The following is a 525,899-nucleotide window of genomic DNA, read 5'->3' on the forward strand; positions in this document are numbered from 1 at the left end:
TGTGTGTGTGTGTGTGTGTGTGTGTGTGTGTGTGTGTGTGTGTGTGTGTGTGTGTGTGTTTCTGCTCCGGCCGCCTCTTCCCGTCACCTTGCTGGACAGGTGGCATCCCCTAGCCCTGTGATTAGCGTGTCAACGTCTTAACGTGTCGATGGGAGCGCCTCCACAGGCATCTACATTCATATATAAATGTAAATTCAAACCCTCCCCCTCACCCTCGCTGCTTCACACACCTGCACAGTGTCGTCTCTGACAGTTCAGGATTGATTTGGCCGCTACCCATCCTCCGAGACAGCGGCGGAGCGACCGCTGGGATCGCTCTGGACACCGGCAAACAATCACGAGACGCCTCGAATCGTCAGAAGAGACGGGAGAGGCGGAGGAGGAAATGACAGTCACAAAATGTCCCAATCAGGAAAAGTTTGTATGAAAGGCTTCCAGGAAACTTTTGACCCCTTATTTCTTCTTTCATATTCTAATGATGCACGTCTGAGGATGAGTCCTCATCAGGGTTCAGGGGAAATGACAGCCCTCATCAGATTCTCGGAGTGACTGCGGCGTCGTTTCACACATGCACTGATTTGGGATTGGATTTGGATTGTGGGGAAACACACTTTCTGTTGTCAAAGCAGCACTGATTTTTTTTTTTTTTTTACTCTCAGAGGAGGAAAAAGAGACACATTTGAATTTGAAGGAAGCAGAGTTCTTGGCTCTGGCCCTTAGGTTTGATTTTGTATCTTAAACAAGAGAGAAGCAGAAGCTTAGTTTCTTTCTCTTTGACTGAATCACAAAATCTGATGTTAATCAGGTAAAGTTTTTAAGAAATGACAAACTATGGCAGACAGCTCACGTTTATCGGGTTGCACACCTCAACATAGACTGTGAGCAGAGACTGATGATGGGTCTAAGAAGAGGAATCAGTCAGAGGTCAGTTCAGAGTGATTATAGGTGACCCCCTGCTGGTTTGGAGGCTGTGGACTGTGTTAAGGTGGACGCTGAGGTCACTCCAGGTGTCAGATGAACTTGGCTTGGCCTCCCCCTGTTTTCAACCTGCACGCACACGCTGGTTTAGATGTGATTGCTTCTTGAATTGCAGGTTCTCAGGTGATCCCTGATCTCTGTCAGGGAAGCCACGGTGAGGCTTACCTCATGCTGACCTCATGGGTTGTGCAAATTTAGAAGTTTGTGGATGTATAGCTAAAAATGTAGCATTAAGTGCAAAATTCAGTGGTTTATTTGATGATAACTTGCTTTGGTCCCTGTGGAAAGAAATCTGCAGAAGTGCTGCAAATCCGACATCAGTTACTCTGCTAAGCTGCTCTCAGGTGCCTCAGTGTAAAGCAGAGAAAAATGCAAAACTTTTTGCATAAAGAATTCAAAATGTATTGTACACATAAAGACACAAGTTAAGTATACATTTGCATCTGACTAATTTGCTTCAAACCCTTTTAAATGCAATTTCTGCCAAGTGAGTGTGAATAAGTGTTTACTTAATCTTTTCCAAAGACCAACAAATGCGCGACTTAAATACACCAGACATTTAAAAAAAAAAAAAGAAAAAGAAAAGAAAAAGCTACTTTACAGTAAACAAACTTTCGTTCCAAGCATCTGCACACTTCCACCGGCAGCTCAGAAGAAATAAGGGACAAACTTTTAAAGAATCCAATAAAAAAAAATGTGATGTCTCTACCTGCAAAACTATTATTAAATCAATGTTACTTGTTTTTTATTGAAACTGTTAATTCTTATTTTTGGAACAACTTCACATCAGTTCATTAAGTTTCTGTTGTCAGAAACAGTTTGATTGTATCAATATATTTTCCTTTTAGACGAGGAACATTTCCTGAGTCACAACAAAACAATTTCTTCTTTTCACACAATAGGAAGCTTATTATTAAAGCAATTTTAATCCACTTGTGCTGTTATGAATGGGTAAAGAATACAAACATCACTCCATCATCTCTCTGGTTTGATCTGATGTTTACTCAGTTCTCTGTTTTCTTTCTGGACTGATGGAGGGATGATGTGTTTAGGCCAAATCATAAAAAAGTTAATAACTATTTGTAATACATTTCCTACATGAGTTTCTGAGACCTCTATCTCTTCTACATGGTAAAAAAAAATAACAATTAAAGAAAAGTTTCCTTACAAACATGTTGTACATAACACGATACATGTAATATGACCCGTTGAGGATCATTCATCCACTACAGGCAGCTGAAGTTTTATTTTTGACCCTTTCATAATGTCTGCTGCCAAGACACCAGCTCAATAAATCAACTGTTACACATTTCATATACAATACTACGAAACTAATTCATTGTTTACGTTTCAATTAAAACATTCCAAAGTGTCAGTATCAAATTTGATACCCCAGTTATGAATGAAATGCCATATTCAAACGCATTTTGAGAATTTTCACTGTTACAGTAACAGTTTCCCTGTACCATGTCGAACAAAAAGACGAGAGGAAGAAGAGAAAAACAGAGGGCATTGAAAATTTACTGGATGGCAACATAAGTGACATGGAGCAGTTTGCAGCAGATGAGAAGGATGAAGAATGGTTTCCTTAGGCAATGCATGATAATAAAAGTTCATATAGTAGTGATGAAGAAAGACATCAAGATGAAGGTGTAGCCCAGAAAAGCAAAGATGTTGAGGTCCCATCGACACAGGACACAATCAGAAAGGAGTCTGTGAATGGCGATGTAAAAAAGAAAGAATTCAGATGAAACACATATTATTGAATTTATTGAATATGTCGAGGAAGGCACAGAGGACAGGTGTGACTGGACACAATGCAATGCAAAAGAGGGCAAGTCAGTAAACCCAAGTGCCAAAGAGATAGAGCAGGTTCCAGGTATGTACATGCATAGTGGGTTCAGTGCAGATGTTCGGTGTGAGAGCCGACTGGGAGATGGCTACAAAGCTTTCTGCAGTTTTTCTCTTGATGTGAGATAAAATGGCCACTGACCATTTTTTACATGGGAAACCCAACAGAGATGCAACCACTGCACCAGCAACCACTATTCACATGTAGGAAGGAGAGGGCCCATCTTTGCCTGAACCAGGAAAGAAACTGTTTGAGTGCCTCCACCAGAGTGAAATAAAAAGACTGTTAAAAGTGTTCAGTGGAAAAACACAGAGAAAACTTTCTGGAATGTTTATTGTTCAAAAACATTATGAACAAAACTAGTTTTAGTCCTAAAATCATCAAATTTTTCAGAAGTAAGTTGCCAAAACTGACCAATGTATCAAATGTGACACAAAAAATAAATCTTATACGAAATAATCTAGAAATAGTTTTGTGGATGTCGTTTAAAGGGTTAATAAACATCTCATTTAAAAAAAAAAAGGAATTTTCTTGCAAATTGTTTGATGGGTCAGGCTTTGAGGGTCCCCCAGCGATAAAGTAATAAATGTTAGTCAATGAAGAGGAAGTTTTTGTATGGGGGTCATCCCTTGTTTATATTCTTATCTTAAAAAAACTAAGACACTACAAAATATCATCCATCTGATTCAGACTATACAGAGAGCAACATAATAAGTGTAGAAACCAGTTTTATTTGAATAATTTCAGTGTTTCATACTTCTGTATCTCATCAGTAAAAGAGTTTTGTCTATTTTGTTTTAAATAAATTTAATTTTAATGTTTTACGCTACAATTAATCAATTCAATGGTTGTCAGATCACAGTAAGGTAAAAAAAAAAAACTGGTCACACAGGAACAAAACAGCAAGCTGTGTGTGTGTGTGTGTGTGTGTGTGTGTGTGTGTGTGTGTGTGTGTGTGTGTGTGTGTGTGTGTGTGTGTGAGCCACTATAGCCACTCCAATTAAAAAACATGGGCAGGGAAGAGGAATGTGCAGGTTTTTCCTCAGAGACCAGAGTCAATACAAACACTGAATGACACGCTGATGCAGGCAAGGAGCTCACTGAACTGATGCACACACACACACACACACACACACACACACACACACACACACACACACACACACACACACACACACACACACACACACACACATGAATGAACACACTGACACACAAACAATCCAGTCAGCAAAACAAGTTTAAAAGACACAAACACACACACACATACAGAATCTCTCAGAAGAGATAGAAAAGCTCATCAACAGTGTTTTTATTTTTTCTTCTTCATTCTCGCTCTTTTCTTTTGCATCTTGTGACCGGCCTAATTGAGTTGTAAATCATCAAAATAACAAGTTGATTTCATACTGAGATGTCAGAACATTTTCTTGACAAAGCCGGGGAACGGTATAATTACAGAGAAAATTAAAAAATGTGCCCAAATGTGCTCCTGCAAACAGAAACAACAAACATATTACATTGGCCCTGCAGGCTCCATCAACACTGAGCGTACAGTACGCTGCATTCAATAATAATGCATTTAATTAGCTGCTGCATTCTTCAGCAGCTCCTTTGAATGGGTTATGAAATGCTTTAATTAGAGAGGAATATAAAAACACGTTTGAGTTTTTCTTCTGCAAAGTGTGTGAGCTTTTAGAGTATTGATGGGAGCAGATGGTATCAGCAGTCTGCTTGTGTGTGTGTGTGTGTGTGTGTGTGTGTGTGTGTGTGTGTGTGTGTGTGTGTGTGTGTGTGTGTGTCTCCGTGTATGTGTATGTGTGTGTGTGTGTGCATGTGACAGGGCTAGTTTCAATTCATACTCTGGCTGCACCTTTGATAGTCAAGTGGATTACACCTTGTGTTCAAACAGAAAGGGAGGAAAGAAAAGCGGCAGAACACAGAATGGAATTAGGAGGCTGCTTTTAGGTCCTGATTCATTTATTGTTAACTCCTTCCAGTTCATTAAGTCTAATCCCCGTTAGGACCCGCAGTAACAGAGGACCTGAATGGGCCTTGGCCAGCTGAGGGGGGGGGGGCATGTGCGCCTATTGTGGCCCTCTCTTGGGTTAATCCTAGTCCCCATGGTCTGTTTGTGTGTGTATGAGACTGAGGAGGAAGAGGGAGTCAGCTGGACGAGGGGGTGAGGCTGTTTCCTCCTGCTGGGTGCCCGTGCTCAGTCTGGGCGGGTGTCGGGTCCCACTCTCCACCCTGAGGGGGTTTGTCGCCCCCTGAGTCCCGGTGACAAGCGTGAAGCAGCCCTTTCCTTTTGTGAATCAATCTGGTGGGGCTCTGCACGCCTCGCCTGCCCAGACACACACACACACACGCACACACACATGCACACAGGGTCACCGATGGCCGTGTTAATACAGATGTACATGCCAATAAGGCCTCTTAATCAGTACACAAGAGGGAGAGATTGACTTTTAAAGAAGACATACGGCCTCGCTTTCTTTCAGCCCCAGTGGAGCCGTTCTCTCAGCGCCGTGCTGACTCCTTTAATTTTCACTGTATGGCTGACTCTGAGCGCCACGCTGCACGTCCTCACAAACAGAGACACCACTCAGACACTGTGTGCAAACACACAACTCCTTTCAGGAAACAAATCTCTTTGACTGTGTTTTTTTTTATTCTCTAAAAAATGCATAAAAAGTGGAACAGAAAGTGGAAGAAGATACAAAACTTATTTAAAAAAGATTTGTATTTGCACATGCAGATGTCTACTTAAGGACACAACCTTTATAATGTGCAGCTTCACAAAGTAATAGCTAGAATACAGTCCTCACCTTGAAGGCAGCTTAAAGTCAAAGGTAAAAAAAAAAAAAAAAAAAAAGGCGCAAATTTTCTGTTATGTCTTAAGTTTCATCTGTGACTACTAAACATCTGTTAAAAGAGGAAACTTGTGTCCTGAAATTTAAAAATGTCAAGATTCACCCCAATATTTTTATCTTTAGACAACGAATATCTCCTGGTGTCTTTTCATAGTTTCAGCTCAACTCAATGTGTAATTTTCCAACTTTTGAATGTTTTCTTAGGTCACCTGAGCTCAGAGCTGCTTAAACACACACTTTTATCTAAACTTTGTGTTCGAATCAATCACATTTTCATGCTTTTCACCAGCACAGGTTTTTTTTTGTGTGTGTGTATTTTTTTTCCACTGTCTGAATTTTAATTATTTTATTTATTTTTAAAGCTCCACACAGCTTTGCTGATCCATATTTTGCAGATCTTGTTTCATGTTATTCCTCGTGTGTCACCCACAAATGCTGTCCAGAGATTTTTTTGGTTTGTTTTCATGTCCCAGAGCAGTGGGCTTATCTGCCTTTGGATATTAGAACGGAGATCTCACCGTGTGTTTTAAAACTGAACTATGTAATTCACATTTAGAAGTTAATTCAAGTGAGTGAATAGAATAAAAAAATAATAATAATAATTAAAAAAAATAAGTGAGTGTTTCCCGGAGGCTAGTGGAAATGTTGCTCCAGGCGGTAAAGCTGGCTTCATGAAGACATCCACTGTCTGAGACTGATGTCCATTTTCGTAAACGTCCCACTCCATCCATCCCCAAATGTTCTTAATGTGATTTAAATCAGGGGAACACGCAGAATGGTCTAAAGAGTGAAGTCATTCCTCTGGAAGAAGTCCTTTTGTCTGCGGGCATTGTGAACTGCAGTGTTGTCCTGTTGGTAAACTCAGTCATTACCACACAGACCAGGGTCCTCAGTCATGAAGGAGGCCCCCTGCAACATCTCCACATAGTCAGCCGCCGTTTGATGCCCCTGACCAACCTGAAGCTCCATTGTTCCTTTGAAGGAAAAAGCCCCCCCTCTGTGCTGTGTGGAAAACATCTCCAGTGGGATCTCCTCGTCATGCCAGTAACACTGTTTGCCATCAGGATGTCAAGGTGATATTTTTTTTTTCTCTTTGGAGAATCAAACTTTCTTCACTTTTCACTGTCTCATGTTTGGTGCTCTCTTCAAAGTCCAAATGAATGATTTTGCGATGCTGAAGGAGACGAGGCCTTTGAAGACATTTTGTCCCATCTCTCACAGATGTTGTCTGATGGTAAGTGAACTGCAGTCGGCTCCAGTAATGGCCTTAATTCAGGTCGAGGATCGCCCTGTGTCTTGACGGACAGCCAATCAGATCCCCCAGCTCAGCACAGCTGAAATTTGTTTGGGTTCTACCTCTTTTTAATTTTTTTTTTTTGGATTTTGTGATTTTAATTGAACAGGGTGAGAGTGGGGAGTAATATGCAAAAAAGAGGCCACAGACTGGATTCGTACCTGGATCACCCACACGAGGGCCAACCACGCTACGGGTCTACCACTTGACTATTTGTTCCATTAGCGTCCAGCCTCAGCAGTGATGGCGCGCTGGGGGAGGCCTTGCTTATGCAGATCAACAATCTGACCATGAGAGCAAGTTTTTTAGCCTTTGTCATCAGGAGGTCATGACAGAGTGAACACCTGACAGAAAATGACACTAAATCCACATTTTTGTGCAGATTTTGTCTTTTAAAGGCTGTGGTCTCAAACTTTTGATCAGCTGAAGAACAGACTATTTCACTAACTGTTGTTTGCAATAAATTGCTTTCCCAGATTTTTAATGTCTCCTTCCCATTTCTTCTTTATTGCAATTTTAAAACTCTACTTAGAACCTTTTCAAGATCCAACAGTAAAAAACTTGCATTTATGCAATTTTTTCCACTAGTCTAAAGTTTTGACCAGGTGTGTTTTGCTGTTATTTATTGTCTCTCTTTTCTTTTCTATGCTACGACTTGGCATTAAAGCCAATTTTGAGCAAAGGAACTGTATCAAACAATAATCAGTGTTGAGATTATTTTCCAGGAGGTTGATACTCTTATATTAGTGTGCTTTAAATGAGGGTTTAGGGTTATATCTGGTGTGAAAATAGCTCAATGGAATGAATTTGACTATCACATTATAATTGGTTTATAATTACACTGAGTGTACTGTTTAAAGGCATTAAAGGAGAGTGTCACATGAAGATTAGAGACGCAGAAACACACTTTGTCAACAGACTTTTAACTTTGTCCATGGTGCTGAAATATGCAAAATTATTACAGCATGAAGGTGTTTTCACTCTCTGTCACACAAACATTCAGCACTACAGTTAAACAGCTTCTGCTTTCATTGCATATTTTACTTTATTCCTGTTATTTCCTGTCGTCCCCCCGACATCTTCAGCAATTGTTGAAACTTGTTAGATTTCCTGTAAGTACTTTCTTTGGTGAGCTCTCATAAACCTCCTGTCAGACTTTCACAGCTGATCTTAGCTGTGATGAAAGAGTTTTTGTGTTTTCAGCGTCACAAAGACAAACATCAGGAGCTGCTGTGTGTCCTGGAGCAGCGGAGAAAAAGAGAACACAGGTTCTGTAATCAAAAGTCTTGATTCATTACTTCGCTGCAGAGAGGCCGATTGGTTCGGACACGGAGGGAAAAACGTGTCCCGAGGCAAACCAATCAGGAGAGAACTATGCAGCACGCTGATACAAATGCCTCTGAATCACAATGAATCAAGTTGGACAATAGGGCCACAATGGCCTCTAGATTAGCGTCTATTACTGGGATGCATTAGTGCCTCACACCCATATTAAAGTACTCGTTTAACACCGTTCAAGGGGCGGACCAGAAATCCCCAAGTTTCTAAATTGGAATTTCATTCCCCCAGGTACTTCTGCTCATATGAGAAAAGTTGGAATGCATTTGATCTGTCCTAATTTCAATTAATTAGCGACAATGGTTGCTCGGGGAGTCCCACAGGGCAGAGGGAAAAATGGGCTGAAGGGAAGCGAGCGTCAGAAAAGTGATGGGAGAAGTGGCATCAATAAACTGTTAGAGACTCATTAGCAGGCTAAATGGCTCTCCCAAAGTCACGACACTTTAACACGGGACCTGGCGCCTAATTACTGGCCCCAGTATCCATTACAGGCCCCTCCTCAGCTCCCCTCCCCACATTCCTCTCTCTTTTTATTCCACCCATCTCGGCCACAGTGGAATCGGCCGGTTAATGATTGCTCTACAGAGCGAGATTAGAGGGCCATTGTGGTGGGGTGAGTGTGAGTGTGGGCAGCCAACATGAGGAAGTGAATGAGTAAGTTGGTGTCTCAGTTGATTAAAGCTTTCAGGGTTGTTGAAGTATCAGCTTGAGTTAACCTCTTGAACCTCTGCAGAACCACCTGTGGTGCATCATTACAGACGCATGCATGGCTAAACCGGCGTTCAGACTCACAGATTAATCTTTTATTACCCAGCACAGATTCTAAAGTGAGACAATGTTTGACTACAAGGATTCATAATATCAGTTTGTGATTATTTGGTACCATACCATGTGAACAGCCTCTGTTTCTTGTGTTTTGACTCAAACTGTGAAAATTAAAACTACATTCTTACAGAGCTCATGTCATCTTAAAACAGCTGATACACGGATCAGATCAAACAGACCAGATACACAGTATCCCGCCTCCATGAATAGTTGAGGCTGTTTGTCTTATTGCAGTTCAAGAGGAATGCTGACATTGACATCCTAAGCTTTACCTAATAGCCTTTGGATAGAGAAACCTCAGTAATGATAAATACTGAACACAAAGATTGCTCTGTTAACATTGACTTTGCAATACGCATCCAAGTGTTTGTTTTATCACTTCTCCTAAATTGAGCTTCATAAACTATTTCAACATAAGATATCTCAGTATCCTGATTTTTCTTATTCAAGTGGTCAAGCTCCCTGAAATTTCCTTAACAGTTTCCAGAAACATCCCTGACTATTTAAAAAATGTTTGCCTGCTGTTGTGTTTTAGGTTTAAAGTGACTTACTGAATTTATTTCCCCAGAAAAGTCACAGACATTTTGATAACGATCTTTCTTTTTTTTATCTTTAAAACCTCCAGCACCAATCCACTACACACGTTGTCACACTTTAAAACAGAAAAAGTATTAAAAATGCAAATCAAGCTGCACTAACAGGTTCATAAGGACCTATTTCTTTATTTTTATTATTTTTTGTTGTTGTTGTTGTTTTGGTAACTTTAAAATGCATCATCCAATAAAAAAATTAAACATAAAATCAACAGGAATCAAAAGATTTTATTTTTTTTAGCCATTGTATTAAAGTAACAACATTTTGATTTGGTTGTACACGGTATACACATTTGTGCACAGACCATTTTTTGTCTTTTACAGAGTGGTTTCACCAACTTGTTTCTTTAATGATTTTTTCCAGTTCATAGAGGAAATAAATGCATTTCTCACAGAAACATGATACTTGTAAAACCTTAGAAAAAAAATTAGCTTGAAAATATTGAAGTTGAATTAAACCTTAAACTCTTTTCACAGAGCTTGTGAAATATTGTGATCGGATACGTTTGGAGTCTCAGTTTCTTGCAAGTGCATGTTTGCAATTCTTATAGGTCAACTGTGTGCAACAAAAATAATCAGTTAATCTGTGGTTTCTTTCTGAGCAGGCCATTTCTTGAGAGTTTCACATGATACTCAATTCCACATGCAGTGGAGAAATAACTTTGGCAACTTCACAAAACACATTGTCAATCACCTTCCACCCATATACAAACAATTTTCCATTTTTAATTTGAATTTAATTAATTTATTTATGTATCTATTTATTTGCTTGTTTGTTTGTTTGTTTGTTTGTTTGTTTGTTTGTAGCTGCATTTCCTTTTTTTACTGAGCAAAGTCTGTGTCTTTCCACCAAAATCTGCAAAATCTGCTGAGGCTTTTTACCTTTTCAAAAAAATCTATTTATTTATTTATTTTTGTCAGTGAGCAGAAGTAAGGAGGACACAGGTTGATGAGCCCCTGACCCCAAACTGTGTGTCGACTAACTGACGGACGACGGTGGACACAGGCAATGGTGATTACTCGTTATAAGCTACTGGATGAAAGTCATGTCTTGATAAAAGTTGACTTTCCTGTACTTTGGAGGACCAGAGCCAACCAAATGCAGGACATCATGTCAGATTGCAGGGTGTGGGTACAGTGGCCTCACACAAAGCCAGACAACTGGTCACGCAAGCCTTGAGTCATTGATACATCACAGTGTGGATGACTTGTAGGTGCAGCAAGCTGTGTGATTACTTTAGTTGGCAGCAGCGGAGTAGGCTCCTTGAGTGCTAATGTTACAGATCAAATTATGTCCACAAAAGTTCTTGTTTGTTTCTCTGAAAATTTCCCTTTTTATAGTCTGAAAACCACTGCTATGAGTGATTTTAACTTGACTGCTGTTTGTTGGAACTACGAGTGTATTGGGCACAAAAGATTCAACATCCAACTCAGTGGATGGTATTATGACTTTGTTGGCACAGTGGCATTCTGGGTAAAAAGAGTACCTGGTGCAGTAAACACACACAATGTCTGACTATCATTCGTGATTTTGTTAGTGAAATATGAGCATTATTTCTGCTTCTGGTGGTCCCATCGCAGAGGGAGCTTTCAGTGAAAGAAGAAAATGCATTTTTCTCTTTAAGTCCAACAAACTTGAATGGTAAAATAGAAGTTTAATTCCCAGAACACAGGAGTTGGTGATCATGACCCTGATCTATTTCTCTGTCTCCTATTATAGTGAAGAAACTTGTGAAATACTAAACTGTTTTCACCAGACTTTTCACTGAAATAGTTTTAAAAAGAGATGAATCAGTGCTCAGCTATAAGTTTCCACAGGTAAGATGTTTTTTCAAGATGCTGGTTCAGTTCAACGGTTTGTTCCCTGGCAAAAAGGGGCATTTTTTCCAAGACAGTAGGGTTTTGGAGAATGCACCATGTGTGTCCCTGCTCTCTCTTCCCAGTTTTCCAATTCAGTATCAGGAATCAAAAATTAACCACAGTTAATCGAGGATGAAGAGGAAGAATGTCCAATTGAGGAAATGCTGACGAAGAGGAGGAGGAGGGTCAGAGAAGAAGAGGCATTAAACTGAGAGCGTATCCACAGCAGAGAGAGTGAGGTGATGGAGTTGGTGGGGGGGTAACCGATCTCATCTCATGTCCTCTCTCATGCTCCCTGAATGGGGTCCTAATTGGCAGGGCTGTGTGAATAGGCAGCTGGCCGAGGAGTGCCTGTACAAAAGAAACACACAGTGAGACTGTGCTGGAGATGAGGCCTTCTCTATTCACAACCTCTACCCCCAAAGTGAAAAAAAGAGCCCAGGAGAGAATGAGAGAAAGAAAGGCCGGGTATAGATGGGGCTGGGGAGGGGGGTGAGGTGGGTCATGCAACAACAGAGTGGAGAGGAGTGGAAATCGACAAAACAGAGAGAGGGAGGAAAAGAGATGGAGCGAGCAGATGAGAAATAGAAGGTAATCACAGGAGATTATCTTCTTGTGATGGAGGCAGAGCTGCAAGGATAAGTAGGCTATCCTGAGGAGGACCATCCCAAACCGGTCAATAAAGAGCCATGTCTGCAGTCCTGATACAGGCAGGTGGGGCTGGGAAGGGGGGTGTTCTCGAGGGCCAGTTAGGGCAGTAAGGGGCCAAAAGTGGTCCTCGTGAGGCAGGGGCAGCGGCACTTTACGGAGGCTGTGGGCTCTGATTTCACTGCATGTGTTTCAGTTCCCACACACATACACACAAAGAGGCTATGTGTGCTGAGTGGTCAATCCGTGTGTCCCTGAATGAAAAGACTGTTCAAACCAGAAAACAAAAAAACTATAATCATCGGCAGTTTTCTTAAACGGTTAAAGCAATGTTCATGTTTCTGTAAGAGCAACCTCTGGTGGTCAGGTGGAAAATGTTTGGGTGGAAAAGCTAACAAAGTGGGACGATAATATCTCCACAAACCACACAGAGAGAGGGAAGTTACTATTTTGGAGAGGGATGGCTAGGGAAAGCGGAAGTTAACGATGGCCAAACTGACAACAAAACCACTTCTGTAACATCCATTTATGGTTTAGAATAAAAAAAGAGAGAAAAAAAGATTAAGAGGCGATATCTATTATGGGTCTAAAGTAACAATTCTGGATGTTTAGACTTAATGTGTGCAGATTTTCAACCCCTTACTTATACTAATATTGTAGAAATCCCCAAATCTGTCTGTAAACTGACCAAAACACTAAATTCCAAACTATGTCACCAGATCTTTACAAGACTTACTGTCAGGACTTGCCTTTGTGTCAGGGCCTCAAACACAAAGGTCTGCCCATAGCCTTGCAAGGCTGGCCAATCAGAGAGAAGGGGGAGCACGGTGCCTTAAAGAAATAGCAGCTAAAGACAGAAGCCAGAATAAAGGTTTTCTAAAAAAAATAAATAAAAAAAAATAGGAGAGAAAAATGAGCTGTAAAAGCAGCTTAGGATCAGATCTATGTTTTATGTTGGTTGCCATCTTGCACTGCCCTGCTTCTAACATAATATGATAACATAAGTATGCAACACTCAGCAATATCTCTAGTTTTCATGTTTTTTGTTCTCCTTGTACTCCCATTTATATTAATACTTCTATATTCTTACTGCTTTGTTGTGAATAAGAGCAGAGACTAAACTTCCCTTCTTGATTTAATAGAATGCTGCACTAACCATCCATAGCTTCCCATTTAAGAGGGCTGCAACGACGAATCAAAGAATTGGTAAAAATCAATTAGAAAGAGCATCAACAACGTTCTTTAATAAACAATGCTGCGCCATTACCGTATTAGCTTGTCTTCCGTTTATTTGTCTTCTTCCTTTGTGTCAGATTATTTAAAGGTTGGGAACTAGCTGAAGGTTCATTACCGCCACCTACTTGACTGGAGTGTAGATTACCTGGGCTGCGGGGCTGTATGCATTGCATAAAAAAAGATCAGCGTGGCGGAGGAGAAGCAGAGCCGGCCGGTGAGGGAAAGAAATAAACACGCCAATAATGGCAGAGCTGGAGAAGACGTTTGTACAAAAACTCAAATGACCTCTTGTGGCACGGTAATATGACTGCAATGATCCAGCACTTCAAACGCAAACATGTCAGGCTCATCGATGACGAGCTGAGGAGCTCAACAGCGAGGTGAGGAGGTACAAAATCCCACATACACTCTTTTTATATGTTGTGAAATGCATGGTCTGTCTCTTGGGACTTGTTTGGTCTTTTTTATTAAATTGTCACCCTGTTTGAAAACCACAAGGAGTTCATGAAACTGACGTTAGCATTAGCGTTAGCTGCTAAAGATAGTGGTAGTGCAGAGGGGGTGAACTGTTTGACCTGCAGGTGAAAACATTAAAGACACAATTTTTATTGGTTTACCTTTTTTGACCCACTAAGTTCTTAATCTGATGACATAATAATATATTTTTAGTTATTTTGCCCAAACTGTTGATTCTTTAAGCATCAATACATTCATATCATATGCTAAACTTAAAATAACTTTAGCATCTTGTCAGCTTAAATTCTGTTCAAATATGTTGTTTCTTCTGATATTTCATTAAGCAAACAACAGTCACCCACTAAAATAACAAGGGGCGTTTGGTTTTGTGAATTTTACTATTATGCAGTCTCATCCTTTTTTTTTATTTATTTTTTATTTATCGACTAATCATAAACATAAACATAAGAGTAACCGATTAATAAAGTTGTTGCAGCCCTAATATTTACATCATAGATTTTAAGTGTTTTATTGTATTTTGTACTTTATTTTGAGAAACGGGACAAATCATGGCTTTTAATGCATTACAAACTGGTCACGTGGTGATGAAATCTCGCTCCTCTTCCAGAATAATTTTTTCAGTGCAGGTATTTATCACTTTTTTCTGTCTTCTGGTCGATCAGCAGGTAGAGACACACACGTCCTGCAGGTGAACTTTCATTGGCATGCTGTTGTGTCTCATATCCTCGACCAGGAGAGTGTTAAAGGCAGATGAATACTCACAGCACGCGCACATTTGCATGCTGTATTCTTCTGTTTGATTTCCCCTCATCACTAAACTATACAGACGCAGTGAAGCTGGAGTTCAGCAGCTTTTTCTGCGGCGGGAACATCATGCGTGTGTCATTTGATGGAAAATGATGCATTCTGGATGAGGCAGGTTAGAAGAAACGGCCCCGATATGACCTCCATTTTATAGAATGGTCACAGGCATAATGAAAACTGCAGGAGGCAAAGATATAACCATATATGTACTGCACACACACACACACACACATTTATGCACACACACTCAGGCCTACAGGTGCTTTGAGATGCATACATTCTCCTGCACATACACTCCTGGGGATATTTGGAGAGCAGATGGAAAATAAAAAGTAAAACACATAAAGGCTGAGATCACACTGAGTCCATGAAGATACTCTCTGAATATCTGTGTTAGCAAACAGAAGGTGGAGTTATTTCTTGATGAAGACTGATTTATAGTTTCTTTTTTTAGTTGTTTTACTGTTAGGCACTAATAAATCGAAATCTATGAAGAACTTCATTTTTTGCCCTTCAGTTGAAAAGCTGGCCTTACTTTCACCTTTCACCTTGTTTAACACCCAGAGACGTCAGTGTGTCTGCAGAGCACATGTGAGCCTCTGTGTACCTGAGTTTACAGTAAAACTCGTAAATGCTGAAGGAAGGCCTCTCCTTCTCTGTGACGCTCTCTTCTGTTGGTCATAAAGACGTGATAAATGCCAGCAAATAAACCATCTGTTTCCCCACAAACTGTCAATTAGAAGAGTCCCACCTTATCCATCACAGCGGTGCTATACTCTCTCTGGGAACCATCGAGCAGCTGCAGGCCTCATCTGTGCACTTGCTGCTGCTGCTATCGGCAGCATGGCGGGAAACCTCGGCGTACTGCACAACAGATGTTTATGACTGTGTGTGTCTGAGGCTGTGTGCACAACTCGCAGGGTGTGATTCTTGCCTTTGGATTTATGTATCACTGTGTGTCCACGGAAATGTGTAAATATGTGTGTGAGTGTGTGTTTGTGGACAACAATGCCATCTCCTGCCATCTGGATAATTGATCGTTTGCTATCATAAAAAAATAAAAGAGAGGGAACGCGTCATAATGGGCCACTTCTTAAACGGGCCTGTTTTTTATCTGCTCTTCACGTCTGTTTTATTTGTGAGGGGGGGCTGCCGCTCGTCATGATGATTATGAAGAGGGTATTATGAGCAGGGATTATGCATCACAGTGCAGTGTTTGAAGATGATCAACGACCTGAGGCTGGAAGTTGGCGCTTCAGGGCTCAGCACACAGCTACATGCTGCTCTTCTTTAGCACAGGGTTCAGGAAGTCAGAGGTTTAAATGTGCAACAACAGCAGAAAAGGGACAGACCTGTGCTCCACTTTTCACTGAGACTACATACTGGAATCACTGTAGGAGTTAAATAATCCCAAAAGAACTGTAACCCACAGATATTAATCAGAATTTGAATAGAGCAACATCTTTGACCTAGAAGTTCAGTCACTTTTGTTGCTAGCATTACTGTAAGCTAGCACACCTTAAGTCACTTTAGCATCTCTCTGACTCTTCTAGGTTCATCCTCTAGACAGGCCTTTTGAGGTTTGACTATGGCCCTATTCAAAAGAGATGAAAATTATTTTAGAATTACCCCTAAAGTCAGTTTTTGGTGTGCATGGGATAAGAAAAGTCTGTAAATAACTTAATGTTTCTCATGTTTCTGACTGGAAACGCAGCACAGAACCACCGTGTGTTAGTGGCAGCACCTCACTCTGCAGCGCATAGCCAGCGGTACATTCTGATAAAAGAAGAAAACATCCACATCTAGCTTCAGTCAAACAATGTGCACTGAAAACGTCTGGATATGTTGAATAAATTTAATTACAGGCAGTCCTCGAGTTACGAACGAGTTCCGTTCTTACAACATGGCATAACCCAAAATTCTTGGAAGTTGGATTTTTACCCTATATACCCCCTAAATCTCTAAAGAACTATACAAATACATGTATTTTACTTCATATTCATTCAGTCCATGATGCAAAAAATGTAAGGAAACACAGACAATCTACACCATGATGGGACTCGAGACAAAGTGGATGATGCTGATGACCACGTAGCACTGCGTAGCTGTGTATTCATACGCACTCCACATCCAAAACAACTACAGGTCGAAGGAGCTTACAAACAGAGCGGCAAAACTGAAACCTTCTCTATTTTCTTACGTACATATATTATTGGCGTTGTAAAGTCGAAACCACGTCAGCCGAGAACCACCTAACTTGAGGACCTCCTGTATCTTAAAAGGTATGACCCACCCCTGATATCCAACCATCATTTGACATGAAGGCGTGAGTGAGTTTGTGTAGCAACAATAACTAAAGCGCTGTCTTACTTTAAGTCTAAAGCCTTCAAATCGAAAACACAGTTCACCTTGTATTTTGCCGCTGACATTGTCATAATGTGCACTCTCTGTTAGCTCTACACAGGTGATGAACTATACCGCAGTCTGCAGTGAAGCTTTTCATCCTGTCCCCACATTTGGATGTCTAGATTTATGTCCATACAGAACAACTGTTGGGCAAAAGCTCTGACTCACCCTACATGTCTAATAATCTACATTTGGGAGCAATAAAACACAGGGAAACCAACGCTGTTTTTGAACAATTTAATTTAAATTTTTTCTTGAATATGATCACGTGCTCTAAGACAGCCCCTCAGCACAGACCTGCTGCACAGAGACAGACTCCAAATCATATTTCAGGCTCTGTGTTCCAAGACCTCTTCGGCTGTGGAGCTGTCTTGATATTTGACTGGGGAGTGTTTTATTTTTTGTTATCATAATTGTGTCAGCCTAACATCCTATGTGTAATTAAACCAGTGCCATGTTGTTGTTTTTTGTTATAGTTACGTCTATTGATTAGACTACTTAAAGGTTATTTACTGATGGCATGGGGGTCTCCTTCCACCTTGTGTCTATCCAAAGTGCTGTTAAAATCTTTGATTGAAATTTGCTGTCTGAATTGTTTTATAGCAGAAAAGAAAAAGCTGCAGGAACCTTCTTAAAAGATATAACCACCCAAAACTACAGAGATGCTGATTTGGACTGGATTAGTATCATCAGAGGACTGATGAGTTTGTCAAAGTACGGTTGGTAGTTTGCCCTGGAACTTTTACTTTACAAGTTACGGACATGGGGGATACACAAGATTAAATAACCCAGACGTTTTACACAGTTATTTGAACTTACCAGAGGTCTCCAGGTGAAACTTTGCTGTAAAATCTTAGAAAGCAAAATTAACAATTCAAACTAGGTTGAAGTGACAGCAAAAAACAAAAAATTGGGGAAATGCTTTGGTACATGCACATGACATTTAATTTTAATTCTTGCGTAAGCTTCAAGATGACGGCTACCAGTCTGTTTGCGTCTGCTGGTACTGTTACATTAAACAGAAAGAAATAATCCTGTTCTTTATTATACAACAGCACAGATGCAAAGAATGACATCAGGCCTTAATAAAGCATGCTGTTAATTTTGGGAGAGTTTGTCTGCTCTCGATGAAATTTTTTAGGAAATGTTCTTAATTTTCTAAATGGGATAAAGTGATTACATTTTTGAGGTGATCTGAATCATGTCTGGATCCAGGATTTTTTTTAAAGGATTCTTTATCATTGTGAGATAGGGCCGTTTTCACCATATGTGTGCATAACTCCACGATGAATGGTTGGATTGCTTTGCAAAACAATACAAGACAAGGTCACCATAATTTCTGACAGATGTAAAAGTATGATCCAGATCCTGGCAATATTCTGGATACTAAGATCCTGAATATGAAATATGAACTGGGTCATCATAATTTTCAACACAGTCAGGAACAAATTATCGTACAAACCTGCAGCTAACACCAAATTGTAGCAGACAGTCTGCTGAAAGGGAGTATAACATTAAAGTAGGACTAAAGCATTGGTGACAACCACAATATGCTTGGTGGAGGTCTGCACTTTCTGAGTGCTTTTCTAGTTATTTCAAGATATGTGTATCGACATAGCCGATGTTCATGTTGAGTCATGAGTCCCAATAATCAGGCTTGTGGGTGCAGCAGCGTTGGGTGATTTTGTTCTCAAAAACATCAAGTCCTTTCTTTTGTCCCCCAAGTTTACAAGATCTGATTTCTTTCTGAAGATGCAATTTTCTTTGCTTGTTTGCAAGAACAGTACTTTTATTTGTCTTAGGGGACTTTATGAAAATATGTGCAGGACCCACAACACTGACAACATGTGAATGTGCCTTTTTTTAAAGCTCATTTTATTGCTTTGGGTCTTCCTAATATCGTTTTGTAAGAAATTGAACTGCAGGCATCAAACCAGCTGCAATCAAACCATCAGTCGATGTTAAGGTAGACTCATAAGCTTTTTCTAGTCAAAGTGATGATCTTATGCACATCTCACCTTTGAGCTGAACGAACCATGAGGAAAACACACATTTCTGACATGACAAGTTTATGAACACACTGAAGAAATGTTTTCATGCAGCACTGACCAAAGTTTGCTGAGGACAGAAATGCTCTGCCCTGTTGATATTAGTCTGCTGTCTGTCATTTACTCAAACTCTCTCTCTCACACACACACACACACACACACACACACACACACACACACACACACACACACACACACACACACACACACACACACACACACACATTTGTAAGGTTAGCCTCTCATTTAGCATTTAGAACATTTAGCCGACACTATTGTCCATCAAATCCCACTCTATGTACAGTATTTCTCTCTGTCTCGCTCTTCCTCCCTCTGTCCATCTTACCCCTCCTCACCCCTTCTCACCCTCCACACCCTCCTCTCTTGTTCTCAGATGGCTTCCTCCACCTCTCTCCCTGTGCATTATGTAGATAACCCGGGGACGCCATATATCCAGAGCAGGTCAAACGGAGGTTGCAATCACACACTGTGACAGTGGGAGCCAATCCCAGTCCATCATGGAGGAGGGGAGCGGACTGCTCCAGTGTGTGTGTGTGTGTGTGTGTGTGTGTGTGTGTGTGTGTGTGTGTGTGTGTGTGTGTGTGTAGTGGGGTTTAGCTGAGGTCTTGGTAGCCCAGTCTATCAGACATTATGTTGAGTAGGGGAGTTGGAGATGTGAGGAGGACGGGGGAGAGAAAGGAAGGATGTGAAACTTTGATCATGGTTGGAGGAAGAAGAGGAGGAAGAGGAGGAGGAGGAGAAGATGAGGGCGGACAGAGCCCGAGCTGCAGAGGTGACAGGAAAATGGAAGCAACACAGCGTGACAAAGACGGAGGGGAGGAAGAGGAGACTATGTGTTTCTCTGGGACAGGATTCAAAAACATGCATGACACACACCACCACATCTCTACAGCGTCATCACAAAATTTGGAAATAAATCTTCTGGGAGAAGATCAGACTCAGATATTGGAGACAAGATATGTTCACACACCCCAGTTGGTGGCTAGTCAACGCCCTATTAAAAGGGTGCATAGCTTTTTAAAGACTTAAGAGTAAAAACACATCAAAAAGTATTTAAAAAGGAAAAGACAAGCTAAAAAAATAAAGTTATAACAGGTTCATGTGAGTCCAATAACTTCCACTAAAAGTTCTTGTTTTTGTCTCTGATAGCCCAGATCCTCAGTGTTTGAGAACATTACTAAAAGGATCCCTACTGAGAAATGATTTAAAAATACATGTCCCTTTCGTCCCTTCAATACACCTTAGCATGCTCTTAAGTTTTCTCTGCATCCATCACATTAAGGATCTGTAACTTAACCAGTTTGGAAGATGCAGCTCACCACTGCACCCCTGGCATTTCCTGTGCACCACTTTGAAGAAGTGCACTTGGTGAAATATTCACTGAAGCCGCTCGCTCTGCTGCACATCTGCACGGGACTGAAGAGGCTGCAAACCCAGAGCCTGAGAGGCTCTCCTGAATCTAGATGGAAACCTCAAAACCCCTGAAATTAAAAGAGCAGGACAAGTTGAGATTAAACAAGAATCCTGTTTGAAGGAACCGGATCATGAATCATTCAAATCAAGCAATTCAACTGCACAAACTATCAATGTGCTTTGATTTATGGCAATCAAACCTTGCCTTATACTTAACATCTGAGTCTAGAGACCTTCAAGTTTTCAAAGTGCAAACCACTAACAAGTCCAGGATGTTTTATCTAGATGTTTCTCTCAGTACCTAAGACTAAACAGGCTCCAAAGCTGCAGAGAAGCTTAAAACAACACGATGTGCCCTTTAGGAGATTTGATCCCTTTATTAAGCTGTTAACCACGCAAAGATCCCAGAGGAATGGAATAAAGACTAAAAAAGACAAATTCCCTCTCTTCCAACATTATTCACAAACACAAAGATCCGCTGGCATGGGGCTCTGCTTTATGTGTGTGTTGACCTGTAGACAGTGGAAATGTGTGTGATCAAGTTTTATCCTAAATAACTTCACTGTGCTTAGCTTAACTCTCTTTCTTCTCTTTTTAAAACTTTCTTCATTCTCAGAGTACTTTTCTTTTTCTGTAATTATTCTTTTTTTTCTCCTCTTTGTGTTTGTCTTTTCTTCCACCGTATTTGTTTTTCTCGTGGTCCAATCTAAGCTTTGTCTTCTTTTTTGTCTGATTTGTTTGTTTTTCTTTTTGCTTTGTTCATGCATTGATTTCTGTTTGTTCTCTTCCCTTGTTGATTTGTTTGTATTAAGTCATTTTCTTGTTTATTTCTGTCCAATCAAATATGAGTGTTTGTCTTTTTCTTCATCTCTTATCTCACCCGATGTATGTTTGTGTAATGACTGTCAAAGTTTTCTCTGCTCTGTTATTTATTTCGTATTAAACACAAAGAAAATCTGCTCCACCTGTTCACTCTGAGCTGCAGGTGTTGTATCGTGCTCCTCTGCTGCCCCTTGTGGGGTCACAGCGGCGTGGAGTCTGTGCAGAGATGGAGGGAGTAGAGGGAGAGATGGGAAATTGTGTGTGTGTGTGTGTGTGTGTGTGTGTGTGTGTGTGTGTGTGTGTGTGTGTGTGTGTGTGTGTGTGTGTGTGTGTGTGTGTGTGTGTGTGTGTGTGTGTGTGATATTCTTACTGGTGGTGACAAGTTCTGGTGTTTGTGTCTAAATGAGGTGGTGCAGGGACTCTCATTTTTGTTAAAAATCTAGAAACAGATTTTCACTCTTCTCTTTTAAGTTTTTGTACCGTTCGTGAACTCTAACAGGCACAGAAGGGTGTAAATAAGAAAAACAAAGAAACAATGTGTTCAAATATAAAATCAGTCGAGCAGGGTTGAGCACTTTTTTCTTCATTTCTCTTTCCTGGTTTTCAGTCAGACTTGTGCTTTCAACATGATAGATGTTTGTCTTGAGTCTTCAAAAAATGTCTGGAACTTAATGTAAAATTATTGTGTGTCTCAAAATTTGCCTTTTGTTCTGCTGGTGATGCTCAGAGGGGGAGTTATGAGTCCAAACATAGTGCTCACTTTATCGAAAATGCCAAATCTGGTTTACTTTTTGATACAGAAACCAGCAATTAGTTGGAGCTGCGGTGGGACTTACAATGCTTAACAGCAACAACACCTGCCAGAGTAGGATTTAATTTTATCCTTCATATGATCAGAATGCATACATTTTTGTTTGTTTGTTTGTTTTTGTTGTTTGTTTATTATTTATTTATTTTCTATTTTTTTATACTGCTCTTTAAAGCACCAACCAGGATATGATCGAGGTTAGAAGACCAAAACAGATTGTGTTCACTAGATAGTCCACTAGAGGCTGTATGCCTGAAAACTGAGACAGCCTCTAGTGGACTCTCTAGGTACTGCAGTTTGTGCACTCCTATATTGCTTGCATCTTGTACAGGGAGCTAAATTGAGTCAACAAACCTTGAAATAAATACAGGAAGAAAAAGATCACGCTTTAGTAAGTACTGGTCAAGGACTGTTCTGATATGCTTTGACCATTATATTTATCCATATATTTGTTAATTTATTTTTGATAAAAAAAAAGAAATAAATAGAATTTAAAAAAAAAGGCAAAACGTGGCGAAGATAACAGATATGGAGCCAACCCTATTCATGGTAAGCTAAGATAATCATGGCCCTAAAGTGTAGCTTTGGACTCAAACAAAAAATAGAAGACTCTTATAAAGGTTAGCAGCTTGTAAGTGAAAATTAAAGTTTTAACATTTGGCCCAAATTAAATTCTGTCTTTTTTAGATCAGAAGTGTAAAGTAACATTGATCAAATTGTTCTTCATATAAGTCTGCATTAATTTAGTTATTTTGTCAACTAGCATTGGGAGCGTGCATGAGTGTGTGTGTGTGTGTGTGTGTGTGTGTGTGTGTGTGTGTGTGTGTGTGTGTGTGTGTGTGTGTGTGTGTATGGATGTGTATGTTTGGAGACATAACAACCTCCTCAGTGTTTACCGAGAGACGAGCAGCCTCCGTTTCCTTCTATATGTCCAGTCTGCCCTGATTGGAGTCATCCCGGCCACGTAGGGATTAATATTTAATGTCCCAAAGAGAGAGAGGGAGAGATGTGCAGAGCCAGGTTGCTGTTTATTTAGGATATTGTGAAAATATGAGGAGAAATTTGCAATTTTATTGGTTTTCCACAACCGCAATAGCTGTGTGTGAAAGCTCTGTGTATTCTGTGTGTGTATCAGGGTGTGTGTGTGAGGCAACAGCTTTAGGAGCATGTGTGTGTGTGTGTGTGTGTGTGTGTGTGTGTGTGTGTGTGTGTGTGTGTGTGTGTGTGTGTATGCTCAGCAGCTGTGGTGACCTTCAGCCCTCAGTCCCTGTATGTACACCCTCCTCACAGACCAGACTCTCTGCTCCTCTTCCTCTCTGTATGGAGGAAATAAGGATTTAAATTGTGCTGTATGTGCTGGATTCAGCTTTTCACTTTTTTCACACTTCGATTGAAGTAACTGCAAAGAAAAATATTATTCAATCAGTTATTTAAAGAATCTGCGGTGAAAAAAATTGAACTTGTTTAGTTTCTCGTATCAAAATGTTCTTATTTAAACAAACTGAACAAGGACATTTGTTTTTACTCTTCACAAAGAACTTGGGTCTCAATTTGCACACTGAGGATCTTTAAAGAGTTACACCTCAGACATTTACAATAAAAAGGATGAGATATCTGTACGAAAACACCAAATATGCATCCATGAGATAAAAAAGAGGAGAAAATCACCCAGCTTTGTCCACAGGGGGCGCAAAAATCACCACAACATGAATGCTTCTCACAGGAGTTTAAAGAGGTTATCTTTGTTCCTAAAAACACAGGCCGTCCTCAGAAACGAAACAATGTAACTGAATATTTGAAATAAATATCTTTATAAGCAGGTCTGTATACAAAGAATCAAAAAGCAGTTTAATTCTTCTGGACTGTGCTGATGAAGGATTCACGTTGCAGTCATGTAGTCTATGTCAGCCAGGCATACCAAGCAGATTTTGGCTGCATTACTTTCCCATGGTGTCCATTTCACTGTGGGTTAACTTGACCTTTAACCCCTGAGCTTGTAGCCTCAGCAGCTTGAGACAAAATCGCCCACTGAACCGAAGGCGTGCACAGGTCACTGGCGTTTTCTATCCACTCACCAGGATGAAAACAACCCCCACGTGCCTCTCAAGCCAAATGAGAGGGGAGGAAAAAACAGAGCGAAGGAGATACAGAGCCCAGCCTGTGAGACGAGGAGCAGGGATGCTAGGAACTGGGAGGGGTGGTGGGGGGGTGCAGACAGACGGAGGCAATTTCACCAACTCTAACTTCCTCCGCAAAATTACGGCTAAATGGAAAAATAATGGAAGTGGCATCATTGGCCTCCTAGCATGGCGCTATTAGTATGCCGGTGACATGGAGCGCGGAGACCGACAGCAGTTATGTATTTTTGCAAGTATGCATATAATTTATTGTGGGGAACACAATTTACATGGGTAGTCAATGCCTGTTTTATGGGCTCACAAATAGATGTATGAATTGAAGCATATAATGGCAGGGAGCAGCAGGCACAAATACATTCTAAATCTTCCAAATGTGTTCCACCAAAAATGTAACCAAGGAATATAAAACAAATTAATTCCTGCATGTTATATGTATTGGTTTTTGATTTACAAATCTAATCGGGGGGGATTTAACCTCAGTGTGTGGTCAGAGCGTGGGGGGCGTGTCAGCTGACATTTGGTGCTGATTCTGCACACACAGATGGATGTGACACAGACAAGAGGAATAATACGAGGGAAGCTCTTTGCTTTATGGAGAATTTGCTGCTTAGTTTTAATGAAACATTTTTACACATCTACAGTGTTTTGAAACTTTATTATTTCCAAAGTTTAGATATTTCACTTTTTTCTTCTTTCAGGACAACATCTGGATGATTGCAGGAAATTCCAGCAGAAAGGAGATTCCCAAAGTGATTATAGACGCATACGCAACCTCTTGTTAAAGAAATATGGAGGTGCCTGTAATCGTCGTTCTTTCAAACAACCAACAGAGGGTGACTCCACTGTTCACTTTCAGATTTTGCAGCGATATATGTGACTGTTTCTTTCTTTCTTTCTCTGCTGATTCATTCCCTCTGTGAATATTTTCCTCATAACTTTTTGTCTCAATCTAATTTTCAGAATGAAGTTCATTTCATAAATAATGTTCCCAAGTTACTCAGAGCTCCCCCCCGCTGACTGGCTGCAAGCCCCCCTGTGGTAACAGATAGGACAAACCGTGAATCAAAAGAGATGTCATATGAATGCTTGTTAAATATTACCCATGTAAATCGAAGTTATTTTATTTTTGGTTTACAGATGTTTTGATCAATGAGATCCCTGTAGCGCTGTGTGCCCTGATATTCAGAGTAGAGGAGGAATGGTGAGGGGAAACATAAAACAACTGTTACCACAAGATACTTCTGCAACAAATGCCGCTGACAAAAAGAGAAAAAAGTAAGCAATTTATTGAAAACAGCAATCAAACTGAACTCAGTCATGAAGGAGGCCCCCGGCAACATCATCATCCCCCTGCACAACCGAAAGCTCCATTGGTCCATTGAAGGAAAAAGACCCCAGATCATGATGGCGCCCTCTCCACTGTGCTGCATAGAAAACATCTCCAGTAGGATCTCCTCGTCATGCCAGTTACATTGGAAGCCATCAGGACCGTCAAGGTTCAACTTTTTTTTTCATCAGAGAACAAAATGTTCTTCTGAGCTAAACTTAAGGCAAAAAATGATGATCCAAAACAGTACCTCATAATGGGAAATCGTTCCACCATTAGGCTTTAAAGATAAACATAAATATGCTGAACTTTAACATTGTTACTTGTAACCCCTTATTCACACGCGCACACACACACGCTGCCCTGCATGGCCACCCACGCTGGATATGCTTTCACAAGATTACAGAAGAACCACATGTGCTTGCAGGAATCACACCCATGACAATGCACTAACATGGTAACTAATTGCCATGTTAAACTCACCTGGTACTACCAAAACTTTAGCACCTTCAGTCCATACCTTAACCTTTCTGTTGATGTCCTTATAGAAAGAATGTTTTGTGCGCTATAGAGTTATGGATTTTTTTCTTTCTCCAATGTCAACTTTTCCTCACCCAAAGTGTTGGATTTCCTCTGGATCTGACCTGGTGATGACCTCTGGCCATGTTTCAGTGAGAACACAGTGCTTTATTTTGAAAAGACCAGATACTCTGATCATTTTTGTGTCTGTTTTCCTGTTTGGTGTGGTCTGCTCTGCAGAGATGGACGGGTTTCTGCAGCATCCTCTGGCAGAAATAGAATTAATTAAAAACAGTAACAGCCGCACACAGCCATTGGTAGCTCGTGGCGCAGACTGCAGTGCGTGCTGTATGAATGCAATGATTGACTGGTTTCTAAGTATGGCATAGTGCAGGTCACTGCTCACGCATTTCGTGTGAATCAGGGATAAGTATGCATAGGTGCAATTAAAGATGAAATCAGTGTTAGGTGTGGATACATGTTGGGAGATGCACACTTCGCAAACAAAATCTCATCAGAGGTGGAGGTGTCTCAAAACTTTGAACTATGGATTAAAAAATAAAATGAGCTTCTTCGCTGTTATTTTCTGCTTTTGTAGAGCTCACTGTATACAAACAAGGCTGTAATTTTTACACCAAGCAGTAACCCAACTGGAGCTGGAGCTGTTTGACTCTCTGTGAATGTTTGGCAGCTCTCCCTGCTTGTTAACCCAGCTTCACAGACGTACAGTACATATAAACATGGGTTTCCTCATATTTGTGTCCATAAACACCTCCTCTTTCCCCACAGTCAGAGACAGAGTGTACCATATGGACTGCTCTTTGTGTCACCTCCTATCTACCTTCAACAATGACAGCCCCTCAGAGGGGGACAGCTGTCCAGCAGAGACCCAGGAGCAGCGGAAGCCATGATGAATTTGAGATAAGACACCTTTAAGCCCTTAGCCTTAACTACCAGAGTCAGGGTGGGGGGCATCAAAAGCATCTCAGCTACACGAGAGAGGGAGGCGGGGGTGTTAGTGGTGGGGTAAGGGTCGCAATTACGGTCCTAAAATGATGTCAGGGGAAGAGGTGTCTGTCTGCTTCAGCTGTTTGCAGGGGTAAAGAGGGAGGAGGAAGAAGGCTGGATTTTTAAAAGAGGATATTGTTAATGCATTAGCCTGTTAAGGGTTTACACCACTCACATAAAAACAGGGCAGACGGCAGGCTCGCAACATAAATCCTGCTCAGCTGTGATGTTTGGAAGAAAGGAGGGAGGAGATGAAGGGATTTGTCCTTGGGTGGGAGAGACAGAGAAGGTTTTCAGCAGTCAGATATTTTGGTGAGTTCAGGGAGTGACAAAGCAAATAAGGCACATAGGAATAGGATGTTTGCTCAACCTGGCATGCCTTCTAATATTAAGAAGATGTTAGGAGTGACAAATAGGTACAAATTTGCACAGCAGTTCATGTACACCACAAAACTCGCAACACATGAGGAGGCACTGTTTTTTTTAAGTTTTTATTCTGGCCCTCTGGTTGGGTGGTATCTGTATATGATTTTCAACTTAACTTTTCCCTGACTGGTATTTTAGGATGCATTCACACCTGGATCATTTGGGGCAGTTGTTTGGAAACAGTGACTTATGTGGTTCGGACATATGTGAACACAGCAATCGCGCTTGGATGTGGGGACAAAACAAGCGGGTCGAGACCGCCAAAAATAGGTGGTCCCGGCTGTCTTCTATTGGAGCCCTGTAGTGGTTGCTATGCAGTGAGAACACAAACGCCACAGCAACTGACACAACTGATTCATAACTATGGCTCACACTGTAGTAATGCGAGCAGTAATGAGCCCAGTTGACAACTGCACAGTCAAAACAGTAGAAGAAGAAGAAGGAAAAGAAGAAACAACCACAGCAGCAGAAGAGGAGAAGACCGAAAAACTGAAGACAATGAGTTGTGGGCTCATATTTATTGAAGTGCCTTAACACAGTCAAGACTCTTAAAACTACATCTCGCTCACACTGGTACGTGAGCTAGATAAACGCTGTAACACTAACTCTGTAACTCTAACTTGCCACGTGCGTTGTTGATGCTCCATGGCTGTTCTTCCCTGAGGAAAGCAGGTAAGAGCATGAAGAAATGAAGATAAGGAAACTCCCATCCTTCCGAGTACGATTCCTGACCAATGAGAGAAAAAATCGATTACACGTGGCATTTGTTTACAACTTTGGACCCCAAGAAACTTTTGCTTTATGAACACAAACAAACCAAGTGACAACCGCTACAATTGTATCCTTTTTGCCCCTGAATCGGAACAAAGCAAACAAGCCACAGGTGTGAATACACCCTAAGAAAACCCTTATTTCAGCCTATGTCTGAAAGACTTCATTTTAGCTGCTGTCTCTTTAAAGCTCCCAGCTCCACAAACCCCCTTCACTCTGATTGGCCAGCGCTCTAGAGGCCTGTCAGAGGATGTGTTTATTAAAACCTGTCCCTTAAATGTGTCATGAGGATCCTAATGTGATGACCTCATTATGTTCTGGTGAAGATTTATAACAGATTTTGATCAGTGTACATTCAGACTCAGTTTTTCTACCACATAGATGAAGGTTTGAAAATACTTTACATCTGTATTGATCACGCATGATGAATGACACTCACCAGATTGACTTCATTAAAGATCACACTCACAGGCTGCTGAGCACAGGGGGTGTCCTCATCTGCTGCCCCTCCTGGGGCGGGCTGCTGAAGACAAAGTTTGAGAAAGCAGGAAACGTAAAGCTTAAACTTGATTGTGAGCTTTAGCAAGAGCATCTTCCTGGCATGCCACCGGTGCTTTTAAAACTGCAAACACTTGAATTTTGAAAGCTTTTTGTCTTGCAAACACAAACTGAATGTTGAAAACTCTAATTTAAAAGTCTTCTGAGTTGGTGTGTTACTGTAGCTCAGACGTAGAGCTGATTACTCTCGATTTTTAGCCACTGTCCCATGAGTGTCCACCTTTTTCAGCCATTCTACAGTAAAGTCAACTCAGCCATCCATGTCCTCCCTCCCTCCTCCTTTTCCTCCCCTCGTCCTCCTTCTACCCACTTGACTGGTCTTGTTCTTTCTCACCCTTTCTCTCTAGTGGACACCTGGCCAGGCTCAGGCGATCGATACCTGGCACAGCCCTGCAGGAGAACCCTGTCAGCTGTTACTCCTGATCCATGCCGCTCTGACCACCACCACGCCATCCGTCAAACTCATGACGCTCACACAGGATGCATACAAACCTCATGCCCGCAGACACGTATGAGCAGACTCTGAGGAAGCATGAAGTTTGGAGCTGAAACTGTGAGATGTCTTGGTGGGTTGTAGTTGATTTGTTTTTTAAAAGAGAGAAAAGGTAGAGAGCAAATACAGAATACATGAAAGCCACATGGGTGTAGGTATGGTAGAAAACTGCTTTTATGAAAATCTGCTGATGATCACACTTTGGAAATTAAATAACAATTTAAAGCTGTATTTAAAGCATCTCAGAGACAGATGTGGCAAACAGGTAAAAGTTTTGTGTATCATTCAGTATTTGTATAATTACCCACACATGCTCACATGAACACTTAAATAAGACACACCAGCACACCATCACACACACACACACACACACACACACACACACACACACACACACACACACACACACACACACACACACACACACACACACACACACACACACACAAGCTGCTGCAGAGACCCCTCGCACACAGCTCCAGCTCTTATCAATCTTTAACCAGGTAATTTCTCTCTCTGCTATAGCCATCCACAGAATAAACACTGCAGACGATTAATAAAAGTCTCTGAGATAAATAATAAATCAGAACGTGACGTCAGGTGGAGCTCTGTTGGTGGTTTTAGGTCCTGCTTTGGTTAGTCCACTGAAGGATTTCCATGGTGAGCTCTGATCTGTTTACTGCTCCTTCTTCACAGCTCTTCACTGAATTAAGTCTAAGTTAATTTGATTAACTGATTTCTATTTGAGATGTCATCATGTGTTATATCTGTTTAAAGGAGCTTTCAGAGCATCAGGAGGCAGAAAAAGAGAGGAAGGTTTACAGCGGTAAGACCTGTGGTACTCTGCGACTGACAGAGAGCACTTTAAGCTGTGAGCAAGGGTAAAAAGCAAAAACAGGATTTTTCATTGTTACTTGTTGACTTTTCTGTTGCTAAAATTGCAGAGGTTCTTGAACTGAAGTTTTTGTGATATTTTTATCCATTATTATTTAAACACTTGGAAGCAGTATTAGCAGCTGAAAAGAGGTTAATCTCCACATCTACTTTTAGTTTGAAATGCTGGGCCGCCATTTGCAACAGGAAACTAAACAATATATCAACATTATACCCATTTACCACAAAATATCCTCATATTGTTGTATGTTTTGTGTAGGGATGGGCAAGTACTGATACCAGGTATCAGTATCATACCGATACAAGTCTTTTTTCAGGGTATCGGTACTCGTTAAGGATGCAGACACCAGCTGCAGATACTCTAGGGAGGAAAATCTCATGTCGCGCAATTCCTCCTTGCCAGTAGTTGCTGCTAATTGCTGTGGTTTGACACCACCAAATGTTTATCAGGTCCTGTTCAGACAACATGAATGAATCAGGTCGAGTTAACTGTTAAAATGTTTTATTTTGCACTTCAATTTACTTTAAAAAATACTTAAACTCTGACAGTTTCTAGTTTTATTGCGCACTTTTAATATTGTTTTTTTTAATATTTATCAAAATCATTCTAAACTCAGAGAGAGTTGTTTGTGTTTTATATTGGACTCAATGGCAGAGTGACTGTGCTGTCTTTGATCAAAATGATCTGTAACTGTGTATTGAAATTTTATGTGACAAAAGTACTCGTGGTATCGGTACTCGGTATCGGTGAGTAATCATGAAGAAGTACTGGTAAGTGGTATCGAACATCTCCAGTTTTGTGACCTGCTCTTTTTCTTCTTCTTTTTTGTCCATTTAATTCTTAAAACTTATCAACAGCAGCTCAGAATTAGAACAATTTAGGATTAAGGACACAGCTTTTTATGATAGCTGGAGGATTCACATGGAGAACAGTAAAAATGGATGTGAAATAATACTGTTTTTATGCTGTTTGCTGCAAAGAAAAACTTGCAAGATTCTTTGTCTCAAGACTTTTCAAAATTATGTACAAGTAAAAGGATTTCCAAAGTTACACAACAGGTTCACAGTGTGAAGGAACTGATGTGAATGCTGAGTTTGCACGTCTCTCACCTCTAAATGTTGAGGCTGATATTTAGTCGCATTATTGTAGCATTACTCTTATTATACTGCTGGTTAATGTTTGCAAGAAGATCATTTCCCATTTCTAAGTAAATTATGACACCAAAATATCTGATTGTTTGGTTTCTGCTCGTGACTTTTGTTTCATGTTACCTTCCCTACTTCCATTTCTTGTCTGTCACCAACATCATGAAAAAGGAAAATGCTAAAAAAAAAAAAAAAAAAATGCTGCTAAGCTATAATTATTCTACTATCTCAACCAAACCTAATGTTGTTCCTAAACAAGATACTTTTTTTTTTTTTTAATGAAATCCATACTCTGGTATTACCTAAATCTTCGCTTGAGCAGAACCAAACCTCAACCTCCCGGTGGAGGCACCAAAATAAGTTTGATGTATGATTTTCCTTAAGGTCATTTATATCAGTTTTTGAAGGCTCAGATAAACAGTGTCACCTTCCTGAGAGGGATCAGAAAACAGCTTTATAGGTCCTTTATCAACATTTGCGGGGATCTTGTTGGTTGGACGGAGAGGAAGAAAAACTACAATAAAAACATTTACTGAGTCAGTCCAAGCAGCTGATTCAGCTTCAGTTTGTCACTAACGATAAAGGTGTTTTGTTGTCTGTCTCTGTTTTTCTCAGAGTTCATGAATTCAAACTATGGATGGTTAACAGGAAGTCTGGGGTGTCTCTGCTTGGGTCTAAAACGTGCAGTGATGACCCTTATAAAGAGGTACGCACATAAATCAAAGATGAATTCACTGTTTGATCCTTAGTAGGTCACTGCTCTTCAAGCCACCCCCCCTCCTCCTCTTTGATTCTGGGGTAATAGAAGTGTTTGGCGAGGCGGTGGGGGTAAGGTGGATGAGACGTTCAGCCTGGAGCTGAGGGAGGCGGAGTGTGTGGTCTGAACGTCAGGCGGGGCGTGGGGCAATGACCATCAGCAGAATGAAAACAAATGTGCTGTCAAGCCTCAGGGGGAAATCTATCCCCGTCTATTTTTAGTCAGGAGCTCTGAGAGCGGGTGGCCCTGTGGACGGGGTGGACTTCTCCTGGTCTGCTTGTTGTAGACTGATGCTAATCATTCTCAGACTAAGTTATTACTTTCAAAATTGGTACAGAAAAGAGCAGAACCTGAAGAAGGACTAAAAAATGCTAAAAGACTAAAGACTCCATTCACCTGGATGGAAGTCCCTGTTACCGAGACAACATGTTTATTTGGACAGAAAATACCAAACCTGACAGAATGACAGGTCACCGAAACGGCTTCATAACCAAAATAGCAACCGCTGTGATCACAGCTGTGGCTCCACAGAGACAGGAGAGGGAGATATGAGGATGAGTGGGGCCAGAGAACTGCATTTACATTAGTGATGGGCCCATAATTCTCACACAGCTCCAGCATAATGGCTACAGTCTCACAATAGGCCATAAAGTATCTAACAACCGCTCCTTCAAAATGATGCAAGACAATGGGGACTGACACATCTCATCCCTGTTATTTATTTATTTCACTGTGCAGCCAGTGTGTGTGTGTGTGTGTGTGTGTGTGTGTGTGTGTGTGTGTGTGTGTGTGTGTGTGTGTGTGTCAGCGGGTGTAAGCATCAGAGAAAAGCTCATCAAGTCAGCGAGATAATTAATGAATATTTTAAATGTCATGATGATAGGAACCACTTGACAAGAGGACCAAAGACTGTCTGGGGGGATGATTAAGAACTCTTTCCCATCACCGGTCCATCTAACCCATCCGCCTTTACACACATGCACACACACAAACACATGCACACACATAACAGAAGCCAGACAACCCAGGGCTAAAGCTTAATTCCAGATGCAAGTGATTCACCTGCAGCCACTGTTGGAGACTTTCCCACCGACATCAAACCATCACTCTTCCTCTTCCTTTGCTCTGCACTCCCCTTTTAATATATACAGTATAAAATGCACAGGTGTTCTCTGCCAGATGTGCATTCGGTGCATTTGGTGCATTTATTTGCTGGGATGTCTGGGAGAGATGTGACAGGGAGTCGGAGGCAAGTAACATTTTAGGGACGGACACTAAAATAAAGCTGAAGATCCAAAACCCATGTTGAGCAAGGATGCATTTGGTGTTTTGAAGGAATTAAAACAGCTTTTCTGCACCCTACTATCATTGTGGAGCTTCCCTTTCCATCTGACTTCTAACCTGCACTATTAAAGTTTTAAAAGTTTAACTTGGCTTGACTTGTTTTACATCACGGCTCAAAATCATCCACCAATGCACGGAGCAGGACGATCAAACGCATGCACGCATACATCCCAAGCTACATCAGAGCCAAAATAATGGAGCAAGTGGTGGAAATGCATCCCTATTGTTTTACATTTTATACTTTAAACACAAAATGAAATAAACTGAAGAAGAACATGAAAACAACATTAAAATAAGAATTGTTCAAAAACCCTCCAGTGTTGTGCAGAATGGAACTCTCCACAAGGTATACGGCAGAAATAGTTCTATTGAGTTGAATGTATGAGCCTCCAACTTTCAACAAGCGATAAATGCACTTTTATCATTTCTCTGTCTGGAACGTTTGATGCAGAATGTTGTAATCATTAAGTTGAGGAACAAAAACTCCCAGAAATAATTTTCTAATGTTGATAAATGTCTGGGGTAGTGATAGCCAACTTTATGGAGGACAGTGATAAGTAATATCTGGTATCAAAACTATACCTAACATGTTAGATGTTTGTTTAAATGTGTAGTATAAATTTCTGTTGGTGTCATGGTATTTTATATGACATTACCACAATTTTGAACCAATTAAAGAACCAGTCACATAAAACTGTCAAATGGTGCGACCACAAAAGCATGACAGATATTAAATAAGTCACTTTTCTAGAAGTTATGCAAGTGAAGAAATCATTTATTTGTAATGAAATATCATCTCAGAGTGTACTGAAAATATTTTATTTCTAAACTTGATAAAATGGGTTTGTTGCACTGAGTAAGTCAGTATTCTGTAGAAATCAATGTTTTCTCTCTATGCTTGGGTCAGTTGATTATAATCCTTTTTTTTATCTCATTTTTTTCTACAGTGTAGTAGACTGTAAAATCCTATTCATGGTAACTTTTTATTAAATTTTTATGAGAAACATTAATTACACCAAGTGACATTTATCAGTTACACGTCTTTCAGCCATGGGCATTTTGGTGTAGCCAGTGGTGAACAATTAATGTCTTCCAGCCCAGAGATTCTTACCCGCTTGCAGCTTTACTTGTGGTCTTGGTTGAAATCAGTATAAATAAAATCAGTTTAATTTTTTTACAGTGTAGTAGATTGTAAAATCAAAATTATCATCTTCAGAAGTTACTGTGTTCTTGGATTAAAAGTGAAATCGACCCGATCAAATATGTCTGTAAAATAAACTGTCATTTCTTGCTTTCTTCTGTCCCTCAGGGGGGTTTGACTGTAAACAGTAAGTTCCACAGAGGCTTCACTCTGTCTTCTTTCAGCGGTATGAAGCTGAAACAGGAACTGATTTTCTTGCGATGAACAATTCCTCAGTTTGCTGGAATAACATCATGATGCAGATTAATAAAAGGTCAAAAGTCCAGCTTTGTTAGGTATGTCCTCTAGAGAAGGAGAAAACTACTCTAAAGATGTCTGTTGAATGGAGGTGGGTCCATATTCCTGATGCATTCAGGGAAGTCAGAAAATTTAAATGCTGATTGTCTTAAGTGAGAGTTCGGGAGTTTAAATTGCATCTATTTTCCATTTCTTTGCGCCATTTCCCCTGCAAACTCTACAGTGTGCTGATTTGTGATTTGTCAGACAGCAAACATACTTCAGACTGCTTCCAGGACACTTTCCATACTGAGTCCCAGATTTTTGGAGGATCTACAAATAAAGACGTAAGAACAGATGACAAGACAGGAAACAGATTTGTCTGAGTGGACATAATCACACCGTGTTACCATCCTAACATCACCCACTACCTGCTCCCCCCACCTCCACCCCTGTCTGCGGAAATGTCAGTGAACAAACTGTGGTCGTGTAGGGACATGACAGCCGTGCTCTTGACAGCTCTGGCCCTTTAACTACCCCCCACCTCTTTATTCAAAGCAGGGGCCTGATTTCTCGTGCCGAGGCCGATAAGAGGTTTGAAAAACAGGAACCCAATTCCCATTATCTGCCTCCCGTATTGTCTGTATTAACCTTCCCCCATGGTAACTTGTTCCCCCCGTAATGCTACACTTGTCTGGCCACAACACAGCGCTGCCGCGAGCCAATCGGCCCATGCAAATGAAGGCGCGGGCTCTATTGTGAAGGGGGGAGCAAGAGAGCAGGAAAGAGAAAGAGAGAAAGGGAGGGAGAGGTGGGTTTATCAGGGAGACATTCTGCCAGATGATGATTGTCTTGTCCACACACACACACACACACACTAACACACACTGGAAGTGCAGCATGTGTCAGTGTGTCGGTATACGTTCAGCCTGCTTGCACATGCTTGTGTGTCAGCAGAGATGATGGAGAGGAGGGGGGGGTCTGGAAAGAGAGGAAGAGGTTTCTGTTGTTTTTTTTTTTCTGAGGCTGGCTGCATTTCCTCGTCGTCACTGCGTCCCTGAACAGCACGCCACAGACGGGGACACGGCGGCCATAAAACGTGTGCTGCAGAGTTATCAATATGCAGACAGGCAGCCTGCCCCCCTTTCAGTGCAGCACTTGAGGCCCCAGATTGAACTCTTAGCCTCTGAGTCGACAACCGGCTGGGAGATTACCTGTTTGATATGTAAACCTCAGCGGCTGCAGCCCTCTGTAATCAGACAAAACACATGTCAGCAGGGATTCAGACGGACATTATGACGATGAAGGGGGGCGGCCTCATCCTGGGGGAGTCTTGTTTTAAGCACCAAGACACAATATTTTCCACCCTGTATCACCCCAGTGAATGTTAATCCATCGATCCGCTTCAGTGGGTCAAAATATTTTCATCCAGGGCTGATGGATGCTTTACAATCAACCCTGAAAAGAGTCAAAACAGAAAGAGAAACAGGAAGACAACTGACAGTGCAGATAGCTAAAGATCCATCCAGGATTTAGTCCACACTTTGAAATATGTTTAAAAAAAAAGCCTCAAATAAACATCATGACCGAGGTCATGTTGACAGTGGCTCACACTAGAATATTTTAAAGCCCTAGCATGTTAGAAATGTGAGGGATCACTCTTATAATGAGATTTATTGTCAGATTTGAGAGTTTTGCAGCTACAGTGTGTTCATCTCCCACAACTAGAGTCCCAAATTGGGAATCTCACAAGACTTCTCTGGGATTAACGTATCGTCAGGCAGACAAACATCGAGGACGATGGGCAAGAAAACAAGCTGCAGAGTGGAACCTCTCGTCCACATAAATCTGTGCCTAAAACAAAGTAATGCCAAGAAGACAAAGGCAAAAGAAGTCACTCCTATCAAATCTCACAGTGCAAGAAGTCTTTTAGCAACAACATAAAATCAGGACTTTGTTGGCAAAGAGGAATCAGGCCCCAAATCAACCCAAGTATTTGAGTGTTTTGTGTCGTGAGGGGCCACAGCAACGTGTTGATTTGTTTTTACATACAGCAAGTCAGGAAGATTTGTGGATGACAAAAGACGACAAAAACAAGTCAGAATTGATCTTCGAATTAATGTAATAACAAAGTCATGATAATATCTTCATTCATGCTGTTTTATGCTTACAAAAACTTGTAATAACTCAGCTAAAATGATCTTTGGCTTTGTTTCCAGAGCCAATGGTTATTAGAAAGAGTGAAGTTTATAAATTGAAGGTCTGATACCTAAAGCAAATTCAGCTTCAGATTATAATTACGTTTCACCCCATGAATCAAACAACGCTAAAATTACTGTTTGTTTTGAACCAATAGTTGTTTTTCTTTACAAAATGCTGAAAAAAGTGTTTGTTTTGTATTCGAGAAACCGACTTTTCAATACCAATATTGTTGTACAACAGTGGGTGGCGCCACTCATCAGTAAAGTTAGTAAACCCCTTACGACTAAGGCCAGCTGTCATTCACAACCACAGAAGCAGAGGGATGAAAGATGGAGAGACAGTGAGTGCCCACTCAAAAAAGTAAGTGGAGTCTGTGTGAAGACGGAGAGCATGAAAGACTCATGAAGAGTTACTTTTATCCAGTAACAGGTAAACTCGTTTATTCCATTTCAAACATTACAACGCTGTTACTGTCATCGACAGAGAAATGTGGGGCGTTATTATGCACTGATATCCAGTGATGCCGGTCAAGTGTTATTCTAATTTGAGCACTTTTTTTTCTGTCACGACTAATCTAACACGTTACTTTTTCCAAACTAGTACTCAGATTAAAGTTACTTATCAAACTCACTATCTACTTTTTTTCTTGTATCTTGGAGAGTGACAGAAGTCTCGTATTCAACAAGCCACGTTTTCAGCATGAAGACAACTTACGTGCAGTCAGCTACGCAAACGTAGCCAGCAATAGAACAAGAGAGAGATGCATTTTCTAGATAAAATACTGCCACTATTTTGATCTTGTGTCAGTGACAATATTAAGGTTTGTTGTACATCCTGTGCAGCCAGTTTGCCTAAGATCATTTAGTGAAACATTTAGGGATCCATTTGAGAGAGATTGGTGCACTGCAGCCATAAATGCTTGAGAATCCCCCAAGTTTTACCTGGGGAAAGGTGAGTCCCGTCTTTCACTGCAACTCCCTTGATTCCAAGAGGTGAACCCTATGTTAAGCACAAACCCATCGTTAGTGACCAGAACAACATAACGTAAGCTACAATAAGGCACCCGGTGACAAGCAGGGGTGTGCCCAGACTTTTTAGACGGGGGTGCCCCAAGCAGGGTACTGAGGATTATGTGAGCAGACGCTCCAATGACATTTATTTTTGCTTATTTGTATTACAACTACCCAACAAAAAATGAAACTAATAACAACCAAAGTAGACTATCCAAATCCAATTTTTTTTTACAAATCTGAAGAGTTTTCTAAAAAGAAATAAAGTATTTGCTTTTTCTGGTAACTAATAACATTTATGAAGGAACTGTTCAGTCAGTAACTATAACTAATAATTACTTGCTCAAAGTAATTTTCCCAACACTTATTACTAATAGACATCAAAACCGATCCATTTTCAAAGCCATGGTCATTATAAAAGATACTTATGGGTGTGTTTTAACTGGTACAGATAGAGTAATGGCTAAAAAACTACGAGTTACTTTTACCCTCATGGTTTAAATGATCGACACTTAGCTCTCTCTGCAATATTAAAGGTAGAGTCTGCAGGATTTTCCTGAAAAGTAAAGCATCAACTTTTACAGGAATAATCCTGCACAGTCATCACGTACGTGCCTCTATATGTGGGTGTCGGTGCCTGTGTCTGCCTTGAACCCTCTCCTCTGCCTGTGTATTGATACTTTGGTTTTATTAGGACATTTCTGAGAGTAAGTGTGGTTACATCAGCCAATCCAAGAGTGCCCAGTACACAAGTGACTTGAGTGCTAATTAGTCAGTGGAAGAAGCTACCCCAAGCAGCTATGATAGTGGACATAGCTCAGTCAATGTAAAACACAATCAAAGTGAAACAAAATGCCAAACAGAGTTTTTTTTTTCTAAATAAGGGTGAAGTTTGGCTTGACTTTCGCTTTCAGGCACTTGGAGTGCAGCTCGGGACGGAGAGCAACACAAGTTAGCTTTCTGCAGGTATGTGGGAAATACCTGTGATTAGATTGTGCTAATATGCTAATTCAGGTGCACAGCTCTTGAGCCTCTCCCACATAGAACTGCGATGCTGCAGGTGGTTGCTGGGCTAGTGGGTGCCTTCAAGAAGCCACAGTGGGAGGTTATGGGTGTGTGCTGCAGTTGGCCCTGAGCCAAGGAGGAGGAGACCAGTTTGAATTTGTGTTTACTAACAAGTTACAGAGATTTCTGCAGACCCTACCTTTAAAATTTTAATCCTTATCTATTTAATACTAAAAAAAACAATTTTATTACAAAAGCAACATGCCTGTTTTTATGTAGAGTGTGTCTGTCACCATGAAAAAAACAAAATCAAATCTTAGTTGGGTCATCATAAAGTTTTTAAGTACAAAAGTAAATTGTGAAGGTTGGGGATGTTGTGAAATGATCAGGCTGGATGGATACAGTACTTGTAATGTCTGTTATTGGTAGCCTGCTGTCACTTCTGCCCTCAGGTGGTCAGAAAACCTGGTCTGATGGTCCAGTGGTCACCTGTGAAGTCATTTCCACCTTCAGGTCTATTTGCGTCTGAGTACACACACTTTCTTCCCCCTTCTAAAATCTGTGGACACAGCTCAGTCAGACTGAAGCCAGACTGCCCCCTGTGTGCCCCACCCTCCTGCTTCACTGTCATTTACTCCTCCTCCTCTTACTCCCCCTCGCTGTGGGTGCATTTTAATTTATGCCCGGCATAGGAACCACTCAATACAGCCCAGTGTCTGCAGTGCAGTAGATAGCTGTTAATGAGAAGAGGTCCCCCCCTCTTTATCTCTTTTCTTCTGCCCCCCATTATCTGGGTGCAGTCTATAAGCGTGCAGTTACCTTACTAGGTCCGATAATGCCCCAATAGGCAACCAGCACTGATGAGCTTTCTATACAGTGTGCCGAGCACAATGCCCCTATCAGGAGAGCAGACCTCTGCTGCTTAAAAAAAGAGATGGATGCAGTCACACACGCAGGACCAGCTCGCTCTGAATATCCTGCAAATTTACAACGGCCCTCAACGAAACACCACTTCTCACACGCCTGCTCCTCTCTCCTCCTCTCCCCCTCTCTGCCGGCTGCAGCAGTTTCTTATCTCCCCCCCCTTCCCTCTTCTTTCTGCGAGATAACAGTAATTCTTCTCCATGCTGTATCCCCCCACCTCACCAGCCTCACACACACACACACACTCACACACATACACACACACGTGCACACACATCCCTCAGTCCGTCCGTCTCTCATCAGGCTTCCCACATACTAACACACATACACTCAAAAGCTCCTGCACGCACACACACACTCCCCCCTCCCAGCCCAACACAGACAGAGATGCTGGCAATGTCTTTCTGCTCAGTCAAGATAAAGGGTTAAGACTGCACTCGGACGGCCCTTCTTTGTGAGATTGGGGGGTGGCGGGACTGGAGGGAGGAGGGAAAAATGAAATCAAGTATTCAAGTATTTTATCAGTTGTACAGAGTAAAAAAAACAGTATTTTCCTCCATTCACTTCTTCTTTTCTCAAACCCCCCTCCTCAATTCCTCCTTCTTCTCTGTCTTGGTCTTCCTCTCTCTGACTCTTAAATATATATTTCTTTTTTCCCTTTTTTTGAATGTGGCTGAAGCCCGGAGTGTTGCAGCCAGATAAAAGAATTAGTGGTTGCACACAGGGACCCGGGCGCTAAGTACAGCGGCGAATTAGAATGTCTATCTCTGTCGCTCTTGGCTCATCCGCTCGAGCTAGCCGCGCTTCGCACTCGTAAACAATTTAATCTTTTCACTACAGTTTGGAAAAAGAGAGAAGAAGGAATGAATGTGAGAGAGGGAGAGGAGGAGAGAGAGGGAGAGGGGGGAGAAAATGAGGAGGAGTCGTGGACATTACCCCCCCTACACCTCCTCTCCTTCGCCACACTTCTCCCTCGTTTTTCTCTCCCTCCACATCCTCTCACCGACCTCTCCTTTTAAACAAGAAACCTGACGCAAACGCTTGTAAGGTGCTTGAAGATTGAATCAGCTCGCTTTCATTTTCCTCCCCTTGCCGCCGTTCTTTTGGGCCCTTCTCTCCTTCTTTTTTATTTTTTTTTCTTCTTCTCGCCGCATGCTATTCACCCCCCACCCCCCGCCCGCTCTTCCTCTTCTCTCCACCGTTTTGAAATTGAAGATGTGTAGAGGCTTGGGCTTTGGGGCCAGAGTCTATTTTGGAGCTGTAATAAAATTCATAGCCTGACACACACACAAACACACACTCACACACACACACACACACACACACCTGGTCAGGGGAATCACACTACAGTATATAGTGGTCTCTTGCTGTATTACCTTTAAACCATCCTTCATATGTGCAGCGCTTCAGCAGCCAGACCGTATTTTGTAACCCTCCGACGGTGTACTGTCTTTATTCATAGTAAACTATCAATTCACTGCGACTCTATAGCTCACAGTCAGCTGTGGGGACAGACTGTAGCTAAGGTGAGAAGAATTATGGGAGATGCCAGCACACACACTCAATAATGTTGATTAATAAGCCTTCATGTAGCGCAGTGCCAACATCTCTGCAGCTTAAAAGCTGTTTTACTGCCCTGTTTGTGGCACAATTTGTATTTTTCTACCCAAACACTTGAAGCGACATAAATAAACTCAGCATTGTTTGACTCTCTGGTTTCATTTTTGAACGGCAGGGGGGAGTTAGTAAATTAAACTCAACTTTAATATCAGTGGCGCTACATCCTGTTCATCTGTTCAGCATTATTCATGTTCCTGGTTGGGCTGCGAGCTCCAGAACTATCACATCTCCACATGTGGGGCTTGCACAGCTCCAGCAGGTGTTATTGAGCTAAATGGCATGTTGCTTAATTTGATTACCTGTCGCACTCATTTTACTGATCGCTCACGTGTTCTCAAAGCTCAGTGTATGGAAGTTTAAATACTGTGTCCATTTCATGTTCAGTCCTGCACGTATCAGGACCAGACAGCTGGAGTCAGAGACTCAGGAGTTCCCTGGACTCTCACCCTAACGATGATCCTGTCTTCATTCATGTTGGGCTATAAAACCTTAAACCCTTTGAATCCTGGCCTGGCTCCACACATTATGTCAATTGTTGCAGTCCACCCTTAACAAGATATGGGAATCTTTGTTGAATTTGAAAGTCACTGGGTGATTTTTGGTTTTAGTTTCCGTGCACAACTTTCTGTCCAGCTAAATCTGCTTGAGGAATTGATGTGTTGTTGCTTCTGCATCCCTCAAAAATAAGAGTTTCCTGTATTTGACCAACATCCAGGGCTGAAATACAGCAGAGCTGAGTTAACATGTTGACTTGAAATGAAACCGATCTGATACAGAGACGGATCTGGTGATGACAGGTCATAAAGTTGCATGTCTTTAGTCTGTTCAAAGAGTTAAAGTTCTCTGTATTTGACATTTCAAACTTTTAAATTGACTGCATTTACCCGGTTATTTTCATTTATGAATATTAAACATTTTGGTTTGTTACAAGCAAACATTTCTAGTGAATTATTTTGAAATAATATTTTTAATAAATTTTCAGGGATTTTGTTTTCTAACTACATATAAAAGTCATCCACATTTTGATGAGTGTCTGATGGTTTAACTTGATTGAATCTATTTCTTTAAGTTAAACCATCTCATCAAATATATTTACCTCAGTACTATCGTCAAAACTGACCTTGACAGGACTTCTAGAATCCAAATCCATTAGTTTAGTCTCAGTGGAAATGCTGTAGTCTGGTGAAGTGGTGATCGATGTTGATCAAATTGTTTGGTCATGTGATTTATGGTACACTGTTGAATTTGCATATAATCGATTCAACAGTTGTTGTTTCAACCAAGATCATTTTTGATAACCTAATTCAAGATGATAATGAAAATAAATAGAGACTAAAACTTCCAAAAGCTGTTGGGGAATTTTTAGAAAAGTTTTTACAAGTGGATAGCAACAAGACCTTGAGAATTTACAAAATTCCCAAGGAAATTTTCTGTAAACTTTCCTGAAATTAACCGGATAGTTTCAAAACTTTTGCAACCCTATCTTAGACTGATTGTTTATGCACTGTGTTAATTTGCAGCAGTTAAGAGACACTCAAGTTTTGCTGGGAGTGCAGATGATGATCTGAATGGGAAAGGGGTGAATTTTATCATTTATTGAAACAGCTTCATCCCTGGAGTAAGATTACAAGAGCATCATCAATAAACCATCTCCACACATGTGGAAAAGTTTGACGAAGTAAAGGGAGTCGAGTCACAGTTAATCATCACCTAACTGATTTAGCTCTTGACTTAAACAATACAGGTGATGTGATAGCTCATGCAAAGGTACAACTGAAAAGTTAAAGCTTGAGTCCACTGAGTTTCTCTAAAAATGTTGCGTTAGCTGCTTTGTTTGTAAACCAGACATTCACAACAAGATTCTTGTAGTTCCTCAAAGCTGAGTGAGTAAAAAGGAAAAAAAAAAGTACATTGAGAAGTTATTCCTACAAATACTCCCGACCAAGACAGATCGTCCCTTGTGCATTAGTCTCCTGGACTCTTAAACTTCTGCAGACTTCATCAGACGGGCTTCACTACACTCACAGAGATGAGGAAGGTTTGTCCTGACAGGTGGCCACACGTTAACAAGTCCAAGCTTACAATGGTGAAAATGTTCAGATGTGATCTGAGCTTTTCAGGATTTTGGACATGGATTGGTCTGTTAGCTGTATAATAATTAAAACTATGTGTCTGAGAAAGATGTGTGGAAATGGGTGAACATGCAATGAGGGAGGAAAAAGGCGTTTAGGGAAAAATTTGAATGAGAGAACAGAGAGGGATGAGGGGACGACAGGGAGGAAGATAAGAATCGGAGGGTGGTAAGGCAAGGCCCTGAGCACCCTGGGTAAGTAGATAACACCCTCATTTGAATGCACACTGACACACACACATACACACATAAGGTGGATGGCTTAAGCTAAGAAGAGCGCAAAAACCTGCAGACATGCACGTCAGAAATGTTCAAGAAAAGCGTTGGAGAGCAAACACAAAGGCAAACAAAAAGTGAAACTAAAAGGGAAGAAACTACCCCAACATGACGCTAACCACCATATCAGTGACAACAAAGAAGGTAAAAGATTGACGTCCTTATTTGAGTGTGTGGGAGAGTGTGTGATAGTTTATTTCCTGTCACAGTTGGAGTTCACTTGCTGTGGTTGGTCAGAGAAACCTGCAGGAGAGATCTGCTCTTATATCTGTGTGCATTTATTAGGGCTGTATGTGTGTGTGTGTGTGTGTGTGTGTGTGTGTGTGTGTGTGTGTGTGTGTGTGTGTGTGTGTGTGTGTGTGTGTGTGTGTGTGTGTGTGTGTGTGTGTGTATGTGTGTGTGTGTGTGTGTGTGTGTGTGTGTGTGTGTGTGTGTGTGTGTGTGTGTGTGTGTGTCCAGGGGGGCTATCTTTTTTCTCTGTGTGACTTCTGTCCAATTCACTCACTCATTAGTGCTGGAAGAGTCTGTATCTCACACACCCTGAACACACACAGTACACAGTACACACACACACAGAGGTCTTCAACTAGAAATTAAGTAATTACGGACCCGGCAGGACAAGGAATGACACCATGAAGCATATGGACCCAGACTGAGGGCCAGCGAGCAGAGGACAAAGGAGGGAAGATAGAGAGGGGCAACAGGAGCTAAATAAGGCTCAAACACAGCGTCCTGCAGGGAAATGTATTTTGCAGTAATGAATTGAAATACTAATTTATGTAAATGAAATCCTATTGTGCATACTGTATATAAATCACGGTCATGATTGCATAAAATATACATGCAGGTTAATATATAGAGACTCTCCGCAGAGCTCTGGAGGTAGTCTGGGTGAATTAGGTAAGAGTAGAAAAACTTTAATGGAAAATCCCACTGAGCTGAAAGTGGAAGCAGAGTATCCAACGCTCAGCTTCATTACAGAGTGGATGACCTGATGAATGGATGCCGAGGAGGATGGAGGAACATGATAAGCTACAGTCTGCAGTCAGAGCTATTTCTGACACATTGTGATGCAGGTGTTGTCACAGTTTCTGAAAGGCCCTTTGTGTTTGAAAAGTGAAAAGTTTTAAACGTTTTGTATAAAACAAGGTAAACTTTGGAAAGCGTCTCTCAAAATGCAAAGCATAAAAGACAAGAAGCAGCACATTCAACATCATTTAATCTCACTTTGACTTTTAGTTATAGTGCTTTTTATTAGTTTAGGTCGCTGGAACACTTCATTGTGTTAAGGAAAGGATCATGGTCTAAACCATACAAAAGGTAAACGTTGATCAGCCCTCTGGTGAAAGAGCTTCGTTTTAAGATTCATGACACATTTTTTGTCATTTTTCATCCTTCTGTTTCAGCCCACGGCAGAGTAACAGAAAAGAGTAAAATAAAAATATATATCTAAAATAACCCTTTGCAAAACAAATCTCACTCATTGAAACCCTTTATCAAAATATTTAAATACCGTTTCAGTGAAAACTATCAGGCTTTAAACTGACTGTTAATTATTCATTTCCCTGGATTATTTTGCAAAATGGGGTGAAGCTTGTGTTCAGCTGTGAGTTAAAACCTGGTTTGGATGGACATAAGGCCAAAACACAGATATATGACCTCTGTGACATCACCTTTTAGTTTCGGAAGAGGTGTAATCAGGCCTGAAGATGGTGGACATCATATTGCGAAAGCTGATTCTAACTGGCTGTCTGACTGACCTTGAAAAAGATGGAGAGATGGAGGTCAGCTCGAAGCCTAGTCCGGTAGTTTCAAAAGTGGGGGTGACAAATCGGCTCCCAAAATCAAACACTATTTATAAAAGCAAATTTCATCGATTTTAAAAAGTCATCAGAGGAGGCAGAATAATTTAGGAAACACAGCAAAGTGACAACAGACTGGGTAGACTTGTTTTATACACATCAGGTTAATAATTAATTGTGGTTAGCTATGGCTATTTTACATGAAGGAAAAATGAAAAAGGCACTAATTCTTGCATTTGACAGCAGCAACTGGAACCAAATAACTTGAAGCACTTTGTTGCACTAAGGTTTTTCCCATCTATCTAAACTCTTGTTTGTGTTGTATGTTGCTTTGGACAAAAATGTCTGCTAAATAAAATTGAGAACTTATTAATAATGCATCTTAGGGCTGGACTACTTGCCTGTTTTTGTATTGGCCTGTTAATGTAAACCCACTGCAGTGGGTTGCTGGGCTTTGGAGACCCCTGGTCTCATCACCTAGCAGGCACCTAACTCATCCATCAGTCTATATACAACAGTAAGCCATGGCACTAATGTGCTAAATTTGAGTGTAACTCGATACTCAGAAATACAAATTGTTTTATGTTTGATTGTGACCGTGTTTTTTTCTTCTTCTTTATTTTATCAACTGTCTTAAAAAAGGCTCTGGCAAAGGTTTATTTTATTTTATTTTATTTATTTATCTATTTATTTTTTGGTGCAAGCCCCAAGTAGACACATTCAGAACTACATTCACTTCATTTCTCAACACCAGAGGTTGCTGCTCTAGAGCAGGGGTGGCCAATCAGTCAGACCAACAGCCACAAAAACGACCGTGGTACTACAGAGAGCCACATCACACACGTGGTCTTACAAACGCACTTCCTCTCACACATAAACAAAATGACATAAAACTAAAATAAATGCATTTCCAACTTTCAAAGCAATATTTATTTTGTTTGTAAGTGTGTTTAAATTTGTACTAGAGAAGAGAAACTGAAACTTAAGTAACAATCTGTACACCCAAACATTGATCAACACTGATCCCAACGTTGGCATCAATATACCAATATTTTAGATTGATTGGCACACCACTACTCTTAACTATATATATATATTTATGAATGGATCGAAGAGCCGCATGCTGAAAGGCAAAGATCCACATGAGGCTCCCGAGCCGCAGGTTGGCCACCCCTGCTCTAGAGCAAAACCAAGAAAGACAAACATGCAGGGTGTCTAGAAGAAAGAGGGAACTCATTACCCTCATTTATCTGTTTTTCATGTCTGATGCAAACCATAGAAGAAATGCTTTGTACCTGTTTGAGTTTACATCTACGAGTTTAAGTCATGCAGCAAAAGGCTGAAGTGGGGAGCTGCTACAAAGAGCACTTCAACATCAACATTCACTTCAGTGCATGCTTAAACCACTTTACCAACAGAGTCCCCGATTTGTGAAGTTCAAAGCCAACCAAGCTGCAGGACACAGAAGCAATGCCGCAAAAAACGGTGCAAAAAACAAGGTGCAGACATTCTCGTGACAGATAAAAGTGCATCCAGTCCTCTCAAACTTTTAGAGCCAGCTCTGGGTTCAGGATTTCACTGTTTTGTAACTTCTGTGGGAGAAGTGCATCATGGGTAGCAGAAAACATGTTTACAGTTGGACTTATACTTCCTTCAATTTTCCCAATCTCTTCCCCAACTTCTAGCGGAACTGGAGTGTTTTCAAAAACCAGCACACACATCGAGCTCTCCTCTCCCTCCATGTGTCACTTGATCCCCTCCTCTCTCCTCCTCTCTCCTCCTCTCCATTCTTTTGTGCACTCTTCCTCCTCTCTCCCTCTCTCTCTGAGCTGTTACTGCGGGCACCAGCGAGATTCAGGTCAGAGTCGAGGAGGCGAAGAGAATTTGATTCCAGCCCCCCTGCTGTCCAGACATGTAGTGGGTGACAGATTTAAAGGGAGGAAACTGATGGGGGGGAGGAGGAGAGATGGCAACAATGAGAAAAAAAAAAAAAAAAAAAAAACCTCATCACTTCTCTGGCATCCCCTGCCTCTTATCCTCACTGCCTTGTCATTTTGGATCTGGTTCACACACAAACATGAGAGATGGAAATGACGCCAGTCGAGGAGTCATAAACAGTTATTGTACATTAATAGAAACACACTCTGTTTAGGAATCAGCAACAAATGAAAAGTCAAATGCAATCAAAATTGTTTGTGAGAATATGAGCTGAAATATTTTTTTTGTTTTTTAGTTTGAGTGTTTCCGAGAGTTTCCTCCTTGAATGAGGACAAACACACCTGTGGAAAACTTTATCTTAAAGCAATAACATGTATAAAAGACTGGGAAAGGACTTTTCATCCTCATGAGTGGTCATATTCAACAGGACACAAGAATTTCTCAATAAAACACTGCAGTACTTTGAGTGTCCACTAGAGGTTGTCTCCAAAGTGAGTGACTCTCCATTGAGCCCCATGCATAAATGTCTTGCTATTCAGCAACATGGGCGCAAAAATTGTTTCTGCATTAAACCACAGAGAGGGTGAGTTTATCTGATTCACTGCAATCAAAGTTTTGCATTGGGGGCGTGGCCTCTGTGCCACAGGTGAGAGCTGCTAAATACCTCCCAGGTGTAAGTTAAGTTGATCATATCCAGACTCACCACAGATCCATAGCTTCTATCTCTGCTCAGTTGTTTTTTGACTTAAGTTAAGTTTGTTACTTGCAAGCACCAGAGAGTGAAAAGATCCAACGCTTTCCAACCCAATGATGAGCCTCTTCTCATTCTTGTCTTCCTTATCAGGTTTGTTTTACTTTACACATTCGTTCAAGTGCACCTTGAATGAGTTACTCCTAAATGGTTTGCTGAGAGGTTGCTCTTTCAGCCAATATGTGGTAATTACAATAATTTCATTGAGATATTTTAGGTTTAAGGTTGTGGTGATGCTGCCAAAACCTTAATGAGAAGCAAACACTAATAGATGTTATCGTATATCTGTTTTTATATTGTTCAAATTTTAAGTTTATCTTGTAAAATCTGTTATTCAAGTTCAATTGCAGTGTTGTTCCTCACTAAACCCCTAAAATCAAATTCTGTTTTTTTTTTTTTTTTTTTTTTTTTTTTTTTTCATTTCAAACTGTTAGACTCTCATATTATATGCAGTTAACTGGAACAACTCCTGGCAGACTTAGAGGCTCAGGTGTTAAAGGGTTAATGCATCATTTGTATCGGGCAAAAATAGAAGCTTTGCATTTGGGATCAGGAGGGCTCCATCCTGTTGAATCAAAGACGCCAAAAGAGCAGAGTAAGTGTGAGTAAACACACTGCCTTGAATTGAGAGCTGTCATATCTGAGGCTGTGATGGAGCGGAGACTGCTCTGGTATGATCTGGCTGGGTCATGTTTGTTGGTGCCACTTAGGACGCGGTCACACTGGCCACCCGTGCTGTGCCTAAGCACGCTTCAGCCCAAAGGACGTTTGGAAAGGCCAGTGTGACTGTAACTGTACCGTGCTCAAGCACGATTTGCTTCCGTGCTTTGGCACGCTTTGTAGAGGTTTACTTCATGCACAAGCACAAGCACGCGGACAGCGCGTGTGATTCTTGACGTATGATCACCGCGAGCGTATCCTTCGACAACCAAGTCTGGTTCATATAGGAGTAGTACTGGCCGTACTCTCCAGCTGGGGATCAGCGCTGGGGGGTGGCAATCAAGCTTAAGCACGGCACGGTTTGGATGGTCAGTCTGACCACGCCCTTAAAGAGTTTTCTGATGCTTTCACTTGATTTGAATGAAATTCAGGTAACAGATCATCCAAGATGTTATCGTTCAAGTAGCTGAGTTATGTGAGTGCTATAACATCTGTCTGTAATACAAACCTGTTGGTTGGTTTGTCAAACAGTCATTTCCTTTTTCTAAATTATCTCTGAACTTCAAGTGTTGGTGAAAAAAAAGAGGCTTGGAGAAAGACATGTTCAATGAAGCTCAACGTAAAGAATCCAAAGCCGGTGGGAAAAAATTAACCTATTACTAGCTTTAGAGCTAAAGCAAACTATACATGTAGCTTATGCATTTAAAAACAAGACACAGACAGTCAATGATAACAGAGATGCAAAAGACACAAATGGTTATCAAACATACTATATGTTCAATAACTGAAGTTTGATTGCACATGAGAAACCTCCTCTGAAAACACGCCCAGGACTTTGCATAGCAGCTCATGTCAGACAGCGCTATTTTATTTATTTTGTAAACATTAGTTTGACTCAAGATGAACATTTGAAACCTATCTGCCTGTGCTAAGAGTCACTGAGCTGCTGGGTTCATATCTCGGGTGGTTACTCCTGTTCTTGTTCCTGCAGATGTAGATCTGGAAACCGGCATGATCTCGGATAGAAAGAAGTTTTCTAAATGATCATATCAAAGATGAAAGTACACCCATGTGTTCGTGGTTGCTCTCATGAAATGTGACAATGTAGTGTTTCGAAATTGCACTTGCTGCACCCCCCACCCCCAACACACACACACAAACACCTCACACAGTTTCTTAGCTCCCTCTCATTGTTTCCACCTGTCAGCTTGCTTCTTTCAGTCAATAACAGATAGTTGCTGAAGGTAACACATACACCTCACAACTCACACACAGCCCCAGCTTTCAAGCCCAACCCCTCCACACACACACACATCAAACAAACAATCTCACACACACACACACACACACACACACACACACACACACACACACACACACACACACACACACACACACACACACACACACACACACACACACACACAGTGATGTGTGATGCTTGTCTCAGCTCCTTCATACAGCCTTAAAATGAGCCTCACCTTCAGCTGAATCACATTTATTCCGATCTCTCACAGCAGGTATCGCTTGTCTAACAAGCCAGAGGAGCTGAGGTTAAGCATCATCGGCGCCCGTCCTGGCCCGGTTACAGACGACCCCACAGGGCAGGTGCCATCAGCTCCCCCCACCCCTCTGCTAATCCAGCTCAAACGCTGAGGACAGCATGCTTTAAGGGAAGGGTCACAGATGAGGAGAGTGAAGCAGTGGATGGATGGAGCGGGGTGGAAAGGTTGGTGAATCTGAGAGAAAGTGGGAGGGAGGGAGAGAGCTGTGATGGCCAGAGTGGATAAGACTCAATTTGAAAAAGCGTGTAGTGGGAAATAACTGTTTTTTGCCCCATCATGTCATACAGCAAGGGCACATACGTGCCAACCCACTGGCTATAGACTGGAAGGGAGGAGTGTGTGTGTTTGTGGAAGTGTGTGTGAGTGTGTCTCTACGTGTTAGTGTGTGTGTAGGTCCAACCCCCTACTTTTTTTCCATGTGGGATTTACTTGGTCTGCAGTTAATAGGTGATAAAGTTCAAGGGGGAGGGGAGGGTGCTGGGATTAAAGATGGAGTGTCGTTAGAGTGAGGCCGGGTGTGAGGGTGAGGAGAAACTGTTTATCCGCACACAGACACACAGACACACAGACAGAGAGACAGATAAACAGAGAGACAGACTGATGGACAGGGGTTCAGTGGTTTTGATGCTGGGCCCTCTGCTGGCCACAGATCAGCGTTGGTCTGACAGATAATGAAGGAAAAAAAAACCTCTATCTTTGTTTGAAAATGTCAACAGTTTTCACAACAGGTTCATTTCTGTCTTTAATAACATGTAGAGAAAGAACACAGGCCTGGATTAATAAACCCAAAAATTATTATCACAAAACATACCAGCCTGAGTTACGCCATAAAATGTCACAATAATAAGACAAAAACATTGTAATTATAAACACACACACACACAAATATATATATATATATATATATATATATATATATATATTTACGTATATACACACATATAGCCTGTGCCTGTTTTAAGTGGCTTTACTGTGAAAACTGTCGTTATATTACTATCCCAATACTACGACAAACTTTTTGATTTGTTGCCTTTAAATATTGGAGCTTATGATTACTCTTTAGTTCTCATGTTTGACTTTGTGTCTCTCACTCATTGCTATTATTTTTTTTAAAAATAACTTAAAATCACATGATTGAGCGCTTTTTATTTTTTTTCAAACAATATTTATATCGTGATTTTTTCCATTTATCTCATTGAACAATGTTTATCTCTTCGATTGTGGTAGCAAAGTTATGACTTTACTTATGTTACTACAAATTTAGAGCTTTATTTACGCTCTTATCCCATATCAATGAAACTTGGACCTGTGAATCTCAGAGGAGTAACTTTGTGTCTCATATTTTCTTTTCATCTCTTGAATTTGACCCATACCCCTTAAAAAATGACTTTAAATCTTATAGCTCAATTATTTTCTTGTAAATAAGACTCTTCAGGTCTCAATTTAAAAACCTGCCAAATACAAAAAAAAGGCTTTTTGATTCATTATTAGGAGCTAACATCTTCTTTAAGTTTCATTTTTTCTTGATAAATTTGATTTCTTTTATAGTAATAATAATAATTGTTATAATAATTAGTATGATTTATTGCTTAACTCTGGTCTCCATTATTTTATTATTCATGGCCGAAGAAATGGGCCTTTATGGTTCTGTTAGTCTCCCTCTACACTTAAAGGAGCTCTTTGACTGAACTCTTTGTTATAACACTAGTTTCAACTACCCACATAGAATATTGACTTGACTGTATTGTTTTCATGCATTATTAATAATGGTCAATCTTTAAAAGGTTTACATGTATCCTGTATTAAAGCTATAAAGACTTGAACAACAAATCCACTTTGTCACCACAACTAGATCTGATTTCTGACCAATCTGATCATTGAAATATTTTCCTTTTCTTTCTTTTTAATCTGGGGTGTATTTCTGGTGTTGTGTTTGTTCAGAATTATTGCACGTTTAATCTAACTTTTATGCTTTCTGTAATCCCAGCCTGATGACTGTGTTATAATGTGTCCATTCTTAAAACTTGACAAAACAGTCATGATAAAAAGTATGAGGTAAAACTGCTGAAACAGTATGCAGACATGGGAAATGCTTATTGCTCATCTGACGTTTCAAAATGTATATTCTTCAACACATTCTGTACGTGTAATGTTAATGTTCAGACCTGTAGCATTACTGCGTTAGCTCCTTACCCTCAACAGACATCCTTGTTTGTCATCCATCCTGTCTTTACTTACACCTCTTTCATTTTGTTCTGAAGTAACCCCACACTCCAGTTTCTACACCCCGTCCCCTCTCACCCCACTTCTCTCAGTCCGTCCCCTCTCACCCCTCTGTGTTTGGGGGAACCTGCTCCAGACGCAGGACTGTGTCTCAGGTGTCACAGTGAACTGCTGTGTGCTGTCATGGGTGGACGTGCCGGGCAGCCCACTGCTGCTGCTGCTACCCACCCTCTCTGCTGGTGATGGTGCCTGCGTGTCATCAGTCCTGGCACCCTCTGCAGACTTCACAGGGAGGCTGAAAATTAAACAGGGGCTCCCTTCCCTGCCTGTGGCCCAAGGAAGTGTGTGTGTGTGTGTGTGTGTGTGTGTGTGTGTGTGTGTGTGTGTGTGTGTGTGTGTGTGTGTGTGTGTGTGTGTGTGTGTGTGTGTGTGTGTGTGTGTGTGTGTGTGTGTGTGTTAAACACAGGGGGTAAGCATGGAGTCGTCAGTGTTTGGACTAGTTTTCAGCCTTGAGTCTGCACATTACACGTCAAACTTTACTTGTTTTCCTCATGGTGAATGCGATAAATGCTAATTTTGTTTATGTGGCCTTGTGAGTGAACTCATTTGCATGCTAAGCTAACAGAGGCTTACCTGTATTCCACACCCCCCACTCCTATTACTTTCCCCACTTGGCTCCTCTGACCTCCAACACTTCACTGCAGACAGCAAAACACCACCAAGTTGTCGAGGAACACTGGCGCTGAAAACACAAACACACACGCATCTTGGTAAGCACGCACACACAGCAGGCTTTTAGCTAGCCAGCACGACAAGCCAAAGCCACACTTCACACCTGGGCTGGCTGGCATTTATTGGGTAAGCTCCCACCCGGTGGGAGGGGAGGGAAGAACAACACCTCGGCACTGTTGAAACAATCTCACAGCTCCCTGACCGGGGAAACAAAGGCGGCAGTGCAAAAAGTCAAGACGCGTCATTTGCCAAATTGTGACTGGTTAACAGAAAATCTGGCTGCAAAGTTACTGTAGAGGGAATTTAATGGCCTGGTTGGCTGAAGTGAACCAGTGTGACCTCTCCAGACTGAAAGTGTTTATTTCATTAGGTGTCAGATCAAACATTAAAAGCTGCACTCAGTGGTGAATGGGCTGCAGACGTGTCCTGTCTTGTTGACAGAAACTCTTAAGGCTGGATTTTTCAGTTTTCTATTAGATGGTAAAACTCAACAACTTGTTCTTACATTTGAAAAGAAGTGGTTAAAGTTAAGCATTAAAATAAAAAGCTGAGTTTGGCTGTGTTTGTCTCATGTGTGAATAACTCTCAAGATGAGTAAAAACCAAAAGACTTTAAAGTCTCTTGGGATTACTGAGTCGGTTGATGTTTGTGTTTCAATTTGTAGTTGTGTAGGACGATCTGAAGCTTTCTGATAAACTCTACACACAGATATCTACATGCAACATAGTTAATACTCTCAGTTTAGATCTCTTTTGTCTCTAACTTGACTCTCACTTTCTCAGTTGTTGTCTGGTTAAACTTGTGTCTACACCTTGAAAACCTGATGGATGTGTGGCAGTGTAAATGGTTCAACTCACCATCTTTTGGTGTATTTTGTTATGATTTGGCTCTAGTTTCTCATATTTTTGCTTGTTTAATTGTGTAATGTAACATGTTTTATAAGTCTGTCACAGAAATTGATCGATTGCCACTTTGCAGCCTCTACAGATACGAAAGGTACAACTTGTACATCATTGCCAGTGTGCTAGTCATTTCATTACAAGTTGGTGATAATTTCTACGAGAACCCATTATAATAAGTTTATTATCATTGGTAAAGTGACCTCTGTCTATGAGAAATCACAGCTTCTCTAAAGTTGGATGCTAAACACCTTCCTGGTGTTAGTGATCTATTTTAGAATTATTTCTGAACGTTTTGGTTTTACTGGATTTAACACTGGCTTCAAAGATCTCTGTGTTGTAGCTTGCTTAACAATAGTTAGCTTATTTACTTCTCTCTTCTTTTTTTGTGGTTCATATTAAATGTATTAACCCAGATGCCACTTGATAGCCCTCTTTAATGCCACGTACTCATGTACAGTAGTTATATTTACATATCTGATGTTCAGCCTGCTGTTTCCTGTCACTGTCTAAATGCTGGAGCTTATTACAACAGTAGTGTCTGTGAGACAGTTATTGCTCTGCTGTTGGTGCCAGGATACACAGCAGGTTTTCATATTGGTTCTTCAAGCAGTGGAGGACAGAGCGTACAACCACTACCAACACAAAGGTAGACTGGTTCAGAAAAAAAAAAGTAAGGTATCAGTTGAGATTTTTAAAGAAATCATATAAAATATCTCTGATACACCCACAAGCATAGGGTTGCAAAGGGGACCCAACTTCATGATTTTCATAGTTTATTTTAAGGGACTGTGAGTACTTTTTGAGGGATCTAGAAAAGGTCTTACTTCTATATATAAGTCTAATCATAATCCTCAATCAAAAATGAGATCTTACAAACCAACATAGGTTATTTCTTATTCATCCAGTCCCCATGACAGCCAACAAAATTTAGCAGTGACAATACAGATCTGTGTTTTTCTATGCCGAAAACAATTTCTTGGATATATTTCTAAATGGTGGTAGACACGAGCTGAACTGTCCAACAGAAAAATGACGCAGAGCAGAAGAAAGCTTAACAGGAGAGTGATAGAGCACAAGCTAAAGGCTTTAACCATAGACTGTATACAGAGTGGACAGTGTGGCTCTGCCATTTATGATTGTACGGTTTTGAAGCAAAAATACCCTCATCACAGGCCAACATATTTTATAATCCCCCCCCAAAGAATACATGAGAATGGCAGCTGTCAATCATTGTTAAACCTTACCTAAAGCCTTGTTTTTAACGTTGTTTAACTAATGAAAACGTTTTTTTTTTTTTAGAAAAAAAGAGGACTTGATAACAAGGCAGCCAAATGATATCTTCAAATCACCACAACAATCTTGACTTTATTTTATAGTTTATTTTAAGAAGAAGGCTTGGAGTTCAGGAGAAATGGTTAAAGACGCAGCTGGTTGGGATGGCTGACAGGGGATGTGCAGGTTAACAGGTAGATGAAATGCCTGATGTGAATGGCAAAGCTTACGAGGCCTGAAACACATTTGCCTGCTGCAGAAAGAAACATCTATGAACAAGCAAGCTCAGGCGGTAACACGTCTGGATTTTAACAGTGGACTGACAACAGATGACCAGGTTCTGGCTCTGAATCACGAGATTCAGAGCCAGCAGTCAAGAAGAGGACGAAATGCCCACACGGGGAACTGACAGAAGATAGTGACAAGAGGGTAAAAAAAGAAGGAGCGCCTGTGACAGGGTTGTAGCGATGATGCTACAGGTCTTCAAGTGTTCTAATTGGCGCACCTTAATCATATCAAAGTCAGAAACCTATGCATGACCTGATATAATCTGAATGGGACCCTGTGCATGTCCAGGTGGAGTCATATTGTAGGTCACTTTGTTGAGGTTAAACCTTTTTTCTTGCAGTATGAATAAAAATGTGCACATCATATCCAAGTGTCTGGAAACTGCCACAGTCCTCAAAACGGATCCAATTTACAGATCCAGCTGAGCACTTTATTTTATCTCCAGCCCTTGAGAAGACGACCACAGACTGTATTACAGTTTTTATGCAATACTTTGAAGAGGTTGGTTGTCAAAAATCCCAATAAAACACTCGCTCTGATGGCGACTTCACCATAACCACGACAAGTACTTTGAAGGTGACCTGAGTTTTATCTGCACTCGTTCCTTTTTTCCTGCTGCTGTATTGAAGATGAGTTATGGGGTGGATGGGGGGGTGAAGGGCAGAGTTTTAAAGGGCTGGTCCAAACAAATGAAAGGTTGGAGGCCGAGAGGCAAACCAAGAGGTGATGATCAAAGTGTTTGGAAGTTTACAAAGAGACGCAAAAGCTACAAGGTACGATTGATCTGGAGTTAAGAGGAAAACAAATTCTCATACCTTCATCATCAGCATCAAATCATCATCGAGAAGTTGGAATAGGATGTTCTTGTTTTTACCTAAACAGACATTTAAACCTAACTTTGCCTTTGTGTTATCCCTAACATTAAATAATCAGTCACTGAGGGGCAGTATCTGAGCCTTGTGTGTAAATACCTGTGGTGTAAAGACCAGTGGCGAACCGTGAGTACTACAGCTGGGCCTTCACCTCAGCCCTCACAGCCCAGAAAAGAAATAATCGCGGAAAAAAAGTAGTTAATAAAAAACATTTTCATTGAATAAATAAAATAAAAATAAAAAAGAGGCTTTACATAAAACATGACTAACATTATGAAGTGAGTTTACAAAAATGACTAAAATAACCTAAAATGATGAAGAAAATGTCTTTAGTTTTTATCTTTGTCAATCTGTGTCATACATAAACTCGTTACTTTTACCCATGGAGAGTACTGGCAGACTGCCAACACTCCTGAATATGGAGGGAGTCTCCCATTTTTTTAAACCCCTTCTCCTGCTGTTCTCCTGGCTTGTGATTTCTCCTGATTGTCCCCCCACTTAAAGTTTGCTCCTGTGATCGCTAATACTTTTTGAAAGTGAATCAAGTCCCGTACTTGGGCGTTATATCGAAAACTCAAAAACCATCCACCCCCTCTCTCTTAGTTGGTTTGATCCAAAGACGCTGCAGGAGACCTCAGAGACAGAGACAGATAACTGTGCTGCACTTGTTGATGAAGAGTTTATCAGAGCACTAGCTGTTTTCTATCTTTCTTTTTTGGTGTTGACATGTCATGAGTTAAACTAACGTAGCTCTGCTCTAACGCAGCATCCTCTTCAATCAGGAGAGTCTAGAGCAGCGGGAATCATATAGTGAGAAGGCTGACTCTGGAATAGTGTCTGTCTTCGGTGTGTGATGCGCATACGAGCAGCAGATGTACGCGACAGCGCTCTGTCTTTAAAACAGGGGAGAGTTCAGGTGGAGGAGACTGACTGAGCCAGTGAAAGAGAGGGAGAATTCAAACCACTGTGTCCCTTACAGTGCCCGTGATAGATGAAGTATTAAGACATATCCACTCGCACGAGCGCGACCAGATGAAAATTTTACTCGCACACGCTGAAAAAAGCTAACAAGCTAGCCACAACTTCGCTCTCGTCTTCTGCCATTCCTCTCACCGCTCTAACCACTCTGCTCACTGTTCGGACTTCACGAAGGCCTACGCTCTTCTGTTTTTGTCCCGCCCCCAAAAACATCAAATCGTGATTGGTCAATTTTCCTGTCTCTCTTCAAACCAAAACACAGCTTGGCCTTCGTGAAGTCCTAACCACTTAACGAGCCAGCAAACTGGGCTCTGACAGAGATATCATGTTTCAAGACAGTAAGCCTTTCATTGCTGAAGTGAACTTTGCAGTACACTTAATTTTAAAACTTACATGATGTATTAAAAGTATTTTATTCAACTAAATGAGAAATTATATATAGAGAGATATATGATACGTATATTTTTTGGTCCAGATTTTTTTAAGGCCTTCTCTGAAGGCCTAGAAGTCCCTGAAGGTTCCCCACTGGTAAAGACAGATGTCTCCACTCTCATGCAGATGTAAAGGCTGCAGTAGCTGTCAATATTGATGCAGCTGCTCTGTCAACACATCATCTCTGTCAGCACACAAGGCTTTGGTCTCTAAACACTGCAGTGAAACAACCAGGTATACACCAGCTTTTTTTTTTTTTAAGAGGACAAGCACTATTTTATTTTAAAAATGCCAGAAAGAGCCACAGAGAATGACTGCACTTTATTAAAGCTGTGTTCTTACTGGATATTAACAAATGAACAACAAAGACAGCAGCACAGAGGAGAGGAGGGAACGTACAGCAAAAGCACAAGCACAGATCTACACCCGCTCCTCTCCTGCAACCTTGACTTCAAATCCAGCCCTGCAATTAGAAGCAAAATGAGGTGAGCTGCTGCTGAAAACACTAAGATAGACCCACTTGGGCACAGTGAACAATAAAGTAGCTTTTCTTTACCTTTTGTTGTCGCCTCTCTGCCTGTCTCCTCGGCTGCAGGGAGGGGGGAGGTGGTTTGGTGAACAAGGTCTTTGAGTACTAAAATGACTGTTGTTGTGTGATGTTTACTGTGGCCTCAGAATCCAGGCGACAAATTACACTGTCAGGGACACATCCATGTGCGATGAAGAGGAGGAGAAGCTTCAAATGTTCACCATTGAACACCTTCAATGGCTGGTAATACAAGAGGCGTGGCTGCACCTATTAAAATGTGGGCCTGAATCAATAAGAGGCATAATTAGAGTTGTTAGAGCAAATTAAAACATGGCTATTATGTGGCTGTACAATGTTGCTCCGTAAACTGTTATTACAGGCAGAGAAGCTTTGTGTTTGTGTGTGTGAGACTGTGTGTGTGAGTCTGTGTGTGTGCGTGTGTGTATGATGGAGAGGGATTTGGGCAGTCGGTTAGAGATGGAGGATTAGATGCGATAGTTGCCTCTTTCTACTGTAATTACCACTCCCTTTATTGACAGAATGCTCACTTTTCTCCAGCTTTGTCTAAACTACAATTTCCTCCATTGTACAGTAGTAATTTTGGAGTGTGTTTCTGCAGCAGCAGTGCCCATTTTTCACTGTTAGAAATTGTTGCTATCTTCACCTCAGATGAACAGAGAGCTCCTGCTCCCACCCCCTGAAAACACACTCATCATTCAGTCATTGTGTGCCGAATGTAAACATTCACTGTCCGTACATTTTGTAATAAAAGCACATCTCTGAACATGTGAGAAAGTGTTTCTGATATCCTCTCAGTTACACACTGACCTCTCTCTGGGTCCTGTAGAGTGTTTCTGTTTTCATGCACATTTTAATCCACTTATAGGGAGTAATCACAGGGAGGGATTACTCTCAATTCAGATGTTTAAGTGGGTCACTTAAGGTAGCATCGGTTCAACATTTCTGGTTTCTACACGGCTGGAGATGCAACCTCCATAAAAAAGTAGAGATGCCGTTTGATGCCATGCATGTATGTTGTGCTTGTGCATGTGCACCTCCTCTTCCCACCGCTCTGCAGTTAACTTTTCACCTTCTTTATTAGACATAAGACCACATTTTTTCCCATTTAGTAAAAAATGTCCCCCTTCTGCTTTTTGGAAGTTTTTTGTACAAACTTGTTAGCTTGATGGCAACTAGATTTCCCTTTAGTGATCAGAGGACCTGTGACATTTCAGTGACTGTATTAAAAATCAGGCACTTCGCTGCAGACTAGCAGAAATCAGTTTAAGTGTTTGAGCTTTTAACCCTTTATCTCGGATGCGTAGGCGCCGACACATTTGTGCAAGTACACTTTAAATGGTCATAATCCCTAAATGATTTGCACAACTAGAAAAATTCCAACAGTTTTTGATAGATGAAATGCTTCCCCTTCAGTCAGTGAGTGGTTATTATGGCAATTTCACTCAGGCATTCAAAGAAGCCTATGAATGCACACAGACAGTGGAGCAGATGAGGGAAAGGAACGCACAAGATTCTGTCAGGTTATAAAACCTCCACTGAGGTTTCCTCATGATTTTGAGACTGAAGGAACATCTGAAGGAGCAACTTTATGTGAAAAAAAGTTAACGTTACATGGGTCAAATTTCAGGATGAATAAAGCCCTCACTTTAATTTGTAACAGTGAACAGAGTCTAATTTTTACAATTTGTGTGATATTCAGTGTTAATATGTCGTTACCTTCTTCAAACAGCGTACCATGTACGTATGTTTGTACTTCGTATGCGTAAGTGTGCGTCGCACTCAATGTAATAGGGCGCATGCATATATTGTGCCATTTTATCAGAATAGTGTGCATGATTTAAGGCTTGTATGATGTGCTAACCCTTGTAGATTAATGTGCCATCCTTGTTTGTACAATACAGTGTGTGTGAGCAACTGGATTTTTTTTTCTACTACCTTCAGTTTGTCTCGTGATGAGAAACAGATATCTTCAAGTGGTTTGTGTGTTTGGAGAGGAAGAGGTTGTGGGGATTTTTTCAGAGGTACCCTTTTTTATTATTATCATTTTTTATTTTTATTTTTTTTTAAAACAAAATAAGAGAGCCATAAATGTTATTAAACGTCTGTTTTATATCATTCAAATTTTAAGTTTATCCTGTAAATCGTGTTATTTATGTTCAGTTGTGTTTTTTGTTTCTTCACTAAACCTCTGAAATAAAACTGTTTTTGTGTTTTTCTTTATTTTAAATTGTTTAACTCTATAACATGTAGTGAATTGTAAATAACTCCCTGATACTGAAAGTGCCAAGTATTCTAGAAAAATGGGCCAAAGCATTTTCTGACCTTTTTATCATAAACATAAGCAAAAAAGCTCAAGCAGACATTTTGAGGCACAGGTATTAAGGGGTTAATTGGGACCAGTTTTGTTTGAAGAAACCTGCAGCCATACCAGGCTACTCAAAGAGACCCTGTCTTCAATCAGGGCAGGTTTTTATTGAAAGTTTTACTGTAATCTTTGCACAATCTTTTATTTTAGACATTGCATAAATTTCTGTTTGTACTTCAGCAGTAATAAAAATTTTGCAAATTAGAGATGTGTGAAGAAATGTTGTTGGAGTGAAAACAAAGTTGTAAAAATATAAAAGACTCTTTTATTGTCTGTATAGCTGCATCGTGCATTCATAGTTCGATTGTTGCCAGGTCTCAAAATGACAGCCAACATTAAGATCCCTAATCATCACAAACATGGACCTCACTTTGTATGAATCAATGGCTACCAAACCGATAGTTTTCATGAAGTGAAGTTGGTGCAAATTATAACATTTTAGTTATTTGTGCAGGAGGTAAGTTAGAGTTCTCTCAAGGAGACGAGTTTGTCAGTCTTTCTCCTTAGTCTGTCTTTGAGTCCAGATTTAGAGGTGGCATTTTGTTCCCCTCAAGTGAAATTTTATATTTTTAAAGTCTGCATGTCTCAGCTGATATTACTTATTACCAATTCTTACAATTATTCAACAACCTCTGACAAGTTAACAGGGACAACAAAGCCCAACAACAGCCACCCTCACCCAAAATATGACTGTGGACAAGGTGCAGCATAATTGCCGAGTGCTCACTGACAGAAATCAATTTGAGGCGTGCTAATGGCCGGAGTCCTCCACTGCAGAGTGCTCTCATTGACTGGCACACTGCTCGATCTGGTACAGAGCAAAGTTGGAACAATTACAGTAATCTGCGTGTGGAGTGATGGTCCTCCACGTGGAGAGGAGCCGAGGTGAGTGGTGCTCAGCACTGATCAGCCCCCCATGACAAAGAGAGGCAGTAAAGCACGCTTTGGAGAAGTGTATGATGGGATAACAAAGTTCCACGGGGACTGCAGCTATTGATTGAGCAGAGTGACAGTGACTGAATGTTTGCTCTTACCAAACATTTACGCAGAAAAATCTTTAAAAGAGAGGAATCTGTAATAATGGGATTGAGATGACAATGAGTGCATGGTTATTTAGAGACTGCTCAGTTTTAGAAAGATGTTTATATCTGCTTTTCTGACCAATATTAAAAGCATAATTATTCAAATTGAACAACACTGGTTGTGTAGTGACTTCCAGTGAAACTCTGTGCACAGTCAGGACCTTATATCAAAAAACTTCTGCATATAAAATAAAACAACTGCACATAATGTGTACTATAACATGTCCAGGTGCAACAATGTACTTCATGCAACCTCTGCAGAAGTCTGGGCTTAGTAAGGGCGACAAGACAGAGGGGTAAAGACAACATATGGACATTGCCTGTGTTGGGTCACACATATTAAGACCCAAAATGATTTTGTGAACCAGCCAGTAAACATGTTTAGCTCTGCTGTCAAGATCTGCTTTTAGAATGAGTGTGTATGTAGTTTCTGGTGTTTCTCTGCAGACAGCCTCAAGTGGACACTTCAGGAACTGCAGTTTTTAACACTGTAAGCATTTTTGATCAAAGGTTGTCACTTAAATACAAGCACAAGTCTGTGACTATGCTCTTTTATTCTCTGTAATCATTTTGAATTATTTTAAACAGAGAAAACACCCAATAGCTTGCAGCTGTTTAATAAAGTGCATGCATTAAATACATTAATGACAGTTCTTTACCTTAATGCAAATCCTAAAGTCCAGGCCTAAATTCTTGCAAAATTCTTAACTGTGGTTAGAAAATGGAATACAAAACATGCAATCTAAGAACATCCATCCATTTTCTATACCGCTTATCCTGTTCAGGGTTGCGGGTGGTTGGAGCCTATCCCAGCTGTCATTGGGCGGGAGGTGGGGTACACCCTGGACTGGTCGTCAGTCAATCGCAGGGCTGACACATAGACACAGACAACCAGTCACGCACACACTCACACCTAGGGACAATTTGGAGTGTTCAATTAACCTGGTGAGCATGTTTTTGGACTGTGGGAGGAAGCTGGAGTACCCGGGGAGAACATGCAAACTCCACACAGAAAGGCCCACTGGCCAAGCAGGGAATCGAACCAGTGACCTTCTTGCTGTGAGGCTGCAGCGCCACCCGTTGCACCACCATGCAGCCCCAATCTAAGACCAGTTTGCAAAATTAACAGTCTTCATAAAGTGAAGCCATTTAAAAGTTAAAATTTGATTTAAAAAAAAAAAAAAAAACATTTTGAATTTTTGCCAACCTGAAGAGTGATCACTGTTACATTTATCCATGTTTTGTCAGGTTGCATCATCTGGACGTAGACTGACTGCCTGAGGAGAGAAGATACCTCTTCAGTGCATAAACTCTCATCCTGTCTGTGCACACTCTTCTTCCCCCTCTCTGTGGTCCTCTCCTCTCACTGAGCTATATCATACTCAGCACATCAAGGCTCAGCACATATAGGATAAACAATGCCACTGTCAGAGCCATCACTTGGCTGCGTCCCCAAATCAATTCCTCACACTCTTCCTGGATTAGCCATGGATGACTTAATTGATTCAGCACAGTCAAGTGATCTTCAAACAAACAGGCTTTTCCAACTCCAAAAGGGAGTGACAGCCACCAAACCTGAACTCTCTGCAGATGACAAATCATTCCTGCAGGCGACAGACGTTATTCTTAACAATGGTGCTGCTGGAGAGATATCTCCTGCCTGTCCTACATTCCTATAGGCTACTACATGAAACAGGCGAAGAGTGAAGCAAAACCGGCGACGGGTCATTGCTGCCGTTTACTAATCGAGAAGTCTTGAAGATAAATTTCAGTGATAACAGATACGCTTCGTGGTTGGCTCGTACCTCGAAGCTGCCGGCCGGAGTGAGACAGAGAGTCTTTTTAGGGGTTTTCCTGACTTTGCTGTTACACCACAGTTTAATCTTGCCTTGGAGCGGCGGGATGACAGACAGAGCGATTAACACCAGTTCTATCAGAGTCCAGTTAAACGTCAGCTGCTCTCAGTGGACTTCTTCTTGTGCCAAGGCCCTATGGACGCAGAGTTCTTATTGTGATGTTCAGTAAATGCAACTTATTTCCAGGAATACTCCAAAGATCACTGTCACTACTCGTGTTTGACATCCAGCACCTTAGAAATGAAACCCTGATTTTATCACAACGCCAAATAAAGCTACATTTCCATTTCCGGTGCAGGAAATGTAAAACTTCTTTGGAACTCAGTGGTGTGCAGAGCCACAGGGAGAGAGTGATATCCACAGCTCTGTCGAACATCATCAGACAGGAAACGGGGACGTGTTTACTGCTCTGCCAGGAGGATGTGCCAGGACAGGTTTCTCCCTCAGCAGGCAGAGCGGGAGCAGAGATTGCAGAGCAGCATGGAAATGATGTGTGGCTTCGAAAGAAATGGTGTCAGAATATCCTCATATGCAAGATCACTTATTTACTTTTAGATTTATTCAAGCAGAGCTGGAGGAGTGGGAGGCAGATCATTTAAAGACAAGCAGAGGCTGTAAACTTATTCAAACTACTGCTGCAGGACAAGTGGTTGTTTTAAGAACTCACTTCTTAAAATCCTGGATTGTTGGGATCACCTGAAAATTGTTTTCTGCTCCCTTTCTGTGGAGGTAAGGGGCCTGCGTCTACAAACCGTCCGAGTTTGCAGCAAAGTTATGTAAGGCAACTTTTTAAACTTAAAGTGTAACACCAAACACCTCCTCCCTGCTCCTCTGCCGGTTTCCTCTGCACTCAGACGGGGCCATTTTTTACTTGACCAAAAACACAAGTAAACCGACTCCCACCGAAAAAATCTGATATCGGTCTGCATTCACGCTTCATTTAGAGAATTTTCAGCGCGTTACTTTCACACAAAAACATCGCTAAATAAGGCTCTAGTTCTCATCGTGTCGAAAAAACGGTGCTACCTCCGCTGCAGAGCCACAGCTGGCTACGAGGCGCTCGCCGCATAGTGTATCAGTCCACGCGCGCGGCGTGCCAGATATAAACAAACGCAGGTAGTCTGCCAGGACGAAGATACACGAAAATTCTCTAAAACCTTGTGATAGGACCCAACTTGTCCATCCTGGAGTATCACTTTAAATGGAGATCAGACCAAAACTTTTTTTTTTTGTTCAAGACAACTTTTTACTGGATACGACATGGGGAAGTAAGGTACTTATCAGTACAGTTACGTAGTGCTACGGTTGAAACGTGACATCAAGTGAACATTGTAGCATCTGGCTATATGTTAGCGACATCGCCAGCCCGGTGCTCCGAGGTATCTGTAGGCTAACGTGACAACAAGTAAACACTGTATGTTTGTAAGTAGTTAAGTAACAGTTTATATTTAGCGCAGCTAGCAGCCCGGTGTTCTGAGATGTGTTAGTAATGTGTAACGTTAGTGAATCCTGGTTATGTCCTGCCAGTCATCTACCAATCAGAGCTAACGTAACCTCACTCTTCATTTTATTGATAGACTCTTAAGTTTGAACAGACCACTGCAGAGTAACTGCTGACTGTGGGTTGGAATGGACATTAGCTCAAGGCTAATTAGCCTTTAGCTCGGACTGTATCACTCCTGTTTATCTTTCTTCTGCTCTTCTCTCCTTTTTCTGTCTGACAGTTAGGCTCCTGTGTCCACCATCACTACAAAATAAATCATGGAATTCGTTTTTAGCAGAGAAAAACACAGATCTCTGTGTTTTATTTCTTCTCTCCCTTAAACTTGATCAGCCAGCGTGTTGTCATAGCGACCTAGATGTGCCGTATATCAAACTGGTCCTGGTCGACCCGAACTGGAAGCTAAGAAGTTGCAATTTAAAATAACCCATAACCAGCAGCAATAAAGGTGCTAATAATCTCATTTTAAAGTGTGTATTACGATCAAGCATATATCTAGAACAGAGATTTTCAAGATCACTTTAAAACTCCTCACAGCCCCTTTAAAGAAAGCGCGTAGTATTGATTCATATGACGCCATCTCACTATTACCAGTTACACAGATAATTTCTAAGAATACAGAGCACCAAACCTTAACATTTTTACATTCTTTGTGGTCTTTACTCATCCTAAACACACCAATATTTTTCACAATTTACCCAGGGGAGGCCAGTTTGGCAAGGTGTGTGTAAATATCAACACAGCAATAAATCCTCTTCTCAACTCATGCTGTACCATTCCGAAGTGAGTGGTGCTAAATATCAATTTGTCAGTTTAACAGTACTTTGGCAGTCCAAACAGATTTCCCTTCTCATTTGACTCACTGCTTCTCAACTCCATGACTCCCCAGGATGGCACAAACAAGGCTGATCCTGCACTCAACCATTCTGAAAGCATTTTACATTCTTACGATTACAAGACACAAGACTGTGATATCAAACTCATCATGTATACCTGTCTTACTGCCAGTTCCCTTATGATCTTTCCCCCTTTTCCTGCGGCCCCATTCGACTCAACACCTAGCACATTATTTCCTTAACAGTTAACTAATTTGCATAACAAGATTTCACTTCGTCTTCCAATTTTAAGTGTACCATATCAGCTCATAGGTGTTGTATGGTGTGGTAAGATATCATGGGCTATACAACTGGTATCCATGATGTCCCTTGAGTCCTTTTTTCCTTGCCATTCCATTGTCCTTGCAATACCTTCCTACTTTTCCACCTTTGTCACCCAGTTTCCACAAAAAAAACAAAAAACAAAAAGCCAACCCACTACTGCTCCAGTCAGCCAGGAAGTTTTGTATTTTCCTGCCTACACCAGCAGTTTAGCAGGACATCAGTCTCATTGTTATTTGATGCACTAAGCCTCATTCTGGTCTACAATTGCACCAAAGTTCTACGAATGAGCCATTTTTCATTGATAAAATAAGGTGACTCTCTTCAAAGTCATCTCTGGTATTGTGTTTATGGGCAAATGACCTGAAAAAAATACAGTCATATGATATATAGATTTAAAGAAATACCAGATTAAAGAAAAGACCAAAAACCTAACAAGGGATAGTGTCTGCATGGCACATCTCTTCACCGGCTGTTAAACATGAAATTTCATGTATTTTTATGTCTCTTGTCAGTAGTCCATCTTTGTTTGCTTTAAATATAAAACCAGGGATAAGCCACATCACGCTAATGCAGGTGCAGAATTAAAAGACATGAGAGTGTTGAGAAACTGGAAAAGGCCAACGGTGGCAAGAAAGACTTTAGAGAAGATTGCAAGTCAAAAGAAAAATCAGTTGAAAGATGGAGGCAGAAAGGTGAGAGCATAAACCCGGGTAGAGAAATAGAGTGAGCTAAGGTGTAGAAACAGGGGAAGGTGGGGGGCGCTGCTGGTGGTGTGGTGGGGTTTAGTGTGAAAGGGGTTAATAGCAAAGTGGAGGCTCAGAGCTGATCGAAATGCAGAGCGCGTCCCCCCAGCCCTGTGCTCAGTGATGAGTTGGAGCTGAGATCTGGCGCCCGCTATAAAGGAGCTCATTGAAAATAATTCAGAGTGACGGCTGTGCAGGAAGGGAAACAGGGGAGGAGGGGGGACGGCGGAGGGGAGGGTGCTGAGAGCAGGGAGGGAGGGAGAAGGAGGTGAAGCTACAAAGAGAGTGAGATGGAGAGCGAAAAGGGTAGAGCGCGAAGAAAGAGAGGTGCAGATTGAAATAGGAGGGGAGACGGGTATGGACGACAGGTGATAAGGTGAGAGGGTCAGAATTATGAAGGAGTCCAGGAAGTCAGAATAACAATCCTCAGCAAACCAGTAAAGAAATCAGACCAGACTCGACACTACACACGGGCTCTCAAGTCCAAAATCAAAAACACTCAAAGTTCCAACGCTCAGCTTTCACACAACATAATAAAAACACTAGACTGAATGCAGCTTAGAGTATCTGGAAAATGTTGAAAATAGTGAAAACGCACTATGAAATCAAAGCTGAGAGTCAATGAGTGTCCACAAAACCTGAGATCAACATCGAATGCATCAAAAAGACGTCTAACACTGCGGATGTTTTAGCATTCTGATACATTTTTTTAACCACAAATTCAAAATAATTGTTAAGACTTCTTACACACTTTCTGTTTTGACGTAAGAGTGGATTTCCAGTGGCTTACGTGTGGGCATGAAACGAGGACTTTCTGGAGCTAAGGATGCTTTCCAGAGCATACAGGAATTTATCTAATAAATAAGTTTAGGTCAAAATTAAACATATTTGCATGTATGTTTCAATTTAAGTGCCCTGTTATTGCTCAACATACTTTTTTGTCTGTTAGAAATTATTTTGAGTGACTTTGCTGCACAAACATGAGAGGTAGGAAATATTTTGGGATGGGGCTTTTCAGAGGGTGGACTGGTCTGTTCCTGTATGTGTTTTTAATGATCACGTTCATACTTCTCACAGCCCATTTTAGTCATGAACCAAATTTTACACCTTAAACCCCAAATTTAGCATGTAAAGAATGAGTTTAAAAGAGAAGCTCCAACACTTTGCACATTCAGAGCCAGAGATGGTGCAGCATGGATCAGCTGGTGGAGCCGAGGTATTAATGCCCCACCCCTTCCTTTAACCCAAAAAACACATTTAGCTCCTTTAGGTGTGTACCTCAGGTGAGTCCAGCCCAAAGCAGAACAGATTCTTGTATGGGTTTAAAGCAGCCACTCACAGTTTCACTTTTCCTTTCCTCGTTCCTCCCCTCTTTTAATCCGGAGTGCACAAGTGCTGCAGGAGCCTCATTGGTCAACACAGCTGTCAATCATGACATCACATCCCTTACTTTTGCAGCAGCAAAGGACTTATTCAAAGTTACATAGGTAGAAAGGCAAACACTTTGACACATAATCAACTTGATAGGAACTATGATGACGGAAACATGTTTGTTTTGGATTTGGATTTTGTAGTTGGGCCATCACATCAAGGCTGCAGGGACCTTAATTGTTTTTGGTTGTTGTATTTTGTCCTATCTATAATTCCAGGGCAGAGTGTAAAATAGGTAGAGGAATGAGAGCCAAAATGCATGTTTAAAAGTTGCTTAAAGAAGCCACAGCAGCAGCAGCAGAACTGACCTAAACCTAAAGTTAAAACTAAATAATAAACTAAAGGTATCTGCCTAGTTTCAGTGACCAAACAGCACTCTCTCAGCAAATCCCTTCCCCTACACTTTGGCCCGTGTGCCAAAGGCTGAGCTCACCTTGAAGCTTTAACACATCAGCTCAGTGCTAAAGCAGCACAAGTCGTCACCTCTCTGTGGCTGTTTGACCACCGCTGTCAACACACAGAGATGAGAAGGGGGGGTCACGACCCAGCTGCTGGGTTAAAGTTTACATTGTACCGCCAGCGTGACATGTCATCACACCGCCAAATGAGTCGTCTCTAAAAAAGAGGAAATAAAGATGGAGAAATGGGGGGAGACAGGAAGGGAGAGAGGAGTGGGAGGTGTAAGTCATGGCCTCCTCTCAGCGGCCTCACTATATTAATGTGGACCCCTCCAAGACCTCTATTAAACTGTGCAAAGCTCATCTGGAGCAGCAGCCACATCTTTTACGCTAACGCCACTGTGTTAAGCACACAGGGAGCCTGCAGAGAGGCGGGCGGGGGGTTAATGGGCCTTGATGCACTGCAGGGGGGCGAGATGAGGATGGGTGAGGCTCTGAGATGGGGGTGCTGGTGGTGCGTCAGACCATAGCAACACCCAGCTGGGACTTCCAGCCATTTTTTTCGGAGTGGTTACCCTCTGCAATCATCTCTGCTCCGTGTGCTCAGAGGTGGAAACAGTCAGGGGAGAGAGTGTTGATTTTGGGCCTCAAATAAGAAAAATAAAAAAATCTTCTAGATTAACACAAGTTGCATGCTTATGACAAGCTTTAAAGTACTAGTAAAATCCTTCTTTTTCTCGTATTCACAAATCTTTTCACTTTTTCAGTTCAGTTCTCTTTGGTGTAATCTGTGCACCCTTTGTGAATATGAAATCTATTAAAATGAAAAACAGTTGTGTGATAGAGCTGATTTATCAGTTTTAAGAACATCCAAACAAACTATTTCTGCTCATTCAGAGAAAAGAGAGTTAATATTTGTCTCATCTCTTCCTAGCTGCAGCCTCTGACAGACAGACGGCTGTGAAACACACCAACAGCAGACGCTCTGCAGTTATATCTATGTTCATCCAGCTGCATGCACTCCAGCACCTCTGACAAATGAACCGTGTTTTCTCTCTAAACTGTGAATGCAAAGAGCACGCAGGACTCATGAAAGCACATATTCATAAATCAGTGTGTACAATGGTGCATTCACTGGTCAATAGAAACTGCGTTCACACGTTCCCACAAAGCACGTACACCTCCCTGTAGATAGTTGAGCCTTGGCTCATTGCTTGGGCCACTTTCTGAACACTGCCGCGTCTATGATGAGATATCGAGCTGGGGCTTCACTCTGCACTCTGATTTATAAAAGACCATCTCAGAGCACGCCGCCGTCCTCGCTCTGTATTTCAGCACAGAAGCTTTTCAACCCAGAGAGGCGAGGAGGGGAATTCACAAGGGCCAGGTGAGTCCAGAGAGGAGAATTAGAGGAAGCGGAAACTCAGGACGACTTGAGCTTTCTAACTGTTCCTGTTAAACTTCCTGCTCCAGTGATTGGTAGAACATATTTTGAGTTGCTATATCTCATTGAAAATGTGTTGAACTGAGCAGAACCTGCATGGGTCATCTCCACAAATATGTAATATAATTTTCCAAAATTTGGTGGTTTTTGATCCTAGTGCGCCAACAAAATAATATAAATATAATAAAATAAATAAAATAATACATGAATATACAGAATAGAATTTTTTTATTTTTTTATTTTTTTATTATTCTCGGATGAAACTTTAAAGGGCTAAAAAACTGAATACACTTTACATTCCTTTCGTTAAAAAAGCCTTTCAAAGTAAAACACCCCGATTTCAGATATTGTTCAATTTCTGATACCAGGGTACAATTTGGAGGAATTTACTTAATTCATTTTTTTTTTTTTAATTATATTTATTTATATATTTAGTATTAAGTATAATTTTAGGGAAACATTTGCTCATTTTTGTGTCATACTGCAAAAACTCAAATCTATGCAAGTTTTAAGTAATATTTGTGAAAAGCTAAATGATTAGACTCAAGGCAAGGCAAAGTTATCTCACATGTTGAGAAAAAAATGTCTTATTTCAAGATATTTTATCAAAAAATCACCAGAATTGGTGGTAAAAAGTGGAAAAATCTGTCAACAACTGATTTTTTTTTATTTGTATAAGTTTCCTGAATAAAGAATAATGTCAATGCAAGAAACTGAACACGTGCTTTTTTTCCCCTTTCTCATATCTTAAACAAGGATATAAAAAGTAGATTAAATTAGACTAAATGCAGATCCATGTGTTGTAAAAAATATTTTTATATGTCTGTAGATGGTTAAAAATAGCACCAGATCTTTACCAACTTCAGGAACCTTTGGAAGGGTGGGCTTTTGCCCATAGTTTCACCCCTTAACAGGCCTCCAGAGGGCTGGCCAATCAGAGTGAAGGGGGTTTGTGGAGCAGGGAGCCTTAAAGAGACAGCAGCTATAATATAATGGTTTTTTTAAACGCCAGTGGGAGCAAATAGAGATTTCTAATGATCTATAACTTATGTACCAGAAGGACATAATGAAGACTTAGACTTACTGGCTTTGCATGCTTGAAGTGGACGATTCTTACTCAGAGGATGCTTACATGATGTTGAGTGCTTCAGAGTTGACAGTTGCACCTGAAGTTGTTGCATACAGGAGCAGCTGATGACCCAGAGCTGAGGTGCTGGGCTCTCAGAGTCCTGATCAATCATTAAACCTGAAAAAAATGGAGAATTCTACACAATTTCTGATCACGATCTGTTTTTATGTTGTTGTAGGACAAATTTCCACAGGCTTTGAGAAGAAAAATAAGTGCTTGGAAGTTGCAAGACTGATTTAAACTTTGAGGAAAATCAGATTAATTCCAGAGTCTACCAAATCAAAAACACTCAGGAGAAGTCAAACAACTGGAAAAACATCTTTTGGAGAAGAATGAAGAGAGAGCTGGAGGTGTGTTTGTGTTTGTGTCTGATCCTCCTCACTCCCTCCAAGAGGGATCAAATCACATCTGCATTCTTCTTTTCTTTCTTTTTCAATAGCAGATCAATTTAGCGTGGCCCAGAACATCGCGGTAAACATCGACGGAGTCATTTTCTGGCATATTAATGTTTACATCCAATCAGCAGGATGTGGGGGCGGCCTAATTAACTCAATCAGCTGGAGGAATGTGCCGGCAAATGAGAGCCCCACCTAGGGAGCGCGCACAATTGATCACTTCAACAGACTCTCCACTCAATTGTTTCTTGACAGCACTTCAGAGCACCTGAATTAGAGAGGGTGCATATGGTGATTAAAAAAGGCAGTTTTACCTCCTTTCTTTCTTTGGTGCGTAAGAGACTCTGCCAGCATCATAATCTAAGTTTGTAGAGGGAAGGAGTAGTTGCCGTAAAGAAGCAACACCATCATCTTTTCAGTTATTCCACCCAGCAGTTTAATTACAACTGGAAGAGCACAAATGATCAAACTGAATATGTTCTCCATTTTGGAGAAATGATTTCTTTCTCTGGCATGAAATTGATCAAGAATTGATTTGGGATGGGATGTGAAGGTGGGATATGGATGATTGCAGACAATCAGGGAGTTACACCCAAGTAATGCCTTTTTACTGTGAGCTCACCTATCAGTTTCTCTCATGTAGCACAGCCACAAGCTGGCCTGGGAGTGTGTGTGTGAGTGTGAGAGAATGTGTGTGTGTGTGAGTGTGAGAGAATGTGTGTGTGTGTGTGTGTGTGTGTGTGTGTGTGTGTGTGTGTGTGTGTGTGTGTGTGTGTGTGTGTGTGTGTGTGTGTGTGTGTGTGTGTGTGTGTGTGTGTGTGTGTGTGTGTGTGTTTTCAGGAGGAGGGAGGGGAGGCAGCAATATCAGACCAAGACAGAAAGAAAAAAGTCTGAACCCAAACACAATAATAAAAACCCAGCGTTATCTCCCCTCCCTCTGCCTCTGTCCCTCCCCATCCCTCTCTGTCTTCCTCCTCTCTTTTTCTCCCCTCTAAACTAGCCTTGCTTCCCTTCCTTACCACCCTCTATGTGTATGAAAAATCAGCAAATAAAAAGTTACATTAACCCCGCAATGACCTTTCCCACGTAATACACTGCAGCCTGATGGGCCAGCCCGGGAGCTTCATCGAAAAGCTGTCATTCTCTGCTATCCCAAGCACTGCCTGGGGAACATTTACCGGATAATTAATATATTAAATGCATGAAAAATAGTTACACAGGGGCCCCTTTGTCAGCTCTTCCACCGCACGGGGGAAGAGGGATACAGCCTGTGAACCATCAATATACAAGCATCCTACTTCAATGGGCCATCATAAAAACTGCTCATAATTTTATGGCTTCATTCACAGCCCCCGCTGTAAAGGAAGGCCATATTTCCTCATAATTCACTGCAGCTCGCCGTGGCTTTTTTATGATTTGGCGGTTTTAAGCCGCCGCTGCCGCCGCAATTATGGAGGTGCTCCTGGCCCCGGCGTGAAGGACGAGCAGGGGTCAGCGGTGAGCAGAGGCGTGACGGAGTGTGACCGAGACCCTCACACACATACGTACACACCTTTCACATCCTGCACCTCGGAGCTGGTGGCGTGCAGCTGACATGCTGTTTATCAGCCCTGTTGCTCTCCTCCTGGTCATTAGGAGCCAACACCATCAGAACATCTGAAGGTGTGGACACCGTGTGACTGACTCAAGATGATGATCGTGTTGCTGCTCAATGACAGTCATGCAAAAGAAAACAATACTTTTCCCCTTTATTTGGGAGGTTTTTAGCCAGATAGCTTTTAATTTTTACATAGATCATCACTGCAACCATTGGTAAATATAGAACATTTTGGTTGCTTATATATATATATATATATATATATATATATATATATATATATATATATATATATATATATATATATATATATATATATATATGTATATGTATAATTGTTACCATTTTAGTCTCCTGAGCTGAAATTTAAATCCACTCGTGCACTAGTGTGTGCTTTTTTGCCAAATTTGTTGCAACATGAATGCATTGAGAGGATTCTTTTATTTTCCAGCTGAAAAATCTAAGTTAACCTGCACTTTGTGTCAAACAGAATAAAACTTTTGATAAAATGTGTTTCGAGTTTGAGCAACCACCTTCGAGCTCAGAATCCAGATGTATCTGATCCAACAGATGTCGTCAGGACGCTGCATCACAAAAGCCGACAGAGCGTTATTATATTTAGCAGAGGGAGAATCACCACAGACCTGAGGATGAACCTCAAATCTCAGTCCACTCCTGTGATGTCAGGCAAAGGATTCCTTTTTTTGTTGTTTTTGTTTTTTAAGTTCCCATCTGATGATGATTGATTCATCTTTTGTTTTTCAATTGTTAGCCTCACTTTACAACTTCCTACACTTCCTACAATGTTCTAAGGTGACAGATCTATGGGTGAATTTATCTAACGCACTGTATGGAAATGTGCTGTCCTTGTTGAGACTCATACTACAACATTGGCATCTATTGATATATAAGTGTATCTGAGGTCTGCTTCCCTCTAACCTCTTCACCCACATTGTAGGGTAAACACAGGACCTCGTAATCCTTCTTCACAGGATCTTATAATGCTGTCTGTCCTGAGGGTCAGGACTGAACTTGGGGAACAAAGGTTCACAGGTTGCTGCCCCCTCTACCTGGAATGACCAACAGAAAGGCTTGAAACTATGTGAACTGTGCTCATTGGATATCTTCAGATGGATCCTGAAAGATTCGGAGACTGGTGTGTCTGTCTGCAGATGTTTTTTTTTTTTTTTTGTTTTGTTTTTCTGATGTTCTGAATCTTGGAGGTAGTTTCTATGTGTTCTTGTTGTTTGGAGTGAGATGTGCATTTGTGTCCAGTGTTGTGCCAGCTCACACAAAAAGTGAGCTAGCTCAAAGTTCAATTTACACTAATTAAAATGAGCTAGTTCATAGTTCATTTTTGAAACTTTTGAACTTAGTTAGTGGTCCGAATGATCTACTTCACGTTCCTTTTTTGGATACAGTTTTCTTTTTCAGTCGAGCCATCTATGTTTTAATCCATATCCCTCGAGCTAATTCCCCAAATAAATGAATCCCTGTATGCTGTAATAGTATTCACAGACAGAAAAAAAATGCTGCCATACTGTGTGAACTGTCAGCAGGATGAGCCATGCTGAGTGCACTGAGTGTCGTAGTAGTAGGTCTGACTTCTGTTGCCGTTGATCACTGGCTCTGCATCTCTCAGTAACTCCTTATCCTCTTGGCACATCCTGCCCCACGGATTGTGAGCGCCCGCTCACTGCCTCAGGAGTGAACTTCGCTCACGTCCCAGTTCATGAGTTTTAAACTGAGCAGTTCAGTTCACTGTTTATGAAAATATGAGCATGTTCAATGAACGCGCTCATTTTTACTCATTCATGCACAACACTGTTTGTGCCTATTGTAATTATGTATCTGTGCTGCTGCTTGTCTTGGCCAGGAAACTCTTACAAAAGACATTTTTAATCTCAATGAGTCTTCATGGTTAAATAATGTTTTTGTTACTGTTGTTGTTGTTTTTTTAAAGAAAAACTACAGAAGCACTCAGAGAGCCCAGACCTCCATCAAGCATATTGTGATTGTGACGCAACACTTTAGTCCTACTTTAATGTTATACTCCCTTTCAGCAGACTGTCTGCTACAATTTGGTGTAAGTTGCAGGTTTGTACAATAATTTGTTACCTGACAGTGTTGAAAATTATGATGACCCAGTACATTTTTCATATTCCGGATCTTAGTATCCAGAATATTGCCAGGATCTGGATCATACTTTTACATTGGTTAGAAATTAAGGTGACCTTGTCTTGTATTGTTTTGCAAAGTAATCTGACCATTTATCGTGGAGTTATATACACATATGGTGTGTAAAAGGCCCTACCTCACAATAATAAAGAATCTTTTAAAAAATCCTGGATCCAGATGGTGATCCAGATCACCTCCAAAATTTAATCACTTCCTTATCCCATTTTGAACATTTCCTGAAAATTTCAAGTTATGTTGTTCACAGACAAACAAACAAACTGACAAACTATCCCAAAAACATAACCTCCTTGTAGGAGGTACAAACAAAAAAACATTTCAGTTCAGAAAATCTTATTCAGTTAATTCTCAAGTCAAGACAATATGTATGAACTGCATTGGGCATTAGATGTGATTACACTTTTGGATATTAAAACTGTTTCAATTGCAAAATAAGGAATTTTTAACATGATTGGAAATGTACATTAAAATTAGATTATATGTTATCTTTATTCAGATGATGACGGGTTGCCGTGAAATACTGTAAAATGCCTGGTTATACCCTTTGAATTAAATAAAAATAGTTGTATCTATGCACTAACATCTGGTGATGTTCACTTAAGCAATCTGGGCATCTGATTTTCATTGTGTTCCTGCTGTCTGAGTTGCATGGGTCCTTTGGTGGCTCCAGGCTGCTCACTGACGTCATCAGAGGAAGTTATGTTTCCCAACACCACATGCCCAAGGAATGGGTGGATCAAAGAAGAAGTTCCCAGCTCCATTATTTTAATATTTTGGAAAACTTCACTGATGTCTCCCTGATTTTTCACTAATTTGAAAGCATTACTAAAGGGTATTCCTATGATACCTTTGTTTTAATGAGACGTTAAGTAGAAATGTAAAAGAAGAGCACTTCACTTTGCCATTTATTGTTGTACTTACTCATATTTTGATGAGAAGTAATTATTTATTGGGTATATATATACCTAATACCCAACATCACTATTTGTTATATTTGTGCTCCAGGTTTAAGCAAGATTTGTGGTTGTGTAGATTTCAGGGATTTTGAAGATACGCCAGGAAATGGCGTGACAAGGACCCTACTTACTATATTTCTCTCAAAGTTGCTCTTACATCTCGTCTCTTTTGGTGCATTCAGAACCAAGTGCCAAAATTCAAGAAACAATTTTTTCACAGGTATATTTAGGTTATATGTTATATGTATTTTGATACTATTTTAAATCATTTTTTGGTTATTATTCATAGTATTATATTTCTATCTGATCAGATATTATAAATGGGATTTGGATTTGGAACAGTCTTTGGAGATTAAAAAAAAAAAAGATCCATGAGGAAAAGTGAGGAAAAATGTCAAAACAGAAGCTGGGACATTTTAGCAGCAGTTTTTAGGATTATACATGCAGTACATCATAACACAAAGTGTCCTAAGCAGGTGACTGGTTTGAAAAAAACACGAGCATGATTTTATTGTTGTTTAAACTTTTGCTCAGTGCACAAGTTCTCATTTCTTTAAAGAACACACACATATATCTGACTGTCTCATGTGACAAAGTCAGGCGAATTTCTCTTTGTATTAAAAAAGCCCTGGATGGAAACCTTGAGTCCATTCTGTGTGAACAGCTCAGACATGCTCCATTTCTCAGTCTGCTTTTTGTGTGATTAAACAGCAGTGTGCTATTTACATGGGAAATTAACTCAAGAGCGAGCAATGGCTATTATCCTCCTACAGACATACGAACAAACACCCAGGATACTGTACGTGCACGCGGCAGCAGGCGCACGTGCACTCGGACAAACATGGGAGCATATGTTTGCTGGCATGCAGTGCAAACACACACAGCATGCTCGTGCACGGAGCACATATTTGCACACTCTTATTGAGAATTGATGGACATATTCACCCACATGTCTTCTATAAACACTATGTATGCATATTTCCCAGCATGAATTGTGTTCCCATGTACATGCACATTAATTCCTGTAATAACCAAATTGCACCCTTACATTTACAGTAAAAAATTTTTAAAAAATGTCAAACTGTGTTTGATTGTGTAATACAAGTGAAGTGAGGAGAAACTAGAATCAATATTAACGTACTTTACTGTTCTTCTGATTAGCCAAAGAAACATAGTGACACATGACCCAGTTAATGCTTTAAAATGTCTCTCTGTGAATGCATATGTAATCATGTCTGCACGCCTATTCTTTACCAAGAAATATACCCTAAGACTGAGACGTTGATAATGGACCTATTCATTAAATATTACTCTTGTCAGAAGGCTGCTGCGGGTAGAAGGGCATTTCATTTCTGATGAAATACAAGCCTGCAGAGAGAGACAGGGATCCTGCAGGAAACCGCATTAATTTTCAGGAGCAAATGCCCCCGATTCCACCAAATGACATTCTGTACCGCTAGCATTTTATAATGTGACACAAATGGCATCGAGGTACAATTTAATACCAAAATACTGAGTCAGGACAGCTTTCAAAGGATTCGGTGAGGGAAAATCAGTAGACTGGAAGGTCAAGCTGAGACTCAAGTAGTGCTTTGTTATTTAAACACGTTAGCTCAGAGGTAACTTATAACCCTCATAACACAAAGATGGCTCAGTTAAGCTGCGTAGCTGCACAAATCGTACCTTAACTGAGTTATAGAAGCCATCCTGATCCACAGAGACAGAAGGGGGGATAAATATTTGTTTACACAGAAACGTGTTTATTGAAACATCAACCTGTGTCTCCTTTCTCTTGAATAAAGCTTTGTCAAAAAAAGAAAACTTCAAAAGTGCTTATGTTCTATGCATGCTGCAGAAACCTGCACACCAAAGTATCATGGTGCAAAAACAGAGACCTGGTTACTGTTTCCAAGGAAAAAAGTATAATTGAAAATGCAACCCCCCCATTTTTTCCATTTTTGCACACCAAAAACTCCTAACAAAAGTACACCTACAGGGTAGCCTTGTGCAGCAGCATATAGAATTAAAGCAAAATATCTTTATAGTTGCATCTCTCACATGACCCGTATTCAAAATGTAAAGTGCAGAAACTGTAAGACTGGCAAAGAGGTCAAACCCTGAGCTCAACCCCAAGGGTCTGATATACTAAAATCCCAAACAGACGCTAAATTGTGTGTGTATGTGTGCCAGTGACTGCAGCCATTTGTGCGTGACACTGTGCCAATTTGCACCTGCCTTAAACAAAGATGCAAAAACAGCAACCACAATCAGTTTTAGGTTTGATAAATCACATTCAGGTACTAAATGATTACATTGTATGCCTTCTACCAGTATATTGTGCATTATTATGATCTGCATATATTCTGCATTTTCATGAAGGCAAAGATGCTAAATGGATTGAGTGTGCTATTTGACTCATTTGACTCAAACCTCTGTGTACACAGAGAGTACATTAGCTTTGCTTGTGCTTTAAAGTGATACTCTGGGATGGAATAAGTTGGGTCCTATCACAAGGTTTAGGGCAGAAATTACCCACAGCAGTGTTTTTGTGCAGCAGAAGCCCAGAGCGCTCGCACCAAAGACCCCCTCCCTGCTCGTCTGCTGGTTTCCTCTGCACTCAGACGGGGCCATATTTTACTTGATCAAAAACACAAATAAACGGACTCCCACCAAAAAAATCTGATATCAGTCTGCATTCACGCTTTATTTAGAGAATTTTCAGTGCATTACTTTCACACGAAAACACCGCTAAATAAGACTGTAGTTCTCATTGTGTCGTAAAATGCCGCTACCTCCGCTGCAGAGCCACAGCTGGCTACGAGGCGCTCGCCGCTTAGTGTACCAGTCCTCGCGTGCCAGATATAAACAAATGCAGGTAGTCTGCCAGGATGAAGATACACGAAAATTCTCTAAAACCTTGTGATAGGACCCAACTTGTTCCATCCAGGAGTATCACTTAAAAGTTTGCACATGTTTTTACACATGCTTTTTTAGATGTCCCTGAGCCACAAAGGAGGGGGACCTGTCTTGTGTCTTGTTAACCTTAAACCTATTCTATATATCTGCCTCAAATTGATGTAATAGCCAGATGTACAAATGCAACTATACACATTGCCTTACAAGTCCTGAATTTACACATTTAGGGTTTCCCCTGACATATCGACAAAAAACTATGAAATGGACCTCAATTGTCCACCTCAATCCACATATTCTGGCTTGGACTGAGATTTGGTAAACTTGGAGACCAAGTCAACCCCGTCTTAGTTCTGATGATCATGTGTCTGTTGTAGGAGAGTTCTGCTGTGGACAGGGGTCAACACCGAAACCTTGAGTGGTCTGCAGCTTCACAGCCTCAGACACAGCAAACTGTGACCACTGTGAGTCTTTGGGAATGCTCTGACAGTCATCCACTTCAAGGCCAAAATGCTAACTTGTTGTCCAACATACCTCACACTAAAACATGCCACTGAATAGAAAAAAATCAGGGTTATTCTCTACACTTCACTTCATGGACACCACAACCTTTGGTGTCCCTGGGGGTATGGAAAATCTGAAGGCCAGCTCCAGAGGCGATGTTTGGTTTGCTCTCTGGGTGAGAAACAGCAGAGCAACCTGCAGCATGTGTAAGATGGGCTGTTTTTTCTGTGGATATAAAATGTCAAACTAAGGGAAAAGAACCAAAAGGAACTAACTTTTTGAAGATTATGCGCTTGGGGAAATCTCATGTTTTTTGCATGAAAAAAAATCCATCTACATTTTCATTATTTGTACTTAAAGTAAGAAGAGATCATATTTAAATACTCAGAATTTTAGTTTTCTCTTTATCAAGAACCAGCTCCTGCCACCCTCTCATCACCTCCTGAATTCCTCATCCTCCTCTCCTTGATAGCAGCACGTGTAAATCCAGAATAATGACACTTCACGAGGGCTGCTTGTTTGTTTCATACACCACTGAGACAATTTAATCACACAGTGTGGCATTTATGCAATCAAACAAAACAGATCAAAACTCATTTTGCCGCTAATGAGAATATTTTCTGACACCAAATGAACAATGTTACAAATTTGATTTATTTTTTGGAGCTTGCTGGTTTGGATGCTGCTCCTTTTAGGTATTACCAGTTTTTTTTTTTTAAAAAGAACAAAACACCAACCAACCAGTGCTTTTAGTCGATTCAAATTAATCCCAATTTATAAATTGCATGGCAAATTAACTCAGATCTCCCATTTAGGCCTGGGTATGGTTGGCCTCTGCCTCCTCTCAATCCTCTTCTCTCTGCTCAGGGGAAACACATTCATACGCTCCTGATTCAAAGAGGAAGAGGAGGGAGGAAGGAAAAAAACAGGCTGTTGTAGCCAAACTGGTGAGCCAGCATTGTGAGTGTACAATATGGAGTATAGGTGATCCCGGAGAGCTCACACTAAGCAAGCTTAATCCTGTTGACTAAGAATGGGCACAGGGAGCCATGCCAGCCAGTGCTGAGCGGTGGGTGTATGGAGTGATGACAGGGGAATTACTCACCATGGCACGGGTGGTCCTCTAACGCACGAGCTGCAGCTGATGATGGCTGCCAGCGAGAACCGGCGCTGGGACAGGCTTACCAGGCGGCTGGGCGGCTGCCATGAATCCCCCCTCTCCGTCTCTCTCTGACCAGAAGAGCTGCAGGCCAACACTTTCATGGCTCGAACCTGGAGGCTGCTGCATTTGAACCACCAGTTCTGAAAAGATGATGATATCCTGGTTACAGTGGTGCACATACCATCACGTGCGTGCATGAAACCCTCTGATATCATCTTCCTGCCTGCGGTTCTAACACACCATGGTTTGATCTGTCAGTGGAGAAAACACTGAGACTCATCATTTCACAAAACCTTTGACAAACTTTAAATTTTATGGAAGCGGGTTTAGGGAGGGCTTATGGTACTAAAAGATATTATCTCTGAACCAGACTGTATAAAATATGGATTTTGTCTAAGTTATATCACCTGTTGGTGTCTGAGGAATCGTTATGAAGCTGAAAGATGATGGTCACCATATTGGAACTGTTGATAATCCCAGCTAACTAGCGGTGAGAGAAAAAAAAAAAAAGAAAATCAATTAATCTGGATTTTTTGTTTGACAATAACAAAAGCAGGATTCTTTGTCTTTTCTTTTTTTTTTTGCCTTTTTTTTTCATTCAGATTCTTCATTTCAGTCTTTGCTTATGAACTGGACTGGAAAAAAGTGACCACCTTACTCCGGCAGAGGGTGAAAAGTTTTCTCTCTAACTCACGTGATGTGCATTTGAGAAAGTATAGCTCTTGATATTGTCTGTAGACATTATCATCATCATTTAATTTTTCCACATGGACTGGTTTTAGAAAAAGCAAACTCATAATTGCAAAAATCGTAAATATCGAAGAACAGTGATTAGAACTAAACCCAAAAATCGTAATATAACCGGATTGTGAGAATAGCATATCGTCCCAGCTCTACTGCTAACTATCTGCTGATTTCAAATCGTGGAGCTGAAGCAGGCTTTTGGCCTCCAGTTAAACGACTATTACATAACTTAACCCAGCTTCTAGTCCTGGAAATACACTTTTATGTATTAATAAATAATTCATACCAAGTAGCCAACATTTTGAGCTGAGCAAAGCATAACATTTTTTTCTTTCTGCTGTAAAAAAAAAGCCTTTCAATATGGAAATTGTTGATTATTTTGGAGCAAGTTTAGAAACATCTGAGGTCGGCCCTTGGTTCCAGGGTTTCCTCGGCTCTAGGTTTGGTCTTATTTCTTAACCCTAGAGTTGGTGCTGTCTTTTTCGGTGCTCTTGCCAGGGAGCAACATTGTAGTGCTATGGCTAAGAGTTACTCGTCTGATTGCTGATGAAAAGTGGGACTGTGGCTCAACACAACTTTTTGTTTGTTTTCTTTCAGCTATATTTCTGATTATTTTTGACTTAATTTGATAGCCCAGCTGAGTAGAGACATGAAATGTTTGGTGTAGAGAGTAGAGAAAGACATTCATGTTATAGTAAAGGCCAAGAGTCAAACCTTTGCTGGGATGGGAACTATGGCCATGATAAATGGACCTGTACTTCTTTAGCACTTTTCTAGTCTTTTTGACCCCTCATGAAGTTTTACACTGCTAGTCTCATTGACCTAACCAAACATCATTCACAAACTGATGGCAAAGACAGTTTTAACAAGCGACCATCAGCATTAGCGAATCTCATTCATCCACAGTCATAAACCAGAGAACAAAAGCAGGAGCAATTTGTGGTTCAGCGTCTTGTTCAAAGACTTTTTCAGCATGTGTCTGCAGGAGCTGGGCACCAATCCTCAATTTTTTAGTCTAGAAACAACAACTCTACCACTGAGCCATGGACGCCATGCTTAAGTTGACTGACTTTAGAAGGAGTTTTATCTTGAAATAAGATTTTCAAGGAGTGCAGATGGCCTAGTGGACCCCGGTTGCGCGCCATGAGGTTCGCCCTCACACGGATGGTCTGGGTTCAAATCCAGCATGTGGTCTCTTTCCTGCATGTCACTCTCACCCTGTTTCCTGCTCTATCTACTATCCTCTATCCAATTAAAGGCATAAAAAAGAAGAATTTAAAATGGTTGTTATTCACACACAGGTTCCTGTTCATACAGATTAAAAAGTTGTGAGTCGTCTTCCTGCAAAATGTGATGGGCGTCAGCCTCTGGTTTTGACAAAAAGAGCAAATGCTGAAAGTACTAGAACTGCAGTTCCTTAAGTATCCACTGGAGGCTGTCTAAAGCCCAGAAATCTATGACAGAGGTCAAAATAAAAAGCCTATTTGCTCAGAATGTTACAAAAAAGTTGTAGTTGAAAAAGATTTGATTAAGTTGAAGGGACACTTCCTTTTGTCTGCAGCAGAGTTTTCATTATTTAGTGTAGCCACAGGAGAATAGGAGCTAGGCTATGAGCTGCTACGGACAGTGTCGTATGATTTAGCTCACTTTGGCAAACTCTAACCTAGATATCAAAGCTGTCGTAAGTCTCTGTTAATGTATGCTTTGTTTTGACATTTTTAGCTCTTTAATTTGCTGTAAAAAGGCCCTTTTCTCAGCACTGAGCTGCTGTTTGATCATCTTGTTTTGGGTCTGGTTTTAAATAAGTGTTTCCTGTAGAGCAGCAGAGAAAAGAGCACTCTGAGCGTTAGATCAGCAGCTCAAACCTGAGCTCCTCTGACAATATAAATGTTCCAATACCTCAGGGAGTGAGCAGCTTTCAGGCCATTGCACCCTATTTAAAGATACGGCATTCATAAAGAACAATCGTCTCTGAATGGGAGCATGACTGGCAAAATACATGCTCTAATTCAACACGCCGCATAGCTCTGAAGGTCAGGCTTTAACAGCTTTAACAGAGAGAAATCCTGCAGAAATGTGCCGACCTGTTGAAATCTCTCACTTCAGATTAGCACTGTCTAACCGATTAGCACATTCTCATACACGTAGAGCCATAAGGAGCGGAGACGACGCCACTTAAAAGCTACATTGTTCTGCAGAGTGAACATGTCAATCCTAATTCCTTTAGCCGCCGTTAACAACCCATCAGCTGGCTGGCAGTTGCAGATTGAACACTAGTTGAGTCTTAGTCCTGAGCCCAGATCTTCCCGAGGCATTACACCAGGGTGTCATCCTCTAATACCGTGATCTAGATTGAGGGAGAATACACAAAGGCAGATATTGGACACATTGTCAGCGCTGTGCTGTCTTTCAGCTACACCCCCTCCGTCCTCCTGGCTCACTTCTTCACCCTTAAACGACTGAATATGAGCTGCTTAATCAGCTGACACACACACCGACGTCTTCCTCCGTGACCACCATGATGGGCCTCTGCTCACCCCCTCAGAGAGAGCGATGAGAGGGGAGGGACTCCTCAGGGGGCCGTAAGAAGAGATCACCTCCACCCCTCTATTAAATCATCCCTCCCTCTTTGCCTCCATCTGAGGAGACTCTTCTTTATGAGCTGTGTCCTGATGGGCCAGCAGACGGCCGGCGAAAGGCCAGCCGTGCCACTCGGGTGCCTCCAGAAGGAGAGCAAGCAAGCGGAAGGGGCAGTTAGTGGTGCAAGGAGCACCTCTGCACACACACATTAAGACACACACACACATTTAGACAGATAAACATTCAGAAGGGCTTTCCCTGCCTCTGCTTACAAACACTCTGTAGGTTTGGGCATGAATTAAGTCCTAACACAGACTCTGTGACACAGCATGATCGTAAAATATATTTAGAGGTCAGCATCCAGCTTAGTCACATTTAAATCAGAGTCTTCATCAACTTAACGACAGTTGTTTAAAACTGCTGAAAATGCTCATGTATGTTCAGTTTGTCTTTGATAAAATAATTCATCAGGATCATTCAGTGTTGGTTTTATGTTAAAATTAAAGACTCATGCTGCAAGAAGTTCAACCCCCAGCTGAGGCTAAAGTTTGCTTTGGACAGATGAAGACACTCAGTGTAAGCTGCAGATTCTCTGATTCAAAGCTTTTTTGATGAGTGACGTGTTTTCTGTGCAAGGACGAGAATAGAGCAGGACTTGGGGCCAGAACAACATCCCTGATTCAAGTCTAGCTGGGTTACTGCCATAAACAGTGCCCCCCCCCCCTTTTTTTAACAAAATAACAGATGAAACACTCACACAGATAACAGTGAACAGATTTATGCATTTAACAAAATGAACCAAGATAAAACATAAAAAAAAGGTGATTTTAGGTGGAATTGAGCCAAACCTTAAGGTGCTGTACGGAGGAGAAAAGTAGCATCTTTGGTCAGAGCTGCCACTGCCGAAAAAAGTATAATGCAACATGAATCCCGGAAGCGCTGAAACATTATTTTCTGACTAAAAGATGGAATTTCAAATCAGATGCAACATTTTTGGCCCTTGTGGTTTTTTTTTTTTTTTTTTTTTTTTTTTTTTGTGTGAGCTGTGGGGTCACACATCTGTATAAGACCAGTTATCAGGTTTTTAAACCAGTATATAGTCACGCTTTATTACATCTGCTAAAGAGGTTATGTTTTTGGGAGAGTTTGTCTTTTTGTTTCTTTGTTTGTCTGTGAACAACATAACTCAAAAAGTAACAAACAGATATTGATTACATGTTCAGGAAATGTTTAAAATAGGATAAGGAAGAAGTGATTAAATTTTGAGGTGATCTGGATCACCGTCTGGATCCAGGATTTTTTTAAAGGATTCTTTATCATTGTGAGCTAGGGCTGTTTTCACTATATGTGTATATAACTCCACGATAAATGGTTGGATTGCTTTGCAAAACAAAACAAGACAAAGTCACCATAATTTCTGACAGATGTAAAAGTACGATCCAGATCCTGGCAATATTCTGGATACTAAGGTCCAGAATATGAAATATGTACTGGGTCATCATAATTTTCAGCACTGTCAGGAAACAAATTATTGTACAAACCTGAAACTAACACCAAATTGTAGCAGACAGTCTGCTGAAAGGAAGTATAACATTAAAGTAGGACTGAATTGTTGGTGACAATCACAATATGCTTAGCAGAGGTCTGCGTTCTCTGAGTGCTTTTCTAATATTAAACATTTGATCTCTTCTTGATGTAAAACAGTTAAATTAACCAAAAATGAGAAAAAAGCAGTTTTAAAAATGCAACATTTGAAGGGAAAGAAACATAATGAGGGATGTTGTGCAAGATGGACTACTAGAAATGTGTGCAAGCAGCAGCCCCAGTATCAATAATCTGCTCTACAGATTATTAATCACAAACCAGCTGTGTTTTATTCTGGGCATGGTGGGATTGAGGAGTGGTCACTCTGCAGGGAGGGGAAACATGAGGGACAGAAGACAGACACTCCACTGTCACCAACTTTAGGTTCAATGCTGCCTGTAAGATTTTGTGGAAAGATGAAGTGTGTGTGTTCACGTGCGTGTGCGTGAGTGTGTGCATGTGGGGGACAGCCCCGGGCCGAGCAGCTGTGAGCAGATGTCAGCGTAAGTGAGCGGGGGACTTGGAAGAGAGAGAGAAGCGTGGCTGGGCCAACCCTCTAATTTACGCATGAGTGGTGCTGCACCAGCGATATTTACATTTAAATTGATGTTTCAGATACTTAATTAAAGACGAGGACTGGGCTCTTCTGGTCGGCGGCAGCCTCTTCCTCATCTTCCTCCTCCTCGGCAGAGTGCACAGACTGCTCACTGGAACCCGCAGCACTTCCCTCAGCCCTGTCAACAATATTTCACTGCAGGCCAGTTAGTGACAATGCACCCTGTTTTGCGTCTATGGTAATTTTCTGGGTGCATTATTGAATACACAATGCCCCCTGGTGGTTTGTGATGCCTGCCCTCACACACACACACACACACACACACACACACACACACACACACACACACACACACACACACACACACACACACACACACACACACACACACACACCATGCATCTCCTCTTCCTGTCCTGTGGTTTGTAAATGATGACAGCGGTTGGACACACGGGGAGTGTGTTATCGTGTGAATTGTGCAGTTGTTGCAGGAGGTGATGATGGGAGAGGATAAAGGTAAAAGTGACGCTGTGTGCCCCCTGTGGATAAACATCAGTGCAGTCAGAGGTTACAGGAGGATCATATCAGCTCTGTGTGGATGTTGATGTGTTGTTCATCAGCAAATGTTCAGTAAAGTTTGTGCAAAATGCACTCTGTGGGTATAATAATGTACAGTATTGTGTTTTTGAGTTTTGATTCTGGTTTAGTTTTCATGCTAAGTGCACTTCATTTTAATCATTTTAGTCTCATTTCTGTTTTGTTCTTATTCATATTTTATTATTTATTTTTATGATTATTTGGATGGATAAGAACAGCCATTACATTATTTTAACTGTACTTGTGCAGTGCCATGTAATCTTTCTGTCTAAAATATGACAAAACCTTATTTGTTGGATGTGTTTATGGAGGGTGAGAAGACAAAACTGCAAATTCAAAGTATGCAAAGAAGGCTTATTCAGGCTTTTATGTGCATAGATATAGATCTGTGGGTGTCAGCGTCCATATATGTCACATGTTTTAATGGGTTTGTGAATGAACCAGGTCTATAAAAAGGTAAAGACACTCAAAATGACCTATTACAATGCAACAAGTCTATCATACTTATTTAGAAATGTTATTTTTACATCTTGGTATGTCTTTCCACTGAGAGATAGGGCAGTATATCACGGAAAGTGTGCAGACATGAAGTGCTGCAAGTTGAACTTGAACCAAAGCTGCCTGGCTGGAGGACTATCACCTCTGTATATAAACAGTGATTAAACTCTTAAATTACACCACTCCAAATTTCTTTCTGATTCATCAGCAAACACACACAAGATTCATGTTTGCAAAATATCTGACAGTTGTAGATGCAAAAAGGTAAATTACACAACAATACAATCCAGTGATTCACCATCAAATGGACCTTTTTTGGTTCCCTTGAATATATATATATAAAAAAAAAACTTAAACAACAGTCCGTTACATCTGACCCTTGACCTCGGCATATCCTGATCCTGGCTGTAGCTCCGTTTTAGAAATGGGCAGTCAGGTAAATTAGAGCTTTTATTTTCCAAACATGCAAAATTTAAAGAGTAATAAATCTGTAACTCTTTAAACTCATAGAAGACTGACATCATGAATCACAGGATTCAGGATTTTTTTGGTGTTGTGTTTGTGTGCATCTGATGGGCAATGTTAAACCTCTTTCAGCTCTGTTTATGGCAAAGTCAGCCTCTGAAGCAGCTAAATTCTGCTTGTTGTTTGCAGACTTGTCTGTCTGCTGCCTTACAGGTTGTCTGCAGTAGATTTATCAGGTTCTTCCAGCTACTGGAAACCAGGTTCATGAGCAAGATTGAAGACTTTAAAACCATGGTGATATTACAATGAGGCACTTCAATAAATTGTCAGTTGATAATTATCACTGTTTCATGCAACTTGCAAATTAGATCTGTTAAGATGACGCGTTTGAAGTGCAGTTCCTCCACTGTAGCTTTCTTATCCATTGAGTCATGAATCCAACAGTTCACCCTGAGCACTAACAGGATGTCGGTCCAGTAATCTGAGAGTAATCCAGGTTGCTGCTTGTTCCTGAGAGCGCTGTAACGCCTCCTAACAGCTGAAGAGAATCAGCGCTGTGTATTCTCACGGTCTCCAATGAGGCCAAAGTCCTAATACAGTGGTACTCCAGCCCTGATGAACCACACTCCCAGCATGCTCTGCTGTCCTCACCGGGGCCCTGAGAGGGGCCGCCTGACTGCCCACAGGCCAACTCGTCTCCAGCACTTGCTCCCAAACAGCCTTTTAATAGGTTTTAAAAGAGGGTTATTAACATCACCTGCTAATTATGTTAAGGACCTAATTAGGGAATGAGAAAAAAGGCCTTTTTGTCTAATTAGGTTTTCTTTCTAAGCACACTGATAACCAAGGGAATGCTGAGATCTCTGTAGAAATGAGAGTGCAATGAGCCAGTGAGAGGATGCTTCAGAAAGAGAGTTAACCCTTTCATCAGCGCCTCCACTCTATTAACAGGCCACTGGCGGAGTGCAATTACCACCCAAATCGTTTATTTGGGACGTGTTTATCTGGAGTGGGAGTCTGCATCATTTAGCGCATTATAAACTCAATAGTAGCTTCATTAGCGATTACAGTCGGTGGGTGGTATTACCTGCCTGATAGCCGAGCGCAGCCTGATGATATCAGCTCCCGCCGCTGAATTACAAGGCAGGGACCTAATTTTTCAGCCTCTGCAGCTCAATCCTCGATGTTTCCTCCACTCAGGCGCTACCCGGCCGCTGCTCTGCCAGCAGCACTTCACCAGGCCTTCAGCTGCAACATGGGAACGAGAAGAGACAACATACAACGGCTTAATCACAAAGCAGGAGCGGAGACGCTGGAGCGGGGAGGGGAGTGTGTAAAAGAGGAATTATGGGATATTCCAGCCCGGTCTCATCACGGCTGCTGACATCAGAGCTCTGTTTTACTACGCAGGTTTGATCCTGAGTGTGTGTGTGAGTGTGTGTGTGTGTGTGTGTGTGTGTGTGTGTGTGTGTGTGTGTGTGTGTGTGTGTGTGTGTGTGTGTGTGTGTGTGTGTGTGTGTGTGTGTGTGTGTTCCCTTTAGTGTTTTTAATGATTTGGGTAAATAACAATGATTTCTTACAAAGAAATCTTTTAAGTTCCCTGACTCTAGCATCTCCTCTCGTGTCAACCCCTTAGGACAGACTGATCTTGAGACTTTTGTTTTAATTTCATGTTTGTTTTGCACTGACTTACATTAAAATCAATAATAACATCACAATAAACTATGATAAGACACTTTCAGAGGGTCAGGAAAAGTTGAACATGGAACATTCTTTAGCTCAAATTAAATATTAACATTAAAATAAAACCTTAGTGTAAAAAATGTGTTGGTTGAATAAATAAATTGAAAAAAGCAGTGACAAATGATGAACAAAGGAGAACTGACTGAATTTATAAATAAGTTGTGATGAATCCGAGTAAAGTTTATTCAAGTTCTTGAAGTTTCAGCCATCAGATATCAAATTAAAAGTTTGATTTTCTGCTGTATCGTTGCTCAGGGCAATAAAGATGAGTTTTGAGGTTAACCTGCAAAATTTTTTAAAAATGAAACTTTTTACATCTTTTACAGGAATGAACCAGCTCCACTAACATTTTATGTAACACATTCATGGGACATCTAACCAATCAGATCGTGTTGTGAGCAGCACAAGAGGTCAGATAGTGTTAAGTCAAACAGACTTAGAAGGAAAGACATCAGGAGCAGAGCCAAAGTAAATCACTACTTAAGTTGTCTGTATTTATTCATCTGAAAAAAAAAGGGCAAAACCTTAGCGACATTTGCCAGAAAGAGCACAACTTTAGGGTAGGAAGCTAACAAACTAAAGACAAAATTTAAGTTGGATAAGTTTAAAACTGGAAAAAAGGGAAAACAATCACAAAAATCCAATCACACGTATCCACATTCATGTTTGCCAATGGGGATACTGCATGGGTAGGTCAGGTAAATGGACGTATGGCTTCAGGCCAAATACTGTCCCAGGTTGAGATCATTGATATTGGCCCCCAGCAGACCCTAATTCTAAAAGAGACAGCACACACAGCACCATAAATTCAGTTCAAATTAAGTTTGCATCAACAACACGAAAAATACAGAAAGAAGTTTTCATCTGAGAAATTCTGATCATCGACTGAGGCTAAAATGGTCTGGACACTTTTTAATTTTGGCTGTAAAATGAACTGAAAACGCCCTGTGTCTGAGTGCTTTGACTCTTTTTTCCAGCAGTGCATAAACTTGAACTTTTACCATCTAGTGATTTATTTATTTATTTGTTTGTTTGTTTATTTATTTATTTAAAGGGACAGTGTGTATTAGTTAACATTTCAGCAGAGCACCAATGTAAAAATGCCAGAGTTAGCCACAAGGCTAACATTCAGCCATGGTTCCTGGCAGACCAGAGTAGAGTTCATTACAATAGAAAATAATACAAGATACAGTTAGAAACATCCTGACAGCTTAGAAAACAAAAGCCACAATGATGACACTTATATAAAATGTGCAAAAAAGCATTTAGAGTGCTAAATCGTGATAAAGTGTTACAAGTGGTTTGGAAATATTAGCAATAGAAAAGAAGGAAAAAAAACACACACTTCTTTTTTTATTTTTTAGTTTTGGGAGAAAGAACACTGGAATTGGTGGAAAGCACAACTTCTTGGCTCTCTGTCAGAGTTGAAAGTTTTTGGATTGGGCAAAGACTTGAAAAGTCACGGCCATTTAGCATTTTTGCAATTTTTCTGTTGATTTGATTTTGAGGGTTGTGATTACTGCAATAAAACGTGTTTTTCTGAGAAGGGCAAGCTCTCAGGTTTCCAAAGTATTTTGAATTTTACTGATTGATCTAACAGTAACAGAGTAATAACACAAATTAAATACCGTGGTGACACTACTGCAGTTAGTTAAGGGTTAAAAATGTTCATTCAGTGATGTAGCATGATCCCAGATCCTTAAAGTTTTGTTTGAAGCACTTTTAGATAAATTCTAAATATATCAGGAAGACTGTTCTGGTCAAGACTCAAAATGATCAACAATTCATCCACAGAGATTTGTCATCCTGCAAAACTTTTCACACAGGCTCCTCTCATTTTTATCGATCCCACGACCAAAGATGAAATGTGTTTTTCTACTGCTGAGTTAACATTGAAGCTTTAAATTTGTATTTTTTTACACTATTCTCTTTAGTGCTTATAATCTGATCAAGCTGATTTTTCGGTTTACTCGACCTGCTGCACAAGCAACAGAGAGACACAGGACACATGAGCTGAACATTATCAGGTAAGGCTGCAGCAATGATAAAGTTAGTGTCCTCACTGACTTTATTAAAGCCGCGACAGTCAGAGACGTCCCTGCTGAGCAGCAGAGTTAGAGCAGGGGTTTCACTCCTTTAAACATGGCAGGTTTTTCTGAGTCGCCACGGCCCGGCATCATTAAAGGTCAGACCATCTTCTCTTGCAGGTGCCAAAAAGCAAATAGTACAGTGTCATTTAACAATGAGGAGATGGAGTTAAAGATAGACGGGTAACGAGGAATGAAAACGAGCTAGTGAGACGCCTGCGGACGCTCACTGACGGGAGTCAAGTGTTGGGGAACCTGCGGCGCCGCTTCCTGTGTGATTACATGTTTAATTTACTTCACATCTCAAAAATTGTCTGCTATGACAGAGCCAATTTACAGTGATCCCCGTGTGAGTGTCAGGCAAACCAAAGGAAAGGCTGCAATGAAACCGCTCCCTGCTGCCTCTAATGGAATCTCAATGAACCCTCGAGCCGGCGGGTCCGGGGGAGCAGACAGCCCCGCCATTACAGCCGAGGACCCGCTTTACCCGCACAGCCCTCGCCTCGGCCTGTCTGTTATTATCGCTTCACTCTCCCGAGGTGAAACGCCAGCAGCCTGAAAGGGAAGAGAAAAGGAGCGCAGAAAGGGGGAGGTTACTCCAACTTAGACCTATATACTTTGACATCTTCTGGATCCAGTTCAGCTGGCGAGTTGGGGGAGGTGAGGGGAGAGGAGGGAGACAAGATAGCAGGTCTGCAAATTGACGGAGCTGGACTCTGTGTTTATACTGATCGCTGATCACCAGGCTGGCCCTGACGTCCAATCTGGATCCCAGATGGACAAGCAAAGCACAGACATTGCACATGCTAAGTGTCTCTCTGGCTGTCATTTTAAAGCCAGGTTAAAAAAAAAAAGAAAAATCCATCAGAGAAACAACATTATTCAAATGATTTTAATGTTCTTGGGAAATTCCAGGTCAAATTGCAGAGCAGCGATTGAAGGTTTGCACTCTTATCTCAAAGTCATAAACATGTTGTCTTAGAAGAGACGCCGTCCACCAAATTCAATCATAGAGATGCAAATTAAAGACAGCAGCGATACATATGTTAATGCTGCACTGTTCAAACATTCAGACTGAGCACAGCCTGTAACTTCTGCAGCCGCTTTATCATTTCACAAAAATAAATTATATCAGCCAAACTGACAATTCCCACCTGTGGATCCATTTGATTACAATAATCAGTTTCTGAACATCAACAATTTATAAAAACAACCTGTGATTTTACGCTTCTGTCTCCTTTTCAATGTCATCTGACTGTAAGAAAGCAATGTTTTAAAACTTCAGCACTGAAAGCTCAAGTTTTGCCTTCTGAATTTACTTTTACATATAACAGCAAATCATTCTGCAGAGATTTAAGTTTAATTGTGTTAATTCATGCAGCGATGCAGGTTTGTGGAACTTTCAAAGTGACTACATTAGTTCAGTGTATGTGATATAAATCCAAATGTCCTGCAGGATGTCTCAGACTCTCAGACCTCACAAGATTCAGAGCAATCTAAGTCCAAAGTTCAAGCTAAAGTGACTTACATGGACTTTCTGTGAACTCTCTCAGAGTCGGATTCAAAGGTTGGAAAAGCTACAGTCAAAATTCACTAGGTTTTGAAAACTAGGGTTGGTCTGTTCTTCATTTTTGATGTTTTTGTCTGCATCCATGGCAGTAATTAGGTTTCCTTACAACATTTGCAGTCTGGGTGGATATGGATCACTGCCATGTCCCTATTTACCACACCTACAAGTCTTAATGTATCTCTCTTTTTGATTTGATTAAGGTTACTAGTATTGACTCTTTACTGAATTGTCACACTGTACATTTCAGATCAACAAACACTGACATGAATTCTTTAAATGTGTTTTCTGCTTATCAAAATTGTCCAACACAGTCAGTCCTGGTTCACACAGTCATTCGGAGTTAAACAGATCATTCCTCAGCCTGAACTCAACCTTGGCTAGGGGACTTATGGAGGACTATGACTGCTATTTATTCGACTATGAGGGCTCTGGAAACTTTTCTAGGACTTGGGCTAAGGTACTGGGGACTCAACGTGGACTTGAACTCAGGTGAAAACTGGACCTAGACTCCAACACTAAGAACTTGAGACTCAACTCGGACTCAAGCTTTGGTGACTCAACTATAACACTGCAATCAATGCAGAAAACATCATCTAACAAAATGTAAATGTGATAAAGAAAATGATGGAAAATAAGTGAAAAAAAGTTATGTTTACAATTAGCTTTTTGTTTTTCCTAATCTGCACAGAGCAAAAACAAATCCTGCTGTGATGCATTTACTGCTCTCAGTGTCTTTACAGCATATAAGTGTCAGGTATGGCAACGTAAGCACCCAGCAGTCCACAGTGCATCGATCAATTCTGCAATCCTGTTACTTCATGAAAATAACTTTTCTATCAGCTGTTTGCAGGAAATCAGCAGGAGACACTACAGAGGACTGCAACCCCCAGTTTTGGCAGAAGTTAACAAGTGTGTGCTCAGCTTTTCCATATATCAATCCTGAATCTAAAATAACAATGCAGTATTTTCCTGCTAAATGTGTGCAGCATTTCAAACCTCTGTGTAGTTATATGTTGTTGAAATCCCTGAATCTTGATAAAAGGATGAGGTCATTACATAAGGATCTCCTAACCTGTTCATAACACGTTGGCAGGGTGGGCCTCAAACACCGAGGCCTGCCCATAGCTCTTCTACAGGGGAGGAGGTACCAGTATCATACAGGTAACTCCACACCTGAACTACACAAGGATCAGGTTAAGAGAAGCATGTTTTGAAGTTCAGAAAAAAAAGGGGGAAGGGGTGGAGGTGGGGTTGGGTCAATGTCCTCAAAGTGTCATTCAGGACTTAGTCTGCTTCCAGTGTTCAGTTTTATATTTTTCACACAGTGATACCAAAATAAGTAAAAGTCAGCAACCATGGGCTGAGTGTTTGATCTTTAACAAGTATTAAATCAGCATCCTCTACTTCAGTTTTTTAGCTGTGGCCCCATAAACATGAACATTGACTTGATTTTCATCATAAATGTGTTTTTAGTATCTCTGCGCCCCTGACTGTGGCTCAAACAATAAGACGTGTCTGAAGTCTGTCCTGTTTCTTGTCTATCAGCAGCACTCTGATCCTCTCCCTCCTGTGAAACCAGCCTGAACGCGTTTCCATCTGCTGCGTGACGCCCTGCTCCACAAAAACAATGCTCACCCTGTGGTGGGGGTGGGGGTGGAGGAAAGAGGGGGTGTCAGGCAGGGTGCAGGGTGTTTACTGTTTGCAGAGACCGACCCCGACCGTGTGCGGAGACAAGATGAATTTGACAGCTAATGTAAAAATAACAGACAATCATAAATCAAGGAAGCAGGCGTCGAGAGTCGATGATGAGAGTTAATCAATACGAGCCTGACTCTGCCATTGTGTGAAATGGCACTCCATTTATTACAGGGGGGACTTGGAGGAGAAACATTATTCATATTAGAGTATGCACACGCTGGTTGAAAGGAGGCAGGAGGTGCAGGAGGAGGGAGCTGCTTAGTCATACTGCAGGTGCAAAGGGCCTGCACTTTTAACAAGATCTGACCCCTTCCCAAGGAAGTATTCACATTTAACCTGACCTCATTTAGTCTGGAACTAAATGAAAGAATAAATGTCCAAAAATACATCAAAACATTCCTAATCCTTTTTTATGCAGCAAAACGACTCTGAGTGAATGAAAATAAAATATAATCTTATGAAATCAGACTGTGAGGTTGACATAACTCAGAGTTCTCCTAAGAAGAAGATTCAGGAGGTGAATACTTTCAGATGATGTTATCTTTCCTTTTATAAAGATTGACGGAAAAAACACATTTGTTAAGACCATTTCACCTGAAATTTAACACTTTTTGTCAGAGAGGAAAATCAACCAATACAAGTTTTTTTTTATTCATAAATTCATTCATTGTAATTCAAAATCAACAGCGACCACTGGCAATGAGCGATGTAGTAAATGCACAAGTGCAGAAAAATGCAGTTCCTTAAGTGTCCACTAGAGACTGTCTCCAAAAGTGAGCCAATCCTCATAAAGCCTCATGTCAAAATGTTTTTGCAGTAGACTAACCACGTTCACAACCCCAGACAAATGCTCTCCAATGCCTCTATGAAGTCTGTACAGTGGTAATGATAGCTGTTAGAAGAAAAAAGTCCAGCACACTGGTCAACTTCCAGAATTAAGAATTTGGAAACGCTTTACTTTAGAGGTCCGCAAATTTCATCGCACTTAGGTAATAATTACACAAAGTTTTCTAACCCTACCCCTAAAATTTCATGAGAATTTGGTGTAAATTAGCAGATAACGCCTGTCCAGATTCTGTTTGGCGGTGCGCCTGTACTCACAGTGTCTATCACAATCAGGTAAGGCCAATTTACAACCCCACTCTTGGTGAATATCACATCTGAAGCCTTCAGTTGTATCATGTAAAACTGTTGTGTTGAATGTTAATAAAATAACAAGTAGCTAACCCCCAACTGCTTATTGAATTTGAATTATTCACTTAACATTTAAAAGGTAATTATCAGAGGAAACAATGAACCTAACTTCTGTATTCAAGAACTAAACAGCTATTTATCACCTGCTTCACTGGAAATAGCAGAAACGTTGGGATACTTCTAAAAACATTTTGTGGTGGGTTGTGATTTAATTTCAAATAGATTGTTTGCTAATCGTCACCTTCTTACTTTGCAATGTGGAGTAAATTTCAGAGAAACGGGAAAAAACTGTAACCGACCAATTGTGACTTGTGACAATTAATTCAGACATTTTTTTTTTTTTCTTAAGTTACGGGCTAATTTTTAAGAAACAAGAAAAAACTTTGTCTAATTATTACCTAAGAGTGATGAAATTTGCAGACCTCTAAAGTAGAGCATTACCAAGAATTTAAAGACATGTTTCCGTCAGTTACCTTTATCAAACAAAGCTGTTTCTGCTTTTAAACTAAGAGTTGTTTGGAGGCTACATTTTGTAGTGTGGCCACTACCATCTTTAGGCTATAAAATCAGAAACCATTTTTTTTATTTAGAGTATTTTTGAAAATTGTAGCATTTCTGGAGTTCATAGCAAATGTTTCACAAATCGGCAAACAAACAGCATATATCGCCACACCTGCGCAGCCAAACCCTGACAAAAAGTTATAAAGAATGAGTGTGATGATACAAGACAACCAGTGTGATTTTAAAAGCATGATTTCTTTGTCTTTATCCAGATTCATACAAAAAAGAAACACGGTTGAAGAAATAACATCAAAGATGCCACGCATTATAAAAGTTTAACGACTGTGATTATGATCCATAGCATTTATAAAATTACACATCCACAGTCTGAAAAATAAGCCCAGCAGAGGATTTGTTAAAGCATTCAAATACATTATTAATTTTCTACAGAGCAGCAAGAGTAGACTGACAACATTCATGTATGGTCTTCCAGAAAATAATAAATAAATAAATAAAAAAACTTTCCTCCTTTTTATCATTCATTCCTCTGTCCTCTCTGCTGTTAACCCGTGCCCCAGCTCCACACATCTTAAACTCCACATTAGGACACTGAGAGTCTCTCTGCCTGGTGTAGAGTCGGGCAGATGTAGAGGTAGCAGCAGATCACAGACAGCTCTCTGGCACACCGGCTGATGTGAGTGGCTGTGGCTGGCCTCCTCTGGGGAAATTGGGCCTGAGGAGTGGGGCTTCTGATTTACTCCAGGCCCTGGCATGTCTCACTGATGAGCTCCAGGCAGCCTGGGCCCCATGTGGGGATTGGCTGGGACCAATATGTTCCCTTCCACTCAAAAGGACAGGGCTAATGTGCTAGAATCCCAGCCCTGGCGCCCCCTCACCAGCCCTCTCCCCCTTCCACCTTCATTTAAGACTCTCTCTATCTCACCCGACTCTTCCATTGCTTCTTCTTCTTTCTCATATCAGAGCCTCTCTATCTGTCGCCACCTTCCACCGTCTCGCTCCTATCAGGATTTCTTTTTCCCATCTTCCTCCCCTCTCGCCCTCACCTCCCTCTCATCCCTCTCTGCTGCTGCTTCCTGGTGCTGCAGTCATTTTTCCTCACCTGAGGCTCATTCCTAGGTCCACGGGAATGTATGGCTTTATTTGTATGGCGCCAGCATTTTATTGGATTCCTATTGCTTTGGAACAGAGGTAGCACATTCCAAATTCATCAAGGGCCAATTTAATTCAAAATTCATGAAGTGGGCATCCGTCAAGGTGCCGGCTCCAATGCGCTCTGTGTGTTCTCAGGGTGCCTCTGTATGCACCCGAGACCATCAGTAACTCCAGTCCCATTTCCCTTCCTGATTAGAAACTACCGGGTGGTTTCCTTTGGCTCCATGCTGGATTTCATCAAAAAGACCTACATGCTTCTCTCTGTTAGATAAGGCACATCATCACACCGCGCTGATAGAGCAGAAACTTCCACGGCTCAACTCTTATTTCAAACTGTTAGTCACCGGCCAGGCCATGGGAGCCGTGACTGTAAATGGGGGCATTAATCCTTATTCCTCACTTTACCGGACTGTTAACTAACAGACGCTGGCCCCGTGCATGGAAAACTCAGTGCACAGCCAGCGTCAGGCAAAAGCAGGGTAAAGGTGTTAATAAAAAGCCATGGTGGATGATGTTTGTGCAAAATCATAAGGAGAGGTCAAAAGACAAAGAAAAAAATCTGACACACTGTTTTCTAAAGCTGTATTAAGAATTATTAAATTTTAATTGCAGATTTAAGGGACATTTGAATGCCCCATTTTTCAAGACAGTCATTATCTATTTCAGAAAAACTGAAATATTTTTGTCTATGTCATGTGTCAAATCCAAGGCCCGTGGGCCAAATGTGGCCCACCAGGTTATTTTATGTGGCCTGCGAGAGCTTTAAAAGTCTGATTGTCTTGTCAAAAGGTGTATTGACCATAGACTATGTTTCCCATAATACCTACGGATTATGTTACCCGCAAAGTGAGGGCATCCCGCCACTAGATTGCAGTGTTTTGACAACAGTGCCTTTACCAATTTCGTGAAATTGAGGAATAAAACAATGATCCCAAAATGTCCAGGAAGAGAAAAGATGATGCAGAGTGAAGGTTGTTTCAAGAAAGATAGGAGGATGATGACGTGTTCGTGCTTCAAGAAAAAAAACTTGTCTTTTGTGTTAGGAGGCCGTGGCGGTTGACAGAGAGTACAATCTATGTCGGCATTTTGACACCAAACACAGGGTTGAGTATGCTAAAGCGAGCCTTCAAGACAAACAACGAATAATCCAAATTTATAATGCAAACTGCAATCACAGCAGGATGTGTTGAAGAAAATCACAACCAAAAACAATGCGGCACTAAAAGCTAGCTTTAACGTGGCACTGCAAAGTCTTTTCAGAGGGTGTATTTTTGAAGCAGTAGATGCGTTTATTTAACATTATATTCAGTTACATTTAGCTACATTTTATACTGTATTACAGTTACATCAGGCCCTTTGAGGGAAACCATTATGCTGATGTGGCCCTCAGTGAAAATGAGTGTGACACCCCTGGTTTACGTGGCATGAGGATGGTACTTTTTGGGTTTCAGCTTTTTTTTACTTTACTTAGCTCAGCTGTGCACAAATATTTCATTTTTATTATTTTAGACAATAAAATTGTTTGTATCAAGAGAAGTTTTCAGATTGTTCTGTTACAGCATTCTACCTCCAACTCTGGAGCAGAAGTGCAAACTCATAATTTTTTTTTCATTTCTTGCTTTTAATGAGAAAGGAGAGGACAGTGGATGGAAAGAGGGTGGGGGGAGGCATGCGTAAAATGGGCCACAGGCTAGACTTTAACCTGGGCCACCTGCTCACTGCAAAATGCGGCTGATGTGGGTTCATATCCAGTTTCCATGTTGCATTTTTTAGATGAAGACCGTGATATATGAGGTATTGTTAGATGTCGCCCTGTTGGTTGTGGCTGCCTGTTGCAGCAGCTCTGTCTTCTTTGACCGTGTCTTGTAACTTTTTGTCTTTTTTTGTTATCTTTGTACTTGGAGTGGACCATTACTTTGTATGGCTCATTTGTTGGTCATGGACACCAAACTTTGAGTAGTTTCAGTGATATTTTTACTATTTTTCCTCCTGTGTTTGTCTGGAGATCCTACATGTAACCATGGCCACATTATTTACATGTGAGATCAGCAGTTAGCTATTCTATTCTATTCTATTCTATTCCTTTCATGAATATATGTGTCAATGTGCAATAAATCTTTAGACAGAAGCTGATTTCCCGGGGAACTCTGTCTATGCATTTGTGTTGAATCATCCTTAGTCAAAGACAATCTTCAACTTTCGTACCAAGTTTCATCATCATTTCACGTTCTTTTAGATATTTTTCCAATAAAGAAATGCTCACTGTGTGTTAGAAAAAGCACAGTTTTGAAAACAGGATGAAAGTAGTCACATCAATGTCACGCTGACCCTGCCAAAGTTACTGAGGCAGAAGTGGGCAAAACCTACTTTAATCCAACTACATGTCATTTTTATCAATGCTAAGAACAAATGTTTGCAACAGTCGTGGAATGAACATGGGTGGTACTCAGCGAGGGACTGCAGATGCATTTTGTTCATGCAAAGTGTAACAAAAAATTATCAAGATGTTGATGCAGAAATGGAGCATTTATTTGAAAATATAAACTTCTTGCATGTTGTTGGACTATTTTTTTTATATTTCATACTTCAGCGAAACACATTTTGAGAGCAGTATTTTTATTCTGATAAGAGCAGACAGATTTATGAGCACAGACAATCTAAATGTGGAGAGGAAAACAGCAAATTACAAAGTTTATTTTTTTTATTCTTTTGTTCTTGCAAATCAATTTTCAGACACTGAAACAATAGGTTTATAGTTTGCTACACATTGGTAGGTTTATTGTGTTATAAAGTCAATATTCCCAGTGTCTCCATTTGAGGAGAAATGTTGTTTTCTGAAAGTGCCTCCTTTGTGAGGGTGACACTTTTTTTAATATCAGCTCTGAAATATCCTAAAATACAAGAGAATTAAAATGTGGACAGAATGAAAGCTTTGTCTTCAGAACTGGCTCACTTTGTTCAGACACATTTTCATCTTTTTAACTTATTCTAATGGTATAAAGTGTCGATCCATGTATATTTCTCTGAGTAAGGAAGTGAGTCTATCTCTAACTCTCTGCACATCACAAAGATCCATTATCTTATTAACGACCTGCCGTCATTTTGAGGTACAGTTCTCTGTTCCCCCACAGGAACTTTTCTGTGTCTGCAGACTTCCATCAGAGGCTGCCCTCTTCACAAGGTGAGAGCACTCATATGGGCAATTTATGAGCCCCTGATGGCTCCCCTTTACAGATTCAGTGAGCTAATATTTGCAGTTTTAATATGATGAGGAGGTCCTGCAGGGGGAGTGACTGGATTTTTGTGAAATCTTTCCATTTTGAAGGGGCTGGAAACTTTTGTTTTAATTCTGTACAAAGACTACAAGTTGATCTGAAACAATGCACTAAAGCATACACTCACCGACCACTTTATTGGGTACACCTTGCTAGTACCGGGTTGGACCCCTTTTGCCTTCAGGTCTGCCTTAATCTATAGTGGCATAGATTCAACAAGGTACTGGAAACATTCCTCAGAGAGTTTGGTCCATATTGACATGATAGCATCACACAGTTGCTGCAGATTTGTCGGCTGAACATCCATGATGAGAATCTCCTGTTCCACCACATCCCAAAGGTGCTCTATTGGATTGAGATCTGGGGACTGTGGAGGACATTTGACTACAGGGAACTCATTGTCATGTTGAAGAAACCAGTCTGAGATGATTCCAGCTTTATGACATGAAGCATTATCCTGCTGGAAGTAGCCATCAGAAGATGGGTACACTGTGCTCATAAAGGGATGGACATGGTCAGCAACAATGCTCAGGTAGGCTGTGGACTTTAAACCATGCTCAGTTGGTACTAAGGGGCCCAAAGTGAGCCAAGAAAATATCCCCCACACCATTACACCTGCAGCAGCATGAACACTTGATTCAAGGTAGGATGGATCCATGCTTTCATGTTGTTGACGCCAAACTCTGACCCGACCATCTGAAAGTGGAGCAGAAATCCAGACTCATCAGACCAGGCAACGTTTTTCCAATCTTCTATTGTCCAGATTTGTTGAGCCTGTGTGAATTGTAGCCTCAGTTTCCTGTTCTTAGCTGACAGGAGGGTCACCTGGTGTGGTCTTCTGCTGCTGTAGCCCATCTGCCTCAAGGTTGGACGTGTTGGGTGTTCAGAGATGCTCTTCTGCAGACCTTGGTTGTAACCAGTGGTTATTTGAGTTACTGTTGCCTTTCTATCAGCTCCAACCAGTCTGTCCATTCTCCTCTGACCTCTGGCATCAACAAGGCATTTGTCCCAAAGAACTGCCGCTCACTGGATATTTTCTCTTTTTGGGACCATTCTCTGTAAACCCTAGAGATGGTTGTGGGTTAAAATCCCAGTAGATCAGCAGTTTCTGAAATACTCAGACCAGCCCGTCTGGCACCAACAACCATGCCACATTCAAAGTCACTTAAATCACTTTTCTTCCCCATTCTGATGCTCGCTTTGAGCTGCAGCAGATCCTCTTGACCATGTCTACATGCCTAAATGCATTGAGTTGCTGCCATGTAATTGGCTGATTAGAAATTTGGGTTAACGAGCTGTTAAACAGGTGTGCCTAATAAAGTGTATACCTTAAACTGTAAGTGTTAACAGCAAAGGCTGATACTTGAGCTGTGACCCTTTATAAAGAAACTGTCATGATCTGATTTTAAAAACTGTATGGCACAAAAAGACATGACCCTAAAACTTGAGATTGTATTGATTTATCTCCAAATCAAACTTATTTGTAGAATAACTGGGTCTACATATGAAAGTGCATCAAGCTGATGGGCCACAGATGAGGTTTCTGCTGTATTCTAACTTTGATATGGAGTCAAGAGTTCACCTCTCCCTCCGTCTCCTTTCCCAGCCGGCTCCCCTCACCCTGACCTCCAAAGGCCCCGCTGAAAATTTCACACAATCTCCCTTCACAGCAGTGGTTGCACTAGCGCTGGGAGCCAATATGCTGCCATAATTGGGCCTGTAGTGGGGGCAGAGTCCAAGGCAATTAATCCTTTCCTCCTGTTGTTTGCACCCTGGTTGGCAGTGACAGGGTGCAGCGTAATTGGACAGGAGCACACTTGTCCCCTCCATTTTACATTAATATCCCTTCAACTCCAGACTCTAATCCCGGCCAGGTTGAGAATCCCACTTCTGCCACCAATATCCACTCAGTCTTTCTCTCCTGCTTTCCCACTCCCACCTGTCAGCTCCCCTCCATCGCCATGCTGGGCTAATCTACAGCCCCGATGAAGTGAATGGTTAGCTGAGATTGAAGTGGACAAAATGGGATGAGGAACAGCGCCGTGTATGCGCATGTGTGTGTGTGTGTGTGTGTGTGTGTGTGTGTGTGTGTGTGTGTGTGTGTGTGTGTGTGTGTGTGTGTGTGTGTGTGTGCGTGTTTGTGAGTGTGTGTGTGTTTGTGAGTGTGTACCTAAGTGTCTGACCAAGTCAGGTTTGGGTTAATATAAGTGCAGAAGCTGACTGGAATTTCGTGTCTGATTTGAGACGTGTTTTTCTCACTTTTTCCTCACTGAGCGGATCAAAACCTGCAGCGTGTCTTCAGACTGATTCTGTTATTCAGAATGTTTCACGCATACTCAGATTCAAAGATTAACAGGTTCCAATAAAAGAAGTGTCAAGCATTAGCTTTGCATTTTATTTTCTTAGACGCTTTTTGAATAGTTAAGAATGAAATTGTGACTTTTAAGTCCCTGTGTTAGGTTTAACCCTCTTTTCACTGCAGTGGACAGCTTTTCAAAAGTCATTTCCTCCTAAATGCAATGGCAGATCCACATATCAGTCTCTAGAGTGCTCTCTGCTGCTTCAGCCCCTTGAGGTTCATTCAGTGGTCAGCTGTTGTCTGATTGACTATGTGTCCATTGAAGTGAACATCATGCAACATTTTTACATTAAAAGTAGAGTCTGCAGGATTTTATTTGAAGAAATAAATGTCAACTTTTAAAGGAATGATCCTGCTCAACTACTCTACTATGGGAATCTATACATGTGTGTCAATGTCTGTGTCTGCCTCAACCCTCTCCTCTGCCTGTATGTAGATTTTTAGTTGTGTCAGGACATTTCTGGGTGGAGGGTAAGCGTGGTTACCTGAGCCAATCACAGAGCCCCCAATGCAGAAGTGACTTAGCGTGTTGATAATCCTGAGTGGAAGAAGCTCAGAGCAGCTACGGTACTGGACGTAGCACGAACCAAGAAGAACACAACCAAAGGAAAACAGAACACCAAACAGATAAAGCTTTTTTCCCCAAACAAGGGTGAAGCATGGCTCAACTTTCATTTGCTTCAGACGCTTGGAGATAGCAGGACGGGAAAAAGATCAATGTGAGTTGGTATGCGTCAAAAACCTGTGATTAGCTTGTGCTAACATGCCAAGTCTGGTGCACGGCTCTCGAGTATCTCCCTCGTAGAAACCCAATACTACAGGTGTTTGTAGGGCTAGTGAGTGTGTACATGTAGTCACAGTTGGAGGCAGTGGGTGTGTGCTGCCACTGGCACTGAGCCAAGGAGGAGGAGCCCAGTTTAAATGGGTGTCTACCAACAAGTAACAAAAATCCCCGCAGACCCTACCTTTAAATTCATACTGTTTGTTGTTATATAATCAGGGGGATATAATCCACTTGAGTGAGTAATTTTATGAACAAAATCAAATATTTAAAAAAAAGAAAAGAAAAGAATTTTAAAAAGTTGAAAACACGCCATTAGAAAAATAAAAACATTTAAGGAAAAATCTGGGTATAAGTGGTAGTGTCAAAAAGTGACCATGCCTGAGGCCTGATTTTCTCCCCTGCATGGATTTGACCTGGTTCCAGTGACACAAAAGAGTGTATTAAAGGGGTTATGAAAGATCCTGAGTCCATGCAATCTGGATTAATTTTTAAGATAGAAAAACAAACAAAACAAAACAAACAAAACAAAACAAAACAAAACAAAACAAAACAAAACAAAACAAAACAAATAACAAAAATAACATTCAAAGATTTCGAGCTAACCCTGCTTATTTTTTATTTAAAAATTCAATTCAAACTCCAAGCTTAACATTCCCTGGTACGAGAGAATGTCTGGGGCTCTCAAAGAGGGCTATTGGGCCAGGGTAGTCTGCTGCTGCTGACTAGCATCATTGAATGCATGATGCTAGTCTGAAAGTCTATAGGCATAAAACAATATGTTACTTAATCAAAGAAAATACATGGCAAAGCCAAATACCTTTCCTCACTCACTAATCACTAGACATCTGACGGATGTGCAGATCAAGCCTATATCACGTCTGTTGGTCCAAGACTAATTCTTGATGTCTATACAACATTCACATTAGGACTGCTATCTGGACGTTTAACTACAACCCCATTTAAATGTCAATGCGTAGTTCAACATTTGGACGTCAGGTGGATATCTAGGCAGGGGTGAGTGAATGAGCCCTCTGTGCAAAGAGACATTCAAAGGACGTCCTTACAACGTCAGTTTTGAATTTTTGCCTCCTATGGTGCAGACTCATACTTCAAGCAACATGCTTTTTCCAACATCTTTTCCCCAATGTCTACTGAACATCTATTTATGATGTCCACAGTACCTCCTAAGTGCACAAACTGTTGTCAAAGGACTTCATTTCAATGGCATTTTTGGATATCTAGTTTTAAACATCACTCTGGTTCATTTTTCTTTAGCTTCATTTGGCTCAGCAGCAGTTTTGAAGTGGAAATGTACAACATCTTTGTATGTATTAACAGATACCGTCTGCTGCTGAGAGAATCAAATAAAGCTGTAGGAAAATGAACCAGAACTCTACACCACATTCTGAAAATTGGACTACAGAAACTAGAAGTAGTGTAAAAATAATACCAGTTCCTAATATGGCCACAGTGACAGTGTAAGCAACAATAACTCAGTCCAAAAGTGCTTGGTTCTGAAACTGCTGGGACACTAGTTTGAGTCCCAGCGTACACCTTTTTTTTTTTTTTTTTGATTATTTTTTTGAGGGAGGGGTTGCTCTTGTCTGGAGGTAATGTGGATATCATAAACACACATTTAGCACAGGACAGAGGAAGACTGTGTCTGGAGTAACAGTTTGCACCTTTAGGAGACCAAATAAGATGTCCAAAAATGATGTGGAAAGGACGTCCTGTGAATGTCTCTCTGCTCAGTGGGTAGTTTTTGATCATCTGACAGACTCCAGGAATTTTAACAACACACTGAACTGATGATTTTTTTTCTTAATACACAATGAAGCTCCAAAATGTAGCTCTGCACTTCTTGCCAATATTCAGAGACTGACGCTGACAGTCCAGTATAATTTCTGTAAAACATACAGAGTATTCAGTAATCCCTGTTAATAACAGATATAACACCCGCCTTGAACATACATCCTTTAACCTCACACCTTTTAAAAGGCTCCGTCTCCTTCCTCTCCTCCTCCTCCTCCTTTTCTCTCTCTAATCCCCCAAATTCTCATATTCTTCTTCTTCCCTGAACACTCCCTCCACCTCCACCACCACCTCCTCCTTCTTTTTCTGGGCCATTTCTAATCTCTTGAAGCGACTCTTCTAAGCCTAGGTGTGCTTCAAAAACAAATCAATAGAGGTATAATAGCACTGTGCATGCTTTGTAATTTTTATATCATTATTTTTTTTCTCCTTTCTTCCCCCCGCGCTGTGCTTACTCCTCATGCATCAAAAGGGAAGGCTGCAGGGAGGGAGGGGGGAGTTCAGTAGAGTGCCCTCATAAACTTTATTTAGTATTCTATGAATTTCAGATCAGTTATGTTTCATAATGACGCAGCAGTGTGGTGGAGGTTTAAAGGGGTGTTTGGGGGGCAGGTGGAGAGGAGACAGGGAAGGCAGAGGGAGAAAAAGGAAAAATCAATACAACTAGCGCACTTTTTTCCCCGGCATGGCAAAGAGAGGGGATCTATTGTGGGGGAATGATGATTTATGTCAGGGGTGGAAGGGCCGTCAGGGTGCGTCGGGGACGAAGGTGTGCGCCAATAATGATTAATGCCCTCCATCCTGGAGACAACCCAGCCAGCACTCTTTCAGTCTACCGCCCCACACCACCCCATCCCGCCTCTCTCCTTCACCACCTCCACCTCCTCCTCCTCTTCCTCTTCCTTCCTCCTTTGGCACAGGACCTCAACCTCCTTTTCAGACCGCAATACCAACATGCTCGCCACATGCACACGTTTTAACACATCACATCAAGTGGAGGCATCAGCATCAAAGACTTTTCTTTGTAAGAATATCACACAGGCTCTGCAGTTTGCAGCATGTGCAAATAATTTCTGACCTCTTGAATTCAGATCAGCTGCTCTTTCAAGCAGTACTATCAAACTAAACTCTAGGTTAACGTGTTAGTTTAGGGAATAGTCTTAGGCATAGGGATGGGTACCTTTCACACACAAACGATACGACACCGATGCTTGGTACCTGGCAATTGGTACCAGTACTCAATGGTACCAATTTTCAATACTTTTCTGTGTTTATGTGGCAAAAAAATATCAATTTGTTTAATTATAAAGTACACTTTTTTTTAATTCAACATATTTATTTTTCAATATATAACCTTGAAATGCTGTGTTCATGTCCAGCATGGAAAATCACTTACCCTTCCACTCCCTCACTGTCACAAGGATGCATTCAGAAACCTAAACATGGTACCTTTTGATTTTACGTGAATCAGTACTTGGTACAGTTGACAGAATCCGGTTGGTACCTATAAAAGTACCTAAATCAGTACCCACCCCTACTTAGGCATGACCCGTTTTGTTGTTGTTGTTGTTGTTGTTGTTGTAGTTGTTGTTGTTGTTTTGTTTTGTTTGTTTGTTTTGTTTTGTTTTGTTATGTTTGTTTTCTCTTGTTATTTATTTTTTTCAGTTCCTTTCTTTTGTTCTGGAAAAAACATCCCCCCACTGCACTTTTATTTCCAAAACTGCAACTGCTGTTAAAACTGGATTGTCATTTGGGATTAATAAAGTTGTATGAATTTAATTTTAAAAAGTTGCAAAATGTCTAATGTTTATCTTGTGTTATTAGGAAATTTTAACTGTGTTTCCTCTAGAAACAAGCCCTGCAACCTCATCCAATCTGCATGCACATCATCTATGGCTATGTTTTTATACTTTATTAGATTTACCTCCAGTTTTCTTGGTTGGGTTTAACAAATCCAGGGCCTCTTTACCTCAGGACTAAATGATGGAAGAACAGGTATACACCAAGTGACAAGACAAAAAAAAGGAAATCTGACACTACAATCTTGTACAAAGCCAAAAGCTTATATGTACATCTTTTAAGTCATGCGCATCATGAAAAACACGTCCAGTTTCAATGTTTCTGTTGTTGCATGAACAGTGATGTGAAACAATGTGAGTTATGGACATAGAATATCAAATTTTGGTTGAACTATAATCTGCTTTCTCCAAACTCAACAAGTTGTCCTGGTCCTTAAAAATAGGAAAACACAAATTCAGCCATACAATTTGTGTAATTCTCCAGTACAAAAATTTTGCAGTCCAGTAACAGACAAATATTTAACTATTCCACTGGGTAAAAGAACAACAGCCTATATGCTCAGATTGGTGTCACCTAAATTCTCGTAGGTGCAATAGCCAACTTTTCCTTAGCGGTTAACAATAAACAACCACCAGCCAAGACTTCCTTTTCCTTGTCTGTAAATGTCTGCAAGGTAATGAATAAGTGTGTCAGTTCATATGTTTGTGGAGAGTCTGAGTTTTACTGTGAACAGTGAGATCAACATAGGCTTCACTCTGTCTTCTCTCAGTAATATGAAGCTTAGACAGAAACTGATGTTCTCAGTTTGCTGAAGTAACAACATCACGGTGCAGATTAGTAAAAAGTCAAAAGTCAAGCTTTGCCAAGTCTGTCCTCAAGAGGAGACAAAAACTACTTTAAAGATGTTTGTTTAAAGGGAGATGGAGCCATCATTTATGATGCATTCAAGAAATCGGGAAATCTACACCCCCATGTCTTTCTGTGACACATCGAGCAGATGTGTGTCTTGGTGTAAATCAGTGGTCCCCAAACTATGGCCCAGGGGCCGGATACAGCCTGCCTCTACATTTTGCCCGGCCCCCCTGAACAATACCAGAGGTGCATTCTGATTTTTTATTTTTTTTTATTTTTTTCAGTCTGGCCATGTGATTGAGACTTACACATGTATAGAACGTAACTCTCTATTCCACCCTTTTGTACCTTATCTGAAACCCCTTCCTTAAAAAAAAAAAAGGAATCTGTTATACAACCATACTAGTAGCAAAATGTTTTGTGCTGGTAGGTTTTGTATCACTTAAGCTGTGTTTCCACCAAGCAGTCCGGGTCAGTTCAGTACGGTTTGGGACGGTTTGGTACAGTTAAGCCTGATCCCGTTTGCGTTTTCCACAGCAAACTGTGCCCTGGAAGCCGCAGCTGTTAAACAATAGCGCGACGCTGTAGCAGCTTACCCCGCTATTAAATCCAACAAAGAAGAAAAACGCGACACAGTAAACAAAGAGCACGGATGAAAGACATGCAGCATTCCGTCCTCTCTGTGATTGGCATGTAGCTCTCTGTTACAAAGTGCAATCATGCTTCATTTCAGTGAAGACTGTGTGCCGCCAGGAGAAATACAGCCACTGTCCGGGTTAGTGACAGTTCTTTTGACCAATCAACAGTCTGCAGTGTGTTGCTCCACCTTCCGAGAGTGGATCGGTTCAGTCTGGCACCCATACGAAAGGGTCCCAAAAAAGTAGGTCGGCTTGTCTCGGTTTTTAGGGAACCATCCCGGGATGAGTCAGTGGAAACGCTGCAAAAAGCGCGCCGCACCAAGACGAACCGAACCGGTCTGCTTGGTGGAAACGCAGCTTTTGTTCGGTTTCTTAGCCTGCTTGAATTCTGGTTTACACATTGAAGTTAATGAGAGAGAGCTGCAAACAGTGGTGTCTACAAGAAAGTTAATATTTCTTGGTCTTTTTTACTATGAAAAACCTGAAAAGGGTTATTTAGTGTTATATATTTCATAAATAGTGTTATATATTTCATTAATAGTGTTATTATTTATTTTCTGATATTTTTCTCTGTCAAGATCCCAGAAAGGGTTATTAATATTTGGTTATGTGTGGCTTTCTGGGAAACAATAAGTATTTACGTTTGGACACCTCTGCGATCGTCACACTGTTTTTTACAAACTGACCCTGGCCCCCATCAGAGAAGTGAAAAGTTGTTTGGCCCAGACGGGAAAAAGTTTGGGGACCCCTGGTGTAAATGTTTGATGTAAAAAAGATTGTTAGCTGCTCTCCATGCCAATTTCTGTTCATAGAGAGAATGAAATCCTCCTCAGATTAATGGTGTTCCTCCTGCTTTTGCTCTCCATACCCATTTTTTTTCTAGTGACTCCTCGGACTACAAAGAGACTATAAAGTCCAGCTCATACTAGCTCCATAAACCATTAGCTCCATGGTTTCCACTGTAAGGGCAGGAAAAGTCTCTTAGTGTCTCTGATCATGCTGTCTTCGAATAGTAAAAACATTCTTTAGCTCAGTGGTGGGATTACTGATTTTTACATAGCTAATGTAATTTGAAACTGACTTTAAGTGAGTATAGCAAAATCACTTCTGGATTCTCCTGCAGGTGGAGGTAATCTTCTAAACTCCGGTTGACTTGCTGCAGTGGTAAGACAAATTTGGATTTGCAGAATGTTAGTCTTCCAATTACTCTGGCCTCCTGCGCTCACACCTCCCGCTGCCTCCCCCCTCCATCTTCCTCTCTCCTCTTTCTCTTTCCCTCTCTCCGCGGTGCTCTGGGTGTGCCATGGGGTGATGGATCTGTGGCTCCCCAGCTGTGTGGCTGCAGGACAGGGGCGGTCACTTTTAAGCCCAGCATCAGCACTTTGTCTCTGCCAGAGCTGTCAGCGCTCGCCACTCGCTACAAAGAAAAAGAACAGAGAGGCAAAGAAAGGGGGAGGAGGGAAGGACGGAGCGGGCCGAGGGTGAGATAGACAGAGTGAGAGATGGCCGCCTGATGAAGGAAATGAATAGACGGAGGAGACTCAACAGACAGGAGATGGAAAGAGAGATGAAGGAGGGGAGACAAAGTGCTTGTCTGTTCTGTCATGCTACAGCTAAGAAAGGCCCTGCAGACACCAGAGAGTGTGTGAGTGTGTGTGAGAGAATGTGTGGGAGTGTGTCCGTGCATGTGAAGATATTTTGGTGTGTGGCTGAATCTTTAGTTCATGCTACTTATATTTATATATGTTTGATCAACAACCAGCTACATACACATAATGTGTTATTGCCATAGGTCTTTAAATTTTCTCTTACATTTAGGGTACTTCTTTGATTTCTGTGTATATCAGGTAGGAATATAGGTTTTATACGAAGGTTTTACTTTCAATATCATGTGTAATAGCCTGTCGGCCCATTTCTGCATCCTTTTAATCTTCTTTTCTGTCTAAAATTATTGATTTGGCCTTTATTAATTTATCTGAATGAAAATGTTGGTTATAATAAAATAAAAGTATCATTCTTTATCCCAGTTTATATTCCTACAGATGAAGGTAAACTACTAGTCTTATGGTTTAGGGAGCTGACCAGTTAACTGGTCGCCTTCAGCGGAATTCTCAAGCGCCAAACCACGGTCTAAAACTGTGAGGCAATGTGAAAGTGATAAAAACTGCAATTCATCAAGTGTCCACTTGGGGCTGGCTCTGTAAGTACTGGAAACCACACACACACCATGCCAAAAAAAAAAAAAAACAGCAGAAAAATAATAATAATGATAATTAAAAAAGGCATTTCTTACTTAGCAGAAATAAACATGTTTACAGCCTGGTACTAAAAAAATTTTTTGTCTGAATAGTGATTTTCTCTGATGGCACACACTCTAAGGCAGGGATGGAGCCAGGGTTTTAGTTTTGAATGGGCCTTTAATTACAAAAAAAAATAGTAGATCACCTTCTAGATCAATTGAAATAACTGGTAAACTACTGTTATTATGAGTGTGGTTTGTTTAACGGATTTGGTTGATTCAATGGACCTACCTGCGATTTCTCTCCATGGTACTGTCCAAAGAATGGGACTCTGATGCACCAGTAGGCTTTCCATTCATTTAGGCCTTTAGAGTAGTGGCATTATACCTATTGTTAATTGAATCAAGGACATTCTCTGGTCCCACATGTACAATATTAGGCTGATTGTTTCATGATTCTATTGGTTTGTTTGTTTGTTTTCCAACAGGCTAAAAAGATTGTCAAAGTCAGCTCATTTTATTTAGCTAGGGAATCTAACAAGAGAACAAGGTGAGGTAACAATAATTAGTAAACCATGTAAAAAGAAAAGTTTAGGGTGGACCCATAATGCTGCCCCTGCTGTTATGGGATTGATTTTTTTTTCCTAATTTAGCAGTTTGGAAGATATTCAGATGATGAGTTTACCCAATCAGAGGCGCAGCTCAGGTGATTGACAGGCCCACGCCCTGGATCTGTTAGTGAGGAAGCTGTCCCATACCCAATATGGCCCTGGTCATTGATATGCTTCAAAACTCAATTCCAGAAACAGATGGGTGACGTCACAAGGTGTCGATTCAAACGCCAAAACAGACGCCAACGTAATCACGAGTACTTCCAAAATAATCTTCTGTTAGATATTCATTTTGCTTGTGCAACTCTAAATCTAGAATGATCTGGTTTCACTGATACCTATGACTAAGCTTAAAGCAAATAGTTATAAGCGAAAATACTTAGCACTTATTGATTTTTATATCTGTAAGCCAGAAAGTGTCAGATGAGACGATTTTCACTTTGCAGAAGAAACTGATAAATGTTTTACTTACTCTGAAGCAAATGATCACAGTGAGTGATACATTTAACCTTGAGAAAGCAGAGTGAGAAGATCGCTGAAGAGAAAAATACTCGGGCACCGGGGGTGATACAAAGCAGGAGCCGGATCTCACTGTAGCTTAGTTTCTTCAATTAAGACAAAAAGAGGAAATCAAAGTTAATATTTTGGTTGAAAGTCCTTAGTTCAACCGAACTATCTGTCAATCCAGACCTCTGATTAGTTTGAGCAATCTTCATGCCAACCTTAACCTAGAGAACCCACCTAAAAAATTTCCTTCTTGAAGCTTTTTGAAAGTTGTACACACTGTTAGGAAGTGAAAATATGTCCGAATCTACTTTTAAAGGCACCAAGTCCAGTCAGAGTTTCTATATCTCAAATTTAACCACAGCATTTGAACAAATAGCTGCAAGCTTCAAAAATAGAGTTAATAAAAACACAAAACTGAGCTTCAAAAACACACTGAAGAAGAGCAGATAAAATGTCTGAAAAGTTGCATTTCAAAAGTAACCCCTGATGCACTTTAAATATAATATGTTATGCTGACTTTATTAAATGTAAACTTAATGAGGACTTTGCAGACGGCAGACGGAGGGTCAGTGGTGGTCCATCATCTACACCTCATCCATAGGGCCCAGTATATGATGATATGATCATGAGTTTATGAGTAAATAAACTTTAGACATGTTTCTGTCCCTGATCTTTGGTGTCAACTCAGCACAGAATTTTCTCTTTTATTGTTTAAACAACCCTTCAGGTTCTCACCAGCGATTCAATGCATACATAACTTACAATGGATATTGTATAGGATGTTAAACTCATCTTAACAACATGTTTATGTTTATATTGTCAGAATTTTACAGGGTTAATTCTTGAAATAAATTTTCATATGTCCTTCACCCGGTGTTCATCAACATTCAGACTCTATGAATGTGGAGTGCACAGTGATATGAGAATATAAGGGGGGGAAAAACCCTGATGCATTGACAATCCTGTCTGATATCACCTTTGGTCCACTTAAAGAATGAGCGGGAAGATTGGATTTCCACGAATGATACGACGCACGCAGGAGGCCATTCATACCTGGTACATGTTCTCACTTTGTGTGGGCTATTCAAGAGGAACCTCCATGTGGAAGGCAGCCTTTGGAACGGGCCTTATTATTACCTGTGAAGCAGGGAGCGCCCCTGTGAACTATTCTAATATGAGAATGGGACACAAGGTTCATGGGGAGGGGGAGGGGCAGAGGCAGGAGAAAGGAGGTGAGGAGGGAGGAGGGACTATTGTGTCCTCTGTGCCCATTTCTGCAAACACTGTAGGAGCGAGGCTCTTTCTGACCTCTGCAGTGGCCCATTTCAACCTTTAGGGGGCATCCCAGGGTCCTGCAGCAGAGGACAACAGCAGAGGGGATCGTCCGAACGTGGAAACAAATGATGCTTACCATCTCATTTGCTCCGAACGTGCAGCAGCTTTAGGTTTGGAAGGAAGGACTGAATGAAGAGGGAGGCTCTGGGTACAAAGGCTGAGAGGTGGGAGGAGGGCTGGAAACCTCATTTCCATCCTCCACTGCCTCCCTCTGCCTCTGTGTAGGAGATTACTCCACAGCACAGCAACACACACCCTGAGCCGAGTGTGTGTGAGTGTGTTCTTTAGACAGGAGGAGTCTTTGTGAGGAGAAGGTTTAATACAGAGAGATGTGCAGATGTTTTATTAAAAGATAAAGTAAAACTGGATAAGCAGAGGTGAACAGAAAACTTGCTTATTTGAACCCCCCATCCCCCCACAAAAATATCATAATAGCTGCACAAAACATTAATTAAAACAAACAAACACAGCGGTGCAGAGGGTGATCAGTGAACATGACCTCACCCTTCACCAGATTTTGACTCCAAGCTTACATTAGTGCTGCTAAAGCTTCATGTGAAGGGACAGTTTCTGGATAAAAAATGAGTCCTGAAGCTGTGCAGAAACGCTCCTCCAGGCAGAGTCCAGACTGGCATGTCTAAAACGTATATAACATTAATTTCAACACTCACTGGGCTTGGGCATGCCTGTGCAAACCCACACACTTGCAGACGCTGCTGGAAACTGAATTCATCAGATTTCCTTCTGCACATCAGGCAGCAGATGTAACATGAGACATAGAATTTCACCGCAAATTAGCAATTAGCCTAGCCACCCAGGTCAGTAGTCCATGCTGAAAGTTTGACACGATGAATTGAGCTTTTAGTCAGTCTTACACATGTATCACATGACAGGTCTCTGGCCAATCAATAAATTCAATGCAAATAGGAATGTATGGGTCATTCCTCTTGCCTCTAAATGTCATAAGATAACGGTTTTAGACCTGGATATCGGAAGTACTGTTGCAAAGATCTCTTTTTTGAGATTCTCAGATGCAGAATTTATTGTGTTTTCAAAATCCAGGACACAAAGTGAGATGAGGCTGTGCAATTTCTTGTAAAAATGTTGCAGATTTAGTCTAAGGATCGGCTGCACGGTGACGCAATGGTCAGTGCTGCAGCCTCAAGAAGCAAGAAGGTCACTGGTTCGATTCCCAGCTTGGCCTGTGTGCCTTTCTGTGTGGAGTTAGCATGTTCCCCTCGTGCATGCATGGGTTCTCTTCTCCGGCTTCCTCTCACAGTCCAAAACCATGCTCATCAAGTTAACTGGTCACTCTAAATTGTAGGCGTGTGCGTGTGTGTGTGTGTGTGTGTGTGTGTGTGTGTGTGTGTGTGTGTGTGTGTGTGTGTGTGTGTGTGTGTGTGTGTGTGAATGGTTGTCTATCAATGTGTCAGCCACGTGATTGACTGGCAACCAGCCCAGGGTTTACCCTGCCACTCGCTCAATGACAGCTGGGATAGGCTCCAGCCACCGGCGGCCCTGAACACCTTAAAGGGTTCAGAAAATGAGTTAATGAATTTAGTCTAAGGATGCTGCATCTTCAAACTAGCAGCTCACTTCAAGCTACAACAACCTGCATCAGGCCTTATGCATGAGGCGTCTGACGAACACTTCTTCAAACTGTGGCCTTACTTGACTCATGCACAGTTGAAGGATAAGTTCGGTTTATACAGCTTTTACATTGTTTATAGCATGGAGTAGAACAAAATACTCACCCAGAAGGTTTTCCTGATCCAAGCAGTGCTTCGGGAGATATTTAGATCCAAAATTGTGCAGCACGTCCGTATAATGGGATCCATCGGGGCATAGACAGCGCCGCTCCTAAAACTGCATTAATCGTTCAAAAACTTGTGTTTTTCACCAATATTCCATCATGGTCCGCTCCAGGTTAGTCCTCTGCGGCAGTCTGTGTCACTCTAGACAGCGCTGTGTGGCTGTAATGACCTCTGAACTGACTAAGACTTTGTTTACTTTTTCCCCTCTGCGCATGCGCAGTACTCTCTGAAGAGTTGACTCCACTTTCTCCTTTCTTTGAGGGGCAATCGTTATTTTGTTCTACTTCATTCTATAAACAATGTAAAAGCTGTATAAACCGAACTTATCCTTTAAGAAGAAGTCTGGGATGATGATTATGTGTTGTATCTTTCAGAAGTTCAGACTTTAGGACACAATAAGTTTTAAAGCTGGACAAGACTAGAATCCTAAAGTTTGTGTTTTATTTGTCGCAAGTAAAAATCTGCATCTGAAGACCACCACGGTGACAAAAGTAAAGAATACCTAAAAATGACACTTTGGCTGGGCGTTTAATGCAGCATTTTGCTTTGAGACACCAGGAGATGAACAATTTTTTTTTTTTTTTTTTTTTTGGTTTGTGTTGACAAATGTGGAGCATGGTGTGTGTTTTTCTCTCCATTCATTTGGTAAACATGTGCATACACAGAGTACTTCTGCCTGTGTATTGAGCCCCAGCCTTGAGCCCTAGCCTTGGAGATGTAGCTGGAGCCAGAGTCCAGCCTGCTGATCAATAGTAAATCAGCCGCTGGGGAAAGGACAGAAGAAGAATAGAAAAGGACAACAAAAGCGAGCCATACTCTCTCCATTTCACCCAGCTGCATCTTTCTCCTCTCACCTTGCACCATCGACCCTGGACCCGTGCACGCTCAAAACGTCCCTGTGTAAACACAAAGCTACTTGCTATTCTTGGTCACTAAACAGGGGGAGAGTGTTTGCAGCTTGCTGCCCTTCAACCATTAATTATCAATACGACTCAGCCTGAATCCTTAAAAATCCTTAACAAAATCACAATGAGTGCTCATGCCTCCTCCTGCTTTTCAGATCACATTCTGAGGAAGTGAAACAGCTTTGTTTACACTCGAGTGTTACATATTTTAAAATCTGCATTCAGCTGGATTCATATATGAAGAGCTGCTTACAATAACAGCACTCCACAAGCACATAACTTCCAGAGCTGCTATGAATACCACAATGATTTGATGAATGCCACAGCCCTTCAGAATAAAATGCAGCACACTCCAGGACATAATATGGAGTATGTGGATGAAAATAGGCATTCATGATGTATACTTAAGCTTCATTATTTACGTTTTATGTCCAATAAAAACCTTGGTGCAGGAGGCTGACTGGGAGCCTAACCACACTCATCTCTGCTGTTGACAAATCAAATACTGAGAGGTCGAAAAGGTCCATCTCATGTTCATTCACATGTAAATGACATGTGTAAAACATAAAAGTCAAACCATTATATATGCATCTACATGGATCAGTTAAAAGAATATGAGTCCATATCAAGGAAGTGTACGTTCACACAAAGACTTAGGCCTGAACCACAGGTATATGGATAGTTTTTGATCGGATATCTTTGTCCTTGTTTAAAAAAAAATCTCCGTCCACACCACAGAAATATCTGTCCATATGAAGAGGCCAAACTGAAAACGATTGCCTCTGAAGCCTGCAATGCCATGCCTGGTTGATAAGTGGCAGGTTAGCCAAATGTGAAAACCATAGAAGAAGAACATTATGAGCATGCGCAATCAAACACAGTGGCTGTTTTCGAATTTGCATACTATACTAGCAGTGCCTACTGATTCGACCATAATGTAGTACACAGTATGCAGTACGCAGTATGCAGTATGCAGTATGCAGTATGCAGTATGCGAACAAATGTCAGAGTTGTAGTATGAGAAAAACACCCAGATGACGTACTGAATCGCGAAAAAATCCACAGTATGCATCCGACCAGTCTGCTTCGCCTACTGTTACCCACAATGCAACGCACCTGGTCCCATATCAGAAGTGAAAATGGCAGAGAGCGGAGCAACAACAACCGGAGTAGCAGAGGAATAAAAATGTAAGAGCCATTTCTTTCTTTCTTATCTTTACATCCTCATCATCTCCACTACTGAAAGTCAATATAAAATGCTCTCTCTGGCAATATATTTAAAGATAAGTTACTCGCGGTTTGTTTATTTTGTACATTTTCGATAACGTTTTTTTTTTGGAAAAAAAGTCTGCCGTAGCCAACTTCCGGTTTCTTCGAACTGAAGACCAGCGTAGCATACTACAAAATTAACCCAACTAAACAGTCATACTACATACTGCTTATGAAAGTGGTATGTACTAGGCGAATTCAAAAACAGCCAGTGACTTGTTGCTAGGCGCTTGATGTCATCACGTCAACACCAGCTCTGTTTAACACCACTACATGGATCCACTCAACTGGATATTTTTTTATTTCTTCACTTTTTTATCCATTTTTAAAAATCTCCGTTAATGTGGGTGAAATCGCCGTGTTCGTTTGGTTGAGAGGCCCAATCGGACAGAAAAATGTGCATTTAGGAATATATCCATATACGTGTGGTTCAGGCCTAACTTTCTGTGATTGGCTCTTAGTCACTGCAGCTTTTGCACAGAGAGAAAACAACGGTGCTGCAGATGGAAACTCTGCATAATCAAATAATGGATGTACTTTAGGTGTATTTTACCGGACAGTTATTTTTGTAACTTTCACAAAACACTTGACACACTCATCTATGCACACACACCACCACTCCTACATCCCGCAGAGGCCGGATGTGAGCACAAAAATGTCCATCCCTGAGGAGATGAGACATATTCCAGCTGGAGAGCTACTCCATCAAAGCAGCTACAGCACGAGTCCCTCTTTTCTTCACACATCATGAGAATGAACTCCTCAGCAGCTAAATATAGAGGTGAGCCTCCGAGTCCAAGTCTCAGGGGCTCTGGACGAGCCTTATTTGATAATTTGACCTCATTTTATGGATCCCATAAAGCAGTCTAAGTGGAATTACAAGCAGAGACAGCGAGTGAAGGGCTAGAGGGGGTAGTGTGTGTGCAAGGAAGGGCAAAAGGGCACAGACTCCACACACACACACACACACACACACACACATATATCTTTATTTTTGTGTGTGAGCGTAAAAGACTGCTGCAGTTAGCGTCAGCCAAGCAGGAAAAAGTGGAGCGGATCCCAGTGGTGAGACTATTAGCGCCTGCGAATTATAAAACTATTAACCAGAATGTAGCTCCCAATTAAAAGATGATTCAATATCAAGATCTGATGGCTGAATTTTGATTAAGCAGAGACCCCATTAGGAGCGAGGGGAGATGGACGGCGGTCGGCGACTGGGCCTCCGTTTAAGAGGCAGTGGTCTAATACAGATTCCTCTCTTTTTGGGCAAATTAAGGTTAATTACTTTAAATAACATGGCTGCGAGCGGAGAGAGGGAGAGATGTGTTTTAATTCTCTGGACAGTCGGAGGGCAGGTGGAGAAGGTGGACCTGCTGTCTGCTGCAGGATACCGCAGGTAAGGGTGAATGAACACACACACACACACACACACACACACACACACACACACACACATTTAAATTTGTTTTACTCTCCTCAGAAGCTCTTTTGTCTCACTGTGTTCACTCATTAAATCCCTAAACCTAATTAATCCTTGTTCTGATCCTGACCCCAGACCCAGCTCTTACCTTTAACTTACACAGACCTCTGCTTCCACCTTATCCTGATTTTATTCTTTATCTAAACTCTGACTCTGATGCAGGAATAGCTTTAATTCTAAATTCTCCTGCCTTACAAAGCATTTATTTGACAAAAACTTACAAAAAATCTTGGCATTATAATTTCAGAATTTGCTGCATACAAGAAGCACAGGCTCCTCCATCTCTTAGTCACATAAAGACCTTGCATAAGTGCAGTGTATTTTCTCTTTTTTGGGGTTATTACTTCATTTCTAAGGCCTTTTTTTGCATCACAATGGTTACAAGGACACTAGGTAAGAGATTTGCCAGAATAACCTCATAAAACTACATCCTGGCTTTATGCCGGATGTCTCTAAGTAAAATTCACATCATGGAAAAGAATAAGTCCAGGAGAATATATAAAAATATATAACAGAGGTTCCTAATTTTTTTTTTTTTTTAATTCTTCTGCCTCTCTGGTGCCCCTGTGGTAGCTTTACATTATTTATTGCTAAAAAAAAATCCCAAATATCTCTCACTGGTGTTATTGAGAAAACCCTTGTTTCAGCCTCTGTCTGAACCACTTCTTCTTAGCTGCTGTCTCTTTAAGGCTCCCTGCTCCTCAAACCCCCTTCACTCTGATTGGCCAGCACTCTGAAGGCATATCAGGGGGCAGGGCTGTGAGCAGATCTTGGTGTTTGAAGCCCTGCCCCTCCACAAACCAGCTCAGAGAGCTTCCTTGATGACGTTATCACTTCAGGAAGTTTCAGGAAGATCAGGTGAAAATCTGGAAATCTGGTGCTATTTTTCGAACAAAGTATTTTGATCAGTTACGGACAGATCCAGGGATTTCTACAACACATGAATATGCAGAGGTTTGAAAATCTGCACACAATGAGTCTGATCATACAGAATTGTTACTTTATTTCTATGATTAGATATCCGAAAGCAGAATAGCCCCTCTTGACATAGTGTTGATACTTAAATACATGTTACATCAGACATAGTGACACTGTACAGTAGCTTTATAACCTTTCTGACGTGCTGAACACCTTTGTTATGCATCTAAATGAATATGGATGCAGAGTAAGTTCAGAAGCATTTTTTTGTAATTGAAAGTTTCTTGTCACATTGTAGTTAATGCATTCAGAACATTAAATGTGTCAGTAACACTTTGAGGGTGCTAAATTCCTCCTATTTTATAATTTATCAAATATTATCCAGCAGAATGGTTTAATTTGTGTGTACTGAGGTAAAGCCTTTGTTTCGCTGAAAGGCACATTTATAAAATGTGATACTCCTATTCAGATATTCAGATATATAAATACTAATATACATCCATTTGGGGTCTTCTGCATGCCCCGGCTACACTCTTTGAATCCACATCTCTGTCTTTGACCCTGACATCTGTTCGGTCATTCTGTTTATCACCCTTAGTCTCACCCTTTGTTCAAGCAGCTCCAAGAATGCTCCTGATGTCAAGCAGATACTGAAGGACAACATTTCCTCTCCAGCAGCAAACAAAAAAATCAGGCAGTCTGTAAACAGTGAACCTCATTAATGATTCCTGCTGTTGTCATCTCTGAGAGCTTCTCTGGGTCCTCTTCTAAACTCTGTCCTTCAAATTCAAGCAGTGGTGCAGTACAACAACAATTAAACTTATTCAGTATATTTGCTTCATTGTTGTAGATGGCATAAAAAGGAAATAATGTACTGTATATAATCAAATAAAAGAAAGAGAAGGTGAAGTTGAATGGGATCCCACTGCCCTCTCTGCCGCTGTCCATGGTACTGAACATGTTTAGTCTTTAGTACCATGGACAGCTACTCTAATCCATTTGCTTGTGTTCACTATTTTTCTTATGAAGACAGAATGTTATTACCTCTAAGTTTCCTTTTTTCTTTTCTTTTTCTTTTTTTTTAAATATATCATTTATTTTCCTGATATTTAGAAAGAAATAGACAAGGTGCAATAGACATATTTTTGAGCTGCCACAATAAGTACAGAAAGCATTGCATTAAAGATGCATAGTTATAAAGACAGAGGAATTCCCCCTCTAAAAAAACATACACCTGTCATAAAAAAAAGAAGAAAACATATTGTCCTCTGATTTTTAGAGCAACTCCACAAACTAAGAGGATTTAGACTACGCAGCATTCTTCAGATCCATTCATTTAGAGATTCCCCTCCACTCTAAGAAGCACAGAGTAAGACAGCCACCTGTTGAATAATCAATCTTCATTTAACACCTGCTGGGTTAATTTGAAGTTTGCAGAATGTGAGGAGCTAACACTTTGTCTGATCTACGGAGTTAAAACCCAGGGGAACGAGGAGCCGAGGCACACCTCCCCGTCCTCCGCTCAGAGCCGAGCAGAGTGTCGCCAGCCCATCATTCTCATGTGTTACTTTTCAATTTAAAGCAGAGAGGCAGAGTCTGGTCACTGCCAAGTCTTTGTAAGGGAGATGAAGAGCAGACTGAGAGGAAGATGGGACGGTAGGCCGGGCTGTATAATTGACACTGACAGAGAGCAGTCAGCCTTGATTAGTTCAGCCTTGGTAAGCAGTTCATTAGCAGACGGGGTTGAAGGGGGATGGCAGAGGAGAAGAAAGGATGGAGGCAAGTACAAGATGTGCAGAGACATTCAAAGACGGCACTGCAGGAGACAAATTCTGTAACACCACTACCTGGCAGACAGAGACTGGTTATTAAAAAATGTACAGGGTGAATTTCCAGAAGTTTCCTTAAGAGAATAAAGAGCTGAATTTAGAAAAAGAAGAAATCATCAGAAACTGGGCGAGACTTAATGTTTCCAACACAGCTGGTCAGTGATAACATGAGTAAAAATAGACTAAAGGAATTCACTTCCTGTGTTCTGATTTCCTGCTTGTTTTCACTGAGTGCAGCTTCCCAGTCCAACAGAATGAGAAGAAAACATGTTTCCATGTTGCTGCTTATGGTGTCCCTTTTGTCACCGGTATCTCAATATCAGTCATTATGTAGCCCCCAAAATTGACCTGCAAACACCTCCTAGCATATTTAAGTTTTTTTCCCCTTTTCTTTTCTTTTCTTTTCTTTTCTTTTCTTTTCTTTTCTTTTCTTTTCTTTTCTTTTATTCTATTTTATTCTATTTCATTTTATTTTATCTTATTCTATTTTATTTTATTTTATTTTATTTTACTTTTTATTTTATTTCATCTGATTTTTTTGTATTATTCTGTTTTGTTTTGTTTTATTTAATTTTATTTTATCTTATTTTATTATTTTTTATTTCATTTTATCTGATTTAAATTTGTTTTGTTTTATTCCATTTTTTTATTTTATTTTATATTTTACTTTATTTCATTTTAATCTTATATTTTCTTCTTCTTGAAGGAACTTTAACCATGCACCTTGGGTGTATTTGGCAGCACAAGAGAAATCAAAAAGGGCTTGCAACCAGCCATGCAATGAGGCAGAAAGATTCAAGGTTTAGGAAGGTTGTTGTTGTTGTTGTTGTTGTTGCTGTTGCTGTTGTTGTTGTTGTTGTTGTTGTTGTTGTTGTTGTTGTTGTTGTTGTTGTTGTTGTTGTTGTTGTTGTTGTTTTTGTTAGTGACTGGGGTCTCAACAACAATAGGATAGGAACCTGCAGCGGCTTGCTACTGGGCTTAGTAACAGATTATAAAGCCCAAAACTTGAAGGAAACTTAAGTATTTCACCAGGATTTCATCTGGATAAGAAACACTTGAACTTGCAGCTAACATGCAAACAGGGGATGCTGGATTGATTACAAAGATCATTTTAAGATGACAAGTGATATTCAGCACGAGGTTTGGGAATCTTATCAGTATCTCAGAACCACTATCACTACTGTAGATTGAGCTAAACTACCATACAGGTAGCTGGAACAATGATGAAACACATGGGACTCAAAAGAGCTACACATCTGCATATAAACTGCACATTGATGAACTCGATAGAAATCTTCAAATAGTAAGAGAATTCAAACCTTTTACCTCAGAACAGATCTCAAAAAACAGACTGGATCTTATAAACCGTTGTTGATACGTCCTCGTCCCCACTCCTGGAATAAGGCCTTTTTTTGCATGGAAATGATTGTTAGGTATTACTTTTAATTTCACAGATGAGATCTTCACCCAGATCTGGGTGTAAGCCCTATGTTTTAAACCACTGATCCCTCAATCTGTCTTTCCAGAAATAAGTTAAAAATGAACACAGAATGATCCTGATCAGTATGAGATGTTTTAACGTGTTGGTGTTCCTGCTGTGTCTTGTGTGAGTCTAAAGAAGTTGCTTCATTGTAACACAGGTCAAGACTCACTTCATGATTTCACGTGGGTTGAGATGTGTGGAAGTTTAACTGTATTTTGATGCTGATTATGTCCAACTCGCAGCGTTGGCTTTCATTAAAAGGTCCCTAAGTGTTTCCTTTTACAAGCTCTTCTCCAAGGTTAGAGGAGCCACTTCCAGCCCCACAGCTCTCTCCAGTCCTCTTTCTTTAGAGATACCTTGACTCAGTGAGAAAAAGAAGAACGATGCTGATGATGATGGTGATGATCATGGTTTCGTTGGCACTAAGGAACATATTCATTACCTTTTCTTTACCTAAAGAAATGAAGGAAACCGAAGGGCTCTCCTTGCTGTGAATAGAAGACACTAAAAGACAATAGAGGAGAGAATAAATTTCAGCCCAGTGTGTTGGAAGCAGGCGAGGCAGAGGGGAGACAGCACAAAAGAAGAAACACATCATAATGTTCCCTCAATGGTGGCTGACGTCAACACCTCATCCTATTATGGTCTATTGAACAGGACGTGGTCGGAGAGGAGAGAGAGCGGACGATAAGGCTTCCAAAATCATTCTGTTTGTGTGTGTGTGTGTGTGTGTGTGTGTGTGTGTGTGTGTGTGTGTGTGTGTGTGTGTGTGTGTGTGTGTGTGTGTGTGTGTGTGTGTGTGTGTGTACAGGAGATTCTGAGTCTGTAAAACAAAAGAAAGAAGGGGCAGCTGTTTGTGAGCTGGAAATCAAAGGGGACAAAACATGAAAGAGAGAATCTGTAAAGTCATCAGAAGGACGTAGCTCTGTGACGAGTTAAAGGTTCGTGATCACTCTGGAGTTTTAAAGATGAACGGTATTTGTGCTGAAATTACAGCTCTTGAGCATGCTAAAAATAAAGTACATGCAAATTGCAGGAGGGATAAACCCCATTCACATCAAAATCATTTTGTACAAACTAATACCAAAGCATAAATATTAACAGTACTGTACCTAACAAACCATACATTAAAATACAGTAAATGTTGATAAACACATAGCAACTAAACAACAACTTCAAGAAATGTTAAAAAAAAATAAAAAATAAAAAAATTGCAGTTCCTCAAGTGTCCACTTGAGGCTGGCTGCAGAAACAGCAGAAACCACACCAACACCCTTTCAGGAGGTGATCTTTGCTGCAGAAATAAACGTGTTTACACCCTGGTTCAAACATACTTTAATTATCCTGATTAAAAAAACTTCTTGACTCTATGTCAGATATATTTCTTATACCACACAACACACAGACTGTAGGTAAAAAGATGGAAAGCTTCCTAAAGTATTCAGAGCTCTCCCTCTGCTGGCCAACTGGCTACAGTGTAAGGTATTAACCCCCCTAGTTCTTATCATGCTGATTTATGTCTGAGTGATTATTTTTCTGTAACATTTACTTTAAATAAGTTATTTGATGGAATAAAAAGATGATTGATTGATAGCTGTGTTAACCAATGAGGTTCCTGTGTGCACCAGACTATTAGAGATGAACAGTTGGGGGAAGCGTAGTAAACACAAAGACAAGAGTCATTGAACTTAACAAAACTGAGAGAGTCTGCTTCAAAGCCACACAAGAGTCTGTTCTGCAGTGGACTGGACACACCTGAGGGTGACACCTGTTGGAGATACCATAATTTATCAAGTATATAAGGTGATGCTCTATATCCAAATGGTCACCTAGAGGCTGGAGGGGAAGAAGAAGAGGGGACCAGCTTGCACAACGCACTTGAAGTTTACTTTTCCACACAATTCCAAATGACAAACAGCAGCTGTGTCATTCAAAAAAGGCGTCATGACAATTAAAAACAAGGCAAGTGTTGGATAGCAAAAAAACTCAGTTCAGTGCAATCACAAGTACTTCAGGGTGCTGTCACACTGGACGTTTGAACCATGCTGTACCCAAGCATGTCCCACTGCGCAGCGCCTTTCCCCCACTGAAGAGTACGACCAGCAGTCACACTTCTCCAATATAAACCAGACACACGCATGGCCTGCCTACGTCATTGAGAAGCTGTTTACATAAGTCGTGATCTCATCAGAGTCGGCACAATGAGACATAGAAAACACTGCTTCAACTTTCTTTTTGGTCAAAGACAGCCCTCCAACACCCCTACTGTTTAAAATAATTGTCGCGAAGAGCAGTCACAGCGATCATACAATATGGATCATACCTCATATTCGCATACTTGTGTTAGTGCATGAAGTGAACCATGCTGAAGCCCACCTCTCCGAAGTGTGTCAAAGCAGAGAAGTGTGGTTGTGGTAACCCTGGCCAAACGATCTGGACTTTTGGGTTCCACCAAGTCATCCAAAACCTGTGCCGGTTGTAAAATGCCTGCCACACCACACGACCCACTCACAGAGAATGACCCAAAGACTGTACAATTGATGTCACCCGTCTATTTCTACAACAAATTTTTGAAGCAAATCGGCTATCGTGGTCATACTGGAAGTGGCAGGAGCTATGAGTACAGCATCTTACATCCTACATCCTCCATCACATCAAAATGTAACAGAGAACTTCACTTTTGTGAAGAAGGTAGAAACTCAATGAACACCTTTACATGCATTTTATCTGATATACTTTTGGTTGACTTTTATGGTGATTATACACAACCTGAACTTAAAAGCACATCAACTGTTGCACAGACCAAATTATACACGTGTAAACATTTCTCAGTGAGCTTGTCTGAGAGCCCTACTGGATGCTTCACGAGCCCAACTGATCTTATTCAAGCAAAAAGCTGGACATAAAGCCATCTGTGTTGAGACAGGCTGGTTAGCTGTCAGCTTTGTGTGCTTGTCTGCTCTAATATGACAAAGACTGAAAATAAAGGTGTTTTTATCATGTTTGTTTTTTAACATTTCATGTGCTGTCATGGTCTAACAAAATGAATCTGCTTAAAGAGAGCTGATTAAAGGCAGGACTGGCCCCTGTTTTTAAACACCTACATTATGTTTCATAACACACTCACACAAGCACAGAACACACACATGCTGGATCTCTGAGGCAAACACAACAAAGAGGCTCTGCGGCCTGAGCCAGCAGCCGACAAAAAGGCCATCCCGAACAGTGCCATGATCTAAATCCTAATCAAACATCATTTACAGCTTGTTTTATTTGGGCCCCTGGAGAGACGGTCCCTCCCCGCCATTCGCCATGGCAACCCGCCTCTCATTTCAGAAGTGTCATGCCACATTATCATCCGGCGGGCTCACATACACTCCCGCCTGACAACTTCACCGTGGACCCTGGTGAAAAATAGCGCGTTTTTTTTTTTTTACACTGCCTCTTCACCTCCCTCCTTTCCTTCCCTCCCTCCTCTCTATTTCTGTCTGTTCCACTCCCTGCTGTACCCCCCTCCTCCTCCATGCTCCTTTCTTCTCTCTGCAGGTAACCAGAGAAGATTGGATGTGTGATATATACCTCTCCTAATTGGAAACAAGTCTGGGCACTGGCATCGGTAACAGAAATAGATAACGATTAGCCAAAAGATGGATTGGACATGTATGGTGTCTAATGTGCATGAAAGTGTAATGATTTTTCATCAAGGTCACACTGAAACGCTTATAATCACACAAACATGCATACAATACGCTGCTGCTGCTATGTTGTGGATTCATTAATCAATGCTGCAGAATAAGTATTGCAGTTAGAGGCCGGCTCGGTGCTGTAATATATCAACCTGCTGATCCGATGCAGAACACTTCTGAACAGGCTTAAAACTCACGTGTGTGTGTTTATACTGCAGCGACAGGAAATGCCTGTGACCCACAGGTCAATGTGTGCTCATTTATTTAGGGTGGCTCATTTTTAAGGATATAAACAAGATGTAAATATAACTAGTGTTGGTTTCTTACAGCTTTGCAGAGCACAGACTTCACAATTAAACCTTATTTCTCAGTAGTGTCTCTGGTTTCTGTACCAAATAGATCTTCTTAACTGTTTTTCAATCATGTAGTGACCACATGAGCTACGTTTTAACGCAACAAGATTCAAGGTGTACTGCTGGCGTGTCATCAGGTGATCACACCAGCTTTGCATATTTATAGGAGACTATCATAAACCTCTGATGGTTGGTGATGTCACTGTCTTATCCTTTGATTGATGCTTATCATGTTCCTGCTGCAGGTGAATGTGCAAAATGTCACCAGGAGTTGCACCCATGCAGGAGATTTTATTATCATGCCTTTCTTTCTTTCTTTCTTTCTTTTTTTTTTTTTCAGGAACAGTTTCTTTCAGATTATGCAGTTTCAAACTAAATGAAAGCATGGAAACTGACGTCACCATTCCAAACTGTGTGCATTGTCTGCAACACTTTTCTTTAGAGGACCCCAAATTTCATTGCACTTAGGTAATAATTACACAAAGTTTTTTTTTATTTCTTTGAAATTACTCCGGAAGTTTCATGAGAATTTGGTGAAAATTAGCACTAAACTTCTGTCCAGATTCTGTTTTGCAGTGCGCCTGTACTCACAGTGTCTATCACAATCAGGTAAGGCCAATTTACAACCCCACTCTTGGTGAATATCACATCTGAAGCCTTCAGTTGTATCATGTAAAACATTATAGGCCTGATCATAAAAGTTTATCATTTTGCATGTGATCTCAATTATGCATATCAACAAACTGGGTACTAAAGAGCTTGGTGAAATTAAATAACAAATAGCTGACTATCAACTGCTTATTGGGAAACTGAATTATTCACTGAACATTTAAAAGGTAATTATCAGAGGAAACAATGAACCTAACTTCTGTATTCAAGAACTAAGCAGCTATTTATCACCTGCTTCTCTGGAAACGGCAGAAACGTTGGGATACTTCTAAAAACATTTTGTGGTGGGTTGTGATTTAATTTTAAAAAATGTTTTCGTTATTGTCACCTTCTTACCTTAAAATTTGGAGTCAATTTCAAAGAAACTAGAAAAAGTCAGTAACCTACTAATTGTGTCGTGCGACAGTACTTTGGACATTATTTCAAAGGAGTTATGTGCTAACTTCAAAGAAGGAAGAAAAAACTTTGTCTAATTATTACCTAAGTGTGATGAAATTTGCAGACTTCCAAAGTAAAGTGTTACTGCATTGTCTAATGAGATAAAAACATTATTTAATAAACAGTTAAAAGGTGTTTGTGTTCATATTTGTGGAAAAGGTCTTATTAAATGAGTCTCCATTAGTTAGACACTCTTTAAAAAGGGATTTAAAATCGACTTTCTTCATAACAGATCTGCTCCTGCTGGGAAAGCTCCAACAACGGATGTTAAAAACTATTCTCACGGTCAAGAATGAAAAGACATTTCTTGATAGGAAGCTGACTGCGTGTTTGAACTTCATCTATACATGTCACACAGTTGTTTAATCAGTCTAAACATTAGGAGACACCTTGTCCATCACATGGAGCTCTACAGTTTGTGATCTCCCTCCAACTGATCAGTGACCAACATGTGAATGGCATGTAGCGTTTCCTAATAGACAAGAAAATTGTCTTTTTCTTTCTACAAAAGGATCATACCATATCTTATCAAAATGCAACACAACAAAAACACATATTTGATAAAGGATGTGCAATTTGAAACAATTACATGTTGTCACCCATTCTCAAATAATTTACTTAAATATTGTAGGCCTGAAACGTTGGGCATAAGTTGTGTCTAAGATGTACATCAGCCTCCCTCCACTAGCTGGAGCAGTAGTTCAAGTGAATGCCTGCTGCCATAATGTTCTAAAGCTCTACTACCTGGATGTAAACAGTCACAGACTATGTGATCTCCTGTTTAGTCATTCTATTCTGACTGTTTTCTGGGTGTTTTCTTACTTTTCAATTACTTATTCATTCTGATATATTTATTAGTTATATTGCATATTAATTTTCACCAACCAAGCAGCTCTTTTTGGACAAACTGGCAGTGAAAGTGTGTTGTCTTTATAACTACTAGTGAACATTTATCTGCGACAGTCTGTCCTGTTTGGTGACAATCAACATCCTCCTTTCCTGCACACCCCAACACGAGTTAAGTCATTATTTAGAAGAAAGTTGGTGTATTATTACCACAATGGCTGTACACTGTCAGTCACAATCTTCACATGGAAAACACACACGCAAAAAAAAAACTCCCGTCTCTGCTCGGCTCTACTTTTCAGAAACACATTAAAGTTCACTCACACAGCTAAAGAGAGACAAATCTTTGGGGTGTCCTCTGAATCCTGATCCTAAATGATATTTCCTGTTGCAGCGGCATGTAGAGCAGCTGGTGGACCCTCCCTCCCCCCGCCTAATCATTCTGATAGGCTGCTTTCACACCGGGCTGCAGCACGTATAGCCAGCTGGGATCTCCATTCCAACAATCATCAGGAGCGTCTAACAAAGTGTGCCTGTTTGCCTGCATGTAAATAAATAGCCATATTCACTTTCTGCTCTTGTATTGGCCCCATGACAAATTTACTGTAAAATCAAGTGCGGATGCTCCCGGGTCGGCCACAATAAAGCCGGCAAATTGCATCGAGATGCAAACATCCCAATAAAAAATCTCATTTCACCCCAAATAAACCACAGGTTCCATTGATTGCAAACCACCACCGTTTTCATATCAAGCAAATCAAAAGATATGACAGCCCCCCTCCCCTCGCTTACAACCAAAACACAGCACGGCCCCTCGGTTAATGGGCCCAGTTCATGCATTTCAGCATGCGATGCAAATTAGGGGAGGGGAGGCAACGGAGATAGGGCCGGCATTTCCTCTTCTGCTGGTTTTCCAGCATCATCACAGGGTTAGAGTCTGATGAGAGCCAATCACTTTAGGATAATATTTGCTCGCATGTGGATCAACAACATCATGTCCCCCTCCCTCTCCACTGTCAGGGGGCTGAGGCGAGGCGTGTCAGCGTGGTGCAGAACAGGAAGACATGCTCCCTTCATTCCTTTACCCTCCGCTTTAGGATGTATGCAGATAGAGGGAGGAGGTTAGTGAGGGAGCAAGGAAGGGAAGGAGTGACCAGATGGAAAAGGGTAGGAGTGCAGGCAAAAAAAAAAAAAAAAAAAGGCTGGGCAGAAAAAAGGGAAGTTAGGGATGTAAAAGAGAGGGAAGTGTTTAGGAGGAAAATGCAGTGGGGAGGTTATAGGTAGGATAAAAAAAAACAATGCTTAAAAGAGAAAAACAAAGAAAAGGAAGGAGATGTTAAAGAAAGTGGACCTTAGAGAGAGGAGAAAATGATGACAAGGAAGGAGGCAAAAAGACAGAGAGTGAAAAGATCATGGAGGAAGAGGAGAGGGAAGGAAAAAGAAACAAGGAAACAGGGATGTGTCAATGGATTTTAAATAAAGAAAGGATAAAAAAAAGCAAATTTATAAGCTTAGAATAAGAAGTAGAAAAAGACAAGGAAAATGGATAAATAGTAAGGAAGAGGAAATAAAAGAAGAGTTAAGGAAAACATAAAGGAGGCATGGTGGGGGAGAAGGAAGGAGAGGAAGGAGAATCAGGTAAGACATTTAAGGCAAGAATTTAAGAGCTCTAAGAGAAAAAGGAAGGAAGGAACATAGAAAACACCAAGAACAAAAAAAGATGGAGGATGGGTTATTCAAAAAAAGAGAAAAAAATATGAGAGTTTAAAGGAAAAAAGTTGAGGAAATTTGGGGGAAAGTTGGACAGAAGGACTTAAATTAGATTAGACTCTTACGCTGCTTCAGCTTTGTACAAGACTCGTGTATGGACTCCTCAAAAGCAGCATTTATCGATAGAGAAAAATAAATGAATAAATAAAGAAATAAAGAGATAAATAAAAGCAAGAACAAGTTGTGTCAAAACAGAGATGAACCCACAAACAAAATAGACTGAAAGTGCTGTCTGCTGTCATTCTTCGTTGCTAGGCGCTGCCCAATTAGCTGCCTGTAGCAGCAGCTCTCTCTTCTTTGTCCGTTTCTTGTAATTTTTTTCGTGTCTTTTTCGTAATCTTTGTATTTGGAGTGGATCATTACTTTGTATGGCTCATTGTTGGTCATGGACACCAAACTTTTTGTGGCTTCAATGATATTTTTACTACTTTTTCTCCTGTGTTTGTCTGGAGATCCTACATGTAACCATGGCTGCATTGTTTACATGCAAAATTAGCTGTTAGCAGCCTCTAGCATGTCAATGCTAACTTGATAATTTCCCTCAAGGTGAGGACGATGTGCTGGTTCTCAGGTGTGAGCTGGGAGGTGACGACGTGGACCTGTCCTTCCATCCATCGTTGTTGGGAACGTGGGATCTATTTCCGGTGGGATGGATGAGATAGCCGTGCTAGCCCAGCGGCATTGTGCTGTCCACGGACGTGGCTGACGGAGCTGACATCGGACGCCGGCGCCACATTGGAGGAGCTTCGCCTGCTGTGAGCAGACAGGATCCAGGAGACAGAGACTGAACAGACTTCTGGGGAGGCTCAGTCCTGGACCCTGTGGAGGTGGAGACTGGCTGGGCTGGAGAGTGGCGGACGGGCTGTCATCATCTATTTTCTTATGGACCTTTTTGCACTTTCTATACACTTTCTTACTTTTGTTTTCTTAAATGCTGCTGTGACTTCTGAATTTCCCCTCGGGGATAAATAAAGTATTTTCTATTTTATTCTATTCTATTCTAAAGGTGAGTCCTGCAGACCAGGGGTATGCTATGGTTACCTGCCTCCACTATACAAACTCAGAGAGGATGAAACATGAAGTAAAAGACTAAAACCAACACATGTATTGAGGACCAACTGACAGGAAATGAGAACAGCAGTGTTGATCAACAAATATTATTATATCACCTTCCCATCATTTGTACATGATAGACCTGACTACAGTTACTCCTGTTACTTCTTGTTCTCTGACCTGACATCAGGGGTAATATTTCAGCTGCAGCTCCCACAGTATCAAAAGACAAACCTTGGTTTGGCACGGTTTGGTTTTTAGTCTCTGCTGTTACTCATGTAAAATCATGGTCTCTCCTCTTTCGACTGTCTTAATAGAGGGATTATTTGTTTATCAACAACGCTGGACACGCGCCCAACTTGGGTGCAGCAGCACTGCGGAGTATAATGGTTTGTCAACTGGCATGGAGGAGTTAACCACAAAAAAAACGCATTTTTAAACTAAATATCATCACTTTGAAGGACCGTAAAATGCTCCCAGGTTTGTGAAATAGCAGTGAGTGGACAGAAGAGATTAGCAAGTGGACAGATATTAGGTGGACAGACGTTTTTAGTAAAGAAATACGGCGTGTACCCATAGAACAATTTAAACACTCAACTGTCACTCGATGCTCATGACTACAATATCCGTGGACACTTACCAGACTGTGACATACCAGGACGTAAACATGTGTCATTAAATCCCAAATACTCCCAAGCCAAAAAATCACACAGACTTCTAAGTCTAAGACCCAGTTCATAATAAATGAACCTGAAAACTACGTCCAGAGTTAATTGTTTACCCACAGACATCGCTGGTGTTTCAGTGTAAAGTGTGTCCCTGTTAACTGGTGACTCTCGGCCGTCAACAGTTAGCATAGTCGCTATTAACTCTTAAACATTGGTTGCTCCGTGACAGTCCAAACTTGATAGACGTTGCTTCTGTGGTATAGTATCGTTTCTAAAAACTAATCACGAAAAAACTGAAATTTTTTATGCTGCTAACAGGTTGACTTTAGTGTTTAAAAAAAGCTAACTCATCTGAATGAATAAGCTGCTTCTGCAGTCAAGATGCGTGTGCATCTTTAAGATGGCATAGACTGAAAATCCCTCTATAGCTTCATGATCAAGCAACTTGTCAAGCTGATTGGTCAGTCATTCGTCCTGATTATTACTCTGAAGCAGATTTCGGACTCGGTATAGATCCTGATACAGGAGTGAAATGGAGAACAGACAGATGGATCCTCCATACCTTCTTTCTTATATTGTCACCTTATACTCCTGTTTGCTCCCTTGCTTCCTCCTTAACCACATTTTAGTCCATGCTTCACCCCTTTCCTCTCTTTATAATGAGGCCTTTCTTTCTTCCCTCACTTCCCTCCTTACAGCTTTTGTCCTCATGTGCCTCTGCCATATTTAACTTCACTTCTTCAGTATTTACCTCTTTTCCATCCTTATACTACCCCTGTCCTCTGCTTGTCCCCTTTCTCTTGCATCCTATGCCCTTTCCTCTCCCTCTCCTCCACCTCCTCCTCCTCCTACCCCCTGCCTTGCCTCTGCACCGTGCTGTAGTAAAATGAAATTCCCATCATCAGAAGCTGCAATTTTCACAAAACAATGTGAGATCACACAACATGCTGGAGAGTCCCCCACTCCCCCCTCTGCTCCCCCGCCTCCCAGCAGCCCCTCAGGCGACCAGTGCCTATGCAGATTGGAGGATTAATGTTCTTTCTGTGTGTGTGTGTGTGTGTGTGTGTGCGTGTGTGCGTGTGTGTGTGTGTGTGTGTGTGTGTGTGTGTGTGTGTGTGTGTGTGTGTGTGTGTGTGTGTGTAGAAAACAATGGGAATGAAATTGTGGTATTCCCAGAATTGTATGTTTGGCCATTTGACTTACATGTGTGTCTATGTGCATGTGAAAGGTTGATTGTAGGAGAGACACACACCTGTACACACACACACACACACACACACACACACCTGCTAACAGGACCGTGGTTCAGGCATGGTAAACGGAGGGGGGAGAGGTAGGCAGCGTCTCCATCTCTGTTCTCAGCATCTCTCTCTTTAATATCAGTGTTTTCAAAGGATGGAGCTAAGCTGCTGCTGCTCTTGAACACAGAGCCTCAGATAAGAAATGGGATTGTGGAGCGGAGCAGAGACACAGAGAGTGTGTGACTTTGCCAGGGGAAAGTTTTTTTTCAGATGTAGAAACAAAAGGATTGGGAGGATGTCACATGATGCCGGTCCACAACCTTTAAGTCTGGTGCAGACGAGACTGACGCAGAGAATATTCTGAATCTGTTAAAATCTTGTGATGCTCAACATGTTTAACATTAAGAGTAAAAACAAGCTTAAACAAAAGATGCTTAAAGTCATGAATAACATACAGAAATCTCCATAAATGTATGTCAGAAACATCACAGAAGACAAACAAAAACAGATGTCTCATTTTGCAGCATGTATCTTTGATTGTATTTTTTATTTGTTTTTTTTTTTTAGTTTTGTGGTTTATTGTATGTCTGCAGTGAGTTTGCAGCAGCTTACAGAAGCAGCATCTGTGTGTGTGTGTGTGTGTGTGTGTGTGTGTGTGTGTGTGTGTGGTCTTTTACAGTAGTGCATTTGTTTTGGAATAATGCAGTGAGTTAGCATTGCTCACAATTTGCCTCAACAGCATCTACATTTTTTGTTTTGATAAAGTCATTTGTACATCACCTTTAAAAACAACAGTATACAAAGTCACATTGTTTGATTTTGATTCTCTTATTATTACATTTGCAGCCTGGTTTCAATAAATTTGTGTCCCTTTGCTTCTTGCAGCACACTTGCAGTGCTTTCAGGTTTGTTGTGTTTGTTTTGGACTTTTTGCTCTTGGAGAGTTTGACATTTTCTAGGTTAAAGTAGTAAACTCAAAAACTTTGAGATTTCATGCGCAAGGTTGTAATCAAAACTCTTTTCCTTACCTATAAAGATTTTTATGATGTTATGTGTCATTTTTCAGAGGATAGTGGAGATGGGGGTTTTAATGTGCAGCCAAACTTGCCCAAATGTGAACTCTATTAGGTTTTTTTTTTTTTTTCCTCCAGAGAGTGAAAGTGTAAAGACATTATAGGTAAAGCAGAGAAACATGCTAAACCAATCAGGTTAAACCTCTATTAAAGGAATATATTGTTGTAGATTTGATCATATTCTTTGTGTGGCTGGTTGTAAAGCTCTGGTAATGAAAACCTGCTCACTAATCTAAAACAACAAACAAGTGAAATTCCTTTATTTTGCACTGGCTGATTCAAAATCCACAGGGTTTGTGTTTTAGAGTGTGTGAGTGTGTACTAGTGTGTTTCTGTGTGTGTGCGTGTGTGTGTGTGTGCAGAGAACCAGGGGACGAGGAGCTGCGTCCCGGTCCCTGCTGTAATTTCCTGGAAGGCTGGCAGCGGTGAGGTCGGCCCTGGGCTGCAGCCGAGCCGAACAGCCGTCACCTCTCTGACCCGAGCTGCTGCTAAGCTTCTCCCACAGCGGGACGCTGCGCCTGCATGCTGCACTCTTTCTTTTATTTCTCACCTCAAGAAGACCAGGGCAGGGGGGGTTTACCTCGGCTCACTTGAACTTTTTATTTTTTTTTTTGATCAAAACCACAGAATCACATGCACGCACACAAACACATCTCTGAGATTTGTTGTAGACTCTTAGACCAACAGGCAACAAAATATCTTATGAGCAACTCTGAATTCATTGAGCCCTTAAAAGATGTTGGACTCAGCTGTGTTTGTGAGGCATGTACAGTCTACAGAGGGAGCATAACAGTCACTAAAAGTCAAAGAAAGATATTTTTAACCACGATTTATTCACATTAAACTGTAAGAATAATCTAATTCCACTGTTTTCCTTCCGTTTTAATGTGTTTGATATAAAGCAGTGTGTCATGAAGCCTTCCACAGCTTTAATAATGATCCTTCTGTGGCTGCAGACTCTGACATGTATAAACTGTATATCTCCCTCCACTCTCCATGCAGCTCCATCCAGAAGGTGCCCATCAAACATCAGATTCCACGCAGCACATTTAGCCAACTCTGACACCTCAGTTCACTCATAGTGGTTAGAAATTTCACGGCCGCAAATTAGCTAATAACTCATGGGCCGTAATGAACCAGGGGGCTGTCATGTAAAATTTATGCTGTATTTTCAATTGTGTGTGTGAGGAGGAGTGTGGGGGGAGTTATTCATTTAGCTGCAGGAGCAAGGAGGGGGTGAGGCGCAGGAAGAAAAGGAGCAGAATAAGAACCCTGCTCCTGCCTGTGTGCACGCTCCTCCACGGGAATACAACCCTTCATCAGTGAGGCTTCATAAAACATACAGAAATCTTCTCCTGGTGTTTTATGCAACAAACAAACCTGAGTTCAAATGCTGGTGTGTGATTTTGTGAAACATTGACAGTGATGGACAGAGTCTTGTGACCCAGCAGCATGAAGCAAGACAGCTTTGAGGAAAACAGAGGATAGCCCGATTTGAAACTGAAATCCAAAATACAAGATAAAAACTGAAACAAAGGAGATAGTTTGCTTAAAATATGAATTTTTGCAAATAATGTTTGGAATTTGTCGCAAACAGGATAAGAAAACAATCAGGATACCTGTGTTGTGAAGTTTTGAATGAAGGAGGACATTTAGTCACATGACTACAGAGCTCTTTGTCTCTCAAAAGCACGTCTGCTCTTTAAAAATAGTCAACTATGTCCAAAGCTTCTTAAGCAAGTTGCCCATAGTTTTCCAGTTGACCTCGTCAGGCTGCAGTAGTGTAGTGGCCCAATTGTAGAGAAACATGCACAAACAAGTGCCCTCTTGGTTAGCAAAACACACTTAATTGCGCCCTTGGTTGATTAAAACACGGTGAACTGCCTTCTTGGGAGGCCGGTCTGGCAGTGCTGCATGTTTAATCTAAAATCCATTCACCTTGACTTTCAGGTGACTTTGTCTGTAAAAAGTGGGTGTGAGGACTGGGCGAGGTGCAAACATGGCAGGTAAAAGTCTAGACCAGTGGACTCCAGGGAGTACGCAAGATTCAAAAATGTAAATCCAAAAATAGCAACCAAGAAAAATTCCTTTAACATCATTTATTCAATCAGTGTTTGAATCAAATACAAGTTTAAGTTCATGAACTGAATATCATATCCAACAGAAGCTACCAATACAGCGCTCTGTTTTACATCTTTTGTTCCAACTAAAACTACTTTGCACATGTTAGGGGTACTTGGCAGAAAGAAAAAAGATATCATAGGGATACATCCCTGAAAAAAGTTTGAGAACCACTGGTCTAGACTGTCGGTTAATGATGATGCTATTTCTCTGTTTTGCACTCTTAACTGCTCGCCTCAGTTTTCCATTTTGATCGGAAATGCCCTCACTTGTTTGTTCTGTGCGGATGCGCACCATGTCCACTGTGCAGCGCAGCACTCCAGAGCAGATCAGCGCCAAGCAAATCAACCAAGAGAGGGAGTCAGATGTGGGAGGGGCTCAGAGCATCCTGTTCTTTTCAAAATAAGACACAGAGTCAAGAATCTTCACCATATTTCAGGTTCAACACAAATCTGTGGCCTGTGATTACAACTGGACCTGTAACTCTGCCGGTAGCAGCAGATTACAGTTCAGGCATGATAACACCTCAGGGACCGGGATGAGGGTCTGGATTAGGGTCTGGATGAGGGTCAAGAAAGGGATTACGGTCAAGGGTTAGGATTAAGGTAGAGGTTTAGGATTAGAATTGGATTTTAGGGTTTAGGGTTGAAAAGCCATATAGATTAAATGTGCCCCGTTTTTCAAAGTTGGAGGCGTGTTAGAGTTTAGGGAGTTAGGGAGTGTCCACCGCACTGGCCATCGCAGCTCTCCACCAGGATGGGTCTATTTCTCATGTAGGGACTTGGGATGGATACATAGATATTTGTCCCTTTGTCTCTGTGACATACTCCATTTAGGGTTTGATCCCAGGGCTGAGGCTTGAACAGCAAAACCATGGCGTTGACAGGACATGTACTCATTGTGAAATTAAGATTTTATGCATGTTGGAGTCACAATCACTCAGAAACAGTCATAAAATACTCCCTCAGCATCACACCTTTGGTCCTGCACTAACCCAAAGCCTTAGTATTCACCTTATTGAAACCTTATTACGTCAAACTGCGAGTTTCATGAATATGAAAGAAAATTCTGGCACCTTTCACGCCCAAAGTGTACTAAAATGTCTTGAAAAACTCAAGGGTTTGTGCATGATAGAGCTCGAAAATACTCAGGTCTCCAACCAGGTGTCCTGTGTTTCATCAACACTCATCACTGTCGAAAGAGGACAATGGTAGTCTTTAAACTGAATTTACTGCACACCAAAACAAAAAGTGAAGTGCAGAAAAGAAACATCTCTCTGGTGTAGTTTTTCAAGCTGCTGTATCACCACAGCTTTGGGTCAGATTGAGCACACATCACACATCTTAAGTTAAAACAAAGCTTCATTTGTTGTTTTGTCCTGATGTTAGGATTGGTAATTCTACAGTATTCTTCTTTCCAGAGAAAGAGGACACCTAAACGTGTCCAGGAATCAAGTTTAGAGGTGCTCTAGGTTTAATGCTCTCTGTGCAGAGGGAGCTGTGTCTGTGACTGCTGCCCTTGTGGTGTTCATGAACTGTCTAAAGCTTCCACAGGACAACATCTGTGCTGATACAGAGCCACACTGCAGATTTACTCCCTGCGACAACACACAGTATATCAGTTTGAGAGGAGCACACTCACACACACAGAATGTAGAACTGAGCTCATTTCAATCAGGTGACATTTGTTAGCAACTAACATGAGGGAGGAGCGGAGCGCACCACTGGCTAACCTTTCAGCTGTGAATTATGGGAATTTACCTTCATGCCTCAGTGCGTTTGCTGCCGGTCTGCCTTTCGTGTCTAAATCAAAGGCTCGGATCTGCAACATCGGCACTTTCGCCTTTCTACAAGGGCACGCGCTGCACAAACGCCTGATGACGGGTGACATTTACAGCATGCCGAGTCTCCGACTGCCACTGAAAACACGGCGCTCTCAGAAACACACAGAACATTGCCTGGGAGGCAGAGCAGAGCACTCTGAAACAGCAGACTGGAGTCCATTTCTACCTGAAGCAGACTTCACATGATTCTGTCCAGGTACACAGACAGCGACACACCTGAACATCAGCTGATCCAACAGGGAGGAAGAGTTCTTTAGCTCATGTTTGGGCAAACAAACAGAGAGAGAGGAAACAGTGACATGCAGGAGTAAAGAGGAAATGACCCATCGCTCCAACACTTTTACAGAGTGGAGTCTTAAAATGTCGCTTTAACACAAATTGTTTACAGAATCAATGTTCCACCAAACAGAAGAGGCTTTATGCAGAGTCAGTGCTGGCCAGTTGCTCTAACACAACTTTGGAGCTGTTACAAAATCATCTCACTGATACCAGAACTTTAAAAACTTTGCTTTAGGATCAGTTGATCCATTTAAGGCTGTTTCTTTGGACCTCACATTGGCCCTCATTTATCAATCTTCGATGAGAAGTGGTGCAGATTTGGGTGTAGAAACGAGCTTATGGCAACGTTCAGGTGTGATTTATTAAACGTGCATACCTGGGTTGATCACATCATATGCCTGATCAGGTATTGGTAAATTTGGCGGCTGAAAATCATAGTTCAAATAACAAGCCCCTAAATCTTCAAGGTTGAGCTGGCCTAACCCACAGAATTTAGGATATGGATGGACACATAACCCCAAAAAAAGATTGAATTGGAGATCGACACCACAGCAACAGAAAGGGAGAGAAAAGGTTAAAATCAAACTGGTTAAACCACTAACTGACTTCATTAACTTTGTTGTTGTTGTTATTTATTCTACCAAACAAGTCGATTGGTTGTGATCTCACAAAAGTGTTGTGAAATGGTCCACTTTTTTGTACACAGCTCAGATTAATAAAATTATCTTGTTGGGAGTGAAAGAGTAATCTTCATGGTGAATCCTGTAATCAGTATGGCTGCCTTAAAAAAAAAAAAAAAAAAAAAAAAAAAAAAAAAAGAAAAAGAAAGAAAGAAAGAAATAAAGAAATCCAGGCCAAAAGTTTGATCTAGCATGCTCTGATTACTCTTTGCAGAAACTTTTCTGTGGACAAGGGAGTGTTTTTAATTGCTGCAAATGGCCTCTCTAAGTTTAAAGTAAATCGATACATGAAACATTTATTATACGTAAAAATATGCGCTACTTTTGCATAACTGATGTATATTTAATGGATTGGGATTTATTTTTGATTTTACATTTTATAATCCAACATCTTTAATGTTGGAGTGCCACAAAAATCAATCTTAGGGACAGTTTTATTTGGTTTATACATCAATGATCTGCCCGTGATCTGTCCAGAGGTACAGATTGAAATTTACGCAGATGACACAGTTATCTATTCCCATGCTAAAACAAGAGAACAAGCTGCACCCATCCATCTATCCATCCATAGACTTCATGATTTTTTTCTCATTTATTTCACTGTGTCACAAGCTGGTCTCAGGTACAACCACTCTAAAACCAACATACACTCTCTACAAAAAAAAAAAAAAAAACTGTTTTATCATTTGTATTGAATGTTTTTTTAACCTCTTCCCAGGGACCACTGATGAGAATTAGCTTTGTAGCTAACTCTGGCTTGACAGCTTTTTTGTTTGTTTGTAAGGTCTTTGTTTGTTTGTTTGTTTGTTTGTTTGTTTGTTTTTGTTTTTTGTTTTATTTTACATGGTTCCTGTCAAATAAAATAATAAACTAAACTAATGTTTAGCTGCAGCAGAACTCACTGATAGCACATCATGTGTTTGCTAACCAAAGCTGATCCATGCACTCTCAAGTCAAGGGATCCACAATTTTCAGCCAGCGACCCTCAAAACATCTGTGAAAGAGACACGCATTCCAAGTATAAAAGCTCAGAAAATCTCCATTCAACTTTACTTTGGAACTTAGAAACATCTAATAACTAATTTCTGGCTAATGGCTCCAGCTTTAGCACCTGAGCACTCGGGGGAAATTTGCTGTAGGACAAAGAGGGTGAGATGGTTTCAGCATACCCTGAGAAAAAGCTTAAGCAAAGGAAACACTTAACAAAAACACAAACAGTGAATTATTCTGTACTTCATTAGCATCATTGGCTACATCTGAACTACAAGCAACTAGGGAAAAAAAATAGTGCTTGGTCACTATTCGCAAGACCTGATACATCTTTGGTCCTCCATGAACGTAGAGCGTGAACTACAGTGACCTTTCTGTTTGTATCAAACTAAGCTGTCACTGAAACATGAGCATGTTTACCTACAACACAGGGCATGGAGGCAGTGAGGTTTCATACCTGCAGCGCACTGTTTCATGTAAATCATCTGAAACAGAACTACAACAGAGCAGCAGAATGAGCACTGCTATGGAGGGAACAGGACAAGATATCAACCTCACATATGAACAATAAAAAGAAAATTTGTTACAAACCAAAAATGTGAAGTTTTTGAAGAGAGGTTTGAACAAACATGTCCCCTTCTTTCTGCAGAGATGTGATCTAAATTTGTGAACAATACCTCTGAGACACGAACCTTCAGTTGTCTCTTGATTCAAGAAATCAGCTGATTTCAAAAGATGCACTGATGCTTAGAAGTGATGTGTTTCTCCTTTCAAACACTAACCTGGTCACTTAAAGCTGAGAATGTGATGTGTGAGGCAGGAGAGACTCAAAGACCAGAACAGCAGATAGCAACAAAAGATGCTGAAAAAGTGAGTAAAGCCACAAAGGAAGATTGTCCTTGGAGGAGCGGAGAGAAAGACTTCTACAAATGCAGACTGAAATAGGTGAGATTACTTCTTCCTTCCACGTCTGTCACGCTGCAGGGCGGGAAAAGCAGGGCGACCGGTGAGTCTGACTCCGCGGAGCTCGCCGTCTCAGTCTGCACACACTTCACCGAGACGTTTCTCTGGTTTATAATTTGAGCGGCTCTACAGGTAATTTTCCAGCTAAAAACCCTGATCTGTGCAGACGTCTGCGTCTCTTCAGCATGTATTCTAATTGCAGGGCGCCAGCTTTGATCTGAGGCCCTCCGCTGCTGCACAACTTCCCCTACCGTCGCTTTCATCAGGACGCCTCATTTCTTTTTGGCACAGTGGCTTTTTTTTTCAGTAGCGCTGGATATGCGGGTTCAGTTACACGGATGAGATAGAGAACCAAACGCTGACAGGAGGTGGGCATTTCCCAGCATCTTTTGTTTGGACACAGACAAAAAGAGGCCTGAGAGAAGTGAGAGGTGAAGAGTTTGGGTTAGAGTTACCTCAGCGTGTGAAATCAGTCGTACAAACATGAACTGGACGTGTGATTAAAGCTTTATTTAGGAGGGATGAGTGACGATTGAAGTTAGGGGAATCACTTCCTTTTGTTTCCTCTGAGCTTTTCTCCGTCAGCTCAAGAAAAAAGCAAAAGTGACAAATCCTCCACCAGAATATCTCCGCTCTTAGTGTCATCGCGCTCAGGAAATCCAGCTGTGACTCCTTTGTTTTTTTTTTTTTTCTATCCCCAGGCCAGTCCGGGATAACAGGCTGATCAAAAGCTTAACCTCAGTCAGAGTATCAGCACACGACGCCATGCGCGTTACGTGGAGGATAAAACGAGGTTAGACCTTGTCTGCGACACTGTAAAGGCTTTGAGGATGAATTCCTGTGCATACTTATCTCCTTCTTATGTCATTAGTGCTCCGCTCCCTCTGTTCACTCCTCTGCCCGCGAGCTGGACTGTCACCATCGTCTCTGTGTCCACTGTCTCAGCCCGGGCAGGATGTCAGTCAGCGGGGAGGGAGCTTTTTGTTGCAGAGAAGTGAACAGTTTGCAGCTTATCTCTCAGGGACAGCGCCGTTACTGAACGCCACATGCCTCAAACCTGCGACCTCCAACCCCCCTCCGCCCCACCACTGCCTTGCTGTGCACCCATTAAGGCAGAGTTAATTAAACCACAACTCATTGCCTCAGCAGGAGGGGGAGAGGGGGAGACGAAGGGGGGGTGTACAATTATACACTGGCATTTACCAAGCTTCTTCAATGTATAGCGCTCGGCTGGCGGTCACTCCTCAACGCCTCACGCTAACCCATCATCCTCACCCATGCAGCTCAGCTCAGTGAGTGAAGAAGTCAGCGAGGCTTGTTTTTAACCGTGCATCCAATGGAGAATCTGCACAGAGCGGCTGATGGGGAGTGACGAGCAGCTACGAGGGGAGCCGTTCTGCTTTCCAGCAACAATATGTGATGGGACGCACACCGTCCATCTGCTCGTCTGTCCACACCAGGTCAGCAGGTGCAGGGGTGTGAGGAGGGGGCCGTTCAAACACCGCTACCATGCCACGCAGACGAGTATTGCGCCTCCTGTGCCCCCTCTCCGGTCGTCAGATATGCAAGCCCGCCTTTACCTGCTGCGATTCCATTACCCCGGCTGCCTGTTCCGGCACTCGAATGTTTCTGTAGCATATTAAACAGATTAATAGAACAATGCTCCAGGGAGAGAGCCGCCTGTCAATCTCAGCTAAAAACACAAAAGCAGAAAATTAAAAAGGCCCATGGCTGAACTCCAGCACTGATAAAAAAAAAAGAGAAAAAAGTGCTGGAATCTTGCACGGCAGAGAGAAAGAGAGGAAGCGAGGAGAAAAACACCACAGATGGTAAATATTTATTCTCCTATCCTGCTTACAGAACACACACACACACACACACACTCACACACACACACACACACACACAGATAGGCCACAGTGGTAGCTGAAATGACAATGGGGAAAATTAGCTCCAAAATTATCAAAGAATGTGAAGGCAAACACGCAGCGCTTTGTTCCTTTTGTGTGACTATCTCTATATTGGGGATCAGCTATAAGAAGTCCAATCTAGAAAACACGCTCCAGCTCTCCAAGGACAGCACGCTTCATGCCAGATGGACTTCCCTTTGTTTATCAGTGAATTCCCACTGTTGACGAGATGTAAAATCTAAAGCGAATCCAGAGCGCTCCTGCAGCACGGCGGACGGCTTCCCATGCACCTGGGGAGAGATATCTGAGGCGTGCATCTATAGGGCCGCAACAGGAGGCGTAGAGAGGGAAGTATCCTCCGCTGACGTCTGCTCTCATCCTGGGAGACTCCAGAGGAAAATTCAATCTGGTCCTGTGCTTGCAGAGATATTGGGAGATTGAGAGAGGTCTGCAGACGCCGGTGAGGGGCTCCGCTCGGTCTTTACGTTCATGCCTGTGATGGTAAATAAAAGCAGAGACGAGGCCTGCATCACAACAGGAGACACAGCGGGGAGTCGTGAGGAGGGCTCAGTACAGTACAGCTGCAGGAAGATAGCATCAGACTTTAAGATCTCAAAGTCTGACATCCACACCGAAATGACGTCAGGTGTTTCAATCAAGTCATGAGGGAGGTCAGAGGTACCTGCGGTATTCAAATACTTCTATTAGAGTCTGAGGTTTCCTCCATCAAAGAGGCTCCTGCAGGGATCAGGCAGACAGACTCCAGAGGTCTCCAGGCTGGAAGAGGCTGTAAAACTTTGAGTGAAGAGTCCTGGCCTTCATTGCTCCACTGTCAGTCAAAAGTGTAAAACTAAACACCACTTTTAGCTTCCTCACAAGGAAGATGGTGAATAAAAAAAACTGAAGAGGGATACTCTTCAGATATACAAGTCTGTCTTTTATTGACTTGTGTCAGATATGTTGAGTTTACTTGTAGTAAAATCATGAAGGAGACGTGTGTGTTTGACAGGAGAGCAACTGATACCAAAGAAGAAGAGTGCAGCAGCGTAAAGTTCTTTAAAAGCCATGTGGACAAACCCAAAGAACAAAAGGAGGTTGGTTTTAGAGATGCACTAACCTCCCAAAAAAGAAAACATGCAGAATAAAAATAATATCTGATATGTAAATGCTATGGGTGAGTCTTGGCTTTAATGCTACGACCATTTATTGATGTACTAAACTTGGGCTGAACCAGTGAGGATCCCTGGAACCCGACAGGATCTATGAATAATCCACAACTGTGTCAAAAATGTGAAAGGCAGCAAGAAATTTACCCAATCCATTCAGTCATAAACAAACAAAAACATGCAGATCCTCACGATGTGAAATATTAGTTATTAAGTGTTTTTCCACGGCAAGAACTTCCTTCAGGAGGTGGAGATTTTTTGTGGAACTATGTGCTTTTCAACTGCAGGAGTTTTGCTCTCGATTCAGTTCCAGGGTATACATTTACTCCTGAAAACAGCTCCCCCTGGGGGTTGTACTTTGCAGAGTTGTTGCAGCATTTTCATCTGACCTGCCAGATTGAAAAGGCTGTAAATGCATTTGCTCATTTTCATTTCTTTCTCATGAATTTTGACCTCTGAACTTCAAGATATGGCGCCTGATAAGAAGGCATACAACTAATAGACTGATAAAAAGGTGCGGGTTTTGTTCTCAGTTTTTTGTAGTTGTGGAAATGCAAATAACAGGTCACAGGAACCATGTAGTTCCTGGGAACGTCCAACCAGGAACTAAAAGTGTCCAGACCCTCTGCTCTAAGCACTCATTTTGTTCAGGAGAGTGTCTCTGGTGCTCCTGAAACCCTTGTGTTGCTGCTTTTTGAATAAAAAAATGAAGATAAACTGTGATTCCTGCAAAGTAAAAGCTGAGCTGGTGTGTGCAGCTGTTCAGAGGATTGCAAACACGCAACAAATAAATCAACAATCTGACTTTCTGCAGAAATCACACACGCTCAATGAGACCTTTCAATTTGCCAGTCTATAGCTAAGCTGTACTTTCTTTTGTGCACCAGCCTCCCCTCAGATGCATGCTGGGAATAACTGGTTAGTGGCCTAATGTTCCATGTCTCTGAAACCTCCCCCACCGTTCAAAACTGTGTAGATCAACTTGCTCCATTTATCATGTCCTCCCTGTCGGAGGAGAAAAAAAGCTCCTCTAATCTTTATCTGGCCAACAATGAGAGAATAAAGAGTTAACACCATCAGGAGCCAAACTCAGGTCGCTCCTCATATCTCCTCTCTGCACTGGAACACCGCAAATCATCTTTAATAGTCGTCGTCTTGATGGTTCATTACGTTAAACTATCTCTGCTAGCATCCTCTAATCCAATGGCTCTCCTATGGCCTGAGGGGCTGTGAGGGGCTCAGGAGGGAGGGGGCTGCATGTGTGTGTGTTTCAGTGAGTGTGAGATGAGGAGGGGGACTTGTGCTCATTGTATTATTAGCAGGTTAATTGCCCCGGTGCAAAAGAGTGGCCGGACGGCGATAGGATGCCATTTTAGTTTAATTGTTAGCCATCCTGTACTGTAAGCCCCGAGTTCTGCACCAGCAGCCGGTCTGTGCACCGCAGCACACCTCCAGAGGCGGCCAGCTGTGTCATACTGTACATGATGAGAGGCGCATTAACATGGGATGTGTCAGGCAGAGGAGCTGGCACACAGCGCCACCTAATGGAGGAAGAGGAGGGCAGCAGGTGTGTTCAGATCTGCAGAGAGAAGCATGTGTGAGCATCACATCTACACAGGATAAATACACATCTTTGAAAAGGAGGAGACTTTATGTGTTTATGTTTGAACTGGTTAAACGATTTCTTTTGGATTCTTATATAAAACTTTGAGTTTTTAAATTTCTTAGGGCGGTTTAAATGTCGTCTACATCACTTGATTTTTTTCTACTCAGAAAGCAAGTGTTTCTCTGCTGTTGTCATTATTATTACATTTCAATCTTTTTTTTAACCACAATAATACTAAAGTATATCTTTTAGTGCTGCCATGACTAACTGCTGCTCTAGTTTCTTATACCTTGCTCCTTTAATTTAACAATATTTGATGTTTTTTATGGAGAATTTTTTAGGAATGTTTGGTTGACATAAAAGAAAAAAAGACACAAGAAAAAACAACACTTTTGCAAGACTCAAAATTGCACTTCGCTATATAAATATAACTGTAGTTTATCCAATGAATTAAAACTCAATAGTTAAGTAATACCAAGTTGCAACTGAACCAAAAATTTTGGATTTCAATTGTAACAGCAACAACGGCTTTTGATTGACTGTCTGTTCTTTGGTGTTGGGGAAAAACAACTTGCACATGTTGAGCTCTGTTTTAAAATGCTACATACTAAACTAATAAACCAATTAACCATGTTTAAATTTGAAACATAGTTTGGTGTAAAAAATGGTGATGGAGCTGGAGTCAGAGCTCAGGTGAGGTCTGGTGCAGACAGCAGGTGTATTTGAAAAGGCCTTTTGGATGGGGCGGATTGGAAACTAAAAACTGTTCCCTCAAAAATCCACACAAGCAAGTTCACAAATACACAAACAAATGTATTCATATTGCTGTGACTTTGGATCTCAGAGTGTTTGGTGAAAAAAAATCAAGGGGTGGCAAAAATAAGTCTTAATTTAGCCTGCTTCTTTTCCATCATGTCGAGTTTGTGTTAAATTTGATGTTAGCGGAGATTTAGGTTTGCTCTCTGGACTTTTTTTGTTTTGTACTTCTGAATTTTTGTTTCTGTATCTTTTTAACATGTTTGAATACAAAAAGAAACAGACACACAATTTAAACACATAAGACCCACAGATGTCATCATGATAGCTGTGCATTGAGATATAAAAGTCCAACAGTTTCTAGAAATGTTTAACAAGCATAATCTAAGCTTGTTTTAGAGCCTCACAGCTGGAGAAATAAATAACTAGAGATGTCTGTTAGATTTAGAGAAAACCTCTCCCAGGATGATCTTTGCTGAAGTATAGTTTTTTTTTTTTTTTTTTTTTTTTTTTCCCACCTGTTTTTATTACCAAACCAAAGGATGGTCTCAAAAATCCAGAATGACTCACAAAACGATGTCTCAAATTTTTCTAAAGCAATCTATAAACACAAGATTCCTCAACTTTCTCAAGAGGAAAGTCTCACTGACAGTTTAGAGAAGAAGCTCCTTGAAGCCACCCGGCTGTGCAACATTATGTGTGCAGGTTATTTCACATGAGTTGTTTCAGCTGCAAATTTGAGTCAGAAGAGGGATTTATGGGTAAACTTTAGGCTGAGGAACAACCCTGACATCTATCTGTAATCGCAGATTACATAAACTGTCTGTTGATTTTACAGGTTTAGTTTCACAGGATGCTCATCTATTAAACGATCAACCTCTACTTCTACAGATTTTATAGGTTTACAGAACAAAAAGTCTGTTCACAAACACAAGTTTAGGATAGAGCCTCTAACCCCTGCCTCGCTGGATCAGATAAATAAATGCATTTTGTCCATTTCAGGGCAGAAAGTCCTGTTAAAGCTCCAGTTCCAGTGATTTCCAGTGATTGCAGAGATTCATCAGTAATCTGCCTGAAAGAGGTCAAGGCACACCGGACACTCAGCAGGTTTAATCCAGTACTTGGATTCTCAACATGTCTGTGAGAGTGTGTGTGTGAAGAGGACGGCAGGACATGCTGAGGACTGAACTCTGAAACCAGTGAGAAATACAAAAAGTTAGAGAAGTTTTCAGACTTTCAAGCGCGATTTACAGGATTTATTTTACGTTTTATCATCTAAACTTATTTTATCCTGCAAACAATGTTGCATTCATCATTTATAATAAAACACCTGCAGACCCACACACTGTGTTATGAAACCGTTGCACATATAGGGTCTTCTCTCTGTCCGCTTGTCTTGGCATGCTGATGTACATCTTTGTGCTTTATTGCAAACTGCAAAAGTCAAACAAATGTTTGTGCTTTTGCACGACAGTCATCATGTGTTTTCTGGCTTACAGTTTTGAGGCCCTGGCTGCACTTTTGTCTTTTGAATGTTTGTGTTCTGTCTTCCTCAAGAAGAATTGGAAAAAAGAGCTGAAATTTATCATGATTTTTGTCCAGACCCTGACACACACACTCACACCCACACACACCCTCTCCCTCACACACACACACACAGTTGAAATGAAACCTACACCTCGGTTTCAGATGCCTTGGTGCTATCTTTGGGGCTCCACTCCTGCCTTGACCTTCTGTCCTTTCCTACAGCAGCGTTGCCTGCTTTGTGCACTCATCTGAGTCTGACACCTTTACCGGCTCCTCTCTCTCTCATTCACACACACACACACACACACACACACACACACACACACACACACACACACACACACACACACACACACACACACCTGATCCACCCCCACCTCTATCCCTCTCCACTCTTTTATTTTTCACCCCCATCCCTCGTTCACTCTCCTCCCCCAGTGGCTCGCCGGCCAGGCAGATCATCTCCCCGGCTGCAGGTGCCCGGGCCGGGGCCCTGTCTGTTTTCATTCCCCTCCTGGAGGACAAGTAATTTGGGGGAGAGAGAGGGAGAGCGGATGACCACTGGCTCCTGACCTTTTCTCCCTCAATTTAACTCCTCGCCGTCGTGCCCGCCGAATGTGGCAATCAGGCTAGGCAGAAGTGACACCCTCATCTGAGCGTGGCCGGGCCCCGCACACAATCACGGTGTCACTTTCCATCTATATGCGGAGGCCCTGGGCAAGTGGTAGTGCTGAAATAAGGGACAGGGAGGTGAGGCAGGGGGGTGATCAAATGCGAGCTAGATCCCTGTTAGCATACATGGCTAGCAGCAGCACTAGGCAGCGAAGGAGGCTGCAGTATTTATAACAGGTTAAAACAGTGTCTGCGGCAACAAACAACAAAATGTTACAGCAGAAAAAAAAAATAAAAAAAATAAAGAGCCTTTAGTTTCAGAAAGAACATAATCTGTGAGCTAAAGTGACCAAATGTTAGCCATATGCACAAATACACAGCCACACAATAAAGCAGCTTCTGAAGATGGTCCAAGCTTTCTTTTTCTTCTCTGCCTGCCATGATCAAATTGCACCTGGACTTAGAGAGTAATTATGATTTGGAGATGCTAAAACGTTAATTCCATGTCTGGTATTCTATATTTACCAGATACTGGAGCAGCAACAGTTAAATCAGTACAGAGAAGATCAAGAGAGACAGGAAGTCTGGCAGGAAACAGAATATCTGTCTGATTTTTAGAATAAAACACTTTGTGCTGTATTTGACCAAAGCGCTACAACGACAAACTACCACAAAAGTGAGTAGAGCCAGACCACGAGTCAACAGGTCAAAGGTTTTCAAAATAAAGAAAAGAGAATGACAGTAAGGAAAGGGACCTCACTGGGTCTAGAAACACATGGGAAATCCTGGGTCATGAGACTTCGGCTGTCTGGCGGTCCCAGTCTGTGGGACGTTCCTAAAATGCAGCTGTTGGATGTTGACAAAGGAGCACAAAAGGTGATGGAGCAGATACGGACTGGACACAGATCTGGAGGAAGTCTGGAAATGACGTTGAATTGCATAAGGACCATATGGATGCATGCACTCATGACTTAGGATGTTGGGCAAGGAAAGAAAGGTGGAAGATGTTAAGAAGCTACTTCAACAAACAAAGTAGGAGCCACCTGAGGGAAACAGTGTGCCCTCATAGGTAACTGCTAACAAATGTTCTCCCACTCTTAACAGCACCTGATTTGTAACATTCGCTTTACTCAGGTGGTCCAAAAAATTGGAATAAAAAAAAACAAAAACAAAAAAAAAACAGAAAGACTGAGGCACACTAAGGAAGTTTTATAAGGAACAGGAAAACAATGTGTTTCTGTGTATCAGGATTGTCAGTAACAGCTCAGATTTAGTTATCCTGACTTGTAGGTTGTGTTTTGAGCAAAAAACATTCAATTTTGAGTGACGTTTCATTTCAGCAGCCTTTTTTCGTATGATAGTCCCGGGGACTGATTTAATGAACACAAAGTTAGCAGTTGATATGCTTGTGTTTCGCTGGGGTTGGCTGGCTATGTCCCACATCCTTGATGTCTGATATACCCAGGTGTAGCTCACAAACAAACTAAGGTCTGGTGTTAACAAACAAGTGGCAACCTCCTGTCTAAGAATATGAGACAATATAGAAGTGCAAAAATCTGCTGTTTCTCGAGTGTCCACTTGAGGCTGGCTCTGGAAGTACCAGAAGTCACATACACACCAAGCCATAAAAAGCCATTTCACAGTAGAAATTAACTTATTTAAAGCCTGTTCAAAAAAAGTTTAATGTTTCAATGACGCGAGGGTGAATTTTTTTGTACCTCTGCAGTGAAGAGGATATTAAGATCCTGAGCTCGCCCAATCAAAGGCACAGCTCAGCTCATGGGACTGACGGGTGCCGTATGGCTGTACCCCAAGCCCCCATTACTTCCAATATGGCTGTGATGGCTGATTTGCTGTGTGATGTCCTGGAGACTACGTCCATTAGTTATACAGTCTATGATAACATCATGCCGTTGGTGGTCTGCTGTTTTCAGAGGAGCAAAATCCTAAAAAAAAACAACAAAAAAAAAAAAATAGCAGGTGGAGTAAAAAAAGAATTTGCAGGTTTTGCAAAGTGCACATTTGACTATTTTTATACTGGTAAAGTCCCTGACCCATACCCTCCTGGTCTTTGTGGTAACCTTGTCTTTTCACCCCACAGTAACTGGATGTAATTTAAAGCAGATTTTCAGAGCCATGATGCTGTTAGCTCTTGTGCTACATGAGACTTTAGCCCCTCTTCTGTCTCCACCAGAAGAGGATTCTTTCTCTTCTCTCAGTCCTCCATCTTTTCCACGCACTGGGTGAACAAATTTCATAATCCAAGAGAGGGAAATCCACTGGATATTATTTCCACGGACCTCCCCAGCACGAGGCAGACTCAGGACTGTTAGCGTCAAACAACCAGGTCTGAGTAAGCCAGTGTGAAATACAATGAAACGCAGAGAGCCGAGGAACATGTGTAGGAACATGAGTCTCCATGTAATAGACTGGGAAGAGGAGGAGGAACATGTGAAGAGGGTAAGTTAGCAGAACAGCCGCCGTCGATCCTCAGCAGGCCGAGGAGTCTGCTGGAACAAAGGAAGGAGGGCGGGAGACAAAGTGGGAGGCAGATGTGGATTAGAGTTTGTTGATAGCATGGAAATGTGATGGAGAAGTGCTCATTGGTTTCCCACTTCCTCTTCTAAGAGCGATTCGTCAGAGAGCATCAGGCAAGGAGAATGAGATGAGAGGAAAATAGCTCCAGTGAAAACATTTATAGAGTGTAAAAGAAGCAAAGAGTGCTGCTTTGCTGTTTCTTTTTAATGTTGCTGTTTTTAAAGTTTGATTTTTTTTTACCCCTGATTAAAGACAAATGTGACAATCATGCATTGTTTCCAGTTCATAAACCCTGTATGTGCACACATCTTGGAGTCTGTTGCCATTAATGCCCTCAGAAACTTTTTCATACTGTGGAGAACTGGTGCATGGAAAGATGCTAAGAGTTAGAGATCTTTGGTTCTGTGCTATTCGCAACATGAGCACAAACCTGTGCCAAAGGTTACTAACTGAAAAACTGGACTCATAGACTGTATATAGAGTGGACAGAGTGCTTTATTATTACCATTGTACAGTTTTGAAGCCAAAATACCCCTGTCACAGGCATCACCATTGGTAGCAGTTGTGCAGCCAGAGACTGATAGGGATTCTGGGAGAATCTGAGTGGAGCCAAGAGACATTTTTTTTTTTTTTTTTTCTCTTTCGAGAGTCTGATCACTTCTTGACTCTACCTTGCAGCACATTTTACAATCCCCGAAAAAAATACACGAGAACGGCAGCTGTCAATCATCGTTAAACGTGACATAAAATCTTGTTTTTTAACCTTGTACAACTAATGAAAATGAAACTCAACATAATCTTTAAATAACCACAACAATTGGACGTAAGAAACATTTCTATAAGGTGTATTAATTTTATAAAATTTGACCACAGCCCATCTGTAATGACTGGAGAGGTGGATTTTTTTTTACCTATACCGCAGCCAGCCACCAGGGGGAGCACTTTTTGAGGCAACTTCACTTCAAGCCGAGCAAGATGACTACTTATTTACAGTCTGACTGTACTGAGATTATCATGCACTCAACCACTTTTTTGATTGACTCATTTGAAGTTCCATAAACCTTTGACCTGATACGTTTGACCAAGGTCCACAAAAAAAAAAAAAAAAACTAAAGATGGTTCATGTTTCATGAACACTGTGTTTTGAAAAAATGGGGTCAAAAGTGAGGTTTGTGACCTCGGCCCTGTTCTACGAAGCAAGTTCGGCCTAGCGAGATAGCCTTGGAGCTACCTCGCTGAACTGAGCGCAGTAGCCGGCGGTCTCGATACACGGTTTTACGACGCTGGTTATCAACCTCATAAGTGGATCCATCTAGGCAATGAGCGCGTGCACAGATATAAGGCGGAGCCCGCTGCATCTGACCAATCGCGAACATAAAGCAGTCTGGAGCGTCAGAGCAGGCCGGAGAGAGAAGGACCGCATACTTCACACAGGAGGAGCAGGAGGTGATCATGAGGAAGTATGACGAGCTGAAACATGTAATTAACGTCAAAAGCAACACCGTCGCCGCTGCTAAAGCACGGAAGGAGTGCTGGCAGAAAATTGCTGACAGTCTAAATGCGTAAGTGTAGTGGTGTAGTGCAAATAAAATATTTTGTGCCATTATGATCCTGAAATAGCACTGTTCAACATGCATTTTTACTGTAACATGCAACATACCTAATTTATTTCTTAGATTAATTTATTCATTTGTTCATTCCTATCGTGTTTACATTTTTTGTGTGATATGTAGCCCACACGAGCCCTACATGAATTCCTGTCACAATTTTAATACGGGCAATAAAATATTGTCATGGAACCGAAGTGTTGGCATTGAAGATCTTATTATGGCAATGAGAGTTCTTCATTCCCTTTAACTACCTGTAGAAAGTGTCATGTACTACCAACCCCTCCCTGGAAAACCGGTACCTTTCATAAAGGTGGTCATCCCAAAAAGAGAGTGAGTCTGGCTCTGATGTCCACGGGATCCTCTAAGAACACACAAGCCATTTTTTCGTGAGAGCTCATTGGTCAGTGGGCGGGGTTTTTAAAGTCCGCGAGTTCAATCTGGGACCTAACCTGCCCCGGAGCAGGTTAGCCGTTAAGCGTACATTGCCATGGAGACTCGCCTTGCTGAGGAGTGATCCCGTGTCGTAGAACAGGGAATCCGAAACCTATCCTCAAAGCTACCTCGCTAGGCAGTAATCCTGCTTCGTAGAACAGGGCCCTGTTATAACAGAGTTTGTCATCTGTATGATGACAGGTACACAGGTTTTCAGAAATGCCCAAGGAGGACAGGAAGGGGGACAGGCCTTCGGTTTTCAGGCCTGTCTCCTTTCAATTATCTACAAGTTAGTATCCAGGAGGAAGACACTCTCTCAATGAGCTTAAAATTTCATGTTTTTATAGTGCTTAGTTAGACTTGGCCCTAGCCTGGACCAGCACTTGTGATAGGCTTGCTGTCTGCAAATTGAGGCCACTTCTGACTAAGCTGCATGTATGTTTGTTAGTATGCTGTATGCAGAGGGACACGTGAGACAATCATGGCTCAAACAGATGCTCCAAGCTGGTCAGATAAATTTCTATCTTGAGAGGATCTCTTTCACAATACATGTAATTTTGCCCACTGCCCAATTTTTTGTTTATTGTGTGGTATTTGTAGTACACCCAGAGACTCTCAAGAATATACCTTTAGAAAATCCAAAAGTCATCCAGGGCCTGTACTATGACCTAATTTATGATCATTGCCATAGGTGTGAGCCAGGGTGCACACTTTACCCCAAAACTTACTCAAAAACAAATAATAAATCATCAAATTGGGTCAAATCACCTTTACTGAAGTCTGGTGCATCTTTTGAAATCAAATGTAAAGCTAAGTATTATAATTGAAAGAAGTTATTGAATTTTAACAGGTAAAAAAAAATAATAATAATGATTTTTTTCAACAAATTCTATTCTTTAGAGATGTGTCTGACCAACTTACAGTTGGTGTACACCTCAAATACTCAGTGTGGTGAGTCAAACCGGTACTGTAACATGTATAGTTTATACATGGAAATATAGGCAGACTTCATCAATAAACTATTTCTATAACAGGGCTCCATCCTGCTCCATCACTTTTCTCTGTCTGTTTTATCCATCATGCTGAAAGTGTAGTCTAAAGATCGCCTCTACCATCAGTTTGTCACTATGTTATTACCGCAGCATTATTGTGGTCCAGGTTCACAGTGCATGTCAGAACAAGCATGCAAATATCAAAAGTGGTGATTTTGAATCACAACCAAAGAAGCACTTGCGAGTTTTCTTCATAGCCATGTCTGCATCCAGAGAACAGAAATCAAAACAATGATCCTCTCCCTGTCCTTCTTCTTCTACTGTATTTTCCGGCAGGCTCAAGGCAGCGACCTCGTATTGAGTCCCCCTACAGGCCAGAGCTGGTAGGAAGCTGTATTTATACTCAGCTCTTAGTGGGTGTATCCCTCGGTGGCGGTTGTGTGACTAACTGACATCACAGAGGAGGAGCTGCTTTATCAGATTACTCCAATAAAAAGAAAGGATCCTCGTGTCGTCATGACGTTTGAAATCTCGCGGTCATCTCGCAATGACCTATTTTCAGAGGCATCAAATTTCGTTCTAGGATATCAGAAAAAATACAATATCTCATTTTTTGAAAATTCAGGAGTTGAAAGGTCTTGTTTTCAAATTTATTATATTAAATGTAAGTATTAAATCGGGCATCAGCATATGTCCTCTTTAAAGCAACAGCCTCTGTCAACCTCCTGTTGCTTAATTACTTCTATCTCTCTACCCTTTCAGTGCTGGTTATAGTCCATCAGTAAGGTCAGGTGTACATTATCATACCTCTCACTTAGTTAAGTTGACACCTGCTACATGATGTGGCTGATGAATTTGATACATCTCAGAGAAACACCAGATACACAAAAACATCTCCATCGTGTCTGAAGAGAGAGCCAGAGCCAGGGTAAGAAAATCTAAATGATGATCCGCCTCCAAGGGGGACATTATCATCTGAAAGGATTCAGGTATTGTGCGACTCGTCCCCTCTGTGCTGAAAATGAAATTGTCTGATGTGCAAGATTTACCTTTGCAACGTTGTGGCCCCTGGACGGGCGCTGAGGGTCGCGGGTGCCACGTGTCATCTGCTGGCACCGCTGGGGCGCCTCCAATTTACACACCGAGCCGCTCTGCATTTCAAAGGAGCCCCAGTACAGGCCTCCTGTTAGCGATCTCTATCTGGGCCCCACTGAGGGAAGATTAGGGCCAGCATGAAAAACCGCTAACCACCTCCACCCCCGCCTCCCCTCAACACATTTACATTTTCATTTTCATACGAGGCTTTCCTCCTGAGCCCGGACTCGCCTCTCAACACCCTGTGTTCCTTTTCTCTCACCTTCTCTGGGTCTTACCTGCTCGTTTTTTCAGCCTCCAAGTTCACCAGCTTTACAAAGTCTGAGACTAATGTGTAAGAATAGTTTCAATGCACTCTCATTTGGCTGTATCAACCCTCTCCTCACCCTGAATATTTTAACTTCTGGTCACATTATATCAGCCATTTTTTTAGCTAACATTCCTGGAGCCCCAATGCCATGCCTTCAGACATTATTCAAAGTGAAAAAAAGTGTTTTGTTTAGTGTTTTTTTTTTTATTTCATAACATCAAATATTATCACGAAATAAATACTTTTTTGTTGTTGTTTATAGTTCAGAAGAAAAACAAACTAAATTCTTAATAGTTTCCATATGTCAGTTCTTGATAATGTTGGTGCCAAAGTCAACAAATAACAGAGAATATATAATGTATAATGTTTATAACTGAATAAATAAATAAACAAACCATCACATCATCAAATGAATATTTAGCAATCCTGCTGTTACCACACAGTAGAGCCCTAATCCTGGTTGGCATGTTCTCCACCAGCCTTTCTGACTATGTGGCAAGGACCATTATCCTGTGGAAATATCCAGATTTGACCTGATGGAGTTTCACTAGTTTTTATTCAATCAACCATTCATTCTATCCACACACCACTGACAAACAGTGGGAGCAATTCAGAGTTCAGTTTCTTGCTCAAAGACATTTCCTCATGTGACTGTCGGAGCCTAGATCAAACCCCCAACCCTACCACTACCACACAGGCACCCCAAGGCACAACTGTGCCCCTCCAATCAAAAGTCGTTGAGGAATATTGTTGCAGCTCAAATAATGATCTGTTCTTTAACCTCATCTTTCCATGTCAGCGTCATGTTTAAGGATAGAAGTGAGAAACAATAGGAAAACTTTTCTCAGGTTCCAGATTTGGAGTGTACAATAAATTCTAGGAAAGGAGTTCCACAGGTGTTTTAGATGCAGTACATTTTTTAGGTCTCTCAGATGTAAAAAGGTTTTAACCATACTCCTATGCAACACCATCCACTGCAATCAACAAAACTTACTACATCCAGTCTCTAGTTTAGTTCAACACAACCTTTGGCAACTTTAACAGCTTTTGGTACCAACGCTTATGACTAATTTACCAGTACGCGTACCAACCCTCTTCCCACTAACAGGGGATTTTTACCTCAACCAGTCATCCAGCCTGGACCTTGGCATATGGTGAAAAAATAAGAAGCTAAAAATTTAGCAAGAGGATGGTTCAGAAATTGGCTGGTGCAATCAAGAGACAACTTCCTATGTTTAAAACAAATGGGATTATGGGTAATGTAGGCAAATGGAAGAAACATGAAAAATAAAGGAACATTTTTAGGAACTGACTACTTCAAAAATCCCAAGAACTTATAATTATAGAATTTGGACAGAAAGCGAAAAGAGACTTTAAATGTTTTCCTTGACGGGCAAGCAGAGACAAAACGCCTTTGGCAGTGGTGGCTGCTGGTCAGTCAAGGAGGGGAAGCCCTTTTTTTCCGGCCTACATCATGAATTTGTTTGTTTACTTAAACATGAATTCTACCCTCCGTTCCATCCATCCATCCATTTTCTTAACCGCTTATCCTGTTCAGGGTCGCGGGTGGCTGGAGCCTATCCCAGCTGTCACTGGGCGAGAAGCAGGGTACACCCTGGACAGGTCGCCAGCCGATCACAGGGCTGACACAGAGAGAGGCAACCATTCACACTAACACTTAATTAATTAACTCAATTAACCCGGTGAGAATGTTTTTGGACTGTGGGAGGAAGCCGGAGTACCCGGTGAGAACCCACGCATGCACGGGGAGAACATGCAAACTCCACACAGAAAGGCCCACCGGCCAAGCTGGGAATCGTACCTGTGACCTTCTTGCTGTGAGGCTGCAGCCCTTCCCTCTGTTCCTTTTCAAGAAAATGATCTGTGACTCTGTCGTACCAACCAGGTGTTTTTTCCAGGGATTTCACCGATGTTCTCTCAGAAAACTCAGACAGATCATCTAATCATCATGCAGAAGTCCAGTGTCCAGGCCAGCTCACTGCCTCATAGACCCCCAGAGACGTTGGGCGTCCGATGGGCGGAACAAAGCCCAGCGTTTATCCAATGACTGTCCAGTTTATTATACAGTGGAACAACCCACTCCACGCTTCCCCGCTGAAGTCAGAAGATGCCCAGCGTCTGACTGTGTTAAAGAGCTGAGACGCTGCAGGGATGAATGAGAAGGAGGTGGAGTCAGTTACCTGTGATAGGTAGCTGATTCTGAACAAAAGATGAAGGAATTCTAGCTCATATTTTGTCAATGAAATGTACACTCAGCAGAACATATCACCACTTTTTTGAGGACATTTTAGGGGAAGCTGAGCTTCCTTTGCAGTCTTAGAGCAATCGCTGGTCTGTGGGTAGGTGATAGGTTTTGTGTTTTACTTTTTCCTCGGACTCTAGCTCTTCATATATTTCCATGTTTCCCGTTTCTACTTCTCCCTGTCCTTGTGTTAAACCTGTGGGTCAAACTGTACTCCTCTCCCTGCAGCTCACCTTCATCCCTCCTTCAGAAGAGGGAAACAGTGACGTAGTGCCGCCAGCCGTCTCACCCTTTCCTTCAAACCCTCGTCTTATAGGCGATGTGTTTCTGTCTGGCTCCTTCAGCAGCCCAGCCTCACAGCTAATGGAATAATTAATGAAACTTTTGATGTAAAACAAATAATGGAGTTATTGGCTGTGCTGCTTTCAAGTATTTCATCTTTGGAAGAGAGGAGAGCGTTTGAGTGAGAACATAAAAAGATCAAAGACTTACTCCAATCTAAGCATTAAAAAAGGAAAGAAAACACGTTCAGAAAGTGTCGTGAAATTAAACCAGCTCCAGATAAAGTTCACACACACTCGTGAGAGTCGTTTCTGTGAACTGAAGAGCGAGCCCGGGCAGCTGTAAACTGGTGATCTGAAGATTTCTGCACTTGAGAGGAAAAGAGAGAAACTCTGGAAAACTGAGGAGGACATGAGAGCAGACAACTTTTCTCTCTGCTCCATTTGGAGGGGCATGTTCCCTTCCAGAGTGATAATAAGCTGAAATGCAAAGACAAAAAAGAAGAGGGAGTGCGGCTCGGTCGGATTTCCCAGCATCCTCTGCTCCACGCTCTTTGCTCCCTTTCTGAGACAGACAGGATGCAAATAGAGGCAAGTGAATCCTCTGCTCTGTATGCCTCTCTGTCTCTCTGCCAGACGGTGTTTACTCTCTCTGCGGGAAGATCTCATTCAGAGCGACACTGAATAGACTTAAATACTCAGCAGAAGGGTGAGTGTGGCAGAGAGGAGCAGGCTGGGTGAAGCAGTGGGAGTTCAGGAGAGAGGCAGAGAGAGCTGGAGGAGATGAACCTGATTCACCAACAGATCTTTTCACTTCCTTTTTCCTCTCAGCAGAACTTCAGGAGGATGTTTGAGAGGTAACGTGAAAAGATCATCACGAGAACAAGATGAGGTCACATGAAAGTTTCCTATCCACTACCTGATACGTTGTAGGGGCGTGCCTCAAACCCCAAGGTCTGCTCATAGCCCCGCCCACAACAGGCCTCCAAAGAACTGGCCAATTGGAGGGAAGGGGGTTTTGTGGAGTCTGGGGCCTTAAAGAGACAGCAGCTTAAACAAAGCCTTTCAGATGGAGGCTGAAATAAAGGTTTTCTGTTACACCAGAGAGGGGAAAAAGAGGGATTGTTTTGTACTGTAAATCAATCACGTAGTCCCCCGATGTCACCCGTCTGTTTCTGAAATGGATTTTGAAGCACATTGGCTATCACGGCCATATTGGGAGTGGCAAGGGCTTCGGGTACAGCTATAGGGCTCCCATCAGTCACATGACCTGAGCTGTGCCTCTGATTGGGGGAGCTCATGATCTTAGTATCCTCTGAACTACTGGGTTAGCAAAAAAAAAAAATCCACCCCCCATACAGTGTGTGCCCACAAAAAAATAGCGATTCAGACAGGAGCTGTAAATAGGTTAATTTCTGCTTTGGAAATTGATTTTTTGGCTTGGTGTGTATGTGACTTCTGGTACTTCCAGAGCCAGCCTCAAGCAGACACTGGAGAGACAGTAGATTTTAGCACTTAAGCATTGTCTCATATACTCAGACCAGAGGTTGCGGCTCAGGACACATGATAAGTGACAAGACCCAAACAATTAACAAGCAAGGGTAGAGTTCTGTGTCTATTTCTGTCTGTCTGCCTCCCTGAAAAGTATGTTCTCTTAGCAACCTTCCAGTTTTCATGTAAGTGTCGTTTTTAACATGTTTTAGCTGATGCGAGGTCAATGTGAGATGCTCAACATCAGCTTCATCACTGCTGCAGGTTGCCAGCGGGTCACAGGGTTAGCAGCAAAGGTCTGGTAAGACTCATTTGTTCTTGTAACTCTTACAGCTTAATTTGTTTGACTTAAGCCACACTAAGGATGTAAAGAGAACCACACTTCCACAAAGTGGACTGTCAAAAAGTATAGAAAATAAAAATGATTGTAAAAGGTGTGGAATAAAAATTGTTGAATGTTTTCAAAAATCTCATAAACTATAAACTAATCTCATAAACTCCATAAGCTGGACTTTAATGTGAAGATCTTCTATTTTATAAACACGCATGTATGAAAAATGATGTAAACATCAAGTCACAGACAGAAAACAGCATCAAGAAAGCTGCTGACATAAAACACGCAGGAGGTGAGAACACAGAGATGCAAAGAGCGAAAGTAACAGATTTCAGACATCTTCACCAGCAGAATAAAACATACCTGCTGTAAAGTTACACAAATTCATACCTGACATGGTCACACACACACACACTGAAACCCATCTGTGTGTGGGTGTGTTTGAGCTCGGATTAGTCTTAGGATCAATGCTCGAGAAGAGACGCTGAGGAAAGGAGGAGAGGAGCGAGGGAGAGGAGGGGGAGAGGCTGATTTTACATTTGGTGCATGTTGTCGGTGGCAGACAGCTGACCTTCAGCGCAGCAGACACGCTTGGCTGCGTAACAACGGCAAAATGAGAGCTGTTCCAAAGGACTACATGAAATGGCCTGCATGCTTTAAAGTTGTTCAATTAGATTATCCTTTACATTTTCTCACTCGTGTGCAATCAAGGGACAGATACAAAGAGTTGGCAACAAGCAAACATCACAGGTACATATGCTGCTGAGCGCACACGCAGGGAGGAGGGGGGGCAGATGCTGCAGAGTTACTCAGAGATGGACAGAGGAAGTAATTTTACCAACAAACTGGTCACAGCGACAGGATTTATAAAAAGAAACCACTGCCAGCAAATGTCAAAATCATGAAAGGTATTAAACCTCCTCCTCTTTACACAAATACAAACTGTTGTGATAGAGCTCAAATTATTTTCATGTATGTGTGTTCATCAGGTAGATCTCTGAGGAAAAGTGCATCTGTGCAACATCTCCTAACATGTAGGACCTCTGCTTTCTTGAGCCCACCTGCTTCTAGGGTTATTGGGCAGCTTCTGTAATGCCCTGTTGGTGTTGAGAAATGATTAGCCTGGTGTTTGAAACTAAAAAAAGTTCACCAAACAAGTCTACTTCATGTATAAACAGACCATAGGATCAAGGACCCCAGAAAAGACCACATTTCTCTGTCCAGGTTGTTTCAAAATTTGTGACTTTTGGTACGACTAGTGTCCAAATCACACTAGATCTGTCTCCGCACCGTAACGGTACTAAATCTGATAGGTTTCAATTTTAACTCGACTTGTTAACTCTCAGTGGCTCCGCTCTGTTGCGTCCCGCGCTAAATGAGATGCACTGATTTTTGACAGATGCTGGAGCAATGACGCATCAATTTTCTCAGAGCAGACCATAGACCAGGGATCTCCAACTCCTACCCTGGAGGGCCAAGAGGCTGCAGGTTTTCGTTCCAACCCAAAACTCCACCAGCTGATTTCACTGATTAGTCCCTGCTCTCTGCTTAAAGGTGAGGTAATCAGTGAAATCAGCTGGTGGAGTTTTTGGTTGGAAAGAAAACCTGCAGCCTCTCGGCCCTCCAAGGTAGGAGTAGAAGAACCCTGCCATAGACTGTATAAAACATGGACGAAGCATCCGCGACGTCACCCCCCGTCTGTTCCTGAAACCGTGAAATGAAGCCAATCCATGGACACAGCCACATTTGCTATGACGCCGGCTGTTTTTCTTTAAGCAGCTACAGGGCACCCAGCGGTCACGCGACCTGAGCTGTGCCTCTGATTGGAAAATCAAACAATCTTATTAACTTCTAAACTGCAGAGTTAGAAAAAAAATTCACTCACTGTACAGTGAGTGTGGTTAGAGAAATCAACGTTTTAGACCAAAGCTGTTTTATGAACCAGGCTGTAAATATGCTTTTTAATGCCATATGTTTGTTTTTATGACTGGGTGTGTACGTGACTTCTGGTCTTTCTGCAGCCAGCTTCAAGTGGATTCTCAATGAACAGCGACTTTTAGCACTTCCACATAGGCGTCAGTTTTACTAACCAGACGTTGCCCCTTGGAGCAGACTGACTGGGACAGGATTTGCTGACTTTCAAAATAAGATACACTATGTCAAAAGTAGATTGTGTTTAGCATTATGGCTACAACAGAACAAGAAAATGAGCAGACCCTTGGTCTGACTCCAGCTGTATGGAGGTCTTGATACATGTCAGACTGAATGGATGGGAAAGCCCACAATCAACACACAACGGAGCAAAGATGGAACAGCCACAGATCTGGTGTGAGCCAGTGTGGTTCCTCTCTGCTTTGTTTGCAGTGTCTTCGCTCCCTGGCCTGCAGTGCGTCAGGACGGCAGTCACTCAGAGAGCGGCTCATCACACATTAACATTCAGCTCTGCAACTTTGTTCTTATGCACCAACATGCATCTGTCCGCATACATGCAGGGGAGGATAGCTCTGTGTGTGTGTGTGTGTGTGTGTGTGTGTGTGTGTGTGTGTGTGTGTGTGTGTGTGTGTGTGTGTGTGTGTGTGTGTGTGTGTGTGGCAGGGAGAGGGGGGCTACTTTCAGGGGATTTGCAGTAATTATATGACAAAACGCTGGCGAGTCTCTCCGGGTGCTGAGCAGAGGCTCACGGGTCAGGGGACCGAGCACTCTGGGCCGGGTAATTTGTAAATGTCATTCAGGTGGAGTCCTCTGTCAGCCAACAGGGAGGGGGGAGGAGGGCTGGGGAGCAGAGGGGAGACATGGGAGGACAGGGAGGGGTGGGGGGGTGGGGGGGTTGCAGTGGTCTTTTCTCATGTAGATTATTCTCCGACAGATGCTGAGTCCCTCCTCTGGGTTTGAGCGTGGTGATGGCTGCAGGTTTCTGACGTGTCCAAAACATCATGCTTGACAAGCTGCACACTCAGTGTTTCCAAACATGAGGAACATATCCATGGTGCTCTTCCCCTGTTATTCTTTGTAATATGAGTTACTTCTGCTTTACTTCTGTATAACTTGGTCATTTTGTTTTATAACATTCATAAATGTCAGACAACATACAGGGTTAAAAAAAACACAGAATCAGGTCTTTTTGGATTGTGTTCCTCCTGCTTTTGCTCTCCATACAAGCTGTTTTGTCTGCAGACGCCTGATTGGTCAGGGTTTATATGCTCCTCTGTTTCTTCTCAGACATAAGTGTTCATTTGTCCCTGTGCTTGTTGCTGTGTGTGTTTATCTGTGTGTATTAGTGTGTATTTATGACAGAAGCGTCCCGCTCTCTGATTAGACCTTTGATAATCCGGGTGACATCTTCTCCGTCTCTCCTGCATAAAGTGCATCTCCTCGGTTTGACTTCATCAGCACCGAGCAGACAGCTTCTCCCGCTGCACCACCATCATTATGTTTGAAAGTGGCGTCTCATTTTCTCTTTAAGTGGCCTATCAGCGCAGCCTCAGAGACGAAGACGATTCATGTACGTCTGTTCTCTAAATAGATCCTCCGACCATTAAGCTGCGTCTGTTTGAGGGAGTATTTCTCAGGTCAAAGGGACGCTGATTGATATCGAGTTTACTGGCTGTGTTTATCAGGACGGGTCGCTGTCTACAAACTTCAAGAGCTCAGTCAGCTTCTCAACAACACACCATCAGGGACCGTCAGAGGTTCATACCATCTGACTTTTTATAGAGTCCCGACTAAAGATGTGTTTCAATGACAGTTGTGTTTAATTTTTACTGAAGATGTTCATTTTGAGGAAAGCAAAAAAGCAAAGTTTATAATCTTCAGATCAGGGTGGGTACATGTCTGGAGACTGTTACAACATGAAATGAGAGGGTTTTAACTGGATATGGAATAGAATAAATTTAACAGGTTTGCCATGATTTTTACTGGATTGTGTATCTATACTGTTGAACTGTTTGTTGTTGCATGCACAACCTTCGCACAGCTCCCACATAAACCACAAAAATCAGGCTCTTCATACAAAACTGATTTTCTTTGTTTTGTTTTGTTTTTTTAATGCACAACTGGACTTTAAATTGCATGTTTTGTGTTTATATTTTTCAATATCCTTTTGTATTTTATATCTTAACATCTTTATATTCTATTTAACAGAGTGTATAGTGCCTACTTCTGCATTATTTGAGTAGTTGCTAGTCTCACATTATTTCCCTGTTAAATGTTTAGCACCAATACACCAAGTCGTATTCTTTGTATGTATAAATGTACTTGGCAATAAAACCTGATCCTGATTGTGAACTGCAGTAATTTTTAGTGGCTGTAACCAGCACCCATGCATTACATTTCTCTCCAAATCAACTGTGTGAATGCGGGCATGAGCATCCATGCACATGGATGAGGAAACTCCTGTCATTATCCAGTCAATATGCATGATGCTGGTGGTCAAATCTAACAGAAAAGAATGCAAAGCCCCCAAAACACTGAGTAGCACTGCAAGCATATGTATTTGGGATGAAAATGGTAAAGCAAAAGCAAAAAAAAAGCTTATATTTGTTTACAACCCTGTTCTGCTCATTCAAAATTGGCCCAAAATGTAAATAAAATAAGAAATGCAAAGTCACAGGTCTCCAGAACGCAATGTGGTTTCAGGTGTTTCACCGTTGGCGAACTGTAATGAATGACTTCTGATGTCTTCATGTGATCTATAAAAGCAAACAATTCCACCAGAAAACAGATTATAAAGCTGTTTCAGTGGCTGAGGGTTGAGGCACATGTTCCCGAATAAGGCTGCGTGTGCGCCCCTCCGTGGCTGAGCAGTGACATTTGTGAAAGTCTTTGAGTTTTTGTTTGTTGTTATTATGTGCTTAAATGCTGAGGTGTTTTTTTTTTTTTTTTTTTTTTTTTTTCGACCTCAAACTACACCCCCTGTTGGGAATAGTCTGGAATTCACTTTTTCCCCTCCTCTTCTCCCAATGTTGTTCTTTCATATCCATTGCAAATGGGCGCTAGGTAGCTAGCAGCTCCTAGGTTTATCCCATTTCTGTGTTTCCCCATGTTTGTTTTCTTATATGTCTTGAAAGTGATATAACTGAAATGAAATTTACCCTCGGGGATCAATAAAGTATTCTGATTCTGATTCTGATATTTGTGCAAAGTGGGACACATTGGACTGTCACAGCCAAAATACACCAGATGCATCTCCTCATTGCAAACCTGCTAACTCTTGGTCTGGCTGCACTCATTATGTCGGTTTGTTGTTGTAGTTAAGTTAAACAGGATCTGGTTTTGACCCAGTTTGTTTTAATTTGAAAGTAACTAAGTGTTTCTAGGTTGTTTCTGTGCCAGCTTCCTGTCCCTCTCAATCTGCTTTGTGTAAATTCACGCATCACGAATCCTGCATCCAGCTAAAATAGGAATGTTGCGTATAGGAATGGGTATTGATACGATTTTATTGATACCAATGCAATCACTCGATTCTAATTCTCAATCTGATTCTTTATCACTTTGTTGTGTGAATTTTCTCTGTACAAAAAGTAGATTTACAGGTTTTCCCTGTCAACAACATTTTATTAATTTATTTAGTTTACTAATAAATAAATATGGCATGACACTTTTGGTACCTAACTCTGTGTGTCAATAAAGGTTTTAACAAGTGGTGGTGTTGCCACCCTTGCATGATATTAAAGCATTACACGATTTGCACTTTGAGTTGTTGGTGTCATTTTTTGTAGAGCAAAGCCATGGCTTTAAATCACTTCAATCTATCCACCACAGTCATGAAAATTTTGCTGCTGACTAACAAGGGTGATTGAGGTGTGGCATGTCACGTGACATTGACTTAAGGTTTTGCCTCTCCAACGTATTTTAAAAAATCGACAAGGGAACTTTACAGCAAAAAGCCTGATGATTTCGATGGATTGGACCATTTCTAATTGATACTTAACAGGACCCAGTTATCAATACCCATCCCTAGTTGGGTATATACCTGCAAGGATGCAGCCAGACAACAATGGAGCATATTCAGTGTAAGATGACAACATGACTTGAAACCTGTCTGATCCAGAGCCATCATCGACCTGGGCCACCCACTCGAGGGAAAACCTTCTTTTCAGGAAACACACCTGAGGGAATCAGACTTGGTAAAATGAATCGCTTTGTCCACAGAGGACAACAAAAAAAGGCTCAAAGTTTCTGACAGAGGCTTTAAACTGACAATTCCAAAAAATAAGGATAAATAATGAACCATATGGGGCAGCAACAATTTGGAAAGTTTAGTTAATGGAAAAAAAATAGAACACCATATTGTAATACCGCACTTCAGAGACTGGTCAGATATGAACAAGTGTGTTTGTGTGTGTGTGGCAGGAAGTTGATGTCATATACTTTTATATTCTTCTTTTTGAGCAACTACCCAACATCAGGACATGCTCTCTGACACGATGTATGAACTTTAATCAACAATCGGAGCACACAGCTCATAAGAAAGTGGGTTTTTGCAGACACACAGGAGAAAAGTCAGCCTCTGTCTGCAGCCAGCCTGGACTCAAACAGCATTAAAAGGCAGCCATTTCTTTACCAAGTGTGTGGAAGGACAAATAAACAGCGTGACATAAATTTCCTGCAGTGGTTGCAGCATTCAGTGGTGACTTTTATAGCTGCAGAGTGAGAGGAGAGCTGCTATCAGACTATTGGGCTTTATTACAGTGGATATAATAGGGCTGGCTGGAGAGTTTTATACGTTTCTGTCTCGCTGAGCGCCATCGCATCTCTCCATTCTCCGCCGCTGTGATTGTTGCAGCGGCAGGTTGTCTGTGATAGGCTATTGTGCCTGCTCTCCAAAAACCCTTCACCTCAGCCTCAACGCCTCCTCTTCTCTCTTCTCCAGCCGCCACTGATTTCCAGAGGCCTCCTCCTCCTCACCCCGCCTCACCCTTCTCTCCCCTTTCTCCCTGTCTGAATAAAGAGCTCTATCTATCAAAGCCAGGCCAAGACTCAATCTCTCCCCGCCTCTCCGGCCTTCGATCAACTATCTTTGAAAACAGAGGCTTATAGAGCTGGGGCATATGCGAGTGTGCAAGGGCTGGCATGATTACATTTTAGATCTACCACACAAAGCCTTACACACTCACACACACACACACACACACACACACACACACACACACTCACACGCATCCTCAGTCTGGCGGTCACCCCATTGTAGACCCACAACTCTTCTCCATTACCCCCTAAAATCCTGTTCGTCCCTTTACTTCACCTGACAGTGACTTTAATTCTGTAAATTCTCGTCTTTATCCATCCTGACGGAGTCATGTCCTATCTGAGACGTTTTTTGCAGCTCGCAGACGTTTGTTAGATTTTAAACTTTGTGTTTTAAGATGGCTCAGGGACATGCAGAAATATTTCAAATCTGGTGCATTCTTGTCCTCCAGCTTCAACCATATAACAAATTCAAGGCCATGTTTTTACCTTTGGGTGCAAAAGTAAACTTTATGGGTCACTTACCAAGTTACTGCAAACTGCAGGATATTTAGTGCAATCTATCAGTTTGTTTAGGGGCGTGGAAAATCAGCCTGACATACTCTCTAGTTAGTACTAAAAATACTTGTTTTATAAAGTCAGTGATGTTATTTAACTCATACATGTGATCACACTGGATGATGTGTTTATTTGGGTCACTGGCTTGAAAGTGTAAGCATTCAAAAGACATCTGCAGATCTGGATCAGCATTTCATGGACATTTTTCTGGTCTATCTTTGCAGAAAAAAGCAAAAAAAATGCTCAGGGCAGCAGAAATAAAAATGTGATAATTAATTAAAGATGCAGGATAACCCAAGGTGCAAAATTCGAAATTAGGGCCTTGTATTTACTTTACTCTTACTCTTTTCTAATGAACATGTGCAAAACAGACATTAAGCATAGCAAGAACATTATTAGAGACTCCTTTATTCCCTTGAAATGATAACTCACAAATATCTAATGAGCTTAACTCACATCTTTCACACATCCAGAAGTTCTGCCCCCTACATTTCCAAAGTTACTTGTTCACTCATGTCTCTCACAGCCTGAAAACTTTTCTGTAGATGAGGGCTGATTATTACAGTCTTATTCATAGAGTGAGATTCATGGAAGTATCAGCTCTCTGGATACTTATTTCCCGTCTTATATTGTGTCTTATAGTGAAAAGAAAAAGTGCAGGAGTAAACCAACACAAGCCAACATATACACAAGACTTTTTCAGAAGCTCTGCGCTTCATATTCTCGAAAGTTGCTTGTTCACACGTCCCTGCAGCAGCATGAGTCTCAAGAGGCAGGTGACGACATGAAGAGCATGCTGTGACAGCCACAGTGTAATGTTTACATCATGATATAAGAAAAGGCGGCAGAGAGCTAAAGTATGATGACAGTTTTAAAATTTATACCAACGCTACGTGGACACAGACATGCAGACACCATCTCTGTTCTTATCTCAGAGATGTTTCTCCTTCTTCAAACCTTGAATGTTTTAATTCATTCAACTTCTTACGTGTCACTTTTCTTGATTTACACCATAAGTATGATTCCTCTCCCACCAACTGCCTCACTGAGAATCACACTCAAAGAAAATTTACTTGAGGCCTGGCACGAAAAATCCAGGATTAAGTCACGATTGAAGTTTTTAGGTGTACTGCACATATTTCAATACAGTTTTACGCTTACTCTGCCTTTTTGTTGCTTCATTTCAGTCTTCAATTAATAAACGATTATAAAAATAGATCGTGTTTATGTGTTTTTGCATTCTTGGAGATACTGAATTAAGTGCATATTGTAAATTTGAGTATCGTACACACAATAGTTATAACTAAGTTATATTATATGTAAAGAGACATAAAAAGTTCATCCCCTGACCAATAAATTGTGAAATAGTGGATCCGATACGGTCTTTACTATGTGTAGAGTATGAATCAATAAGCAATAATAAGATACAAAGGTCATTTTAGCTGCAAATTTGCAACAACGGGGATTAAGGGGTTAATGTATTAACACCGGGCAATGTTTTTTAGATGCTCAGGGGCCAAAAATCAACTCTTTTAACAGCCCCTAGAATCCATTTTAATGTCTTTGTTGTAGATGTTATCAGCTCTATAACTATATATTTCTTTGGTGAGGTAACTTGTTTTTTGCACAAAAACTGGGGGAATTTTAGGTTATTAACAGAGTTAGTATTTTAACTAGTTAATGTCTTTTAATGCACAGTTAATCATGGCATACAGTTTGTTTTACTTTATATTATTATTATTATTATTATTATTATTATTATTATTATTATTGTTATTATCATTATTATTATCATCATTTTTATTATTATTGTCTCTAAGCTTATAGCACTTTTGTAAAGAAACACTTTTGGGTTGCCCAGATTTTTTTATTTACTTCCTGACAAAATAAATTTACAATTCCAATGTCTTACATCTCTTTGGGATAATTTGACCAAGATCAGCTTTAGAAATAACTTCATCACATCTTCTCTTACTAACATAGTCTTTGGAGATTCAAATTGTGTTGAAATCAAACTGAAGTGTTACAGAGCAGCTTATGTTTCAGTGACTGGTCCAGACTGTGGGGCTGAAAGGGTTAAAAAAAATACCACCATGCTAAATGCAATAAGTAGCTTCAAATTGGTGAGGCAAGCTGTGAAATTGAAAAAGGCCAACTAAGTTACAAAAAGCCTTAAAAGGCCTCAGCAGATTATGACCACTTGAATTAACTCGCCTTTAATTAGCTGAGAGCAGGTATGAAGGTAAACGCTGGTGAAGCCGATGATAACTGAGCACATTTTACACTTCCATTGATCCCCGGAGAGCAGACGCTGACTTCACACTCGCTGTGTTTGTTTCCTGATCATGTGATAGGAAGATGGTCTGAAAAGAGAGCACGGGGCAGAGATACAGAGGTGTGGAGTTTAAGCTGGGCAAGGCTCAGTGGTTCGTCCCGGTCCCCTCCTCACACTGCAGGCCTGACTGCAGCCCAATATGGTAAGAACTTAATGCCACCAGGGACCCAGCCCATTTGAATGCTGCGGCTTCCTTTATCACAGGCACAAGTGGTGCAGAAAAATTGCTGGGGATTAATTCTGGAGGCCTCGCAAATACACACAGCTGGGATCAGTGCTTACAGCTTCCTCGGAGGTGGCACGCTTTAAAAAGTGGGGATGCTTTTATAAACGGTGGGACGGGCCTTTCCATTGAAGCTTCGCCTCTTTGTGGGGCTGAAGGGGCTGCCCGCTCTGCTAATGCAACTTAAAATGGTGTTATAAGACATAATAGCATACATGTAAAAAGTGATAAGGGAATTAAAGCTTCTACGGCACTCCCCAAAAACCAGAGTTTCCTCTGAGGTTCCCGAATGGAAAGAGTTTTATCGCCTTGTTGGCTGTGAACTGTGCTGTGCTGGTGTATGTCACCTCCAAATACAGTGTAAGGCAGGATTTGGGTGGGGAAGACGGGTTGGAGTGAAGCTGGAAGGAGGTTTTTTTCCTGCTTGTGCACCTCTTTCACTAAGTCCATTAAGCAGGAAGCTGCAAGACCCGACCAGGACTCTATACAGACTGGCGACTGCTCTTGTGGGTCAATATTAGGGTTTGAATCTCAGAAAAGAAAAAGTCTGGGGCTGTGTGTATTGGTCATTGTGCTGTTTGTCGTGCTTTTCTGGGAGTAACTTCAACTTTCATATCTCTTAAGGATGTACAACCTGGGCTTAAAGATGCTTAGATATGGAGCCCACTGAGGATCTCCCATAGTCTGTGTGTGAAGTTACAGTGCAAAAGGTGACATCTAAGACAGTGTTTCTGATCTCTGTAAAAAATAGTCTCATTGGACTTAATCTGAGCCACATTCAGCTGACAAGTCCAAAAAAAATGTCTTATTTTAAGATATTAAAGACAAAAGAAGGGCCTGAATTGTTTGAAAAGATGAACAAATCAGTTAAATGGGGTACAAAATGAATAAACTAAAGAAAAAAAGAAAAAGCAACTTGTCAAGTTTCTTTTCTTTTTTTTTTTTATTAAGATGTTTTCTAGAAATTCTAACATGGAGCTCTGTGGGGGCTAACTCACTGCTGGAGACACATCCTAGTGGACACTTAGGCCTGGACCACACAAATATGGGTATATTCCTGCACTTAGCAACAAGTCACTGTAGCAACAGTTGCCAACAACAAGAACAATGGCCGATTTTTACCACGCTATTTCTGTGGTCTTTGCACATTTGCCCTCATTACAGCTCTACAAATGAATGTAATGTTTTTATATTTGTTTTTTCGCCATCTCCTTACTTTGACTGCCTCTTCTTCCTGCTTTTGACTGTGCATGCTCACAACGTTCTTCTTCTATGGTTTTCACATTTTGCTAACCTGCCACTTATCGGCCAGGCATAGCACTGCAGGCGTCAGGGGCGATCGTTTTCAGTTTTGCCTTTTTGTATGGACAAAGAAATTTCTGTGGTGTGGACAGATATATATATATATATATATATATATATATATATATATATATATATATATATATATATATATATATATATATATATATATATATATATATATTTTTTTTTTTTTTTTTTTTTTTTTTTTTTTCAAACGAGGACAGAGATCAAAGATATTCTGTCAAAAAAATATCCATATATGTGTGGTCCAGGCCTTAAGAGTACTGCAGTTTTAGGTGCACAATCTCCAGTTTTTTTCCTGGAGGTTTCTAATGGTTAAAACTGAAGGAGGATTTTGTTTCTTTTAGCTCTGTTTTATGCACCTTACTGGGGATATTTAAAACATTTAGGTGAGAAGTTTTAAAAAATAATCAACTTTTAACACAGGAAAATTTAAATAATGGAGTTGTGGGACTCCTGATAGTTTAGTTTAGTTTAGTTTAGACAACTTTATTTATCCCAATGGGCAATTCTGATTTTGCAGTCCACCTCGGCTACACATACATCCACAAACAGCGAGACAACAATGAACAAAATATAAATAAAGTCAGTGCAAATATCTGTGCAAATGAGCTCAAAGTCCACATACTTAAAAACAGACACAACCCTCCACGCACACACAAGACGGCTAAAACGGTTAAAAACCGTTAGAAAACAGTTAAAAACAGTTAAAACGACAAGCCAGGTGGAGCTGCATCGGGTCGCACGCTGTGAAGCGCCCCGGAAGTTGCATTAAGAGTTAAAACAACTCATCTTTAAGTCTTGAATGTGTGTGTCACACACACAGACACACAGACTCCAACAGACTGACTGTTTCAGCAGCCTGAAGGTAAAATACTACCAACACACACGGTCGCCCATCTAGTGGAGTGCACTTTGAGCACCAGTCTGCAGCACACTGCCGAGCTATCATGAGACCAGTCAGCGTGATGCTCACACACAGTCACACAAACACACAGTTCAATAAACACAGACAATCATTCCCTCCCCCATCGCTTTCTCTCTCTCACTCACTCACACTCACACACGCACACACACACACACGCACACACACACACACACACACACACACACACACACTGAGAGCAATCAGCATGGGCCTTCCCCTTCCCTTAATGCTGATGACACCGTTTCCATTTCCGTGGAGACAGTGCTCTGTAGCCGTGCCGATATGGATTCTTATGGTCGACACACTCCATCGGCCAGCAGCTAGCTCCCAGCCACATAGCTTTGTTTATGTGGAGCACCATATCAAAGTGAATTACTATTGAGAGGTAGCTAAATCAAATATGTGGTGTGAGCAGAGAAGAAGAAAAAAACATCAAGTTTCCCATTTCAGAGTTGTTTGCTGTTGAATGTTGTTCTAAAGCTGTTAATAATGAGCGCTTTTTATGATGTAATACAACGCCACAGACATCCAGAGCCCGGCTCCCCTGAGGTGAGAGATATGGAAGTGGACAGACTCACTAACCATCGAGAAAGGCATAATTTCACTCAAACCACTACACAGTGTTCCTTTAGCAGCTGATAAAAGGTCAAAGAAACAACAAACTCTCTGCAGATGCAGAAACAAGGGAAAAGAAACAACTGCTCAGTACAAACCTGCAGAAGACATAAATGGATTATGTCTGTAGGTTTTGACTTCCTGTTTAGAAGTTTGATTTGGTTTTGTATAAAATGTTGGTCACTTGGACTCTGCACATAGAGGGTTACCTGACATAAACTGTGTAAAAAGGGTTGGAGTCATAAGCTGAAGCTCCGATAGCAAACACCCCTGTTTTTGATCAGTTTCACAAGGATAATTTTTTTTTTTTTCAATCAAATCCACCAAACTCTACCCCCTGCTGTGCATCAATGGAACAATGTCCTCATTTATACAGCCACTGTTAGAAGAACACAAATCACTGCTCTGCTTTGACATGCTTCAGAAAGGTGGCCTTCAGTGCATCACTTCATGCAAATACACAAGGACATGGACATGAGGTATAACCCATGACATATGAACGCCATGATTGCTTCTCTCAACAATCATTTCAAACAGTAGTGGGGTGTTAGAGGGCTGTGTTAGACCAAAACAACTTACCACGAGCCAACAAGTCCCTAAAGTTATAGCAGTGTTTTCTGTGTCTCAATGCGCTGACTCTGATGAGATCGTGGTCCATGTAAACAGATGCTTCACGCTTGTACCGCTTTGTACCAAGCAGTAACCTCTGGTCTAAGAATATGAGTCAATGCGGAAGTGCTAAAAACTGCTGTTTCTCGAGTGTCTGCTTGAGGCTGGCTCCGGAAGTACCGGAAGTCGCATGCTAAGGCAAGAAAAGCTGTTTTCAAAGCAGAAATAAACCAATTTACAGCCTGGTTCAAAAAACGTCTCCTCTAATTTTACTATCAGCCCACTTTGTACAGGAGATGTATTCTTTTCTAACTCGGCTGTGTGTTTCCATCTGTGTTTTTCTCTGCTGGAAACCATTTCTTGGATTTATTTGTAGTAATGGTGGACACTGCAGCTGAGCTGTCAGACAGAAAAAGAACAGAAAGAGCAGTTGGTTGGAGGTGGAAGATGACCACTGGTGGGACATAACCAAGATTCACTAAAGCTCCCCGGTGCTAACACGTCATAGAGCACCGGGTTGTGAGGAACATTAAATATAGCTGGTCACTAGACTTCACTATAAGCTGAGTTTACAAAATTTGATTGTTGTCGCATTTCAAATCATAGCGCTACGTAACTGTTAATAAATCCATTATCTCATCGCATTATATCTGGTAAAAAGTTTTTTGAACAAAGAAAAGTAGAGTTAAATGAAGATCTGATTGCCATTAATTTCCACAACAAACACACACCTTGGTGACACTCTCTTGCAAAAACCCTAGCTTTTCCTGATAGTCCTCATAGTTCTTTAACTAAGATATATGAAAAAATTCAGCAAATCAGACAAATAAAAATATACTCAGGAGTAACTACGATGAAACAGCATCATAACTTTGCAGCAGTACGCACAGGGAAGATGTGCTCTTAAAGCCAGTGTGACGGCCCTGTCAGCACCAAAGATCAAAATGTCAGTGGACAAGTTGCATTGACCTTCAGTTATAACATTTATTCTTGGCTTAATCCCTTAATTTGTGATGGTTTTAATTCACACAGTATCTTCATGTTTTTTTTCATTCAGAGAAATTGATCATGCATATCAAAATACACAACTACTAATCATTTTTACTGTCCTGGGGTCTGTTTTATAACGGCACGCTGTCCACATATCAATAACAACACTGACAAATATGGCCACACAAAATGCTCCCCAAACTCAAAGACCATTTGAAGTGTACAAAGCTCTGTGCAAGATGTTTTCACATGTTGAGCGAAAAGACAGTTTCATGGGTGAGTTCAGTTCAGGGATTTTTCACTGTTTTTTAAAGGTAGACAACCAATGAGTGCTCATGGAAAATGGTGGCTGCTATATTTACCAGGAGGGCCTGAAGCTGTGCTGATTGGGCCAACACGTCCCATGATGCTTTTCACAGAAGCAGCGACTGCTGGGTTATGGTGGCTAGCAGTTTAAAATATTGTCAAATGTAAAAGTGCATTGTGTAAAAATTAATTAAAAAAATTCATACATCAATAAAACCACTCCAATAAAGTCAAATGTCAAAAAAATGAATCTGCATCTGGGGAAAAGGACAGATACAAAGACAGGATGCTTAGGATGACAGGGATGAAACTGATACTGTGTCATTGCCCACAGGTTTGGCAGTCACCACTTTGATGCTCAAAGTTTGTCTTTTTTTTTTTCCACTATGACTGTGATTTTATGAAGACAGAGGAGATTATTATTAAACAGGCTGGTGCCAGAGGAAAGGGAAGAGGAGCTAACAAATACTAAGCTACCAAAGCTAGCAGTCCCTTTCAGTGTCTAATCTGTAACTCGTCCAACAAGCGTGTTAATTTTTATATTTTCTTTTAGACGACGTTATGTTTGTTGGTGTACCTGACCAGTTGTTTATTTGTGAAACTAAAAGAGCTTTAGAAAAAAGATTTTTCTGTTACTCTGAATCTTCATTTTTCAGAATGAGTTTGATGTTTGGTTCTAAACTTGTGGCATTGTTTTCCATCTGGGCAGTTCTCCAGTGGTGATGTAAATATGAACCATTGTTCCCTCTGTTCAACTCTCTTAACGTCTCTTACGCCTTCTTTCTTAGCTCAAACCCAGGAAAAGAAGGATGCCATTAGCTCATGATACACAATCCTCCCCAACCGGCGGGAAATTACTGTCAGCAGGGCAGCCCGCTGCACCACAAGCCGCAAAACAATGGATGGGCTTCAACCAAATTAAAGCTCCATAAATCACAAGGTGTTTAAGAAGCCGACGCATGTGGCAGCTCGCCTCCACGTGAAGAAACGAGGGCAGAGATGGAACGCAGATGGAGGGGTGTCACAGCGTGAGGAGGGCAGGAGGTGTGTGTGTGTGTGTGTGTGTTTGTGTGTGTGTGTGTATGTGGAGGGGGGGCTAATGACAGATTCATATGCATGCATCTGAAGTAAAGAGGAGCTTATTCCTGTCTGCTAATGGAGGCTGGAATTATTCTGCAGCATAATACACCAGAGATCAACGCTCCAGGTTTGCGTGAGAGGCTAGCTGTAGACACTGCTTCACCTGTGGGAAGTTTGCATAAAGAAATCCAAACACAGCAGCCGGAACAAGTAAGAATCATCATTTCTGAGCTTCCTCAGTTCTTTGTGTTAAACATGTGACAGCAGCTATGAAAACTAAGACTAGAAACTCACATCATCGATCATATGTCTTACTCAACAAACCAATGAGAATCTTTTCTCTCATCATGGATTCTCTCTTACCTGGCAGACGGTGTCCTCGAGCCACCCAGTTCCTCGGATCAAAGTGGTTAATGAGTCTTGGACCTCTGCTTCCCCTCTGGTTTGATGAAAGAGTGAGAGAGAATGTGGGCAGATCAGTGTCAAAATTCACAAATGCATTTTTTTTGTGTGTGTAAATGTAACCACAAATGCATAAACTAATCCAGAAATGTGTAAACAAATTTGTAGATTTGAGGTTGTGTTTTAATGTAATCACTGTTGCAGGAACTGCACATAAAGGAATACTAACAACAGCATATATACTTCACAGTGAAACTACAACTAAGAGGCCTCAAACCTACTCAGTTTCTCTTGACACTGATCTGGTTCCATGAGAGAGTCTCAGACTACACAAATTGCACAAACTCAGGGATCTCTTCTTGTACACGGTTGATCCTGCCAACAATGTCAGGTTTAACATCTGTTTAATAAAGCAAAAAGTAACAATGATTCCTTCAGTAGCTACAGATAGACTCTCTGTGAAGTTAAGATAAAAAAAACTTAGTCTTCTTGACAGGGAGACTCAGGAGAGTTTTCATAAACATGTGCTGCTGCAAGGAACTAACTGACTTAAACTGCATAAATACAGTTTATAATAGAGGAGGGCAAGCCAGGCCTTTTGTTTTTAATGTGAGGAAGAAAATAAGCCATGCTTCCTCCTCTCTGAAAATAACAAAATTCTCTTTTAAAAAAGAATACTTCAAATTGTAACTTTCTAATGGCTTTACTACTTTAATCAACTTTGGAAATTTAAGATGCAAACAGAGAATATCATAAATCGGGCCCAGCTGGTTTAACGTCTTCATTTTGTTTGATCAAATTCTGGACGTAGTGGAGACCAAAAGGAAGATTATCAACTCTCTTCCACATAGGACAGTTATTATGTTGAATTGCTGAGTCAGCACTTCAAAATAACAACTCCTCCCCTGTTTAGTGTGCGCTGACGGGGAAATAATGTATTTAAACTGAAATCATGTGTTGAAGCAGTTTGTGAACATATTCTTTTCTGCTGTAAAGACCAGCCTGTGGTGTTCCTGTTGACAGCCTCAAGTGGACACTTGAGGAACTGCATTTTTTGTGTTTCTACATAGACTTTGTAATTGAAGACTAGCAAATTCTGCTAGACATCCTAAAAATCAGGCTTTCACCAGTTGTTTTCAGCTAAAGAAGATTTGTATGCAGAAATTTGTGACAGCTGAAAATGTGGTTTTCAAAGATTTTTCTGAAAGCTGAAGGGAGCTCAATGTTTTTGTTCTGTTATGATTAAACTATTGTTGCAGTTTTAACAGTTTAGCATTTGCTTGTTCTGGCTTTGCTAAAAACTAAACACGTGTAAAAAGTAACTTTGGATTTGGAGACGTCAAAGTCCAAGTGTCAAGACAAACCAATCCAGCGCAGACAGTGTGTGTGTTTTCAGAGCTACATGCCTCTAAACAAACAACAAAACAACAAAAGTGTGACCAATCAGCCTGAGCCCAGGCCCACGTTAACCACACAAACAGCTGTGATGGCCTCTACAGTCTGCTGTAAATGCCGTGGTCACAGTCATTTCAAATAAAGTGAAATTGTCTCTGAACTCTCTCTTTTTGAAATAATTGAACTGGGAGTGGAGGTGCTGCAGACCTCAGACACAACATTTTGATAGGAAGGACAGAGACATTTTTTGTTTCATTTTTCAAGGGCACAGTGCTGCTTTCACCAAGGTCCTCATGGATTTTCAATCAGCGCTAACAGCAGTATTTGGTGATGGCCGCTCAGGAGAGGAGCTCACACAATGATATTTGACTCGGGGTTCAAAAGGCCGTAGAGTCATTCAGACGTCGCCTTTCCCTTTTTCCTCTGAATGTTACATTTCACACAGAATGGAAGCCTTTGTGCGATACGCTCTAACAACAGCAGCCACAATGACTTCTCATTACTTAAAGATATTTGGAGCAGTTTTTTAAATTACACGAGGATGGACAATCGGTGAGACCTGGAATTCATTTTCACTGAAATAGACAGGTGGACAATTTTCAACTCTTACATCTCTCTGGAGAGAATAAAGCATTTCAGCGTGCAGAGGAACAGGACGATTTGGTGGACTTAAGTGTTGGACACATTAGTACAGACGAGTTCTTTGAAGGTCTGAGTAAAGAAACACGGTGATGGAGGTACAGTGGAGACCACCAGAGTCTCTCAAAACAAAAGAAAAGGTTGAGTCAGGTCAAACATCAATGTTTGCGCACTCTGTTTTAAAAAACATTTACGAACAAATGTATGACGTGCATGAACAAAACCTCCAAAACATAAAAAAATCGTCTGCTTTGTTTTGAGTGTTGTACAAGGAGCATGGATCTAAACCAGTGCATCTCCATGACTGACAAACAGTAGCTTTGACGGTCAGTGTCAGATGAAGGTAAAAACATGTTTCTGTTATATTCTTAGAGGCAAAGACTCTCCATGAGCGACACCTTTGGATGTTAGCAAGAGACCAGATTTTTTGCTTGTTTGTTTGTTTGTTTTTTTAATTAGCAAACATGACTTACACATAAGGATGGGTACCGAATTAGGTACTTTTATAGGTACCAACTGAAATCTGTCAAAAGCACCAGGCACCGATTCACGTAATATTAAAAGGTACCAAGTGTAGGTTACTGCATTCTTGTGACTGTGAGGGAGAAGAAGAGTTGGCGATTTTCCATACTGACCATGAACACAGCAATGAAAGTTTATATATTGAAGAATGGATATGTTTAATTGAAAGAAAATCACGTTTTATTAATAAAAAAATTGATACATTTTACCACATAAACACAAAAAAATACCAAAAAAGTGGTACCGTTGAGTACTGGTATTGTTTGCCAGGTACTGGGCACCGGTACTGTTTTCAAATGTGAAAGGTACCCATCCCTTATTTCACATTACAGGACAAAACTCAGAAGATAAAAGACAGCCCAAGTTTACGGAGTACGTAAAAATCGTCACAAGCCAAAAGTTCCTCACAGCAGCTCAAACTACAGGAACACAGCACAAGATCTGAGTCAGTCTGCAGCATTTTTCCAAGCACTTTTTTGCACTAAGGTTTTTTTCCTTCAGTCTAAATTCTTGCTTGTGTTGTATGTCGCTTTGGAAAAGAAGCTCCTGCTATATGAATTTGTAGTATTGTAGGATTGTAATACAAGAGCAAAATAACCTTTATATAGGCCTACTGTAGAAAACAATGATTCACATTGGAGTTGGAGAGGAGTCAGGCCTTGATTATTTATCACCTTTTCAGCTGCTTGGAGGGAAATGATTGATTGTGACTTTCAGTTTAAGTAAAAACAAAGGTGTTTAATTGGGAGTACTCCGTTAACTGAATTTGATCCACATGTGTTTTTGTTATAGATGCTGGCCTAACTGTCTTTATTGTGCCGTTTTTAATCCTTTCTGTGATGATCTTTAGTTTTCATTCATAAATAAAAGCATAATAGAAGTAAAGTTCAGCGGAATGTGGAGTCATATTTACATGTGTGAGACATTCGTGTTCTGCATTCGATGAAATGTTAAACAATCTTGTGTGACAGTAACATTAACAGTCAGCATGAAACAACCTAAAAATATTACATGAAAGAGAGAATCACTCATTTAGTTACTACTCCCACGCATTTCAGGACTTCATTTCTCATTTACAGGTTGACAACAATAAAAAAAAAAAAAAAAAGTTTGTGTAGACAACATCCTACTGAGATATATTGCAGCCCTAAATTTGTATGTTAATTTTTCTCCCTTTAGAAGATTTAGATTTTATTGCTGATGATTTATTGGTATTAGAAAGATGAATTTGAACTCACTTTCAATGAGACTTTCAAGCTTTGAAACACAAAGTAACGCAGGCTGTCTGTTATTAATGGAAACCAGAAATCATGGAGTCAAATGTCCAACTACAGATTAGCAGGATGGTGTTTACATGCAGACTCTGTGAGTGCTGGCACTTTTCTGTCATAGGTTTGTACATAAATCAGCTCATTGTCAGTGGACAGAGAACAGCTCTCTCTTTCTGTGTCATCAAACACTGAGAATTAAGACCCACTAATAACAATCTCTCAAACTTATGAGAATTAAACATAAACCAGAGTATTTATTTTCGTTTTATTCACTTTGAGTTGTATGTGCGGATCATCTGACACCTTTCCATCCAGCTGTGTTTCTGCTGTTCAGCCTGTTCGGCAGTCAGAGATGGAGGCAGTGAAAGTGGTCACTGCACCATGTTAAGCACTGTGTGAGCTGCCTGCTGTATGATTGCAGCGCCATCTAGTGGTACTCACAGAGAAGTCACATATGGAGCCACTCACTGCTACTTATTCAAGGTTTTAATCTTCTATTCAGATGTAACATAATGTACAGATAGGAGGAGGGGAATCAATCAGAGCAAAATGGACAAAAACAGGAAACTATAGTTAATAATCTACAGTTAAAGATAAAGATCCTTCCATTACTCCAAGTTTGTATTATCTTGTGCATCTGAGAATCCTTTTAACAGTGAAATACAAAAAACAATAAAAAAATAACATATAACACAAACTAAAAGCAACCAGGATCTTTTTTTTTATTATTCATTTATTCATTTTTCAATCATTCATCATTTAATTTAACATTCAACACTAAAAACACTCTGCAAACACGCACGTGATAATCGTAATTCCCTGACAAACAGTTTCTTTGACTTTTATGATATTTCAAAAACTAAACAAGATATTTCAGTTTCATTTATCTATTTTGGCTTCTTTGCAAAGTACTAACCTCACTGTAACAAACTAAATCCAAAAATATGAATGCATTTTTTCATTATTAAATGGGGTTATATTCTGGGACAGAATATTTAGAAAATTCATAGATGTGAAGAGTTTGTAGTAGTCGGTTTGCAAGAAAAGCTCAACGTGTTTACAATTATTTGATGAGAAATTTTTCTTTTCCTCAGGAAGGCCTTGAACTAGTCAGGCACTTTGAATCTATCAAAAGTTTTCTTTTTTTCATTTATGTATTTGTTGTTGTTATTGAATTCTATTTTGGGGCCTTTATAGTAAAACTGCAATTTGGAGAGCAAGGCTGAAAGACGGAATGGTACCACAACCTGTGCGATGAGGACTGTAGACTCTGTACATGGGGCGCCTGCGCTGACCGATCCAAACCAGCCCCACCTGCTGGGGTATTTTGACTTAATGCAAAGGTCATAAAGAAATCCAACACACTCCACATTTTGTCTGCGTTTCAAAAGTTGCTTATCAAGCAAATGGTGTTAAGATATTAAATTCTTAATCAGACGCTATGGGGGGGGGGGGGGGGGGGGGGGGTGATGTCAACTACCTGTAATTTGTTGCCATCAAAGTGATATCCAAAGTGATATGCAGAGGAAAGAGAAAGCACACCATCATATATTGATCAGGAAGGAAGTTACTTCCACACTACTCTTTATCAAAATATGAAGAAAAAAAAAAGAATTTGAGGTATCCACACTCTTTATCTCTACTGCACATGCTAAGCATATAGCATATCCATACACAGAGTAATAACTCTGTATGTAGAAGCTATATCCATATGTACACAGTTCATTTAAATATATGAAGACTGACGTGTTTAAAAACTACTTTTGTTTCTGCATAGTGTTACTTCCATGTCCCTCCATGTTGCCTTTGCTCTGCACATTATTCAGCACCACAAAGTTTTTTTGCACGTCTGTTTAGAGGCTAAACTGTATTTTGTTGCTCAATATTTGTGCAATGACATGAAAGCTAAATCTAATCTAATGCATCCTGATTTTTGTAATCAGTTGTTTTGAGTTCTTAGATGTTTTCTCAGTAATGTTAAGTCATGTAATCGTTATAAGTTTAACTTCTCATGATTGTTTCCATGTATTTATAAATGAGCCATTAATGAATCTTCTATATGGACAAAGCTTTTTAGAGTCTGAACACAAAAACATACAAAGTCTCTGCATATACTCAGTGAAATGAAGTCCATTACAGTGAGCTTGCATGAGAGGAATGGCCCCCGTCACCTTTTGTTTCCATCATGGGCCCTGAAACTGGCTGAAGGGCCCGACAGCAGAGCGTATCGCGCAGCTTCACTCTGCCTATCTGCATGCTGAAAGACAGATCCCGCCTATAGCACATACACCTCTCACCCCCACCAGTCTCCCCTTCCTTCCCCGCTGCAGCCCCGTCTGGGCTTGCCCGCCGCCGCCACTGCTGTCGCCGCTCCTCCTGCCGCTGCACCGAGGGGGAATTTACATTTTAATAGGCAGAGCTGCTCACCGTCTCCGAATGAGGGTATGTGTTCAGGCAAACAGCAGGAAACGCACCCAGCTGCACAAGTTTCCAATGAACCCTCCAGACGATTCCTGGGCCGGAGAAAATGATATTTTTAGCCACTGGGCCTCCTTGTCTGCAGCATATGGCAGCAGATACATAAACATGTGTGTACATGGATGCATATTTTAAAAAACAAACTCAAAATGAGATTTGATGAGGGGTGATAGAGAGGGAGAGCAGGGCTGTGTTTGACCCACAGAGTGTCTGTGTTTGCTGCTGGGGGTGGATAGAGACAGAGAGCGAGCAGAGTGGCGGCAGCAGCGGTAGAGAGGAGGCCGGGCAGCGAGCCGGTGTGATCACTGAGCATGACGGTTCCATCACAGCTGTCATTAGGCACCAAACAAAAGGCACATCAAGAGCAGGACGGAGAGGAAGAGGCGGCGGGGGGAGGATGGTCCTCGTCACTCCTGCTCTGTCACAAGGCCTCTTGATGAAGTGTCAGCCCCGCAGCACGGGGAGGGAGGTCAATACAAGTGCAGCTCTGCAGGAGACAGACTGAGGAGGGGAGGCAGGCTCAGCGTGACAGAGAGAGCTTCAATACTCAGGATAACTCCACTCACAGGTGTATCAGAATCTCTAAAGATAAACCAAGAGTTTTTAATGATGCAATGGAGTCATCGCATCCAGTAAAGTCATCATCTCAGGTCTTAAGCTTCCTGTGAAAAGTCTTAACACTCCAGGTTGGTATCCTACAGGCATACATGAAAATATCATTATATTACTTCAGCTGTAAATATAGCATGAGCACAATTTGAGTTGCATTGACTGCTCACCTTTGCTTTCAGTTTAGTGACTTGATTGGTTGGTTTTGATATTCACCACCATCTGTCAGAACAGTTTTTAGTGAATCAGGCAGAGCAGGTGTGAAACGTTTTTAAGGTAAATATTTAAAAAAATGTGTGTTCTGTTGTGTTACAGCTTACTGACTGGTTTTTCACAGTTATCAGAGTCAGTTTTTTAATAAAACTTGTAAACTAGAAGTAAGTTTCAGAAACTATAATCAAACCTTTGAAGTATGCCTATTCCAACACTGATGGTGCCAAATGCTACGATAAAGATAGCATATCTGAGGAATCATGGTGTATAACAATTGAGGATGAAGATAAATGATTGACCAATGGCTAAGCCACGCCCCCCTTGAGTCACTCAGACAAACAATGAACATTCAGTGTCAGGTGCTATGGCAGATGTTACAATAGGAGACATTTCCCAGGATACTATTGATGATTTCTGGAAACAGAAAGCTCACATATCATCCAGAAAGTCACAAAAAGGAGCTAAACTAGACATTGGAGAGAAATGTTTACCATTTTATTGTCGAGAAGGTGGATGAAAAGCTTTAGTTCCAAGCCAAAATTTACACTGAAAATGTGATAAACCGTGTCACATTGTCATCACCATCTTCACTGAAGTAAAGGTTTTTGGCTCAGAATATGAGTAAAACTATAACGTTCTTTTTATCATCTTTACCAAGAGTGTTTCTCCGTTAGTTCAGTGCTACTACAGTATTTACAGTGAATGAATCAGCACAAAGTTCGTTATCTCAGCCATAACAGATAAGTTACACAGCTAAGCTCCAGAAGCTAACGTTAGCTTAACTTAAGCCCTTTGGACAACAGCTAACAGTCATGTACAATCACCAAAAGACAAAAACCAACAAAGAGACATGATGAACAACACAGCTGGGAGCTAACATTTGGCTAACTTCAGCTTTGGAGATGTTAGAAATAACTTTACATTTCTCTCTAGAAAATTGACAATACTTTGGCTTAAATACAATGTCAGCTGACCTTAGAACAGATGTAGACATCCTGGTTTGTTTTGGTCACATTGGATTTATGCTGTGGTCTATCGCACAACTTTTCTCGGTTGAGTTATGGTTTAAGAAAAGGTTAAAAAATACACCCTGTTGCCCAGCCTCCCAGGATATCTTGTATGGGACTTGCATGTATCCTGTGAAATCCCATAAAAAGCTCATAATACAGAACAAAAAATAACTTTCTGCAATGCATTTTAAATGGTTTAGAGAGTGTCAGAGTGTATGCCCTGGCTAGAAGCACTGTGATTGGTTTAGCGCATCTGAGGGCAGGACTTAGTCATAGGTCAGAAGACTGCATAAACCATTGTTTTTAATAACTTAGATTAGCATTATAAGTTAAAAGAAATCTACTTCTGCTGGGTACTTTAAGCTTTGTTAGAGTCTGATTTGTAACTAAGTAACGAGTTGATAACGTAACACAAGTGCTGAAAAATCTAACAATTTGTTATAACAAAAAGTTTTCACGTTTTGGCTCAGCATCTTGTCACGTCGCGTGTCAGTTATTACACTTTGGATTTTATTTATTTTTTTCATTACATTTTAGGTAGTTGTTACATATTGGGCTTTAGCAAGCCTCCAGCTAAAAATGTTAGCTATCAGAAATTTGGTTTTGTTCATTCTGAAGCAACTCTCTAAAGCAAAGTTTACTTCATACATTTGTCTATTCTTGTGCTGGCTTTACCTACTCTGTGATTCTTCAACAGTTATTTACTGTGTTCGCTTGGTTTGTTCAGTCATAATGCAAAGGATAAATTCATCCCTCTATAAATACACAGGAGGAGAGTTAGTGCCTTTCTGGAGCTGCTACTTCAGTGATTCAACCTCAGAACAAAAAGTTCCTGACAAACTGTGAGTCAGATTCATCAGTGAGTCAGCATCGATAACTTTCAGCTTTGTCTCTAAAAACTATCCAACAAATCATACCACTATTTCAAAACCTTCTCTAAAACAACACTGATCGAAAAGGAGCTACAACAACCCCAAATCAACTCATCTACATTAGCAAACTGCAGATAAAAAGGCTGTGAATAACTGAGACATTAGTGGAAATGTGCAGGACGTACAGAAACAAGGAAAGGCCAAACACTGATCAGGAAACAAAAGGAGTGCTCCGGGCCTCTAGAGGGAGCTGTGATGGGTAAAAGCCATCAATACTGCAGCTCGATAAAGACATTAATTCAAACTTCTGCAGGTGTAAAAGGTTTGAATCCTTCCTAAATCAGTCATTGAATGCCGCATTTTTAAACAGCCGTTTAACATGTTTTAGTTAAAAGTAGTTATCAGAGGGGTTAAAGCCTTCACCCCCCCGCCCGCAGCACTCTTTGATTTTTCACAGCATCTCTGTTATTCTGAGTGTGAGACAACACAAAGCGCCACAGCTCCGGGCATGCAATCAAGCCTGGGACCCCTCCCTGCTCTAATTAATAACTATTGAACACGCCAACAACAATCAACACTAATTAAACTGTGTGCTTGTTGACAAGGGTACAGGACTTATCAAAAGACAGGAGTGTGTGTGCGTGCGTGTGTGTGTGTGTGTGTGTGTAGGCCTCAGTTCTCTGTAATAAGTTTACTAAGTGCCCCAGGCGATAGTTTTAATTCAGAAACGTCCGTCTCCCCTCTCTCTGTGACACCGACTGTTGGCAGAGGGAAGCAGGACGCCTGGCACAGCTGCAGAGGGGAGGAAAAACAGAGTGTGTGTGTGCTACTGTGTGTGTTTGAATCACTGCAGCGTGACTTTTTTTTTAAACACAAACACACTCCTGTCCACGGTGACCTCATGATGGTAAGCATTTTCTCTTTTTAGCATGGCAAAGTTTTAAAAATGAGGAATCAGGCTGCAGAGAGAAACCTGGGGTGACCAGAGACTTTCAAAAAGCTCCTGTGAGGTGTTTCAGTTGGTTACGCACCAGATTAAAGTTAAAGCTGATGCTTCTTCATGATCCACAAAAGGAAACAATACATTGTGGAAGACATCTTCAACATTGGACATCAGAGTTAGGAAAGTGGTCCCTGAAGTTAAAACATCATTTCTCCATCCAGTGAAGTCATATGAGCCTGTATGGAGCGCCACAGTTATTGAAAAATTGATTTTTACAATGACCTAGAAACCTCCTCTCCTGCTGAAGCTTGGTTTGATTGGCCTACATTGGACCCTCAGAGGTTTTCTGGGTGCTGCGCTCCCAGAGAAGCAGAACTGAATGAAAAACAAGAAGCCGAAGATCAGGAAGTTTGAGGATTTAAAAGGGACATATCCAGTGGTTCAGACCTGGGCTGCAGCACACAGGTGTGTTTGTGAGTGAGCGTGCTGAAACTGAAGTTCTTGAGGGGTCAACAATGAGTATGGAGAGCCAGAGAGCTGTTTGAGTGTAATTGCTTGTCTTGAGAAACACGACTGAGAGCTGGAGTTTCTTACAGCTTTACTGTTACAGCTTGTGCTTGGATCAACAAAATCAAAAGCCCTCAAGTTTACAAGTCAGACTCTCGACCTCAACATGTTTTCAGAGAGCTCTGAGGGCCCGCGCAGGAAGTAGATGAATCAGCGCTTTTCTCTCCTAAGAGTTTGGAAGAGGAAAGAAGCAGAGAGGAGAGTTTTTCTACAAAGACGTGGTTTTGACTGCAGTTTTAAGGAGGTAAAGAGAGTGCTCAAATATCTCAAAAGCTATTATCTGACTTGAAAACGAAGTTTAACCCAGAAAAATAGGTAGACATCTGAGATCTTACAAACTGCTCCACCTGTGACCCCTGCTCTATCAGTTCAGCCTGCAGGCACCACATCCAGTCTGCAAACTTTCCTCTAACAGCTAAAAATAAACCATTATATGGCTTCGTCACTGAGTCGACCTTTGACCCTGAGTCTATCACACCTCACAGGCCCCTCCCCCTTCTTTTCTCTCACCACATATGCAAAATGTCCATCACAATCAATGGGCTGTACAATAGGAAGAAACAGATATTGATGACACTTTCTCACTTCCTTATGACAGGGATAAAATAACATCCCATTGTATTTGGATCAATATGGTAAATATAAAAACAACAACAGTAAAATACAATACAAAACAAGACACAAGATTTTAAATGGACTTTTTCTTTTTTCCCCCCTTTTTTAGTGTTAATAATCTGAGCCATAGAAAACTAGATCTAAAAAGCTAAATAAGACCCAAACGAATCATTGACACAGTATGCAACACTGTAATTTTCAACTATTACTTTTAACTCTTATTTTAAGTTAAGCATATCTTCATTAAAGTTGTATTTAATATTTCTATCCATCTTTAACACGAGATATGCTTGGTGCTGAAGTCAGAGTGTACGATTATATGTAAAACAAAAACGTAGCAAAATAAAATAAAATAATGAGAAATGGGAAAATATTGTTTGAACCCACAGAGCTCATTTTTTCACTCACTCAGAGGGAGTATTGTGCTTTTTTAAGTCTTTTTTTTTGTCCCTGTAGGATTCTAAAGTGGTTTACAGTTATAAAAGAAAACTTGTTTTTCTCATTCTGGTGTCAAAACGCTCCTTTACCTTCAGTCTTTAATGCATGAACTGTGAGTCCAAGCAGATAAAATGAAAGGTTCTATAGTTGAGAAACAATTTGATTAACCTGATTTTTGAACTAAGGTTTGTATAGTAAGGAATTTTTAAAATGTTTTTTTGGATCTCATGTGCACCAGGTGTCTGGGCCAAAGCTAATCTAGAGCCAAAGCCTGATTTGAAACCCTCTGTACACCTAAAAGGAGGTCTTAAAGTAAAAACCCAAATAGATCCTGGACTGAAGGAGCTCTCATCCTGGAGCTCAGGTGCAGTTTGGTTTCGCCGTCCTCTCATCAATCTCTTCTACATCTGATGCTGTTTAAATCTGAGGATGGGCTCCTTAAATTAAGACTCCTGAAGAGGTTGGCTGTGTGGAGTTATTAAACAATAAATGCAACAACAGCTGGGACAGTTACATCAAATTAAACTGGGATTTAATGGAATTAAGAGGGACAAGAAAGTTGACAGGGGCCATACAAGAATATGGTTTTAAGAAGTGGAAGTAAAAATCAGCTTTTACTCAACGGTCCAAGTAAATAAATATGTCAGGGGCAGTGCGATCATGTAGAGAGCCTTCCTAAAAAATCTGCAGTAGAAATAATGCAGATACATTAACTGAAGGATTTATATGAACGCAGCACAAATAAAACGAGGCCGAAAAATAAAATTGTTAAACTAATCAAAAAACATGGTATCTGCAAGTTTCAGCAAGTCAAATTTAAGACTTTCTAAGACTTTTTAATGCCACCTTGATTTAAATTTAAGGCTGAAAATGCTATAAATGTAGTTGATGATTGGGGGATTCTGCTCTGTTGCAATCTAAATTGACATCTTCCAGACAATTTTTTCATTATTTATTTATTTTTATTTTGGGAATTAAACTAACACATTTTTTAATATTACATTATATTATATTATTTTAATAAATATAAAAATTATTTCAACATTTCAATGAATTTAAGACTTTTCAAGGACGCGCAGACACCCTGATATTTTTATACATGAAGTTTTTACCTTTCACTCTTTCTGTATTTTCTTCAGATTCTTTATGTAACGAACAGCACACACTTTTCATACTCTTGCCGTGTGTGTATTATACTTGTTTTCAGTTGTTTAGTGTCCTTAAACAAAACAACAAACAAACTCTCAGATCCGGAGTGTTCTTTGAGGTAACCCAGTGTCTTCATTATACGCCTTAGTCTAATCTATAACCCTGACCTCCTCTAAGGAGTGAGCAGTGAATGAAAGACAAGCTGAGAACTGAGTAAACAAGTCCAACATCACAAAGAGAGACAGATTCCTGCACTGCAGCTGCCGGAAAACAACCCTACACACACACACACACACACAAACTCACACACACACACACACACACACACACACACACACACACACACACACACACACACACACACACACACACACACACACACACACACACACACACACACACACACACACACACAAGGAGCATTTATCATACAGCCTATTGTACATACAGTTTGCTTTTAATTGTGCAGACAGCTGGCTTCGATCTGAGACTTCCAGCTCAGGATGTTTGGCTTCTCTTGTCTGCTCACAATCAGAGTGGAATCGATAGTCAAGCTCTTGTGGAATTTTTTAATCAATTTTCGATGAAAAGGGGAGAAAACCTGCAGCCTTGAGAAAAACCTGAGTCGGTGTCAGAAGCTCCAGAAGCTTCAGAAGCTGACGAGCTGCTAACACCACAGACATATTTCATATTGTTTCATTTTAAAGAGGGTTTATCTACTTACTCTTTCTATTCAGATGTGATCTGATTTTTTCTTCACTCAGTGTATGCAATGTAAAGAGCTCGCCACGTACCTCTACATGAGGGTCAAAGTCTTCCACTGTGGTGAGATATTAGAGAGTTAAATGTCTTTTGTATTTTCTGACCGACTGTTTGCGTCACTTTGTAGCTTCAAGAATTTCTTATTCTGGAGGCAAGGCTGTCAGATTCAGAGACTCGTCTGTTCAGCGTGGACACCAAACCAGCCTCTGTTTTCATGTTGTTGTTTCATGTTGTTTTAGCACTTCCACATTGTCTCATATTCTTAGACCAGAGGTTGCCACTTGGTCCAAACGATCTGGACTTTAGGGCTGAAACATGCTTAATCAAGGTACAGTTCGTCAGTAGCCACGGTTAAATGAGGAGTTTTTCGTTTTTCCGAATGGAATCTTTCTGAATGACTTTCCCGAAAACAATAGTATACATGGAAAGGAATATTCCAATCTCTGGTCGACATGCACCGCTATATGCCAAAACAAATGTAAACAAACGTAAACAAATTGAGGAACGTCTCTAGTTGTGTCTTACGTCATATCTGAGCATGCGCTGAAAGAACGCACCCTGACAACTTTCTGTCTGAGTGGATACATGATACCTCAATCGGTTTGGGGAAAGGAATATTCCACCCTTGTGAAACCGATTAAATGTCTATTTGGATTCGCACTTTTCTTTCAGAATGAGGTGTATACAAAGGTTAAATTCTTTCTGTTTGAGCAAATAAACCAAATGCAAGCGGAATATTTAGGTCCATGTATACGTGGCTAGTGTGACCATGTCCTTGACCTCTGTCTTGCTGATGCAACGCTAATAACACAATGGAGGATGAAGCAACAGAAAGAAAGGCTGTGATGACTTTATTTACATTTACATCAGTTCTTTGTGGAAACATACAAATGTGGAGACATTTACAAAATGATTCCCCCTCTTCAGCTTTGGAAGTTTTGTTTACCCTGTTTCACGTTGCTCTTCTGTGTTTGTGCTGCCAGCTTGGAAAGCATGCCACTACCTCTTCTTTACCTGCTTTTTTCAAAACATTTCCCCTCAGTTTTCACTTCAGCTCATCTTGACTTCACATGGTGAAGGTAGAAAAGTTTGTGCTGAAAATCTGTCTGTTTCCTCTCACATCTGCAGCTCACTTTGAGACATTTTGAGATGTTTTCAGTTTTGTGCACATGTGAACGCATCTAGAAGTCAAATTTGAAACTGATGGCAACATATTGTAAATCTATGAGGTAGCTGTTCATGTCTGTGTTTGTGAGCCCTGTTTATGCCAATCACAAGTCTCTTAAAATAAGGCCAAGTTAGGTTGATTTATGTTGAAGCAGAAAAGTTTTCTCTGAAACCCCCATTGAAGGGTAAAATGACGAGATGTGAAGCTGCGTCTTATCATTTACCGGCTGGTTTTGGAGGGAGTGTCCTTTAAATCACTTCTCACAGCCATGTGTCCACCTTTTGGTGGTTTCATAAAGTGAAACAAAGTGATGCATTATATCTGCAGTTAAAGCTGGGTAGCTTTTAAAAGGGCTGACATTGTTTTCAGCCTTTTTTTAGATCTTAATGCAGGAAACTGAAGACATTTGAGTTCTAAGTTCCACTGGCTTCCTGTCAGCTTCAGGATCCAGTACAAAATTGTCTTGTTAATCTTTAAATGTTTACACGGGTACCTGAGGGAGTGTCTGAACCTGCATGCTCCAGTCAGAGCACTCAGGTCAATCCACCAGGTCCTCCTTGATGTCCCAAGAGCGAGGCTCAAAACCAGAGGAGACAGAGCTTTTGCCGTGGCTGCTCCCACACTCTGGAACAGTCTCCTCTAAATTTTAGGGCCGCACAGACTACGGACAGCTTTAAATCTCTTCTTAAAACTTATCTTTTTGCATTGGCTTTTAATACAGGTTAGGCAAGACATCCAGCGTTTTATTTGCTTTTATTTATTGTCGCTTTTTTTTTCTCTCTCTATTTATTGTGTCTTTTACCTTCCCGCTGTTTTAAATTATTCTTACTAACCTTTGTTTTAATTGATTGTGTTTTTATTTATTGTGTTTTTATTGATCTTGATTTTATGCCTGTACAGCACTTTGGCCAACTGTGGTTGTTTTAAAATGTGCTATAGAATAAAGTTTGACTTGACTTGACTTGACTCTAAACTTTTCACAAATAAAGCTGAAAGATCAAACTTTTTTTTTTTTTATTTACAGTTAACTCAAGTTAACTTCAGTGTCATATTATATTTATCTTTTAGTGAAATCTGAATTTATCTGGAGTACTTTGCAGTGACGGAAGGGAGACAGAGTTGTCTCAACAGTATACACACCCAATACAATCTCATGTCCCTGCAGCTAATTGGCAATTTGTTACCATAGCCACCAACGAAGCAGCATTCTGTCTAATTAATATTTCTTTAGTATGTCTCTGCTTTACAATCTCTGCTCAGCAAGCAGCCTTTTCTCATTAGATCGCAGAAAATTGCAGAAAGAATAAGCGTGGGCTCATTTACCTTTAAGTGCTTTATGACTGAACGTGTGTTTAAGAGCTTTTTAAACTGCTGCAGGTTTGTTTTCTCTCCACGTCTGTGTCATGTTGTTTCCAGACGCAGTGGGTAACAGGCAGGATCATTAAAACACCTACAAGACTGATGAGAAGAGCTTACATGATTTAAACTTCTATTAACACCTGCATACAGAGTGTAATTGTTTTCTGCAGTCATTCGTTTGAAAGCTGACAGCGTTCACAGGAGAAATGACTTATTTTAACTCGCACAGCTGAATACTCTCAGTTTGCGTAAACGCCATCGTGCTGTACCTCTGCAAGTGTTCAAAAGACAACAACAGAAGAACACGGTGTTTGCAAAAGATGAAGATACTTCAGAAGCACCAAACAAGATAACTGCACCGCACCACATGAGCCAAGATATCAGGGGGCGAGGAAAAATTTAAAGGCTTCCTAAGAAGTGTTGAAACTTTCCTGTATCATCAGCTGAAATGCATACGTGCCGGGTGCCGAGGGGAAGGATCTAGAGGGGATGTAGCACCCGGCATTTTAGGACTGGATCTCCAGGTCTGTTGCTCTGTTGGTGTCCCCTCCTCCTCCTCTGTGGACTGTGTCTGAATAAACTTTCTGGCTGCTTCCCTAAGACTGACCAGTCTACAAGTCTCCTAGAAGTCAGCTAAAACTAGCTCACTGCAGCACTTTAAACCCATAATACCGTGATTTAATGACAGTAAAAGAGGCTGACAGAAAGCTGAAATTACAGGAAGCAGATTTTTTAAAAAGTGTGATTTGTCAGATGTGTCAGCAAGTCTTAATGTACTAATTTTCAACAAATGCTTGATTTGTGAATTGGCTCAGATATTTCTGGTATACAAATATCTCAATCTAAAAAAAATCCAGCTTGCATGGACAACCAGGTTTTTGTAATCTAAACACATGAAGTCTGTACATTTGTGGGTTTGCATGAATTTGTGTGTTTGTAATCATGCAAGCAGCTCAATCAGTCTAGTCTACGGAAAGTAAAGAAATAACATTTTTATGAACTATAATAAAGATTAAAACAAGGTTTTAAAAAAAAAAAACCTTAAGCTGTGTTGTGAGTTTACAAAACCAAATCAAATGAACTAAAATCAAAGGGGACAGGTCTTCAGTGTCCATCTGTGTCTAGAAATCATACATTTGCAAGCAGCGCATTAAAACCAGTGAAAGGGAGAAAGTTGCAGAGTCTCATTTTGGATTACTTTAAATATGACGGTCTCTGATAGGAACAGGTGCCTTACAGTAAAAGGTGATAAAGTATGTAGAGCATTTTTCAAGAAAAATCCCACTAATCTCAAAGTCCATTTGAAAAGCTCACAAAGGGAGGCTAACCTAGCACACCTTGTCTGGGGTAAGGGAGAGCAGCCAGGCTCCTTCCCCTGAAACAGGCACAATGGAGCACGAGACATCCCTAGCACAGACAGCACTGTTGAGAGCTTTCTTGTTTTCTGAGGATGGTTTTTCATCCACCTGAGGTACAGAATACATTTTTTGAAAATGATGTGATGTTTAGAGTTTTTAATGCACAATGGTTCTTCTGACATTACAGAATCCTATCCCTGACTAAAAAAACAAACTGAAACCAATAAATAGTAACCGAAAGCTATGCACTTACAAAGAATAAACACTAAACTAAACTTTGAAACTTGCCTTAAAAACTAAAATGGAATCAAACATAAAGAAGAAGTGAAATAAAAATAAAAACTAAAGAAAAATGCAAAATTTTAATAACCTTGGGCTGAAACAAGGGGCAACACCTGGTTTAAAAAAATGAAGCCTATGCGGAAGTGCTAAAAGTTGCTGTTCATTGAGAATCTGCTTGAGGCTGGCTGCAGAAAAAACAGAAGTCACGTACACTCCCAGCCATAAAAACAGACTTTTACAGCATTTAAAAGCATATTTACAGCCTGGTTTAAAAAATGGCTTGGGTCTAAAATGCTGGTGTCATTAATGTCACACACTGTACGGTGAGTAAATTTTTTCTAACCCAGCGGTTTAGAAGATATTAGGATCGTTTGACTGTCCAATCAGAGGCACAGCTCAGGTCACGTGACTGACAGGCGCCCTGTAGCTGTTCGAAAGGAAACACACAACTGGCGTCATATCCAATGTGGCTGCGTCCGCAGATTGGCTTCATTTCACGGTATCAGAAATAGACGGGTGACATCACGGAGGCTACATCTATGTTTCATACAGTCTATGATCTGATAAATCTGAAGCTTGCAAAAGTCTGCAGAAATAAACATGCCTGCAGAAACCAGAGTGTCACTGAGAGGAGGAGGAGTCCAGAAACATGGGCAGTCTTTCTTTTTGGAGATACATCAGCGTTTTTTAAAGAGGACAGCTTCAAGAATGAATCTTACAAGCAGTATGACAAGGTATATAGTCTGTACACCAGACACCAGCTCTGCCAGCAGGGCCAAAGCAGCGTTCAACGCAGCCTGAATCTTTACTAATTAACTCATGGTACGGTACCAGGGTGAGACATCAGCAATTCAACAAGATGCAACTTACAAACTTCAAACCTTTGTGTGGAAAACAAAAGAGAATCTCAGGAGAGCTGCTCAGAAAAACTCAGTGATGATGGGCAGAGCTACAGATGGAAGGAGGAGGAGGAGGAGGGTGTGTGTATAGGAGGAGGAGGAAAGTGTGTGTATGGGAAGAGGCGTGTACTGTGACTGGAGCAGTCGAACACGCCGCAGTGTATCGGTAAACACCGTTAATCACAGGTTAGCAGATGGGAACGTTAATTGCAGAAGAGGAAATAACAAGACCCAGAGGATGCTTCTATTTATCGACACCCCTACTGTTACTGATAAGGGCTGGACAAGTGTGTGTGTGTGTGTGTGTGTGTGTGAGTGTGTGTGTGTGTGTGTGTGTGTGTGTGTGTGTGTGTGTGTTCACACTGGAAAGTGAGGAGCGTCTGGAGGGAAGAGGTGACGAGGGGGGTTTAATGTTGAAGATGAGCTCACTAACAGTTTTTTCTTGTCTATGTGTCCATCAACCGCGATCACTGTCACTGAACAGCTGAGATAAACGAAAAGTGGCAGAACTTAGTTAATTTCATTATTTTATTTTTTTTCCATATATCCAATTACATATTTACTTTTCAGGGCCACTGCTTCAAGCTGTAGCAGGCAACAAGGGTTTTATTTTGGATAACCACAAATAAATGAGCAACAAAGAAGTTTTGGAACCTGCGCGTGGTTGTTTAAAAAAAAAACAAAAAAAACAGTTCCTTCAGTGCAGATTAAATCTCCCCTTTTGCACACACTCTTTGAACCTGTAATAAACTTTATTAGAAAACAAGGTTTAACTCTTTATCCTTTCATCAGGTAAATGGTCCTGAGAAAGTTTCATTACAAATAAAGTTTACTGCAGATTGAAAGTTAAATGGCAGAGTGTGGGAGTCTCTTCTGCTCTTGTCTTTGGATGTTTCCTCCCACACCTGTATGGAAGAAGCTGAAGGTGAGCACAGGCTTTTACACTTATCACTGTTGATGAGGTTACTGAGGATAAAGAAGATGAAAAAGTGTCTAAACTTCAGATCAGAATTATTCTTTATAGCCCAGAGTCATCTAGAGGCTGTCTTATGAGAGTTTACAGACAGAGCTGGTTCATGGAGCAGTTGAGTAACCTCATTGAGCTATCAAAGCACATATATATTAGCATAACTTTAAGTATTGTGTGAGTGAAGCTATCTTAATAATTTTGTGATCTAGAAATGTCACATAAAACCTGAAGAACTCCTTTCCTTGAGGAGCATAAATCCTGTTTTATACCTATATGAATCTAGGATGTAGCATACTCTGTAGGTTTGTGTAGCCCTGTCCGAACCTTTGCAGAATCCTGCACATGTAGCATGACAAGCATCTCCTCAAAAAAGCAACCACACGCCTAAATGACATGGAAGAAAAGGCCTTTGATTGGTCTGCTGGGATACATCCTGTTTCCTCTGTTTACAACACTTCCAGGATCACTATAAATCAGTCACTACACTCCTTTCCTGTTATTACTGCATGTACGTGGAATTCATCATTTTTTATTTCTAATAGGGACAGACCAGTTTTCTGCCCAGTGGATTATCAGCCTTTCTTTTTAATCTGACAGCGGATAAGAAATCGATTCAAAACAGTGTTATTTTGGCTCTAATGCAGCCGCGCTGCCACTGTCTGCAGTCACTACTCTGTCTTCAGTACTGTCACACTCACAGTACTGTCTGATTGGTCGCAAGCAAAGCCATGGTTCAGGTAACAGCCAATCAGCAGTCAAACCTCTGGCTGCTCTCTTTCTCTCTCTCTCATACAGACACACAGACAGGGGGGAGGAGGCAAAAGCAACAGAGAGCAGATGTGTGTTTTGAAGGTAAGTTAAGGCAGCTGACTCTCCTAAAATTGTAATAAACTACCAGTACTGTTACTGTGAGCCCAGTAACGATATGTATATTACATAAGCAGCAGCTCTGCTCCCTCCAGATGTGTCTGTCAAACACTTGAAACACAGTTGTTGATCATACCAGGGGCAGGGGCGGATCTACAAGGGGGGGGGGCCCTCACCAAAGAGCCTTGATCTCTAATTTTAATAATACAACAAAAGTTATGCTGTTTATAAAAAATAAGTATGGAACAGATGACTTTTTCATTTTTTTTGACAGATGATGGAAAAGCTGCTTCTGTACATCCCTTTTCCATATTTTATAAGGACTGTAATGACACCTGACACGGTGACATTCTTTTTTATAATTAGAAGTGAGAAGATTTACCAGTGTTGCTTTTCACATCTATCTTACAGACTGTTTAACATTACACCTGAAGTACACCAGATACGTCTCCAGTAGGACTCTGTTGCGCTGTGTTGACTGCATTTGTCAATTCACACCAGCTATGTGTTTAGCCTGACAAGCTGTATGACTGACAGACAGCTGGAGTCACAGAGTGAGGAGTTTCTGCACTTCCCACTCCATTGATAAGTCTCTTTTCACTCATATTGGGCTGTAAAACCCCAAAACAGTTGACTCTGGCTCTGCTCATTATGTCCGTTAATCATCGTAGTCAGGCTAAATACAAACTGATTTTGACACAGTTTGTTTTATATTGAAAGTCACTGGGTGTTTTTAAGTAGTTTACTGTCTCAACTTCCAGCATGATCTTCCCTACACTGAATTTATGTGTCACAGCTCTGCATCTGTCAAAAATTGGATAGCTGCGTATTACCTGCAACAAGACAGCCACGCAGACATACTGCAACAGAAAGGGTCCTGTGTAAGTTGACACATTGACTTGAACGAAACCTGTTTGATCTGTTTGTCATAATGGAACGCAGACGCATCTGGTGTATTTTAGCCATTACTGATGATGTATTGTAGTTGTATTGCTGACTTATTCCAGTAGGTGGGGGTATTGTATTCCAACCTGAGCGCCATCTGCAATATACAAAAAAAGATGAATAGCATTAACCCTGTGCGTGGTGGAAAACAGTGTGCGAGATAAACTGGCCTGATGCAAGCAGAGAAATTTGTCGGGATGCGTAGGATATCTGGGTATTTTTGGCATGCCCCTGATTTTGCCTCTTTCTCAAGATTAAGATCACATCAGGAGGCACTGTAAGTATTACCACAGATACAACCAGTGTCTTCCATATTTTACAGATAGGCTATCGCAGTGCAATGACTCGCTGATGTTCAGAATTCCGATTTTTGCAGTAAAGCAAATCAAGTGAATTAAGTGAGTAGAGCACGTTATGAATTAGCACAATTGCATGAATGGTTTAGCATTGTTTGGTGTAGACACAGCATCACACCATCCCTCTCAGATAACTCTCTCCTGAATGTGGTCAGTTTATCACACACGTAGACTCAGGCTGACTCACATCCCAGGTTATTTTCTTTAACAGGTGTGTTGTTATTGTCCTCACACAAACAACCTGCAGCTTCTTCCCTCACTCAGTATGAGAATCAATCAGCACGGCTCTATGCATCCAATAGCTGCCTAATTGATGCACTAATCCAGTCACTAAGTACTGCAGCTCTGTGGAGTCTGCCCAAAGCAAACACACACACACACTCACACAGTCATCAATGAGCTGCTTCTCAAACAGCAGAGAGCAGCAGGACTGACAGAACGTCTATGAAGTATAGATCAAGAGGAGAAGTGCAGCGTCCTGAGATCAACACCTTTAACCTGGAACAACAACAACAACTTCTTGTCCAATCAGCATCCAGGGAACAAGGCAGGGACACTTTTGGGTTTTCTAACACTTTTCTCTAAAATGTTCTGTCTTCAGGCCGTGAAGTCACACTCTGTCCCATTTTACCAGGATCAACTGTATGTACTGTCTCTGATGTTTGCATCAGGATTTGGCATTCCACTTAAACTGAGCATACACTGTGAGATCGTCGGCTCATTTTGAGCCAATTTGCCACTTGTGCGTCTATGTTTTGGATCGGGCTGAATTTTGGCTCAATCGTGTGTCGTAGCATACTGGGGGTTACAAGAAGAGATTAACACTTCATGACGTGCTCCTGATCACAAATTCGTTGATCACAAGAAATCAAACATGTTTGAAATCCTGGTCGTTCCTTGTGAAGGTATCACAAAGTTGAAGCACTGCCACAAGCGCCTTGCCTCAACCTCTTGCACAGAGCATGCACGATCTCTGAAGTGATGTCAAAGAAAAAAGCAAGGAGAAAAAAAGCAGTAGTGTCAAAAGTTATGGAAGAAGAAGGAAAAAGAGTTTGGCGCATGGACATATAGTGCGACCGGTGAAGTCGCATCAAAGCGTCTGGTCGTATAGTTTGAGAACATGATTCATGGACTGCGAACTTTTGAACTCGGCGATCAAGTCGTGCAGTTTGAAATGAAACTAAATCAAACAATTTAAAATATCACACAGTGTGTGCCTGGCTGTAGGCGTTTAGAAGGGTAGAGCTCCCAGAACAGAGTCAGACCACCATAACTTACAACATGTTCATCAAGTTCCTTAGGCAAGTACAAAGATTTAGCTCCCCATTTCAACATTTAGAAGCTTTATATTTTATATAATTAAGTTTTTTCAAAAAAAGCCTATTGCCAAGATCCCTATGTTTTTTTCAAGTATTGTGCGTTAAAGAGGAACGTTAATAGGAAATCTGAAAAGCCTTAAATCAACAAGTGTGTCCTTGTCTGGATCAAGAGTAATCCACAGATTTTAGAGATGACCATTCGTGCCATACCTGTACACAGGTTAAAGGTTGTGGTCTTGTTTGTGTTGATCTCGACCTTTTGACCTATCATCTCTGATTCAGAGATGAAGCCCTGCCTGTGACTGAAAGACCTGAAAGAAAGAGGGAACATTGTCATTACAGCTGCTTCTCAAGGGTATTGAAGTTTAGAAGGCGTCCTTTCAGCATGCGGCTGAGGCAGCAGAGGAGTGTGTGTGTGTGTGCGCGTGTGTGTGTGTGTGTGTGTGTGTGTGTGTGTGTGTGTGAGAGAGAGAGAGAGAGAAGGGGACAGAGCCAGAGTTGGAGGAGATAGGAATCGATCGTGGAAGTGTGTTCCTCCCACCAACACTGAGGTTAGAAGAGAGGCCTTTGCAGAAGAATGTCCTGCTGAGTAATTATAAGAGCTCGTCTCTTAACACACACGCTGACCTGGCTTTCAGGCCGACGCGTGTTAATAATCAGAGCTCATAATGAACAGAATCCAGAGGTCCACTGGGTTAAGGTCCTCTACAACCTTGCTCCAAGCAACAACGGCCAGAAAACAGGATGCTGAGAGAGACACTGAGGTGTGTTAGGGTGGAGCTGTGCTGCGCTACTGCCCCCCTGTGGATGAGCTGGAAACCTCAAGAGAATTTTAATATTTTTCTTTTGCAGAAAGCTCAACCCAACTTCAGCATTTCTATTACTCCTGAAAACAGACGTCATTATCATTATTATGAGAAGAAGAAGAAGAAGAAGAAGAAGAAGAAGAAGAAGAAGAAGAAGAAGAAGAAGAAGAAGAAGAAGAAGAAGAAGAAGATGAAGAAGTCAGGTAAAGTTCAGTTACTCTTGTGTTAGTGTTTATTACCTTACGTCTCACAGTTTCTCCTCTACTCTGAAAATGTGGATTACAAAGTGCAGCAGAAGCCTCATTGGTCAACACAGCTGTCAATCAACCATCCTTTTATTGCATCAAATAACTTATTTAGAGTGAATTTTTAAAGAAAAATAAACACCGCGACATAAATCAGCATGTGCAGAACTAACTTAAATGATAAAAGAACATTTATTTGACCTGAAATTAGACTATCAACTGTCATCCAATCTTTCAACATGGAGGTGGGTTTCCGACCCTTAATAAAGTCAGCCAGTAGAGGATGCTCATACCTTTGGGCATCAATTTAAAATTAGTCTTTTTTTTAACCTCCCATTGAAATTCTATTCCAATAATCACTGTACTCGATTTTCCCTATGATTTTAAGTTAAAAGCATCCTTTATCAGTAAGTAGAGCACAGTAAATACTGTGTGTTGTTACAATTACTTGCAACAGAGAGACCTATGAATAACAAATCACTAATGGTAAAATTAACATCACTTGTTAATTTTACCATTAGTTACTACAGCTGATGGAAAAATTCATCGATTTTTAAAAAAATATTTTTAAAATGTGTGCATGTTCAAATTAACTGGCTGACACAGCCACCAATGTATAAAAATGTTTAAATGTTATCATGATTTTAACAAGATCCTTCATCTTTAAGCAAATATCCTTTATTAGATTAAAATTCAGATCTGCTGCAGGTTATCATGTGACTCATTCCTGAGCTTTTCATTCAGGTTTACATCTGCCAGAGAGTATAAATGTTAGAGCAGTGCACAAATTATTCTCCATCATTAGTCCAGATCCACGTCCTCACACGTGTAAAAGAGCTTCAGAATCCCTCCTGATGGAATTGAGACCTTCACACTGGAGCCTGCCAGCTCTCTGATAAGGCACTCAGTGTTCTCACAGTCCTCTGAGTTCCTGGATCCAAAGCCTCACGATACACCCGTCAACCTCTCACTCACTTCCCACAGCTTCTTAGCCAGAGCATCATCTCGTCCCTGGGCCCCCGACTGACGCAGAGCACAGCTCGAGAAGTGGCGTCCGCTGAGAGGTTCGATTCCTTCCTGCAGGGCGCAGTACAGGGTGGTCTGGGACCCCCCCTCGGGGTCCAGGAAAAAGATCTTGGCAAAGGGAAACATGAGGAGCTGCTGCCACAGGCTCATAGTGCGACACAGCTCTGTGTAGACAACTCCTGAGGAAGACATGATCCAGACATATGTGAAGAGCTGCATGCTCATAGTCACCACAGGCAGGACCACAGATTTCTAGTTTTTTTATTTTTTTACATGATAACAGCAAGTGGGAGCCATAAAATAAAAAACAAGTCTAAAAATTCTCCACGTTGAGATTCATGCCTCGGAGACGTCTGAATTTTTACTTCTGACCCGAACTGCTTCCAAAGAACAAGCTTTTGATATGTTTGCAGGCAAGCTTCCCTCTTTAAGAAAGATGGCCTTGTGGGTATTTTATGCATTTTGAAACCTGATGGGTGCTTTTGCCATGTTAGCCACACACACACTGACCGTAAAACCCAAGTTTAATGACCCAGCATCTCACTGACGTCAATCAGAAGTCATGAGTGGCGATGATGCAAACTGAACCAGGTAGTCTGTTCAGGAATTTGTTGACATGCGGAGTTACAAATGAAAGGATCACTTGGTTTTCACAAAACTCAGGAAGATGTAGATAGATTGCTTACATGCAAAGAACGGAAGTATTTTCTAGTTTTTAGAAGTTTTATGAGAAGCTGATGTACATAAAACACAGATGATAACACTTCATTTAAACTCCAGAGTATTTGGATGTAGTTTTAAAATATTTTTTCAACATATTAGGACAAATATAGTGGTTACTTGTGGGGCTTTGGGTGTCATAAAAGCATGGATCACTGATTTTTGAGCTGTTTGGATGAGTTTACTTTGTCTTGATATCTAAACATGAATAAGTAATAGATAAATAAAATATATGCCTATGATTTTACACTAAAAATCTGCATAAGCTCTTTAAAAACACATTGACATCAGCTTTTATTCTTAGTAAGAAGAAAAAAGAAACAGCTTCTAAAGAGGTTTAAAACCTCAAACTGGTCCCCCACCTGGCTCTGACCTCTAAATATCAGCAGGACCATCTACTGCATAACACAAACTTGCTGTGTAAGCTGAGTAGTGAGCACGTACCTGGGTGCAGGGTGTAGCAGCTGACACTGGTGCCCTCCAGCCTGTTGGCCAGCTCCCTGGTGAAGAGCACATTACACAGCTTGCTGCTGCTGTAGGCCTGAATGTTGTGCCAGGTGGACTGACCCGAGACTAAGTCCTTCTCCGAGGCTAGTAGAGGGAAGTCAACGTGACCAAGGAAATGCAGAAGACCAGAAACTGTGACCACCCGACTGGGACCACAGTGTTGCAGACGCTCCAGGAGGAGGTTAGTGAGCAGGAAGTGGCCGAGGTGGTTTACACCGAACGCCATGCCGAAACCATCTTCAGTGCGTCCTGGACCCATCACACCTGAAACACACAGAGAGAAGTTCACATTCAAACAGCCAAGTCTATTTTTATTGTACTTCCTGTTTCCCTTTTCTGAAGAAGAAAGTAAAGAGATGGATTATGATGCAAAGGAGAGATAGACCGATATGGATTTTTTAGGGCTGATACCAATTATTAGTAGGCAAGGAGGCGGATAACCGATATTTGAAGCCAATATTCATTTGCAGTCAAAGTGAAATTATTGGCGTAAAAATTTTGAACAATACAAACTCCAACACTTCACTGCATTTGGATGCCTTTAAACACATGTTTATTAAACAGCTCCCAGGGTCAGCAGCATGTTTCATAAAGTTAAATAAAACCTAAAAAAATAAATAGCAAAAGTTTTGAACAGTAAATAAAGTTTCCCAAAATTTCAATGTAACTGCAAAAAACAGGACAGAATTGAGTTTGTGCTGCCTTTTACAGGCATGTTATGCAGTGGAAGTAATTGTTTCTTTAGTTTCCACATGACTGGTTTTTAAATGTTTTGACCATCTAGGGCTTCCATAGTGTAGACAGGGAGAAACTGTTCAAAGATGCATCAACAAGCAGCTCCTGAATGTCTGCACTTTAAAACTGGTTGGTTAACTGGTTAAGAATTACTTTCCTTTGCTCAGGGAGGCTGCATATATAGTTTTCTGTTACTGTGCTTTTGTTTGTTGAGTCTATGTAAATGAGCAAATCAACATCAACTGTTTCTCATTTCACTAAGAACTGTTCAGCGATCTGCCGAGCTGAGCGCTCACGTTCAAAGAGGGGAGAATACAGTTTAGTAGGTTTCTACTCTCTCGCACACACATACTTCTATGACTATTTCCATATCAATATCAGCAACCTTAATTCATGTGATCAACTGACACGTCTGGAGGAACCATCAGTGAGTTTACTACAATATGGGAAGAGTCTGCTGCCTTAACTTACCTTAGAAACATATATCTGGTATCGAGAGTTTCTCCTGTTGGCAAAACCTTTTTTTAATATCTTTGTTGTGAGAGAGCGACAGCGCTGCATTCACATAGCTTTCACTGCTGACTGGCTGTTGCCCGAGCCATGGCTCTGCTTGTAACCAATCAGATGGTACTGTGGGTGGGACACTGCTGGGGACTGAGAAGTGACTGCAGACAGCGGCGCGGCTGCATCAGAGCCAGAACAACACAGTTTTAAATTGGTTCCATATCGGCCGTTGGATTAAAAAAAGGCTGATGCTATGCCCCAAAATGCTAAATATCTGCCCTAATAATCGGCCCGGCCGATAACAGGTTAAAAATTACTACACCTTGTAGAAATGTTTCTCAAGTCCAATTGTTGTGGAGATTTGAAGATTGTTGAGCTGCCTTTTATTCTAGTTCTCTATTTTCTGAAGTTTCATTTTCATTACATGTAAGAGGTGAAAATGATGTTTAATGTTACGTTTAATGATGACTGCCAGCTGCCGTTCTTGTGTTTTTCGGGGGGATTGAAAAATATCAAAAAGAGATTAGACTCTACTACTGAACTGAACCAGACTGCTTGGTGGAAACCAGCTTTAGCCCCTTCTGCGCAGACTCTGGCTGCACAACGGCTACCAATGGCTGTGCCAGTGACGAGGGTACTTTGGCTTCAAAACCATACAATGGTAAACGGTGGAGCCACGCTGTCCACTCTAAATACAGCCTATGGTGTAGACTCATTTGGGAATAAATGCCTGAAATGTTAAAGTGTTTTCTCTTTAAGACCTATAAATGTACACAAATCATCGGTTACAACTGAGGCGGGCCCCCCAATTGGCTGTCTGTGTACATGTAAGGATGGGAATCACAAACCCGTCCTTACTCCCTGGAGCCCTCTGTGTCATCAGCCTTCATGCTAAACAGCTCCCCTATCTATACCTCCCACCTACAAAACAACGTCGTCATAAGTTGTGAGAGGTGATGAGTGTGAAGGACAACCAGGAAGTCTGGGACGTAGCAGAAGTGGTTCAAAGTGTGGGGTAATATTTCACAAAATAAGGCCAACAGGTCAAAGTGTCATGTCTGTGGACGTGCCTTGTGTTTGAAGCTCTATGCTGGTGTTTTGGTTTAAATGACCTTTCAGCACCGTGTATCTGATTGGTTTATCTTTACACAAAACACGACACCAGATGGATGCACTCCAATGGATTCAGGAAGATTCACTCCCCAAATGTTGTAACCATGGAAACCACTAAGGCTAAAGTCAGCAGTAACAGCAAAAATAAAAATAACAGTATTATTCTCACTGAGCTGTGGTTGAGTATTTTCCAATAGTAAATTTAAAAGATGCCATCAACGGTTTCAGAGCATAACAACAGTGAAAACATAACAAATATCAGAAGACATCATAACCTGTGACAGGAAAACAGAGTGGAGAGTGTGCGTTGATTAACCTTGTATATAAGAAAGAAAACGATGAGCAGAAGTGCTGCCTCCGATTTGGACAAGGAGCTGACTGCAGGGGGAAGTTCTGTGTCTCCAGACTCCCTCGACAGGACCAGCACCGGCCTGAATTTACTGAAGGACAACATGGAAGAGAAAGCCCTTGAGTGGGAGGACGAGGAGCTTCAGCAGGTGCTGAGAAGTTTGGATGAGCTCAAAGTAGAGCATTCAAAGAAAAAGGTAAAACTTATACCCTTTTTTAATCTATTTATTAATGATCAAGTGAATTTCAATTCCATGTTTCGAACTCCATCATTTTTGTTTTTGGAAAAACTTTTTAAAATCTACTATAACAATGTAAAGCTGTTCTTCAAGCGTCCTGATTTGGGAAACAAATGATTTCAGTACAATGTACTTTACAAACTAGACTTTTTAGTATATTGTTTGGATAAACACCATACAGCTTCACCAGAGTGGTCTGAAAACATGTTTCTGAAAAAGATGACTCTTGAAAATTCTCGAGAATTTCAGGAAAAACAGCATGATTTTAAAGTTAGATTTTCAGTGAAGATGATTGTAATCTTTGTCTCTTTTGGCAGGACACCAGAGAAGAAACAGCTGATTTGCAGCAGATCCTTCAGGAGCTGGCTGAAGGTGGTGGTAGTTTGTCAGACTCCAGTGAAGACGACGAGGAGTTAAAAGGTTTGAAGCAGGACATTAAAAGTCTGGTGAAGGAGATCCAAGAAGTGGAGGAGATGGGAAAGGGACTGCTGAAAGAGGAAGTGGAGGCCATCGAACTTGCTGAGGGATTAAAAAAACGAATGGAGAAAGAGCGTCAGCTGGATGAGGACCTGAGGAAGCAGGATGAGTATTATGCCCAACTGATGGAAAAGATAGCGGAGCAGAAGCGTGAGCTACAGGAATATAGTGTGTACACAGAGATCATGGAGCGATTGCTGCCGATGACAGAGTTTAAAGACGTGGGCCAGCTCGCTGACCACTTTGAGAGCATCATCAACAACAAAGCAGAGCTTACAAAGGAGTGGGCCAAGCTTTCCCGCCAGCTCAATAAGGAGGACAAGGCCTTGTTGTCACTGGTGCAGCGGAATAAGTTAGTGGAAGCTCGGTTTCTCTTGGTGAAAGAGAAGCTGCAGAGAGAGCTAGACAAGGAGCTCGCTGAAGTAGCAAGTTTGAAAGCAACACATGACCAACTTCAGGCAACGGCAAGCAAGGGAACACTAAAACTTGCAAAGTACAAGATTTCCATCTTTCAAATGTATGATAAGATTCGCAAGTATGACACTCAAGTGGAAGGTGTGGACAAGCTCGACACAGAAAAACAGTTGGAACGCATCCAGAAGTTCCACGAGGTCTTCGGGAAGGTGCCGAAACCGCATCAAAATGCCGAAAAAGATGAAGAATTAGAGGAAGAGGAGGAGGAGGAGGAGGAGAAAGACAAGAAGGACAAGAAGAAGAAGAAACAGAACAAGAAGAATAACAATAACAAGAACAAGAAGAACAAGAATGCGAGACATTTTAAATGAATGATTTGAATGAAATAAAGAAACATGATTCAGCAGCTTTATGAATAATTTTTAACAAAGACACAGAAAGTCAGAGATATCTTAATTGGTGGTGATGGTGTAGGAGCTAATTGAAAAGAAAAATCTAGATGACACTATGTTAGATTTAGGGGATAACAAGCACGAGGTGTGTTTGTTTAGAAGGGGACAGCAGCATTGGCTCATTTTGGTGTCACACACTAGCCGTCTCTATATTCCAAGTCTTTTAGATGATTGTAACAAAAACTTAAGTTCTTGAAATTCTGGAGTTTACAAAATGACAGCAAACAAAGTAAAAAAAAAGAAACACCTATGGTACAATTTGCATTTACAGTGGATTAGTGTTTACAACTAGCTGGGCTTCATCTTTTTGCTCCATAACTCCTAAAAAAACAGACAGGACATCAGTGAGACTTCATCCCGTTTGTCACACAGTCTGCGACTATTTCCAAGACTGGGTCAGGATGAAGATGTGTGTGATCAGGTTGTCTGTGATATCACTTATGCTGTTAAGAATGAAGCCTTGTAGTTTTGAGGCTTCGACCAGTCAGAATCAGGTGTTTAAAACAGCCAGGTGATTATCAGAGAAGTGTTTCCTCCTGGTTTTAGAAGAGTCTCAGAGCTCAGAGACCTTAAACTTGTCCTGAGTCTTAACAGAACTGTCATCAATAATTAATCTCTTTCATACTAACTCCTACATGCCAACTCCATATATTCATGCTCTAAATCACTGATTCTGTCTTCGGCCTGAGCTCTCTTTCAGCCTTTCAGCCTTTAGGTTTAAACATCTGAGCTTTAGTGCCCTGTAGAAACCTCTGGACTGTCGGGTCAGGGGTGGAAAATCTTTTGACAAATCAATCAGAATTATTTTTTTATCACTTATAGTCCAATAATTCAACACAAAGTGCTTTACATCAACAGAAAGATGTTTCTGAAAAACTGATGAACAATATTCTGACCTTATACAAACTCACAGGAAGTTGGACAAAATGTTACAGTGGACATATCTGTCACAGTATAGGACAGTTCTGTGACAGAAACTTATGATAAAACACAAACTTGTCTTCTTCTAAGTGTGATTCTGTGGTACGCATTGTCCACAGTCTCCTGTCCCGCTGCCTGAACTGATGATGAGACTTGTTCTGGATGCAGCTAGAAAATCTTGCTTTCATCAGTCATCTAAGCTGACTTGATTTGTGTTGCAATAGGAACCACACACTACAGTAAAGGTCATAGCTGAATCATTAGTCTGATTCTCCTCCTGCTGCTGCTTTTTCTTTGTCTGTTGTATGTTTTCCTGCAGGTGGGATTATGCTTAAAAAAACTCTACTGCCCCCTACAAGAAACCTTTTAGTCACACAGTATTGCAGTATTCTTATTTTTAGTAGAGTATCAAGTTCTCTATCGCTGTGACAAACTTCCATCAATTTGAGAATTGTTATATTTGTCATCAGTGTCAATCAGACAAAAAAGTGGAGTAGACTGCTGTTTTTAGTGATGGTAAAAGGAACATTTTCACTCTCTCACCTGCGTTGTTGATAAGGATGTCCAGTCTGGGTTCAGTCTTTAGGAACGTTTCAGCAAAGTTTCGAATAGACTTGAAACTTGCCAGATCCAATTGCATGAACACTACTTGACTGTTCCCACTCTCCTGAAGGACAAAAATGATGAGTCAGAGGGGCTGGAATAGACAAACACATCAGGAAACAGTGAAAAGTTTCCTGCAGCCTGAGCAGCTTTCTGAACTCCAGTCTCCTGGAGGCTTAGACAAGATTAAAACACATAAGTGGGCAGCATTTGTTGTTTATGAAACAGTAGTATGGATGGAAATGAAAGCACATATATAGCACATCCAATGAGCTTCATACGGCTTACTCAAACTGAAATCTTTAAGGCAATAAAGAGGGAAGATTTCCTCTGTCCTGTCAACTTCACTCCACTAAGGACATGAAATGCAAGAAATATGCGGCTAACTCTGAGCCAAATGCTCCAAACGTTATTCTTTTGGTATAAACAAATCAATGCAGACCAAGATAGAGCTCTCAGTGAATAGCAGCAGGGCCCAGCAGTTTCTGTTTCCATCCTGTACTCACCCTGCGGATGTCATAAGCAGCAGTCTCTGCCTTCTCCTTGTTGCGGCAGGCCAGGATGACTCTGGCTCCTCTCCTCGCCAGATCCAGAGCAGTCGCCTTCCCAATGCCCGTGTTACTGCCTGTGAAAGAGAATAATTGAAATATATAAACGTCAGAAAACCTGCTTGGAACAATTTACTATCCCATCAAAATCTGAGTTTTTAAATGCAAATTTTCCTGCAATACCAAGCTCACTCTCCTCTGCTAGAAGAGGATGAGCTGGATGTACTGATATAGAATTTAAAAAAATTACCCCTTCATCTTTTTCAAGGACAGCTTTTACTTTAAACTAGACTTACTATGAATTTAATCAGCACAGAAATACAGCTGAAAATCCATGATTTTTACGATTCAAACATGACAAGTAAGAATAAGTAAGTAAGAGCTGCAGCACATGTCAATCACAAAAAAACTAAAACGTCCAAACAATATTTTCGGTTTATTTCGGTAAAGTATTAATAAATTTATTAATTTATTTTCAGGCACAAAACAAAGAAAGAGTGTTGGTGCAGGAGCCAGAGAAACTCAATGTTTACATCAACATTTAGTCTGCAGGAAGCTAATAGGTTAGCCTGAGCTAACAGGCGAGTCTGTTACCTGTGACGATGACTGTCTTTCCTTTTAACTTCAGTGAACTGGTGAACCTCGCTCCTCTAAACACGCCATAATAAACTATAACATAGAAGAAAACGGCTCCAGATACGAGGCAGAGGAGCATCGACATCTCTGAAACTTCCTGCTGTTTAGAATGGGCGCTAGACGGCGTTAACATACTGTGTTCCGGTCAAGACCCTCAAAATAAGGCTTTTACAGGGAGATAAACCATGTTGAACTGTTTGAACACCATCAAAACACAAATTTATTCAGAGTAAACTAACCTTTTCAAACATATTTCAATAAATTTGGCTTTATTACAATATGTAGTTAACGGTTTAAATTTCGCAAACATTGCAGAGAGTTTATTTTGAAGAACAGACATCTTACGCATATCCAGCCGTTATTACTGCACTGAGCCGGTAGATGTCGCCACAGAATATAATAAATATGTTGATTTTACAGCTTTTATTCATTCATTTTTATTTATTATGGGTGCACAAGCAAGTTTGTAAACCATGAACCCATTCAGTGTTGAATAATTACACTGCGCTTATTAATTCTTATTCAGCTGCAGAATTTATTTCATATTCCTAAACTATTAAATTATCATTCTGCTACAATGGAATCAACAAGCAAACTTTAACTGTATTGTTACTATTTAACATTAATTTTAGCAAATTTTTCCCTACCTGAAATTTAAGTATATTTTTTAAAGATCTTTCTTTTTCAATGTTTCATATTTTATTTCATTTTATTGATCTACAAGTTTCAACCATGTTTTTTATGATTCTATCATTAAATAAATGGGCTTTATTTAATTCAATACTTTTTCTTATTTATGCACCGTGTTTCTCTGTTATTCACTCTTTTTCCCCAAGTGATGGTGGTACTGTTTGTGTCTTATACAAAACAGGAAGAAAAGCCCAAACAGGATACGTTGTTGTTATACAACTCTAACTGCTCCAAGAGGCATTGTTTGTTAAAGGGGGTCCAAAAAGTTTCATTTTGTTATTGAACCTTACTTTAAGTAGATTTTAGTGCAGGTTTTGCTTGAAAGGATGATAGAATATGTAGAATAAAATGTACAAAAAAAAATCTACAAAGTGTTTTTTTTTTTTTTTTTTTTTTTTTTTTTTTTTTTTTTTTTTTTGTAAGGAATAAATATTATGTTGTTATAAAATGACTGAGCAAAGTTAATCTGATGGGACTGTTCGGCCCCTTTGTGGTGAAACTCTATTAATGCAAGTCAAAGTCATGGGTGACACACCTTTAACTCTGGAATTTAAACCAGATGATAAGAAGAGTAAGCATGAGACACAAACAGCTGTAAATGGTTTGATATCATTACTCATTGTCTCACAGGGACATGCTTCCTGTAATGGGTTTTATTTGTTCAGTGTTAATCATTGCAGTGCACAGACAAATAGCACACAATCAGGATTAGATTTACTGCATTAGGATTAATACAGCAGTTTGGTGCATAAAATTAACAAACAACTGAATTTGTAAATAAAGATAAATAAAGAAATATGTAGGCTACATAGAATAGCAAACATCGCTGCCATATCAAAGAGTAGATGTGAGTTTAGTTAACAACCAAGTGTTTGTTTCTGTTACTCTTAGATGTAAGGTTGGTGACTCTTGTGATCTCTTTAGTTTAATGGAGAGACAATGGCTGCAGTAGCAGAACAAAGACAGTTTTAACGTCATTATCTTGGTGAAACTACAAAAACATAAAGTCAAGAAAAAAACGAATATTCATGTGCCCTAGTTGTTGGATTAAAATGCACTGCATGTGTTTTTGTATGTGGAGCATTGTGGCATTGTTTGTACTGGTTTGAGCATATGTGTGTGTGTGTGTGTGTGTGTGTGTGTGTGTGTGTGTGTGTGTGTGTGTGTGTGTGTGTGTGTGTGTGTGTGTGTGTGTGTGTGTGTGTGTGTGTGTGTGTGTGTTAGCAGGTGTGGTGTGTGTGATGGCGTTGAGGAATGCATTGAGTCTTTAGAAGCTTAAGTTTGTTTTGCAGTCAGACATATCCACGAGAGGAAAGTAGGCAGGAGGTGAACAGCTGCAGAGCTGCTTTGTGTCCTTGAGATCAAGACAAAAGTCATCTATAGCTTCAATTAAAAAAGGTTTTTACTGAGTGTGCTCTTCCTGTATATTCAGTTCTGAAACTTAAATATTTTAGGGTGTGTAACTTTTATTCAAGCAGCAGAGTGAAAAGAATTAGCTGTCTACGTGGGTTCTGTGTGTGCACAGGGCAACATCAGACACAGATTAAACACAATCACAATAAAGATAAGGCTGTTACTTTCTGACAGGGTTCCCAGTATATCAGAGGGAATTAAACAATCACACATTAAGTCTGGTTATTGTAAGAACACATAAACATGTTGGTTCCTGAGCTCCTGCAGATGTGGTCCCCAGATCTGTTTGAAAGAAACATCAAAAGTCATGGATTAAAAAAATGTAACCATAACCTCAGTGGAGAAAGAAGAAAGATTATTTTATTGTAGCATACACCCTGCAATCAACACATCATTAATCATTAAGTAGCTGCCGTAATGCATGGGAGGATAAAAGTTTCACAGTTGTAAAACCTTACAGCAGCAGATGTGGCATTGAAACCCTCTTGGAAGCTGTTTTCTAGGTTTTAGATCTGGTGATAATCCCAAACTGGGATGCTGTGATGTTACAGCACCCCTGTTTTCCACAAAATATGGCGAGAAATTTGTGTGAGAAATTTAGATCAGTGCAGAAGGTGGATCAGCTGATTTCCACTCTTTAAAAAGAAGCTGAAGAATTGTTTGTGTCTTGTTCTTAATTCTTTATCATTTTTCATATTGTTTGAGATTACTGATGCTTTAGAAATGAACTTGCCTCACCTTTTGAAATGTGTAAGTAATCATGAAAGGTAAATCTGGCTCCTCTCCAATCTGTGAACCCGTTTGAACTTCCACACAGAAACTTTTCAAGTCATTTCCTGATCTGCAGAATGATCGTGAACTGTTACACACATTAAACTGATACAGCTGATACACTGAGTCACTCAGTCACTGTTTGTGCACTCTACACACACTAACACACAAATACCAGGGATGGGAGCTGCACAGTCATGATGACTTAACCATCAAGTCGGACTTGTCTTTATCTCAATGGGTGAAGAGCGGCATGCATGAGACAGAGAGGGCAGGAAGAGGAACGTGATCAGAAGGATTTAAACTTTGGTTTATAAAATACTGTAACAAATCATCTCTCATTTAGTTGTTGCAGAATTCTCTCTGTGCCAGACAAAAAAATTATGTGACGGTTTCATGTAAAGATATCACAGAGTTGAGCGTGTCTGAACAGGATCCCAGCAGAAAGGCACGCAGAAGAGCTCGATAGTGGGCATGGCAGCTTTATCTGTGTGGCAGCTTATCAGGCCAAGGCATGAGGGGGGCCAGGGTCTGTATTAAACATGCAAACAGCCTGTGTGACCAAGCTTACTGTCTATTCTTACTTTCCAAACAAATTTCTAAAACAAGTTTATATGCGCAACAAATGATGAGTTTGCGAGTTTTAAGTAGACTCAAATCTGCCTCAAACTGAAATTAAAAAAAAAAAAAAAGACATCATAAAAAAATGTCCTTACTTCTGTTTTTCAAAGTCAACTGCAGCACTTCAGGATGTGTTCCACATTTCAGCAATGCTTATAGAAAGAACGAAAGCACGCAGAACTCAGTGTAAAAGTTAAAAAAGTACTAGAAAAAAAGCAGCATCAGACAGTGCCCCATTGTGTTGGATAGATGCCAAAGGTAAGATAGTTTTCTCACGAGGGAATTTTGTTTTCACTGCCTCCACATTTCAGATCTACAAAAGCAGAGATAACTGCAACATTTCCAAACTAATTTTTAAATAGACCAAAATTAGACCACTGAAAGTCTGTTTGTCTACAGCAGTAACCTTAAGTGCTTTAAACGATGTCAGCAGCTGTAGTTCCCTGAGTGTCCAATAGGGTCTGTCTCCAGTAGTAAGACCGTCTTCATAGATCTCCATGTCAAAATAGATGTAGCACAGTGTTGATACCAGTGTGTAGTTCAGGCTGACATTTTGGTCTTATATGAACTTCATGACTTACTGTAGATATAGAAATTATCTGGCAGGAATTTGTATGTCTTATGTGGATCATAACTGTTCAAAGTCGTCATTTCCAGCCAGATCATTTCTACATTACATCACTGGATACATAACTTTAAAGTTTATTAAAGGTCAAATCACCAGCCTGTGAAACAGATTGAAGCTGAGACTAACAAAGTTATGCAGCCTTCAATGACAGTTCTTTGTCCACTGAAGGCTGAGTTGAATAATTTTGTAATGAGAAGACAAAGATTATATTCAGCTGGACTTCTCTTTTTGTGCAAGCCGCTTCAGTATCTGAAAGCCCAAAATAAACATGATGCAGCTAAATTAACTTTAAGATCTGAGTCAAACTGAAATCATGTGCTCCAGTTTGGTTTACTTCTTATCCACCATTATTAATGTCTGTGCCTTCGAAGCTGAGCATTTTTAGTTTCTTTGGCTTCAGTTTGATTTGAGTGGCAAAACTCCTACATGATGAGGGTATTGTTCCCTCTTTGTTTTGGGGAGTTCATTTTTATTGTTATATCATTATACTAAATTGATGAACATTGCTTATCAAGGCCACATCCATCCTCTCTTTGGCACTACATCATGTCTAAAACAATGTGAAAACTTTTTTAGTTTCCACTAGTTTTTAGCTCTTAAAAATATCTTAAAAACAGACTTCAGGTGTGGAAAAACTTAAACTCCTTTTGCTTTAACCACATTTCAGCTGTTTCAACACCGTGAACTCTGTGCAGACTTCCTTTTAGTTGGTAATCCAGATTTTCATCCAGTGATTAAAGTAAACTGCATTAAGGATCAACAAACACACCCACAGCTTTAAACAGAAAACAGACACACCAGAGCAGGTCAGACTTGCTTTCTGCAGCTTATGAATGCTCCTCATTTTCCTGTAGTTTTTACTTGGCTGCTGCTCCTCACTGCCGGCAGTTTAAACTTTAATCAGTTTTTTTCTGAATTTATTTCAGTATTTTTCTGCAAGTAATTCCATACATTTTTCTTTTTTCAATTTAATGATTAAATCTTTATTTTATTCATTTAGAAGACAACTGAAACAGTGAAAATTACAAATAATTAATAATTAGCACAAAAAAAGAAAGAAAAGAAAAGAAAACAAGAAAATTACTTTTAAGACTCTCAGTTTACAGGAATGAAAAGGAGTAGGAATAAGTACCAACTTATCTAAAGAAGTATCATCTTATCTAAGTACTTGTCTGAGGACACAGTCGTAGTGGCCATGCTAATTGTACCGTACTCAAGCATGATTGCCCCCCTGCAGCGCCGTTTTCCCGATGGAGAGTACGACCAGCAGTCACACTACTCCAGTAGGATCCAGACTCTAGACACACGTATGACCCGCCTACGTCATTGTGAAGCATCCATTTACACAAAACGCAATCTCAGAGTCAGCACAATGAGACACAGAGAACACTGCTACAACTTTAGAGACTTTTGGGTTCATGTTGAGTTGTTTTGGCCTGACACAGCCCTCTAAAACCTCTGCCATTGTTTGTAACAACTGTCAAGAGGAGTGGTCATAGTAATCAGGCGTCATGAATTATATGTGATCACTGTGTTGTGTCCCTATGTTTTTGTTTGTTCATGAAGTGTACCATGCTGAAGCACACCCCTCCAAAGTGTGCAAATGCCAGGGAAGTGTACCGTGCCTGAGCAGTGCAGTCAAACTGTCCAAACAAACTGGGCTTTATGGTTGAAGAGTACTTGGGTACAGTCCGTATGGCCAGTGTTACTGTGCTCTTATACTCCTTGCATTGAACCCCATTCACCTCAAACCATGGCAACCCTTTTTTTAATCCAACCCCACCCTTCTTTGGCCCTCTCCCTGACTACCATTTGCCAAAACTCATCTTGATGCCTATTCTTCCCATCCTATGTTCACAAACTTCTTAGATCTTCACGGAGTCAACCCTATCTTAATTCTTCTTATCCCAACCTACCATGACCCTTTTTATCAGACTTCACTGTGACCAGCTCTCACTGTACCCTAGCATGACCCCATTCCCTTAAACTCACTATGACACTTTTTCATCCTATCCCACCGATAGTGTTTCTCGATACACGCTACCTGCACAATCTTTCATACTACCCTACCTTGAACATCATTCATTTCAACTCTCCTTGACACTTTTTGATTCTATTCAACTTAGACCTTCTCTCTTCATGCCCTTCCTTCGACCTTGATCTTCTCACCCCAATTTCTTTGAGACCCTCTTTCATTCCAACCCTCCTGTACCATTTTGTTTTCACTCGTCCCACCCTTACTTGGCCACCCCTCATCAAACCCTGCCTTGGCCCTATTTTATCCTCGCCTACCTCAACCCTATTATCCTGCCCTTTGGTTTAGTCACAAAAACGTATTTTCTTTTCTTTCTGATGGTTATAAGACATCCCATATCTGTTGCTCTGCAGAACTTTCTTTGAGAGTTATATGTGAATGAAATGTGCAGGAGAGTTCTCCATTGGATGGTATCTATTTTAGTAAAACACTGTAAAAATAAAAACTCCCTCTTGCATTTTAGGAGTGTTCACTAATTTGATTAACGAGACTGTTTGTCTGCAGGTTCTCATTTCTTCATTGTTAAACTATAAAGGATCAGATTATAATACCTGTCACTACCCTCTGCAAACAAACCCCACCCACTGTTAAACCAGGATCTTTTCACTTCAGACAACAAGTGTCCCTAAAAGGGTTGAAGGGGTTCCTGCAGGGACAAAAACAAAAGCTCATGCATTGAAGGTAGACTGACTGTTTATTGGTAATGTTCATGAACAGCTGGAGTCACCAGAGTAGCAACAAATCAGTGGGACACATGAGAATGTTTCTAACAGCTCTTAACAAATCAAATGGACAGGGTTTTTTTAATGAAACTCTTTCTGCTGAAAAAAACAGAGGCATGATGGCTGTGATGGTCTGTCTGACTCAGTGAAGGGTTCAACAAACTTCAGAGACGCCCCCCCTGTGTTAATAGTTGGTATTATTGGAGTAAACTTCAGGTGTTTAGGTCTCTTTATGCCAGTCCACACAGCTTCTCACTGAGCTCCCACAGCTTCTTGGCTGCAGCGTCGTCCTTGGCTTTAGGATACAGCTCTCTAACAGTGCAGTTGGAGAAGTAACGCCCGCTCAGAGGTTCAATTCCCTCCTGCAGAGCACAGTGCAGGGTGGTCTGGGCTCCCTGGACCGGGTTCTTGAAAAAGTAGGCAGTCAAAGGTTTCAAGACCAGCTGCAATATAGAGCTGGTGTTCCTTGCCAGCTCGGAGTTGATAGCCCCTGCAGAAACATCAAAGTGTGGTTAAGTTTGTGAATCTGCAGCTGGTCAAATCTACACACAGATCAGGATCTCAGACAGTGACCCCCTTACCTGGATGGAGGGCGTAGCAGGTGACCTTGGTGCCTTGCAGTCTCTTGGCGAGCTCATGGTTGAAGAGCACGTTGCACAGCTTGCTGTCGCCGTAAGCCTTCAACACCTCCATGAATGAGGTCCCCAGTCCCAGAGCTTTGTGCTTGTTCAGACAGTCAAAGTCGATGCTCGCAAAGTTATGAGCCACAGACGACAGGTTGACCACCCTGCTCGGCTCACACGCCTTCAGACGGTCCAGCAGCAAGTTGGTTAGCAGGAAGTGACCAATGTGATTCACGCCAAACATCATCCCAAGACCATCTTCAGTGCGACCATGCATGTAGATTCCTGCGACAGGAACAATGTTAATACTTGAGTCACCACAGTAAAAAGTCACAGCTTCACCTGCACCCTCAACTTTGTGTTTTACTTTATTTCAGGAGGACTTTGAGGACTTTATTTCAGTTCTTTGAACACCGCTCACCATCTAAACTTATCCCGGACAGCTCAGAACGTGGTTCTGAGTAGATTTTACTCAACAGATACTGAAAACAATGCCTCCTTAAGGATGGTGTTGGATACTTAAATCAAACATTGCTCCGTACAGTGAAAATGGGTTCATTACCTAAATGAGTGTAAAGGTTTCTGCCATTCATTTTGTTGTTTTTAGAAAAAAAAAAAACAACTGACTGCAGATAGTTATTGCATCCTTTCACGCCATGACAAAACACAAAGCCACTCTCCGCATTCATCTGTCCTCACCCTTCCTATGTAAACACCTGCTGCCACAGGCTGGCGGTACTCTTAAAAGAACACCTTCACAACCATTCGTTTGAGCTCAGTGCTTTTAAAAAAGAAAAAAGAAAATAAAACTAGTCTGACCTGCATTGTTGATTAGCAGGTCTAGTCTGGATTCAGTCTTTAGGAAGTTTTCTGCAAAACTGCGAACAGACTTCAGACTCCCAAGATCAAGCTGCATAAACACCACCTGACTGCTGCCGCTCTCCTGGAACAGGTGAACCAGAGAACACTGAGTTAGGTTTAGGATGACAGGAAACACTAATGTGGGAATAAAAATCTCCTCTGCTTTGATTCATGACTGATAATAAACATTTTTTTTGCTCACCCTCTTGACCTCCTCCAGAGCCGCCTCTCCTCTCTGCTTACTGCGACAGGCCAGAATCACTCGAGCTCCTCTCTTAGCCAGATCAATGGCAGTTATCTTCCCAATGCCGGTGTTACTGCCTGCAGGTGAGGACAAAGGCACAAAGAGACACAGGTGATACTTGTTTTACTTTGTGAATCAGGTCTGGAAGACTGCACTGTCCTCCTTTTTTTGTGATCCTTTCCTAAAGAGTTAAGTTTGTCATTTTAGCAGCAAAAAGAAAAAAGACGTCCGAATAATACAAATAGACATACAGAACAAGTAAAAGGAGCTTGGATGTGTGCTAAACAGCAAAAAAAAGTTCAGGTATAAGTATGTGCCTTTTGGTTTGGGGAATCCCTGCACAGATTCACAGTTCTGGTTCAGCTCTCACCTGTCACGATTGCGGTCTTCCCGTGCAGCCTCACTGTGCTTGTGCACCTCTTCCCTTTCACCACAATCTCCCGGTAAACGTATGCGACCCCGATAAAAACTCCAATCCCCAGCAGCAGATACATGTTGAGGCCTGAGTGTCACACACCACACTGACAGACAGACAGAGAGAGCTCTGAGGTACACATGCACCTTTCTCCTCCTCCTTTCTGGGCGGGTCGATGAGTGATCTTATATTATGGTATGGCTGCTGTAGACTGGAAGGACCAGAAAGTCTCAGAATAACAGAGTTTATCCAAGTGAAACTCAGAAGGACCTTTCCCTCATCTCTCTTCCATACTGTACCATCCATCAGCGGGACAACACTACTTTCTGCTACAAACCTGCAATCCGAACATCTGTGGGCTTTGAGGCTAGAAGCTAGGTGCCCTCTACCTCTGTCAGGTCAACCATGACCTACTGTGGCACAGCGATAAATTTGAGCTATATTGGTAGTTCCCTCCCAGGTTCCCCACAGCAGACAGCTGACAATGTTGGTTTGAGTGACACTTCAATGAAGTCTTTGCCATCACGTCACCAAAGCTGGGCCTTTTGGTACGACATGTCAGAGGATCCTTCTTACTGTCCCAGTAGAGCCTGGAAAGTTGTTTGGCTCAGCTTTGGCAAAGGTTCAGGAACAGGCATTCTGAGCTGATCAAACCATGTGACATTTCTCCAGCTTTCGGAGACATGCCATCCATCTGCACTACTGGTTACCACAGACCTAAGCCCCCTGTGCCCTAACCCTTTAGGGGCGCAGGGATTGAGGCCACATGGCCAATAGTTGGTTATTTCTCCTGACGGCAACTTACCTGCTGGGCATCCTGGTTCTTGGACCACTGGGTCTAAAATTGAGCCTGTATTACTAGATGAGATACAGGTTTAAATTCTGACACCAAGCCCTAACCCAGGGGTTGTCCCTCCACCTGCCCAAAGGTGCCAATGATCCACCTTGGACTTGAACAATAAATGGGGTTTCACTGATGACGGGCCGAACTGTGCTGATGTTTCAGAGTATGTGTTAAGAAACCCAGGAGGTATTTAGTACGGCATGGATCTATGCTTGTTTCCTTCACAGCGAGTGGTGTCACTACAGACATTTAAACCCCACCTGTACAGAAAGTGGTTTGTGTGTTGGCATAATTTGTGAACATACCTCAGTCGATCTGCTCACACTTTGTAGGTAAGTGTTGTTTGATTCTTTGTGTTTGACAAAGAGGTTCATTTTGTTAACCTGCTTATTTTGATGAAGTCTGTGAGAAAGACAAAGTTTCATGAGAAGAGTTTCCTTAAAGCAGGATAAGTTGTTCCTAAAAGGAGGAACCTACTGAACCTCAGCACAGTGGGGAAAAACGGTTTCTAAATAGGTATGAATAAAGTCTTTAAGTTGAAAAATATATTTCATTGTCTTCTTATGTTCACGAGTACATTTAACAACCCTTACTTTGTTGAAACAATGGAAAGGAAGTCCTTCTGTTCCCCCTTCCTCGCTGTCGGGGGCCATGTATGTGTTGGGAGAATCAAACCAGGTCACAGACCTCTACTGTTAAATTCTTCTCCAGGGGAGTGACAGCTTTGCCCAGAGGTAGTGCAAGATATTTGGGATTGTTTGTCTCTCAACCTCACTGGGGACACCCCTGGATCTCTTAGGTCCTCCTTGAGAAAGAACAACAGCACTTTGGGCTTGGATGATCCAGACTTTTTGCCTCTTCCCGACATTACCTACACTACTCAAAGTGTTCGGTGAGGGCATGAACACCTCCCTGTGGGCCCTCTTTGGCCAGACAGGACTTTGTTTCCACTCCTGCACAGACTCTGTGGCAGGGTGACATGGTACCTCACCAGCAGGAAGGACTTTCTGACCTAGGGGGATGGTCACGTTTAGCATCCAAACCCCGCAACCCACAGTTAAGCCTGTCAAGACAAATTTTCTGAGTGCCTGGGAGCTGTCAACTCAGTTGCAGAATGTAGCAACTTATTCCTCTGGGAATACTTACCTTGGACACTGCTGGTCATGAGCAACAGAGGGAGGCCCTGGAGAATATGGGCATCATCAAGCACATGTTGAATAAAATATTCCACCTGTGAATGCCTGAGATGGAGAAACCTTCAGGATAAAAACAAGAAACAAACTCACACCATGAGAGTAAACTGAATGTTTATTGATACTGGTCTTGATCAGCTGCAGTCACACAGAGCATAAACAGATCTGTTCAATAAGTGGGAATATTTATAATACATCACAAAAAGAGTTGATGACATTATTTGTGCTGTAAAAAAAGTGCTGAGTCATGATGGTCAGTCTGACTCTTTGATTAATCAGTAGAAAGGAGTGACAGTGAAGGGCTCGACAAACTGTCTTACCTAACCTCACCTGTTCATAAAATGTTTCAACTGCACAAGAGGACGCCCCCCTGTGTTAATGATTGGTATTATTGGAGTAAACTTCAGGTGTTCAGGTCTTTCTATGCCAGTCCACACAGCTTCTCACTGAGCTCCCACAGCTTCTTAGCTGCAGCGTCGTCCTTGGCTTTAGGATACAGCTCTCTAACAGTGCAGTTGGAGAAGTAACGCCCGCTCAGAGGTTCAATTCCCTCCTGCAGAGCACAGTGCAGGGTGGTCTGGGCTCCCTGGACCGGGTTCTTGAAGAAAAATGTGGTCAAAGGCTTCAATGCAAGCTGCAACAGTGAACTGGTGTTCCTCGCCAGCTCTGTGTTGATAGCTCCTGCAGAAACATCAAAACAAGAATCTCGTTGGTCAAAAATTAAATACAACGTGTCACTTTTTGAAAGTGTCACTCAGCTGATCCAAGAGAATAGGGAGCAAATGCTAACCAGTTAAACCAGTCACTGGATTTCTTTATTGTATTTTGATTGACAGATTAAATGCTGGGTGGAGTACGCAAGGATTCTAAATGTCTGGCGGTCCACTACTAATGTTTAAATCCTTTCAGGCCTTTGCTTAAACAAGGACAGGGGGTAAGGAACAGGAACACAGAACTGGAAGTCTAATCAGGATCTCAGACAGTGACCCCCTTACCTGGATGGAGGGAATAGCACGTGACCTTGGTGCCCTGCAATCTCTTGGCGAGCTCATGGTTGAAGAGCACGTTGCACAGCTTGCTGTCTGAATAAATCCGGAAAACCTCAGAGAACGAGGTCCCCAGTCCCAGAGCTTTGTGCTTGTTCAGACAGTCAAAATCTATGTTCCCAAAATTGTGAGCCATGGACGACAGGTTTACCACCCTGCTGGGCTCACACGCCTTCAGACGGTCAAGCAGCAAGTTGGTTAGCAGGAAGTGACCAATGTGGTTCACACCAAACATCATCCCCAGACCGTCCTCAGTCCTTCCCTGCATGTAGACACCTGTGACGGGAACATGGAGGAACATTGTTAACTCTGGAGTCACCAGGGCAAAAAACAAAACAAAACACAGCTTCACAGTTAGGCTTTGTGTTTAACTCTAGTCATGATTTTTAGCTTCATTGCAGACCCAATTTAAGAATATGGTTCTGTGTAGGTTTTACTGGACAGAAACTGAAAGTAAAACACCTTGAAGCTGTGCTGTAGTGTTGCACACTCAAACCAAACATTGCTCCTAAACAGTGAGAATGGGTTTAATACCCAGGTGAGAGTAAAGGTTTCTGCCATTCATTTTGTTGTTTTTAGAAAAAAAAACAACTGCAGATAGTGTTTGCATCCTTTCACGCCATGATAAAACACAAAAACCTTTCCCCCCGTTCACCTGTCCTCACCCTTCCTGCTTCTATGTGAACACCTGCTGCCACAGGCTGTCAGTACTTTTAAACAAAACACCTTCACCACCATTTCTTAGAGCTTATTGCTTTAAAACAGCAACTAGTCTGACCTGCATTGTTGATGAGCAGGTCAAGTCTGGATTCAGTCTTCAGGAAGTTTTCTGCAAAACTGCGAACAGACTTCACACTCCCAAGATCCAGCTGCATAAACACCACCTGAGTGCTGCCGCTCTCCTGGAACAGGTGAACCAGAGAACACTGAGTTAGGTTTATGATGACAGGAAACACTAATGTGGGAATAAAAACCTTCTCTGCTTTCATTCATGACTGATAATAAACACATTTTTTTGCTCACCCTCTTGACCTCCTCCAGAGCCGCCTCTCCTCTCTGCTTACTGCGACAGGCCAGAATCACTCGAGCTCCTCTCTTAGCCAGATCAATGGCAGTTATCTTCCCAATGCCGGTGTTACTACCTGCAGGTGAGGACAAAGGCACAAAGAGACACAGGTGATGCATGTTTTACATCATGAAAGACTGCACAGTACTTTTTTGTTTGATATTTACCTAGAGAGTTTAGTTTGTTGTTTAAGCAGCATGAAGGACAAAGAGCAGAGTCGCTTTTGATTTAAGTGTGTTTAGAAATGTTTCTGATTTCTCAATTTGAATGATAACTCAGTGTGAGAATGTGATACATGTACAGGTTTATGTTGCTAGTATTGCTAGTCTGAACCAGTTGCAAACAAAGTCAGGAAGATGCAAATAAACCTACAGAGCATGCAAATAAAAGTAAAATTTATAGATGTGCATTTCAAGTCTCAAGTTAGTTCAGTAAATATTTGCGCGTTTTGTTTATGATTCTCTGTGTAAATCTCATTATTGCACATGATGACGCACATTTGAAGAGCTTTTGGGATTTTATCTGCAGTGACAGCACTGTTTGAAGTAGCCTATGTGAGTTGCTGAGTTCAAACCAGAAGAAAGAAGAATCAGACTGATTTTACAAAGAGAAACTGAAGGAAGGACTCAGCAGCAGAAAGTGTCACCGCTTCAGAGTACAAACTGAGCTGACAGCGCTCATTACGTAATCTATTAATTTTAGTTCAAATTGCAGACCGAAGTAAGGTCCACACAGTCAAGCCCTGCACAGATTCACAGTTCAGGTTCAGGTCTCACCTGTCACAATCGCCGTCTTCCCGTGCAGCTTCACCGTGCTCGTGCATCTCTGCCCCTTCACTACAATCTCGCGGAAAACGTACGCGACCACGATAAAAACTCCGATCGCCAAAAGCAGACACATGTTGAGGCCTGAGAGTCACACAGCACACTGAGCGACAGAGTCATAGCTCTGAGGCTCATACAGGAACACACACACGCACACGCACGCACACACACACACACACACACACACACACACACACACACACACACACACACACACACACACACACACACACACACACACACACACACATTCATTCTCATACCCGCCTACTGTATGGGCGGGTCATTGAGTGATCTGATATCACGGTACAGCAGACTGAAAGGACCAGGAAGTCTCCGAATTAAACAGTTTATCCAACTTTAACCCTGAAGGACCTTTCCTCTACTCCCTTCGGTCCTGTTACGTCCATCTACCAGTGAGACAGCGCCACCTAGTGCTCCACACCTGCATCCAAACACCCGCAGACGAGGACGTGTGAATTGTTTTCTGCACCCTCTTGACCTTTTCTTATGGAAGAGGATTAGGGCCCTTGAAAAAAGTACCAATATTTCTTTTTAAATACTACTTTTTTTCTGATAAAAAATGTCAGAATTCTGACTTAAATCTCAAAATCTCAAAGCATCCAAAACAGTCCATATTTGTCGTTGTTGTGTGGCTATATATGTTAATGGTTATGCTGATGTTTTTAATTGTGGCCTTATTTTTTAGGCGATGACTTGTGGTAGTACATAAGTGCCCTTCTAAAGACGAAATGATAGCTCTTTCAGCCACCTCCACACCACTCTATAGTGGGGTAGGAGAGATATTTGTTATTTACATGTTTGTATGTTCAGTGATGAAAGTTGATTTTCTCCTGGAAAAAATAAAGTTTTAACATTGTATGCTAACCGCTATAGCATATCAATATCAACGCAATTTCTAATGTTCTTTTCCAATGTATGTTAGCATCAAGCTAGCACCAAGCGCTCTGTATCATTTTTGGTGTATAAGCCTATATAATATGATCAGTGGATTAAAAAATGAATGTATTGTGTGAGAGTATTACACTTGTTTGTGTGTTCAGAGATGAAAGTTGAAAGTTTGCCTGAAAACCAAAGTTTTATTGTTGTATGCTAACTGCTGGTATATCAATGTAGCTCCCTTTTGTAAGTTAGCATAGCACTAGGTTTCTCTATTGGAGCTCCTAATGTACCAAAATGATACAAAATCTACTAGATGTATAACATGTTGAATGTATGGAATAGGAATCTCTTGTAAGAGAGATATGTATTAGTGGGCTCTCAGGGAGATCTTTTGTAGCTTCGTTTTTACCTTATGCTTTTATAAAAGTTAAAAAGTCAGAATTCTGAGACCATAGTCAAAATTCAGATTTTTTTTTCACAGAAAAAATAGTGTTAACAAAAAAATAACTTTTTTTTTTTTCAGAGGCCTTAATCCTCTTCCATATTTTCCAGAGCTGCCGGACTTCTCTTTTTACTTTGACAAGCCAGAATCACTTGAGCAATACTGTTGGTAGGCTTATTGTCATCCAGTGAGAACTACCACAGCTTTAAGGGAACCAAAGAAGGGTTTGGAGAGAGTGGGGTGATTTGTGCAAGGGGGAACTGTGCCACCTGTTATCAAGGAAACCAAAGAAAAAATTGGTCATGACCACAAATGTTTGTATCATAAAAGTTTTAAGATAATCAACTTTATTCTACACACCCAGAAGTTTTCAATGCACATTGTTTGACTAAAGCCGGAAGTCCTTCCCCTGATATAGAAACATTGATTTTTACATATCTGCGTGAGTGAGTTAGTAGAGCAACAATAATTGAAGCACTGTGATCTTGCTTTCTTTCTAAAGTCTTTAAAAAGAAAACCTAGTTCACCTTGTATTCTGCTGGTGACACAGTTCCTCTAGGGTTCATCAAACTGCACTTGCATTCGATCCTTGGTTCCTTAAAGAAGATTTCATGAGTTCCCGCGGAGGGAAAAATACACACCCCCATACTGACTGAGAGTAAACTGATTGTTTATTGATACTGGTCCTGATCAGCTGCAGTCACACAGAGCAGAAACAGATCTGTGCAATATGTGGGAATGTTTAAAACACATCACAGAGTTAACAGTCAAGTTAAGTCGGAGCTGGAAAAAAAGTGCTGAATCATGATCTTTGTTTTATCAGCAGTGAAGGGCTCGACAAACTTGGTCTCATCTGCCAATTCACATGTTCATAACATGTTTCAGGTGCAGCAGAAGATGCCCCCTGTGTTGATAATTGGTATTATTTTAGTAAACTTCAGGTGTTTAGGTCTTTCTATGCCAGTCCACACAGCTTCTCACTGAGCTCCCACAGCTTCTTGGCTGCAGCGTCGTCCTTGGCTTTAGGATACAGCTCTCTAACAGTGCAGTTGGAGAAGTAACGCCCACTCAGAGGTTCGATTCCCTCCTGCAGAGCACAGTGCAGGGTGGTCTGGGCTCCCTGGACTGTGTTCTTAAAGAAGAACATATTTATAGGCTTGAAGAGAAGCTTCATCAGGAAACTGGTGTTCCTTGTTAGCTCAGAGTTGATAGCTCCTGCAGAAACATCAAAGTGTCAAGTTTGTGAATCTTCAGCTGGTCAAATCTACACACACATCAGGATCTCAGACAGTGACCCCCTTACCTGGATGGAGGGCGTAGCAGGTGACCTTGGTGCCTTGCAGTCTCTTGGCGAGCTCATGGTTGAAGAGCACGTTGCACAGCTTGCTGTCTGAATATATCTGGAAAACCTGAGTGGATGAGGTCCCCAGTCCCAGAGCTTTGTGCTTGTTCAGACAGTCAAAATCTATCTTCCCAAAGTTATGAGCCACAGACGACAGGTTGACAACCCTGCTGGGTTCACACGCCTTCAGTCGGTCTAGCAGCAGGTTGGTTAGCAGGAAGTGACCTATGTGGTTCACACCAAACATCATCCCCAGACCGTCCTCGGTGCGACCCTGCATTAAGATACCTGTGACAGGAACATGAAGGATCTTTAACCCAACAAACCAGTGAGACAGTCACATCATTCCTCCTCTCTCTGGAGTCACCACCAGAGTCTGCACAGCTTTAAAGACAGAATACTAACATATTTTCTTTTAACATTTCAAATACAGAATATAAACACTTAGAATGGGCACAGAGGACCACTATTTTAGAAATGACATGTAACGTTAGGCTCATGGATAAATAACGCTTGGCAATATTCATTTAGTGTAAAATATGCTGGTAAGAAAACAAGTTACCCCATTAAGGATAACAAAGATTGCATTTGAAAGGATTTTTATGGTAAAAATGATGTAATGTTAAAAACTGAGCAACATCTTTTAATCAAAATGCAGCCATATGTCATCAGGAGAGTTACAGCTGAAAGCTTCTTCATGTCACAGCAACTAGTCTGACCTGCATTGTTGATGAGGAGGTCAAGTCTGGATTCAGTCTTCAGGAAGTTTTCTGCAAAACTGCGAACAGACTTCAGACTCCCAAGGTCCAGCTGCATAAACACCACCTGAGTGCTGCCACTCTCCTGGAACAGGTGAACCAGAGAACACTGAGTTAGGTTTACGATAAGAGGAAATCTCCTCTGAGATAAAAATCTCCTCTGCTTTCATTCATGACCTATAATAAACATATTTTCTGCTCACCCTCTTGACCTCCTCCAGAGCCGCCTCTCCTCTCTGCTTACTGCGACAGGCCAGAATCACTCGAGCTCCTCTCTTAGCCAGATCAATGGCAGTTATCTTCCCTATGCCGGTGTTACTTCCTGCAGGTGAGAACAAAGGCACAAAGAGACACAGGTGGTGCTTGTTTTACTTTGTGAATCAGCTCTAAAAGACTGCACAGTCCTCCTTCTGTGAGATCACTTCCCTAAAGAGTTTGTCATTTCAGCAGCATGAAGAAAATAGAGCAGGGCTGCTTTTCATGAAACTAATTGAAAAGAAACAGATCCAGCTCACAATTTACATTTCCTTCCTTATGATTACAGCTTGATTAGAAGTGAGAATTTAATACCCATACAGGTTTATGTCACTGTTCTGTGAGGTCCTGCAAAATATTTTTAAAAAGAGTAGCCTATAAGTCTTATTGTGTCTGCAGTTCTGTTCTTATAGCCCCATTCCCTCGTATTGCTTGCATGAACCAGTTGCAAAACAAAGTCAGACAGATGTAAATAAACCTACAGAGCATGCAAATGTAGTAAGTAAACTGTATGGATGTGCATTTCAAGTCTCAAGTTCAGTGAATATTTGTGCGTTGTGTTGATGATTATCTGTGTAAATGTCATTATTGCAAGTGATGACGCATATTTGAAGAGCTGTAAGGATGTTTATCTACAGCCACAGCACAGTTTGAAGAGTGTACATGAACTTCTAAAGGACACAGCTTAGTCAAGAAACCTGAATAAAGGAGAATCAGGCTGATTTTAAACATGGAGACTGAAGGAAAAACGCATCAGCAGCAGAGTACCGCTTCATTGTACAAACTGAGCTAACTGTGCTTTTTGTTGTTACGTAATCTTTAGATTTCAGGTCACACTCCACGCAGAAATAAGGTCCACGGAAGCCGTAAATACCTGTCACTATCACCGTCTTCCCGTGCAGCTTCACCGTGCTCGTGCATCTCTTTCCCTTCACCACAATCTCGCGGAAAACGTACGCGACCACGATAAAAACTCCGATCCCCAGCAGCAGATACATGTTACAGGCCTGAGTGTCAAACAGCACACTGAGCGAGTCAAAGCTCTGAGGCTCATACAGGAGCACACACACACACACACACACACGCACGCGTGCCCCGTGTACAACTGTGAGGGCCTGGAAAGGCTTGGACAAGTTTAACCGAGTTGAATCGAAAAGGAGTTTCTTCCACTCCCACAGACAGACAGGGAGACAGCGCCACCTGGTGCTAAACATCTGCAATGCAATTCCTGCAGCTTGTTATTTTCCCTTTAATTACCCACAATATCAATTATTATGGTTTAACTGACCCGCAAAGCTTCAGAGGTATTAATTCATTCAAGATTCAGGTTATTCGTCTTATAAATTTGAGTTAGATTCTTTCAAAGGAGAAAACATGAAATATTTAATACCTTTCCCCAGGCTCCAGCCTCTGTATGTATATTTATATGGAAGCAATTGAACAGTTTTTTTTTCTAATTATCAAACACATTAACTCATTGCTTTTTAAAAAAGACTTTATAACACCTGAAACAATCATAGGATTAATAATAAATAAATGATTAAGAAATTAATTATTATTTTTAAAATTCACATTGAAAAGAAAACAAAAAAGAAAGAAAGAAAGAAAGAAAGAAAGAAAGAAAGAAAGAAAGAAAGAAAGAAAGAAAGAAAGCAGAGTAATTAATAAATAGATCATTTTAAAGACAGAAAGACCACTCTATTTTCCATAAGTGGCATGTTTGTTTGTTTTTCCCCACTTCGCCACCAGAGGGCATTAGATTATGCACTCAGTCTGCCCTCTAGTCTAGTGGATAAAAAGATGTGAAGAATCACTTTAAAACTGACATTGTCTACTTTCTCACTGTGAGCTGTGCATTGTTTGTAATAGTAAAAGTCAAGTATCATTCATCACTGGATATTTTAAGAAGTAGAAAGAGACTTTCGAGAATAGGTAGGTGAATATTTCCTATTATTAAAAAATGTGCATTGAAACAAGACTTGAGGTCATGAGTTACTTCCTTTTTGTCTTTTATTATTGCTTGTTTTACTTTTTATCTAATCAACACTGGGAGGCTAGCAGTTTATTTTACATATTTTTCTCTCCTCTTTCAATTTGTTGTTCTTCATCAAATACACTAAGAGAAATTTGTTAAATATTTTAAACTACTCTGCAGTAAATATATTCTTTGGTTCTGATTAGATTAACCTGAATTATTAAAATATCACTGATTCTATATTCCTCCTGAGTTTTAACATTTTATTCTCTTGCTTGTATTATATAATTAACAGTACTTTTAACACTAGCTACATGTATTAAATCTATACAGTAGAAAAAGCCTTGCACTTATCTTCTAACAAAAACATGTAATGCACTGAAAACTATTTCCAGATGTCTTTCAGCCACAGTGTAACATATCTATCTAATATATGTGATAAAATATAACAATGCAGAATTGTGAATGGGCAAACAGAGCATCTGAAGCAATGGAATTAAGTCTCTGTCTGCAAATAAACTGTGACTCAGGTATTACTCATGATGTGAGTCAGGATGAATTATAACACAAAGTCTAATTTGGATTACAGATGTTGGAAATTGATAGGAGAAAAAACAAAAAAAGAGGACACAGATGTTGAGTTTGTTCTTAGAAAATCTTTCTGTATTTACATGTTTTGAACAGACAAGCAGTACAGACAAAGAGTGCTTATATACAGAGCAGCACAGGATGTTAAAATGAGTGCTAAAACTAGACGGTATTTACAGATGAAGAGCGGAAAGTACGGACTAAGAACGCGTTTTATCACAAAACCTCTGGTACTCTACACAGTATCACAAATTCCATGAACTGTACAGTTAAAAACCAAAAAATGGTAAATCTACATGAAATCCAATGTTTCTCCAATTGAGAGGCACTGAATTATATATATTTACATTATATATACATATCATAGTGTATAAGCATGTATGTTTTCATACATATATAGCTACCTGTGGTGCAAAAGCAGCAAAAGAAATTAGAATGTATGGAATACAATACTACAACATAAAAGGTTTGTGCTAAATGGGCTGACTGACAAAATAACATTACACCATACATAACTAAGATACTGGCAAAGAAAAGGTGAGCGCAGGTAAATAATGTTCGCTCGCTCTGAAGAGAACAGAAGGTTACTGTCAGTCGATCGAAAACGGAAGAGATTGTCAATAATACTTCAAGTTCATGCAAAGATATAAACCATTAAAATGAAAAAATAAACTTTTCCCTGTTGACCAACCAGCCGTGCAGCTTTCCCTTCATTGAGACTCGGAAGGTGCAAAACAAAAGGAGGGAGGAAGGAAAGGGGGCGGGACTTCCTGTGCGGGTTATGGAACAGAGTTGGTGTGCAGAACGGGCACTTGGTGGGGGGGTGGGGTCTCAGCTTGAGGCTGCTCCTGGCTGGAGGGGCCGCTCACTGTGGCAGTACTAGGTGTAGGAACAGGGGGAGGAGTAGGGGAGGGGATGGAGGAGGGGGCGGTGCTGGTAGTGCTGCTGCTGCTGCTGCTGCTGGTATTCATGGTGCTAGTGCAACTGGCGGCAGGTGTGGCGTTGGGCTCCTCTTTGGGCTGCTTACTAGCGAACTCGGTGATGCTGAAGACAAACTGGAGGCAGCCCAGCTTGATGTAGCTGCCATGGTGGAGCAAAGCGGTGCCCTCCCAGCCGGCCCCGCTGCCACCGATCAGGCTGGAGCTGCTTGCCTTGCAGCTGCATGACGGCTCAGAGCCACCCTGAGGCTGACTACTCATCACGCCGCCAGCAGGGAGCAAACCCACCACTGAGCTTGGACCCTCGTCATCCTCACGCTTCTTACTGCGACCTGCACGGAAAACAGAGGGACAGGATATGAAAAAAACTCTAAAAAGCTCTAAACCATCCTTTCTGCTAAGATAAACTCAACTATTACATCAGCCTACAAGAGTTTTATCTGTGTATCAAACATTCCTATCAACAGGTCCAAGACTGGGTTTTACTTGCTGTGATGATGTGAGACGACTTGACAAACACTAAAAACCATGAAAACAGACAAAGCTTCAACAACAAGTGTGCACTAGAGTCAGGGGAACTCACGGATGATGCCTTGCACTTTGGCCACGAGGCCGCTGGGTGGAGACGGTGAAGCTTTCTCTGAGAAGTCACAGGAGTAGAGGACGTTGTCGACCGTAGTGCCGTGCTCGCTGTAGTTCAGCAGCTCGTAATGCTTTGTGTTCTGAGGATGTGAAGACAGGATATTTAAACACTGCACTACAGAAGCAGGAGCTATCAGGAGAAGAATGGTGACAGGATTTAAAGTTCAAACCTCATCATAGAAAATACAGGCGTGCTTCCCCGAAACATAGTTGCAGTGACCATAGTTTGTAAGGCACACGTCCATGTCAGCACCTTTGGACATAACATGGCATACACAACAGACATGACATGAAATAAGAGTGAGCTGATGTTTTATGAGAACAGGGAAAAAGCTTTTCAAACTTTACTACACTTAATGAGGATTAAACACACAACGGTCTCAAAAAAACAGTGCTTCATAATTGAATGGTAAGCTTTGCTGATTTTAAAGGACCATAAAGTTTCAAAATCACCAGAGCAGCTTAAGAGACACAAACACCCAGATTTCTAACTGCTGCTTGTCTTACCAGATCCTATGTATAAAGTCCTGTAACACATGCTGACTGCTCCTCCTTTTCCTGTCAGAGGATAGAAGACAGCTCGGGCCTGCACCTTCTTCTGACCTGGAGGAGAAACAGCTGAGTTATAAAACTGCACAAATACTGTCAGACCATTCTCTGTCATTAGATCTTTGTTTACTGGATGTGGATGCAGATGTCAGGGAGTTTCTTACTGTCGGGGCATGGTGACGGAGATTTGACGGCGGCGTTTGGGGCTGGGGGAGGGGGAGGAGTGCTGAGGGGTACTTTGGGAGGAAAGAGTTGCTGGATCCTCTGCCAGGCCAGGAGTTTGATCATCTCTGTGTCCAGTTTGTCCAGCTCAATTCCTGCACACGCACAGAAAACCATTAGGAAATTAAAGTAACACTGATATAACTAATGTGACCCTATCATAAATCCACTCAATATTCAGTGCCCACACTTACTTCCATCCTCATCTTTCCCCTCCTTCATGCAGCTGGACAGGTTTGTGATGGAGGATAGAGCGCTGGGCAGCAGAGAGTCTATCAGTCCAGGACCAGAACCCACCTTCATGTCTGTATAGGTGAAACAACGCAGGAAGAACATGTAAGCAAAGAACTGATGAACAGCATGTAGTTTGAAGTTCCTTAGAAGCTTTGTTTGGTAGTTTTGGTGCACAGAAATGACCTCCAAACACTAGAGAGGGCTAATGTGCTAGGTGGCAGTGAGGAGGAAAACATACACTCAATAAGTCATTAGTATCAGAGCCTTGTAAGCTAACGTAACACTGGAGATTCCATTGGTTCAGGAGCCTTGTACCTGGGTGGGCAGGTGACGTCGTCCCCAGCTTGCTCTGTTCATGCTCCGTGCTGCCTTTAGGGGGCGTCTCTGAGCTGGCACTGCTGGTGATGGAGGGTTTCTCCTCCTGCAGTCCTGGCTGGGTGCTGTGGTTCTGCTGGGTCCATATCGTGGGGGCAGTGGGGCTGATTTTCTGAGCGCATATCTCTATCGTGCTCTCAGGTTCCTTTTTCACGGTTTCTGCTCGTATGTGGTTAGGCAGCGTGGAGGCAGGAGAGGAGTCTGAGGGCGTTGGGCTGGGCTTCAGTCTCTGCTGCAGCTCCCCCTGCCTGCAGGAGTCCGAGGAGCGGTTACAGTCTACAGGTCCGTTCGCTTTGGGAGGTTGGTGCTCCTCAGTTAGAGGTCCGTTAGGTTTCCTACAGTTCTGACACGGCGTCATGCTGCATTTACAAACCGCCAGCTCTGACAGCGAGTCATCGGGGGAACTGCAGGGTTTAGAGCAGGGCTCAGGGGAGCAAGTCCTGCCTATAGAGGCTTTACTTTTTACATCCTCTGTTGTTACACAGGATTTAGATTTCTGTTCGGAGCTCCACTCAGGTGACGGTGCTATTGACAGGAGAGAGGATGATGCTTTCTGCTTTGTGGACAGGTGTCGCATGATGCTGCACTGCAGGGCGATGACGTCCTTTAGCCACTGTTAACAAAACACAGGAAAGTTTTACAGCAGAGAAGGAATTTATTTCTGGTTCTAAAAATAGAAAATGCTTCAAAAGATTTTTTATTTTTCATCTGCTAACCTCCTTCTGTTCAGCATCTGTGGTCAGGTGCTTTGAGGACTGATGGTCAGGAACTCCGCTACAAACCAGCTCCAACTGGCGCATCCGTGCAGGGAGCAACAGTGGAGGAGGATTCTGGTACTGAGACTTGATAGAATCTGGCACCTGAAACCACACAGAGGCTGTTACAAAGAAACTCATGCATAAATTAATACCGTAAGGGCCGACTCTTTCTCTTTTTTTGACTGTGTCACATACTTTTTGTATATCTGCATGTTTACTTCTCTCTCAGGCTGCCATCTTGATATTTTGGGGTTGTTTGAAATAAATCATTTGATAACAATATCCTAGGCTCTGGGAAGAAACTGACCAAAAATATTCTGACATTGTCTGGCTCTTAATGGATCAAAAACCTCTCAGTTACTTGAACTAGTCAAAGATGATTCTGCAGTGAGAAACAACATCAGCTGCAGCCCCACCTTAAGGCTCCTCTTGTTGTGCTGGTGTGTGGAGCGTCGGTTTGGTGCGTTCTGTCGGTGCACTCGTCTTAGAAAGTCCAGCTTGACAGCGTGCTGAGACATCCGGTCCTGGAACTGGTCGAAGAGCTGACAGCGGCTGGACAGACTCAGGCTCCTCTGATTTAACTGGAAAATAAAAACAGACACAGAAAGCTCATTAAAATGTTTTAACTTCTAAACTGAAGGCAATGTAAAACAAAGACTATTTCTCTTACCACTAAGTGCTCAACATGGTTTGGACACATCCATTTGCCGGCAGGTAGAGCTGTGAGTGGAGGGTCTAGGCAGTCCATGTGGAACAGGAGGGGACAATAATCACACTGGATCAGTGGAGCCAACCTGCAACTCCTGTGTAAGGGAATAAAGAGCACCCAATTAAATGAGGCAAATCAGGTCTGTTTTTATCTCTCTGTAGGTGCAGAAGTCTCCAAGTGCTCACCTGTTACATGAATAGCAGACTTTGACAGGTAAAGGGACCAAACCATTTGAATCCAGTTCATGCTGAGGCCTTCTGAATGGCTTTCCCAGCAGCTCCTCTTTCCTCCGTCGTTTACTGCTGCCTGGAATTGAAAAAAAAAAAACAGGAGACGAATATGTTAGAAACAATCACACCAAATAACCTAAACCTGGCGGGAGTAAACAAAATAAACATTACATCAACCCAGTCCTGGGATTCAATGATGCCTTCTCACAAGCACAGCATTAGGGTAGAAGTTTAGGACCTTGGTGTGCAGACTGACCTGGCAGTGCAGTGGTGCAAGTGAGCTCGCTGGGTAGCTGGAACTGCGTTGGGTTTCTCTCCATGGCGGCTGCTATTAGCAGCTGAAACGGTCTCTTGAGGAGGCGTGGCGTTGGAGTAGATAATGTAGCACCTTCTAGCTCTGCACCCTGAACGTCATCATCAGCCTCCGCAGCCTCCTCCTCCCCGTCATTCTGCTCTTCTGATGGAGTGGGAGTGGATGACGTGTTGGAGTTTGGAGTTCCTGGACGGCTACTTGGTCTGCTGCTGGTCCTTCGGTCCAAGAGGCGAACCTGGGCTACTCGTAGACCAGGTCCGGCTGCTCCGGCACCTGGAGGCAGACCATCAAGCCGCAGCGGGCCGGCATTCAGCTCCAGCTCCACGGCGGGGGACGAGGAGCGCTTAGAGGCTGGTCGCTCTGGTAAACCATTTGTCTGCTCCAACTTTTGCTCTCGCTTCTGACAGCATGAGACAAAAACAGATAAATCAGCTCATACAGAAAGCAAAGATGTCTCTCAGGCAAGGAGGAAAGATCTGTCACTCACCTTTTTTCTGACGTTACATCGGTGACACATCCATTCCCCTGGAGGAAGCATTTCTTCACTCAGAGGAGGGTTACTGAGAACACAAGATAGATGTTAATAATTAATGCAAAGCTAGAATTATACAACCTTTGAGTAATCATAAAATTGTATTTTAAATATGAATTCCTTTTTTCATGTGAGAAAGAAAATTATTGACACAAATACTTTAAACATGTTAGAGCAGAGCTTTGCTATAAATGTGAAAATAGTTATATTGATTACAACTGTATAACAGTCATCAAAATGATGCCTCCCTGCCTCCATCTAGTGGACTAATTAATGTTTTACGCCTGCAAGTGATGAGCAAATTAATCTAAATTTAATCAGTATTGAAAATATTGTATGCATAACTGGGTTATCCAAGTGTTCATGAGGTAAAACATTTAAAAACACATTTAACTCTCATGTTAAAGGGCACCTGCATGCATTTCTCACGTAATTAGCCACAGTTAATTCAAAGTTAACATGACAGGAGGGTGAAAGCAGTCAGTATTATCAGTAGAATGAATAACAGAAGTGAAGCATGGAGGTGTGATGACTGATGCAGCAGAGAGGACCAGTCTGCAGCCTTAAATCTCCCCCTCTCTATTAAACATGCTCAGATGTAACTGTGTGATCCTGCACATTGCTGCAGCTGTATCGTCTCTATATGACACATGGTGAAGATGAAGCCATTGCGATCATGCCCATATATGGATAACAGTCGTTTCTGTTTAGTCGTTTCCAAGTGACAGTCCAGAATCGACTCCTCCATATGCCAAAGTTAAAAAAAATCGTGTATGCTCTCATTGAACGGAGAGCGACGCAAAGACGCGTCAGAGAAACGCTTCAGGAGATACTCCGTTATAACATACATGAACGTTAACATGATGCCGCGACAACACCGCTGTAAAGGACGGAAGATTCGTGCGCCTTTTTTAGAGTAAGCTGTGTTTTAAAGGTTGGTAAGATGGCGGTGGAATAGAAAAGAGAGCAGTCAGGTCGCCATATTGTAAACAGAGGCAGACTCGACTCCATTTTTAGCAGCAGAGAGCGGCTCCGCTGGCTGCAGGAGGGGAGGACCGACTACAGGCTCAGAGGGCTGCACGCACACGGACACTGTACGGCTTATTAATGTGCCTTAAATCAGCATTAACACATGCAGAAACACTTCATGATCAAAACCGTCTCGTCGAGGAAGCACAGCAAGCGACATCCGACGACACACACCCTCCAAAGAGGGAGGAAACAGCTGAGCAACTTTATGTGCAGTTCGCTCTCAGAACTCCATTCAGTCAACACAAAATGTAACCATTAGCCAGTAGGTTCACAACAGATGCCCCGACCGCAGTTAAATGATATGCGTTTGATTTAAGAATGTGTGCAGATTGATTCGGTACATCAACTTTACAAATTAAGAAGCAGCACAAGGCTCACTACCGCCCTCCTTGGTTGGGTCCAAAAGAGACAACTGAGTGAATATGAGATGTAGCAGCTATTTTTCATATAACAATATCAATTTTGTGGAGAATATAAATGAATATGCTCTTCCATAAAAGCAGCAGAGTATTCATTGTCACATAACTTCTGGACAATGTCTCAAACTAATTTTTGCACAAGCCAAATACTGAACAACTGAAGAAGCATTTTTTTAAAAACATGAACAAGGTGCATACACAAATCAGACAGAACTTATTTAAGTAGGAAACATGACCAGGAACTTTCTTTGAGCTGCTGAAGATGGGATCTGTCACCTTAATAACTGCATGACTCCAACCAGAAGGTTTTGGGTTTTTTAACTTGCAAGTGAATACAGCTTACTAACTCGCTCCAAATATGAGTGCCACAAAAGCTTAAAGCAACTTTCAAAGATTCAGATGTGTAACAGAGCAGGAGAGCATAAAGTTGAAACTCAGCAATTCATCTGGTATTTGGTTGGAGAAACAAGCTTAACATAAATACTGGCTACACTATATTTTCTGCACCGAGTAGGCGTTTTTCATGCATATGAGGGGGTGGATTTTAATCATCATCATCCTGCATTTATACATCTTCTGCAGCAACTGAAAGCAGAAGAACAGCTCCTGCAGATTTTAGCATTCAGCATTCTGAAACTAAACCTCACAGCTCATTGTTTGCTGTGCACTTAGGATGCACTGAAGCGTGCAGAACTGTTCACTGTGCTCTCCTTTGTTTGAATAACTGTAACTTACCAGCACTGGAGGTGGAAGGCAGCAGGGCAGTGGTCACAGCAGAGCAGGTCCCCACCCTCCCGGCAGCTATCGCAGGTGTCATGGTTGGTGGCCCTGCCACTCCTCCGTACGTCTCTCACCAGCTTCCGACTCCTTTTCTCCACCTCCTCGGACTTGGGGGGCGCTAGCAGTGTTTGAATTTGCTGTAATATAAAGTTTAAATGATTAATTTGTTTGAAAATACTGAGCTCTAGTAGGTTTCATTACAACTGATTTGACTTTTATGCACTGAGCAACATTTTTATTAGCTGCTGCCTTTGTTTTAATAAATAAGATCAGTTTCTGTATATATACAAGCAAGAATGTGGCATGCACTGATTGCAGCAACCAGTACGTATCTGTTGAATTGTTTTGATTTTATGATGGAGGCTAGTGAGACACATGTTTTCGCCATCTGAAAAGGTTTGAAATAGTATACCTTTTAAACACAAAGAGCCCTGCTGTCCTTTGAATGCCGCTTACATTTTAGATTATTTGACTTCCTGATAATGAGTATTTAAGTTCTTTGTTATGTACCAGTATTTCTACTTCTGCAAAGGAGTGTTTGGTAATCTGTGTGGGAGTAAAAATTTTATTTTACTGTCTGTGGCTGTAAGTTTGGGTTTGTTTGAGTCTCTAGTCCAGGTGGAGGAAACAATCACAAGTAATTAATAAAAGTCACAATCAGAAATCAGCTTAATTGTCTTCGATAGCACCACAATCAGCTCAGATTTTTATAATCTGAGCCTCTCTTTTAGATGACTGATGGTGCAAATTAAGATACATTATAAAATGAAGGTATTCTGGAAACTATTTCTTATCTACATTGGCTTTAGTGTTTAACTTGCGTTGGCACAGGTTCGGTATGAGTGTTCTCACGTTTAATTTAACCACCTAGTAACAGTATTACCAAAAAATACAAAAGAGTCTGTAGAGGCCAGGGAGCTGATCCAAATGATCTGATCACTGAAAAGAGACGAATTTCTCCAAACTAGCCTCCATTATCAGCCGGTGTTGTTAGGATAGCCTTCGGATAAAAGCAGATCTGATGATAAAACTGCTATTCAAAGAAAATCACAGACATGAACTGTTTTTTAAAGGGGCATTTCTCTTTAAAGAGGCCTGAGAGCAGAGCAGCCTCACCTCCATTAAGCCCCCAGAGGTATCCAGATCGTACACAATCGTCGGGGTCTCCATTTTGTCCCACATTCATCCAGCAGCAGACGGTGCAAAAACAAACCGTGATACAGATGCCTGACCGGCACACAAAGATGAGAGTAAATCCCTCAATCTGAGTCTCTTCTTCAAATGTTTTCGACCAGCGGTGAAGCGATGTTAGCCCCGTTAGCCGGCTAACAGAGCTAACTGTGAAGACGTCAGCCAGTCAAGGTTGAGAAGCTAGCGGTCTCGTTAGCTTGTGTCGCGGGCCCGAAAAAGACAACAAAACCCGCTCCAAACGGTTTAACTACAACATAGGGTTTTCAGCACCACTCTTTAAATCCTCGCGTTGACCCTACATACAGTTTTCTCTGTACAGAGACTGCTCCTAATAGCTACAGAAGCCTCCTGCGGCCTAGCTGTCCAGCCATGATTCGTGTTTGTGCTCCTGCAGAAAGGAGCTCTGTAAACCTGCAAACCTCCGCTCCCATTGTCAACACAGCATCAAGACAACAAATACACAAAGAGTCCGGCGTGCTTCGGTCCAATGCACGGTGTACGGTGGCGTTCCGAAAGAATAGTCCTTAAATCAGGTGTGAAGAGATGCAGATTTGGTTGATGTTATTGTTGTGAAAAAGGCTCTGCATCTACTGCTGCTAGCAACATCCTCTAACAGTTGGCGCAACCGCGAACCGACTGGGGCGCATGCGCAGTGGAACGGATATAGATCATTACGATAGCTTTTAAAACGGAGCGGTGTTTAGTGTCCAGCAGCCGCTTATCTCTGGATTACTTCTAACATCTCTCATATTATCTGCCGCCGTCTTCTTTTTCTGTCAGATGTAACCATTGACCCCCTTTTTCTGCCTGAGCGTCCTATTGACCACTGTTTGTATTGATAGCTAATGCTAACGAGCATATAACTAATTGATAGGCCTACCTGAGTTAGCTTATCTATGCAGCACCAATGATTTTATTTACCTTCGCAGAAGTTAGCATTAAACACCTAATTGATGCCTGAAAACAACAGGCAGCTCATCATTTGCAGAGTAATTGCATTTTTTAATCTGTTGCTGCCATGTTTTACGTCAAATATTTCTTTCTAGTGAACTCGGCATCTTCACAGTAGAACGTGGGTGCTAAAGAAGGCCAAAGACCACCCTCCCCTGTCCATAACTGCTGCTTTACCCTTTGAGTGATTTATTTACTGTTGCATTGGCGTAGTTTATGTGAAATCACCCATTCAACACAACTCTTGGGAAATAGCTAGCTGCTGGAAGATTTTAAACAAATTTTGTTGTAGAAAAAATAAATACTGTAGCAGCATCTTTCGGAGAGGTCAGATTGTTCGAAAATGTAACACTTTGAAAATTTCACAGTTGCCCGTGCATTTTAAGATGATTTGACATTAAAAAACTACACTTATGCACATATAAAGCTTGATTTTGTATATTAGTTTAGATCACCGACAGCTCCCTAATTTGAGGAAGAAATGCACCTCAACGTGTGTTTCCATCTTCCTTGTTTCCCTCCATTGATATTAAAGCACACAATGTTTGAAAAATGTTTTGATTGTGGTGCTCAAGTTTAAAGGAATATATATATTCTATATATAATATATTATATTATATATAATATATTGGCGCTACCCAAGTAGCTGCCTGTTGCAGCAGCTCTCTCGTCTTTGTCCGTTTCTTGTATTTTTTTCGTCTCTTTTTCGTCATCTTTGTATTTGGAGTGGATCATCACTTTGTATGGTTCATTGTCGGTCACGGACACCAAACTTTTTGTGGCTTCGGCGATATTTTTTTACTACTTTTCTCCTGTGTTTGTCTGGAGATCCTACATGTAACCATGGCTGCATTGTTTACATGCGAAATTAGCTGTTAGCAGCCTGTAGCATGTCAATGCCAACTGGTGTAGGGCTTGATGATTTCCCTCGAGCTGAGGAGGAGGCGGTGTGGACGACGTGCTGGTTCTCGGATGTGAGCTGGGAGGTGACGACGTGGACCTGTCCTTCCATCCATCGTTGTTGGGCACGTGGGATCTCGCTCCGGGGGATGGACGAGCTAGCTGTGCTAATCCAGCGGCATCGTGCTGTTCACGGACGTGGCTGACGGAGCAGACATCGGACGCCGCTACACATCGGATGCCGCGACACATCGGAGGAGCTTCGCCTGCTGTGAGCAGACAGGATCCAGGAGACAGAGACTGAACAGACTGCTGGGGAGACTCAGTCCTGGACCCTGTGGAGGTGGAGGCTGGCTGGGCTGGAGAGTGGTTGACGAGTGGTGGACGGGATGTCGTCATCTAATTTCTTATGGACATTTTTGAACTTTCTATACTCTTTCTTACTTTTGTTTTCTTAAATGCTGCGGTGACTCCTGAATTTCCCCTCGGGGATAAATAAAGTATTTTCTATTCTATTCTATTCTATTCTATATATATATATATATATATATATATATATATATATATATATATATATATATATATAGAGAGAGAGAGAGAGAGAGAGAGAGAGAGAGAGAGAGAGAGAGAGAGATGCAACATGATTATTTAGCCTTATATGTTCCAGTTAGTGATATTTTATAGAGTGCAGTGCATACTATAATTTAACAAAAGTCAAAATGTCAGCTAGGACAAATTTGTCCTAGTGTACCCTGTTTGATCCTCAGGGTACACGGACACACAGACACAAATAATTCTTAACTCTCTAAATAATTATTTATTGAGGTGATTAAAAAAAATAACATGCGTTTTCAATCATAATCTTCAATTTAATTTGGCTGCAAAAAATCCTGGTGGATAAAATCAAATTACTGTGATGATGTAATCTGTAGCTCTTACCAGCAGAGGGAGGCAGTAATCCATCTTGACTTGGGTTCACAATTTCAATGTACGAAAAAATTGTTATAAATGTCTCCACACATTATCACTAGGACACTTCAGTTACAGAGGGTTTTGTGGATGTGGCTAGGGTATGGCTAAACTAGCAGCTTATTTGTCATATGAGATCAATTAATTAACAATGTAAAATATTTATTTTTGCTTCCCAGAATCTGCATGTTGAATTTAAATCATATTAAATGTAAAGCATTTTATGCCAGCCAATAAGCTTGAAGTGTATATGCATCAACCTATAAATTTGTGTCTATCATATCTATGTTTTTTAACCTTATTTATATTTTTATTACAGAATTATCAATGTTAGCTGTACACACAGTGGTCAAAATATTCCTTATCTCTCTGAAAGCAAAGATTTGCTGTTCTTCTTTCAAAACAATGGGAAATAATATACATTACTTTAAAAAAATTATTAATTAAAAAATAAACCTGTGAGTTGTCTGAGATATCTGTTAAATTTTAACATTAATCATGCTGATACACATTAATACTAATTTATCATATAGCTGGACAGAAGGAGGCAGTCCTTAGACTGGTTTTACCTAACATACTTCAGGAAGGTCTAAGATGAGTCAATGCTTAATTTGTGATTAAGTGAATGTAAGTCTTAGTGTTGGTAGTGTTGGGCTCATTTACCTGCACACCAGCACACATACTGTCAAGGTTGCTTCACTAAAGCTGTGTATTCTGCAGTGTTTCCCCTCTCAGTTAACAGAACTCCATTAGAGCCTGCTGAGACACACTGCTGCCCTGACAAACACCATACATCATGAGCACCAGATGCATCTCGGTTTCCTCCGATCATGACTTCATTACACAGATAATTATCACTTTTAATGGGACTATTTTCACACGTTCATTAACGCGCACTGTCGCTGATTTCTTTTCTGGAGGCGCTGAGGAAACTTTATTATCACACTGAACTTTTTGGTGAGACTGCAGTAATCACAGAGTCCTGCAAGAATAAATTAGACATTATTCTAGTCAATGCCACAGGAAGCTCCTGCTAAGTTGTTGTTTTTTTCTTTCTTCTCTTGAACAAAAGGAGTCTGGCATCCTGACACAACAACAACAAGAACAAAAAAAAATGTTGTAAAACATAAAGCCTGGCATCTCAGAAACACATTTGCCTACACTTTTTCTATAGTCTTTAATATTCAAGAATCAAACCCTTAAAATGTTGTGAAATACCCCGAATCAATCAAAGTATGCTCTATTTTTTAAACTTTCAATAAAGGGAATTCCTGATACACAAGTAATCTTTGATGGACACAGCACAGACGCATAAAATCAAACGTGATCTTTTTCTGAACAATAACTTTTATTGAAGATGTTTGTGATGTAGCTCAGTCCATAATTTATGTACAATGAATCAAAAATAGGTTAATTGTTGTCATTGTCATCACACCAGCTTGCATGAATACATATTATCATAGGACAACATATTAAACTGTGTTTGACCGGTAGTCACGGTCTCAGACACGATCTCCACACAGGCAAAATGAAACAGCAGTTTCTCTCTGTGAGCATTTTCCTCTTTGCCTTTCTGAGAGACAAAAGTGTGAGGTGTAACGAAACAAAAATGAAATGGAAATTTAAAGCTAAACTGATGCTGATAAACTGTGAGGAAAACAAAAGGCCTTTTCTTGCAATACTGCATGAAGCCTCAACTCATAAAATCAGCATTTTTATTCACAAAGGAACAGGAATGATTCTGTTTGAAGCTTGAAGTTTACGGATAAAATATTTAACCTTCATTTACTACTTTTTAAAGAACTTTTGGGAAACACAGTGACAGTGAGGTGAAAGATTTATGTCTAATATGTTTCATACAGAGCTGGAGTTGGGGTGCATTTAGCCTAGCTTGGTATTAACGCTGGAAACAAGGGAAATGACAAAGATCTAATTGAGCACAGAAGGCTTCTTCCTTTTAGCATGTCACTGAACAAGAGGCCTAAAATGTTCAGCAACAGTTCTTGTTTGACTCGAATGGAGGACAGAAAGTCTGAGACATGAACCTGGTTGAAAGTTTGAGCAGAGAGATTTTTTTTCAGGTGTTGTTTACAACAGAGAATCTGAGGCCTATGACAGAACAACAATCAGAGACTTAGAAAATATCCAAATGTAACAACTCCATCCTTATGCCTGACTGTTTTGGATGTTGTATTCACCAAGGAATGAGCATGTCTCAATTAGAGTTTTTATTTTTCTATGTATACAAAATTAATCTTATTTCATGTCAATAGTATTGCAACTTTGTTTCTGTTACCTCAGAGAGTTTTTTTTATTTCTGTAAGGTGGACTTACATATTTTTTGTTGTTTGATAATAATCCTACAAATGGACAAAGCAGAAATAGCTGTTTACCAAAGACTTAGAGTTAGCTTTAACATCACTAGTTGTTATTATTATTTTTTTCCCCTCAAATATTTTAAAGCCTCCTGGTCTTCCAGTTTTGCTTTTCTGGAATGGCTGACCACGTCTCGACAGGGGGAGCTAGAACAGGGTTAGGCTTTGCAAATGTTAATTACAAAACTAGTGCTAATATCAAGGGGCAACATCCAGTTTTGGAAAATCAAGCCTATTGAGAAGTGCTTAAAGTTGCTGTTTGTTGATGGTCCACTTGAGGTTGGCTGCAGAAAGACCGGAAACTACATACACACCAAGCCAAAAAAAAAAAAAAGTTTTACGGCATTAAAAAACATATTTACAGCCTGGTTCAAAAGTCAGCTCGGGTCTGAATCTCTAATTTCACCAATGGCACAAATTGTATGAGGAGTGTTTCTTTCTAACCCCGTGTTTAGAAGATATTACGATCACACGTTTGTCCAATCAGAGGCACAGCTTACATGACTGACAGGTCTGACACCCTTTCGGTGTTAGTACAGAGGCTCAAAGCCCGCCTCTTGAGCCAGCATTTTCAATACAGCCCCTGACAAAAACTGGCCTTTTTACTCTGTTTAGGGACCAATGTGTGACATCACAGTCCATGGCTGATACCAGCTTGATTTTAATGGTGCAATTGCATTAAACTGTTGGTTTAATAAAAATGGGGATGCACAACCAAGCCATGCACTAAAGCTTAGCCTCATCTATCACCTATGTGACTCTAATTGAGACATTAACATCAGGCTGAATTCAAGAAGATCTGAAACTGGAAAATGCGATGGGAAAATGTCATCCAATCAGCGTTCTCATGACTGACTTCCACATTTGCTTCTCTCCTTAAGAAGTGAGGCTTCTTTCCCTTGTTTCCAGTCCTGCGAAGCTAGGCTACCTTTGTAAAGCTCTGGACTTATTGACGCATCCTCTAAGATTCTCCTTTAAATAAAAACAATTTGCAGGAGTTTCATTGTGGGGCATTCTGTGATAAAAGCAGAAGCTGCTGTGTTTCTGAGACTTCACTCCTACATATCCCATTAGCCTATGAGTGCCGTCTTTAACTGGTGTTGGCAGACGTATAGTGTGTAGTGTACATAACATAAAGCATCCTCTGTGGTTATATGCACTTAATGGTGTCAGCTTCACATTATTCCCTCTGCTTTCTGAGATTGAACGCTGCACCGAAAGTCCTCAGGATGCGAGCTCAGGATAAAAACTGTACAAACTGCTGCTGCCGGACCGTCACTGTGGAGGAGCTAGAAAAATAATCCGGTGGTCCAGCCTTTCCAGGGGCGGTGTGGTGTCCTCTGCTGGGTAAATAAAGGGAGTGTACAGAGAACGGAGGGACGCAGGGAGGGAGGGAGTCACTGAAGGTGTGAGTGTGACAGACGCTGAAAGGCCGGCGGGCTTCTTATCTGTCCATACTGAAACACACACACACCAGGTCTCAGATTGAAACCTCGTATTCTCTGGTTTCCTGGTGAGAGGACAGAAACATGAGGTCACACACAGAGATAACTTTTCATTCATCAATGCACATGGAGCACATTACCAACACCCTCTCCCCCCTCCATCCAGGAGGTCAGTGTCACCTAAAGTTTCAATTTCATTTTTGCAACAAATTAAAAGTTTCTGTTTTCAATGCTTCATCACAAAGGATAGGACTAACTCACCTCATTGTTCTTCAGGAATGATAGCATGCAGGAAGAGAAGAAGAAAAGATTTATTACCAAAGCCTGGAATGGTGATCAGAGCAGTTTGTGTGTCTGGCTCTAACTTCTGACACACAAACTGCAACACTGAGGTAAAAACCGCAAAAGCTTGGGGGGGGGTTTACTTGACGAGTCGGAGTAGTTTTGCAAATCATTTGTGTTGTTACATCACTACAGGAGCAAATCCAGATCACCTGGTTGCTACAGAAACCATACAGAGGCTTTTTGGCCTCCGCGTCCTCAGGGCTGCTCAGCTAGAGGATGACTAAAGTGTTTATTTATTTTTCATTACATGAGACCTTAAAGGTCTAAAATACTTCAGATCATCAGCAGAATGTTTAGTTTCAATGACTAACCTGGTGGATTGTCAGAAATCTCTGGTACAGCAGATTTATTTCTCTAATGACTCTTTCTCAGTGATAAACCCGGCTGTTATCCTCCTGGCTGCCTCTCTTCCTCTCGCTGTCTCACGGGGATTTGGTATCTCATTTGGAAACATTCCCCCAACAAAGCTCGAACAACTTGGAGAATTTCCATGCCTGAGTCCTGCCAGCAGCTTTGAGCTGAACATCAAGGACAAATTATCAAACTGGCTCACCGGGGAATTCCCTGAGGTTTGAGAAACCTTGGAAAGTGGTGGACTCTTTTTGACCCATGTCTTGCACTCTCCATGACCAGCCCTGCCTCTGTCTGTGCCCTTGTGTGTCTGTGATGAATTTTTCCAGTGTGTATGAAGCACAATGCAGTCTCCACATGACCCACAGTTCACCGTGTGTCAGCTCAATAAGTACAGCGTACTTGGAACTTTTTTGAAGCTCGGTGCTCTGCCTGGTCTGTGATCCTTTGATTTCTAGAACATGACATAAGCTCCAAAAAATCTTTTATCCTGATATCAGCGTTTCATATTTCCCTTTTTAGGAAGATTAACATCAACACAGATTATTGCCACTAGTCCAGGCCATAGACTGGACTGTAAAAAAATGGATTTCATCTTGCTCAGCTTGAAGCGAGGTCACCACAAAAATTGTTCCCCCTTGTGGCTGGCTGCAGTTAAGGTGAAAAAATCCAACTCTCTAGTCATTCCAGATGGGCTGTGGTCAAACTTAAAAAAAATCATTCACCACCTGTTTCTCACGTACAAATGTTGTGGTGATATGAAGATATCATTTGGCTGTCTTGTATTCAAGTCCTCTTTTTTCTGAAAAGTTTTGTTTTCATTAGTTATACGAGGTTAAAAACAAGGTTTTACATCACGTTTAACAATGATTGTTTAACAATGATTAACAATGATTTTCTTTTGTGTTTTTTTCGGGATTGTAAAATATGATAGGGGGGGTTGAGTCAACAAGTGATTAAACTTGCAAAAGAAAATATTTATATATGTATATATTTTTTGTCACTCAGCTCCACTCAGATCCTCCCAGAATCCCTCACAGTCTCTACTGTGCAGACTCTGGGTGCATAACTGCTTCAACGGCAGGGCCTGTGACAGGGGGACTTTGGCTTTAAAACCGTACAATGGTAAATGGGGGAGCCACGCTGTCCACTCTATATACAGTCTATGGTCTAGGCCTAGTCCACCAAATATAACTGAATTACTTCTACTGATATTTGAAACACAAGAACATGTTTTTTATATGACTAGTCTTTTCAATAATGTCATTGTTTTAAAGGAAATGCAGAGGTGTCTTCCATCAGTTTAAGCAACATTTCAATTATGGGATAAAAATTCAACAAAATTAGATAAAAAAAAGAAAAAAAATATGATTCTCGATTCTTATCCTTGACTTCTTATTTGGCACTATGAAGTCAGTGTCCCACTGTGGCCAACCTGTGGCCACAAACTCTGACAGAAATCTGGGTGTCATGATTGATGATCAGCTGACCTTTAAGGTTCATGTGGCCTCAATTGTTCGATCATGTGGATATGCCCTCCATAACATCAGGAGGATCAGACCCTACCCGACACAACAGGCCACACAGCTTCTGGTACAGGCCCTTGAAATTTTCATCCACTACCGCAACTCCCTCCTAGCAGGTCTCCTTGCATGTCCATTTCAACCTCTGCAGATTACCCAGAATGCAGCAGCGTGTCTGCTGCATATCGTGTCTGGTCTTTAACCAGCCCAAAACAGCATGTCATGCCGCTGTTAATCTCTCCATCTCTCTTCACTGGCTTCCAGTGGCAGCTCAATTCAAATTCAAAGCTCTTCTTCTGGCTTACAAAACATTGACAAGAACGGCTCCTGCCTACCTGGGGTCCCTTATCCAGGTCTACACTCCTTCTCACCCATTACGTTCTGTTGAGAAAGATACCCAGTGCTCCCAGCCCAGCGTGGCTCCAAATCACTAGCCAGACTCTTCTCCTCTGTTGTGCCCAAAAGGTGAAATGAATTACCTAACTCTATATGATCCACTGAGTCCCTTTCTACTTTAAGAGATGTCTAAAGACTCATCTGTTCAGGAAACACTTAGGCCCTTAATCTGACCCCTTTCCTCTTTGTCCTCAGGGGTAGAATGAGTCAGAAGATCTCAGACCCAGATCTTAGTGAATATTTAGCACTGATCATTGAACACTGTTGAAGGTTGAACTAGATATTTGCAGCAATTTTTTATGGTTAGTTATGGCTACATCATTCAACATAAGAAAAAAAAAATCTTCTTGCATCTAATGGCAGCACCTGCAGCCAAATAACTTGTAGCACTTTGTTGCACTAAGATTTTCCCTTCTGTCTAAATTCTTGCTTGTGTTTTACTTCCCTTTGGACAAAAGTGTCTGCTAAATGAAACTGTAGAACAGAGTAATTACAACTGGAACAGGCTGGGGTATCTCTGACCCCCCACAGTGCAGAGGAGAGTGACATAATTTGTGCTTATTTGTGCACGAGGACCCATCCACGCTGAAATTAATTCTATGTTGCTGTCAGAATAAGGCTGCTGTGATGTTTGCTGACAGGAGAGAGAAGCTGTCGACCCTCTCAGACACGCACGCAGACTAAAGTTCACGGCTGACTCACCGTTGTCTCCTGGACTGTGTTGTCAAACGTAGATTCTGCAGAGATGTTTTCGTACGGTAAACTGGAGGACAAGGAGAGCCGGAGAGGCTTGTTCCTCTGAACCCTGAGAGCACACAGACACAGAATCACGTCAGGAAACAGAAAAACATCATCCTGTTCAGTTATTCACAAGCACTCTCTGCTGTGACTCATCATGTGTTTTAAACTCTTCTCTGAGACGTTAAATCTCCTCTGGCTGGGTCACATTAGTTTAATTTTAGTCATAGTTTGTTGAAATCCTCTGAAATCTATTCTTTAGAAATCCTCTTAACTAAAAATAGTTACATTAGCTTCTCTTTGACTTCCTCCTGCTCAGTGTGAAGCTGTCCAAACCCTCGTTTTATTCCCAAAGATCAGAAAATGTTATTTAAAGATATGACGCTCTCTGCAGGAGTCTCTGGAGATGTTCAGTAAAATGAGATGATGTCTATTTATTGCTCACTTTAAAGGCCTGCATGTTTCTCTGAAGGTGTGGTGCTGATGCATTCGTAATACTGCGCTGTTTCATCATCTTTTGACAAATCTCTGCACACACTCAGATGAGTTTCACTTTGTTTTAAGTCTAAGACCACACAGTGTGAGTGATACATCCTCCAATCTCTTATATTTGGAAAAAGCACAAAAAACAGGATCTAAAGAAGAATCATACAAAGCCTTTATGTTTGTCTTTGATTTATTACAGCAAACTAAAATAGACTAAAAGATATGATGGCACAACACCAACTGCCCAAAAATCAATTAGGATGAAGAAATTCAAATTAAGATAAAGTAAACAAATGAAACATAACATACACAATGTTACAGGTGCATGAAAAAATCTGGGAGCAAATGCATAGGATGAGATTTTGTTACATCTATAATTGACAGATTCATTTAATCAGTTTTATAAAACATAATGCAAACATTTCCCATTGCAGTTTAGAAAAAAACTTGTAATTTATTCTATCACTATAATAATAAAAAGGACAGTGTCACCTTCTTACATGAGTGTTTATTATCCTTTTTTTTCTGTGTGTGCATGAGAGCTAGAGAGTATCCCCCATTCCTGACTACATAAGTGGGCCTGATTGGTGCTGTAACCGAGAGAGAATCAACCAGAAAATTTTTTATTCTGTTCTTGAAATGAAATAAGAAAAAAACATAATCTTTCTCCTTTCCTGCTTTGCTCTTATGCCATGGACATAAATATCATTGTATCTTATTTTTATTCAACAACTCCTGCAAAATAACACAAGTCCTTGCAGGAGTTGTTTGCTGAGGTGGGAAACGGTAGCAGTTCATAACTAAATGCCTATTTCACATGCCTCTCAGCAGGACTGCACATGACTCCTTTAAAGCTTTAGTAAAAAATGTAGCAAAATTTCTAAAAGTAGTTTAAAAAAACAACCTATAATTTGTATAAATTTTCCTGTAAAAATAACAACTTTCTGTTTGAGGCCTTATCTAAAATCTGATTGGCTATCCTGGGTGCCACCCCAAAATCCTGAGTTATGAGTGGCTGTTTGCTTTGATAAAGGCGAGACTTAATAGCTTTCTTCCACTTCAGTATCACAGTTTCAGACAAACAAGTTCTTTGAGATTTTAAAGAACAAAGCTGAAAAGACTTTTGTGTCCCCACTCAGCTGTGTCTTTGCAACTTTAACAAACTAACCCACAGGAATAGCACCTGTATGAAACCTTGGTGCTACTTAAAGGTCCCATATTATGCAAAAATGACTTTATTTAGTCTTTTAGTGAAATTTGTGAGTCTCTGGCTTTCCTCCCAGCCCACAAAATGTGATATGTAATGACAAAACCTGTACTTAGTAGTGCTTGTGAATGTAAAATCCTGACCTAAAACGAGCTGTTTGGATCCCCAATCAGGAGCAAGTCTGACCTGATTGGTCCACCAAAGCAGATACCCCTGAACCCCCTCCCCACCACTCCAGCAGCAGAGAAGAGAATGCTGAAGTTGAAGGGCCATCACTGCTCTGTTTTTGGCTGTAAACAGCCACATAGTTCCATGCACAAGCTTCTCATCTCGGAAGAAGACAAGACTAAGTGGCTAGAGTTCATTTATCAGGGAAATGTGCCAGCTACACTTAGTAAAACTGTGCATGTGTGTGCTAGTCACTTCACGGCCGACTGCTTTTCCAACTTTGGACAGCACAACAGAGGACTAGCAAATAGACTGGTCCTGAATCCAGGCGCATTACCAACCATCCGCCAACAAACCTCGGACCCTGGAAATGTGAGTATTTTAAATGCGGTGTGCTGTGGAGCAGATGTTAGAGCTTTTCCTCAGTGTCCCCCCCGTCTCTGTGTTAGCTTCGTGATGCTAACTTTAGCTGTGGACAGCCTGTTGTTTTAGCCTGTAATGTTACAGTAAACGAGCTTCGCTGTTTTCTAAACATTGTGCACTCGGAGCTCGAGGCGCCGCTCTCAGTGACGCAGAAGAGCGGGGCGGTATCAGCGGTGGCTCATTTACATATTAGGGCCACGCCCACTAAATCAGAGCGTTCTGAACAGAGGGGCTGTGAGAGCCTGGAAACAATGCTGCTGTGCTTGATTTATTGGCTTTTTGGACCAAAACATGTTACTACCATTTCATGAAGACATCAATGATTCATATTAGACTACAGAAAAAAGGAGCAACATATGGGACCTTTAAAGTGGGCGATGAAGACATGCTGGGTAAATGCTTTTGCTGCTTCAACACAGCCCTGATGGTGGAGCTTACTTTGAGAAGTAGAGGTAGATCCCGATGATGAGGACGAGGAGGAGCGTGATGGGGATGATGACGACCAACGCTGCTTGAGCTCCCTCCATTCTGAGGTCTGCTGTGGACACTAATACAGACAGAGAGAGAAACATCAGGTCTATTTTTTGCACAGATACATAAAAAATTCAGATATGTAATGTAAAATGTAGACTGATGAGTAGGTGAAACTAACATACCGTCTAATCTGCGCTCATCGCCGCCTGTGTGAGCTGGGGAAGAAACATAAAACATGTCAAAAATGGAACCTAATACCTTGGATTTGTATAAAATATACAGATTAGCTTTTACTTTTCAGGTCATCTGACAAAGGGGAACTGGATTGGAATGTCAGGATATTATAAGATCAGTAATCAGTAAGATAGGAACATTTGGAGCTAAAATCTGTCTGTTTGAATCTTTGAATCTGCTCCTATCGTTGAAAATAAAGTCTTTAGAGTATTTCAATTCAAACAGGATTTTCACACCTCTGCGTCCCCACAGGTGTGTGTCAGTGTATTTGATGTTTTGCAGGGCGCTGTTGGAGGCTGTGAATCCTCAGAAACCTGAAAGCACGTAACAAACACACGTCTGAAGCTCTGACAGCTCTCTCCTCGGGTCGGCCCGTGTGTTTAATGTGTCCTTCCAGCTCGCCGTCTCCCTCAGGTGCTTTCATCAGGGTGCAGCTCAATCTAAAGGCCACTGTTTTTTGTTCTCTCAGCCCTCGGCCTGAAACAACCTTCTTCAAAGTGTCGGAAACACAAAACCCAGAGAGGAACATTCTTCCTCTGCAGCCTTTCTCCCCCTGACGGATCTGTTTTTGCTGCTTTTCTGAAACACACTCGCTCTTTTTTGTTTGTTCTTCTCTTTGTTAAATTGTCTCTCAGGCTGTCGGAGTCCTGCGGCAAGTTTTCTAAAAAAGATGTAGGGCTTTAGGGATCATGTGACTGTTAAAATGAGCCAAACAGTTCACATCTTTGTCAGGAAAACAACAACAAGGCATAATAACTTCTAGATGGAGGCATATTTTAGAGGTCGTATGAACAGAGGCTGTAATAACGTCTTCTGATGCACAATATGAGCTCAAGGCTTCACGACTTTAATCTGAGGCTTTTCCAGGTTTGATTCACACAATAAGAAAGAAAGTGAAGAAAGTAATTAAAAGTCAAATATTTAACTGAATACATAATCGTTTAAATTAATGCATGATTCAAAACCAACACTGTTAAATAACGCTGATGTTTGCTGAAGAAATTATGATTCATGGAGGTTTTTTGAAAGGTTTAGTTTTCAAAGACTTGACAAAACAAAATAGGAAAAGAAACTTTGCATTATTAATCTAAAGTATAGAATAATTTTCAGTTTTAGCCTTTAGAGTCACTTTTATATCGTACAAACTCTTTTAAAGAGTGATTGACTAATAAATAATCCAGCAGTCAGGGAAATGACCAGGAGAAAACTAAAGAGCAGCTCAGACATAGTAGTGTTTCATTTGCATATTTTTATTTAATTAAAAATTAATTTTAACTTTTTGTATTCATGTTTTTTTGTCTGTTTGTTTTTTCCTTACATGGACTAAATATTCTACAAAGCATTTTTAAGCCTTACTGAACGTTGTGTCCAACAAACTCTGACCTGACAACGCACAATTAAGAAATCAGGATGCAGTTCCTCACCTTTGCAGACAGGGGGCAGCCCACTCCACTGAGACGGATGTCCAGGGACACAGTGGAGAATGGGCTCTCCCAGCAGCTGGTGTCCTTTCAGGCAGGAGTAGTGGAGCTTCTCCCCAGGCTGGAATTGGAGCTTTGTGGAGCCGGGGATCCCGTAGGTGGGCGTCCCTGGGTGGCTGCAGGGCTCGAAGGTCTCAGCTGGAGAGGAGGAAAGAAAGACCTCAGTGATCTATCACAGGATAAACAGATGTCAGGAGGGGAACTTCATCATTTTCATTTATTTCTAATCAACATAACTTTTATTTAACAATTTTTTTTTTCCTGAAAGCAGGATGGGTGGAGGATGGTGGGACATTTAATAGCTCATGTCTTTTCACCACTAGTACATCCAGACCATTTTTCTCTTACTTCAATCCTGCAGGAGACCTTATTCAATCCAGGACCTGACCCTGCATCAAACTTGTCTCTTCTTTGTCATTTCTGTAGATTTCAGTCCAACTCAGAAAGACACTCATAGTTACAAAGTTATTTAATGGACACTAGAGTGGGAATCATGCAAGTATTTTCCTAAATACAAAACAACAGAACTCTTCTTTTAGGGTGAAGAGCTTGGATTTGATGTCACAGAGACTACTTCTGTGTATTAAACAGACTATCCTTCCAAAGCGGAAGTATAAACCAGATTTTTCTCTCATGAAGCACTTGGTAGATGTTGAATTCAGACCCTGCTTATAAAGTCTGGATAATAGGTGGCAGTGTCTGGGATGACTTGCTAAATTCTTCTGAAGTTTCTGATACAAAACATGTCCTTGGACCTGGTGCATTTAGAAGAAAACAGCTGTGATTGTGAAGATTGTGTTTTAAATTAGTTTTGAACACTTGATTTATTTATCTTTGCTCATAACTCCTGCAACCCTGATGTTTTTTACAAAACTCTAAGTGTGGAATATTTCTCAGGATAGGCTTCTGTGCAGCTCTGTTTTAGTCAAAGACAGCCTTAATTGACTTGACGCAGGTTGTACTGTCACTACAAGTTGGAATATTTTAACTTAAACTATGTTAGAAAATTGAAAACTGCCACTAAAACTCCAACAATCAGGCATCTTTATCACCAAACATGATATGAATCATTGCCTATAATTTAAGAAAAGCACCCGAGTAATCTGCACAGGAGGAAAAAACTGATGCAACATGAACTGAAGTCTTTCAGTCACATCCCAGTTCCCTGAAGCTCTCCCCTCCCTGTTTTTTTCTCCTAACATATATTTAAATTGTCTTTTCCTCCTGATCTCCATCTCATGCATAACAATGACCCACCCGCCCGTCTCCTCTGCAGTAATTTCCGTTGTCCGGTTGAATTAATTGTTAGTCAGTGTCATGGTACAATATGTCTCCACCTCCAGAGAAAGGTGAGGTGGAGTATGACGCCTTCATGCAAATGAGGTTAATGCCTTCAAGGCTGTTTGAAGAGGAAATTATATTTTAATCAGACAGTGACGCACTTTTCAGCTCCCTGTGACGCTTTATCAGAAAAGAAGAAAGATGATTACATTTAATCCAGAAACTTTCCATCACACTCACTAATTAAATAAAGTCATTACAGCAGCTCGGCCTGACGTGTCACAAACACGTCTGGGTTCATTAGATGAAGTTTATGTTTGATAAATGGGAATTATTTTCTCTCTGCCGTCAACAACAGCTTCAGTTCCTGCTGATATCTGTTTAATTCAACCCTGAGCTCAGTCAGCTTGGAGACTCTTCAGCAGATTCAGGACACTAAGGAGCCTTCATTTAAAACCAGGTTAATTAAGCCCTCCTAATGTTAGCAGCTCTTTCAAGAGGAAATCTGTGTCATATATCAGACAAGAATAAAGACCTAAAGCGCCAGTGGTGGACCCCAGGGACTCAAATATGAAAATGAGCTCAAGTAAACGTAGTGAAATGAAAAAAAAAAAAAAAACTAAGAAGAAAATATCAAGGAAGCATAATTTAAAGGGAGGGTATAGTGTATTTAAAAAAAATCTGTATTCTGTCCTTTTGTAAAAAAAAAAAAATAAACAAAAATAAATAAATAAATCATATTTTTCTTTCACTGGTGTTTCAGACAACTATTACTCCAGTCTCTGTCTGAAACACTTTGTTGCAGCTGCTGTCCCTTTAAGGCTCCCCACTCCACAAGCCCCCTTCCTTCTGATTGGCCAGCTTTGTTTTTAAAATGCCAGTGAAAGCCTTTCAGAAACTGTTCAATGATTAAAAAGCTCTGTGTTGATCCACACTGAGAAATAAGAGTCAAAGTAGAGATTTAATATCACAGACTTCCCAAACCATGGACCCAGGTACGTACGAATGCAGCGAGGCAGCTTCTGGTTCCACCTGGGTCCTGCAGACCCTCTGTTGAAGCAGGTTAAGAGGCTGTTTCCTGACAGAGTGAAGCCTTTGTTGCAGATGTACTGGATGGTTGACCCCACAGTGAAGTGAGGACCTGACAGAACCCGCCTGCTGTGCTCCACCTTACCGGGGTCAGGACACAGCACCACTGAGAGAACGGAGAGAGAGCAGGAGAATGAGAGACAGAGGAAAGGTTTGTTATTGCTCAGAGAAACACGATTTAAAGCCAGCCTCAGCAGACTGAACAATTCTTATGTTTATAGACTGAAAAGACAGAGAGGGAAAGATTAACCAACTGATAAACTTCTTCTGTTCAGAGTGATCAAATCAGCGCACCAAGAACTCTCTCCTAAACTGCAGAAAAGTCATCTGATTCCCTCTGAGGATGGGATTAATTTAAGAGTGAAAACTTTTCAGCACTTGCTGAATTTCCAGGAATGAGCCTCCAAAGTTTGTGAGTCTGCAGAACCAGCAAAGTCCTGACATCTATAGTCGGCCTGTAACACTTTAAATACGACCAAAATAAAGACCCAGCTTAGATAAAACTGTGCGATGTGGTCCTAAACAACACGACTGCTCTACAACCTCTTAACTAATAGGGGCTAAAACGAATAACCTTCCTTTAGAGAGCCACACAAAACTTTCAGTTCTGTTATTCCCTCCCAGGCTATCTCATCAGTCAAATGCATCGCTTTGTTACCTAGAAAATAATAGAATATGGATGAATTTCTGGCTGCCCTGAATGAATTTACCACAGGAAAACATGAATCCATAAGCACAGGCTGAGAGTCTGTGGGTGCATCTCAAAGTGTTAATTTCATGCCTCCTCTCTCCTATCTCCTCCACGGCACAGGACTGAGTCGCCATGTTGAAGGCTGTCCCAAAGCAGTAACTTTGCTCGGAGGAGAGAGGAGAGAAGATGGAGGAGACTAATCGGAGGAGACATTATTGAGGAAACACGAGAGCTGGCTTTGCAGAAGTCTTTTCACTGACAGACACGCCCCCATGTTGAATATCTCTCTCTGATTGGACGCTGCAGTGGCTCAGACTTTACATGAAACTTCACAAACACAACAGAGTTTAATGAGAGAAAAGACGAGCTGAAAACAGGCACTGAGGATCATTCAGAAACGGGTCATAAAAACTGGGATTAAAAAAATGTTTGTTGTGAGTTTAAAGCAGAAAACACTGAACACAACCATCATCAAATCAATATATCGGAGGATTAACACTGAAAACCGAAATCTACTAAATTATATCTTCCTGAAACACTATAAACCAGGTTATATTAATACGTTTCAGAGTTCATGATCAGATGTGCTCTGAATAAAGCCCAAGTAAAGGAGGATGTCCCATTGCCCTAAAAACGAATCTCCTCCATCCTCTCTCCTCTCTTCATTACCTCATGTCTCTCCATCATCTCTGGTGGGAGGGACTAAGAGGCAAGTGAACGACACAAGTGGAGGAAGGAAGGATGGAACTTTACCGCTTTGAGGCACACCCTGTGATGCTCTGCCATGAGGTGTGGCTACAAAGTGCCTAGGGAGGCTCAACAAATGAAGGCCATCCCTCTCAGCGAGAATGATCCCACAGTTCGAGGATTTCAGTGCTCCATATGAAGAATACTCAGCACAAAACAGTATCCCAAAATGCTGACTAAGGTACTTTCACAGATCTAGAGGGAAATCTCCAGAGGACAGCCTCCAACATCAAGACATAATACCAAAAGAGAAAGATTGCTTTTTTATGTTGTAGTAATCTCAAATAAAGAACATCTATGAATTTACATTGAACTATGAAACATACTGTACTGCAAAAGCTGTCAGGCGGTATTTCCCGGGAAGACTCAGAGTTAATCTGGATCTGTGTCGCTGTCTTTGCTTGCTTGACAAATGAACCTCAGCTGCATCGTACTTCAACTTTCTCCAAAGATTCTTTAAGTGGTTTTCTGACTCCAGGGTAAAGTGTTTTCCCTAATTTTCTGGGTTTGAGTAATTTGTCACTTTGCTTAATTGTCACTTTTAATGAATGTATTTATGAAGCTCAACATTTACTGATTTGAAATTTTCATTTTTTTCATAGGGATTGAATTGAATTGAATTTATTTATTTAATAGGGACGATGCAATTTAACATAGTTCCATCACTAAGTATGAATCTGATGTGTGTGATTATGGAAGAGTTTTGATTTAAGCATGGCTCTGTTTACTTTAAGGGGTCACAAACCAAATGGTGCAAACTGTGCATCATATTACAGAGATTAACTCTGTAAACATGCTGTTAAACTCAATTCTCATCCAAGATGCAGATTTGGATCTTCAAACAGACTCTCCGCTACGAGTCTCAGGAGGTCTGTGTTTATCCAGAAAATATCAGACAGAGCAGCTCTGTTTGTCTCCGCCCGGTTTCACGAGTCCACGGAGGAGAGATTAAGAAATGAGCTGCGTCTGTCCCGGCATCCAGTCAGTCCAGCTCCGGGTCCAGCTCGGCCACAAATACAGCATGGAATACGGCCATGTTGGATCTGAGGCGCCCGTCTGCTGCCAGTGGAGCTGCTGCTGGCAGGGCGGCAGTACTGCTGCGTGATTCACTGTGTGTGTGTGTGTGTGTGTGTGTGTGTGTGTGTGTGTGTGTGTGTGTGTGTGTGTGTGTGTGTGTGTGTGTGTGTGTGTGTGTGTGTGTGTGTGAGAGATGGTCCTGTTATGTGTGTTGTTTAATAAACCAGCTCTTTTTTCCCCCCAATTCCAATAATTTGCTTTCACTCTCCTCATCACGGGGTGCAATAAAATCTGGTTTCAGAGCGATGAGGTGTCAAATTTGTGCAAAATTATTGCTCTGAGAAAACCCCAGGTCAGTCTTTAGGCCTTAAATTTATGTTGATTTAAATTAGAGCATGCTCCCTGGAAATAAACCCTGAAAGAGCAGAACTATGTCTCAAAAAAAGATGCAAAGATTTACAGATAACCCCCTTATACTCCCTGTATCCCTCCACTCTCCTTTTCTTCAGGTTTATTGGAAACATGTTGGTTGGCCACTGTGTGTCTGTGTTTTCTTACCTCTCTCACAGCTCGGCAGGTCCCCGCTCCAGGTGAGGTCCCACTGGCACATGAGCAGCTCTGCTCCCATCACCTGGTAACCAGGGTAACACTGGTAGGTCACCACGGTGCCCTGGACCAGCTCAGGGTGAGACGTACTTTTCCAGCCATTTGTGATCTCTGGGAGTTCAGGACAGGTGTCGTTACGGGCCACCTCTGCAGTAGGGGAAGAGACGAAGAGAGGAGTCAGAGATGAGTCAAGCTTTTGTTTTGGTTCTTTGTGATGATAATGTCTGTAAATGAGTCCCTGAAGTTTAGACGTTATCAGTGTGTCTAGACAACAAGCTCAATAGAAGTTTCCAGAAATTTCTTGTGGATATTCTTGCTCCATATTTCCTCAGCTTTCTTTTTTACTTACACATAATAATGCAAAATTAACTACCATACATCCTATAACGTGTTACTGTCCGGGAATAAATAATATGTTGTCAGGTCTGTGTGCCTTTAAAATGTTTGTCTTGTGAGACGATCAATGAATTTCCAGACCTCTCAGGCTTTGCAGCACAGACTCAGGCAAAAATCAAAAGTTGTATCGACTTTTTAAGTGGTTACCCCTTGCAGAAAAAAAGCAATACTTTCAACTTCAACATCCTAAAAAACAGACTTATTCTTTTGTCAATGATCACAGTTTCTCCTGCGGCATTCGAAATACCGTTGTGGTTTTATATTCAATCATGTGAGACTTGAGCTTTTTTTTGATGCAGATGTTTTTGTCTCTAAAGCTCCTGAGAGGAGTTTGCATTCTGAGTCAATTTTGGCACCCCCTGTGGACAAAGCTGCGTATTGAATTTCTTTCTTGAGCTTGTTCTGTATATGGATAGGTTGTGTTTATCTCTGCAGACTGCAGCTTGTATGTGTCCATCTTTTGTCATAGTCTTTGTAACATCTTGGAGAGGAGTTTATAGTGATAATCTATTTTTTTAATACTCATAGCAGTTTAGAAACTTGACATTTTAATCACCAAACATCCCACTGAATCTGTTTGTACTCACTGAAAATTGCTGTTAAGAAATTATCAGCCATCCTCTTGAAGTGTTGTCTGCTGTTAGTTATTCCAGTCTGTTTTATAAGCAGCTGAAATCTCCCCTTAGGGGTTTTAATGTTAACAATTAATGGTGAAATTAATTTTTTAAAATTTCTTTTAAATCTTTCAAAATAAAAGATTTCTGTTAGGCTTTGAGTTTTTATGACAGGAATATTGAGCAACATTTGTGAAAAGTTGGAAAGGTGTGTAAAACCAGTGAGACTCACAGTGTTTGAAACATTGATGTGTTCAGTCGTTTGATTCTGCATTCATGAGACAGTTTCTTCTCTTTGGTTGGTTTTATAACTGACATCTGCTCTATAAGAAAGCATTAAATGATCTATAGAGGTATGTTTTCTCATTAGGATCTCCTCGTGGAGCACGGTGTCTCCAGTGGCTGAGCTGACGTGTCCTGAGCTCTAACCTGTCGGCTCTGCCTCCTCTCTCCTTGGTCTCTGCTGGCTGTCAGACTCTCAGCAGACGGTTCAGACCCTCTGCTCAGGAAGCTAATGTGGACAAACAGCAGAGTAATTGCACTAGGACTCTTTTTTTGTCCTGTGTTGACATTCCTCCAATGAGATTCATGGAGAGACTGTAATAAAAGCTTTACCTCCTTTCAGTCCTGTTTGTCCATCATCTATATTCTGCAGACTCTCTCCCCCTCCTCTGAATTCATTAACTCTTATCAGATATAAAGATGGCTGCTGAGGAGGTAATGCATTTATGGAGAGGGACTGAAAACATCAGGGACAGACTCTCATCATCTCCTCAGAACGGCTAAAAGGCATCAAAGAGCCCAACAGGGGGCAGTGCTCCCACACACAGTCACTAAATAAACTTAGATTATCCGTAAATGACACCACGTTATATTTTTAGATAATAAAAATCTGATTTTGAAACAGACTTTTTTTTTTTTTTGTTTTCCTTCTGTTTTTGAAGGGTGATTTGATGAGATACATGTCAATAGTTGGTGGATCACCCACAGGAAATGAATCAGTGGGCTCATCCTCTGCAGAAGGTCAGCTCCACCTCATCATTTCAATAAGAATGTCCAACCCAAAAATAAATTTTGTTGGGAGCGTAAAGCTTGAGTCTGTCATCAGAAAGCCAGTTAATTATTGCACAGTTGTCATACATGTTCCTCTGCCTGCAGTGCACTGATCAGCTGTTCAGATGTGCAAGATTCAGGACAAACAAAAATCCATCTACAATGCAAAATGAGTGAGTCTGACGGAGACAATAACCTGCTGTTGAATGTGGACACCTTTATGAAGTCTACAGAGGAAAAGGAGACTCAACGTGCCAAAGGAAAAAGTGGAGAGACATCCATGCTATCTGGAGAGCAGCAGAGATCTCAGGTTACCTGGTGGCTCAAGTGTTTAAACTGTAAGTCCATGAACCCAGAGAGCTCCTCCTGTCAGGAGAAGGACTTGATACCAACAGTTTTTACTGTTTCCCTATTTCCTGACAACACAACCCATGGTCAACTCCATCTGTTTACCTGATTAAGTGGTAGCTGTTGAAGAGGAAGACCGAGCTGAGACAGCAAACTCCACACATTACTGAGTTCAAACCATCAGCTTCAGACTCTGATGTTTTAAGTTCTCTCAATCTGAGATGCAAAATGTTTGAATTCACACTTGATTAGTGTACTGTGCAGAAGAGAAGTGAACTCATACACTATAGACCTGAAGAAGGTGATCAGTGCTCTGCAGGCAGAGGATTGTGCCAAAAAAAAAAAGCTTTCTGGCTTTAAAATTAAGTGCTGAAATTTTCATAAGAGAAGGTAAACTCACACTGATGTCAATGCTTGATTGGGGGTTACTCAAAATGAGAGATAGACTGATATGGATTTTTTCGGGCCGATACCGATTATTTGTAGTCAAGGGGGCCGATAACCGATATTTGAAGGTGATATTAATTTGCGGTCAAAGTAAAAATATTGGTGTCAAAATTTTGAACAATGCAAACTCCAACACTTAACTTTATTCAAATACCTTTAAGCATGAGTTTATTAAACAGCTCCCAGGCTTAGCAGCATGTTTTATAAAGTTTAATAAAAACTTTAAAAAAATAAATAACTTAAGTTTTCTCCAGTAAATAAAGTTTTCCAAAATTTCAATGTAACTGCAATAACTGTAGTAACTGCACTGCTGATTGGCTGTTTCTCAAGCCATGACTCTGCTTGTAACCAATCAGATGCTATGTGGGTGGGACAGTGCTGGGGACTGAGTAGTGAATGCAGAGCCGCAACAACGCAGTTTTCAATTTGTTTCTTATCGGCCATCAGATTAAAAAAAAGGCCAATGCCGATATGCCTCGAAGTGGCAAATATCAGCCCTGATAATCAGTGTATCCCTACTCAAAATTAGTTAAATGTTATAGTAGAACTGACAGTCGGCAGCATTTGAGAGCAAAGTTTCCAGTTCCACCTCTGATTCTTCACACTGACGAGTGGTTCCTGTTCTTACCAAAGAAGTGGACGATGAAGCCGTTCCCGTAGCCATATACATTGGTGGCAGGGTCAGACTGGAACTGGATGGTGACATCTGAGGTGGAGGTGTAGAGCTTAAACCTGGACTTTGATCCTCCGTACTGACCCAGGACTTTAGCCGTCAGGTCGTCTCCATCGTAAAAGGTCACCAGGTCATTCTTCCCAATGTTCAACCTGAAACAGGAAGTAAACACATCTGGGTAAACTTCCTGGACTTTCTCTTTGTTGCCCCGTTAGCTTCTCTGTTTTGGTGAATGATGTGGTAACAACCTGCAGGTCAAACATCCTTCTTCATAGAGGCTTATATAACTTCTCTGTGCATGGCAGATGGCAGACTGAACTTATTCTTAAAGTGACAGTATTTGCATAAAGTCCTGTATGGACTTCACGTCAACGCCAGGTTACCTGCTGACAGACGTTACATCATTCATGATGAGCAGATCAGACTCTGTTTTCCTGCAGCTACCTGGTTGATAGGGAATCATGGTTGAGTTGATGTTTATAATAACATGTTCACGCTCCTCTGTTGACGCACCTCAGAACTATCCCTTTAATATTTACAGAAACATACTTTCTAAGAGACATTAATTCATCCGTGAGTCGACCATTGAGGAGCTGAATGAATCACAGTCACGCTGAATAACGGCGCTCTCCGCCATAGTTAAACTGTCAAAGGGCCGTCTGTGTGTTTGTGCTGATGTGACCGCAGCCTGTAGAGCCCACACTCTTACAAACCTCCGAGCTGTTTCAGAGTGTCACCTGGGGCCGAGCTATCTCTTTGTAGAGAGGAGATTTAGAGCGTGGAGGAAACGGCTTAGCCAGAATAAAGCGGTGACATGTTCTCGGCTGTTGCTAATTAATCACCAGCGGCTCCTGATAAAACTCATTAGCCAGCCTGAGATTGAGCTATTAATCACTGAGCTAACGCTGTAAAATCAAAGGTTCAAGAGGCGTGGATTCAATCGACACAGCCTGACAGAAGATGAAATGTTCTGTTTTTTTATGTCTTAACAAAAAGAGGAAAAATTAAAGAGACGTGAGTTTGTGAGCAGAGAGTGTGGAGAGTTTGTTTTTCCACAGGCAGAAAAATTTGTCTCCTCTGAGCCTCAGATTCACATTTTACCACAGAGTTCAACATGTCTGTAAGGGAGGAGGAGCTGTCATAATTTTTTACTTGAGACTGTCTCTTATTTAGTTTGGTTTCATTTCAGGGGTTAAAAACTCAATCATCATCTTCTTCAGCTGCATAAATCTGCCCCATCCTGCAGCACTTATCCTCAGGTGTTCCCAGCAGGTGTGGAAAAGGAAAACTAGACATTCATGCTCTCTGGTGTGTGTGGAAACAGACTTCAAATACATGTAGGATGGGATATCTCTGTGAAAAGCTGCATGAATATGAAGTCATTTAATTTTTGAAATTCTCAAAGCTTATTTTATCCATTCTGGTGCAGTCCACGTTCATCCTCGGCAATAACTTAATCATAACCAGTCCATCCCGCTGGGTGAGAAAATACTTATGCAGAAATTTTAGTTGTGGAAGCTGGAAGCTGAAAAGTTTGAAGAAAAATCTATTTTTTTAAATTATTTTTTTTCGTATTCTGGTGCATTTTCACTAGAATTGCAAGGCCCAGAGTCCTGTGAAGGCAAGAAAAATCTGTCCAGTAACGTGTTGAGCAAAATAAAAGTAACTGCACTGCGGTACCAGACTGGCAGAGAGCAGGAGGATGGAGGTGACTTTGGCCAACTTTGTTATGTGTAACACTGTAGTTAACCTGCAAGCATGGAGAAGGCGATGAGCTCCAGAGATAAAGAGAATTCAAAACACTGTTTCAGCTTCGGCAGGTAAAACGCCGCTAGGTCTCTGCCATCTAAAGCATAAAGACACTAGACATGGACTTTCAGCAGGATGCAGCCTTCTCTCTATGACACATATATGTACATTCATAAAATTAAACTAGGATGCATTCCTGAGGACATCTTCCATGTTTGAACAGCTGTTGTAAAGTGGATATCCACTGACACGTTCAACTGAAGGTCTCCAGTTTACAGGGTCACTCTTAACACTGGAACACAGGAAGCTGACAGAGACACACTCACACTATCGGGCTCAAAGAAGACCATTGTTCAGGAGTTATTAAACCAAGTCAATCACAGCTGGGGGTCATCTTATTGGGCGGTGGGAAGAGGAAATAAAAACACTGTGGTTGCTCCACCAATCAGAAACTCCACGAAGTCCCTGGATCTTTGGAAATTACTCCCCTTTTAAGATTGGGGATGAAACATGGTATGAAGTATTAACAGATTACTTTACTCTAAGACTAGATTAAAAAAAAAATCCCTGATCTCTCTCCATTGTATAATAGGTGTAACACCATTGAATGTAGTCTCACACATCTCGTCTAGACTTTCCCAAAATTACAAAACTTCTGGTCTCTCATCTTTAAACGGTTTTCCACTGTCTTTGATGTAATTTTAACATTGGTTCCTGAAACTGCTCTGTTTGGTTACTTAAATACTTAAGAAAACTTGGATTGATACACACGTATTGCTGTGATTCAAGGGATGTTGATTGCCAAGAGATGTGTCCTCATGGGAACCTGATTAAGCTCTGAAGTTAGGTCCAGGGACTTCATACTGTATGTGAAAAGACTGAGATATGGACTTTCTGGTAACTAACTTTATGGAGCCCAGTGTTAGAACATATGAAGGACCAATAATACTCTCTTCACCTTCATCTACCTTGCTTCTTTGGTAAGATAGGCAGTTGGGCAGTGCAGCAGATGACATGGTTGTGACTTGTAACTTTTGTCCCCCTTTTCAGGTTTTTCTTACTTTATTTTATTTGCTGTCATTGTGAGTTTTGGTGACACTTTGATTAAAAGGTCTGCAAATTCTGTCCCGCTCAGGTAATAATTAGACAAAGTTTTTTTCTTATTTCTTTAAAATTAGCAAATAACCTCTTTAAAATAACGTCCAAATTTTTTGTTGCAAGTCACAATTCATAGGTTTTTTTCTCCAGTTTCTTTGAAATTTACTTTAAATTGCAAGGTAAGAAGGTGATGATTAGCAAATAATTTATTTGAAATTAATCACAACCCACCAAAAAATGTTTTTAGAAGTTTCCCAACTTTTCTGCTATTTCCAGAGAAGCAGGTGATAAATAGCTGCTTAGTTCTTGAATACAGAAGTTATGTTCATTGTGAATAATTGAATTTCCCAATAAGCAGTTGATAGTTAGCTATTTGTTATTTAATTTCACCAAGTTCTTTAGTACCAAGTCTGTTGATATGGATAATTGAGATCACATGCAAAATGATATACATTCATGATTAGGCCTATAATGTTTTACATGATACAACTGAAGGCTTCAGATGTGATATTCACCAAGAGTGGGGTTGTAAACTGGCCTTACCTGATTGTGATAGACACTGTGAGTATAGTCGCACTGCAAAACAGAGTCTGGACAGAAGTTATGTGCTACTTATCAGTAAATTCTCATGAAATTTGGGCAGTAATTTTAAAGAAATAAGAAAAAACTTTGTCTAATTATAACCCCAGTGAGATGAAATTTGCAGACCTCTAAGGTTAAGTGCTGATTTTTTTTTCTTTAATTTTTGCTGTATGTATTTTATTGTACAATGGTTGCTGACTCATTATCTCTTATATTTCAATTTGACACTTTTATGTTATTCTATTATTTTTTTTATCTATGTATTTATTTATTTATTTACAGGGACAGTGCATATTAATGAATATGTCAGCACAGCATCAATAAGGCTGATTTTCATCCATAGTCCTATCACTAGAAAACAAAGACCCACGAGGCTTTTTTTTTGGACCAGTAGACTGTAAAACACTGAAAAAGATGTTATAACACATGACTTATTCTGTGTGTTCTGTGCTGAAGAATCTAAACCAGCGTGGATGTGTGTTGATTTCAACATCACATAAACCAACATCTCTAAATCTTCTGGGTCGAGCTCATTCTCACAGGACGACTTCCTCTCCCTGCTTTATGAATAATTCTCATTGACGACTCTGATAAACACCAAAAATACACCAAACTCCAGGAAATGTCAGCCCAGCGTTGATGTTCATCTATCAGAAAATCAAAGTCCTGATTCTAAAATAGATCTTGTTCAATCTGAGCTCCGTGTGAACCCTCTCCTCACATGATGCAGATTCAGACCCTGAAAACCAGTCTCAACCTCCATGAACTTTATGTCCTCACAATTTTATTCAAACTTTCATTTTGCCTTTTTAAAGCCTGGAGCTGAATGTTTGTCTGATTGCTAACGGATGAAGCCTCTCACCTGCTCGCTGCGCGGGCAGATTGAGGAATATTTGTCGGCTGGCGTCAAATTTGTTGTGATTAAGCTAAACACGGCTCTGAGCGGCTCTGCTGAGCATCTGTGGAGGAAAAATCAATCTCAGCCTCCGCTCCCTGACGATAATTTGATTTAGTTCAATTTGAAAAAACAGGGCTGGGTTTGTTGGGGACCCCTGGGACCAGCTGGTGATACGTTTTACCCTAAACATTCACCCTGTGATCTGTTGTTTCCCTCGTCTGAAACATGGAAACTGTACAAACTCTGCCTAACTTTTTCTGCTGCACTTTTCTGAATATCGGATTACTTCACAGGCACACAGGTAGAATTAGGTTAGTTTGAGACGTATTGATAAAACCAGCGTTATTCTATCACCCTCCTCTGATATTGATATTCTCTACAAACTGCTTTACCTGATATTACAAACCGACAGGAGCACATATTCCTCGGGAAATATTATAACTCTGGCTTATCAAAATTGGAATTATGTAAATTAAATCTTTGTTCTTGAAAGTGTTTTCTCTTTCTTTCACTGTGAATCATCAGCAGTGAGAAAACTCAATATTTTCTGCATTGGAGAGGGAATTTAATCTCTGCAGGCAGATTCAGAAGGCAAAGTGAAGGATTTTGTTGGAGAAGTGTTGTGATTTCAGTTTGAAGAGATTTGTCTGCTTTGATGTTTCTGCTCATTTGGCTGTTGGTAGAAAAACAGACCGCTTGAATTCAGCCTTAATCTATGTTTAGAAAAAGAAATTTTAACACACATGCTGCTCAAAATCTGCTTCTAGACCTCGATGCTCAACACTGACTCAGTTCTTGCTTTTAGAGTTCCTGGATTCCCACCCCTATGATGATCCTCTCTTTGTTCATGTTGGGCTGTAAAATCTCAAACCTGTTGGCTCCGCTCACTATGTTTGCTGTTTGTTGTTATAGTCAATCTTAATACAACCTGGTTTTGTTTTATTTTGAAAGTCACTGACTGTTTTTAGGAGACAGGTTCCTGTCCAGGTTAATCTGCCCTAAAATATGCATCACCACTCCAACATCAAACAAAAATAGGATTGTTGAGTATCTGCTGTGACCTGCCGGAGCAGGGATGCAGCCAGACCAGAACAGAGCAGATCCAGTTTGAGTTGACAGGGTGTCTTGATTAGAAACCAATTTGATCCAGTGCTATGATGAAGTGGATTTTGGCGGTTAAGTCGCTGATTGGGCTGTCAACAGTGCTGCACCAAAGGAGCCCAGGCTGGAAGTTCTTCAACACCAAACTCCTTCTGCCATCAGTTACAGAAAGTGTTATCAATATGCAGCATGGGAGGAAGTTTCCAGATGACTCAACTGTTTAATGAAGTCAGCTCCAGCATTTTCGGTCAGTTTAACAAATGTATATTGTTGTTTTAAGCGAAACATTGGCCATATGTTGTGTCTATAATAATGTGAATTCTTTTCATGCTTCCTAACTAGTGCCCCAATTGGGAAAAACTTCAGCTCCTGCAGAAACAGCAGAAACCACATTCACATCCATTCAAAAAGCTGATCTCTACAGCAGAAATAAACAGCCTGGTTCAAAACATGATTTTAGTCTGAAGAAATAATTTCTCTGTCAGGATCTTTTTTATGACTCATATTTTTAAAAGTGATTAGACTTACAGTTTTTTTTTTCATACAAGGGTGTGGCTGAGTTGGCTGACAGGACAGGAACTTGTTTGCAAAGAGGCTAAAGAACAGGTTGAAATTCAAATGAGGCCCCTATTGATGATATGCTTCAAAACCTTGTATCAGACACAGATGGGTGATGTCATGGATCATTTGAACATATCTTACACAGCCCATTCTGACCGAAGCACTTGACCAGAGACATGAGGAACCAGCACTGGCGAAAATGTTAACTTGTTAGGAGGACTGAAGGCTGCTGGAGCAAGCTAATGCTAGCCAGTCTGCTGTAAAAAATGACATTGTTTTTCAGCAGACTGTGATCCTGTGTTTAACTTTGTTAGATTAATTTTGCTCAGCTTGGACTGTTTCCTGATTGTTTTCTGACCTTTGGAGTAATTAATTTGTCAGGATTGAACTTCATGTTTAAACACTATGAAATTAATCACTTTGAAACACTCCCTCTAAATATTACAGCCCATTTTTATTTTAATTTTCTAATTAACAAACTTTGTATAATTTGGTGAACTCTGTCTTCATATTTCTGCCTCAGCCGCTGCTTTTATCTATTTTACTTCCCTCGATTTACCTTAATCACACCTCTCACTCCCTCCTCGTTGGTTTGAAGGCCATCTATAAAAGTCATTTGATACACTCAGTGATAATGTCCCTGCTGCTGTTACCCAGATGGAGCAGCAGATATGTGCCCAGGTGTACAGGTGTGTGTGGGGTGTGTGAGGACCGATATCAGGGGACCTTGTTAAAGGCCTCATATATCTCTGTACAGTGTGTGCCCACAGGGCTCAGGGAGAACAGCTGCTATTGATAAGCTTCATAAAGGTGCTCACACACACCTGCAGGCATATGTTCAGACAGAGAGCAGACTCTGTGCTACATTAGGAAGCTCCTCTGTGCACAATTCTGTTTCTGCTTCAGTCCCAGGAGTGTTGTGTGAAAACTGGACCACGGCGTGCTGAGTCTTCAAGTTTACTTTGAGCTGCAGACTTTTACAGCTTTATCCTCTTACACACACACACACAAACACACAAACACACACACACAAACACAAACACACACACACACACACAGGTAAAGACAGAGAGGCACACAAACACTACACAACACTAAAAATCCACAATAAGATCTTGACACGTTGGTTATCCAGACTATGAAGACAGGATTTTGATTATTCCTTCAATGAACTTTCCTTTTCATATGCTGGCCAACAAAGCTAAACAATTTCCAACAAAGTGTTGCAAAAAATCCTGACAGGATTGAAAAAACAGGAATGCGCTTCAAAAAAGAAAAAAATGGCATTGACAGCGGCTGACTTCAAGTATCTAACTTTTTAACGACAGAAATCCAGAAAAGAACCTGTAAAGAAAAGAAATGCAGAAGAAAAATGCTTCAAATACCCACAACACTTTTGATGTGCAGGGGGCACTCAGTGGAATGGTTTCTAAAAATGTGTTGTTGACAGGAAACAGTGGCTCAGGCCCTGTCGTCCACTGTACAAACACAGAGTTGCATCATTGGTCTGGATGGACAGATGGATATGCTCAGAGGTCAGTTATTGCACTTTGTCACTGACTTCTGTTGTACTACTTCACTTTCTTATTCCCAAACAGATTCAGGCTGTGTCTCAAACCCTGTACTTCTGAACTTACTCTAACTATTCACGACAGTTTGGAAAAACGTAGTGCACTTTGATTTCTCAGCTGGTGCATGCATTATGGTCAAAAAGTTGAGTGTGGAACACTGGACACTTTTTCCACTCACTGGTCGCCATATTGGCTACGTAAGGAGAGACCGGGAACGGATCAACCACTGGTTAATGGTTGCAATTAATGAATAGCAGAAGAACTTCTGTGAACAGTTGTGAAATGTGATCATCACTTCGATTAAGTGTAAAGCTAAAGTTTTTGATTTGAGATGACACAACCCTGTAAGATTTCGTAAACTGTTCTAGTAAGTACAGAGTGTACACAGTGTACCTCATGAAAGTGTACAAACAGGAGTATACAATTTAGACACAGCCATAGATTCCTGTAGAATTTTTCCTCCCTGTCCAGTCAACAACAAAGCTGTGCTCCTAGCGCTCCCTACAGGCCTGGAGCCCCTCCTTTTTCAAGCCTCAGTTTGGAAATAATTTTTCCTTTTGCAAATGTTTGATGATTTTGTGTGTTTCTTGGTTTGCATCATTTGTGTTTTTGGAGCACATTTGATGTTGGTGCAGCTGTTTGGCTTGTTGCAGCATGTTCCCTCACATGCAGTGTGTTTCAGCAATTTTTTTTTACTCTTGCACGATTTTGCATTTGTAGCTTGTTTGTCCTGATGAAGAGCCTACCGTCTGTTGCAGATTGTCTCTCGTTTTCAACCACTGTAGAACAGAGGATGGAAGTTAATGTTGGAAATACAGGAAATATGCATTTGAACCTGCTCTTGACTATCGAGTAAAACTTTTACTGTATATTTTTACCTCCCCCAAGGAAGTTGTGTTTTGGGAGAGTTTGTTTGTTTGTCTGTGAACAACATAACTCAAAAAGTAACGAATGGATCTTGATGAAATGTTGAGGAAATGTTCAAAACGGGATAAGGAAGAAGTGACTAAACTTTGGAGGTGTTCAGGATCACTGTCTGGATCCAGGATTTTTTTATAGGCTTTTTTGAGATAGGGCTGTTTTCACCATTTGTGTATATAACTCCACCATAAATGGTCAGATTGCTTTGCAAAAAAAATACAAGACAAGGTCACCATAATTTCTGACAGATGTAAAAGTACAGTCCAGATCCTGGAAATATTCTGGATACTAAGATCAGGAATATGAAATATGTACTGGGTCATCATCATTTTCAACACTGTCAGGTTACAAATTATATTATATTATTGAAAGGGAGTATAACATTAAAGTAGGACTAAAGTGCTGCGTCACAATCACTATATGCTTGGCAGAGGTCTGCGCTCTTTGAGTGCTTTTCTAGTTATATCAGTGTTACTGCACTGTACATTTCTAACATGCATTATGCTCTTTTATCAATTATATATTTAGATTTCATCAGACCAATCATAGGGCTTACTGTGTGCACGGTTTTGGGAAGGTGTACACCATGGCACATGCATGATGAAAATATCATGTTAAGATCTTAAAAGTACTTTACTACAGCCTCCAAGTTCGTCCTGTGTTTATTCATACAGCCCTGTACAGTTTAGTCTTAAAGATGAACCTTATTCTTGGTTCCTGTGCAGCTGACATTCATCCTCAGCATAAACCAGATGTCACCTCCCTGATTGGAACTTCTTCAGAGACAAATATTTTAAGGCTCTCTATTGTCTGAGTATTTCTCAGAGCATCATAAATTCTTCCTAAACTACCTGCTCTAATGAACGAGCAGCAGCAATTACTTATGTTGACACACTTTCTTTGGAAAACCAGAGGAGGCCATTAATCACGTCTCCTCAAAGAACAACAGGAGCTCAGGTGCTGTTCAGAGAGAGGGAGAAGGAGAAGGAGGGAGAGAGCTAAAGATGCTAGGTATGCTAATGAGTGCGCCTTCATTTGCTCGCGAGCGGCGAATAATTTTCTGCAGCTGACTGACTTATCGGGTTCTGACACGGCAGGGTGTGTAGTGTTGTGTCTTCACCCCGGCACCACAATCACAGGAAACACACTCTCACATCCCGTACACTCACACCCTCGACTCCACACAGCAGCTGTACAGGAGTGTGTGTGTATGTGTGTGTGCCAAACAAACCCCTGATATAATTAGTTTTCTCTGCTGCACCTAATTAACCTTTGTCTGCGTGGCACTTACACATCTCATTCACAAGCAGTGCGCTCTTTCATTAGCAGCACGTTGTGTTTTTAATGTGTTTTACCGTCATGGTGAGGGAGCGCTTTGTAATCTGAAAACTGTTCCTACAGCGCCGTTTGATGTCTGGAACTGGTGAACCTCAGATTGTTGATAAAGAGCGTTTTGTGATCATTTGATTCAAAGAAAAGGGTTTGTGTTCATGTGGTTTCGTGCTAATGGAAGGTCAGAGGTTAAGGAGCGTGGGCTCTTACACTTGGATGTCCAGCATGATCCGTTTGTCCTCCTCCACGTGGATTCCCCAGATACAGTCCTGTCCTTTATCGTACGCCTCGGGCCAGTTAGGAGACAGAACTACTCCTGCAGAGTCTGTGATCTCCCCGCTGCACACAGCTGCAACACACACACACACATAGGGAGACACATGAAACTTGCATTAATTTATCCATGTTAAACCGTTAAAAGCATCTCATTAAAGCAGAGAAAAAAATCAATCCTGAAAGCACAAAGCCTGACTAAACCCAGGATGTGTCAGAGTGTGACAGAGGCAGTTGTTCTCTGACCTCTGCAGGCCGGCTCCGTCTCGTTCCACTGAGGGTTATTGGGGTCCATGCACTCGATGGTGACAGATCCTTGTTCCAGCGTGTAGCCGGGGTCACAGCTGAACTCCACCACAGCTCCCACCGCCCAGGTGCTGTCACTGCTGGTCAGGTTCCCGTACTTCACAAAGGGCTCGTAGCAGTGACCCGCTGCAAAGGCTGAGGCACAAAGACAGAGTGAGGGGTGAGAGGAAAAAGCTTTTACTCTGAAGAAAGAAACGAGCAGGTCTTTCAGACAAGACAGCATCTCAAAATGAGGCTGAGGTCAGACCATGTGACTTCAACTGCTGCCACTCAGCTGATCCTAGCGTCAAACTGTAGCAGAAACTTTTACATGTTCAGGATGTTTCAGATTGTAATACACACAAGATAAAAATCCTGATCAGGAACCAACCTGATCATCTACTTCAGATTGAAACCTAAGCCTGCTTTGTGTCGGAAAAACATCGCCTGGTTCTATTATTCATATAAGAGCAACTGTGATGATGATAACCTTTCAGATGAATCCAAGAACTTATGAATTGTCTTTAATGGATCCTATCCTGGAGACGGATTGGCAGTTAGAGATGATGCATGGATGTGATCAGCTAGCAGGAAATGCTCCATCAGGATGAAGAGGGACTATCCAATCAGCTGAGCGGCGTTATATTCTGTTAATGGCTGTAATGAGGGCCGCTGCTCCCTTTGGACCTAATCCCATTTGCAGCAGTGAAGCGGCGGCCTAAGCAGATTACACTGATTGTGTTTCCTCGTGGTCCTTGAGGACCAGAGACGAGTCGCCTGTTTGATGGAGAGAGCCCAGACAACGATAAAAGGAGCTGAGTGAGAGCTCAGCCTGGCTATCAGATGAAATCTCTGGAACTCTGTTAGTTTGGATTCACCGTGACATTCATCATATAGACGCTCTTTATGAAGTTACTGTGAGTTAGGGTCCTGTTCCTCCTCTATACTTTATTTACAACGACAGAGAAAAACAGAGAAAGTGCATGGAGGAAATGACCTCGGATCCTTTTAATAAAGCTGCCAGAGCAACGGACAGAGAGAAACACAAAGGGAAGAAAAGAAATGAGAGAACACACAAAGTCAGAAAAAGACAGAAAGAGGGAGACAAAGGGAAGAATAGAAGTTTAAAAGACGGAGTACAAGGAAAGTCAATAGGACAGTACTTACATAAGGACGAGGAAAAAGGAAAAATTGAGAAATAGAAAGGAAGGGGAAAAAAGGAAAACACTGAAAAAAACTTTTATTGCTTTCATAATCGTTGACTTAAGCTGTGGTAGCTCAAGGAGCTAGTATTTCATGTTTTTAAAACAAAAATAAAAGACATGGAGGCTAGTTCTATAAGATGGCAGTGTTTTTAGCTCAGTTGTGTGAATAGTTGATTCCTTAAATATGATTTTAATCCACTATCTTGTGTTTTATTGACTGTGTTTTGTCTCTTTTTTTGTGATTCTTGTCTGTAGCTAGTGTTTTTGCTTCTGTCTTGGCCAGATCTCCTTTGAAAAAGAGGTTTTAAAGCCTGTCATGCTCAAATTAAGTTTTGGTAACAGATAAAAAAATCAGATATTTGGGGGAAAATATCATATGGGGCAATTCTGACTTTTTTTGATGGAGACCTTCATATGCAATGTATTCTGGGATGTTGCAACATTGTAATAAAACTACCCCTAGGAGAAAACCCAGAGGGCGTGCACAGTATCTATATATATTCAGGATTAATCTTTTGCAGTTTTGGTTACAAATTAATGGAGGTTGATAGTGAAACTTACATGAAATTGATGCCTTGAGAATCTGTTTTGGTGAAACCAAGGAGGCAGCCATGTTTGAAGTGACACAGCTCTGCCAATTGGTGGGAAAGTGGGAAACTGTTGCTAATGCACAACTAAGTTCTGCAGTGGTACTTCTGAGAAAAAAAGGCTCATAAAATGTTGATGTGGAGTAATTAGGTCATTAGCAATTAGCTGTTGCAAATCTGCAACATCTGCCTTGAGAGGGTTAATCTCAATGGGACCAACCTGGTTAAATAAAGGTTAAATAAATCAAATAATAGAATGAAGCGATTTTCAGTCAAATGGAGAGATTTCTCTTTGAGTTCATTTTGGGGCCCCTGTGGACACAGTGGTACCTCATTTACCTTGGTCCATTTGACTTCCTGACATGATGAGGTCATAATGTAAGGATTTTTTTAACTGGTTCATGACCATAGACTGTATATAGAGTGGACAGCGTGGCTCCACCATTTATCATTGTACAGTTTTGAAGACAAAATACCACCGTCATAGACGCAGCCATTGGCGGCAATTGTGCAGCCAGAGTCTGCGCAGTAGGGACGATGAGGGATTCTGGAAGAATCTGAGTGGAGCTGGGTGACAAAAATAATATATATATATATATATATATATATATATATATATATATATATATATATATATATATATATATATATATATATATATATATATATATATATATATATATTTTCTCTTGAGAGTCTAATTACTTTTTGACTCTACCTCTCGACATATTTTACAATCCCCGGAAAAAATAAACGAGAACGGCAGCTGTCAATCATCGTTACATGTTACTTTTGAACCTCGTATAATTATCGAATTAATTGTCAGAAAAAAGAGGACTTGAGTACAAGACAGCCAACTGTTATCTTCAAATCACCACAACAATCGGACGTGAGAAACATTTCTACGAGGAGTATTAATTTTTTAAAGTTTGACCACAGCCCATCTGGAATGACTGGAAAGCTGGATTTCTCCAACCTATACTGCAAAAAGCCACCAGGGGGAGCAGTTTTTGTGGTGACCTCACTTGGAGCCGAGCAAGCAGACGTCTTTTTTTTTTTTCAGTCTGTGTTCATGATACGTTAGAGGGGCGGGACCAAAGTCTGCACATAGCTCCACCCCTGACAGGCCCTCAGAGGGCTGGCCAATCATGGTGTAGGGGGTCTGTTAAGCGGGGAGCCTTACAGCCCAAATACACCAGGTCCTCGGTCCATTGAGGGTTGACTGTTTGTCAACTCACACCAGCTGTGTGTTTAGTCCGACAAGCTGCATGACTGACAGACAGCTGGAGTTGGAAAACCGAGGAGTTCCCTTGCTTTCCACTCCACTGATGAGTCTCTCTTCATTCATGTGGGGCTGTAAAACCTTAAACCTGTGTACTCCAGGTGTAGCTCTGCTCACTATGTCCGTTTGTCATTGTACTCAAGCTAAATACAATCTGGTTTTGACACGGTTTATTGTATTCTGAATTCACTAGGCGTTTTTAGGTAGTTTCGGTGCATGACTTTCTGTCTGCAGGATCGTCCCTGTGGTGAATTGACATGTCAAAGCTCTGGCATTGGGAAAAGTAGGATGGTTGTGTATAAGCTGCAACCTGCCAGACCATGTATGGAGCCGGACTGCGATGGAACAGTTCCAGCTTGAGTTGTCACACTGATTTGAATGAAAACCTATCAGATCCAGTGCAGACAGAGCGGAGACGCAAACCCAAAAAGTATTTTTTTTTTTTTTTTCCCACGCACCTCTGCTCACTTACAGTGGCTCTCGCGACTGTCAGAATTAATATTTAAATTCTACAGCAACGCTGGTTTATCAAATATTTCTGGAACAGACAAATTTGAATTCAGGAAATTTGATTAACCCAAGCATAGCAAGAAAAAAAAAAAGTTGAGGAGTGCGTCTGTCACACACAAGCTTCATTAACACGTCAGTTTCACCTTCCGGAAACCTGGACGACCCTCTGAAACTTCTCCTGCAGTCTTCAGATCTTTTCCACCCACAGCTTTCCTCTTTTCTTTTCAGCGTTTCAAATCGTTTCGTTCTTTCTCCTTTCATTCAGCCTCGGCAGCGCTTCTTTAGGTCGTCATATCGCCCTCCATTACCTGAATTTCACCACAGGAACTCTTGACCTCCATTCAGCAGTCAGCCATTCACTCTGCAGTTAGCATTCAAACTATACTCCACTAAAGGTTTTATTCATTATATCTATAAAAGGATAATCCTCTGAGAAACCACAGCAGGCCACAGATTTCTGACTGATGCTGAGTCGTCCTTGGCCCCGAGCAGCCGCTGAACTTACATCTTTTATGAGAAGTTTCCGTCTTTCTGAAGATGTTATCTGCAAGTTTTCAGACTTTGTTCCATGAAGAGAGACCCTTCATGATCCCATTACTGCAAACAGCATGTGCAGTTGTCTGATTATCCACAGCACCAGAGCTCACCTTGGTACCTGATGGCGATGCCAGTGGACGTTCCTGTGGCGTCTGTGGTCAGCTCGATGAAGAGGTGTCTGGAGGTGCTGAGCAGACCTTCGTTGGGAAGATACTCCACCTCGTATGAGTCATACAGAGCTGCTGCGTCGATGCTGTTTCCGTTCTTAATCAGCAGCCTGAAAAAGAGAAGCAGGGACACAGCCTTCAGACAGAGTAACCTGATCCATCTGTAAATGTTAAAGTGACAGAATAAAAACATCAGAGCAGCAAAAGAGCAGCTCTCAGGTTTCTGCTTGTGTTCCTCTCCAGTTCAGACGAACATAACCTCTCTGACTCCTCATGTTGTCTTGTCATGAGCACGTTGGAGGTCCATTTAAGCCCCCCCGCCCCAGCGTTGATCCTCTCCGTGTCGCAGCGGCCTCCCCCACCTGTGGCTGTGCTTCATGTTTCCCCGTGGAGCTCTGCACGGATCTCTGCTCGCTCTGCCTTTGATGGCTTAAATTATTCTGCTCAGGTAGTGTGAAGGTGTGTAGCAGAGCACAGCACAGCCTTGATGTCAAAATAAAATCTATATTTACATTTATTCTTTATGTTTCCATTCACCCTGACTGAGCTAAGTTGAAGGTCAAAATGCTTTCTTCTGGGTTTTCTGCTCTGATGAGGTGCTCACTGGGTGGCTCTCAGCATTTATGAATATGTTAAGTAATAAATTCAACAAGTGTCTAATTTGATTTTGAAAAGAAAGTCATTGTTTGTCCTCCAAAATGATTGCCTGGTTTCAGGTTCTTTTGTTGAATTCCTGGGTGACAAAAATCACTGGAAAGGTCAAAAAAGCTCCCATCATGCACCTTGCCATCAGACGATATGGTTCATTTGTGCATAGCTCTCAAGCAGGGCACATGCATGTTCTTCTGCCTGCGGTGCACTGATCAGCTGTTTGGGTTCATAATGCACAGGTTAACTTTATTTTTGCACAGTAAACTGAGCTATTTTGCATTTAAGTTCAACATAGCTCAAAACTTTCTTCTCTTTCTTTGTCAGACAGTTGAGCCTTGCTTTTCTTCTGTAAATGTAAGCATCATCCTCTGGTAAAGAGTATTTCACTTTCCCAATCAGAACCACTTACTTTAAAGTCGGAATGAGCTTTCTGTCAGAGAAAATATCCTGCAGTTAGCAGAACAGAAATCATACAGAGCAGAGTTTTTGTCTTTGTACATTTTACTTGCAAGGAGTGAGCAGTTTACTTCAGAAAGCAACTTCCTTTCACTAAAGACTGAATAAAAAACACAGTTCTCATCCACATATCACTCGCCGTGGATGGGAGGTTTTCTACTTGGCAACAGTCTTGACCAATAAATGGTGTTGTATATTACATTTATCTTTCTCATGTCAAGTCTGCTGAGTGAGAGACATCACTAACTATAGTGTCAGTACTTTACCATTTATTCAAAGTTTCTGTTTCTTTTTCAATAAGCATTTATTTTTAAAATATAACAATATCTTCACATTATAATAACATTTTACCCTACACTAATGGTAAAGTAAATCACTGAAATATCTCCTGATATAGTGTAAACTTTCATCCACATTAGGAGTGTGAGATGGAGTTTGTTAAGTGTAGTTAAATCACAATGAGTAAAGCTGATCTGTCTGCAGAGGTTGTTTCACAAGGACCGTCTGAGTGGCAGTAAAACTGGACTTTCCCTTTAGAGCAATCTCATTAGAAAAAACATCTTCATATTCTGGCTGTTGCTTGGTGGTTTATTCAGATATTTTCATAATAATCAGTGAAACAAGCCTAAAAGGTCAGTTAATCAGGAGCTGATAGCTAATGTAGACTTTAGGTGATGAACATGAACAAGAAACTACAGTGGCTGGTGGGTGCCAGACGATTTGCAGAAGCGACAACATAAATGCAAAAGCTACAACACAAGTACAGCCACAACGGAAGTTAAAAAGGTTAGTTATCCCAACAGACACAGAAAAGTTGTGAAAGTATGTAAATGATTGTCTTTTTCAACTTCATCTATGATAGATATAGCTTAGGGGTCTCAGCTTTTTATATTCTGTATTTTTATTTACATGAAAAATACACCATCTTATATTTAGCTTTATGACTCAATAATGTTAGCATTACAGCTATATTTATCATAGCTGAAGGTAAATTAAAACAAACAAACAAAAAAAAACAATCATTTATTTACTTTTAAAAATTTTCTATGTCCTTTAGTAAAACTGTAGTCCTAACTTTCATTGTGGCTGCACTTCCATTGTGTTATGGCTTTTGCATTCGTGTTGTGTGTGCATTCATGTTTTTGGTCTTGCATTTGTGTTGTTTCTGCAAACTGGCTGACACCTCCCAGCCACCGTAAGAAACAGTACAAAAATGAAATCCTGAAAATCCAAAGCTCCTTCTTTTAATGAACCAGAAAATCTGTGTTTAAATTAGACTATAAGTTCCAGGAACTTTTCCTAAAGGAACTAAATGAGTCCTGTTCTCTGTGCTTCCACCCCAGCCCAGGTCTCGTAAGGATTATACAAATCACATTTCGACTAAGTGAAAGGTATTGAGTAGATTAAGTTAACTACACAACTCTTCACAGCAGCCTCTAATGAACTTAACCCTTTATCAAGCAAGGAACTAAATGAAACACTTTTAAAAAGTCTTGATATAGGAACATGGTTTTATAGACTCAATAAATTCAGGCTATGCAGAATTAATTCTCTATATTACAACCTCTCCTTCATTCATGTATGCATCTGTGTGAGCTGACCAATACTGTGAATTGTGGACCTGAGATTATCTAAAGGCTCTGCCCAAAGTTCTTGTACCATTGGAAAGTACTGCCTCTGTGTAGGGACTTTCTAAGGGGCAGATCAGCTAATTCAGAACCTGGTTCCTTCTATCATAAAACACACAACATTCCTGAAAAGGCTCCTCATTCCTGTAGTTAAAAACCTCTGAAACTGCTTCTTCAAAGACGTTGCTCCAAATGGAGCAGTGATCTCTGAATCCAAGTCTCCTCATTTAATGACAGAGCGACAAATGTTTCTAGTTTTGCAGACATTAGCTCCATCTTGTTTCCCTTAACAGCCTCCAAAACTGTTGAGGATTAGCGAGCAGGATGCAGATCTGAACCTGATTTAAATCATGAAATAATGAGTCTCATGGAGAGTCTGCTTGGTGGGGACAGAAATCCTTCAAAGATCTGTATTTTGTGATGTCTGTGTGATCAGGTGTTGGAGCAGCTTCACTAAGTCATGAAAGGTGTGAGTCTGAAAAAGCAGATGGCTGCTTATAAGACGTTTCTCTTCTTCCAGTATCTTCTACTCTCCAGCCAATTCTCGGCGAGTCCTCTCTTGTTTCTGATCTCTCGGTTTCCTCAGAGCCGTCCAGATGTCTCTTTATATCTGAGAGGTCTTTATTTGTAGCAGGAGAGTAAGAGCAGCCCAGAGCAGCTATTGGCTGCTATACAAAATGGATTATTCAGCTAATTTCCCCCCTGTGGCTCCTTCTCTCAGCCCTCTGTAATGAGAGCCCCATGCTGCTAAAATGACACTGTACTGTCACCGCTCTGACAGCCAGTTGTTACCCTGCAGAGCCCTCAGAAATAATGTTCTCACCGGGACAAAGCAGAGGGTTCGAGGCACGAGAGGCCGATGATTGAACATAAGTGAAGGAACGTGCAGCCGTGAGGAGGAAGGTGATACATCTCTGTTAACAGTGTGTGAACCAGGAGACTGCACTTACAGCGAGCGCTCAGTAACCAGCTCACATGTCCTGACATTATCAAATGTCATCAATTTACACCGTTTTATGTCCGACAGGACAGCTATCCACAGACTGAGAGACTCTGACACTGAACCGTTTACTGAAGATCATTTCCTGGATGTTTATCTGGCTCCTGGTTTGATTCTTTTATGTTTGTACCTGCAGATCCCTCTGCTTAGGGCGACAGCGCAGAGAATGAAGGTGTTAAACTGCTGACTGGTGGTTTATCCCTAAGAGTTTTAAATCAATGTCAATAACACAATGAAGTCTGCATCCGTCAACAGACTCCTCACATAGTCGCAACACGTTTCCTGCTGATATCAAGTCTAACCTCATGGATGCTGCAGCAGAAATGACTGTTACAGAGATCATCATACTGTGCAGACACCAGCATGGAGAAGGAAAATTATTCACATCTCATCTTCCCTTCATTTCACAACTTCCAACCATCCTCAACTAAAACCAAACATCCCAACATCTTACCGATCGTCATCTTCAGCCAGAGCCACCTTCTCAAAGTGAATGTGCAATTTGTGGCCCTCAGGGGCCTCCAGCAGCCAGTGGCAGGTCAGGTTGTTGCTGTAGTTACTGGGAAATCCTGGAGAGACGATCCGGCCAACAGAGACGTTTTTCATCAAACCTCCACAGGCGGCTGAGGGAGAAAAGAAGAGAAGAGGAACAATGAAAACAAGCATCATTTTCCATATTTATAGTAGCTGTAGCAAAACAACATGAAACTTGTACCCCTGAGAACTTATTATAAACTTATGTCTCATGGGTTGTTTTCTCAGGGAACAACTTTTTTTTTTTTTTAACATTCCAATATTTACAATTGCACATTTTTCCTTGGCTACCTTGAAAATAAAGATTTTTGATAATTCTTGGGATACCTCCAAAACTCGCAGCTTAAATCTTAGACCTTGCTCTTGGAAAGTGCAAAAATGATTTAACTGTCCAACTGTCCCGCCACTTTTAAAAGATGATATCTTGGAGGTTGAGGAGGAGCAGATAATAGTACTGTCTATTTTGTGAATGCAACAGGTTCTCCACAATGGAGCTCATAACTTCAGAAAAAAATTAAGAGATTAATCTATGCTTTCACTTTATTGATCAAAACGAGCAGATATACTACATCTGCATAATAATGGAGTTCAGCTAAACTAGCATAAATGACAGTTTAGGATTTTACCTCTAAAAGCCATAGTTAATGCTTTGTCACATCTTACATACATAACACACTTTAAATATACCTTATATGTTGTTATTGCTCGGTTAATGAGACTAAACACTGTTTTCCATGGTTACCATTTTTGAAGCACTTGGGGTATGAGGCCCCATGAAATATAGAAGTGGTCGCTGTAAAATCCTGTTTGTTTCTGAAGCAGGGTTTGAAGCCTGTGGTCAACCAGTGAACTCAACCTAACTTGGAGTCAGGATGAGGTAAAGAAGCAGGCTTTGAGTCTCCTCACTAGCAGCTATAGGGTGCCCAAAGTCAGAGGAATATGAAAAACCACAAACCACAATATCACACCCCACTCTGTTTACTGTGCACTGATAGAAAAAATGATCTGTTCATACTAAAATAATATTTTTAACCAGGATATAAACATGTTTATTTCTGCTAGGAAGATTAGCTTTTAAAACGGGTGTGTATGTGGTTTCGGCTGTTTTTGAACACAGCCTCTAGTGGACAGTCAAGGAACTGCAGTTTATAAAACTTCTGCTTTCTGCCAGAAATGCCCCATTTAGGCAAGTGCTTTTTCACTGGTGGTTAAAAGGAAAAAAAAACAACAACTTTCTTTTGGACAATATTTAGGTGACTTTGGTTATTGCACTTTTTGTCTCTGCATAGTGCAACCAAACAATGACACAACTTAAAGGTAGGGTATGCAGAATTTTCCTAAAGAATAAAATGTCAACTTGTGCAGAAATAATCCAGCTCAACTGCCACTTCTGGGCCTCTAAACATGTGTGTCAGTGTCTGTGTCTGCTTTGAACCCTCTCCTCAGCCTGTATGTTAATGTTTTAGTTGTTTCAGGACGTTTGGGCGGCAAGTAAGCATGGTTACCTAAGCCAATTACAGCCAACCCATTGCACAAGTGACTTTGCGTGTTGATAACAGTGAGTGAAAGGAGCTAATCAGAGCAGCTAGGATAGTTGATGTGGCACGAAGAGAGAAAAATACACAACCAAACTGAAACAAGATGCCAAACAGATAAAGATTTCCCTTAACTAAGGAAATGTGTTGCTACAGGTGGTTGCTTGGCTAGTGAGCGTTTCCCGTTGGAAGCAATGAGTGTGCGCTGCAGCTGGCACTGACCCAAGAAGGAGGATCACAGTTTGAATGTGGTGTTTATGAACAAGTTAAAATATTCCTAGCTGTAAGTTACAAACCAGTATCAGAGCACAGTTTCATGAGGACTTTGCATCCAAGCTTCAGACAGACATACAGGTCTAACAAGCTGCTGCTCTTGATCCATTAGAGGTCTTTAAAAGAGAACTTCTGTGAGTCATACGTCTGTATTTTCAGACTCTTGAAAGATAAGCGTAAACATTTTAAAAGCGCACCTCTGTAGTCAGCAGCAGTGTTTGAGAGTGCTGACTCAATCCCACAATGCTCCCAATAAATATTTACAATGCAAAGTGTTGACGTTGTATGCATGGCTTGTTCTGATGAGATGAGAGAGGGAAGGGAATATGTTTTTATTTTGACTTAATCCACACTTTAAATCAACCAGAGTTATCAGTTTTCCATCAACTTTGAGTTTCAAACTCCAGAGCACGGAGAAGCAAAGAGACGAGGGGGAGAGAGAAATCATCACAGGAGATAAGATCAGATTTATCAACACATACAGAAAATCCATCAGGAAGGGTGTGTGTGTGTGTGTGCGTGTGCGTGTGCGTGTGTGTGTGTGTGTGTGTGTGTGTGTGTGTGTGCGTGTGCGTGTGTTTTCCCAGCTGATCAGGTCAAGGTTACTCATGCAGACAAAGCTTAATTAAAGCAGAGCAGGAAGAGTAAACCCAATGGCATCCTGCCCAGCCTTCAGTAATCACACCTCCGTACACCTGCTTTATGCTTCGACACACACAAACACACCCACACACATCTATACACACACACACACACACACACACACACACACACACACACACACACACACACACACACACACACACACACACACACACAATCAAGATGGCAGAGATACAGATGCACAGCCACGCAAACACTCCTTTTGAAATTGCTTTCAGAGGACGCTTCTCGTGCTGTGAATGTGAGTCGATGGGAGAGGTCAGGAGGAAAACGGCCTCTTATTATTCATCAGCCCATCTCAGAAAAAAAAAAAAAAAAAACATTCATCATTCTCACACTCCTCAGGGAGAGCAGGTCTTTCTGTCACCATGCCTGTCATACACCAGGAGCAGGAGGTCCAACAGAAAACTCTTGGCCCTGAGTCCTTCTAAATAAAAACCTGAAATTCTCCGATTTCTGAGAGGAGAAATGATGCGTGAAACACAGAGGACACACTGATATTTAACATTTAATCCAGTGGAGATTACGGCCTGTGTCCTCTCTATTTTTTATGGCTAGATTTGATGTTCTTCATACATATTTAGATAAACTGTAATAAAGTTGACTTTAAAAGTTTCCTCAGACATGACTGAGAATGATTTGTAAATGTGGACTTTGAGTTTCGTGTGGCGAGCCTACCCAGGCAGTGTGGTTCTTTGCCACTCCAGTAGGGAGTGCTAGCGTTGCGGCAGGTCAGCACACCCGGGCCCTGCAACTTGTAGCCGGTCAGACAGGAGAAGAAAGCCTCTCCTCCAGAGTGCAGACTGCTCACCGATACGTCACCGTAGAGAGGCCGCTGGGGAAACACGCAGCTCAGCACGAAGGCTGCAGAGAAACAGAGAGAAGGAATACAAGGGTCAGAAATTCATCTTCATGACAGGAGCAGAGGGAGCTGTGGACACAGTACGAACAGAGATAAGTCTTAAAAGTGATAGGAATGAGATCTTATTGTTGAGACAGTTGGAGGTTTTGTTGGGAATTAATAATTTCATGTAATCTCAGGCTCCATCACATTTTCATTTATGCACAGTTTCTTTTCAGCATGACTTTACAAACATCCAACCCTCTTTGTCATGCAGCTCATCAAACACTGATACTTTGTTAAAGCCTCAGTTCAGCTTTTTAAACAAGGCTGCAGCTGGTTTCAGGTACCTTATCCAACTGGTTTAATATGAACTGTGGCATCTGTTCAAAAGACCCGTTCAGCTCTGGTTTCCTCTTAGTGTTGGTTGAGGGGTCCTTTGTAGAACCTGACTATGGCCCAGTTTAGGGACTACCTCAAGGTATCCCTGTTGGCTCTGATTTGGATATTTTGTGGATGTTGTTGTGAGTTTATGTTTTTCTTTTCACCAGCATTTGGTGAAGTCTCTTTTTTGGCACTTCTTATTTCCTGTCCAGGAACCCTAGAGGAACTCTCCTGAAGTGTTCAGAGGTGGATATACTTTCTCTGTTCATGTCACTATTTTTTTATATAAGACTTGTGTCTGCTTTGAGGTACTTTGGCTCGAATCTCAAGGGGACTTCAATGTCTGCTTTTATGTTAATGAGCTTGTTTCAAGTGCTCTTAAGCCTCGTGTCAATATTCTATTACTTATTTCTGTAAATTATTTGTTTCCGCAAACATCTCAACAAACTGTGGATACATCCAGAACTCTGCCTCCCACCTACTCATCCACACCAGCTCCAGGGACCACATCACCCCTGTCCTCCAAAACCTTCACTGGCTCCCCATCAAACACAGATTAAATTTTGAAATCCTCCTCCTCACCCACAAAGTCCTCCACAACCAGGCCCCTTCCTACCTCTCCAGCCAGCTCCACCACCACACCCCCTCTTATAACCTCTGATCCTCCAACGCCCACCTCCTCTTCCTACCATCTGACACCAAGCACTGAATCTGGGGGGTCAGAGCTTTCTCTGTTCCTGCTCCTTACCAGTACACATCCAAAACTGCCTGAACCTGACCACTTACAAAAAGCCCTCACTTAAACTCATCTCTTTTAAACTGCTTTTAATGTATCATTGGTTTGAAATATGTCCTTTGCTTTTTACATTTATGTTATCATTATTGTTCTGATGTGTTTATCCTCTATAAATGATGTTTTTTGGAAAAGCACTTTGATAAAATGTATTATTGTTATTATTATTATTATTGTTATTATTATTATTATTATTATTATTATTATTATTATTATTATTATTATTATTATTATTATTGTAGTAAAAGTAGTAGTAGGGTCCTCAATCCTCTGATGAAGGTACCCTAATGTAACTGTTTCTGGGAACCTTTTTGCAACTCCTCAAAGGCACTACTGAAGCAGCGGTTTCATTGGGTTGTTAACAAAAAATGTTTTGGTTTAAGGTATTTTTACCTGTTGTGTCAAGGTACCTCCAGGCATGTTTCCCTTAAGTTCATGTTGTAAAGCAGTATTTAGTTTTTGCTCTATGTCAGCTTTGGTATGAAGTTTCAATGGACAGTATGTTTCGAGGTACCAATCTAATTTAAGATTTCAATTTGCAGCTGTTGTGTTCCATCCTGTTCTGGCGTTTTTCTTTTTTTGGGGGGTGTTTTCTTTTTTTTTTTTTTTTTTTTGGCATCTATCCAAGTTTATTCATGGTAGTCTGAACTGATCTACCATTGATCAGTTTTTCAGGCAGCCTTCAGTACTTCTTTAATAACACACTTCAACTGTTGTGTCAGTGTACCCTCTAAAATATGTTCAAGTTCCCTTAGTCTCAGTTTATAACTTTATGTCCATCTAAATTCTGTTTTCCTTTCTTTCATTTACTTTCTGGTTGCTGCATCTCATTACCCTTAGGTGTAAGTTTCACATTGTCCTTTAATTTCAGTTTTTAATGTTTTCTTTATCTCTGTCGTTTATTTTTGAAGGTATGATACAATTCTTCCAAGGCTGTATGACGGGACACACATGTATCTATTCAAGGTAAGCTGTAATCACTGTGCCGAGGTAGCTTCTGCTGAAGTGTTCCCTCCACTATCCTTCTCAAGGTATACTTTATCAGCACTTATAAGGTACCTTTCATTGTTTGTTTTCTTTCTTATTATCCATGGTTTGGTATGTTTTTAGAAACATTTTTCTGTGTGTTTCCATACTCAACACACACATTGTACAGTTGCTTCAGTGAGGTTAAAGCCTGTTTGTTTGAGTTAAAGAAACTCATCACTGCGGGGTTTCGAATCACAACTAACATTTTATTATAATTTTTGAACACTCCTGCTGTATTAATCAGATTTTATTTTGGTAATTGTGACTGTAACCCCAAAGCTCAGCCGAGCTTCCAAAACTGTGGGATGAATTTTTAATGAATCTCCTGTTAGACCGAGCTGAGACAACAACAAACGAAAAAACACCGAAACAAACACGGCAACATTTAGTGTACCAGCATCCCCCCCGTGGCTTCCACCTGCTGGATCAGTCAGGTGGTGTTTCCATCCACACACACACACACACACACACACACTGAAGCCAATAAGTGGGGACCATGTCCAGGCTGCCTCTCAGGTGACCAGTTAACTAACCGGCTGTTTTATAGCCTCTGATTTGTCTTCCTTCAGCCCGCTGGCGTTGCTCCAAACATATTAATAAAATATTTCTGCTAAAGACTCTGATCCGTCCCGCTGTAATTGTCCTGGTTTTTATTGTTAGCCCTCGGATGGCTTGGCAGTGGAGCTGCTATTGATTCTGTCTGTTGGGGACAGCTCTGAGCCTCAGGCGAGGAAATATGTGCAGAGATTAAACAGGCCAATAAATGACAACCTACGACCTCGGCCTCTTCCAACACTCTGTTAGTGCAGAGGGATGTTTGCCAGCTCCAAAGTGTCTCACAGAAACACCGATAAGAAGAGCTGTGTTACTCTTTAAAGTATTTCTCATTAGAGCAACATCCCAGACTTGCTGCTGCAGCTCAAGCCGTGTGCTATCACTCCCTGAGCTAGTCATTACCACGGTCAGTCGTAGCTATTAATATCCAGGCCGACCAAAAGCTGTGGAAGTCTCGGGCTCGCTGGAGACCAGAGGAGAGATAAAAGAGCCATCATGGCAGCATTGTGGCATCATAACACTGCTGCTAACAGGAGCTTTCACAGAGACAAATTGCCTGCGAGCGGTAAAATGCCGGCTGTATGCTACATCACTTTGTCTTGTCCTCTCCCACCTTCCAGCCATTCATCATGTTTGGGTTTTAATGAAAGGTTATTGATAAACACTGCTTCGTTTTTTTTCCCTTTTCATTCAAGAACGTGACACTGGGTGAGGTGTTTGGCTGAAGGCTGGTTTTAAAGATAGATGAGAGGCACATGAGGAAAGAACGAAAAACACTCAGAGACTTCTACAGACCACCAGACCCTTGTGCTAACCCAGGGTACTGTTGTCATGGTTTTATGGTGGTTAGAATCTGAAAACAAATGGGTAGAAGGCAAACCTGGGAATAAAACTCTCAAAGGAAAAAGTTGAATAAGTCAAACACTTGCAAAAATAGTAAGTTCAAACACATTTTTGGCACTTGAATTATTCCCCCTCTGTCAGTATCTTTTTTTTTTTTTTTTTTCAATATTACCAATAAAGATGCTATGAGGAGTATCTGTTTTAATTGGACTCCCTCGCCACCTTGTGGCCCGGAGTCTCACACACACTATTGTAAATGACATTCAGTGAGGCGTGTGCTTGTTTTGGAATTAAATGGAGATCGGATAGAAACAAATTTTCTTTTTTCAAGACAGCCACAGACTGTATATAGAGTGGACAGTGTGGCTACGTCATTTACCATTGTACGGTTCCGAAGCCAAAATACCCCCGTCACAGGCGTCGCCATTGGTAGCAGTTGTGCAGTTGAGTCTGCACAGTTGAGACTGATGGATTCTGGGAGAAACTGAGTGGAGCCGGGAGACAAAAAATATTGTATTGTTTTTCTTTCGAGAGTCTAATCTCTTCTTGACTCTACCTCCCGACATATTTTACTACCCCCAAGAACGGCAGCTGTCAATCATCATTAAATGTGACATACAACCTCATTTTTAACCTTTTATAACTAATGAAAACAAAACTTTTCAGAAAAAAAGAGAACTTGAATACAAGGCAGCCAAAGGATATCTTCAAATCACCACAACAACTGGATGTAAGAAAAATTTCTACCAGGTGTATTAATTTTTTTAAGTTTGACCACAGCCCACAGAGCTGGATTTATTGACCTATAATGCAGCCAGCCACCAGGGGGAGCAATTTTTATGGAGACCTTAATTATAGCCAAGCAAGATGACGTCCATTTTTTATCACAGATACAACGCCCTGAGGTAACATATTTATCAGTACAGTGGCGTAGCGCTACGGTTTGAAACATGACATTAAGAAAACATTCTAATAGCTGGCTATATGCATATAGCACATAGCAGTGGCTCAGTACTCTGTTGTTTCTGTAACGGCGAACGTGACAACAAGTCAACACTGTCAGTCTGGTAGTTTAAGTTTATATTAAGTGCAGCTGGCAGCCCGGTGCCCTGAGACATGTCTAACATAAGTAAATCCTGGTTAACTATGTCCTACCAGTCATTTACAAAGCAGAGCTAACGTAACCTCACTCTTCATTTTATTGATAGACTCTCAAGTTTGAACAGACCACTGCAGAAAAACTGCTGACTGTGGGTTGGAATGAACATTATCAAACAGATTAGCCCCTGTGTAAGCCTTTAGCTCAGGCTATATTGCTCTCCCATTACACTTTCTTCTGCTCTTCTGTCTTTTTTCTGTCTGACAGTTAGGCTCCTGTGTCCACCATCACTACAAAATTAATCACAGAATTTTTGTTTTCACTAGAGAAAAACACAGATCTCTATGTTTTATTTCTTCTCTCCACTAAACTTTGTCAGTCGACGTGGTGTTTATATGGACACCTAGACGTGACGTAAATCAGTCTGGTCCTGCTCAATCCGATGGGGAAGCTAAGAAGTAGGATTTTTAAATAACCTTGACATTAGATATTGGTGCTGATAATCTCATTTTAAAGTATGGATTACGATCAGGCATATATCTAGAAGGAAGGCTTTTTCAAGCACACTTAAAAACTCCTCACAGCCCCTTCAAACAGAAATGGATTCAGAGATTTTTTTTAGATATTATTGTCAATCTTTGCAGTTTCCAGTGACTGAAATCTTTTTTTTTTCATTCCTTTGTTGCAATTTTAAAAATTACTTTGGGCTTTTGGAAATTGCAATTTTCATCTCCGCAATATTCTGACACTTTAAACACAAAAGAATTAATGTTAAAAGCACCCAACAGGATGGTTTAATAATAATTACGTCCTTGCAGTTTGGCATTTGAATTGACAGTTGAGTAATTTTTAAGTGAAGGGAAAGAGGCAAAATAACATTGCGATTTAGATTTTTTTTTTTTTTTTTTTTTTTTTAAGAGATGAATTTCAGAGTATCAAATAATAAAAAAATGTGCTGCCAAATATTTAAGTTTGTTAAAATATTTCTTTTTTGCCAGTTTAAAGTTTTCTTAGAGACATTGGCTGTCAAGAAGCAGAAATTTGACAAACTGAGTGGGAGAAGTTTGGCTTCAGGGCTCTCTGCTATAAAGTTCACCCAGAGGAGCACTGAGAGTGAGAGTTTGTATGTTTTTGATATTTTTGATCTGTTCATCTATCTTCACCTCCTCCATTAGCACACTCATTCATTCTTTGTAGCTCATCACTCATCATTTCCACCAGTGTTTGAGGTCAAGGCCTGGTATGAGTTAAACCTCCTGGGATAAAGCTGTTAAAAACTCGTGCTGATATCCTCAAGCATTTGAAAACTAACCCCGATGAGCTTATATATCTATAGATCATACTTTAAGGTGGAGAGATACGAGGGAGCAGGTTCAGCACCTTGGACAGCGATCACTTCGAAGCTTTAATACTGATCAGAGGAATCCAGATTTGTCAATCCACTTCTCCTCTATCCAGGATCAGGTAAACTATTTTATGTGTGTCCTTGTTTCTATAAAGAAAAAGAAAAGGATCAAATCAGGATACAGGCTACCATAGATAACTAGATCTAGATTACATAAGCTTTATTTAGGCCTCGTTTACACAACGTTTCAACTGAAAACCCTAAAACACAGTGAAAAAAATTTGTGTTTACAAAGAAACGCTGACTGACTGGAAGCGCTGTACTAAGCATGCCAGGCCTGTAGGGGGCGCTATAACTGTCTTGTCCAGAAGCCGCTTTTGGGAGATCTCCACCGAAGTAGAGTTGAGCTGATCATCTAGTGAATTAGGGAATACTCAATTCAAGAGTGGAGCAACAGATGCACATTTTGTAGAAAGACAGTCAGCACATTCAGCAGATTCAGCAGCACAATCACAACATGGTAGTTTGCGACGATTGTAACAAGGGTGCTGTTGTCCTGTTGTATGCATGAAGCGCAAAGCAGAGTGCAACGTCATCGTTTCCACTAAAAACGCCGGTGTACTGTTTACACGGCAATGATGCCAGCAGCTTTTCAGAAAAATCCCACTCTGGAGGCCGTTTTCAAAAGTTTGCATCTTAGGTCGGCTAAAACCCTGTTTTCGTGTAAATGCAAGGCTGAAACGCAACTTTTGCATTTCACCCTAAAACCGTTGTCGTTTCTTCCCCTTAATTTTTTCAAAAAATGTTCACTTTTAACTATCAGTCAGAATGACATCCCCTTCCTTTTGTCAACTCCTAAAGTCACTTTCATGCTGTGCTCTCTACGCTATGACTTAGTTAAAAGTATTATTACGTTCAGGTCCTGTAATCCAGTGCTCTAACAATCTATTAATTCTGATTGTTAGCAAAAGCTTTTAACAATACAAACTTCAGATTTGATCAAAATCCACAGAAACGTGGATGAAGTGATTGTGAAGTGAAATGTGTTTGTGTTACTTTTTTTTTTTTTGGACTACTCATTTTTTAAAACTTGATTCAATCTGATTGTTTAAATCTGATCAGATTAATCTAAAGAACTGGGCTCTGAACATTAGAAAAATCCACCTGAGCTACTCGTGTAATTTATCTAATGTTTATCTGAAGCAAACATCTTTTCATATCACTTATGTTCACAGTCCATCAAACCATTCAGAGCTTGCAGGCAGAGGATCAGACTGCACAGGTCGGCCAAAGTCAGCGCTCAATTTTTCTTTAACAGAGTTTCGTCCTGGCCTCCAAAAGTTAAATCTTGTTATGAATAAGATCAAACTGTCTTATATAATTTATTATGACCTGGCTTCATGATTTACAGCTGTATAACGCAGCCAGTCCAGAAAAGAGAGATGAAAACACAAAGTTATCTATCATCAATGGAGGGTTTGAGGAGCTCTGTGCTTGTTTCAGTTCAGCTCATTGAGAACAGATGTCTTACAGCACATTAAGGGTTTGTGGACTGACAAAAACACGCGTGTGCTGAACTGATTATATCAGTATCAGCTGTAGACATGCTTTATGTCAGCACATCATCATTTGTGATTCTGATGTTCTGTAAGCAGACACAAACTGGATAATATTGTTCCTCTGTGTCTGAAGGACGTGTAAACATGCAGCTGTTTGCTCCTCTACCACTAAACCAACATTATAAGACAGAACAGCGTCTGTTTGGATCAGAGATGGAGCGCCCTGTCCTGTATCTGTGTCACCAGAGCTCCTCCATCCTCCGGCTCCTTCAGGGGAGCAGCAGCAGCAGGTTCTGAGTCTGTGAAGTCAAGCTGGAGACGTGAATATGATCACAGACTGATTGATTCCTCCACCCTGGAGCAACTGAAGCAAATGTTTGACCCATTTTCCAAAAGCTGCACATGCTCAGAACATTTCCACAACGGAGTAATATCTGTAAGAGAAGAAGTTTTACCGTATTTTAAGACTTTTTGACATTTATACAACTGTGGAAACAGATAATATACTCCTGAATCTTTGAACTTGCGTTATGTAAATGTTGTTTCTGGCTGACTTTAAACCCTGCGTTGTTCTCAGGACTTGTACTCCAGCAGCAGGATGTGTTTCTGCTTCCTCTGCTGCTAAACTAGCGTGAGCACAGCCTGGCCGTGTTCCAGCTTTCTGAGTGACCGCTGAGAAGAAACGCTGGCCTTGACTGTGTCTAATCAGGCCTCATGGCCAAAGTGGAGATCACAGGGGAAGAGCAATAATTTGAGATGTTTAATGGTCCCCTGTAGCTCGCGGATGTAAATTGAATTTATTTACTTCACGGTGGCATTGTGCGAATCGGCTTTGATGTGGGGTGGCTGGGCTGGGATCAAACTTCATCTCTAATCTCATTTGCTCCTTCAGAGAATTTATTTCTGCTGACCATTGGCCTCGTATTACTGCGAGGAGCTGACAGACTGTGCACAGATTAATGTGTCATAAAGCTCTGTTTCTGGGACCGCTGTGCCACTGAGTCTGTGTGCAAAGAAACTGAGAGGTTTTTAAAGTGGATCAAGCTTCATTTTTTATAAATAATAAAGAGTTTGATTAATTACTGAGACACAGACTGATACAAAATCTACAAGAACGACATGATTCAGGGATGCAATAGCATTAAGACTTAAAAGCTCTCAGGTCCCTGCTTCCATCAAATGGTCCAGTTTGGATAGGTACAGTTTGTTATGGGTCAGATCGGTAAAGCTGGATCCTGTTTGTGCTTTTAGAGCCAACCGTGCTCTTTTTAGTAGGCGGTGCGTAAGCCTGATGCCAATAGCCACGTCATTTACGTAATAGTGTGATGGCGTAGCAGCACGACATGGAGTACCCCACTAATAAATCCGATGAAGAAGAAAAACACGACAATGGAACACTGTTTTGTGGCACCATTTTCCAAACACCATTTTGACTGGTTTTAGTCAAAGGACATGCCACAAAATGCGTGCCTTACCAAGACGAACTGAACTGAAATGCTTGATGAAAATGGGGCTAAAGACATCCAAAGCAGGTGAAACCTACATGGCTGCACTCAGAAATTCTGAAATGCTTAATTTAGACTCAACCTTACCATAAACATGTCTTAAGAGGAGTAGGACACAACCCTAAACATGCCAGATTTAACACCAAAACTGTATTTTACTTGGTATGAGCTGAGACATAAACCTCAGAAAACTTCTTTAAAACTGAACTGGAAACCAGGCTTTGATTTAAGTGATATTTTTTACTATTTTTGCTCCTGTGTTTTTCTAGAGATCCTACATGTAACCATGGCTGCATTGTTTACATGTGAAATCAGCTGTCACCAGCCTCTAGCATGTCAATGCTAACTGGTGCAAGGCCAGATGATTCCCTACAAGATGAAGAGAAGGAGGTGAGGACGACGTGCTGCTTGTCAGGTGTGAGCTAAGAAGTGATGACATAGACCTGTCCTTCCACCCATCGTTATTGGGAACGTAAGATCTACCTCCAATTACATGGACAAGCTAGCTGTGCTAGCTACAGAGGGAATACCAGAGGGCAGAGTAGCATCATGCTATTCACAGACATGGCTAATGGAGCTAACATCAGACACCAATGCCACATTGGAAGAGCTTCACCTGCTGTGAGCAGACAGGATCCAGGAGACAGAGACTGAACAGACTGCTGAAGAAGCTCAGTCCTGGACCCTGTGGAGGTGGAGACTGGCTGGGCTGGAGAGTGGTGGACAAGCTGTCAGCATCTATTTTCTTATGGACCTTTTTGCACTTTCTGTGCACTTTCTAACTTTTGTTTTCTTGATTGCTGCTTTGACTCCTCCTGAATTTTCTATTTCCATACTAAATCTTACAGGATTGCAAACAGTAATTTCCTTGTGAATATGTAAGCCAGGGACAAACATTGGAGTCCATTTACTTCACGTGGCACAAGTAGCCACTTTCAGAACCCTTCTCCTTTTAGGTCTCTGCAGGACTCTTCATTATATATCATATTATGAATTGAGAGGATAGCCTTCTGATTTTCCACATGGACCAATCTATCCCTGCTCTTTTGTGTACTCAGTCTTCAGCCTGAAAAAAAATCTCATATGTTGCTTCCTGGGCTCATTTGTAAATTTCTCTCTCAAGTCTTTGGGAATATGTTGGGCTCTATCTAAAGCCTGCAATTTCTTTATCCAAGCTTGATCCAATTGTCTTTCTGAGAGCAAAATGCCTTTGTGTGATCTTTTTGACTTGTTTGAACCATAACGTGGATCCTGCTGTACCCCTGTGGAATAATTTCTCTGTTCAACATCTGATATCACAACAACTGCACTAATACTTTGTTCCAGACTCAGTTTGAAAGTGAAAACGCTGTCCTCTTATGCTGTTTTAACTTCCTTCCAGACACTTTCTGCATTGTCCTAATTTCCCTGTGATCCAGAGGGAGCACTGTCTGCGTCTTGACAGCGAGCGAGCAGAGAAAAACAAAGAGAAAGATGGAGAAGAAGTACAGTCGGATCCGCTGGGGCTGCACCCCTCCTCTTGTCATCCTCAAGAGGCCATCAGCTATGATAAATAGCCGGCAGAAAAGAGAGGATGAAGGCGCAGAAACACCCACATGAAGATGGTACATAACTCAGAGATGATGCAGAAATCAGGACGAAAAGCAAAGAAGGAGGGAAGAAACAAATTGCTGGCAGCCTGCGCTCTCTAATCTATGTTGCAGTGAAAACACAGCTCTCTTCTTTATTCCCTCACTCCCGGAGAGTCAATGAGCCAGAGAGGGGGGCTTCTGACACACTGCACACCCCCTACACCCACCCTCCACCCCTGCAATCCATTTTATTTCTGCTTTATTGCAGCAGCAGTGTCTGAGCGCGGTGGGGGCCCGTGGCTGCGGGAGGTGGGCATGTTGTTATAGCAAGATCACCCTGCCGTTTCTCTTTCAATTAGCCTAACATGGGACGGAGTAATGGACCGCCCACCCCGAGCTAAATCACCCAGGAACAGCCAGAGCCCTCCTCCTCTGATGGCCAGCTGCTCCTCGGGGGCAGCAAGAGGACATACGGGGGTTGTAATGACAGGGACCATGAAGGAGCTCATGAGGTGAACCAGCAGCAGATGATGCTAATGCTGCAGCTACAGACTGTCCAGACCTCCAGCACCGAGTTTCTGGAACAGTGGAGCTGGAAACCTGGAAGGTGCTGCAGGAGGGGGCTTTAGATCCCTCGAAAAGCTTCTGCAAATTTTCCCTGAGAGTTTATAACTGCACGGAATAAATTAAAAGCTAGAATTATCTAAAGAAGGTTATACTGAAGACTAAAAAAAGTGTGTCTTATAAAGCACATCTTGGAATTATTCTGTCTTTTTGCAATGTAATCTTTGAGTTGCAAACTGTCAGACAGCAAAATAAAGGGTAAAGAATGAAGAAACAGTGTTTTAGTTCAAGGAATTTGTGAGCTAATTTTAATATTTGCAGGGTTTTTTGCTTTTGTCTTTTGAGCCATCGACTCAGGCCTTGTTTACACAACAACGTTTCATCTTGAAACATTAAAATGCAGTGAAAAAATCTGCGTTTCCACAGAAACTCTGATGGACTAAAAACGCTGTAGTAAGCATGCAAGGCCTGTAGTCGGCGCTATAACTGTCTCGTCTAGAAGCCAGATCTCCACCGATGTAGAGTCGAGCCAATCATTTGGTGTATTAGGGAATACCAAGTTAGAAAGTGGAGCAACAGATGCTCATTTTGTGGAAAGACAGTCAGCAGATTCAGCAGCACAAGCACAACATGGTAGTTTGCAATAATCGCAACAACTACTGTTGTCCCGCTGTATCTTGCGCAAAGCGGAGTGTGATGTCAGCGTTTCCACTGAAAACGCCGGCTTACTGTTTACACGTCAACGGTGTTGGCGAAGTTTCAGAAAAATCCCACTCTGGAGGCCGTTTTGACAAATTTGCGTTTTAGGTCGGCTGAAACGCAGATTTCCGTGTAAATGCGGGGCTGAAACACAACAGAAGTTTTGCATTTCATCCCAAACCATTGTTGTGTAATCGGCCCCTCAGCTTTGCATGTAATTTTCTTGCTAAATGTTTGCAGCTCTTTTAGTCACGGACAGGTCATAATAACTTCAATGTGTATGTTAATTTAATGATGGTGAAAGCACAGAGAAGCTGCTGAATTCTACACATTTCCTGGCTGTTGCAGGTCATATTTTGTAATGTCTGTAAAAATGTTGCACGCAGAAATGGAAGTGAAATTTGCTCAAATGGCAGCTGAAAGTAATTCCTGACTGCTGATAGAAAGCAAATTGTGTCTGTGAGGGAGGACAGTCTGCAAAGAGGGAAAGAGATTAGAGCATTTTGGCCTCTCTTATTAGAAACATTTCATTAATAACTGTATCACGACGAGTGCCACTTCAGCGCAGCAGGAGAGGGGATTCAGCAGCAAATTAAAAGCTGCTGGAAAAGTCACTTTACATGACGCTCAGAGCAGCACGGGACAAAAGAGCGGTGACGATAACACTGCTCAGATTTTTCACACCTCTTCTTCTGACCAACCTGCTGCTGCCTGAATTTGTGAAGCCTGCTTTTCACAGCTTAGCACTTGGTGTGCAGTCAGTTTTAGAGATGCTCTTTAGAAACAGCTGCCTGGAAACGACACGTGAAAGCTTTGTGAGTGAAGCCCAACATGGCTGCACTGAAACACACAAAACTGACAGTTTTAACCTCTTTAAAGCTGTGTGGCGCAGAAATACAGATGATAAATCTGCAGGAGCAACACACAGCTAACACCTCTCAGAGTTCTCATTTTTTAATGGATGTTTTCTACAGAAAAATAACCATAGTAAACTTTGCAAGAAATAACTTTTAAAGGTAGCTGTGATCAGACTGTGGTTGTCGGAGTGACACAACGAGAGCTTAGCTTAATGTTAGATCATCATCTGTAACATCTATTATCCATAAAACTCAGTCGGGGCTGTATAAAAGTTATATTGCTTTAGTCGGATGGAGATGCGATGACTGTCGACAATCAGCTCCTTTAAAAATTAGAATTAGAAAGAAAGAAAGCGTATGTTCGCTCATGATGCACGTCCAAATCATTTTAGGGCCTCAAACAAGGACAGACTTCTAGACTAGAGAGTCCAGAATTTTTTCACTGGGGTGGCTTTACTGACTCCTCCAGAGGTTAGAGGTGGCTCCAAAAGGATGATACATTGACACGCCTCTAGTGTAACCACGTGTCCTGCTTTGCAAGGGACTGCACATCATTTTAATCACTTTTCCCACATCCCACAAAATGGGAAAATGTCTTGCTCTTGCTCTTGAAAGTGCGACAATCTCTTTTCTGTAAACATGACTTTAACGCTTGAAATACACAGAATAGGTCTGCAGTGCGTCTGCGTTTGTCAACTCACACCAGCTGCGTGTTCAGTCCGAAAAGCTGTATGACTGACAGACACCAGGAGTCACAGACTGAGAAGTTCACGCGCTTCCCACTTCATTGAGAAGTCTCTCTTCATTCATGTTGAGCTGTAAAACCTCAAACCTGTTGACTCCTGGTCCGGCTCCCCTCATTATGTCCGTTTATCATTGTTGTCAAAATAAATACAAAATGATATTGACACGCTCTGTTTTATTTTGAAAGTCACTGGGTGTTTTCAGGTAGTTTCTTGTCACAAATTCCAGTCCAGCTCAATCTTCCCTTCGTTGAATTTATGCATCACAGCTCCACATCTGTCAAAAATAGGATGGCTGTGTTTTACCTGCAACACGATCAAAAATTATGGTGATTTTGTCTTGTTTTGTTTTGCAAAGCAATCAGACCATTTATGGTGGAGTTATATACACATATGGTGAAAACAGCCCTATCTCACAATGATAAAGAATCCTTTAGAAAAGTCCTGGATCCAGACGGTGATCCAGATCACCTCTAAATTTTAATCACTTCTTCCTTATACCATTTTAAACATTTCCTGAAAATTTCATCAAGATCAGTTTGTAACTTTTTGAGTTATGACGTTCACAGACAAACAGACAAACTCTCCCAAAAACATGACCCCCTCGGTGGAGTTTAAAATCACAGGATTGAAAGATCAGAATATTACTACACAAAATGTTGAGTTATGGTGAGATACTTCAATACATTAATTTTGTCTTTACATCTCCAGTTTTAGTCCTTTGAAAATATCACAAGGATGCATGGAGATGGGGGAATGCATTCTTTGCTGAGGACGTGCACATTTTTATTCTGGTGCATTTGTAAATGTAAGAAAAAAATTGTATCAACATAAATATATTTTCAGAGAATATAAAAACATATTACGTCATAGAGTTAAGCTCATGATCATACACAGGAATTTGAGAAAAACAGTTGTTTCTTTCCTCTATTTTTTTTAAAGGACTGTAAAGAAATTAGAATATCTGTTTTTACATTTTATCTCAGCAACATCCTAAAAGACTTTAATTTACTTTCATACAACAGTGAAGGTAAAAGTTGCGATGCTCCAGTTTCCATCCTGTGTCTCTTAAATAAAGTTTCCTCCTCCAGTTTACAGCGTGCAGTCCTGACAGCTCTGCAGATGTTCTTTATTTATAGCAGAGTGAAATTTCCTTTTGCTAACAGAGACAAATGGTCTATTAGCAGTCTTGCATTTTACATGGACTGATGAAAAATAGATACATCTTCCTGCACGCCTGGACATCAATAAAGAAGCTGACAGAGAGGATTCATTTACGCCTCGCTCATCACAGCTCGGGGAGAATAATCGGGCGTGACAGGCGGGTGCAGGATGGGACGCTGTGGGTGGGAAATATCCTTCAGTGATGAAATTCAATTTCACACAATGTCACAACCTCGGTCGAGTGGGAGGGTTTAGTCTGCACCCAGCTCTGGACTAAATAAAGCTGCATGAAGGTAAACTTTCTGAGACAACACAGGTGTGAAATTAACCAAATGAGATCAGGGAGCAGAACTCCTACACGCACCTCAGAGGACGGTTTGAGCTAATATTAGTGTTTACTTAAAGAGTAAGAAGAAGCACATCGTTTCTGTGCTGCAGCTGCTCGTCTGAGGACAATGAGGCACATTAAAAGGAAGAAAACCTCCAATTAATCAGGTTTAATGTAGAAATAAAGCATGTAGAATGTGAAAAATTCATACAAAACCAATTTAACAGGGACACCCGCTTTTAAAACAGGATGTTTTCAGGAAACTTCAAATGAATATCTGACTACAGAGTGAAAATCAACTTGTTCTGGTGCCAGTTTTTAGGTGAACATGTTTTTCCAGCCTCCTCTGTGTGAAAGCCATGTTGTGCAGGTGTTTGAAGAGATATCTTGTGAATAACAGAAACATCATGGCTGCCGTCACCTCGCCTCACTGTTCCAAACTCATTAATTAAAGATTAGAAAGATTTCCACTTCAAACACACTCTTAATGACACAGCTGCTGGTCTGCAAAAAAGAAGAGTGTGTGTGTTGTTGTCCTATCTGCTTGTGTGTTCGCATGTGAAGGAAGAGGCAGTGAAACTCCAACTCCTGTAGGGTGCTAAATTTTTTCACGAGTCTGACAGATTAAAAAAAAAAAAGGTAAAGCAAAGACCGTTTCATTTAAGGTGCAAAGACACCATGGTCTACACCAGGTGCATCTCTAGTCCAGCTCCGCTCAGTCACGGCACCAGAACAGTCGGGTTTCCATTCAAGGCAATATTTCAGCTCAAAATGGACCTGGGTCCCTGCTCTGGCAGCATTTATGCTACAATCATATTTTTGCTGGATGCAGGAACTGTGAAGGGTCAATCCACCGTAGGGCAGATCAAGCAGGAAAGGAAGTCGTTTGTGGAAACTACCTAAAAACATCGAATGACTTTTAAAATAAAAAAAAACATGTCACAACCAGATTGACTACAGTGACGACATTATGAGGAGAACCAGTCCCAGAGTCAACAGGTTTTACTGCCCAACATGTTGAGTGGGAACTCCTCGGTCTGTGACTTGAGCTGTTTGGTGCCCAGCAAGGTGCCCTCTTGACACACAGCTGGTGAGAGTTGACGTGTCCAGGGGTGGATTAATGCACAGGCTCACCTAGGCTGCAGTCTGGGGGCCCCACATGTGCAGGGGCCTTAGGTTCCAGGGGCTTGATTTGTATCCTATGGGATCCCTGCCTGATTCTCTCTCAGCTCTTCAAAACAACAAGAAACATTTACTATTATCTATTCATTTTAACTATTTCTATTTTATCTATGTATTTCAATAAAAGAAAAAAAATATTATATGGACCGTTTTTTTTTTTTTTTCCGTTGCTAGGCGCTACCCCAGTAGCTGCCTGTTGCAGCAGCTCTCTCGTCTTTGTCCGTTTCTTGTAATTTTTTTTGTCTCTTTTTCGTAATCTTTGTATTTGGAGTGGATCATCACTTTGTATGGTTCATTGTCGGTCACGGACACCAAACTTTTTGTGGCTTCGGCGGTATTTTTTACTATCTTCAGGGATTAATGGATCCCTGACTGAGGGAAAATGCAATTCTCATCTCTGAAATGCTGTTAAAATGAAATTCTGTGTGTCCTGTGTGTGAGTTTTTAATCATGTAAGCCTTTTAGCTGAGGCTCACCTGAAGCCAGAAGTTGCCATGGTGATCATTGTTTACCAACTGCCATCAGAGAGCTGGTGGAGTCTGTTGATTCCCAACACATTTCCACTGAAATCAGGGTGTCAAACTGCCTGCAACTGTGACAAAACCAAAGGGCCGATAAGAAAAATGATCACACCGTAGGAATCCTGAGACCCTGAGGAAGCTGTCTGTGTTAATTTCATGTCTAAAGATGCAGAAATAGGCCCATGACAGCGATAGATAGATGAGGGAAATTTGACTGATCTCTGAGAAAACCCCTCAGGAATTAACATTGGGGTACATGGGTGCCGGAGCTGACTTTGCCTGACAGTTGGCCATTTTGTGAAAAAGTGCTCCATCCTTTTGCTTTAAAAACCACTTTGTCAGAGGCAGGACAAGACTACTTACATGTTGAGGGCTTATTTGTGTTGATACCTCAAAAAATGTGGCCAAGAGAGCAGTTTACCCAGAAGTTTCCCAGGTCTTGTTTCCCCCTCTCCCCAGTCTGTCGTTTGAATCTTCCACTCTAAGCTGAAACATTCCGTCCAATACACACCAATGTTAAATGGCTTGAAGAGCTGAAATGCATCATGACCTTTGAAGGGTCATTGTGAAGAAACTATGAATGCTAGGAAACTATGGAAACCCACTGAATGAAGCCAAAAGATAGCTGAATATTTTGAAGTTTGAATGGAGTTAGTAACTGAATTTATGACTGAATGAGGAGGGTTTGAAGCAGGCTGAAAAAATGTCCTGAAGGGAGAAAATTTTGAAAATTCCGCATTCATCTCTATGGGACCGAAATCTCGTAAAACGTTGAATATCTCGGAGAGTGTTTGTGAAAAGTTTCTGAAGAGTCATAGCCCCCTTGTCCCCACTGAAACACACGTTTTGAAGTTTGAACGGTGAAAATCGGTTGAAGTTTGCAGAAGTTTTAGCGGTCCAAAAAAGCGGGCGGAAGAAGAAGAAGAAGAAGAAGAAGAAGAAATTTTTTTGACACAGAAGAACATATGCTGTGAATGCATTACTGCATTCACAGCAACTAGTGTAGGGCTTGATGATTTCCCTCGAGCTGAGGAGGAGGAGGTGAAGACGACGTGCTGGTTCTCGGATGTGAGCTGGGAGGTGACGACGTGGACCTGTCCTTCCATCCATCGTTGTTGGGAACGTGGGATCCAGCTCCGGGGGATGGACATGCTAGCCGTGCTAACCCAGCGGCATCGTGCTGTTCACGGACGTGGCTGACGGAGCTGACATCGGACGCCGGCGACACATCGGAGGAGCTTCGCCTGCTGTGAGCAGACAGGATCCAGGAGAGACTGAACAGACTGCTGGGGAGGCTTAGTCCTGGACCCTGTGGAGGTGGAGACTGGCTGGGCTGGAGAGTGGTGGACGAGTGGTGGACGGGAAGTCGTTATCTAATTTCTTATGGACCTTTTTGCACTTTCTATACTCTTTCTTACTTTTGTTTTCTTAAATGCTGCGGTGACTCCTGAATTTCCCCTCGGGGATAAATAAAGTATTTTCTATTCTATTCTATTCTATTCTATTCTATTCTATTCTATTCTATTCTATTCTATGTTTATCATCAATTTGCTGTTATTTATGCATGATCTGTTTTTTTTTTCTCTCAATCAGAGTTTAAAAAATATGTTATTCAATGTTTTTATGTTGACTGAGTTTAATGGCAATTTACTGCAACAAAAATAAATATTTATACCGTTATCAAGAGGTCTGTCATTTACACAATGTGGTAAGTCACCTGTTGGACTTGTTTCCTCAGAGCTGGTTGCCTATTTCTGCTGCAAGATCAGGCAGCATTGCCTAGAGCTTGTGTCTGCACTGGAATAGCATGAACTATAAGAGGAGGGCCCACAAAAAGAATAGCTGAGGGGCCCTTGACTACCTAAATCCTCCTCTGGATGTACCCAGTCATCACGCAACAGAGTGGAGTCAGGCCGGAGAAGCATCTGGTGTATTTGGGCTGATAAGAGATTTCCCTTAGCCCCCTGGACAAGAAGAACCCCCTTCAGAGTCCGTTAAGGGAGAAAGGGAAGGAGAGGGATAGGTTTGGATTTATTAGTGCCAGAAAATGTGCGGCTGAGGTGTGGTCCTGTTCCCAAAACCCTGACACTACTTAAAAAAGGCAAAAGAAAGCTCTTCCTCTATTGGATCCTCTGAGACAACACCTGAGATACAAAGTTACAGTTTTGAAGTTAAAGTTAATACTACAACATTCCCACAGCCTGTCACCTATCCTCTGAAATTTATAGCTGCCTCTGAGAATGGTGACCAACATTTTGGAAAAACCAGTAATACTTAGAAATTGACCTCAAGATTTAGAAATCTTCACTTCATATTTAGAAATCCAAGCAAATGTCTTGTAATCTTTGCTAAAAATCTATAAATCTTGACTCGATATTTAGAGGTCTTTGCAAATATTTAGAATTTTTTGCAAGAGATTTATACATGTTTGCTTAAGACTTGGAAAACTTGACTAAATATTTAAAAACCTTAGCAAATATTTATAAATCTTTGCAAAAGATTAAAAATCTTTGACAAATATTTAGTCTTAGCTAAATATTAATAATGAAACCAAATGTCTACAAATGTAGCTAAATATTTAGAATAATTTAAATAACATTAAAAATTTAGATAAATCATTCAACATTTTTTTTAAATAAGCAGAAAAAGTGATTTTTTTAGAGCTAACTGTGGAGAAATGTTGTTGTTATTTGCAGTGTGTGCAACTTTACAATCAGTGCCCCGTGTGTAGGTGCACCAGCACAAAATGTATGTGCACTCAAATTTCTCCTTGCCATAAGCTCACCTTTTTATCACTCTCCATAACTTTCATATAATGTGAATGATTTTTAAACATGCATTAGATGTAGAGAAATGCCGGTCTTTAATTTAAGCACAATGATGTATAAAAAGAAAAACACAGTGTTTAAAGTGCTTCACTGAGCTGACCTTACATCATGTCTCCAAGTCTTACAAGAAGTCTCCAACTGCTGTCACACGCCCCTCAGACAGCCAACCGACCTGATGATCACTGCCCCCTCTTTATCTTGTCACAATTTTAGTATGTGTTTTAAGCATGTTGTGTTTTTTTAAGTTCCAATGTTGAAACGTTGTTGACCCACATTTGAAATCCACTATTGCTGGTCACATTTTGACCACGCTCCTGACAGTAAATGTTGTGCATTGCGTTCTATCTTTTGTTGTAGCTCAGTCAGGGAAATTATTTCATCCAGTGTCGGTCTGAAAAAATACATTTTGGGATTTTTAATGTGAGTCTTGAGGCCAGGTTCTATCTCAGACTTGGTTGTCTCCTCTGGTTATGTGTCTGAGTCTTATCCCTGAAGGACCAGGAGCTTGGCATCTTTCCAGAGACTGAGGGCCCCATGTCTTGGCTGGATGGACTCTTAGTAGTGGGGGTGGATGGAATGACAGTAGTAGGGCTGGTTGTAACAGTCGGCCTAATTTTTTCAATGAAAAAAACACAATGTTTTCACCTATCTTCATTTTCTCTCATTTTGTTGTGTTTATTTTCTTTTCTGTTTCAGGTAGGCTACCCTGGTGCTCAGGTTGCTTGCGATTTTTAAACACACATCTCACAGCAGTGAGTAAACAAGACCACAGCCAATCAGAGGTCAAGACCGACCAGAGCTCTGTCTCTCATTGGTTTAGACCACACTATGATCATACCATGAGTGTGAGTTCAGTTACAGGATTACACAGAGAGGTGCTGGGATTGAAAAGAAACCTATAAATTCACCCGGGCAGCACCAGGTGCACCAGTCTGAACTTGAAAAAATGTGGGTCGCACTCTGGAGCCCTGCAACATAGCCATACGTCCCAGCTTTTTTTTCTTTTTGCTGCACTGTTTACAGTCCAGTTAGCAACATTGGAAGTGACTACATGTTTAATTCAATTTCAGACTTTTAAACACGCTTGTAAAATAATTTTTTAGAGAAGGTCCAACTCATGTGTTTGTGGTGAGTCTCAGCTTCACTGTAAACAGCAAGTCACACAGAGGCTTCACTCTGTCTTCAAACTGATAAATGTCCTTTCAGTTTGCTGAAAAACACAATCATGATGCTATTTAGCAAAAAGTCAAAAGTCCAGCTTAGTCAGGTCTGCTATCAAGAGGAGAAGAAAACTACTTTGAAGATGTTTGTTAAATGGATACGGATCAATCATTTCTGATGCTTTCAGGAAAGTCAGGAAATCTAAACACTGATTGTCTTAGTGACTCAGCATCGAGCAGGTTTGTGTCTGTGTGAATTTTTGATCTAGCACAGATTTTTAGCTGCTCTTCATGACAATATCTGTTGATAGAGAGAAAGAAATCCACTTCAGATGGATCGAGTTCTTCCTGCTTTTGCTCTCCACACAGAGACAAAAATGTGAGGAAGAAAACAAAGCCAGGGTTTCTTCTCTAATCTGTCACTGCAGAGATCATCCTCCATGTTTTAATGACTCACGGATTAAACTAAAAGTCAAACCTATTTGTGAGTCGTTTTATCACGCTCATTTCTGATAGTATTGCAGTAATTTAATGTAGAAAAATTCAGCCCCCTCCCCTCGGTCATTAAGAAATCAATCCCGCGTCAATTACATCTCCATCATAACTAAAAGGAGAGTAGATACATGCTCGTTTTAAATTAATTTGTCAGCATGTCAATGGTTCATAATTATCTGAGGAGCAGAATGAGCCCAACCATCTGCTGCTCACACTCCGCTCTGTGTCCCAGCTATGCTCCTGTGATGTTTAAATCAGACTAAAGATTACTGATGGCTTTCTACAATCCTTTATGTAGCCTATATGCAACCCTATGGAGTATAATCCTGCCACATCCTTAAAATTAAAAACACACGAATAAGACAGCTCAGTTTATTCCTCTGGATTAATGTGTAGCTTTCTAATATTTGGATGCAGCACATACTCTGCTCACATAACAACCATTTTTCCAGTGCAAGTGTGTTTTGTATGGAAATGACTTGTAGAATTGCCTCTGCAGGTCACATATTGTGTGTCACCTCACACTGAAAACACAATAGTGTTTAATATGCAGCCTGCTTTGTGTCGTCTCCATACAGGCTCCTGATAAGTCTGAATACTGACTTTGGGATGTGGTTCCAGCAGGACCATGAATACGTGTCAAAAGTGACACACTGCAGACCAAAGTGAGCATGTTCTGAGCATGTTCAGCCATGAATACAATCACACCACTCGCTTGCTCCCTCACTCGCCTGCTGCCCGCCTGTCTGTCTGTCATTCTGCCGGCCCTGCACTCTCCTTTCTCTGCAGGAGAACAATAAGTGGCAACAGCAACTCGGTGAGATGAATCCTATCTCAGCCAGCACACACGCTCCTCCGCTGCAATCCAGAAACAGTGACTGTATTGATCAACAGTGTTTTCTTTCACTGTTTCAGACAAAAGGCCAGAGAGGGGAGGAGAGCTGCTGCCGGGATGCGAGCCGAGAAGGAGAAATACCAGGATTTTTTAGCTGTTAGTATGAAAAGTTTCAGCTTGGAGGTGTGAGAGCTTCAACTTCTCTGAGAGGAAAGAGGTTCACCTGTCGTCTGTTTCTGAACAACCGAGCATGTGTCGTCATGTGACTGTAAAGTCAGCAAACACCCACTATCCCCATTGCTTTAGAAAGTCTAATCAAATTTTCTGCAGCCATTACTAAGGATGTGAGGTCAGACTGGGGTCACAGTATGATTCATGATGATGGGTTTGTGATGGGATGTAATTATGATGTTTAAGGACATAAAGATAAGAGATGGTTCCACCACCGCATGCTGTCTGCCAATTAGGTGCAGTCACATGAAGCTAAGCCACCGATTGACTACACCCTGATTAATTGACAAAATTTAGCAGTGGATAAAAACTGTTATTTTTAGAAAGAAACACTAAGTTAAAGTGCACTCTAATATTTGCTGATTTGTGACACATCATGTCCTAAAATGCATTTTCAAACAAAATAATCACAGGTTGCATAGGATTTCATTCAATTCAGGCTGAGATGAAATCAAGGAAATAGTAGTAGCAGTATTTTTGACCAATGTTGATCAAACTGTAAATGTTTAGGAACAAATCATTGACAACAATGGCTCCTGTCTACCTTGGGTCCATCTTTCAGGTCTACACTCCTTCACTCCCACTACGCTCTGCTTGTGAAAAACGCCTGGTGCTCCCAGCCCAGCACGGCTCTAAATCTCTAGCCAGACTCTTCTCCTCTGTTGTGCCCAAATGGTGGACTGAATTACCCAACTCTATACGATCCACAGAGTCCCTTTCTACTTTTAAGAGATGTCTGAAGACTCATCTGTTCAGGGAACACTTAGGCCCTTAATCTGACCCTTCTTTACTTTGTCCTTAGGGGCAGAATGAATCAGAAGGTCACAGACCCAGCTCTTTTCAGCACTAATTACTGAATGTTGTGGAAAGTTGAAGTATATTGTTGCAGCAATTGATTGAGGTTAGTTGGCTAGATTATTCTACATTATCTAAAAAAAATTCTTACACTTAATGGCAGCACCTGCAGCCAAATTACTTGCAGCACTTTTGTGGCACTAACTAGGTTTTCGTTGCTTGGACAAAAGCATCTGCTACAAGAAACTCTGTATTTCTTGTTTGACAGTTGAAATACATATAAAACTTCTTCCCCTTTCCCACCCTGGTCAGTTTTCTGTCTCCATCAAGCTTAGATCCTCTGGGAGCCTGATGGTTCTGCACAGGATCTCAGCTGTTCCTAGGTGTACACACTTCTGGACGGAGATCTCAGATGTTGTTCCTGGTATCTGCTGGAGCCATCCACCCAGCTTTGGTGTTCCAGACCCCACTGTCCAATCACTACTGGCACCACTGTTGCCCTCACACCCCACATCTTCCTTAGCTCTTCTTTCAGCCCTTGGTATTTTCCCAGCTTCTCGTGTTTTTTTTCTGACGTTGCTATCACTTGGTATTGCTTCATCACTACCACTGTCCTCTGATGTTCATCTACACCCACTATGTCAGGGTGATTGCCTTTTACCATCTTGTCGGTCTGGATCTGGGAGTCCCACATGACCTTGGCACAATTGTTCTTCACAACCTTAGGGGGCTTCTTCCATCTGGATCCTGGGACCTCATACTCAGCAAAATGTTCCTGTAAACCACGCCAGCCACCTGGTTATGCTGTTCCATGTATGGCTTGGCTGCCAGTATCTAACACCCTGGCAGTGATGTGCTGCACCATCTCAGGGGCTTCTCTACACAGTCTGCATCTTGGGTCCTACCTGGTGTGGTACACCCCAGCCTCTGTTGATCTCATGCTGAGGACTTGTTCTTGTGCAGCCATGGTTAGCGCCTCTGTGCTGTCTTTCAGTCCAGCCTTTTCCAAAAAGTCAGCCACTTCTTCAATTTGTTGATGGTACATGCCATGCAGCGGCTTGCGTTTGTCTCCGGTTCCTCCTCCATACTGGGCTTCTGTTCCCCGGGGTATATGCTGAACCTGTGGCTGCCTACCTGTCAACTGAGCGGTCCTAGTGCCCATAGTGTACAGCTGGCCAGTGTGTGGCAGGCAGCCACACACACAATGCATGTCACAAGGAGAGAAGGGAGGGACAGAGAGAAGTCGCAAAAAAGTCGCTAGATTTGTCGCTGGTCGCTTGTCTCTCATTTTCTTGCTAGGGGGTCCACAAAGTCGCTAAAAACTGCGACAAAATTGCTAAGTTGGCAACACTGTATCTGGTCCCAATGACATTTCAATGTCATTGCTGTAGATCTCGGTGAGGTGGATCAGGGGGCTGCTGTCATGCTTACTCTTGTCGTACAGCTTGATGTCACCCATGTAAAGGAGGTGGCTGATGGTTCAAAATCTATATCCATAGCCACTCTTGGTGATGATCTCAGTGAGGGGGTTCAGGCCTATTCAGAACAACAGTGTGGACAGAGCATCTCCTTGATATTTACCGCATTAGATGCCCACTTGTGCCACTTGTGCCACTTGGCTATGAGTTGGCTTTCAGTGTTGTCTTCCATAGTCCCATTGAGGAAGGTTTGTAGTACCCAGTTAACATTATACTGCTTCAGGCACTCCAGTATCCCTGTGTGTGTGGCATTAAGTCATAGGATTTCTTGTAGTCAATCCAGGCAGTGCAGGTTGATGTTTCTGGATTTGGAATCCCTAGATATTGCCCTGTCAGTAACTGGTGCTTGGCTCCTCTGGTGACATTGCCAGTTTCCTTCTGTGCTCTACTCCTGGATCGATCCACATGCCCACTTATCTTAGAATCTTTGACACCTGGTAGGAGCTTCTATGTGCTTCTATAAGGCAGGTCATAGGCCGGTAGTTAGATGGTGTCGCTCCCAAGAGCACTTAATGATGAGGACTGTCCAGTATTGGAAGAGCCACTCTGGGTGTATATGTATATTAGGGCTGTCGACATTGACGCGATAATAACGTGCTAACTCAAGTTTCTACTAATGCCACTAACATAACTTTGTGGTTGACAAGCAGAGATGAGTAAAGACGGTATTTTGAATGGGAAATTCAGCTCCAAAGCACTGCCAGATGGCACATTGGCCATCCAGACTATGCCATGGTCAAGCAGGATTCCCCCCACTGCATTGTTCCCCAGCTGGAGAGTACGGCTAGTGTTTCCCACTACTCCAATATGAACTATTAGCAGGTATCACAGACACCCATGGCTCGCCTACGTCATCATGAAGTGGCTGTTTACACGAAGAGCAATCTCATCAGAGTCAGCACAATGAGACACAGAGAGCACTGCTGCAGCTTTAGAGACTTTTCAACTAGTCATTTTAGTCAGACACAGCCCTCTAACACCCCAATATTTTTTAAATGACTGTCGAGAGATGCGCTTGCAGTGATCATACGTCATGGATCATACCCACTGTCTATGTGCCTGTGCTAGTGCTGAAGCCCATCTCTCTGAAGCGTGCCGGATCAGAGAAGTGCAGTGTGCTTAAGCAAAGTACGATTTGCTAGTGTGACCGTGTCCTCAAATACCACTGGCTGGCCAAGCATACAGGGGCTGTAGGGAGTTACATTATGTGAGATAATGTTTTCTGAGTGTGAAGTGTATCCAGGTAACTATCTGTTTTTCCTGAACAAAAGCACCCCTGTTGGACAATGCGTCTGTTGTTGTGATGCATGAGCTCCATCAGTTTGTGTTGAGCTTCCTAAAAAAACAGATAGTTTAAAAACTTGGAAATTATACCTCTAAATTATATTTGGAAACGATTTATAAAAATGAGCCATCAATTTGAGATTAATCGCAAATTAACTATGAACAATCATACGATTAATCAGATTACATATTTTAATCAACTGACAGCCCTAATATATATCAATCGTGACATCAATCTTATATATTACCAGTTTGACTTATATCTCATCTTAATGATTTAAAATCAAAAAAATAAAATCTTTTCACTTTCAAAACATCTTTTTCTTTAGACAACCCTCAACAACAAAGCTGCACAACTGTAAGTCTCTATTGATTCAATAGAAATCTGTGTGTGTGTGTGTGTGTGTGTGTGTGTGTGTGTGTGTGTGTGTGTGTGTGTGTGTGTGTGTGTGTGTGTGTGTGTGTGTGTGTGTGTGTGTGTAAGAGAGAAAGACTGTGTTTTTCTTGCTGATCCAGCCTCTAGCAGGGCTGTGTAGAGAACAGAGTCTCAGAGGAGGAGGAAATGTAATAAAGCAAAGAAAGAGAGAGGGAGAGATGGAGGGAAGGAGAGGACTGGTTGTTTGTTTTGAGGATGAGAGGATTGACTTGTTTGGTCCTGATTCTCTCTTTTAAAATCAATCTCCTCCTGCAAACACAAAGACAAAAACACTGACAAAGAGCAGAGACACACTTTGTCTCTGGCTTTGTTTGAACAACACATCCACACATTTATCTGCACTGTCTTTTTATTAAAGATGTGACCTGCTTCAGACTCGCTTGCTCTCTCTGCTGCTGCAAGACTGGAGGATTTATTTACCTCAGCAGCGCAGAAACTGTCTCAACCTGAGGATCTGATTGGTCCAATGAGTTATCCCACTGTCAGGACTGAGGAGCACATCTAATGAAGAAGCTGATCCGTACAGAAGATGGCAATAGACTCAGTTAAGGGATGTGATCCTGTACTTTGTGTCACCTCATCATTACTCATTTTAGGCGGGATTCGTTGGGATTGGTGCAGATTTACATGCCTGGTTCTGAGAAGCTAAAAAAAAATGCATGTTGAAATGTTTTGAAATGATGACAAGCTGAGACAATCTGTCCAATTCTGACATCACATATTTTCATCTTGGTGTAAAGATGCCAAACTCGTGCAAAAATTGAATTTAAACGCTGCAAAATTTTCATGGAATAAGGATTTTGCATCATGTGTGCAGCATCATAGCTCCATGTAGGTGCTGTGTTTGGAAATGTTAAAGTGAATTTAAACATCTGGCAGATTTACAAGATGGCAATTGGATGGAAAAGGATGCAGCAGCTCATGACTCTTCCTGTTGCTGCTTTAATGCACAATTTACACATGCAGTCAAAGCATTCATAACCAAGAGTTTAATGGTCTCTTTATGAGCCAAAGACTCTGTTATTTTCACAACAATTAAATGGATTTTGGATCAATATTCCAACAAATGTGTTGTGAAATCTCAAAGAGGTTTTGTCTCAGGATGAGTAAAAAGCACACTCTGAGCGCACACTTTCCTCACTCAGCTATCAAAGCTTCATTTAGTCCTTCTCTTTTTAGCCAGCGGTGGTCAGAGGCGTGCAAACAGCACAGATTGCTTTTAAGCAGCAGGTAATGATGTTGGTGCCACTTTTTTATCAGGGGAGAAGTTTTTTCAGGAGCCATTTGCGCTTTGGAGAGCCATCAATAGAAAGCAGGATAAATGAAGGGAATCAAAGATAGTCGAGGAAGAATCTCTGCACGCTTTAGAGGAGGAAATCTGACCAGCAGGACCACAGCTGACCCCGTCCGCTGGGAGGCTTTAAAAACACCATCTCAGTTTAGGAGAAAGGCATCATGGATTTTTCTCTGCAGAGAAACAAAGACGGCTGCAGAAAATGACTTCAGCTCACTCCTTTGTCATTACCAGGCTGCGAAGGAACGTCTCTCCAAAGTCCCTGTCTCTGGTGTGGAGTAATTGATGAGTGGAAGAGCTACAAAGACAATTTATTAGTTTAATAATGTGACTGATTGGTGGAGCAAGCTATTTTCTGTCTGACAGCATCAACACATTTTGTTAAAAGGGAAAAAAAGACACTCGACTACACGCCGTTTGCACACGCTTAGAAAACAAGGCAGGTTCAAAACCATCAATTTGGTCTGTTAGTCCAACAAAACACACACATAGGCGGATTTTAAGCCTCTTTTTACATGAACGTATCTCCAATAGGCTCCAACACCACAAACACAGACCTGAAGTTCAAGTTCAGGGACTGAATCAGACAGCCAGTAGCTCCCACCTGTCACTCAATGAGGCCCCGCCCCCTTATCCTCCCTTTATCCCTTAATTCGCTGTAACCAGGTTAGTTGTTTTTGACTTCAGATGTGCAGTTGGACATTTTAACATGGAGCTCTACGGGGACTAACTCATCATGGAGACTCTAGTGGACACTAAGAGAACTGCACTTCGTAGGACTACTTTATTTCTCATCCTGTAGGTGGTCACTTGTTGACAGATGAGTTATATGGTTTCACTTTTATGAGGCAGGTATGTTGGGGAGCCTCCCAGCATGCACTGGGGTGAATACATAAAGGTTCTAACTCGGACTCTTTGAGCATTTTCTTGCAGCTGCTGTTACCCTCTTCTGCATCCTCTGCACACTGTTTCCTTTCTTCACAGCTTCCCGTAGATCACTTTTCTATGGCTTAATGTAATTAAACCATGAGTGATGCCCCGCTCTAGATCATGTGTTGCTGTTTTATTTAATATATATTCAATGACTTAAAATTAGATGGAGTCCATTTGTTGAACTAATTCCAATTTAAAGTGATGAATTGTTTTAATTTATGCAAATACAGGCTGTAATAATGATGCAAGAACAACTCATACATTACACTGATGGCACTCTACATACAGGCTGTGAACTAACAGGAGGCTGAAGCTGAGTGGATGGGTTCATCTGGGTCCAGACTTTAATACTTTATAGTGCACATGCATACTCATCTGATGTGTGCACGTTTAGGAGGAAGCAGAATGTCCAAAGATTTATGACAAGTGGAATCAAACATTAAGAGCTCCCCCTGGTGACTGTCTGTAGTATACGTATAAAACATGGACGTAGTCTCCCTGACGTCACCCGTCTGTTTCTGAAATGGAAATAGAAGCACATCGGCTATAGCGGCCATATTGGCAGTGACAGGGCTTTGTGTACGGCTACAGGGCGCTTGTCAGTCACGTGACCCTGAGCTGTGTCTCTCATTGGATGAGCTCGCAATCTTAATATTCTCTGAACTACCAAGTTAGGAAAAATTCACCCCCCCCTACAGTGGGTGCTGATAGTAACATTATCACTCAGACAGGAGACGTTTTTTGAACCAGGCTGTAAAAAGGTTCATTTCTGCTTTGAAAACTGCTTTTTTAGCTTGGTGTGTTTGTGACTTCCAGTACTTCTGGAGCTAGCCTCAAGCAGACACTCGAGAAACAGCAGATTTTAGCACTTCCGCATTGTATCATATTCTTAGACTGGAGGTTGCTGCTTGGTCAAAAGCCCCGCCTCCCCCAAATCAACAGACAGATTAGTAAAATCCATCAAACACTGTTTTGTTCCTCAAAGTTGGTTCCTATTATGCTACTTTAAGTCACAGTATTTGTGGTTGCAACATGTTTGCTTTGATTTGTTACTTGATTTTATAAAAAGAGGGGATGTGACAGCTGTGCTGACCAGAGAGGTTCCTGCAGCGCTGTGTGCTCTGGATTATCAGAGTAGAGGAGGAACATTTAGGTGAAACATGACAAACACAAGAGTCACTAAACTTTACAGAACCAGGATTATCTGCTTCAAACCCACACCAGAATCTGTTCTGCTGTGGGCTGGACCCACCTGAGGGAGACAACACCATTTAGAGACATGGTAAAGCTGTTTCTTGGAATTCTAAAGGGGTGCGCTCTGGATCAGAAAATATTGCTGGCAAAGGGTATAAGAGCTCATCTTGTAGGGTATTTTGGTTTCACTTTTGTACGACAGTAGGAAGTTGGGACACATGTTCCATCTTTATATGTAATCAGCAGTCCCAGTTGAGTGGCTCCTTAATGCAACCTTCATGCTTTGTACAGACAGTTCTGCAGCAACTAAAAATGCATCATATTTCAAACACTAAGCCTTAGTTTCCTTTTCTGTTTACCTCCATTTCCTCTTATACTCACCCTTGAAATCACACATTTACAGGATTTCATCCCTTATACTCTTGTATGGATCTTTCCTCAATAACAAGCTTTAGGTAGAACATACACACATCAGCACAGGTGTTTTATCAGCTGCCAGCAGGGGATCTAGGCTCATCAAACAGAGCATCAGTACAGTGTTTAATCAAAGCTCCCTATCACCTTTAACTCTCATGTGGATATTGTCTGTTTGAATTGAATGCTGTATTTCATTTCACAAAAAATTTAGCACTTTGCAACACGGAGTTCTGCAGCTTTTTATTGCATCAACAGAGCATTTTTTGTAATTAATTTCCTGGGAACAAGAGTACTGAGGATAACAAGCCCTTTTCTTTTCCATCCTACTCCTGTTTGTTGTTGTCCTCACATCTGTAAACCTACCTGGTGATTAACCAGATTGTGTTTCTGCATGACTCCTCTAACAGACAGTAAACTCATGAAGTACACACATCATTCTGCAGTGAATGAATGACATTTAAAGAGAGAACCTGACAAACTTCAACAATACTGAAATGTTTTCAAGCCTTTTTCAATTGAAACACTGCCAAACAATGCCACAAAAATTACCCTTTGTGTGAAATTTGGGCTGTGAAGCTTCTTTTAATGATATTTCATGCAAAAAGAGTGTCAGAGTTGCCCATTGAGCCTAATCAACACAGAAAAAGCCTCAGATGTGATCCGAAAAGCACAAAAACACACTGTTCAAAGCGCATCGCACTTATTTGCTGTGTGCTCCTGTAAGAAAGTTAAGGTTTGTTCGTCCATTGCTTGAATTAAATGAGCATGCATACAGCCTTTACGTTAACCACGCCTGCAGAAAAGGATAAGAATCTTCTTTTATTTCTCTACATGGAAACATTTTTAGCTCCAACAGCTCTCTGTGAGTGACAGCTGGCAAAACCATCTCTGCTCCATCAGAGGAGCCCCAAAAGAACAACGACTGACAGATGATGCAACATTACACTGACTGAAAATCATCAACTTCAAGATGAGAGAGACTTCAAACTCTAAAAGCTTCAGACAAAAACTCTGGAATATGCTTTAACCAGGGGGAATAAACCTGAATGTTTTAGTGCTGTCAAAGCTGTAGCAGTTGCCTGCATGTTGTATGTAGCAGCATACAGGTGAGGCGGTTCCTTACCCTGGTATCTGAGCAGCACAGATCCAGCCTGGGACTTGGGGCTGTGGAAGCGGATGGAGATCTGATTGCTGTGGCTTCGAACCACCAACCCTCTCATCAGAATGGACTCGTTGGCCAGCATGGTGTTCTCCCCGTGACCCACATCTTCAAACACAACCTTGTCTCCTTCTGACAGGTTCACGTTCATCACCTGATGGGAAACACAGAGGAGGAGGAGGGGGAAGGGGAGAGCATTAATGACCCTGTTACTCTGTCGTCAAAGGAGCAGCAGCATCCTGTGACAGCTGAGACTATTTAACAAACCAGCTGTTCTGCAGAAAATCACTGAGACTGTGTTTCACTTTGAAAGAGTTAGGACAAGTTTGAGATGTTGTGTTTGTTGAGTTTGTAGCCAATCTGTTTCTCAGCAGCTGATGAACCAAAGCAGCTGCTCATCACACCGCCAGCTGCTGGACTCAGGGGACGACTGATGATGAAACAGAGCTGTCAATTAAATTATTTACTTTATCCAACTCTATTTTAGATTCTTCCAAAACATTTCTTCCATTGACAGAATAATTTCTAATAATCTTAAAGGATATGAAAGGTCAGATTGTTATTCCTCGATGAGATCAACTGTTAAAAACCGCAGTTCCTCGAGTGTCCACTTGAGGCTGGCTGCAGAAGCACCAGAAACCACAAACATGACAAGCCAAAAGATCTCTGTCAGTGAGGATAATTTCTGTGATTTTAACGTGATTACCAGAGCAGAGATAGCCATGCACCATGTAAACAATAGCACAAAAAAAACAGACTGGTGTGATGCTGTTGGCTGTAGCAGTGAAAAAAGAAAAAGATGTGAATACATCAAACTTATGTGATATATCAGCATCTCAATACTCTGATATGAAACATAACTGCAGGTATCATATCTGCTCAGCTCTTCATTAAAATAGTATAACAAGGCACAATCAGAGCGCGATGACGTAACAACCGCATGCACAGTGCAACCTTTTCCAGAACCATACAACACATTAAGTGAGGGCGCCATCTAGTGGCAACTTTAATCAGAAGACTAAACACATCTGGATGAAGACGTAGTTGGGGTGCAGGGACAATATTTTGTCTCAGATAACTTCATCATTTCCCTCGTCAGCTGCTCTCTCTGATTGGCTGTTGTCATCCTTAGGTGTAATCATCCAGAAAAATATCAAACAGTTTTGAAAATGATCGGGGCAGCCTTAAAAAGTCTGTGAGCCAATCTTGAGACCAAAGATTGATCCGTCAACCGCTCACAGTAGAAGATAATCTGGGCCGAACATCGAGGCCAGATTTTCTGATTGTTTAATTGGCCCAAGAATCCAGCTGGTTGAGACAGACTTCAGAAAAACAATTTGGAGCTTGGTTTATGCTTGACATGTTTGCATGGCTTCATGCAGACAAGTGACACCGTTTTAGAAGCCTCCCCGCCTTGCATGGTCCTTTTTGAAGCGGAAAGTTTTCACATCGCGCACCTCCAAAATTCACACACGCAGCCACATTTGCTAACACTCTGGCTGTGAGTTTCCTTTCGAACAGCTACAGGGCACCTGTCAGTCACATGACCTGAGCTGTGTCTCTGATTGGACAATCAAACGATCTTAATAACTTCTAAACCCCCAAGTTAGAATAACATTCACTCACAGTAAAGTGTGTGCCGATAGTAAAATCAAAGTTTTAGAACCAAGCCATTGTTTGAACCAGGCTGTAAATATGCTTATTAATGCCGTAAAAGTCTGTTTTTATGACTGGGTGTGACTTCTGGTCTTTCTGCAGTCAGACTCAAGCGGATTCTTGATTAACAACAACTTTTAGCACTTCCGCACAAGCATTTTTTTCACTAACCGAATGTTGCCCTTTGGACCACACTCGGCAGAAATGAGGAATTGAAGAAAAAACTGTAGAAAACAGTGTACTCTTCTTCTCCTACTCTGGATCAATACTGTGGTAGCTTTGTGTATGCGTGATACATCGCCCCGTGCAGTTTCGTAGCGGACACCTAGCTGAGTGTAAAAAAGTTTGAAAGCCACACACGTTCTCTCGTGCTGATTCAGCGAGTCTCATTTCCATGCATTGCATTTGTGCGGATTCAAGCTTTGAGTCTGTCAGGGACAAAAAAGCGAGATTTTCTTGAGGACACACTTTGATCTAGCTCCCTCTAGAGTCCAGTTTCAACCATTGCAGCCTGACCCAGGGCTGCAGGATGAAGACATCTACAGGGGCCAACCTAAAAATGTCATGAACAATTATCAATTCAACCTTGTTTCTCCTTTGTCTGCCGAAGTTTTTCAGTTTTCCATTTGATAATAAATACAGGATGAATAAAAGCAAGGTACAAACAGAGTGTCCCACTCTTTCATCCATAAAGACTTTTGATCGCAATGATTTTTTATCTTGCATTGAATAGAAAATGATCAAAATAATCCAATCTTTAAAGTTGTTTTTTAAAAACACCTGCTCTTGCATTCCTCCACAGATTATCTGAAGTAAAAGATGAACAGATCAAGTCAAACTTTTTCTCAATAATAGCATCCTTTGGTTGTATTTCTGACTGCTGATGTGATTCGTTATTTTCATAAAATACTGTAGTTTTCATGCAAGTAGATGTTGTTTTGACCCTGCAGCTTTTCATTTCCCTCTCTGCTACAAAGACGTTTGATAACGAGTTCAGGCCGAAGAGGGCGAGTCTGCTGCGTGAGCCTTTAGTGAAAGATTTTTAAAATAACTCTTATGGCAGCAGATACAGGATGAAGGCTGAGGAACTTTCATACTCACGCCGTGCCTCCACTCAGTGGGTTCATACATTTAGAGTTGAAAACAAATGCAAATCTGTGAAAATCTTAACACACTTGACTGGTGCAGAAAAGAGTGACCACTTCAGAGATTCACGCTGTTTACAAACCGTTTAAAAAGAGGAAAAAGCGGCTCACAAACAGCATCTCTCTGCCTGTCACTCCATGCAGATGTAAATCAGATGTAAATTCATCTATTTACATAATATGTATTTGCAGTCGCGGCCATTCACGTCAAAATTGCACCCAACTCTCTCACAGTGTGCCGCAGCAGCTCCTCATATTATTCAGGATAATTTCAAAATTGGCATAAAGGCTTGGCGCAGAGTTTATCCTTTCAGAGTGGCAGCCATTATTGTTTCCACAGCGTGAGAGTTCTCCAAATCCAGATCAGATAATGAAATGCTCCTTTTATTAAACGTCTGCAGGCCGCCGTTCCCCAGGAATAATTTAATCCGAAATTATTTGCACTTAAGGTTTGCAATGAAAAGGTTATTACCTGTACAGCTCAAGGGCATGCTGCACTTACATTTACATGAAAAGAGAAATGAGTGATGGAAGTTGACCTGCAGAAAGACAACGTGACCTTCACACGCTTTGTGAATGAATAATTTCATCATCACAGGATATCTGCATTAAAATCTGTGAAAGCCGTTCAGAATGAACCAAAAGAGAGCAACATAGAGAAACATAGAGGACAGTGTGTGGTTCAGTGATTACACTGCAGATAGAGACGATAATTGTCAGCTTGTCTCCTCTTCTGACAGCTCGTCTGCTAAAAAAATGTGTCTTTTATCAGCTTTTATCGCAGCAGGTATATCTTTATTCAGGCATTAAAAAGAACGAGGCGCCTGCTCTCCACGTGGCCCTACACAGATCATATCTACCGCCTCCTGTCGCTGCTCGCTGGGAGATGAATCCACGGATCTCCTGAGAGGAGCTGCAGAGGGAGTCTGATGTGGATCTACTGACAGGACGCAGGCATCAGGTAGCAATCAGCTGATCATCTCCTGGTATTATGGGAACATTAAATCAAACCGAGGACTCATGTTAGGTCTAAAACTACAGTACAGAAAACCATATCTATGACTGAATCTATGGTTTACAGGAAGCTACAAAAATGGGACTGAAAAGGAGACAAAGCTTTGGGAATTAAACAGACAATATTCATGTTTCAGGTTTTAGAAGGAAGCTGCATGAGTTTCAGATGACCTATATAAAAAATACATATTGCCTTGGTTTAAAAAGTGAAGTCAATGCGGAATGCCTCAAATTTGCATTTTTACAACATACAGTAAGAGGCGCCTTCCTTGCTGAATATATTAAAAAAAAAAAATGGAGGGCCTGTTCACTAAAGGATTATGCAGTTTCTACACCTGTAAAACCTGTGCAAATGAAACTGCAAATGATACCAAAGATTCCATTTAATTCACTGTGCACACAAAGGGTCAAATGCACCACAAACTGCACTGCAAAGCAAATAAGCTCTCAGTGCACAGGTGTAGTTTGCATGAATTGCAGTGAACCACAGGGGTTTATCTGGGATACTATTGACAGAAATATTCTCTGGAAATAAAACTCAATACAGAAAAAAACATCTTAACTAAAAACACAAACAGCTAGGTCAAGTGGTCAAAGAAGCAAAAGGCCTGTTAATCAGAAAACTAGAGAGCCCGATGGTCAGAAGGCCCATTAGTCAGGAGGCATGTTAGTCAAAGGATAAGATGGCTTGTCACCTGGACAATCAGAAGGCTTGTTACTCAGAAAACCAGAAGACCAGTAAGTCAGAAAAGGAAAAGGCCAGTTAGTCAGGTGGCCTGCAAATCAAAATCAAAAGGCCTGTTAGTCAGAAGGCCCATTAGTCAAAAAATCAGAAGGCCTGCAAGTCGGAAAAGCAGAAGGCCCATTCAGAAGGCCCATTAGCCAGAAATTCAGAAGACCTGCTAGTCAAAAAATCAGAAAGCCTGCAAGTCAAAAATTGAAACACTTGTTATTCAGAAGGCCCATTAGACAGAGGGCCTTTTAGTCAGAAAGCCTATTGCTCAGAAGACCCGTTAGTCAGAAGACCATGACTAAGAAGGTCCATTTGTCAGAAAAAAAGAAAATTAGAAGGCCTGTTAGTCAGAAAATTAGAAGGCCTGTTTGGGCCTTTTATTAAGAAAATTTGTTTGTATATCAACTAAATTCAAATTTATTTTTCAAACTTACATGCTTTATGATTTTCTGACTAATGGGCCCTCTAATTTTCTTACTTAGGAGCCTTCTGATTTTTGGACCAATTGGCCTTTAAAGAATAGGGCTGCTTGCTCCATCAGGGGAAGCTGAGTGGTAAAACCACAAAATCCGTATCACATCCATCATAATTTGACTTGACTAGTTTGACTGACAGATTTGAGCTAGCTGAATCAGAGGGAGCTGCCTCACACAGCTGAGAATAAGGATGCTGACAGTTTCCTCAATCAAATGCAAAATAAATGCAAACTGCACAAAGCTCCAGAAATCAAAGGTAGTTTTAGTGTTAAATAGCTCTGGGTGATTATGATTTGTGAATTGGACCTTGGGACAGAGATAGCAAATGATGAGCAATGCTTGGTGCTAACCACAGCTGCAGTCCATTGAGAGTGAATTCCCTGTAATGGAAAAAAATCTTCCCCCCTCTCAGCTGATTTATTCCCTCAGTTAACATCTTTACCAATGGCTTTATAGTTTCAATTTCTAATCCAAAGTCTCCTTCTGTATAGACAAGTGTTCGTTTTGGCCACATTTAAAGTCAAATGCCGGCAAGAGTGACAATGGTAGATATTTGGTGATGTATATCCACCCACTCAAGCTATTTTCTGAGAAGTGGTGATATCAGCACCCACACAGCTCTGAAGTATGCAGCCATGTCTGCCTTACCTCCACAGTAGGTTAATAACAAAGATTGACAACTGTCATCTGGTTTGTTGCGTGTCCACATCCAAATCTCAGTCACAACAGTGACGTGAATGAAGACAGTTTTCATGATTTTTTTTTATTATTACTGATTATATCTTTAAAAAACATCTTTAGGAATTGACTTAGTGGAGCAGAAAAGTTGCTTCAACTTCCCTCACTTGGAGCAACTCTTGATTTGAGAAGGTTTCCTGAATTTAATTCCTGAAGTAAAGATCATTCAGTCAAACTCTGTCATCATCCACACGTGTTCATCCCCATTTAACATTCAGTGACTCGTGGCGTATGTAGGCGGCTCAGGACTGTGGTGTAAAGTTTCCCTGTTGGCTAAAAATGTAAAATGAGGGAGGGATTGATGACTGAGAACACTTAAACCCTCTTAATATGTCTTATGTAATATTGTTCCCACAATCCATTATTCAATTACAGTGCACTCGTTTAAAGTGAAGCTTTACTTTCAGCCCACGTTCAGAGGAAGCCTGAACGCATCATGAGTGAGTCACAGCGTTGGAGCTCGGCCTCTGCAGCGCGTCTGTGTATAACAAGTCATAATGTGCCGTTAATGAACTCATGGACACAGCATCAGGATAATAGTGCGCTGAACAAAGGGCATCACAGAGTAATCACATTATGCCTCCAGCTCAGGGATAATAAAACACTTGAGGGAACATTGGGAGACGTAATCCAATTTGGCCTGGCACCGGTCCAGCTGCTGTATAACTGTACCTCACAAACATAATCATGAGGGCTGAAGCCACGACTGCAGGAAGACTTATTACCAACAACATAATGGATCACAGTGTGCACTTTATATCTGAATCACCGGCTGCGGTAAAAGCAACTTCAGCTGTTGGAGGAAACGGAGACAAGTGGACACATTATCAGGGTAAATCTACTGAGAGCTGCAGGAGAGTGTGAGGATGCCTTTTTCTTCTTCTGCTGTTTTATCTGAGCTCACAGCGTGGCGACAGAACTAACCCTGCAACGGAGGCCGTTCACTCCCCAAACTATTATTTACAAAAAGTCAATTCTGCTTTGGTGCACAAGTTCCAGTTCTTATAAAAGCAGCAACAAAAGGCCCAAAGGAGTCCATACAGGTTGTTTTACAGCTCCTTTTGAGTTTTGATACAGAAAATATGAGCCTCAGAGTTTGTTCCAGCCCTCAGGATGTTTCTGATACCTGCTCCTTTTGTGTTTCTCCAGCTGTCGTAAACTTTGGGCTGTCACCAGTTAAAAATAAGCACCCCAAAGGTGGGGTAGTGGTCTCAGAAATACTAAAATGACATAAATGCAGACATTAAAGAGATAGTTTGCAGTTTTTTTTAAGTGTCCCTGAATGAAAAGGATTTCTTGGATTAATTTTGCAGTTCTGGTGGACACTGGAGCTGGACTGTCAAAAAGAAAAAAGGACAGAGCAGAAAAAGCTCAACAGGAGAGTGATAGAGCACAGTCTAACAATACAATGAAGAGTCTGGTAACGTTTGCTCTGCTTGTTGAGGTCTGAGATGATAGATATCCAGGGTCGGACATGTCTCCAGGCAACCACTGTCCTCATGACAGTGGGTGCAAGTGCTCATGGGAAACAGAGTCTTTATCCTGGGAAAACACTAGCTTTTCCAGATAGTCCTCACCATAGACTGTAAAACAAATGGACGTGAATGAAGTGAGGTCGCCAGAGAAACTGCTCCCCCTGGTGACTGGCTTCAGAATAGGTAAAAAAAATCCATCCCCCAGTCATTCCAGATGGGCTGTGGTTAAACTTTAAAAAATTAATTCACCTCGTAGAAATGCTGCTCAGATTTAATCATTGTGGTGGTTTGAAGATATTATTTGGCTGCTTTGAATTCAAGTCCTCTTTTTTCTGAAAAGTTTCGTTTTCATTTGTTATAAGAGGTTAAAAACAAGGTTTTAGGCCACGTTTAAGGATGATTGGCAGCTGCGGTTAATGTGTATTTCTTTAGGGATTATAAAATGTGTCAGGAGGGATAGCCAAGAAGAGATTAGACTCCCAAAAGAAAAAAATGGTTATATTTGTCACTCAGTGCCACTCTAAGTCCCTCTTACCCCTAAATTCCACCGCAAACGCCGCGCCGCGCAGCGGAGCACCGTGGTCTTGCTCCGATTGTCAAACCTCACTGGAAGCAGCGTGCTGCGCAGCGCTGCTCCGTTCAATCAGGAGGGGGAGGGCTGGTCCTCGGAGAGTCACAGGCTCTCATATGAATAGCGATATCACACGATCACCATCCACTCTCATAACTTTTGATATGTCAGTCCACACCTTGTCCTTTCTGCCTGTATCCTTATTAAAAATGTTGTTTGGGATCATACAGAATGTTGAACTTATCCACTTCCAAGATCAGCTTCTCTTCATCCATGGCCTTGTGTTGCATCTAGGACCCTCTGACCGACTGTTTACCTAATGCACGTGCCTTCAGATGTGGCATATGTTATAACATATGGGGGACTTTTACGTTTGAGAGTTTGTGCATTGTTTTTTATTTGGAATCTTCCGGGTACTTCACACGGTGACTTCCTGTCTAGTGCTTTCTTATCGATAGTGAATTTACGAGGTTTGGAAGCGGCCGCACAGAAAATAGACCTGAAGCATATTTCTCGCACCAGGGGGACAGTGGAATTTGCCTGATAGATTACAATGGAAGCTAAAGTGCTCCGCAGTACGTTTCAAAGGCGCTGCGCTGCGCTGCGCTGCGCTGCGCTGCGCTGCGCTGCGCTGCGCTGCGCTGCGCTGCGCTGCGCTGCGCTGCGCTGCGCTGCGCTGCGCTGCGCTGCGCTGCGCTTGGGGTGGAATTTAGGGGTTAGCCTGTACTGCGCAGACTCTGGCTGCACAATGGCTACCAATGGTGGCACCTGTGAAGGGGAAATTTTGGCTTCAAAACCATACAGTGGTAAATGGTGGAGCCACGCTGTCCACTCTATATACAGTCTATGGTCCTCACAGCTCTTTTAAGCACTGAAGAAGGAGACTCAACAGACTGAGGGAAAAAGCTGAGAAACTCCTGAACCAACTGGAGAGCAGCAGGGACACAGGTCACCTGGTGGCTCAGGTGTGTACACTGTGAGCTCATGAACCCAGGGAGTTTCTGCTGTCAACAGTGGGACGTCAGGAGGATTTCAGGACCTTATTTGAATCAGAAGAAACCAGTGGCTCTCATTCGTCAGATACCAGCGTTTCTATCATGTGTCTCAGCTGACACTCAGCCAGCATGCAGCTGGTCTGCTGTAAGTCCTGACTCTTCCACTGCTGCTGAGTGTATCATTTCCTAAAACCCCTCCGCTGAAACACCCCCTTCCCTCTCCCCCTGTCTCCTCGTAACATATTTACTCAGTGAATAACTAAACCCTCATGAAGAACTCTTCCCTCCCGCAGCGATGCAGTGGAAAAAAAAAGAAGCGTGAACGGCGTGGTGTAAAGAGAAAAGCCTTTCTGACATCCGTTTACTTTATAAAAGCAACAAATGACAGCTGAATAATTCAACTGACACTCCCTCATTAAATATAAGACGGCAACTTTGGGGGGACGGCGACAAGAGCAAAACAGGGACAGATGGAACCCTGGGATGGGTGTTGACTAATGGATTAAAGTGTGTGTGTGTGTATATGTGTGTGTGTGAGAGAGAGAGAGAGAGGAGAGACAAGAGAAAATAAATGAAGTAACACAAGGAGACGACAGGAGAAATAAGCAGCACATTCAGTTTGATGTTGTATTTTTGTATTTCTCATTCCTCTCTTCTCCTCTTTGTTGATCTGATGGTGCAAAGAGAATTCCCGATCCTGCAGAGAATAAAGGATCTATTTATCTCCAATCGCTTGCCTTCTTCAAAACGCCACGTTCCCAAACACCACCCGTAATTACAGCTCCACAAACCTGCCCCTTAAACGCACCACGCTGAGTTTAATGTATTCACTGATATCAGCGTCGCTGTCATGAGATGCAGAAAGTGTGCTATCGGAATGTGTTCCAATAAGGGCTGTGTGTGTGTGTGTGTGTGTGTGTGTGTAGGTGTGTGTGTGTGTGTGTGTGTGTGCGTGTGTGTGTGCTAATTAACGGCAGTAATTAAGAGGGAGGTGAGTAAATGATGGAGTCGAGGGAACATCTGTTTGAGCAGGAGAAGTGGGTCACAGCGGAGGAGGAGCAGAGAGAGATGGAGGCGTCGTGGAGCCGTCAGGAGAGGCCACTGATGATGAAATCCTGTTTCTGTTTTTTTTTTCGCTCTCTAACTGTCCAAACTGTCAGAAACACCTGAGCAGGTAGAGTCTCACTTCTTACAGAAAGAGTGTTCAGATTGGCTCAAAGTAACCCTCGAAAGTTAACACAGATGCTGATGGCAGCTTTGTACAGATGTACAGAGAGTTGTCTTCATTTGCAGTAAATTTAAATCTCATTTCAAAGACCCCTTTTAACTCATGTCATTGTTTTATTTTATATTCATTTGGGTTGACAGGTTGATCTGTTAATATTCACAACATCCGCCTGGTTGGTTACACACCATGCCTCAATAAAGAAGCTGTACATCACAACATCCTTTCTGAACATAGATGCTATTTTTCAGTGGGTTATCCTTTCAGTGTGACATTAAAGTTAGATTCCAAGGCATGAATGTGTAAAGCCTTGTTTGGACATTTGCAGTGACTCTGCGTCATAGTGATCAGCATATTCTGCTCCTAAATTTTGCTACCCTGTATTGACATCATACACTATCACAAACTTCAATTCCACTGTTATGTAGCAACTACTTCAAACTCAACTGCTACAAATCTGAACTCATTATCACTGCCCCAAAATCCAGCCTCCCATCTGCTCAGGATGTTTCTCTCAAAGTTGATGGTCATACAGTCACGTCCGTCTTCCACTTTCCACAACATTGCACGCATTTACCCACCCTCTCCTTCTCCAACGCTGAAACACTCATTCATGCTTCCATAACCTCAAGACTGGGCTGTTGCAACGGCATGCTCTGATGGCTCCAGTCAGTCTGTAGAAAGTTCCAAACTGTGGAGGCAGCAAAACTGAATGCTCTCTTCCCCAATTCAGTTCTGACATGAGGAACAGAAAGATGGAGGATGTCAAAGGACCGTCAGACATAGCGGCTTTTAGTTCTCTGAAGAAAAGTACATAAATCAGCTGGAACCAAGCCAAGAAACGCCTTATAAATAAGGGTCATACCTGTGCACACTTAGAGGAGGCAAGCCTGATTTGACATACAAGTCACAATGATGTTTGAAGCGGCCATCACCTGTGACAAATCTTGAGGCACCATTATAAACAATATTTAATGACTGAAGACATGAAGAGGAACACCCATATTCAGCGTATCTCCGTAATCAGTTAAAGGAAGAAATGTTGCTGATACAAGCAGTTTTCTGGCTCTAAGTTAAGTGAAAAGTCTAAGTGAAAAACAGGATCTGTTTCTGTAGAAGAACCCGAGTTTCACCCTGAGTTTGGAAACCAACGTTTCAATGTGTGCTTTTAAAAAAAGCTAATGATCCAGATCCTTCTCATCACCTACAAAGCCCTCAACAACCTTGCTCTCACGGACCTTCTCTGCTGTCTCAGACACCAACCTCCTGACCCCCATCACCAGGACCATGCACCGCACTGTTGGCAACAGAGCTTTCCCAGCTGCTGCCCCAACCCTCTGGCACTCCCTTCCTCCCAACATTCACAACTCAGACGCCTCTCCTTCAAAACTCAAAACCCACCTTTTCAAGACAGCTTTCAAGTCTTGCCTCTTAAATCGTAACTGCTCTCTCTTTTCTTATCGTTATCTGTGTTATGTATTTATCTCTGTTTTGTTAATCATCTTTGAGTTCCTTTAAAAAGGGCTGTATAAATCAGATTTATTATGTTCATAGCTAACAACTTACTTTTGTATTGGGAAAAACATTCAATACTCAACACTTAATGCTAGTTTGCAGCAAGATTTTTATGCTTGTTATATCACAATGTCCTGCTCTTCAAAGACTAGTAAACTGTAGCAAATATCTTATAAGACTTAAGATGAGACACATTCACCTGAGAAGTGCAGGAAAACAATCTTACTTATTTGTTTATTTATCTATTTAACTTTTTCTGTCTTTTCATACCTTAAAAAAATACATGTTTCTGGACTCATCGGGTGAGTGTGGCCCAGATTACGTCTAATAGGACAATTTTCACAAAAAGTGAGACATTAACACTTAATAAGTTTTCAGTATTTGCAGTGTGATCCCGCTAAGTCCTTCGCTTGTTGTGAACAGAAAACCTTTGCAACCAAATACCGAGCTAATGTGATATATTGTACAGTACTAGATCATTCTGCAATTTCTGTAAAGTAGAAATCACACAAAACTTAAGTGAAGATTGAATGCTGGGCTGCTGGATCAGTGCTGAGGTGGGGATACCTGAAATGTTGACAATGTAGAAAATGATACTACCAAGCCAACCAATCACAGACCATGTGGTCTACTTTGTTTTGACGTCTAGTTACATTTTGAGGAGATGTACTTCAGGTTAAAAACTCATGGTTGTCTGCAGCTACAGAGCTAAACAAAATTACAACAGAGGGGTATTTACTTTTTCCATTTCAATTTTTGAGCAACCCAGAGGTCACTGGCATTTGTGCTGAGAAGGTTGAATCTTTTATGTCACTGTCTGTCACAGTTTGGCCCCAAAATACATCTTAACTGTAGATTTTAATAGTACCACTGTAGCCTAATGCTAACATCACCACTTCAGCCATCCACTGCAGAATATATGAGACTGAGAGCGGCCAACACATCAGGCTTCAAACAGAAAGAGAACTGAGACTTGAAGCTGGGAAAAAGGTCATTTCTTCAAAGCTCCTGTGAGGAAGTCTGACTCATGGCGTATTTTGGCGACCCCTGTGGACAGAGCGGTGTGTCCTTTCTCTCCTGACCCATCCTGTCCATAAGTCCTCTTTAAAGAGAAAAAGTTTCCTCCTGCTCTGTTAAACAAACATACTGTCTGAGTCACTGTGGAAGTTTGTCATGAGAAAAAAGCTTTTATAGCAGCATTAATAACCTCCACTGACTGACGCCTACTCAGCAGCAGGCATCAAAAATAACTGCTCAGATATAATCAATCTTTATGCAGCTTCAGTTATGTGCAGTTCATTAGCTGCAGAGTTTGTTAGTCATGCGAATAAAGCATAAACATCACAACTTACAAAAGCCTCAACTCGATCTACCTGATCAGTTTTTCTTACCACAATATAAATGTCATTGTTGGTATACTAAAGTTTGCATGAAGGTTAAAAAAAAGAAGAGAAACTTTTTCGTTTAGTGTCTAAATCTGGCTTTAATTCTTCACAGATGAAATAATGAAAGTTTCCGTAATCATTTACTAAATGTTTAGTAACAAAAGAAAAAAAAAATCTCTTATGACACCTTTTATGAACCAAAAGCTCTGATTTCAAATGAATGAGACAATTAATCTGAATGAATAATGCAGCAGAGCAGGAACCTGCAGAACACAGAAACATTATATTTATTATATCAGACACACGTTCATAAAAAGACCATTTCCAGGTCACTTTCTGCCCGCAGCTGTGAAAAAGAGCCTCCTATCAGCTGGCGTGCAGCTTACATTAGTGAACTGTACCGCTCTTATTAATTATAAATAAACTCTGCTGTTGCATATTAAGTGCGCTGCGATTCTTTCATCATTTTCCCGAGAGTGATTGATGCAATAGATTGCACAAATGTTCCCATTTTTTAAAGCGTGGAGACGGTCTCTCAGGCTCAGGGAGAGGGAGACGAGTATCTCTGCAGCAAGTCTGTCTTAATGAGCGCACACAGATAAGACTATTAATGCAGCATTCACTTAACAGCCTCTAATCCACTTTAAAACACACTGCTGCACACTTTATCTCATTGTGGGGACTTGATTTCCTCTCTTTTGTTTTTAGTTTTTAGAAGAGTTTTAACAATTTAATCCTTCATGACGGGACTGAACTCTGCCATATTTGCTGTTGAATAATCTTTTTCTCTTGTTTCAGTTTCATACTGCTGGACGACGACAGTGAAGCCTTTGTGAAACTGACTGTTAACAGTGAAGCTGAGACTGGAGGGAGGATTTCTCGATCACACAGTCCCGTCTTGCTTCTTGCTAATTGGACTGTTAAGATTGCAGTGCACTGAAAAAGAAGCCTCAGCTAAAAGTTGCTAACAGCTGCTGGCTTGGATGAAAATACTCATGAGATGAAAACTGATGGCGTCTGAGACTGAACGAGAGCAGACATTTCTTCTGGAGGCAATCATGCAGCAGCGATCGTTTTCCTGCTGCAGCAGAAGAAGAAACAGAACAATAAAGGACTAAAGACTTTCTGTAACGCATCGATCCTTGGCTACTTCACCCTCACTTCTGCAGCATCGCTGTAAATGGTTCATTTTCTCCTCGCTGACAGGACGGCAGTTTGATGCGTTTTGAGGAATGAAACATAAAACAACACTTCAGCTAAAGAGACGGTTGGGATGAGGACAGTTACGTGGAGGTTTAATGAGCTCCGGTAATCCGATGTCTCACATATAAACAGTAAAACACTGGCTCATGACAGCCTGATGGGTCTTTATGAAGGCCTGTGTGCTTACTTTATGGCAGACTGGACTCATTTGCATGTGATTTCATCAGGGTAAACACATGAAACATGCGTTTGTAATAACACTGCAGCACTCAATAAATCAGAGGCTGAAGATTTACACACTTACTGTATGTTTTCATGCCTCATGAGGGAATAAATGAACTTTGCATGTTTTTAAAGCAGCTGTGCAGAGCAGAAATCACTCATACAGTACTTCATAGATAGATGCACACTGGTATTGCTAATATTTTACTTCAAAAACATCATTGCTTTGGTGATTCTAGATTGCCCATGGGTGTGACTGAAAGGTTGTGTGTCTCTTTGTGTCAGTCCTGTGATTGACTGGAGACCAGTCCAGGGTGTACTTAGGGTGACCAGGTGTCCCTTTTTGTGCGGACTGCATAGTATTTTAATCACTTTTCCCATGTCCCGCATTTGTTTGGCTCTAGCTCTCCAAAGTGCAGCAGACTTCTTTCTGAAAGCATCACTTTTATCCAATAGCTGAAAGAGGACCATCACCATTACATGTTTCTGCTGTCAATCAACATCATCGTGCATGTGGTGTCGGGTGTTTGTCATCCTATCGCTCCGCCCACTGACATGCAAAACAAAGGTAAAAGCCTCAGAAACAAAAATGTAGATTTTGAATCTACAGTCAGACTTTCAAGAAACAGCTCGCATTTTGTGCTTTTTAGTTTTATTGCGCAGATAAGTCGACCTTTAAGAGCTGAGAACATACACTGAGCATAAAAAATAGCCAATACTCTAAATGTATACAATCACAATATTTCACAAACTCTAAAAACCTTGTGGATATTTTAATAATTTTATGAGACATTATTTTCCTTTGACAAATGCATTTCTTTGTCTTTTGAATTGGAAAACTTAAATTAAAGGGAGAAAAAAAAAACACCAATATGTATTCTGTTTGCAACCAAATCAAATTGTTGTTATTCATGTCTTTAGAATCTTGGTCTCAATAGAAATATTAATGTTTCAGGGTTAGATGGACATTATTCAGAAATTTAGTCCATGTTTTAGCAATGTAGTAACGTGTCCCACATTGGCCCACATTGTCCCGCACAAACACACTCCTCAGAGGATGACAGCACCTGGTCACCCAAGGTGTACCCCACCTCTTGCCTGAAGAAGACAGCTGAGAAAGACTCCAGCCACCCTAGCAAAATTTTTGCCCTTCTGAGTAGCAGTTTTGAGCAGTAGAAACAAACTTAGCTGCCATTTGGAAGAGCAAATTAAAAAGTTTAACTAAGACCAAACGTTTGGAGACCTGCACTAAAAAACTGAAATCTAAGAGTAACTGGCTGATTATCTGGGTATGTCTCACAGCTGGAGAGGGAACCAATAGCACCTATTGTGTCCATAGGGAAGGGAAGGTAAAGTTACCTGTGGGAGTTCCTCTCAGGAGCCACTTACATGACAATGGTTTTAGGATGAAACACAGAAGCATTGTTGCGTTTCAGCCTCTAATTTACACAGAAACAACGTTTTATTCGACATAAAAAAGAGACTTTTAAAAACATCCTCCAGAGTGGATGTTTTCTGAAACACTGCAGCCACTTTTGCCATGTTAACAGCAAGCTGGAGTTTGTGAATGCACATGTAACAGTACAACAGTACTGTTGTTATGATTGTCGTGGACTACCGTGTTGTGTTTGTGCTGCTGAATCTGCTGAATGTCTTTCAACAAAATGTGCATCTGTTGCTCCACTTCTGTAATCAGCATTCACCAATACACCAGATGATCAGCCCAACTGTGCTCCGGTGGAGATCTACCAAAAGCTGCTTCTAGACAAAACATTTGTCAGTCAATTTTTAGTGAGTGTGAACTATAAACGCAAATGTTTTTTCCCCCACCTACAAGGTGTGTATGTTAAGACTTGGGTGTTTGGATTTGACATAACATTAACAGTGGTTCAGTCGGGACCACTTTGTCAAAATAATCTTTATTAACTTGTACAGTTTCATTTGGCAGTATGGTTCTGTTCTGGGACTTCCTGCTCTTCCACGCGCTTGCATGGAAAGCCTGAGGCGGGAAGAGCACACCTTCCTGCCCATCATGAGCTATCATGAACGGCATAAGCAGGGAACACAGCAGCAAAAATAAAAACCCAGACAGAGCAGAGCAATCAACATAAATACAATGACACGAGGAGCTGGGGTGGAGGTGGGTTACAGAATGCTAGCAGAGGAAGCAGGAAGGAGGCTGGGCTAGAGCTGCTTGAATAGCTCGCTCTGAATGCAATTTTCCAATAGGAAGCAGACACGGGAGTCAGCTGAGCCATCAGCTGATCTGCAGCAATGTTGACAGCTTAACTGTTAGAGCTTGAAGTCGTGGCCTGCCTGAACTAACGCTAGGCTTGATTTTTCATGTTCTCTGCAAGTCTAGTGTGCCATGTATCCACTCAAACGGAAAGTTGTCAGGGTGTTCTTTCAGCGCTCAGATAAGACGTAAGACGCAACTAGAGACGTTCCTCAACTTTGAAAATGGCTGTGAGCCGTCAGCACTGGACTGCTGCGGAAAGTTTGTTTTATGATCCAAACTTTGAAAGAAATGAACATATCATCAAGACTGGACGGACGACAAACTCGCAATACGGAGTATTGCAACATCGTGATAAACAACTGTCGTCCTCCAGCTTTAATAAATCTCGTGATGTTCACGTTTTTCTGCGCATGCCCCATTGACTATTCTGTTTGATTATAGCGGTGCATGTAGACCAGAGATTAGAATATTCCTTTCCATCTATACTATTGTTTTCGGAAAAGTCATTCAGAAAGATTCCATTCGGAGAGACGAGAAAATCCTCATGTAACCGTGGTTACTGTCAGCTTACCACTGTTGCTTTATCTTTTTGTTGCTTTTTTTTCTGTTTCTATTTTCTTTTCTTACCATTTGGTCAAGTCCCATTTTTTGTTACAGTTACAACAATGTTTCTTTTTGGCCTTTAGTTATGGTTGGAGTGTGTCTTCAGTTCTTTGATTCAGTATTGTGAGTACAGTTTGTGAAGCGACAATGGAAACCCTCTGAAGTGAAGGGTCCCTTAACAGTTTTATTAGATTTAATACGAGCCAAATTTATCTGACAAGTCCGCAAAAATGTCTAATTTGAAAGATATTACAGGACAAAATGATGTATGAATTGTTGTCAAGAGTAAAAAAAAAACTACCAACAGGCTGAGTTTTTTATTTGTCTTTTGTTTTTGTTTTTTGAGCAATGCAGGCATAATTTTTATCTTTTAATATCTTGAAATAAGTCTGGTTGTCTGGTCTTTGTGTTTCACTGTACTTAATGTTAATACTGCACAGCTTTCCACACACAGTAGGAATGTGCTTCAGTAAATGTCAGAGCTGTAATGACAACATCCTGCACAGACAGATGTCCACACCGTCAGCTTTGTTGAGCTTCAGTCTGTGAGAGTTTTAGCACCTGAACAAATAGCACTGTACCGACGTACATGCTAATGGACTAGCGATAGAAACAACACATGGCGAGCACGTCTTTCTCTTTGTGCCTGACAGAAAAACTCTTCAGTGTGCTTTCACGGCGCCGTCCTTGAGCCGCCCCGCTGCTATCAAACCGAAGCCTCGGCTCCAAACACAAAGGAGAGAGGCTGCAGATTAGTCTGGCTGTTTGAAAGGAAATTGAACATTGTGTCACCACGACCAGACAAGAAGAACTCTTTCTCTCTGTTTTATTCCTTTTTCTCCCTCAGGATGGCCAGGTAATCATGGCTTCATGGACAGTGTGAATGCAGATGTGGAGAAGGAGAGCTTTTAAAGTCAGCTGCACGAAAACAAGAAAGACCCCGCTTAGTTTCACAAACACTGAAGGACGACTTTAAACAAAAACGGATGAATGGAAAAAACTGATTCAGGAAAGGATTCAGACTCCCAGATTTATAATTTAATAGCAGAATATTATTTAAACATATAGATACAGGACAGCTTTGTTGCTCTTAAAATACCAAGTTTGTCTGCAGACCTACAAAAATGTTTCAGGGACAATGACAGTGAGGGCAGGGAAGACTTGGTACCAATCAGTGCTGAAATACAGTGAACTAGCCGCACACTTCTCTGTGGGCTATTAATAAAGATATATTGGCTTTACAGATACATGTTTGCAAATTTGAATTGTTCTACAGTAACAGAGTATGAGAAAATTAAAAATTCTTTGGAAATCATTGTGCAGTTCTTTCCTCATGTTAGATTATCCCAAAAAGTATTTTCCACCACGATGCCACAGCACTTTGTGATAATAAGGTTGTGCTTGTTATGAATAACAGTAAATCAAAATATAATTAAAATGTGTTTAAAAATTAAGTTATGACTATTTGAAGTCCGAGCTTGATCCATGTATTGTTCATCCAATTGATATTTAGCTAAACATTGAATAATGGTTCAGTTTTAGTGTTTCCTTTTTAAAAAGATTAAAATACCTTTGTTTTTCAATATCTCATCTGTTAATGCATCTAATCTAAAAACTCTTAATTGTACAGGTTTTGTTAAGTTTGTATTCAAAGAGTTCTTTTTTTTTCTTAATGAGATGAAATAAACAATTACTGTCATTTAAGCTTCCTGTGATGTTTGGTTCTGCTGGCTAAACTAACTGCTGAATGTCGGTTTATGTGAGTACACTTTTTTTTATTCTTCGGTGTTCATATATCACTTCTCTTCTGTGAGATTGTATTGCTGAGAATTTTTCTTGAACATATGAAGTGTGTGAAAACACAGCCTGAGAAAAGACCATCGTTGTCTTAAAGACTCTTAATGTTTTAAAACACTAAGCTCTGGGGTTTGAATTTAACTCTTTAACAACTTTTGGAGAATTATTCAAAGTTTATAACACAAATAGGAAAGTTTGGGTTGATTATTGTTTGTTTGTTTTTGTTTTTTTTTTACTTTACAGATAGAAGGAGTTTGACTGGACTGTTGATATCAAGATCCAGTCAGCTCAAACAGAACTTCTAATGCAAACAAGCACCTAGCTGAAAGTGCAAGTCCCAACAGACAGGGAGAACACTTTTACATGATAAAAAGTTTAGGAAAGGGGAGAAAGAAGATGATGACAACGTGCTAAACAGCAAAAAGAAAAAAAAAATCTAGACAGTAACCCCCAGTTTACACATGTGCATGCAACAGTTCGTCAGCGTTGCGCTAGGCTGTGCTAAGCTGCCACTCTGGTCTATCTCTGTGCTCACGCAGCACTCTGCGGTCATCCCTGCATGCTGCTGCTACGCTGCAGGTCTATTTTTGCCACAGTACGCTGAGGGCCCACATCAATGGAAAAAAAGACACAAAACAAACAGAGTATCTGGTCAATTTCAAATAAAGCACCATGTTCTGGCTCCTGATTGTAAATCTCATTCTTGTACATCGTCACTACGGGTGGTGCAGCACGGGAAGCCATGAGAAAAAGTCTAAAAGGTAAAGTGCCTGTCGTTTACATGTTACTTCTTTAAACATGGTTTTTATTGTGTGCACACGGACTATGTGTGAACTACAGGTGAGAATGATTAAAGACATTAAAAAGGGTATGTGCTTTTTTTAATCTGTTCTGTAATCTGTTCTATTGTGCTCCCATAGTTTCTATAAATGATTTAAAGCTAAAAAAAAAAAAAAAAAAAAAAAAAGTCCCTATTTTTCTCTCTCTGATGTTTTAGAAAACCCTTAATTCAGCATTTGTCTCTTTAGGGCTCCCCACTCCACAAACCCCTTTCCCTCTGATTGGCCAGACCTCGGGAGGGCAGAGCTTGGTGTTTGAGGCCCCATCCCTCCAACGTGTCATGAAACAGTTACAAGATCCTTATGTGATGATGTCATGACGGTAAAGATCTGGTGCTATTTTTGGATCGGTGCCTTTCAAGGTTACAGACGGATTCAGGGATTTCTACAACATGTAAATATGTAGAGGCTTGAAGGTAATAACTTCCTGTCATTAATAATGCCACACTATTCAGGAAACTGAGGATAAACTGTGACTTTCCTTCATTGTTTCACTGCACTGCTGAATCTCTGACATGTATGTATCATACTGCGTCCAGTTCAACATCCTTCACCTCCCAGCAGGATGAAATCCTCCTCCCCAAAGCAGCAGAACATCCACTCCATTCACAGCTCAGCACTTATCTTGTTTTAACATTCACCTCGCCTATTGCTGTTTCATTATCACCATAATCCCTACACGCCGTCACAAAATTGGTTTTATGCTACGTGCCTGAACGCAAAGCGGAAAAAATCGCTGCACGGACTGGAAAAAGAAACAGAGGTGGAATCGGGAAAAGAAACAGGGAGAGAAGGGACGCGGAAGAGGGGGTGAAGGTGTGAATTGAACAGGAGATGTAGACGCTGTGTGTCCGCAGACACAGACAGAAGCTCACACACCCAGCACCGCTCATTTTACATGAGAATAAATCAAATAGCTGAGGATAAAATATGTATTTACTGGGCATGTGCAGAGAAATGGGACTGGAGGAAGCTAATATGAAGCAGAATGAGAATCACGGAGATGATATGATACTACAAACAATACTGAGAGGATGCTGTGAGCGGAGTGATATTCAAAGCAGGCCTCGCTCTGATAATTGTCTTTCTAAATGACTTTCCAGCGAGCGTCTCTGGTGGATATCATTTTATCAGACAGATAGACACAGATTACATTTCCTGTTTTTCAGCAGACGAGCCTCATAACAACATTTCATAATTACATCATGAACGATAACACTCAATAATAAGACTCACATTACAGGATTTAAGAGTTACACAACAAATCAGAGGAAGCTGATACTCAATGATTGGGTCATGAGTTATTCTGTGTCATAGATGTGATAAGTGTGGTTAAGAAAGTGAGGCTGAAGAGGGACTGAAGCTGCAGGAAACTCATGTTATATTTCTTTAAATTGTAGCATAAAACAATTAGAGGAGGCAGCATTATTTGTTTCAGAAGCTGCGGCATAAAGTCTAAAAACTTGTTGATCTGTTTTGAGAATGCTCCAGAAGAATGCCTCAGCCCTCAGCTTGAGGATCATTAAAGTTAGAAGTTCACCCGCTGTGCGATCTACCACACCCCAGGTTTAAGAAAACAAAGAGAAAAAACATTTGTGCCTTCATATTTGTCTTTCATTTTTCAGTCAGCAGCATCTCGGAGACCTGATCAGGACCAGATGAAGTCTAAATTCCCAGAGAGCAGCTTCCTGGGACTGACGATGTGAACAAACTCGGCGCAGCTGATTCAAAGCAGATCTTACAGCGAATCGGCGATGTGATTTATGCATCCCTGAGCCGCTCCTCACAGCAGATATCTGAATTCGTCAGTGAAAATTTACCTCATGCACCCCTGGCTGTGACCTGATTTCCATCAGCTGCAGCGTGACATTACCCCGGGTTTATTACATCACCAGTTTCTACAGAGCGCTCTGTGGTTAGCTCGCCTGAGGTTTGCAAGGCGCTGCAGCAGAACACCATATCTGTTCGAACTCCCAGCATGCACTGCCCACGCTGAATTGGGCCGTTTTAGCTTTCATGTGTGGAAACGCCGTCTCTCCGTCTCTCCGTCTCTCCCTCCTGACTCTGGTGTTTACTCTCAGAGAGGAGCTCAATGAGCTGCAGACAAACAGCAGCATTCAATAAAAGCACCTCTGACTCCTCTGACACCAGCCAGGAACAAGTGTCATCGCTGACTCTCTAACAAGCACAAACATTCACTCCTCCTACCTCCTCACTCTCCTTCTTCTGTCGTCTGTTTGATTTGGAGGAGTGTTACCGACGATCAGAACAGCTCAGGGGGTGAAAGTGCGGCAGAAGACTCAGACTGTGAAAAACTATGACACATACCTTTAAATAAAATCAGCAAAAGTAAAAGGAAGTTCTTCAGAGACTAATCATCTCAGTCTTTATCACAAGAATCCACATATCCGATCACGTAAAACATAAAGTAATGTCTTTAATATCTTTTGATATTTAATGTTATGCTCGACAAACTTAAACAAAACGTGCTGCAAAGTGACGTCCAAAAACAGAAGTTAATTTAAGAGAAACTACATACTTTCATGTCTGAATGGTCATCTCTGCCATAAGCAAACATTTTGTTCCCAGGACATTTTGATTTCAATCTGATGAAACCAAAGATAAAAGTGAAACAAAAGCCTTTAACCTGCACTGTCTCCAATGTCCTGCTGGGGGCGCTTAGAGCAATCTGATTGGATAACGGCCTATGAGGGAATGACCTCACCTTTGAGGTGACTTTTTTCCCCTGTGGGAAGAGCTGAGAACATGTTGCTCATTGGGATCACCTTTAACCTATACTTTCTAATAAATTCAGTTTTCTATCTTTAGTTTTACTTATTTTAATGCAGCTTGACTTTAAAACAGGAATGCAGCACTGTAGTAGATAGTACCTACGCTAGTGGTGGGCAGGTTTTTAACAAAACAACTGGGAGCCAAAAGAGCCAGTTTTTCTAAGCCAAATAATCTGGATTGGTAAAAAGAACCTGAATCCCATCATCAAGACCTTCTACACTAAGGATGTTTATCTGAGACAAATAACAACCCAATCTCTGCTCTAGCATGTTCAGATGGATCAGACAGCTGAAGCAGAGCAAAAGTTAAAACAAGAAAAATGGATAAAAATTTAAAAAGAAATAGATTTCAAAGATAAGATGGATGGAGGACAGTCAGATTGAGTAGGCCAGGCGGAATATATGGGTTTTGAGGTGGGATTTGAAAATAGTCAATGACTCAATATCACGGATGTCCGGTGGGAGAGAGTTCCAGAGACGGGGAGCTGAGACTGAAGGCTCTGGATCCCATGGTGGACAAGCCAGAAGATGAAGATCTAAGAGTGCAGCTGGGTTTGTTGATGAGGAGGAGCTGGTGGCAACATAGAGCTGGGTGTCATCAGCATAGCAATGAAAATTAACCTTGTATCTACGGAGAATGTGACCAAAGGGGGAGGAGATAGATTATGAAAAGGATGGGACCAAGAACAGATCCTTGGGGAACACCAGAGGTGAGGAGGGAAGGTAGAGATTGTGATGTTTTTAGCTGAGTGGCTGGAGAGGTAAAAGGGAAAAATAGTTGAGGGGAGTGGCTGATAAACCAATGGGTGTCAGTCTATGGAGGAGGATGGAATGGGAGATGGTGTCAAAAGCTGAGAATGGATAAAAGTCTGGCATCAGTTGCCAGCAGGAGGTCACTGGTTATTATTAGAAGGGCTGTTTCTGTGCTATGATGGAAACAAAAACCAGACTGGAGCTGTTCATAAAGGTTGTTATTGGAGAGGTGAGAGTGAAGCGGAGATGCAACAGAATTGATCTGAGGCATCGATATATCGATACTTACGCGCTACTCATTCAAGGACAGACTACTACACTACCAAGGTAGTGTACGGACAACCCCCACTGCTGGCAGTCAGTCAGTCTAGAATGACAGCATGGCTGAGCTGGTGGTGTGAGCGTTCTTGTAAAACTTCGGTGAAGGCCATTCCAATACGTTGAGACCTGTCAACCACCCAAGACTGCCGTTTTACGTCACCTAAAGTTGTGTTTTCTGAAAATTCTGGCTAAAGTGAAGATTTTGGAACCTTTTATGTATAAGCCTGGAAACAGAGTTTTTGGTTCTCAAAAATCACGGTTGACTGTTGGGGGTTAATTCTGATCAGCCACCATTTACTGTTTAATATTTATGTGGATTTCTATTTTCATTTATTTATTTGTTGTTTATTTATTTAAAAGGCCACCAAAGGTGATACGAATTAAAGCTATTGAATGAACAGCATCTGTCACGTGAGATGTCCTTCAAGTGTGACATTTAAATTTAAAAACTAAACAAATAAAAGTATTGGCTCAATTTGACACGGAAGAAATTGGCATCTTATAAAATCATAAAAGCGTGGTATTCCCGAGTACTACAGAGTATCTTTTGTTGATTAAAGATAATTTATCTGTTTATGTATTTCATTTCCGGGACAATGCATATTTGCTTACTTTTTTATTGATAAGCAACTTAATAGGAACAAAAAAGTTTAACGCTAGCTTTGGTGGATTTTGAGAATTAACAGATTGACTGTAATCAAAGTTAACATCTTTATCATTAGATCAACAGCTAAACTATCAATGAACTGTGTCCACCTCTGAGCCATTTCTCCAAGGAGGTTATGGTCTCCATCAAGCCTGATCTCGAGCAAATTATGGTTTCAAATCTCCAACAGAGCACAATGCCCGGGCTGCAGAGCGGGTGGAAGAGGGGAAGAGTCAAACATGGGACACCTGGGACTGACAGGTATGAGGTTTTGTTGGGCTCCAGTTATGCTCATGATTATACTTTGTCCAAAGCTCACTCGCAAAACCAGCATCCAAATATCAACAACAGTCACCAAAACAAGCACTCACCTTTCAGGCCTAGCTCATAACACTTCCAAACATCTCAACAGCTCCTCCTGTGCGTCCATGACCATATCTAAAGCCTAAGAAATTATCAAATAAATAAATAAATAAATAAATAAAACTGTCAGACAATGGTAGAAGCAGAGAAACTTCTATTTAGAGCTTTCGTCCACTGTTTTTGTTTTCTTTCGAGTCAAACTGCAGAAATCTGAAACATGAATAAAGCCCTAACCTGTGCAGAAGGAGACAGTCAGGGTTATTTTTTCTCCTCTTCGGCTTTGCAGGAACACAGTCCTCATAAAAACCTTTGAGGACCTGAAAGAGTCCAATTATAGGATTTCCATGTGGAGCCTCACTTCACATCACTCCGGGGGAGCAGGGAAACATGGAGTTGCACTTAATTCTGCAGCGTGAGAGCCGTGACTGTGTCATCTGGCTGTGATTGTTCTTGTCCCTGTCAACCATGGCGAGGTGTGAAAAACATGCAGCGACACTGATTGGGGTTGTTTCGCCTCTGAATCACAAACTCTCGAAAGAGAGAAAGTGGGGCAAGAGGTGGATGTGTGTAAAATTCTCTGTGTTTCCATCAGCTCTGTGAGAGAAGGAGTTTTTGGAAATCAGTCTGGTCGTGACAGTGCTCCTATTGAACACCTGCAGCTACGTTTCTGTTTCACGAAACCACAAAAATATGCATTTTACATTTCAGTCATTGTTTCTGGACTAATTCAGATGTGAGGCTTCTCTCAGGTTTTATGCACCGATCAGATCTTCTGCAAAATCTGCTTTTTGGATTTACGACCAAAATACACCAGATGTGTCTGCAGTACGTCTCTGTTCAGTTACGGCAAAAAGATCAACTAGGTTTCATTCAAATCACAAGTCAACTCCATAGACTGTATAAAACACGGAAGTAGCACATTAGCTATTGTGGCCATGTTGGTAGTGGCAAGGGCTTTGTGTACAGCCATAAAGCGCCAGCCAGTCACGTGACCCTAAGCTATGCCTCTGAATGGGCGAGCTTGTGATCTAAATATCCTCTGAATGGCCGAGTTAGATAAAAATTCACCCCGGACAGTGGGTGCTGATAGTACAATTAGTGACTCAGATAGGAGACGTTTTTTGAACCAGGCTGTAAATATGTTAATTTCTGCTATGAAAACAACTTTTTCTGGCTTGGTGTATACGTGACTTCCAGTACTACCAGAGCCAGCCTCAAGCAGACACTCGAAAAACTGAAGATTTTAGCACTTCAGTATTGTCTCATATTCTAAGACCGGAGGTTGCCGCTTGATCAACTCACACAGGGTTCGTTCTGTTGCAGTACGTCTGTGTGGCTGGTCCATCATGTTGCAGGTAATACACAGCCATCCTGTTTTTGACGAACACAGAGCTAGGACAAATAAATTCAGCATAGTAAAAGTCAAGCAGGTCATGAACAGGAAATACCCAAAAACAGCCAGTGACTTTCAAAATAAAACAAACCCTGTCTAAATCAGTTTGTATTTAGCTTGACTACAAAGATAAATTGACATAATTAGCAGAGCCAGACCAGGAGCCAACAGATTTGAGGTTTTACAGCCCGACATGAATGAAAAGAGACTAATCAATGAAGTCGGAAGCCCAGGAACTCCTCAGTCTGTGACTCCAGCTGTCTGTCAGTCATGCAGCTTGTCGGACTGAACACACAGCTGGTGTGAGTTGACAAACGTAGTCAAGATGCAGTGCAACAGCCGCACTGCAGACGTATCTGGTGTATTTCAGGCATCATTGTGTTGATTATCAAAAATTTATTAATTTATTTATTTTCATCTTTCTGAACCCAGTCCTGAGCCTCAGCTTCTTGGCTCCTTGGCTCCTCAGCTCTTGTTGGAGTAAACCGTGCACTCAGATCTTCTCAGACAGACGAGTGCAGACTCTGGCCTCTTCTCCTGACGACAGAGGGGACGAGTGTGCGCTGACAGGAAGTACACACCTCGAGCATGAAAGAGCTGCAGATTGAAGAGTGAAGGACACCGGCCTGTTTCACCCCTCCCTCGCGCTCTCCCTCTCTTGCGCCCTCAGCTCTGCCTTTTGTAAGCGCTCATTGTTGGCGGAGGATTTGAGGCGAGTGTTTATGGCTGAGGTAGGCCTTTTAGATGTGCACAGTGCAGCACTGCACTTTAGAAATTCTCTCTGCTGGGGCTTTTCTGATGTGGGTGTTTTTTATTCTGCTTCAGGTGGGCCACGCTTGATGGGTCAGCTATCAGCTCTGTGCAGCCCTGCACATAAGGCCTTTGATTCACCACTCAAAGACACACACACACACACACACACACACACACACACACACACACACACACACACACACACACACACACACACACACACACACACACACACACACACACACACACACACTGGTGCTTGCCAGCACTCACACATGCATAAACATTTACACCTTGCAGAGAGCAAGGCAGGTACACACACTCACTCACACACGCGCACACACACCCACTCTCCTTTATGCCCTTGACTTTTCACTCGGCTTTTTGGAGACTCCAGCCTCCTCCTCCTTCTCCTCAGCCTTCACACGAGCTGCTTCAGGAAACTCACAGGCTTCTTTATTCACATGAAAACACATTTAGAAGAAGAATTTATCATTTCGTTTTATCCTGATGACAGAATGATTACAAACGCCTGAAGGAAAGTTCTCACCTAATGGATCAAAAGAGCTTCAGAGTTAAAACCAGAGCTACAGAGTTGAGAGCGATGTGGGTGAAACAACCTGCAGGCTGTGCTCTGCAAACAGTTGTTCAGTCAATTAAAACTTGTTTTACTTTAGCAGCAGCAGAAATCAGGCATCTTGGAGAAAATCTCACTAAAGAGATCCATCACACTTGATGATTGAATAAATGAAAATTTGAGAAACAAAAAGTTATTAGATGACAAAAAAGGTAAAGGTTTGTTTTCAAAGTACAGTCAGTTAATATGCAGGGGGTAGATGGAGGTTAGAATCTGATACTCTTACTCTTTTCTCTGTGCATCTTTTAGCTGCACAGAAACCTTCATCTTGTTTGTTCACAAACTCATTTAGCACCATCAGAGGAAGGTCAGCTTTCAGATGGCTGCATGTTTTTCACACATGCACTATTTCTTTTGTCTATAAAATCCAATTCAGATCCATCATTGGGATATTTCTGCATGTTTGAATTTGCACCTCTTTAATCAGAGTGTTTGAAGCACAGAACAGAAGCTTCGTTCCAGGAAACAGGGGCTGAAAGGTTGAGTGGCCTCTTATCTGCCCGGTCGATGCATGAGGATATTTTAGTAAACAGAGGTTTTTGGGAACACAGACGTCATTTCCTCAACATCTGAACAACATTTGATGTTAATTTGCACTGTGCTCCATCGATCCAATAAAGGATGTCTGCAGAGTCAGAATCAGGATACTTGTTCAAAAACACCATTAGCCGCTGAAATCTGAAATCCTCAGTCTGTTACCACGGGAAAGGTGGATCATCAAGAGCTGGAAACTTAATGACAGCCCAAATACACCAGGGGTCTGTTTCACAAAGCAGTTTCAACAAACTCTGAGTCTTATTCTGAACTCTGAGTTGATCTACTTCGAGATAGAAAACGAAAGATTTTCGGTTTCATAACAGCTGATTTGAGTCAATTAAATCAACTCAGGGTAGTTCCACTTGGAGTTAAGCGTCTGCAGCCTGACCATAAAAAGCCAGCATTAATGGAGCCCTGATTCATTTGTCATATTTCTTAAGTTTATTTCAGTTGCAAAAACTTTTCACATGAGTCCAGGATTCATTGTGAGAAAACTTGACAACTTTTTCCTCCTCTCTCAGAAACACAACAATTTTAACTCCCCTCAGCTTTTACCAGGATGTGGCAAAGAAAAGCAACCTCTATCATTTGTTTTTATCACATAAAACTGTTTTCAAAATGATAATAAAACACCTCTGATAATGGCCAACTTGTCCTGAAGGGCCCATTAATGTGTCATTTTTAAGAGCTTTTCACTAGTGTTACCAAAAAAAATTCCTGATATACTGGAAACTATTTTCATTTTCATCATTTCAATCAAGTCTTAACTTCACCAGCACTGCACTCTCCTAGATCAAATCAAACCTCACAGACAGAAACCAGTTCATCCATATCAACAAATGTACCTCTCCCGCTGCTCCCTTGACCCATGGCATCCCCCAGGGTACGGTGCTTGGTCCCTTCCTCTTTATTCTCTACATTCATCGATAAAATCATCTGTGGTCATGGTCCTTGCTACCACAGCTATGCTGATGACATCCAACTTTGTATCTCCACCAATTCCAGCACTGCTCCAACCCTCTCCACCCTGACCAACTGCTTGACTGAAAAAACTTCAACCTCTCAATTGACAGTGTTCTCTCCTCCCCCATCCTCACATGTCCACAATTTTGGTATCGTTTTTGACTTCCATCTCTCTCTGGAACATCACATCAATCAAAACTAAATCACCAATCACCAAAACTTCCTCTTCTACTTGAGAAATATTGCCTGTCCCCATCCATTTCTCTCTTCTTTCACCACCCAAACCCTCATCCACACCTTTATCGCTTCCAAACTTGAACACTTAGCATCTTCCACGGCCTTCCTTCTAAAAACTCATCAAACCACAATAGATCCAGAGCTCCACCATGATCTGCTCACCCACACCAGCTCTTGAGATCACATTACCCCGTCCTCCAAAACCTTCAGTAGCTCAGCATCAAACACCATTTTTAAATCCTCCTCCTCAAAGCATACATCTAAAACTGGCCAAAGCTGTCCACTTTCAAAACCCTCACTAAACCCATCACTTTAAAATTGCTTTTAATGTATCATTAGTTTGAAATGTATTCTTTGCTTTTCTTTTATTCATGTTTTTAATTCAGTGTCTTATATGATATGGGGATATGGGGGATATGTTCTATCCCCTGTAAAGATTCTTTTTAGTGTATGGAAAAGCGCTTCATAAATAATGTGAACTATTATATATTGTTTTTCTTTTTAAATTATTTTAAGTTTCATTTGGAGGCATTGTCAGTTGTAGTATTCTATTAAACTGAAGTTAAAATTGTTGAAAAAAAGTTTTCATGTTTTTTTTAATACATAAGAAAAATAAAACTGTGTGCATGTGTGTTAATATTTGAAGTGATAAACTCTAGTATTCATTCTTTTTTTTTCATTGGACATAGAGGAACAGGTAAGCTCTAGAAATGCTTTTAAAAAAAGGCTTCAACAGTAAAAAAAAAAAAAAAAAAAAAAAAAAAAAAAAAGTGTCACTCAAAATGATATTTTTACAGAATGACTGAGCAGTTCACTCTGCATCATTTGAACTTATATTCACTGAAATGGGAATATTGTTGTGTTTAATGTCAGTGAGTCAGTGAAACATAAGCTCACTTCAACAAAACTGACAGAAAATGATATATTCTTTATAAATGTGAACCTCTGTGTGTCTGAGGAAAGCGGCTCCATCACTCTCCTGCTCAGGTTCAGATCTCTGACTGTGACTGATTCATAGATCTCCTTTGTATGATGTGTTCAAATGCATCCTGATGAAACTCCTGCAGACGTATAAAACCCCTCCACACAGACAGACAAACCGACAGAGTTCTGATTAAAAAGGGAAATGTAGTCATTCCTCCTGCAGTCCTGAGAGCGGCTGAACCTCGTCTCCTCTGGTCAATGAGATCCTGACAGGCTGCTGCTATCTAATCAACCTCGCCACCATTTTAATCCTGCAACCCAATCTATCGCCTCCTCCAATTTCCTCCTCTCTGAAAGGCAATCACAGACTGGAGGATATTTTAATAGCTATTTGGCAGAATGCACTTGAAGGCATCACAAGCTCGGAGCGAGGATCCTTCATTAGATCGTCATCTCTGAGTGATGTGGAGCGCAGGGAGGGGGTGACCTTCCGCACATGATACCTGTGAAGATGAGAGAACATGCTGCAAACATCCACCTCACTAACACTGACTCTTTACGTCACAGCTCCTCTACAGAAAGTCCCTTCACTATTCAAACACCACATCAGCAGAGAAAGCAGGCGTCTGAGTTTTTATTGCAGACAAACTTTTACATTTTGCATCTCGTCAAAGTTGACTAATTTTTCTCTTTTGTACTAAGAGCTTAGGTGAATTTCAGCCCTACTTTTGTTGCAGGTTATTGTTAAATGAGGAGATGCTGCCTCTTCCTGTTTAACTTCCAGAGGTTTTTTTTTTTTTGTAAATGTTGAGAAAAGGAATCTGGATTTTTAAACTGTTGTTCTTTGAAACTACCAAACTGCAACAGGAAACACAGCAAAGGCTCCTGTATGAAAGCAAGACATTAAACCCTCTAAACATGTCCAACATTACGGTATGCATCATGTTGTTAACTTCTGGAGGGTTACTTTGAAACGTGACACACACAGGATGCTGATGAAGTCAGACTCCGCCCACTCACTTTACAGCACTATATATGAAGGTCGCTCTGTGGACACAGCCCCCCTGCAGAGTCGTTTCACGTGAATTCGCAGAATATCTGCATATAAATGTAGCTTATAGAAGGCTGAGCTGACATTGTAGAGGTGCAGCTGCAGAAAAAAAACAGAAGAGAGGAGCTGGCAGGCCCCTAATAGCTTTCAATGACTTAACAGCTTTCCTTTTCACAACTGGATGCTCGGCTGTACACACACAGAGCGGCAGAATGAATGAGAAATAAAGTGTGCCCTTTACTGTACTGCACAGAAAGACTCGCTCGCAGCTACAGGCCTTTTCTTTTCAAAGTGTAACCATAGCAATTAACTCTTTGAGGGAAACCCGAGTCGACCTCTGACGGTGCAGAAAGTAACACTGGAGCCGTCGGGTGGAGGGACACATGTTTATGCTAATGAGGCTCATGCATAATGTAGCTTTGGGGTGTAGCTTAGGTTGAATTAATTACCCTCTGCTGCAGGTATCCTCTAAGTGTGTCATTTCTCTTTCTCTCCTCTGTCGTTTAGCATGCCTTGGATTATTAGCCTGGGTGACGACACGTAAACCTGCAGGCCTGAAACACGCTCCAATGCCTCCACAGCTCATAATACACAGTGACGGCTCATTATTACAAGCAAACAGCCAAAGCAGAGAGAGTTAACCTGTGAGAGACCTGCACATGTTGCAAATGAGCCAAAGTACCTGAGAATGAAGGAGCAGCTGCTCCCACAGGACCCGAGTGTTCGCCATCTCTCTCTGAAACTGTCTCAGCATTGACGAATGCTTCCTAATCAATCTCTGCCATCAGCACCGACAGCGGCTGAAGATAGAACTGTGCCGTATTGAACTGAGGTGGAGTCTGGCTCAGCTAAAGCAGTTGAGGGTATTGATCGGTCAGTCGATACCCTGCACTATTCGTGGCCGAACCTTTGCTGACTCTTGTTTGTATCTGTTCGAGCTCTCTTCAGGGAGATTGCTGTTTGGCCTTGGCTCTCGTCTTTGTACGGTCAGCGGGGATTCGTGCTTGGGCTGCAGACACCACGAAGGCTCTCATTAAACAACAAGACTGTCAAAGTAATCACAACACATGGTGTCACAGTTACAGCAGTGTCAATGGAGGGCAGGTCCCCTTTAAACACATGAGAGACACTTCAGGCACACTTCAGCATCACATTTAAATAGTCCAAAAGCTTTCTTTGCTGACAGAAAACCATGAGGTGTCACCTTTGCAAACAATCTAAATGTTTTTTTTTTTTTTGGTCATTGCATTGCTGTAGAAAAACACAAGCCCTTATTCTATATTTACAGAAATGTATACTTCAAGAATTCTGTTCCTGTTAATAGAAAGAGATTACTAAAATCTGAAATTAATCAGCAGATTGTTTTTTTTTTCACTTCATCAAACTAGATTGGCCGAGTTTTTGAGACACTTTTTAAAATCTCATTCCCCTAATCTGCAGAAATACCAAAGTGTAACAACGTATGTTCAACATTTCACAGGTAGATTTGTTGAATAAAAACTGTGAGATGTAACCACACAACCAATGAAAACTCTACTGCGTCTGCTGAATATGCTGTGTCTTTTTAAAATGTTGAATTGATATAAAGAAAGTGCTCTCTGACTCATTTTAATTGACTTTTTCCCTGCTGTATTTTTAACTCCATGTCTAGACAGTTTTTTTGTTTTGTTTTTAAAGTCATTTTTCAAGCTTTTGTACCTCTAAATAGAGAGAAGAGGACAGTGGATGGAGCAGGAAACAGGGTGAGAGTGGAGAATGACATGTGGGAAACAGGCCACAGGCTGGATTTGAACCAGGTCCACCTGCTAGGGGGCAAACCTCATGGGGTGAGACCTAGACTGCTAGGCCATCTGTGCCCTGTTTTGGTTATAGTTTCTTAAACTTACACTCAGCACTGTTACATGCAGTTTAAGAAAACAGACTTTGAGCTTCATCAACACCAGATCAGACCATTATAATGTAAACAGGTTAGGCAGACTGAGATCGGACTAAGCATTGCTCGACTGACACACATAGATAATGTTATTGCTATCGGACTGGGGTTGGATGCAGCAGGGCTTGGCAGGTCTCTGCCTCAGGGTTCAGCATGAGCAAATTTGACCCAGAAGAGGAAGAAGATGACCATGACCAAGGGTCACACAAACACTATGTAATTCATGCATACACGCATAGTGTGTAAGAAACAAAGACCTACAGCTGCATCCATCTCAGCCATTGTAGGTAGAATGTTAGAATCTACCTTCTTTGGGTGAACCAAAACTAGTTTGTTAAGCTTATCAAAAGGACACAGCGCCATCTATCTAAGTGGTGCGGGTATTCTCTGCTTCTATTCTCTGCATGTGTACACAGACAAGACCAGATCCACTGCTGTGACTTTACGATCAAGCTGCGACCTTAGTTGGACCACTGCATGCATGTAAATGTATTGAGTTCCTTTTTAGCGCTGACCCGTCTGCAGCATAGACTGTATATAGAGTGGACAGTGCGGCTCTGAGCCAATGAGGGATTCTGGGAGAATCTGAGTAGAGCTGGGTGACAGAAGTATTTTTTTTTTTTTCTTCCGAGAGTCTAATCACTTCTTGACTCTACCTCTCGACATATTTTACAATCCCTGAAAAAAAATATACGAGAACGGCAGCTGTCAATTATTGCTTTCCAGCCCATCTGGAATGGCTGGAAAGACGGATTTTTTTAACCTGTACTGCAGCCAGCCACCAGGGGGAGCAGTTTTTGTGGAGACCTCACTTCGAGCAAGACGACGCACATTTTTTTTTACAGTCTATGGTCTGCAGCAACTGATAGCGTAGCTTCTATTCAAGTTTTTCTCCTGCTTTATCAACAAATGGGTTGACTATGATTGCTCTATGGGCAACACACAGCTGTTGACAATAAACTCTTACAATATGACTTAAAAATTAAAATGAACTGTCCTTCCAAGACACCTCTCATCAACTTAGGGCTGATAGCTGACCACATTTTGAGTCATTAATCATTAAAGTGAAGCCAAAAGATCCTGAGCTCCCCATACTGACTGTCTACAGTTGTAACTCCTTGTTTTTCCTGTTCAGGGCTGATCAACTCCTGTTCCAGTTCGGGCACTGTCTAATACATACGGCATGTTTTATTTGTTGCAAATAAATTTATTCATACTTTAGTACACTGCTTGTATCACAATCTTTGTACGGCATTAAAAAAAAAAAGTTTATTCAGAGTGCCACTTTTCTATAGTCTGTGCCCCTACCTGCCCCCCCCTAGAAAAGAAATTCTAGACACGGCCCTGCTCTTTTGATGTTACTGAAGCAATGTTGTCGAGTTCAGACAGCTTTGAGAGGTAAAATATCATCAGCTCTGAAGCAGACGTGAAGGTAACAAAGCGCTGGTTCGTTAAGGTCTTTCAGACACAGTCTGTGAAACTCAGTCCGTGGTCAAGACTCCTGAACAGGCTCCATAAATATCTCACCTTCATGATCATTCTGCTTTTATTAACAGGTTGCTGCTATGGCAACAACCTGTGAAAGAGTGTGATGGACTGTCTCCACCCTCATGAAAGATGTTTCTGTGTGTGCAGACTTTCATTATCAGTAAGTGGAAAAGAGAAACCTGGCTGCTGGAATGCTGTTTTATTTTTACATTCCTGCACAGCCCTCAGCCATCAGATGTAATTCAGTCCTCGCGGTGCCACCAGCTCTTATTACGTCCTTGGATAAGAGTTGCAGCTCCAGAGTTCCTTGGCGTTTGAGGAGAGCGTGGCTGGGTGAAGCAGAGGAGATTGAACAGAGCTCACCTGAGGGCTGCCTGCCTGGCCCAGGTGATGAACTCTCTTTTCTCCTTCACCTGCAGCACTGTGCACTCACTCTGAGAGCAGCCCGGTTCACGTTCACACACCCAGAGTTCAACACTTAGACCCTGAGGAGCTGCACAGTAAAGAGGTATATGAATCTACTGGAATAAGAAATTACCTTTTTTCACTCCAAGATGTTTTTCCCCAAACAGACTCAGATGGGCACACAGTCATCGTTTCAGACAGCAAGGATGGCAGAGCCCTGGAGAACACGCGAAGTGTTCGATTTAAACCTTCATCCTCTGAGTTAAAGACTTAAACGTCCAGCGAACATGATTCCCCGCTGACTTTAGAGAAGTTCAAACATGTAGAGCTCTTCAGTCACGAGCCTAACACCACCGAATCCAATCATCCACCTTGAGTACTGCTAGTTAAACAGCTCACTGTGTATGAAGCTCTACAGAAAGGAGCACACAGTCAGTATGAGCTCAGAAGGCTGCAGATAAAGCGGCTCTTATAAAATAATAATCAAGAGACTTCGTTGAGACTTCGTTAAGACTTTTCAAGCTGTACCATGGAAATGACTGTACCTCAAATTAGCATGCTAGCAAAACTAACATTTCAGAAGATCAGGAAGTGAGCTGGGTGAGACAGAAAGATGATAATCTTACAGTTTAAGTCTCCAATCAAGGTGAAAATGCTCGGGCAGAAAGAGTTGATTTTTTAATAAACCTCAAATAAAGATCAAAGAGGAGCTGTTTCAAAACCTACGACTGTAATGTTTATGTAATTTTTAAAAATGTATAGCTCACTTAAAAAAATAAGTTAATTTAAACAATAAAAATAAATCCCTTTTTTTTAAAAGATAACTATCTCATAAAAACAGGAATTAATCTATTTTATGATTTGCCTGTTTTTACAAGATACTACCTCGTAAAAACAGGATTCACGTCATCAAATATGCGCATGCATTCTGGCAATGCAAGCTCCATTAGCTCCATTCATTCAAATGAGTTAGCCTCTTTTAAATGTACTGTAAGCAGCATAAAAATTTCCAGTTATTCTGTGTCCAAAAACGATACTTAGCCACTGAGTCAGCCTCTATCAAGTTCTGGGCCCGTTCACACGACAAGCCATTAGCAAGGAAAATGGACTGTTTGTACTAACAGCAAAAAAAAAGTTGATTAGCGGTTTGCATGAGCCAGGTCAACGACCAAACGGGCGTTAGATTTAATGGAGGTATACCACACCATTGCAGGTGCTAATGGCAGGATTACAGCACCTGTTTGGCTGTTTAAAGGCAGACATCACGTGATGCGTTACAGTTTGAGACGAATTAAACAAAGGCAGTGGACGATCCTTTGGAAAAGTGGCAATGTGTAGCCATACAGCAAATTCAGATTTAGGAGAGACAACATTTTTTAGGTGAACAGATGAGATAAGGAGAGCAGTTGAAGTCCCGACAAGTTTGACATGATAGTTTCGATATTTGCCTTGCTACGTCTCAGTCCCTCCAACGTGTGTGTGTGGTGAAATGTTGGAGTTCATAAACAGCTTCAAGAGTTAGTCATCGAGATACTGGGGTATTGCTACAGCACTTGTTCCTTTGCTTATTTTATTTTTGAGGTTTTCTACTGTGCGCTTAGAAACACCACACACATTTACTCTGTTCAAGTTGCCAAACTTTCTCTTTCTCTTTGTTTACCTGATTGACTCAGTGATAACAGCTGTTGGTGTATTCTTGTAATATGATCCCCATTGCTCCTACTGAAAAATGTTGTCCTTGATCTTCTCTCGGTCACACCGTTACTGCTGTCATTGTAGAGGTGCAGCTGGTAGACATGCCCAATTTGATTTTTTTTTTACGCAATCTGCACCTGCGTCTCTTTCATAGTGTAATTACTAAACTGCCAGATTATTTGCAGTCGTTCATTCAGCTGACACTGCAGCCAAACGGACCGTTCTATAACATTACGTTAAGACTAATTGTCCTGTTTGTTTAACGACTGAAAGTGCATACGGGCCCAGATTGTTCAAGAGCAGCAACTGGTGTTTTGGAGTTAAGAGTGACTGTGATAACTGCTAACCGCTGAGTCAAACGTGTCAGTGACTGTTGTTGGCCAAGGGTCACTAGTTAATAGAGTCACACTTGACATTGAAACACCAACAATTACTGATATTCTAAGTTTTTTTTATCCAGTTTTTAATTTGTGAATTAAATGCAATATTAAATACACAAATTTTTGGCATTTAGATCATAAGTGCATTTTTGGAAGTTACACCCTCACGCCGCTTGTACAACTATTAAATCTTTTCAGCAATTCCTGTCTTTATGACATGGTTATCAGATAAAAAAACTGATTTGGTATTATTATTATTATTATTTGAGTGAAAAAATTGCATCCTTAGAATTGCTAAAAACTGGCATCACATTAAACAAAAGTAAGGATGCAGACGCTGTGTTGTAGATTAAGCTAGGTTCCTGAATTCTCTGTAAAGAAATTTAACTCATGAGGTTCAAAAAAATCTTTATATTTGTGTTTGAATTTTTGTAATATCTTGATCTGGTATAAAAACCACAGAACTTTCCTTTACAGCTCCAGCTGCAGAATTTTAAAGAGGGGGTTTGTATCTGGTATAGGCCCAGACTCAGCTAATAATCTCTTTAATCAAAGTCTGACATTGGGTTAAAATCTGGCTTATCTTGTACATGAAGATGATCAAATTAGTCCGCTGTGATCCTCTGGCGTTAGTAAAGACCCTCAGGTAGATTAATGAGCCAGATTACCTGATAAAACAAATTAAAAGCCAAACCCTGAGAGTCAAAGCTCTCACTGACCTCCCAAATCCACCCGACATCTTTGATGCACGTCCAGCGTATGATTCAAATTCAACGTCTGTTTCCATCTGTCTCCCTGCCGAGGAAGGCCTTTTCAATTTACTTAAGAGAAGCTGATAAGACATTTTAGCCGCGGCACTTTAAGAGAGGTCCGTAAACAAACAAAAGCAGAGGACAGATAATCCATGAGCAATTAATTAACTGCCGCCGCTCTGCAACATCCGGACACGGGAGTCGTTTCTGATAATGAAAGTAAACGGAGGATGAGAGAGGACGGCATTTATTTTATCTCAGGTGTAAAGTCTGCTTATCACCTCCTTTTCCCCTCCTCCTCTTCTCTGCTCCTTTTATCTTCTCTTCCTGACTCATATTCCTTTCTTTTATCTGCTGACCCTCTCATCCTTCCATTTCTGCTTGTCTCCCCTTTCTCTTCCCGCTCTCTTTCTTCTCTCCGCTGTTTGTCATCTGTCAGGTCTTTTGTGAAAGAGTAACCGTTTCTTCATCTGAGGTTGTGTTTGTTTTGCTTTGATGTTCATGTCTGCCCCCAACATGTTCAACAGGTAATAGTTACTAATCTCTAACCCCGACAGAACTCACTAATGCTTAGAGTAGGTCACTCCCCAAAAACTCATAACACTGACTCACAAATGTTTTGTTGAGCCAGAGGAAGAAAACATGACACAGACAACCGAGGCGAGCAGAGCAGAATGTCAAGCAGAGAAACTCAGCAGAACGTGAACATCATCACCTCTGAACTCACGCTCCATGAACGTTCCAGACTGATACCTGCTCCGTTCACACACCAGCTCACCCTGACTCCAGAGTTTACACCAGGAACAAGGCCAGACAAAGTTTGGGTGCATGGATGTAGAAACTTGTTCTCACACCCAGATGTAAGCTTTCCATCTTTCTAACTTAAAGTTGGAACATTTTTCTAAACATGCATATTTTCAATCCTCTTCGTTTTCATGTTTTAAAAATCCCTGAATCCATCTGTAAACTGATCTGAAAGCTCTGTTCTCCAAGTAGCACCAGATCATCATTTGGTCGTGCTCAGAAGTCAACAGGTTTGAGGTTTTACAACCCAACATGAATAAAGAGAGGATTACCAATGGAGCTGCCCGGTCTCATGACTCCAGCTGTCAGTCAGCCATGCAAGGTGTCGGACTGAACATGTAGTCAGTGTAAGTCGACGTAGGCAGTCAGCATGCAATGGAGCAAAGCCGGATGTAGAGGTGTTCATCTAGTGTATTTGGGCCACAAAATTAAAAAAAAAAAAAAAAAAAAAAAAGAAAAAAAAGAAAAGAGAAAAACCCAGAAAGAGAAAAATCCTGTTTGGTTGTTGTTTTCTGTAGCTGCAAATCATGTAAAGATAGTACAGGGGCACCAAAGAGACGGAATAATGACTAAAATAAAAGCACATTACCCCTCTTTAAGGTCCGGTTTTATTTATAGTGTCTGAGTGACTGTGTTGCTCTTCAAAATTTCACCTGAATGTCTAGTCACCAGCATATTTAATGAGCTTATGATATTAGGTAGCATTGAAACTTACTGCAATGCATGTAAAGAAGAAAGGAGACGTCATGTATGAACCAGAAGTATGAGCCAGGCTTAAGTCCTGAGTTAGGGGCCATCTAATGACTCAGTTACCTTTTGGTCTTTTTAATCACCAGAGTGACTGACTTTCACAGAAAAATTAGCTTAACAGACATGTTTCAGCCTTCCCTCTGGGAACTGATGAATCAGCTCTTCTCTGACCGTAAATCTGCGCCCTCACTCTCATCCTGTTTTTATATGTTCTTCTGTCGTGCCTTTTTCACCTCCCCTCTCTTCTCCTCCTCTCTTTGCTCTCTATCTCTCTGACATTTCCCTCCTTTTATTTCCTCTCCTCTCTCAATCTGAGACAGGAAGCAGCTGGGAGACATCATCGCCGATGATTTGCAACCACATATTCATTTTTTATCCTAAATATATTAGGCCAGGCATCTGGAAGGTCAGCGGCGTAATGGCCATTGTATATTTTATGAGCAGCAGGAAGCAAAGCTCTTGGAGTTAATCATGTGGATGAGGTGGTTTTCAGGTAGAGACAAGGGCGCTACTTAAATCATCACATAAGCCTCAGCAAAAAGGTCAGACGCTTCAAAACGGCGCTGAATGCCCTGGAGTGGATAGAATGGCTGTAATCATTCGGAGCGCCTGCCACCGTCTCCAGGCCAAACACATTTGTGGAGGTGACTTTGGACATCTGCAGAGCTTTTCCTGCTGGCTGCACGCTGGTTTACAGGCACAGGCAGGACATATGCAAAGGAAATGAGGTTCAGGTTTCAGAAGATTCAAGATTTACTGCGGCTGTGTCCTGATTCGAAATGTTGGAATCCTTCATAAGGATTCCAACAAAAAGTGTGTTTATGGAAAATAATTATTATCAGAAAGAAAAAAAAAAGACAGTTAGAGCATGATCTAAATTAAGTTGTAATGTAACAAGTCAGACTGATTTCTCTCTTTCTCGCAGCAGCTTTTGAAGCCAGGCTTTAGCCCTAAAAGCCACCTCTACAGGTGTGGAGGTGGCTGGGATTTCAGGAATTTAAGATGGAGACAAACCATTTTAATTAAATGACATAAAGGGCAGGAAAATCAAATCTTGTGTGGAATTATGTGTTAGAATATTTAGCTTGTGTATATGTGCTTTGCTTAAATATTATAAAAATGTGCTCATATGCGGTCATGAATTAACAAGTTTCTTTATAGATGGTTTTAAGCTCCTGAGACTACAGATCACGTAGAAATAAAAAGAAATAAAAGTCTTAATATGAGGAATTTAGCTCAGAGCTGTGACAAAAAAGAAATCTTGTGAGTGTGTGTGTTTTTCAGATAAATGATGTGCTTTCAGTTTTAACATCAGTGAGCATGGGTTGCAGATGTAGATAAATAACAGGAAGTTCAACTGCGTAAGTGAAACTGGGGTTTCAAGGAACACAGACACAGAATAGAGGAACTTAAAGGTTTATCTTTACAAAGGTCATGAGTGCATGCTCTGCAAGTGTCTGTATGTGTATGAAATAATTCCTTTCTAGGTAACCTAACGATGTTGCTGTGCCCTGTAAGAACAATATCATTGTGAACGAGCAGCATACCAGAAGAAGACATCTCAGACTAGGATATGACATGTCTAAAGTAGGTGGGGCCATCATATATTTATGGTTCTAAGGAGAGATTAGATTGTTCTTGTACCTAGAGAATCTGAGGGAGAGGTAAAAAGAACCACAGATCTGTTGCACATTTTTCGACTTGTAATCAATAAATCTCAGTATCAAATTGGAAACAGAGTCGTCCTTCGTCCTCCCTTATCATCATAAGGAACACGAGGAAACAAGGTGGGGGTAAAACACCAAGTTTTCTAACATATGTTAAAGCTCAAAATAACATCTCTACAGATCAAAACACGACCTTTCTTTGAGGAAGAACAATAAATACTCATCAGCCACTTTTTCAGGTACACCTTGCTAGTCCCGGGTTGGACCCCCTCTTGCCTTCAGGACTGCCTTAATTCTTTGTGGCATAGATTCAACAAGGAGTAACATTCCTCAGAGAGTTTGGTCCATATTGACATGATAGCATCACACAGTTGCTGCAGATTTGTCGGCTGAACATCCATGATGAGAATCTCCCGTTCCACCACATCCCAAAGGTGCTCTATTGGATCGAGATCTGGGGACTGTGGAGGACATTTGAATACAGGGAACTCATTGTCATGTTGAAGAAACCAGTCTGAGATGATTCCAGCTTTATGACATGGAGCGTTATCCTGCTGGAAGTAGCCATCAGAAGATGGGTACACTGCTCATAAAGGGATGGACATGGTCAGCAACAATACTCAGGTAGGCTGTGGACTTTAAACCATGCTCGGTTGGTACTAAGGGGCCCAAAGTGAGCCAAGAAAATATCCCCCACACCATCACACCAGCAGCAGCAGCCTGAACCGTTGATACAAGGCAGGATGGATCCATGCTTTCATGTTGTTGACACCAAATTCTGACCCTACCATCTGAATGTGGAGCAGAAATCCAGACTCATCAGACCAGGCAACGTTTTTCCAATCTTCTATTGTCCAGTTTTGGTGTTGCTGTGTGAATTGTAGCCTCAGTTTCCTGCTCTTAGCTGACAGGAGGGTCACCCGGTGTGGTCTTCTGCTGCTGTAGCCCATCTGCCTCAAGGTTGGACGTGTTGTGTGTTCAGAGATGCTCTTCTGCAGACCTCGGTTGTAACCAGTGGTTATTTGAGTTACTGACCTCTGGCATTGGTTTGAACTGCAGCAGATCGTCTTGACCATGTCTTCATGCCTAAATGCATTAAGTTGCTGCCATGTGATTGGAAATATGTGTTAACAAGCAGTTTGACAGGTGTGCTTAATAAAGTGGCCTGTGAGCGTATACCTCAGACTTATTCCGTATGTTTTACTACATTAGATTTTAAGACAAGATCAGGATGCATACTGGTTTCAAAATGAAAATAGGAGTATCATTTCACTCTTCTTTCAGACGTAACTCCAGCATCCTTTTTCTCTTCGTCTCGTTTGGTGTCTAACCACCAAACATGTGGGACGTGTGTCAGCAGGCAGCACAGGTAGACTCTCAGCTCTAATGTCAGTGGAGTCATCTACTGTGACAAACCTGGAGTCCACAGGGAAATTATTCAGCGTGGTTATTGGCAACTTAACCACCATGAAGGACAGCAGTCTTCCTTTTCAATTAGCCTGAAATAAACCCTCCCTCTCCTCTCCTGTGGCTTTCCTAACAGGTCAACGCTCTGGCAGGACGACTTCTGTCAACATCTGTGATCTGTGCAGGAGAATCTACAATAACCCAAATAAACCGTTAAACCTCTTCTTATTTTCTTCAATCTTAATACGTTTGTTCCAAAGACCAAAGCTAAATAGAGAGTCATGTTATTGTGCCTACAGACAGCAGCAAAGCCAGTTATTGTAATTCATTTTATAGCACCCATGCATGAGCCTCGTCTCTAGCCTGTTACCTTATCATTTTACCCTTTTTTTTACTAAATGTGTCAGATTTTTCTCTGGTATTCACATTGGGATGCTTTTCCTTCCCTGGGCATGACTTTGCAGAGAGCTGTTGATTGTTTCTCAGACTTAAACTCTCTGCTGTTGTCGATGCTATGTTTACACTGTGCTCAGCAGTTGGCTCTGAAGCCGGGCAGCTCATTGCCCAAAGATTCCTGCAGAACTCTCCAGTTTTGAGACACACAGGGATGCAGACGAGACCAGGAGGGAAGGGAGCTGGAGCAAGATGATGGAGGCTTTCGATAAAAGCTGTGCCTCAATGTGAGATCTGTGCTAAATAAGACAGAGGAGCTAACAGGACTAGCCAGAAGTGGGGAATGCAATATGGTGTGCCTTAAGGAGAGGCGCCTGCATCAGGGTATTCACAACCACACCAAAACCATCAACAGCATCACAAAACAGATTTGCTGCCAAGACATCAGATTGAGCTACGGGCCTCCAGTCATGTGACCCGTCCAGGAAAGTCTTGTTTGTCACGTCAGGGTCATTTCACAGCATAAAAACTCCTCACTGATCCTTGAGGAGAGATTCAGGTGAAAATGAATGTCAGGTGATTGCTGATTAAACGCACCATCTCTGCTATAAAGCGTCTGAACGCTGACCTGCAGGCTCTGAGGCCTCAGCGCTCCACAGATCCCTCATACGACCAAAATCCAATCAATCGTGTTTGTGATCACTCAGAGCAGAGCAGCTTTTAGTGTTCTCTAGGGACACAGATGAGACGTTCAATCGATGTTATGTTCACAGCGTTTTAAGAATGGATTGACTTCTTCTGGCATTATGGACAGAAATCTTCTGATGAACTAAAAATAATCGATATATGAGAAAATCGCCCCGAGTGACTCATAATCCAAATCCCTTCATCATGTCATACATGTGTGAAAACATAAGCTGCTGCTCCACAATTGGTCGGCCTATAAAAGCTTTTTCAGTGTATCTGTGACGTCCTCCTGGAGAAATCCTCTTATAAAAGCCAAACATATGGCAGCAGGGAGCGCAGACATAATGGAGCTGCCGCTCTGAAATGAACAGTGAATTGCTGTGCTGTCAGAGCAGCTGCTGTGTAAGCTGTATATCTCCGCTCGGCTGCACAGAGATGGCTGCGGCACCATTGTTGATGAAAAATTTAAATGCTAATTGAAGCCGTCCATCTGACAATGGGCCCACACCACGCTGCCTGTTTTTACAGGGACAGTGATTTGGACACAAATGGACATTGTGTCTCTGTGAGTCCATGGCCGTTACATGCTCCGAGGAAACAACATGGTGTCTGTATAAATAACACTGAGGCTGGCATGGGGCGCACTATTGATTATGATGTCGCTCTGCAGGAGACAGCAATCCATTTAATCATGTGATCAAGTACATATGAATACTGCATGCATATAAACATGATCATGACTCACATATGGGTCATAGATCTTAGAGTTCGGATTGACTGCATTTTAAACAGCAAAACATCAAGTTACCTGACATATTAGAGCTCAAAGCTGCAACCCTCATGGGTGCATATGCTCCTAAATTTAAACTGTGTGACCTAAAAATGTATTAGGGAGCATTTTTGCATCCAGCACCTACGTAACCAAACACCAGCACACCACGATAGACTGGAGAGAATCACAAATGCACAGAGAGAACATGCAAACTCCACTCAAAAAGGCTCCAGAAAATGTATGAAGTAGTTTTTCTTTTCAGCAAAGTATGAGGGGACCAACAAGTGTTTCAAAGTGTCTCTTACCTGGACCTCCACCCCATAGCCCATATACACAGTGATGATGTAGCTGCAGTCCATGGTGGAGTGGAAAGCAGAGCTGGACTGTGGCGGAGCCTCGATGTACCCTTCAGGACCGGTCAGGTTCAGCTGGCAGGGAACTAAAGAAAGGAGCAACAATATGGATGTGATTCAGCAGGATCCAAATTAAGACGTTGTTCCTGATTGTAATTCTTAGGTTTCTGCTGTCACTCCATCTTCAGACAAACCTTTAATTCTACACAGAAAGCTTTTAAAGGCAGTACAAATTATAGATTACATATAAAAGTTGTTTTTTTTTGCCGCTGCCTGCACACAGACCGTATTTACTGTACGACTGCATGATTATTTGTTTCCCGAGATTGAGCCGAGAGCTCCATAAGCACAGCCCATGCCTTTCTGCGGACTGTCAGCTCAGCCAGTGACATGACAGATCCACAAAGAGAGAAAACATAAAGAGCAACATTTAGACATAATTCACAGCCAACTCCTGCAGATAAAGATGCTGAGATTGTAATTGTAGTTGCACAGCCAAACCTCATGAAATGTCCACTTAAGATCTTTATTTTGAAACCCTGCACTGTGTACACAGCTGACATGCTGCATTCAGGTATTCATATGTAAGGTTTCTCTCCCACAATTTTCCCAGTTCAGTCCTGACTCCTGTGCTGCTCCAAACACTCAGAGACGATCTGTCAGGCTGAGTTTGAAGGTTTCCTGCCTCTCTGAGCAGCTCAGCCCTGAGATGGGACGGCTGAGGACAGAATATTTCACTATGGCCTTCAGGGGGTTTCTGCTCCACCACCTCTACCCCTCACCCTCCATTCCCCCTCTCTCCATCGCTCTCTGAGCTGAAAAGTAAACTTTTCTGAAGAAGAACATCCTGCCTGCCTGTGTCCCTTCAGCTCCTCACCTCAGGGGGCGTCCACTCCAGAATTATCACTGCAGCCCAGTTACAGCAGCATAACCTGTGACCTACCTGTCTGTCTTACTGTCCTACCTGTCTATCTTAAAATTCCTATGTCTCTGTTACCCTCCTACCTGTCTGTTTTACCCTCTTACCTGTCTGTTGTACACTCCTACTTGTCTGATTTACCTTTCCTACCTGTCTGTTTTGCCCTCCTACCTGTCTGTTTTACTCTCCAACCTGTCTGTCTAACCCTTTTACCTGTATGTTTAACTCTCTTACCTTTCCGTCTAACCTTCTTACCTGTCTGTTTAACTGTCCAACCTGTCTGTCTAACCCTTTTACCTGTATGTTTAACTCTCTTACCTTTCCGTCTAACCTTCTTACCTGTCTGTTTAACTGTCTTACCTGTCTGTTTAACTCTCTTACCTGTCTGTTTAACTCTCTTACCTTTCCGTCTAACCTTCTTACCTGTCTGTTTAACTGTCTTACCTGTCTGTTTAACTGTCTTACCTGTCTGTTTAACTGTCTTACCTGTCTGTTTAACTCTCTTACCTGTCTGTTTAACTCTCTTAGCCGTCTGATTAACTCTCTTAACTGTCTGTTTTACCCTCCTATTATGAATAAAAAACAAATATGTTAAATAGCAAAAAATGGATTTTATTAGGAAAGAAATTAATATTTATTACCACATAAACACACACAGAAGTACCAAAAAATGGTAAGCTCTATTGTGTGTGTCTTAGTCGTTCCTGTCTGTTTTAGTAAGTGCTGTCTGTAACTGATTTGACTCTGTTTACTCGTGTCAGATCCTTCTCTGTCCATGTTCAAGTCTGCATTTACATTCTGTTTGAGTTTTGTAGTCTTTGTTTGAACCTTGCATGTCTGTGTTAAAGTCTGACCTGTTTTTGTTGCAGTCTTACCTGTCTGTATCACAACTTTGAGTGCCTTCAACTTATTGTTAAAGACCTTTCTTTCTGATGCATCTTCCAGATTTTCTGTTACTGTTCAGATTTGTGTGACTTCTGCCTGAGGGTTTTCTTTTAGACTGAGTTTCAGTGCTGTCTGTCTGTTACAGTGCTCTCAGTCTGTGTCTCAGTCCTGTTTCTCTGTATTTTGACCCGCCGTCACCCTGCACACAGATGAGCTGGTTAATCATCCTCTTGCTCTCTGTGACCCGCTGCATCCTCTGAGAAATCACCGCCCTGATATTTATTTTGCTCATCCTGCCTCTTCATAAGCCACTCTCTCAGGGTGTTAGGCTGCCGTCCCTGTTTGGACCTCTTGATTAAGGGTTAGTGATGCACTGATGCTGCTGTAATTTAGTTCAGCCCCATGGCTGTGTGTTCGTGAGAGATGCAAATAGAAGAGATATTAGTGCAGGGTGTGAAGACAGCAGGGGAGCACTCAGGAGAGGAAAACAACCTGTCCTCACTGGAGAGAGGATTACTGAGGCGAAACTGAGCCACACAGCAGCTTAGACGCTCGTCTGCTCTGATTACAGAATTTAAATATTTAAAGATTGGTTTGATTCTATTAGTAACTAGCTAAAGAGCAACAATTCACATAAGATTAGATTAACAAAAAATGAAAATAATAAATATTTCTGAACCTAAAGGGATGATAATCTTAATTTTTTTGACCCGAAACTGAGCATTGTGCCAGAAGTCTGCAGAAATCTCTCGCTGTAGATCCAGAAACTTGATTGTAGACTGCAAAGCTTTGACTAGCTGATTAAGAGCTTTGAAGGTCAAAAACATTCTGCTAGAGTAACTATTTAAATACACTCAAAGCTGTTTTCTGAATATTTTATCTTCCTTGACTTTCAATAAAAAAAACCTTTCCTCAGAGGTTATATTTTCTAAACTGAAGCACGTCTCTAATCTTAACTCATTTCAAGATCAGCTCACCTACCCTCGTATAACCTTACTAAAAATAACATGAAATGTTGCTTCAAGGACTCACATTTGATTCATCTTCATATCTAAAAACAAACACAAACTTAAAAGCATTCTGCGTGAAGAACAAACAGCACTTTGTTTCCACAGGATTACACTGACTGTGCTCTTACCTGGGCTCTGCATGGTGGTGATGATGGTGGTCGTGGTGATGGTGGTTGTAGTCGTATCCTCTTCATCCCTTCCTGACCTCACGGCCTGATGAGGTCCGGGTTGGTCCTTCTTCACCCTGTCCTCCTCTCTTGTAGCTAGAGCAGGAGCTGGTGTCGTCCCAGCAGGTTCAGGATGCTTTGAAACCGTGCTGGACTGAGACGTGGGTGCTGATGTTTGCAGGTTGGAGCTTTCAGGACTCTCGTCTGAGGCCTTCTCATCACGTGGAGGTCCAGGTGGGGGGATGGAGAAGCCAAGCTTGGAGCTGGATCCCCCACTGTCCTCAAAGTAGTTGAGCTGACCTCTCGGGGCTGGGTGTTGGGGGGAATTCCTGTAGTCCGGATGGTGGTTTGGGACATTCACCGGTGCTGCAGTGGTGACCACTGGGGGCCTCCCTCCTGAATCCTGGGTAGTGGGGAAGAGGCCCGCTGCACTCTCCTGAGGGACCCCTGGGGTGATGGAGAGCCCATCCTCTGAGGCTGCAGAGAATGAAAGAGAATAAGAGATTTCAGGGGATTGATTCATCCTGCGGACTCAATAATCAGTTGGCCGTGCAGGTGCAGAGGTTCCTGGCTTCACTCTCCTGCTCTGGCTCCAAATTTCTCCATCCGCAGACATTTAACACTCTGCCAAACACATTTACAATGGTTAATGATGGGGAATGCTGCTACAGCAAGCAACCAGCCGGTGCAACAACATGTCTCTGCAACACGAGGAGCCAACAAACCTGCACGCCAGAAATATCAAGGTGCAAAAACTGCAGAATCGAGCCAAAATCGAACCTCTTTTACCTCAACATGCCACCTCCTCTCTTTACACTTTCTGTAAGGGTGTCATAAACTGTTTAAGAGAGTGATCTTCATCATCTCTCATGACACTTATTTTGCCGCTTTATGTCCCTGAAAAGCTTAAAAATCAAACTCATGTTTTGTGGTTTATTTATCCAACAGCCTCCGTTTATTCATCTGCATTAAACCCAAAGTGAAGGAACACCAGAGGCTGGGCTTAAATCCTTATCAGTTTGTGCTGCATCATTCACACAAGAAAAACGACACATGGTTATTCTTCTTCTAATCCTGAACATGCAGGGAAAACAGGATATGATAAGATTATCGCGTACCAGAGGGAGAAATGCACAAGCCTGTGTGATCTTATATATCTGTGGATCTCACAGGGGGGCGAATGTTCTAATATGAATATTTCCAGTAGCTGCATGTATTCTTTATGGCATTGATTTCTAAAAAGCACCTGCAGTCCAACATTTCAAAACTACAAAGTGACGTGCACAAAAAGCTAATTCTTTCATCCTTTGTGCATTTGCATATGAACGTTTCCTGCAGCTTTTAAGCAGTAGTCAGGTACAACCTGCTGCAGAAAACCTTAAAGGTTGCACATGGGGGCTCTACAAATGAAATCACACAGTGAACCAGGTGTTCTTCAGGCCCTTAAACTCTCAGAGAAGACGCCCACTCTCCTAGGTTGGTAGTCCAGCTTTAGAGGATGCAAGTAAAGATGATTAAATCTACCATCAGCTCATCTTAGCACAGCATGCATTTCTGTAAAAACTGATATTTTGGACTTGCAGGTTCTGCTTCCTCATTATTTGACTGATGTATTGTTGGATTGAGCAGCTGCTGTCAGTGAAAGAGTGAAAAGGACAGACTGAGGATTCTGCTATAATTAGATTTTTCGCTTCTCGTTGTGTTTATTTCAATTACATGCCACTTTAAGCCGAGCATATTATGAGCGCAGAGCATCAGTTTTTCAGATTTTCACTACAACACTTTTCTGATATTGTCACTGATTCATCCATCTTGAAATGTTTTATTCCAAGGAGCTGCAGAGATTCTGACAGCAGAAAGTATAACTTCATAGCCGGGGAATATATCTGAAATTCAGTCACCCTCTTTATCTCCCCCTGTTCGCTGCTCCGCTCCACTGTTCTTCTCTCTGACATGAAGGCACAGAGAACCTGTCTGCTGCTTCTGCATGGAGACAGAAACGCTCACTCACTCTGCTCCCTAAAGCAAACTCCATCTTTCAGAGCAGAGTTTTTCCATATTTCCTATCGACACTTCTTCTTTCTCCTTCTCTCACACGCCACTGCGAGTCAGACTGAAAACTTCTTGTAGGAAGCCGAGCGGTACAACCCAAACAATTCCCGTAAATTGCTCACATCAGTGGCTCCTTCCCTCCTCGTAATAAGAGTTAATATTCATTCCTGAGGAGATTTGATGAGGCGCAGTAATTCTCCCAGTGTAATGATCAGTGCTCCCCTCCCAAGTGCACCTGTGAGATCTAATCGGAGCCCCTTCAGGAGGCTATCATCCTCCCAGGGAAGTCTTATGTTTCCTTAACAATGCTTCATTTCCACCATAATGGCTCCCACTCTCTGCCGCCTAATAGCTATCTGCTTCAAACAATCAGGCTTTATTGTAGCTATGCCTCTTCACACCCTGCAGCTCCTCTCACACACACATACACAAGAACACGCGCACAGGCCTCCTCCTCACTCACCAACACATCAGCAGGTAAATCTACAAGAAAATAATGAATGAGACAGAATCCTAAATGACTGACTGGAGCTGTGTCATTACCCCGAGGAAACGTACACACTCAAGGTGAGCAGAGTGTTCTGTCAGATCCACTAAATCTGACGTGTGTGTGTGTGAAACATGACAGATGCTGTGAGATGGGGCTGTATCTATGGGAGAGAAATGCAAGAGACGGAGGAGAAAGTCAGATCTCCTTTAAGAAATAAAACACATGGATCTGTAATCACATTAATTTACAATAAGAGTTAAAAAAGAAAAAAACAGAGCACACTTGGCGGTGATAAATCAGTTTGCTAAGTTTAGTCGTCGTGACACTCTACAACTCACCTAGGAGGTGTTTGAATAAAGATACCAAGGAATATTCCAGGAACAATTCCTTGATTAACCTTGACAACAATGAGACTCATCTTTGCTACAGAGGTTAACGGTGCTCATGGGAAATGTAGTCTTCATGCCAGAGGTGCCATAATTAACGTGACATGAAAACTCTTCACTGAGGATTTCAAAGACAGATATCTAAAACTTTTCACCATCAAATACTTTCTGCTTTCAGATAGTTGTAACTTTTATAGGCAACCACTGAATTCTGTCTTTATTGCCAAGTACTAATTCACTCCAAATCAAATGGTACCATGTTTTGGTACCTAAACCCATCCTTGTGACTGTGAGGGAGTGGAAGTGTAGCTGATTTTCCATACTGGACATGAACACAGCATTGCAACTTTATATATTGAGAAACACATCTGTTAAATTAAAAAGCTTTGATATCTTATAATTTATAAAGTAAATATTAATCAACCCATAAGCACTCACAAAGGTGCTTAAAAATTGGTACCATTGAGTACCGATACCAGTTGCGAGGTACCAGGCATTAGTAACAGATTGTTTCAAATGTGAGAGGTACCATCCCTAGAGATAAGGGGCAGATACAATAGGAGTTTTTCTTCTTTCTGCTCCTTTTCATTCAGTTTTGGGATCTTTTATTTTTTCTTTGTATTAATTTTTATTTGTAAAAGAATGAAATAAATAATAGATATAAGACACAGTCCATCAACATGTCCACACGGGGTGCCAAAATTATCACAGAGTTTTAACACATGCATGATGCTACCCAAACACTCTTCATCTCAAGCAGCTAAATATTCTATTGTGATTTCAGTAATAATAGTCTAAATCTTTTAGGTGTTCAGATAAAACCAAGCATTGACTTTACAAACTGATAATTAATTCAAAATCAATGGCGTGAATCAGACTCCACAGAACCCTGTGTTAAGATCTTTGCAGCAGAAGTAAACATGTTTACAGCAGAACCAGTGTCTCTCTACAGCTTATTTATGGCGTCTGCTAATACTGTTTTATATTTTTATAATAATTGACGTATTTTAGCATTTTAATCTAGTCATATGCTATGTTCAGGGTTGATGTCCCTTACGAAAGAAAAATATATTGCAGCATATTGGAAAATATCATGTCATATATTAGATAATATATTCCCATATATGAGATATAGTATTTATATTTTCCAACATATTGCAATATATGGAAAGCGGCAATCATTTGGATATTTTGCAATATATTGCAATATATTTCATGAATATATAATATATTGTATATGTGCCCTCAATATATTATTCCATGTATATCATAATATATCAATAGTATATTACAGTACATTTCAAAAAATATATTGGTACATATATTTTTCTTTCGTAAGGGGTATGTTTATCTGGCAGATAGAAGGATGGCCTCTGCGTCTGTGAGGTCTTTTGACCCTGTGTTAACTTCCACCAGTCTCCTAGCTCCATGCTCTGATTCAACAGTCACACACGTTGATAGCACATCTCTCTGAAAACTGACACCAGCTGTGGGTTGAGACAGTGGTGTCAGTCATATTTTTGGCCAATTACTCTCGAGTGCTTAGTTTAACTCAACCTCTGAATAGGCGTAGCAATGAATGTTATAAAATGTATGGCTCCTGGATATCGGGGCTTTCTTTCTTTGGGAGTTGTTTGACTGAAGAACTGGGTAGATTTTTTTACAATTTGGTGCCGTGACCCTTGGACGACGAAACTCTCATAGTCCGAGCAATGGGACAGAGAGAATCGCAGGGTGTTTCTCCAGACCAATACCAGAGGTCTCTATGGAAAAAGGTGGCCAGAAACCTTTTCACCAGAATTTCTGCACATTGACTTTACCCAAATTTATGGAGTGTCTGAAATACTGGCCTTTGATTTCTTAATTGATAATATAACTACATTTGGGGGTAATCTAATAGCATTTACTGGTCACATGTAATGTAAAACACACAGGGAAACAGATTTGGTTTTAGGGTAATTAGATTGTGGTTTTCTAAATTCATTTAGTGTTCCAATTATACAAGTGTGTTTGGGGAAAAAGACTTCACCTGCTCCACCCTCTCATCCAAGAACAGTTACCTCTGCTTTAAACAAATCAAAGTAAAGATAGTGTTTCAGGAATCTACACTGGACAAGGGTAACATCATTCTTAAAAGAAAAGACATGTAAAGATTTAGTCTGGGGCCCAAAGAAGTGATGTCGTCCATTTGTTTGACAAATACAAACATTAGCCTTAGTGATATATTCATTTTTAGATGAATAACCTGTCAAAAAAGCTAATCTACTACTTAGCTACCAGTAAATGTTTCCATTTAAACCTTAAATCTTGGACGCACAGGACAGATTTAAAAGAAAAGTAGCAATGAAGGCTGACTGTAACTGTGCCAAAAAGCTGTACTTGAACAAACCACACAGTCTGCAGCACACAGCCAGGTAGCATCAACGCTCTGCAGCTGCATGTGAGGGGAGAAGTTCCCTTTCATGCAGGTATCTGCAGTCTTTATCAGAAAACAAACAACAAACAAAACCACAGAATGATGTTTAAAATGAAGTGGAGTCAGTGAGCTGACAGGTAAGCTGAGCTGCTCTGATTTCACATTTGACGTGCATCACTCCTACAGTCTCACGCCAAACGAACCCACACAGTTTAAAACACGATCTCTGCCTCTGCTCTGCTAATGCCATCGCCATCGTGCGTGAGTGCTGCACTCAGAGTTTCAGCCCCAGCATCCACCTGCAGGCTCTGACTGCTGGAGTTTGAGATACTGTCTCATCACGTCTCAATTTCTGCATAGAAAGTAAACTGTGAGAAGTGAACACAAACAAAGTTCTGATGCAGCATAACTCTAATATCATCTCGTAGTATATCTGTTCATTCAGTTTGAAGGAATCTGCCAAGAGCTGGAAAAACTCATCCAAAGTTGGAACAAGAATTTGGAAAGTTAAAGCAAATTTTGGTCCACGACTCCACCAGACGACAGATTTGAAGTCTCGCTTCAGCAAAAACGAAAAAAAATCAGAAAAGGAATCATCCAAACATTTATCAGCAAAGACAGGACGCCAGCAGCAGATAAAATCACGCTCCCACATGTGCCGAGGAGTGTGTGAAAAAGCTGTACCTGTAAAAAGCTCCAACATGAACTGACAACACTTTGGACTGAAATATGGATGAATAAATAAAAAAATCAGGCCTCTATCCGTCTCAGAGATGTTTAAATGTTATGTATTCATTAGATATGAGTGGTTATTAGGTCAGAAAGGTGTTTTACTCTCTGTTCGGTTGAGCTGAATGATCCAGAGAAAGACTTAAAAATAATCCAGAGATCAGGCTCTGGCAGCAGCTGAAGGATCATTTCTTGGCGCTGCTTTGTCTGCTACTGTACCTCCTCTGAACTTTAATGATTGGGATTTGTATTGGACTCATGCGTTATTCAAAGGCAGGCTTAAATTCTGTTGTGGCTCTGTGACAGCCCGGGGGGGAAAGACATCAAAGTGTCCCTGAAGGTGCTGTGCCCTTTTTCGCTCTCCTCCTCCGGCTGCATCACAAAGAGCAGAAAACATGAAGCTGAGGAGGACAAAAGAGAAATCAGTGTGCTTTGTGGAGATGAACTTTCGACACAGACTGAAACTGTGTTCATGAGTGAGATGATTCAGCTGTCCAGCAGGCAGGTCTGCAGCATGTCCACTGCTTGGGGACGTTGAGGATTATTTTAATGATTTAAACTGGAGGTCTGTGACCCCGCTGTGTGATGCTGTTAGACTGATTGTCATGAAAATATCAGTTTCACTTCATTACTCCTCAGAGAGTTTCCTCTCTGTAATTCAGTCCAGTCGATCCCCTTTCAGAGATAATAGCTTTATTTTTATTACTAAATTGTTTTTCCAAGTGCATCACTCTGGCGAAGATATAGTTTAATCTCTGCCTGGGTTTTATTCACAGCAGACTTTGAACTCTTCTTTTCTTGACTCAGAGGAGAATCAAGGATCTGTTTCCAGGATCCAGTTTGGAGTCAAAGGGAAATTGGCTGTTTCTAACCCAGACTGTGTCTACCTGAGTTCCCTTTACAGAGTGGAAACTTGATTCTTGTGCAGCTGTATACGCTTAATTCAGTGCAAAAAAAAAACTTTGTATGGATGTGACTGTACTAACTTTTTCTGGTGCTTCAGGCCTCCTGCAGGCCTTGTCGGGATGGGCCTCCAATTCCTTTTCCTAAATACTTCATAACTGAATTTTCTAATACCTTGATCTTAGACTATTGAGGGAGAAGACACAGAGTCCAATCAGCTAAGGAGTTCAGTCAGCCTGAATCCAAAAATCTTTATTCATAACAAAACATCTTGAACAAAGTGAGGTCCCTAAGTCTGCTGTGAAAAAATGAACTCCATCCTCACAGGCCTTTAACAGCCTAAAAACCCTCTCCCCACAGGACCTAAAAACTTCTTCCAAAGCCTCCCCAAAACCCAAAGACCTCAGAGAAACCTTTAGTAAAACCTCCTCTCCTAAGCAGAAGCAGCTTCTTCTATACCCTCGTGTTGAGCGTTCCTTCTGTACCAGATGATGTGAAAGACATTCCTTTCCTCAGAACAACGTGTTGATTGGCTGTTCTTTTCTGAGCAACACAAGCTGACCTTCTTGGGTCCACATTTGAAAGGTGTGCCTTAGTAGTCAGTATTGAGTTCATAATAGAAACTCCTGTTGCACCCTGAATTGAAACAGGCTCAGGTTCAGAGTTCTCAGATGTTTCTGTGTTATTTCGTTCATAGCTGGCCTTGGACCTGGATGTCAGCTGACACTTCAGGAGGGACACTACCTCTGTCACAGGTGCACAGGGGAGGTGATGATGTCTTCATTCACTCAGCATTGCCCCTGATAATGTTATTCCTGGCATTAGGCAGCACCTGGGCGGCTTGAGTTCATCAGTCAAAGCAAATTTGCGTCATCTTGGAGTCATTTTTGATGAGGGGTTGTCCCTGGCGCAGCATTCTAAAAAGCTAATTGAGAACTGTATTTTTCAACTGCGCAATATCTCTTAGTTGAGACACATGATCTAACGGGACGAACTAGAGACCATTTTCCATGCATTTGTGTCTTCATGGTTAGACTACTGTAACTGTCTGTTCACCTGTCTCAGTAAGAATGAGCTGAGCCGTTTACAGTATCTTCAAAACTCAGCTGCAAGGCATGCACTAACAGGAGAGCCCACATCACTCCTATCTTAAAGTCCCTCCACTGGCATCCGGTCTCCTTCAGAATAAACTTTAAAATCCTTGTTCTAACCTTCAGAGCCCTACATGGACAGGCTTCTGAATATATCAGTGCTCTGATCCAGCCCTACAGCTCTGTACGTACTCTGAGGTCCTCAGGTCAGAACCTACTGATGGTTCCTCGAACCTGTTTCAAAACCAGAGGAGACAGATCCTTCAAAGCGGGGGTGCCCCGTCTCTGGAATGAACTCCCTTTGTCCCTGCATCCCTGGACTCTGTAGAGACTTTTAAAAAGCAATTAAAGACTTTCTTTTTTAAGCAGGTTCTCAGAGCTAGTAGTATTGATGTTCATTTTTATTGTATTTAAATCTTTTTTTTTTTTTTTGTTTGTTTTTGTTTTTGTTTTTTTTTAATGTGAAGCACTATGTGACGCTTGTCTGTGAAAAGTGCTATACAAATAAAGGTTACTGACTTACTTACTTACTTACTTCATTTGTCAGTCAGAAAGAAGAAATCTTTAAATGTGAAAATGTGAAAATGTTACTCAAAACCAGAGATCCTTAAAGGTCTTATTGATCAAAACAGCAACATTACAACATTTAGCAAACTCATCTATTGGGCAGTGTCCAGCTTCATCCCCTGTACTCTTAAAAACATTGAAAGCAATGTCCGTGACCTGTCATTCTATTGTTTACAATTCTGTTTACTCCTTCCCCAAAGCTGAGGGGGCAGGAGGGACAACTGGCAGCTAAGTTTAAACTGATACACATTCCTTAGTTTTAGCCTGTGCTGGCTGCTATAAGTAAGATGCTGTACAATTCTTCAGATTTTTGGATTGTCCCTTAAAAAAAAAAAAAACAACAGTAACCACCTCTTTTATTAGTGGACACAGAAAATTGAGCAACAGCAACAAGCTTCTTGGCCTGCAGCCCCTCTCACCTAAATTCACTACAAAGTTCATTTTTATGAATACTTTTTAAATGAACTGCTGATCTGAAAACGATAGTTTCATAACTCCTCCATGGTGGCGTTGCAGAGCAGCTGTCCTCCAGGAAGCAGAGAAAAATTTGGATATTCAGTGAAACCTTGATTTGATTCTGGGTCTGTATCAGATTTCTGAATGAGTCGGTGCACAGGCTGTTACCTGCTCTTGTATTTCAGGCTGCATTAGAGTCTGACTCTGTATTAGCATTAATAAAACAGGCAGGTGCTGTACTGTAGTAGACAGAAAGAGGGAGAGATGCACGATTCTGAATGACCTGCTTACAAATACATTTTAAAAAGCATCACCGGCGCACTACTGGAGGATGACGTTCCTTTTGTCTCTGGAGTAAACAAAACAGAGCTCTTCTCCCTGTTTGTCTGCGTGCAGAGCAGCATCTGGATCGCAGAGAGGACTTTCTGCAGATGAACGATAAAACATGAAAGGAAGGAGAGAGACAACCCCGCTCCGCACCGTATAATGGTGTTGCTTTGATTTCTGCTCCTTCACATAGATTGGCTGACCACTTAATGTTTGTGCAGAGAGATGGAGCAGAGAAAGGAGTGAAGGGGGGCCAGGAGCACATGCCACTGACACCATGAAACTCTTGCACAGAGTGTGTGCACGTTTCTGTCCATGCTTTTAAGCCAGGAGTGGAAGTGCATGCTGTGAGTGATATTAAGAGCTCATTTTAAAATATATATGCAATAAGAAGAATGTTACAGATATGAGCAAGCAGAATGGAAGCTGGATGCTGAAGTGCGTGTCCCTGCTAAACTGTTTATTGTTCTTTACTGAAGAGTGTCAAAATAAACCTTTATCAAAATGTTTGATTTTTAGAGCCAAATCAGAGCTTGCAAACCAAAAAATAATAGCTCAGGGTTTTAAGAGGGTTGGTGAAAAGCTGGATGTTCAGACTAAACCTGTGCTGATTTTCAAAGCTCTACATATTCTTATGTTGTCCAAACACCTGAATCTGATCTTCACCAGACTTGTTAAAATTATGAGATCATCACATGAGGATTAGCCTCAAACAAAGGGCCAGCCAATCAGAGTGAAGGGGTTTTGTGGGGCAGTGCCTTAGGCCTTGTATACACGTAGTTGGGCATTTTAAAAAACAAATATCACCCCCTCATTCTTTTTAAAAATACTTTTGTCCACACACAGCTGGTAAATCTGCCAATATGAAAGGCTCAAGGCATTTCAAACCCATAATTGGCAGTGTTTTTCGGATGTAAAACCCATGCCAGCCAATCAGAATGAGCCCCTGTCATTCAGCTGTGACATTGGAGCATGGGCGCTAAAAGAGGGGGGATTTTAGGGCCCGCAAAGGCCCCTCATAATATATGGGGGCCCTGCAATATTTCTTTTCATGAGGTTAAAAATCCCTGGTGGCACCCCTGCGTTGGAGAACTGAAAACTTTGTTTCCAAAAATCTTCACTTTGGCCGAAGTTTTCAGAAAACATTGTCTTTAGTGATGCAAAACTGCGTTTTCATGTGGATGACAGGCCTAAATGTGCAAAAATATATGCGTTTCCCAGATTAGCGGCTACATGTGGACATTGCCTTAAAGTGACACTCCGGATAGAACAAGTTGGGTCCTATCACAAGGTTTAGGGCAGAAATTACCCCTACAGCAGTGATTTTGTGCAGCAGAAGCCCAGGGCGCTCGCACCACACACCCCCTCCCTGCTCGTCTGCTGGTTTCCTCTGCACTCAGACGGGGCCAATTTTTACTTGACCAAAAACACAAATAAACGGACTCCCACTAAAAAAATCTGATATCGGTCTGCATTCACGCTTTATTTAGAGAATTTTCAGCGCGTTACTTTCACACAAAAACAACGCTAAATAAGGCTCTAGTTCTCATTGTGTCGTAAAACGGCGCTACCCCCGCTACAGAGCCACAGCTGGCTACGAGGCGCTCGCCGCTTAGTGTATCAGTCCGCGCGCACGGCGTGCCAGATATAAACAAACACAGGTAGTCTGCCAGGACGAAGAGACATGATGAGACACTTTAAAGAGGCAGGAGCTAAAACGAGTTGTTTCAGACAGAGGCTGACATAAGGGTTTTCTACAACACCAGTGAGACAAAAATTGAGATTTATTTGGGCAGTAAATCATGTGAAGATACTGCTGATGAACCAAAGGGACAGATTTAAGACAACAAAAGGCACATACTCCCTCTTTAATCTAACTTTGAACTTGAACTTTTAGTATTTTTCAACTAACAAGCTGTCTAACAGGTCTACTAACCATACTTGCCAACCTTGAGACCTCAGAATTCGGGAGATTTTCAAAAAGGGGGGATGGTCATATTGATGTGTTGTGATATCCGTTTGGTCACCGTGTTCAATCGAAAAGTCAGATCTACAAAATGTGCACGTAGCATATCCCGTCCTCTTCGCGCTGTCCCGAATAAACGGGAATTCTCTTTTCCACTCATTCTGGAATTTACACGAGTACTTTCTCTTCTTACTCATTTCTTCTTCTGCTTCTTCTTCTTCTTCTGTTCTGTTTGCCGCGCTTGACTTCGAGCCGAGGTGTAACCGTTATTAATGAGAAGAATGGTGTAGCGATATTGTTGTCCAGGTGGAAATCGGGAGAAATTCATGAGAATTGTGGGCCAGGGAGATTGTCTGGAGGGGCACTGAAATTCGGGAGTCTCCCGGGAAAATCGGGAGGGTTGGCATATATGCTACTAACTAGTTTGTCAAGTTTAATCATGCCAGCAAAACTCAAACTTGTTGGTTTGTTTTACATTAAGATTTTCCACTACTTGTGCAAAGAGATGAAACTGTATTTCTAGAAATGAGCAGAGATTTTAAAACATAAAAAAACACATTCCTGAATTTCAAGTAAAATGTCTGTGCCTGCTTGCTAAGGTTAAGATAGAATTAGGCGTGAGGAAATGTAGAATTTGCTGATTTGTAAAGATAACACGTAGAGATGCAGAGTTAGGGAACATCAGGACTGAATTTTAAACCAGAAGAAATCAGACTTTTTCATCAATATGTGATTTGATTTTCAGGCAGAAGTTAAGTTTGCTGTGTCACCCTGACTTAGGGTCTTCATTAGATCATGCTTGTCATGGACTTCGTGATCAGAACTGGACCTGGAGACATAGTTTCATATCTCTGTTTTCAATGTTTTTAAATCAATAAGCTGTGCAGATGAAAACATTGATGATGAGTGTCTGAATTGCAAACCCATGCTTGCTCCTCTCTGCTGTTAAAGCAGATGAGGTTGAGAAGAGAAAGAGTATGAGGATGATTCCTGCCTGGTGAATGTATAAATGCAGCATATTTGCAGCTTGTTTGGGATTTTTATATGAGGCAGAATTGATTGCGAGGCCACCGTCTCGCTCCTCCTGAATACAAACCAGACTCTTAATCCACTGTTGCCTGTAGCAAAATGTTTGCCACTTTAAAATTTCCCTCATCGTATTGATCCTGCTCCTCACACCAGCAGCCAGGGACGCTCACTCATGCAAGCTTAATAATAGCAGGTACAGGTGGACACTATTATATCCACAAGCACACAGCACTCAGGAAACACTGAACAGAACAGAGAGAAACCAGCAGCTGAATGCAGCTCATCTAAAAATGCAGCAAAATGACTGAAAGGAGAAATGTGACGTGTTGGTCACACAACAGGAGGTCGAAACTCATGTTTACAGAATAAAATCACAATAAACATCAAAATCTCTAATTAGACTGAATGGGAAACACACTGGAGCCTGTTTTTATTCAAAATGTTAACCAGAGCAACATCTCTTAATGTCTTTATTACTGCTGCTACAGCCGTAAACAGCAGAACTACCATCATTATTGAGCAGCATTACCATTAGAGGGATGTAATCACATTTAATCAAGCACTGCACCTTTTAGTCCAACGTTACACGACCTGGAATCTACACCACATAATGCCTCTTTACAAGCAAACTCCACTTACAGAGGGAAATAAAACTCTATTTCAATCTAAATCCACTGAGAATCCGTATTTGAACAAAGCTTTACAGCACAGTGAACAACCCAGTTTGTGTCAGTCTCCGCCAACCGACGCCACACGGCCGCGTTCTTGTGAGAGCTGTTAAACAGTCTCCTTTTCACTCTGACACCTCCACAGAAGGTCGCTCTCTCATCTCCACAATGACCGAGGACAAAGACGGAGGCAGAGTGGATCAATAGACGGCTCCAGCCCGTATCAGTGCGGACGCATTGATCTGCTGCCCAGAGAGGAGACCGCGATGCTCTGAGCCAACAGACGGCTCAGACTGTTTTTCTTCAGGGGGATGAGAGGAACACATACGAACATCTGCAGACAGTATAAACCTGCAGTCAATCCTAACTATGCAGCACAAAGACTGTATGTGCATGTATCTACTCAGGAACATGTTTGGAGTTATAGACCCATTCAGAGTCTGGGTAATCAAAAATATGCACTCGCAATTTGTCAACAGAAGAGGCATTAAGCTCAATTCATTCAGACGATGTTGTACCTCCACTGAATAGAGAATGGTAAAAGTTGTACAAGCCATTAAGTAAATAATTTTAGAAACACATTTATTTGTGGTGTAAAAGTTGAAAGGGGAAATATTTTATTTGATTATCATTCATTTAATGTTTCTTTGTTGACTTTAAGAGTAGTAGGATTTATGTTAGGCCCTGTTTCCACCAAGCAGTTCAGTTTGGCACAGCACCCATTGTGCGGCAAATAACCAAGATGAGCCGTCCTACTTTTTGGGACCCTTCCGTAGACTAAACCGATCTGATCCTGGAAGAAGGAGCTGCAACACTCCTGCCAATTGGTTGAATGTTAGTTGCTCTTTGTTTACTGTGATGCATTTTTCGTCTTCGCTGGATTTATTAGCGGGGTACACTGTGTTGTGCTGCCATGGCGTCACGCTATTATTTAACTGGTCCGGCTATCAGCATCCAGCTTACACGCCCCCTCCCATGAGGGAGCACGGTTGGCTGTGGAAACTACACCGGACTGCTTGATGGAAACGAGGCTTTAGTTAAAAGGACTTTATTTCCCAGGATGCACTTCTATGGAAAAAGAGGAAGTTGTGAACGAGTTAACACGCAAGATTTCATTCAGTAAACCAAGATTTCTGTCTTTGAGTCCGAAGTCGAGTTGAATTCATTTTTGAACGTAGAAAAGAAAGATTTACAGACAAGTTATCATTCTTTGAACATTAAGTTTAAACTGTCAGCAGCAGAAAAGTGTCATATGTTTCCGTGGCCAGTTTTCAAAAACCATATTATACCATAGAGTCAACCTCTACTGAGTTCTGATTGTTACAGAGGAACAGTGTGAGCAGTCTATGTGCTTGTCTTTGATTTGGCAGGGCTTCTGGTTTATTGACACATGTTCATCTGTATATTTCACAGTCTAGTTAGTGTCCACAAATAATTCAGTCACTAGCATCATGTCACTTGTGTGTCTGAACTCCACTCTGGGGTACACAGTGGATTTTTCCACTGAAAAATGTCCGTCCACTTATTGATTTTTTTATTCCCTCACTGGTTTCTCACAAACCCTTTACTGCTACAGTTACCATCATTCGAATAGGTGGTAATTTGGTTGTACTCTGCAGCATTTCTGTTGCCAAAATGTTAGAGTGTACCTTTACAAACATCTTCACTGATTACAAACTTTGAACAGGTCTACTGTACTGAGAGTGAATCTTAGACCTAAAATTTGAATGTTTGACTTGCGCGTTCCCAGGACTGAGACAGAAAAAAAATTCATCTGATGAAGTGAAAGTAAAGAAACATGTTTTTGGCTCTGTAGAGTTTAAAATCAGCACAAAACCAGACTAGAATTAAAACCATGGAAAGTGAAATCATAATTCCCACATGTAGCAGTTTGTTTTATGCCTGAGGCTGAACCTGTCTACTGCCCATACATCAGTGTATAAAACACACATATACACACACCTCTGTAAACACAAAGCTCCACTCAGAATACTTTCTCAACACCTCCATCTCTCTTTTCATTTCTGATTCTGCTGCTCATTTCTGTCTCAATATTCTTCTTAAAACTCCTCTTTTAACACCAAAGCGCTGATCGATTAACATCAACTGGCAAGATCTCATCAGGAATGTTGAAAAAGACCAATTCATGAAGAAAGACAGAAACATGGAGGCCAACCCATCAGGGAATTAAAATACAAACTCATTTCATCTGGTCCCTGCTGATGTATGTTTGGCTCATGGTCGATAAATGTGGGGTCAACTGACACAGCTGCAGTAGCTCTCTGGAAGTGCCACTCACTTCAGCATTTCAGAGGTAGTAAGTAAGTAAGCAGGTTAATAATAATTAATAGATGTCATAACATGCTTCAGAAGAAACGATTTGAATGCAAATCATGGCGATCGCTTTCATAAACATTGAATACAGACAGTAACATAAAAGCAGTCGACTATGCAGATCTACAGTGAGCAGTCTGAACCTGCTCTCTTTGTAAAGACGACAGTGGCTACGTTTACATGCAGCCAATATTCAGGTAAAGGTCAATATTCCAGTTTCTGAAACATTCAGATCCCTTAGCAAACAGGGTTATTTGAGTTTTCATGGCACTCTGATCTAAACAGATAACATCTCTAACATCCTGACACAATTTGCGCAATTTCCGCCTCTCACTGTATCCTACAACAACATCAGCAGCAGCAGCACAGCGAAATTCCTGTACTCGCAAGACCAAAATTCCTTGCGAACAGAATATGCATAGAAGTTCATGTTCTTTTTGATGGGGGTATCAAGTAGACGTATACGTGACCAAATATACGGGTTGGAAAAGCTGTAACCTGGGGGTGTTTTTCTGTTTTTTAAAAACTGGAATATTAGCATATCCTGGTTTTTAAAAAGGGTTGTTGGTGTTCACATGGCTGTGTGCAATCGGGTTATTGCTAGTATTCCAATATGAAAGGATTACTGCCTGAGTGTAAACAAAGCCGGTGTTTCAGCAGGACTTAGAGTTGGTGATATTATTGGATAAAGATAGACTTTATTTTCCAGATCTTAAAGTTTTACAAATTCAGATCAATCCTTTGTTACAGTTTGATTTTCTTCTGATTTCTATTAAAGTTTTCTTTTCTGTAGGAACCTAAAAGATCCATGTATAAAGTCTGTATTTTTACTCTTTTTTGCTCTTCTGCTCTAATCTCATCTGAATCTGAAGAGCAACCTGAGAGTCCATCTACACTGTATTTTCAATGATCTGAGGTGGTTTTTAGCTCAATTTTTTATTTCATGCATGATTTTTTGTTGAATTGAGCAACCTTAGGGGTTAAAATATGGTAGCAATGCAACTTAAAATTTCAGTTCCTCCACTGTCCACTGAGTCTGACTCCAAAAGCCAAAGAAAACTTTGTTGCAGAAGGAATAAGTATGTTTACGGCCTGGTACTAAAACAGTCTTAGTCTGGAGCTAATTTATTTTCTTTTAAACACTACGGAGGGGTTAATATAGTTCTAACTTAATCGATTAAGAAATATTTGGCCACAAGCTTTGCATATAGGAGCATAATTACGGGCATTGCTAACTTGAGGTTTTTGTCGCTTGACAAGTCATCCTAAAGCTAGGGTGAGTTATCATATGTCTGCATCGGTAAGTGCCAAGTGATGATGTCCATGGTTTCTGCAACCTATAGTTTGAAGAGGCGTCAGGTTTGGAAGTGGAGCTGTTGTAATTTTACCATCAAATGTGTTTAATAGAAGAATGATTTTAATAAATAGAATTTAAAGGAAGAAAAACCTGGAAAACCTCTCTGATATACTTACTCTGTTGTTTCCACACAGACCTTGAAAACCCCAAACCTCACTGATGAGTAATCCAGGAATATTGAATCAAACCTGCTGACTCATGTGAAGATGAAAAAGAAAACAATGTGCCGGCAGCTAATTGAAAGTGTGTGTGTGTTGAAATCCTTCCTGAAAAAGCCTTTCTCCCTCCTGTACCTCTCTTTACATCTCTGCCTGTTTCGTCACAAACATTCACCCCTGAGCTACAGATTAGCAACGCCGCCTCTTTGTGAAGCCGTACAAAGCCTCAGCAATTAAAGGCTCTTCTCTCGCTTAACAAGCTCTAATCCAGACATGCTTTTATTGCATTTGATTTTGCTCGCTGCTGGTGCCAAAAGCGCTGAGAGACAGGGACCCGGCTCCTGCTCTAAGTGTAGCAATAATCAGAGAGGATTCAGACTCGCTCAGGTTCTGGCAGCTGTCACTTTCCCCGCCACGGATGGCAAACAAATTATTGTAAAAAAACAAAAGAGCCCCAGAGAGAAGCCTGGATCCACCTATCAAACAACGGCAAATGGAAATTGTTTGGCAGCTGACGCGGCGGCGGTGCCAGGAATTGTGATTTAGAGGGAGAGTACTTGCTGAGACAACACGAAGCTCGGCTCTGGATGCTGCATGTGTCTGACCCAGCATACGTTCATTCAGACCTGCGCAGTGATTGAAAACTAACTGGGAACAGATTGATAACTGGATGTTGAGCTGCAGGTGCTTGCTGTTAACGCTGCAGTACTATACGAGAGAAAGAGTGCACAGAGATAACAAGCAGGAAGAGGGAATCATTTTCTGACAGACTCAAAACCTGTTTCAACCCGAGCTGCAGGTTTTGTCTGTACATGTGACTCTCTGTGGACCATTAACAGCCCTGAGTTTACATCCAGGAGTCATTATCTCTCTGTGTAATATTCATAATTATGCCTTTTGTATATGTGTTAGTGCATTGTTTCACCCGTTTTGGGATCATTTTAGCTCAGCCATCCATCCATCTGTAAATCCAGACTGCAAGAGAAATGGGTCAGCCAGTCCACTGAGGTCCACTGCAAAATCTCTAGTCTGAGTTTAATTTCTAGTCCACATTTTTAATGGCATCTTTAAATTGAGAGTAACACAAAGTACACGAACCGAGCAGTATTAGCATACATTTGAGAGTCCAAACACATGAAAAACACAAACGACGTAAGAACCCAACAGCAGAAAAGACCTTTACCATAAGAAAGTCTGCCATCAAGATGGAACCAGACAACTCTTGGCCTAAGACCAAGATCAGCAAAGAAGTGACACAAATGTATCCTTTTAAAAGCAAGAGGAATGATTATGATAGAAAGATTCAATAAATCAAAGGTCTATACAGCAAGACATTTAGAAGTAAACAAGAAACATACAGGTGATAAAAACATTTTTTTTAAGTTACTTAATTAATTAATAGCAACAAAATGAAAAAAAAAATGAAGAACTAGAAAAGCATTCAGAGAATGCAGACCTCCACCAATCATATTGTGATTGTCACCAACACCCTAGTCCTACATTAATGTTATACTCCCTTTCAGCAGACTGTCTGCTACAATTTGGTGTTAGTTGCAGGTTTGTACGATAATTTGTTTCCTGACAGTGTTGAAAATTATAATGACCATATACATATATCATATTCTGGATCTTAGTATCCAGAATGTTGCCAGGATCTGGATTGTACTTTTACATATGTCAGAAATTATGGTGACCTTGTCTTGTGTTGTTTGGCAAAGCAATCCGACCATTCATCATGGAGTTATATACACATGGTGAAAACGGCCCTACCTCACAATGATAAAGAACCCTTTAAAAAAGTCCTGGATCCAGATAGTGATCCAGTTCACCTCCAAATTTTAATCACTTCTTCCTTATCCCATTTTGAATATTTCCTGAAAATGTCATCAAGATCTGTTGGTAACTTTTTAAGTTATGTTGTTCACAGACGAAGAAACAAACAAACAAAAACTCTCCCAGAGGTATTGAGAAGAAACAAGCCAGAAAGAAATATAAATATGGGGATGATAAAAAAGGCTTTAGGTCAAAATAATACTGACCAAACTAACCAAACTAGACCAAATAGATTTTAAGAAGAGATCTGAAATATGTTACCAATTCTGCACGTCTGATCTCCCCTGACAGGTCGGTCCACCAACAACACTCTGCTGGACTTTATGAGTCATCACCAAGTCAAAGAGCGGTGGATTTTCTTTTGGTCACTGGAGTTTAAAGTGAGGCTTTATCTTTTCATATCCACATACAGAAGGAGAGGCTTAATGTATCAAAGACTTGAAGCAGTCAATCCTACATAATCAGAACCGCTGAAAAGTCAAACACTGTCTGATGTTACCTGAAATCTTCAGCCAGAAAGTCCTTGTTGTTTTCAAGTGATTCAAAAACAAAACTTCCACAAGCTCAGGGATTTAAGAGTCAAAGTGATTCAAATATGACTTTTCAGATAGGCACAGACTGATTTCATCTCTTTCTGTTTGTCCCTGTATTTAACTCACTGCCTACTGACTGTCCTTATCAGCTGGATGTTTTTAAAATGATGTTTTATCCTGGTGATATGATTATCCCAGCAGGGAGCAGGTCAGTGTGGAGGGTCATTAACAATGTGTTCAGACAGCTGAAACAACTTGATTTTAGATAGCATTCTGCAAATTTCAACACAGAGAGAGTGGGTTTAGTAAACTGATCAACGAATGCATGACTGGGAGGGATGCATGTGAGGAAATCTGTCTGTGTGTGTTTCTAGAAGCATTAAAATAATCAAGACTCTCAGGTTAATGAAAACAATTAAAGGTCATGTAATGTGACGTGTGTGTATCGAGTTTACAATGCTACCAATGTGTAAGGTCAGAGGTCATGTTAAAGTGTGATCAATGAGGCTGGGTTTGATTGCATGTATAAAGCTGCAGCTTTGCTCTGTGAGGGACAATTAAATAAGTATATTTTTTATTCTGGAATCCATGCCTCTGCTGTGGTTTCCATGTGGGTCACTGGGACAGGTGTGTTATAAACAGCAGCTGCAGGTTTCTGCATACCTGTAAAACACCAGCACAAACAGACGTGTCCTCATTCTGACTGACTTCATGTCCCTCACTCAAACGCGTCCTCTCTCAGACAGTCTGATGTTCTGCAGCCGACTGAACCTCCACCATGACCAGCAGCTCCCGTCCATCTGTCACCTCCGATCCGTCCACCTACTGTCCACATCAGCCCCAAAACAAACAGCAGAGCTGAACAAGAAGCTACCTGCTGATAACATGAAACCAGGCGCAGCGTGCAGCCTCGCCTAAGGACGAGGAGATGCTGCAGCTTCATCTGGGCCAGAGGGGACGCAGGACGGAGGCGGAGGAGGGAAGGTAGAGGGATTCAGACGGATTGAGATGAAGGACAGGAGACAAATATGATAGGATGTGAAAATTAGGAAGCAAAGTCATTACTTAGGAAGTGTCGGGAAGCCTGGAGCTAAGTAATCAGCGGCAGAGCGGCGTAAACGTGGAGGAGGAGGAGGCGGGCGTATACAAATGAGACGCTGACAGGCTGCAATCCAATTAGATGAAGAAATATGAGGCTGCTGCTCTGAGACGAGGGACCTATCAGCAGCTCGCAGCTTTGGGGAAGATCAAGCACTTCACCACCTCGGCTGCTTACTGCCGGCTACCGTGATGGATCACCTGACACAAACTGAGACACACACACACAAACACTCACATACACACAGTGTAAACCCATCACAGCTCGAGCAGGATATGTTTTTATTTCCTATCATGGAAAGTGTTGAGACATGGCTGTGCCAGACTCATCTTCACCATGAGTAGATGGAGATTTATGAAAGAACAGAATTGAAAGAAGAGAAGTGATTAAACACCATTGACAATGTTTTTCAGACACAACAAAGAACTAAGTCCATGAATTATCATCAAGTTTTGACTGAGGGAAGAACTTAAGGCTTAGAGAGCAGAGTTTGAGAAATTACACAAATGTGACAATAACTGCAGTTCCCTGAGTGTCCACTAGACTCGTAAATAAGTGACTGTATGTACAGTGGGGAAAATAAGTATTGAACATGTCAACTTTTGTCTTATCACAATTATTTCCAATGATAGAACTTAAACAAAATTTCTACCATGAATTGGTATTAACTCAAATAATTCACACATAAAAGAAATCACAACGTTCAGGTTCATAAATAATGATTAGGTGGAATTAAGTGCAATAACACAGGAAAAAAGCATTGAACATGCTGAAGAAGCCTTTGTTTGAAATGACAGCTTCCAGAAGCTTCTTGTATGTTTTAACTCATCGCCCACACTGCTCAGGTGTGATTTTGGCCCATTCCTCCGCACTGATTGTCTTTAAATCTTGAATATTCTTTGGTGCCCTCTTTTGAACCCTTTTCTTTAGTTCCTTTCAAGCTTCAACATGCCTTTTCTTGAGGAGTGGAGTCTTGCGGGCTAGGCGTCCATAGAAGCCATGGCGGTGGAGTGTATTGCCCATTGTTTTCTCTGTAACAATTGTACCTGCTGCCTCCAAGTCTTTCTGGAGCACTTTCAGGGTGGTTCTTGGCTCGTTGAGTACTCTTCTGACTATCTTTCTGACTCCCTGGACAGAAATCTTGCAATGAGCTCCTGTGCGTGGCCTGTTGATGGTAAGGTGGTGCTTCTTCAACTTGCGAATAATCGCCCCAATACTGCTGACTGGAATATTATATATTATATTGATATAAGTCTGTAACCAGTTCCATTCTGATGCTGAGCAACAATCAGGTTGTGAATGTCTTCAGAGAGCTCTTTGCCTTTACCCATCAGGAGGTGTGTCATATTTAACTGCTTGGTGAAAAAATGACCTTTTTTATAGGACCATCAATTTGGTCTAGCCCAGCTGATGTTGGTTTGCACTAATTGGAAGTTCCAGTAATAATTACTGACAGATTGCAGGTGGTATGGTGCATTTCCTTGCCAAAGTATACAGCCTTTCCATGGTGTGTTCAATACTTCTTTTCCACATAATCATTATTTATAGATTTGAATATTGTGATTTATTTTCATGCGGGGATTATTTGAGTTAATACCAATGTATGGTAGAAACTTTGTTTGAAATGCAGCTTTGGAAATAAATGTAATTAGATAAAAGTTGACACGTTCAATATTTATTTTCCCCACCGTATATTCCATTTTATCTTAGAGTATCAATAATAAACAGTATTTTTGTGTGTACTATTGCATGTGTCAGTGCTGATATGCACATAAAAGGGTTTTGAAATGACTTTACTTGATTTAAGTTTTAACTTTAACAAATGCGACTGATGCAAGTTTGTGTAATCAACGTCTGCCATAAGGTTTGAACTTTTCAAATGCAGAATTCACTTCTCTCAGAGCCCACAGGAAAATCTCATGCAGAGAAAAAGTTGTGTCAGAGTTGCTCCAGCCTCTAGCCTCACATATGGCGAAATCACAAAAATGTAAGACCTCTCCAAATCGAAACAATCCTGTGGGTGACTCGGCACTGAGTGGAAACTTGGGTCACTTTATGCGTTAACATATGTGAAAATGTGCTCTCTGTTGGGACGCAGTAGATTGTACTTTTCTACCATTACGTGAAGACGCTGAGTGTTATACTGTGTTGGTTTTGGCCATGTGTGAGTATTGATTGAATAATAAAGAGGCAGCATCATTTTTTGTCATGTTGCACAGAGATGGTAACTGCTAACAGGGTGAGCTGGTGTTGGCAGGTCTTGATTAATGGGCCAATTACTGCAGTGGATTCTGGGACTTGTAGTATTAGAGGTGATGGTGGTGCAGAATATTTTTCAATGAGTCAGATTTTAATATCTTTATGAAAAAAATGTGGAAAGTTTGTGCTCCTAGCCAAGGTTTTTAACATGCATTTTGATTATCTCATAAAGGAATTTAGTGAAACAAAATGAGCCTCATTTACAAGAGGAAAACTAACTAACTTTAAGACTTTCTCACAAACTTCTGCTGTGAGCACACAATCCTAACAGCTACAGCATCTGGTGTAGGCCTCACATCACTTTATGCATAAAAAAAAGGTTAAAACAGCTCTGCAGCCTGTTTGAATCTGGTCTGAGGCTTTGTTCATTTTCCTCTCCTATCTCCCCTGCCTCTTCCCAGGCACTTTTATAAAATAATTCAAAAAAGCAATCTTGAGAAAAAGAAATTAAAGGATTTTGGAGGACAGTTTGAAAAAAAAGGAAGGACAGGAGTGTGTGCAGAGAGAGAAACCCCGCCAAGGCGCTCCAAAGAGAAAGAGCCGATTCCATTTGAGGCTGCCGCACAGTAATCCTCCTCCCTTCATTCACAACCCCCACAGTCCTCCGCCCTCCGGTCCATAGCATGATGGAGCTGCTGTCATTAATTCTGTAGAATGGGCTGAAGATGAGAAAGGCGGCGAGTCACAATCTTCACAGCCACATATATGGAGTCTGGCCTCCTTTCATCTCCCCCAGACAAAAACACAAAGATACGATCTGCTATGCCTGAAACCCATTTCTCTGAACCATTAGGAGCTGAAATAGGGTCCTTCAGAGGACCTGTGGGCCCTGAATCATCAAAGCTCATGTATGTTACTGAGTGATTCACCTGCATGAGTGTTTTCTGCTCACAAAGCAGCCGGAGAGCAGAGAGTGGAAACAGGACAGGAGGCTCCAGAGGCAGTGAGGACAGGGGCTTATTTTCCTGCAGTGAAAGCTTTTCAAACTGTTTCCTATTGGCTGTCCTTGAGTTCCACTGTTTTTTCTCCTGTCACATGAAATTATAAACAACAATGAACTCTATTTTATGTTTCTGTATAAATGTGTCAAAGTTGTCCTTTCAAAATAAAAGCTGTGGTGGATTAGAAACATGATTAGCCTTTGATTTCACTTCCAGCAGCAACACTTCTAGTTAGCATGAGGGTATAATTAAAGCTCCTGAGAGGACTTTTTAGCTGATTATTAAACAGTCTGTTATTTATACTGATGTCCCTGGAGGAACTTCAGTTTCAGAGGTGGAGGACACACAGAAAAGGTGCAGAATAAAATCCCTCTGTGTTCTTTTTGTTTTTTTTGCTCATTCGTTCAGCTATTATTGAAATTTACATGAGTACTGCCCTGATATCTGCCAGTGAAGCAGCAGCAGCAAATTTTCACTTTATTTAACTGTAAAGTCACTGAGAGAGGAAGAAGTCACAGATTTCACTTGATGCAGGAAATGTCAACGAAAAGTTTACTAACATTGTTCACATATGCAGCCAGCTAGGAGGCTTGATATGTTAAAAAAAGAAAGAAGCAAATTAAGCACGATAATTTTCTTAGTTTCCTGCAAAATTAACATGAGAAAATTTTAAATCAATGCCTCACACTTATTCACTTTTGGTGTTAAGTTTAAGTTTAGTATATCTTCTACCCTCAGAAATACTGGACATTTTTGTTAAAACCACCATCCACCAGTAGCACCAGCAGTACCTTTCAAAGCTACCATGAGACCTGCACATGCACAGACTCCCTGGTGTGCAGCTCTTACTAAGGGTGACTATATTTTGAAAACCCCAAAAGAGGACCGCCTGTACCTGGCCCTGTTTAAAATGTTCCTTTTCTGTTTAAAGGGGCTGTGAGGAGTTTGAAAGTGATCTTGAAAAAGTCTCCCTTCAAGATATATGCCTGACCATAATCCACACTTTAAAATGAGATTATCAGCAACAATATTGCTGGTTAAAGGTTATTTTAAATTGCTACTTCTTAGCTTCTACGTCGGGTCAACCAGGACCAGACTGATTTATGGCACATCTAGGTCTCTATGACAACACCATGCCAGCTGATGTAGCCTTTAGCTTGGGCTGTATCACTCTATAACACAAGGTCTAAACTGTGTGCCATGTTCATTCCAACCCACAGTCAGCAGTTATTCTGTAGTGGTCTGTTCAAACTTGAGAGTCTATCAATAAAATGAAGAGTGAGGTTATGTTAGCTCTGCTTGGTAGATTACTAGCAGGACATTGCTAACCAGGATTTACTAATGTTACACATCATGGACATGTCTTAGAGCACCTGACTGCCAGCTGTGCTAACTATTAATGGCTACTCAACTACATACAAACTGACGGTGTTAACTTGTTGTCACCTTAGCCTACAGATACGTCAGGGCACTGGGCTAACAATGTCACTACCATATGGCAGGCTGCTACATTTGCTTGATGTCCAACTGTAGGGCTACGTAACTGTATTGATAAATACCTTACCTCGGCACGTTGTATCCAGTAAAAAGTTGTCTTGAACAAAGAAAATTTGTTTTCGATTCCAATATCCATTTAATTCCAAACAAACAAATGCCTTGCGTAAAGTGATACTCCAGGATGGAACAAGTTGGGTCCTATCACAAGGTTTAGGGCAGAAATTACCCCAACAGCAGTGTTTTTATGCAGCAGAAGCCCAGAGCGCTCGCACCAAACACCCCCTCCCTGCTCGTCAGACGGTTTCCTCTGCACTCAGATGAGGCCATATTTTACTTGACCAAAAACACAAATAAACGGACTCCCACCAAAAAAATCTGATATCGGTCTGCATTCACACTTTATTCAAAGTGAACGGCAGGTCATCCTCGCTCTCATAATCACTCATCTTTACGTTGTTATTGCATAATTCGTCCTGGCAGACTACCTACGTTTGTTTATATCTGGCACGCCGCGCGCGCGGGCTGATACACTAAGCGGCGAGCGCCTCGTAGCCAGCTGTGGCTCTGCAACGGAGGTGGCGCCGTTTTACGCCACGATGAGAACTAGAGCCTTATTTAGCGTTGTTTTTGTGTGAAAGTAACGCGCTGAAAATTCTCTAAATAAAGCGTGAATGCAGACCGATGTCAGATTTTTTCGGTGGGAGTCTGTTTATTTGTGTTTTTGGTCAAGTAAAATATGGCCCCGTCTGAGTGCAGAGGAAACCGTCTGACGAGCAGGGAGGGGGTGTTTGGTGCGAGCGCTCTGGGCTTCTGCTGCACAAAATCACTGCTGTAGGGGTAATTTCTGCCCTAAACCGTGTGATAGGACCCAACTTGTTCCATCCCGGAGTATCACTTTAAAGTAATTTACGACAGTGTGCAGAGACTCCAGACCACAAGATGGTGAGGCAGTCCAATCTAAACAGATCCTCCTCATAGCATTTTTAAAGTTAAAATTTTGTGTAACTTAACTTGTCTCTGTGTTTCACGTTATGACAAATGCGGTGTGCATGCTCAACTTCTACATCAGAATAATGCCAGTTGCCAGGAGCAGCACTTTATTACAAATTTTAATGGTCTGTTGAACAAGCTGAGTAAAACCGGAACATTTCAGAGAATTTTATTAAAACACCTTGGACATAATTTCACCACCAATAAGGAGGACATGTCCTCGTACGGAGAATGTATGGTCACCCTGCTGTTACTCCTTACTTTAACAGGATCATGCACGCCCTGCTCTAGTCCATCAGCTCCATCTCAGGTGTGTCTCCAGCTCTGCCAAAGATATGTGCTGAATCTTTTTTCACCTGCACCCTGCAAGTGATATACTGAACAGAGTAGATCAACCTGGATAGTCAGGGGCACAAACTGTATCCTCCTGACTTATGTTAAATTAATTTCTAAGAACAGAAGTAACAGCAAAACAAAGGAGAACACCTATTAATATTTAATACACCTTTAATCTCATGCTTCTCAGTTTTTGTTGACACGTTCCTTAAACCTTCTCCACAATGAGTCATTAGTTTCCAGTTTACATGACGCAGAGTGAGATGTTTTATCAGAAAACAGTCATTCTGTATGGCTGAATGCACCTTCACCTTTTTGTTCCCTATTGTGTATAATTATCTTGAGCAGCAGAAGCAGAAATGAAAACAGTGTGGAGCCATATGTTTCTCCTCTTGAGCTCGACATACAGTATATATATAGACATATATAGTCTCAGAAACTGTGAAAATAAGCTCTAAATCAATAGGAGGCAGGTTTAGAAGTGCTGCCATTGTTCCCGGGGAGGAGAGAGAAAAAAGGGAACAGAGTGGTTCCAGCAGCCTTGAAGCCAGCTCTATTTCCACCGCCGAGAACGCCGCTGATGTTCCACACGGCTGCCCACCTTCACCAAACTGACAGCCACAAAAATGAGTGTTTACTGCTCTCCGGCGGAGCAAGATAAGCCCACAGATGGGCCTCTCCACTCCAACAGGTCGAGAGGAGAGCCATCTCAGAGAGGCAGAGGGCTGGATGAAGGAGATGAGAGGGGCCAGGGTGACGGAGAGGAAGAGGAGGAGGAGGAGGAGGGGGGCAGATAGGGAGATTCAGAAAGCTACTGGCAACATCTCAACCAGTTCAACAAGGTGTGAGAGCTTTGGATGGAGACACAGTTATCATGTAGGGGCACGCTTTCTGCTGTAAGCTCCACATTATCTGCTGGGTAGTGCTCCAACGACACAATGCTACAGCTCTGCTACACACACACCAGCCTCTTAATGCACACACACACACTCTCTGCAGCATGAATACGGATTCACACAGGCTTAGGTTAAACATGGTTTTGTACACTCAGATGCACAGGACACTGCAGTAATCAGATCAATGCACGAAAACTCTGCAAACTATTGAGACAACTCATGAAAATGTGCAGCAAAAATTACCTGAACTCTTCAGCTTTTGCACAGATTAAAAAATGACACTACCGCATAATAAATCAACATAATGTCACATTATTTTGTTCTTGAAGCACTACAGAAGCTATCCCCTGAAAAAGATCCTCAGTCCAAGCTCCACATCTGTTTCATGATGTGAGAGTAGTCCTGGAAAGTCTGAGAAACAGATACAAAAACAGGAGAAAGAAAGAAAATAAGGCTACAGAAAATACAGATTTGGGGATGGTTTGAAAGATGATTCAAAACAGATTTTTACTGATGCGTCTGAGTCTGCATGCCCTGACCCCTTTAAACTGTGATCAAACTCTACTGCATGGTAACAAAGAGAATAGAAGATACGTCCAGACTTTTAATACTTTGATTTTTGACAAATTTACACAAACTATGTTATTGATATGCTTGATATCACAAAAAACATTTCCCAACACTTGCTTTAAAAAGTGTGGATATCAGGATCCACCTCAGCTTAATCTGCAGACAGGCGATGTACCCACAAGATTTTATACCTGTCCACACTCAGCAATCACCAAATAATTATCAGTAAAAGAAGGATTACAAGAGCTTATCTGATTTACAAAAGGTTGGCACATCTTTTGCACAAGACCAAAAGATATTTGTTTTACAAAGCACCCACTAAAGCTGAGCTGCAGACTGAACTGTGCTCTAAATGAGCCAGCAAGCTTTTAATTTAGGCAAAATGTTTCACTTTCTATGCAAATTACCCATAATGCATTAAAAGTTTTGTTCTCAAACCCCAGGGCAAAGTGCCAGGCGCAGTTTAAAGGAATTTTTTTTGTAGTTGGTGACTACTGCTGGAGGGATGATAGGCTCAGGCCTTTCAGTGATCATGGCAACAATTCCACCTCTGTTAGAGCTAATGATAGAGTATCTGTGCATCACATCTGGTAATGATACCCTGACATTAGTGCGGACAGAGAAGTGTCCTCTCAGTATTCAGCTCATGGTCTGCATGTGGATTTGAGCTCCATCAGGATAAGAGCTCACAGCACAGCTCCGTGCAGCTGAGAGCGGAGATGCTAACAGCTCATCTCTGTAATCAGACGTCAAACGAGAGCAATTAACAGGCAGTTATGCAATATGCCTCGTGAAGTGGACCTTGAAATGAAGCAGGCAACCGAGGCAAGCTCTGAGCAGTGTTTGCTTTTAGCTGCTGTAGACCTCGCTCAGTGAATTCACCCTGGAGCTTCCTGCCGTTGCTTTAATTCCACAAATACAAGAGGCTCTTAATTATTTCATACAGAAAAATATTTGAGGAATTTCTACCTGATGTATAATTCAAGAACTGCTCCTTTAAAAATAGATGAGGAGCAGAGTAGAGGTCCTGTTGTGAGTTTTAACCTGAAGCCATGAAAACATCCAAGGGAGGGGGGCAGCCCTCAGATGGGCTTGTAGCTGTTGGAGGAATCAGGCAGCCTGACAAGTGTGAAATTTGACTGAAGCTGGTGGAGTGGAACGGAAAGGACTGTCAACACGCTGTGACTCAGAGTGCCGGGTGGGGGTGGGTTTGGGATGAAGCGCTGCTGCTGCAGAGACCTCTGAACTTAACGTAGGAAGGGACACTGGCCATGGCGAGGGCGCTCAGCGGGAAAATAAGCCAATACGCCGATGTCTCACAACATTTGGGTCTGGTTTCAGCAGCCGGAGCTGAGACGATCCTTGATTTCCCGAGTGCAATCTTTAATCAGTGAAGTGTGAGAGGAGGCCGGCCGCAGGGATTCATCTCTGAGAAACACAAACAAACAGAGCGCTGGGATGTTTCCTGCTGCATTTACCCATCAGCTCTGACTGTAAAGCATTAAGAGTTTGTTTAGAGGAGGGAGGATCTCACCCTGTGTGATTAAAATACTACCCTACTAACCAATCTACAAACAAGCGCAGTGACCAGAATGATTCAAATGTTTGAACACGGCTCAAAGAGTGGGCGGCTTCTGCAAAACATTCATGAATTATTAGATGAAAAAAGGGGAAAGAGAAAAGCTTCAGAGAGGAAACCGTCAGGATCAAGTGTGCTGCTCCCCTCCCTGTCTTATCAGGGCGTCAGACCCGAGCAGAACTACCTGACGATTTCACCAACACACAGGAGATAACTGACAGCTGATTCAATCGCAGATGGGCAGGCAATCTCGCCCCCCTCGAGTCCCTCATCTCGCCGCGACAGGCAGCCACACAGAGGGGAGATAACAGAGAGGGAAAGCAGAGGAGAGGATCCCTGCTGCAGCCTGCGAGGACACATCCCTCTCTACAGTAACAGGCAGCTCTAATCAGACGGTGAAGGAGGAGACACAGCTGAAACAAAACGATACGAGGGGAGAGGAGGATGCAGAAAGGATGCAAACAGCTGCACCAGAAATGACATCAACAAATACAGTGTTTAAATGAAACAGCTGCAGAAAGGATGAGTTTCTACCTCTGAACACGCCGCGAAACATCTGCAAGTTTAGAGAAACGCAGAAACGCAGCTGCTGAGAAGTCATTTTTGATGTGGGAAGTGTGTTGTTTTCAAGATGATGGTCTAAAGTAAGTGGGAGGATTTGGCATCAGAAGGAGAATGAGGAGGAGAGGAGGTTGATTTTTAATTCTTTCTTGGCGTTTGGAGAATAAAGTTCTTCAGTTTTAGTGCCAGGCGTTTAAAATGTAAAAGAGAATCAATCTCTTTACGAGTGTTTTACAAGGGAAACCAAAAATACAGGAGCATGAAAAAACACACTTTGAGTTTTAACGAACTGAAGCTAAAGATGAGAGTTCAAAGAGTTTAGAGGTCTTCACTCTGTTATTACTCTGTTGGTCAAATGATAAAACAATGACCCCTAATCTCAAGATTTATTATCAGGGACAGACTTTAAGAGAATGAAATCTTGTTTAACAGAGAAAAAGATACAAACATACAGAATAAAACAAGATAAGCTTTTAACACCTTTTGGATAAAATTTCAAAGGTGGGCGATACTGGGAAGTTTGGGATCTATCTAAATGCCACATACATTCAGAGCCAGTATTGCCAATACCAATACTGAAACCGATACTGATACTGATACTTTTTAATATTGAAGGTTGATATATCAACAAACAGCAGACCTTGAGGTGTATTTGTGATTTTTTTCTTTTGATTATGTTGTTAAAACTTAGGACAGAATTTGAGCAAAGTTTAAAGATGACTACAAAATACTTCAGTGCCATGATAAAAAATTTATGTTCACAAACAATACAACAGTGACAAGACAAATTTTCCCCAAAACATTTTGTGTAGAATTCTTTTCTTGAGAAAATAAAGAGCAAAAAAAATCACTTTTAGGTAAAATTCAAACAAAATCTTTTTTTGAGGTACAGAATTGAATACTACGATACAAAAAAAGAAATAAAGAAATAAATTGTTTTTGTTATTGCAACTTTTTAAAAACAAATAGTAAAGTGTAAAGAATTATCAAACCAGAACAAATGTTATAGAAAATTTCAAGTAAACTCCTTTTTTTGGAGTCTGCTTGCTTGTTTCTCTGGTGCCGCTGAGCCACAAGACAGCGCATCATCAAAAATCAGGGGGAGGGGGCGCTGTGACACAGCGGCACTCAAACAGACACAGTCAGGTCGCTACTTTCATAAAACCACAGCAATCGGTGAATGAAGGAGAAAAAAATTAAGTAGAGTATCGATCCTATTTTATTCAATATCAGTACCAATTTTGGTATCAATGATATCGATATTTAGATCGAACCGCCTACCTTTAAAAAAATTGTACTTGCAGCACCTCTTAGACTTTGCCCTGTGTTAGTTTGAGTCATATTTCTGTCATTTTGATCTTTTAACTTAAGCCAAAACATTTTTTATTTTAATTAAATTATATCGTTGATCAGAGATTGGGATTAAGCTTGTGCCAGGTGTTTAAATCTGCAACATTTCTCTCTCTGAACACTTCTTCTTGGATTATATCTCAATAGCTCTAATAAACCAGATACATGTGTGATCTGGCTCTGCTTCGTAGCGTATTAACTGCAGACTTAAGAGTTAGCCCATAGACTGTATAAAATGTGGACAAAGCATCTTCAATGTCGCCTGTCTGTTCCTGAAACCGTGAAATAAAGCCGCATTCCCTATGACGTCAGCTGTGAGTTTTTCCTTGAGCAGCTACAGGGCGCCTGACGGTCACGTGACCTGAGCTGCCTCTGATTGGAAAATCAAACAATATTAAAAACTTCTAAACTGAGATGGAAAAAAATCAACTCACCGTACTGTGTGCCAATAGTGAAATCAGCGATTTAGACCCAAACTGTCTTTTGAACCAGGCTGTAAATACGTTTCTTAATGCTGTATAAGTCTGTTTTTATGGTTGGGGGTGTACATGACTTCTGGTCTTTCTGCAACCAGCCTCAAGCAGATTCTCGATGAACAGAGACTTTTAGCACTTCTCCAATAGGCTTCATTTTTACTGACTGGATTTTACCCTTTGAGTGAGCCCTATAGGTTGTAACAGTTGCACTGTGATAGCTTTGAGACATTAACATTAAATATTGTAGATTTTGAACATCCAACACTCCACCACAAAGAGCGTCATCTTATTTTTGACCATCTCTGAATTATTTAAGCTCCTCGTGGCCATTGAAAAATGGGTCATTGTCTATTGACTAACATTTATAGGACATCATTTTCATTAAAGAAATTAACACCATTTGTAGTTATAAACACATCCAGCAGCATCGCGAGCATTACTGCAAACTTTCAGGACACAGAACTTCCTCGAGCAGCTCATTGGTGCAGTATTTGCCTCATAACAAAATATTTCTTGGGCAGTTTCCTGCTTCTCTCCCAAACACAACTTGGATGTAGCAGATATTCCTCTTATGGGTCATGAATTATATTACAGCCAAATATGAGAGAAGACTGATCAAAATATTTCAAACCTCAGCTCAATCTCTCAAATCCAGTGAAATTAATTGAAGTGAAATTAAATCTGTTGTGTTCTGACTGTATTTGTGTTTGTCTGTCTGTTGTTGACATGAGTAGCTCTGCTGTTAGTCTGATGTTTGTTGCATGTTTCTGTCCTCTCCGTCTCCTCCTCATCTGAAGAAGAGTCAGCAGCACATATTTTACATTCACTCGACATTGCGGCGCTTCAGCTGCTCTGACATCGTCTCTAATTCCTGCCTGCAAACTTTTGGGTCCAGCTCAAGAAAGCAAACACAATTACCAAATCAATTATGTTCCGCTGATTGCTCTTGATTTATAATTACCAAGCCGAGGCCCGCTCTGCGTTTTAACATTAATTCAATAAGCTTGTTTGTGCTCTGCGCCGGCTCACAACGGCTGATTGGCTGCTGGAAGGCGGTGCAGGTGCAGGATCCCGGCCTGTGTTTTCTGTCTGATAGAGAGGAAGGAGGCCGGTTAAACAAAGTCAGAGGGACAGACGAGCAGTCTGAGTCCACTCAGCTGGACGTCTGACCTGCAGGTCAGCGCTGAGACGAGAACCATGAGAGAGAGGAGACACAAACAGGTCCTGCTGTGTGTCAGAGCTTTACTACGAGATGCTCACATCCAGGCAGAGATGGAGGCTTTGGACAGGATGTAAAGGTGTGTGTTCAGAGTATCAGGTATAATTTACATGCTATGATTTAAAGTTTGACCTCTGAAGGCTGTACACACTGCGTACACATCTAGCTTTTGGCATAAATGAGCTCAGATGTAAACACAACTCCAACATTATCACCATGTGTCCGTCTCTTTTTCTTTCCTCCTCTACCGGGGAATAAAAAAAGGGATAATTTAGTAAAACCTCAGCCAGATTTATTCCAGATCCTCCAGAGTTATATTCTCATTCCTCTCGCTTTGCTCTGCTCTGGCCTCAGCTTCTTTTGCATTCACCGAGGAGGTCACGTTCAATAATTTATAAAATACATAATCCATCAGCAGCAGGGGACTCTCTCATGGATCACCCACCATGAAGGTCTCAGGTTTCTCTCTGCAGACTGGAGGTGGCTCTGACTGTGTTCACTTTTAAAGTCCTGGAGCTGAGAGTCATATTTCACACGCTGGGATCAGCTCGAAGAGGGATATCTTAAATTTTAACCAGACTTACTTTTTAAAATATTACCACCCCCGCATCATCTTATGACCAACCAACTTTTTCACGTCTTCTCCAGCATGTTTTCTGTCTTATAAACTGGATTTCTGAAAATTAAAATATGAGAAACTGTTATTTTAGTCTGTGAGCATTCATTTGTCAGTGTCATTAAGGAGATTTGACCAATCAGAATCAAGTATTTAATACAGCAGGTTTAAAATGTCTGTTACAGCAGAAGGATGTGTAGCTGCTAATTCCTCACAGAAGCCTTAAATCTTAACAGACTTAATCAGATCTGTTCAGAGTTTTTAAACCGGCAGTTAAGACGGTGTTTATTCTGAGATGTTTATTGCTGAATCTGCGTGCATGTTTGAGATTATTTTTGGCTTTTTGCTGTAAAAAAAAATGTATCTGCATTGCAAATGTGCCTCAATCTTGACCGGAAAAGGGTCCATGACTTACAGTGTTTCTGTCAAACAACTATGGGTGCAGATTTCTCCTTCACTGGACAGCAGCGCAGTGTGGTGTAGCAAAAGACAAGTAAGTAGTCAGGTAGTTATCTTACTGTCTCAAAACTAAAGGAATACCGTATTTTTTGGACTGTAAGTCACACTTTTTTTTCATAGTTTTATCTGTCCTGTGACTTATTGTCAGGTGTGACTTGACCCCTTTTAACACGACAGCATTTCATCCAAAAACACTAAAACGTCAAAAACACAGTGAAAAAAATCTGGGTTTACACAGAAATGCTGAGGGACTGGAAATGCTGTAGTTAGCATGCCAGGCCTGTAGTTGGCGCTAAAACTGTTGTCGGGCCGATCCTCTGGTGTATTGGCAAGGCTGGGTGCAGGAGTGGAGCAACAGAGTCGCATTTTGTTGAAAGACAGTCAGCAGATTCAGTAGTTTGAGCAGCACAAGCACAACATGGTAGTCCACCACGATCGTAACAACGGTGCAGTTGTATGCGCTTGCGCAGAGTGGGGTGAGGCATCACCGTTTCCACTAAAAATGCTGGCTTACTATTTACACAACAACATTGGTGGCAGCATTTCAGAAAAATTTCACTTTGGAGGCAGTTTTCAAAAGTTTGCGCGTAAGGTCAGCTAAACTGCTGAAAATGTGTTCCCACGGCTATGGGTGTTAGGCCCCTGATAACGTGATCTAGAGAAATAGAATTTCACCCATGTCTTCTATGCTCTCTGTTGTAAGTAGTTTTCAGGGATTCGAGTCACAAACTAGTGTCAAAAGTCCAGTAACTTTTTCAAAGTGAGGACGTTTATTCATTGGAGCTTATTTAAGCTCACACTGCGCTGATCTAACTGAAAACAATCATGGCCTTCTCTCGTTCCTGTCCTCTTCATGTCCTTGTCACCGGCTGTTCATATGCTCTTAGACAGGATGTAGCTGAAATGTAATTTTGTTGCTCTGAAACATGTGCAATGACAAATAAAGCAATCATCATCATCATCATGGTAGAGAAGGGGTGGAGGGGGCTAAGCGAGGTGAGTGAGACGGGTGCATGTAGAAAATAGAAACTGAAACTTAACTATGGTCACAGATATGAGGTACTGTAAGAAAACCATTTAAACTTTCATACATACACTGAAAACATACCAAATCATTCTTTATAAATGCAAACTCCAGAGTGACCTAATGTTTAGAAAATGCTGTGGTTGTCCTGCACAGCTTTTGCCCTGCTGGTGGTTTAAGACGGAGAGGAAGAAACATTCACACACAGAGGAGATTGTATGGTGGCTGCCTGAGGCACATTTGGAGTAAGTCTGGAGTTATGATACAGTTTTATTTTCTTCATGCCTGATAGCCAGGCCTTTAGAGAACCATATCTAAAATAGTAAAACATTTGGATTTGAATTAGGTCGAATTAAGTTTGAGATTTGGTTCATTGTTTTGACTTCATGGTCATAAAACTATTCCTAGATTTATTAGACATCACTTTAGTATACATAATCTGTTAGCTCAGGCTGTCCAGGAAAAAAAATAAATGATTGGGAATAAATGGAACAGATTTGTGATGGCTTCCAAAAATCTTAAACCAAATCTTGTTAAATGTGTTTTAGGTCTTGTTTAATCTCACAGAAGAGCTTACTAAGTCAAAAACACAGACATGTTCAAAATGTATGAAAATTGCACGCCTGACTTAAGCCCGATGTAGAGTAAATCCACCTGAAATCTGGAGACTAAAAGTATCTGAAACAGGTATGTGGAGCCATGCAAAGTGCGAGGCACCTTGGTCTTTGTTTTGTTCAGTGACACGCAACCCAACAGTTTGATTTTTAAACAAAACAACATGTCTGCACCACAAGACAAAGAACAAACAAGGCCAAAGAAAGCGTCTCTAAAACAGGATACACTATGACACATTTTAAAAACTTTTGGTTCTCCCTAAATGCAACAAACTCATTGAAGAGTAATGTCTGTCAAGCTTATGTAAATGTTGCCATCAAGCCTTCAACTCAAAACACCTTTTCTTGATCCTAGAAAAACTGTCTTGATGCCAGAACCTTTAAGGACCCGCTGCTGCCTGCTCATAAAGCCCTGTCTCTTTCTCTCTTTCGTGCACTTTGCAGCAGCATTAGCCGTAGATTTGTCTCCTGTTGGAGAAGGACGTGTTCCTGATGTGACTTTGTGTTAAAGTCTTATAGAGCATGCCTCTGAAGACCATTACCCGCTCAATATTAATGCACAAACAGGCCTTAATTACACAAAACTCTGCCAAACAGTGAGTGTGTTGACCTGAGTGTCAATGTGAGAGGTAAAGCCGTTCATGTTGGAGCTGCTCGGAAAGAGAGAAGTGAAAACAAACATCCTCCTCCTCCTCCTCCTCAATGTCAGTCACAGGAGAAGGACACACAGGTACATCACAAAGTGAGAGTAAGAGGAGGAGGAAATGTAGATTAGTTTCAGGCTGAATAAATAATTCAGATTGCAGCATCAGCACAGGGTTTTATGAAGCCTCAGAAGACAAGGTGACACCTGTGAGGGAATAAAAACACCTCCATCTCCTTCATTTAGGGAAAAAAGGAGCTGAAGTTTTATTTCCACTCCTGAAACATAAAGAAACCTACAGAGGGAGAAATATTTTTATTCAAAGCTTAAATGAGGTCAGAGCCGAGCCAAGAGGAGAGAAAACTTCAGAGTGAGATATTTTCTGTGTCCTGAAATGAAATGAAGACAATCAGACGGCAGAGACGTGTGATGTGGATAAGACCCGGCTGAGGAGTGGAGAGCTCTTCAGATCAGACGCAGACTGAGGATGTGGCGCCGATAAGCTGATTGATTTGGAGAGATAACTCGTCTGAGAGATGACCTGCGCAGATGTGAGAGTCAAGAAGATCCAGATGTTTATTCAGAGTCAAAGGAAAGACGAAGTACGCACAGAGGTACCCTCTGAATATCAAGGTCAGCTGGATTTAAGATCATTAAGACCAGGTTCCTCTAAAAACTGTTTCTCTGCAGACAAAGGTGATTAACTGACACTGAAAGCTGTGCATGTCAAGATTAGCCATGCAGGTGACATGCTTTTGTTTTCAATATGTATTACACTGTATGGTCCCTACCAAATAAATGAAGTTAGATTGATTATTGAAAATAATTTACTTGAAATCACAAAAAAATATTTAAACCAAACCTAATGAACCAGGTAGCCATTGTTTATGACGCAGTCTGATGCGGGAGGATCAGCCGAGTTCAAAATCCATCTGCATATCACGAATATCCACAGGAAATGTATTCTCATACAGAAACATCAACTTTCTCAGAGATATATTTGGATTAAAATCAGTGAACAGGTTGCTAAAAAGCAAAGCAAACTCACTAAACACCCGTGAATGTGGGTGGTGTACCAAAGTCACGGCTCATTACATCATTATTGTTTACAAACACAAACACCTCATTGTGTTAGTTGCAGGTATGATTTCCAGTCTCCATGTGCTTGCTGAACATAATTTCTTACCATGTTTCCCTCATTTTCTTCATATGCATCTATCTTTTCATCTAGGACAAGCACTGTGTGCCATCTCAGTCTGCACCAGCCACCTTATCAGGTACACCTTGCTAGTACAATCATTGTTAAACCTTACATAAAGCCTCGTTTTTAACCTCATGTAACGAATAAAAACAAAACTTTTCAGAAAAAAGACAACATGAATACAAGGCAGCCAAATGATATCTTCTAATCACCACAACAAATGGACGTAAGAAACATTTCTACGAGGAGTATTCATTTTTTTTTAAGTTTGACCCCAGCCCATCTGGAGCAAGCGGACATCCATTTTTTTACAGTCTATGTTATTGATGCCAAATTCTGACCCTACCATCCAGACTCATCAGACCAGGCAACGTTTTTCCAATCTTCTATCGTCCAGTTTTGGTGTTGCTGTGTGAATTGTAGCCTCAGTGTCCTGTTCTTAGCTGACAGGAGGGTCACCCGGTGTGGTCTTCTGCTGCTGTAGCCCATCTGCCTCAAGGTTGGACGTGTTGTGTGTTCAGAGATGCTCTTCTGCAGACCTCGGTTGTAACCAGTGGTTATTTGAGTTACTGTTGCCTTTCTATCAGCTCCAACCAGTCTGTCCATTCTCCTCTGACCTCTGGTATCAACAAGGCATTTTGGCCCACAGAACTGCTGCTCACTGGATATTTTCTCTTTTTGGGACCATTCTCTGTAAACCCTAGAGATGGTTGTGGGTTAAAATCCCAGTAGATCAGCAGTTTCTGAAATACCCAGACCAGCCCGTCTGGCACCAACAACCATGCCACGTTCAAAGTCACTTAGATCATCTTTCTTCCCAATTCTGATGCTCAGTTTGAACTGCAGCAGAGAGTCTTGACCATTTCTGCATGCCTAAATGCACTGAGCTGCTGCCATATGATTGGCTGATAGGAAATTTGCATTAACGAGCAGTTGAACAGGTGTGCCTAATCAAGTGGCTGGTGAGTGTAGATTCATTAGGCCAAAAATTGGCCTTTTATGATCTCCATCTCATCACTGCAGGCTGAAAACCTTACAACATATCAAACAGTCTCCTGGAAACTTCTTAAATCTGATCTTTAAAGGTCTCTTGTTTCCTCAAAGACTTCCACACAGTTTAACAGAACCCCTGAGAGCAGAGGAGAGTTTAAGAGACTTAAACCAACAGAGTTAAATTTTAAGAGCAGCAAATGGGGTTAAAATGTCTGACTGCAGAGCTGCCTCTCAGCGCTGTGGAGCATGTCTATTTTAGAATAAGGCTTTGCACACACACACACACACACACACACACACACACATACATACACAGTCGCGGCCCTCACACCGAGGTAATGGAGGCATTACTGTGAGTGATGGGCCACGCCGGGCTCCTCCACTCCATCACCTGCCCATCTCTGAGACATCTCCATTTGCTCATCACACCTCAGGAGCGCTCGAACGGAGAGGAGGAAACAGAAACACTGCAGAGTCAGAGCCACGACAGCGCTCTGTGCAGGAGTGTATGCTGCGTGCATTCATATTTATTAGCCATCTATTTCCACCTCATGCTAATACGATATTATCTGGCTCCAGCAGCAGGGCTCAGAGCTGGAGCCGAGGTGGAGCTTCATTAGTCACCTGAACGCCAGCGTCAGACTCGGTATTCTGCTCGCTCAGGCTGCACACTCTCTGCTGGTCAATCTAAAGCCCATTTCTTTCTGCTGTGGCTGCTCGGTCTCACTCCTCGCTCCCCTTACAGACAAGTATCCATCAGAAACAGCTTCACAACAGAGATGCTTCAAAATAAAGAGCAGCAGCTTTAAAAACACTGAAATGCTTTGAGCTCTGCCTGTTTTCAGCAACAACACAAACCAAACACTTCTGTTAGCCCAACGTTCTGTACGCATCAGGTATCAGCTTTTATTTTATCTTAAAACAGCACAAGAGTTACTGATACCAACACTGGTTGACCACGTTCATTCAGTAATTTGGGGGATTATAGCCACCTAATACAAAGAGGAGATTAGGAGGTTACAATGGTAAAATCAAGCTGATGAATTCTTAAAGTTATTTGATCATTTAGCTTTATGTTCCACATTTGAAGGGCCTTGGATTGACCCTGCCTGCCCCTGCCGCGGTTGGACGATCTGAACGCTGAGAAGACGTCCAAACTGGATTATTAGAAAGTCAAAGTCGTGGCAAGGTTTCTGTGAAGGATCATTACTCTGAACCAAATAAAGATGTAGGGCTTCTTTTCAGTTCATTACATAAACACATCAGTACCACACTGTTATCAATATTTGATCGATGGAGCAAAACAAAAATCAGCCTGTTATGATGAAGGGTCAGCCAACAAATTCTTCTACAACCACAGTTTCACCGTCACCAAAGCTTGACTTCTTTCTTAATAAATTACAACATCCCTCTTCCAATATTTTTTTCTCCTCTATCCATGTAATGTGTATCATTTTGCTTATCCCTAAAGGGACTGAGAGGACTTTCAAAGTAATCCTAAAAAGTCTAACTTCAAGATGAATGCCTGATTGTAATCCACACTTTGAAATTAGACTATCAGCACCAATATAGGTCATTTTTAAATGCTATTTCTCAGGGCTGAGTTGAGTCTCTATGACAACATTATGCAAGCCAACGAAGTTTAGCAGTGAGAAGAAAGATCTGTGTTCTTCTCTGCAAAAAAAAAAAAAAAAAAAGATTCATTGGATTTATCCTGAAATGATGGTGGACACAGGAGCTGGATGGTCACAAAGAAAAAAAAGGTCAAAGCTGAAGAAAACTAAACAGGGGCTAACACAGAGGCTAATCTGTTTGTGATAATACTCATTCCAGCCCATAGTCAGCAGTTATTCTACAGTGGTCTGTTCAAACTTGAGAGTCTATCAATAAAATGAAGAGTTAGGCTACATTAGCTCTGCTTAGTGAGGTCAGAGTTGGTAGATGAGCACTGGACATAACCAGGATTCACTAAAATCACAGAGTACAGACACGCCCCAGAGCACAGAGCTGTGAGGAATGTCAAAGAAAGCTGTGTACTTAACTGTGCTAGAAACTGAGTTTACCAAGTTTGCTTGTTGTCACGTTTCAAACAATAGCGCTACACAACTGTTGATGAATCCATAACCTCATCGTGTTGTATCCGGTGTTGTATTGGATAAAAAAGTTGTCTCGATCAAAGAAAAGTTCATAATTTGCTTCAAAACAAATGCATACCTTCAGTCATGTCATCACTAAAGTTGGCGTGAGTGCTCATGGGAAACAGAGTCTTTATTCTTGAAAGGCACACGCTTTTCCAGATAGTGCTCAGCCTCTTTAATCCTTTATGGTAAAGTGAAGTGGTGGCTCCCCGGTTTTATAGGAGGGACTATGAAAACGTTTTGATCATTTTTAAATTAGCAGGAGACTTCATTGAAGTTGCCCAGAAGCAAATGAGATTACAAACTTAGACAAAACAACCTTTTTTTTTTTCTAGGTTTTTGGTCTAAAACTAACATTTTTTTTTCATTGGACTCATATGTTAACTAAACAGAGACAAGTGGCCTGTTGATGGAGCTAAAGTCCCAAAGATGGCAGCAGCAATGAAAAAAGTCACATGACTGAGACCCACAAAACCATTTCAATCTTTTATCCACCGAAAGTTGTAAACATCATATTGTTTATGTGTATCAGGTTTTCCTGTGCAGTTATAAATCAGCAACAGAAACAGAGAAACAGTGAGGGTGATGAAAGCTGCTAAAACTCCTATCCCACTGAACACAGAAACTCGTGATGGAAAAGTTTTCTTTTTGTTTGGTTGGGAGAGGAAGCAGAGTGTTTTGGAGAGAGTCTGAAATCTAAGAGCTAGATATCACCAAGTATTCCCATTTCTGCTCAAGTACAGGTAAACTGAAACAGTAGTCTGAAAAAAAGACAATATCATTGGAAAACAGTAAACATGATAAGTAAGCAGGTGCATGTCTACTTTAGGCTTGTGCCCAGTCAGAGAGAAAACTACATCTGTGTGGTCAAACTCAAAAATAAAATTGAAAACAAGAAATGTTCCCACTGCAGAGCTCATATTTGCTCAAATCTAAAATTCCTGGATTGCATCAGAAAGATAAATCCTCTGCCCTTCTGAATGTCCCACTCTGCGCCCACTCCATTATTCTGACTATAATTGTCTCCTTTCCTTTCTCCTGCTGGGGAATAGTATTTCTCTCACCTTTCTGCATGAAGAAGCATTTGAAGACATTCGAGCTCACTTCAGTCGCCTCAGATTTAGAGAAAGCAGGTGAGGCAGGTAGAAAAGTGCAGCTTTAGCACTTTGCAGTTTATTTTGCAGAGTGTGGCCACAGTAACAGGCTTTCTGGATGCTTCATTCATAATGCAGTGTGTGAGCACTTACATGACGAGAACAGGCCTGATGACCCGGCTGAGGAATGTGCTGATGTGTCAGAGGAGAACTTCATACCTTCTCCAGGCAAGAGGCGTTTCTTATTAATGCTCTCATGATGTAGCGAACATACAGAGGAGAGCCTTCAGAGTAAGGAGGAAAGATTGGATGTAATCTCTCCATCATAGCAGGGAGAAAGCCGTGTAGCTCGCAGGTAATCAACAGCTCTGTATCTTTCCACACTCGCGCAGGAAACACAGCAGTCCAAACAGGAGCGGCGTTAAGTAAGGCTGCTGTTTTGTCTCAGTAAACACAAGAGGCTTAATGGGATTTCACCATCATCCTCCAAGGCCAGATACTGCAAATCACCTACACAGCCCTGTGCACAGGTGCAGAATATTAACCACAGCTCTGTAGGCTGACAGCGTTTTCTGCAGAATAGCTAAAGACAAATATTTCACTGCAGACGTGCTGCAGGGTCAAACTCTGAGGGAAACGAACACGAGGAAAGAAGGAAGTGATGCTTCAGAGAAAGACTGCAGATAAATAAAGAGACAAAAAGTGTCTTTTGGCAGTTATCAGATGAACTGTAGGCTGATCACAAACTTTCTGAGACATGGACTAAGTTTCAGCGATGTCTACGTTACATCAATCTAGAAACAGGCAAGAAGGTGAAGCCAAGGTGAGCCTTCAACAACAGCACGCCTACATGTCAGTTAAATCAATTATGCACTAAACTATGCAAGCATTCATAACTTTTAGCATCAACATTCACCCCTGTATAGTGTGTAAAATAGACTAATGAGCCATACCTGACTGTAAATATGTGCTTTTCTGCAGAAATAGACATTTCACTATAGGCCCTGATGGGGTTTCTTTGGATTTTTCAGACAGCTACTTTGTCCAGGCATAAACATCATTTACATGAGTGGGTTTTTAGATAATAGCATCAGTGGCTGACTCTACCTCTATTTTTTTTCTTTTTCTACCTCTATTAAGACATAAGATATGGATTTTTCTGGTCCAATACCAATACCGATTAGTCTAGTCAAGGAGGCCAATAACCCACATTTTAAGCCGATATTAGTTTGCAGTCAAAGTACAGATTTTGGAGTTTTGAATAATACAAACTTCAACACTTAACTTCATTCAAATACCTTAAAATACCTTTAAGCTTGATTTTATTAAACAGCTCCAAAGCTCAGCTACATGTTTTATAAAGTTAGATTAAAACTTAAAAAGAATAGATAGCTACATTTTTCTACACTAATTACTGTTTTCCAAAGTTTCAATGTAACTGCAAAAACTGTAATAACTGCGCTGCTGATTGGCTGTTACCTGAGCAAAGGCTCTGCTTGTAACCAATCAGATGGTACTGTGGGTGGGACAAAGCTGAGGACTAAGTAGTGATTGCAGACAGCAAAGTGGCGGCATCAGGGCCACATGCAGTTTGAAATGTGTTTCTTATCGGCCATCGGATTAAAAAAGGCTGATGCTGATTTGCGTCAAAATGCCAAATATCGCCCCCCCTATAACCGGCCCGGTCAATAATTGGTCTCTTCCTAACCTCTATCATACTGTCTTTTTGTATTGATAATCAATCTCTCTGTCCTTGGACCATCCTCTCTTCAGCTAGTCTAAAGCCCAACTTGTGGTGTTTGTGTCCAAAATTTTATTCCAGTCTAGAAATTATTTCTGCTTACCATCTTTCAAAATCTTCTTAAATAGAAAAGCTCTGTGGGATTTGGAGACCCCAGAATTAAATCACACATACATGCTGTACCCCTACTTCCACCTGCAAACCAACATGGACTTCTCAACCTCAGTAAGTCTTTTTGGAGTCATTGCATGGCGACACATTAGAGGTGCTGTTGAACCTCAAGAACTAGGGTCTAAATTTAGTTCTGGGGTCCTGGGCTCTACCAATTGAAAAAGCCCTGGAATCAGGAACTTCTGACCAAGGGTCATGGCCTGCAAGCGGGAACCGTTAACTACTTGTAAAGTTATCCCTGGAACCATTTAGTTCCTGGAACTTCTGGTTGAAAAGCACCTTTAGTTTTAGATGGCTTTCTAGTAATTTCTCATCTTTTTATGTGAGTATACAGAGAAGCATGAGGTACCAGAAGTTATGGAAACTTAATTTGATACCACCTTGCCTTCCCGGGGCCCCCTCTCCTTGCCTCCTCCTAGGTTGGCATGCAGCTGTCTCCGTGGTGGACTGTCTGAGCTGTCTGAATGTGGGCCCTCTCAGTGTGCGTCTGGCCCCTGGGAGCAGCGGGGCCACATCTGCATGATCACACCTTGGCATGATCACCTGACCTAAATCAAAACTAGCCCCCAATATTCTACACTCTCACCCGTGCCCCTATATGTGTAGGTAAGTATATGCGTCTGTTTGTATTTTTATATACGTATACGTATTTTTCTACAATTGTCGTTGATGTACTCACTGTTACTCATGATTTCTCCACAGGTACTTCTTGTGATTATAATGTCAAAGACCTCAGGATACTGTCTCTTTTCAGACTCAGTAGCTGGTTGTTTGGTTTTTCTGTCTGTAGTCATTTGATCAGTTGTTGTGGTTGCTCTCTACTGTTGTTTTGTTGTCTCTCTCTCCCTGTCTAGTCTCTTCTCTATACTCTTTTCCTTTAGGGATATATATATATGTATATATATATATATATATATATATATATATATATATATATATATATATATATATATATATATATATATATATATATATAACACAAATGAAGAAGTATAATTCTAAAAAACTCAAGGGGAGCCTTATACACTAACGGCTCCCTTTGGAAAAGTAAATGTGTTCTGCACAATACGGCAGCCAGACCATAGTTCTGTTGTTGTGACGCTGAACAGGACAAGGTTAAAAAAATAAATAAATGAATTTTTTTTAAAAATAAAAAAAATTGATACCACCTTACGTTATTATTTGTTTCAATTTTAAGATCCACCATATTCTCCTTTGTCATGAATTTACATAAGTATCTGCAAACCCTTCCCCTATGTGTAAACTGTGACAGCCCTGAATGTAAACATGTGAAACATCAGATGTCTGTAACTATCTCATGTGGTTTCCCTTATTGAGATCTTTGCTTGTGTTGTTCTCACTCCCAGATGTGTGTCCCCTTGGAGAAAAGCATCAGCTAAATGAAATTATAACTCGAAAATCTGTTAAAACGAGAAAAAAAAAAAAAGAAATGGACAGGCAGGAGCTAGTTTTCTTAAATTATCTTAAATTTATCTCACAAGTTATGTTTCAAAGTCTGCAGAGGCTGTCTTTACAGTTCTGAGTGCACTGCAAACAGAAGCTGCCAAAAGCCTACCAAGCATGAAATTCTCCAAACTAGAGACAAATATTAACTTTAAAAAACTGCTCTAAAGTTGTATCCCACTTCTTCAGGGAGTAATGAGCGCTGACACAAAATCAGAAAACAGAAATTTAAACATGTTCAGATAATTCTGCAGAGCAGCAGAGGGAATCTGACACATTTCAGCCCCAGGCTTTCCTCACACTCCTCTCTAAAAACAAGTCTGTGAGGGCTGAGAACTTTACAAAACCAACATCGAACTAACCATGGTAACATGAAACCTCCTGTTTACACTCTGAAAGCTCCAATATTAAAGAGAGACTAATAAAAGTGTACCTCAGGTCTCCCCCTCTGCAGACACACTGTAAGCTCTGAGCTCTGTGGGGGAATCAGACGGTTTGAGGGATCAGAACTGAGGATTATCAGATGATAGGCAGAGTAATTTACCGCTCAGCTGATTTCCTAAAAATCTGCACACACACACACACACACACACACACACACACACACACACACACACACACACACACACACACTGTAAATGTAAATGTAAATCCTTAATCTGTTTCTATTAAGAATTCAAACACATTTCCTAATATCTATCAAGGTGATTTTGTGTTCCCCTTCAGACTCAAACACTGTTAACATCTCGTCCTCAGACTCTTTCTTTCAAGATTTGGTGCAAACTTTTTCACCCTCCCTCATCATGTGACTCAGCAGAAAAGTCAAGCATCACTCAGCAGAACTCCCATCAAGTACAGATTCAGCCCGGGTGAGTAAGATCAGCAGTTTACCTCTACAACACAATCAACAACGAACTGACCGAGAGACTCCAGCTTCCTATTTCCTGCACGGCTCTTTGGGTGCAGGTCGATGCATCAGAGAGGATCAGAGCTGAAAGATGCCATCTAAAACCAGATAATAATCCAAATCTATCTAAAGAGCCAAACAGAAGGGCAGCATGTACTGCAGTCAACACATTTCAATATTGTGTTTGGTAGTTTTCAGCAAAGCAGGTCATATCTGAATCGTTCAGCAATGCGTCTGTTCTTCTCTTGTTGTTGATACCGTTGGTGCTCTTCTTCTGCTGTTACTTAATGTGGTTAGCAAACAGCTGTCACATGCTGCAGCCACCATCTGGAGGGAGTACTGTATTACAACCAGGCACCAGGAATAAAATTTTGGATTTTTGGAAGTTTGCGGACTAAATGTGACCATTGCACTGTGCCACAGCCTCCCTGACCTGGAATTATATGTAACCAGGTGAACTTGAGACTGTTAAAAATACAATTTCAGTAACCTAAATGTTCTATTGACGTGTCCATTTTACATTTACTTGACATGTCTATTTAAGGTCTATTTTGGTCTAGTTATTGTCTATGACTGTCTATTGTAAAGGTTGTTTATTGACATTGTTGTTTAGCACTTATACTATTGTTGTCGTTCCAAGATTAAGGTTGTAAGCTTTAAGAATCTATTTAACAGAAGTTAGGAATATTACTGTTCCTCCGTGAAGCTTGTGAAAACTTTCATCTCTAATTACTAAAAACTTAATGCTGTTCTTACGCTTATTGTGAGTGCAGTCAGGGAATAAAGACTCGCATACAGTTTATTTATTGTGTTCCTGCATGTCCTTGACCCGGTCACATTTATATAAGAAACATCAGCTTTATCAGCTTTTTTTTTCTTAGAAGTATCACTGCAGAACAAAGTTGTGGATCAGCAACAAACAGTTTCCCACTATCCTACCAACTGGCAGAGCTGTGTCTCTTCCAACAAGGCAAATATCTGATTTTTTTCTGTTACTAAAACCCAATTTGAGCCTGTGAAAGGGTTAAATGTGTTTTGTTTGTTTTGTTTTGTTTTGTTTTGTTTTGTTTTGTTTTGTTTTGTTTTGTGTTTGTTTTTTGTTTTTTGTCGGTTTACCCATGACTTACCACATGAATTAATCAATGAGAGGAGTCGACTGGGAAGTGTCATTAACCAGATATTCCAGCTCATGAGCATGGCGGAGAAAATAAGCTAAACTCAGAGCTAAGGAGAAAAGGAAGAGCAGCTTGTGGTATTATTTACTCAGTTTTGTATTTGTTTTTTTTCCCAAGTTTTTGTTGCTGATGACAGCATTGACCCACCTTTTTCTTTATCTCAGATTACATGAGATTCTCTCATGTCATGTCATGGAATCACACCTAAAAGCCCTAACTGTTTTGTGTGTGGTGTAGCGGTCTTATGGAGCTGTTTAGAGATTTAAGATGTTAAAAATCAGTGTGAACTGTCTTTAAATGCGAGGCCTCCAACATTTTGAAATCGTCTAGTGTGTGGTTGGCCTTAAACTAGGAGTAAAGATATTTGGGGTACCAAGACCGGGGCACAGAGATCAAAGGTGAGATGTAGTTTATAAGACAGTTCTCTAAACTTAAATACAAGATCACCAGCGAGATTAACAACCCCAAATACTGACACTAAACCTTCTCTTTGTGAGAGTATGGCCCCAATCTCTAGTTTCAAGTCCTCTACAGTGAAGAATGATGTTCTTGCAGTTAATTCTGGTCCCATCTAGAGTCCCACAGACCAGGAAGCGTCCAATAAGATCTCAACCTGTAGTCCACATATGGTCACTTCTGGCTCCAATAAACGAAGACAATGACGTCAAAAGTCCTGAGCTACGGGCTTCAGAGGGAGGCTTTGTTCTTTTGTACAGAAAGATTTAGTTTGAGATTAATAAAAAGAGGAGCTGGCTGTGTTATCTAAGCAGGTTTTGGACCCTCCTCCTCCTCATGAGCTCATATGGGATTAGAGCTGCTAAAAGGTAATGTTGCAGGGGATTTGGAGAATGTCAGTGTGCTGGTTTATCTGGAACGTCTTTGGTGCAGGCTGCTCAGATCAAAGCTCTGTATGCACGCTGGCATTTCCTTGTTGCTCTGGGATTAGCGGAGCTAGCTACTTCTGGAGGGGCTGCTGTGTTATGGCACTCTCACCCCGCTGAGTTTTCAACAGACTAACCTCCCTCCTCCCTCAGCCCGTCACAAGTCAGTGAGCAAAGCTTTGAGTCAACCGCGGGATCTGCAGCACATGTCGGGGGAGATGAATTAATGGCTTTTGCAGCAGCAATCATAGTGTCACTTGACTGAAATGTGGCAGAGGTTAGGCTGTCCTAACACTAAATTGGTTTACACACCAGAGCACAGTCGGACCAATGAGTATTTCAGAGCGTCATCATGGAATAACAGCACATCTCTGCGGACGACGGTCCATTTCTGTGAGGCACTCTGGTTCCAAATCTCACAATGAAACTTTAATTTGGACGTGTGTACACTTCTCTCTGTGGCTCTGGCTCAGCTCTGTGATTAAAGCTGTCAAAACAAAATGTGAAATTCATCCCAACAGTTTCTCTTTTTGCTCAGCAGAGACAGAAACACTTTTTCTTTGTTATTATCTGCAGACGCTTTGGCAAACCTGAGCTAACCACAAAGCAGAAATGATCGCAATTTCAATCATCTGGTGTTATTTTTTATGTGATCTCAAAGGATCATGTATATATCTGTAAAATACTCTCGCAGTAGGTTTCCACATCATCACATGCAGGAAGGTCTGTTTGATGGTCAGAATATGCAGGTAAAATCTCCTAAATACACGATTTGTCATCACGTGTGGCCACAGACAGATTCAACAGGATGTTGATTCCTATTGGTATTATTTTTATATCTTATTATATTTTAAAGGGATTGGGGGTTTGTTTTTCCTTTAATGGAGGCTTATTAGGATGTTAAAAGCAAAATTATTCCATCTGTTACATTATAAAGACATACTAAACCACACCATGAGTCTTGCATGGTTGTATTAATCTGTGTTTTGTGACATTTGCAGGAAAATTTGATTTCTCTCCCCCATATTTTATTCATACAGCGGTGCTTGGATGCTTTGTATTAATGGGCTCTCGAGCTTCGGAGAGTTTTCACTTTGACTCACAAAAGCTGCCACTCATTTTCAGAGAATTAAATATGAATGGATATCAAATGTCAGGAACAGAAATGTAGCACAAGCCTGTTTGGAAGCATTTTTTGAAGCTAAAGAACACATTTAAAAAAGTCTGCTACGATCCTGATAGAGCAGGAAAAACATTTAGCACATTAGTTTTAATGATTGGAACAGTAACTGCACTTCTGACTGAATGTCATTCAGGTTAACTGTTGTTTGTCTGTACAAAGAATCATCTGAGGCCCTTTTAAAAAGTGTTAATCTGAGGAATAAAAAATGCCATGCAGCCTTGCAGCGACATCCTCGTCTGTTTGTCTCACCTGGAGACTCTCTGTGAAGCCGTATCAAGAGCTCTGTTTGAAATCCATCCCGTATTATTGAGCTGTGTTTAAGGTATTAAGTAAAGCCCTCTGGATCCGTCCACTGTGCAATGATTCCCTTTAATTAAAGAGAGCACTGAGCCGACTGGAGGTCTCCAGGGAGGGTCCGCTGGTCACACTGCGCTCAAAAAGTCAAACACTGCCACAAGTCAAAGATCCGCTCTAAAGCTCATTAATCTGGCCCGGCCTGTTCGCTGGCGTCGCCCCTGAGGGACCTGCAGGGATTTGGGCAGACCAGAATTCCCCGAGGCAATATTGAACCTGAAGTCTTCAGGGAAAGGTGCAGCGTCTCTCGACTCCAATTTTTGCTCCATTAAATCCCGAGGAGCTCCTCGCACTGAGCCTTCCTATGATGAGCTCTTCAGGTGAGGACTCAGAGGTTCAAGGACTACAAACCATAACTAACACTTATTCCTCCATGAAAGAAAGACTCTGTAGAGTCCTCTTGTAGCACTAAGGATGAAGACGGCTCTTCTACTTGTAATACAATACATCATCAAGTGTCTGGAGGTTTTCTACCATGGAGGACATAAAATACTGAAAATACACCTGTATGAAAACAGGCATGAACAGGTGGTATCCTGAAATTCCTTTCAGGCCCAGAGGACACCAGGGTTTGGGATTATTTGAGCAGCTTCTGACCACGTCTGATGCAACACACCAAAACACATCAACAAGCATGAACCAGCTCTCCTCCAATAGACCACACAACATTCAAGCTAAGCTAAGTCCTGGGGAATAGCAGCAAGCTGAGCTACAGAAACCTGTTAATAAAGGTTCAAGATAAAGTTCAAGCTCAATCTGCATCAGGTATCCCACAACCCAGATCATTAGGAGACTCTACACGTTACAAGAACACTAAGTCTATTAGTGTGTCCCAAATCGCATACTTCCATACTGTGTACTCAAAATTTTAGCCCAGTGTTTCTCAATCCTGGTCCTGGGGACCCCCTGCTCTGCATGTTTTAGATGTTACCTCACTCCAGCACACCTGATTCAAATGATCAGCTCGTTATCAGGCTCGAGCAGAGCTTGATGACGAGCTGATCATTTAAATCAGGTGTGTTGGAGTCGGGTAACATCTAAAACATGCAGGGCAGGGGGTCCCCAGGACCAGATTTGAGAAACACTGGCATAGCCTATCATTCGCAGAACAAAAACAAAAACAAGTTACACCACATACACAACGTCAACAGCTGATGGTGCTTGGTGGAGACAACACCTATAAAAAACAATATCAATAAGTTACATTTATACATTGCTGCCAGAGGATGAAATGAGTGCGTTGAGTGTCCACAGCTGCATACTCAAAATCCGGGCCGATTTGAGTACATCATCCTGGTACTTTTGCATACTCATTTTTCGCATACTATGCATACTGTTTTTCATTTTGACGCAGTATACTCAAAATTTTGAGTATTTGAGTATGGAAGTATGCGATTTGGGACGCACTACAGGATTCTAGTGCATCATCACAATGCACATGCACACACACACACACACACACACACACACACACACACACACACACACACACACACATACACATACACATACACACACACACACACACACACACACACACACACACACACACACACACACACACACACACACACACGATACAATGGAATAAATACACATGTTGGTGCATGTCCTGATTAATTAATTATCACATCCAAATGTTGGCTATAAAAGCTCAAATAACTACATTAATGGAAGGATCGTGATAAAAGGATGCCATCATGTTGTTAAAGCTCCAGACAAGCATGAAATGAAGCTGCAACTAACAACTGTCTGAATAGTAGAGAAGTCACTCATTAATGAAATGATTATTGGACAAATTGGATGATAAAATACAGTAACTTAGTGGTTTCCATTTAGCAATCAGCTTCTAAATTGAACTGAACCTTTTAATGTGTAATTATAGAAAGGTTTATATGCTATTCCAGGACTTAAAGGTCCCATATTATGCTCCTTTTCGTTTAATATGGATCATTGATGTCTTCATGATATGGTAGTAACATGTTTTGGTCCAAAAAGCCAATAAATCAAGCACAGCAGCATTGTTTCCAGGCTCTCATAGCCCCTCTGTTCAGAACGCTCTGATTTAGTGGGCGTGACCTTCATATGTAAATGAGCCACCGCTGATACCGCCCCGCTCTTCAGCGTCACTGAGAGCGGCGCCACAAGCTTCGAGTGCACAATGTTTAGAAAACAGCAAAGCTCATTTACCGTAACATTACAGACTAAGACAACAGGCTAACCTCAGGTAAAGTTAGCATCCTGAAGCTAACACAGAGACAGGGGGGACACTGAGGAAAAGCTCTTACATCTGCTCCACAGCACACAGCATTTAAAATACTCACATTTCCAGGGTCAGAGGTTTGTGGGTGGATGGTTGGTAATGCACCTGGATTCAGGACCAGTCTATTCGCTAGCCCTCTGTTGTACTGTCCAAAGTTGGAAAAGCAGTCGGCCGTGAAGTGACTAGCACACACATGCACAGTTTTACTGAGTGTAGCTGGCACATTTCCTTGATAAATGAACTCTAGCCACTTAGTCTTGTCTTCTTCCAGGATGGGAAGCTTTCTGTCTAGCAGCAGGAAGGGGGTGGACCAGTCAGGTCAGACTTGCTCCTGATTGGTCAAAAAAGGAATCGCTGATGTCGGCAAACCCCCAAAATCCAAACGGCTCGTTTTAGGTCAGGATTTTACGTTTACAAACACAACTACGTACAGGTTTTGTCATTAAATATCACATTTTGTGGGCTGGGAGGAAAGCCAAAGACCCACAAATTTCACTAAAAGACTTAATAAAGTGATTTTTGCATAATATGGGACCTTTAAGAAAAATTACAGCTCATGGTGTTGCATCCATCACTGCTGTAAGTTGCCAGATTTTGTTTACCAGTCTCCTGCTGACCAATAGCTGTTTTGAATTTATTGAGATAGTAATGACACAAGATGTCTCACTCCTCAGCAAAAACAACTCCAGAAAATATAGGTATGTTACTCTGATTCAGTGATACGACCACTGACTGACGTGATTATGATTTCAGTCCACTACATTTTTTGCATTGCAAAAAAAAAAAATAATAATAATAATAACTTGAGCGTATTAGGTTGACGCACTATTTTCTGATCAAGTAAGAAATGTAAGACTTCTATTGTTAAATGATTTTGTGACTTAAGCTGTAACAAATAACTTCCCTGTGAATTTGAGTAAAACCTGTGCCGAGTTCTTTTTTTTTATGACACGTACAGCCATGGGTAAAAACTAATGACAGGTGATTTCGCGCATTTTGTTTTACTCTCCAAAATAAAATACCTACCAAAATAAAGGCTCAATAGCTCCTGTATTCAGTGTCCATGTCTGTGCAGCACCTTGTCTACCCTGGTTTTAGGAGGGATGTTATATGTGCCTAATTCTAAAGATAAAACATTTCTGATCCAAACTCAGAGTGTGAAATGTGATATTTTCCCTCCTGCTAGAAAAGAAGAGCTGACAGATGAATAAATGCAAAACATGTCAAAGGTTCAGAAGTTGTGGTGCAGCCTGTAGCAGCAGTGTGGGCAGGAATAAACAACAGAAAAAAACTCAGCTTGGTTTTATTATTTTAATCCCAGAAAACAGCCAAACAGGATTCTCTCTGAGCCGTCACTGAAGGTAATTCCTTCCTCCCACTGAAGCAACAGGGCAGTAAATGCACGTCTGCAGGTATCAGGCCAAATGTCTGCTTATATTTACTGTGTGATCCGTATATCTGCTGTATCTGCTCAGCTGTCAGAGATGATACTATCTGAGGTCAGAGGTTAACTCGGCTGCTTTTATGTCCTACGAGGAGGTAAGATGATACTGGCCCCGCTGCTGCAGGCTTTGTTTCAAGTGTCAAACACAATCTGACCCCATACGAAACACGTCTGACAACCTGCTGTCCTTCAAAACAAAAGACCAAGTACAGGACGCTCCTGCTGACTTTTGTTAAACATAGTTAAGGGTCAACAAAGAAAAACTGCCGGAGCCAACGAGACAACACACACACACACACACACACAGCCCTGGAGACAGGTTTTTACAGATGTGTCACACATACCCAGAGTCATCAGGACAGACTGAAGACAGGAGGAGCAAAACACAGCAGGAAAAGGAGATTAATCTAAAGCAACACATCAAAAATCTGAGCTCAAAGATCATTTAAGAAATAGGCTAGCAGCAATAAATTAACAATGTTTGCAGGAAAATAAAGAAAAATGATGAACCTGTATTGTAATCTTCATCCTCCATCAAAGAACAAATAAATCTGACTGACCAAGAGAATTACTTTTATTTTCTGGTTTAATGACTTGGAAAGATTTCTAACCAGACCAGTGATCTGTACTACAATGTGAGTCCAACAGTCATGGGTTAATTATTACGTTAGCTGGCTTCGCCATCTGTAGAAACGACACATGAAGCTGCTTGTTAACCTGATAAATCAACGCAGAGTTTCTCTGAGCACAGGTGGTGGAGTCTGCTGCCCCTTTTCAATCAAGTATGAGTCATTTTCAGTCCATTACATTGTCATACTTGATAAAGCAGGAGAAAAATATCATCTCACAAACATGTGAAGAAATTCAGACACATGCCTGCAGACATTCAACACAACTGCATTTACTAAGTCCAGGGAGAAACAAAGCAAGAGATATCACAATGTTTGAAAATTTCAAGCTAGTGTTCAGTAAATCTTTAAATTATGGTATGATCACTCTCAGAGCTCCTTGACGTAGACTTCCAAATGTGACGCATATATGCGACCTTAACATGACCGCAGATTGAACGCCGTCATCCTGGTGTAATGTCAGTCAAGGTCGAGAGGGTTGGAGCAGGGATGAAATTAGAGGAGTTATAAAGTTGGATGTTGTCGGCGTAGAAAGCAGAGTTGGTGAACACCGGTGATTTTATTAATTGGGAAAATGTAGAGAGCAGGCGGCAGTAGCTCAGTCCGTAGGGACTTTGCTTAGGGATCAGAGGTTCGCTGGTTCAAGCCCAGGTGCGGACCAAGATTGGAATTGGGCTGATACCTGGGGAGGTGTTGGCTTACATTCTTGAGCACTGTCGGGTGCCCTTGAGCAAGGCACCAAAACTCCTAACTGCTCAGGTGCGCGCTGAAGATGCATCACTCTGACCTGCATGTTTCTGTGCAAAAGTGCTGTTTGTGCATGTGTGTATATATAGCATGTTCAGAGTGTAAAAACAGAATTTCCCCCAAGGGGATTAATAAAAGTAAATCTTAATCTTAAAGAAGAGGGGTCCAAGCACTGCACCCTGGGGGATGCCCTGGGACAGGGGGTTATGGGAGAGGTGCAGTTGTTGTTATGGATGAATTGGTGTTTGTCAGATAGGAGTGGAGGATGGTGGGGTTGATGGTGAAGAAGGCTGCAGTGAGGTTGAGGAAGATGGGAACTCTGAGGTGTCTGGAATCTGCAGAGAAGAGGAGGTGGTCGGTGACTTTTGGGAGGGCTGGGTCTGAAGCCTGACTGAAACTGTTAGGACGGATAACTGGAGGGGACGTGTGTCGAAACCTCACATAGGAATCTCACATCCCCCAGAGGAGCCCCCATGGGAGCCAGGATCTTATTGGGCTAGGTTGTGTCCCTCCTTCTTTTGCAGACAGTACTAAAATCCACCAACACTGAGTACAGATATGGTGTTGAATCTATGGGTACAGTTAATTTTCCATCAGAAACCCCTGAGATGTCTGATGTAACAGCTGGTAATATCAGGTTTAATGTTGCAGACAGTCCCTTCCTGGGCAATATGGAGGAGAAAACATCTGAAAGTTATTTCTAAAAACGTCTGTTCAGACGGGTCGAAAGGTCAAACATCTGACAGGGATCCCATGAGAGGAATGTTGAAAGTTATCCACAAAGTCATTGTGTCCCTGCTGTCACCACTAGTGGAAGCAGAAAGAGGATACCCAGAGACAAAAAATGGCGTTTGAATCGGCACAAAACTCATCAAGTCTGAAGTGATGGACAAACAGCAGATATTACCGCCTCCTTCACCCATCGGAGTGTCTCTCCGTCAGTCTGTGTGGCCCTCAGAGAGAGCGCAGCTGTCACTCCTCCCTCCAGGGGCCGATTGAAACACTGTGACCTTGAGAGAGTAGATTGAACTAATGTGTCAGCCGAGGGCCGAGAGGGGATTTCACCTCTCTAATGGAACGCTTCCCGAGAGACGGCTGAGTGATGGCTCGGCGCGAGGTGCCACCTATTTGGATTAATAAAAGCCTGAGACATTAGGAAGAGGGCTGATAGCTTCTCCCCGCAGAGCGCGGATGTAAGCAGAGAAAATGTGAGCAGACACAGAGAAGTACACACACTGAAAGCCTGAAGGACACAAGACCAGCTTTTATATCTCCAGACAGAGTGGAACATGGAGCAGAAAAGGACAGATTTCTTACAACGTTCGTTTCTAAGTCAGCTCTCACAAGAAGTCCAGAGAAATCTCCTTCTACTGGCAGATTAAAGTCATGATGAGAGGATCTAAACCTGAAAAAAGAAACCCTATTGGCTTTCTGTCGCCTCCATCAGGCGTCAAAGTCATGTCGTGTTGGAGGGTCAAGGCTCCTGTCTAACCACAGCCCGTTCAGATGGTGGAAAAGGTTTCTGATTTCAGGAGTTAAAGGATAAGAAAGTGGCTGATTTGTTTGGTTTCACTTTCAAGTATGTTACATAAATGGGATTTGGGGATTTCTTTTTGTTCTGCATGAGAATATAAAGAAGAAAATCAACATGGCACCAAGTAGAAACCAGTGGATGCTTACAGATGATCTCTGTTTACAGATTTTTGGTTTATAAAAGTGTAGCCTACAGACAAGGGCCTGGATTTTAGTGTAGGAAGTGTTCTCATTTCGGAAATCTGAGTATTTGAAGATAATTTATTACAGTTGTCCGAACTGGAAATCTTGAGAAGTTGTTTAAAAAACACAGAGGTGTGTATCATCAGTGTTGGGCAAATAACCTTAAAAAAAGTCATTAGTAATAGTTGCTCATTACTTTACCCAAAAAGTAATTAAAGGATTTAACCGCACTTTGATAGACATAAGTTGGAAGGAGACTTTCTTTGTACCCCTGTGTTACTAGTAAATAAGTTATAGATAGCCTGGTTAATGGACAAAAATATAACAATTAAAAAAAAAACCACATCACTAGTTTTATGTCACTCACAGGATACTACGCAGACACAACCATTAAAACAACAAGTAAAACATACAAAAGCCAGATATTTAAACAGCTCCATAACCCAAGAGCTCTAAAACACAGAGAACTAAAATATGATTTGAAGTTTCTCTCTGCATGCAAAAGATCTGCAATGTCCCACTGTCCCCGAGCACATGATCGTATCATTGATGAAATTTAAAATTGTTTTAAAATAGTGTTGATTTCTCCGCTCATTTCTCCTAAATGTAGATTATTAGACATTTATGGTGAGTCAGAGCTTTTTTCCAAAAGTTGTTCTGTGTGGACAGAAAACCAGAGATCCACATGTGGAGAAAGGATGAAATGCCTCGTAGCAAACTACCAAAAAGAACAAATTCCTTTGTTCATTTTGTTTTATTTGAACATGAAGAACAGAACATAGCCCATGTGTAAACAAAAGTAAATTGACAAAAAAACAAACAAAACAAAATAAAAACAACAACAATCAAGGAACCAAATGAAAATGGCATTTGCAACAAGTGCATTCCCTTTGTAGAGCTAACAGAGTGTGCACATGGTAATGTCAGCGGCTAAATACAAGATAAACTTTGTCTCCTGTTGAAGACTTTAGAATTAAAGTTTGATCGCAGCACTTTAGCTATTGTTGCTTTGCAAACTCATTCAGGCGGGCATGTCAATTATCGTCAAATACCGGGATAGGACTCAATTTATTTTGTGTTGTGGCTTTTAGGTTTTCAGATAATCAAATTTATGTCATGTCCCAAAGTTTTCAGTGCACCTTGTTTGACATGAAGCCAGACATGGACGTTGTCTTCTTTTATCAGAATGTACGGCTGGCTGTGCGCTGCAGAGTGAGGTGCTTTTGCTAAAGCACGGTGGGTCTGTGCAGCATTTTTAATCAGAAAGTCATACAGGCTTTGTTTATACACCACACCAGAAGATGATGTCAGGAGGTTAATCTAAAATCACCAGAGGTCCTCATGTAAAGCTAATCCAATGCAAATAGGGTTGGTGAATGTAGTTTTCCTTATAGTGGTGGGTTAAGGTTTGTGACTGCAACACCCACCTACCTGAACTCAGGCACTGATTGACTATATATATTTATTTATTTATTTATTTACCATAATTATTCAGATTTCACTGCTGGTAATGGTAACTTTTAAAATTGCAATTTATCAGTTTACCTCTTACTTGAAAACAGTAACCCCATTATTCCCAACACTATGTTGAGACATCATAACCAACTAGCTCTGAGATCAAAAAAGGAGAAATTAGTCCTCATGTTTAGAGTCTTCATGAATCTTTCGGACGTTATAGTCTCAAATGTTTCACAGAGTGTTTTTAAAGTTCAGATTCAAAGATTCAGACTCGACTAAAGGCCTGAAGCAGCTGCAGAAACCTTCAGAAGTCCTGGCAGTGAAAGAAGATCTCTGAAGGACGTCATCCTGTTTTTCAGGCCAAACCTGATTCACACATTTCAGAGTGCTTCCAAAAACTCCACCGTCCTTGGAGCGAAGGTGAGTCAGAGTCGATCGGAGGTGACCGAGCCACACAAACAGCTGATCCTGCAGCCCCTCCCCCTCCTTTAACCGCCACCCAGCTCATTTCAGTGACAGGTGGAGCACTGAGACTGCGATCCATCAGAGCTAATACGTTTGACTCATCCAATCAATAGCTCCGTACAGTATATGTGAGCTAAGAAAAGAAGCTCTTAAATGAATGTGAGGCAGACAGGAGCATAACTGCCTGGAGCAAAGAGAGGTCTCCACGCTATTAATACGAGCAAAGCAGACATCTCCAGGAAGAGTCTGTTTAATTTATATCTGCTGCTTCCAGCCATTATGGACTCCAGCTGAAATCTGCAGGGAAATGAAAGTCTGGATGGTGCTGACTGTAAAATATTCAAAATGTCAATAGAATTAGTGTTTCTGCAGCTAAAATGTTGTTGATCTCCACGCAGCTTTTTGCTTTGGGGCGAGGTAAATCTGGTCCTCCATCACAGCTGATGATGTTTTCCCCCAAACATGCTGCAGTAAAGCTATTTGAAGCCTCTCTGTAATGATAAAGCAAATGGCTAATGGTGATTGTAGCGGCATTACCCGCAGCCCCACCAATCATAATCAAGACGTTGCTGATTAACACGCTGCGCTCCTGCATAAACAAACCCCGGTGCTGGCTAACGACTGGGAGAGCTCCGCATTAAATAACAATTATACTCAGTGGGATGGATTCAGCTGCTGTGGCCGGCAACTTTTCTGAACAAGAGCATCCTCCTTCTTTTCCCAATGTTTGCTTTTTGTCCTGTAGATCATTTGAGCTCATTTACAAAAAAAAAAAAAAAAAAAAAGGTAGTAAGAGAAGGAACGATGACCTCCAACCTCAGTGACTCTGGCCTCCATTTCAAGTCTTAACTCCCAGCCCAAGAGATGAAAACCCCGCACCAGAATACATTTGTGTTTATGAATTTAAAAGCAGAATATTCTCCCTCTTTAAAGCTTTGACTTGGAAATAGATTAAACCTCTGGTCTTCTTTCTGTTTTACTCAGTTGTTTCCCAGCTTTAGCTCTGCAGACAGTTTTCAAAATACAGTAAATGAAGCAGTCACACATTGTCAACCCTGCAACAGGCTCATATGGCTTAGCATGTCTGAGGAGGATTGTTTGAATGTGATGAGAATACCACACGAACAGTAAAAAGGACTTGTTATTCTATACAGGCTGATTTTAACAGAGAAAGCTGCTTGGATGCAGACAAAGCAAAGTATAACACCTACAACACCACCCACACCTCAACACATTAAATACATGTTTGCAGATGAAATGTATTGCAGTGAATTCCTTCATATAAGAGACGTATGTTTGCAGTGTCAGAACAGGGAAGCTTCAGGGAACAGAGCAAGAAATGTTAATGCACAGAGAAGATGTTACTGGCCGTAGGAGGCAGATAAAGCAGGAGGACGTCAGTGTGGATTGTCAGGATAGTGAGCCAGTAAATCAAGATAAAGTCAGACAAAGACATGAACCTGCATGGAGTTCTGAAGGCTGCTGGAGCTAGCTCTGCTAACATTGGCCAAACTCTGCAGATTATGAAATCCTGTGTTTAGTTATGTTAGAGAGGGAGTACGGTGCTTTAACTTTAGTTTATATTCTCTTCCCCTGGTGCCCCAGTAGTATCTTTACATGATTCACAGATAAACAAAATGTGTTTCAGAAAACCCTTATTTGGCCTCTGTCTGAAACCCTTTGTTTTGGCTACTGTCTCCTTAAACCCCCTTCCCTCTGATTGGACGGCTCTCTAGAGGCTTGTCAGGAGTTGAACTACATGCAGACCTTGGTGTTTGAGGCCCATCTTTCTAGCTTATCATGAACCAGAAAGGAGATACTCATGTAACAGAGCATTTGATCAGCTTAGGGACAGATTCAGGGATTTTACATATGAGTTGGGCCTCTCTATGTGGAGTCTGCATGTGCTCCCTGTGCATGTGTGGGTTCTCTCTGGTCCCCTCCCACAGTCCAAAAACATGTTCATCAGGTTTATTGGTGATGCTAAATTGCTCATAGGTGTGAGTGTGTACCTGAAGGGTTGTCTGTCTCTGTGTCAGCTGAGATAGCCTCCTACCACCAACAACTCTGAACAGAAGGTTCCATGTTTAAGAAACCCCCTCTTTGAAATTAGCTTCACCTTTCGGAATCTCTGTGAGGTTTAAGAAGTTGTTTTAAGTTGTTGTAAGTTGTTGTTAGGTGCCGCCCTGTTGGCTATGGCTGCCTTTTGCAGCAGCTCTTTCTTCTTTGTCCATTTCTTGTAATTTTATTTGTCTCTTTTTCGTATTCTTTGTATTTGGAGTGGATCATTACTTTGTATGGCTCATTTGTTGGTCATGGACACCAAACTTTTTGTGTCTTCTGTGATATTTTTACTACTTTTTCTCCTGTGTTTCTCTGGAGATCCTACATGTAACCATGGCTGCATTGTTTACATGTGAACTCAGCTGTTAGCAGCCTGTAGCATGTCAATGCTAACTGGTACAAGGGCTGATGTCCTCCCACAAGGTGAGGAGAAGGAGGTGAGGACGACGTGCTGGTTCTCAGGTGTGAGCTAAGAAGTGACGACATGGACCTTCCATCCATCGTTATTGGGAACATAAGATCTAATTCCCATAAGATGGACGAGCTAGCTGTGCTAACCCAGCAACAGAGGGAATACCAGAGGGCAGAGTAGCATCATGCTATTCACATTCTTGACTTAAATTTCATTGTACTTGTTACAATGATAATAAAGTTCTATTCTATTCTATTCTGTAATAGTACTCTTTCAGCCCCTAACATAATACATTGACTGTTTGGAAACTCCTTGCTGTGAAACATTATTTTAATCTGTAAATTACACAGAGTCACTGATTGAATATTCAGCAGATCAAATAATGCCTCCAGGAGAGGTTGATGTCTGGTTGAATTCAGGCTTTGGGATGTGATGAAGATTAGACATGAGGATCCCCAGAGAGGTTTAGAGCTGCTCTTCTCACTGACAAGAAAATAACCCGTAGATACAACACCAAGCAAACCATCCAGGGCGATGAACAATTTTAATGACACATTTTCAATTTTAGAATATTGCTTAGTTAGAAATCAAACATCCTGTCATAAAAAGATCAGTTTTACTCGTGTGGTCTGTTCCCCGTTTAATGAAAAATAACTGATTAGATTGAATAACGGCACACAGATGGTTTACAGACCTGTATTTCCTCTAACATCCATTAAACCGCTCTGTCTTCATCTGCGTGGTCCTGTACTACATGTAGTAAACTGTAATCCCTGCATCAGTGAGCACAGCCAGACACAAACGAACGTAAAACCTCAACCCGGAGCGAAAAGACCTCCCAAAGAGGGTCGAGCAGAACAATAACTGTTTTTATACACAGCCTATACGAAGCAGCAATTAGCCTGTTTCTCATGCCTCATTGACCTCACACTGAACCCAGCCAGCTCTGTCGACAAAAACCCCCATTAGTTTCCCATTAAAATGTCGTTAGAGCTGAGCCACTGATCTGCCTCACCTGGGTCACTATCGCTTATCGCAGCGGAGGGAAGACTGGAGAACTCTGAGATACTGCACAGCTGAAGATGATGTTAAGAGTTTATACCACCAGATGACCCAACATGAGGAGGTGTGAAGGTCTCTGACAGATGACATGAGGGACACTCAACTAGCATGGATTTCCTACTGAAACTTGGCGTACGCTCAAATCCAGAAAACGTTGTACGCGCAAAATTATTCAGATATATCTGCCTGCAAGCATGAATCCAATCACATTTCCTTTGTTCCTTTATAAACAAGCCCTGAAAGTTCTGAATAAGAAACTCAAAATGTTCCATCACTGTCATATTCTAAAAAAGCATGAGCGTTTGAACTGGGAAAACACTATCAAACACACTGAAGCTAACTTGATATCTAAAATTTTCCATGGCCAAGCACCACCTCCGCTACAAGAATTTGTAAAATAAAGATAGGTCAACAAGAGCCGGTTCCAGAGGTGACTGTGTTCCTTTTAGAAAAAGTGCCTATAGTCAAGACACATTTTCCGTCAGTATTCTTGTCATAACCAGGAGGCTTGAACTTACATACTTGTATTGTATATTAATTGTGACGGGGGCTCCACCTCTGAATTTTTGCTGGGCAATGTGAAATGCTACTGGCACTTTGTATCTGTTGGATGAACTGATTTGATATGAGTTGTGTGTGTCTGCTCCATCTGTGTGTAACATGTTGTGTCTTCTTTTTTTTTCTTTTTTTTTTTTTTTTGTTTGCGCTTGATGCTATCATAAATGTAATGCATTTTATAGTATTTTAAAATCTTCTTTTAGGTTACCTATTGACAACTGGCCAGGGACTGCAGCTGGAAATTAGCCGCGACAGCTAAAGCTGCCTCTTTTACTTTGTACAGTACATTAAAGAGAACTGTCCACGAAATAATCAACGGTAAAAAATACAAATACAAAAGTACATCCCAATCAGCATGGAAATAAGCGCACATGTGAAAATCACCAACCCCGCCTCGTCCACACCAAGTTTCAATGCGCATATCATATGAAAATGAACCCTGCACCTGAGATTTTCCTCTCTGCTAATCAGAAAACTGAAGAAATAATTATTAAGCTGAAATAAAAACAAAAAAAAAATTAAGCAAGGCACTACTCTCTAAAGTTGAGGCACACAAAAAAATCTTTTTGGCATGCTCTCTTCCAGCATCAATATCAAACTCCAGAGGAGTGACTGGGTGAGTGTGTGAGTGCAGATGTGCGCCATGGAAAAGGTGGTCTAGATCTTGTACTTTGAGGTTAGCCCTGACGCAAGCGGCCTGAGTTCAAATCCAGTCTGTCCAGGCCTCTTTCCCGCATGTCACTTCCTGCTCTTGCTCTGGTTGCTGCTCTATCCATTGTCCTCTTAAAGTCATAAAAGCTCAAAAATAACTTAAAAAAAGAGAGATCTTGAGTTTCAGTTTCAACAGCAAAAAAAAGCCAGTGGTGCTGTGAAGACAGGACAGAATTTGGAGGCGCACATGCTCAGTGCGCATCCCTGGGATTAGTATTAGGACAGTTACATCAATAAATTTACTCACCAAGAAGCCACTCATCACATACAGTGCCAGCTTTTTGTCTGAGTTACCCTCAGTTGACCTAAAGGGTCTGATGAACCAGTTATCGTCATGGTCCAGTAAATCCTCTCTGTCTCTGAACACGCGCTCTCTTCTTATTCCACCAATTACAGCGTCCTCTCAATTTGCTAAAGCAGTCGTTGTTTAACGCTAGTTTTTACCCAACCTTGCGCATGCTTTTACATCCACTCATGTAACTGCAGACTTGCTGGTGTATTAATTGTTGATGACTGTGAACTGTTTCCCATCATCACATCTAAGTGTTGCCAAAGGCTCAACAGCTGTAGAAGTGTGCGTACGCCAGCCATGAAGTTGGCATGAGGCACCGCACATTTCCATGGTCATTTCACTCTTGAAACATCTGAACTTTATCATGACTGCAAAAAAAAAAAAAGACATAATGAGCCGAGCCAGGTCAGGGGTCAACAGGTTTGAGGTTTTACAGCCAAACATGAAGGAAGTAAAGTCTATCATTGGAGTGGGAACTCTTCATTCTGTGGGTGCGTCTCAGTACGTTAACTACATGCTTCCTCCATCCTATCTCCTCCATGACACCGGAAGTACTTTCCCAGTCGCCATTTTGAAGACTGTCTCAAAGCGATAATTGCGCTCAGAGGAGAGAGGATGGAGGAGACTGATCAGAGGAGCGCTGATCGAGGAGACACGAGAGCCGGCTTTGCGGAAGTCTTTTCACTGAACGACACGCCTCCTTATAGAATATCACTCTCTGATTGGACGCTGCAGCGGCTCAGACTTTACATGAAACTTCACAAACACAACGGAGTTTAATGAGAGAAAATCCGAGCTGAGGAAAGGCACAGAGGATCGTTCAGAAACTGATCATAAATCTGGTAACAAAGTGTTCGCTGTGAGTTTAAAGCACAAAACACTGAACACAACCATCATCAAATCAATATAACAGAGGATTAATACAGAAAACTGAAATCTACTAAGCTTCAGAGTTCATGATCAGATGGGCTCTAAATAAAGGCTAAATAATTCATAAATTATCTCACAATTACGCATTTTATCGGAAAAGTGATCCATATGAGCTTCTAAACAGCACACAGAATAAACAGAGAGCAGGTTTTCTTCATGGCGTGTGTGTTTAACAGGTTAAAGAAACAGAAAAATCTCTGTTACTGTTTCTGTTTGATCAGAGTTATTACAGCGCACATGTCCAGACGCACTAACAGCTGTTAGAGCTGACTGACAGATGATCCAGGGGTGATCAGCTGATGCTGTCATCACTGAAACACGTCGCTTCATGTGACGCCCCGAAGGAGAGGATGTCCCATTGCTCTAAAAACAAATCTCCTCCGTTCCTCTCTCCTCTCCTATGCATCTCTGGTGGGAGGGACTAAGACGCAAGAGAACGACGCAAGTGGAGGAAGGAAGGATGGAACTTTGGAGCTTTGAGACGCACCCTGTGACTCCAGCTGTCTGTCTGTCATGTGGCTTGCCGGACTGAACGCAGCCGATGTGGGTTGCTAAACATGCAACAGAGCAGAGCTAGGAGACGCACTTGGTGTATTTAAGGCATCAGGGTTACTCTGTCACCAGTTCATCAAAAACCGCAAGTAAGCAGCAAATACTGTTAAATTAGTCTTTCAGACAGCTGGCCAATCAGAGTGAAGCGGCATGGTGGAGCAGAGAGCCTTAAACAGGGAGCAGCCAAAATGAAGAATTTCACACAGTCTGAAATAAAGGCTTTCTTTAAAAAAAAAAAAAAACACGGTAAGAGGAAAATAGGGATGTTTTTTGAGCTGAGAATAAAGTCTGTGTTTCCCGTTGAGCCTGTGAACAAGCGATGGATGCTATGTGTAAAAAAAAAAAAACAGAAATCATGGCAGTTTTATCCAACAGATTATAGAAACAGCCTGTTTTAATTTGTTTCAGTTCTGCAGCAAGGTCAGCATGGGCCCCCTGCATTCACAGCATAGCCTCTGATAATCCCCTTTTCTGTTAGGGGTCAGCAGGTGAAGGAGTCCCCGGCGTGCTGTGTGTGCGTGAGTGTGTGCATGTGGGTTTGCGTTGCCTCCTTGTGCTTCCTGTACTGCAGCCCTCCTACAGTGGTTAGCCTGGCCGGTCTGTCAGCAGCTTAAAGCTGCAGCGCAGGGTCAGAGGCCGGGCTGCGGTTAATGCTGTTCTAAATTGCCTTTCCTTGGAGATTTGCCCCCATCGAGACACCTGAGAAAGGTGGGAAGGTCATGCTGAGGGAAGTGGAGTCTCTGAAGCGCGCTTAGGGCCGCTGAACGTGTCCAATATGCTGAGCCTCACCCCTCTGATAACCCATGTGACAATGGAGTGAATTCTGCAGGCTGCACGATTATCTGCCGAGCTTTCTTCTCGCTGTTTGTGTCTGAATCTTTCAAATCAAAGCAGCTACAGAGGCCGGGCTTTACATCTGGAGAGGAATATTTTATCACAGATGGTTCTGAACCTCTGACCACAGTTATAAAATAAAACCCAGTGTGATAAATCATAGCACAGCTTTACCGTACTCACCTCCAGGAGCTTGTGTTCTCCCTGTGAGCTCAAGTTTCAGATCAGTTTCTACTGTTTCTCAAAACAAGCATCCTCTATCTGATTTGACTGTTTGACTCCTTCAGAGCTATTCTTCCTTTCTTCAGCCGTATGAACCATTTCCTCCTAACTGATCATGAATTTTGGATCTCCAGAGGTGAAACAGCACTTGAAGTCTCCCAGCAGAGAAAGTTTTTTAAAGATAAAGTGACAGGCAAAAGGAGATTTTAGTTTAGTGCACTTTAAGTGAGCAGTTTGTATCAGACTAAAAAGGCTCCATGAGAGGATCCAGTGTTCAGGTGTTAATAATACATCCAGGATAGAGCCTTGAGCCTGCAGCCTGCAGCTGAGACCTGCTGAAGGCCTCAGAAGTCTAATAAACTCACTCCTGCCTCCACACCCTAAGGACATATTTAGTTCTTATCTTTGGGTCTAAATCTACATGAAACAAAGGACAGAAGAAGTGACAGGAGCAAAAGAAAAAGAAGACAGTTGAAGGAAACGGCAGAATCTTGAGATATTTTGCAATATTTTCAGCACATATAATGTAATGTTTTTGATTGGCTTGACTCCCTGTAGGCTGTCACAGTTGTTTTGCTTGCAAGTTTCCCAATTATAAAAAAAGGAGGTCGCCACAATAACTGCTCCCCCTGGTGGCTGGCTGCAGTATAGGTCAAAAATTCTACCACCCTGGCCATTCCAGATGGGCTGTGGTCAAACTTTAAAAAATTAATGACCTTGTAAAAACGCTCCTCACAAATGTTGTGGTGATTTGATGATATTATTGGGCTGCCTTGTATTCTAGTCCTCTTTTTTTCTGAAAAGTTTCATTTTCATTCTTTATAAGAGGTTAAAAAAAGGCTTTTCATCATGACAACAGCTGGCATTCTTGTGTAATTTTTTTCAGTGATTGTAAAAGATATTTGGGGGGGGGAGGGCAAGAAGAGATAAAACTCAACGAAAAAAATATTTATTACTTTTGTCATCCGGCTCCACTCAGGTTCTCTCACAGTCTCTACTGCGCAGACTCTGGCTGCACAACTCCCACCTAAGGCGGTGCCTGTGACAGGGGTATTTTGGCTTTAAAACCATACAATGGTAAATGGGGGAGCCACGTTGTCCACTCCTTATAGAGTCTATGCAATGTTCCCATCAAGAACATGACTGATGTATTTCAAATAGGACATCTCTGAACTCTGCTAACTTTTAAGCATCATTGACAGTAAGTGATGATATCTGACAGTTCTGGTTTTCCTCCAGTGAAATGCTGACCATACGGTTCAAAATATGACATGGGAGCATATTTGGATCATTTATCTGGGTGTAATATTTGATATACATCTGATGATATGCTTTGGATAGGATCCAGATTCTTGTAAAAACTGTAGAACAAAATCTCTGTACTTCTGAGTTTTGGTACATGGCTGTAAGAGACAAAAAGAATGGCAGTTGATAGGATTAATAAAACTATCTAAGGTTGAAGAAAAGATGTCTGCACATCTGTATGTCAAACAAAGTGAGTGCATGTCAACAAAAGTCCCCAGTTGACAAAAATTGTATATTTTCTACATTTTAAGGTGGAGTCTGCATGATTTTCCTAAAAAAAAATAAATTGTTAACATTGACATCACTAATCCTGCTCAATCATCAACTATGGGCCTCCACCACGTGTGTCAGTGTCAGTGTCTCCCTCAACCCTCTCCTTTGCTTGTATGTTGATGTTTTGGTTGTATCGGGACGTTTCTGGTCATAGAGTAAGCGTGGTTACCTGAGCCAATCACAGTTCACACAGTGTTGATTAGCAAGTGGAAGAAGCTAATCAGAGCAGCTACAATGGTGGATGTAGCATGGAGGACCAAAGAGAAACAAAACGGCAAACCCATACAGCTTTTTCCCAAACAAGGGTGAAGCTCGGCTCGACTTTTGGGGACTTGAAGAGAGACGAGTGACACAAGATGGAATGTGTCAAATACTCGTGATTAGCTTGTGGTAAGATGCCGAGTTAGGTGCACGGCTCTCGAGTCCTTCCCACGTGGTAAGGCAATACTATAGGCGGTTTGGGTAGCGAATGTGTTCACGTAGTCACAGTTGGAGGCCATGGGTGTGTGCTGCCGCTGACACTGATCCAAGGAGGAGGAGCCCAGTTTGGATGTTGTGTTTACTAACAAGTAGCGGAAAATTCCTGCAGACCCTGCCTTTATCTTGTGTAGCTGTTAAACAAATGTAGTCTCTGCATACCCTCCTTCTGTAAAGATTTTACTCTTTAATGAAGCTGGGAGTTATTTTCTTTCTTGTATGTAACTCTGTAAATCTTTGCAGAGCTCAGTAAGCGTGCTTGGTGTTTGTTGCCTCGGTGGACTGGAGCAGCTCTCCCTTCTGTGCTCTCCACATTCACTTTGAAACTAACAGAATCAGGTCTACACTGTTAAATATTTCATCACACCTTTCCATGTAGCTGTTATCCTGCTACAGCACCATGAAAACTAAAGAAAGAGAGGAAGAAGAAGAAGATGAAGAAGAAGAAGCAGGTAGTGTGAGGAGAGGCACCTGACTGACATGCATTTAAATGGAGCAGAGGCAGTGGGAGTGTGTTTACCTCTCTGCTCTGTGAATACCTTTATGTCCTGAAACGCAACCAGAGATTCACAGGCAAGGAGAGCGACTCTTTTTCCTCTTTCTTATTGAATCTGCAGAAATGAAGTGATGATTGGCCTTGTACTCTATTCAAGACATGAGGCTTGAATAGCTGATCACCTGAAAAGAAGCTGAGGAGAAACGGCACGGCGGTTGACCTCGTGGATGTGGAAATGAAAAGTGAGTCGTGCCTCAGATCTCGAGTGTAATTTGTGAGGGGGGGGGCCTTCAGCTGTGAGAGTGAGCAGAAAGAGACTGAAAGCACCTCCCGTCTGCACCGCGGAGCACAAGCCATTACTGGCTTCAGTGTTGTCAGCCGTTCGGCATCGGCTCCTTTGAGAATGAGGCTTTCAATCAATGTATGAAAAGGCGGTATCTGTGAGGAGAGAATGAGACAGAATCACTCATGACGGGGGCAGCGGCTGCACTCCGCTGAGTAGGTGTTCAAAAGCAAAGCAGCTGTCTGGAAGGAATTGTCTGGTTTGATCCGTGCCATCGGCCGCGCTGCATTGTTTGTAGTAATGACGCTTTCTTGGCTGCTGTCGGCTTTCTTTACAACGATGACTCTGAGAGGAGTTACTGTGACTGGGCTTTATTGTTCGGTGCTTTTTAGCTGACAAAGAAATCTGTTTTTCTCTGCGCTCAGCTAAAGTAGTGATTAATAATCTGATCTCAGTGATAAAAAGAGGAGTTTGTGCACAGAGAAATGCATATTTGAGAGATATATAGTGCCGTAAGCACAGCAGGGTTTGGAGCAGGCAGAGACGGACGTGCTCTATAAAGCATACATGTATGGGTGAGGTGGCCCCAAGATGGCGGTCACAGTTTTTGGAAAGTCTGACGATCAGCTCTGATGACCTCACAGCCTCACAGCCCTCTATCGTGGTCCCTGTTCAGATTACTGCAAGATTTTGTTGCAAAATTAAAGATTCGAGTTGTTTTAAAGGAGGAGGAGTTCATCCTGCTCCTGCCTCGATGCTCTCTTTAAAGAAAATCTAAAATCAGTGAAAGTGAGGCAGCTTCCGGCCTCATTACTCTCTGCCGGGCGTCACTTTTTGTCTTCAGCCATTTTGTGCGTCCTCCTTCCCGTTGCTCGCTCAGTGTGCAGTCCTCATCACTCCCCGGGAGGACTGTGCCAGCCTGTTATTTGCAGTGTGGGAGTTTGAATGGCGGTCTTTATGAAAAACAGGTGCCAGTTACTGTAGGGGAGCAGAGCCACTAACCGAGCCTTTCACAGAAACCCCCCCGCAGCCCGCAGCCCGCAGCCTGCTGCCTGCAGCCGCTCCCCGGCTCCTAATTAAGCTTCATTCAAGAATAAGCCATGACTAATACTGCCAAATATTACATTAGGCTGTGCAGAAATGTCTCTGTGAATGCAGCTACGCACCGAGAGCTGATGTAGGAGAGAATAACACAAAGTCTGATCACGAGTCAGTGTGCACGTCGACGAGGGTACGGTGAGGCAGGGCAGTCAGGTTTAAACCCCAATCTCTAATAAACACTTCATGACTCATTTTGTGTATAACTGACTAACTCTGCATGTTTCATGTTTTTGAATGTGTGCATTAAGGTGGGTACACACTACAGGATAATCAGGCAGCTGATCCCCTGATCCCTGATCCCTTCCTCACAATCAGAGCGAGCTAAGGCCCGATTTTCGGATGTTTGTAAATGACATCATGTGTAATTTTCCTGAGGTGTGGGGTGTGTTAAGGGTGATTTTGACCGGTCAAAGCAGCACGTGCCGGAGCAAAGCCAATCAAGATGCAAGCTGACTCAGCTGACTGACCAAAAAAGGAGTACGAAATTTTTCTGTTATACTTGTGACGGCTTTAGTCACCTCCAACTCCCATTGTTATTCATACAGCCTATATCCCTGCCGTCTCCACAACTTTTTTTAAATAATCATTTTTCATTTTGTGCGGGGTTTTTTTTAATTCTAGAGGCCAAAAACAACCATCATTGCTTTTTCCCATACGTCCATCTGTCACGTTTGTTTACACCAAAGTCACGTTTTACTATGTGAGATTTGGAATATTGAGCGAGAAGAAGCTGAAGCTCTGCCGAAGAATCTGTTAGCGTGTGGTGTCCTCGGAGTGCAAGAGAAAAATCTTGTACGATCTGTTTTTTGTAATCATCAAGTGTGTACTCTTTAAATGTGTGAAGGTTTGGAGAATCCTGTAATGTGTGCCAGCCTTTAGACAGATTTGTACAGGTGTGGTTGCACTAAAATGTGAAATGAAGTGTGTATGCTTTCTTTTTTCGATGACTATATAATTTTTGGCCGTTTTTCTTCTCTAAAATGAGCTCACACATTTTTAAAAGTATCCAGCGAGCTCTCAGTGGGGTTTTATTTTGTCTCAAAGCGTACAATAACAGCTCAATCTGAATGGCATCAAAAAAGTCCTCTGTTTTATCATCCTGATCTTTTTTGTGTTTGACGGTTTGAAAACTGTCATGAATGAAGACTAGAGCATAATTTCTAAAAAAAAAAAATATTTTGCACTATTTTGGAGGTTCAGTGCCTCTAGTGTAATACCAGTGATGGTAAACTCGATTCTATTTGGTGACTCAAGCTTCAATGAGTCATTCATCAAAGTGAATGAGTTGTTTGAGTCATGTGAGTCACCAAGTCAGTCAGATACCCAGAGAGTGCACAGAAATCTACATGTGCCAGAAGCCTAACACCTTTTAACACTTCTTCATCCTGCTCTGTTCACATTGAAGTTAAGTATGTACCAAAGAAAGAAAGAAAACATGCAAAATGTTTTTCTTTTAATATAAAAATACTTTTTTTTTCTCCACCGGAGGTGATTATGTTTTTGGTAGAGTTTCTCTGTTTGTCTGTGAACAAAATAACTCAAAAAGTAACAAACAGATCTCAATAAAATTTTCAGAAAATGTTCAAAACGACATAAGTATGAAGTGGTTAAATTTTGGAGGTGATCTGGATCACCGTCTGGATCCAGGATTTTTTTTTAAAGGATTCTTTATCATTGTGAGATAGGGCCATTTTTTCCTTATGTGTATATAACTCCACCATAAATGGTCGGATTGCTTTGCAAAACAATACAAGAGAAGGTCACCATAATTTCTGACAGATGTAAAAGCACGATCCAGATCCTGGTAATATTCTGGATACTAAGATCCAGAATATAAAATACCACCAAATTGTAGCAGGCAGTCTGCTGAAAGGAAGTATAACATTAAAGTAGGACTCAAGTGTTGAGTGACGATCACAATATGCTTGGTGGAGGCATGGCTCTCTGACTGCTTTTCAAGTCAAATATCATTTAATAATCATTTATTGCATCAGCAAAAAGTAGCGAGTCGGACTCTAAAGTTAGTTTATCAATTTTAGTCTGCCTTTTATCTTAGCCTGACATAACTTGTGGTCTGAATTCCTTCTTCTGGTGTCACTCAGACTATCAGAGTCTACCAGAGCAGAGCAGCAGACCTTCAGCTCAGGGAAGGTAGCTGCTCTCTCAGAACTGAGAGACCTCGAGTGGCGGCAGCTGAGAGCTGGGAGGGAGGAGGTGAGGGAGTGGGTGACTCGTGCATGCTGTTAGTGGAGCCATGCTACGTACTGTGAGCTAACGAGGGATTCTGTTAGTGTTGTGAGTGAGGTTTGTACTGAGTCAGTGAGTGGTGAGAAATCGGGATTCATGAGTCAGTAAAGTGATTCTCGAGTACTGAATGATTCATTCATGATAAATCATCACTATAAAATACAATTACAATAACTGTATTTATTTTTTATAGACAGAAAACTGCAAAATTTAGTAAAATTTTTCAGTAAATTACAAGAAGTTTCATGGGTGAATTTATTTTACCCTGAAAAGCTCAACTGTGTGCTCAAAACAATCCCATGTTCAGTTTTTAAGATCAGCTATTCAGCTTTCTCAACGAGGAATCTCAAGGACAGCTGAGCATGCTCTGTGTGGACCGTCACTTGAAACTCAACAATAGCCACTCAGAAGCAAGATGACTCAAGCAGGAACAGCGACAACAGCAAACACAAAGCTTGAAGTTCGTCATCTGATGACTCCAGATGGAGCTCGCTACTGGGAACCAGTACAAGATATGTTCTTGACAGCTCATCACTGCGTCAAATCCTCAACAAATAAAATGTACAGCCAACAAAATTCATGGCTCCTCAACTCTGTCCTATAGAAAACTTCCTCAGACTTGATTCAGGATGCGTTTTTGTCACCTGGGATGGCATGGGCTTCGACGGGGGACACATATTTTACTGAATTTCAGCATAAACTGGAAAGTCCAAATTTGGCTCCAAATTTCATTCTGAGCTCAATTTGGGAAAACCAGAAACAGAGGTTTTAGCCCTCAGACTTGAGGCTTTAAGGCTCTACCAAACATCAGACCAAATCAAAATCAGAGATAGCTGGTAAAAGGATTAATCAGGCTTTTACTTTGAAAAAAGAACAACTGGATGTGTTATTTTTTTTTAATTCTCACACATGTGATAAAATAAATGGACATAGACATATCTGTGGCTGATACAAGGTCACCCTGACTCTGTGTGTATCACTCTGGGGTATTTTAAAGCAGACGTCGGTCCAGTCTTAGGTGGAGAAGCTGAACCTCCAGATCTTAGTTTTTGAATCTTTCTACACAGAAGAAGCTGACTGTTAAAGTGGCATATTCAGAAATAACGAAGGAAACAGGTAAAATACTCCACATATGTCTGAAGTCTCTCAGCTACAGTCTGCCTCCACAGCTCTGTGGTGTATTCCTCCTCTTGCAGACTTCTGATGCTGCGTCTTGGCTGCCCGTTTGTTTCCCAGCTCGGGGCGGTGCTCTGCGGCTCACGTGACGTCTCTGGAGGTAAATAATGATGCAGCTGATTTCTCCTGACAGCGTTCTGTGTCCCTGCCCTGCATTTGCATGTTTTATGTTTATTAATGTTGGAGGAAGAGCCTGCGGTGTTCTGGCTGTGCTGTTTCATGTGGTCAGCTCATTACACACACAGCCCCACTTCGTTTTCATGAAAGTGATTAATACACATTTCTCCTCACCCTCGAATTTCTCAGAACAGGCCTTCAGAGGTTTTCTGAGGAGTTGTCCTTAAACATTGAATAAAATCATCTTATTCTCTGTGCTGTCACTGAAGCTGTGAGAGGATTATTTAAAACGTGTGTGTGTGGACACAGTGAGCCACAGATTGAATCATGGTTTATGATCTGAGAGGAGACAAACGGCTGAAGAGCTGAAACATGTTTCAGACGTTTGTCTCACAGCAGCAGCTTGTGACAGTCTCAGCTTTCCGTTCATCCACAGTTTAAAGCAAACGGCTCGGCTCGCTGTTAACAAGCAGTGTGTGTGTGTGTGTGTGTGTGTGTGTGTGTGTGTGTGTGTGTGTGTGTGTGTGTGTGTGTGTGTGAACTGTACTAATGAGAGTATTACAGGCAGGAGGAGAGCCGAGGGGACTCACAGATGTCAGCACTCAGCTGTGATCAACAGTACAGTCTGCTGTCTCACTCACCTTACACACACACACACACACACACACACACACACACACACACACACACACACACACACACACACAACTGTCTGTGTTTGACTCAGAATCACTGGTATGTGTTTCCTCCTCACTCTGACTCTTCCCACTCTCTGTCTTATCTCAGCCTCAGATTATCAGAATAAGAGCTGCATATACAGTCTGAAAACTGACTGTAAAATAAGAGCAGTACGGTGGCCCACGGAGGCTAAAAAACCTGTAACAGTCCGAACAAACTTCCTGCAATAAAACTATGTTAACCAGCGCCACTCTCAATTAAAAAAATTTCTACTCTTTTGCACCATTTGTGTATTTGCAGCCAACTGAGTGTTTGCTGTCAGCTTCAGGTTTTTGCAGCACATTTTGTCATCGCTTGATTCGGTTTCTGACTTCTGCATGTGTTCTTTAAGAAGCCTCACTTCTGCTTTTGTATCTTGTTTCTCCAGTTCCTGATTGTTTGACCTTGTTGGTCACCAAAGAATGCAAGAAACACAGGAGAAGCTTTATTTTATTTTTTCTAAGGCAAGAGCAGCACAAAGAAAAAATATCTCCCTCCAGTGTCAGGAGTAATTTCTATTTAATCCTCACAAATTTTAGAGCTAACTTTTAAAACGTTGCATGAAATAAACATGCATTGTTCCCCTCATCATCAGTAGCGGCTGGTTTTAGAGGAGCACTGCAGGATGATAAAACAGCTTCTTGTCTTTTTACACTGCATGGTTAAAGTCTCGCAGGAATTTTCAATTAAAAACAAGAAAATAAAATTGATAAGATTTCAATCAAAAGGGTGAAAATTTAACATAAATGTTTACATAGATTTATATTGTGAGATTGGTTTACTTATGTAATCTCTGTATTAGTTGTGATTTTTTTATGATAGTTTGTGTTAGTACAGAAAGAGTACAGTCTAATAAAGTTGAAGATACTTGGTGAACAGAGTCAATTCTGATTTTTATCATTTGAGCCTTGAAGTTTACTTTGTGGCGGGTGCCTCAGCATACAGTCAGGTCTTAGTATAACTGCCCATCCTCAGGTGTTGTCTGAAGGTGTTGAGTGAAGGGCGACGCTGCTGCGGTCACAGCCAGCTCCTCAGGGCTTTGGCTGAGACAATGTGCTGGACCCAATAACAACAACAACAACAAGGCCCAGCACCCCTCAAGCAGCTCGTCACCTTCTTCAGAGCGAGGACAAAGACACAACACCAGCCTGGCTCAGCTGGAGGACTTCTCACCCCCTGTGCAGGACTGGCAGCTCCAGGACAATGTACAGAGATGGATGCAGATCCCAGAGGATGCTGCAGCCCCACAGCTATGCCCGGTGACACAAAAGCAGGGACACCAACAAACAGAAGAAGGGCAAAGGGTGGAGAGTTACAGAGAGTTATAGACACAACTGGGTGGCAGGAATTTTCTGCAAACTCTTCAGCAGTTCAGGAAAGCCATCAAGAGGTCTCGAGACTGAGGACTCAAAACATAAAAGGACACTAAGAGTCGTTCTCCTGAGCTGTGCCCACAAATAAAACCCCCTCTCCTATTTTCTCACACACACACTGCAGCTCTGTCCCAACAAATCTGACACCTGCAGGGAGAAGAGGAGACTCAACAGGTGGAATAAGCAGGTGTACTGACACATTTCTTCATGAACATTATGAGAGGCTCTGATGCTCACAGAGGGGTTTCTGACATATCTTATTGGTCAGTTAAACATGTTCAGAGGTTTGTTTAATCTGAATAAGATGCTTAAAACCAAAAGCTGCAGGTTTGACCTGAAAAACACCTTTCATACACCTCCTGATCTATTTTACAGAATGAATTTGGGGAATGAAGCAGCTGCAGAGTGAACAAGCATCCTGAATTCTGTCTCAACAGCAAATTTGTCTGTTCATATTATTTTCATTCTGTGCAAAACTAGAGTGTGATGAAAAAGGAAACACTACACCAATGATTTCATGCAATGCATTCAGATTGGGTTTATATTTTGATCGAAGGAAGCAGCACATTTGGTTTGGCTGCAAAAAAAGGTGACACATCACTCGCTCACTGAGACTTCAGCGTTTCTTCACAGTCCTGTTTTTATCCACGAGATGATGGCTCGACATCCTCACGGCTCTCAGATCATCAGCAGCTAACTGCTCCTCCAGCTTCAGTCTGTTTGCTGCTCAGCGTTCACTCTGCTGTTGCTGCTCAGACTGATCCACGATGTGTCCTACTGTACAGATCAGATCTGATGTTTCCTCTGCAGGTGTGTCTGCTGTAATAAAACGCTCTCTAACTGTTTCTGCCGGCTGCTGTTGACTCTGACTTTATTAGATATTTCACAGGAAGCAGCTGCCTGCTGCTGCAACAAATTACTAACACAGTTTCCACTGAGTGTTTTCATCCAGGATCAACTTAAACCGAGGCCTCGTCACGGATACTCAGGGGAGGGCTGATTTTTCTTTTCTAAACGCACACGGGGAGGAAGAAAGAGAATTAAATGTAAAAGAGATGCTGCAGAGCTGGAAATGATGAGACTGTTTTTGAGATTTCTTTTCCAGGCTCTTGTCTATAGATTTGAAACCTTAAAATATACAATTAATGACTAATTCTCCTTAATCCCAACATGAAACCCTGCAAAAAACTGAAATCTTATCAAGTGTTTTTGTCTTTTTTTAAGTAAAAATTGTCTTATTATACTCTGTATGAGCCACTTTCAACTTATCAATCCAGAAAAATGTCTTGTTTCAAGTTATCAGAGTACAAAAATGAGGTTTGAATCGCTTGTAACCAGTAAAAAAAAATCTGCCAATGGAACAGGAAAAATTGCTTGAAAATTCCCTTGACAATGTCTTAATACAAGTAACTTTTCTCTTGTTCCATTGGCAGATTTTTTTTACTGGTTACGAGCAATTCAGACCTCATTTTTGCCCTTGAATAACTTTAAACAAGACATTTTTCTGGATTGGTCATGTGAATTTGGCTCATATTGAGTCTAAAAACAAATTTTCTACTGAAAATAAGACAAAAACACTTGATAAGATTTCAGTTTTTGCAGTGAACAACACGCAACCTACAGTCATCTGAATCTACTGATAAACTCAGGCTGGTTGTGCTTCATATGATCCTCTCATTTGTTCCCCTCTCTCTCCGTCTCTCAAAGTAAGTCTGCCTTCCCCTGGCAGCGCTTCAGCCGAGCTGGGTCTGCTCTCCCGGGCAGCTCGGCTTATCTTTGGAACAAAGATCCAAGGAAGAAGACATGAGAGGAGGATTCAAATCACAGCCTTTTACTGACAACTGTTGTTTATCTCTCTCTGTCTCTTTTCTTCTTGGATTTAAATAAACACACACACACCACACAAACACCACACACACACACAAAATGAGCAACTTTCTCTGCTGCTGCCACTGAGCATCAAACTGAGACCCTCCCCCTCTCCCTCCCTTCCTGTGCGGAGCGGCGGTCTAAAAGAGAGCCAAGCCTGTCAGAGTCCTAATCGTTGTGGAGAGGCCCTTGGCTCTGCATGCACAGCAGACGCCAGCCCCAATTAGACAGGTGTGTACAGTCTGCCAGAGCGGGCAGGCCCTGTTCTCTGCACAAACACCCGTTCTGCACCGCCGCTGCTCGATCGATGCGGTTCTGGGACTCTGAGGGGTCAGACTCAGAGGATGTGCATCAGGCGGAGGCGGCAGCGGCTGAAAATAAGCCGGAGAGGAAGGGAAGAGACATTGACAGAAGAGGAAATGAGTGGACGACATCCAACACAAGAGCAACTTGTCAAATGTGGCGTTCAAAGTTGATGTTTTCATTCTGACGCTGAAAAGACAGTCTGCTCCGTCTCCGTCAGAGAGTAAATATAGAGACACAAGGAGACGACTTCTGAAGCCTCTGTAGCCTTGGTTTGATCTCATCACGACTCAAAGATCTTTTTATACCAGATGAAACATCACAGGCTGATTTTTCTATATTTATGACGGTTAAGAGCGCGTTTTGAGCATGTCTGTCAGGGGTGTAAACTGTTAAAGGTGCAATGTACAGAAATAGGAAGATTTAGCAACATCTAGAAAACAGGTTGAAACGCTCTCTTGCTCCTTCCAGCTGGTGAAGTGACAGTGGCCTTTGAGGACATAAAGCTGCTGTAATGCATGATGTGTAAGATCCACTATCAACGTTTCTTATTTTTTCCATACAGTGCGAGATGATGGCAGCCTTTACGGGGGGGGGGGGGGCTGTTCCTTCAGTTTCTAGCATGTCTCTTCAGCTACATATCACACACTGCACCTTTAAAGAAAAGACAGAGGGATTAAAAATAGGGGTTTAAGCATACAGGCATGTCTTTAATCTGCAATCCCTCCATAATTTAATAGTGGGAATTTCAGTTACTCTGCATAAATGAGTCAGATTGAACTTCAGACCTTCACAAAAGAAGCTACATGGTGTAGATATATTTCCTCAGCCAATACATGATGATACATCAGTGTTACATCAGTTCCCCCCCCCCCCCCCCCCCCCCCCCCCCCTTGAAGTAGAGTTAATTTTTTCATATGGGCCAGATCACAGCAGAAGTAATTTAGAGTTCCCACTCTCATAAATCAGGTTTATACCTTGAATTTTTAATCTAACAGACTAACTAGCCTCATGTTTTTTGTCTAATTTCATGATGGGATGTCATTTTTACATTGTTGTGTTCACATTTGTCCTTGCAGAGCTTCACTATGCGCGGAAGAGCACGTTATCTTTTGCACATGGTGAAGTTCCGCTCCAACGTGTTCACAGACACACAAACACACACAAGCTCATTCCGTGTAGCTGACAGAGAGCTGGAAAACCACCACAAGAAACATCTCTTAGCGCTTTCTACGTGAAGATGCAGCACTAGCACCCCACCCCCAGGCTGTAAACCTAGGGGAAACACTGCACATGTTGTCAGTTCAACCGAGTCCCAGAGAAAAATCTTTCAGTTTGTGTCAGTTTGTAAATTTAAGTCTCATTGAAGAGACAGGGAATCAGGGGGAGGAGTTAGACAGGGGACATCTGGGACTGAAAAGCTGCTGTCTCATTTAGCACTTTGTTGTCCAGAGACACGTTTTCATAGCAGTCATCTGTTTTTTACACTTTGTGCAATTTTAAAGCTTGGTTTTGGCTCACTAATTAGCATTCTGATGAGTATCACAGTTACAAAGATATCATGGATGCATCTTGGTCATCCAGATCTGAAGCTGAGGCCTTGCTGCTTTTCAGCTTCACCCTCTTTCCCCTATTAGGTGACCTCTGGCCAAACAAAAAAAAAATGATGTCAGCTTACATGCAAACCTCTGATTTCGGAAAGGTGAACAAAGCAACAGCAAGTCTTAAAGGGTCCACGTCTGATTAAAAGCCTGTGATAAAGACTTGTAGTCATTTCTGCAAACACTACTGGGTGAGAATTGCTCAGTGATGAAAATTACTGAAATTTTCCACATAACACCTCCTAACCAGTGACTGTTCTAGTGTTATTGAAGGCCCTGGGCTCTTATTCTGCCCTGTGTCTGTGTTGCTTAAGTGCTGAGGTCCAGCTTAGGTAACCCCACTGTTGGTAGAGTTTCAGCAGCAGAAACTCATCTTTAAGGAATCAGCTTGCTTCTTTTATTGCAACATATATTTCAGCTATGGTCTGAGAATATTCTGAGGGATTATTGAGGAGCTGATACTCAGTGCTTCTCTTAAATTTGATGCAAATCAGTTCTGTTTCTTTGAGACTGTAAGGACCAGTTTTTGCAAAGCAACTGCAGCAATTTTCATCTTCAGCAACAAGAAGGTTTCAGTGGATGTGTACGCAGCTGCACTACAGATTTTACCTTTCACAGAATATCTGTAAATTGTGTTTTTCACTATATAGTCAAACCATACCAGAATAATCTCGGCACAGCTAACCCAGGCTCTTGGGGCCCCCCCAAGGTTGAAGCATGTTGTACGTGGTTGTAAATCTCGCCGCCTGCGTCTAATCCTTTCTGGTTTGTGTCAATCAGCAGAGGCAGCGAGAGCAACGCGGAGCGGCACGGGCCAAGACAAGGCCTGCAGCCCAGCACAGCTCTGATTGGACATTGATTTGCGAGAAATATCTTCAGGTGCCGCGGGCGTGATGCTGAGTGGCAGCTCCAACATGACAGCCATCAATTAGAGCGTGCTAAGTATTAACACAGCAGCCGCAGAGTTACTGCCAGCATTAAGGTGGAATTAAGTGTGTCTGTGGGCAGGAATGGATGTGAAGATGCTTCTATTGTGAGATTTGAAACCAAATGAGAGACATTCAGCTTATTCTGCCTGTTATTCAAAGAGCAATACAGCAGAGAGTAGAAATGATGTTCAAAGACGACAGGATGTGGGATGTGACGCTGACACATAAAGCAGGTGCAGTTCAAAGCACATCACATCCCATTGGCTTCGTCTCTAATTTCACTGTGAGCCTCCGTCAGGAGGAATCTCAAACAGGGAGGAGACAGAGATATTGTAAAGCAGATGAATGCAGCCTTCAGGAAACCGGCTTTGACTGACAGAGACGAGGGTAAACACTTCAGAGGCCCGCCGTTTGCTTCACAGGGACCGTTATGCAAAGAGGGGGATAGAGGGAGAAAAGGGAAAATGAGAGTGCTCCACCCCTCCACCCCCTCAGCTCCTCTCAGGAGGTGTCAGGAGCTGTGTGTAAAGAACCCAGCGCCCCCATTTCCTGTGAGAGGGAGCAGCGCTGAATTTTGATAACACTCATTTCCAATTGAGCGCTTCAAAGAGGAAAAGGCTCGGAGACAATTAGAGTGAGAGCGCAGCCTCGGCACCCTGAATAGCCCTTGATGAGAGCGGCAGGCAAGTTTGGATAGGTTAATCAGCCGTAATCGGAAAGCAGGTGTCGAACACGCAACCTTACAATCCTCCGCCCTAAATTATATGATGGGCACATTCACAAAGTGCGTCTTTTAATTAAACACAGGCTCCTTTTTCGCTGTCTTTCCCTCATTCAACGCGTGAAGCAGCGCTGATTGCATCAGATCACTGACACCGAGAACAAATTGCTTTTCTGCCGTGGCAGCGATGATGAAGGGGGTGGAAACAGGGTGTGTGTGTGTGTGTGTGTGTGTTGCGGGGTTTGTTGGGGAAAGGATGGGCTGATACGAGGAGAGTGTTGATTACCACAGAAGAGGCACAATAGAGACTTTTATCTGAAGACCATGCTGAAATTTCTCTGCCATGCTCAACTCTCCAACAGAGTCCAATATGAGTTTAACTTTCATGTTCACTAAAATTAAAGAGGGCAAATAAAGGAAAGAGAGGGGATCAAACTATGAGAAGTGCCTATAGTGACGAGCTAATGTCAAGCTAACAAGTCTCTTAAGTCACATTTCTTCTGGAGGTCTTACATGATGGTCTGCTGGAGTAACAGTGAGGTCTCAGTGCTTTCAGCATTTAGTAATGAACAGTTTCAGGAAAAGTCTTGTCTTTCCTACGCATTACATTATTTACAGTCTAAGTAGCAACTTGAGAAATGACGTATGCTTAGATCCAAAGTGAAGCCAGCTGCTCTTCATCTGCTTTACCACTAAGAACTAAACAATTATCATCCATCTTCATGCAGATATCTGCTTAGAGAGAGAAAGAAATCCCCCCCCCCCAACACTTTGAAGTGTGATGACTTTCTAAGGGATCTCGAGAAGGTCTCACTTCTAGATGTCTGCTGATCGTAATCCACATTCTCAAATGAGATCATGAGCACCAAAGTAGGCCATTTCTAAATGCTATTTCTCAGCTTCCTAGGTCAGGTTGGACAGGATTGATCTACTGCACATCAAAGTCCCCATGACAACAGTATGCCAGCTAGCAAAGTTTAGCACTAAAAAGAGAGATCTGTGTTTTTTTGTGCTGAAAATGATTCCTTGGATTTATTTTGTAGTGATGGTGGACACAGGAATGGGACTGGAAAAAAAGATAAAGGACAATAGAGCAGAAAAAAAGCAAAAATGCACCGAGCTGTGAGTAATACCAAATATAGCTGGCTGAGTTTACAAAAGTTGTTGTCACATTTCAAACTGTAGCCTGATGTAACTACAAATACACATATTACCTTGTCGCTTTGCATCATGGGAAAAGTTGTCTTAAAGGGGCTGTGAGGAGTTTGAAAGTGATCTTGAAAAGGTCTCCCTTCTAGATATATGCCTGATCATAATACACATTATAAAAAGAGATTATCAGCGCTAATGTTACAGGTTAGCATCAGGATCAGACTGATTTATGGCATGTTTAGAGCTCTTTGACATCACCACGTCGGCTGATGAAGTTTAGTAGTGAGAAGAGAGATCTGTGTTTTTCTCTTCTGTGATTAATTTTGTAGTGATGGTGGACACTGGAGTCTAAATGTCAGACAGAAAAAGGACAGAAGAGCAGAAGAAAGCTAAATGTGAGAGTGATACACCCTGAGCTAAAGGCTAACACAGGGGCTAAACTGTTTGTGCAGATGTTCATGTTCCCAACCCACAGTCAGCAGTTATTCTGCAGTGGTCTGTTCAAACTTGAGAGTCTATCAATAAAATGAAGAGTGAGGTTATGTTAGCTCCGCTTGGTAGATTACTGGCAGGACATAGCTAACCAGGATTCACTAACGTTACACATAATGGAAATGTCTTAGCGCACCAGGCTGCCAGCTACACTAAATATAAACTGCTACTAAACTACTTACGAACTGACAGTGTTTACTTGTTGTCACTTTAGCCTACAGATACATCAGAGCACCAGGCTGCTGATTTCGCTAACATTTAGCCGGCTGCTACGTTTGCTTGATGTCACGTTTCAAACCGTAGCGCTACATAACTGTTCACATAAGTCCCTTACTTCAGCGCGTTGTATCCAGTAAAAAGTTGTCTTGAACAAAGAAAATTTGTTTCGATACTATCTCCATTTAAGTCCAAAACAAACACACACCTTGCTAAATGTAATTTACGACAGTGTGCAGAGACTCTGGGCCAGAAGATGGCGAGGGAGTCCAATTTAAACAGACCCTCCTTAAAGCATCTTTAAACAAAAAAGTAATGTTAAAAAGATCTGCTCTCTATTCACTTGCTTCAAAGCAAATGGACACCTTAATAGGATTTACATCCTCACCACAGTGGATGCAAGTGCTCATGGGAAAAATAGTCTTTCTCCTAGATAAACACTAGCTTTTTCAGATAGAGCTCACAGTCCCTCTAACAACCATGGCAGATGGATGTCATTATGCTGGGTTGTGTTCCTCCTGCTTGTGCTCTCCATACAGAGTGCCACTGATCTTTGAGTCATCAGTTCTACTTAGATTAGTTTCAATGCACTTTCTGTTCTAATACAGGCCTCAGCCTGCAGATCATTTGTGATGCATGCAAGGAAGTCATAAAATCTAAACTGCAGTTTGTTGGTAAGAAGTTTCTCTTACATAATTTCCTTTTGACATGTTTGGTCTTTATGGCTGCTTCTGGTGGAGGAATAGTAAAAAGATTTTCTTTTCAAGTTTTGTTTTAGATGGAGAAACTCTCCAACCAGGGCTTTGACAGCTTTAAGAGCTTTTTTAAACAAGGTTTTATGTAAATTTTTCGCTACTTCAAGCCTTTTCTTTTTTATTTTAAGACAATGGAGCGCTCACCATGATCAACACACAACCTCATCACTCAACAGGACAATGAAAGTCTGAACAAAGTAAAGTCAGATTAACAGTGAGATCTGCTTCATCAATTAACAAGACACATATTTACTTCAGACAGAGATCGTGCTCATTGGAAATGCAGTCTTCATTCCAGATGAACACTGCAGGTTTCATCCAAAGGGGGCGCCAGAATCAATACAGCATAAAAACTCCTGACATGTACTTTAAATGTTTCTTCTTTTATCCTACGCCCTAAACCTGACATTGACACAGAGACTGACTCTTTTCTCTGTGCACCGTGGAGGGAAAATACGAGCTAAACTGTTACAGAATCTTAAAGTAAATTTTGGAATATCAAAACTGTGCTAATATCCATCTGAATCAACCCGAGTGCACTGCATTGTGCATTTTTATCAAAGTCCAACAAATAATTAACCAAGAGGCACAAAGTCGGAGTAACAGGGTACTTAAGTGATTTTGTACCTGTGGTGGTAAATCAGTTCCTGCTCCAGTGTCTGCACACCGTCTTATTCACACATCTGAAGTTAAATGTTCAATGGCTGAGTAAAGCTGGAGGTTGGAGCTGGTGTAAAGGCGTTAAAGTGAAGCGTGTGTAACCACACTTCTCTCCCACGCTTTAAAAACCCATATGTGAAGCTCTCTGCCTCCTCCCTGAGAAGAAACAACACATTTTAATTTAGAGTTTGGAGATGACAAATCAGGGAGAAGAAGTGTTTGAACGCAGGGATGATTCAGAGAGTGTGTTCAGGCTGTTTAAGATTTCTTATTCTGTTCCCTGACAGCTCTGGTGTGTGTGTGTGTGTGTGTGTGTGTGTGTGTTTTGTTGTGCTGAGTGTTGTTGGCCTAAAATAAATACCCTTTAGCCCCTTCAGCCCTGCAGCAGCCATTAGTTTTAGGCGTCTCTCCCTGCAGAGTGCTGACAATGATGACAGGCAGCAAAAACGCCAGCAGGGCCCGAGGGGCGGGCCTCCAGGGGCATCTCTCACTGAGGGTCAGCCGGGGCCAACGTATTTATCTGGACTGTAATCTGAAGGAAAAGGGACAGAACGGCTGACCCCAAAACCTCAGGGACATCATCAAAACAGCTCCTATTTCAGGTCGGCCATAACGCGCTCTCAGACAACACCGACCGAGAGAGGGAGAGGCGAACTGATGAATAACAGAGCGGTAATCAGCAGCGAGCCGAGCAGCGAGGGAGAACCTTTAAGGAGAAGCAGGACTGATCTTTCATGGCTCTGAGCTCTGAGCTGAAGCTGCATTATCGCCGCCTCTCTCTGACTCTGTGATTTACTGCAGACTGGAGACACTTCCTCAACACAATGCAAACACATTTACTACGTGCACAAGAGCTGCACTTGTATATAGCTCCGGAGCAGAAGTGCATTTATCAGTAATGTGAATTTACTGAATGTTACTCATACATTCCTCTAACTGTTTCCCAGACTGCTAATCTTACAGAATAACAACTTATCTTCTAAAGGTTTGAGAGTGGACGAATTCAGAAAACGTGGGGAGGCATTTAGTTTCCTGAACCTTAGAAATACAACCTGAACCACAAACAGCATCACAAAGGGCCTGGACTTACACACTTCATGTCATCACCGTAGACTGTATAATTACTGGACATAGTCTCCCCATTGTTAGCCGTCTGTTTCTGAAACTGATTTCTGAAGCTAATCAGCTATTGCGGCCATATTGGAAGTGGTGGGGGCCCCTGATTGGGTGAGCTTGCAACCTTAATATCCACTGAATGGCCGAGTTAGAACAAATTTCATCCCTGTACAGTGTGTGCCGATGGTGAAATTAGTGATTCAGACAGGAGATGTTTTTGAACCAGGCAGTAAATCGGTTAATTTTGGTTTGAGCAACAGCAGGCTTTAACTCTTCCACATCGTCTCATATTCTTAGACCAGAAGTTGCTGCTTAATCATCACTGAAATTGCTCTCACACCAGGCCACGTCCCCTCAGTTGCATCAAGCAGTAAAACATCCTAAACATGGCTGCTACAGTAAAAACAGGAGCAAAACAGTCAAATATCTGCTTTAATTCAGGACAGAAGGACTCAAAAGAGTTCTCTACAGTTTTTTAAAGACACAGTGATCTGTATGAGGACCTCAGTTTACCCGATGGTTACATGAACCTGATTTATGAGCCAAGAAACGCACAAAGTAAAGACTGGAGAAAGTTATTCTGTTATTCCAAAAATGAGAACATTGTTTTCACCATCTGAATAGCTGTTGTTGCCTTCTCTTTATTTCTAACGTGAAAACATGGAGCAGCACTTTAACACTCACACATGCTGAGAAAAAAGGCTATGTTTATCGCAAGCGTTTATGGCTAAAAAAAATAAATAACACAAGCCACATTTACCTGGAAAATCCAGAAAATTCATTTTTAAAGATTTTTAAAGCCAGGAATGAACTGTTTTAAAATGATCCAACGAGGTGAGAAAAAAATGTCAAACCTCTTCTGGTGAGCTTTGGTGAAATTTAAAGCCTCTTCTTGGTTTTTCCATCCTGATCATTGTGAAGAGAATGTGTTTGCTCATTAGACGGGTTGGAAGTAAATTGAAATGAATCTTTCCATTCAGCCCGAGGAGTGGGAACAATCACAGCAAAGAGAAACATTTAAAGCTTGTGATTCAGAGATCATTTAAGAGGGTCTGGTTGTACCTGACGATTCTTCTCCATCAGGGAGGGCGCTCAGTAAACAGTTTGACCTTTGACCTTATTAACAGCTGCAGGGCAGATTTTACAACCCGACATTTATCCCTGCAGATTTTAATAACTTTATATAATTTTTTAAAAAAAAACTTTTCTTGGTTTATGGACATTTTCACACACACAAACAGTACGCCAATCCATACTACAACTCCTCTTCAAAATATCTTTTAACAACTTTTGAAATTTCCTCAGTTATTTTTTACGAATCCTGTGTGTGAGGACAGATTTCTCTGCTCCATGGTCCCTCTTTGTGGCAGCTTAATTTGCACATGTTTATGCACTCTATAAGCTGGAGCAGCCTGCACTTTCTTTGTATTTTTTGCAGGAATAATAAAATATTAAAGCAGCTGAAAATAAGGACGATCCCGTTACAAAAAAATACTGCAATGTTGTCAGAGAAAGATTAAGTTGGTAAATGTTTCCTGCATATTTCAACAAGTGTTTCTACTCAAAGCTGAACTAAAGAACTGTTTCTTACTCTTTTCTTTCACATCCTAAATTATTTACCACCCACTGCACTCTGTTTGAAGATGTTTGGCTATCAGGCTGAGGAGAAGAGAAGAGAATATATATCTCTGTATGCATGAAGAAAATGAGGCCATTTCACCACACAAAGAGAACTGAAAATGTATAACAAATGTGCCATGAGAGGCCTCTCCATTGTCCCTTTTTCTGTCACATTTCAAGATTTAGAAGTAAAATTATTACTATAATATATTTCCTGTCAGTGGGGAACGTTTTTTCCTGTTCACCTCATAGTCATTAAGCAAATGAGTGAAGAACTTCTCCCTTCATCATCTCATCTGAACCTCTGATTCTTCACAACACAAGCTTTTAAAACTTTCAATCTCTGGATAAAAACATGAAGCAGCTCCATCCATCCATGCTGGTGATTAGTCTTCTGCTCTTTTGCACATTAGACAACATGTCAGCAGCCAGACTGGTGAGCACAAAGCCAGTCAACACTGGGTGTGATGTGCTGGCATTGGAGGGTGATTATGCAAACACAAACACAGGCGTAAGCATCCATCACAACCTGAATTACACACGAGTCAGCTCCACAAACACATTAAGTGATGAGTGAGCAGCAGCTCGTCGTCACGTCAGCACAGACACTGTGTGTTAATATGTTTAAATGTGCAGACAGGTCCTGAAACATATCTCTGACTTTATATGGAGTGCAGAAAAGAAGATATTAAATCCATCCTGGGACACAACTCTCTAACATCACCCATGTTGTGAAGCCGTCTCTGTTTAGTCAGGGGAGATGAATAATGCAGAGAGGCTGCAAAAAGAAGGGGGAAAAAACACTATCAGCCATTCCACTATTGTGACAAGAGCAGCAGGAGATAGGCTGAATTCATTTCAGCACTTCTGCTTTTGTCCACGGCTGGAAAATTACATTTTTATCTGCCTGTTTGCCCACTTGACTTTGCTGTTTCTGCTTCTTGAAAGCTGGAAACTCCAGACGGGGATATTAAAGTGGAGATAATTCATAAAAACAGAAGTTTAACTGTGATTTCTCTCTTTTAAAACGCGTGTGTTGTACTGAAAGCTCGCTTTGCATGTATTATCCAGATATAACGAGCCTCCAGTGTGACAGAACTCAGCCTCCCTCATGTGTTTATTCCTAAAATGAGTGAAATTCAGGAGCTGGGAGCACATGGAGGGGCTCACAAAAGACGGCGTCAGAATCGGGAGGCTTCACCCAAACAAGCAGAACAAACCCAGAATAAAGGAGCAGAGAGGCTAAGCAGCTCCTCTGAGCACAGAATGAAAACACAGCGAGGAAATGTTTGAGACATCTCTTACCTTTGGTGCTCATGTCCGTCCCCGCCGACGCCAGAACCAGCAGCACAGCTAAATAATCAGAGATCGCCTTCATCACGTTCCGTCCCCGCGCTGCGCTCCTCCGGCTCTTCGTGGTGACCGTCCTTGGGTTCAAGTCTCCCCCTCTGAATCGGTGACCGCTCCTCGGTCACTTCAGCCCGGCTTCCTCTGTCTCAGTCACTCCCTGACAGACTCCGGGGCTTGAGTTTCGGTCCACGCAGTTGTGCCTGCTCTGACTCCTCTGACTGAGAGCTGGAGAGAGGAGATCTGCTGCCCGCTCCTCTGCTGTGCGCGCGGAGCCTCGTCTGCTCGCGTGCATCATTCAGCACCGCGGACAGCTCCTAGCGTCCGCCAATGGAACTCACCGAGCGAGTACATCTGCAAGTTTGGGACAAAACCTCTGAAACCTGTTCATTTACACCAGAAAATATTACCTTAAGGGCTTTAATTTCCTTCTGCTCTCATTATAAATATCTGTTATGTTCAGTAATGAGAAAAGTAATATTACTTTGTGTTTCCAGAGGTGAAATATTATTTAGGGCCCGAGCCCCCGAGAATCGGGGGGCGAAGCCCTATTGTAACTGTTAGGATTATTAGGGCCTGAGCCCTGGGAACCAGGGGCGTAAGCCCTATTGAAATCCTTGCGATTATTATTTATGTTTCTTTCTGCCGCATTAACCACAAATTGCGCGCTGACGCTTGGCGAAAACGCGAACAGACGTGTACCCAAAAATTACATGCCCCAAAAAATTTATGAATCTGCAACTTGCACAAAAATGAACGCTCCATAGCGCCCCCTAGTGGCTTAAAACTGCAGCCCCTAGGCCGACATTGAGCTACAGCCATGAAATTTTGCACGCAGCACAAGCATGCCCACACGTACAAAAAAGTCTCTTATGACTTGCGTGATTTCTGAACACGAACTTCGCTATTTGCACCTAAACTTCGAAATTTAGCGATTTTGGCCTACGTATTTGAATGAACTTGTCCTAGGGTTTTTGACGCATCAACTCCAAAGTTGGCATGTGTATACAATCCACAGTGAAGATTAAAAGTTATTAAAAGATTGTTTCTATCTTGATGGGCGTGGCTACGACGTGGGCTCAAAGTTCGGCATTTCCTCAACTTTTTCCGATATACACCAAAACGGACACACAGGTTCAGTGTTGCGTCCCGGACACAGCCATGTAATTATTTCTTCAAAAAAGTACAGCGCCCCCTACTGGCAAAGGCCTGAAATTGGAAAAATTACATGTATAGGGTACGTATTTGAACGAACTTGTCCTAGGTTTTTTCTCAGATCAACTCAAAACTTGGCCTGTGTGAACAACACATTTTAAAGAGTAAAAGTTATTAAAAGATTGTTTTCATATTTTTGGGCGTGGTCACAAATCACCGTCAAAGTTGGCCATTTTGCCACTTTTGGAAAATCTTAATAACTCTCCTGTACAATGTTTGATCAGGACAAAAATTCACACACGTGTTCACTGTCTGATCCTGATTCCATTTCTATCATTAGTTGCCTTAACATTAATGCTCCATAGCGCCACCAAGGGGCTCAAAATTTTGGCTTCCCGACTACTTTGAGCTAAAGGCCTGAAATTTGGTAGGCATAACAAGCATGCCTAGACCTACAAAAAATTGTATTATGACCAAATTCAATTCCGAACAGGAAGTTCACTATTTGCCCATAAACATCGGATTTTGACGATTTTTAGCCTCAGATTAAATGGAATGATTTCTAAGTTTTCCATCAGATCAACTCTTAACTCGGCCTGTGTGAACAACACACATTAAAGATAAAAATGTATTAAAACATTGTTGTAATATTTGTGGGCGTGGCCACAAATGACCGTCAAAGTTGACCATTTTGCAACTTTTTGAAAATCTTAGTAGCTCTCCTGTACAATGTTGGATCAGGACAAAAAATCACATACATGTTCACTGTCACAGCCTGATTGTATTTCTATCATTATTTGCATTAAAATTAATGCTCCATAGCGCCACCAAGGGGCTCAAAATTTTTGTCCCCCCGGCCACATTGAGCTACAGGCCTGAAATTTGGTGGGTATAACATCCATGCCAACGCCTACAAAAAACTCTATTATGACCATAGTGAATTCCAAACAGGAAGTCCGCTATTTGGCCATAAACATCGGATTTTGACGATTTTTAGCCTCAGACGAAATGGAGCAATTCCTTGGTTTTTCATTAGATCCACTCCAAACTTGGCCTGTGTATACTATACTCACTGACATTGATATGTTTCAAACAGATTTTTGCTACGTGAATGGGTGTGGCCACAAATGAGGCTCAAAGTTGACCATTTTAACCATTTCATTAAAACCTTAATGGTTCTCTAGTACAGTGTTGGATCAGGGCCAAAATGCACACAGAGGTTCAGTGTCAAAGCCTCAGTGCATTTTTATCACTGGTTGCACTTATATTAATGCTCCATAGCGCCACCCAGGGGCTCATATCTGCAGCCTGTCCAGCTACTTTAAGCTATGGGCATCATAAGTTTTGGGCTCAACTCTCATGCCTACACCTATGGCTTTTGGCTGAGCCACATTTCGTTGCTCATGCGGCAGCTGGGACATGCAGGCAATGTTATGCAAACACTTTGGAGACATTCTGATGTCTGCAACATTGATTGCAGAACCTGTTTGACAGTGAATCATAAATGCTGTGGGTTAACATTTTTTGTCAGAGGGCTGCATACCCCTCCATGTGCTCACCAGAGGGACACTGACTGCCATTCAGTACCAAGATTTGATCCTCATACACCTTGTGAGCCCATGAACACAGAGGCTCTGTGTCACAGCTTCAGTGCATTTCCATCATTGGTTGCACTTACATTAGTGCTACATAGCGCTTCATAAAATTGTTTCTTTATTTAAACATAAATTCTACCCTCCATTCCTTTACAAGAAAATGAGCTGTGACCCTGTTGTACCAACCTGGTGTTTTTTCCAGGAGTTTTACCACTGTTCTCTCAATTACCAGCACTGCTAGACTGCATAAACACCCTTACCCCATTGAGTTGCAGGTGTAAGACTTTAAACAGGGCAAACTCCTCTCAACACATGCAGGCTGTCAGTGTTAATGACAAGGGAGAAGCTTCGCAGCTATAGCTGTATCTGCTTCTTAGTGAAATCGAAAGAATCTTTTTACACAACGCTTGTTCTTTATAAAACAGGTAAACTCACTGGACATCAATGAAGCCTCTGGATCACTCCACAGCATCTAAATGTACGACTAACAAGATGCTCCGTTGGAACGTGCCTAAACCTATGGCTCTCGGCTGAGCCACATTTTGCAGCTAATGTGGCGGTGGCTGAGCCACAATTCGCTGCTCATGCGGCAGCTTGGACATGCGGCAGCTGGGACATGCTCCTATTGGCAGGGATTGGGCAAGCACATGTGGCGGCTGCGACACGCTCCGACTGGCGCACACAGGGCGAAGGCCCGTTCAACGCTGCTCGCAGCTTTAATTCTTCTTCTTCTTCTTCTTCTTCTTCTTCTTCTTTGTTTCTGCCAATACAATGCCATTTTGCGTGCCTTTGGCTTGAAAAAAAGGCGAAATGACCTAGCCACAAAATTCAAACTCGGCGAAAAATTTATGATTCCACTGTCTCTGCAAAAATTCATCCCCCCTTGCGCCCCCTAGGGGCTTAAAACTGCAGCCCCTTGGTCTGCTTTCAGCTACAGCCTTGAAATTTGGTGGGTATAACAAGCATGCCCACATGAACAAAAAAGTCTCTTATGACTATCGTGAATTCTCAACACGAACTTCGCTATTAGCACGTAAACATGGGATTTTCACGATTTGTAGCCTACGCATTTGAACGAACTAGTCCTAGGGCTTTTGTCACAGCAACTCCAAACTTGGCATGTGTATACTACACACATTGAACATTAATAATCATAGCTAAATTTACAGAATTTTTTTCCGTTTGGCTAGGACAGCGGCTCAAAGTTCGGCATTTTTCAACTTTGTCCAATCTGCACCAAAATCAAGACACATGTTCAGTGTTAAGCCCTGGACACAGCCATGTCCCTATTCCTCCCAGAAATTACAACGCCTCCTGATGGCAATGGCCTGAAATTGCTAAAATTACGTTTATAGGCTATGTATTTCAATGAACTACTCCCAGGTTTGGACTAAGATGGACTCCAAACTTGCCTTGTGTAAACTACACACATTGAAGATGAACACTTACAATACAATTCTTATCATCTTGTATGGCGTGGCCACAAATGGCCGCCAAAGTTCACCATTTTGCTACTTCATGAAAATCTTAATAGCTCTCTTGTACAATGTTGGATCAGGCCCAAAATGCACACATATGTTAACTCTCCCATCTCCAACACATCCATATACTTCTTTTCATCTAACACTACAGCGCCCCTTACAGTTAACAGGAAGTAATGTCTTTTACTCTCTGATTCATAGCCTCTTCATTTTTTGCCATTTTCTTTTTCATTTAACTTGCAAATGTCTGTCACGCCTTCATAAAGCATTACACATCAGCTCATGTCCTCAAGGTCAAGGGTGTGTCTATGGCACTAGCTTCCCCTCGCTAATGTCAAAACACAGCAGGACGTAGTACTAACTCAGTCATTTAAGGTCTAATTTCTTCCAAACTTCACACACACCATGAAAGTCCATCCCCCAACTCTTCTATAACCTCAAATCTCTGCTACTGCAATAGCGCCACCCACTGGAAATGCTTGATAATATTATTACATTCATTTTAACATTTGCTCCCAATTTTACACACATGAAGTCACTCCCAATCCTGACTTCTGTTGACATGAATTACAGTGATAATGCTGCTCCCCCTATGGTACACTTATCATATCAACTATGCTTTCAATGTACCATGTATGCTTGCTTGCTGGGCGACAACCTCATCCATACACACAGCTCTTGCTTGAGGCACATTTTGCTGCACTTAGGCTGCTTGGAATTTACCACAAGATGGACCATTTTACGCGGGGCGAGGGCCCGTCATTGCTGCATGCAGCTATATTTTTTTATGTTTCCAACAGTGAAGTCAAACAGAATTTGAACATTCAGCAGCGTGAAACCTTTGTGTAAAGCTACAGGCTCACCTTCAGCTCAATAATTTGGACAGTTTGCAGATTGTCAACCAAAACTCAGTGGATTTCAGTCAGTTCACAGGGTTTACTGCTAAACGCTGATTTTATGTCGGTACAAGCAATTTGTCATTTTTGCTCACTTTAGTCTGATTTTTGTAAAGGGATTTAACTACAAATGTGAATCCTTCCGGTAAAATCGGAGATTCATCAGAGGTAGTGAGGATTATAGCAATCCCTGTATGTGAAACTCTGCATTGCACTGACACTACCACCCCTCTGTGCTCCTTGTGACCCTTTGATTTTTATTTTCTTGCTCCCTGTGTCCTGTGTGTCTGCTTTAGTAGTTGCAGTTATTAGTCTTTTCTTTGTCTACTATGTCATGATTCTGGGCAACAAACATAGAGGATGGCCCAGCAGCAGATAAATTAAAGAATTCATTTTAAAGGTCCCATATCATGCTCCTTTTCTGCAGTTTAATATGGATCATTTGTGTCTTCATGAAATGGTAGTAACATGTTTTGGTCCAGAAAGCCAGTAAATCCAGCACAGCAGCATTGTTTCCAGGCTCTCATAGCCCCTCTGTTCAGAATGCTCTGATTCAGTGGGCGTGACCTTCATATGTAAATGAGTCACCGGTGATACCGCCCTGCTCTTCCACGTCACTGAGAGTGGCGCCACGAGCTCCGAGTGCACAATGTTTAGAAAATAGCGAAGCTCGTTACTGTAACATTACAGGCTAAAACAACAGCTAAAGTTAGCATCCTGAAGCTAACACAGAGACAGGGGGGACACTGAGGAAAAGCTCTTACATCTGCTCCACAGCACACAGCATTTAAAATACTCACATTTCCAGGGTCTGAGGTTTGTTGGTGGATGGTTGGTAATGTGCCTGGATTCAGGACCAGTCTATTCGCTAGCCCTCTGTTGTACTGTCCAAAGTTGGAAAAGCAGTCGGCCGTGAAGTGACTAGCACACACATGCACAGTTTTACTGGGTGTAGCTGGCACATTTTCTTGATAAATGAACTCTAGCCACTTGGTCTTATCTTCTTCCGAGATGGGAAGCTTGTGCATGGAACTATGTGGCTGTTTACAGCCAAAAACAGCCACACACCTCTCTCCAGCAGTTGGGAGAGGGTTCCGGGTATCTGCTACAGTGGACCAGTCAGGTCAGACTTGCTTCTGATTGGTCAAAAAAGGCAATCACATACTGGGCAAATCCCCAAAATCCAAACAGCTGGTCTTAGGTCAGGATTTTACATTCACAAGCACTACTAAGTACAGGTTTTGTCATTAAATATCAAATTTTGTGGGCTGGGAGGAAAGCCAAAGACCCACAAATTTCACTGAAAGACTTTATAAAGTGATTTTTGCATAATATGGGACCTTTAAGAAAATGAATAAATGAATAAGAAAGAAAGAAAAACACTTACCACGAACAGACCATCAAGGAGAGAATCCCAGGAACACAGAGGAACAATGACGGGAGCAGAAATAAAACTGACTGAGTAGAGAGGAAACACAGAGAAACTGAGGACTGATTGACACAGGTGTGTGGGAGGACACAGGTGAAACTAATTAGTGACACCAAAAACAAGGACAGGAAGTAAAACCAAACCAGACACACAGGGAACGAAAATACAAAATAAAACAGGAAGTTCAGGTAAAATAGCAACAAATGACATACACTTATAAAAGGTAAAGTCAAACGTTTCACCAACTTGGGCTCTTTGATTCATTTTCTTCTTAAATGCAAAATTTTAATCAGATCCATCTTGACAAAGACCTCTTTGGAAAATAGGTTTTTGGGAGTATTTCTGATAAAATGAAGGTGAAAGAAATAAAACTCCCCACAGGAAGGTCTGCTTTGTTAAAGCAAAGCAAAATTAATCGAACAGCCTTCGACTAACAGTAATTCTTTTTTGATGAAAGTTATTGTGTTTGTTTATCAGATGTATCTAAGATAATGCCTCATAAATGTGTTAATATTTTAAAAACCTCTGCTCCTGCTCAGTCTCTCATAACAAATCACCTGATCAGTGACAGTGTCTGGATTATTTAACACCAGAAAACAGGAAGCAATTAGCAACATTCAGGACTATGAAACACCTTTTCCAAGATGCACTGATTTTCCTGTCTGAACATCTTGTAGGATGGAGCTTGTGCAGCTGAGCTGTTCAGCTTCCTGCAGAGAGGAGTTTCTATTAATTAGCCTCATTTAGCCTCTGCAAATTGAAATAAATGAGGTGAGAAAAATAGATACACCTTTGGGTTTCGTGCAAAAACAGTTTAATCTGCTCAAAACTCATAAAGTGAGCTGTTACTGAGATTAAAATATCTTACACAGCTCACAAATCACAGACAACTTTTAACCCTGAACTCCGAGCTTCAAATGACTGACCACATCTGCATCAAGCGCAATCTGGTGTTTGGAGTCTCACGCTCATGGTAATTTGATAACCTCGTTTCAGAAGCCTTAGTTCAATGTTTTGTTTTTGCAAGTTCAGAGGAGTCAAACCTTGCAGAGTTCAGGAAATGTTAACTCAAACAGTGTTGATTCTGAGCTATACACAGAACACAAACCTTCACAGACATTACACCAATGACAGACTTATATGAGTCAAAGCTGGAATCTGGATTCGTACGCGCCATGTGCACATCTAACATACTCAGCATTTCTACAATGAGATGATAAAACTTTATACTAACAGTACAAAATTATCTGTTATAACATTAAAGGTATCTAAGCATCAGACTTAAGTAGGGCAAACCTCCTCTCATGCATTTCTTGATAAATCCTCTAAATTCTTTTCAAACAGATAAAGTGGAGCTCCTCATAAAAATGAAAATATAACATTCACGAGTCAGGAAAATAACATTCAAAATAAAAAATGAGTCTTTGTTTTGGGACAAAAATAGCTGACACTGGGGAAACATCAGATAAACTTGTTTTTATAGAGTCCATCAGTCTGCAGCAGGAAGTAAGACCAAACGCTAAGAGAGCTAAAATAGTTTGGGTTTGAAGCAAGAGGCAGCCTCCAGGGCTTTAAAGGAAGACAACACACACAAGGCTGCAGTTCCCTGAGAGTCCAGTAGAGTCTGTCTCCAGCACTGAGTCAGTCCCCACTGAGTTTCATGTTAAAATGAACTGCAGTTCCCTAAGTGTCCACCAGAGCCTCAGGTTCAAAGTTTTTAAAGACCACCTATGGTCTTGTGTGAGGTACTGTAGTTTCTGGTGAGTTATTTTATTATTATTATTATTATTATTATTATTATTATTATTATTATTATTATTATTATTATTATTATTATTATTATTATTTATTTATTTATTTATTTATTTATTTTTTTTTTTTTTGTGGACTGGCTTCATGTTGTTCCCAATTAGTAAAAACTTTATTTTCAGAAAAATGTGTCCATGGGGTTGGCGGACTTCTTGCGCAGTTATTCTAAAAAGAACGTGCTTCTGAACATCTAATCTAAAAGTGAAATATTAGGCAGTCAGGTTTAAGGTTTCAAAATCCCATGAATTTTCAGATTTGGAAACTTCTCGAAAATAACTGGAATTTTCAGGGAAATTTTGGGAACATATATGAATCACATTTTTACTTGGTCATATACATACATAAATATTAAGTTTACTGTAAGTGGACATGCAGCCGAACAGGTCTAATGCATTATTTCAAATGACATCATGAATAAATGAATTTTCAGGATTTTTTTATCTGTGTCTAACTGTCATTAATGTATGCATAAATATTTGTCAAAAATGCCTGATGCAGCATTTATATATGACATTTGTCAGTTTGTAGGACTGTGGAACTTTTATTGTTTCTTTCACAGAACGGAAAAAAACATCTATGGTAAAATTATTCATCGGTCATTAGTCATCACCAGTTGCTGCTGTCTCATTATGACTAGTCCTCATCTTCAGTGTCACGTAATGGTTTCTTTCACAGAACAACAAAAACCATGACTGGTGAAAATTAAAACTTTTTATTGGCAAAATCTTTAAAAAAAAAATTATTTTAGCTCATGTCAACAAAAACCTGAAATCTTCTTATATTTCTGAGCCCCAATTCACAAGTAATTTTAAGGGAACTTTCCTGAAATGTACCCGGCTGGATGAATCTTGATGTATTGAAGAAGTCATTGAAGATTAATTCTATTCATACTAACAGAAACCTGTTTGAATGAGCCTGTATGTACTATGGGAACAAGAATACAACGATGAACACTTGAAAATTTGTTTTTCCTTGTTTGATTTCTTTTTTGAGAAGCACAATGTCATATAATTATGTTTTTAAGACATAATTTATTTCTGTTTCAAATGATTAAGTGCTTCCTTCAGTCGATGAGAGAGGAGTCTTGTAGATCAGTGAGTAATCTAATGACTCAGACCCTCCAAACCTTCTTTAAAAATAACTGTGTAAAGATTTCATTATCTAGAGGTCATTAGACCGCCCAGCACGCTCTGTTCTTTATCTCCGTCTTTGCATATTCATTCAGTGTTGGTTTGAATTCTTGTCCAAAGTGAAAATATGGAGCCAGCATAATGGAAATGAAGCTCTTAAATCAGTCTTGTACTGAGATTAGCCATACAGTGACCTGCTCATCAACATGTTTGCTCTCTGGAAACAGCTCTGTCTGCATAATCACGCGAACATGAGAGCAGATGAAACCTTTGGGATTATTGAAGGACTATTTAGTGCAGAGCTCAGCTGATGGAATGAACTCAGAGCCTCCTCCTCTGAATCGTCTCTTCCTGTTGTTCCCGCCGCGCCTCCACTGGGCCGACGTGGGTTTAATACGAGATGTTGCATCAGCAGGCCTCCATCAGCCCGTCTCTCACATCTATTGGTTTTGAGTCATCCTGCTGCTGCGCCTCGGGCTCCTTAAATCCCCGTGAAGGCCTCTGAGGCTGATCTCAGCTCCCAGCTCTGAGGCTTTAGCAGCCAAGGTGCTCCACATCCCTCCAATGAGCGTCCGGCCTTGAGCCGCTGCTCCACTCACAGAAAGACAGAGAGAGAAAGAGAGATGAGTCACTACATCAATGCAGCGAAAGTCTCCAACACTGAAACACAGTGCCCAGTCGCCTCGACTTATTTGCTGTGATTTACGCACCTTTGCCTCTCAGGCAGAGAGGCTATTCATAGATTCCACACTCGGTATGGAAAAGGCAAGTCATGCGGAGGCATTACTCATCTCATTAAAGGCCCAGTCTGCAGCCTGAATGACCACAGACACCACAGGCTTATTTTTTATTCAAGGAGCTGAGGATGGAGAGGAACATCTCACACATCAGATACATTAAAACACTCACAGCCACACCACATGGTGACGGCAACAACTGAAAAATTGGGAAAACATGATGAATTAAACTCATGTCTGCAGATCTCTAACAGGAAACTCTGATATTTACGCCGGGACAATAATTTTACACATTTCCTGTCGCTTCATCATAATCCTTTTAGGGATAAAATGTGCAAGTTAAGTCTGCTAAAAGTTTCTGTTCTTGTCTCTCACAGGCTCAGATTGATCATCTAAGAGTCTGACAGCGTTACAGAAACAGTCCCTGAAGGGGAGGAGGATTCTTATCCACCAGTACAGCAGATATTGTTCTTATTAAAGTCAACAGATGGACACATGACACATCAGGCCCTTAGGAGTACAACACAGCCCTTACACACCGTATCAAAACAGCAGACTGAGTTTAGCTTCTGTAGCTCCTCCATAACTACACTAAACTATTAATTAAATATTCAGAGCTAAAACAGTTTGAAAAGGACAAGAAAAATCAGCTCAGAGTGTGAAAGACTAAATATTCTCTCCTATAAGTCTGTCCGGGGCCGGTCTGGCTTAATATGCAGGGAAATCTTTGACCATCAGTTTCTATTTTCCAGGCTGTGGGTCAGAGGAGGAGCACCGAGGCTTCAGGCTTCACTTCCTCAAAGATTCACTCTCCCACTCTTTCTCTTTTTACCTCTTTCTCTCTGTTTAAACCAACCTGCTCACCTCCAGCTTCATTTCCTCCCCCTGTTCAGTCTGTCAGTCAGAGAGTCACTCACTGCCTCTGCTTTCAAACACTTCATTTCCTCCTGAAACGCAGCTTCATTTAGCTGACACACACACAGGGGGAGAGAAAATGCTGTTGCTACGACTCAGAGAGAAAGTTTTATTTTCATGTGATTTCATAAAAAAATGGTTCGACAGGAAGACAGTGACAGTTAGAAGAAGGATTACTGAGGCCTCTGGAAACAATGAGACTCTGAGAGACGGATAAAGTGACAGAGTTTAATCAGTCAGTTAAATGATTTATTCTTTATCTTCAGCTCAATTTACTTTAAAGTTTAACTTCAGGGTTTTTGTCAATGAGGATGAAGCCATCACCTCTGACAGAAACATAGTGCGAGAGAGAAAGTGAAGATGTTTGAAGAAGGTTGCTGGAGCAGGAAAGCTGATTTTATTTGACAGCAGCAGAGACAGGTGAACAGGTATATGAAAACAAACAAGAAAGAGTTTTCCAGCATGCAAGGATTGTAATTTGTCTGCAAGGCCTGCAAACCTTTTTTTATTTATTTGTTTATTCATTTATTCATTTATTTATTTTCAAGCAAACCAACAAAGTCAGAGTAACTTTTCCTTCAAGGATGAATAAAAAGAGCCCCACAGTGTGAGAGTCTCCATGTTGCAGATTTCCTCTCATATAAAGTCTTCATCAACGCTCATCAGTGGAAACTTCACGTTAGTCTGATTGAGAGGCTGCGGTTTTACATAAAGAATTCTATTAATGTGGTTTTAATGTGCACACAAATGATCACATTTTTTAATTAGAGACAATCAGATATACATCTCAGTGAAAAACACTCCAACTGTCTGCTCAGCAACATTAAACTGAACCACAGGATGATAATGAAGCAGAGCAGGGCCTGTGTGAGAAATGCACAAGACTGTCCAAATCTAGCATTTCAGCCTTCTTTCTGCACACATCTCAAACATTTGCATGTTGGCATGGAGCGTCCCCCACTTTGAGGGTCGTCCAAAACCTCTAGATATGGAGTGACAGTGAGTTGGAGCCACGTAGATGAGTCTGTACCGATGCTGGCTTAATGGCAAAAAGTAACACCTGGTCACACTGCAAAAACAGAAATCTAGGTGCTAACATCGTATTTTCATTATAAACAGTCTAATTAGACTTAATCTGAGAGTTTTAAGCTAACAAGTCTAGAAAAAAATGTTTCATTTTAAGATTATTAAAAAACATAAATGACTCCAGAATTGATCAAAATACAATAATCTAAACAAGGACACAGTTCAGACCTCATTGGTGGAATTATTTTATTTTTACTAAAATTAAGACAAACACTGGATTAGAAAGATTTTGCCAAATGTTGTTAATGACATGGTATAATCTGTTAATTAGAGTTCCCCTTTAAAGCTTGCAAAGACAGAAGTTACTTTTTTATATACAACTAAATATAATACAATAATGCAATCATACTGCCTTGAAGCTAAAGTTTTGAATATATTCAGGATCAGAGTAACACTTTTATTTGACAGCAAAGTGTTTAATAATCATGAGCAGGAAATGACAAGGGTAACCATCTAGTGTGAAAACAGTGAAAGTGCTAAAAGCTGCAGTTTGCTGATGGTCCACTTGAGGCTAGCTGCAGAAAAAACAGACACCATGTATACATCAAGACAAAAACAGACCTTCACAGCATTAGAAACATATTTACAGCATGTTTAAAAAAACAGCTTGAGTCTGAAACATTAATTTCTCTATTAGCACACTGTGCAGGAGGGTGAATTTTCAAGCTCCTGTTATCAGTCTGTTTACATTCCTTTCCCACTGCCATCCAACTCCTTAACAACTCACAGGTTTATTGTATAACAATCATAGACAACCTCATGCTAGTTTGCACGAATTATATTCATATTTGCATTTGTGTTTTCCAGACGTAAAACCCATGCCAACCAATCAAAATTATCCCCAAAAAACTATGTTTCCTGGCGTCCACACGAAACCGTGAAACCAGAGTTTTCCAAAATCTTCACTTTGGCCGGAGTTTTCAGGAAACATTGTTTCTAGTGATGTAAAGCTGCAGTTTGGATTGCAGGTGAAAACTTACAAAAAGTTTCCCAAATACCTGGCTACATGTGGACATGGCCTTATAATGTGTCTGTGTGCGAGTTTTACTGGACTAACAGACCAAACATGAAGGCTGACACAGACTTTATATACTCAGTCACATGCTAACAGTATCTATTAGCACTGATTAGCAGCTAGCTGTGCCTCTGTCTACCATTCATGGTGCATGAGTGTATTTCTGCAGCCTGTGCATGAGAGTGAGGACGTTTTTCTGCAGATGACACTGTATCTCACTGATTAGATGACTGAATATTATAAGTTCAGCATACAGCCAAGACTTTTCATAAAACTTCAGCAGAGGTTGCTTTAGGAGCAAATCTGCTGATTGTAGTAATCCAGAATGTCCCCGCTTAGCTTCAATCCTCTTAATGTACTGAATCAAACTTATACAAATTATCTCTCCATGCCATAACCTCCAGAGGAGACTCTTCAGGGCTTAAGACAGACTGCAGGCCGCCTAACAGAAGCTGCTGTGTTCCTCCTTTGTTTACTGTGTTCCTCGGGCGGCCTGAAGTGTGTGAGACAGTAATTAGCAGGATTTAGAAGAAGCTGCACACAGCAAAGTGACAAATCTATCTATTCCCCTCAGATCAGAGCGCAGCAGCTTTATTGGATGTGTTGCTGGAGTGAGGCTCCTCTGCACCTTTGCTCTGGCTCTGGGGCTTATTTGTCTTCATAAGAAATAGTGTGAGGCTGCTTCTATTAGACATGCAGTCAGACTGAATGTATTTCCCTTCACAGAGGACGATGGATTGCCCCGGTGGCTCCTCCTGAAGTTATTCTGGATGTGCAGACCTGTTTGCAGGATGGGGGAATTAGGGACAAACATCTAATCTCAGTTTATTTTTCACTGTATGCTCGGGGTATGAATAGGAACACAGAGCTAGTTTAGTGCTGTTTTGCCTCAGTGGGTGAGGTTTAATGGGACACAGAGAGCGTATACTACAGGAAAAAAACATGATTGTTAAAAGAAACACTGAAAACTTCTTTTTTTTTACAGTTGAAACTTCAAATTTAAGCTGAAATCCAACATAAACTCTGGCTTTATTTCAGATATGTAAACTCTTTAATTTCTTCTTTTCAAGTGAAAAACATCGACTGAGAGTCTTCTCTGTTCTCTTGGTTCACCTTGTACCAAACATGAGGAGCAATCAGTTTTTTGGTTTTTTTTCAAAAGAGCTCATTAAAGATGCATCCTCATGCCTCCTCATGCCTGCTGCTCCTCCGTGAGGACAGGTCAGCTGATTTGACGTCTCTGAGCCATGACCAGGTGTGACCTGCATGGCAGAAAGTCCTTTGGGTCATGTTTGCAGCGCACAAAAACATATCCCAGTGAAGCTGTTGTTTCTCCCTCATGTGCTGCAGATCTGAGCAGTGTTTTCACTGTGACCTGCATAATGATGCATGAGGAGAGCAGGTTTTTATTCTCATCAGGCCCTGAGTGCTGAAATCTGAATCCAGCGGTGAAAGACATTTCACTTTTAAATGAGCTAACATGACGAAGAATAGGAGTTTAACAGAGAGGGAAAGTGCGTTGAGGCAAAAAAAAAAACAAAAAAAAAAACAAAGCTTCTTATCCCATGAATTCAACCCTTGGGACGCTTCTGCAGTCTGGCATGTTTTCTGGCCCTACAGCTAAGTTAGCTGAGAGTTAAACGTTGTGTCTGTTTTGCAGCTCAGCCTCTGACCTTTGACCCCCAGAAACACACTTATTTACAAACTCGCATCCAAAGAGCAGAGCTTAAAACTTGTTCGGTCTCACTTTGACTGAGCACAGTTGAATTGTTATTTAGTTCAACTTGTCAATAAACTGTTCATGTGTTGGTCATAGACACCGGTTATGTCTACAGTGGTGTTTTACTCATTTATTATTTATTATTTATCCTTTCCAATTTCTTTTCTCTGTTTTTATGATTGCTGTTGTACTTTGAGATCTGCGGATGACATGAGATTTACAAATAAAATCTATCTATCTATTATTATTATTATTATTATTATTATTATTATTATTATTATTATTATTATTTAGTTATTTATTCATTTATTTTATTCATTTATTTTATTCATTTATTAATTTACTTTGTTTTGCTCCTGTGTTTGTCTAGAGATCCTACATCTAGCCATGATCACATTGTTTACACACAAGATCTCAGCTATTTGCAGCCTGTAGCTTGTCAATGCTAACGGGTGCTAGGCCCCATGTTCCCTGCAACCTGGAGAGAAGGAAGTTAAGATGACATGCTGGTACTGCAGTGTGAGCTCAGAAGAGACTATTTTAACTTGTCCTTCCATCTATCATTGTGTAAGAACTATCTCCAATAAGCTGGACAAGCTAGTGGCCGGTGCCAACCCAGCACCAGCGGGAATACCAGAGAGCAGGGAAGCATCAAGCTATTCACAGAAACTTGACTGACAGAGCTGACACTGGACACAAACGCCACATTGAGAAGGTTTCACCTGCTGTGAGAAGACAGGATACAGAAGAGTGAGACTGAACAGACTGGTTAAGAACCATGTGGAGGTGGTGGCTGACTGGAGAGTTATGGATAAACTGTTGTCTCTGATGGACTTATTTTTATTTCTAGATTATATCTAATATATTATATTATACCAATTATTGATTTTTATTTATTTATTCATTCATTTTTATTACATACTTTTTTTTTGGCTGCTGTGACTATGAATTTTCCTTCTGAGATCAATAAAGCATGTTCCATTCTACAGTATTCTATTTTACTGTATTCTATTTTATCCTTGTTTTTATTCTAAAACCCCAAAAGAGGGCCCCATTCCCAGTCTCTGGGAGATACTGCAAAAATACCCAAAGATACTTGAAGATTACGCTAAGATAATGGTTTTAAGCCATTCCTTTTCTTGTTGAAGTAAAACTTTTCCATAACATGAATACAAATAATGCCTCACAACATGCAAAGATAAAAAGAAACAGAGAGGTAGCCCATTCCTCCAATATATCTCTCTTATGTGAAAATATAAATAATACCTCAAAATCTTAGTTAAAAAAGAAAAATAAAATAAAGGAACCCGTCAGGAATATTTTCTTTTTTTTTAAAACAAAGAAAAAAGAGGGGTCATCCATTCATGTGTTATTTGGGCTGATGGAGGATACAAATAGTGGAGCAATGATAAAGAAAAGAATAAGCAGGAAGTCAGAGCATGTTTTCTGTTTTGATCTGAGACATGGGGAGTGGCCTGGGTTTTTGTCATGACACAGGCAGCGTGCATGCTCAGCATCTTTACAGGTTGGTACATCAGAGTAATGCCAGTGGCCCAGTGCAGATCTTTAGTATAAATATTAATGGTCCGTAGATAAGCTGAACAAAACCCAGACATTTTAGGGAATTTAATAAAATCCCTCTGGACATAATTTTACAACCCAAAAGGAGGACATGTCTATGCAAAGGAGGATGGAAGATCACCCTAGACTGTGAGCAGTACGGCTGAGGAGAAAAGTGTTTTTGTGCAAAAGAGCTGCTGTTTTTGCTCATCTGTTCACCACAACACTTTAGGTTTTCAAAAATGATTTCATTAATTAGTCGCTTTCTGAGGCAGTCAAAGTTTGTACCAAACAGGTCATAAAGTTTAATCAGAAATATTTTGAAATCAACCGACATCTTGGGCCAGAGGAAGACACAGTTCAGCAATGTGGAGCCAAGGTTCTTTGCTCTTCGATCCTTGAGATGTTCCATCTATTCAGGACTGATGTTCTGCTTGACCTGCACAAATTACTATAGCAGAAGAAGCAGTATGTAGGCAGGAAACCAATAAAGTTCGTAAAAAGTTGAGTGCTGTATGCTAACAAGCTAACACTTTGAGGCTGATGGAAACAATGTTTGTTTTTGACAAAAAAGACTTCATCCTAAAAAGTTAACAGTTTGAAAGTTTTCAAACTTTTTAAAACCCTGAGATTTAAAAAAAAAAAAAAAAAAAAAAGTGCCTTATCTAAAAGTTGCTTAACTCTAAAGCACACGATTAGCCTAAAGAAAACAAGTCAAAAAATGATCAATTTCAGCAAAATCTCCTCAGGAACTATGAGTGTCTGTTCTTAATTTAAAGATAACCCATAGAGCTGGATACACACAGAGCTGAAGTGAACTGTGAGACTTAAGAAAGAACCTTTATCATTTAATGCATATCACAGCTCCCAGCAGCCAGCAGCTATCACACTTTCAGAGTATACATTACACAATCATCCCTACATTTGTCCTATGACTTTATCACAGAGCCGTGCTGCACAGGCCAGGCGTTAGATTATCTTATCTACATGTTTCAGCTCTATATCAGGAGGAGGAGGGAGAAGCACACCTGTTAGCTCCCAGCAGGGCTCAGAGAGGAGATTACAAAGAGTTTAAAAAGAGGCACATTAGGATAGTACTGTAGAAAGAGGAATGGGTAAATGAAAAGGTTTCATGTATTATAAGTAGAAATTCGAAAACAGTTCAGACAAGGCCGTTAGATCCTCAAGGCCACACGCTGACTTCTTACTGTTGCTGTTGGCCAGGAAGCTCCAACACATCCAGTGTTTAATACCAGGAAAAAAAGAAGCAAACTCATGCTGCAAAAATGATTTTTTTTTTTTTTTTTTTTTAAAGGAGAAAATTACATGGACTGACTCTAGTGGACACTTAGGAAACTGCAGTTTATCTTACCATGGAGCTCTATAGGGACTGACTCCTTGCTGGAGACAGACTCACTCTCTCTGGATCAGGGTGAGGCAACCTAGGCCACAGGCACCATAGCTGGCATGGGAGGTTATTTATGATGGCACATGGAAAATAATTACAATAAGGCAGAGGACAAAATAAATGAATTAATGAGATAGATAAATAATAAAACTATTGTGTTGTATTGTATTTAACACTTAACAAGAAATTGAGCACACAAGAAACAATCTTACGTAAAAATTAAAGAAACTCTAACTAATACATTTAAATCATGATGTTAAAAATGTGAGACTGCATCCTGCATGTGCATCACTGCAAGTCTCTCAGGAGGTCAGTTTGCTAGCTTCCAATTGCACCCTATTTTATCTGATTAAATAAAGTTTTTTTTTAAAAATAAGATTTAGTGGTGTTATCAAGGCAAACAAACCAAGTTCCAGTCGTTCTTTCCAGCATATCTGTACAAGGGAGTATGGATTTAGTGCCAGAGATCGAGCAATATGCACCCTTTGCTATCTAAGTGTGGTATGTTAGGTGATGAAGTACACAGCGTCTTTTTGAGACCAAACAGGAAAACAGAGTTAGCAAAGGATGTGAAACAGAGCAACACATTCAAAACTTTCTGTTCTGCTAGAATCCAGGCAACAGAAGGAATTAAACCATTTCTCACAACTAAGCAAGGAAAACCATTAAAGGAGACTTTCGGATCATCCGTCGATAACTTTACAAAAAAAAGTAAGTACCGGCACTTTGGGTCTGAGTGTATTTAAAAGTGGCTCAAGTCACAGAAAAGGTTACTTACCCCTGCTCTACAGGATACTCTGGGAACAGCAGGTTCATTATCTTTACTTTTGTCTCTAGTTACTAGCCAAAAATATGTTTCATGTTGCTCGTCTGGAAGACACAAGAGTACTCTCTCTTCCCTTACAGTAAGATTAAGAATGTCTGTATTTGTGATTCATAAGACCACACTGATTGAGTCTCTGTATTTGAGGGACTTTACGTTTACCAACAACAATCAAAACCAGATTTTTATTCAATTTTTACTTTAAAGAAAAAAGCTCTAAGCATGTTTAGTTCTGCTGTTAAGCTGGACAGTTTGACTTCGGGCTCTTTTTGGGAAAGCCCTCTAATGGACACTCAAGGAACTACAGTTTCATGGCACTTTAGTATCACCTTTTGAGTCTTTGATAGAGGTGTTGTCACACTTGTAATTTTTTTTAGGATATAGAGATATCACTTCACACATTAGCTGACTTTAATTGTCTTTACCCTCCATTGTTCAGTTTATCCTCATGCAGGGGTGCTGTTCAAACCTGTCAGTGTTCCTAACATAACCATTTCTCGGCCGATGGGAGAGCAGCCACATCTTATTCATTAGAGACCCTCTGCTTGTCTGCAGGCTCCTGAGGGAGGGATATCGACAGCTGTCTCACCATCCCCCAGCTGAGACTATGGTCTAAAACATGCCCCGGGTACTCACTGAGCTTTTTCCGATGTTATTTTACTCCTTTTGTTTCCAGGAAACAGATGTAAAGGCTCAGAATTTGCAGCAATCGGGGTTCAAAATGTAATTTCTAAGAGGCAGAGAGTGTAGGTTTGATTGTTGGCCTGCACATGTGAGGATAAGCATAGAGGTACTGAGGACCCAGAGAGATGAATGCTTTTACTGTACGCAGAGATAAAGAGAGTGAAGAGAGCAGTCTGAGCTTTTATCCATAAACAGCCTCCTGGAGCAAAGGTAATCCTGTTCCCCCTCACTGAGCCCACATCTATCTGACCAGCAAAGAGCAGCCATTAAAACTGGCAGCAATCGAGGCCACGGGGGAGAGCGAGGCAACTAATCCTGCAGCGATTCATGCACAGGAGCGAGCGGTCAAAAGGAGTCATTAGCACAGCCGAGGCAAAGAGGAGAGACTATTCTTCAGGTCGGAGGCATCTGTAACCCAAGCTACGCATCATCACCGCAACAAAGAGCCAAACGCCGCTACCTGCTCCCCCTCAACAGCAGCTCTTCATTATTCATGAAGCTTCAGTTATTCATCAGATGTTCCTGAGAATACTCTTGTCCTGTTGGTACGGCCAGTCAGCATGAATATTTACAAGAGGTGCTTGATATTTAAACATGACTGGGAATACATTGGCAGCAGTAAATGCCAGGTAAATAGCAGAGGAGTGGTGCTCACATCTCTGGGAGAGCGATCTCTTTTGCATGACCTTTTCTCAAATGAAGCTTATGTCACAGGGCTGGATTTTCTGCCAAATAATCTATTCAGGCGGAGAGACACAGACGGGGAGAGGGCTGGCAGTCACTCAGTGTGACATTAACATATGTCAGAAATGTCAAACTTTAAATCAAGGCTGGATTTCACAAATCAGCTCAGACGCTTTAATTGTTTCTGTAACACACTAAACAAGAGCTTCTTCTCAACTTGTCACAGAACTTCAGCTAGATAAAGAGTCAATTCATCATATGTAGGGTTTGAGTGAAATACAGGATTGTACAGATCAATCTCTTCTGTTTATTCACTTAAATAGATAAAGATATCATTTGTTAGTATCTCACCTCATATATATGCAAACAACACACAGTTACTGCTAAAAGACACCAATTGCATCTGCAGTGCATCTGTGTTCAGTTACAGAAAGCAGATTGAATTGGTTTCATTCAAGTCAATGTGTTAACTCACATGGAATCTGTTCTGTTGCAGTACGTCTGCGTGGCTGGTCCATCGCGTTGCAGGTGATACACAGCCATCCTATTTTGACAGACGCAGAGCTGCGACCATAGACTGTATAAAACATGGACGTAGTCTCCCTGACGTCACCCGTCTGTTTCTGCAACGGAAAATGAAGCACGTTGGCTAGTGGCCATATTGGTCGTGGCAAGGACTTTGCATACAACTATAGAGTGCCTGTTGGTCATGTGACCCTGAGCTGTGGCTCTGATTGGGTGAGCTCACGATCTACATATCCTCTGAACAGCCTAGTTAGAAAAAAATTCATCCCGTACAGTGGGTGCTGATAGTAATATTGGCTACTCACACAGGAGATGTTTTTTGATCCAGTCTGTAAATAGATTAATTTCTGCTTTGAAAATGGCCTTTCTTGGCTTGGTGTGGATGTGATTCCTGGTACTTCCACAGTCAGCCTCAAGCGGACCCTCAAGAAAAAGCAGATTTCAGCACTTCCTCATTGTCTCATATTCTTAGACCGGAGGTTGCCGCTTGGCTGCGACGCATAAATTCAGTGTAGGGAAGATTGAGCGGGACAGGAAATCATGACAAGAAAATACCTAAAAACACTTGGTGATTTTCAACATAAAACAAACCGTGCCGAAATCAGTTTGCTTTTAGCCTGACTACAATGACGAACAGACATAATGAGTGGAGCCAAACCAGGAGTTAACAGGTGTGAGGTTTCACAGCCCAACATGAATGAAGAGAGACTTATCAATGGAGCAGGAAGCGTGAGAACTCTTCGGTCTGTGACTCCAGCTGTCTGTCAGTCATGCAGCTTGTTGGACTGAACACGCAGCTGGTGTGAGTTGACAAACACAGTCAAGACGCACTGCAATGGAGTCACACTGCAAAGGTATCTGGTGTATTTCAGGCGTTATACGTCACAGTGTCACCAGGTGATCATGGCTGCATACAGGCTTTGGGTAAATGTATCAAACAAAGCAATGAGTGGATGATTATTGTCATGCCTCTGTTAGCTCACTGTTTAAACTTTTGGTTTTGAGTCCTTGGTTTGAAATTACTGTCATATGCCATCCAACTCAAAATCTTGCCTCATTCTCTAATTTGTGTTTCTTAAACTACTTTAAACCAGATTTCCAAGGTGAGCCCGGTGATTGAATACAATAACCCCTCCTGTTCCTTAAAGTCATTTCTGTTCACAGTCATACTCTGCCCATGGCACCCTTTCATGTTCAACTTAATATCCTCTCTCCTTATAAGCATCAAACCAACGTTTCTTGTTTTAAACTTGAAGACTTTTCTCCCTCAGAATACTTGCAGCATGTTCCTTTTGTTCTCTGAAACAGTGAAAAACATCCACACCAGCGACACCATTTTTACCATCCTATCACCTTGTTTTTTCTTATTCTCTGTTTTTCTTTTAAATGTTTGAATCAGATCAGTGTGTCAACCTCTGTACGAAGGCTGTGCTGTTTATGTAATGTGTTATGTGAGTTGTAATTTTGCAGAGTGAGTATTTAACGGTGTGACTCCCTGCAACTCACTGTGATTCGTCCTGTCTGCTTTCATCAATTCAACCCGAAACAGCTCACACACACAGAAAAACAGAGGGACAGACAGCTCTGTTTAAAGCAGACTCCTGTTTGTCTCCCTCTGATATTTCCACCCTGACACACCTGAAGAAGGCTCATTAATGTGCCTCCAGATCACAGTTTGTGCTCTGTTTCCTGCAGATGTGTTGTGTTGTGTGTCAAAGGTTGTGCGCCCTTCAAAGGATTAGAGATGTTTGGATCAGTCAAAATAATCTGTGAATCCATTAACGACTCACAAAAGGCAAAAACATATTTCATGTGTTCCCTTTGTCTGAGATGTGTCAGTGATCTTCAAGCACACTGAAGTCATGGTTTTGATTTTTAATCTGATTAGCAGAAATGAGTCAAACAGCCTTTTCAGAGCGTCCACAGAGCTGCTGAGAGATAAAATGAGACATCAGAGTGGAGTTTACGATGGAGGAGTCTTACAGGGACACTGAAATCTCCATCTGCTGGTCGTGAAAGTTTATTCCCTGTGTGCACACAGCGCAGGCTCACTGCTGAGGCCCCAGCGGCCCCCGTCCCTCAGCTGCATGTAATATGATGAACGGCCAGGCTCTAAAACACCGCTCGGCTCTGCAGCAGGAAGAAAATGCAGCGTCAGGGCGTTTTCAGCGAGCACGCCACCGTCCCTGACATCAGGGATCCTGGAAGCAATCCGGCAAAATGATGTTTCTCTTGCAGAAAACGCCGCCATCAGCCCGTGTTAGGATGACTTTGACCAGTTATAAAACAAGGCCACCCAGGCTTCTCTCTGCGTCATGGTGTTTCTGTAGTTAAAACATGTAGCTCTAAACTTCCTACTTCTAAGAAAGGTTTTAACTATAAATTTATCAAATATATTTTATATCTCTGAGGGATGAAACATTCAGCGGCAGTTCACAAAGCTACATTATTGTTTTTATTTTATTGGATGCAACTTTTTTAACACTAAAGAGATACAAAGAAGATCATCAGGAGCTGTAAACATTGTGCAAAGGTTGATTCATTGGTTCATAGCTGCAGTTTTTTGTTTTGACTTCATGTGTAAGCCATGTCTTAAAAACCCAAAAAGCTGAACAAAGGCAGAGTCTCCAGAAACCCTCTGAATGTGGACCAAATGTGCTGAAACATGCGAACAGATAATAAGAAAGAGCCGCACACAGAGGGGATGGAGACGGTGTGTGAGGTTAATGTTCTGTGGCGTGATGGAGCAGGATGGAGGCTGTGTGTGTGTGTGTGTGTGTGTGTGTGTGTGTGTGTGTTTGTGTGTGTGAGAAAGAGAGAGAAGAAGGGGGGTTCACACCCGGTATGTGTGACATGGTGGAACAGTGGGGTGTTTGACCAGCTGACCCTCTGCAGGTCTGTCCTGCCCTAACATCCATCTGCTCGGCCGGCTGTCCTCAGACCCCTGAGGAGGGAACAGAGAATGTCTACCACCCAGACCAATGTTTACCCACAATGCATTTCAGTATAATCCGGTGAGGGCCTGCGTGAGTGATGCCAAACCCTGTTGAGCCCCACCTGGTGGCTGTCTGCAGTATAGCTCATAAAACTGGATGGGACATGAAACAAACTGGAAAATCAAAATAGTCACCCCCTCACCCCCTCATGGCCCAATTCTTGAAGAACATGCTTAAGTGCCTAGTGCAAAGTCAGTGCATGCCACTGCCCACATCAGAATCATCCAGCATAGCATCACTGTCCATTCTTATTACCCCTTCATGTGATGCCGTGAATGTTTTAAATGCATATATCTTAACCCATACAACTGAACTTATCAAATTTGATACATGAGTTTCAAAGACCTCTATATCAGTGTCATGATAAATAGTTTCCTGAAACCTTTAAAATTGAGACAAATGCATTCTACCACCTTCAGGAGGCAGAATACTAAATTCAGTGTTGCTCAAAGCCTGGTGCTCTGACACGTGGGGTAGAATGAGTCAGAGGGTCTTAGACTCAGCTCTCAGTGAATATCTAGCACTGATTATTGAATGTTGTTTAAGGTTGAACTATATTGTTGCAGCAATTTATTTTGGTTAGTCATGGCTTCATTAAACAACATGGGGGGAAAAAAATCTTCTTGCATTTAATCAGGGATGGGTACCAAATTAGGTACTTTTTGGGTACTGACCAAATTCAGTCAAAAGTACCAGGTACCAATTCACGTAAAATCAAGTGGAACCATGTTTAGGTACATAAGTGCATCCTTGTGACTGTGAAGGAGTGGAAGAGTAGGTGATTTTCCATGGTGAACATGAACACAGCATTACAAGGTTATATACTGAAGAATAAATATTTTAAGTTGAAACATTTTTTATATTTTATAATTAAACAAATTGATATCTTTTACCACATAAACACAAAGAGTACTGAAAATTGGCACCAATGAGTGCCAGTACTGATTGCCAGGTACTGGGCATTGGTACGGTATCATTTCAAATATGAAAGGTCACTACATTTAACAGCAGCACCTGCGGCCAAATAATTTGTAGCCTTTTCTTGCACTAAGGTTTTCCTTTCTGTCAAAATTATTGTTTGTGTTTTACCTTGCTTTGGACAAAAACACCTGCTAAATGAAACTGTGGAACTGTAGAACTGTACACATCCATAACATGTAACGTTAGTGAAACTTGGTTATGTCCGACCACTGCTCATCTACCAGCTCTAACCTCACCAAGCAGAGCGAACGTAACCTCACTCTTCATTTTATTGATGGACTCTCAAGTTTGAACAGACCACTGCAGAATAACTACTGACTGTGGGTTGAAATGAACATTAGCACAAACAGTTTAACCCATGTTTTAGCCCATGATCTATCACTTCTGTTTAGCTTTCTTCTGCTCTGACCTCCTTTGTCTCCCAGTTCAGCTCCAGTATCCACCATCACAGCAAAATAAATCTTAACTAAAATTGTTGTAGTAGGAGAAGAACACATCTCTTTTGATAAACTCTGTTGGCTAGTGTGGTGCCATGAATCAGTCCTGTCTGACCCAATCAGAAAGTTAAGAAATAACCAATTTTGGCTAATCTCATTTTTAACTGTGGTACACGAAAAGGCATGTATCTGGAAGTGAGACCCCTGTCCTTTCATGCCACTAAAAAAAATAACACACTTCAAGAAGTGAAACCTGTTTTACTTTCAGCAAACATAGGACTTAATATGAGCCATGTGTCCCAGACAAGTCCAGAAAAAGAAGTTATTTAAATATGTAAAAAGTCAAAAATGATCCCAGAAATGTTATTGAAAATAAAAAAAAACACTTGTTTAGTTTTTTTTGTGTTAAGTCTCGATTCTTATTTCAATAAACTTGTAAAGTACATTTTTCTTACAGCATTTGGAGATTTTTTTTAAGCAATGCAGACATTACTTTTTTAGATTTTAGTTTCTGAAGTGTAGTTTTAGCCTGGTTGAAGCTGCTACTGACATTTTTGTTTTTAACATCAGTTTCCAAATCACCACCAACATGCTTATGTCTAGGTTTATCAATACAAGAACAATGTCACCTGAGATGATTTGAGGGTCACTGTGTCACATGCTAATGATAAAGAAATGAGAGTGAAAGCAGAGCAGATGTTAGTCAGGGTTCAGGTGGAGGTGTGTCTTCAGAGTTGACTCGACCTTACCTCTGTGTCAGGGCGCTGCAGAGGTCGATGGGGATGAGCTATCTGAGTGCTGATCGATTGCAAATGAGAACTGTTCAGACTGAGGCTCCAGCTGTCCGCAGAGCCAGAGGAGAAATAAATCAATGAGTGAACACTTCAACCTCTCCTCTCCCATCAGAGGAAAAGTGTTGTGCATGGGAAGAATCAACTTTGGATTAAAATTAACAAAAACAGAAAGAAAGAAAGAAAGAAAGAAAGAAAGAAAGAAAGAAAGAAAGAAAGAAAGAATAAAGAAAGAAAGAAAGAAAGAAAGAAAGAAAGATTAAGCTGTCTGCAGAAAAACCTATAGCACTTGTACACACCTGTTGGCTGACATCTAAACAAGATAAGGACACAAAATTAATAAGAACATGATTTATTGTTACCATATCTGAACTCATATGAAATGTAAACATTGATATCCTGAAGACAATCATTGTCCTCAGATGATTAGACCTGTGAATGAAATAGATTCATGTTTTCCTTTTAAATGTACACACAACATCCAGTGACAACATTAAAAAAAACTATGGATATTTTGGCTTTCTTTGCAGCTCCATCAAGTTGGATGGGGAGCATCAGTGCACAGCCATTTTCAGATCTCTCCAGAGGTGTTCGATCTGGTTCAAGTCTGGGCTCTGGCCTGACTGGGTCACTCACAGACATTCAAAGAGTTGCCTGAGGTCACTTCTTTGATATCTTGGACATGTACTTAGGGTCACTGTCCTGCTGAAAGATGAACCATTGCTCCAGTCTGGGGTTTGAAGTGTTCTGGAGCAGGTTTTTATCCAGGTTGTCTTTGTACATTGCTGCATTCATCTATCCCTCATTTTCTGCTGAGTTATAGAGATTAAATTATTTATTATTAATTCTTTCCATTTTTTATTAAACAAGTTGTCGTTATTTAAGTGGGGTTAAACAATGAATATGTTGATATTGTACTCTGCATGAATTTGAAAATGCTGTTTTTCTGTCAATGGAATGGGTTTTGTTGATACAGCTATAATTTTATTTTGGTGTAGTGTTTGGCTGCAGATTTTGAGATTTGTGTGAGTTACTGTGGCATTAGGAGGGAACTGATGGGGGTGTGGCTTGTGCGCAATTCAGTTCAACAATAGCCAGTAGTGGAGTTACATGGTTTTTATACTGTGTTTGTGTTTTGTAGCAAATGTGAATTTTTGGTTTTACTGGAGCCTGTGGATCCTTTAGTGACACTAAAAATAAATGTTTTTGTGTTTTGAACCCAAATAGACGTGAAGTGTATTAATGCTGCGAGACATGAGAAGACACGCGTATCAGCCATCCAATAGTTTTTTGAGTCTTACACATTTGAAAATGAGGCTGTTACAAAAAAAACCTGGGAAAAGTGAAGAGCAGTGAATACTTTCCAGATATTCTGTACCATCCTTTTCTCCACTCAGTTTATCATTCTTTTTAATCCATCACTGAAATGCCGCTGAAATTATCAAAAATACAGCATTAGAATAGAAAGAAAAGAAGTTTAAGCACAATGATGGTATTTTGTGATCTCCAGCATGGAGATCAAAGAAGTTTAAGCACATGATGGTATTTTGTGATCTCCAGCATGGAGATCAAAGAAGTTTAAGCACATGATGGTATTTTGTGATCTCCAGCATGGTTCAGGCAGAAGTATGGGTCTCTAATTCAGAGAGGGTTTGTCATTCATTGTTTTTTATTTTACGTTCTTGCCGTTGGAAGGCAGACATCAAACATGTAACAAGCAGGTTAAACCCAGAGAAAAAGCTTACAGTGACAAGTTAAACTGTCAACTAAACAAAGGAAGCCTGACATTTTAACTTTGGGCTCTATGGGGACTGTCTCACTGCAGGGGGAAACCTCTAGTGGACACTTCAAGAACTGCAGTTAACGGCATATCTCCAGTGGTTGTATCTGTATGCCAACAAGTAGGGATGGGAATCAAATCAAAATTGGTTCATGTTGAAAATCCTTATAATTCAACATGGTATAAATCTCCTTATTTACCAAAAACAATACAAACAAAAAAGTACTAGCTTGATGCTAATGTATATTGAAAATTGCACTGATTTGCCAGCGGTTAGCATACATCGGTGTAACTTGCGCTTCAGAATAGAATTTCAACTTCCATCGCAGAGTCAAAGTACAATGGCTTTTTGTAAAAAAAAAAAATGCTGTAAACTCCAAATGTCAAAATACTTGCAGGCAAATGAAAGAAAAGTTACGTGCAGGCTCATGGCTGACTTTATAACTACAGCGAGGTTCCAAAGAACTTAAAATAATGCAGTAACCACTTTGAGCACTAGATGGCCTACTTGAGTCAATATCGTGTTACAAAACAGTCCACCAATGTCACATGACATGCAATTTATATTTATTTCTGTGTATTTAAGCCCATAGATACCCAGATCCAGTGACCAATTACATTTTATTCTCTTATAAACTCAGTTCAATGTTGTTGACCTAGAAAACCTGTACAGCTACTTTTTATACAGAGAAAATTTACAGAGAAAATTGACAAGGGAATAGATAAAGAATCAGATCAATAAGCAAAATCAATAACGGCATTGGTGTTGATAAAATTGTATCAATTCCCATCCCTACCAACAAGCTAATCATCGATTTGTTGTATGACATGCATGACAGCAGTTTCATCTGAGCAGATGAATGTCAGAATTTCATCCAAAGACTTAACAGTATACATCTTCACAGAGACAGGCTGCTGTTTTTCATCATGAGTGCTTCGAAGGTTTTAGTTAACTTACCTTTTTAAATACATATAAATATAAGTAACAACTGTGAAGGTTAGAGAGGCAGCAGAGAAGTGACCTCTGGACCGAGCTCTGGTCACCGTTATCTAAGTGTAACAGGTGCACTTTGGTCTTTTTAGAGAGAATTATGAGAACAAAGAAAGTGCTGGAAAAGGCCGGATGTAACTGGAGGACTTGTAACCACAGATGACCCGAAGCGTCAGCAGAAGACAAACAGACCTGATTCAGCATGACCCACATCATGCATGAAGAATAAAGTGTTTCTGCCAAAGCTTCTGTTAAATGCTGTGTAATGTCTGCTGCAGCATGCAGCTAATCTTTGATGAGGTAAAGCTGGTAGATATGATTACTTTTAAGATTTGTACAGTACAGTAAAACCCATCTGTCACAGCTCATATTAGACATCATGTCATCTGGAATTAATGTATTATTTGCAGTTTTCTTGCAAATATTTTTAAGGCAGTAATTAACACTTTTATGCAATATGTTTCTGCCTGAAAAAAAAATAGTAATATGCAACCTTTCAGTGTCTTGAAAACCTATTATTGAAATCCTTACTCTGCAAATTGACTGTAAGGATCATTTATATTTCTTTACGCTCTTCCTCCTGAATTTCTTATTTTTTGTACAAAATGCATTTTGTTCCCATGATTGTATTCAAAAATAGATAAATTTTATGAAGAGCAAAAAGGCTTCTGAGCTGCTAATTTATGATCTGTTCGAGATAGCTGGGAATTTATTCCCCTGTACATCCATAAACCAGTTGACCTAAGGCCTCTTTCTATGACAGTGAGGAAACTAAGTATTTTTTTCCCTGAACATTGTCTGTAAGGCTCTGGGTCCTGACTGTCTCCCCGCAGGTTTTATTTTTATCTCAGACTTTCGCCGAAATTCACTCAGAAAACACTTACAACTCTTACCAATGTTCTTCTTAACACAATCCCAAACTGAGTTCTGGAGAAGTCTTGTGGTGTTTTGCGCATGCTCTGCATCCCTTGTAGGCAAAACTCAGGGCACACAGTTATGAGCCTGTTCGGTCCTCCTCTACAGTCAGTGGGCGTGTTTTCACCTTATTGACATGCAGTGAAGTGAGTGTGCAAAGTGAACTTGGAGCTAAATTTAGAGGAGATGTCGGCGGACACGGTTTATGACTGTGTAGTGATCGGGGCCGGGGTGCAGGGCTCTTTCACGGCCTACAGCCTGGCCAAGAAGAACAAGAAGACCCTGCTGCTGGAGCAGGTGGGTCTTTCTGTGACACACACACACACACACACACACACACACACACACACACACACACACACACACACACACTGGACTGTATAGTTGTCCAGGTAACGGGCAATGAGTCAGTTTTAACGTCCCTCCATGAAGTGCTCTGACTTGAATGAAATGTTGAGCTGGAGACATGCGGGTTGACCTGAGAGTCTCTGAGCTACAGGCAGCAGCTGCTTTCTTTGGCTTCCTCTGGTTCCCTGGAAGCTCTGTGACCTGCTGAGTTCTGCCAGAAATGAGTGTGTGCGTGTGTGTTACCCAACATGTGTTTTCAGCTCTGCTCTGCTCCATCTCTACAAACAACAAGTCTACAGGTGGTTTTCAGTTAATTTAATGTGTGTGCTGTTGATGAACAGTCTGACCCTCCCGTAGAAACATTTCTCACATTAAGACTACCAGACTGAACCATTTCCCCATGCTTAGTGTCTGTTAGTATTCTCCGTATAAACACTGTTTTCCAGGGGCCATGACCCCTTAAGCAGCACTGATATGCACTGTGCCAATTAGCAGCGAGGCCCTGCTGACCCAGTTATTCGCCTGCAGGAAGCAGGTACTGTTACAGTGCAATCAGCTGAATTTTGGTTATGAAAATGAACCACAAAGGCACATTATACACCTGGAAACTTACCCAGAGAAGGTAGTAACTGCTCACTCACAGTCTAAGTTCACCACCTGTTGCTTGGATATGACCTACATCATCATAATCAACCTATAGTGACTTATATGACTGTACTATTACCACTATTGATAGACTTGTCACTACTGTGATGCCAAATAAGACAAGCACTCATGCATTTAAGTTTTTTTGCCGCAGAAAAGGTTTTGCAAGAGGACTTAATAAAAGGGAAAGTTGGTTTTGCAGCCAAGTTTGCAGAATTTGCCATTGCATTATTAAAAATCATAGTTGTCACAAGAATATAAATTATCTAGTTACAATGATACAACATAAAACTGCATCTGTCTTACAAAATGCATACACAAGATCTTTACATCTCCAGTAGTACCTCTTTTTGTCCACAGGAGGTGCTGTTCCTCTCAAAAAGGCTCTGTGCAGATGCTTCAATCTGATATAATTACCAGTTTTGGTTTTAAGCAAATAATGTATAGTCATCAGCCGAAACTTGTCTGTGGAGAGAAGTCAGGTTTGGCAGCAGCTCAGCAAACAAGCTGCTATTCAGGTTAATTAAGTCAAACACTGTGGCCTCCTTATCTTCTTCACCGACCTGTTTTTAAGTTGTATGGATATTAAAGAGAGACAGACTCTGTAACCTCACCTTATATAACCTGTGGTCTGCGTAGTGATTATTTCTCACATGTAAATATTAATAGATAATCATACACCTCAGCCTGCAGCCAGTTAATGCATAGTGAATGCGTGGTAAATGTGTGACTTTCTCCTCCTCTCTGTGCTCTGTCTCCTCATCTGTTTTAAATGGTGCACGGTGTGTTTTGCAGAAACACATGAACATCTTCCAGTTTGTTTCAGAGTGAGTGTGAACTTTATCAGAGGAAACTTTGAGCCAGCTGTTGGTGTTTGGTCCTTTCCTGGTTGTTAAAAATAGTTTATCAGTTTGCTGTGGCTGACCTTTACCGTCCTCAACTCAACCCACTCCAACCCACTGAAAAGCCGACTCTGATCCAAGGCGTCACAGTCCAACCCCTGCAGCAGCCGACCTCAGAAACCTCAGACGCTCACAGGGTGTGGCTGCGCAGCTCTCAGAAATGCTGCTCTGCATTCCAGCTGTTTGCATGTGTCCAAATAATCCACCACATTTTCCTCTCTCAGTATTCACTTAAGCTCTAATTAACAGCTCTAATTCTGCAGCCTGCATGCTAAACCCTTCAGAAATGTAACGGATCTAGACTTCTTCATGTTTAATTTTGATGTTTTAGAGAAAAGTATTTCGTAAAGCTTGCCTTCATCATTGATCTGATTGTATCTTTAGAGTTTGCTGCGTCAATAGATCTGTATTTGCCATTTACGAAAAGCTGCCCATCATTGAGGGATTGTACAGGACTGTCAACACTCAGACTCAAGCTATATGCAAACTTAATCCCAGGCAGGATGTGATTGCTGGACTCCTTTGCAGGATGGATAACAACTTGGAGAAGTTGTCAGCTCGGCTAATGGGCCACCAAGTTAGTTCATTTGGCGCGCCACAGAGTTGACCAGTTGGAACTTTAAGGTAGACGGAAAAGTTTTCAGTGTGTCTACCTGACCCAAACAATCTTTATCTCCCTTTCGGCTCCTCCACATCGGCCTTGGTAGGCTGATAAGTGCTCTACTCTCCTGGATGGTATGCAGACAGATGCTTTACCCCCTCCCATCCCCCACCTTTCTCCTGTGAATTTGTCTCTGGATCAGAACTCTTCAAGGTCGTCTCAACAGCAATAGCTGTGGCCTTGTCATCATCAGACAGCGAAGACATTGTTGAGTCTGGGTGGGGATGAAGTCCATGGGCTTATACATGCACACACATGAAGTCACATGACACACACAACCTCAAACTCAACGCCTTCTTTGGCTCTGTTACAGTTCAGCTGCAGGGGGATGATGCGCACGTGCCCGAATAAGGCTGCAAGCGCACCCCCTGTTGCTGAGCAGTGACATTTTTGCAAGTCTTCAAGTTTATGTTTGCGTGCGTATAAGCTGAGGAGTCTTTCTCGATCTCAAACTACGCCCCCTGTTGGGAATAGTATGGTATCAACTTTTTTTCCCCCTCTCTTCTCCCAATGTTGTTTTTTTAAGGGGCGCTGGGTAGCTGGCAGCTCCAAGGTTAATCCCATGTTTGTTTTCTTAAATGTCTTGAAAGTGTTGTAACTGAAATGAAATTTCCCCACAGGGATCAATAAAGTATTCTGATTCTGATTTGGATTGGGATTCTTTTGGTCACTCTGTAACTTTAATGTAAAGCAGGTCTGTCTCTGGTATCTGAAACCCAAACATACCCCAAAATGTTTTTATAATTTCCCCAAAACCTGTTGAATTTATAAGAGATGCAAAAGATAATGCAGATGTTTTTCTAAAAAAAAAGTACTGAATATAAATTAAAAATAACCAAAAGTACAACCATATTGAATCATTAATATGCACGACCTCTGTGTTTCTGTGATTGATGTTCGCATTGGACTTCTCTCCTTTAAAAATCAAAGTGTTAAGCTCACAGATGATCTCTGCTTTTTTAAATTACTCGCTAAAACTAGTCTTGAATAGAAGTGCACAGATCACAATTTTCCAGCCGATCCCCCATCACCAATCTTTAAAAAGCCTGACATGCTGATACTGATTTGTATTTTTTAAAACATGACTGCCTATACCTTCAATGTTCCAATCTTATTCTATTAAAAATTATTGAACAATACCTTTGAAACAATAAAATCTTTATGTTTTAACTTAAACAACCAATAAAGTGTCCTGAGTTTTAGGTCACAGAGCAAAAAGCAACAATGGTTGGCTGCCAGACCTTGAGGTATATATGATCAGTTTCATATGCAAGGATGGATCAATCCCTGATCTCTGATCAGCGATCACTGATTCCCCAATATTAAGGAAATGTCCGAATTTTGGGGGGATTTGTCTACTCCTGAATGAAGTGTAATTTAGATAAAAATAGTACAACAAAGACCAGATGATGTTGGAGATATGGAAATAAGCAAAATTTCAGCCAAAAAGCAACTTATACCAACAAGATATTCTTAAGGTTGCAGTTCTATTGAGTGGTTCATCACTTATGCACGCTGCAGAGCAGCTACCACCTGCACAGTTGCACCTTTGGTGTTCATTAGTAGATGCTTTTTGTGCAGATGTTTCGTTGCGTGGAATGGATATATTCTTCCCTCACTGAATACCAAATGAATAATTTGAATATATGCAAACAACACTGATGCACAGAGACCCTTTATGCTCTGCAGACCAGCTTGGTGTGCATTGGCCCTGTGTGCATGCTCTGTGCAAAAGATCGGGCTCTCAGACTTCTGTAGTCCCCCCTGCTGGATTTTAAAGAGATGTAGGTTCAAAACCAAAGGCTTAGTCCAGTTTGATATCAGTCCATATTTGTGAGGCTTTCAGCGGGCCTTGGAAGCTTTTCCTGGAGGCCAATTCATCCAGTGAACGTGTGAAAGCACTGAGGTGTCTGCAGCCTGTGGTTATATAATGTTGGTTTTGGAATCAACCATCACAAATGTCTGGTTGTCTGCATAGTTTAGACAATGTGAGTCTCTTTACCCATGATCAAAGTTGTTTGAGGTGATTTAGGTATTATTTTTTTGTCTTTCCTCCAGTTCGTGCTTCCACATTCTCGAGGCAGCTCCCATGGCCAGACACGCATCATCCGTAAGGCCTACGACCAGGACTTCTACGCCCACATGCTGGACGAATGCTACGAGCTGTGGGCTCAGCTGGAAAAGGAGGCAGGCGTCAGACTGTATAGGTAAACTCAGCAAAAACACACACACACAGAATCACACACACACTCACACAGAAAACCCATTAAACAGAACATAACAAAACCTCAGCCAGAACACGAAGATTTGTCATATTCAAGGTGCTACGTACGCACACGAGCAGCGACTCAATCTGTGGAGCCATAAATGCATGACTTTCTCATTACCTCCAGCGTCACTGAATCACCCGCTGACACCTCCCCTGCCTTTGAATGAGGAGCGGGGCCTTTTTCATCTCACTGAACCTTTGATTTTCCTTTGCGAGAGCCGAGGAATTTGTGTGTTTATAAATATGACAGTGGCATCAAACTGCGAGCAACCTTCCAGCAGCGCTTTAACGCTCTGCGCTCGTAACCTCTGAGTCGCCCTGTTTGTTCCAACAGCTGCAAGAGTGAGGGCTCAGAGCTGGGTCAGGTCAGGGAAATGGGGATGTGCCACCTCTAGTGTGCTGAAACTAACGGGTCTTTTCATAGAGTGATCAACCATTTAAGATACCAGCACACTCGCTTATGTTCCAAGCACCCTGCAGATTGAGACCTCAAGGCCAACTGATCAATTTTCATCTACAAAAATCAATTTTAAAGGATCAAATACAAGAAGTGTTTTTTCTGACAAGAATCACTACATGTGACAGAGAGTTTCGTTCATGTTATGGTTTTCCAAAAGCAAAGCGGAGGCAGAGGAAGCAGTTACTTTAATCCAGGTGAAGGAAAGGGGAAGAAATCCAGAGTCCGAGGTGAGGGAGCAAAGCATAGGCAGCAGGCAGGTGAGTGTCCGTGGTGAGAGCATGGCAGCGTGGCACAGTGTGGCAGAGAAGCAGGAGGCTGATGGAGGCACTGGAGGAAAAAGGAAAGACAGCAGCAGTCAGTCACAGGACAGATCACAAGATGTACTTCAGGAAACCTGCAATACTTAAAACTCTAAAGAGTCAGTCGATGTACGACTAGCCACGGTTTCTGAATGGAATCTTTCTGAATGACTTTTCCGAAAACAATAGTATACATGAAAAGGAATATTCCAATCTCTGGTCTACATGCGCCGCTATAATCAAACAGAATAGTCAATGGTGCATGTGCAAACAAACATAAACAAACATATACAAATTGAGGAATGTCACTAGTTGTGTCTTACGTCATATCTTAGCGTGCACTGGAAGAACGCACCCTGACAACTTTCCGTTTGAGTGGATACATGATACCTCAATCTGTTTGGGGAAAGGAATACTCCACCCCTGTGAAACCGATTAGGTAGCCACGTATACATGGACCCAAATATTCCGCTTGCAATCGGTTTATATGCTGAAACTGAAAGAATTTAACCTTTATATACACCTCATTCTGAAAGAAAAGTGCCAATCCGTATGGACGTTCGATTGGTTTCACAGGGGTGGAATAGTCCTTTCTCCAAACCGAATGAGGTATCATGTATCCACTCAAATGGAAAGTTGTCAGGGTACATTCTTTCAGCGCATGCTCAGATATGATGTAAGACACAACTAGAGATGTTCCTCAATTTTAAAAATGGCGGTGAGCAGTCAGCACTGGACTGCTGCCAAAAGTTTGTTTTTGATCCAAGTTTAAATGAACTGAACATAATTTCAGGACTGGACGGATCAAAGAGTCGCAAAAAAAACAGTTGTCCACCATCTTATTATGTGATGTTTACGTTTTTCTGCACATGCCCCATTGACTATTCTGTTTGATTATAGCGGCGCATGTAGACCAGAGATTGGAAATTTGCTTTCCATGTATACTCTTATTTTCGGGAAAGTCATTCAGAAAGATTCCATTCGGAAAGAAAAACTCCTCATGTGACTGTGGCTAATGTCCGTTCGGATCAGCACTTTTCTTACAGAACGAGGTGTATTCAAAGGTTAAATTCTTTTCGTTTCAGCAAATAAACCGAATGCAAGCAGAATATTTAGGTCCATGTATACATGGCTACTGTTGAGGCGGAAATACTCCTCTCTCCATAGAGCTTAGGTGCATGTGCTGAGTGTGATGAGACGCAGGTGTGCAGGAGCAGGAGCCGCAGGTGAAGGAGTGAGCCAATGAGAAGGAGAGGAAGCCACCCAAACTCTATGGGGTTGACCAGGGGCCTGTACTACGAAGCTGGATTAGCTCTTAGAGAGATAACTTCCAGGATAAGTTTTGGGTTTTCCGCACTACAAATGCGGATCGCTTTTTATCCAGACACTAATGCTGAACGCCAAACCTGGTCCGGAGCAGGTTAAGTTCCAGGATAAGAGCTCACGGGGTGTGACAGACCACCTGCTGACCAATTGGTTCTCTCGGGCGGGCATTAAAGACCGCATAGTCACCAATTTGCTCAGCCGGAGTAAAGTCCTCCAGCGCGGGACTGCCCCCTGTCTTTTTGGCCCAATATTTTTTCTTATGGGCTGTGAACAAACAATATCTTACTGATCATCATAACTGAGACATTGTCAGGGAAAAGTAGAAATGTGTGCAAATGGAATCTTTCATACTGACCACTTTGAAGGATGTTTTTATATTTATTTCTTATTTGCTCCCACATCCTTTTTTCCCCACTGCTATTGCATCTGCAATACAAACTGCCTATAATGAGCGTTTTCCTTGGGATTTGTAGGAAAGTGGACTTTTTCTAATTATGAGGTCGGATATGATGCTGATCACACACACACTGACTGACAACATGAATGAATAAGGACCTAACTGGCCGTGTCGTCACATGATGATATAGGTCTATTAATATCAGCATTTTGGAAATTTACGCGTTCACAGAGTCGGCGATTTTTTGCCAGCAATGCCTCCGGCTTCTCGCGGCTGCAGTAGAGTACTGCCGTAATCCTCGTATTTATGCAGGATTATTTGCTGCTCCTCTGCCATAAAGTAGGCTGCTCTCTTCTCCATTGTGGAAAATGCTCCGGGGCCGCTAACCACGCCCATTTGATGTGTGCGCGCACAGATCCCAGCCGGATTCACTTATCGAGTTGATAACGAGCCTGGTAGTACAGTAGATCTGGATGACGGAGATCCAGTGAAGTTCAGCGAGTTGTTGCAGAGTTATCCTGGATGACTTAATCCAGCTTCGTAGTACAGGCCCCAGGAGAACTCCACACAAAACAATACATGATTCACCACAGCTCAATCCTTTTTGTGTTTTTTTTTTTTTTAGTCCAAATGATCAGGATAATCCTGTCAGATTAATTATTACAGGCTGAAAAATGACGCTGTATTTTATGGTTGCTAACCAGAACCAAATTACGATATAAAATCTATTCCACATTGCTTCAGCTACTGTCTCTTTGGCGTGGACAACATCTAAATGGATATTTTTTTGACCCGATATCTTTGTCCTCGTTTATAAATAAATCGCTGTCCACACCACAGAAATATTTCTTTCCGTACGGAGAGGCACAACTGAAAACGATAAAACGATCACCTCTGAAGCCTGCAATGCCATGCCTGACCGCTAAGTGGCAGGTTAGCAAAATGTAAAACCATAGAAGAACGTTATGAGCATGCGCAGTCAAAAACACAAAGAAGAAGCAGTCAAAGGAGTAAGATGATGGTGATTAAAACAAATAAAATTGAGTCATTTGTGTTGATGGACAATGAGGTGGACTTGCTACTTAATGAACATTAACAACAACAAAACAACAAAAGTGCGAAGAACATAGAAATAGTGCGGTAAATGTCGGCCATCGTTCTTGTTGTTGGCAACCGTTGCTACAGTGACTTGACGCTAGGCATTTAACGTCATCGTGTCAACACCAGCTTCTCCAGTGTTTCCACGCAACAAAGTTTCTCTTTTTGAAATGACAGATTACCCTTTTAAGGAGATTCACCAACTTGTGATGTCACAGTTTGAGCAAATCACATGTTCATCTCACTGAAATCTCATGAGGCAGCAGTCTGAAATTTCATCCTGAAATTACTCCAACACATCTTTACCTCAGATTTTGAATTTTCCCACATTTGGCACAGACATTCCAAATTTGAACTTAATATTTATTTGTAAAATGTGAAATAGTATGATACCACCTCTTTAAATGTGTGTCTGTAAGTCAAACTCCTGGGAAGAAGGAGGGATGAATGAGGACAGATATAATCCTTGTCTAACCTCACCTACAGTGGAAATTTTTACTTTACGTGAGACCAAATGATGAGGATGTTTGGAGGGATGAAGGATTATAAAAATGCATTCGAAAAGTCTTGTGGATTTGATCTGACCTTACATAGTAAAACTTAACTCATGTCGTGTTATTTGTTTGCTTCGTAGTTCTCACTTCCTTCAGGAAGAAGGAGGAAATGAGATTATGTTTCTTTTTCCATTAATTCATTTTAGTATTAAAGTTTCAAAAATAAAAACAGCTGTTTGAGCTCTGCTGTAAACTGATCTGCATAAAAAGCTCTTGTCTTTTTTTTCCTTTAATACATTTATTTATTTCTCTTCTGTTGAAATGATACTTGTGTCAGCTGTGATGTTTGTAATAAAACACGCCCAAACATTAAAGTGTAGTTTCAGGCTTAGAAGCACAGGGGGAAGACAGCAGCTCGCTGTGAGTCCCAGTAGGAAACAACACACACGCCCTTCTACGTCTTCATTATTCATGTCTGGAGGTAATAGTTCATAAAAGCCAGCCCCACCCCTTTATGATCCTCAGAAACAGCACACCTCCCCTCCGCCTGCGCGCCTGTCCACACCTCATGACTGATGCGTCCACGGCGAAGGCCACCTGTGCCCTTGGGCCCGTAAAAAAGAAATGTCTGCATGTGGATGAGGAATGATTGTGAGCACAGCCTCCTGCCTCGGCTGCCTCGGCCACCTCCACCCCGGGGACAGATGGAGCCTTCACAGCAACTAAAAGCTGCCCGCACACCTTTTTATTTCCTCACATACATTCAACATGTGTGCACTTCCACCCGCTGAGCTAGTGCCACCAATCACCCTCTCTGACAGCCATAGCGAGATGAGGTATCATATTTACGACCTCACACACACCCGCGTGGTTTCTCCTCCCTCCGTCACACACTCGTAAACAGGCGAGCGCGCGGCAGACTCAGTCATAAAGTGTGCTGATGAATGGCTGCAGCCTTTAGCCGGGGTTGTCTGTGCCTCACAGCTGCTGACAGATGTCGGAGCAGCCTTTAGAAAACACTGCTGGCAAAGGGCGAGTCGAACATCTATCAGACACGTTACTGATTTAGACCCTGTGTTTCACACCCGCTCACTCCACAGCTCAATATGTGCAGACGGGGGCTGCTGTGGGCTGATGAAGAACTCCTGACATGTTATCTGGTCCTGGTTGTTAAAAAGGTCTGATCAGGATCAGTGAAGTGAGGACTGTAAACTTCAGGTCTGTCGTGTAACGCTGTCAGCTACCTGAGTGTCTTTACCACAGAGAGAGTGGAGTCAGTTTCACAAGATGAAACTCCCTTGGAAAGTTTAGAGAAATGTACCAGAAATTTTCCACCACTTTGCACCCCAGGTACAGACCGAGCAGACATCAAGACTAACACCCTGTATCAACTAAAATTTAGTGAAAATAATTCAGATTTGTACACTCACTTGTTTTGTTTTCTAGGAACAGATGATCCATATCACGTATGTCTCAGCTGAATCATCTTTTTTCATATAGAGCCGTACTTTGCACAGTTTTTTTTTGTCTACACAGACTCAGTGTTAAGTGTTACTGTCCACTAAATCAAATCAAATCAAACTTTATTTATAAAGCGCTTTTCCTACAAAAGATGTAACTCAAAGTGCTTTAAAGCCCAATTAAAAACTATCAAACATGCCACTAGGAACAGGTACCGAATTAGGTTCTTTTATAGGTACCCACCAAATTCTGTCAAAAGCACCTGCTACCGGTTTATGTTAAAGTGAAAGGTACCATGTTTAGGTACCTAAATGCATCCTTGTGACTGTGAGGGAGTGGAAGAGTAAGAGATTTTCCATGCTCAACATGAACACAGCATTGCAAGGTTATATATTGAAGAATAAATATGTTCAATTGAAAAACATTGAGATTTTATTATTAAACAAATTGATATTTTTTGTTCCCACAGAAACACAAAAAAGTACCAAAATTTGGTACCGTTGAGTACTAAGATACATTGTCGGTACCGGTAATTAGTGCTATTTTGTTCCAAATGTGAAAGGTACCCATCCCTACATCCCACCCTTTGTCCACCCAACCCTAAAACTCACAGTCAACAGTCACATACACACTCGCTCAAAGCAACGCACACTCACGCAGAATTTGATCTTTTGCCCTCTGGCAGAAGATACAGGCTACCTGTAGTCAAATCAAATAGGATGAAAATCTCATTTCTCTTTCAAGCCATAACATGTGTTAATGTGAAAAAATGAATCATCTTGAACACTGATTGTAATTGTCTTAAGGATGGCTCCATCTCTGGTTGGCTCACAGTTGCTTCTTCTTGTTAGTGTGTCCTTTGCCTTTGCCTTTGTGATTGAATGACTTGTTGTGTTTGTATGCTGATGTTCTTTTTACCTGCTTGCACAGCAAATTTCCCTCAGGGGACAATAAAGTTGAACTTGAACTTGAACTCACGCAAATCGATGAAGCCAAGTAAAAATGAACCGATGGAGGAAGCACCATCAGAGAAGCTGTTTGCACTAGAAGCAGGGAGAGGGGAATTTAAAAAAAAAAAGAAAAAGAAAAATATGTTTAAAAAAAGAGGGGTTTTTTTTAATGCTCTGACAGTGCTCATCACCTCTAAATTCTGAGCACTTCTCACTAGCATTCATTTCATCCTGCACCACTTCCACTTTATTTATTTGTTTATTTATTTCACTATTTATTTAGAGTGTCATAACCCGACTTAAAGGCGAGAGGAGCCAAATTTAACCAGGGCAGATAAATCACAGAAAAACAAACAGGAATGTGAGGTGTGTTCAGTCTGTAACATCAGCAGCTTGCATGTGAAGATGTGAACATAGTGTAGTGGGATGTGTGGAGGAGTGCACTAACACAGAAATTTGGCTAAAGAAAAGGTGTAGGTTCGTTTGGCGTGGGGAGAGGAAAGTAAGAGGGGGCGCCAGGAGCACTGGGCCCAGGTCTCAGTGTTTTTCTTGAAGAAAACCTTCACTCCTCTTCTTATTTTCATTTTGATTGAGCTACAATAACTAAATCACACAGGAAGAGATGTAAGGGTCTAGATCGTTAAATAAGATTAAACTGATTTATTTTGGATGACGTGATTCAAACTGTGATCCCTGAACTTTAATGACTCTCTGTAAATATTTGAGCTGCAGTCTCAGAGGAGAGGAGCTGTTTTTCCTCCATGACACCTCCTCCTCTCCTCGCCGTCCTTTCTCCACTTTAATAGTTTTTTCAAGGGTGTAAAGGACAGCGTGGGGGGCGGGGGCGTCTGTGAGGTAAACCTTGGTGGTGTTGACCCTGAGCTGACTGCCTCCAGCTGCATGAAGGGAACAATAAGCAACAGCTTTATTTTCATTCTCTGCAACAGCTGTAGACGACTCCTGGTAGTCAGAGAGAATCAGCTGAGGCTCGACTACAGACTCAAAGGTTAATAGAAAAACCTTTTTCAAATACGTCCTTCAAGACACTAAAAGACTCCACTGATGGACAAATACCTACTTTACTTCCTGTAGATTAACTAAACCACACAAAACTGGAGAACATTTCTTAACACAAAAATGATTGGCTTCTTACTAACCAAGGTTCAACCAATCACCCTCCAACTTTTATTCTGAAAGGGTCTGCTCCTACATGTCACCATCTTTGGGTTGTTACCCAGATGGGTGTCAAATGTATCCCATTCCAAGGGTGTGTGAAACAGAATACCTGGTGTGTGGGGTGACTGAGACTATAGCTCTCTATCCTTACAGAGGTTAGGATTTATCAGCATATAGAAAGAGTTTTTATACATGTGGTTGTATCTTATGATCTACAAAGGACCCAGAATGTTTCCCTGTGGAACTCCTAAATTAAATTAGAATTAGATATATTATATCAGCTGTTAAAACCACTTTGGATTTGTAAAGTGAGTTCATGTGAGAGCAACAGTTATAGGGGAATCTGCTCAACTTTATGGTTCCTGTCAGACTTTACAGAAAAAAACTGGGAAATTCTTCTTTAATCTCTTCAGAGTTCACACCTCTGACCTCTATGACTGTGTCCCCCTGTCTCTGATCCTCGAAGCACTCACTCTCATAAAACCACAGATTTTTCTCTTCACCTGGACTTTGGTCCTTTCTGTCTGTGTGTAGATCCTGATTATCTGTCTACAAGTTTCAGCGGAGGCTTTGTTCCTGCTGTTTTATGACCTTTTTACAACAAGTAACCCACTCTGAAGTTCATCCAGTACATTCATGACTCTTCTATGTCCCATCAAGAATTTTCAAAGTTGCAAATATTCGGCATGAGGGAAGTGAGCTCCAAAGTTAGCCCTAAAGCTGCTGCAGTAATGTGATTTTTCTGTGAGTTTTTTCCTGAATAATACGTCATCCTCCTGTCATCCTCAGACAAACCGGCCTCCTGGTGATGGGACCAGAGAACAGCCGCTACTACGAGCTGGTGAAGAGCACCCTGCAGAAGAACAAGGTCCCCATGGTGGCTCTGACCAAGGAGAACTTCAGCAAACACATTCCCCAGGTCCACCTGAGCGAGGGACATGGAGCCGTGGTAGAGGTACCTGCCGGGGTTCTGTTCGCTGACCGAGCACTGAAGACTGCACAGGTACGACACAAACACAAACACAAACACAAACACGCAGGAAAAAGGGTTTAGCCAGTTAGCATCAAGAGCTGTGTGAGTCCACTTTTGTGGTTACAACTTACAGGTTCTTGTGTTACTGTTTACCAAGGTCACTTGTGCAGCAGATGGAGTTAACAAAAAATGTTCAACGTCCTCCCGCCTCCTCATACTTTTTTCCACCTGCCCCCTCACTGTGCATCAGAAACTTCTCCTCTCTCATGTCCATGACTTTGGATGGTGAATTTGGTGCATTATAGTTCTGGGGCCATCAGGACAGCTAGCCATCCAAAGTTCCTGAGTTTTGAAGTCCCAACAAAAAACATCTGTCAGTGTTTCAATCCATTCTTGGATCAATGGGTGTTAACATTAATATGGACTGAAAAACAAACAGTACTCACCTCTCCATCAGAGTGACATGTCTTTGGACGTGTGTGGAGGTGTTTACAGGGAAGTGTTTTTCTTTTGATCAGACTTGTATTCTGATTAATAGTGCTCCATGTCAGGGTATGATGTGAACAGCTGAGATCAGAGATAAAAGCTTTAACTTCAGGAACATTTTAGCAGTTTTCTTGTTACGGTCATTATACCTGGATGCTCTTAGAAAGATCATGTTTGTGTGAAAAATTATGAACTTTTACAAAAGCAGCAGTAGAACTGACCCCACTTATCATCAGTTGCTTGTGTGAGACATGAAATGAAGTCATCTACCAGTAGTTTGTTGTGGATGCTGTTAACGATGCATTTTTATACATGTATTTGAGTGTAAGAGAAGCGCCCTCTGCTGGCCAGAGTTAAAGGCTGTGCCCCAGGTTGTGTTGATATGTAAAAAGCTTTGGTAATTAATCTTAACGTCTTATTTCCTTGTGAAATGGTTTTTGTCCATATCATAAATTTGAGATGCCCTCCAGATTAAAGTCAACATTGAATTGATGATGTGAATTTTCTGTGGAGTAATTGCTGCTCACCTGGTATGATGCTTAATGAACTAGCTTCACTCATAGCATTATGCCGAACTCTGTAGTGTAGGACAAGTAGCGGAAGTTTAACAAAAGGTCGCTGTCAGAGACCTGATGTGCCTCTGCATGTACCATAGATGAACATTTAGGCCTCATTTATCGCACACAGACAGAGACAGTCTGCACATCTAGGGGCGGGTACCTTTCACATTTGAAATGATATGGTACTGATGCCTGGTACCTGGCAATCGGTATCGATGGTATACTCTAGTGGTTTTCAAAGTGGGGGCAGCCAGGGGGCACCAGGGGGGGGGCTCAGGAAATTGGAGGGGAGGGAAAAATAGGAACAAACATTCTATAATTATTTTTATTTCATTTTATTTATTTTTTCCTTTTATAACCATTTGTTCTGAAGATACAACACAAAAAGAGCCATAATCGTCAGATTCTCAAGTTGCAACTTTGGCATGATTATGCCATGATCTGTGTTGATGTGGTGGTTTGCGCCTGTTCTAAAGCTTTCTTAAAAAAACTGAACAGAACTTTGAGGCTCTTTATCTGTCTAACTACTGGCTACATGCAAAAAAGGAGTATCCTACCTTGGCTGATAGAGCCCTGAAATGCCTTCTCCTTTATGCAACAACCTACTTGTGTGATCATGGACTTTGTTTCCTGTTCTAAATAATGTTATAATTATTGAAAAGAAAAGTAACAAAACAAGTTAGAAAATATATTGTTACAGTTGATATTTCTTTACATATTTTGAAACATCATCATCTGTTTCCAAAGGGGGTCCCTGGCCATTAGCAAATGTTGTTTGGGGGACCTTGGCATAGTTACATTTGGGAACGCCCCGCTATACTCAACAATACCAATTTTTGCTACTTTGGTGTGTCTTTATGTGGTAATAAATATTAATTTGTTTGATTAAAAAAATCTCAGATTTCCATTTTGATGTTTTTATTTCCCAGTATATAAACTTACAATGCTGTGTTCATGTCCAGCATGGAAAATTACCTACTCTTCCACTCCCTCACAGTCATAAGGATGGGTTTAGGTAACTAAACATGGTGAATCAGTACTCAGGTCTGCAGATAGAATTTGGTCATTACCTCTAAAAGTACCTTATTCTGTTCCTGTCCCTATGCACAACCAGCTCCCAAATATCATGTGTGCAGAAATTGTGAATGCAAAAGATAACGTGTGCATTTAAGGTCATGATTTTGTACAAATGAAACCATATTTTACATGCACATAAGATAAAACGTACCCCCTATGCAGGATGACAGTGTCTCTAAATCATGGATACAGAACAGTTATTCTTTCTTTTTGAGACTTCATGTCTAAGACTCATACATGTGAAGAAATATAAAGTATGTTGTAAAAGTGTTTTCTTTCCCTTGGTGAATCTGTGAAGTGTCTGCATCCATCTCATGTTAAAAAATGTGTCCCCTCTGAGTTCGTTCTGCATAAATTACACTATTTTATGCTTTAGCAGCAATTTATCCCCGCGCTTTTCAGAAATGATTCTAATTGAACTCAAAGTGATCGGCTGAATGGCTTTTTTGTGTCATTGCAGAGATGTGTAGCATAAAAGAGTTCCTGTGAAAGGAGCCTGCAGGTAATGAGAGCTTGTAAAGTGATGAAAGATTAAAGCAGCAAAACATTTCTGATTTCACAGGCCGAGAATTTTGCCTGAATAATACGGCGCTGCGGATAATTGAACATATTTCATGCCCATTGTTTTAATCTAATAATAGCTCATGCCAGGAATATCTTTGAGCGATAAATTCACATTAGTGGGCTGTGTCAGCGCTGAGAGGGAGCGCTGGAGGAGAACAGACTCCTGCACGGTTGCCAGGTCAAGCACAAAACGCTGCTTTGTTATTTCAGGGAGGTGTCGTTTTCAATCCGCCGGACAGATTGTTCAGCCGCCGCTTTGTGAAGCAGCAGTCAATTATAAATTAAAGCATGAAGCCATGGACGGGTAATAGATCAGGAGATTATTGCTTTGTGCTTTTTCATGCCTCGTCTTGAACAGCGTCTCAAAGATGATATTATGTCCTAATATATGTTGCAATAGATCTGTCTGGTTGAATTATCTCAGAGTGCTATAGGGCTTAATGTCTCATTTGTTCTCTTTATGGAAACAAACGGCTGATTTCCACTGACAGCCTGTCACTTTGACCAACATGAACCTGCCTCACACTTAAAAAAAAAAAACTGAATTAGTCCTCACGTTTTAAAAGTCAGGAAAATGCTCTGTTTTTGTTTGTCACGTCAAAAGAAAGCAACAGATTTCACTGAATTCATGGAAAACAAAGATTATAAATGTGACGCTGAGCTAATAGCAAGGCTAGAGAATAAATGGACGTCTTGGTTTGATCATAAATTCAGCTTAAAGCAACAAACAAATCTTTGAAAAACAGTGCTGTTTGCGTAACGCCAAAGAGATCCTCAATCAGAACTTATGAACCTTTTGCTTTCAGCCAACAGCGCTGATGAATTAACATCACACAGAAAAACTCTGATCAAAAAGTGTTTTTGTGACATTATGTTCTCTCTGTTTTCCAGGCTCAGTTTCAGAAGCTTGGCGGGGTCATAAGAGACAAAGAGATGGTGACTGACATCAAACCTGGCCCTGTGGTCACCGTGGTAACCCCCTCAGGTGTTCATCGGGCCACAAGTGTGGTAATCACTGCTGGGCCCTGGGCCAACAGACTGCTGGCTCACACCGGCTTACAGCTGCCTCTGGAGGTACGTGAACACTGCTGCTGCTGGTAGAAGCTGTGTCATCCAGGAGGAGAGTTTTCTTTTAACTTGGTGTCAGTCAAAGTATCCATACTTTAACTTTAGATGATGCTGTGTGTTCAACACAGCTTTCAGCGCAAGGAGCTGAAGATCGGTGGAGTTATTAGAATTCAAGAGGTCTACAGATGTTTAACCCTTTAACGCCCAAGCCTAAAAATGTCTGCCTAAACTTTGCTTATTTTCACTATAAAAAGGTCAGAAAATAATTTGCAAGTAAATGCTTCGGCTTTCTATAGCTGGTAGTTTTTGACAATTTACTGCATGTTGTATGAAAGTAAACCAGTTAAAAATGAAAGTAAAACAGTTAAAAATGAAGAAAAACACAAAACCATCATTTGATTTTAGAGGTTTAACAAAGAAACAGAGAAACAAGCCTCAAATCATTCACACACTGTACAAAGATGACTTCAAACACTATTCTGAAATAGCACAAAAAACGTTACCACATGTTGAAAAAATTGAATTAGGCACGTATTTTACTGATTAGATTCATCTTGTCTTCTGAGCAATCTTAACTCTTCTAGTGTTCTTTTTAAAGACAAAAAAGGTATTTTTTTACCTTGACATGTTTCGACGTGCAACCTGCCGTCTTCTTCAGAAGCTGTCATCCAGACAGCTGTGTGGTGTCTTTTTGTCAGCTGTTTCTGGTAGTAGCTGGTGGGACAGATTGATCACGTGGTCTGTCCCACCAGCTACGCCCCCCATTGCCTGACGGCCTCTGGAGAAGTGTGTCCCAGGTGTGCGAGAGCTGGAAGGCTCCTTCATCCCTTTTGATGGTGTCCTTTCCCCGTTTCCTGATCTCTATTGATTCTTTAATCCATCTTTTGTATTTATTGTTTTCTGACCCGATTGTTGTTGATTTATCCCAGTCCATTATGTGATTTTCACGTTTGCAGTGGTCTGATATAGCCAATTTTAAGTTTTCCTGATTTGCCTTTTCCTTGTCAGCCCAGGTGAGACGTGTTGCTGTTTGTTTTTCGCACTCTTTCTGGTGTTCTTTTCTTCTTGTGCTGAAAGTTCTCCCCGTCTCCCCGATGTATGATTTATTGCATGTTTTGCATGGTATGTTGTATATGACATTGCATTTATTATCCGGGTGTATTCTGTCCTTGGGGTGTACGAGTAACTGTCTAAGTTTTTGTGTCAAACCTCACACAAAACTCAGACAGTTACTCGGCAGGTTGCACGTCGAAACATGTCAAGGTAAAAAAAATCCTTTTTTTGTCTTTAAAAAGAACACTAGAAGAGTTAGGCGCGTATTGTACAAATAAGACTTGATACACTGTTCTAAAAAAGTCACCACATGCGATGCAAGAACCAATCTACAATGTTACTAAGTATATAAAGTAAAAACTTGATAGTGGGGGCTTCATTTGTCCTGAAATTCAATCCATCTAAAGTTACTTTTTCCACATAAAGTTGCTCCTTCAGACTCTCCTTCAGTCTCAAAATCAAAGCCTCATCGGACTTTTTGTCACCCAGGAGGATCTCCTTTTTGGCATTTTTGGACGAGTTGGCTCAGTTTTTTCTGTGCGTTCCTTTTATCCATCTGCTCCACACTCTGTGTATTCCCCGGCTTCCTCAAATGCCTGAGTGAATTTACTATAATGAATACATATTGCCTGAAAGAGCAACATCTCAGCTTTCACAAACTGTTGGAATTTTTCCAGTTGTGCAAACCGTTTAGGAACAAAGTACATGTCTGCGTTGACACATCTGGAGATAAAGGGTTCAACTGTACCAAGAGTCTTTTTGTCAGTAGACAATCAAACTTGTATTTAAAGCCCTACTAGTGCATTTTTCAGGAAAGTCTAAACATCAAAATGTACAAAAAATACAAGTGAATTGCTGCAGTATACAGAATGAGACTGACTATGATGGCCTTAACTTCAACCCGCCTCACCCAAAAGCTTAAGATAGACCAATATGGATTTTTGGGGGGCGATACCGATACTGGTTATTAGCTGGCAAGGAGGCCGATAACCGATATTTGAAGCTGATATTCATTTGCAAACAAAGTGAAAATATTGGTGTAAAAAAAATTTATACTCCCAAATGCCTTCAAGCATATGTTAATCAAACAGCTCCCAGGCTCAGCAGCATGTTTTATAAAGTTAAATGAAAACTTAAAAAAATAAATTGCTTAAGTTTTCTACAGTAAATAAAGATTTCCAAAATTTCTATTTAACTGCAATAAAATTGGACAGAATTAAATTTGTGCTGCTTTTTACAGGCATGTAATGCAGTTGAATTAATTTTCTGTTCAGTTTTACATGACTGATTTTAAATGACCACCTTGGGCTTTCATAGGGCAGACAGGGAGAAATTCTGTGCAGAGAAGCATCAGAGATAAAACAACACAGATTTGAATGATTTTCATATCCGCTGTCGAATTTAAAAAAAGGCTGATGCTGATATGCCCCAAAATATTGACCCTGATAATCAGCCCGGCCGATAATCAGTCTGTCCCTTATGTCCTCTAAAAGTTCTTGTTATGTCTCTGACAGACTCAGATTGTCCTCTAAGTGTCAGCAAGGATCCCTGCAGAGAGAAACATTGTTGTCAAGTAAAAACAGAAAGAAAAAAAGAAACATGTTTCTACAGGGTACTTTTTTAAGAACTCGGCTCTACTGGCAAAAATTATCATTTCCTCTTCATCGATCTCAAATACACCTGAAAGCCAAAAAGAATTTATCACAGAGCTTAAATCTACCTGTCTTCCTGTTTTTTAACTTTTCACATAACTACACCTGTAAATCTAAACATACACAGCTGGTTATAAACACCAAACATCACAGTACACAAGAAGTTTACTGTGATGTTGTTCAGCCGGACTTGATCAGTAAATCTAACGTTTCCATCCATAACTCATTCAATCAGGATACCCCAGTGTAACCCGTTAAACACCCACACTTAGACCAGAATGCATCACTTCTCTTTATTCTAACCGCTCAGCGCCCTGAGTCAGCACAGCGCTCTTTTCCATCCCAATGTACGCCACCCAGGCTGGAACTGATGATGGCTGATGGGAAACAAGCAGCCAGCTGTTGGAGGGAGGGCCGGAGTTGGTATTGGAGTGGCATTATTCAGGTTTCAGCAGTTTCAGGGAGGTGATGGGGACGCCACGCCTGAGTAAACTGGTGGAAAAGCTCCGCCTCAGAGCTCTGCCTGGATTTTTATGTTCCCTGGGAATGAGAGCACGGACGGTTAGTTCATTACATCCAGAGCTCCTGAACAATGTGTCCTTATTATCAGCCCCCTCAGATGGACAGGGTTTTTACAACCATGTGTACATTTCATTAAATCCTCATTCTCACTTCAGCACCACAGAGAGGCTTTTGTTACTGCACGGATAAGAGAAGTGATGAGGAGGAGGAGGAAGAGGAGGAGGTGTGAGGAAGGTTTCTGTCAGAATTCAGCAGCCTGGAGTTTAAAAAGCTGAAACCAAACAGCTTTTATTTGTGCCAACGTGCTTTCGCTCAAGTATTATTTCTGAGCTATCTTTTAGAGAACACATAATTATGACTTTCATACTATCTGATGTTTACTTATTTATTTATTTATTTTCTAAATCTCTTTTTTGCTCAAGCCTTGTAAATCCTGGAAATTCAAGTCATGTCTGATAAGAAGAGGTCATCTGCCAAATTTTCAGCCTAAAACAATCAATCATTCCTGTGATGTTTATTTTGTTGAAAGTCAAAGAAACCAGAAAACCTGAAAGGATTAACTAAATGTGATTCTCTGTGTCTTCCTCAAACCCTGTATCTGCAGAAGTTACTCTGCCCATTAACAGAGTTTCTGCTTTCTTTGCTTCAGGTGGAAAAGATCAACGTCTGCTACTGGAAAGAGAAAGTTCCTGGGTCATACGACATTAGGAAACGTTTCCCCTGCTTCATACAGACAGAGTGTGAAGAGAGCAAAGAGCACATCTACGGCCTGCCCTCCAACGAGTACCCGGGTTTAATGAAGGTAAGACTCAGTCCTGGACTTTTTTGTGTTCCTTATAGAAATATGTAAAAAGGATTTCTGCAGACTTCTCACAGATTCCAGCCCAATCCAGTTTTATTTATAGGTCACATTCAGAAACAGCAGTAGAAGGCTGCTCCAGACCTCAGTGACAGTGTTGGGACGTATGACTGTAAAAAGGTCAGAGAGGTAGGATGGAGTCTAATCTAAGAATTGATCCTAAAATTGACAGGAAGCCAATGAATGGGGGTAAAGATGGGAGTGGCGTTCTCTCGTTTATAAGTTCCTATTAGTAGGCAAGCAGCAGCATTTTGGACCAGCTGCAGATGAGACAGGAAAGCATGGCTACCACTGGGAGGCAAGCTGTAGTAAAATGAAATCATGTTAAACTATCTCCAATTCTTTAAAAGACTAGGCTTCCCCTCAGACAGAAGCTGAACTATAATACAGTTTATCTGTTAAGAATTTGAAAATCACTGTCCATTTTTACCTAGAGAGTCCAGCTGCAGACCTGCACTCTCAGCCAACTTTCCACTCCTCCACTGTTAGAAGGAAGTGACGCCACACCTCCATTGTCAGAAGGAAATTCGTCATGATAGTAAAACATTTCAAAATAAAAGTTGCCTTCAAAACATTATTGGGTACACACTTTAGTTTTTCTGCACTTTGATAACCTTGGTTAACTCTATTCTTGGATAGCTTTACATACAAAAATAGAAAATATATAATGCACATCATCAGCAGTGTTTCCCCAACCATTATATAGGAAGCCACCCCTCTCAGAAATCAGGTGAATTTTTCTTTTTTACGTAACAGACAATACAGCTCTTTTTCATTTATCTAATTTACATGATGGGATGTCATTTGTACATTATCAAGACCACATTTTGCTTATGCTCCTTCGCGCATGGTTAAGTTACAGAGAAGCACACTCTGTATAGTGGATAAAGAGCTGGAAAACCACCACAAGAAACATCTCCCAGCACATTCCCTGCAAAACTTGAGCTTGTCGCTGCTGCTGATATCAATCCTTGTGTTTGAATATGAGCATGTAAACACACTGCAAAAACTGAAATCCAAGCAAGGGTTCAAAAATGGTCTTATTGGACTTGAAATGAGTCACATTCACCTGACAATAACAGAAAATGTCATGTGTCTTTATTTACTAGCCAATGGGATAGAAAAATATACTTGTTTGGTTTCTTGTTTTAAGACTATTCTTATTTCAATAGACTTGAAAAGCAAATTTAAATAGAAACGTGTTTGTTTTGCTCATACAAATGTGTCACAGATCATTTAAAAGTGTGCAAAAAAAAAAAAAAACACAGACCCACAGAGACCCTGTTTGCTCTGCAGAGCATTTAGTCCTTTGTCCACTTTGTGAATCATGCCATGTCTTTTTGGGTCGTTTGCACGATTTTAGTTGGTGCAAAAGCTGCACAATCCCTAAGTAAAAATGTTTCCAAAGACTTGGTTTGACCTCTCCCTTGCAAATCATTCTCCACTCTTTCTCCCTGTTTCCAGCTTTTTCCAGTCCCATCTTTTTGATAAGGGAATGCTCAGGAAGAAGCAATCATCTTTAGAAAAAGTTTCCATTTGTTGCTTTTGATATTAAACACAGTGTCAGGTTGTCTCCTGACGTTGAGAATCAGTCACTGTTGTTTTTCTGTTTTGACCAATCAGAGCAACCTTAAAGACGCCGCCTCTAAGGTTGAAGGAATGTCTCTCCTCATTGGATATTTTAAAAACAGTGACAGGATTGTTTTAACTCTGGCTGGTACAGTTTAAAACTATACAGTTTTCCTAAATGTAGATTTTTAACTGTGTGACTTCAAACAAAGACAGATTCAAAGCAGCAATAATAACGATGTTAATGCTTGAGTTCTAGGTATGAACTGTTTTGTAAAACGGTGCTAATGAGGACCAAGTTGCTGCAGCAGTATTTGTAAAATCAGCTCTTAAATCTGGTCTGTTGTGATAATTTCTTGTGTTAGTTTGTTGTTTCTTGTGTTTTTGGTGTGAGTTGTGCTGCATTTGATGTCTGGAGATGGCACGTCTCTATTCAGAGCATTATGGTGGAGCAGCGGGAGCTCACAGCCTAATAGCAGACCACATGCACCGAGGAGAGGAGGGGACAGATGGCGATGACACGTCCCATTATTCACTCTGAGACAGTCACTGATACTGTACGTGTGATATTTGGAACATTTAACATAGGCTGAAAACAAGACCATAATAATTACTCCCTGATATTTGTTCATTTCTTTTTCTTCTTGGTTTGGTTTCCATTGGCACAGACTCGTCAGAAAGTTTTCTAAGGCAGAAAAATTAATGAAGGGAAATGAAAAGTAGAGTTATTTTAATCTGTCAGCCTCCTCGCTGTGCTGTGAGTCTCTGTGTGAGTCTGTTCGTGTCAGAGCGGCTGACAGCAACACAACACAAAGCAGATCTGGAAGTTTACAGCTGGTGTATGTGACAGTCAGACAGTCTTTTCTTTACCCATTTACCTCGAGAAGTGAAACCAGCGGCCCAAATCAGTCACCAAGATGAATTATAATAATGATAACACATTTATTTATGCAGCATTTATTAAAACAGGAGTTACAAAGTGCTCTACATCATGAAATCCCAAGACAACAAGACTTTAATTTATGCCTTACTAGTATTCATGGAGCTGCTCATGAAAAATGACCTCGCTCCAACTCAAATTTGTTTCAAATGAAATCAAAGACTTAGTTTGTGGTTATTTCCTTTAATAGAATGAGATCCACCATCTTTGCAGTGCAGTGTTTTTGTGTAATCTAACAGTAAGAGAGAATGCTTATCAAAAAACACTGACAAGTCTCAGGAAATATTTTGAAATGTAGGATTTTATCAAAGAGCACAGTCTGTGATTTTAAAACATCAATGTTAACTGGATGTTATCTACTATCAGTTAATCCCACACAACATCTGGATGTTATGTTTCCAAATTTCAGTCTGTGTTTGTGCCAGATTTTGACCAAATTAAATATCAAATTTTATTTTTTTAAAACAAAGCTTTTCAGTGCATGGGATTCAACTGCAGCCTTTTATAACTTAGATCTGTTGTATTTTAGAAAGCTTACTCTCAGACATAGAGAGGTCATAGCTTTAAATAATTAAACAAAAAAAAAGTCATTGAATATGGAGACACGTTTATTGCATAGGGTTCTTTTTGAAAGACAGAGAGGTTTGTTTACCTGCTTGACTAGTTTCAACCCTCTTCCGGGGTCTTTGTCAGAAGCTTTACGTGATTGTGTAGTGACGTGTCATAGGCTGTTTTTGTGGATTTGCCAGTCAGCAGGGAAGCTTGCGCCCCCTACTGACTGGCGCCTTCCCCAGGACCGAGTCCCAGGTGTGGGATAGGGTGTACGCTCTGTCGTCCCGGTTCATAGATGTTAATGCGCGCTTCCTTATCTCGATGGCTTCTCTGATCCACCTATGGAATTTGAACCCTTTGAAATCGTATAAAACCAAGAAGACAGTATAAACCTTTTCAAGAGACACATTTAATTGAATAAAGTGTAGTTTTAGAGGTTCTTAGGACCTGCTCCACTCAGTGTTTGTAAAGGTCTTTTGATCAGAGCTCTGTAAAAAAAATGAGCCCAAAAATAAAAACTAAATAGGACAGGATATTTGGATTTGAAATAGAGGAAATCCTATCCATCGATAATTAAATGGTTATATTATATATATATCTCTCGGCTGGCCTGGGAACGTCTTGGGATCCCCCCGGAAGAGCTGGACGAAGTGGCTAGGGTGAAGGAGGTCTGGGCTTCCCTGCTTAGGCTGCCGCCCCCACGACCCGACCCCGGGAGATTATTTTTTTAATCTCCTGACAGCACTATTTACCACATTACGACTGATGAATGTACTTGAAAGTAGTGTCCATAAAAAAAACATCTTCTGAACAAAATTAACAGGATTTTGTTGTTTAAACTTGTGTATGAGAATATTCAATGATTTAGTCTTACCAAAATCTGTTTGAATTGAAAAGTGTTGCTTCTGTTGTTGAATATTGATGTGATTAAAATGTGATTAATTACGATTAATTAATTACAATACTACTATTATTGTAATACTACTATTACAATATATCGGTATCAATATCAGTTTGGCTGATGTGTAAAGGTGGGCCAATCTTTACTCATTAGCTGCCAGCTATTTTCAGAGCACCTTGAACAATCTTTTAAGACCTAAATAATGTGTTTTCTATGACCAAGTAAACACCAAACGTACTTTTTTGATTGTGTTAATCTCGGGCACTCCATCCTTTGATCCTTTCCATGATCGTCTTTTCTCACGATCACACTGCTCTTTATCTTTGAACACATCATCTTAGATTGTTGTTGTTTGTTTTGTTTTGTTTGTTTGTTTTATTTTTTTTATCAATATTGATATTGGTAAAAAATTAAGGCTGAACAATTAATCTAATATAAACCAACATCAAAATGTAATAGAATGCAATTTTCAAATCACAAAGGCTGCAAATTGGATCGCAATTGGATTATTTTCCAAAATCGTCCAGCCCTTGTAAATATCGTTCATCAGCCAATATTAATATCGGCATTAGCCAAATTTTCATACCAGTGCATCCCTTGTCTGAACAAGTTGATCACAGAGAAGAGCTACTGAACAGAGCCCCTGGTGCTCCTGGTGCTCCTGTGGTTTCTGTTGGCATCAGCTCTATTTGTGGTGATTTTCATTCAAATGATGGAAGTGGGGACAAAAAAACATCCAACAGAAGTTTAAAACCCTCTGGATCCCTGAATACAGATGCAGAATAAATGTAAGAGTGACTCAAAAGGTGCAGCTGAAGTAAAAACTCTTCAGTTTTAACACCAGATTCCTCCCTCTGTGTGCAGATCTGCTACCATGCTGGTTTTGAGGCAGACCCGGACAAGAGAGACCAGCAGACCAACACTTCTGACATCGACATCCTGAAGCGCTACGTCGCTCGCTGTTTACCTGGCCTGGAGCCCAAACCTGCTGTGGTGGAGAGCTGCCTGTACACGGTCAGTATGCTCAATGCACACCTGAGCTGGACGTGTTTCTCTGCATCATCACGGTGCATCAGATGAGATTAAGTCCTGGAAAGTGGATTTAATTGTGACGGGGGGAATCAGAGAATCCCCAGCAGGTCACTGTAACACTGAGGTAATGATCTAAAACGTGTAATGATGAAAAAAAAAAAAGGACCTAAATGTAATTTTAATGAACTCAATAAGACCATATGGACTCATAAGACATCCCATCACATCCATTAACATTTATAACCATTAACATTCATGTGCTTTAAGATTGCATAACATTAAACATGTTGGACCTCAGCTCTCATGATTCTTCGGCGTGTGTAAATGTGAAATGAACGTCAGGTTAAGACACATTATTCTCCCTCAGATTCTCCACTGCAGCGTGACATTTAAATGTTAGAAAAAAAACGTCCTCATGTACTGGAGGGATATTAAAATATTATGTGCAAATTGTCGTGACATTTAGGTTCAATCACGTCCTCCCCTGCAAACACTGTCAGTAAGTTAAATATGTTTATAGCAGAGTGTTTTTGGTTTCCATCCAACGCGCTCTGACTATAAAACCTGTAAGACTTACCATCGTTTGTGTTTATCTCATTATTTTAATCCCTGAGCTCAAATAAAAATGTATTTTACTGCAGCAGAAAGCTGAGGCCCTCCTCTGTTTAATCATCACAGTATAAGATGGTCGATAGAGAAACAAAGATCATCTCTGACTCTTTAGAGATCACATCACACAGGACGGGTAGGGAGAGGCTCAAAGACTCAGGATACTGTTCCTCATACAGACCTAATCAAAATCTCAAGACCAGCTGAAAAATTGTTAGAATTTACCTTTTGCACATTTGGATCTAAATGAGGTTTTAAGTAGAGCTACAATATGCAAAAGCAAGAAGGGGGAGTGTGACAAAAAACATTTGGAACTTATAATAAAAAAAAAAAAGAAATATAGTCTCTGACTAGTTGGCCACCCCTGATTTAGACCCATAAATAAGTCAATGAAAGCTGCATTTATTTGCTGTTTTTATAGGATAAAATTGCATTATTGAAATGTTAAAGAGTAATAAAATTGATCAGTCTGGTAGCTGGAGTTTGTAGCTGCGTTTCTTCTGCAGATGAAAATATGACGATGGAAAAATTGTGGTTGTCTAAGGAATAACAATTACTCATCATTCGATAAGCAACTGACAGCTTGTGTTAATATTTTCACAGTATAAATAGATTGATGTGCCAAGAGTGTTTTGTTTGGGAAATTTCCTCCCAAAAAATTATTCAAGACATCAAAGTTATTGAAAATTTCCGTGGGTTTCATCAAATTTTAGTCAAAGAGGAGGGATTGAGATTTTTGATTTGGATTTGTACTTTGATTACTCTTTATTCTGTCCCTCTGGTGCCCCTGTGGTACCTGTACGTAATATATATCTCAAAGAATCTCTGTTTTTCTTGAAAACCCTTATTCAAGCTTTTGTCTGAAACGCTTAGTTTTGGCTGCTGTCTCTTCAAGGCATCCTCCTCCACAACCCCCTTCCCTTCTGATTGGCCAGCCCTCTGAGGGCCTGTCAGGGGGCGGAGCTATGGACAGACCTTGGTGTTTGAGGCCCTGCCCCTCCAACAAGTCATGAATCAGTCTGCAGATCCCTATGTGATGACCTCATCTCTTTAGCATGTCTGCTGAAGACCTGGAGCCTTTTTTTTTATTGGAGTGTTTTGACCAGTTTACAGGCAGATTCAGGGATTTCCTCAACATATTAATATGAAGAGGTTTGAAAATGACTTTGGATCCATGTTGAAGAATTAACTCCTGACAGTAAGACGAGAGTATCATCAGCGTACAAGTTCATCCCCTGTCTGTTAAACTGTCGATACTGTACGAGGTGTAGAGCTGTTTGTTTTTAATTTACTGCTGGATGAGTCTGTTCTCAAGTGTTAGAGTGTGTTTAGGCCATGGAGAACAGTATGTGTGTGTGTGTGTGTGTGTGTGTGTGTGTGTGTGTGTGTGTGTGTGTGTGTGTGTGTGTGTGTTCTCTGCCCTCCAGCTCCATAGCGAGCAGCTTTTACCACCATCACACGCTGTGGCTGTGGGAAAGCATAATTTCTGTGACCTTGTCCAATGCCCCTGAAATCCTGACAGTCACGCTCTTTCCTCACATCACAGCGTCTGTTTTGTTCCATTAGCAGAGATTCTTTTAAGAGGACGCTCAGTGAAATTACACACAGGCAGGAAATGTGCCTTCTGTCAGAGGTCATTATGCAATCCCACCACACATTCTGTAATCCAGTTAAACACACTTTAAGCACATTTTACACAAAGACTTTGACAGGAACAGCTCCGAGGCCACACCACCATGAGAGAGGACTGTGTGTGTGAATGTGTCCTTGTGAAATGTTCCCAGGACTTTATGCAATTGTTCCCTTCACTGTTCATGACTCCATAAAGAGGAGAGAAGAGGCCGGGAATAGAGAGGCTGCAGATCTCTTGACTTAATGTGCAAAATGTGCTTTATTCAGAAGATCTCAGTCACAGCACATCCAATCAGCTGTTTCAAACTGAACAGTTTGTACTAAAACACTCTCGTTAATTAAATTTTGAGCTCTTAGAAACAAATTCTGTTTAGAAAAAGGTCACCGTCCCTATATAATCATAGTAACTGTAGCTGTCTATAATAACCACTTGAATTAGTAAGGTCTGAGTAATTACAGTTTAAATATTGAAACCATGATTTCCACCAAATATTCATTTAAAAAAAAAACTGAATTGACTATTTATCTTTTGAATCCAAATGTTTTTTTAGAGCACATTTCAACATTTTTTCCTGTAATACAGAATATATTCACACAATAAGACTGATAACTAAGTTAAAATACATAAAATAAATAAAACTTAAAAAAATCTGAACACACATTAAAGCATTTAAGTCAGGAAAAAGGACAGAAAGAGTAAACATTTTTTTTTAAATCAACATAAAATCATGAAGATGACACTACACTCATGTTTCTTTGAAAACCAAAGAGTTGGAGCAAGTTTTAAGACGAGGTAAAAAGATGAGGAATGCTTGGAACGTTTTGAGGAGATGTATTTTATTTGAATGAATGTTGAACAGATTGAGGTCGTGAAAATTTCCATCTGGAATTTTAATAAATCAAAAAACATTCTTTTTTTACTCCTGCCTTTACAGTTATCGTTTGAAAGAATTAAAAGCAATCCAGTAATGTTTCACTGTCTTATTCTGCAGGTGACGCCTGACCGTCACTTTGTGCTGGATCGTCACCCCATCTACAACAACATCGTGATCGGAGCAGGATTCTCAGGTAAACGTCAGGATACAACACAAAACAGTTGGACCAAATTTAGTAACAGTTTTAGTGACAGTACAATAAAATCCAAATTTGTGGCAATAATTCAGTTCACGGCTGCACGGTGGCGCAACAGTTAGTGCTTCAGCCCCACAGCAAGAAGGTCACCAGTTAGATTCCTAGCTTGCCAGTGGGCCTTTCTGTGTGGAGTTTGAATGTTCTCCCTGAGCAGGTGTGGGTTCTCTCCAACTTACTCCCTCAGTCCAAAAACATGCTCATCAGGTTAATTGGTCACTCTAAATTGTCCATAGGTGTGAGTGAATGGTTGTCTGTCTGTCTCTGTGTCCGCCCTGTGATTGGCTGACGACCAGTCCAGGGTGTACCCCGCCTCTCGCCCAATGGCAGCTGGGATAGGCTCTAGCTATACCAGCTAGAGCCCAAACAGGACAGAATTTCAGAAATTAAATGAATGAATAAATTCAGTTCACATTAAGTTCCACAACAACAACCACCAGCTACTGAGTTCACACACAAGCTGCTGCTCACCTGGACAGGTGATGGAGGCATAAATATGAACCTGATTGGCTGATATTTTTTGTGGGGTAGAAGTGGGGAGGTTGGTTAATTATAAAGTTGCAGTACATAGATGGAGTTTGTGCTGATTCTTTTTATTTTTTTCCTTATGCTTTTGTTGTTGTTTTTTATGTTTTACATTTACTTGGCAGTCCACTTATTGAGAGTCTGAGAGTTACCAGGAGCTCACACTGGCTGCTTCCTTTAAGTTACATTCAAACCATTGTAACTTCACAGAAAAAGCCGTAACTAACAGCTGAGCCCAGCTCTCCTCCTGAAGTGTCATTGATCTGTACTATATTTATTAGTCAACATAAAGTGAAAAAACTAAACCTAACACAATATTAATTCTGTTTTTAAAATATGTTAGAAGTAAAAGCTGCATTTAAAATGTCATAATCGCTAGTTAGTGTTAAAACCTGATTTTAACGCCTTTTTCACTCAATGTGGATTATTTTATGGATAAAGAATTTTTATTTTCTAGCATCCTCCAGCTGTTTTGCCAGAACTTTTGGTGGTTCAGGTTTTGTGTCCATAAATCTAACTCCTATTAGTGTCAGCTCATAAAATCCTGATCCTTCTCCTGCCATTAAAAAAAACATCCTGACATGTTTTTCTCATATCGCCCCCTATTGGAGAACATTTTCCTTGGTCAGAAGCAGAGTTTGATGTTTACGCAGCATGTAACACTGCAGCTGAGGCACGGGTGGGGTTTGATTTCTGTAGATCTGTAGTGATAGCGAAACAAACTGTGAAACTTTAATATTTTCAGTGTAAATCAGAAGAATCAGTCTGGGGTCATTGCAGTTTAACCTCAAAGCTCCATTAAAGGTGGTTCCTGAGATATTTAAGCCCTAACCAAAGCTCTTGGAGTTACCCAGGAATCCTCTGAATAAGAGAAAGATTTCTGTCTCACTATTTGGAGACTGCTGGCACACGATCTTCACTTGGCTGTTATCTCACTTTCATTTTTAAAAAGGCAAAATGCCACGAGGAGTGTCTGCGAAAAGAAAACGATAACCAGCGTCTGTGTTTTGAAGCCGGTGGAGTCGGGTGGAAAATATCGATGTCTAAATGAAAATGTCAGCAGCTCGACAAGACAAAGAGCAGAAAGGAGTGTATCTGGCACCTCGTACACCAGATGTGTGCTGATGAGAGCCAGCACCAAAACAGCAGCGGCAGCAGCTAAATGAATCAGCATCACTCGCTCCCTCCTCGCCGCCGAGGAGCTCAGAGCCAAGTGGAGCTCAGACGCAGAGAGCTCCCGTGCTTCATGTTTGTGAGTCTGTGGGTCAAAGAACAAGAGTGTGAAGGAGGAGGAGAAGAGAGGCTGTTCACATCAGCCGCAGAGAGAATCAGAGCTGCCTGTGTACAAATGCCTCCTCTCACAGACGCATTTCAATCAGCTTGATCTGAAACAGCCTGTTTCCCGCTCTGCTTCTGGTCAGACTTTGATCCTGATTGGATATTACAGAGAATTGGAGGGTTGTATATCACACAAGACGATACCATATTAGACCAGACATGCAGGACATCATGGGACAATGATTTCCAAACAAAGACTCCAGGGTCTTTTTTAAGACCAGTTGAAAAATTGTGAGACTTTACATTTTGCAGTTCTGGATCCTAAAAAGTTCAAAGTAGAGTTTCAAAATGCAAACAACAGTTTAAGTTATATAGGCTGTTCATGAGATGACCAAAAGGTTAAGACCACAACTCAAAAAAAAACCTGAAACCCCCCTAAAATAGAAATAAAAGTCTGAAACAAGGAGCTCCACCGTTTTTGTTAATCACTTCAAAAATTCGTTTCATGCTTGATGCAAGTGTTTCCAGGAGACTAGTGGGAACGTTGCTCCAAGTGGTAAAGATGACTTCATGGAGGATCATCCACCGTCTGGAACTGATGTCTATTTCTGTAAACTTCTCTCTCCATCCATCCCCAAATGTTCTCAATGTGATTTAGAGCATAGAACACTCAGGATGACCCAAAGAGTGAGGTTATTCCTCTGGAAGAAGTCCTTGCGTTGTCCTGTTGAAAAACTCAGTTATTACCACACAGACCAGGGCCCTCATGAAGTAGGCCCCTGATCAACCTGAAGCTCCATTGGTTCATCGAAGGAAAAAGCCCCAGATCTTGATGGCGCCCTCTCCACTGTGCTGTCATGAAAACATTTCCAGAGCATAGAAAACGGACGTCATCTTGCTCAGCTCAAAAAGAGGTTGCCACAAAAACTGCTCCCCCTGGTGGTTGGCTGCAGTATAGGTAAAAATATCCGGCTTTCCAGTCATTCCAAATGGGCTGTGGTCAAACTTTGAAAATTAATACACCTCGTAGAGATGTTTTTTATGTCTGATTGTTGTCGTGATTTTAAGATATCATTTGGCTGTCTTGTTTTCAATACCTCTTTTTTTCTGGAAAAGTTGCGTTTTCATTAGCTATACGAGGTTAAAAATGAGGTTTTACTTCATGTTTAACGATGATTGACAGCTGCCGTTCTTGTGTATTTTTGGGGGGGATTGTAAAATATGTCGGGAGGTAGAGTCAAGAAGTGATTAGACTCTCGAAAGAAAATAATTATTATTTCTGTCACCCAGCTCCACTCAGATTCTCCCAGAATCCCTCACAGTCTCTACTGTGCAGACTCTGGCTGCACAACTGCTTCAATGGCTGAGCCTTTGACGGGAATTTTATACAGTCTATGCTCCACTCACAGGGATCTCCTTGTCATGCCAGTAATGTTGGAACCCATCTGGATCGTCAAGGTTGAATTTTTTCTCCTCAGAGAATAAAACTTTCTTCAACCTTCCACTGTCCCATGTTTGGCACTGTCTGTCTAAGTCCAAACAGACAATTTTGTGACGTTGAAGGAGACGAGGCCTCTGAAGACAATTTTGTTCTTAAAGCCTTTCCCTTACTGATGTTGTCTGATGGTTATTGGGCAGCAATCAGTTCCAGTAACAGCTTTAAGTTGGGTAGAAGATTGTCATGTGACATGGTGGACAGCCAATCAGATCCTCTGGCTCAGCCCCTGTAAAACTTTTAGGTTTACCTCTTGACTTTTTTGCTCTATAACCCTCAGGATCTTTGAAGAAATTTTAAATGACCTTCATACTGCGTCCAACCTCAGCAGCGATGGCGCTTTGTGAGAGGCCTTGATTTTGCAGCAAGGAGAGCTGAGGCCTGCATCGTCCACTACAGCATAGAGATCGCGTATCTAATAAAGGAAATTTTAGCATATGAAAAATATCTTAAAGTAATCCAAAAACTGTGAAAGACAATGCAGACAGATGTTATTTTTTTTAAATGATATCCCTTTTGGAGCAGTATTTTTCAGAAGCTAATAAATTAAACCTCGTATAAAAGGATATCCTCACGCTGTTCAGAGCTGCAGCTTTTATAGAGTGTAGTATCTCCTCTGCTTAACATCCATTCAGTCTGGACCACCAAAACTATCCGGGTCTTCTAAGGACAGAGATCTTAACTTTTAATGAGATGCTCCTGCTCATTGTGAGGGTGAGAGCGTCTGTGCTCTGGGTCTGCTCTCATGTTCTTCTCTAATTAACATGGCTGAAGGCCCCAGAAGGCCGGCCTGGCTCCACCTCTCCTCTCCTTCACTTACCTTCAGTGTCTCCTGGCACTTTTCCATCTCCTCCTGCTCTCATGTCCTTTACCTAATTATATCTGTAATTAATATCCCGCTCACAAAGCTCTGCTTCCAGAGGAGCTCCACGGGATAAAAGGCTGAAGGACCCACATGACAATTCAAAAACGCTGCTCAAACGAGCTGCGCCAGAGCTGGGGAGCTGTTCTGTGAAAGTACAATCATTTCTGGAGCAGCTCTGAGTAAAGTAAGGCTGTATTTTACAGCTCTGCAGGGGTCATAAATGTACCAATATGAAAAACTCCTGGTCCTAGTGATGTCCAAACCTCTAGGATCCTCAATCCATTGCTCACATCGTGGGTGAGGGATCAGGAAGCTCAGAGCTGATATATGAAGATGTCTTAGACACAACACGGAGCTCAGGGCTGGAGAAGTTCACAGGGTTTTCTTTCTGCTACAGGAAATAAATGTGTTGCCTTCCTCCCCGTCCTTCACCGTGTGCATTTGTCATCAAAGCCCGACACAAGTGCTTTAAAGCGAGTCCTCGGATGTTGCCATGGCTACAAAGTCACCCCGTGGGCTCGGCCGTCTATTGAGCTCCCTCGTTCTCCTCCTCTCTTCTGCGAGGGGGAAAAATTCACGTGGCCAAACTGTCAGAGCCTGGCTTTTATGACTTCAAAGGCGGACCAGATCTGCGGGAGCTGGGAGACCTTTGTCAGACGGCAATGTGTCGTATTCCTCCAGCCATGCTGACATTCAGTTTTTGCCTCTTAGACCATCGCGGACGGTCAGCCTGCAGAAAACAGTCTCTCTGTTCTCAGACCAAGGGCTGAACGCACAAAGCCATTACACAGACCAGAGGGGACGAGGTTACAGAGTTTACCGTCTGATCCACGTTTAGTGGACTGAAGAGTCTCAACCAAAGACATCTCATCACAGTCACTCTTATTTACATTTCTCTGTTTTAAAGACTGATGCAGCTGGTTTATTATCTGCCTTCATGGAGACTGGAGTTCAGCGAGTCCCAGGGTTTGCCCCTATATTAGATGCATCTTTTTAAACTTGTTCCTACCTTTGTTTTCTTTTTCTTCCCATAAGTCCCCAGCTTTAACTAATTTCTAACCAACCTCTGAATACAGCTCCACTTTACACATATTAATGCTGCGTTTCAGTCAGAGATCATAAGGTAAAAAAGCTTTTTTGGGTTAATTTGTAGTTTTTAGATCAGTTTTAAGCTCATGTTTCCCCAGAGAATGAGATTCAGTTTCCAATAACACTTGATCTTATTTGCTTATTTGTTAGTTAAAGAGGGGATACAGTGTTTTTTTTAGTCTGTAGTCTGTCCTTTTTCTGTCTCACCATGGGTTACAGTTAAAAAAAAATATCCCTATTTTTCTCTGTGGAGTTTTAGAAAACCTGTACTTCAGCCTCTTTCTGAAACACTTCATTTTAGCTGCTGTTACTTTTTGCTACTCACTCCACAAACCGCTTCCCCTCTGATTGGCCAGCTCTCCGAGGCCTGTTAGGGGCTGAGCTATAGGCAGACCTTGGTGTTTGAGGCCCTCCTCCTCCAACATATCATTATTAATGACCTCATAATTTCAACAAGTCCTGTGAAGATTTTGTGAAGTCACATATTTAGTTTGAACCTGAGGCTCTATTACTGGTGGAGACAAACTTTAGTGGACACTCAGGGAGCTACAGTTTTTTGTCTTTAAAAGTTTATTTTCAGACAAACAGCACCGTGCAGCCACAGACTCTCCCTCCTATTAGAGGATTGGTTTTGCCGTCGTTGACCTGTTTCTCCTCTGCTCACCTCATCGACCTGTCTTCCTCTCCAGGTCACGGCTTCAAGTTTGGACCAATCATCGGGAAGCTCCTGAGTGAACTGACGCTGGGAGAGGTTCCCTCCTACGACATTTCACCTTTCAGGATCAGACGCTTCCAGGATAAGACAAAATCAGCGTTATAGATCCAGAACAGAAATCTGTGAACAGTCTTAATTCATTCTGACTTTAAGTGAATGTATTTTAATTTCATATCAATTTGTTAATTTCCTGCTGTATCTGATTATAAGTGCTATCATCAAACCACGCAGAGTTTTTAAACTAAATGACTGGTTTTCAGTCAGCATTATGCAGCCGTGAGACGGTTTTAAGCTTTAGATTATCTCGTTAACACTTTATTATAGAGGTTGGCAAATTTCATCACACTTAGGTAGTAATTAGACAAAGTTTCTTTTTTAATTCTTTGAAATTACCTCCGAAATTTTATGAGAATTTAGTGAAAAGTAGCACATAACTTTTGGCCAGATTCTGTTTTGCAGTGCGCCTGTACTCACAGTGTCTATCACAATCAGGTAAGGCCAATTTACAACCCCACTCTTGGTGAATATCACATCTGAAGCCTTCAGTTGTATCATGTAAAACATTACAGGCCTAATCATGAAGGTTTATCATTTTGCATGTGATCTCAATTATGCTTATCAACAAACTGGGTACTAAAGAGCTTGGTGAAATTAAATAACAAATAGTTGACTATCAACTGCTTGTTGGGAAACTGAATTATTCACTGAACATTTCAAAGGTAATTATCAGAGGAAACAATGAACCTAACTTCTGTTTTCAAGAACTAAGCAGCTATTTATCACCTGCTTCTCTGGAAACAGCAGAAACGTTGGGATACTTCTATAAACATTTTGTGGTGGGTTGTGATTTAATTTCAGATAAATTATTTGCCAATTATCACCTTCTTACCCTAAAATTTGGAGTAAATTTCGGAGAACTGGGGGGAAAAAAACAGTAACCTACCAGTTGTGACTTGCGACAATAAATTAGGACGTTATTTTAAAGAAGTTATGTGCTAGTTTTAAAGAAATAGAAAAAAACTTTGTCTAATTATTACCTAAGTGTGATGAAATTTGCAGACAGCTAAAGTAAAGCGTTACCATTATCTCGAGAAATCTTTGGGAGTGGAATGACTCTAAATGTCATTTCAATTTTTGAATTCATGATTCAGTCCCATTCTAACAAATTTGCACCTTTGACAAGCAAGTGAATAATTGTAATTTTGAATAAACAGAACTATACATTGCCATAACAGCATGTTTTTACATTGTTTCATATAAAAAACAATAAAATAATCCAACATGATGACAGCTGATATGCCTTCATCAGTTATTCTCAGTCTGTGTCCCTGTGGCTAAGCTAGCATGCCCCATTTGCTGCAAACAGAGTTCTTTGGGTCTCGCAGCGACCAGATGTTGCTGTGGTTGACTTCAGCCTTCCTACCAGGGGCACAACTTGACCACTGAGCCAATCCAGCACCTGTTTTTTAACTCAATGTTTAACCTGTCTACAGCACTATTTGAAATTCAGCCCTAAAGCTTCATAGAGCATCTCACATTTGTATCTGAGGAGCTTTTCCTCTTGTGTATTAAAATCTACCAGTTAGCAGAAACCACCTGTTGGAAACGTCCTCTGTCTGAATTGTGATTGAACTAATCCTGGCTTCCTTTTGACCCAGGAACCCACCCTGACACCCTGACATTGTTGTACATTTGTAAGCGCACCCATCTGTGACCAATAGTAATTAGAAAAAGCTATAATCATATTGGCTTGTATGATTTCATGCATCACTGAATCTCCCAGCATCCCCCGTTTCACCCACTAAGTACATGGTTAAAAAGACATCAGCGGCGAGTCGTTTGTTTCTGCGTGGAGCCAGCTGCATGCTCGGGCTATTGCCTGGATCTATTTCCCCGTGTACCGGTAAACATTTTAATCACTAATCAGGCGGCCTATTACAATAGATAGTGAGCGAGGCCATCAGCGGGAATGAGGAAATTATGCAGCGAGGCGGCAGAGATCAGCCAGCCATTTGCTCCCTCGCCTCTAAGTGACTTCAGACGGATAGCAAAGGGCCATTATGCAAATAGTGAGAATTAGACGTACATTAAACATGCAAATGCAAATATTCAACTTCCAATGATCATCACTGGGTGAAGAAAACACCTCCTGCAACAATCTGAGGCATGTGGACGCTGCAGAGGAGAGACATCCTGTCTGAGCATGATCTACAGACATCTGACTGTCCAGTCTCAGAGGAGCAAGCTGTTCCTCTCACTGCTAATGGTTCCTGTGCAGAGGTTTGTTAGTGCAGCAGCTGATAGAGGAGGCAAAATATCAGATAATCTGATGGTCAAACGGCATTATAAGATTTGATCCAACAGCTTGATCAATGGAAGTATTAGCATGTGAAAAAAACACCATGAGGTCTGAACTACCAAGTATCAGAAATAAACTACTATATTTTCAATCCTGGACATCTTTCCAACGTTAAAAGGCTGAAGTGACTAAAAATGTTTCAGAAATCGCTTCATTGAGTGGATTCAGCCTGAGCTAGGTGAAGAGGCTGTTGTGGCTGCAGAGTGATCTCTAACAATGAAAACATGCTCACAGAGAGGTCATGTTGTGTCTGCTGCAGGGGGAGAAACAGGAATGTGTTGCATTCTTGAACAGAAAAAAAATTAGTCCTTTCTAACTTTAAATTAAAGAGCTCAGCACTCTCTGGCATCTTTTTTTATTTTTTTAGTGTTTGTTGAAATGGGCTAAAGTTGGTGGTCGAGCTGACCCAGCCAGCAGTTTGTGTACAGGCTTGATGTTTACAGAGTGCTTTGACAGACGGTAGAAGGGCAGAGAATCAGGGGGACAACATGAACCTCGCACAACCATCCATGAAAATGAAATCAGTCTTTCAAACAGTTATAACTTTTTTTTTTCAATTTGTCATAACTTTTCAAAATAATTAAGAGAACAGCCTTAAAGGGCAACTCCGGTTTTTTGACACCTGGACCTTATTTATAGGTGTGTGCATGCTCATATACTCACTCAGACAAACATCGTGCAGCTCGGAGTCCTTCAGAAGTTATTTAGATCCAACCCGTTTTAGCCGCACTTAGCGGGGGCCACGGCAAGGGAGCTTCAGCGCGGGACACAATCTCTGCAAAATCGCTCATTTCGGCTATATTTTTTCATCCATCGCCAGTGTTATCATAAAGTCAGCTCGTCTACCGTCTTCAGACTACGACTTCGAGTTTGACAGTTGTCCTTACCGGTTTGGGCCTGAGTACCTGGACAAGGAGCTCCATGAAAGAAGGATGCAGAGAGAGAGAGATGAAGAGCTGGCTCGAGAACAACAAACAGGAGCACGTCCACGACTCAATGCGGACTGGTGGTGCGCTTGTGGAAAGTGTTCACCTATGGCAACAGAGGAGGAGTGTGTTTGTGATAACGATGGATAGCAATGGATGAAAAAATATAGCCGAAATGAGTGATTTTGCAGAGATTATGTCCCGCACTGAAGCTCCCTTGCCGTGGCCCCCGCTAAGTGCGGCTAAAATCGGTTGGATCAAAATAACTTCTGAAGGACTCCGAGCTGCACGATTTTTGTCTGAGTGAGTATATGAGCATGCACACACCTATAAATAAGGTCCAGGTGTCAAAAAACCGGAGTTGCCCTTTAAGGGTCACTGTCTTTTCCCAAAAGTGTCTATATTTTAATATGCAATTGATTTTGTATAGATCACATTCACACTTAGGGAGCATTGAATGTCACATGATATAACAAATTTCACCATAAGTGGTCATGATCACCAGACAGTTTTTCAGGGGTTACAGTTTTCAAAAATCTATGTAATGTCCCTTCCAACTAACCACTTACCAACTCTTACACCATTTTGAAGTGTAAAATTTGGGTAAAAAGTAAAAAAAAAAAAAAAAGTCTGCAAAGTATCAGGTGATAAATATGAAGAAAGATGACAGTTGTTTAGGCGATGGAGATGCTGCGAACTTTGGGGTTTTGTGAGTCGGGTGTCAACGCCATGTCAGAGATTACTATTGTTATCATAATTATTATTATCATTATTATTATTATTATTATAATTATTATTATTATTATTATCATTATTATTATTATTAAGCCATGGGAATGACTGACAAGTAAAATAAATAAGTAAATTTTTGTTTGTGTAGTCTTTGAAATTATAAAATAACATGATGATAAAAAGGGGTTCAGATAATTCCCTCTGTTATAAATAACTTTTCCTGCTTTGAAGGTAATGTTACACAGGGTGCAGATGAAACTTTCTCATACACAAAGCATCAGCACAGTATGACCCAACGCCCATACTATGTGTAGTATGCATAGTTTGGATTTTAAATCCTTGGAAAGGAAATAATTGGTTTGAGGCAAACACCAGCCTGAGATCATAGTGCCATAAATAGTGTTGCCCCTTCTAAGGATGTTACATCAAGGTGTTAAGGGGATGTCAACAAATAAGGGCATGTCCTTAAAAAAAATTGTTGGTCAGTTGGTTTCCAGTCATTTGTAACTTTTTCCCATAAACAGCTGCTGGGTACAAAAACCGCTGAGTCATTGGTGACATTAAACTAAACTAATGCTGCAAAAAAAATGTTGGTTGAAAGACATGGTCAGTTGATGAAACTGATAAATGTCACTTGGTGTATCTAAATTTTACTCAAAAGAAAATCTAAAAGCAAAAATTTAATTTTTAATGATTTTAAGATAACTGACCCAAGAATAGAGAGAAAACATTGATGTTTATGGCATCCAAACCCACATCATCAAGTTTAGGAAAAAAGTATTTTGAATAAACTTTGAGATTATTTTTAACATACAGTGGAGACGCTCTTTGGCGCCATCTACCACAGTGGAGGTGCAAGAGACGCATTGCACTTCCAACTCACCTAAATATGATTTATTAGTTTTACAAAAATATTGATATTAAGAGTTGAAATATTGATATTTTATCACAGGTCAAAGTCTGATATATTGCCATATCGATATTTTTTCACATCTCCACTAAATATAGTCTGGATCCACATCTGCTGCCTCGGTGATACACGCAGCTTTTCAGTCACTGCAGAGTGAGGAAATGAAATGTGAGCTTCAGGGCTCAGCTTCAGATGATCCCAGAGGGCTGCAGCCATCAGTGAGACCTGTCCCTCAAACCACCGCTGAGACTCTGAGAGGACGCAGAGAAAAGAACAACAGAGGAGGAGTGACAGGGAGAGTTTTCCACACGGCTAACTCTACAGTCCTCTCTGTCTCTCTCAGCGTTGTCATGGTGGTTTGAGGCAAACACCAGCCTGAGATCATAAGTGACATTTTCCCAGAATGCACACGGGCAGAGAGGGAGCAGTGATGAATATTTACAGGCCGACTGATGACCTGAAGGTTCCTCTGAATCTGACCCAGAGGAGTTAGACGGCACAGCTGCTGTCAGCGGTCACTCCAAGTGTGTGTGTGTGTGGTGTGTGTGTGTGTGTGTGTGTGTGTGTGTGTGTGTGTGTGTGTGTGTGTGTGTGTGTGTGTGTGTGTGTGTGTGTGTGTGTGTGTGCTGGTCCCTGCACTAACTGTGCAGTGATGCATGGTACAGGAGTTAGCTCAGCTCCCTGAAGACCTGTTTCTGTGTTGGCTGGAAGAGGTCCTGTTTGGAGTGTGAGAGGTTAAAAACACACCAATGTGTCCTGAGACGATGAAATGCTCTGCAGGAGAATTAAAACGGTTAATTTTAGAGCACAGTGAAGAAAAAAGGGCTGGGTATGATGGGAAAGAAGCAAAAACACAAAGCAAATGAAACAATGAAAGACAAACAGGACGGATCAGAGTCAGACTTTAAGACTGGGGCGACCACACCAGAAAATCAACTTTCTTTTTTGTTGTTTCTATCTCCATTAATCAAAGCATTTTAAATGATAATGTATCTGTATGGAAAGAATACTGCTGGTGTTTATTCTGTAAATATCTTGAAATAGCTGATCATATTCTGAGATTTAGGCCACGAGGTGTTAACCCGAATCCTCTCCCTGGTCTGTAGTAACCTTTCTTAAAATATCAACACACATCAGAAAAAGATTTCAAAAAAATCATTTCAACAAATCTGAAACAGAAAAAAGTCACTTTTATTAATGCAGCATTAACATGGAGTATCTCAGGCTTTAAACTTGTACCAAACAGACACAGCCAGATCAGCTAATTTTCTCTTATTAGGATATAACATCATGTTGGAGGGTCATCAGACTCTCGTCATTTGTAGGTCTCAGGTGGAAAAGTTTGGAAACTCTGGCTTTGACTTTGTTTGGACAAAACT

The 525,899-nt window shown here is 41.2% G+C and overlaps 7 protein-coding genes across 9 annotated transcripts; 1 reads left to right on the forward strand and 6 right to left on the reverse strand.

Annotated features, from left to right (window-relative positions):
- Positions 1 to 202,947: 202,947 nt before the first annotated feature.
- LOC141798289 (dehydrogenase/reductase SDR family member 13-like) lies at positions 202,948 to 212,312 on the reverse strand. Its single transcript, XM_074680160.1, has 5 exons — positions 212,149 to 212,312; positions 211,513 to 211,631; positions 210,947 to 211,070; positions 205,138 to 205,464; positions 202,948 to 204,152 (listed from the first exon to the last, which is right to left on the reverse strand). The coding sequence occupies exons 1-5, from the start codon at positions 212,273 to 212,275 to the stop codon at positions 203,893 to 203,895; spliced, it is 957 nt and encodes a 318-aa protein (XP_074536261.1). The 5' UTR covers positions 212,276 to 212,312; the 3' UTR covers positions 202,948 to 203,892.
- A 6,942-nt stretch (positions 212,313 to 219,254) lies between these two features.
- LOC141797843 (dehydrogenase/reductase SDR family member 13-like) lies at positions 219,255 to 221,292 on the reverse strand. Its single transcript, XM_074679526.1, has 5 exons — positions 221,169 to 221,292; positions 220,757 to 220,875; positions 220,513 to 220,636; positions 219,652 to 219,978; positions 219,255 to 219,560 (listed from the first exon to the last, which is right to left on the reverse strand). The coding sequence occupies exons 1-5, from the start codon at positions 221,290 to 221,292 to the stop codon at positions 219,301 to 219,303; spliced, it is 954 nt and encodes a 317-aa protein (XP_074535627.1). The 3' UTR covers positions 219,255 to 219,300.
- Positions 221,293 to 223,380: 2,088 nt separating this feature from the next.
- LOC141797842 (dehydrogenase/reductase SDR family member 13-like) lies at positions 223,381 to 226,323 on the reverse strand. Its single transcript, XM_074679525.1, has 5 exons — positions 226,139 to 226,323; positions 225,320 to 225,438; positions 225,075 to 225,198; positions 224,246 to 224,572; positions 223,381 to 223,931 (listed from the first exon to the last, which is right to left on the reverse strand). The coding sequence occupies exons 1-5, from the start codon at positions 226,260 to 226,262 to the stop codon at positions 223,672 to 223,674; spliced, it is 954 nt and encodes a 317-aa protein (XP_074535626.1). The 5' UTR covers positions 226,263 to 226,323; the 3' UTR covers positions 223,381 to 223,671.
- Positions 226,324 to 227,911: 1,588 nt separating this feature from the next.
- Positions 227,912 to 230,984, reverse strand: LOC141798370 (dehydrogenase/reductase SDR family member 13-like). Its single transcript, XM_074680277.1, has 5 exons — positions 230,761 to 230,984; positions 229,835 to 229,953; positions 229,593 to 229,716; positions 228,835 to 229,161; positions 227,912 to 228,746 (listed from the first exon to the last, which is right to left on the reverse strand). Exons 1-5 carry the CDS (start codon positions 230,882 to 230,884, stop codon positions 228,487 to 228,489), a joined length of 954 nt encoding a protein of 317 aa, XP_074536378.1. The 5' UTR covers positions 230,885 to 230,984; the 3' UTR covers positions 227,912 to 228,486.
- Positions 230,985 to 232,511: 1,527 nt separating this feature from the next.
- phf12b (PHD finger protein 12b) lies at positions 232,512 to 242,032 on the reverse strand. Of its 2 annotated transcripts, none has more exons than XM_074680049.1 (15): positions 241,299 to 242,032; positions 240,138 to 240,319; positions 237,907 to 237,979; positions 237,363 to 237,816; positions 237,062 to 237,182; positions 236,838 to 236,970; positions 236,584 to 236,748; positions 236,126 to 236,269; positions 235,350 to 236,022; positions 234,995 to 235,105; positions 234,743 to 234,895; positions 234,537 to 234,632; positions 234,200 to 234,282; positions 233,971 to 234,109; positions 232,512 to 233,719 (listed from the first exon to the last, which is right to left on the reverse strand). In XM_074680049.1, the coding sequence occupies exons 1-15, from the start codon at positions 241,362 to 241,364 to the stop codon at positions 233,229 to 233,231; spliced, it is 3,084 nt and encodes a 1,027-aa protein (XP_074536150.1). In that variant the 5' UTR covers positions 241,365 to 242,032; the 3' UTR covers positions 232,512 to 233,228. The 2 variants fall into 2 exon arrangements, with proteins under 2 accessions (XP_074536150.1, XP_074536149.1); XM_074680048.1 differs by having other exon boundaries at positions 237,363 to 237,819; positions 241,299 to 242,031.
- Positions 242,033 to 247,856: 5,824 nt separating this feature from the next.
- On the reverse strand, positions 247,857 to 461,039 carry LOC141797635 (seizure protein 6 homolog). Of its 2 annotated transcripts, XM_074679206.1 has the most exons (19): positions 460,935 to 461,039; positions 454,379 to 454,774; positions 365,951 to 366,466; positions 362,961 to 363,094; positions 318,286 to 318,475; positions 286,879 to 287,064; positions 283,650 to 283,818; positions 279,404 to 279,570; positions 275,134 to 275,328; positions 274,825 to 274,963; positions 264,757 to 264,953; positions 261,223 to 261,417; positions 258,124 to 258,315; positions 255,783 to 255,977; positions 254,307 to 254,339; positions 254,089 to 254,197; positions 251,331 to 251,433; positions 248,275 to 248,283; positions 247,857 to 248,078 (listed from the first exon to the last, which is right to left on the reverse strand). In XM_074679206.1, the coding sequence occupies exons 2-19, from the start codon at positions 454,449 to 454,451 to the stop codon at positions 248,049 to 248,051; spliced, it is 2,832 nt and encodes a 943-aa protein (XP_074535307.1). In that variant the 5' UTR covers positions 454,452 to 454,774; positions 460,935 to 461,039; the 3' UTR covers positions 247,857 to 248,048. The 2 variants fall into 2 exon arrangements, with proteins under 2 accessions (XP_074535307.1, XP_074535308.1); XM_074679207.1 differs by lacking the exon at positions 248,275 to 248,283.
- A 23,055-nt stretch (positions 461,040 to 484,094) lies between these two features.
- On the forward strand, positions 484,095 to 520,878 carry pipox (pipecolic acid oxidase). Its single transcript, XM_074679788.1, has 8 exons — positions 484,095 to 484,260; positions 488,578 to 488,726; positions 497,239 to 497,452; positions 501,001 to 501,183; positions 505,054 to 505,206; positions 510,090 to 510,239; positions 513,491 to 513,566; positions 519,568 to 520,878. The coding sequence occupies exons 1-8, from the start codon at positions 484,150 to 484,152 to the stop codon at positions 519,696 to 519,698; spliced, it is 1,167 nt and encodes a 388-aa protein (XP_074535889.1). The 5' UTR covers positions 484,095 to 484,149; the 3' UTR covers positions 519,699 to 520,878.
- Positions 520,879 to 525,899: the final 5,021 nt, after the last annotated feature.

Source organism: Halichoeres trimaculatus, unplaced genomic scaffold (assembly GCF_033239565.1).
Source record: "Halichoeres trimaculatus isolate MK-OKI-2021-1 unplaced genomic scaffold, fHalTri1.1 fHalTri1_scaffold_9, whole genome shotgun sequence".
In the NCBI taxonomy this organism is placed as follows: domain Eukaryota; kingdom Metazoa; phylum Chordata; class Actinopteri; order Labriformes; family Labridae; genus Halichoeres; species Halichoeres trimaculatus.

What these genes read in the sequence shown, in the direction of transcription:
- LOC141797843 (XM_074679526.1), bottom strand. Translation starts at nt 221,292, where the DNA reads ATGTATCTGCTGCTGGGGATTGGAGTTTTTATCGGGGTCGCATACGTT. An exon ending in GAAGACCGCAATCGTGACAG is followed by an intron (nt 220,876 to 221,168) that starts GTGAGAGCTGAA and finishes CCTCACCTGCAG; the next exon opens with GCAGTAACACCGGCATTGGG. An exon ending in CCTGCTAATCAACAATGCAG is followed by an intron (nt 219,979 to 220,512) that starts GTCAGACTAGTT and finishes TTCCTGTCGCAG; the next exon opens with GAATCTACATGCATGGTCGC.
- LOC141797635 (XM_074679206.1), bottom strand. Translation starts at nt 454,451, where the DNA reads ATGAAGGCGATCTCTGATTATTTAGCTGTGCTGCTGGTTCTGGCGTCG. An exon ending in GACGGACATGAGCACCAAAG is followed by an intron (nt 366,467 to 454,378) that starts GTAAGAGATGTC and finishes CATTCTCTGCAG; the next exon opens with CCTCAGAGGATGGGCTCTCC. An exon ending in CACCACCATGCAGAGCCCAG is followed by an intron (nt 363,095 to 365,950) that starts GTAAGAGCACAG and finishes TCCTTTCTTTAG; the next exon opens with TTCCCTGCCAGCTGAACCTG.
- pipox (XM_074679788.1), top strand. Translation starts at nt 484,150, where the DNA reads ATGTCGGCGGACACGGTTTATGACTGTGTAGTGATCGGGGCCGGGGTG. An exon ending in GCTTACAGCTGCCTCTGGAG is followed by an intron (nt 501,184 to 505,053) that starts GTACGTGAACAC and finishes TCTTTGCTTCAG; the next exon opens with GTGGAAAAGATCAACGTCTG. An exon ending in GATCGGAGCAGGATTCTCAG is followed by an intron (nt 513,567 to 519,567) that starts GTAAACGTCAGG and finishes CTTCCTCTCCAG; the next exon opens with GTCACGGCTTCAAGTTTGGA.
- LOC141798370 (XM_074680277.1), bottom strand. Translation starts at nt 230,884, where the DNA reads ATGTATCTGCTGCTGGGGATCGGAGTTTTTATCGTGGTCGCGTACGTT. An exon ending in CTCTGGAGGAGGTCAAGAGG is followed by an intron (nt 229,717 to 229,834) that starts GTGAGCAGAAAA and finishes CACCTGTTCCAG; the next exon opens with GAGAGTGGCAGCACTCAGGT. An exon ending in CTGCTACGCCCTCCATCCAG is followed by an intron (nt 228,747 to 228,834) that starts GTAAGGGGGTCA and finishes ATGTTTCTGCAG; the next exon opens with GAGCTATCAACTCTGAGCTA.
- LOC141797842 (XM_074679525.1), bottom strand. Translation starts at nt 226,262, where the DNA reads ATGTGTCTGCTTTTGGCGATCGGAGTTTTTATCGTGGTCGCGTACGTT. An exon ending in CTCTGGAGGAGGTCAAGAGG is followed by an intron (nt 225,199 to 225,319) that starts GTGAGCAAAAAA and finishes CACCTGTTCCAG; the next exon opens with GAGAGCGGCAGCACTCAGGT. An exon ending in GTGCTATTCCCTCCATCCAG is followed by an intron (nt 223,932 to 224,245) that starts GTAAGGGGGTCA and finishes ATGTTTCTGCAG; the next exon opens with GAGCTATCAACACAGAGCTG.
- LOC141798289 (XM_074680160.1), bottom strand. Translation starts at nt 212,275, where the DNA reads ATGTCGATGCTCCTCTGCCTCGTATCTGGAGCCGTTTTCTTCTATGTT. An exon ending in CATCCTTATCAACAACGCAG is followed by an intron (nt 205,465 to 210,946) that starts GTGAGAGAGTGA and finishes TGTGTGTTTCAG; the next exon opens with GTGTGATGGGTCCAGGACGC. An exon ending in CTGCTACACCCTGCACCCAG is followed by an intron (nt 204,153 to 205,137) that starts GTACGTGCTCAC and finishes TGTCTTCCTCAG; the next exon opens with GAGTTGTCTACACAGAGCTG.
- phf12b (XM_074680048.1), bottom strand. Translation starts at nt 241,364, where the DNA reads ATGTGGGACAAAATGGAGACCCCGACGATTGTGTACGATCTGGATACC. An exon ending in ACCATGTTGAGCACTTAGTG is followed by an intron (nt 236,749 to 236,837) that starts GTAAGAGAAATA and finishes TTTATTTTCCAG; the next exon opens with TTAAATCAGAGGAGCCTGAG. An exon ending in GACTTTATACATAGGATCTG is followed by an intron (nt 234,283 to 234,536) that starts GTAAGACAAGCA and finishes TTATGTCCAAAG; the next exon opens with GTGCTGACATGGACGTGTGC.